The 516,627-nt window shown below is 40.1% G+C and overlaps 2 protein-coding genes, 1 long non-coding RNA gene and 2 pseudogenes across 10 annotated transcripts; 2 read left to right on the top strand and 3 right to left on the bottom strand.

The window, feature by feature from the left end:
- The first annotated feature begins 21,240 nt into the window (after nt 1–21,240).
- Nucleotides 21,241–48,931, top strand: LOC114551156 (transmembrane protein 47). The gene is made up of 3 exons (XM_028572290.1): nt 21,241–21,324; nt 44,323–44,463; nt 48,435–48,931. Exons 2-3 carry the CDS (start codon nt 44,376–44,378, stop codon nt 48,611–48,613), a joined length of 267 nt encoding a protein of 88 aa, XP_028428091.1. The 5' UTR covers nt 21,241–21,324; nt 44,323–44,375; the 3' UTR covers nt 48,614–48,931.
- A 12,444-nt stretch (nt 48,932–61,375) lies between these two features.
- On the top strand, nt 61,376–477,394 carry dmd (dystrophin). Of its 8 annotated transcripts, XM_028571814.1 has the most exons (83): nt 61,376–61,694; nt 176,070–176,131; nt 195,796–195,888; nt 198,151–198,231; nt 200,052–200,144; nt 211,241–211,342; nt 212,463–212,533; nt 215,782–215,900; nt 222,768–222,964; nt 229,109–229,237; nt 230,991–231,086; nt 231,417–231,515; nt 233,753–233,934; nt 236,596–236,746; nt 244,188–244,307; nt 252,421–252,522; nt 255,479–255,586; nt 255,716–255,895; nt 259,515–259,684; nt 262,093–262,216; nt 264,383–264,461; nt 266,096–266,208; nt 267,281–267,409; nt 270,538–270,730; nt 274,118–274,263; nt 286,112–286,212; nt 286,731–286,842; nt 287,034–287,147; nt 288,346–288,501; nt 288,587–288,757; nt 292,293–292,475; nt 301,429–301,563; nt 303,689–303,838; nt 310,313–310,474; nt 311,978–312,088; nt 313,997–314,170; nt 314,252–314,407; nt 314,498–314,668; nt 316,166–316,345; nt 316,548–316,661; nt 317,459–317,629; nt 317,991–318,113; nt 318,221–318,355; nt 319,601–319,753; nt 321,301–321,471; nt 328,410–328,532; nt 328,903–329,075; nt 329,184–329,319; nt 334,652–334,827; nt 336,304–336,451; nt 336,765–336,890; nt 338,563–338,712; nt 338,857–338,955; nt 339,273–339,372; nt 340,242–340,411; nt 341,860–341,977; nt 344,343–344,554; nt 344,783–344,937; nt 345,635–345,824; nt 358,756–358,928; nt 362,231–362,387; nt 363,480–363,591; nt 366,744–367,012; nt 373,357–373,503; nt 383,715–383,778; nt 387,425–387,488; nt 398,400–398,435; nt 434,282–434,343; nt 434,602–434,676; nt 441,926–442,127; nt 442,218–442,303; nt 442,949–443,106; nt 446,734–446,900; nt 448,179–448,290; nt 448,541–448,677; nt 450,336–450,374; nt 453,294–453,359; nt 459,666–459,731; nt 463,767–463,925; nt 465,981–466,224; nt 467,363–467,477; nt 467,704–467,793; nt 474,139–477,394. In XM_028571814.1, exons 1-83 carry the CDS (start codon nt 61,613–61,615, stop codon nt 474,255–474,257), a joined length of 10,959 nt encoding a protein of 3,652 aa, XP_028427615.1. In that variant the 5' UTR covers nt 61,376–61,612; the 3' UTR covers nt 474,258–477,394. The 8 variants fall into 8 exon arrangements, with proteins under 8 accessions (XP_028427615.1, XP_028427616.1, XP_028427617.1 ...); XM_028571815.1 differs by lacking the exons at nt 61,376–61,694; nt 229,109–229,237 and adding an exon at nt 115,978–116,557; XM_028571816.1 differs by lacking the exons at nt 61,376–61,694; nt 176,070–176,131; nt 195,796–195,888; ... (12 more) ...; nt 252,421–252,522; nt 255,479–255,586 and having other exon boundaries at nt 255,891–255,913.
- Nucleotides 111,490–113,664, bottom strand: LOC114550875 (uncharacterized). Its single transcript, XR_003691767.1, has 4 exons — nt 113,584–113,664; nt 112,674–112,768; nt 111,994–112,129; nt 111,490–111,824 (listed from the first exon to the last, which is right to left on the bottom strand). It is a non-coding gene; the product is annotated as an uncharacterized LOC114550875 (long non-coding RNA).
- Nucleotides 477,395–493,599: 16,205 nt separating the features above from the next.
- LOC114550666 (adenosine receptor A2b pseudogene) lies at nt 493,600–496,915 on the bottom strand (annotated as a pseudogene).
- Nucleotides 496,916–509,054: 12,139 nt separating this feature from the next.
- LOC114550667 (uncharacterized) overlaps nt 509,055–516,627 on the bottom strand; it is a 9,176-nt pseudogene continuing 1,603 nt past the window's right edge.

The raw sequence follows: 516,627 nt of genomic DNA on the forward strand, positions 1-516,627 counted from the left end.
AGCTTGATTTGGTGATAGCCAGACTAGTTTACTGGTCTATATCAACAACGTTTCACATCCGGGATTGTTCAGGTGCTGCCGGAAATATTGCTGGATGTTTGTCATCTTGGCCGGATGTCCTGTACCTTCAGTTTTCTTTGTATTGACATTTTAAACTCATGTCAATTTACCTCAGATCTCTGCAGGGTAAATCCAGACAGCAAGCTAGACTATCTCTCCAATCTGAGTTCTCTGTTGCACGACTAAAACAACCTTTGAACGTAAAACAAGTTCCTTCCCAAGGCTATTTTGCAGTGGCACGTTGCTCCGTCCAGGGCTTAGCGCCGTCCAAGACAATTGTGATTGGTTTTAAGAAATGCAAATAAACCAGAGCACGTTTTTCTCCCCGAATACTGTGTGGACTAGCTAGACCCTCGTCCGCAGCAATGTGGAGGAAGGTCTGGCAATGCGAGACTAAGCGTTTACATGGTTATTAGGAATATTTTCTGATTGAACAGATTATCAAAAGTTTACACCACTTCTCTCAACCAGTTTGAAAATTCCTTCTGATTGTGCCAGATCAACCCCAAGGTATTTATGGAATGGACCACCGGAGGAAATTAGGGGAGGGTCATGTCTTTTTATTCTTTGTTGATGGGAGGGTCATCCAATTATTTTTTGTCAAACCTTATTTTTTGTCAAACCAGTACAGAAGGATTCAATAAATTGTTGGGGAGAGTCATCCCTTTTTTCTTAATCATTTTGGAGGGTCATCCTAAATGTATTGCTGGTGTAGGGAGGGTCAGGTCTATTTTGACTAAAGATCCCAAAACTCCTCCGGTGGCCCCTGAAATAAATAACGAACAGTCCCTTAGGGTATTATAATGATTATTAGGGTCTTTGTAAACACACCTTGTGTCTCCTGGAAGACATTCATAGTGCTGCACTTGCTTGTTCACATAGTGAAGTGACAGAAGTGGTTGTTAAGAATGGGGGGGAAAAAAGAGAACTTGAGAAAGAAGTTCAAACCCTCACCACCAGCCATTACTGTCTAAATTGTTGGTTGTTACAGACCATAATCAACACTTTTGCAAAGCTGCTTTTTCTGCTGTTGAAGGTTGCAAAGACCTCTTTTTTTTTGTAGTGAGAGCAAATGCTGCACAAGGTCACTCAAATTTTTTTGACAAAACTGTAATATTGAAAACTTATTGTCATCATTATTTCCTCTTTCTAACATAGGACTCCTCTGGAGCTCTCTTAAATATTGGAGATAGGAGTCATTCCCTAAGATAAGAAAGCTGATAAAATGATTTCTGCCTAGTCCTAAAAGTAGGACCAAATTTTGCATCTTGTACTATGGGAATTTTTGGCCAGTTAGAAATGAGATTTCCTACTCTGAGATGCTTGATACATATGTAATGTTTTAAGTAAGTAGCAATTAGCAGTGTTTGTTAGCTGTCACAGAGGAGTGATGAACAGAACCTTCCCATGAGTCTTTTAGAAACAGCAGAACACTTCCTCTTTGTCATAGATAGTGTTCTGCTGTTTCTAAAAGACTCTAAGAAGGTGCTGTTCATCACTCCTCTGTGGCAGCTAACAAACACTGCTAATTGGGATTCAACCCTACATGGCCCACCTTTCTAGCACTGTCGTAAGACCCTACAGCCCAGGGTAAGACTCATTTTAATTAGATATTTACAGTAAGAGTTATTCAGCCAACAATAATTTGTTTTCAGTTATTTTCTAAGTCCAAGGTTTTCCCTCTGGGTTCATCTTACAAAAGCTCAGGTAAAATGTAACATCCAAAAAATAATGAATAATAAGCCAGGCACAACATCCTAACAATTTGTTCTGATGTGCCTGGGGAAGGTAGTTTAGTTTGTTAGAGACTTTAGAATTCTGGTAAAAACTTTTTTTAAAGAGAGAGGGATTGATAATGAAAACATTTTAGATTTCAAACATCTTTGATGTCTTCCAACAGGCGAGCCATATGGCTCTGCATTAACTAATCCTTCTCGTTTTCCCCGACATTCCTAAATGGATTATCTACTTGGCTGCATAATACTATTTCATTTTCATTCACAGAGAGTCCTATCCCCATACATCACTCACACGGGGATTCAATTAGCATGGCAGTAATTAAGCAGGGGCTGTTTCTCCCTGAAATGCACACAAAATTATTTGACAGCCTGCAAGTAGAAGGGGGAAGTGTGTGTGTGTGTGTGTGTGTGTGTGTGTGTGTGTGTGTGTGTGTGTGTGTGTGTGTGTGTGTGTGTGTGTGTGTGTGTGTGTGTGCGCGCGCGTGTGTGCGTGCTTTTTTGTGTGTCTCTTTTGCTATAAAACTGGAAGTTGTTGTTACTCAAATGAACATTGTCCAATCTGCCCACAATTTGAAAGACCAGGCCTGAGGACATCTACATGGCAATATTGACTCATAGTCATAGTGCCACCTGTTTGCAACAGGAAGTCAGCCTTATATGACAAACATCCGATTTACATGACATTTACATTAGCTTTGTTCGAAATTGTTCCCCCTGTGATCGCCATTTTTGTAGTGGTATTCATTCACTATATAGTCCGCTATAAAATACTCACAATGCACAGCTAATTTGAGTTATTCTTGTTTCGAGGAAGTAGTGAGTGAGTGAATGAGGGAACGGTTCCCAACACAGTCATTGTGTGTTCTACATAGGGATGCACCGAATCCAGGATTTGGGTTCGGATTCGGCCGAATATTGGGCTTTTTGATGGGGTTCGGTTTCTGCCGAACCTTAGAATTTTTTTCCACCAAACCAAACCCTACACTTGCATTATGTGCGCTAAGCTGGTTGACGTAACGACGCCGCCGTTGATTACGGGAAGGTGTACCGTTCAATGCAGTAAGCTGTGAGAAAGTGAAAATGGAACTCAGTAGCAGAAAAGAAGGCGATTCAAGTCAAGCTTCATGTTCAATTTGCAATGCCGATTTGCCTCATGGTGGCAAGGACCCTAAACAATACACAACATCGCCACTGTTAAAACATTTGCTTATGAAACATCTGAAAGAATACGAGTTGTACGTGAAGTAATCCACAGACAGCAGCCAAAAAGCAGCAACTTCAGGTAGCTCAAAGGAAGGACAGTCACAGCTAAAAACCTGTGTTAACCAGACGACCATTACCAGCTTTGCTAGCACTACACCGAACAAACAGTGGGCATCAGATAACTCATGAGCCAAAGTCATTCATGCAGCAATTAGGAAAATAATAGCCATTGACTTGAAAGCCCTATAGCACAGTGGGACAGGATCGTGACCGCGTGTGGCGTTTTTCAGCCGTTTATTTTTATTTTTTTTAAACCTTCCCCAACGTTTGTTTCCTAAACCCAACCGTTTATTGCTTTCCTAAGCGTGTTTTTGTTCGTTCTCGCGATAGTATGTCACGTTCTCGCGATAACATGCAACGTGGCAGCGTATGTTTACATCTGCTGTATACAGCGTAGACATACACGTGGATAGCTCAAAATGCGTACAGATAATACGCCATTTGACTTTAGGAAAGTGGCGTGTATGTTTACGCAAAGTCATGAAGCCATGTTGGAGCGTGGAACATACCTGTTAACAAGTGTCACCTGGTCTTGAGGGACAATGCTGCAAACATGCGGAAAGCCATGTCCGAGGCAGGGGTTCCAAGTGCTGGCTGTTTTACGCACACTCTCCAGTGCACTGCGACAGTCTTTTTTTATTTTTATTATTTTTATTTATCAAAGTTTCTCTGACATGATCACACTGGCCAGGAAAACTGTTGGTCAGTTTAGGCACTCTACAAATGTTAAATCAAGGCTTTCTGCTCTACAGCAGGAGTTGGGGCTGCCAAATCACCATTTAATCCAGGACGTGTCAACACTATGGAATTTGAAATATCTGATGTTCAAACGTTTAACGGAAGAGAATATTCATGCACAGGGGTGAACCTTGATGGAGGATGTTCTGAAGGTGCTCAGACCCTTGGAGGAGTTGACTAGAGAAATGCATGCAGAAAATGCATGCATATCCACTGTCCTGCCAGCTGTGATGATGTTGAAGCGCTATATCCACAACGAAACAGACAGTCATGGAATCAAGCAGATGAAAACCCACTTGCTGAAATCTCTGCAGGATAGGTTTGAGGGAAGCGAGCAGAATAGCCCAGTTGTGGCAACAAGTCTGGATCCCAGATACAAGGCAAAATTTTGGGTGAGTGACACAGAAAAGTGCAGATCAAAGTTGCTTGTGCAGGAGGCTGTATCCCATTTATCTGAATCAGATCAAGACGCATCTGCTAGGCCTACTACTACAGCATCTGAACAGCCTGAGGAGGACGAAAGTTCACACTAAACGACACTGTTCAGGAGGAATCTGGAGCGTCTGGGACGATCTGTACCGCAGCAATACTGAGGTCATATCGGGTGCTGACGTGGAGATAAGCGCTTTTTTTCAGCAAGCCTCTGATTCCTCTTAGAGAGGATCCTCTTCAGTGGTGGAAGACAAACCAGCAGTGAAAACAGCAAAGATCTAACTCTGTGCGCCACTAACCTCTGTGGCCAGTGAAAGACTTTTCAGTACTGCTGGGGACATTCGTTCCCACACTCGCTAGGGTTAGGGTTAGGGTTCATCCGTGAAGAGAACACCTCTCCAAAGTGCCAGACGCCATCGAATGTGAGTGTTTGCCCACTCAAGTTGGTTACGAAGACGAACTGCAGTCAGGTCGAGAGAGAGAGAGAGAGTGATGAACACTAACCTTAAGTGTTGTGTTTATAATTTTGTTCAGTCTAGTTTTTCCTACTTGTCTTCCTGGCATAAAGTTTCCTATTCTTTATTTCTTACAGTTAAAATAAAATAAAAAGAAAAAAACACTGCTGTTGACGTTGTTTACTTCGTTAATGTGTTTACTGTGTTAATGGACTGAGGATGGGAGTAGGATTCGATATTCGGTTTTGGATTCGGCAGAATCTTAACCAGTGTATTCGGTATTTTGGCCGAACCCCAAAAATCTGGATTCGTTGCATCCCTACTAATGAACTATTCCACATAGACTCTTGTGGGAAGCATGACTGCACTCAGCTAAGAGTTCCCTTTTTATTGGTGATGGGTTTCCCCGCCTCCTATACTTTGACCACTCCCCCTTTCATAAATCATTTGTCGTGAATCACCATTTCTAATGCCACACACTCCGTGCAGGAAATAAAGTCTAATTTGTGTCAACAGTGTATGACTGTCGACCAGCGTGCACCGAGGTGCGAGAGCTATTTATATCATAGCATAAAAGCTCTTAATGCGACAAATATTTTATTCGTTTGATTAGTGATGAGTAAAAACAACTATTGTGTATTAAATATGAATATGAGTATTCTTTAAAAATGTTTTATTAAATTTATGTTAAGTTACTTGGTAAATAATTATTTTCTTAGTCTATACTAATATAATCTATACTGATTTTCTATTATATGGCCATGAAGCTTAAAGCTACATTGTGTAAGAATTACTCCCATCTAGCGTTGCAATCAACTCTCTCTCGCCACGCAGTATCATGTTCATGTAAGTGCAAATGTAAAATTCCAATTCCAGCTCCTCACGGATGACTGAGCTTCTCACCCTATCTCTAAGGAAGCCAGCCACCCTCCTGAGGAATTTCGGCCGAACTGACCGGTAGATCGAGAGCTTTGCCTTCGGGCTCAGCTCTCTTTTCGTCACATCGGTGCGATAGATTGAATGTAATACCGCACCCGCTGCACCAATTCTCCGACCAATCTCCCGCTCCATTGTCCCCTCACTCGCAAACAAGACCCCATGGTATTTGAACTCCTTCACTTGGGGTAAGGACTCATTCCCTACCTGGAGTAGGCACTCCATCGGTTTCCTGCTGAGAACCATGGCCTCAGATTTAGAGGTGCTGATCCTCATCCCAACTGCTTCACACTCGGCTGCGAACCGACCCAGTGAGTGCTGAAGGTCACAGGCCGATGATGCCATCAGGACCACATCATCTGCAAAGAGCAGCGATAAGATCCCCAGCCCACCGAACTGGACCATTGTTCCACAACCAGGACGGAATCCACAACCTCTCCAATCTGAGGTTCGACTATCGGCTGAACCCTCCTAACCAGCACCTTGGAGTAGACTAGTAAAATGAAAATAACTCAGAAAATGATAGCAAATAAATCAAAAGGCATGCATTTCTGGCCTCCTCCTCTCGCGCCGGACACAATATTCAAGTTATATTGAGTGCTCAATGTTAGAGTGCTAATGTTTTCATGTGTCTTATGCCAGTAGAAAAACAGCGACATACCACTTGACACATGACATTGAAACAAGAGTAAAACACCGTTTTATACAGTATATGACAGTAAGGTGTTTTATAAGTAGCACACAGCAGCGGCATACAGTATATGGCATATGTAAGAGTTAGTATATGTATGTGAGAAGTGGTATCTGCCAATGGAACATGATGGATTTGCTGTTTTTACAGTTGAATAGCAGCAACACACCAAAACCCAACAGTGAACTGCCATTCAGAATGGGCATATTCCACTAAAACAAGAGTGTCATACCATCAATCTTAACTCTGCATCTCAAAGCTGACATCTTCCCACCTCATGACTCCTGTTTTTACTTCGTTTGATGTCAAAGTGATGGATAATATTTAAATTACTATGAACACATACACACACACACACACACACACACACACACACACACACACACACACACACACACAGTTTTACAAGAGAGGAAAATGGTCCGGTATCCTGGAGTACCCACTGTCCCTCACCTGCTAGTTTGCGTAGCCAATCACACATCAGCCCCGTCTCCCACCGAAACAACTGCGTGGTTCTTTGAAGTGAAATCTAATTATTGCTGCAGCACTTCCCCCAAACACTGCATGTGTGTGTCTAAACTTATTCCTTTGAGTGTGTGCGTGCGTGCGTGCGTGCATGCATGTATGCGTGCGTGCATGCACCTATCAAAACTCACCCTCTGGTGAACATGACAGAAAAGACAGGGAGAAAGAGAAAGCTGCTCAACACTGCTTTCATCTTCTTCCCCTTTTTACTGCCTGAAAACTCAGCTCTGAAACATAAAAAATCATCACGTCTGTGTTTGTGTGTGTGTGTGTGTGTGTGAAAGACATTGTTACATATTTCATGCTACTGACGATTGTAGGAGTTATTATTCTGTTTCTGTTCACTCATCCAAGTGTTGTGTGACAAAGCAGCACTTGTGTGTGAAGGACAACAGGGAATGTGTTTGTCTGGTTTGGTTGAATGCTGTTTGACATATTTTGGAAGCAACTTTGATGACTTGACAGATTTTGTGTGAGTGTATGACATGCTGGTGTGTCATTTAAATGTTTTATTACACTCTTTGAAGCTTTTACACTGACTGATGGGTGTGTGCTTATCTTGGTGAAAAAGGAGCCAGCGTTTGTATGTTCACCATAGTGTGTGCTGTGTTCTCATGAAGCTATCCACAGCAAGCATCCAGCACTCTGTGTCTTGTCTATGCCTCCAATGGAGACAGATAGAGAGCTAAAATTGCTCGGCAGCAGAATATGAAATATGTTAATGAACCAACATAATAATAACCCATCATCACACACACGACAGAAAGAAAATGAAAACCATTGCAAAGGATTTTGTCTTTTTTCCAACCTTGTTTGAGAAAAAACTGTAATTATCTTATGTTCTCGTTTTGAGAAATTGTTCTCAAATCAGGATAGTCCAATCTGCATTAAGACATCAATCATAGAAACAAAGCAAGTTCCTTTTGCTTAAGAACACACATCAAACATTGTGGGTTACTTCCAGTTACATTTCTAACTGTTTATTTCCTGCAGTACACACAAATACACCTACACTTAAATAGCCACCACACCTCACACAGCAGAGGAATATGCAAATATTGAACATTTGTGGTTATGTTATATTCTGTATTAAAACGTATTTACGTGGAGATGTTCGGTACTGGCTACTACTTTCCATACCTCGTTATACAGCTTCTCTATACAATGTACTGCATATTACACATTACGGTTGTATGACACAAAGCTGGAATCATCTTACTGTCCAACATATCATAACCTTTAAGCTGGCGATAGTAATGTTAGCCACAGTTATATTCCTTAACTTAAGGTTACATACATTGCAGAGTTACCTGTAGAGAACATAAGCTGTGTCGCAATCCAACAATTCACACTACATGGTTGTTTTGCCAAAGTTAAATTGCATGTTTCCAATATGAGTCAAACTTGCGGTTTCTGTCATACGTCTGTCACATGTTTACATGCAGTTTAAAAAAAATGATTATATTTGGGTTAGGGCTATACCCCGGTTTCTGAATTGCCATGATTTACACCTTACCCCGGGTTAAAATCAGAGTTCTCATAACCCGGTTAACAGACCTAGAGAACTCCTTTATTAACCGGGGTATTCCTACATGTATACACCTCAACCGGAATATGGTCGGGTTAAGCGTCTGTGCATGCTTTGTACTGCCATTCCCCACTCAGCTGGAGTGGATTTGACTTGAAAGTAATCTGTCAGTGCAACCCCCTTGCTATGATACATTGCTCTGATCAGTAGCAGCAGCAGCCTACAGTCCATATACTTCAATCCCTGCCGAGCTGCACACACCAGGAGATGGTTAAACAGATTGTCCATCTCCGGGGCTGTCAATGCTGTTTCTCTGCAAAGATGTGGACGGACCGACTAGCCCGATGCGACCGCTGGCTAACGTTAACATTAGTTAGCTAGCTTGCTAATTCCGCCTGACACTGGGCGACACTGGTTACAGAAAATTAGCCTAACAATGACACCGGTCAGTGTAATTTTGACATGAAAAAGACTTACCAGAGAATGTCTATTAAGAGGAGAACTTCCACTCTCGGGGAAACTTCTGGCTTCTGAACTGGTTGCAGTTCCACTCTGGTTCCATATGAGGGCGCTCACGGGCAAGTGCAGAATGAATGGAGGTTTATGGAGCTATACCCCTCAAAATCCACTTTTCTCAGGATATAATTTTTTGTCTAGTAATTTGAATGTTGCATTCGAAAGGCGAGGCAAAGAAAATACACACTGCTGGGTTTTTTGTTCTAAAAAGCCTATTAAAATGAGAATGACATCATACACATCGTAGCCAGAGATACTGCTTTACAGCAAGCTCTGAGTCACTTCCTTTTTTCTCTTGAGGCATCGACAAAAGAGGTTTGCTAATGTTTTATAGACCGTAGATGGGCTCTGACGCTCTGGTTCTGCTTCGGATGCCATCAAGCGGGATCTCTGATCATAATCAGTCCTTGACCAATCAGCATTCATTAGCAGAATGCTAGCGTGTTATGGGCAACGACTCAACCTGTAAGAAATCAAAAGGACATTGTGCTCCTTCATTCAACTTTTGACCTATAATCCATGTTGAACTTGCAAAAACTACAATCAAATCTGAGATTTCTCAAAGACAATCACGCGAAAGAGACAAATTTAGTTATCTAGCTCCATATACTGCCATTCATTTTGCACTCTCCCACGATCACACCCAGTGGAACTCTGGTGGAACTCCAACCAAATTTGGTACAATGGGGCTTAATAGGGAGTGAACAGGCTCTCCACAGACGGGCCCTGGCCTTACTCAATACAGTTGTGTGTTAGCAGAGCGTACTGAAATAGAGTTACACGTGTCATTCTTCCCATTTGTATACTATTCCCATCCCTGCTACGTTAGCCATGATATAAATTAATGGAGCTACACGCTTACCTCTTTAGGAGGTAATTAGCCAACTCGGCATCCTAAGCTATCTCGATCTTTACCAATATTTACCCGTGTTTTACCACGGTATGGTCATGCAACTGTTAAGAAAGATGTTGGGTAGAATGAATCTATCACTGTTAATCCAGCTTGTTTGGTTGATGCTACCATCGTTGCAGCCCGTTTTTGCGTGTTTGTGTTTCATGTCAGGCAACGTGGGTGTCAAAATGGGCAGTTGACAAAAACACACAGGCTAAAACAAAAAAAGGCATTCCGTCACGGAATGGAAATTTCAAAGGAGGAAATACTGGCTTTAACATTGTTGTCAGAGAAGATAGTATTTCAACTCAGCATGTCTCCTTAATATATGAGAACATATTGTGTTCACTTTTTGATTAAATATAATAAATATATTAAACATTGTACCTTTTAAATAACCATATTTAAAAACCGCAATGTCCTTAAATAACAGGAAACAGGAAAATACCAATATTTACCTCCTCACTGAGCATCCCATGTTAAGGCAATTGTCCAAACCTCTTCATAGTTAAGTACAAACAGAAAACGAAAGCCTCATTCCTTGTTGAAGAAAGACAAATGCATCAAGTACTTCAGCCTGTTTGTTATTATACACTTTTTATAATAAGTGCATGTAACATATCGCAAAGTCACTGTAATCAAATTCTGAAAAATGAATACAGACTTGTATACTGTGCACTCTTCCATTATGTGAACTGAGTAGCAAATGAAATAAAGGGGACATTAAGCGATTCATTTTGTAAAGGAGCCTCAGAGAGCCATTTCTCTTTTGAAGAATCACTGGATTCATTATTGATGCTCACCAGGAGCTATGCTTAAAAACACTGTGGTGCTCATTCATCATCTAATTGCAAAAAAATATCTAATTAAAAATAACACAGAGTGGAATTTTAATAAACAAAAACAACTCACATTTGAAGAACTATCAGATCAAAATTTGTTCATTTAGTTGTTGTTTACAGTAAGCTGGTAAAAGATCATAGGGATTATAAATATTATTTAAGTACTGTAATTGAGTGCAATATCAAGGTACTTTACCTGAGTGTATCCAGTTACTTTAAACTTTTAAGTAAAATATAGTACTTTTTACTCTACTATATATATATATATATATATATATTAGGGCTGTCAAAATTAACGCGTTAATTTTTGCGTTAATTTTTTAATATTTAACTCGTTAAAAAAAATTAACGAAATTAACGCAGCTGTGTTTGTTTACTTCATGTGGCGGCTGAGAAACGTAATACGTCTACATAACAGCAGGCGGCGCTACTCTGTATTGTTGCCCAAGTAATGAAAACCGGCAGCTGATTGGACCAACGCGTCACATGGGTTTGTTTTCTCCGGATATTGAGAGCCAGACTGTCATGGCGGCCGTTCAGAATACGATCTCATATTGTACTAAAATAGTTCACTGAAACGTGTTTCTGAAAACATTTTAAGCGAGAAATAGGCCGTGCAGTTGCTGAATCGGTCTTCATTTCAGCTCAACAAAGTTTAGAAGATTTTCGTCATATTTTGAGAGACTCTAGTCACACTCATTCCACTCGCCATTTCCGGGTGAGTCCCGACTGCCCTGCCGCCGACTGAACTCTCGGCTCGTTGGAGATGAACTGCGCCTCGCCTGTAAAGTAGACGAGAGCAGGCGACAGCAGCCGGGGACGGTGACAAAAATCTGCTCTCAAATCAGACAGTTTCTAGCCGTTTCCAGCAGCCTTCAGCAGGACTAAATAAGCCAAATTGTTGCTGCTGTTGTTCTGAAAGATATTAAACATTCTGAACTTAGCAGAACCTTTCCTTGTTTGTTTGTTTCTTCATATTTGCAAAGTTAAGTGATTTAGCATTTAAATATCCATTATTACAAGCTTCAGTCTCAATTTAAAAAAGCGATTAATCGCAATTAATTACAGCAAATTGTGCAATTAATTAGTTAATTTTTTTTAATTGATTGACAGCCCTAATATATATATATATATATATATATATATATATATATATATATATATATATATATATATATATATATATATCAGACAATATACACTCACCTAAAGGATTATTAGGAACACCTGTTAAATTTCTTGTTAATGCAATTATCTAATCAACCAATTACACGGCAGCTGCTTCAATGCATTCTAGACAATCTCCTGAACTTCAAACTGAATGTCAGAATGGGAAAGAAAGGTGATTTAAGCAACTTTGGGCGTGGCATGGTTGTTGGTGCCAGACGATCTGGTTTGAGTATTTCTGCTCTGTTACTGGGATTTTCACGCACAACCATTCCTAGGGTTTACAAAGAATGCTCTGAAAAAGGAAAAACATCCAGTATGCTGCAGTCATGTGGGCAAAAATGCCTTGTTGATGCTAGAGGTCAGAGGAGAATGTATATAAATACAATCCAATGGTAAAGATTTAACCAAGACTAACCAAGTTCTGAACCTTTTGACTGGTGACCCCTTTCAAAAAAGTAGTGTTAGTCACGTTTTATCCGCATCTACTGCAAATAGTCTAAAAGTCTTAAGAGGAAATGTTAATTAAAGTGCTTTTCCATTTGCTATTTACTGTTTTCCTTATGTTATGACCTTTAGCTCAGTAATGTAATATTTGTTTAGATTTGTGTAGATAAATTGGCTTTGCCTATCAGGTGACATGGGGAAGTTATATATGGGGAGTTCCCTAGAGAGATAAGGATGCCTTTATGTCGAGGAAGCTTTTGATTTGTAAATTAGTTAATTCCAGTGTTTGATATGCAAGACATCTGAGGTGATTTACATTCCTATCGTACCACATCTGTAATAAAATGGCAAGACATGGGATAGATTACATTAATCATCGAGGTTTCTCATATTTGAAGCATGCTGAGGCCAATGACCTGCAAATATGTTTTCTGTGAGTATTATCTTTGAATTGTTTGAAAGCTAGAATTAGAGGGATTTAAGTATTATTATCGGACTGGATGCACCAATCTCATGTTATTTCATTATTGCAGTTACCTGTGCTGTGTGAAGAGTTTGATTTGTTTAGTATCCAAGACTGTTAATCCAACAATTTGCTCCAAATTCAAGCATTGCTTGTTTATTCATAAGAGTGAATGCACATTAATCAGCATTGACATCAGTGTTAATGTATCAACTTTCCAACCCAAAACAGCGGCATCCTGTTTCTTAGATACGTTAACACACTCAAATAAGATTTTATCCAGGAAAGGGATATAGGGATGTCCCCCTTTTTGTTCTGTTACAGAGTTTTATTCATCCATTTATTTATTTTTTGTACAGGGTGTTGTATACTATCTTCAGATTGTAAAGCCCCTTGAGACAAATTTGGAATTTTGGGCTGTACAAAATAATTTACTTAACTTCACATTTCAAAATAGAATTTTTTTTACATGTGTTTCAGCAATCATTTGGATGCACAGTCTGTGGAATTTATTAACTTTTTCTTTTAATTAAATCTTTAAGTATATAATTAATCTATAGTGTGAACATGAGTTTAGCTGATATCATTAAAGTTGTCAGCCAAAACTATCATTCAGCTGACATTTTCATGGTCTCTATCATGAAGAAGAGGAATATCTCAGGTGAAGATGATTTTCTTTTTGTATCAAACATGTATTAATAGTATTTTTAAAGTGCCCCCCCAAAAAAAAAAAAAAAGTTTGGACACCTTCTCATTCAATGCGTTTCCTTTATTTTCATGACTATTTGCATCATAGATTCTCACTGAAGGCATCGAAACTATGAATGAACACATATGGAATTATGTACTTAACAAAAAAGTGTGAAATAACTGAAAACATGTCTTATATTTTAGATTCTTCAAAGTAGCCACCCTTTGCCTTTTTTTGATAACTCTGCAAACCCTTGGTGTTCTCTCAATGAGCTTCATGAGGTAGTCACCTGAAATGGTTTTACCTTCACAGGTGTGCCTTGTCAGGGTTAATTAGTGGAATTTTTTCCCTTATTAATAAAAAAGCAAAGGGTGGCTACTTTGAAGATGTTTTCAGTTATTTTACACTTTTTTGTTAAGTACATAATTCCATATGTGTTTATTTATAGTTTTGATGCCTCCAGTCAGAATCTACAATGTAAGTAGTCGTGAAAATAAAAAGGAAACACATTTAATGAGAAGGTGTGTCCAAACTTTTGGCCTGTACTGTATATATAACACTATTTAGGTTGAGGTTGAGGCACAACAGATTTGCTTACATGTAATGGCATTATCATTAACAAAGGACACATATCCCCATGATACACCAGCAATTTTCAGTTAGGCATTGCATTTCACTCTGGGTTAGCTCTTGCATTTTAATATCAGCCATCGATCCATTACTTTGTTCCTTATTCAAGTTGGACTTGCTTGTTATAAGATAACTAATTCATAGAAATAAATATAGTAAATATGTAAGGAGCGGACAGACTAGTGAACCTATGAATCTGATGTATAAGCACAATGAAAACAATCAGGGACTTCATTGGGTATTGTAACTGAAAGTGAATATTTGTTTCAACTAAAAGGTGTTGATCTAAAAGTTGAGGTTGCATTTAGAAAGTAGACAGGCCGCATCTGATCAGTTACTGTAACATTTTGAAACGTATATTTTTAAATGTTTATATAATGTGATGAATGATAAGAACCAGGAAATATACTGTACCCAACCAAATGAACACATGGAACACAGTGGGAATATTTGATTAATAGGTTTTCATATGTTTGCATACACAGGATTCAGAGTATTTGGACTAATTAAAAAAGAACCACTTAACTCATACATTTAAAGCTCTTTAGCACCTGCCACTGCCAACACTATTAGTTTATCCTAAGGAGTACATACTTTACCACCATGACACTTTTTAAAGGCTGTGCCACGAGTTAATTCACTTTTAGTTGTTACTCAACCTTCATGATGCACCATTTTTTCATCTGTACTGGGGTTCTCTCTGTCCTTGAGAAGTGCATCAGAAGCTCCTAATTCAACTGGATTTGATCTTTCTTTCTTTATCTTCAATAGCTGAGGACACACACGTAACAATTTGTCAGCAGCTTCAGTACATGGACTGTCAGAGTAAAATAACAGCCTTCTGTTTCTCACTGCAAATTCATGAAGTAAGTAGTTCTTATGCTGCAGAGTCTACTGTGCAGCTCAGCGGGTAGAGCGTAGCTATATATTTGAGTGATATAACCTAACAACAACTACTGTACTATGGCCTTGATTAGTTTATGTAAGTTGACTAAATTAATGCTGGTATAAATAAAAGAAAAGTTGTGGCAAAACATGTTTTAATTTTAGATAATGTATAGTTAAAATGAAAATGTAAAACAAATGTTGAATGTTGAATGTTTCTGATTGAGTGTCTTTTTCATTTTTAAGATTTTTGTCATTGCTCCTCCTTGGCTTTACAGGTAAGACCCAGTTGATTATATTCTAAATATATTGTTGCTTTAGGTGTTTTGCAAACATTTTCTTCAAAACTCAACTATACAATTGCAATGATATGCAATTATTGTTAGCAATATCACTTCCCTGTTCTCTGCATATCGATATTTTGTTAGTGTTGTTAGTAAGACTGCATTTCTCAGTAATTTCTGCAACTACTGCTCAAGCTTCTTAATAATGGAATTCATAGTTAAGTTTTAATTTGTTATTTATGTTCAGACACTCTTAGCTGTATCCTCTTTTGATTGAATTATTGAATATTGAATTTTAGAGCTATATTATGGAGATAACAGTTGAAGTGGAAATGTCTCTAATGTCCCCAAGGGGCAATTTGGTTCACAACATGTAGCCAACACATAGACATTAACACTAGAAAAGCACATAAAACCTAAAATAGTAAATAGATAAAAACATAAATACACATGTACACTACACTTAAAAAGATGAAAAATATATGCTGTGAAATGGGCAGGGATGGCAGATGACCTGTAGTTTATTGAGAAACCCAACAGCTGATGGTACAAATGATCTCAGGTATCTGTTAGACCGGGCACGTTTTCGGAAGGTATACCTCCTTCCTGATGGTAGAAGGCAAAACTCAGAGTGTAGTGGGTGAGTGGTGTTAGCCAAAATGGCCATTGCCCTCTGTGTGGCTCTGGCCTCAAACACAGACCTAATGCTGTTGAGGTCAGTGCCAATTATTTTCCGACATATGTTTACAATTTTTCCCAGTCTGTTCTTGTTGGTTACACTCAAATTGCCAAACCAGCAGATCATGGCAAAGGTTAACAGTGCGCAAAATGTGGGGCTATGGGGGATATGATGTACTGCAACCACTTCCTGTTTCACATCGTTACATAGAAATCTGACACCTTGCCACGCCCTCACTGTTGGACAATTTAGCTTTGACAAGATCTTTAGCTTGTACTGACCACTTTTGAAGTCAATCGGGTTAAATCGGTAGGAGAAGAGCATTAGAAGTACAATGGCTACGTTCAGACTGCAGGCAAAAGTGACCCAAATCCGATTTTTTTTTTTTTTTTTTGCTCATATCTGATTTTTTTCATGACAAACATGTAAACAGCCCAAGTCACATAGCATCCGGTCTTTTCCACTTTTGAGTTGGGCCACATGGCTACATTCAGACTACATTCAAACTAATTTGTACCTATGGACTTAGGCTATGGAGCTCTGAGCCAAGAGAACGGGGATTTTAAAAGACAAAGTACTGTTTAAAAACTAGGCTACATACATTTCTTTGTCATGTTCATCAATGATGATTATAATTTTAGAACTTTTAGAGACATCAATGTTTTATCAGACTCTGTAGCATTTCCTTGCTACCTGGATGCAATTTTTGGCAGCAATGAGGGTTAAGGGATGCAGAAATTATATATTGTTGCTGCTCGCGAGGTGGATGCAATTCTCAGCACATATGAGTGTTAAGGAACAGTCATTCTGCAGAAATTATTGTTGCTGCCCAAGCGGGTGCAATTCTTGGCAGGGATGCAAAATGTGGGCACAACATCAGCAAAGCAAGCTCTGCTCACAAAAGGCTTTATTCAACTTTTTCACATATGCAGTAGTACTCCCCAACACCTGGAAAAACGTTGATGTGAAAAATCAGTGTTCCCCTGTAATTGTCATATAGGACTTTTAGCTCTGAGTGACCATGTTTCTATGTGTATGTGAAAAAAAAAAAAAGTGAAATTGAATTTCATTCTATTTTTTTGAACTTTCAACCCTTCTACCCCTGTATCTTCACAGACATTCAGAAAGATAACAAAAGAGTGGAGCTCTTAAACACAGCGATCACAATGAAGAGAAGACACGTCTCACACTGTTTACTTGTCTTCAGTGCCCAATCCAGTTAGAGTGCATATTTTAGGCCATAACTTCCCCTGAATGTCAAGAAAAGTTGCTGTTTGGTCACAGGTGTAATTTACATGGGAATAGAGCTGTTACAACCCCCCGAATAATCAAAACTAGCCAGTGCAGTGCAACCCCCCATCCCCCATTCCCCCTAAATATCTTATTATAATGATAAATGAAAACAATTAACTGTTGTAAACATGATAAGTGGTTGGCTTTCTCGATTCAATGTAATTGGCAAGCAAAGAAAAACTTTTTGTCCGTCCAAATTGTTGCAGGTGGCGATCTCAAACCCCCCCCCGCCCATGTTGAACCCAAAGTTCAAGCCAAATTCCAGCCAAACGTGTTCGATAGAGTTATGTTTGTCGGACTCTTCATCCTGAAATTCTTTTCTCTTATAAAAAATATTTGAGGGTATAAAATAAATAATGAAGTATTTAGAGCACTCTTGATATTTATTTCTGGTTTAAGGTAGTTGTCTTGCCTACTTGTGCGATTTCCAAAAAGCTCAAGGTAAGCATTTTCTGTAGCTTGAGGACTTGACACATTCAGGCTGAAAATTAGAATGAAAACTCCACTAAACATCTTTGACTGTCCCTGGAGTTTTTCATCCAGCTACAATCAGCAGAAGACCATATTGTATGTACGTCCCCACCGAGCCAGTATAAACGGAATCTCTCACCTCATAAAGAACATAAATACAATTTGCCGAGTACCTTCATTATTCTTCCACTGAATGTCAATAGAGGACTGGAAATTGAAAATGTCCTCGATAAAGTTGCATTATGTTTCCAGTAAATGCTTATGTGGCTTTTTCTTTACTGATAAAGTAAGACAATGACCTCACCTAACAGCCTTTCCGTTCCATTTTTAACAATTACTTAGTCTTGCATTTCTTTAAAGTATTTCATTTAAGTTTAATCGGCTGTTTTTTTACCACAAAAAACCCCCACTGTGGACACGTTAATACAATAAACAAAGTAAATATCACTAGCCACTGTCCTTTATTGGCTTTTACTGGTCTAGCAACAAAATTGGCATATTCCTTCATTATTCATAATATACTACCAATTCCTACCGTTTAGCTATTTTACTGTATTTATTTACTTGATAAAAACAAATGTTTAGGAGTGTGAAGATGTTTTTATTTGAGAAGTGATGTGTCTCAAAGATAAAATAAAGACAAAGAGTTATTTTCTTATTAAACTATGAATAACTGATGTGGCTCAACAGTAAGTCTACTCATTAAGACCTCTATCTATCCTCTGTCATAATTCCTCCAGGCTTCCATCCCTCCATCTCTTTCAGTTGCCCTTCCCCTCTCTTCTCCTCTGCTCTCTGCTTTGCTCCCCTGCCTCCTTCTGTCTCTCCCTCATCATCGCTCATTATTGTCCTGATGGAGGGTAAACAAGGCCATCTTTTCCTTCCATCAGTCTCTCAATTCCTCCTCTCTTTCCGGTTGAATAAACTGGCTCTTCCACCCTGAACCCGCTCAGGTCTGCCTTATCGGCCTCCCCCCCACCTCCTGTCTCTTCTTTCTCATCTCTGGCTTTGTCATTAGTATGCAGAAGAAACAATAATATTCCTTCATGTGCCTCCCACTTTCTCTGGCTCCATAGCTGTCTGCTCTCTGTTTCTCTTTAGCTCTTTGCTTCTCCCTCTACTGCAAGTCCTTAATATTTAATCTGCTAATGAATCCAAAATCAGATTTCTCTGAATTCACGAATAAAGGGCTAATGGGGTGAGATAATTTTTATTATTTCCAATTATCAAATTTCCTAAATTAGTGGGGATTTTTCTTTAAACGATGGAGTCATCTTTCTCATTTTGCTCTGTTTCAACATGACACTCAAACTTAAATAAAGCAAGTGGAATTTAAAGCAGGTGTATGTAACTTTTGAATGAAGAAAGAACACATTCTTCATCTTACAAAAAAAAATGTTGAATTTAAAAGGAATATAACATACCCCTTTGTGCAATTTGCTGTCTGGTATGACCGGTAGCTTATGAGCTTGACAATGCTGTATCGACCTTACAGTATGTGTTTCAACAACAAGGAGGTGCTCCGACTCACTGAGGTCATGATCTCAGTAATATATCTGGAAATTTGGGGGGGGGGGTTGATTATGTGAAGACAGCTTTACTACAGTTATTTTCTATTATTAATTCATCTGACAATTGCTTTTTCAAACAAATCAATAATTCATTTGGTCTATATCAGAGAACAGTGGGAAATGCCCATGACAATTTCCCAGGTCCCAAGCTCCTCAAATGTCTTGTTTTGTCTGACAAAACAGTCCAGAACTCAAAGATAGCCTACCTTTTGAAGCTAATGACATTTCTACTGTATTTAAATAATGACAAATAAGCTATAATGGTTATTTTTAGGGCTGTCAATCGATTAAAAAATGTAATCGAATTAATTACATACTCTGTGATTAATTAATCGAAATTAATCGCATACATAATTAACGGTGCCTGAACCAATACTTTTTAAGAAAGTAAAAAAAGAAAAGAAAAAAGAAGGGTACTAAACAACAGTCGGTGACATTAAAGAAGGGCTTGTTTATTGCTAAGGCCATATGGTCAAAATTAAATGATTTGATAATAATTTATAACAATAACAATAACTTATTTCACTAGTAAATTGCTGTTGAACGACAAAAACAACCACCAGATGGGAAAAGGACATTTACAATAACTTCAAATGCACCACGAGGCTGTAGTTTACCAGTTTCATTGAACGCACCGTGTTGTTTTTCCAACGGCAGCTGCACACACACACACACACACACAAAGAAATCTAGACGCACCCTAGTGGCAGCTGGCTTGTCAGGCTAGCAGATTGTTACATACTACATCCTCTACAGTAAAACACAGTCAAACTTTACACCGTTTAGCGTTAGCTGTCAACATTTTAACAGTGTTTAATCCAGCTACTAGCTAGCGGTAGGCTAACGTTAGCTGCTGTCGAGTATAGTGTTAACTAGCGTCACGTGCAGCGGTGTTTGTGTTGCCTGTATCGTCCGTTTCAGAGCATCAGAGAGAAGAGCAGACATATCAGGGGCACCAGATTTCGGTAGCCAGGGTTGGCAGGAAGAAGTAACAAGTAGTTAAATGTTTCAATCAATGATCCAGGCAGCACATTCGTCTCCCTCCTTCATTTTACAGTCAAATAGTGGCTAGAACGGCTCCAGGTCAAATGTCAATGTGGAATGGATTAATCTGCGCTATTTTTTTAAATTTTCTCAGATTAATTAATCGAAATTAACGCGTTATTTTGACAGCCCTAGTTATTTTATAATAACAATGGATCAAACTGTGAATGGTGTTGCTCGTAGAAGCCTGACAAACCCACAAGTCTGCTTCTGATATATCTTTTGAGTAAATAGGCCCAGGCTATCTCAAATGGGATTTTTTTTTCACTAGAATTACATACTCTCTAACTGTACAGTGTAGAGGGGAGTAGGGAGATGAAATTTACAGAAAAAATAGCTAATTGTACAGCCATGAATAGGCCAAGTTTTGTTAAATACCCACACAATTGTAGCCTACTAACTCCCCCAATATAGACTGCTAATAATACATAGTCTATGTTCCCCCCTTTCTCTCTCTCTCTAGGACCCTGTAGCACCTGCTGATCCCTCGGCACCTTGACGTCAGCGCTGTAAACGTTAGAGATCTCCGGTGCGCGGCGGCAGCGGTGCCATAGGCGCAGCGTCCGTCCAGCGCGCAACGCAGGCGGCTGCGGCGGCACCACCACCACCACCAGCAGCAGCAGCAACTCTAGACTTCCCCGCCCGACTTTCGCATACATCCACACACCTTTGGAAAGAGTACATCCACAAACACACACGCACACGCATCGGCATCCTTCCCGGGGTTTTAACCGGTTTTCGACTCTCCAGCCGCGCCATGTCGTCTGCTGTCACCGAGACGGAGGAGTCGGCGCGCAGCTCCCCGATGACGCCGCTGAAGCTGGTCGGGCTGGTGTGCGTCTTCTTGGCGCTCTGCCTGGATGTGGGAGCCGTGATGAGCCCGGCGTGGGTGACTGCCGACGACCAGTACTACCTGTCCCTGTGGGAGTCATGCTGGAAGCCGGCGAGCACCGAGAACTGGCAGTGCAGCAGCACGCTGGGTTCAGGTAATGAGAAGGAAGGGAACTCGCAATTTATGGGATTATAAAATCATAACAACCGCTCCATCTATGCTGTCCCGCGCGCACCGGACAGAATAGAAGGTAGGCTAGTTACCAAGTGTCTTCTATTATGCGTTGACATGAGCTTATTAATGTAGTAGAGAACAAAGAGTTGTTCTAAATGACATGATGATGATGATGATGATGATGATGATGATGATGATGATGATGGAGGGATGCTTCCTCACCTCTAGAAGGGCATCCATAGAGGAAATCCCCAAAGATAATAATCTGTTGACTGCACAAGCCTAGGCAGATAGTGACTCCCCACTGTCTCTAACCGATAATAACAAAGCCTCAACCTGTGATATCCACATTAATTATTGTGGAGGTGAAATGAAGGAACTTAGTAGGCTGGAGTGCACTTTGAATAGAATTACACTCAAATAATTGTTTTTTTTTCTTTGAAAACTGTAAAGAAAAATGGATCATAAATAAAAAATAAAAATTATTTATTTAAGTTATAGTATACCTGCAGGCTTCTATTGCCATAGAAATCCCCTCACATTCCTGGTAAATACTGACCTTGATGTTAATGGGGACACAAATGGCTGGCAACAGGTATTTTAGGGAGGTATCTGAGGAGATGTGGATGAGCATTAGATGAACACCAGTGGGATGCAAACAGTTTATTTATCAATGCATTAGAGCTGAAATAGTATATCATTCACACAAACACGTTTGATGGTCATTAAAGCCATTTTTTTTAAAGCCAAATTTTTTAATCAACAATGCCCAAAATGCACTAGGTTTCTTCATCTACTAAAATACAGTAAATTGAATATCTTTGAGTTTTTAGACTGTTGGTAAAACAAAACAAATCATTTTAATGTAAAAAATGCAATTTTAAGTTGTTGTATGTTAAAATGTAATGGTGAGAAGGCATCTCTCTGTTATAATGGATGATAATGATTTTTTTCCTATTTGTAAGACTTGACAATACAAGCACCTGGATAGTCTGCTGGGCTATATTTCAGGGAAATACAAGTAAAATGAATGCTGCTCAAGAGCTATAACATGCATATTCAGCCTGTTTTTGTTAGATTATTAAAGCAGCAAATCTGCCACCACCTCCATGGCAAAGTAAATCAACTCTCCTGGGTGCTGCCACTTACCTGCACCTTATTAATGAATAGTCAAAACAGGAGGAGGATTGGAGGGAAATAAAGGCGCTGGCTCGATATAGAGCTCATCCTGTCCGCCTCTTATTTTTTTATTATCCCCCACCTTCTTTTCTTATCTAGAAAACGGCCTTGTTGTCACACACAGGAGATATCTTGCCGTTTTGGGCTGGAGATGAGAGGATGATTTTGAATGTTGGATCGGTTCCCAGGGAAACTAGTTCATGAGCGTTACTTTAATTGAGGTGAAAGTGGCTTTCTTTACTACCACTGTGAGAATGGAAGCTGGCTGGTGCTAATTACACTTTGGGGAATTTAAGAGGAATCGTTTTAAAGGTCTTTAAACTGTCAGACTATCTATCTATCTATCTATCTATCTATCTATCTATCTATCTATCTATCTATCTATCTATCTATCTATCTATCTATCTATCTATCTATCTATGTCACACACTCACTCACTCTTTCTATGTAGCCTACCTGCAGAGCTGATATGTGACCAATCCATAAGTCTCTGCTGCTCTCTCTGTGGGTGGGATGGGATCATGATTGTGTGTGTGTGTGTGTGTGTGTGTGTGTGTGTGTGTGTGTGTGTGTGCGTGCGTGCGTGTATGTATTTGTTGCAACTGCGCAGTGTGTATTTGTATGCAAGTGAATTACTGTGTGTGTGTGTGTGTGTGAGAGTGTGCGTGCGTGCGCGCGTGCGTGTATGTATATGTGGCAACTGCGCACTGTGTATTTGTATGCAAGTGAATTTCTGTGTGTGTATGTGTGTGTGTGTGTGTGTGTGTGTGTGTGTGTGTGTGACAAAAGGGGAGTCTGGGTGTCTGTATGTCAGTGTGTAAAGTGGTGTGTGTGTTTGTGTGTTTGCGTGCATGCGTGAGTATGTATTTGTGGCAACTGCGCAGTGTGTATTTGTATGCAAGTGAATTACTGTGTGTGTGTGTGTGTGTGTGTGTGTGTGTGTGTGTGTGTGTGTGTGTGTGTGTGTGTGTGTGTGTGACAAAAGGGGAGTCTGGGTGTCTGTATGTCAGTGTGTAAATTTGTGTGTGTGTGTGTGTGTGTGTGTGTGTGTGTGTGTGTGTGTGTGTGTGTGTGTGTGTGTGTGTGTGTGTGTGTGTGTGTGTGTGTGTGTGTGTGTGTGTGTGTGTGTGTGCCAATAAGAGACTTCCATGTTGAGCTGACCTATTTCTGGACATTCTCCTCTGAAGCCTAGCTGAATATTTCATGTCACTCTGATTTCTCTGTTGGTGCACCTCCTCTCTTAGGACCTGTTCACACACACACACACACACACACACACACACACACACACACACACACACACACACACACACACCACTCACTGACCCTCTATGACCACCAGTTCCTCTCTTTCTTTCCTCCTCACACACATATTATACATGTTATGGAAAAAATTAGGAGCAAGACTCTCTGGGTACGTGAAGAAAGTTCAGAAAATTTTGATAACTTACACAGAAGCTTTTAATGAAATCTCAATCAAGGAGATACAGCATTACAGTTTAACCACAATGTTGTTTTGTGTAGTGCCATCCCAACATCTTAAGTTCCTGTCTTCCTTAAGGAATATTTAAACTCATGCTGGACATACAAGATTTAGATATTACCAAATAAGGTCCTTCTTCACTCATCTAGTATGTATGTGGGAAGATGCTATTGTTCCTACCTACGTTACAAGTCACGTTGGAGGTACCCCATCACATGGAGCACATTCATCTGTGACACTGGATCAAAGAACATCTTATCCAGTGTTTCAATGTGTTTGTCACTACTCCAGTTTCTGTGTGTATGTATGTTAGGTGTTTGTGTGTGTATGAATGTGAGTAAATGAGTGAGTGAGTGCATGGGTAAGTACGTGTATATAACTTCCTCCCCTGACCTTGGTCGAATGGGAGCGCTTGAGGCAGCCCTGTCTAATCATACAGCTGTACGGCTTTTGTCATCTATGAAGACATTGAACTACTCCTCTGACTGAGATAGGTTATGACCTACTGCTGTCATGTTGGACACTGACCTGAATGAGATCTGGGGTACCACTGTCTCAACTAACACAGCACATGCGTTTGTAAGCTGGAAATTCTCCCACAGTACATTAGGGGTGCATGATATATCGACTGGATATCGTTATCGTGATATCACGTTGCGCAATATTATATTGAAAGTGTTGTAATAAGTATGCAATATACTTTTGTTTCTCAAAAGTCAGTTGAAATAAACCTTGTGTTGTAAGAAAACTTGTTTTATTTATTATAAATCTATTTTGATGTGTTTTACTTTAACTTTTGTAATTTTACATATGTTAAAGAAATATCGCAATTAATATTGATATCACAATATTCATAATGAATATCGCAATATCACATTTCATGTCAATATCGTGCAGCCCTACAGTACATACACATCCAGATTCTAGACCAGGACTCCCTAATTAGATGTCTTGGTGCGACAGGTGTGTGTCGGCTATGTGTGTTAGCCTTACAAACAAAAACATATATACAAAATATATTCCTGCTTGTGTCCGCGCCCTTGGCTTGTTCCAGCACCTGAAACAGACCAAAGCAGCATTCATCCATTCATTGTGGCTGTAGCCCTGGGTGTAGAGCAGGTTGTTCTTTAATAACAAGGTTAATGTTTCAATCTCAGCTTCTTCTGTCTGCATGTCAAAGTGTTCTTGAACAAGAACCTGAAACCCAAGTTGCTCTCGATGGGCAGGTTAGCGCCTTGCATGGCAGCTCCGCCACCATTGGTGTATGAATGTGTGAATGGGTGGATCATGGATCTCACTCACTGACTCAACTCAACATGTTTATCGGAATGCACCGATTTGATTGACAGATTTGCATCACGTGAGATGATTTACAAAGCATACTATTGGTCTGTGAGTTTCCTTGGCTGGTAATCCAGTGCTGTAAAGGCCAGAAATGCTCCGCCGGTGAAAAGTGAAACGCTCCAATAAAATGTAATAACTCTAAATAATTTATCGGGTCTGGATAGGATGGCGCCTGTGCACATATCAGACTGGTCGGTTATAACTCCATATTCTGCTTGTTTATGAAGGAGATGTCCAGTTACGCTGGCTCATCATAGCTTCTTTTCCAACCTTCTCTTTAGCAAAAGTAGCGTCTCACGTTCTATCCTTGAAACACATTGCAGTGAAAACGCTGTGTAACATTAATTACTGGTACTATGTGAGCATGTACACGTACAAGCTGAAATGCATTTTTATTAGTATTTAATAATCACCACACCAGCAGATTTACAATATATTCACCTTCACCCAGCCCATTTGCATGTTACTATGTTGCACATAAACCAAACTAGAAGGTGCCAAGGACCAATAAATGATCCCTGCCCCGTTGAGGGTGCGTTCACTTTACGTTAGAACGTCTGTTGAGGGCGGCTGCACTGTAACCGATAACTGTAACCAAGTTTATATATCCCCGCGCCGTTCATTGCTTTATTATAAGTATATGTCAACAATGTGCACAGAATGGTCGACGCACTTTCACCTGCACCCATCAGGAAACGGGAGAAAGCTTTGAAGTGGGACATATGAAGTTATGTCCACAACTACGAGGGTGAGTAACATAACTTAAGCACCTAGCTAGCTAGCTAACATATGGCGCTAGCATATAGCCTAGCTTGATATCCATAAACAAATAGATTTTCTTTATTGTATAGCTAGATTGAACGACATATGACGGACTGTATGTGTATATGTGATGACCTCACTTTGTATTTTTTCCTTGTTTGGTTAACCATGTTCCTGGGATTTGGCTGATTTCATGTTAGAGCCAGTAGTAGAACCTAAACCGTAATATAACTGAAAGAACACAAGAAACTGGATTATTTGTGTCAGCTTTTGCATCACTGTTGTGTTGTTCATCAGAATTTAGTCTTAATTCCTTCATATAGCATTAGTCTGAAAATGATGAATTCATATCAGTCTGTTTAAAAAGTTGTAACATTAAGTACAATTTCACCACTATAATAAAAACAAATCTAGAAATGATATGCTTTCTTATTTGCTCCTTAAATAGCAGTTATTTGTTTAATTAATACAAAGCAAATTGAACTGAAAAAACAAGTATTTTGTTTCACGTTCTTTTCATCCAGGTGGGGCTGAGGGGCTCGACCCCTGTTGATCTGTGTGTGTCATATCACCAACCCATGATAGCTAGAATTCACCCTGCTGCTTCAGATCTACCTATTGTATGACTGGCTACAGACTACAACCATCTGGTCCAGATCTACCTACTGTATGGCTGACTACAGACTATAACCATCTGGTCCAGATCTACCTACTGTATGGCTGACTACAGACTATAACCATCTGGTCCAGATCTACCTACTGTATGGCTGACTACAGACTACAACCATCTGCTCCAGATCTACATACTGTATGGCTGACTACAGACTATAACCATCTGGTCCAGATCTACCTACTGTATGGCTGACTACAGACTACAACCATCTGCTCCAGATCTACATACTGTATGGCTGACTACAGACTACAACCATCTGGTCCAGATCTATCTACTATATGGCTGACTACAGACTACAACCATCTGCTCCAGATCTACCTACTGTATGGCTGACTACAGACTACAACCATCTGCAAGTTTTGTTTGTAGTGAACATCAACAGCTGCACTAAAAGTCTCTTGGGTTCATATGGGACTTGGTTGTTCTCCATACTGCATCACACACTATATTATATTAGTATATTTTTTGTTTTGTTATATTAGTACAAACAACAGTAAGTATCATTACTTAACCACAGTATATATTATTCTGGTGTACACTGTTGACTTGACTCTAATACAGACAACAGTAAGTATCATTACTTAACCACAGTATATATTATTCTGGTGTACACTGATGACTTGAATCTAATACAGACAACAGTAAGTATCATTACTTAACCACAGTATATATTATTCTGGTGTACACTGTTGACTTGACTCCATGCTATTGATTATACATCACTTTAGCTTACCACTACCTCATAACTTAACCTTAATTGCTCTTGTATAGTTCATTTATCTTCTACTAGTTGTATATACCTCCTATTTAATTGAATTATTCTTAATTTGTGTTGCAATACCTGAATCATCCCTCTTGTGAACACTAGGCTTATCTTATCTTTATTCATAACCCTGCTCACAAACTCACCTTAACCTGGGTCATCTGTTTGCCAATATCAATGTTCCTGCTACAGTAAATCCTATAGGCAAATTGTTCTGCTTTCACCGTTGTATGAACAATACGCTTTTAAGGTTTTGTGTCAAATATTGTGCAATTTGTTTGGACAAGGTAAATTAAAGCTATTTACCAAGTGTCAGCTCTGGTCAATTTAATTGTACTGTTTTTTTTATAAATGTTATGGAAAATGAAAAAAACAATTTGCCTTGATCAGGGTTTTAATTTGTTGCAAATATGAACATGGTTTTAATAATCTGTATCTTATTGCTCTGAAAAACTACAATGATTCAAGAAATATAAGTGATACTTATCAACATTTATTGAATTGATTGAATATATTGGCAGACATTACAGGCACCTACTCATGTCAACAGAGAAAACTATAGTTTGTTCTCTCTTTTATCACTTTGATTATGCAGGTGATGGTGCAGAAAGAGGGGTGAAGTCCTTGTAGATCTCTGGCACTTTGAGGACAGAAAGATCCAGCAACTCTCCACTGTTGTCTTTGTATAGTATGCTCCTATTAAAGACAAATTCATAGACATCAACACATAAGATATTAGGTGTACATAGCTTTCTTTAACATCATTACTATATATATATATAGTATTCGTATAGGTCCGGTTCGTTTATAGTGTGAAAGCATTTTTTGGATGGTTCGGACTTTTGGACTAAATAAAAGAAGCTCTGGCAGGCTCTCCTTGTGTTCAAGACCGGGGAAGCTCCTTTAAGGTGCTTAGTGAGAGAGAGTGACGGTGAATGCGTTCAGAGAAGACAGCTGTCGGCTATCAGAGCAGAGAATACATCAGCAGTTTATTTGTTAAGTGGTAAATGTGCGTAGGTTTCAGTTTGTCTCTGAATAAATGCTCCAGAAAGAAAGTTCCCGTGTCTTGCTTCTCAACATCACAACAAAACAAAAAGGGCTGCGGCAGTAGGGGGAGAGCAGCAGTCAGTAGGGGGAGAGCAGCAGTCAGTAGGGGGAGAGCAGCAGTCAGTATGGGGAGAGCAGCAGTCAGTAGGGGGAGAGCAGAAGTCAGTAGGGGGAGAGCAGCAGTCAGTTGGAAAAACTCCGACACAGAGAGAGCATATGAGAGGACGAGGAAGCCCTTCAACAAACCAATCAGTTAGAAGTATCTGGAGACGTAGCTCACGTATGTGATGACGGCAGGACGTAGGTTTGTCACGTATAGATCTTTAGTGCGCTTGCAAAACTGCAGTGTGAAACCACAACTTACCGGATCAAATGTATACAATGTAACAAAAACATGAACCTTGGTCCGGACCTTGGTTCGGACTTTCACGTGTGAAAACGCCCTTAGTCTCTCTTTGGGTTTGACCATGGTCCTTGGAGCACTTCTGCATCCTTCCTGATCTGAGGTGGCTCTCCCTTCACACTGGGTAACTCTGGCATACCTTTGCCCTGAAGTGTAGGCAAGCTCCATTACCTGCCTGTTCAAAAATAGATAGATAGATAGATAGATAGATAGATTTTTATTGATCCCAAATATGGGAAATTACAGTGTTACAGCAGCAAAATATCAGACACACAGCACACATACAGAATATACTTGAATAATAGGATACAATATACATGAAATAATAATAGGATAGAATAGAAATAACAAATATATAAAATATATACAAGTTGAAAATGTAGAACTACTTAACTAGTATTGATGTAGATGTAGATAAACCTAAAACTCAGTGATGAAGTGTTAAAAAGATTTATTGCCTGTGGTAGGAATGATTTCTTGTAGCGGTCTGTGCGACATCGAAGCTGTCGGAGCCTTTTAGAGAAGGTGCTCCTCTGTTGGACCAGTGTGGGGTGGAGAGGGTGGTTGGGGTTATCCATGATAGATAACAGTTTGTTCAGTGACCTCCTCTTCACCACAGCTTCAAATGTGTCTGAGCCAGCCTTCCTGATCAGTTTTTTCATTCTGTTTGTGTTGCTGGCTCCGATGCTGCTGCCCCAGCAGATGGTGGAGGAGAACAGAGTGCTGGCCACAACAGACTGATAGAACATCTTCTTCAGGAAATAGAATCTGCTCATACCCTTCTTGTAAACAGCAGTGCTGTTGATTTTCCATTTCAGCCTGTTGTCGATGTTGACACCCAGGTATCTGTACTCCTCAACCATGTCCACATCTCCACCCAGAATGCAAAGGGGCTGCGGAGCCGTTACCTTCCTCCTGAAGTTAATCACCATCTCTGTGCACGTTCAGCAGCAGGTGATTCTTACCAGTCCACTCCACAAAGTTGTCCACCAGCGCTCTGTACTCTCCCTCCTGTCCATCCCTTATACTCCCAACAACTGCAAAGTCCTCAGAAAACTTCTGTAGGTGACATGACTCTGAGTTGTACTGGAAGTCTGTGGTGTATAAGGTGAACAGAAAAGGAGACAGCACAGTCCCCTGTAGAGTCCCCGTACCACTTACCACCACATCAGACAGAACACGGTCCAGACGGACAAACTGTGGTCTGCCTGTCAGGTAGTCAGTGATCCAGGAGACTGTGGACGCACCGACGCCCATCATCTGCAGCTTCTCACCTAGTAGCAGTGGCTGGATGGTGTTGAATGCACTGGAGAAATCAAAAAATGTGTAGAGGGTCCAGAGAAGATCTCGCCTGCGGCCTCAGGTAGGCCAAGACCAGCCTCACCGGCACCTTCATCCCATCGGATGTGAGAGCCACTGGGCGGTAGTCCTTGAGGCCAGATGGACTTCTTGGGGACCGGGACAAGGCAGGACGTCTTCCACAGCAGCGGCGCCCTCTGCAGGCTCAGGCTCAGGTTGAAGAGATACTGGAGAACAACAGACAGCTGACTGGCACAGGTCTTCAGGACCCTGGGGCTGATGCCGTCCGGGCCGGCAGTCTCAAAAACAGGGGGGGTTGCTTGAAGTGTCTGTAGGGGGAGATGAAATGTGTTGTAGTGGTGGGGGGAGAGGGCAGACCTCAGGGGAGTGAGAGGGGAGATGTGGGAGCAAGAGAGGGAGTGGAGGAGGCACTGAAGGGTGTAGGGGGTTGGTGGAGTGGAAGTGGAGGCATGGGATGGCTGTGAGCTAAACCTGTTAAAGTAACAGTTTAGCTCGTTTGCTCTCTCATGGCTGCCTGGTGTTTGCCTTCTTTTAGCCCCACACATGGTGTTCTCTTTCATCCCTGTCCACACCTCCCTCACATTGTTCTGTTGCAGTCTGGCCTCCAGCTTCCTCCTGTAGGAGTCTTTACACTCCCTCAGTTTCCCCCGCAGTTAATGCTGTACTTTCCTTAGCTCCTGTCTGTCCCATGACCTGAAAGCTTTCTTCTTCTCATTCAGAAGAACTTTCAGGTCACTGGTGATCCACGGCTTGTGATTGGGAAAGCAGCGTACAGTCCGGGAGGGCATGGTGATGTTCTCACAGAATTGAATGTATTCTGTGATGCAGTCTGTCATGTTATTGATGTCCTCCGCCCAAGTCTGTAGACTCAAAGCAGTCCTACAGTGCCTCCTCAGCCTCCTGAGTCCACCTCCTCACAGTCCTTGTGTGGACAGGCTGCCGTTGGACAAGAGGAACGTACTTAGGAGACAGCAAGACAAGAGACCAGAGTTGTATTGTCTCTTGTGGGGCAGTTAATATATTGTTGAAAGTCCGGGAGGGATTTGTCCAGTGAAACATGATTAAAATCCCCAGTGATAACCATGACGGCATTGGGCTGCTGCGTCTGAAGTTGAGACAGTGGTGTGAATGACATCAGCAGCTGCCTCCGCATCAGTAGATGGTGGAATGTAAACAGCAATCACTATGGCGGACGTAAACTCCCTCGGCAGATAGTACGGACGCAACCCCACAGCCAGCAGTTCAATGTCCGGGCTACATAAACGTTCCTTCACATGTCCAGGATTGCACCACTTTTCACTCACATACAGTGCAATCCCCACTCCATTCTTCTTACCGCTTTCTATAACGTCCCTGTCCGCTCGAACCGCCAAAAAGCCGGGTACCGCCATGCCATGGTCCGGGATGTGCGAGTGCAGCCATGTCTCGGTAAAACACACTCGCGGAACTCCCTCTGGGTTTTAATGCGCGGCGCAAGTTCGTCTGTCTTATTTACCGGAAACCGTACATTCCCCATAATGATCGCTGGGACGGCAGGCTTATGTTTTTTTTTTTTTTTACATTTTAAACCTCTGCAACCCTGGCGTATCCTCCCTAGTTCCTTCGGGATTTCAGGCTTGGCCCCCGGCAGCAGCACAGGTCGACACAGCACTATCAGCTGATCTTGTGTAAGAGAAAAGTTCCGAAGTTGACAGAAGCCATTTCAACACAGGTGTTCTAAAAAAAGAAATGCACTTAAAGACCAAAAAGTGACTAAAAACACGCATACACATCAGGAGCCACTGCAACAGTCGACCGCACGACACAGCGGCATCTTGCCAGGAGTTAAGGCTGATCCAGCATTCCTGAAAGAGGTTTCATCAGGGTTCCACTCACTCTCCTCTCCTGAAGAGGCTTGGATGGTAGAGTGGCACCAGTCCACATTTTACACGGTCAGGGCCCTCAAGCACACATGGGCCCTCAGGAAGACTGTCCAGCGGTTCATTCTGCTTCAGGTTGTCTGCGCTGGGTTGTTGACGCTATTGAACAGGTGAATACATTTTTGGGTGTGCCTGTCCTGTCCTGGGTACTGGGACACTCTACCCTTGGCGTTGCTACCTTGTGGGCTTATGGTGGCAAGCCTCCCACACTGCTATATGTACAGCGGCCACATGATCATCTCGATCCACCTTCATTTGCTGAATGTGGCAGCCAGCCCCTCATTTGTGAGTGTGTGATGGGGGTGTCACATTGACGGATTAGCCTTGGTGGCTATGTGTTCTTCTCACCAGTTTGTGTCTCCCTGGTCAGCTGAGCGCTTTGCAGGCTGACCGGAGTGGCCTTTTTGTTTAGGTGAACAAAGAAAAGGTGCGGGCCTCTATGTGTTCCTGGGGTCGGTCCTGCATCTTGAAGCCTACTCCCAGCAGCCCCTCTGCCTCTCAGGCTTGGCCTTTGCGACTTCCAGGGCTGTTGAGGGTAGATGCGGTGAGTAGTCGTGAGCAGATATTAACACAGATGATGATGTGAAAAACAATGGGCTTTTATTGTGAATGACCCAATTAAGGCCCACAGGCAAAAATTATAATAGAAAAAATTAACAAAATTAAGGAAAGTAACTAAAAAGCACTTTCAAGAAAATAAATTAAAATTGACTTACGAGTCATAACAAGCAAACAATCAGATAAACAATTGTATAAAAATGGACCTTAATTCAAGTCTCAGCACTGAGGATATACCACAGACTTATGTCTTACTTCCTTAGTGCGTACTTCAGCTCTTTCCCCAGCAAATGCTACTGTGGCTCTATATAGCCTGACGACAGCCCCTCAAATTGGAACATACCAACATACAAAATACAGGAGTGGCGCAGGTGTGTAGATAAAGCTTAATACAGACCAAAATACATATAGCTATAAAGCTAAACTATAATGTATGCAATTGTCATTACAATTAACCACAGCCACAAGACATCTTGTTAGCTGTAAAATATAATACATAAGATACAGGTCAACTTCCTGTTACCCCGGAAGTCACAGATAATTCAAACAAAAGGACAGCAGTAAACCTTCCCCCACAACAAAGAGCACATGCTGGTAAGCCCACAACATTTGACCCTCTGTATACTTTTACACTCAATAAACAAACATTAATTACCAAATATTTAAGTGCTGCGTGGTTATTCTACCAGGTGATGTCTGTGACAATCTGAACAGTTTTACACAATAAACAATGATGTATAGATAAATATAACTTGGCCATTAACAAATCACTGCAACGCAGTATTAGATGTTAAAAAATGTGCACAAAACTATGAGATTAATATGGAAAATATGATGAATAACAAATGATATTAAACCAATATACAAACCGAACATATAGACTCGTCAAACAAACATATACAAACAAGGTTACAACGTAACCGAGCGTTTTGTTTTCTAAAATGTTAAATTTTTTTGTGAAATGTTTTTTTTTGTTTTGTCAAATGCTTTAGTGTTTTCTGAAATGCTTTTGTGTTTTGACCTTCAAGGCCACCGTAGATGGCAGGTTAACAAGGAGGACAATGACAACCATGGTGTACAATGGTGAACAACATGGCAGGGTGGGTAAACTAGACAGTAAAGAGAAACTGGAGAAAATCTCTGGGGGCCATTCTAACTGGCATTAGCTCAGCTGGCTAGTAATTACCGGTTAGCTCGCCAGCTGCAGTAGTTCTTGAACTAGCCCACTATGCCACAACATAACCAAGCAATTTTGCAAAGACACACACATTAATTTTTCTGTACCTCTTAGATACTACCATATGTGCCAAAAAGTGTCATTTTCAAATGTATCAATATCCTTATTTTTGTTATATAACGTATATAACATTATATTTTATATACGTTTTTATCCTCCAAAACCTATAACCTTCTGCCTGTATACCATGACAAAAATACAGTCTCTTTAAATATGCTATAAAGATTTAGGGTAAAAACACAAATACACAAATAAGAGAATTATCTGAAAAGAAATTACCAGGAAATCATTAAAACTAGAGACTTTAGGGCTTAATTGAGTAATAATGGATTTGACAAGGTGTACTATGGTCCCAGGCCTCTAAAGATCCAAAGTGTGCATCTATGGGTTAAATTGACAAAGGAACACCCACCAGCTCGTTCCCAACAACCCAAACAACAAGCAAAATGTGGTTAAATGCAGAGAAAGATTGTAAAACCTCAATCAGAGTACGACATATTTAGTTCACAACATGCACAGCAAAGCTTTTAATTAATTGGACTGAGATGGGAAAACAAAGGCATAAAGGAAGGATCTCACTTTGAGGAATAGGATAGAACAGAACTATTGTGTAAACACCAGCTGTTGCAATTGCAATTTGAGTTTCCTTGTTAACTGATACAGGTACAATACTAGTGTGTAGTGTAATGTCTGAAAAGTATCTGAGGCCCTTTCAGACATGTACACGTAATGGCAGTTTAACAGTCACAGTAAAAGTCACAACAGCAATTTTACTAGGTCAGACATAGTAACATGGGGTATTGTATATCTTTTATTTGACTTATTATTTGACTGTAAAGAGATGACAGGGAAGCGAGAGAAGGGGAAAGACATGCAACAAAGGTCCCCATGTGGACATGAATCCCATGTTCACATCATGTGGGATGGATGAACTTGCGAGCATTGGTCATGTGAGGTTTACATTTAATCTACTTACATTGGCTGACGTGAGGCATCTATGTGTGGCTATGTGTGGCTGGTTTTCAGACTTATTAGGATATTGCCCTGATATTTTAGAGCCATAACAAAAATCAGAGTTAATCAGTCATAATTTCAATTTGGATGTATGCTATTTTACGAGATGGATAACTCCAATGTGACATGAACATGGCACAAACCCTAGGCCATGAGGGTGCCTTCATTTTAGGTCATTGGGGAGATTTTTCTCATGTAAGATCAGTATATAATAATAAATATAATAATACATAAATAAATTGAGACCAGCACTCCCTGCCTATATTATTTCATTCATGTCAGCTGCATGTATGAAATGTAGAATATCAAGCAAGAAACAAAAAAGAATTAAATGACTCACAACTTTAAGCTGCTTTAATCAATATTATCCACCTACTCTGAAGCTCCCCGCTGCCCGCAGCTCAATGCTGTTTGTCAGAGGTAAGAAAAGGCAGCAGAATTGTCTAATAAATGATGAACCTATGAGAAGAGTGTGTCCCTCACACTCATGTTAGTCATTAATTAAGGTTCAAACAACAAAATAAGTTTTACAATCCATTACTGATGCAGAGAGATGATGTGTGAGAGATCCAAAATCACTTTTCTTCCTTCATATCATTACTTCCCAACTCACCACTGTGCACCAGGTACCAAATATCACACATTCATTGTTGCTCTGAATGTCCTCTCATGTCTGAATAATAATAATAATAATGTACCACAATGACAAAAGGCCATCACTTTAACAAATAGATGAAGCAAGTTATTCCATGGGATCTTTTATATTGATGACAGTACAGCAACTTCAATAGTCGGCCAGCAACCAGCATATGAGATCACGTCAATTCCACACAAAAGTCCTGGAGTTGAATTCCCTGATATCTGGCAAATGGGACACTGCTTCAGATGAAACATCTTATAGACACACGCACAGGCACATGCACACACACACAGGGTACTCTCTGTTGAAAGGTGTTTTAACACTAGAAGTTAAAACAGGCAGCCAACCTACTCTTTTCCTGTCTTTATTCGGTCACTCCTTCTCTGACTCCCTTACCTCTTCCTGTCTGGCTCACCCACCTCCTCCTCTTCTCCTATATTCATTCATCCCTCCTGTTCGTTGACCTCCTTTTCTCATCTGCTCCCCCTCCCCTCACCCTTTCTTTCTCATTCATCTTTTCATGCTCAATCTGTAAACAAAGTATCTGTTTCAGATGAAAAAAAATGCAACACAATGAACAAATGAAACAGAAGCACAATAAATGACTGAGAACAAAAGATGTGCTATAGGTCTTTCATTCACCTGACCTTGACCAAAGATTTCCCAGGCTCGCTGATGGATTTGGTTACAGCTTGAGAAACCACCACTAAAAGCAAATAAACTATACTATGTTTTCTCTTTTCTTACACTGTCTGTATATTGTTTAGAATTATGAAAATTGGAAGTGGTGGAGTATAAATAGTGGAAAGTGGGGTCATTTTTGACCCACCTTTTGTTGTCACAGATTTGAGATCAGTCACCACTGAAGACCTAAAAACCTCCATTACAGTAATGCCTCCTCGCTTTCTGCCCTTCTGATCTTTCTCTATCAGTCTATAGATCCATCCGTTGCTTTTACTTCTACAGCCTTTGTCATCTGTACTCATAAATGAATTGTCTTTATCCCAATATTCAACCTTCCTCCAATTTCTTTTTTCATCTCCTTTATGTTTGGAACTCATTGCCTTTTCTCCTCTCTTCCCTCCTTCCTGTCCCTCTCTCCTTCCAGTGGGCTTCATTGTTACATTTCCAATGTTAATCATTTTCTCTTTGCAATTTCACCATCCTCCTTTTCGTTAGCCCTCTCCATCTTCGTGCCCCCTTTCCATTTTCTCCAGGGTCAAGTCTCCTCCTTTTTCTTCTCTCCCTCTTTTCCTCTCTTACCCAGACCTTCCTTTTCCCTCCTCTTTTTTCTTCTGGCTCCATCTCTCCTTTCAGTGAGCTGAGCCCCCAGAGACGCCGTTCTATTTGTAGCGGCTGAACGAGGAATGGGAGATGATGTGGCATTCAGACAGACAGACAGACAGACAGACAGACAGACAGACAGACAAGGGAATAGTAGCTCCCACTTGCCATTCCCACACACACACATGCACGCAAAACAAGCTTTCTTAAAGCATTTAAAGAGCACTACATACAAAGTGTTAAAGTCTTAAAATAAACACATTATAAATTATTATTACTGTATAAAAAAGAACAAAATTGTCCTCCATACAATTATATTCTTCTGATGGTATCTTTTTTTCAGCTTTTTTTTTCTTTTTTTCTTTCATATTTTTGTTGTTAAATTGTACTTAGATTAAATATCAGCAGGAAAATGACCTTCAAATGTTTTAAATCCACTGTGTGAAATATAGAGGGTTATTATTTTCTATAGTTTACAGTAAGTTTATGTTAGACCTGAAACTGTAAACCTGTACCGGTTTCGGACTGTGGGACTGTGGGACACTTTGTTCTTTGGGAAACTTAGCTAACTAAAGCTATTCTTGGCATTTTATAGACTAAACGATTAATTAGATAATCAAAAAATAATGGATAGAATAATCAATATTGCTCATTACTTATTGCAGTGATACTGTATTTGCATCTTGAAGGGTGATGAGCATCACAGGAAATGTGACCAACAGGGATCACGAGGGGGCTAATGCAAACCATAAACACAGAATGTAAAGAGTCTTACCCACTGAAAGCATAAAGGTCTCTGCAATCTGTATATATTTCTCCATTATTTGGATCATTTACTGTATTTATCTCTTGTGGCTGGTGAAATGTTAAAATGACAATGTACTGTATGTTTACACTGTACTTTTGATTTTACATTTGCAGCTACAGGACTGGTGGGATCTGTTTTTGACATGACCCCAAGGTAATACAGCAGCTAATCAGTGTGACTGCTTAGAGTGGCTTTACAGTAAAGAAAAAAATGTGACAGTAATCCTGTCACATGGCAAATAGTCACATTACAGCAAGAGGTATTTCTCTCTGTGTGTGTGTGTGTGTGTGTGTGTGTGTGTGTGTGTGTGTGTGTGTGTGTGTGTGTGTGTGTGTGTGTGTGTGTGTGTGTGTGTGTGTGTGAGAAAAAAAGAAGGAGAAGTTCCCAGAACAGCACAGTGTGTGTTTGTGTGTGAGAAACTGGTGAAGGAAACTAATTAGCAAGTTGCATACACCGAGTGTGTGTGTGTGCAAGTGAGAGAAAGAGGGATGACTGATAGTGTACATATGGCAAATTCTACATTTGCTTAAATGTGGCCATGATGCAATTTGAAAAATGGGAATGTGTGTGTGTTTGAGAGAGAGAACAAGAGGGCGAGGTATTTGCAACTGTTGTAGTGAGTGACTGTAGTGGTAGTAATAAAAAACATTACATTCAAAATAGGATGCACTTGGCCGATACTGTCAAGCTAGTGTAATGGATTATTGTTTACTTAAATACATTTTGCCGGTGGATGAATCTATAGAGACCTTGCCCTCTGCCTGTATTTTCTCTTTTTTGTTATTTGGCACGGTGTTCAGCCTGTTTACATCACTGTGTTCTTGTGCTGTGACTGTTTGACTGAGACACACATGCGACAAGCTCTGCATTCACACAAAGTATGACACCTTCCTGCATGGTTGTGTTGTGTGTGGAGACATAACCATGCAGGAAGGTGCCATACTTTGTGTGGTTGTTTGTGTGTGTGTTTATTTGCGCTTTAGAACGTAACAGCCGTGAAACAATCAGAAAATCTTTTTTTGCGGCTTTGCTCTTGCCAGCGCCACTCCATCTCTTGATAAACTCTCTAGCTTGCTCAACCACCGCTGCTTTCTTTCTCTTTGACTCGTTGAGCCGGAGAGGAGGGGCCAACTTTGAATGCTGTGTTTACAACCACCAACCGACAGATGCTGGTTAGTACATCTTTAACCACATCTAATCATATAAATTCCACAAGAGTGAGAGGCTACAGAGACGGCAGTTAATGATACTCAGCCAAGCTAGGCTAAATGTTTTTCACCATAATGATTAGATTTAGCTACTGCCTTATTTATGTGGTATAAAAAATGGGTTAAATTTGCTTTAGTTAAGTGTAAACTTTAGTTTAGCTGGTGAGATGGCCTGCAGTTTGGTTTTTACCTATGTTTTTAAAGGTCCTGCAATTTAACATGGGTCTGGCTAGTCCACACAGCCAGAGCCGTATATTAGAGAGAGTTTGGCCAACTAGAATCCAATGTTCTGAGCTATCCCGTTATGCGATTGGTTCCGAGGTGGTTATGTGTGACTCCATGTTGGTTACCAACATTCATCTGATTCCCATTGACATAGTGCAGGGAATAGTGGCAAAATGAAATAAATTATTTAAAAAATGACATAAATCACTGAAAAAATGCCCAACTGTTTTGCTGCAATGAAAGACAGGGAAGCGGCAAAAGATTTCACAAGCCCCACCGTGAACCAAAAAGGCGAAAAGTAAAAGTAAGTAAAGTAAGTAAAGTGACTATTCATTATTGTGTGAGGTAAATGTCAATTTCTCTCTTCGACTTATGATAACAAATTACATAGGTACAATATAGTAATACCATCGTTAATGTGTACCATGCTGTCAAAAAAGTTCTAACACTGCTTTAGAAATGAATGAAGTTTGAAGTTAGCCAATTCCTTATGCGAGGGTTAGCTTTTTCGCTAGCACTCCATGTACCCAAATGCTTGTGATCTAGCCATAGTCTGCCATAGGCTTTTGGTCTTGACCGAGTCCAGGTGTCTTTATTATGTTCATAATAATATTGGAGGGAAAGTGAAACACAGATTGGACGGGGATGTTTGGCTTTTCACAAGTTTAGACAGTTAGCTAAAGTGCTTTACCTAAAATCTGAAGCAAACAAATAGAAATAGAAATAGAATAGAAATTGGGTTTAGGAATACCTTGTTGCCAAGAAACATTTTGTCCACAAAATAATCTAATCAGCAGCATCATTCAAAGATGCAAATCTGTGCCCTTGTTTTTATATACATCTGTGCCCTCGGTTTTATAAACTGTTCGCACGGATTCATAATACTCCTGTTCATACCGACAGCACTAGACCTGTTTGCCGTTGGGTGCTGTTCTACCAGCTCCTCGCCGTTTTGCCGTGCCACCCTCCTGCTCGGATCCCTGAGAGCGTTTTGGATACACTACACTTGCTTCGCCCGCTGCTGTCCTGTCTCCTCCACCAGCGCAGCTTAATTGTCCTTGGCTGCTTTGTTTTTCTTTGACGTCCATTAAAAGACACTTAAAACTTTTTCTCTGTGTCCGTGTTGTGATACTCTGTGTTCTGGGTCATAGCCACAGCCATAATACTGGTAGCCTATTTTAACACTTTTAACCCAGGCCTGGAAGCATTTATTTGGGCTTAGGAAGGAGGCTGGTGGGCCTGGAGGTAAAGACCCAGGCCTGGAGCCTCTTAGTTAGCGTTAGGAGGGAGGCTGGTGGGCCTGGAGGTCAAGACCCAGCCATAGAGGCACTAACTGGGGCTTAGCTGGGAGGCTGGGGGCCCTGGAGCATGTTAACACAGGCTTGGAGGCACTTACTGAAATGATCTGTGCCGTAAGTTATCATTCATTCCTTGTTCTCTGAAGAAAAAAGCTGTTTAAATAGTTCACAAATGTGTGCGCATGTATTGCATAACCGAACACACAGATTAGAAAACCGAGGGCACAGATTGTGAATCCGCGCAAACAGTTTATAAAACCGAGGGCACAGATTTGTAATCTGAGCGCAAAGTTTTTTCTAAACTGATCCCAGAGGGGCTCCGTAGTAATAAAAGATGCTTCTGATTGTACTCTTTTTTTTTATCCCCCCTTTTCTTCTTCTACTCACTTTCTCCTCTCATCTTTAATTTCCTCCTTTCCCCTCCGCCTCCCACTATCCACCTCTGCATCTAATCTTTCACCTCTATCTCTGTCTCTTTTCTCTTTCAGCCTCTAAAGCTCTCATTTTTCCTTATCTCTCCCCTCCACCATCAATCTTTCATATGCTTTTTTACCACACTAGAGCAGTAAATTTAGGCGTTGCCTGTATTTACACAACTTAAATATCTGTAAAATAAAAAATACATGACTTTACAGTAATAGCCGTGCAGTATACCATCGATTCCGATTACTGTGCATTGGTTTTGCATCTTTACTGATAGCTACATTTCTGCTTCAGATGCGTTTCACTGATGTTTTATCCAGATCTTTCAGTTTGAAGTTTATCTTTTACGAGCTACTGTATGTCCTTAGGAGTACAGATTATTTTATTTATTTATATATTTTGTAATATAGCACTTTCTAGTTTAGCTGTGTAGTGCACAAATAGATTTTACAGCATCTTACATGAGCCAGGCCAATTTGACAGCATCCCATCTGATCACAGTATGTGCGTGTGTGTGTGTGTGTGTGTATGTGTGTATGTGTGTGTGTGTGTGTGTGTGTGTGTGTGTGTGTGTGTGTGTGTGTTTGTGTTTTTTGATGATGATTTCACAATAAAATCAATCCATTCCAATTAATCTTAAGTTTTTTTCCACTGAGAAGTCAAGTGAACTTTGGCACACTCATTTTGGCCATTGACGAATAGCAAATTGTCTTGACAGTGAGAGTCTAAAATAGAGGAAGATATTGTTCCTTTTTAGCTCTAATGACCATCCACTTTTAATTCAAATGAGACTGTAACTTTTGCTAAGACAGTGACCACTGTGGCCACAAATGGCAACAGAATAATAGCACAAAAACTATGCCATGCTAAATGCAGTGAGATTTTCTTTTGATGCTATGTGGTTGCTGGTTGCATGTGTTAAAGCTTTAGTGCCTAACTTTTTTTTATATTAATGAACGTCCATTACATTCAAGCCATTGTCAGATGAGTTGATACAAAGCAAATTAAGACTATCAGCTCCACAAAACTATCTCTGTATTTCTCGGTATGGATATGTTTATGTCACTAGAAACTCAAGTGATGATTATTCCCTCTTCTGAAGAGTCCATCATGCTTTTTTAATAATCCGTGTCCTCCTTGGTTACAAGCAACTGCGTGGAGGAGGGGTGGGGGTGGTGCACGATTATGGAAGGCTTGCATCATGTGGATGCAACAACAGTGTTGTTGTCATTGCTTAGAATTCATGTGTGTTCTCTCACGTAGTGAAGTCTCTGTTGCAATTCCTGTGTTTGTGCACAGGCCTTCTGCTTGCTTTCAGATTTCTTTCCATTTGTTCTGCTTTTCTGATATGGCAGTGATTACAGACTGGGCTAGATCATCCGCTAGGAGATCAAAATTGGGACTGTAGCTTATCCAAGATGAATTTGGTTGTTCTGAATAAATTCACGAAAAGAATGAGATGCAAACAGACTATTCATCAATGATATATTTTGCCTCTGTCCTCCGACTGGTGGAAGATGTCTGAGATGTCACACAGGGTGGCCGGGATTGCTGGGAGAGTTTCCTCGACTGCCCAGGTTGCATTATACTGGCATGCCCATCACGTGACACGTAGCTTCTTGATCATGCGCCACCGTCCCAGACATAATATTTGTAGATTTGTAGTGTCTCAAAAACCTCTGCTGCAACATTGACATTATGCACTGGCAAACAACAAAAATGTAGCTCTACTGTATATTACAGTGAGTGTATGCTTGATGCTGGCTAGAAGTGAGTCCGCATCTAACCCATCTGCTGGATGCAGAAATTCCTCATGCTCTTTCTATGACACTGGCTACAAATGCCTCACAATCACTGCAATCTGTTCCTTACAATCAGCATCTTTACTTTCATCCACCAGGTGAGGGATGCTCTGCATCATCCATTACAGTAAATATATATTATTCTGTGTGTCATTGTGAATGTATTTGTCATTTGAAATTAGCTTCAGGCTAGCTAGCGAGGAATGCACACACCTTCCAGTTACTTAATTAGCCAATTTAGACATGGTATGTGTTGAAGTTGAAATGTCTTTAATGTCCCCAAGGGGCAATTTGTTTCACAACATGTAGCCAACACATAAACATTAGCACAAAAAAACACATAAAACCTAAAATAGTAAATAGATAAAAACATAAATACATGTACACTACACTTAAAAAGATGACAAAAATATGCTGTGAAATGGGCAGGGATGGCAGATGACCCAACAGCTGATGGTACAGTGTGTGTGTGTGTGTGTGTGTGTGTGTGTGTGTGTGTGTGTGTGTGTGTGTGTGTGTGTGTGTGTGTGTGTGTGTGAGAGAGCATGTATCTTTGTATGTGCTATTTCAGTGTGCATCAAGCAGTGCTCCCTTTACATAAATGCAGACAGAATTTTGATAGCATGCCAGCAAAGCTTTTTAGCCGAGGCTTTTTGTCAGCTCAGGTATACTAAGTGCTCTCTCTCTCTCTTCATTACTTTCACTCAGTGATGCTCTGTCCCCAGCCCCTTCACGCCCTCCTTACCTCCTTTTCCCTTCTCGCCCCGTATTTCGTTCCCCTCGGCCTCTTCTCCTCCTTTTGGCATTTATTTGCATGTGGCCCTTTCTTTGTCCTTGTAAAATCAGCTTCTTGGAGACGCTATCCGCCTCGTTGCCACCAAACCTCTCTTCATCTCTCTTGCCCCTGCTTTTTTCCTCAGTTTGCCTTTGTTCCTTGATTCCCTTTGTTTTTCAGGGTTCTTTTTTCTTTACAGTATCTATCTTTCCATTGCCTTTAATCCCTACCTTTTTCATCCCATTCCTTCCTTTCTTTCTTTTAACTTTGTCCAAACTTTCCGTCTATCCAACCTTCCTTCATCTTTCTCCTCCTGTCATCTTACTTCACTTCTTTCCTTCATATCCTTTGATTCATACCACCCTCCTCTCTTTTCTTTCACCTTCCATCCTTTTTTCATATGCTTTCCTTCCTTTTCCATTTGCCCCTTGCTTCATTGTGTCTTTCCTGCCCTTTTGTTTCGCTCTTCACCACCCTTATTTCTGCCATCTTTCCTTCCACTTTTCATCAATTTCTTCTGATTTTCATCTTGTTTTCTCCTTCCTATTTTATTATTCACTCCTTTTTTATACCTTTCTCACCTCCTACCTCTTTCTCACTTTAATCAACATACTTGATGGTGGTAAAGGGCAGTAAAATGAAATGTCAAATGAAATAATATGTCTCTTGTGGCTCTGCCTCAAGATCTTGTGCATTTAATTTTTGGCTCTGGTACGTGTTCGCTATGTGGCATTTATTCATTAATGGTCTCTTATGGTTTTTTTGTTGCATACATGTTGCTTCCCTGTGCTCACCCACTGTTGTCACTTTCTTCTTCTCTTTACAACTTTCTCTGTCCACCTTCCTCCATCCTTCCAACCCTTGGTCTTCCTTCCTCATTTCTTCTCCTTCTCTCCTCCGCCTTTCCAGACTGGCAGGTTGCTACGCTGGCCCTATTGCTAGGAGGTGGAGCCCTGGTGCTGATGTCATTCCTGGTCGCTCTAGTTGCAGTGTGCATCGGCACGAGACGGCGCTTCTACGCACCCGTCGCCTTTATGCTCTTTGCTGCAGGTCAGCGCACAGACAATAAACTGTAGTCCATTCCACAATTACACCTAATGACACACACGCACGCACACTCATTCATGTGCTCGTGCACACACACACACACACATGCACGCATGCACACACGCACGCACGCACACACACATACACACACACACAGACACACACACATACACACACACACATACTTAATTAGCCAATTTAGACATGGTAACTGGAAGGTTGCAGGGTAATCACATTGAAAACTGACATGCATTTAAATGATAATCCTTACTCATTACATAGACACACACACACACACACACACATTCACACACAATTCCTCTCTTCCTCAAACTCATTTAGAGAAAATCCTATTTTTATGAGTCAGGCCCAGCAGGGTCAGAGAGAAGTGTCACGCCTGTCCCTTTCATTTCCCCATCCATCCCTAACCTCAAATTGCGAAGTTTCCACAGTTTCCCCCATTCTAACCTCCCTGAATAATTGGTAAATGTATTTATTTTAGGCATGAAATGTTTCACTTTGCAAAGCTGGATGTGTTGTCATACTGTGCAAACCACAGAAGTGAGATAAAGCTTTAAAGAGGAATTCTTTATTTAAGAGATTTATAGAAGCTATTTGATTTCTCATAGACCGGGAGTCTTCTTATCCTGAAAAATACTTTCAAAGCTTGTATCAGAAATGAAAATGCATAAACGGCTTGGAATTAAACCTTTTTCTTATGTTTGGATTGACATTTGACTGCCTATTCAAATATAATTATAAAATGGGTAGCTCAAATCAAGCAACCAGATGAAGCTGTGATACAATAACCATACACACACCATAACGGCTTTGATTCAAATTACTTTGCACAATAAGTGTCACTTAAAAGTAGCGCAATATATCAATAGTAAATAAATGTCTAAAATGAAATTTTGTAATACAGCTTTTTGAGTAGGAGCGTTGTCAAAATCGCTGTGCGGTGTGTATTTTTGTCCTCAGAGAGTTAAAATATTCACTTAAGACATATACATACACATATACACTTAAGTGTATGCTATATTTAGAATATTTTCACCTTATTTCACTTTACCTTGCCGTCAGACAGCCCTTTTTGACAGGGAACTGGAGCCGCTATCTATGCTGTCTTCAAAGCCACCAGACTCAATTAATAAAAGAGTTACTCTTCTACTGCTGCCTCGATCGATTAGTTGCTTGTCTACTGCTGTCTCGATCAATTAGTTTTTTGTGTGCCATTCTTTAGCGTTAAGCAAAAGAAAGTCGATGCTAGTGAAGGCTAACGTTACCTGCGCTGCGTTCCATAGCAACCACCTTGGTATATGCAGGCAGCCAGCCCTGGAGAGCCTATTTTATTGGTAACATGATTATGTTTTTATAGAAATGTATTTAAATTAGAATGTGACTATAACTTTCATATTGACCGTTTTGTAAAAGCAATAGCTCAATTCAGTCTTTAATACGTTGTGTATTATATCACAGCTAAGGGGGTTGTCATCCCTCTGCTTCAAGCTGAACAACGCCCCTTACATACCACGGCTAGTCGTTAGCTATTGCTTAGTCATTGTGCATGCTGTAATGATTTAAGCCTTTCTGTCTTTATCTCAGCAAAGCAAACAGGCAGTTTACTTGAATGCAAAAACAGGTACGAAATGGGAAGAGCCACTGGTTCCAGAAGTATTGTTTCCAAATGTAAATTCTTATTTCAACCTTTCTGAATTTAAGAAGCTGATCCTACCATAAATAATCTTGAAGAAGTTGTTAAAACTAGATTATGTTGTACATCTTTTTCAACACCATGAATTGGAACTCGAACAAAATGTGCTCATATACTATTTTACTTTGCAAAAAGTAAAATGAACTGCTTTGATTGAATAATAATCAATACTTCAAGCAAAATACTGATATATCATTTTACAGCTTAACATAAACAAACACTAGCTGTCAAAATGTAGTTGTTTTCACCGTAACGGGACACAAACAACCTTTCTAAACGATATCGAAAGGCAAAGTGTGTTCGGATGGACTATAAGGGAACACTCAGTGAAATATTGATCACATACACACTTCTTGACAACAAAGTACCTCTTTAAGGCTGTTTTCACACCATCTGATATTTGTTCAAGTGCCCATATTATGAAAAAAACGCTTTTTCTGGGATTTGGGGTGTTAGTTTGTGTCTCTGGTGCTTCCACACACATACAAACTTGGAAAAAAAACCCATCCATGTTCAAAATCTGCAGGGTTTTCTACGTCACTAGCCGAAACTCATTCTCAATGGCAAAACACTGCTACAACACACGAGTTCACCATAATCTACAAAAGAACTACTTACATGTCCCTGTTCTGCAGGTATTCCACGCAAAGTTGGAAGTGCACCCTGGTTTAGAAGAAGACTCCCGGCTAATCCTGCCTTGTACTGACTGAAGTTAGAGAAACAGCTAACTAGCTGATGTGATCCTTACCTAGGTCCTGCGCATGTGCGACTCCCAACAAAGATGGTACAGAAGTGAGAGTTCTCACTCTGTAGTAAAACAGAGACCTGAACACACAGGGTGAAAAGAGGAGCTGCAGCAATGTGCAGTACAACAAAAATATGGTGTTTTTTAAAACTTAAACCACGTAAACCTATTCTGGTACAACCTGAAAATACAATTATGAACCTGAAAATTAGCATAATATGGGCGCTTTAATATTTGCGTGTTTTTGAATATTGTGTAGTCCGTGTTGTTGTTTTTTTCATGCTGGTTATGTTCCCACAGGAAGAATTCCCTTTGAAGAAATAACAATTGATGTATTCTCCTTTGTTCCACTGCCATCTATCTCTCCTAGCCCTCCTTTCTGCCCCCCGACCCGGCGATTCAGTGGGAGTGGTATTTAAAGGGCCCATTTGTGTGACATTGTGTTCCTTAACCCTCCAGTGTAGCACAAGTAGACTTTATGTTTCACAATTATTGTTTTCCGTCAGATCGTTTATAGATCTCGACATTTCTGACCGCACTTGAAGGCAGCTTCATCTCACAAGAAAGAAAAAAAATATGGAGGGCTGTGCTTTGTGCTGGAGCTTGTTGCAGGAAACAGTCAGTTGTTACACAAACTCCCGGGCAGTTAAGTGCTTGTGTTTTGTTTTTTACCCTCATAGTGTTTAAAAAAAGTCTTGTGGCAGCGGTAGAGGCAGTGATATTGCTGTTTACTGTATGGGACTCTCACACCGCCTCAAAATGAAACTGCCAAGTCTGATCGCTGGTTACAAGATTGGTCACCGCAGGGTGACGTCTGGTTCCTTCCCTGCTTCTTCCAAAAGTCCACTTTTGTCTCTTTAGTCTTGCTGACATTCACGAGTAGGTTGTTGTCCTGATACCAGCGAGTCAGGTCCTCTACTTCCTTCAGGTAGGCCTTGTCATTGTTATCTGTGATCAGGCCCACCACAGCTGTGTCGTCCGCAAACTTAATGCTAGTGTTGGAGTCAAAAGGAGCTACACAGTCGTGTGTGAATAAAGAGTACAGCAGGGACTCAAAACATAGCCCTGGGGTGCTCCGGTGTTAAAGATGAAGGTGAAAGACGTATGTCCGCCCACCCTCACCATCTTTGGTCTGCCTGTCAGGAAATCAAGGATCAACATACACAGTGAGGTGTTTAATCCCAGGTCCGTGAGCTGGAGGAAACAATGGTGTTAAACGCTGAACTGTAGTTAATGAACAGCACACACACACACACACACACACACACCATAAATTACACAGTAGCTACCCTTCTGCCTCTTCAAGCTGTCACCCAGGCTGGTATCGTGTTGTACTAGCTATACTAAATATAGATACTGACTCAGTATGTTTTTAAATGATTTTATTTTTCTAACCTTTATTTAACATTAAAGCATGTAAAAGTAGTAGAAACCCACAAAAGTATGAACCTGAAAATTAACATAATATGTCTCCTTTAAGAAATTATACTTAAATGGTTTGCATGTGTCCTCCAGTTGTCCTCCAGGCCTGCAGCTTGGTCCTCTACCCCATCAAGTTCATTGAGAGCATCAACCTGAGAATCTACCACGAGTTCAACTGGGGCTACGGCCTGGCCTGGGGAGGAACCATCTTCTCCTTCGGTGGGGGAATCCTCTACTGCCTCAACCCCAAAAACTACGAGGAGTATTACTAGCTCTAATGCAAGCCGAGAAGCCTACATGTTGGTAGAGGTAGTCAGGAGACAAGCAAGGTTTTTTTTTGGTTTTTTTGTAACCGCTCAATTCCCAAGAACTCTAAGTATAAAGTATACATCGTATTTGAACCAATAACTGTACTACCACAAGCTTCCACCCGGGGGAAATTCAAGGGGTGAAGCTGCCGGTCGGGGGATTTCTTTTCTTGCCTCAAATAACAGTTGAGGCTGAGGCTGCATATTTGAACTTACAGCCGTAACGTCACCAAGTTGGTCCTGGGGAGGGGTTGGTGGGTGGGAAGGAGTCTTACCAGTTTAATCCCAGGACTTGTGACACAGGGTAGAACTGACAACCCTGTAGTAACAAAGGATGGAGGTTTATGGTGATGACCGCACCTCTGTTCTTTCTTCCCTGTGAACTAAACTGCAAGTCACTACTAACAACCCAACTTATTGACTCTTTTACTTTGGAATCAGGATGTCACACTGGGAGGCTTTTACCACACGTTTACGCACGCATGCACATGCAACGGCACGTGTATCTTCAGCTGTCATCATTAAATCCTTTGGGCTGGGCTTCAGCAATCTACCCCTAGACTCCTACTCCATCAGTGCATCATTATGGCATTTTTTTGTTTTTTTCAGAGTCCTCTGGAGCTCTTAAACTTTCACAAGGACATGAAAGAGGATCAGACGCTACAGTTGCTGTTCATAACTTTTAATAAGACAGATAGATTCCTCATGGGCCGGAGGTAAGAGGGGGGAATAAAATAAAGACGCCCGCTCAATATTCTGTTATCGACCCGTTTGTCTGTTACCGTGGCAACCCGCAGGGTGTGCACATGCAGCTGTCATGATTGATTAGCAACGGTCGGAGGTGTGAGACGGGCCTGCGCTTAGCAGCCTTCAAGGGTCTGCTAAATTTCGATTCCCAATGAGCCAAATTTTTCCGCACTGTGATTTTTGGAGAATCCTTCCTTCTTGTCGATGGGTGTGTTCGCTATAAACACTACAGACAGTTACAGTCTCTCAGTGGGCATCCTTACATGAGCATGAATAGTTTAGGTAAGTTAGGATCCGCATTCTGAATGTAATAATGTGATTATGCACTCAGCTGTGGAACGTAAAACCACAAAAACAAGTATGACTTTATTAGACATCCCTTGGGTCATGTACACCTTTGTCTTATTTCATAAACGTAAGTAGCCAGCTCTGGCGGAGGTGAAAGGGCGAAAGTGTGGCCTTTAGCTTTTTTTTTTTGCATTATGTGTTGGTAAAAGAGATGCATAGGTGGCATCAGCAATATTTTAGTCAGAAATCACTTCATAATCTAAAAAAGGTACCTAACAGATGATAACAGAATAATTTAAAGGACACAATTAGACATTCACCTAACTCTCAGTATGAGGAATCAATGCATTATTGTGTGCATGTATTCATGACCACTGTAGCTAACTATTTTTAAACCAGATCAGTGTGTCTACTGATAGAATAAGGCCATGTTTCATTAACATCAGCCTGCTGTTTCCTTGTCTCCAGTAAATGTCAGGGATCTTTTGGCACAGGAAAGGCAAATGTCAATATCAGTCAGTGTCAAATGTCAGTATTATATGTTATTATATGGTTGCTGGGACTTATATTATCACATATAGAAAAAGGTAAGACTGTAACTTATACCAAAGCATCACAACCTTACAGAAAGAACATTTGATAATCATTGCTTTCAAGTATTTATCTCATTTCCCCTGTCCACAAGGTTTGGCTCTAATCATCAGTTGTTTGGATGGTAGCCATGAGTCCAATGCAGTTTCTGGGTGTAAATATGGATGGGGAAGTAAATATTGTAACTTCTATGCAGATTGTATTAGGCGATAAGACAGGAAGCAAGCTACGTTTTGCTTTCATTGTGCAAAAACCTATTTATGTTTTCTCTCAGATGAACTGTAAATTCACCTTCACCTGTGTGCTGAATTACTTTCCTAACCCTGTGACCTCCATTCTCCCTTCAAAACCCATTCTGTAATTTTAAAAGTGCACGGTGAGTCTAATGTAAAATAAGAAATATTTAGCTGATATTTTGGAGATACAAGCAGTGTCTTCTCTGTGCTCTCCATTGCCACCTATTTACCATGGAGCTGTCAAGTAACCATCACCCAAAAATAGAATCCAGGCTGGCCCCCTTGCCACCTTAACAAATGTAGAACTGTGCAGACGCCACACGATTCATGCAGCTGACAGAAGTCCATTTATTTTATATAAACTGACACAAAGATGCTTGTTGATTAGTTTTGCCTGTCACCACAACAGTATTGCTTCTAAAATCAGCTCATTGAAGTTTTATTAATGACTGAGATCTGATGTGACTAAGATTTCAATAACGCATTAGATTACAGCCCACAAGTTACGGGTATCAATACAATAATGACTGCGTACCTATAACAAGATAAACATGTGAACAAGTGAAGAAGACAAGAGGTTAGGGACTTAGGGAATAACAACTTTGTGTTTAAGTTGGACTTAAAAATAAATTGCATTGTAAGTATTTATTTATTTTTTTAATTACTGAGTACCTATTTACAATTTAGAATTAGAGGGTACAGTGATATTGATCCTGAATAACAAGGCAGGAAAAAGGAATAGCAATACTGATATTGAAATAAGTTGCGATTTGATTTTTATATAACAAATTGTAAAAATGTAAAGTAAAGTTGTTGAATACAGAGTACTTATCATTATTAAAGGTGCTGTAGGTAGGATTGTGAAGATCCAGGACTTGGTCAAAAAACTTGAACATCGACATCTTCTCAGTCCCTCCCCTCTTTCAGGTAATGCCCAAAACGGTCTCCTAAGCCCCTCCCCCCACAAGGGAGAATGAATGCGTGTGCATGAGCAGTGATTGACACGCAGTTATTTTCTAAATGACCTGCTTCATGTAATTCTACTGGAACATAGGGTCAGTTTCAGAAAATATGACAGAAAGTTAGTTTTATAAGTCCTACTGCACCTTTTTTATAAGTCTTACCTACTGCACCTTTAAAGGAATAGTTTGGGAAATTTGCTTTCTTGTCAAGAGTTAGTTGTAAAGACTGATACAACTGTCATATCAGTACACTAAATATTAAGCTATAGTCATCAGGTGGTTAGCTTAGCTTAGCATGAAGACTGGAAATGGGATAAAGATAGCCTCGTTCCATCCGAATTTCAAAATCTACCTACCAGCACTTGGAAAGCTCATTAATAAAAACATTACTGTATTTTGATTGTTTAATCCGTACAGTCAAACTAGCTGTTGGCATAGACATGAGAGTGGTATCGAACTAACTCTGGGAAAGAAAGCAAAAAAGAGTATTTCCAAAAATGTCCAACTATTCTTTTAATCAATTATTGTCCCTTGCCATTGGGAAAAACACACTATTAATTTAAGGAAGACAGGTGTACCAATATACCTGTATACCACTATATACATATATATATATATATATATATATATATATATATATATATATATATATATATATATATATATATATATATATATATGTATATATATATATAATGAATAAATACTAGAACAGTAATAGTTTAGGGATCCAATGTAGAATTGATATGGTCAACAAACTGATGTTGGAGAAAGACCTAGACCACTTTCTACAGTAGGTAACCCCTAAACACATATATTTTATTATATTCATATTGTCATTGGTACCCTGCATGTCCAAAATATTTCCACTGTAATTTGTAGGCTGCAATGTAAAGCGTTACTAAACAGTAAACTTGTGTGCAGGATGTGGTGGAAACTAAAGTCACTTAATCTCACTTTACAAGCCATTTCAGGCTGATATAAACGTCATGCTGTAAATTCACAGTGTATATTCTAGGAAGTAGTATTGAACTGATGTTATATAAAAGTAGAGTCTTCTGAGGCGGACGAAAATCCTGACCTTCAATGCTTTTATGTGTTTTTTTTTAGTGACTGGATGTCACAGTTTACCCATCTTTTAATTTGGCCCTCAGTAAAAGCAGAAACAGCACTCAGTGTTACGGCCATTATTCCATTAGTCATACCAGCTATATGGGTCAGCGGGTGCTTTTTTAAGCATGTGACCCTGCTCTTTAGTAATTTATCAGTTTGAAAGATGTCACAGCTCACCGTGTACAGTGGTAGGGCTCTGGTGAATCAGTGTTTAGCTTTGTTGGTTCACCAGATTTTCTGTCAGGTCATGGACGAAGCACTTTGTGTCACCTGTGTGTTATTACTCCATGCTGACAGAGTTAGACAGAAGTCCTGACACAATGAGGAAGTGCTGTAATAGAGATAATTACCACCAGTATGATATTTGATATGGCCGCTACTATATTTAATACTGTATGATCACAGCTTAGTGAGGGTGTTTTTGCTACCTAGAAACGTCTCTGTGCTTTGGTGGTGTAGAGGAGCCTTAGGCACTAACACTGTAACAGATCTCGGTTAAAATATACATGAATCATTTCCAATATCCCATTATTATAATGGAAGGACTAAATGACAATAAAAAAAAAAACTAACATTGGTTTGCATTTGTTTTTTGCAGAATATTTGTCTGCAGCAACTCTGAAACTGCAGTTTGATGTACTGAAAATGTTGTTGATTTACAGCGTGGTGTTACAGCACCCTTATTCTTAATTTACCCGTCAGACACATAAACACTCTAAAGGAGATAAATCCCCTTTCCGATCAAAGATGTACAGCTTTATTTTGCCGGGTAGTTTAACATTGTACAGCTGCTATTATTAGTACATATTTTTTCCAAGATTCAAAGTGACAACACTACATACATAAAACAAAACATACCCTAACTTCTCATAGCTGCTGCCTTCAGGAACGAGCAGATGCAGTTAAAGTCGCTGTGTTTTGATTTCTTAATTAGGAGCTGAAATCAATGTCACGTCAGTTTTAATTATGAGTCTCTGATTCTAAATGACAAGGCAAATATGGTTGCACCAGTTTCGAAAAAATGACCTACATGCTTTGATTTTTAATGAAGCACTTCAATGTGGTTCTGGGTAAATACGATTATTTGTGGAAGGCACCTCAGTGTAGTTTATATGGGGAGCTAAATGAGCTTGCTACAAAAACACAACTATTCTTTAATACGTTATACCTGGTATTTCTGATTCCATGGTGTCTGACCCTAGCCTGGCTCTGCCCTCCTATGTACTTACGCTCAATTTTCTGGGTTCACGGTATAGTCTTGGGTTTTCTCCAGCCAAATATTTGGCGGTCCAATCAGCGAACAGAGAGACAGGCTGAGAATGATGACGTTGAGGCGGTGCGCTAGAGTTGTAGTTTCATAATGGCGGCGGAGAAAGATGCGAGTGAAGCCTTTCGGTCCGTTGTGCCGAATATCCAGAAGTTAAAGCCCGAGCCAGAACAATCTTTGCTGAGTTGTGTTGGTGGCCATGATGATGTGTCCCTCTTCCTCACAGGGTTTGGGAAAAGTTTGATTTTAAGGAGTTGGCTTAGGCTAACGCTAGCGATGCTAATGCTAAATATAAGCCTTGTCGGTTTGCCCTCTTGTTGCACATTCACATAACATACGTCACGACCAAACGTTAGCAATTGGTTATGGCAGATCCAGAGTGACTCTGGGCAGATCCAATAATTTTAAACATCAACGGAGTACCCGCCTTCAAGGAAGTTAACACTTGTCAATGGACAGTGGCCAGACTCTCTGTACAAAAGAAATGTACTGCTGGTTCCTTGTATGTTTTAGCCCAAGTCTGACTCGTAGATATATGCATTTGTTTGGTTATTAATTTACTGATGAAAAGTAGAGGCTCGCAAACAAGAGACAGCTCTGTTTTATGCCTCATCTCCCAGTAGACTGGAGAGAAACACTGTCTAATGATGTGCATAGGGATTTAGGAAGTGTGTATGAATGTGTGTCTGAATGACAGAGGAAGAGTGTGTTAGACAGATAGAGAAAGAGTGTATGTGCATGTGTGTTGGCATGTTTTAGATGCCATTGTAGAGATGTCAGTAATAAGCATTTATCTCTTTGTACGTTGGCACATTAAAGCACTGAACAAAATGTCTCCTTCTCACGTCTTTTGTCATCTTTATTCAGCTCTGAAATAATTACCATCATGCAGTATTATCTTACAGAACCAGATATGTTGGCTAAATTTAGCAACATTTAGCTTAATTTAGCTAAATATACACTACAATAATGCATGCATCCTGAGATAAACTTGTCAGCATCCTGAAACGGTAAGCTACAAATAAGTGCACCCAGGGGACTAACTAAGACTTAAAAATATACATCTAGTGCAATATATTCTGGTTGGGTGTTTATTTTAAAATAAATTATTAATATGATAATGTAATTGGTGTAACTGCTGCATGTATACCTTTAGTGGAAGTTTTCCTCACCACTCGAGGTTTCTGCCTAAAAGGGAGTTTTTCCTCGGCTTTAATGCAAACCAGGCTTACCCAGGTTGCAGTCTGTGTTTGTTGATCTCCAGTTAATATAGCCTATTACTCACATCCACATCACATCAATATTGTTCTCAACTCCCAAAAAACTAAATGTTTTACAAATGGGAATCTACTGTAATTGATAGAGTAAAGCTTAATAAATACTATAGTTGTTACATTGTTCTACAAAAGCCATGGTGAACACCTCACCCAAAAACTAAACAGTATTCCCAGGGCAGGAAGTAACACTCTTGTAAGTGTAACAAAGTTGTTTTTGTGTACTTTTCTGAGTTTAAAAAAAACCTGGATATTTTACTTTTACTTAACTATCAGAAGATTTGTACTTGGTTACATTTTAAGTTGCATCTGTTACAGCACGGGTCAAACTCAAAGCCTGCGGGCCAAATCCGGCCCCTCGCAGATTTTGATCCGGCCCACATAGCAATTTAGGTTCACAATACATTTTGGCCCACCTAGTTTATGTAGCTTTTTCAATGTTTTGTCGCTTTTTCAGAAGTTTTTGTCACTTTTGCAGACGCTTTTAGGGTTATGTTATGTTAATTTTTTGTCGCTTTTTACTTTGATGGCTAAGTTACTTTTTTGGGGCATTATGTGGACCAAGCTGTAAGTGAGAAGGCTATATGAGACATGCAATAATCCAGTAAAAGATCCTTGACTTTTTCAATGAAATAAAAGCATGTGAATAAACTAAACATGACTGGCCCTTGATGTGATTCTTAGTTCACCTTAGTGAAATTGAGTTTGACACACTCTGTGTTACAGAGTCAAACCAAAAAGATGAAAAAATCCTGATAAACTGTGAGAATGGAACAAAAGAAACAAGATAAATCGGATGCAGCAGAGAAGCAGCTGTTGTTGTCTCCGCAGGAAGGCTGAGCTCCCGAGAGGTGACAGAAATGATACGCTCTAAATGTTTGCTTTTACTGGTCGAGATCAAAGGCTAGCACTGAAATGAACAACAGCGCAAACAAATGAAGAATCACATATGGGGTGTGGTTATAATCATAATTATTGTACCTCGGCAAAGTTACAAAATAAAAGGTTAATTCAGTCATTAATGACTGAACACCTGTAGCCGCTATGGAGTTTATATTGTTAAGAGTCTATCATAGAGTTGTAAATCTGCAAACTATTGAGAGCCATTTCATTCAAAGCCCTACACACTTCCCATATAAGTTACCACACGCCCAGTGCCGAAACTGCACACTACACCACCTATCATTTCTTAAGAATATAGAACAGGTATTTCCATTCTACATTATAAGACACTTTTTCAGCATCTAAAGAGAGCACAGTTTTACTGAAAAAATCTGCAAAGGAAGATTTGAATGGATGCATGTTTCCATCTACTACTTTTATGTTGGTACAGGGAGTGGAGCTCATCAAAATAAACAGATGGCGGTGCTAATTCTCCAGTTGGGTGCATATTTAAAGTGTTGTTTTACAAATGGATTCTGAGCCGACTTATTTAGTTGAGAGAGGCAATTGGGAACAAACCACCGACCAAAGTTAGAGACATGAAGAGGACGTTTCCATCTGGGCCCACTGGGGTTGCTCACCCAGTGTATTATTAGATTTCCAAAAAAAAAAGCTTGTTGATGTTGCAGGCCCAATGGTATTGGCCGAAATTTGGCGACAGGGTAATTAGCTTTAAAGGTTCCTAGTTAGACAGTGTGCGGGAGTTTTTCTTTGCAACTTTTGACCTGATTGTGACTCTGGTGCACCTGTCTCACATTGTAGATATGCAAAGTATTTTTCTGTTCTGAGAGACTTTAAAGTTCTACTCATAGAGTTATAGCACAGCTGATTAACTGAAAACTGAAATGATTTCTCTGCCTATCTAACTGCTGCTAAAAATCTCCAGGAGAGTGGGGGTCGGTTAAGGAGCTTGTCAGCCTGGATTAGCTCTCATCAGCACAGTAAGTACACCTAACATCTGCCACACTCAACATCTGTGTCATTTAGCATAAAACACACAATCAGAATATGTCTGAATGATCTGACAATGAAATAATACAATGGATTATTTCTTTCTCTTGCTCCATTTATTTATTTTTAGAATCAACTACAGCTCCTTTGTTGTTTACTCAGCCCTGAGGGAAATGTCTCCAGAAAACATCTTTCCAAGATTGACTGGCCTAGTTTATAGTAAAGATTGATGCTGTACTCTGTAACCTGTGTTTATACTTCCCCCTGCTGTCCACATTCTGCCATGCCTACCCAGAGCACTGACTGAGGGTGTCCCAAATCCACTATATTGTGACTCTTAACAGGTTTCACAAATCACAAAATGACACAAATCACTTAAAAATGTCAGTATACGACACTCTTTTCCCAAAATGCAACACACAAAAGAAATGGAAGATTTCGCATCTGTAAAACTTAAATCAGTTGCAAAAGATTGACAGCTAATATCTAGAGACCATCTTGCGATTGGGATCACACCAGCCGCGACGCAAAATCAGGACAGGGGCCCCTTCCTTATTTCTTACCCCCGCTTTTGCTCAGACCACAGCCATCTTCAAACTCAGCTTTTATTTTGATCTCAACTCTAACGTTTCGTGACTGTATCTTGCACAGTTGTGATGCTATCGCGGTCACTAAATCTGGCCAAACAGACATATAAATATATTTTCCATGATAACATACACACACACACACACACACACACACACACACACACACACACACACACACACACACACACACACACACACGCTACTTTATTATTTTGCACTGTATCCATGTATGTAACCACCCTCAAAAAGGAAACTGAAAGTTGAAAATAAAAACATTTAATTCCAAAAAAAGGTAGGCTATGATAATTTGACTAACTGTAAGACTATAAAGTATAGTATATAGTATCCTATATACTGTATGCAGTTACTGTAGTATGTAGTATGGAATTGGGACACAGAAAGAAAAAATAGAACCTTTATGCATAAATTAATTAAAAATGCCCTACTCGGCCTCTGATTGGCTAACACTCATGGAATTGTACCTCGTAAGATTTCATGTCACTTAAAATTGATTGATTAATTGATTGATTGATACTTAGTTATGTACTGTATACGTTTCATACTTAGTTATACATGTAGGCTATAAACTAAACTCCCACACCTACAAGATGACCGAGCTGATGCTGGCACAGCCACCTCCGGCTTAGGCCGGTTACACACTGGAGCGTTTCGGCTCCCATGTTAACAGGTTAGAGCTTACACACTGCCTGCGTGACACCAAGTGCATTAACATTAACCGGGCTGAGCCACTCGTTTCTGCTAACGCTACGTGGCTAACCGCGCTAACGAGTTCAACTGTGCTTACGCAGTCTCATTCCTCTGCGCCGCATCCACATGATACAAGCCTTCCGTGATCGCCCACCACCCTCACCCTTCTGGACTCTTCAGAAAAGGTGATTATCTTCGCTCAATTTTCGGCACCTGAAGGTCGCCGGACAACACCATTTTCTGAACATAGCCATACTGAGTAATACAGAGAGAGTTTTGTGGAGCTGATAGTCTTAATTTGCTTTGTATCAACTCATTTGGCAGTGGCTTGAATGTAACGAACGTTCATTAATATAAAAAAGTTACGCACTAAAGCTTTGAGCTCTTAGACCAAACGGCTATCAATGTGGACTGGAGCATGTGAAGGCATTGCGCAGGTGCGAGCTGCAACGTACCGACATCATACAGTCGACACTGTTCGTTTTCGAAAGAAACTGGACGATAAGGTCTCCGAGGCCCGCCTGCAATGACTTCTTACCGCCAAAGCTGCCGCTAAAAAACAACCTAACTCAAATCTGACGGACTACAACTTTGACAGTACTTTTTAGTCAGGTCTATTTGAATTTCTCATATTGGAGACTAATATGTTCATGTATAGTCCCCATAGAATATAAACATGAAATATTTACTTATTTGGTTAATAACAATGGTTTATAGTCATTTCTGTCACCTTCATCAAATATGCAAGCTCAGTTTGTGGCGAAGACTAGAATAACCACTTGGGTTTAATAAGTTCAAAATAAAATAAAAAATATATACTTAACTTATTAACACCCCTAAAAATCTGTTTTTATCCTGACCTCTTCCTCTGGTTTGACCTCTCAGCAGGGTGTACTCCATGACACTGTTCAATGTGGTTACAGGTGCAACAAACTTTAAACTTTCCACCAGCAGTGAAAAAAGGTTGCATTGTGGTTACTTGTGGTTCCTAGAGTCTCTAAAAGTAGACTGGGGGCCAGAGCCTTAAGCTATCAGGCTCCGCTCCTGTGGAACCAGCTCCCACTTTGGGTTCGAGGGGCAGACACCGTCACCACATTTAAGAGTAAACTGAAAACCCTCGTCTTTGATAAAGCTTATAGTTAGGGAGTGAGGAGTTGCAGCGTCCACTTAACCCGGCCCACCTGCTTGTCTTCGTAGTCATCAGTTTTATTTATTATATAATTAATAATATAGCGAGAGTAGAGGGAGGCAGGCCAGTACAGCCCGATCCGGTTGGGGAGAGTTCTAACCCGACCAGGCACCTCTCTTTAACCTGCCTCTCTTAGTCATGCTATTACAATTCTAGACTGCCGGGGAAGTTCCTTCCTTCCTATGACACACTGAGCTGCTCTCTCATCTCTACTTGTTACTTTTGTATGCATCCTGTCCCAGAAATGCTTGCTACTAATCTAGCTCTGGGGAGTTTACTCCCCGGAGTCCATATGTTTCTTCTTCCCAGAGCTATGCTCTTCGATTCTCTGCAATTCCCGGCCGCATCCTGCAGCGTCCTGCTGCATCCAGCTGCGTCCTGCTGCGTCCTGCTGCGTCCGCCGCATCCACCCGTGCTCTGCAGCGCCACGTTACATCCCGCGACGCCCTGCTGTGATGTTCATACGCACAGAGTAGTCAGGATCCGGTATAGGAGACTGCACTACTCAGTATGACACGATGTGCCCTGCTCTGACATGAACGTCCACGGTGACCTTCGAAGTCACTGTTCCATTATCTCTAATGTGACTATTATTTGCCTGTTCATCACGCCCCCAACCGGCCCGTCAGACACCGCATACCAAGAGTCTGGGTCTGCCGAGGTTTCTTCCTAAAAGGGAGTTTTTCCTCGCCACTGTCGCAACAGCCACTGATAATGCTTGCTCTTGAGGGAATAACTGTAATTGTTGGGGTTTTGGAATTTATAGAGTGTGGTCTAGACCTACTCTATCTGCAAAGTGTCTCGAGATAACTGTTATGATTTGATACTATAAATAAAATTGAATTGAATTGAATTGAAAATTTCCAAAATAATGATAAAGTAAAGCCAATGTCAACAAAACAGAAGTGTTACTGTGAATTTAACGACTTTCCTTCATCACAAAGTGGAGCAGCTGAACGACAGCCCCCACCCCAGCGGGCAACCCACACCAACCACCTCCCCCTGTCCAGACAGCAGCGCAGACCGTCCAGTCGGCGGCTGCTTGGGATGCCAGTCATTGCCTAGGTTTCTATTTTTGGGAAACCTCATTCACTTACACCACACTACATACCCGAAGGCTTTGGTACTTGTGACTAGTTGGGAGTCTGTGGCCCACAGCCGCGCCTGGATCCATCACACCATCATATCTAATAATAGCAACTCTTAGGCTATATCAATGCGTACCGCGTCGTGCGTAATGGAGCCAGAAACCAAGCCCTACTTCTGAATATCCAGGAAGTCCAAGTCAGCAGATCTAATATTAGTAAGTGTGTAACGGCGCTGCCATCTAGCCACAGTGAGCAATGCGCTTCCTCACTGGAGAGAACAGCAAAGAAAAGCAATTTGTCTGCTACACAGTAAATACAACTTCGAGTCATTTCTCAATTTTTGCGGCTCATGAATACCATGGTATCAGTCCAATTATATTTTACAATGAAGTTCATCCATCTTTCCATGTTTCTCCAAACTCCAAAATACATGTCCCAAATACATGAACATCAAAGTGATCAACAGTAACCTACTAAACTAATTTGGGTTATGGGGGGAATCGTTATGCTTGAATATGAATGTGGTCACATTGGTTGTGGCCTGTTATGTGAACACCACCCAGGTCAAAGTTGAGTCCATAGTTGACACACCTTGATATTTTTCAACTACCTCATCGTCCCAGTGCGGAAATAAGTGTCCACTAAGTGTCCGCAGGGTGTCGGGTTTTACGCATGGCGTCCGCCAAACAGGGGAGGGGCGGTGTGCTAGTGGCATGGAGACCACCTTCTAGCATCCTACTATTTAGAGGTGGGAATGCTCCGACACCCAGCTCCCCCTGCACACCTGCTCCGCTCCGTCTGTCACCGTCTGACAGACCGGAGGGTCCTCCTCCTGCCTTCGTCCTCCCCTCCGTCCTCACTGGAGCTCCGTTCTTGTGTCCACATTGGGCGCTCTACCTTTGGCTGTTTGGTCTGGATTTGTACTTTGGGTCTCTTCCCCCTCCTGGTGGATTTAACCTGTCCGTTTAGTCACCCACACGTAGCCTAGAACTTTTAACACCCGGTGCCCTGTTATCGATGGCGGACAGTGTGCGCCCCGAGGACTACTGCGATGAGCCGGTCGAGGACGAGTTTGGAGAGATAATCAAGTCTCGATCTGGTAGGAAATCAAAGCTTTCCTAGTGTGTGTGCGTGCGTGCGTGCGTGTGTGTGTGTGTGTGTGTGTGTGTGTGTGTGTGTGTGTGTGCGCGTGTGTGTGTGTGTGTGTTGCTGTATATCGATTTGCGCACGCAAGAGACACCCTATGCTTGTGTACACTGCTGAGGATGCTCAGTAGCAAACCACTGGAAACTCCTAAAACATAATCACACACTTTTCCATTAGACTGACACTTATAGCAATAAGTAATTGAAAACGCTAAACTATGAATAAAATGATGTACAATACTGTTAAAAAGTTGAGAATCTCCTGCCAAAAATGCTTCATGGGTCTAGTTCAGATGGATGCCAATAGCAAGCTGGAATTAAAAGGTTTGTTGCTTTAACAAAGCTATTCTTAAACTTCCACAATATAAATAGAAGGTTAGTCTAGTGTTAGCACTGTTAGAATATCAGCTGAACACACAATGGACTCACAAATCACAGTTTAAAACTATTCAATAACTGCAGCGTGCCCAAAGAAAAACAGCTTCCCAAAATATTTATAGACAGTCACTTACTGTTTTCTGTACTGGAAAACAAATTCAAAATCAGTTTCAAGTTTCAACAGTATTATCCCCTGCTATGCAACACTGTGGGAACATCGACTAAATGGAAGTTTGAATCATTTAATTGCTCTTATTTTGGGTCCAAAATCATTTGAAATGAATTATACTGTTTTTATATCGGTAAAAATAAGCATTACTGAAGATAAGAAATAAAAGACCAACAGGTGTTTCCAAACTTTGCTTGTTTTATCCTTATTTTATATGTATTTATATAATTTGTTTTAATATTGTGCACACATTTGCACATGTATGCAAATATGACTTTCCAGCCTCTGTGTCATGATGTTGTCATTGCTGTTCCTGAAAATTTGAGCTACATTTCCCATGAGCACAATGTCTTCCTCTTCAAAGAGGATATTGACACAGGGCAAATCCAACAACAGCTGATGCCTGTGACCTTTGTGGTGAATGTTTTACTTCAGTTGCTGCTTGTCGCAGAAAACACAATAAAGTATACTGCAGTTATAGTTTTACAATATGTAAATTATGAGCAATTAAGACAAAATGAATGAATGAATGAATTACCTTTTTCATCAATCCTATATACAGTTCAGTGGTGCTGTTTGCACAGTAGATCTCAGTCTTCCAAGTCAGGTTAATTCACTATCTGCTTAAACTTAAAGTGGCAAATAAAGTTTGAGGATCTTTGGCTATTTTTTTTTCCTAATTTCTGATAAGTAATAACAATCAAGGGGTAATCAAGCGATTTAATTTATGATTTTACGTTTATTAATATCAAAAAGTTACGCACTAAAGCTTTAAGGACAAATAGCAATGCAACAATGTATAAAGACTCTATTACTCTAGTCCTGCAAGTAAAAGTACAGATGAAATATCAGCAAAATGTACTTTAAGTAAGTTTAAAAAAATAAAAACACTCATTCCACAGTAAAATGTCCCCTCTAACTGATATATATCATGTCATGTATATTAATATATTAGATTGTTAATACTGATGCATCAAATCGTAAGTAAAATGTTACTGTTGTAGCTGCTCGAGGTGGAGCTAGTTTTAACTACTGTACATACAGTTAGCTAGGTTAGTCTAGTGGTTCACAACCTAGGGTTGGGCCCCACTAAATGGTCACAAGATGAATTTGAGGCATTGGGAAATTATTATATTATATTCATTTTTTTGGGTGAAATATTGGATAATTTGACTTCTTTGGAACTTAAACAGTTTCAGTTTCAATTTAGATGAAACCATGTGAGAGGTTAAAAGTAGTGAACTATCAAGTATTGTACTAAGAAAAAAAAAATCAGGAACACATTTACACATTTACTTAGTATGGTACAAACTTTTTTTTGCCATAAATCAATCATCAAAGAACATTAAGGCATGCGATATAAAACATTGTGGGATGGGGTTGGGCTGCCCCTCCCTGTGATGTGATGTGATGTGATGTTTTCTTAGGTTGTTGTTATGTCTTGTGACCCTGTGTGCCAAATTTAGTACATTTAATTCCCCAATAAACTTCCCCTTCGCTGTCCTTTTAACCCTGAACTATCCAGTTTGCTCAGTCCAGGCCTCGCCTTGTCAATGGTATCATTAGTATTATTTGTAGACCTAAATCGGTACTAAATTATATCCGGGCTAACCTTCCACCTATACCCAGGGCTAAAAACGTTCTGGGTGAAAGTGTTGTTTGTGTGATCTGTGACCATGACACTGAATCTCTCATAGCGTGCTGGGATTAGTTGATGAGCAGAGATTTTATTTCCCGTTATTGCGCTTGTAAATACTGGATGACCTAGAATGGTTCACTGGGCGGTGAGACACAGAGTCAAACAGTAGGGTCGAGTTTTTCTTATACAAATGGCGACTGGGACAGGTAATCTCCTCCTTCTGCTCTTGTCTGTCTGTGTAAATAACTTTTTTCCTTGAGTGAGCTACCAGCTTAAATAAAGCTTCAATGCATAAATAAAGCTTGTACCTCCCCCCCCTCCTCTCTCTCTCTCTTTCTCTCTCACACACTTTCTCTTGTCTCTGTGTGTGTCTCTTGCCCACTCCCCTGCTGTACAGCTGGTGGGTCATCTCATGCTGGAAATAGCGGTCAGCTGGCCTGATGGACGGCTGTTGTGCGGTGTCACATAGCCTAGTTTGGGAGGTTGCCATGCCCCCACCTTCTCTCTGTCTTATCTTTCTATCTCTCACTCCCCGCTGTCAACCTATCCCACTTTCCACTTCCATAGCTTTTTCCACACCCTATTTCTGTCTTCCACTCTATTTACTGTACATCTCCTATTACCGTTTCTCCTTTGTTCCCCAGCGTCAACTTAGTTTTTTTTTGACCACCCAAGTTGTTGTAAACTGTATGGTCTGGCAGTAGCTAAATCTAGCTGACCGTCTCAGTTCTGTACAGGCAACGCTCTAGATATTTACCATACCACATACTGTTTGGTATAATGTATCCAAAACAACTGTGAAATGTCGCTTTATTTTACATGTCCATAAAATCTTAATAATTTCTCCGTAATTCCTGGAAAGAAGTTCATTATATGTAAGGATGTGTTCAATTCACACTTCCTGTAATTAATTAAAATTAATTGCGAACCTAGAATAAGTAAGAGTCAGTCTAACAAGTCAGCTGGATCATGCAGTTCAGGCCAGGGCTAATGATAATAATAATTTACATTATTCATTTATCTGTCAAATATTTGCTTGATTTTGTTCCTTATGAACTGCTACCTCCTCTGTCAGCTCTAGCCACTGAAAGGAAATAAGCGGAGAAATCAGGCCAATTAAAAAGCTGGTCAGTCTGACATCATACTGCCTGAGCTCATTACTATTCATGAGCTCGCCCAGTTGCGCTGGGTAAAGGATGCTGATAGCCAGGCTCTCATTGGCTAGCTGTTAGCCAATCAGAGTCAAGCAGCTTAGCTTGTTGAATATTAATGAGAACTGGCACAAATTGAGCTGAGTCTTCCTGCAGGCTTTCTATACCACACTAGAATGGCTTGAAACAAGGTAACCAAGGCATTTTTTCCACAAAAAATGTTACAGAGTCCATGGTAGAAAGTAAGGAAATACATGTGGCAGGGCACCTTTAAAAGTTGTAAAATAGCTAAATGCCCATTACATCGGATTGCATTGACAGTGGACTGACTAGATAAGCAAATGACCCCAACTGTTTCAGATTTGGGCTGAAATGTTGCTAAATCCTGTTTAGTGCAAGGGAGTATGTTACATCTACTTGTTTTTCCAGTTTTCTCAAATGTTTTCTCCACCAAGGTTCATGCAAACTGTCAGCATTAATGTCATTAAAAAAAGTGGTGACAGTGTGCAGGAGGTCACTACCTTCTGTTGCAAGACTTCCTTCTCCTCTGCACCTGTCTACGCTACCAGTTGTGTTTTAAACAACATAACACCACTGTACAAAGATTCACAATGTTTTCACAATGTATAATCAGAAATTATATCATACCATTTATTTTCTAAGCAATGCATTGAATTTTTCAGTGTGATGTTTATTCACAATAGATGGATGGATAGAGACAGTTTTTCCTTGGCTCTGCATTTTTCAGTATGCTTGGCAATTTTGTTCAATATACCACCCCTGGCAACACAAAAGTATGCAGCAGAGGACATGTTTCCCACTTGATGTATCCCTATGCCAGGCTGTGTGTGTGTCAGTGTGTGTGTCTGAATATGTGTGTGTGTGTGTGTGTGTGTGTGTGTGTGTGAGGGTGTGGCGCCGTGGGAGGGTCTGTATACTTTTGTAGATTGGTTTTAAAATTGTAGAATTTATCAACTTTGACAACTCGTCATCTGGTGTGTGAGACTGGGAGTGTGTGTGTGTCTATGTGTGTACATACATCTACGTGTATGTGTTTCTGGATGTGTAGCCATGTCTGCCTTGTTATCGCACACTGCAGGTCCATAACCACTTCGCTATTACCCATCATTCCTTTCCTAGGCACATACTTCTGGACACTTATCCTGATTGGAGCAGACAGGCAGGTAAATTCAGGCAGGTAAATTCAGGCCATACTAAGGACTCCTGTCTATTATGCATAACGGTGGGTACACCCAGAAAAAGCAGGGGGCCAGGATAGAAAGCTGACATGTATACCAAAACAAAACAAATCTTTTAACTTTTCTTCTCTTCGCTTGACATCACTTCTCTTCACTTCATTCTCTTCCTTTGACTTGACATCACTTCTCTTCACCTTTCTTCTTTAGACTTGTTTTTTCAGCATTCTTTACTTCTCTTTTCTCTTCCCCAAAAGATGCTTTACATACATGTTTGTGCAAAAGGCCTCGGTGAAGGTGAATATAGATCAGCAGGTGTGGTGATTATTAAATACTCTAACAGCTGGGCCAATCACTGTTAAACGTTATAACAACGGAAAGCTTTACCTCAGGAAATGTCTGGATGGTTTAGGGCGTCTCGACATGAACACATCACCACAAATCTGTTCCAAAAGACAGATGGGAGTACGATTCAGGTAGTTACTTATAGAATATCTGAAATAAAAAAATATAAATATTATTTGGTGAAACTGGCTATATGATTCCGACTGACAATATTTTAGCAATAATTCTTGTCTATCTCACCTCGTACATGGTCATAGTTTAGTAGCCTAATTAATGCTACACAACATTGTTTGTAATGCAATGTGTTTCAAGGATAAAATATGAGACTTTTGTTAAAAAGAAAGTTGGAAAAAAGGCTATAAGGCTATTATGAGCCCTTATGAGAAATAAAATAGAACATTATAGTTCTCGATTGTGTTGCTAAATAGAACAAATAAAGATTTGGACATTTCAGCCCCCCAGTATCGAAGAAATTCATTGTTGAAGTTGGTAGAATGCTTCATATAAAAAGAACAGGCCTTGAAAATACAACCAAAGGTTTTACCAAACGATGGAAAAAAGAGAGTGAAGAGAACACAGATTCTTGCATAAAGACTCAGTTATAGCTCACAAGTAAAAAAAAATCAACGATGACTCATAGTAGATTAAATGATACATATTTTCAGCAAGTATGAACATTTTGAAACAATGTACTAGAGGAAAGGGAAGCAACATAAAAACAGTTGGAATTGACGTATCATTTTAACAAACAAAAGCACAAGCAAAAATGTAAGAAATGGATTAAACGGTGCGTTTATCTGCTGTAACATAAACTGCACTCGTCAGCGAGTCCGGTTAGACTCACTTAGCTTAAAACCTCCTGTAAGCTGCAGTGTTGTTGACAAGGCAAGGGCTTAGGTTTGGTTAGAAGTTATTAAGCACCTTTTCCCCTTAGGCCAAAAATCTTAGAAAGTCACAATTTACAATTAAAAGTCTAAAACCCAAAATTTAACTCCCAACTCTGATTCAGTGGCTCTGCATGATCAAGTAATGACATTTATGGACAGAAGATGGCAGCAGAGGCAGACGATGGCTTTGTACCTGTCCTCAGAGAGACTGTGTGAGATGCTGGCAATGAAGATGAATGTGTGGGAACAGATCCACCTGTTCTTGGGAGGTTTGAGTCTGGCTCTGTATAAAAGAGAGAGACAGGTTGAGATGAGAGAAAGAGAGAGAGAGAGAGAGAGAGAGAGGATGGAGGGGAAAACAAACATAACACGAAATATGGTAGTGAAAAATAGGCAGCTGTTGTTTTCTTGAGGGAAGAAAGGGATGGGTGGCAATATGAATGACTGTGTAGTGATGGATATGAACAGACAAACATTGTCTCTCAGTCAGGATGGAGTGGAAGATTTAGTGTATGATCTGACCCACATGGAGTTTGTTTCATTACAGGCCAGAGGAGGCTGTGTGTGTGTGTGTGTGTGTATGCGTGCATGCGTGCGTGTGTGTTCGTGTGTGTGTGAGTTGTAATGAGTCTGGTAGTCGAGGATCCCAGAGGAACCCCCTCCCTGCTAAATCAGCCCCCCCCCCATGTCAGAGCATACAAAACCCCTTTCTGGGTTAGGAGGAGTCAACAGAAGTGGGCCAACAGCTCACAGCAGGGTGTGTGCTGATCAATCAGGTCGGAGGAAGACTCACGCTGGTCTGAAGTCAACCACAAAAAGTAATTTGCCTTGCAGATTGTCATGCCTCATTGATGTGATGATCTATTATCATCACCCCACACAGACAGTTGGTATGGTGTCATTAGAGGACACCATATCTGACTTTGTGTGATTTGTTCACAGGTGGATGTGTGAATCCTGAACCTGTTTGCGAACATTTCCACTCACATTGGGCTTGGGATCAGAATCCTCCCTGGGTTTGGATTGGTTGGGATTTTCAACTCGTCAAAGTGCGGATCAATAGTTTGTTAAAGGGGAACTATGCAGTTCTTTTTATAGCTTAATTTACCTCAACTGGACAGCTGCGGAGTTCTGGTTATACAACTTTTGTTTCGGGTTGAATGGTGGCCGTCTCACTTCCCGCTAGTGGCTGTGAGCGGAAAAACCAACCCTTGCAACTCTGGGCCGGCGAGCCGTGATATCGCGTGATATCAGGTCTCGCAATGTAACAAATTGCTTCACGGCACTGCACACATACACAGCGCCATTCAGGAACCGGCTAGCTATAAGAACAAGGTAGCGATGGAGTTTTTCACACTATTGTCATTGCTGAGCCGGCAAAAAAGAAGCAGAAAGCTAGGGGGAAAAGAAAAAGAGGAAACGGCAGACTGACCGAGCCAGGAGTCAGACACAAATAAATATCGGAGCTGACAATTATCTATTCCGAAGCTGTAGGGGGAGCTCTATAGAGAAACCTGCGAGCAAAAAGCGAGGAATTAGTCTAAAATACAACAAGAAGGAGGATCGACAAAGATAAGTTTTAGGTGTTGTCTCTTGAAAATAAATCATTTAAAAACATTTCTTATTTGTATGAGTGAGATCAATTGGTAGGTCTGTTAAAGTCAGCAATCATTTTTCATAATGTGCACGTGCATGTACACGCCTCTCGCTCCCAAACTCACACACAGAGACAGAGACTCACAAGGCCAGAAATAAGATCTGCTCCACTTTGATCCTCTCTGCTGCATCAGTATCAGACACTTTCCGTATATGTGTGTGTGTTGTGTGCTCTTGTACGTCTATCTTTGTGAGGACCAATTTGAGTTGTAGATTTTGGAACGAGGACATTTTGGCTGATCCTTGCTTTGGGACAAACCATCAAATGCATGTTTGAGGTGTGGTGCCTTGGTGGTTAATGTGGTAAAATAACCCCTGGCTCTCATCTGATCTAACAGCTTATTGGTTTAGATTTTGACAACAACAATATGATGTTTTATATAAATCTTTCATTTTTCATTTCAGAGTTGCTGTAGGGGGGCCACCAAATTATTGTGCAATAGTTCAATAAAAAACTAAAAATATAATAAAATATGTCTGAAAATATACATTAACATGATTCCAACATATTTGAAACAATAAATCTTTTTTTGATGATCGGCTTACTTTCCGCAAATGATAACCTTATATAGATAAGGTAGCCATAAGGTAGCCATCCACAAATACAGTTAAGCTTATGTTCACTGTGCCACAATTTAACATTAAAACATGATGAATAAATATATGAATATGTCAACCACTATTATTTTAATAACTTAGTATTCTATGCAACATATAAAGGTATGTGTAAAGGCGCTAAGTCACCCCAAATTGTTATTGTAGGCCAAGTTTAATATGCAACTCAATTTTACACAATATATATAGTAGGGGGTCCCTGCTCTGTCTCTTTTTCAGATGAGGGCTCCTTGGCCTAAAAAACGTTGAAGACCCCTGCCCTAGACTATGTACTTTTCATGATTTGTGGTAGTGGTAGAAGTAGGTAGGACGCCTTAAAGTAATACACCTTGCTTTTCATATTATTCACTTCAGAATGTGCACCCTGCATGAAAATAACTAGCTAAATGATATAAATGATTTAAAATAGAGGGAGACAGGAAAGATGCGGAAAAGACGGGTGAGGAAAGAGGGAGAGGATTTAATTTAAAAGAGTGATATCACTTCCATCTGCACCACTGCTGTATGTTCCTTTTCCAAGAGCTTCCTTCAACACTTGACTTAAAACCTGCAGTGATTTCTTTCCAAGAATTTAAAATGCCTTGGCATCTTTCAGAATTCTTTAGGTGTATGTATGTGTGTGCCCTTGTGCATGAGCGTGCTTTAATAACACCTCCTTCCTAAATGAATTTTGCATTGTAGAGTGTTTATGAGTTTATTTTATTTGAGTCACATTTTAAATTCAAGACTTTTACTTTACTTGGGTATTTTAACAGTGTGGTATTAGTACTTTTACTTAAGTAAAGGGACTGAATAATTCTTCCACCACTGATAAATTGCAGAAAAAGTCACAGTATATACAGGCCTTATTTTCACGTAACAAGTTAGCTAGAGCTGCAATTAATGAATATTTTCATTTTCAGCTAATCTATAAAATGTCAGAAAGCTGAGAAAATTCAACACTTTTCTCGTACTTTCTCTTCGGTACAAACTAAATTAACGAGCAGTCCAAACCTATTGTATGAATCACGTACAGTCTGCCTTTTTTGACAAGGGGAAAAACACTTGCTTGAATTAAGGGCTTGAGTTTAAATATGTTAGCAAAGACAAGAAAAATAAATTTGGTATGAGTATTTTGCCACCATAACTTAAACAGTTATAAATAAGCAATGTCTGAGAGTTAGGAAAATCTTACTTGGATGAATTACATGAATTTAATTTAATTTAGTTACTCTCCTTATTGTTTCAACTATGCTAACTCAACGCTTGCTGCAGCTGCTTTACAGTACAAATATTCTGGCAGTTCAGTGCTTAATTGCTATTTGAATTGATTGCATAATCGTGCATTATATTTCTTCTCAACGTCATCTATTAAAAACCTACACTGATTGATTTTTCTTTGGCCACTTAGTGACACATTTTCACCCAAAAAAGTAAAAAAAAACAAGGACTCCGACTGTGAAGCAGCTGCCCCTGTATGCAAGCATGACTGAGATCATTTCACTGTGAGGGAGAAGCTAGGCACCGACAAGTACAAGTCTACATGGGAATCTCCAGCTGCAAATAGCCTACCCTTCTGTGCCAAGAACACTGTTACTTTAGTGCTTTTGAGTCATGTGCATGCATGTCTGAGAGAATGTGCCTGAGTGTTAGCTCAGTGAGTACAGTTCTTTCTATGTGTGTCCTCGCAGCTTAGCAGGTTATAGATCCATAGTTCCCCTTTTCAGTTTCAGCCTAGTACTTTTTAATCTGGCCTTTGCTCTTTACAGTATTTGCTCTCTTTCTCACTTGTTTGTACTCTCACTCACTCCTCTCCCTTGCAGAATCTCTGTTTTTCTACTCTCTTCTCTCCTTTTGGTTCGCTGTCTGTCTCCACCTTGTTCTTGATGTTCATGTCTATTTTGTTGTTTAATAATCTCTTATTTGCTCACACAGCTTTACACACCGGCACTAAACACACACAATCCCTGCTTCATGACTCTCTTCTATTCCTCACACCTTTTTCAATATTTCTTTTCATAAAACTGTCAGCAATGTTCTTTTCATTTTTGCTCCCTAAAATAGTGTCACAAGGTTGTGGAAAGGAAACATGGAATGGGAGAGATGATTTAGAAACTACAGATGATGAAAAAGGCAGTGAAAGAAAAATTCAGAGAAATGGAGACAGATGGCCAGAGGGCAGATGGGGCCACTTAGGTTGAAAGGGTTGAATGGATGATATGAAGGAGGGAAAGATGGACGAATGGGGAGGTATGAAAAAAAAGCCCAGAGGTTTGGGAGGGTAGGTTGCAGGATGATTATAGATGAAGGATATACTCAGGGGTGGAGTGGAGAAAGTTGAAAGAGCAGACAGGGATAGCTGCCCAAACAAGTTTTTGGATAGAGAGGTTCGGGGTCCAGAGGAACAGGGTAGTGAGAAAGATGAAGAAATAGAGGGGCAAAAGAAAATAATGACAGTTTTAAAGTTCTAGAGAATAGTGCACCTGAGGAGCTGGCAGGAATGAGGGCATGACGAGAGTTTGACGAGACAATTTGGAGTTTTGAAAGTTGTGTTTCATAAATATGAGAACTTGTAAGATTCTGTGGGCTGGTTTTCAGGCAGTCTGACCCACCAGATGTGCGAAGCCTCCCACTGGCCAAATACTCTTTCTTTTTTCTCCGTACAGCTCCACCTATGTTGCCACTATCGTAGTCTTTAAAAGCAACAACTAGTGCCGGAGCTAACTGCTATACTGTTTTAACGCTATTGTACATAGTAATGATGGAAAACTTTGACAGGAAATTAAAGATTGGGAAGTAAAGCAATGTTACCTGGCTTATTAAAACAATGTCTGTACAATTTACAATACACACACACACTCACACACATTTATGGCATTTACTAACTGGGATGTTTTGGACGATTGGTGGGGATTTGCTATGGACAAAATACACACGATTTAGTAAGCGGTTACCAGTGGGTAAGAGCAAATAACGTTTAACCATGTATTCAGCTAATTCATATAGCTCACATTACTGTAATGTGTGCACAGTTAACTTCCTTTAATATTTTATGTGGCGTTTTCTTTTGCGGGGTGCAAATGTTCCACCAAAACAAGTTCCTTCCTGAGTTCATTTTGCAGATTCACCCTCTTTGCGACTGGAGCTTAGTGCCGCCCAAGACAATTGTGATTGGTTTAAAGAAGTACAAACAACCCAGACTGTTTTTTTTTTTTCCTCCTATCCAGGAGCGTATGTGTAATCGCTTTCTCCAGCAGCAACGCGACCTGTGTGTGCTGAAGAAAAGATACCGAGTAAAATCCAAAACATCAAGGGATCCCTTTAAGAATAATCAAGACAGTGAAAGGGCTGACATGCAGATAAAAGAACGAGGGATGAGAGACACAGGAAGAGATGGTGGGAGGGCTGGGGAGGAGAGGGACAGGGCTCAGATTGCAGTTAATTGCTGTTCGCATCCAGGGCGGGTCTAATCACTCTGAGGCTATGTGCATGTGTGTGTGTGTGCACAGACTATTCTAATTCTTCCCCAGCCTCTGGGTACAGCCCTGAGCTCAGTGGAGCGGCTTGGTTGTGCTTTAGCCTTGGTTTATAATTAGCAAATAGATTATATTCCAGAACTTCCGCAGCACCCTCCACGCCTCTGAATCAGACAGGGACCCTTTTTCAACTTACATAAGACTGAGAGGAGAAACAGGGAGCCAAGACCAAAGATAACACCATATAAATAACTTTTCTTTTCCTTAATTGTATGTGCCTGTGTGATATCTTTGTCCAGTCTACAACCTACAGTAGTTTTTTTTTTTTTTTTTTTTTTTTTTCTGGCTCGTAGCTCAGGGAGAATCTGTTTTACTGTGTTGATGTCAACAGTCTGGTGCTGACTTAAAACACCTGCTCTGACACAGTTTACATCTTGAGACTAAAATCACTGAATGGATTTTTATTTCCCTTTAAAAATCATATTCCATTTAGTGGGTTCTGTCGTCCAAAGCTTCTGAAAGTTTTGTGATGAATAAGTTCAGCGTTGAAGTGATTTTTTTTTTTAAATTACTAAAATGATTAATCAGTTATCAAAACAGTTGTCGATGTAAATGTTTAGTCAATCGTTGTCGATCATTGCAGCTCTAGTTTTTAATAGAACCGTCAGTAGTATCAGTTTTACAGTGCATCAGTAGATTGATATTATTGGATATTGACTAGGCCTATCTGCTTACAACATTATATTGTAAACAATTTAGTAAGCGGTTATATAGGGCTAATAAATTATAAATGGGGATATATTAATCAATCAACCAATCAACCAATCAACCAATCAATCAATATATTTTTATTTGTCACATTAAATGATACGAGGTACAATTCCAGTGAAATGTTATCCCATTAGCTCCTACAACTTGTGAATGATTCATCTTAAAGCAGAAAAAGAGTCACCCGGTTGAATGCCACAAGCCATCCAGGATCCAGCCAAGTCTTGGCAAAAGTACACCACAGGTCCTGATTTCTGCTGGAAACTGACGCAGGCATGGACAGGTCCTGATAAAAATTTTTATATTTTGTATAATGTACTGTATATATTACTGCAATCTCTAATTATAAAGTCAAAATTTTAACTAGAACTGCAAGCAGTTATGACAGGGTCCAAGCTTCACGGCGTGAGTCGCCCCCGACGACCCGGCGAGCACACGAAAGCGGGACCCAAAGTGTAACGGTGGGGAGGCAATTGTCAGTAAATATCGAGAGGTGTGAGCCGCAAGGTCTGTGGTACATTGCCATTGCAAATATTACAATTACATTGATTGAGTATAGGACCAAAACTGGTCTACGTTGACTATTGCGCCCCCTAATGGCCAATCTTTGCCAAAATTGGTACAGAGCCTCAGAGCGGAATGCCAAACAAGCATTACGAGTTTGAAAAAGTAGGTTTACGATAAATCGCGGAAATGGCCGTGGCCTATATATATATATAGTTATATAGCTGAATTCAGGGAACGCGTGGATATGTGTATTTTTAATGTGCGATGTACCATTTGGGAGTTATAGGGCCAAACGCGTATCTCTGCTATGGCACAGGAATCTGGACCAGTCCCGAAAATGGCTTCATTCTTTCTAAACTTGACTCAGTATTTTGATGTCAGGAATATTATTTATTTTACTGACATTTTAGATCGTTTCCAGTGAGTTGATAGTGACTTTGCTGTTGTAAACATTACTGTTGCTGCTCTTCAAATAACATTAAGCCTTCTTATATTTAAAATATTCAATTATAATCCAGTTCTGAATTTATTTCCGAGTCTTAATTGTTAGTAAGCACATGCCTCGAGCTAAATTGAAAAGCTGATAAATACCAGCCATTGAGTAATTGTGTGATTCATAATCCAAATCGTTAGTTGCAGCTCTAATTATATATACAAAAACCCACTTTTTAAAATGATTAGTTTCTTTTACCATGTTAAGTACAAATCAAGAACACCCGTCTTTCCACTTGGCTCTCTTCGGAGTGCTGTGTCAGTGCTTCATAGTCAAATCCATTCAGCTTGCTTATTGAAAGAATGCCCAAATAAAGGAAACTCCATACTACATTTTCAATGCTACCTTGCATTCAGGCAGTGTGTATACTGAGATAACTGGTTAAAAACATGATCTTTGAGACGTCGGCCTCAGGTCCTTGTGATCCTTAGAAATGATTGGAAGATGAATGTAGTTTTTGGAGAATGCGTAGGGACAAAAACTGTTGTCCTCTCCACTTCACTAGTAATATTGTGCATGATAATGAAAAGTAATTAAAAGTAATATTGCACATGATATTGTTATTATTGTCCAATGTTTTAGCTGTCCTTACAGAGGGGGAGGAATTATACAGTTTGATGGCCATTGGTAGAAAATACCTATTATGGCGTTTTGCAGTGCACCTTGGGGTTCTTAGATTTACTGCCCCTGGTCCCCTTTGGATCCTGACTTACGGTTTAGAAAATGCAGCGTGAGAGTGATCGAACTTTTATGGCTTCCTCTTTGACATTCACCATATGTTGTCTTCCGTCAATTGATTTAAATAACATTTATGTGCTGGATGAAATTTAAGAGGAGGCCTTGGAAAGGACGCTTAATAGCAGCCTCGCTGTTTTTTATTCAGCGCCTTGACAGAGACAAGCACTCCACATCATCCATTTTAAGCACAGTTGTCAAAATCATCAAACGCAACAGTTTCTATCGTTGGTTATTTACACATCTCTGCAGGATAGTTTGAGCTTAATTAGAGACCGTCCAATTCAAGTGTGGTGGTTGTCTTGCTCAGTTAACTCCATTAGATTTAATTTGACCCAGGCAGAAGTGCAGATCAATCAGAAATTTGTATTAATGAGCCAGTCTCACTTGGCTCGTAAGTTTTCTAGCCGCAGGGCCTGCAGTGTCAGTTGACTTGTTTGAACGCCCTTAAGCTACAATTAAATTCATTAACTAGCTTTGGACTTGATGCCATAGTTGCTGAAGCACTCAGTATGAGTGGTTACGTTCGTTGTTTTTGGACACAAGGGTGCACGGAACATATTGCTGTCCAACACTTCTTTGAAAGAATTCATAGACCAACAATGGAATGCAGGTGTTTTTGAATTTGTTTTTTTTTATGGAAATTATTGCCTTCAGCACTGCGACTATGTCATCAACAGATTCCATGTCTGCTTGGAAATGTAGGTTTTATTCCAGGGATCAAGTTTGGATGAGCATTGCTTGATTTGCCAGAAGCACAGAGATTTGCTTTGGTGACTTTGCTACCGAAACTCGACCACAACGAGTTACAGTGGCAAAGAGTGGAACAGTGGGAACAACATTAGAGAGCATACTTTAGTCATTAAAAAGGTTTTTGCTTTTTCACTTTCTGGCCAAGAGTTATCGAAACAAATCTAAATACCACTCTCAGTCCGTTAAAGCTATAATATATATAGAATTTCCGCATTAAAATGCCAAAAATGTTACTGTATATATTTTGTTGTGTACTTAAATTATCCCAAATGTTTCCAACAATGTTCAAACCTGTCTGACACCTTTAACTCCTCTAGTTGCTCTAATGTATGGCGAAACACGATAAATACCAGATAATACGTCAGAGAGTAATTATGAATCACATTGTCAAAGAATTAGACTCTATAATCAGAATCAGAATACTTTATTGCTCCCCTTAGGGAAATTGTGAAAAATAGTGTGCTGTTCTTGTTATTGTATTGATGTATGTACTTGTTTGAATATACATTCATTATATATATATATATATATATATATATATATATATATATATATATGAATTGAGGCAATAAGTAGACCTTTAATTTGAGGCTCTCAAATGTACAACTATTCCTACATTTAGTAATTAAAAATCTGTTTCAAACGAGGAAGGCTGGTTTGAGTACCGGATCCATTAGTTTGAAGGTTTATCAGAAACACTGCACAATGGTTTATAATACAAGACAGGATTTTAACTTTTTTAACTCTCACAGGGGTAATAATTTCATCTTTTGGTTCCATGATCACCAGTAATCAGTAGAAATAGCATTTGTGTTATAATGTAATCAACATTACCTGCTAACCAGTGGCACCAAATTACAAAAAAGAGGAAACATGGCTCATGATTTGTGATTTGTTAACAATGTTGTAGAGTAAATCATTAGAAAGGTTTTTAGGGACCACAGTAACCTGTCGGAAATTTACATAGCAGGGAGGACATCGTCAGTCATTTTCCTTCAGAAACTATCCAGAGCCTGACTAACGAGTTAAAAAGACACAGCAGATCAGCTCTGCTACTGTTCTGCACCGCACTGACATTTTATGCTCCTGCAGATAACACTCTTCGCTGAATTTTCCCAATAAACTATCCTTGTATAACTGTTGAATTATTTTCTGAAACAATGAATTCAAGAACTAGACAGTTTTGTGCAGCTGATGAATTAAGGACGTCTATCTGAAGTCTGAATATTATTTTGATCTAAGGCATAATCAAAATCTATCTTTGTTAAATTGGTCCTGGAGTTCATCCTGCACTGAGTTCTGATTATGGTTAACTTTTATTTTCTTATTTTTTGTGGTCCTTTTCTGTTCTTTTTTTTTCCTTTTTTATTTGTAATTTGAATGACGGTTTCATGGTCATCACACAAACACATACACATGTTTTCAAACCTCAAAATACATATAGGTGCGTAAATGTAGGCACATATACACACACACATACACTTGCACACCCCTATATCTGCCTATACTATGATGTAGAAGTAAACCAGTTTTATATACTTAGATTAAAACAAAGAATAATTTTCTTCAAGGTTTATAGAATGTTTATCTTAAGGATTTGTAGTAAACCAAATGCAACAGAGAAACTCTTTGGTAGTCAGCCCATAGACCTATCAGATGTTTCATGTGCACTTTAAAGATAATATCTTTGAAGTTAATGGGATAAATAATGTCATAAAAAGAAAAAAAATGTTTGTTAGAGATGGAGAAAGATAAAGCAGATCTAATCTATTTGCAAGAAACTCACTTGGAAAAACAGGAACATGAGAAATTAAAGAAAATAACAAAAAGCCAGGTTTATTATAGCTCATATAACTCAAAGCAAAGAGGAGTAGCCATAATAATTAAATCTCATGTAGGTTTTAAGATAGAAGATTTTTTTACAGATAAAAAAGGGAGATATGTCTTAGTGGTTGGTAAAATAGAAGGAATGGATTTTTCTCTTCTAAATATTTATTATCCACCTGATATTGGTCCTGAACTTATGATACAATTGATAGATTTATTAGTTACAAAGACAAAGGGAGTTGTGATAATGGCAGGGGATTTAAACTTGGTGATGAATTCAAAATTAGATTCATCAAGCACTAAGTTACACAGAGCAGAGAAAAATGCCAGTGTATTGAGGAAAGCATGTTTAGAAATGGGGCTCATAGATATATGGAGAGAGTTACATCTAGATAAAAAAGAATATACTTGTTACTCTGGGAGACATTCAGTTTATAACAGGCTTGATTATTTTTTTATGTATAAAAATAATGTAACATTAGTTAAAACATGTAATATTAGTTCAATAAACATATCAGATCATGCAGCCATCTCCCTGATAATAACATTACAGTCTAGTAAGGGCAAGGCCCTGTGGAGATTAAACAACTCACTTCTGCTAGAAACGGAGTTTATAGAAAAAATTAAAACAGAATTAAAATTTTATTTGGAAATAAATGATACAGAAGAAATAGACCCAATTACATTATGGGAAGGAGCCAAAGCTGTAATGAGAGGACATATAATTTCGTATTCTTCAGCCAGGATAAAGGCAAGACGAGCACAACAGAAACAGTTAATGGAGGACATAAAAGCAATAGAGAATAGACATAGTAAGACAAATAGTAACAAAGACAAGTTAGAACTAAAGGAAAAACAAATAAAATTAGAAAAAATACGTATATTTGAGATTGAAAAGCTTATGAGGTTTTCAAAGCAAGAAAGTTATGATAGCGGGTCAAAATCCTTAAAAATACTGGCTTACAAACTCAAGACTCAAATGAAGAAAGTACATATAACAAAATTAAAGACGGAACAAGCTGAAATAATAACTGATAAGGATCAGATTGCGGAAGAATTTGCTAGTTATTATGAAAAATTGTATAGGACAGAGGTAAGCGTAGATAGAGAAGATATTCAGGCTTATCTGAGAAATCTTGAGTTACCAAAAGTAACACAAGAAAATAATGCAATGTTAACAAAACCAATAACAATACAAGAGGTATACAAGCAAATACAGGGATTGAAAAATGGAAAATCTCCAGGTGATGACGGTTTTACAAATGAATTTTATAAAGTTTTTAATGATCAAGTAAGTCCTTTATTGGTTAGAGCATATAGGTACACACTGGATACAAGAAAATGGGCGCAAACATGGGCACCATCTATAGTAATACTTATACATAAAGAAGGGAAAGATGCCACAAAATGTGCATCATATAGACCTATATCATTACTTAATACAGATCATAAAATAATATCAGCAATATTAGCTAATAGGTTAAAAAAGGTAATGATAGATATAATTACTCCTGATCAATGCGGTTTTATTCCAGGAAGGGTTTTGGCAGATAATATCAAAAGAACATTGGATATAATTGATTATGCACAAAAAAAGAATAAAGATCTTCTTTTGATGACATTGGATGCTGAAAAAGCCTATGATTTAGTTAGCTGGCCTTTTATGTTTGAGGCAATAAAGAGTTTTGGTATGAAGGAAATATTTTGCCAATGGCTGCAAGCACTTTATAGTAAACTGATTTCAATAGTTAAAACAAATGGTACTCTGTCAAGGAGATTTGCTATTCAAAGAGGAACAAGACAAGGAGATCCTCTTTCACCACTCCTCTTCGCAATGTATATTGAGGTGCTGGCAATTGCCATAAGACAAAACACAGATATTAAAGGGATAAAGATAGGGAAAGAAATACATAAATTAGGATTATATGCAGATGATATAATGATTTACTTAACATCACCTGATCTTTCAATGCAACATTTAATGCATGTGATTGATCAATATAGCACAGTTTCAGGATATAGAATAAATGAAAATAAATGTGAATCTATAACTATTGGAATACAGATGAAACAATCTTTCAAAAATTTTTATAAATTTAATTGGGACACAGAGCTTGTAAAATATTTAGGTATTTACATAGGCACAAATTTGGAAGAATTATATAAAAACAATTATTATACTCTAGAAAGAAAGATAAGACAGGATTTAAACAGGTGGAAACTAATACCAGACGGGATATATAATAGAGTGGAGACAGTCAAAATGATGGTACTCCCACAAATTCTTTTCCTATTTCAAGCGTTACCACTTAGGTTACCAGAAACGTATTTTAATACATGGAATAAAATGATTTCAAATTTTATTTGGAATAATAGAAAACACAGAGTTAAATTTAAACTATTAACTCAACAGAAAGAGGGAGGAGGTTTAGGTGCTCCAAATATACAAAAGTATTACTATGCAACACAAATTTTAACAATAATGAAGTGGATGAAATGTGATACAGAGGTAAAATGGATAAACATAGAGAGAGAGTTAACAGCAGGGTTAATTGGAACATTGCCCTTTTTAAGAAAAAAAGACACAAAAACAACAACCACAAGTATTTTGTATTGAGAATACCATAATGAATTGGAGGCAACATCATTAAAAATACAAAGTGAGAATGTTCAATTTCGAGAAATGATTCATGACCCAGATTGTATACCCAATAGAACAGATAGGATCTTACAAGGGTGGGCTAGTAAGGGATTCATTTCATATTCACAATGTTTAACTAAAAATACAATGGACACATATGAAGCCCTGGTTTCTAGATATGGCTTGCAGCAAAAACACTTTTTTAAATATTTACAGGTAAGGAGTTACATTAAACAATATTCAGAAGAGAAAATGGGAAATTACTACAATATTTGGCAGAAAATAGAAATAAAAGCACAGGAAAACTTTCAGATGTTTATAAAATACTGCAAAAACTAACATATGTGGAGAGTAAAGCAAAAGAAAAATGGGAAAAAGAATTATCCATAAATATTTCAGGTGAGGCTTGGAGAGACTACTTAAAAGATAATTTTAAAATAACTCAGTCAAAACATTGGAGAGAATTTGCTTGGAAAATAAGTCAGAGATTTTTTATTACACCTCATATCATGGGAAAAATGTCTCCAGCAGCAGGAGCTGGTTGCTGGAGAGAATGCGGGGAAAATAAAGCAAATCATACGCATATATTCTTTACATGTCCAGTAATAAAGAGCTTTTGGGAAGCGGTAGAAAAGGCCATGAAAGAAATTATAGATATTAAAGAATCCCTGACGCTAGAAAATTGGGTAACACTTTACAATAAGGGTACAATAATTAGCATTAGTTAATGCATTAATAAGCATTAACTAACCGTTATTAAGGGTTGAATAAATTGTCTAATAAACATTTATTAACAATGCTCATGTTAATTAAGGTTTTAATTGATGCATTATTTTCCATTAGTTGATGCCTTAACTAACTGTTAATCACAGTTAACTAAGGTGTCTATTTTACCATTAGTAAATGCAGTAATAAGCCCTCACTATTAAAAACAGTTAATTAAGGTGTCTATTATATCATTAGTAAATGGAATAATAAGCCTTGAATAACTGTTAATAACAGTTAAATAATGTGTCTATTTTAACATTAGGTAATGTACTAAAAAGCCTGAACTGGAAATAAAAGCTAACTAAAGTGTCTAAGTAAAGCCTTAGTTGATGTTGATGAAGGTATTTCCTAATATTACTAGGTGGTTTATAAAGATGTTTGATAGCATGTATGTCTTGAGGTTCACGGCCAAGCCATGTCATTATGAGAAAACTTTTTTTATTGTTTATTTACGGGTCATGGTTGTCCACATACCTTTGTCCACTATATTTGTCCATCCTCCAACATTTGACTTACTTTTGGTAGAGGGTGAGATCAGGGAAAAGACTCCATAGTCTCCAGGCTTCTTCTGTTGTCTTCATATAGACATTAACCTATATAAATTATTGTGCATGCTATATAAGCATTACTTAACCTTAAATGGTCACTTAATTAATGTGTAACAATACTGAATAAGCCTTAATAAACCATCAATAAACAGTTATTAATGCTCTTTGGTAGACTTATTGTAAAGTTGAGAACATATACACCTTAACTAACACTTAATTAATGTGTAACAATACTGAATAAGCCTTACCTAACCATCAATAAGCAGTTATTAATGCTCTTTGGTAGACTTATTGTAAAGTAGAGAACATATGCACCTTAACTAATACTTAAATAATGTGTAACAATACTGAATAAGCCTTACCTAACCATCAATAAACAGTTATTAATGCTCTTTGGTAGACTTATTGTAAAGTAGAGAACATATGCCCCTTCACTAACACTTAATTAATGTGTAACAATACTGAATAAGCCTTAATAAACCATCAATAAACAGTTATTAATGCTCTTTGGTAGACTTATTGTAGAGAACATATGCACCTTAATTAATGTGTAACAATACTGAACAAGCCTGACTAAACCATAAGTAAACATTTAGTAATGCTCTTTGGTAGACGTATTGTAAAGTAGAGAACATATACACCTTAACACTTAATTAATGTATAACAATACTGAACAAGCCTTACTAAACCATAACTAAACAGTTATGAATGCTCTTTGATAGACTTATTGTAAAGTTAAGAACACATGCACCTTAACTTACACTTGATAAATGCATAAGAGTGCTGAATAAGCATTACTAAATAAGGATTCATAGTTTATTAATACTCTTTGACTTAAACGTTCACACAGCTTTTAAACATTAGTGAAACATTGTTAATGTGAAATCAAATCTTCATGACAACCTTCTGTTATGCACACATATTCAAAATGTAAACAAGGTTTTAATTTGATTCTGAGTCAGTTCTCATCTTTCTTTCCACTGAGACTCAGAGCTATAACAGTTTAAATCCTGTATGGAGATTACACTGGAAATTGTCCCGTTCTCGTCATCTTCACTGTCATGTCTTCTGGATAGTTTTCCTCTCTTGAAACCTAACAAACCAAGTGGGATATATTCATTTCTTTTAAATGCATGCAAAAGCTACGGATGCAAGAATTGATTGTTCACTATCAACATCAGATCTTTACACATATTGTACAAATGACAACAAAACATAATACGGAAGCCTTAATGGTACACACTCTACCTAGTGAGTGGTGAGCTACCTTGACGATCATGATTATCCATTATCTAGATAGTGTCCAGAATATTAATGCATTGATGAATCTGACAGCCAGCAATCACAGCATTCGCATGTTTCTTCATATAAATCACAGTATATTATGAACCATAAATAATCATTATCATAGTGTAGCCTCCCTGGATGAAAGATGGTCTTCATGGTTGGATAGTTTATTCACTTTCTATGCAGAAATCAACCTAAATAAAAAGCCTAGTACAATATTAAAATGATTCTCCTTTGAACCTTCTGTTACATCCAATATACCTTAGTAATTACATTTCCAACTATTAAAACGTTTGTTCATTCTTTTGTTTGCTTGACATTAAAATGTCTGTTGAAATAACATTTACAGATATAAGTTAACAATTATTACTGAAACGTATCCTCTAGACATTTTTAAATATCAATTCGTTGTAATTCACTGGATAGTCTGTATTCAGGTACGTGGAAATTTAACTAATTAAATCCCTAAAGAAGATTGCTGGTGGACTAGTTCCCCTAATTATAATTATAATTCCAATTATGACATTGATACAGAGGAGTGATTTAAACTTTTCAGATGCTCCTTGAGACATACAATAATGAGGAAATTACTACTGTGCAGTTGGCTTGACTTGAGGGTGTCACACAGGTTAATTGCTTGCTCACCGGGGGAAACTGGGCCGTCATTTTTGGAGTGAAAATGCTATTAATAAGTAAACAAAACCCGCAATTGAATTACCCGTAGGATTTTTTCACCCAGGGCAGGGTTGTAAAAGTCTTCAATAAATTAACAAATAGAACAATTGGATTAGTTTACAGGTTGTGTCACTCGGGGCAGCCTGTTTGAATCAAACAGGCTTTGAGTTTATTTGGTGTATCAGCTTGGGAACATTTGAGAGTAATCTGAACTCCCCTGGCTTTTTAGTATAATCAAACATCAGCAGAGTAGATTACTGAGGCCTTACACTGTAACTACACTAATCTCTCCCTTTATTCCTCTCTCCATCCTATACACACACATAAACTCACAGCAGAGCAACATGCTGGACACATCAAAGGCACAAAGGATACACACACTGGAGCATAAAAAGACTTAACGTTCCAAGTATCATGCTGCCAGGAGTAACAAGATAGTAATTACAATATACCAGTGTGCACGGGTGAGATGTGTGTATCTGCAAACACTCGAATATGTGTCTTTCTATGTGATTTTGTGTGTGTGTTTTATTTTGAGCAGTGCTCGTTTAGCTAATGACTCCGCCCTCTGCAGGATTGGTCTCTGTGGGAAACATGCATACATTTATCGCTGCTGGCAGCGCAACAATACAGATGCCATAGCAACTGTAGCTGGGATACAATACAGTAGGTGCTGAGGTCCTTGGCAACCCAGGCACTTCCTCAAGAACTCCCTGTGAGCCTGAAGGCAGCTGGAGCTGACACATGGCTACAGTGGTAAACGCACACTCTGCAAGCCCTGTGTGTGTGTGTGTGTGTGTGTGTGTGTGTGTGTGTGTGTGTGTGTGTGTGTGTGTGTGTGTGTGTGTGTGTACTAGAGAGGAGAGCATTAGATTCCGGATCCCTGTATCTGCCCCCACTGTTGAGCCATTGTATCTAACAAACCCAGTTTAGGGCTTTTCTGATTGAAATTGCAGCTGAGCGTTTGCCTGCAGCATCTTTTTGTTCTGTTTGTACAGAGAAGAGGCTGAGAAGAAAAGCTTGTGACACAGCATCAGTGGGAACAATTATACTGATAAAAAGTGGACAAGAGTCAAAATGTTTCAGTGTTTTTCAGTGTTTAAACAATGACTAGAGCCTTGAGGACGAGCATTGTGTTACTTTGTTTACGTAATGGTCCTTGACAATTCCTGTGAGCAGTACATGGATTTAATCGTTAGCATTTGAATTCACGCTACAATTATATCTTTTATCACAAAATCCAGTAGTTGGTCTGCTTTGATCTCACACCACAAACAAGTTCACCTGGAAGTGGACCCGACCCTCCTTTTCAGGTGGTCCTTGTCGGTTTATTTATCCATACCAGAGTTCAATGGACAGCTTTCACACCAAGCTAAATAAACTGAACCAAATGGGAAACCACACTAGTATCCATTTGAATCGGACAAAACTGGTTAAAGAAACTTAACTACATACTAATGTAGAGGTCCACCGTAAGAAGACCTTACATTAACTATCGTAGATAACGTTAGGCTCTATGTAAAAAACAACGGCAGAGAGAACCCCTTTCCCACTGTCCAAAACATTCACCTACACCCACTAACATTTGGCTTTTGTCTGCAATGGGAAAGGTTACAATTTGCATTCAATGTTTTTAAAAACCCTGCATATACATGCACATTTTGATGGAAAAGGGCTATTGCTTGCGATTTGGGAGTTCCTGGTGAACTTGGTAAAGCCATTGCCGTAGATATGCGGTAAAGGTCAAAGGTCAAACAATCAAAGTTTGCATGGAGAGGAGGCGCCTGTTTACAGACAGGGCCGAAAGGAAAAACAGGAAGCGAGTTAGGCCTATATGTGATGTGCTACAATGGAAAGCTTGACATGTGGTAGCAACAGTATCTAAGGTGGCCAGGGCTTTGTGAATAGTGAACACCATATGTTTAAGTATTTTTGTAATCCCAAGGTAAAAATTAAAGCTTATTTGAAGTAAAGTTTTTGTCCACTAACTGGAACTGTTACTCATGATTAAAACGTGGTATGTTTTAGTCTTTATGTTTGGTGATTCAAGGGCTAAGAGACCACCTGATTGCAAGCTTCTAAAATGAATTGCCTAACAGTATGCATTAAGAAAGCTAGTGATTAAGAGCCCAAGTTTGGTATGCATGCACACATGGGTACCAATACAGCGCACATACACACACACACACACACACACACACACACACACACACACACACACACACACACACACACACACACACACACACACACACACTTAGACATATTCTATACGTACACTCAAGAGAGCAGTCTCCTTAATGGCCTAGCTCTCAAGTCCCCAACTGCGATAAGTGAATTTTAATTAAGAGAATATTGAGAATTGTAATAAATTATTTTAATGACCTGCAAATGGATTTGCTCTCTGTGGAGAGAGGGAAAAAGAGAAGACACACACCAGTGGTTTCACCAGGGAATGGACAAAAAGTCTGCATTGCTAATGTCAGGGCCAAATTACACATATCAGTTTGTTTCTTTTTAGTAACGACTTTTAGTCAGTGTTATATGGTAATTTACAGAACAGCCATTCCAAATAATTTATTAACGTTTTATGATTTAAAATGTTTTTAACCTAAATAATCTTTTTTTTTTATTATTCCTTGTGATACTTGTGTGACTTCTATTCTTTTGATTTTTTTCCCTGTTTCATGCACTTAATTGGCACTCTTTGCGTATAATGTGTAGTGAATAATTGATATACTTAAGTCTTTAGCTAATGTACGTGTGCATTGTGTGCGTATGTGTGTGCACACAGTGTGTGTGTGTGTGTGTGTGTGTGTGTGTGTGTGTGTGTATACTTGTGCCAGCTAAACTAGGCAGCAGATTGCTGTGATTTTCAGCCAGCTGGTCCGGCTGTGTTCCTATCTGTCACCCCCGCCAAAGCACACACACACACACACAGACACTCTCACACACACTTATACACACAGGGAGGTCGTCGTCTAACCAATTAAAACCCTGTAAAGAGGTTCCCCAGCCAATGAGCAAGCAGGATCCCTTCGATTCTCTGCACTGGCTGACAAATGGCTGGCTACACTTATTGATGCTCATGATCACTGTAAATAAAGGCATATGTTTTCTCGCTGAGGACATGCCAATTTCAGGGTTGTGTCATGTACGCAGACTTGCTCAGCTGCTGGGGATAATGCACTGTATTGTAAGATTTTGTTTTGCTCTTAAATGTTTGGCAAGCATGAAGTTGGCAAAGGCAAGCAAGCCCAGAATAGAGTTATAATATTCCCAGGTCTGCTGAGAGATAATGAGAGTACAGTCAGGGAAAATACTTAAGACCAGCTGCAACTACAACACTACAACATACACATACAGGAATACAAAGGATCCTAATCATTACTGAACACATGATAACCAGAATTTGGTATTTGAAGCATCTCACCAGGAAAGATATATACACACTTTGCCCTGAACACAGTAGACTCTTATCAAAGACAGCAGAGAGCAGGGTCTGCAGCGTTCGTGGAGAAATGTTGGGCTCAGTGCTTCACTCCAGGGCTGTTCAGCAGTCATGGCTAGGCACAGCAGATGAAAAACCAGACGCTCTCCAGTCACCTGATCACAGCTGGAATACAACGTCCAGGCAACCTCAGAGATCTGTCCAGCTGCCCTCTGGTTATTGGTAATCCTCTCCACTTCGGGGACTGACCTGTCCCTTGGAGGACATTAAAAAATTCTCCACATTTTCAGCCTGGGTCCTGTTTCCCATCAGCCAACTGATTCACTGTGGAGCTACAAGATACATGCACTGAGATTATGAGTTAGAGCCATGCAAACTTGATGTAATGAAGCAATCAATGATTTTCTGGTCAAAAAATCATCGGTACATTCGACCATGATGGAAAGCTATATCCCTCAACAATGAAAAGGGTTATATGCAAGGACATAGATTTGGTTTTATCTGAGACTAAAAATTACTATCTACATATGACAGAAAATAAATAAACACAATGATAATAAATGCTTTTTTACTAAAAGACCCAATGTCCTTCATCATACGTATTTTGTCGTTTGTCGTTATAAGAAGACTTTTTTGAGTAGTGATCATCACAAATTAGCTAACACCTTACACCCAATGTGATGTTGATTATGTCGCTAAACCCCTCCCCGAACAGCGATTACTATAGTAAAGCTAGTAGTCTTCCAAGGCTAAGATGAGTCTACTCTAGCACATCAAATGGATGCAAGCTGGCAAGGGAGGTTACTATATCAGAAATTGTTTACTAAAAGTCTTTGGAGAAGTTTACACTCCTGTAACTTTAGCCCGAGCATTACATTCACCAAACATGTTAGTTAATCCTCTTCCTTAACACTAGCCCATGCCATTTAACGTTGTTATTAATCATTGTCATTGTCATTGACTACACAATGTACACGTTTTTGCCCTTTTTCCGAAAAGACGATATTCCAACTAAGCTGTTTACATGGCTAATGAAAGTGAATATTCTACTAATATTCCTGTTTACATGTAGCCGTGCAAAATGTCGGACTAGTTTGACTGTGCGAACACAGCCTACCTCCTTCATTCATTCAACCACCTTAAAAAGGTTGGCGTTGCGATGTTTTTGCATATCCGAAAACCTGTTGATGTGAAAGCCTTTCATAATGTTTAAAAGTTGTGTTTCTCAGTGATTTCTTTTGGGCATGAATCTCGCCTTGTGAATTGTTGGATAGTTGGTTTGTGTACAACAACCGTAGCAATGCACAGAGCTGACCGTAAGCAGTAAACAGGCAAGAGGTTGTAAACCAGTCGCAAACTGCGGTAGAAACCCCGATGGAGACGCATATTCTGAATGCTCTAAAATGCCTCTAAAACCTGAATAATACTGGCATATCCCACATGTCTTAATAGGAAAATGCTAAATTTGGAAAAAGGCCTTATTCGGAATATCCAAAAAGAATATGCTGTTTACATGACCTGTATCAAATTCGCAATATTGGCATATTCAGAATAATAGTGGAATGTGCATGCAGTGTGCATGTAAATGTACTGACTGTGTTTGTTATATTACTCTCCTGCCCTGACTACTTATTCTGCACATACCTATATTGTCATGATTACAGAATAGTGTTTAGAAAACCAAATAGATGGGTTTTTGGTGTTGTTTTTTACAAAAACACCCCCCCTCCCTTCAGCTGCCAGGAGCAGCGGCTATTAACGTTGGTACTCCCCACTGCCTCTCCTTCGCAGCAGAATTGATGCATTTGCACTATGGCTGTACACGTTATTGAGACAATGAATAGGACATAGAAACTCATTTGCACACCAATATTCACCCACATGCTTACTTATAATCAATTATATTCACATTAAGGTAAGTAGAATCTTATTTATGTGAGTGATTTGAAAGGTTTCTAAATTGTATTATTTTTTTCTAAGTTAGTGTGGGTGTGTGCAAGTTGTGTGTTGGCTGTTGAAACTGAAAGTTGTCGTTATTTCGTTAGACAACATGTGATAATGTTATAATTTGCACCGTGATTATATTTACCATTTAGTTTACTTGCCAAAATAAAAATGGCGAAATTGACCAAGTTTGACAGATGTAGCAACAGTAGCAACAGTACCTAAGACAAGTGAGTTTTAGTAAACAGTCAATTCTCATTATCCATCAAAATACCTGGGAACCAGACGAATCTGCAATCTCATGTTTTTATTTGCTTTTGGCAGATGCCCTCCCATTCAAACAGATTTCCACCAGACCATGCTGGTCAGGCCAATCACACCAGTTTATCTATGGGACGTGTGATGATGACAACTTTCAGAGCCGTGTGCATAAACAAATCAAAATCAAAAGAAATATATTTTTCCCGTGAGGGAGCTTCATTTATGGTCAGGCACATTTAGACACAACATACAACAATATGGGATTAGTTTTGTGACTTTAATTCCAAGCAAACTTCTCAAGTATCAAACAAAAAACACTAACTCAAGCAAAAAAATTGTCACCTCAAAGGTAAAACTTAAAACTTGCAAACAAAACATTTGTGTAGTTGTAAACTATTGGTCTTTTATTTGTTTGATAGTATGTCCTTTTGTTTACAGTTCCCTCTGCTTCTTTCTCAATGATCAGTATTTTGCTCTCTCCATCACGTTTGCAGTCATGCTCCCAGCTTTCTCCTTTGCGCGCCCTGAGTTTTTGCGACAATTGTTTTGCTTGAGTTAGTGTTTTTTGTTTGATACTTGAGAAGTTTTGATTGGAATTAAAGTCACAAAACTAATCCCATACAACAACACATAGTCATTAAATAATCATACCTGAGAATAAATAAATACTAAACAATATAGTAAAGAGGAACACCGTTAAAGCATTTTTGATAAACAACCAAGATAGCTGCAGTTCATATGGAACTTTATGTTAAAATAGCCTTCTATTTTCAAATTCTGATGGGAAAAACAGCAACACTTGTTTACAGACATTGATATATCACCATCACAGCTTGTCTTTGCACGCTGTAGTCTATTTAATTTGTCTGTCACTTAGCGCTACGTCACATGTTTTGTGGCTCTGATAGGTCTATCCAATTGCATCCAGAGGCATTTTGGTCATACGGCTGTTGATTTGAAAATTAACTCAGAGGTTCTGGACTAACTTGCATTTGCAATTTGGTCTGGCAATGTAGGCTGCAAAATAGCCCAGCAACTCTGCATAGACCTTACTGGTAACACTATGTGGAGTTTAAATAATATCATTTGAGATCATTAATATTGGTAGGGGAAATTCAACAGCACCTGGACATTGTCCACATCCACATGTACACCAATGGTAGTATATTCTTCTTAGTTTTGGTGATATAATACAGTCTACTCATGTAGCAGATATAACATTTGTTCAAAGTCCAACTTGCTGCTGCTGTCTTGATAGCCTCTAAAACAACATTATGCATTATTTACTGAAGTTGGGAGTCTATTCTTTTTATAATTAGCCTTCCTCTGAATTTCTGACACTGCAATCTTATCTCTCACTTCAGCAGATCTGCCAGCTTTATTTTTGAGTTGGACTTCAGTGAGGAATAACTCTACTACTGTTGCTGCACAGAACAGAATATTCAGCAACAAGTCAATCAACCAAGAAATAGTACTTTACAAACACAGTTGGTCTAGTAGAATTCACTGTAACAGAATACATTTGTCTTCACCTTCATCCTTGATTTACTGACTCAAAAGGCTTGAATCACAGAGGGAGAGGAAAGATGTCTGCTACCTGCACCCTACTTTCACTTCAGCTATTGTCTGTCTTTAAGGTATTTTGTTTGTATTTTGTTTTGTTTGCTTTTTATCTGTCTTCAGGCTGTTTTTAAAAAGATGAAATTGGCATTTATCAGTAAAACTAAATGATGCTGGCTCTCCCTTTTCAAAGCTCTGGATTGTTTCAGATTTAAATTGATACCTGTCTAAGAAACACAGATGATAGTTTTGCTCAAATGGTGTTTGGTCATTAATAAAAGGGGGTTGTGACTCAATTTATCAGTCAAGAAAGTACTTTCTGCTTGGTGGAATAATGAAAACGTGAAGCTGAAGGACTCCACAGCGTCGACTGGGTGATGGGGCGCGAGTGGGGCCGTGTTCTTAATCCACAACCATCTCCACTGTCTTTAGAGTGTTTAGCTCTAAGTTGTTCTCCTGCACCAGGTCACCAGATGGTCCACCCAGACTCATCCCCACCAGCGATGAGACCAATGAGGGTGGTGTCATCCGCAAACTTCAGGAGCTTGATGGACTGGTGCAGCTGCTGGTGTGCATATACATACATGTATATGAGCAAGCATCTTCACATTAAAACACATGTGCAGTAGTTCCCTATGTTCCCGCACTAACAATTGCCACCCTGGAGAGCTGGAGTCACTGCCAGTCCTTTCAATTAACTAATGTGAAGCACTGAAATCTTACTTCCAATTTTTTAACAACTAATTCCACCAGTTTTGCACTGCTGTGTCCCTGGGGGGATTATTAAAGTTTAACCTCTCTTTCTTTATTTCTCTTTCTCTCTCTACAGCATGTCTCTTTCTATTTAATTAAAACATAGTTTGGAGCCTGAAATACTAAATATCTCTGGTGATAGCCAATGAAGAGCAGGGGTGAAAAGGAATACTCACTTTCTTCACTTAAGTGAAGGAGCTGAGTGCTTCCGTTACCAATAAAAGTCATTCATTCAAAATTGCTTAAAACGAACTGTTCGCCTTAGCTATTTGTTTATTTGTTAAATGAAACCATTGCACGATTTTTTAGAAAAGCCAAACTAGGTGTTTTATACTAATTGTTGAGTTAATGACTATGATAATAATTTGAACCAGTACATTAATTAAACTTCAAAAGATGATGAAAGCATGTCAGTTATAATCTGTCTATCAGCTACATTAAATCAGCAGTAACCAATATAAATGCTTGTTTAAAGTCATTGTTTTACCATTTTCTTTTATTATTGAAATTATATTAATAATGAAACTCTGCTTACATGTTATCAGCTACGTGTTATCAGCCAGTCTCTTCAGTTTGACATTGTTTAGCATTTTTAATGGTCAGTTATTATGTGGGACTATTCTGCAGGCCTACACCATGTTACCACATAGATTCTGTCATGTACTGTATCCGTAATGTACACAGATTAAGTTCAATCCAGGACATAAATTTCAAAATGTCTTTTGGTCTAGTACTAGATTTAGGCCTAATTTATGTCTGAAATAATTTCAAAATGTTCAATTCAGTTAGGCACTTTCCTTTCAAGATGCATATAACAATCCAAGAAGGTAGATCCTTGCCCATATTAAAAAGATGCACCTAATGCTGCAAGGGCTTCCACTGCCCGTTCTTTAGCTCAATTTGAGAAAGTTATGCAAGGTCAAAGCCCATTTAGAAAGTTATTTTAACCATGCAGTTCTCTATTAAGGAAACATTTGCAAACATTCTCTTGAGAAATGCAAATGGAGTTACAATGTGCCATGTAAAACATTTAAAACTAAAAGTTGTTAGACCGATAGTAGTGTTGGGGTTGGTCATCCAAATCGCTAGGTGGCGCTGTCTCGAAAAACTAGGGTCCTATCGTCCTAGAAATGCGGTCCTAGAAATGCAACACTAGGACTGCAGCCTTGAAACTGCAGTTTCTCTATTGCAGTATCATTATATTGTGAGCTTGCATTCATCAGGTGGACACAATCTGTTGGACATACCTTTACCATAACAGCTTTAAAGATGTAAGTTGTTTTAGCTCATTATGCTGCTCCCAAGTAGCTAAAACAATCTCTTGATGCAGCTTTAAATTAAAAGACCAAAGTTTTAGTACCAAAATAAACAATCAAATGTAAAAGTACACTTTCAGAGGGATAGGATATTTATTTTATTATTGGATCTTTTTTTATTGATTTTATTGATATATATATATATATATATATATATATATATATATATATATATATATATATATATATATATATATATATATTGTATATGTACATATGTACATAAAATAAATCTGCAAAGTAACTGGAGATAAATTTGTGAGACTGGTGGAAAAAGGGACTGAGTATACAGGGCCCTCATATAAGGATGGCTGACAAAGATCCTAGAATAAATTCCTGTGTATGCAAGCAAGCAGGGGCTTATAGAGAATGCCTGTGTACAGGGTCCAGAATTTTGTGCTACACCCCTGAAGCTTATTACTGGACTATCAGTTCCAATCAGCTGGAAACATCTGGGCAGTAACAGTATAAAAATAATCACTCTGTCCACGATAACCTTGACCAAAACATTCCGCAGGCCCAGTGGCTCAGCTCACAGGCCAGTAGAACAAAACTGTGCTTCTACTCTCCCAGGTGTTAAGGTGTGGATGTAATCTTTCTCTCTGCGACTGCTGTAAACAGCAACCCGTTCTTATCAGAAGTGTGGAGTCCTTCTAACTTTGGCTCCAATGTTTTTGATGATGTCGACTCACCGGGGACAATCACTGTCACGCACAGTCCGCTGTGCTCGGACCAGTCAGTGCATTACCCTGTCAGTAGCATTTAATGTTAAATAGATAAGGCTGCACTTGACAGAACTAGTTTTATATGACTGATCGCTTTATTCCCATTGCAGACAAATGGCTTCAGCATCCTGGCCTTCATCACTGTCTGTGAATAATGGCCGGTCCTCGGATACGCATTAACACTCATTCTGCTGTTATCACCTTAGGAGGAATACTCGATAGGCATAATGCAAATGTATTCATTTAATATTCATCCAGTGTTAAATGTGTAGTGTCTATATGCAACATGAGCAGGCAGGAAAAGATGCACATTAAAAAAGCTGGATTTTTACCCAAAAACCTTTTGGAATGAGGCACATAGACTGGACAAATGTATTACATTTCCACTGTAATATTTTTGCCTGCAACATGTTTGATCGGACTTCCATTCCACTGTTTTTAAAAACTGGGAATTATTTGTAACGTATGTGTAATGGATTTATTGATAGATGAAATTCTGACTTGAAACATGATTCTGACTCATCAGCCACATGGTGCAATTGAGCTGACACACAACCACAAGGATAATGCACAATATGACTAAAGAAGGAAGACTTAAGTTTTACACTTTTTAAACAAAAGAATTTTTAAAGCATAGTTCTCAAAGAAAATGAATAGTGATGTGCGAACTAACAAACCTTCCACTGTCCTTTGACTGTAATTTGATTCCAAATTCAAAACAAAGAAAACTAATAAAGAAATGCAAGTCTTGTTCTTTGCTAGGGTTCCTAATGGTCCCTTTTTTATTTCCTCTTGTTAATACTGCCAAATGAAAAAAATAAATGAGAATGCCTTACTGTTTTAATTATAAAGAATCTTGCAGTGCAATTTAAAAAATGATTAACTACACACTTGGCAGCACAGGCCTTATACTGTAGAGTAGTTTTTAAACTGCTTTCAAAAGCCCAATAACGTATACTGTTTGGTACAGTAACTGTAAAAAAAATATAGTAGCTTTTTTGGTATGTAAGTAACACAGTAATGCCACTTATCACAAATTCTCTCATCAATTGCTAACCATATCCATTGCTAACAAAGCATCTGCCTGATCTTAATGCCTGAGGTGTGGATAGTGACTTTTTGAAAAATAACTGCTATTTTGCTAACTTTAAGAACACACGTGTAATGAAGTCTGAGCTTCAATGCAAGTCCATCAAAAATAAAACATGTCACACAACTCTTCTCCATTACACGTCTACAGTCTGAGGCTGTTTCCGTTTCTTATACTAATGTAGTGTAGTAAGTATTGCTTGGCCTGTTGTATTGCTGCTTGCACAAGTACACACACACACACACACAAACACATTTAATATACTTTATTTGATTCCACATAGGACTACAGTTGAAAATAAGCCGACTGGCTAACACTGCCGCATTTACAGAAATGTTGATTAATGTGCATTGTCCTAATCAAATAAACAACATTACAAGTCAAATTTAATTAAGAATCAAATTTCCTGAATTATATAACAGATTAAAACAGATAAGCACATTGTTATGAATTATACAATTCTAAGGGTACAGGAAACATCACCTTTTCCAAATAAACATGCTTCCTATGGTTGCTGAGCTTGAACAGTACTTTGCCAACTGTTTGGCCCCTGTTTTAGATAGCCCACCAATGCAAAGTCCACGGATTGCCAGATTACATGACCTAGACTACCAAACACTAGCACAATGAGCTTGCATTTGTACCCAAGGTTCTCAATGGTAGATAGCAACGACTGATATTTTAGAGTCTTAGAACAGTAAGAGTCCTCCATAAACAAGTCAAATGAACATGACACCTTAAAGAGTTTAACTGTTTTGCCATTCTGAGAGATGTTAACAATATCTGGTGTATTAGCAATTCCTAAAAAAAGTGTTTGCGGGTAAGTGAAACCATTCAGACTTTACAGTAGTGTGTTTAAAGATCTGCTCATCAGCCACGCAGACACACACACACACACACACACACACACACACAATGACACAATGGGTCATAATTGCTGCTTGAACAAACAACTTATTGTGTCATTTTTTCGTGGGAGGACATATATATGAGACATACGAAGAGATGGAAGAGATTGAAAGAGTGAAGAATTTGCTACTTTATACTAAAAATTCAACATTCAACCTTTTTACCCATTGATGGGTTGAGCTGATAGATTGTAAGCCTATTTGCTACTAAGTATATTTTTAAATGTTGTTTTTATCATTCAACAACTAAAACTACCTTTTTAAGTGACACACATACATGCTTTCCTTTTTGTTGCCCATTCCCTGGATGTGAAAGTTGGATGTGCTCAATATGTTCTCAGCCCTTAAGCCAATTACCCGAGCAGCAGATGACCCAGGAAATGAGCTGATATTCTATTCATGAGACGAAAAATATACTTTGCAGAGCTGAGCGGAGATCAAGTCACCCCAGTGCAGATCTTCACGCTCGATAATTGTCCCTCATTTAAGTTTCATCTCATTTAGATATTCCAAAATCAAACTCCGTTTTGTAAAATTTTCCTGGGCTACAACTGCTGGGTTTGATGAATGTTTCAGAGCGCTAAAAGCTGCAGGGCTTCTTACAGAGGCAGTCCGACATTGTTAAAACTCAATAGACAACAGTAAATGCATTAATCAGGAATTTAGTGAAGGGGGGGGACAGCCTGTAAAAAAATAACAGCTTGCATTTGGCCAGCTGCAATTTGTTTCCTACTTTCAATCAAATGAAGGGCTTGATTTTTTTGAGTACTTTATTTATAGATTTTCAATTTACAAAAACAGAACAAACAACAAAAAAACAAATATAGAAAATAAAAAAAATATATATAGTTACACACAGTTCCTGTACATCACTTTGTACTGCTCAGAATAGGAATATTATGCAGCATTATACCACATATATCCTTATAACATACATCAATAGATAAGTTGACAGTACATCGATGTGCAAAGGAGAATTACATCATGTGAGGGATACACTTTCATCAAATTCTATAAAGGGGGCCCAGGTTTTAGCGTATCTGTCCCGTAAATTATTCCAATTATATCTCAACTTCTCTAATGGGATCAACTATAGAACCTCTTTGACCCAGTGTCTAAACGAGGGAGGTTTCACAGACTTCCAGTATAAAATAATTTGTCTCCGGGCTAGAAGTGTAATATACCGTAAATTGTTCTTTTGATGGGAAAACCCCAAAAATAGAAACTGTTGGATTCACTGTTCTGTCACAAATGAAGGAGACCGCTTCAAAGACCCTAACCCAGAAGTTGATAAGCGAATCACAAGACCAGAACATGTGACCTAATTTAGCTGGACTCTGCCACACCTTGGGCACACAGGATTGGTGCCAGGATATATTTTGGCAAGTTTCTCAGGTGAATAATGCAATCAATGCACAATTTTAAATTGAATAAGGCCATGTCTTATGCATAAAGAGGTGGTGTGTATGCGTTTTAAACTACGTTGCCATGTCTCGTCAGACAGTGTAACACCCAAGTCCTCTTCCCATGCCAGTCTGGCATTATCCCACTGGGGGGGGCTAATGACCAGTGCTGTTTTGTAGATTTTAGACACCCTTCTTTTCATTGTAGGGTCCAGGTCCAGTATGATATCAGTTGCATTTTTTGGTGGTAAGGAGGGAAATGGGAAGTGTTTCTTCAATTCAATTCATTTTTATTTCTAGTATCAATAATAGTCACATTAAAGATAATGGAACAGTGACTTCAAATGGTAGTCGTAGTAGTCCATGTCATATCAGGGCGCTGCAGGGCGTTACAGGATGTAGCGTGGCCCAGCAGAGCATGGATGGACGTAACAGGAAGCAGCAGGGTTCAGCAGGACACAGCATGACATTGCAGGGCACCGCAGAGCTTAGCACGGAGTGCAGCAGGACCACAGCGACAGCTGCAACCAGGATCTTGGTGCCAACGTACTCCAAGGAAAATATGCTGGGTGGAAAAAACATATGGACTCCGGGGAGTAAACTCCCCAGTGCTAGGTTAGTAACGAGCATTTCTGGGACGGGATACACATAAATGGAAAGGGAGAGGAGAGAGCAGCTCAGTGTGTCAAAGGAAGGAAGTCCCCTGGCAGTCTAGAACTATAACAGCGTAACTAAGAGAGACAGGCAGTTTAAGGAGAGGAGCCTTGTTGGGCTAGAACTCTCCCCTGCCGGATTGGGCTGTACAAGTGTCTTAGCAACACTGCATACCTGCAAATATCTGAAAAAGTGATTTTTGAGAAGGTTGTGATCTGTTTGCAGTTTATCAAATGAAGCAAATGTGCCCTCGACAAAGAGGTCACCAAAAAATACCAAACCATTCTTATGCCATACTTGGAAGGCAGTGTCAATCTGGGATGGAGGAAACAAATGATTGTTTGTTAGCAGGAGCAAAGAATTTCCACAAATTGGAACCATATTTTAAGAGTGTTTTTGACAACTGAGTTCAAACATTGAAGACTTCATTGACAGGTAAGGGGCCACTCAGGATAGATATGGGTGAGAGTGGATAATTGGAATGAAGTTCCATAGAGGCCCATGTTGGCCCTTCTTTGTTTTTCGTAGGTAGAAATCCAGTGATTCAGTTTGGAGATGTTAGCTGACCAATAATAAAACAGAAAATTAGGCAGACTCAGTCCTCCTGCTTCCTTAGGCATCGCAGGTAAGCTCTATTGTTTCGTGGGGTGGAGTTGTTCCAAATAAAGGAGGTAAAGGGAGGGAAGATTGCTATAATTGATGGAAATTGCCAGTTGATTAATAAGGAAAAGTGAACTTTTAGAGAGGTTTAGTCTGTAGCCAGATAGTTTTCCGAATAGTTGTAATATGTCTATAAGCTTAGGGCTCAATTCTGTTGGATTGGATAGAGTAGGAGGTCGTCCACATACAGCGAAACTTTATGTATTAACTGGTTCCTAACAATACCAGGGATATCCTGTTGCATTCCTTAGCGCCACGGCAAGAGGTTCAATGGCTATGTCAAATAGAAATGGCGAGAGGCAGCCTGAACGGGTTGGACCTAATCAGGTTAGTGCGTATTGAAGTTGTTGGCGAGATAAACAAAAATTGAATCCAAGAAATGAACGAAGTACCAAACCCAAACCCATCCAATACCATGAACAAATAGTTCCACTCGATGCAGTCGAAAGCCTTCTCCACATCAAGGCAGAGCAGAACCTCCAGCTGACGGGCCGAGTGAGTAGAGTAGAGTATATTGAACAGCCTCCGCATGTTATAAAATGACTGCCTCCCTGGTATAAAGCCTGTTTGATTGGGATCGATGATATTAGGTATCACCGCTTCCAAGCGATCCAAGGGATCTTTGTCTTTTTTCAATAGGACTGATATTGTTGTCTGAGTCATGGTTGTAGGTAGTTTCCATGTCGAGATAATTTCCGTGAACAGAGAGTTCAGAATAGGCACCAATTTATGAGAGAATAACCTATAGAACTCTATAGGAAACCCGTCAGGTCCGGGTGCTCTCCCACTCTGCATAGAACTTATTGCCTGTGATATTTCTGCATTTGTTATAGGGGCATCGAGGGAGGCTTGGTCTTCTGTACTAATTTTTGGTAATAAAAAGTCATCTAGAAAGGTTCGGATTTTGGCTGCGCTCACGGAGGTTTGCGATGTGTAAAGTTCCTCATAGTATGCCTTAAATTGGTCATTTATGATCTGTGGATGTGTGGAGGTAGAGTCTGATGAAACACGGATTTCAGGAATTGCACTACGTGCTGCTGCCTGTCTAAGTTGATGACACAGTAATTTTCCTGCCTTTTCGCCGTGTTCATAAAATGATTGCTTTGATTTAAGTAGCAACCGTTCTGTCTGTTTTATGGAAAGGTTATTATATTCAGTTTGCAACAATAGCCGTTCTTTATGGCGATCAGTAGTGAAATCATGAGCTAATTTGTCGTCAATGTCTGATATCTGCTGGGTTAGTTCTATGAGACGCTTGGTTCATTCTTTTTTTTATGAGCTGCATATGAAATAATCTGTCCTTTTAGGTAGGCTTTGAGTGACTCCCATATAGTAATGGATGACATTCCAGGGGTGCTGTTGATCTCTAGGTAAAGGTCAATTTGGTCAGAAATTAGTTTATGAAATGTCCTATTTGTTAGTAAAAGTGGGTCAAGTTGTCATGAACGCTGAGGCATGGGATTGTTTGGAAATGACATGTCTAATTGGACAGGACTGTGGTCAGAGATCCCTATGGCGTGATACTGGCAGTTGGTTACCAAAGAGATGGTCCTGTGATCAATCAAATAAAAATCAATTCTTGAGTAAGAAAGATGAACTGGCGAGAAAAATGAAAACTGTCAGGTAGTGGGAGTGGAGTGTCTCCAGGGATCAAATAATTTATAGGATTGCATAATCGACAAAAGTACCGCACTCGATTTGGAAACAGATTTATTTTGTCTGTGGCTAGATTTGTCTAGCGTTGGCTGAAGCGTACAGTTGAAATCTCCCCCTAATATTAGCAAATGTGAGTTAAGATCAGGGAGTTTACCAATGAGGCCATAAAGGTTAACCTATACAACTAAATTGCCATATAACTTCCCTGTCACAATGATGAACCGGCCTTTATTATCTGGTATTACACTGCCCGACACGAATGGAACACCTTTCCTTATTAGTATTGCTGCTCCCCTAGACCTATCTCCATAGCTGTAGTGGAATATCGGATCAATCCAGCCTTTCTTTAGTTTGGAGTGCTCAGTAGCCCGGAGGTGGGTCTCTTGAAGAAACATAATATCTGACCCCAGTGATTTTAGGTGTGTGAAAACCCTGCTACGTTTAATAGGATGTTGTATCCCTTTAATATTCCAACTCATGAATCTGATTGAACCTAAGGCTGTGGTATTAGCCATTGTCTTGATGCATAGTTAACATATATAGTTCCCTAGCCAGTTGTGTAATTTTAGGTGTTACAAACAAGTGTACAAACAAGCTCGATTTGTTTCCCAAAGCACAAAACACATAAACAAAAGGAAAAATGACCTTGGTTCCCCTTGCTGACCTGTTCTGAACTCCCAGGTTGCACTAACCTTACCTACAATAAGGCTAAACCCTAACATGGATACAGTTTTAGATACGATTCAAAGTAGAAGCATGTGCATATACATTCACAGACTCATTCTTATGTGTATAGTTATGTTGCATCAATGAGTGAAATTAGGAGGTGGCACTGTCAGTAGTAAGGGTTATACACAATTTTGATGAGAGCAGAAAGAAACCCTCAAGCATATATGTCTCTTAGCCTCCTCACACACATATACACCCACATGTGCATACGCACACGTCTAACAGCAGAGGACTGAAAGAAACTAAATATTGTAGTAATACTACAGTAAAAAATGAACCATGACAGCCACTGCAACAATAAAGCTAAAAACAAGAGAGCTCAGGAAACTTTTCTAACGAGGGATAGGTGTAAGCATCATCTCAGAGAAGAGCTATGAGCTGACTGAAGATATTACTTACTCAGATATGTAGTATAACAACAATCAATAAGGGGAAATCAGCAGTTACTTATTAGACACAAGCAGGAAAGTTCTTGCTGATGTAAGTCTGGGCTTCCTCCGGCGTCATGAAGATCCGTTCCTGGTTGTTATGTGTAATGCGAAGACGGGCCGGGTAGAGGATCCCGAAACCGAGATCTTCAGGGGTGCCCTGGTAGCTCACCTGGTTAAGCATGTGCCACATGTACTCAGTCCTTACCGCAGCAGCCCGGTTTCGATTCTGATCTGCAGCCCTTTGCTGCATGTCTTCCCTCTCTCTCTCCCACTTTCCTGTCTTCAGCTGTCCTAACCAAATAAAAGCTAAAAAAATAATCTTAAAACTGAGACCATCTTTTGAAAACATGTACACCCACTCTCACAGAATGATTGTGAAGGAGAAACTGAAGCTAACCGGCTGATTCTTAAAGCCATTAGCTGTGTTAGCCTGAGTGATTATTTACAAAATACAACACTTAATCATCTAATGTAATCATCTATATTTTTGAAATGCTGAAAAATTAATAGCATCCATAATGACACCAAGCCTAGCTACCTAACAGCTAGCTAAGCATTCAACGAGCCAAAGTAGATAGGGAGAAACTGGAAATAATTACATGTTTCATTAAAGTGAATGCATCGTCAGTCAAGCTGATGAGCTGCGTTTAAAATGTTTTCATTCTGAAATTATTTTTATAGCTAATCTTGTCCAAAAGAAGCCCATAAGACTGATTGATGATGCATTAACTTTGGTAAAAAAAAAGGTAACCGTGGGAGAAAAACCCTTTTACTTTTTGTACTGTATTAAAAATTGACCTTTGTGTATCATGTCAATGTGGTGTGTAAGAAAGCCAACCAGTGCTTGTATTTCTTTCGTAAGCATTTTTTTTTAAAGGTCCCATGACATGGTGCTATTTGGATGTTTTTATACAGACCTTAGTGGTCCCCTAATACTGTATCTTAAGTCTCTTTCCCCAAATTCAGCCTTGGTGCAGAATTACAGCCACTAGAGCCAGTCCCACGATGAGCTTTCCTTAGTATGTGCCATTTCTGTGTCTGTAGCTATTGAGGAGGAGAGAGGGGAGGGCAAGGCGGAGGGTGGGGGTGTGGCCTTGACCAACTACCACTTTGCTCGTTTGAAAGCCATGATGTCTCTCTCTCTCTCATGGGCGGGCAAAGCAGAGAAAGGGGAGGTAACCTTGCTCCTTATGAGCTCATAAGGAGAAGATTCCAGATCGGCCCATCTGAGCTTTCATTTTCTCAAAGGCAGAGCAGGATACCCAGGGCTCGGTTTACACCTATCCCCATTTCTAGCCACTGGGGGACCATAGGCAGGCTGGGGGGACGCATATTAATGTTAAAAAACCTCAGAAAGTGAAATTGTCATGCCATGGGAACTTTAAAGATTTTTTGGGGGTCATTTTAGGCCTTTATTATATAGGACACCTGAAGATGTGAAAGGAGAGAGAGTTGGAATGACATGCAGCAAAGGGCCACAGGTCGGAGTTGAACCTGCGGCTGCTGCGACAAGGACCGAGCCTTTGTACATGGGGCGCACGGTCCAACAGGTGAGCTATCCAGGCGCCCCAAGTTTTGAAATTTCAACGTTGATGTGACTCTGATTAAAATCTTTTCCTGTTGTTTTATTGAATCACTTCTTACTTCTACCTTAGTATACGGTTTACTTCGGGGATAGTCAAAGTGCGCGGGAAAATTGCAGGCACTATTCTGACCGATCTCTCCAATTTATTTAAAGAGAGGGTTTTTAAGAAGACAGGGTCAATTTTAGCAGACCACAACCAACCTCTGTCACAGGCATTTCAGTTGCTCCCTCCCTACTGGCCATAGGTACAGCCTTCCTAGTTGCAGGACTAACAGATTTACAAACTCATTTATCACTGCTGCCATACGTGCACCGAATGGTTAATCCTTATCTTATTTTTATTGTCGTCTTTTGTAATCATTGTATGTGTTGGTTGCTGGCTGTGTCAGCATAATTAATATTTGCTTTCAGTGTGTGGTAGTTGTTGTAATTTTCTGCTTTTCCTCCACTAAGTTTTAGAGGAAAATATTGTACCCTTTTCCCCACTTGAGTTATCTGACAGGTGCTAGTACCTTTACTCAAGTAGCCTACTACTGTTACAGCACTCCGCCAATGTTACTCGTCACAAGGCGCACTAGACAGCCTGTGAACACAGATGTGTCATGTCTGCTGTGGCTCTGGAGGAACTTTGTCTGAGAAAATAACCCTTATGTGATGTCATACTGGTGTCACACCGGTTATCTCAGGTTGGGCTCCATAGTTTGTCTGCATGTGTAGTCTAAAAAAAAGAGAGAGCATCCAATGCAAGACAGTATTGAGTTGCATTATGGGAAAATACAGCACCATTACACAACATTGACAGTGGGGTCTTAGACTCTCACCCTCTACTGAACTCCAAAAAAAAGATAAATAAAAGAGAGAGAGAGAGAGCGAAATAAATAAAGAAATTGAAATTGAAATTGAGAGAGAGTGAGAGAAAGAGAGAGAGAGAGAGAGAGAGAGAGAGAGAGAGAGAGAGAGAGAGAGAGAGAGAGAGAGAGAGAGAGACTCTTTGCCTGTTGTACACCGGACCACGCCAGACTGTGAGAGCGCCGCCGGAGGAGGAGTCTCGGCCACTCTGTAAGCGGCACCGGGAGGTTCTCAAAACAACGGGACTATTTGTGATTGACAGCGAGCGGAGAAACGGCCGGAGCACTCCGACACACTTCAGTGTAGCCCTTCATGTTCGGCTTTGACACCTAGACACACACATTAACAGACGCACCTACATCAGCCGTGCTTGCGCGTTCACCTGGATGAGCAGAAGGTCGGTTACGCACGACTTGGGGAATTTGGAGAACACCTCCGGCTTTTAGCCTACCTGTTCAGCTGTGCGAGAGCGGCTCAGCCCGGCTAGGCGGGATTATAGGCAGCTGAGATGGCAAGCGGCTAGAAAGGCACGTTTTCAGGTAAGACCCTGGAAAGCAGGCTGGCATGATTGTTAATAGAATATGCGCACCAAACACTTGAAGTCATCTCTTCCGCTGGCGAATTCCTGCGGTTTGGGTGCAATTTATCTAAGTCAAACAAGTCCAGCCAACGTGAATGTCACGAGAGCAGCTGCACGCGACTGTCAGGTCATTTCAACAGGAGACAGGAATTTGGGAGATTAGTCTTGCGGCGAGTTTGTTGAATTCCGCATCTTATTATCTTCATGTTATAGGAATAAACTCTGTATGACAGGCGGGCAGGGCGGTGTTATGCAAGACTTGCAAGTGATAGGCTATGAAATTCCACAGCATTTAGCGCGTGCATCCGTGCGCGCGCGCGTGTTTGCGAGGGATTATCTGTTAATGCTATCTAACACATTGGATCTGTATTGGTTTATTGGCAACACATGTTTCTGTTCTGTCATACAGTGCCATTCAATTTAGAGAGGGAGCCTTAGCAACGGAGGACATCCACACTCAGCTGTGTGTGTGTGTGCGCGCGCGTGTGTATGTGTGTGTGTGTGTTTTAGTACGCGCGCGCGTGGTACGTGTGTTGTGTGTGTCCTGTCTCGCTCACACTTTCAACGTCTACAACCCCTTTTTTAATCGCTTGTTTTGTTTACCCATTACACGAGGCAATGACAGCTCACTCTGAGCCAGCTCCCCGTTATAAATAAAGGTTAAACTGGATTTAATAAACTCTTCAACAAAAGAGCTTAGTTTCCATTTCCTGAAACAATTAGGAGCAGCTTGATTTTTGTATAGAAATATTTTTCTATATCTCAGACCTGGACAGACAGCCAATTAAAGCTGGCTATTATATAGTACGTAAGTGGAAACTGTGTTTTACTATAGGAGATACAAATATGTGAAAATCAAGAAAATCAATTAAGTATTAAAAAAAACTCTATACAGCCACTAGGGAAACACATATGAAACAAATACAAAAGCACTTCTTATATTTCAAAAGCGCATAAAAGTTACAAAATCAAGAACTACAAACCTCTTAGTCATATTAAATGTTAAATTCAGAGATGAAGTAGATTTTAAAGCAGTACTAATCATGGATAACTTAATCAAAATGTTGTTTAAAGACCCTTTCCAGATATGTTTCAAGACAAATAATACATATTTACATATACAAATGATTCAAAACAAGGTTTAAGTAATTATTTGTGTCTGGTATGTTTTTTTCTGCAAATCAAAATTAAATGTATATATATAAAAAAATAATGTTATCTTTCTCCTTCAATAAAAAAATACAGAGTTTCTGATTTTATTTATTCATTTTAATTTCTAATTTGACCTGAGATGTCTCCTACTTTACTGTTAGTGATGGCTTAAAATAAAGGCTGTACAATTCAGAGTCTTGGCATTTTAAAACTTTACAAATCATATATTAAGTCAAAAGTAAAATACCAACTGAAAGTATCCAAGAATTGTTTAAAATGAGAAAACCAATATGACTTGAGAGGAATATGAATGTTAGAAAAACACTGTTTGCTGTGGACTAATGTAAAAATAAAAAATGTATTTCGGTTAAAGAGCTGAATTTATGAAACTGTTACAGAGACAAACTGAAAATATGTACTTTAAAAAATATATATTAAAAATGTATTAGTAGGGACTGCTACTATTTAATGATTCTTTTTTGGCATTTCCACCTTTATCATCAGGACAGCATAGATATGAAAGGGGAAAGAGAGGGGGAAGATATAAAAGAATTGTTGCAGGTTGGATTTGAACACTGGATCTCTGCATCGAGGAATAAACCTCTACACACGGGCGCACGCTTTACACAATGAGCTACCTGGGCGCCAAGGAGTGCTACTTTTTGAGGTTAAATGGTAGTGTATTGTGAAAAAGGGTAGGCTAAATAAACTTTTTGGTCTGTAGAAAATCTTGTTTTCTACTGTCTGTTTTGTTGAGAGTAATTGCCATGTTTTTTATTTTTGTTCTTTATTTTATCCCAAATAGTGAATGACAAAGTCCTGCAATTATTGAGTTTCTCCTAACACAAAGATGTTAACTGAAAAGTCCCCACAGCAGTATCATACTAATTTTTCCATTAGAGACCGACTAGCCAGCTGATCGTTCCGCCCTGGATTGTGTGCTTGGCTGTCGGGGCAGTTTAGACTCTCCGTTGGTAGCCCAGTGGCCGTGAGGCTGAGCCAACTGTGACTAGTAAACAAACAACACATACCCATACTTCCTGTCTGTTTGTAGTGCTCTCCCCTCAGGGGAGGGTTTGGCGCCAGCGCCAGCTGAGCCAGGTAGGTGAGACTTATTAGCGTGCAGGCCGTCTGTGCACGGCTGAGAGATGTAAGATCCCTTTCACGCTCCTATGACAACATCCAAGAGTGATGTTGTATGATGGTTCAAGTGTCTTGTGATAAAAGGGAGGCTTGGCCCAGTCACTGAGTGTAATTGAGTGAGTCAGCATGCAGTTTAAAAAACTGATCATATTCGGTTGTAAGGCAATATCCCCATTTCTCAAACGCCATGTAAACACCTTACCCCGGGTTAAAATCAGAGTTCTCATAACCTGGCTACCAGACCTAGAGAACTCTTTCAGTAACCAGGGTATTCCTGCATGTATACACTTTAACGGAGTATGATCGGTTTAAGCGTATGCCCATGCTTCAACTGCCCATCCCCAGTCCCCTGGAGTGGTTTTTGAACCGGAAATAATCCGATAGGGCTGTGAGTCCTAGTCGTTGCTATGATACCAAACAACAAAACAGTGTGCTTTCCTACAGCGAAAATACATATATAGCGCCGCGAATAGCCATGAAGCGTAGATTCATGCCTGATCGCGCGTCTGGCCATTCATACAGCGCCTGATCACGGCGACCATGCTCGCCATCGACTGCGCTGAAAGCAAGAAGCATGAAACAGCTTTTACGAATTTAGTGGCGGTCGGTGTAAAAGAAAAAGCTAGTTGTACGTTTGCAGAGCGCCACCTACTGTACCGGAGGTAGAGTTACTCCCGTCATTCTTTCCATTCTTCCCTCCTCATGCAAACGGGGAGCACTGGCATAACCTGGTTATTGAGTTAACCGAGGTAAGACCATACCACGGTTACTGCTGTGCATGTAAACGCACTGAGTGAGTGTGTTTGAGACCAGTCCTGAATGTGAAGCATCTGGAACAAATGGAAATTCACACCTAGATCCCAAAACTGTACAAGTGAACTGGGTGTGTGAGGAAAGTCTTTAGGACCCAATACACTAGACTTATCAAGCTGTAAGATGCTTTTGTGCTAATACATTGAGCATTTTCCACCACAAAGATGTTGCATGTGTGTGTCAATGAGAGGTCCTTAAATCAAGTGCATTTTCTGATGAACTGTGTGTGCTCGTATGACCTAAAATGCATGTATTTGTTCATGACAGTGAATGAATGTGTGTTTTTTTGTGTGTGCGAGGCAAATGTACCATTGGTCGACATTTTCAGTCAGTTACCCTGCACTTATCCTATTAAAAAAATTTGGCATTTCTGCTCTGTTTTTACACCAGTGGATAGAATCAGCTATTATAAAAGCAGCATTTCGATTTTACTCTCCCTGTGTGTGTAGTTGTGTGTGTGTGTGTGTGTGTGTGTGTGTGTGTGTGTGTGTATACATGAGTTTCTTGGCTATATGAGAGCGTTAATAGAAATAAAAATGTTTCACTTCAAGCCATTCCTCCTATTCAAAATTTGGGGAACATTTCTAAAATAAATGCATTTTTTTGTTCATCAAGTTTTCCCTGGCTGTAGTTCAGATGTACATCACAAGTAGTTATTACTAGAGTTTCTAAAATATGCCGTGAACATGGAATGATAGAAACCAAATCCAGTTTATTATGAAAATCAGGTGCTAAAGGGTGATTCTATTCCACGAGTTATTCAAACAGCAGCTATTTTAAATTCACATCACACAATATAACTTAGACAACTTCCCTTTTCTGATCTATTTGTCTGGTTTGATCCGGTGTCTTCTAACCCTGAGCAGTGGTGGAAAGTAAGTAGGCTACACTTACTTAAGTACTGTACTACAATTTTAGGTATTACATTTCAGAGGGAAATATACCGTAGTCAGGCCTACTCCATTACATTTATCTGACAGCTGTAGTCACTAGTTGTTGTTTTTAACACATAACTACTACTACTAATTTTACACACTACACATTGTTGGCTACTTTTGAGTCCTGAAAGGCTGTAGTGAGATAATTCCAACCTGTTTAAACTGGCTTCATGAATTGAGATTTTTATTTCCTCCTTCATACCACAGCAGTAATCCCTAACTCTGTCGTTTTTAAGATTGTCACACTTCTAGAAAAATCTTGAAGTGATTTGATAAAAGAAAGAGGTTGAAATAATCTTAGTAGATTGGCATGGGATTCAACCAGTGTCAACAGCCATGCTAGCAGCTCTGAGACTGTACTTACAGTGGTGCTTTCAGCTAAATGCTAACATCAGCATGCTAACAATTTTATGACAATGCTTACATGCTAATGTTCATCAGGTATAATTTTACCATGTTCACTATCTTAATTTAGCGTGTTAGCATGCTAACACTAGCTAATTAGCACAGAACAATTGCTTTGCTTGTACCAAATGTGTGGCAGTCTGGTGGGGCTAGATGATCACCAGAACCATTAGGATTCATACTCTGGGGACCATGAATATGTGTTCATAATGTCATGGCAATCCATGGACTAGCTTTCGAGATATTTCAGTCTGGACCAGTGGTGGTGGTGGATCAACCAGCAGACCGACTTTGCCATTGGCTAAAAACAAACTAATAATTACTAAGTAAGATGAAGATATTTATAACATATTATTATTATTATTATCATATAGTAGTTAACATTAAAATGCTGCTTACTGGAGAAGGTTCATATAATAACAATCCAATACTATATTATTTTGAAACACTGCATTATAAGTACTTTTACTTTTGATTTTCCTCTTTGATGATAATACTTGTTTACCTTAACTTAAGATTTTGAATGCACGACTTGTAATACAGTGTTTGCACAGTGTGGTATTGTTACATGTACTTGAGTAAAGGATCTAAATACTTTCTCCACCACTGACCCTAAGCAAGTTCCAAATGTCAGAACCTCAGCTAGGGTTATAAGGTTGCGAGTCCTTGAATAAGTCATGAAACTCTTCTGACCTCCAGTAATGTTCTGTAACTGACCTCTGAGTAATATTCTTCCAAAGTGAAGCATTACTTTAACAGTCAGGAAAGAACAGTCCTCAGAAGTATAGTCATACAAATGTGTGTAAGGCTGTGTGTTTGTCCTGTATGTTGCTTCCCAGGCACCAGGTGCACTCTGGGATTTGCCACACTGGGTCAGCTCAGCTCCACTCACCTCATTATCCTCTTTGGACAAGGACGGACGTAATCTCCCTCTCTGCCCCCCCCGTCTCACTCGTGCATCATCTTTCTTCTCTTTTTTTTACCTTTCTGTGTACCTGAATCTTGTTCTATTTTTGTCATCTCTTTTTTTGTTGTCACCCCCACCTTCTCTTTTCTCTGTTTCTCTCGTATTGCAGCCTCTCCCATTCTCTGTCTCTATTTGTGTGGATTGATTAGTCTAGTCAGCTGTTACAGTTGTTAGGTGACAGAGCCCACTCACCACGCTTCGTTTGGTGGGTTAGGGTTGCTAGGGTAGGGTTGGTGGGACGTGAGGGGGTTGAATGGGGGGATGCCATCCCGCCATCCGTTACGCTGAGGTGCATTATTATTGTTCTGTCACCCTTGGCGGTCTACCTCTCACCGCCTAATACGCCCCTGTCACATCCTGGGGGACCTGCCGTGACTGAGCGAGCAATGCTTAAAACTGTGTGTGTAAAAAGAAGAGAGAGAGACAGAGGAGGCACATGAAACAAAGAGAAGAAAGGTTGGTATCTAACTGGAAAGCAAATGTGAATCAAACTTATGGAGTGTCATTACAAAAAGAAGGTGGCAATAAACTTGTCATGCCATACATTTTGGAGCTGATTCCAATCACAGGGCAGATACACAAATTATTTTTCACTTATGTTAAAATTGCGAGATAGGGTGTTTGTGCTGCATTCATGTGGTGTCAGAATAATAAGAAAAATGAGTTGCCGAAGCACATAGGACTGATTTTCATCTGGTATTAAAATCCAATCTGAGTGATCCGATCACAATTGGACAGCTGTAAGTACAGGTGGGAATGCACCCACACTGTAAAAAGCAACCTATAGAATCTACTCAATAAATGTGAGGTAACAATTTGAACTCAGTCTGTTTGAGTAGATTTCACCACATGTTTTGAGTGAAGCATATCTACATTTAACAGCTATGATACACTAAAAGAAATTAGGTAAAGTCTACCTAATATTTCTCAATACATTACACAACTGATTACTTATAAAAAGTAAGTAACATTACCTCTTGATTGTAAGCACTTAATACTTAATAATTGTTATTAATAATTGAACAATATGAGTAATTAATCATTACTTATTCAGGGAAGGTAAACTTTACTTAAAAAAAATTATTGTCAGACACAGGAGACATTTGATCATGTCAATTTCTTTTAATCAATGAAATGTTCAAAAAAATAAGTACAGGAGGTACAAAAAGAACCCTCTCCACTCTGCATATTCAACTAAAACAAGTTTCTTAAACTAAATATGTGGATTCCAGTTTGTTTGTTATACCAAACATGAACATCTTACATTTTTTTATATGTTTGAGGAACATATGCAGATATTTGCAAAGCCTTATGGGATTGTTGAAGATAACCAGTCAGTCTGTGCCTGAACAAAAAACAGCATTTTCCACATCTCAACACTGTGTCCCTTTGGTTAAATGAATTGACAGCCTAGTACCAGTCAGAATCACACTGAGTTCAGTCCTTGCTCAACCAATATGTATCTTTTGAATAACATTGATCCATGAGATGATATGCATTATTTGAATGTAGTGAATTTCAATGTGACACTGCTCTTTGGGAGATGAAATTGTCTGATTGCATTGTACAGTGAGCATTCTTCAGCACCAACAGTAAGTTCCCAGGAAACAGTCTGTGCCTGAATACGGTGACAAACAGTTCATCATTAGCTTACTTTTGAGGCTCTGGACCTCCTTGAGCAGCTTTGCTCTGTCAAGCACCAAAAGAGTTTCTGAAATACTTTAAGTATACTCAAGCTTCTTGGAATACTCAAGTTTTTTGAGCGTAGATCAATCCCATCAACATACCTTGGTTCGGTTTCCACACACGTTCAGCACTTTGTTTCCCTCCATCGCAATCAACACATGTTGTATGATCCTTGGCTGCAGGATTATGGATCACAAGCACCTTCATGGTTTAGTCCATGTTGTCCTCATTTTCATCCTCCATGTTAAAAAAAGAAACAAAAATATGCACTTTTAAGTTAAGGACAATAACAAGATACTATCCCAATACATTTAATGATCATGTTTTCTTGGTTAAGCCAAATCAACCCAAGTAGAGTTTGTTTTTAATAATCAGCACCTCAATACAATTCAGTGACAAATTAAAACTGTGACTTTATTGCCTATTTCTCACCTCAAATGTTTTTAAAACCCTATTTTAGTAACTGATTAGCAGTAATGTGAGAAAGTTTGCATAAAGTATGTTGGTTTAAAAACCTGCATTATTAATATAACCAATTTACATTATGATTTTAATTGTGGATAGACCTCCTGCCTCATTACAAACTAAACTGACATTAGAAGGGGTGGCATGTCTGTCCCATAATGGTGGCTGTGCCAAGTATCCACAGTTTCTATGTAATATATATATATATATATATATATGTATGTGTGTGTGTAATCGGAAATTAAACAATTGTATCAGGGCAACCCTATGTGTAACCATGTGATACCCTGAATTGATCGATAATTTAATAACATACCTAGCAATCTTGGATGAGATCTTCTTGATGTTCCCCAAGGTACTCAATGAGGCGACAAACAACTGCATCCCTTTTTCTCTCTCGACACATTGGGACTGTGAATAGATGCATTTAGTGATTAACTTATTTCTACAAATTCTTTACACTTATTAAAAAAATAAAATAATAATAAAATAATAAAATAATAAAATATATATATATATAAATATATATATATATATATATATATATACACACACACACACACACACACACACCTCATTTACAGTGTATTTGTGTATTGTAGTTAGCGTATGCATGTAACAGAGACCGTTAACAGTGACGGTTGTTGCACTGCCCTGACAGTTGAGTTCACCCTTTTTTATCCACCCCTATCTCAATTGTACTGTATATTAAATAAACGGATTTGGTAAAATGAAAGCTGAGTAAGCCAAACTTTATGTAGCTAAGGTTGGCCTAAAATATATTTTCTCAAAAGCAGGTAATGTTGGGGCTTATCAATACCATTAGGTAACCTTACTGTATCTATCCGGCTACCTAGCTAACGTTAGGTGAGATTACCTGTAATGTTAGCTAACAGTTAGCTTACATTTAGAGCCTACATGGTTCAGCCGTGAAAGCAATAACGTTACATTGTGACACTGTCAAATGCCACGACAGGTAACGTTAGCTAGTTTGAAGTAATGTAACTAACATTTCTTCCAACAATCTCCACATTGCTACGTTTTAGTAACATTAGAAGCTAACGTTAGCCTTTCAACTCTGGCATTAGCTAGCTAGCTGGCACTCGGTAGCTTGCTAACTTTTAATGACCGACTGCCATTGAGTAACTTGTAAGCCAAATATACACTCTAAACCAACCATTAAATAAGTTTATTACACACAGCAACCTGTTAAAAAGGAATCTTACCTTAGCTAAACCGAACAGCTTGACTCCAGTGTCCCGCCAGTGAAACAATAGATCTTGGCCAAGAACCAGCACTGACGCATGTTCACTTTGAACTGCAGACTTTTCATTTTGGGGTAGATTTTATTATATTTGTTTAGGCTGCAAATTTTACTGTTATAAAATATGTAATGTAGGTAGAATTTACCCATTATTGTATATTTGCTTACTGACTAATATTTTTGCAGTAAAATTTAAACAATTTGCATGTGTTGTATTTACTACCCTCCAAAATCCGTTTTTACAGTGCAGGGCGCATTGACGATGCATTGATATCTGATCACTCGGACCGCATTCAGAGGTGGTTTATGCCACATGTAGTCTATATCGACGGCATTTCATTCTGGAAATTCCACCGGATGTCCCTCGTTTCAGGCCGGATGTCCGTCACCTTCCTCTTTCATTGTGTTGGCATTTTAAACTCTGGTGGATTTATGAGGACTATAACGGCTCCTCAGATCTCTGCATGGTAAATCGAGACAGCTAGCTAGACTATCTGTCGAATTTTCTGTTGCACGACTAAAACAACCTTTGAACATACACGTTCCACCAAAACAAGTTCCTTCTTCTTCTTCTTCTTCTTTTGCAGAGGCACCGTTGCTCCGTCCAGCGCTTAGACAATTGCCACTGAGAGTGAATCGTGCGTTTCAGATGTTATTATTATACTGTCGGTGATCCTGAGTGGTGGTTTGTGATGGGGGGGGAATGTTTGTTTGCATAAAACCAATGTGATATTGTATAAGTAAGGGAACTTTAAGTCCACACAGATGTACACCTTTTGATTTGGGACAGTGTGTGTTGAATGTATTTCTGTTCAATTAAGGTTCCAGGAAAAAAAGCTTTAAGTTGATTTACTAAAATGATTATGTATATTAAATTTGTTATAGAATGTATAGATCATGGCCCGACGTAAAGGAGGGGGTAATTAAACCTTAGCAAAGTATGCTCTTTAAGGAGGGATCCTTAGGAGGGATTAGGTTTAAGGGTTGTAAGGGAATAGGGGGGCGCAGAGTGATAAATGTTTGTGTGTTTGAGCATGAAGGGATGTTTGAATGTGTGTCTTTCTTAGTTTTGTCTTATCAATTTATGTTGGGTTTGGTTGACAGTAGCTGGACGAGCACTATAAGGGAGATCCATTAGCTTAATACTCTATGGCTTATGAAAGTAATGTGCAAAACCTTCCGAATACAATACATATTGTGACCTGGAATGTAAACGGCTTAAAGGAAGGTACTATAAAGCATAAGGTCCTATACCATTTAGGGAAATTATCCTCTGACATTGTCTTTCTTCAGGAGCAGGACAGATAGAGTACCTTAAGAGACAATGACTAGGAGAAGCCTTTGAAGCAACACTTACATCTAGGAGCAGAGGGGTGGGCATTTTAATAGATATAAGGTTATCTTTCAAACTAATTTCACAACATCCAGATAAATATGGCAGGTACTTAGTAGTTAGGTGGGAATTGTTTGGAGAGATTTTTACTCTTATAAATGTCTATAAACCTCCTATATCTGATATGTCTTTTCTAAGCAAGATACAGACCGTCTTAGATAGTGCACCAACAGGGGTCATTATATTTGGGGGAGATTTGAATAATATCTTTAGTTCAAAGGACAGCTCAACAACAACCAGAAAGGTAAATCCACCAAATAAACTCCTTAATTTCTTATTTACTAATGACCTTCAGGATGTATGGAGGACCTGACACCCTAATATAACAGATTATACATATTTTTCACATGCGCAGAATAGCTATAGTCAAATTGATTATTTGTTTATTTCAGGGAGTGAATTAGATAGAGTCGTAACGAGTAAAATCAATGATGTTGCAATATCTGATCATGCTATGGTGACATGCGTGTTGTCACCAAAAGAAAACATAACGTCTCACAGGATCTGGAGAATGAATAGGAAATATCTAATGGATACTGACTTTCTGGAATACGTCAATAGCCATATAGACCTATTTATAGAAACAAATGTGAAAAGCGGGGATCCCCAGGACAGACCGGGTTTTAACATAGTTTGGGATACTTTTAAGGCCTATTTAAGAGGAGTTATGATCGGATATGTATCAAAAAAGAAAGCGGAATTTGAAAGGGAATTAGATAAAGTGAGAGAAGAGATAACATTCCTCCAGAGAGTACATAAGACTCAAATAAATAGCTGTAATTATAAAAAGTTATGGCCAATTTGACAATTTACGAGCGTGCGTCTCCAATGTCCGACTACAGTGAATGCAGCATAAGATGACGCCAGAGTGGAGAGAGCCTGTTTTGTTTGGAAAACTGAGTGGCGCGAAACGATTGAGCCAGGAGTCGCGATGAATGGAGACACAGGAGGAAAGAGGTCAAAACGGATTAACATCTATCAAGAAATGAAATTATAACGAAAGCCCAGTGCTAGCATAGTTGCAATGCTGATTTTGAGATGATAAAAATCAGGTTGAAGAACGTTATTTCGCCAACTATACAATGTTACTTAGGGTCTGACGTTAGTTCTGTGTAAAGTAGGCTACAAAGCTAATATTGATTCAACGTCTGTCAAGGAAAACATTGTTACTTTGAGCATTACAGAAATCAAGAGGAAAGGTAGCATATTCAGTTTTTGTCTCCAAAGAGAAAGGCGAGAGAAATAGAAAATGAACAAGTGAGCAAGGTAGACGGAGAAGATGAGGTGGAAGGAGAGAGAAAAGAGGTGGAAAGAGAGAGAAAATGGCGACAGAAACGTGACAGAGACAGAATACAAGGCCAAGGCGACCAGGGACAGGAGGAGGTGGGAGAAGACCACAGCGGTGAAGATATGGAGGGAGAGCATCACCAAGATGAGGAGGGAGAAAGCGAGAGACAAGAGAACGTGCAGGGCTCAGACAGTGAAAGGGAAAGCAGAGTGCCTGGGCCATCGCCAAAGATCTCCTGTCGAGCTGGTCCACATGGTATGGAAATTGTTGATACATAGTAGGCCTATACTAAGATATGAATAAGAACAACAAATGACAAAGCTTAAATATGAATAATTAGGGAAAGTTGTCAGTGTGAAAGTGAGATGAGTTTTTATATTTTGTATAGAATGTATTTTAGATCTATTGCTCAGAATAAATATAAAAAATAAAAAAAATATATAAATAAAACAAAAAATAAACAAATGAACCTAAAAATACTCTCCCAGGCTAAAATGTTAGTGTGTGTTAACACAGTCTGATGGTTATAACTAATCAATGACAGTTCCTAATTTTATACAAACGCTGCCTGCAACGCTGCCTCTCTGACACAGTCAGAAACAGTTTGCTTCCCCTCTCACACATCTGCCACTCATCACCTGTGTCTTACCTTAATGCCTTTCCTGTGATAATGCCCCTTACTTCTATCATACTTCTATATCTCCTATTAAGTGAGATCACATTGTACGGTATTACGCGTGTAACGCATGTGAGTTTGTAAATGGCAGCCTGTGCCCTTTTGTAGTGTGTACATACTATTTCTCATCACACTGTGATAACTGATTAAATTCAGTAAATATACGTCTAACATATGTTGCCACCCCTCAAAAATTCCTGCCCCCATCTTGCCACCCCATAAATATTTTTCTAGATCCGCCCCTGATTACACGATAAGACCCAGTTGTATAAGGATAACTTTCTTCCACTTTAAAGAGGTAAACTCAATAATTTCTTCGTTCATTTGGTCAAATAAAGCATATAGATTGAAAAGGAAACTTTTGTATCACTCAAGAGCAGAAGGGGGTCTAAATCTCCCTAACTTAGAGTTTTATCACGTAGCAGCTCCGTCATTATATTTATCACATAATAAATAAAACAAATGAAGATCCATGGATAGACATAGAAAACAATTAATTACATTCCTATGGGCAACATCAAATCAACACATTTTGTTGTTAATAGTACATTAAAGGCCTGGAAAAAAATAAAAATAAAAATTCTCCATCTAGAAATAGGGCTTCCCAGGCATATACCTATTTGGAGCAATCCATCAATAAATATACAGAACACGCAACTTTACTGGGAAACATGGATAAAAGGTGGAATCAAGCAGTTTTCAGATGTCACAAACGACGACACTGTTGCACCATTCAGTGAATTAAAAAGCAAATATAACCTAAAAGATACAGAATTATTTAGGTATATGCAACTGAAAAACTGGGTTTCTTGGAAAAGAACATACGCCCTGAAATGTCTCACATTTTAAGCCAAAGTAACAAAAAAGGAGGCTGATCGGCTCTATGTACAATTTACTGCTAACCATGGAAAGCAGTGATGCATTATTACAAAGTATATACAATAAATGGACAGAAGACCTAGGGGTTGACGTTAAAGAGAAATGGAAAGAAAGCTTGTCACTAACATACAAATTAACTACTAACGAAAATCTGCGTCTAACACAATTTAAGATAATGACAACAATATATTACACTAGAGATAAAATAAACACGTTTGATAACACATTATCAGATATATGTTTAAAATGTAATCTATATGGTGACTCCCTTATGCACGCCTTTTGGTACTGCAAAGGAATTAAGAAGACTTGGGAGAGTATAGAGATTTGGTTATCTAAGTATACTAACAGAAAAATCATATTCTCTCAAAAAACGTGTATTTTTCAAGATATAGAGGGAATAAGATATCCAACTAGTTGGCAGATACTTTTTTCCTCTCTTATCTTTAAAAAATTGTGTGATCTGTATTGAATGAGGACCAGCAATGTGCGGGTAAATGGGGACGGGGAGTGGGAGAGATGGGTGGATGGTAGGGTGGGTTGGTGGGGGTGGGTCGATATAATCAATAATAAGTATTGAGGGAATCATAGTATATAAAAAATAGAGATGAAATTCTGACGAAACTCTGATTTTGATGAAATTTTGAAATCTGTCTTTATTGATTTATTTTCTTTTTGTTTATTTTTTTATGTGTTGTTTCGCCTTTATTTGATGTATTTCCTGGAACCAAATTATATTGACCCACAGAAATGTATAAAAAAAAAAAAAAAAAGATCCTGAGTGGTCAAAGCAGCGACTGTAACAATTAAACAGTTTCGTTTTCTATATATTTTTTACAATAAAAGTCCTTCTGTTATTCAAAAGCTTTTATTGTGAAGCAGCGAACTCAGTAAATGTTGGGGGGTCATTAGCACTAATTTAACATTATTTAACACCCTATAAGCAAATATGTAACGTAAAATGAATCAGATATAAAAACTAAACTTTAAACCACAGACACAGACTATTAAAAACATATTTCTCGCCTGCATATTTCTTCCCCCCGTCAGCAGACTATATTTCGGCACACAGACAGAATATAGGCATATCTTTTTGATTAGTCATTGCACTAATGTAATGTATCTAATGTATGATTTATGTCAGAGGAAGACTGATATTTAAACACACAAACACACACACACACACACACACACACACACACACAAACACACACAAGTAGGTAAAAGTCCCACAAAGTAAAGGCAGGTCTCTAAAAGTCAAAGTAAAAACAGCGTGTCCACTGTGTCCACCTGGTCAGTTTTACTGGTCACTGCATACCTCCTGTTCTCTCTTTTTGGGGCCGTAGGTCAGCACACTTAAGGATGCCTAGGAAGCGATATACCTGAAGTAAGTAAATGCGTCTCTGCCTCACTCATCTTTCTGTTGGCTAGCTGTCGCGGGGTCTGGCGTGGATTATTTCTTGAATTTGAGTCACCACCATTTCCCCACTTTCTCTTTCCACTTACTTTCTTACTCCACCCTCTCCAATGCTGCCATTGCTGGGGAACTGTGTCAAAGCCCTGTAGGTTGTGGAGCTCGTCCTGCAGTTCATGGCACTGTTAGGCCCTCTCCCACACATGAGAGACACATACAAGGCCACCAGTAACCATGCATACTCTGTGTAAATCAGGGGTCTTCAACGTTTTTTAAACCAAGGACCCCTTAACAGAAAGAGAGACGGAGCAGGGACCCCCTTGTATAAAATGAAGTTGCATAATAAACTGGGCCCACAATAACATGTAGGTGGACTAAAGCCTTTATAAATACCTTTTTTGCATAGGCGTTAGCCAGGACCAGTCAGGATCACTTTACTGGCTGTGTCTCAATTGTTTTTGCAAGTAACCAACTCGGGTACTCTAGCCAATGTGAGTACACAAATGTTGATAAATTAGCCTGAAGCTAATGCTTACCGGTTCAGGAGGAAATTAGTCAACTCTGCGTTCTTTTGGGTTCAAAGCTGTCTCCATCTTTCAAATACATCTCCAACATTTACCCGGGGTTTGTTATGTCCTCTGGTCACGCAACTGTTAGAAACATGCCGTTTCTTTTAGGTCAGGTAGAATCTATCTCCGTTGATTCTGTTCATTTGTTTGCTGCTTTCATGGCTGTACTAACGTTACAGCTGTACTGCGCTGGGTTTAAGTTTTTACATGTATATCTGGCAACCTGGCCTGGCTGTCAACTGGGCATTTGATAACTACACACAGGCCAAAACACAGAAATTCCGTCACAGAACGAAAATTTTAAAAGGAGAAAATACTGGTATTAGCATTATTATCAGAAAAGATTGTATTTCAACTTAGCATGTTTCCTTAATATCTGATTAGGGCTGAACGATTTTTGAAAATAATCTAATTGCGATTTTTCCCCAAATATTGCGATAGCGATTTAATATGCGATTCATTTTTTATTTTTTTTTTAAAGTTCTATTTATTGGTATTTAACAGACGTTACACAACAAAAACATGTCCCACCCCCACCCATACCCTAACATCCTCTTGTGGTTACAAAAAGGGATAAGATAGATTAAAAACCATTAAACAAATAGACAAACAGTATACAGTACACCATATCCAAAAGAAAGAAAAGGGAAGAAAGAAAAATCAAGCATAAAAATAAAATGAGTAAATAAAAAGAAAGAATAAGAAAAAAAAAGAAGAGCCACACCTAAAGTCATCATCCTGTCACAGATACAGAAGACCACACTGAACCAGCAGTGTAATTTCTAAGGTGGGATTCACAAGTGGGATCGACGTTAGGATATATTCTCGCTAATTTAGTTTTACAAAGGTGGGAGCGATGAACTATTTTGAACTGAATGAGACCGTGTCTACAGCATGGGGATGATTTATGTACTTGTTTTAATATTGCCTCCCACATATCTTCAGAGAGAGGGCTGCCAAAGTCTTGTTCCCAAAGGGTTCTCAAATTATCCAAAGGTTGCCCGTCCGGGTGGTTTAATAAAGAGTATATCTGAGAAATAGAGCCTTTCTGATTAGGATTCAAAGACAGAATTTGATCTAAGATGGTGGAGGGTGGTTTGTTGGGGAAGGGGGGATAGCCCTTCCTAACAAAGTCTCTGATCTGTAAGTAGCGAAAGAAGTTGGTGGAGGTCAGAGCAAATTTTTCCGCAACGCTTTGGCCTTTGAGAACTGTTCTACAAGTGCGCGGTGGCTTACCGCCCCAAATGAAGTTAGAAAAATGCTTATCCAGTTGAGAGAACACCCTCATGTGATAAAAATGGGGATTTTCTGAAAAAAGTACAGGAATCGAGGCACAATATTCATTTTTATCAGGTTAATACGGCCGGCCACAGACAAAGGCAGGCTTTTTCATTTCTCAATTAGGGGGGCAAAATTGAGCTTAAATAATTGTTGTATAGAGCGTGAGACGGTAATGCCTAAATATCTAAAATGTGAACCAACTGTCCTGAAAGGGAATACGGAAGATGGAATGCTAAGAGCTGGGGAATTGATTGGGAAAAGTTTTTTCCAGGTTGAGTTTGTAGCCCGACAGTTTTCCAAATTGTCCCAGGATAGCTAGAATGGGGGGTATAGAGATATTGGGATTAGATAGAAATAGAAGAAGGTCGTCCGCGTATAGCGATACTTTATGGGTAATACCCCCTCTGCGTATTCCTTCAAAAGCTGAGCACTGACGAAGAGAGATAGCCAGGACCTCAATAACAATGTTGAAGAGTAGCAGGGACAGTGGGCACCCCTGTCTAGTTCCTCTGAAAAGAGAAAAATAGGCAGAAGAGTCCTCATTGGTACGGACAGAGGCTAGCGGCGACAAATACAATAACTTAACCCATGAAATAAAGTTAGCACCAAATCCAAACCTATGTAAAATCCCAAACAAAAAATCCCATTCCACCCGATCAAACGCCTTCTCAGCGTCTAAGGAAAGCACAAGTTCAGGCACATCCGTCTCAGACCTGGAATAAATAACATCAAAGAGCCGACGAGTGTTGGAGAAAGAATGCCTGCCCTGCATGAATCCAGATTGATCGGGTAAAACAAGGAGTGGGAGGGCCCTCTCAAGACGCCTAGCCAGACATTTTGCGAGGATCTTGCAATCGACACATAGCAATGAGATAGGTCGATATGAACCAGGTAGAGTAAGGTCTTTACCATCCTTTGGTATCAAACAAATGGAAGCCTGTCTCAAAGTCTGCGGAAGATGGCCTAAAGATAGGGCTTCATTGTACATGGCAAGGAGTAAGGGCGACAGGACGGTCAAATCATGCCCTGGAGATTTCCCAGATTGCATACTTTTAATTGCCTCTTGAATCTTCAGCAGCGTAAGCGGATGATCAAGCTCAGCTCTCACTTCACTGTTCAAAGAGGGAAGAATCAGGGATTGAAAAAACTGTTTGACTTCTGCAGGGCTGGGATTGCACTCAGAAGTGTATAGGTTTTTATAAAAGTCAGCAAATGTATCATTAATTTGTTCGTGGTTGGAGGTTACAGTACCTAAGGATGTTCTAATCTGAGTTATTCGCCGGGTTGCAAACGATTGTCGGGCCTGATGGGCCAAAAAACCTGCCTGCCTTGTCCCCATACTCAAATATGGAGTAACGTGCCCTGAGGAACTGCTGCTGAGCCTGCGCTGTTGACACCAAATCAAATTCTGTTTTGAGACTGAGTCGCTGCTGGTAAATTTCTGGAGTGGGAGAGGCCACATACTCAGCATCCAGCTTGGCAATGGCCTCAGAAAGCTCCTTAATTTTAGCCAGATGTCTCTTTTTGTTCTGCGCTGAATAACTAATGATTTGCCCTCTTAAGTAGGCCTTTAAAGTTTCCCAAAAGGTACTGTGTGAGACAGTGGGTGACGCATTGGTTTCGACAAAAAACATGATCTGAGTCTCAATAAATTTTACAAAATCAGCCTCTGAAAGGAGGAGGGGGTTAAGGCGCCAAGATCTGGGTGGGGTAGGACTGTCAGGAAAAGCCAAATAGAAAGTGAAAGGGGCATGGTCCGAAATTATTATACCATGATACACTGGTCGGCTGATGAGAGGAATACATTTAGTATCAAGAAGAAAGAAGTCAATACGGGAATAGGTACGGGAGAGAAGAATGAGAAGGCTTTCATAGTTGGGTAATTTAAGCGTGGTCGAAAAGGCTGTATTGCTCAATGAAACTATTAATAGAGGTTGCCATTTTGGATAGGGGAACAAGTCTGGGTGAGGAGCGGTCCAACTCAGGCTTAACAACACAATTGAAGTCTCCACCGATTATCAGGGCATGGTCGTCAACGTTCGGGAGCGAGGCAAAAAAGTTATTAATAAAGTTATTATCATCCCAATTGGGAGCATAAACACAGGCAAGAACAACCCGCCTATTCAGGAGCTGGCCCGAAACAATAATTAATCTGCCATTTGTGTCAACAACTACTCTGTTGGCTTTGAAAGGGAAATTTTTATGAATAAAAATCGCAGCGCATCTGGCTTTCGTGTTGAATTTAGAATGAAAAATATTTCCAACCCAGCCTCTTCGCATCCTAGCTATATCCGTCGTACGTAAGTGCGTCTCCTGAACGAAGGCTATATCAGTTTGGAGAAAAGCAAGATGGGCTAGGACCCTAGTCCTTTTGATGGGATTATTCAGGCCCTTCACATTCCATGTGGTAAACTGAATTTTCCTGTCCCAAGTACTACTCATAAAAGGAGACAATAAAAAGAGGTACAAACAAATAACATTATGCAAAAAAGCTCTCGGCACCAAAGATCTCAACTAAGAAGGCCTCCATAAATGCGGTGGGTTGGCTCCCTTCAGCCTTCTCGGGGATTCCTACCACACGGATATTTTGCCGGCGGGACCCGGTTCTCCAAATCATCCAGCTGGGACTGCAGCGCCTCATACTGAGGGCTAGATTTACTAACACTGGCGCAGTTTGCGCTGCGTCTGTTTATGCGAGTTCGGTAATAGTGCACGCTATGCTTCCACATTTTGCGTAGTATTTATCAACAGTGACACCCATCAGGCAATCAGTGCCTTTCTCCGCCCACTATACCGTAAATTGCGCTGTATCGAAGCGGTACTTGTGCTATGATACGGCTGAGTGCAGACTGCGATATTCCCACTGCTGATGCTATGGCTGTTTGAAATGATCCTGCTGCCAATATTTGTAATGTAGCGAGGAGTTTAACAACTGCTGGAATGGAATGTGAACGCTGAGTGGGTGATTCAATGTCATCTTTGATTTCTTCCAGTAACTCTAATATTGCATGGCTGCTTGATCTGTAACGCTAAATGATGTTGTGTTCACTGACAAAGTGTGATTCTTGTGTTAAAAATATTTTCAGCCTCGCCTATGTCTTCGTGTTGCTCAAATTACTGTTGCCATTTCACCAGCGGCATAAAGGTCTACGAGGAAACTCGATTGCGGCTGGCTTAAACCTGCTTTTAAGAGGCGGAGAATTTCCCCCGCAGAATAGAGACGCGCTCTTACTGACAGTCTTTGTAAATACCACGGAATATATAATTAGGCGCACTTTGCGCTTATCCTCCCACCTTTTTGGGTGGAACTCCCACTTTCCCCACGACCCTCCCACGAACGCATATTGAAAGCGCAACTTGTCTCTTCTCGCTCATGTGGCAGACAATCTGCGGTTTTACCCAAGTGCGCCCTGTTTGTAAATAGCCCGCATCGGTTACGTCCGTCTTTGCGACCAAATAGCGCCTGGAAACAGGCGCAAACGGCTTGATAAATCTAGCCCTGAGTCTTTAGCGTGGAGTAGTCAGATTCCAGTTGACCAACTTTTCCGTCAACAGTGGATAGGCCGTCTTCTATATCCTGAATTCTCTGACTGTTGGAAGAGACAGCAGCATTCAAGGCAGTCACCGAGTTGCGCAGCTCCGCCAGGATTTCTTCCTTCATTGATGCGACATCAGAGCGGATGTCACCCAGGAGGCTCCTCAGGTGATCACCGTGCCCGACAGCGCCGTCGTTAGCATCAGTGCTGTTGCTGCTAGCTTTGGCTAGCGCCGGTGCGGCGTGCGACGAAGTTTTGTTGGTTCTGGTAGCTGGTTTTGCGCTCATTTTGTTAATGGATGAGGCCAAAAAGTTACACTCAAGCGACTTAGTGGTCTATCTGAACGTCTGAACGAATGCGGAGGAGAGGAGATGAGATAACACTTCCTCACGTCGCCATGACACCGGAAGTCATATGCGATTCATTTTTAAGCTCTCTGTCTTCTGTATTATTCAACAAAGACCAACAATAAATCATTATATCGTATGAACAACATACGATTAGATAGATTACAGGGCTTGACATTAACTTTTTGAGGCACTTGTCCTTTGGACAAGTAAATTTACGTTTCACTTGTCCATCCATAAAAGTCACTTGTCCGGGTAAAGATTCAGCATTTTATAAAAAAAATTGTGTTTTGCTAATGCAGAATTTGAACAAACCATTGAAAGCATCCAAACACTATCAACATTAATACAATTCTGTTGAAACAGTAGAAACAAACGTGCCCCAACAATAGATTTCCCCTTCAACAAGAAAAAAGGATCTCCAGACTCCATAATACAAAGTAATATGTTACACGCCGGTGTGCAGAAGTTAATATATTGAGATTCTAATTCAATATTTGAAAGTTTGTCATTACTTTCAGATTCCTAGTCAATATTCTAAGTTACTTAGTCAATATATTGAGATACTAAGTCGATACTTTGAGATATTGAGTCAATATATTGAGATTGTAAGTCAATATTTTAAATGTTCTTATTGGTTTGAGATTCTTTGTCAATATTCTGAGTTACTAAGTCAATATATTGAGATACTAAGTCAATATTTTGAGTTAAATCAATATAGTGAGATATTAAGTCAATATATTGAGATACTAAGTCAATATTTTGAGATAAGTCAATATATTTAGATACTAAGTCAATATTTTGAGATAAATCAATATATTGAGATACTGAACAATATAGTGAAATATTAAGTCAATATTGAAATACTAAGTCAATATTTTGAGATAAATTAATATATTGAGATACTAAGCCAATATATTGAGATTCTAAGTCAATATTTGACATTTTCTCATTATTTTGAGATTCTTAGTTTATATTCTGAGATACTAAATCAATATTTTGACCAGAGGTAGTGGTGACTTGAACTTCTACTATATCTAAAATAATTTTGTAGACATAACAATGGAATTTACCACTAAATGTTGGTGTTAACTTTTTTTATACAATTTCACAAATTTCTACCCGGCAGAGGCTGATTTACCGAAAGGATCCTTTTAAAAAGGTGTAGCTACTTTACAGTTGATTATTACCTGATATTTAATCTGCATATTGTTTTTATTATTTTTGTTCAAAAAGGAGCAAAAAAAAACAACATTATAGAACGGCTTGTTTATTGCTAAGGAAAAATTAAATGATTTATTAAAAATGTAACAACAATAACTTATAAAAAGGCGAATTTCCATTGAACGCAACATCTGTGTTTTTCCGACAACAGCAGCGGCACACTGTCATATGTTCCTCTCCAGTGAAATACAGACACACTTTTACACAGTTTAGCTTTCAGCATTTTAGCTGTTTACTCCAGCTGCTAGCTAACAAAAGGCTAACGTTACTTGCTGTTGAGTGTAGTGTTAACTAGCGTAACATGCGGCGATGTTTAGGTTGCCTCTAACGTCCGTTTTCGGAGCATCCGAGAGAAGCGCAGGCATTTCAGTGGCACCGCGTTGCAATTCGGTCCGGTAGATAAGATAACGGTCGTTAAGGCACCGGTGCCGTATTAGCACCGGGTCTCTCCTTTTCTGTCAACGATGTGGCGAGGAGGTAACGTTAAGGCGGAGTTAGTTAGCAAGCTAACGTTAGCTAACTAACACCGGCAGGTTCACCGTGCTTTCATGCTGCATTGCTTACAGAGAACGAGCTGAACAGCGGGCTGGGTCTAACGTTAGCGGTCCGCTGACCGGGATTGCGGGGAAAGAAATTATCGTTTCAAATCGGTAACATAGACGTAATGAGTGGCACATGACGTGAACTAAAATGGCATTTGTTTGAGTTTTAACTTGTCCAGTGGGACAAGTAAATTTCTCTTCCACTTGCCCTACAAAAAATCCACTTGTCCCGGACAAGCGGACAAGCCTTAATGTCGAGCCCTGGATTAAACAAACTGTTCTTTCCTGGAGGCCATGCCTGTATGTGATGATGAAATTAGGTGATGCATGAATTTATATGAATGACATCTTTTATTTAACTACTTCAATCACAGTAGTATATTGAGCACTGACCAAGCTTGGTGTAAACATTCATATGAAAGTCAGAAACAAATCACATAAACTAAAGTGCAGATTGCAGAAATATAAAAACAAATATGTGGCTTTATTATTTATTATTTACTGTAATAAACATATGTAAACATGTGGTTTGCACTTAACACTGTCTTTGAACTTTACTATACAGTTAAATAAGTAAAAAAACATAATATATATATATATACACACACACACACAACGGTGTATTTTTTTTACAGCGCACAGAGAGGAGCTGCCTCCAGCCCCTCCCTCTCGTGAAGTTGCGTGCCGTGTGCATGACAGCGTCAACGTACTTGCTCAGAGAGGTTATCGTTACATTAGTTGCTGGTGTTCTTCTTGTTCTTGTTTTATTAACTATACTAATAAAACAGTTAGCCTATCATCAGTGGGGATTTATATTTGCTAATAATATGTTGAATTGATGTTCAGACATTTTAATTTTCGAAAAAACTAGAAATTAACAATAATTTGGAGGCCCCCCTGCAGTGCCTCTGAGGACCCCCTAGGGGCCCCAGACCCCCTGTTTAAGATATCTGGTGTAGATTTATGACAAAAATGTGATTGCCAGACTACATATGATTGAGAAAGAGCAATCCTTTATCATTGTAGTATTACAGTCTGTTGAATTAGTTAGCAGCTGGCAGTCTGTGCAAAATCCACAGCATGTGCATCTGTGCATTTTCTAAAATGTTATCAGTGATTACAACTGGGGTGTGTGTTTGGAAATGAGGAATGGGAGGAAATGAAGGAAGATTGTTTGAGAAGAAGAGTTCTGATAAGGGGTGAGAAGGGCAAATAGTGGAAAAATGTAGAAAGGGAGAGCATGAATTCCTCCTCGTATTTACATTACTGTAACCACCTGGCTGAATACAGCAATGAAGTGTGTGTGTGTGTGTCTGTCTAGCCAGCCGAATTGAGCCATGGAAAGAGATAAAACCGTGAATAGCTTAACAGTTGCCTGTGCGTGTGTGTGCTGGCAGAAGCCGTGATTGTATTGACAGCTAGCCTTAAGCAGCACTGAGGCCCTTGATAAATCACCTGGCCCCTCATCATGTGAGAGACTGTTTATGTGACATCACAGACTCCCATTAAATCCCCCCAAGCCCTGGTTCTGTGTGTGTGTCTTTGTATGTAATTGACAAATGGGGTTGCGATAGGGTTAAAAGGAAGGATAATTAGAGGAGTAAAGCGAAAAAATAAAGCCTGGTGGGGACAGGGTGAGAAATATACCATATTCCAACTGCTTGATCATCTTTTGAAGTAACAACCTGCAACAAATGCCATTTGGCCTCTCTCTAATACAGCACAATAATATAATGAGAGCATGTACTTTCTCAACATAGACAGTGAAAATAAGAGCATCCTTTTCTGAAAAGTGAAGCCAATGCTGTAGTGCCTTAAACCTGCATTCTATCTAATATACAGTAGGGGGCGACTCCACTGGTTGCAAAAAGAAGCTGGCTTGCATAGAAGTCTATGAGAAAATGACTCTACGTTTCACTTGATGTATTACCTCAGTAAACATTTTCATGATGAGTATACTGTATGGTTAGCCTAGAAATCTAGATGCACCCTAGCGGCAGCAAATGTAATTTGCAGCCAGTGTCAAGCAACTCTCTGTTGGCTTGCGAGCTGGAAAAACCAAATTCTGGTCAGGCCAATCACATCGTGTATAGAGTCGGTGGGCGGGCTTAACATAAGGTTGGCAGAGTTGCGACGGTTCCGCATGAATTCCCTGCTACTTGAAAACAAAGAAGATGGCTGCTGGCGAACAGCAGCCCTGCCAATGGTGAGTTCCAAGACCCAACATCTTGATGTGGGTCTGGCTTGTCAGGCTACTGTATGGTCTCAATCGTTAGTATTCTCAATTAACATAAAGAACATGAACATGTACTTAGAAATTACTTTAGGAAAACAATGTTCAAGCAATTTAAAATTGTCCTCATGTTTTCAACAAACAGCTAAACAGCATCTCTATATGAATTGATAGAGGCGTGTGTCACAGCCCTTCACACCAGCCTTGTTTAGTCCAGCTGAACCGGACCCTGTAGCTTTTACCGCCTTGTTGCGGTTCATTTCGGTTGGTGTGAATGCCGGACTTGAACTCTGGTGTGGACCAAACAAACGTTCTTTGGTCCACCTCGATAAGGGTGGTCTCGAACCGCTGTCAAGTTGGAGTTGTTCATTTCTGGTGTGAAGACCATTCGAACCAATCACAGGAAGTGTAAAATTTGATGTCATGTCTTTGGTATTACATTACGTATTACGCGCTGTGCATATGAACGTCTCGTCCGGTCCTCGCAGCCCTCTAACGTCTGCTGATATGTGCTCCAGATCAACACCAACATGAACAGAACATGACATTGCTCCATGATGTACGATATTCAGGAAGATATTGGCAGGGGTTTGTTGTCTTTTTCCTGCTAACTCTATTTCAATCAGGAGAGACTTTGTTGCAGATATGCAAGATTTATTTGTAAGTTACATATGAAAAATAGGAATTGTACATAGTCTTTGGAGATTAGACTCCTTCGTATAAAATGTAGATATATTTTAAAGGGTTTAGGAAAACCCGAACATATCCCAGATGGAGTCTAGACACTGGTGGTGGTGGTGAAAGGGGCACGAAGACCATAAGTAAGGAGTCGAAGGGAGTGGTCAGCCGGAAGAAAACCGAGAGTGAAGATGCCTGGAGGTGGAAGGGGAGGGGCCTATATATATTTCTAATTAAAACCTAAGCCATGCTTTTATTTGTGCACTTCTTCAGCTGCACCTGATATTCTTATTGCAGCATTTTAGTTGAAATGACAACTGACAGCCGCAGAGGAGAGAACAGATTTAAAACATGGATCATGCTGTGATTGGCTTGTGAAATACGAGGCCGAATCTGATTGGTTTAACTGAAAATCGACTATCTCGAAAACAGCTGATCAGTTTAGGAGAAAAGTGATAAAGTCTCCCTGAAAGAATTTACGCTGAGCTACATGATAATCGAACAACATTTCCACCAGACGACTTTTGTTTACAATTTCTGGACCATTTGAGTTTTGACTTTGTGAATGCAAACTAGAAACACAAACCAGTGGGAAAATCGAAACAAGGCATCATCCTCATAATTGGTTAGATTCCATTAGGTGTGAACCCACCCTCAGGGTTGATAGGACATTCTATGTTAGCATAACTCTGTTGAATCTCTACAAAAAGTCTTGTTGCATTAAATGTTAACTGTTCATGTTTGCATTGTAACCATGGACAACAACCACAAGCATTTCAAAGATAAAAAAAAGTCTCAATTTAGAGTTATAAGCAGTGACATTTTTGAATGATTTCTAAAACAAATCATTTAAATGCAACAGATATCGGACAAGGTTTGGCTGATTCATCAGTATGTGTATTACATTTGTGTGTTCCAGTTTGACTGTTTAATGACGTATAAGGTTAATAGGAAATACAAGTAAAAAGATGCAGAAAGACCACAGCAATGATGACTTCACACCATCATCCTTTGCCTTTAACTGCATTGGGAACACTTAACTGTGGATGTTAATTTAGACCGTTTTGACAGTTTCACCCTTATAAACTGTCTCCATGAACACACAGTGATGGGCTAATGGGCTTTTGGACCTGGGTGCTACAGTATTTAACAATTAGATGGCTGAGCTCATTCATTCATTATTGAGATGATGCCAGGATGAAAACTAAGGGGAAATGTGCCTAGATGGAAAAACTTTGCACTGCGCTGCATTTATATGGCCTATTGTATTTTGCTCTCTTCAGGGATCTTAATCGATTTTACAGCATATGGTTTGACAATGTTTAGTCTATACGGCGGTGTGGTGACAGAACAGGGTTCAAAAGCATTCACAGTGTAAACTCGGTTGGCAAGGAACATAAATTAAAAGACAAAACAAAAATCCTGTGTGTGTCACAGGCTAAAGCTTAACAATACCACCATGTGCATCTGCATTTCTTCCTTTCGGTTTTTTTCTAATCAAGCTCAGTGTGTATAGAGACTGGGCCACTAAACAGAGGAGCGATGTCTTTGTGACTTACTCTGGTATAAAGGAGAGCCTGCAGACAGATCACTTAGTAAAGGAGGCACTAACACTATAATTTTACACACTGTCTGCTAGATATGATCTTTATCATTTTGGTTGTTTTGGCTTTAAGACTTGTTTAAATAAATTGTGATATGTCCAACACCTTAAGGCCTGGTCACACTAGGAAGTAGCACAATGAAATTAATTTGTGCGTCTTTACCTTTTTAAGTTGGAGGCTTGGTAATGTGGTGATAGGGACTAATTGGTAAACTACTGTAGCTGCAGAGCTAACGGTTAACATGTTAGCAAGCCGGGAAAATGCTAACGCAAGTCAGTCACAATGGCTCTCAGCATCTTTCTATTTTCTCTGTACTGTACGTTACCTCACCCTTGGCATTTTCTTTCTCAAGATTCTATTTATCCATGAAGTTCAGAATGAGAAAAAAATAATAGTTTGATAGCAGGAAATATAAACAACAGTAATATTTTCAAACCTCTCAACACAGTTATTTGTTAAGACTTACAGTGGTGGCTGTGGCTTATGTGGTAGAGTGGTGGTCCAATTGGAAGGTCGGCAGTTTGATCCCTGGCCGCTGTAGTTTACATGAAGTGTCCTTGGGCAAGACACTGAACCAGAATCGCTCCAAATGCTACACCATCAGTGTGTGAATGTCTATCTGATGAACAGGTGGCACCTTGTATGGCAGCCTCAGCCACCAGTGTATGAATGTGTGTGTGAATGGGGTGAATAGTGCCTGAAGTGTATAAAGTGCTTTGAGTAGTCGTTAAGACTTGAAAAGTGCTATATTCTGCTATATTTCTGTTGCATGGTAATTTGCCCAGTTGACAGTACAAATATGAACAGCGGATGAAAAGCGGGATGAGATACAAATGTATGTACAGCCAATCAATGAACTAACTCAACGGATAGAGCCGTCTCTGGCCTGTTATGAGTTGCTGTTATATTGGCATTGACATTTCTGTTGCCAGGAAAAGTTCCAACTTCCTGCCCAGGTTAGTGCAGAACAGAAAATGTAGATGTAGATGGGAGAAAAGACAGGAGAGAAGCAGAGTTGAAAGGCAGCCTGCCTGTTTGTGGTTATTTTTTAAAGAGGCTTTCCTTGTAGATTAAAGCAAAAGCTGCACAGAACAGATCTGAAACGGAATTTTACATTTCTCTCTCAGTTTTTGTGGGTGAGTGTTTTTGCTTTGAGGAGTTCTAGTAGAGTTGAATTTAGTCTTATGATTAAATGCAGGCGCTTTTCTTTGGTCACACAATTCTTGTTTTTCATGCAATGCAATACAAACCTTTAATTTGATGCAAACATTGAACACATTCTGGGAGACCTGAAAATATTGCACTGGCTGTATGAATACAATATAATGCAATCAAATTAGAGTAAAAAAATATGATTTTATGGTCAAAATTTCTATTTCTAACTATTCCATCACTTTTATGTTTTTTTGGCCACTATATGGTCTGTATCAGACAGTAGAGAATGAAGACATCAAAAGATAAAATCATTATTGTCAAAATAACTTACCACTAGAAAAGGCTACATTTGTGCTGAAAATTGCCAGTGCAAACTGTAAATTATAAATGTAATGTGAGATGTTTCAGTTCAAGTTGGAGATCATTAAGCAGTTAAAATGTCAATTTAAATTGAAGTACTTAAATTGTCAGTAAAAGTGTAAGCATTGAAAGGAGCTAAGGTGTTAAGTAAAGTGTGATCACTGAAAGTAGTTGAACACTTCAATTTCTAGTTCATGCCCCGTAGGCAGTTGAACTGTCAGTGTGTATAAACACTAAAAGAAAGAAGAGGAAGCAGGTGAACTGCCAGCTGATTAGTAAGACGTGAAAGCAGCTGAAATTTGGTTTGCAGAGTCAGCACTGAAACTGTTGGTTAAAGTCTAAGAGATAAAACGTTTGATCTGTCATTTAAGTGGTAAGAAATGCAAGCAATTGAAATATCAGGTGAAATGTAAATCATTAATCCAATTGACAGTTGAAGTCAAAGCACCAGAAATTGTTAAAAATGCATTGAAGTTGTCAGTGGGTATGTAAGCAAGCAGGCATTTAAGCAGTAAACTCTCAAGATAAAATCAAGATTAGTTCAAGTTTCAGTTGACATGTAATTGGTAAAAGCAAGTTGAAGTATAAGCACGAAAAGCAGCTAAAATTGAAAGTCCATGCAGGCACCTGAAATGTCAGTTGACATGTAAGCAGCACTGAATGTTTGTGTATGTGAGTTCTGACTCTGGGCTCTTGATGGTAAATTGGTTATTTTGTGGTCTGCCATGATTTTCTATTAAGACCTGTCCAAACTGTAGATTGCTGAAGGAGGAAACATACCAAACAGATTGAAAACGTGGAAAATCTCATGCTGCAGGAAATTTTTAGAGGATATTTTGTGGCCAAATATGGCCTGCTAGCATTACTTTGGTGTCTCTCAGCGTGATCCAGGCTCTTCCATATTCTGTCAGCTCTAGCGATGTCATTGATGGTTAATATTGGCTAACATCAATGTGTGTGTGTGTGTGTGTTTTTTTTGTGTATATGCACCTGTGTGCATCAGTATGTCCATTTGTCTATTTAAGGGTGTGTGTATGTGCGCGTGTAGTACAAGTAGCCCCGTCTGCATCACTCAGTACTATTCACGTTGCTTTTCCTATTAAAGAAGATGCTTTTAGCCCCCTGGCCAGCATTCACAATGTTCCTTTGTGTTTGTAAGTGGCGGACTATAGACATACTTTTTAAGCATCTGAGTGTGTTTGCGGAGTGAGTGATAGAGATGGCCCTTCACAGGGACAGAAAGGAGAGATGGACAACGAGAGGAAGTGTCAGGGTGAATGGGGGGAAGAAAGAGAGAAAGCCTGTGTCATGAACTCTGTGTTCAACAAAGTGCTTTAACAAAGCGTAGGCTATCCAGATTAGAGTGCTGATCGGGCTGCATTTTTCTGTCCGAGCCCGGCCCGCATCTGACAGAGCAGTAACCGAACCCGACCCAAGTCCGACAGGCATTAAAGGAGAATTCCGGCCAATTTTTACGTTAATCTCACTTATCACAGACGGCAGCTAGCAGCTAGCAGCTAGCAGCTAACAGGGCGAGACAGGGTATAGGTGAATTCAGTTAACAATGTCTGAGTTGAAAACGCATGTTGTTGTCACGTAAGGGCCCTGTTCATGTTACACCATAGCTGCCAACACTCCCGTTTTTCCTGGGTTTTATCCCGTTTTTTAGCCCTATCTCCCAGACTTCTCCCGGTTTGTTATTTCTCCCGGGAAACTCCCGTCATTTGCATGGCCCAAACTCCTTTATAAATAATTAGACCAATATGTTTGTCTAATGTTCACCAGTTGCCAGATATTGTATGAAACGCATCCTATTCACACAATCCAAACACCATATACAATTTTCAACCCGTTTGTCACCTCAACCTGGCAACCTATAACCCAGTTGCGCAGTTGATCTCTGCGCAAGCTTCGCGGAAAGTTCAGACCCGAAAGCGAGCAGATAAAAATGGCAGGTGAAGGTGGTGTTCCCGCAAAGAAATCAAAATATAGCTGTACATTTGTAATTTGGGCGCAATATTTTACATCCATCTTACCCAGTCATATCGACAACCTCCGCGGTTGGTAATTACATTACCTAGCACATTAAAACACAGCGGCACCATCGCGCATAAGAAGCACGTAAGGGCACACGGGCGATTTCATCCTTCATCATGAAAAAATTGGCCGGAATTCGCCTTTAGAAATTTATGTCCGAGCCCGACCCGAGCCCGACACAGTTATTCTCAGTTTCTCATACTAATGACACATGTACGTTTGTTTGTGTGGAAAGCCCGCTTTTATTAAGCAACTGTAGGAAGGCTTTCGGGAAATGTCAACAGATGAGCGCATCAGCGCACACGGGGCAACAAACGCACGTTAATAGTTTAATTTAAAATGTTCAATGTGTTAACCTTTCCTGATTGCTTCGTTTCCGACCGTGGTCCGAAAACCAGGGGAGACTCGTTACCTCCAGGGCTGACGTTAAAAAATGAATAACGCCGGGGTTAAAATCCTGTTTTTGGTGAACAAATGAATGAACTTGGCTTTCAGTCTGGGGTTTATTTCAGACAACACACACACACTGTTAACAAAACTTAAACTTATTCCACCAACTACACAACCAAAGGAGCTGCAGTACCATTTTACAACAAATTTATCGCGCTGATGTGAGCGAGCCCGACCCGAACATCATTTCTAAATATCTATCCGAACCCGGCCCGTCGGGTCCCTTCGGGCTCGGGTCGGGTATCCGCACTCTAATCCAGATACATGGTGTAAAGTAGAATAGAAAGAGGGAAAAGAGAAAAAGGATAGAAGAAGTGGGATGGAAAAAGGAACCCTGTCTTTGGGTGCAAAGACACTTAAACTTGCATGTCTTTGCAACTGACTCCTTAGTGCTTTTCTGCAGTAACTCTAACATGGTGTGGATGACAACAACAGTTCTATAGTAAATATACTATATATGATGCCCTTCACTCAGCGTTCAACAGAAACAGATGATAATCTTCCTTATTTCATTCCTGTGTGGTAGATTGAGCCTGGCCAGTGCTTGTCCTGATTCAGTGGCTTGGAACGAAATCCTCATTGCAAACAGATACCATACAGAGATTAGCCTGGGTCGCTGGGAATTTCTAAGAGCTGCTTTCCTTCATATAAAACTATATAAAACTAGCATTGTGAATGGATGAATTCTGAAGATTATTCTAGAGTGATTGTCAGTCAGTCTGATTGGGGTCCAAATATTACACCTAATATAATCTGATTGTGTATTGATTTCATGTCAACTGGTCGATTGACAAGGGCATAAGAGGTTCATTGTCATTTCAGTCAGTTTGTACTTGTTGTGGTGGGTGTGAGTGTGTGCAGCATGTGTGCGTGCATACCTATAAAGAGAAAGCAGGGAAGGAAGGGAGCCTGGAGGAGGGAATAGACAGTGTGAGAGGATTGGATCTATTGTATGGACAGGATTGCTTTGCATGTGTAGTGCATGTGTGTAATCATGTTTTTGGCAATGTGTGAAGGCTGTGCACCGCCAGTTTATTGGTTATTGATCGTGCCTTATCATGGTGTGTCCTACTGGTCTTAACTAAATGCTGTCTGATGAAATCAATGCTTACATCTTGTTTATGTCTGTATCACGTCATTTTATTTAATTATTTGCATTTTACCCCCACTGATGTCATGCATCTTCATCCCCTGTCCTCCATCTCCACCTGCACGTTCCTCTATTTCTCTTCTTCTACCTCTAATCCTTCCACTTATACTCCCTCTTGACTTTTATTATTTCTCCCCTGCTAGTCACCCGCCTCCCCTTCTATAATTCCAGCAAAGTTGGGCGACAGGCAGCAGTACGCAGAGCACGTACTCTTCTTTTTGATACAAAGTGGAGGGTCAGTCTCCTCTCCTCTTCAGATAATATTGCCAAGAATTCAGGTTGATTTTATATGCAAAAAGGCCAATGCTGGTCCAAGAGCAGATGCAGATGCAGCAGATCTTTTCTCTAGGTATTGATTCAGTTTGACTGCTCATATAGGTGGATTATATTGCCTTCAGCGGTGACAGAAAGTCAATGTTGCTATAAATTTAACAGAATGGCACAGTGGCCCTTGAGAAATTAATTGATTATCGAAAAGACAATTGTTGGGCACCTGGGTAGCTCACGTGGTAAAGCCCATATATAGAGGTTTAGGCCGGTTACACACTGGATGCGTCGTGCGAGCGTGTCAGCTGCGTGGCGTGTCCGTTTATATTTCGGCTCCCATGTTAACAGATTAGAGCTTACACACTGCCTGCGTGAGATGCTCGAGCCGCGCCGAAAACGCGTGCCTGCTAGAAATAGAACCGACGCCTATTTTTCACGCGACGCGCAAGCATGTTGGAAGCGTTAATCCTCGACGCAGCAGCTGCGGGTTCAATCTGTGGCCCTTTGCTGCATGTCATTTCCCCCCCCCTCTCTCTCTCTCTCTCTCTCTCTCTCTCTCCCTTTTCATGTCAAATGCCAAAAAACTAAAAATAAAAAAAATAAGACAATAGACAATACGATTTATTGGCTTATATATGGCACTTTAAGGTCCTTCAGGTAAAAGCCTCTGTCAAATTGAACATATTATCTATCTGTGTTTCTGCAGAAGGATTATTTGTACCATGGCATTAAATGTATCTCTTAGGTTTAAAATAAGACTATATTTGTTTTATTGTTAGAGTCATTTTGGTTAAAAGAAATATTACACAGGTCAGAGAGTTTCTGTTTACCTAGATAAAGAGTTCCACAAGTAAGAAACAAATCCAGCAGTATATGAAGTCAAAGGTCAGCACAGCTTACTTTTACTTTGCACTACAGCATGTAAATACTCGGATGAACGGCACTGCTTCTGCACTATGAGGCCCATAGAGCAGGGGCACTAGAGACTAGGGTTGGGTACCTTTCGCATCTGAACCAATACCATTACCGATACCGGTACCTGGATTTCGGTTCCGGTACCCAACGGTACTTTTTTCGGTAATTTCCCTATGTAATTACAAAAACATTTTTTTTAATGTATTTATATTTATATAATTCCAAACCTATTTACTTAGAACATTATGTTATTTATTTAGAATATTTTACATTGACAGAAATTAAACAAAAATAAAACCCCTACCTCTCTCCTCCCAAACCTGTCCTTACAAACTATTAAATTGAATAATTATACATTTCTTACTCACTGTAACTTGTATTGTTGTATTTGTATATTATTATATTTTAGCCTGTTTTATTTTAATCACGACCGTTTTTAATTGCTCTTTAATGTTTCATGTAAAGCACTTTCAATTGCCTTGTTGCTGAAAGGTGCTGTACAAATAAAGTTGCCTTGCCTTTCAACCTCAGCCTGTCAGTCAGTCCCCAGGGCATTGAAACCACTGTTGATCCCGCTCGTGTCAGAGGAAGTGTAACGTCAACAGCACCGCGACATGTGTGTCGGACCTCTGTTCTCTGTCAACGTACAGAGAGGACAGATAAGCCTGCGCTTACTCTCAGGTACCGAAATTTGGCACCGTTTGATTTCACGGGAACCAATACTCGGTAGTACCGACGTGATTCGGTCAGTACCGGTAAAAGTACCGGGTTCGGTACCCAACCCTACTAGAGACTTACCGGCCATGGTGGCTACTTCCGGTTTAGTACTTTGGCTAACTTGAATGGGGATCAAATTATTTAATCGTCATCCTGCTATCTAGACTCTCCAAATGTTATCAGACTGAATTGATCAAATTCTGATAGTAAAACAAGTAATTTAGCTGGGGTTGTGATGATGTATTTTTGGGCCCCATGGCATAATCTGACAGACAGGGAAGTTGTAATTCCACCCGTTTTGCCACCATGTCAAGTTGGCTTCAAAACCTGGTGCACTTCCTCGGGGCATGTATCTGACGGACTGGGCGTGACTTTATTAAAAATCCACTTCCTGTCTCTTTGGTCACATGACTTTCCCCAGAGACACTGATAGGGCGATAAACACCCCCTCTTATCCTGTAGTCTCTAAGGAGCTTGATAGGCTGAACCACTTCTTCATTTCCTGTCCTTTGAGTGTTGGGTTCCTTCCTGTTACAGAGCCATCTACTGCCAGATAATGATCTGTCTGAGAGAGGGGGAGACGACAGGATGACAATGGAGTTTCTCTGTGTTTGTGTGCATCTCTCTTTATTGCCGTGTGTGTATGTGGCTGATTTTAGACATGAAAGTGGCCATCAATCAACCAGTCAATATCTCTGATTACAAGCATCTGTGCAGAGAAAGGGATGGAGAGCAAAAATAGACAGGGGAAGAAAAATGAGATGAAGAGATCATGAAATCCTGTTGACTGATTGTGAACGCTGTTTCTTCTCTTCTTCTGAGATTCATACACATGTTTATACTGCCAGTACATACATGAGTTTACTATATTTATGTTACTCTTGATCTGTTGTTAACTTGACCACAGCAACGGTTGTTTTCCTAGCATGCAGATTGCTTGTTATGTGCTGCTGATAGTAGAGATACACTCCCTTTTGTGTGTGTGTGTGTGTGTGTGTGTGTGTGTGTGTTTGAGTATGTGAGCATCTCTGCCTTATTACAGTACATCTATATCAGTAATAGGGGTCTTGCTGCCAGGCTGTGGCTCTAAGAAAACCACTTAGCGATGTCTAGGGAATGCCTGGGATTTAGTGAGGCTACCTTTGCATGGCTCTAATGCATCTCTGCACACACACAGACATGATCACCACACACAGACACAACTGCAGCAGGAAACGCAGCAACACTCACATGGACATGCATAAACAAATAAAGCTCACTTATCATTTCAGAAGCACTCAAGTTTCTTGTATAAACTGTGCGTCAGTGCTTTTGAAACGATACTAAGTGAGCTTGTAATTTTCATAAAATGTCTATTAAAATATGCAAAACATTTTAAGTCTTACACTTTTCTGTGTGACAAGACGTCCGCCCCTATTCATTCATTTATACCATCCACGGGATGCTCCATTGAATTGCAGCTCAAGGCATCATGGGAATGCAGGCAGTGGTCGAAATGTAGTAAAAGGTTTCAGTAAATAAAATAAAAAGTACGGTAGAATGTAATAATACTTTCTCTTTAACATCCAATCATCTGGCAAAAAAGCAAAGCATTTTTTTCCTTTACCACCAATCCCTTGATAAAATAAAAATGTATTTTATTTTGTATTTATCTCTTTACTTAACCACCCAATCCCAATAGAGCTCAACAGTGTGGTTCCGGAAGTGAAAATCCTATTCATTTTCTCCACAAGTCTAAACCATCCAAGGTAGACTTACCAAGAGCTATGAGATGATGGTTTATGCCTCTGTAGGAGTCACAATTCTGTATGAAATCAACCTTGTTTTAAGAAAAACATGTTTTATTCGTGATGTATTACACATGCTGTTAACATGGAAATGTCTACCACGCCCACGAACCCTGCGAACAGCTAGTGAGCTGCTACCACCGAAGTCTATAATCGTTTATACCCTGCTTGTACCTTTGCCTAATACATAAGTATTAACATCTAAATGTACTTAAAGGCATAATCTGGCCCATTCATGCATTCATATGCAGTGGTTACAATTTTGTATTAAAATCGCCCATGTGATGATATAGAACAGCTACTGTAGACTACAGCTTCTCGCTGTAGAGAGTTCCCACGGCTTCCTTGGACAAAAAGTGCATTTGTAAATCCAATCTGATGCTCTAAATTGAGAGTGCTGTTTGAAAAAAATATAGCATTTTATTTCCTATATGAATTAACAAATGTTAAAAATGAATGAAAGAAAAACTTTCCCATATATATGTAACGCAGAATGTAGCGCCTTGTGTATGAAGGTAAATATGGTGCAAAATGTGAGCGCTTGTAGAATACGATGTGAGAACTTGCTGAGCAAAAAATCTGAACTTGTAAATTGAGATTTGCACTCGTAGAAAATGAAAAAATTCTGAATGTGAAGTCATGGAAAAAAATATTCACAAATGTGTAGATTGATATTTACATAAACACAATGAGAGCTGCAAACTTGTAATGCAACATTTACCATCACAACCACAACTCAGTGATTACAACCTTTTTAATCCGTCACTGCAACTTCACATCTGTGCTCTAGTAGCGTATCTGCGTGCCTCAACTTTTGCAACACTTCTTGCGATACATTTGGTGCAAAACCAATTTGTACCTGTGGACTTAGGCTGTGGAGCGCTGAGCCAACAGATCGGGGAAAGCAGGGTTTCTATCGCCAGATGAGGGACAACTCTGTCCGGCTTATTTATGTAGCATGGAAGCTTGGTGGAATAGCATGCTAGCCAGCCTGCTTCTAAAATAATACATTTTAATTATCTAAACACTTTTTAACAGTCAAACTGAAACACTGGCGCTGAGCTCAAGGTCCTGCTGCCACAGACGGACCGTCATCAGTGGGGATCGGCCAGCGTAGCAAAGCACATTGCTATTGCCAGAAAGCTTCGCCGGCTACTTTGACCTGCAGTCGGAGCTCCAGCGTGACACAGAGAGCCCCAGACCCGGTAGCAGTGGCCCATCCCCCGGCCATGACCAGAGGTTGCTTTGCTGATGTTGTTGCCCATATTTTGCATCCCTGCCAAGAATTGCACCCGCTTGAGCAGCAACAATGATTTCTGCAAAATGAGTGTTCCTTCACACTCGTATCTGCTGAGAAATGCATCCACCCTGCTTTCCCCGTTCTGTCGGCTCAGAGCTCTGCAGCTACAAATTAGTTTTGCACCATATGTATTACAAAAAGTGTTGGAAAAGTCGAGGTGCGCAGAGTCGCCACTTTGTGATGCGAGAGAGCACATATGTGAAGTTCCAGTGACAGATTAAAGAGGTTGTAATCACTGAGTTGTGGTTGTGATGGAAAATGAACCTGTGTAAAGCAGGTAAATGTTTGCAGCTGTCGTGTTTATGTAAATATCAATCTACACATTAGTGAATATTTTTGCTGTGACTTCACATTCAGAATACAGGTGTGTGAACAGAGTGCAAATCTCAATTTACAAGTTCAGATTTTTTTTTACAAGCTCTCATGTGTTTTTTTTTCTTTGTGTGACTTCAAATTCGGATCACATGTGTGAATATTTTTTACAAGTGCAAATTTTAACATATAAGTTCAGATTCTTTTGTTCTGCAAGTTCTCACATCGTATTATATAAGCTCTTACATTTTGCACCATATTTACCTTCATACACTCGTGTCAACAGTGAGGATGACAGTGAACATTAAGAGATAATTATCATGGGAATTCTTTTATTAAACTGCATATGCATCCCAAACACACAATATACACAGATATTCCTTTACTGTAATAGAAAAAAATGCAAGCAGGAACACAGTATGTGCACATATGTGCAACAAAGTATATGTTTTAAGGAGACACGTACGTGAATACACAAAAGCATCCCCAAACATACACACACGCATGCAGAGCGCTCCATTGAGAATAAGTGGCGAAGTGGACTGTTAAAAGATTCAGAGCATGGAGTGCCTGGCAGATCATTACAGACCAGTGTGGGAATTAAGAGAGACTGTTTGTGTGTGTGTGTGTGTGTGTGTGTGTGTGTGTGTGTGTGTGTGTGTGTGTGTGTTGTGTGTGTGTGTGTGTGTGTGTGTACGTGCATGTGTTTGCGTGGTGCAGCGTAGAAGATCATTATAAGGTCACGGCAGGGGTGAGAGAAAGAGGGCTGTAGGAGAGTTCAATCATAGGTTACCCAATGGAGATCGCCCCTGCAAAGTGTGTGTGTGTGTGTGTCTGCGTGAGAGAGAGAGAGAGGAAGAGATAGGAAAAGAGGGCGCTCAATACTCGGTTTCCCATTGAGAACACCCCTGCAGTGTGTTTGTCTTTGTTTGTAAGACAGAACAAGTGGGAGGAAGCACAGGGGAGAGAAAGTGAAAGAGAGTGACAGGGCCGCTGTGAGTGTGTTTGTGAGCGTGTCTACACTTCATCAACACCTTCTTGTATAAAGTCTCACGATAGCTGTGATAATTTTCTGACTCTTTGGTCATTTCTGGCTTTATTCCTGGAGTGAAATTCCAATTCCAGCTATTCCTAAAATACTTAAAACTTGATGTACAGTTTGTTCTCTTACAATGATATTAAAAAAAACACAAAATGTTCAATCTATGAAACCCTTGTAGATTCTGAGTTGTAATACTAACACAAGATCAGAAATCCCCAAATGCAATTGCATTGGAGGGATTTTTTATTCAATACAAGCTCAGTGATATTCTGTGCATACAATGGTTTTTCATGGATAAATGCACTAATTAGTACACCAGAATGTGACCCACTGTAAACTGCTACTGTTAAATCTACAGCCTCTAGTGTATTGTGTAATATTGGTCATCATTTAATTACATTTTGCAACCTGGAAATGCAAAGGTCCCGGAGCTGCTGCAGAAGCCCCCCTGCTGTGTGTGCATGTATTAAGCTCAGTGTTGTGTACTGGAAAAGTGTTTCTGAAATTTACTTGAATCAAGTGGGGAAATCTCTGGGAAAACTCTTGTGACTGACCACAAGTCATGCAGCACTAAACCTGGTGGTTTGTCTTCTCTGGCGTCACAAAGAGCTCACAAAGACATCATTTATTATGCGCATTACTCAATTATTCTGTAACTGGACCTCATATGACATGAATAGCCACAAACAGACAGAAATTGCTGAGTGTTTTTTTCAGTCTATACCAAGGTATAATTATGCTAACCATAACTCGTAATGTTGTTATTTCGTAGCTTTTGTGTATGTGCATTTGTATGCCTTTTATTAGCGATTTTGTGAGAGATGACAAGAAATGAGGAGAAAATAGATAGGGATGACAACCAACAAAGCTCCCTAGCCAGACTCGAACAAGTAATGTTGCTGTTTATGGCCACATGCATGGTGCATGGTGGTGCATAATATTGTAGTATTGTCGAAAATATTTGTTATGTTCCCAAATTGCTGATGGGGCCTGTCTGGCATGAAGAACAGCTGCACCCCTCACACCTACTGAGCAGAGGTCTTCACGGGTCCAAAGATTCGTGCAGACCAAACCCCAGAACCCCAAAAGACTAAGACAATGTACTACCCAGAAACGTTGGACTCGAAGCCGACCAGATCCGGGATACACAGATCTGATCAGCACCGATTTAACAGCTGATTGCTATTAACAAGTTAACGTTAATTTACTTGTTGTCAAAACAAAACTTTGTGTCTAATGTCTAACGTTAGGGCCATGTTGATATAATGCATCCTCCTTGCAAAGAAAGTTGGTAGAATTCAAGGGATACATTAGATAGTAAAAGTGTAGATACAGGCAGGAAACAAGGTAAGAGAGACATGCAACCTGGCCAGAATGGAACTGTAGACATTATACAGCAGGAATATTCACTTAAAATTGAAAGTAGTCCAGTTACTAAAATTTCCTCCCAGCAAAGGTCCGAACCTCATAATGTCTACATTGCATCCTTAAGTCTTCCCTTATGTCTATCAATACCATTTCAATGTATTGTCAATTTTCAAAGGATACTTCTAACATACAGAAACATTGAACTTGTATAACACTTGTATGAAAGAAAATAAATAACCACTAAATAAATGTATCCTAGCACAAGAAACGTATGGCCTAAAATTCAAGGAAAAGAAAACAAGACAGAATCTTCTGAATTAAATTAATAAAATTTGCCTATTTCGAAGTTCAAAAAGAGCTTTTAGCAGCCCCCTTTCTTTCAAATTTTATCTCCTAGAGATAAATTGGACTATGACTGCCATTCTCATGTATGTGTACAATAGGAGCCTGGAACGTTACTTGGTTTTAATAACGTTCATAGCGGAGAAAGCTGACTCACAGCTATACAAAGCTATCCAAAAATGGTCAAGGAGTGTAGTGCTCTGAAAGTTCTTTCCATTTCCCCCATAAATATATACTAAACAATGCACAAAATGTAAAATGTAAAACGTTAAAATTCAATACCTTACCTTGTGTTGCCGTATCCACTTTTCTTAAAATGGACTTCTCCCTGTATGTCTGTGGAATATCAGTTCAAAATGATTAATCTAGAAAAGAGCCTTGCTTCTTTGATTCTGAGAGGCTGACAGCAAAACCTGAAATTTACCATTGATGTTTTAGATTGCTGAAAAATTGCTAAAAGTGCCGTCAAACTCCATCCACGTTTTGCTGTTAATATTCCGATGGGATAGGACTATTTCTACATTTGGCCACAGAACTGAGAAAAATAGCCAAGAAAACAAGGAAATGGGCTCTGGAAACTCAAGATGCATCATCATGAGTTTCTCTTAGTATAACCCGTTTACAACAGTACAGCAGCAATGCATGAAGTGCACAATAAACAACTTTGGATAGTTCATCAAAGAAGATTGCCTTCGAACTGGATTCATTAGTGGGAAATTGACTTGACAAGCGTGACCAGGACTAGCAGCTTATTGATCAGCTGCTGTCATCAGTATAGGTGATTTGTGCTGGCAGTGACAACAATGAGAGGGAAGAGTGGGGAGAGGCAAAGCAGGAGGAGTTGGAGAAAACTGTACAAAATATCAGAACAGTCTGTTCTAGTAATATAAAAGATTTAACTATACAGGGACCAGAGATGGCAAAAGTACTCACTTCCCGTACTCAAGTAGAAGTACAGATACTTGTGTTAAAAATACTCTACTATTGGTAAAAAGTAGAAGTACTGATTTTACTTCTTTACTCAAGTAAAAGTAACAAAGTACAGGCATGGAAATTTACTTAAAGTATAAAAGTAAAAGTAGCCTTGCGAATGACAACTATTTTTATGCAAAGCTACCTGGACCACACAAATATTACTAGAGTGCAAGCTAAGAAACTTCAGTGGACATGGGAAAAAGGCTCATTATATGCCATTCCCTACATTTGAAATGGATGTCTGCCAATAGGCCTAAAACATCACATATATGATTATTGTGACAGAGACTGGGACTCTTAAGGTTAATAAGATTCTGACTAGCAAGATATGAATTCAATTGTGATTCTGTGAGAATTCACAGATCAGTTTCTCTTTTTTAATCTTCCCCTTAACATTTAAAGCAATCTACATCAAGCCGCAAGGATTTAAAGGTAAAGGTACTTTATTGTGACATACACATAGCAAAATTCATTCTCTGCATTTAACCCATCCCTCAAGGTAACCATTTACAGCACCCAGGGACCAACTCCAGATCTGAGCTAGTGTCTTGATCAAGGGCACTGACTGGAGAACCTATTGCATGTTTTTGATGGTGGGGGAATCCAGAGCACCTGGAGGAAACCCACACAAACATGGGGAGAACATACAAACTTCACACAGAAAGGACTGGAACAACCTGGATTTGAACCTAGAACCTTCCGGCTGTGAGGCCGCAGTGCTAGCCATCGGGCCACCGTGCTGCCCTATTGCCACTGCTGCCGAATCTGTCAAGTCGTCTTGTAGTGGTGCGTCAAGTGCAACGTATATATTCCCATCCAATTAGATTGAATTTCATATTGATGACGTGAAAAATAATAACAGTAACTCCACTGAAATGATTTGAAACTAAAGTAATGAGCCCATTTTGTAAAATGTAAGGAGTATAAAGTACCGATATCCGTGTTAAAAAGGAGTCAAAGTAAAATGTCTGCACAAAAATAAATAATTCAATTTTCAATTCAATTCAGTTTTATTCATAGTATCAAATCATAACAAGAGTTATCTCAAGACACTTTACAGATGGAGTAGGTCTAGACCACACTCTATAATTTACAAAGCCCCAACAATTCTAATAATTCCCCCAAGAGCAAGCAGTGGCGAGGAAAAACTCCCTATTAGGAAGAAACCTCGGACCGACCCAGGCTCTTGGTAGGCGGTGTCTGACGGTGCCGGTTGGGGGTGTGATGAACAGTGGCAATAATAGTCACATTAATAATGGAACAGTGACTTCAAATGGTAGTCGTAGTAGTCCATGTCATATCAGGGCGCTGCAGGGCGTTACAGGATGTAGCGTGGCCCAGCAGAGCATGGATGGACTTAGCAGGAAGCAGCAGGGTTCAGCAGGACACAGCATGACATTGCAGGGCACCGCAGAGCTTAGCAGGGAGTGCAGCAGGACCACGGCGACAGCTGCAACCAGGATCTTGGTGCCAACGCACTCCAAGGAAATACGCTGGGTGGAAAAAATATAAGGACTCCGGGGAGTAAACTCCCCAGTGCTAGGTTAGTAACGAGCATTTCTGGGACGGGATACACATAAATGGAAAGGGAGAGGAGAGAGCAGCTCAGTGTGTCAAAGGAAGGAAGTCCCAAGGCAGTCTAGAACTATAACAGCGTAACTAAGGGCGTTTTCACACATGAAAGTCCGAACCAAGGTCCGGACCAAGGTTCATGTTTTTGTTACATTGTATACATTTGATCCGGTAAGTTGTGGTTTCACACTGCAGTTTTGCAAGCGCACTAAAGATCTATACGTGACAAACCTACGTCCTGCCGTCATCACATACGTGAGCTACGTCTCCAGATACTTCTAACTGATTGGTTTGTTGAAGGGCTTCCTCGTCCTCTCATATGCTCTCTGTGTTGGAGTTTTTCCAACTGACTGCTACTCTCCCCCTACTGACTGCTGCTCTCCCCCTACTGCCTGCTGCTCTCCCCCTACTGACTGCTGCTCTCTCCCTACTGCCGCGGACCTTTTTGTTTTGTTGTGATGTTGAGAAGCAAGACACGGGAACTTTCTTTCTGGAGCATTTATTCAGAGACAAACTGAAACCTACGCTGTACATTTACCACTTAACAAATAAACTGCTGATGTATTCTCTGCTCTGATAGCCGACAGCTGTCTTCTCTGAACACATTCACCGTCACTCTCTCTCACTAAGCACCTTAAAGGAGCTTCCCCGGTCTTGTAACACAAGGAGAGCCTGCCAGAGCTTCTTGTATTTGGTCCAAAAGTCCGAACCATCCAAAAAATGCTTTCACACTATAAACGAACCGGACCATGGTTCAGTTTGGTCCGGACCGAGACCACCTCTTTTTATCGGACCAAAATTTGGTCTTTTGATCCGGACCGCGGTCCGGGGGAGGTTTCACACCTGTAATTTTGGTTTGGATCAAACTAAAAAGTCCGAAAGTCCGGATCAAACGAGGTATGTGTGAAAACGCCCTAAGAGAGACAGGCAGTTTAAGGAGAGGAGCCTTGTTGGGCTAGAACACTCCCCTTAAAGAGATTGTCAAGAGGTCAACAGTAAAATGAATAATAGTTGATTTTGATTGATTTTTATGCCATTGTATCATTACAAATTATCCCAATTAGAGAAATGCATGAAAACTATGAAGAATGATGCAGGACTTTTTCTTGTAATTGAGTATTTGTACGGTGTGGTATTTTATTTGAGCAAAGGTTCTGAATACTTCTTCCACCATAGTGAATTTGTATTGATTGTGAGCCAGGCGTCTCATGTGAGTTTATTTTGGAGTGCTTGACATGAATATGGCTCAGGTGTTGTCAAGTATCCTTGTTTATGTGGTCGGACAGACACTGAAAATCCCCTATGGGGATAATGACTGTGGCATGTGTGGCGATCTACTCCCTTCACAGCCACTGTCAAGTGGTTGTGACAGCCAGGTCCCAAGTTAGAATTTGTGTTACTGTGGGAAGAAGGGTGTCTCTGCAAAAGAGCAGAAGTTCTCGGGTAAACATCCCTGGATCTGTCCATGTCCATGATATAGTGTGATTTCTCATTTCAAGACAGTGTTCAGGAAAGCTTGGTTTTTCTGCATAGGATTTATGTTTCCCAACCATATTACTGACCTGTTACTGAGATTCACTGCCTTTTTCCTTTTTTGTCTTTACATTTAAAGGTGTGTCTGCAGGCTTTAGGAGGAGCCGAGAGTTTCCATGCAGTTTTGCGCAGTTCCTTAAACCAGACACACTGTACAGATTAAGCCAGATTTTAACCACAATTTGGTCACCCATGATTCATTTTAAATCAGGGGAACATTTTTGTCAGGTCGGTTGTTGTTTGACCTGCAGTATAAGGGGGTCACGACACCTGATTAACTGCCGTTACTGTCAAATATGGCTTTCAGGGTCCGATTCCCCCCATGGCTGTTATGTCAAAAGATCTGTTATGAATTGAGCTGAGTCAGCTTGTTTTACATGTAATATGACAAGAGCAGTATTTAATATTTTATGGCTGTCTGACTGATATGGAACTGAACGTCAATACCTCTCATGTGCCTCCATATTTTTCTTTTATTTCTTCTTACTTTCTCTTTACTATTTCTAGTAGAATTACACAAAGTTGCTGCATTTCTCTCTTTTTGTGAACATTGTTAAGGAAGTAGCCATCTTGTTTGAATAAAATGTATTGGACTTCCGGGCGTTCCATAATTACATTCAGCATGGGCACATATGTCACCCAGGTTTTGGCAAGTCTAAAATGCCATTTAAAAGTATAACACAATGTAGGAGATGAAAGAAATTCGCACAGTGTCTGCCCAACTTTAGTTTTCCCTTTTAAGTCATCTTCGTGGTCAACTGCACTTCAGTAAAAAAATAAATAAATAAAAGAAGTCGTTCAAATCCTGCTATTTATCTGTTATGTTAATGTCTGGGCCAAATTTTTCTTTTGCGTTTGTAGTGTTAGCAAAATTGAAAGATGTGGAGGTCGATGAGTTGGATAGGAATATTACAACAACCATGTCCTGGTAAAGCAAAAATAAAAGTATTCTGAGTTTGTCACACTACAGAAAAATGTGTTATTAACAACTCAGCCAAATTTGAATTGATTGAAGGTGCTCTAAGCAATGTTGAATGATGTCACTTCTTGTTGATGTTTGAAGTATTGTCAAACAAAACGAAGGCTTGGCTCCCTCCCGCTTCCTTCTGCGCGCGCGCACACACACACACACACACACACACACACACACACACACACACACACACGCACACACACAAATGTCCAGTCCTAATGCAGTCTTTCTATTATACATTTTTTGACCATGATGATATCACTCTGACATCATCAGTGTTATTTTTTACGGACTTGTCAAACTCCTAGAGCTACAAAAGCCATTCAACAACAGTGGTAACTGGCTGGGTAGTAATCCCATCACTAGTAAACTGCTCTTTTTATGTATGGAGTGGAGTGCCCTGTTAACGATAACTTAACCATGCTGTAGCTGTTAGCTGGCATTAATATACAATGGACTAATTCATTAAGAAATGGTGGAACTGAACATCTAAAATCTTCATAGAATGTAAACCCAGGTTTTGCAGAATTGTTCAGAAATATGACTTCTTGTCTTAGTATCGGTTTGGTACAAAACTATGATGCATCTGCAGTAAGAATTCATTTAGTTCCAGCATTTAATGGGGCTGCAATAATCCTAGGATAAAGCTAGGTGTGGAAGAGGTGTGCATCATTCATAAGAAACAAATTGTTTTTACTGATACCCTTTTTTTAATTGTTCCTCCAGATAGAGAGTCCAGGTGGGGGGGAAGAAAGATTGTGAGATTAGCTTTAAGAGAGATAAAGATTGAGGAAGAGAAATAAAAGAGAAAATAATGAGAGAGGGGTGGAGAGAGAAACATGGTGAGAAATGGGTTTATAGAGAGCTTGACAGAGCTGGGTGGAGACAGTTGAAGTGGTTGAAATATTTCAAGTTGAAGTAACTTGCAGCACAGTTTGTTTTTTCCCCCTCTTAGCGGGAGTGCTGGTATTTTTAGGTCACGTTACAGTATTTATCAGCTGAGCAGGAGAGAAAGAGAGTGAAAGAAAGACAAAGATAAAGTGATGCGACGAGACTGAAAGGTAGCGAGGCTGAGAGGGTGTGCGGAAATGAAAAGAAAGGGATGTGAGAGAAAGAAAATGTGAGCCAAGTAGATGCAGGACATCAAGTGTAGCTTTTTTCACTCAGTTTTCTTACAGTAAAGTGCTAATACCAGTGTGCTTTTAAGAACAGCCAGTGATTTTCTAAATAATTGTGCTTAGAAAGGGAGAATAAATTATAACATTCCACATTCATCCTAGCATTGATCATTTGAAACAGTTGTGCTCGTCATTTTGTTTCCATACTAAAATAATTAAGTTACCATGGTATGATGGAGTGTGTAATTTAGTTGTAGTCAGTAAAGGTTTACTGACGTGATCTAATTCAATCCCAGCTGACCTGGGGCCTGTTTCACAAAACCAAGATAAGGGATTAAGCCGGGATTTCCTGGTTATCCTGGATGAATTTAGCCTTGACTCGGTTTCACCAAAGCAGAGGCACATAAATCACCATGGAGATTTATTCTGTGCAGCTAGCCTGGTCCTGACCAGGCTAACAGCCAGGATTTATTTAATCCCGGAACCTTTTCTGTTCACTCAGCAGTGGTTTTACCCTTTTGTTATCAGCCTGGATTAAAATACAACAGGTGCATATTGCTGTTCATTTAAGTACTGTTATTATTTAAAGTTGTGACCATTATTTTTTTTTATAATTATAAATGTGTCATTGTTACTGTTATATTGCTGTATGAAGACTGCTGTTCATATTGTTGTAAGAAGTTTGATGAATATATTATGGCAGTTGTTGAGATAATTAGAAAAGGCTGATAAAATTTCAAATGAGTTTTAAATGAAGTCTGTTACTAAGGGCAATACATACAATGCTGTACATTTCTATAGTTCCCCAATGCACCTTAAATTATTTTAGTGTATCATTTCTTTTTTTATTCTTTAACAATAAGGATCATGTTTGTTCTGCTTCCATGTGCATTGTATTTGGCATTCTTAGCACACAATTTGTGTTGTCCAGTAAACTGGGACTATAATTTGGGAGGATTGTACAATTTTAAGAACATATCCTAACTGTACAATCCTCCCAAATTATAGACTTAGTTCACTGGACCAGTAACTATCTAGTGATGTAGGCTACTGTACATTCATGTAACAACAGGGAGAGGACACCTTAATGGTTTTTGACCTTATATTTTGCCTGGGGGGAAATAACTGATGAATACACTCTGTTCCATTCATGTTTATAGTGTGCATGGAATTTATCACTTTATTATCTTTATAGTTTCTAGATTTTACAGTTCAATTTCTTCAGTGTCTTTATTTTCTATGTCCATATATACCAGGGAACAAGGCATATAATATTTAGAGAAGCAAACTTGTCCTCTATAAAAAATAAAAAAAAACGCGAGAAAAAGCGTGACAGATAATAGCGGACCGACTAAATGATAGTCTAAAAATATACATTTATGAACTACTGCTCTTAAATGAAACCATTCAATGTGTCACTTGTCATTTGCAAAAACGAACACCTGTACACTTTGCATTAAAAGCGAGTAGTGGAAGTTAATATGACTTAGGAAATTAATATTTTAGCCAGTGAGAGAGAGGGAGGAACAGAGTGAAAGAGATATTTACGCTTCATATTCTAGCGTTTTAGAAAATGGATCTTCATGGTAAATTTCCTGAGTAACATTATCTTCTGCTTACTTTTAAGGCAAACCATACAATTGTTAATTTGTGCAAATGATTATTAGCCTAATCATTGAATGGTAGGAGTATGACTGTTTCCATTCAGAGCAGTGGTCAGTTAATGTATATGTTTAGGCTGCTTACTCATTCAGTCGGTCCGCGATCGTCTGCTACGCTTTCTCTCGCTGTTTCAGTACAGCGGCCGTGTTATTTTCTTTTTATTCAAATAATGTGTTTCACGTCATCATACTTCCACAAGAAGCTGCTGCTCACTCTGTATAAAGTAGCCTATGTACAATGCGTATTCTCCATTTTGGCATCAGTAAATCTGTGCTCGACCTCGCGGTCTTTTGAGGAAATCCGTGGACGCGCATCTATCTGAATTAGTTCAGCCTGGCTCGACCTAGTTGCTCCTCCTCAGCCTGGCTTGGCCTTTGTGAAACACACCAAGCCAGGATGCACAGATTAGACTAGGTCAAGCCTCGCTTTATCAGTTATCCTGGATTTATATATTCTGCTTTTGTGAAACAGGCCCCTGGTATTACACCAATGTGATTTTGTTTGTGTATTTATTGAATGTATTGTTTGTAAGATTTTGATCTAGCAAGTCCCTTACTCCAAGACCACTTTTCTTATGGGAGACAAAAAAGTAACCTTAACCTTGAGATACCACTCTCATGTATATTTTAGCATAGGCTGAACCAACCTGACTCAGTGAAACATGACTTAACAGACATGAGACTTGAGTTTTGACTTAAAGCTATAGTGCGTAGTTTCTGTTGCCCCCATGAGGAATTCAAAGTATTGACAACAACACTGTCGGCATTGTTGAATTGGACTTGTCTTGACTGAGTTGAGATGATTAAAACAGCTGTAAGTGTCTTTCTTCCTACTTAACTTCCCTGCTGTCTGTTTCCAAAATAAAGCTAAAATAGCGTGAGCAGTAGACACTTCTTCTACAAAAGAGAATTGTATTGCCTCTGAAAGTTTCCCATGTCTCATAGTCTGTGGTGGATTACAGTGACCTGGTTCTCCCCACCTTGCAGTCAGTCATCAAGTCTCTTAGCACATCAGTCTGCCCTGCAGGCTTGCCAGTTTCTCAACCAACTGCCAAAAGAGCAAAAGTGCACATTGACCTTTCAGAGAAAGGGAGGTGGAAAGCAAGATTGGTTCGCATTTCGACCTAAGCACAATGCTGCTTATAGTGTTAAATGGCATTGCATTGGTGTAATTTCCTGCTGCTGCAAGAGCTTGCCTATCACCCACTGTCTACTCAAACAGGCTCCTTCACAGCAACATATCTGATTAGGAGAGCCTGGCCCCTTGACTCGACCACTAGCGTAGCTATTTGGTAGAACAAGTGAAATGAGATATATTATAGAGATTAATACAGGAGGAGAAATGGAAATAACACAGTAAAGATGGAGGACGTAGAGAATGGTTCTTGTGTTTAATTCAACACTGTAGGTAGAGCATAACTGCCCAGGGCTATAGTTCTGTTCCCGCTGAGGCCACTTATATTATACCAAAGTATTTACTCGTAGTATGCTGTGACAGTGAAAGGAGCATCGTCCAAAATCTTCATTTAAATGAATAGACTTCACGTGGTAGGCAGGAAAAGAAGGAAAAGAAGAGGGAGAAAGAATGGGTGTGTTAAGCATAATGACCTGTCAAAAGTTTGATGTTGGTAAGTGGTAGTTGCTTCTAACTTTCTTCAAATGTTATTTTTTTGACATATGGTGGTTTGAAGTAGTAAGCAAGTAATTATTCTCCGAGCCATTTTTTCTCCTTGAATATACCCATTGCAGCTGTGAATCAGGTTTAGCAATAACAATTAGACAGCCCAGCACAAATTAGAATATATGGAGAGGGATCGCACATCAGAGCTTGAGCATGAGGAAGTGAACATGTTTAGAAACATGTTTAGAAACACTGCTTATAAGGCATAATATAACAATATAAACACATTTGGCCCAATATATATTTACTTCCATATATGTGTATTGTATGTGCATAGGAAATAACTGACTGAGATTAGAGTTGCTCCATATTGAGTGATTAAAAAAGAATGCTTTATTTTTAACATAAAAATGTGTTAACATTACATATAGACTGTAAAATTTTATGAATCGTAGTATTGAACTATTTGACACAAATGAAAAGCAGTTATTTGAATGTCCTGGACTCATTGCCGGCACTGCTGACCAATGTGGCGCTTTTGCTGTCCATGTTTTATTGTTTTTTGTTCCCTTTATCCCTCTTGGTTGCCTGCTTTGTTCTGTATGACAGTGTGTGCATTAGTTCTTGTTTCACAGTTCAATGGCAGCTAATCAAGCATATACTTGGTTTTGAATAGAATAGAATGGAATAGAAAGCCTTTATTGTAATTGTACAGAATACAACGGAATTTGGAGCAGTACTCCTGATTAGTGCAATAAAATACAGGAAAAATATTAAAAATCAACTTAATCAAACAAACAGCCAACAGCACAGTTTCAAATATAATAATTAAGATAAATACATTAAATTCATTTGTACTAGAATAAGAGTTTGTATTGCACTAGGACTGTGTATTCTTAATTTCATAACTGATAATACCCAGTACAGTATATACTGAGTAGAATTCGACAAACAGGAGATCTCTGTCTCACTCTATGGTAACAAGAGTTGACCCAGTAATAAAAGTTACAGACTTTTCCATGCTTTAAGGGAATTGTAAGCAGAGTCTTTCTTGTTATATAATAGTTTATATTATGCATTGATTGTACAGACTCAAGAGGAACACAGCCATATATAATATAATATTCAGTGTCATTTGTCAGCTCTGTATTCACATGGGTATATATGTGTACTATATGTATATATAGAGATTCTGCAGAAGCTTCACAAACAATCATACTAAAAATAACTTTATGAGCATGTTGAACAATGTTGTAACCCTATAATGTTACCCACCAAGCATTGGCATTAACATTAGCTAGTTGTCAACCAGCACATGGTAGAAATGTTAAGCTGGATCAACATTACATGTCATTAGCTGACGCTCTTATCCAAAGCAACTTACAATTCTTACATATATCAGAGGTCACACACCTCTTGAGCAACTAGGGGTTAAGTGTCTTGCTCAGGGACACATTGGTTGATGTATCACAGTGGGAATCAAACCCGGGTCTACCGCACCAAAGGCATGCGACATATCCACTGCGACATATCCACTGCACCATCACCACCCCACACGATTGATATTGATATGTATCAATAAATAAGGTCTCTGCTGTATTACTGTGTTGCAAAGTGGCGTGTAATTAATCACAAAATTATGCCTTGTGGCAGAAAAATCTGTATTATGATTAAGAGTATTTTTTTCTGTGACCTTGTATGATTTACAGTTACTCTCGACCGTATCATCTGGGTGCCCGTGTGTTGGCGGAAGTTACGAGTTACTAGAGGGTGAAAGGTTATATGAAGCCACTGAAAGGCGACTAAAGGAAACGTCCCGTGTCAGAAATGAAATAACAGATTTCTCTAGGTTTGACATTTAGTGGAAACATTAAGTAAAAAATAGATATAACATAGGTATGGTCGTTTTTAATGCATAAATGTTACATATTATACCTTTAAGTTAAATTAATTTCCCAATTGTTCCTTGATTAAATGTCATAGAAGTGTGTTAAAAACAAAACTTCTTTGACTTTTTCCACTTTACCTGAGATCAAAAGTCTTAAATTCAATAAAGCAAAGTGTAAACAACGGCAGTAATGGGGTGACAGGGCATCATGCTGTAGTTACAGATTGGAGGCTTTATGAAGTCAGTTCTTTGCTATAATTTGTGTCCACTTTTAGCTGGGAGTCTACTTTCTCTTGAGCTCCGCCCCTCTACAAATCCCCCCAGATCCCCTCAAGCCAATTAGGGACTTGAGAAGTGAAAATCAGGAAGCAATTTGGTCTTTTGGCTAATCTCTCTGGGGAATGGCTAGCAAGAGAGGGAAAACGAGAAGGATGGAGAAAAAGGTTTGGAGATAGATTGAAGAAAGAAGATAGAGGAGGAGAATTTAAATAAAAAAGACAAGGACAAAGAAAGAGAGTAAAGAGTAGATGTTTGGTCATACAAGCGTGCCCGTGTTTATTTGTTTTCACATGCAGCAAATGTCTGCATCTGAATGTGTGCTCACCCCCCATATACCTCCCATATGTTGGGTGATGTATCGTTCCCCCTGACCCCAAATAACTCACAACTAGACAGAAAAAATGCAGATGCTTTACGTGGACTGGAAAACAGAACAGAAAAAGATGTTAGAGCTGTACCACAATCACTGCAGGGGAAAATATACAGTTTTTGTACATGTACACATACACACTGTTGGGGATTCTCTCCTCTGTGTCCCCCCTTTTGGGACATTGAGTCTGACTCCAGTAAAATACCTATATATCCCCGCGCATTCGTTAATTTGGTATTACATTGATTCGTTTAATCAGTCAAGCATCTGAATTTCAATACACAGATCTGTGGGATCACAAAACACGCACAGACTAAGTTTCCCTAGCAACAGACAAAAAGCCAGAGTATCTCTAGACTGTCAAATCTTGTGAGCCCCAATCTATTCTTCCCCTCATCTCTTATACTTTCTTTTGTGGGCCCCCTCTTATTCTCCAGCACAGGGACTGTTATCTTCACACAACACACGCCAGGGTGGGGGCCACTGTGTTATGTCTCGTCCTCATTTGCTCTCATGCGAAGCGGCAAATTCTGCTCCTGTTTCATTTGTTATTATTACTCCATGTACTCTGCTCGAGACTCATGACCTTTAACTACTATATAACAGTAGTTAAGGCTTAAGCTAAACCTTCTGTGCGTCAGAGTTTCCATTGTTCGGGCAATGCAGATGTGTCCAACCACCGTTTCTATGACAGCACACAACTCTGTGCAATAGGCATACATCAAAATACACTTGGTCTCTTATAGAAACCTTTTACATTCTTATTATATTTATCTGCAAGTAGTAAGAACATTATTCTACAACACCCTGATAAATGTTTAGAGTGAGTGTGTTCACACATAGCGTTTGAATGAGACTTGTTCGTGGGAGCTTATGTTGTTATAAAGGGTGCTTGTCATCAGTTGCTTTCTCTATTATTAGATTAAATATATGCTTCCTGTACTTCAGTGTGCTCATATTGCCTCAGACATGTTTACTGTACCTTCAGATTACATACACGCCCCTTGGTCGTTTTTCAAGCCAGTCTATGTACTGTTTTACACTTCATACACTGAAGGCACAAGTTGTATAGTCTTGCATACATGCAATCAGGAAGGCTATTAGATTTACTGTATATACTAAATGCTGCACAACGTTTTTGCATTAATTTGATTTTTTTATTCTGTTTTTATTGATACACATTCAAACATGCATCAGACAGTACGTCTCCTCATAGATTTTTCTTATTTTCACAAAAGGGATGCAAAAGGAAAATACTAGGTGAATACACATTTTGAAAACAGATAAAACATATTACTGCAAAATTCAGTAAGACCAGTCCTGCTACAGAGACAGGTGTTCTACAACTAAACCAGTACAACTGGAAAATAACAATATATACTGTATGTTCAGACTGTTTTTTTATTAACTGATAATTTGTATAATGCTGCACACCCTCATCACCTACTTGCATCAACATGCCATATGCTAAGCTGAAATTCAACTTTTACATTGACCATAATAATGCAAACACAGCAGTGATGACAATTCACAATGCAAACGTAAGTAGTAGTACACAGTGGCAGAGCAGAGAATTTAACAGTCAGTGGCAGCAATTATTAGGCACAAAATTCACACGTTGGAGTTCTGACAGAGTAAGTGCCAGTGCTGTTTTTCTTGACTGTTTCTATGCAGCACAGTCCTCGGTAGTAAATGTTTTCCTCTTCATCTCAAAGATATATTCCTCCTTCACCACTGTTTTGCCACACACTGCTGAAGTGTGCCATGTGTTGTTGTTTCAGTGTGAATTGTGTTTATCCTGCGGCTCAGTGGCAGATGGTGGAATTTATTTCAAGGGAGGACTATGCTTAAACTTAAGCAGAATTTCTGCTGATACAAAAATTGAACTGGTAACACTGATAAATGTTTGACAATTTACAAAGTAATGAAAAAACAGCTGATATTGTCCCTATTCAGCTCCTATCAATAACCACAAAAAGGCAGCGTCAGTAATGTTAAAAAGCTAGCAAGATTTGAAAGTTGCATGTCCTTGGGGCTCCGTCTAACCCCTCCCCCTGCACCGCTGCGTCGCTGATTCAGAGCAGTCTCATTCACCGGTAAGCAAACACCTACAGAATGTTTAAAAGAGACATGACTACTGAGCAATGTGGTGACGATGCGAATTGAGCTCAGGCTCGTACACAGGAGGGGTACAGTATGCGCAGCGGGGCAAGCTACAGATAACAGGTCTTTTTTGCTCTTTTTATTTGGAGCCCATTAGTTAATTTATTGCTGTCGGGGTGTAGACAATTTCAAATAATGTAAAAAAAGTGTAAATTGGAAATAGTTACAAACCCAGCCTTTAATCATTATTTCTGAAAGGTGCTTTAGGTCATTTACACCAGTACTTATCCAGGCTTGGTCTGTTCCTTAGATTTGGAAAAGGAAGCAATGAAAGCAGAATAGTGCCTTAGCATCACAACAAGCAGACAGGCATGACATTTTTACAAACAACTTGTTACAAAGCGATCTATTGTATTCTTTACTTCTGTCACTGGTTTTCTGGTCAATTGTAACGTCACGCCAATCCGGTCAAAGTTGTTTGACAACAAGGTCATCCGATAGTGATCTGAGAGATTCGAGAGTCAGGAACGGGTGTCGGCTGTGGTTGCCTCAACTCTCGTTTTATTCCATGTTCACACGTGGGCTGTCAGTCACCCATTAAAACACTACAGGCGAGATTTGGGGCAGAGAGGAACTGCACCCTGAGTCCTATGTATTTATCCCATACTCTACAAGCTGCAACCTATTAATTAGTGTGTATTTGGATGTGTTTAATGCCCTGAATCATGTCTGATGCCTGTAAATTCGCGAGACCAGGCCTTCCTCGCCTCGCTGGCTTGGCTCGGCAGTTGTGCTGCCAGCAAGGAAATTATCTATGTGCATTGCAGTCGTAACTTTTAGTTGATTTTATTGCAGACACTGCTTGCAAAGCTACCCATTGCCGGCACAATAATCATGAAATAAAAATAATGAATTAAAAAAATGTATTATTTGGTTTTTATAAATGTAGAGCAGCTCCTACTGACTGCAGTACTGCTGAAAATCTGAAGTCTGTTTACAATAATCAGCTTCTACTTACATGTATCACAGAGCTACTTTTCAACTCATCTGCTACCACTGTTGATTTTTGACGAAATACTAAATCAATTATACAGATAGGGTTGGGTACCGTTCACATTTGAACTGATACCAGTACCTGGAATTTGGTACCGGTACTATAGCTCTAAAGGCAGCAACAGGTATCCAACGGTACCTTTTTCGGTATCTTCACTCTGTAATAATAAAAATTACATTTTAGTTGTAAAAATAAGTCAACACATTTTTTATCATATTTTGAACATTTTTTATTACACACCACACACAATAAAAAAAAACTCCCTACCTCCCTTTCTCCTCCCAAACGTGTCCCTACAACATCCAGCCATTCTGTCACCAGGGCATAGATAACGCTGATGTCTCAGCGGTAGTCTAACCGTGTGGTTACCGCAGCCACTTTCGGCTCGCCATTATATTATATTGCTGAGTGGAGTTTTGAAAAGCGTACCACACTAACGACCACTTTATTGGCATTGCCCTAATCCTGACTCCTGGCTCTAGCTCCATAGTTAAGGCACAGACATAAGAGTCAACTATCTTCTCTTCTAACTCTTGGCAATAATGTGAATAAGCCTGTTTCCCAAAATGTAAAAAAAATTACTTTGAAAATCCAGCTTCTACCTTCCCTATTTTTGCACTTTCTATTGGAGTCTGTATTTTGTTTCATGTGAAAAAGACTTTGTTATTAATGTTGCCAAATGCATCGCTAAGCACTTGGCTTTGCTGAGCCTATATTTGTGTGTTTTGTGTGTATTTTGCATCCATATTTTATTTCGGTTTGATATGGGAGACATTTACAAATGAGAAACTACAGGGGGTATTTCTGAAAGTCCATTACAAAATTCTGCAGAGGCAGTAGAACTAAAGTTAAAGGTCAATAGAAAGTTATTACTTGCCACTGGAGATGGACAAATTTGATGAATTAGGCCAGTACTCTCCATTTAGCTTGAGGTTATACCTGTGCATTTTGCATGTCTACACCTTTTTTATACAGTCTATGGTCTATCTGTGCAGAGTTGTGCACAGGGAGTTGTGGGTATTCACCACACACAAGCTTTTACATGTACCGTAATGAAAGTTGTGCAACCCAGAAAATACTTCAGCAGAATGTGTACAAATGCACATAAACAAGTCATTTTGCTCCTCTGTATCACACGTTGCTGGTGGTTACAGTTTTTGGATTTTCCGATATAATTTCTTCTCTTTTTTGCTGTGATTTGGGCATGAAATCTGATGCCAGTACCAGTAATCCCCATTCTAAGCAGATCTGAACAATTTTCCAATTACAGGAATGATAAAATACAGAGAGACACTCCTGCATGATGAAAATGAGTCGACAGAGGAGAGAAATCTTAACAAGATTGAAACAGCCAAAGGACTGAATAGACTGCCAGGCAGGTTGAGACAGTTGCAGTGAAACAAACCTGGAGCAAAAGTGGAGCTTCAGACTTCAGTTTGCATATCTTGAATTTGAATTGAAAGCTGACTTTCAGTGATCTTGATGTGCTGAGGAGGCTGCATGACCCGAGGGCCTTTCGAAAGCATCCCAGCGGCAAAGGTTTCAGTCTGACGAGGGAACATGGCGAGTTTTTTGTTTGTGTAAAATGTCTGAAAAAAAAGTGACATTTATTCTTCAACAACCACAGAGTTTTACCTTTCAACGTGCACATGCATGCATGTGAAAATGCAAAACTTTTGCGTTTGAAATGACTCGGCAGAAAAAAGTGTCAGAGCGGAGAAAAGCCCTCCAAGGCTTCCTGTCTCATAAACACAGCAGGATGAAAGATTACTTTTCTTTATAGAAGATGTAATTACAAAAAAGTCTGCTTAAATGAAGACCTACATTTTGATGGGAAAGAGATGTGTGAAACATTGTGAGAATTGGGGAAGTAGAAAACAAATAACAGTGGAGAGATTTGTTATGACACTGACTCAATAGACTGTTGGGGTGTGTGTGTGTGTGTGTGTGTGTGTGTGTGTGTGTGAAGTGTCTGTATTCTTATTCGACTTTCGCTTTCTCCCCTTTTTCTGTGTATCTTTCCAGTGCACCTTTTCTATCCTGTGTCTTTCTGTACAATGTGTGTGTGTGCTTGTGTGTGTGTGTGTGTGTGTGCGTGCGTGTGTGTGTGTGTGCTTGTGTGTGTGTGTGTGTGTGGCTTCCTGTGTCTGTGTGTGCTTGTGTGTGTGCTTAATCTGCATTTGTAGTGAGGTTAATCCTTACCTGGCAAAGCAGCACACTGGGTTAATCTGAAACAGGTGGGAGCCGCGTCATGTGGCACAGACATACATATACAGTACACACAAATGACTGGACAGCAGTAAAAGGCTTAACTTGCTTCATCCATGGACAGGTGTTTGCATTGACAGGTTTTTAAAAGCATTCCTCAATATGGAAGCAAGGAGAGGAAAATGGTGGCAGAAGCCCATGGGACCTGTGCAGAGAGAGAGTCGTTTTTAAAAGTCTGTGTGCGTTCACCTCTCAGTATGTTAGCTTCTTAACGTAAGCGTACGTGGCTTGAAGTTCAGTTTTTAAATCTGCTTCATCTTACATTGCATAATCGCCTAGGAGTTGTGTTAAGTTATCGCTGATGAAGACCCAACATTTCCTGATTTTGATGTATCACTCCCTACGTTGAATTAATCTTCCTTCACCATTTATCTGTTTGTGTTGTTGTGCACTGCAGTCTGTCTGTTTTATTTATATTTTATTTATTATGTTTTATTTATAAGATGTGATGGCGCAGTGGATATAACACATGCCTTTGGTGTGGGAGACTTCCCACTGCGATACATCAACCAGTGTGTCCCTGAGCCCCTAATCGCGGAGGCGTGTGACCTCTGACATATATAGCAATTGTAAGTCGCTGTGGATAAAAGCGTCAGCTAAATGGCATGTAATGTAATGTATTCCACGAACTGTCCACTGGTCGAAATGGCAGAGTTTTAGAGAGGCTCAACGAGCGCCCGCTTGCACGGTAACGGTACGTGGACGAGCGAGGTAGAGAGTGACTGAAGAGAGAGAGAGCGCCAGGCGGCATTAAAGTGCTCATACTATGCTCATTTTCAGGTTCCTAATTGTATTTAGAGGTTGTACCAGAATAGTTTTACATGGTTGAATTTTCAAAAAACCCCATCTTTTTGTTGTACTGCACATTGCTGCAGCTCCTCTTTTCACCCTGTGTGTTGAGCTTTCTGTTTTAGCTACAGAGTGAGGCATCTCACTTCTGTTCCATCTTTGTTGGGAGTCGCACATGCGCGGTACCTAGGTAAGGACAACTAGCCATTCAGAAGCAGAGTATGCCACGCTAGCAGCTAGGCAAGCATTATAATGTGTTACAAAGTGAGTCACGCAATGTATTTTAAATGGCCTTTGTATATGAAATGTACTATATGAATAAAGGTACCCTCCAATAAATTGAAGATAACAGTGTGGCTCTCACTGTTCAATCTAAAGTTCTTCTATTTCCTCTTAGGCGGCTGCATATATGAAAAAAAAACACCTAACCCTAAAAAAATTCTAACAAAAGGTTTCTCAGCTGTTTTTTTAAGTATTAAGTGTCCTTAATAACATACTAAAAGTTTACCAAAGTTTGACCACTATAAAAGTGTAATTTTCAAGCTGGCGTCCAAGATGGGTAGGAAGCCATGCATGAAGCCCTCAAAATATCCTAACTCCTTCATTATTTGACCTAGCCAAGTAATCTTGGTGTCTAACCCCATGTGTTATGGGTCTATGAATCCATTGGACTTGTCTAAATTGCACTGACATGATGACATACTTATGGAATAAATTTTGTGAGATTACTGTAAGGTTTTTATCTTTTTTGGGGTGAACCAGATATGTAAACGATTTAGCCTATGTCATGTAACTCCTATTCAGTACGGACACATACCCTTTCTTTGCTAAAACACAGACTTAACATTCAATGTAAAAGTTATTCCACCCAAAAGTAACTTAAATTACTTTTACCACCGTGGTGGTGGTAAAAGTAATTTAGGGCTGGGCGATATGGAGAAAATCAGATATCATGATATTCTTGACCAAATACCTCGATATCGATATTGAGGCGATATTCTAGGGTCGACAATTGGTGCTTTAACAAAATATCTTCACACTTAGATGTTAGATAAATATCATCAGTAATGTGGACATAATGTCTAAGTGGGGAAAATGAAAATTACAGAACAGCTACAACAGTCTGGTAAGTTCAGAAAATGACATCACTTTACTGTAATGCAGCCTTTAAAACCAGGAAAAGACAAGACTTCTGATAACGATACCCAAAGTCTAATATGATATCTAGTCTCATATCATGATATCGATATAATATCAATATATTGCCCAGCCCTAACCACACCCCTCCTCACTGGGAACAGTTATTTTCCCTCAGTCTGGCAACAGGTGCGGCCCCCTGTTTCCATGGTAACTGAACCTTCAGAACTCCTATATTACGTGTGGTGGATAAAAACAAAAAAAAAGAAGAAAAAAAGAAAAGAAAAAAACACCCCAATTTTTCCAGGTTTCTATTGAAATTCATGCAGTTCAATGTCTTATTGTACTCTGAAATGAAAGAATAGAAAAATTAACAATTTAAGTTAAAAGAGAAATCATGGAATTAATTTATGAACCAAAATGTATTCTAAATGTTTGACTCATCAAAGTAGCCCCCTTTGGCAGATATAACAGCTGAACACACTCGTGGCATTCTTTTTACAATGGAAATCAAATATTCTTCAGAAAGATTTTCCCAACTCTGTTGCAGAAGTTCCCATAAATATGTGGCACTTGTAGGTTGCTTTGTTTTCACTTTTCTGTCCAGTTCATCCCAAACCAGCTCAATGGGGTTTAAGTCTGGTGACTGTGCTGGCCACTCCATGTTTTTAAGTTTACCATCTTGTTCTTTTTTCCTAAGGTAGTTCTGGCATAGCTTGGACTTATGTTTTGGGTCATTATCTTGCTGTAGGGTAGGGTTAGGATCCAGCAAAACAGCCCCAGACCATCACGCTTCTTCCTCCATGTTCGACAGTTGATGTCACACACTGAGAAACCATCCTTTCGCCTACTCGACAGCGTACAAAAATCCTGTGTGATGAACCAAAGATTTCAAATTTTGATGTGCTTGAAGCTGTTGTCCTGGGAGCCGCCTATCACGCAAGCTGTTGACTCTCAGAAACTTGTCTTCTGATTCTGTTGTGGCTTTGGGTCTGCCAGACCTCTTCCTGTCAGAGTTCCCCCCAGTTTCTAAGTGCCTTTTGATGGTGAAGAATACTGTACTCACTGACACATTGACCTTCATTCGCAATTTCTCTGTAGGAAAGACCAACATTCTTAAGTGTTATGATGGTCTGTCTCTCTTCCATTGTTAATTGCCTTTTTCCCGCCATTTTTATAGCAACACACTACTTTCTGCAGTACAATACTGTTCAAATAATGCTCACGAGGGTACGGTACCACAGTGTGTTCCAACAATACTTTTATGCAAACGGGTTGTAAGCAATCCAGACAAATTGGAACACCTGTGGGAAGTGGTAGCACCAACTTTCAATGCTCAATCAACATAAATTGCTACAGAACAGCTTTAAATTGTTTACCCATTTCTTGTTCCCTGAAAAAGGCCTTTTTGTAAAATTCTGAAATGTACATTATTTTTCAGTTTTGGGTAACCTTACTTTTTTTTAACCTCAGGCAGTTCACCACCATTTCAAGCTATTAATTGGTCTTGAACTGCTAAAATTTCAATAAAAAACTAAAAAGATTGGGGTGTTATAAACCTTTGACTGGTAGTGTATATTACAGCACAAATATCTTATTCTCAGACACATGCTCAGTGTCATTTTATGGGGGTACCAAAAGAACATTAGAAAGATTTCTAACACATGACAAAGGCCGACATTGTGAGTGTATTAAGAGAGGATGACATTGTTGGATTAGCTTGAGGAAAAAGTACACTCCAAATGCAATTTTGACCATGAGTCATATTGTTGTAAACCGAGAAACTTGCCCCATTTGCTGTAAAAACTTAAGAGATGGCTCTGATGTGGTAGAGGTTCATCAGAAGGGAGCTGATGGACAGAAACCACCAACACTAGGCAAAAAAATATGAGAAATATGCAATTACTTAAGGGAAAATTTATTATTAAATTGTAATTGTATTTGCCCTTATTTTTTGCATAAATATGCTTGTAACCAATTGCTTTAATATATATAATTGTGCTTGTAATCAGTTATTTATCATACAGATATGCTAATTAGAATATTACATGGCCAAAACATGTATAAGGTACCAGTACTACTGTGTAGGGAAACAATTGAGGGGAAATGATGATGATGAAAAGGTGGCAGTTGGTTTAGCCTTGTGCTGCTTTAGTGTACTTTTGTCTATCGGCAGCTTTAGATTCCTGTTGTGTATGTGCATGCGTGTGTGTCTGTGTGTGTGGTGTGTCAATTTGTTAACATCATCATTTCTACAGAAATATTTTCTGCCCTTTTGTGCGTGTGTGTGTGTGACACACACACACATATCTTTGTGTGTCACTCAGACGCAGTTAGACGTCACACCTTTTCCCACATACTCTGTAGAGTTTACAGACTCACACAGCACCATATGTTTCCATCAGTGGTGGTGTGGATGTACAGTATAACAGTCTTCACTCATCTCTCTCTCTCTCTCTCTCTCTCTCTCTCTTGTTCTTCTCTTTCTATTCCTATATCTGTCTGTCCATCCCTCCCCTAAATTTTATCTTTGTCCTTTTTTCTTATTTATGCTGTCTTCTTCTATATTCATGGCATCTTCTTCATCTCTGGTCTTTTCTTCATCTGTTCTCTCTCTTTTTCTGTCCAAACCGGATCCATGCAGGGGAGAGCTGTTTATTTTGTAACACACCTCAATTAATCCGTGCACCATGTTGTTATTTACTCTGATTGTGTGTCACCTCTACTGGCTTTACTGTCTGATAAGGGTGTGCTTCTTTGCAAGTTTGTTGATACTGGGTTTGTCTCTGCTCTCTTTAAGGGCCCTGAAAACTTTTTTTCTTACCATGGATAATAGTCCACTGGATCTGGTGGAGGGATTTCTTCACAAAAAAAGTGAAATCCTTTACATATACTGTAGTGTTACACGTGGGTTTACAAGTTATTTAACCACCGCAGTAATGGCGGCTTGTTTACCCCCTGGATTTCCTTTTTCTTCTGTTCTCTTCCTCCCTCTGTCTTCCTCCTGCTCTCTGGCTGCAGATGATAGGTATCAGCTATACATCCTTGTAAAATGATTTTATTGCTGGACAGCTGCAGACACACACACACACACACACACACACACACACACACACACACACACACACACACACACACACACACACACACACAATTTTTAGCACTAGTCCAGCCCATCTGTGCCTGAGAGCTGAAGAGAAGGGGCTGGAGTTCATCTGTGACAGCCTGTGGCAGTTTGTTTGTGTATATATGTGTGTGTGTGTGTGTGTGTGTGTGTGTGTGTGTGTGTGTGTGTGTGGACACTAGATTAGGTGAACATAACGGTGTGTGTGGCACTGACAAAAACTGAAGCAGACATTAGTTTGAATGTGAGTGTGTGTGTGTGATAATGTGTGTGTGCTTGCCTAAGTGTGAATGGTGCTAATTGACATTGAGACTGACATAAGCTTGTCATCCATGCCTTCCACTTTCCAATCATCTCTCTCTCACTTTCTCTATCTCTCTCTCCTGCTGTCACTTCCTGGTCCCCTCTTTCTCTTCCTTGTCATTATGTCCCCTGTTTCTCTTTCCTTCTCTTTTTCATCTGTTTGCACCTCTTCCCTCTCTCCGCCCGCTATCTCTCTCCATCTTCCCTCTCTTCATCACTTCCTCTCTGTCTCATCCTCAGTAATGACCTGATCTGATTGGAATTGGTCTCCGATTTGTTCCGTGGCTAATGGCCATGACAGTTGCTAGGCAGCTGGGGCCAAAACAGCAACAAACATGACTGTTCTGTTGGGCCACGGCGACAACGGAGACGGATCACTTGTTTGCCCTCGTGTGGCTATTTAGCTTACACTTTCACTGAGCTCCATTAGGACGTGTGACAGGACTGTGAGACTGGTCTCCATGATGGATCAGACAGTTGCCATGAATTTATCCATCTATCCCACACAGTGCCAATCTATTTTAGGATAATATGTACGGGTTCTGCATAATCTCCAGGCAGATATGTGGCTTAAGAATGACATTTAGCATCTGCCTAAATTAATTATCATTTCATTTGAATGTTATATTGGCTCTTCTGCTACTACAGTAGTTCTATGGAAAGGTTGGCATGCTTAGCAGCTGAGTCTTAAACATGAGATACATGATGAAGAACATTAATAATGGTGCGCTTGAGTGTAAAATATCTACCTTGAGTTCTTATACTTACAAAAATGTATAGCTGTGGGATTAAATAAATCAAGTACATCACGGCAGCCTTTTGCAGGCTAAGAGATAAAGAAGCTGGAGGATTAGCTGTTGGAGAAATTACTGCTAATATATGGAGATTTGTACTTTAATTTTCAGTGTAACCCAACTTTGACTTTAATAATGATTAGATATAGTTCTACAAAATACGTTTTTTTTGCACTGTGGTTAAACTAGACTGCTTGATTGGTCATGTTTGCTCTTAAAAAAACATTTAAAATGAATGGCATCGTTGCTAGTTGGTTGAAGGAACATTTTGAAAATGATTTTGTTCCTACAAAGTCTTTTGGATAATATTAAGGTCTTAACTTTTATTGTCAGATGTAAACTTTTATTAGAAACAGGAAGTGCAGTATACGGTAATGCTCGGGATTTAGTGAGTTACGCTTTTGGATAAACTCTACTAGTCTATATTGTTTACATTTTGGAAAATGAAGTACACCAAATTCGCTATTAGCAGTTCCTGTTTGCCATGTTCTATTGGGTGTACTGACAATTAAATAAATTACGTTGATACTGAATAAAAGTTGAAAATGAGATGATTTTCTGGCAAGCTCTGGAGTTCTAAGGAGCATCTTTTTTCTATGATTTCTAAGCAGGTTTGTTGATCTATATTTCTGTTGGAAATCAAAGATAATGATAACCTAAGAAAGTGTAAGTCAGACCGAGTCTAAAACGTAGAAAATGTTCATGGTTCCATAGTTAGCATTTTGAAAATGTCAGGACATGACATTGGCAGTTTCTTAAGCAGTACTGTTTTGTACTGCAGGACAGTTGTGTTACACTCTTCCAGAGCTGCAGACTTCTTTTAGCCAACAGGATAACAGACACAGGGAGAGACCAGACAATAACTAGGCCATACTTTGATAGTTTCAGGGCTCCATTACAAACCGCACCGTCTGAAACACTATAGGCAGTGTGTTCACTCTGGGGTCCTCATTTCCTCAATCCCTGCTGGAGTTCAACATGAAAGCTTTAAACGTGTTGCTGTGATGACTCAAACAGTAGTTCCACTTAGGTATATTACTGGAACTGTGCAGAAACCACCACCAGTGTCCAGGACATTGGTGTGAGACACTCAGCAAGGCTAACAGCCTTCTCGCTGTCCAAGATTAGATCTAAGATACCTAGGAGACTACTATTACCTTTACTGTGTCCTTGCTTTATCTCAAGATTTTGTATTTTAATATCACATAATGTTTTTGGACATTTTTTTGCCTTCTTTTGAAATTTGGATGAGAGAAGCTTAAGCTTATTTTACTGTTGCACTTTTGGTATGCCATCCTCCGCATGAGCATCTGCTTAATGCCTAAAATGTGATTGGAACATAATAACACAATTTGAAAATGTATTATGGTTTGGTATTCACATCCTGGCAAGAGTGCTCTCTTTGTCCTTAAACACTTTGAAAGCAAAAGCCATTAAGGAAGACAAAAACGATGCCCGTGCTGTTGAAGTGTTAAAACTCATTTAAAATGTTTTTTATAAAAAAAATTCTGGCAACATGGAACAGGGAAGATTTTATGTGCAGTTTTAAGTGTGGGCTTTGGTAATGGCCAGTGCTGTTATGTACATTTACTCTGGGAAAGCTATGTGTGTCTCACATAGTGGCATGGTGGATGGTAGACAAAGGTATAGAAAGTAGACCGGCTTTATGGACCAAAAGTCATATTGAAGTATTTTTAGCCACGTGCTGTAGCCACAAGCACTTTTGTTAAAACAGACTGAATTCCAATAAAATGCAAAAATTGAATTCATTTTAGCATTTTATTTGAATTCAAATAATTCCCTGTTAGAATTATTCTAACAGTTATTCCCTTTTAGAAAATATACAGCTGCAAAACATGTAAAAGAAAAGTTATCTAAACAAATAAACTATACTAAATTAAAATTTGAATCATGCAAAAAGGCAGGTCTTCTTGGTTCTTACGAGGAATAATTGTAAAGATTTACAAGGAATATTTTTTACGGCATGTATTATCTAACTAGGACATTTTGGGACCGATTGGAGAGGGTTGCTATGGACGAAGTCCACACTGTGTCATGTCATAATCCAGCATGTGAGTTTCTATTGGCTGCAAGACTGGGGCGGGTGTGGCCTACCTAGGTCACAGAGCTGAAAAGCAGCTGTGAAAGAGACAGGGCTGCTGTGGAGTTTAGGGAGAGACAGATCAAGTATTATATTATAATATTTTAAAGATTAGGCTATGATTTAGTAAAATATAAATGTATAGACCTGTATCTATCTTTGTACACCTACTTAAGTAACTACTTTTACTTCTACATTCTTTTATTTTGAACTAATAGTACTTTTACTTGAGTCTTGGTTTTGGCCACTCTTCCACCTCTGTACATCACCCAGTTTTTTTATGTTTAGATGAAATCTGCATTCATATTTAATGGCTCTATGCTAAATTGAGGTTAGAGCTCAGATTTTTCTCCTCCTGGCCTTTGTTTCTCCAATCGTTTCCTGAGCCTCTGTACTTTCACTTTTGACAGGCTCCAGCTGGCTCCCATGACGGATCAAAACAAGCTTCCAGTTTCTCTCGCCATCATTAGCTGAAAAACTGATGTGATAAAAGTACACCCCGTGTTGGATCAAACTCCCCTCTCCCACCTAGTTCTATTAGCCGGACAGCTGTTTTGATGCTGTGGCTTATGTTGTGGGTGCACAAAGCTCCATTTTTTTTCGTTCCTCGTCACTTTCGTCAAGTGCTACGGTTTGGCAGACATTAGGTGTGCCGCAGATCTAGATGACTGTCTCCTGCTGTCTCACCATCCAGTTAACTGCAAGTTTTGTTGCCAGCGCAGCTTCCTTCACAGTGGGAGGTGTTCAAATGTGTTTTTTCCCCAGGGAACAGAGAATAGTACATGTGTAGATCAATTGAATAGTTATGCTCTGAAAAGTATTAAGCCCAGTAGGTGTCTGGAGACATTTTTTGAAAATTCCCTCCATCACATAAGTCATGTGTGCCCCTAAATTATAAAATACTGACTTCGAATTACTAAAGGTAGGCAGATCAAGAAGAATGGGAAAAAAAAATATTAGAGAAAGTTTTTGATTGCACTGTAATATGGCTAGAAGGTCTGTTGGAAAACCTCAACCAAAAAGAAGCTAAGATGATGGACGTCATTAATCGGTTGGTCTGCAAAGCATCAGAAAACTGTAAATATCCCAATTTTCTAAAGCCTAATTTAACATCTTCAAATGTCTTGTGTTTTCCAACCAATACTTTACAAGTTCACTACAATGTGAAAAAAGCAGGAAAGTCTCACATTTGAGAACCTGGAACCATCAAGTATTTGGCAATTTTGCTTAAAAAATTACTTAATTATGAATCCATTATAAAATTGTTGTCTTAATTTTTTTGAACTGCTTCTAACTTCTCTCAGAACTATTTTACCTTTGTGAATTACTCATAGACCAAAAACTTTAAGGGTAACGTTTTTTTTTTTTTTTTTTTTTTTGCTCAACCTGGACTTGTTTTTGTGTCTAAGTGACTTATGGGAACAACAATCTTTGACATTGGTCCAGTTTTAAGGAAGACCACTGCAGTTGGCAGCGCCAGAACAAGCTACAATAAATGATTGGGCAATTGCGCACCTTCAATTTATGTCCACAAAAATTGCTTGTTTTACCACTGACATTCTCCGATTATTGTTCTAAGTGTCTGACAACATTATGGAAAGGATCCCTACAAAGGCTGACATTTTTGTTATACAGTAAGATAATTTTTTGTTTAACATGAAACAGCCCCAGAATCGCTAAACCAACCAAACTCCATTTAAATAAACAGTCATTTTATAATCAATTGCCGTCTTGGTTCGTCTTTCCAAAAAATAGGGTCCAGGTTGAAAAAAAAACAAACGAAATTACCGTTTAATCCTAAAAGAGTACCATACCCATTTTGCATTGTACTCCTATAACAATGTCAGACTCCTGATAAACTGTATAAAAAAAGAAAATACGAGCAAAAGAGATTTTTTCATTTCACACATTCTTCTTCCTTGCCGAAAGGAACTTGAGCGCCAATCAGTTCTTTCTTTCTTATTATCTATTATTACACATTACACATTTTATCTTCCAAACATGTGAGTTGAAGCAGCGTACATTTAAAGGCTGTTTTCCAGTTCGGCAAAATAATTCTCTGCTGTCTCATAGATAGTTTTTCTAGTTCTGCCTCTGGTCATGGAAACCAGTTGGAGACTGATCCTCCATCTTCTTTTCTGTCTTTCATTTTGTGTCCTCCAGCTTTCTGTCATTCTCTGTCTCTCAACCATCGTTCTCTTTATTTGTCTTTTACTTTTTTCAGTTTTCCCTTCTTCTCTCTTGCTGTCTTTTTTATTTTACATCTCTATTCATTTCCTTTCTCTCTGTAGTCTTTCCTCTCTCCTTTTTGTTTCAGGCTTTGTCCAACCTGTTTCCTCTTCCTGTGATTATATTTCCTTCTCGTTACCTCTCCAATGGATTACTTTCTTTCTCTTCTTTCTACACAAGATTAAGCTATAATTGTTGCAGTTTCTTTAATGAGATGCATGCGGCTGTGTGCATACGTCATGAGGGTGTGTGTGTGTGTGTGTGTGTGTGTGTGTGTGTGTGTGCTTGAAGCTGCTGCAGGTTTCAGTGGCAGAACAATGGTTTAAATGGAGTATTGATCATGCTTCCTGCCCTCCCCACAAGTTCTTACACACTCACTTTGCCTGACAGCACACACACACACACACACACACACACACACACACACACACACACACACACACACACACACACAATTCTTTCCATGTATACACTGAAAGACAGTTACCTTTAGTCAATTTTTTTGTAATTAATTCCAGATGTCCATAATGTTAAAAGTCTGTTCCACTGACGTCCAATGCATTTGACTATTAAATAAATTTACTCACTCTACACCAGGGGTCACCAACCTTTTTGAAACTGAGAGCTACTTCATGGGTATTGAGTCATACGAAGGGCTACCAGTTTGATACACTCTTCTAAAATAACAAATTTGCTCAGTTTGCCTTTAGTTATATATTATTATTAATGATTAATGATACTCATCTATGTCCACTGATCATGTTAATGATTTCTCACAATAATTATCAACAATGACTTAACAAGGTGGGAAACAAATAATATCAATATCTAATTTTCATTTTTAGAACAGGCCTGAGGGCTACTCATGTGGTCCTTGGGGGCTCCCTGGTGCCCGCGGGCACCGTGTTGGTGACCCCTGCTCTACACTATACAAATGATACTGACTCATCATAAATTGTTGGCTGACTTATCTTATGAGCCACAGTTGATTTGCTCATACATGCTGAAGTATACAGGGACATGAATAACCAGGTTACTTGCGCATATATAAAGTATATATAATATACTGTAACATCCTAAACTCAAGCTGTAATGATGAAGAGTAGGGCCAATTTTGGCATTTTATTCTAAAAAGTGTGTCCGGATGTTTGCTCAGGAAATGACAGCTGTCTCTTAAGACCACACGTCATGAGCAAGAAACATGGCGAGCCACAAAATAAATAAGCTACAGTCAGCAGTTTCAGTTATTCATGTGGCCCGAAGCGACCAATAACAATCATCTATTTCAGTGACATTTGCAGGTGAAGCATGCCTCTAAAGTTTTTTTTGTTATGTTAATGCTGAGGTTGATGAGTCTGACCTCCCTGCCGCAAAAAGACACTGACATCCTCTCTATGGTTAATAAATACTATAGGAAAAAATGCTTTACGTATTATAAAGCAGCCCTATTAACTTAAATTTGCACTAAGTTTTATGAGGCAGGAAAAAAAACTTTATTTTCTTTGTGTTGTCGACATGACAGACCAGAGGTTTAAAATATCGTAAAAATGACGATATTTTGGCTATATGCTTCTATTTGATTCATGCTTCACCGCACAGCAGGCCATTTTCTCACATTGGCTACATGTGCCTGTATGCTTGTGTTTTTGTGTGTATACCTGCGTGTGTGTCCAGCGTCTCACCACAGTGCACTGCTCAACGTGGGACCTTTTTAATTAAGGGAGAAGTTTCATTATCCGCTCCATTAGTCAATGCCTGACTGGTGTCAACATTCACACACAGACACACGTACACACATACTGGAAGAGCACTGGAAGCTGTGCTGGTATAATATTTAACCTGATGTTCTGTTTCAGGATGAGAGTGTTATTTATTATCTGTAGTAACGGGAAGTGACCCCATTTCCAGGCAAATGAGAGGGGCGGGGGAGAGGTGTTATTATAAGTCATAATGTCGTCATTTGCATTGTAATGCATGTCACAGGCCACACTACATTGCTCTGCTACAGAGGAAAAAAACTGTGCAGTGGAGGATAATGTTCCCGCCATATAGGCATCTGCGGAACACTTGTTGTGTAATGTTGATTTTAGGGAAACAAGTCTACCTTGAAAATCATCATTCAGTATCTCAATGAATCTCTTCCTTGTATTATATGTGGCCAGCACGAAAATGTAAACTAATGTATTTAAATGGGAAGCATATGTCCTGGTCACAGCACGACTACGGTAGCGAGTAGTACGAAATGCTGAAAATCCGCTTAAGGAGGTTGGTTGGGGTGGTGGATGGGTCAAACAATTCCGGACTTTCAACCCGGAGGCCGGGGATCGCGTCCCGCATGTGGCGTTTTGTTTCCCAGTTAACTGTCCCAATATTGCTTAAAAAATATATATTTTTTTATGTTTATGCATCATTGATCATTCAATTCAGAATTTTAGTTTGTCATGCTAACACGCAAAAGTAGAGTTGTCATTAACTGACTGTGAAAGAAAGGGTTTGTGGTACAAATTGACTTTTAAATGTCTCATTAGATAATTCTGCAATGCAGTAAATACTTCCTAGAATGGATTTTATTCTAAAATGAGACTTGGATACAAAGTAATAACTCCTATTCTCACTAAATGATTAACCACATTTAAAGACATTCGGGAACACAAGAGAAAACTCAAATTATGGGTCACTTGTCACTTTTAGTTTACAAAAGTGTCTGGTTTTGTTGATGGGTAGCAAATGGAAAACAGCTCCACAATGACTGTGATCACGATTTTTAAATAGCAGAGAGGGGTCGTTCCATTAGGGCAACAAGTTGGAACTTTGCGCACTCACTTCAGTTTGTTATCTGATTTGACGGTGAAGGCCTGTAAGTGGCACGCTGATTGATATGATGAGGATGCGATTAGCCCTGAGCAAAATCAGAGGAGCCTCTTATCATGCTAAGCACCACTTGCATTTTGTGTGTGTGTGTGTGTGTGTGTGTGTGTGTGTGTGTGTGTGTGTGTGTGTGTGTGTGTGTGTGTGCATGCATTTGTTTAATTGTTTGAGAGACAGAGAGAGAGAGAAAGAACACTGTATTCACATAGATTGTCAACTAGTCAGTCGAAAAGATTGAAGTCTGGTATGTACTGGTATTTATCAAAGAGTAAGTGTGTCCTTTTTGTTTTGAACTGCTGCTGTACATCTGAGATGATCTGTACTCTCAGATTGCCTCGCTTTCTTACACACACACACACACACACACACACACACACACACACACACACACACACACACACACACACATGTTTCACTATCTTTGTGGGAACTCGTCATTGACATAATGCATTCCCTAGCCCCTTACCCTAACCTTAACCATCACAACTGAATGCCTAACCTTAACCCTTACCCTAACCCTAACGTAATTCTAACCCTAATCCTAAAACCAAGTCTGAACCCTCAAATAGCCCTTTAACCTTGTGGGGTCCAGCATTTTGTGCCCCACAAGGCTGTGCAGGCCCCAGAAGTATACTGTTTTCTTGGGGTTTTTGGACCCCAAGAATATAGTAAAACAAGCCCACACACACACACACACACACACACACACACACACACATATATGTAGGCTACACACATATACAGTATAGGCTACACACAGATATAGGCTACGCACACAGATATGCACAGCTCTTTTTGACTTTGTCTTTTTTCTTTTGGCAGATGAAAGAGAAGACGTTCAGAAGAAGACTTTTACAAAATGGGTAAACTCACAGTTGGCTAAGGTAAGACAGCTTCCTTTCCATTATCCACTCCATTCACTATATCTCTATTCCCTGTCTGCACTTGCCAGAGTCTCTAACTGGACTGTGATCACTTTCTCTCATCCCTGTGTAGTCATGTGTATTCTTGAATAATTTCAAGACTATTTTAACTTTTCTCTAATTCTAATTAGCAAATTAATTTACTTAAAGCTTAAAGCTTCCTTCTTGGAACCTTTCTATCTGTCTTTCTCTGTCTCTTGGTTTTAATGACTTAAGGCCCATTGCTTTGAAAATGAACTCTTAAATATCCAATGTGTAGGAATTTCTCCCTTCTAGCGTTGAGATCATATATCGCAGTCAACTCTCTCGCACCACGCAGTTCAAAGTACGTATTACAGCCACGGTAGCCTTCACACTTCAAAAAGCCGGTCTCTTGCTCTTTTCAATATCCTTTTTCTGGGCAAAGAAGAAGACTGTTGTTCCTGAAATTTGGATTTTGAATACGTGTGGTCCTCCATGTTTCCTTCTTCAAACTTGCCGGGGCCCAGGAAGCTACGATACCCATTAGCAGCATTAGCAGCACCTGTGAGTTTATCATGTGACAGCGAAAAACGCGAAAGGCGGAGCAGTATGTCCTGTATGTACCTTACCGGCTAACGTATTTCAAGATGGCGCATGAATATGGAGCGTCTACCCCAGTTCATGCGAATGTAAAATTTCAAGCCAAAAGGAATACTTGGAATTGATGGTGGTGGTAAATATTCATGAAAAAGGACACGTTTTTGACAGATTTTGATAATGAACAACTAAACACGTTACACACTGGACCTTTAATGGAAGAAAAGAGGTCTCTGTATGTTTTATGAGATATTATTGTCCTTCTTGTGGGGTACTATCCAGACACACTGGTTTGGAGGAGCAGGACAAAGCACTACACATACTGTCTCTTCATTCTATGTCTTCTTAAATTTCTCACTCAGTCTGAACCCTTCTCCCCTCCTCTGTTGTTTTCATTTATTTCCTTCTATTTTCAGACAAAAACTTACAAGAGGAAAGGATTTGTTGTTTTTTCTCCTTTCATCTGGGGCGGTTTTCTATTTGTCTCTCAGAGTCACGGACAAGTTCAGAGGAATTTCCTTTAATGGCTGTGATTCAGACGCACACACACACACACACACACACACACACACACACACACACACACACAAACGCACAAAGGTTATTCCCGCCACGTCCATTCTCTCTGGAGAGTAGGTTCAGTAAAGCTTGGATAACAGGAGAGTGCACATTTTCAGGTTTCCCTTTTTCTTTTGATTCTACATGCTGCATTTATATATATATATATATATATATATATATATATATCGGGCTGTGCTCGATTGAAGAAATTGTTAGTCGACTAACACTCATTCAATTGCGTCGACTAATCGATTAGTTGATTTAATCAACAGATCTGTAAATCTGAGTTTCTTTGCAAAGAGTCATGCAAAAGCACCACTTTAATTCTTGTGTTTACCAGAGATGTGCTCGTACGTTTCTTGGAAATAAGTCATTCAGCATGAAAAAAGCATAACACATGATTAATCGACTAAAGAAATCTAAGTTGTCTAAGACCGAAATGACCGATTAATCGACTAATCGACTAAGAGGGAGCAGCCCTAATATATATATATATATATATATATATATATATATATATATATATATATATATATATATACATTTTGGTTGCTTGATTGTTGACGGACTTCGTTGTCCAGTAACTCAGTTACTCAGTCCTCCCATAGGGACTGAATGACTTGTTTTGATTTAAGTTCTAATTAAATTTCTGTGTTTATGATTGTGTTTTTGTTTGTGGTGTGTGTATTTTGTGCATGCCAACACATCACTTCTATTCCTATTTTCAAAGTTGATTACAAGGGTGCTAGAGGTGTGCCGTTGCCATGGTGATGGACACGTAGGTGAGTGTGTGTGCATGTTGGTGCTCATTTGTGCGTGTGTGTGAGTAAAGCTATTGAAGCAGAGTCTGATCTAAGCCAGGTGATTAAAGCCAGGAGGACAGACAGGCTGGATAGGTATTCTCTTCTCTTCTCTCCTTCCTTCTCATCTCCTGTCTTCCCTTTTCCTCTCCTTTCCATTTCTTCTCCTCCCCTCTCCTCTCACGTCCTCTGCTCTTTTACGTACTCTTTTCCTGCTCTTTTTTCATCTCCTCCCCTCTCCTTTCCTGCCTTTTCTTCCCTTTTTCTTTCATGTCCATTCAGCCTGCCATTTCCCCTTTTACTATAACTAAGAGAAAAAGGGAGGGAGAAAATTTGGAGGTGGGAGGCAAAAAGGTAGATAGAAACAGGGGGTAGAGAAAGGCAGTAGAGGAAAAGAGAGAGATCCCCTCATTTATCCAAACTCAGTGGAGCATATTGCACACACACACACACACACACACACACACACACACACAGGTGAGTAAGAGGTAGGAAGACAACAGATGGGAGAAAGTAAGATTATAGAAGGGGAGAAATTGAGGAGGGAGAGAAGGAGACCAAGGACGTAGTAAGGAGAGTGGAGAAGCAATGCAAAATGAGAGGAATATGGAGAAAAAAACAAGAGAAATGCCTGGCAGTGAAGCAGCGTTGTGTCTGATTTTAGTGTGATTTGCTACTCAGCAAACCATAAAAAAGGCACTTCAGGAATATACGAGGGTCTGTCACCACGGCAGGAAACTGAGCTTTTTTTTTTTTTTTTTTTTTTTACCAACCACAGCTGGTACTTTATTCAAGAGTATCAGATTCTATTCCAGTGTAGCATACATTGCAACATGCCGCCTGTAATTTACTTTTCGGATACTTTTATTCCGCTTTCAACTCCCAGATATTCCTAAGTGAGTTGCATTAGCCAGATATCTTTGGGCTTAACTCAGGTGTTCTTTATCAGGAAGCTGGCCACGGTAACATATGCTGTTCAGCTAACCTGTACCAGTGCAGCTTCAGTTCAGAGGATGAGATAAAATGTGTTAACAGTCTGAATACTGAACAATCAGCTCACAAAAACAATATCATCATTCCTACAGCTGTAGGAGTCAGGTGCTGTAGGACTCAGGATATAACCCATGTTGAACTTGTTGTAATACTGGCTGCTTTAGGTGAAGTCATTTGTATTGCTATTTGTTAGATTCCCTCTTGTGAATTTTGGTTCAAAGTAAAGAAACTCATACTCTTTGATTTTAGAGGACTGAGTTTAATGGATTGGTTGATAATTGTTAAGGTTTTTTCCATATGGTCTGAATGGACAAAATAATCCACCTCAGAGAGCCAGGAATGGAGGGGAAAGGGTGACAGAAAGAGGGGAGGACAGCATTCATCCAGTGCCTGGTGTTAATTTCACACCCTGGCTGTCACTGTGTGCTTAGGTCCTCAAAAAAAAAAAAAAAAACTGCAGAATAACTCTGATAGGAGAGAAGAGGGAACAGGAGAGGAAAATGAAGCTGAGGAACAAAAAAGAAAAGGAGGGATGACATGAAAGGATAAGGAGTGCAGACGGTGGTGATGCCTTGTTATGCTTATGATACAAGCTTAAATTTATCAAATAACTTTCCCAATTGCTATTCTGATAATAACACACCCCTTAGCCTCATGGTTTTTGTGGATCATCACTCAACGTTTAGTGATGTATCTGCACTGAAATCAGACAAGATTTAATAGTAAATTAATAAAATGTTTGAGGTAAAAGAAACAGCATTAAATCTGAGGAGTTGGAAGCATTGAACTAGTGTAGCTTTGCAAACACTGTAAATCTGGAAGGTATGAGCCAGCAACTGGGCCACGTTCAGCCCGGTCAAAACATAGCAGCACGTTTTCTTTTAACTGAAACGGGGGTGCCTTGAACACCCATTTGTGTGCTCAAGCGCTCTACATTTTTATTACCACAAGTTTACATAAACGTCTCTGCTGATTGGGTGTGACACATCGAGAGACACACCCATCAAACGAGAGAAAACATGTCTCAAAGCTGTTGCACACCGTTTCACACCATTCCGAGGAAACATGTCGTTCAGCATGGAAACCGTAGCAAAACGGTGCACACCGTTTTGAGATTGAACGTGCCCCTGGTTAGCTTAGCTTAGCATAAAGACTAGAAACAGCTAGATTCAAGTTTAGTTCTGTTGTTTATCAGTAAGGTATACAGAACTACACTGAAGAATAGAGTCAACTAGAGGTTAACATGTGACAGCTGTTACATATGAATTGGTCCACATTGGATTGAACATGCCTTCAGTTGATCCAAAGATCATATTTGCAAAAGAGAGAGAGGTATATGAGCACGCTTTATCAAAGTTCATAAATATGTAGGTGAATGAGGATACAGCTATATATCCTTTTCAAAGCGTTAAGCTCTCCCTGCTTGCTAGCCTTCTAGCATCCCTTACTGCAGAAGAATGTCTAGTGGGATATCTTACCAGATCTAAGAAATTAAGATCTGTCACAGCTGAGTGATCCTTTTTCAAGTCTAAACTAAACCTACTGTAGAGCAGCGTGGGAGGAGTGAGACTGAATGGGCTGCTTGTTCTGTCTACTTTATAACTTGCGACGTACTGTAGATTTAATGGTTATTGAATGAAGTTTAAAAAGATGAGTGTCCTTTTTAAGGTTTCTGATTGGCAGCTGTAACAACCTATTAGAACTCATTTTCACTGGTTCACTGCTGACTTTGTTTTTGGCAAACTGTGGAAAATAGCTAGCCTGGCTCTGCCCTCCTACGTACTTCCGCTCAATGTTCGTTTTCCTTCAGTACTACGTCTGGGTTTGCGGTATATTCGCGGGTTTTCTCCGGTCAAATCTTTACTGTCATCAGCGAACAGTTCAGTTCAGCGAACAGAGGGAGTGGCTGAGAACAATGACGTTGAGGTTGTGCGCTAGTTTGAGTCGTAGTTCCGTGATGGCGGTGGAGATAGAGTTAGATTTTCCAGCTCGCTCCATTAGTGGTGAAGGAGTTGGATAAGGTGAATGCTAGCGATGCCAAGCCGACAGCAATGCATAAGTAGCTTTAATGTATGTATGTAAACACCACAAACAAAAGTTAGAAAAAGTTGTTGACTTGATTTTACCACTAAAATCTGTTTGTGTTTGTTCATTATTTTGAATTAGAGCCTAGCTGATTAAATCCAACACATTTGTCTGTGAGAAGAAAACAAACTGCTTGCAAACTTGTTCGCATTGGCCACTTTAATTACATTTTCCATTTCTGTAACAGCGATGGTGCACTGGAGGGTTTGATTATCAGCAAGGGAAAAACAGTCAAAAGTGGGAATGAGCCACCAGGGTAAAATTAAACTAAACTATACTAACACTGTAGCTTTTCTGACCAGTGTGGGTTTTCACACAAGTAAATGTGCCAATAGGACATGAGGAGCATGCCAACACGCTAAACTATCACTGCGATAGAAAGACAAGTGACTGTAAGTAACTGGAATCCTACACGGAAGATTAAATCATACAGATATTGTCACTTTGTGACTTTTAGGAAACGCTTGTGATCAAAAACTAGTTGTCCAGTGAGTTTTTTATACGTACTGTAAAGCACACATTGTTAAATGTCCTGAAAAGCAACCATTTTAACAGTAGTGCTTTCTTTGTTTTCAATGCATTGATTTATTTTTCTTGTCTTTTTTTCTGATGCATTTGTAATTAAACACAGTCTAAATATAATGTAAACTCCAGCAATACTGTCTCATTGTAATTTAGCAAACCAGATTAGAGCTTTCCTTGCTTTGCACAAGAAAGGAAAATATAGTGATATTATTTACATTCATATTGTTTATTTCACCTTGAGGTGTTTGTGTTGGACAGTCGAGCAAAGGATTGTTTCCCTCCTTGGTGACACAAACCAATTAGCATCTCTTCTTTACTTTCACTAACTTATATTGGTTTTAATATGCTTGAATGAAGAAATACAACCACCTCGGGGTAAGATTTAATAGTGGATGAGATGTTGTTTTTTAGCATGAAATCTGTGTGAAATCTTGTGATTTATTAGTCACCTAATCTGGAAAAAACATGTATTTGAAGGCAACAACAGCATCTGACTCTATTAAAGTGCTCATATTATGCTCATCAGGTTTATAATTGTATTTAGAGGTTATATCAGAATAGGTTTACATGGTTTAATTTTCAAAAAACACCAAATGTTTGTTGTACTGCACATTGCTGCAGCTCGTCTTTTCACCCTGTGTGTTGAGCTCTCTGTTTTAGCTACAGAGTGTGGCATCTCACTTCTATTCCATCTTTGTTGGGAGTGACACATGCGTAGTAGCTGGGTAATGACTACTACCCAGTCAGAAGTAGAGTATGAGGGTGTGCCACGCTAGCAGCTAACTAGTAACGTGTCTTACAAAGTGACGCACGTTCGTCACGGAAGTAAAGAGACGTTTTCTGTTGGAGATGGTAAGGGACTTCGGGCTTTTTCACTTTGTAAACCTATAACGTGCACAAAAAAGATATATAACACTATAAAGGACAGGGGAAAAGCCAAAAAGCATAATATGAGCACTTTAAATTTTGATTTGGGATACACATTAGACACCTTGTTAAAAGTCAGGTAAAATCTGTCCAGAAACAACAATTAGTAAGATTTTTTAAATTTTTTTAATTATTAGGTTTTCTTGCATGAGTTGTAGCTCAGAGACTCTGAAATCCTCAGAGATATGAATTATTATAACTACTATATACATTTGATATTAGATACCAGTTTCCTGCCTGTGAAATTGTTGTAAGGGTTAGGGTTAGGGTTAGGGGTTAGGGTTAGAACAGCTCACCTCTGTACATCATCCAGTGGCGTAACGAGCCAACACCGGACCCCTATGCAGGATTATCAAGGCGGGCCCCCCTACTACAGCACGTGATGACGGCGCAATGTCCACCATTAGGCTACCATGACAGGATCATAGAGACACAGCATATAAGAGATTTTTTTTTTTTTTGTATAGTTCTTTAAAAATAAAAAGGAAACTTGTTTTGGGGAGAATAATAATTATTACTATTAATTAATTACTCTAGGCTGATATTTCCACGGAACCTTACCAAAAAGGCTCAGGATTCTGCAAATGTTGGTATAATATGAAAATGGCTGGTGGATTTAAGACAAAAAATAATGATTTATTGAATGAATCAAATATAAACATATATGTCACTGTCAGTGGCTTGTTGATCTTTACATTGTTAGTTAATGTCCTATCCTGGTCACACACACACACACACACACACACACACACACACACACACACACACACACACACACACACACACACACATTCATACGGTTTGATAAAGGACTTATTGGACTTTTGCATTGCACTTACAATAACGAGCGTAGCTGTCCTCAATTTAGGTCATCGTGTCGTCTCGATTGGTCCGGGCCCGTAAGCACCGCTTACCCTGCTTACCGATGACATCATCTCAGTTTACATCTTATCAGAAGAAACTCTAAAGCTGTCTTATTTTGACATTTTTTTGTTTTGTTAGAAACCTGCTCTGTAAAGATGCACTCTGTAATATTAAATAAACTGGCCTGCTTCCCATTTGCTAGAGGCCTGCTTGTTCATATGTCCCATGTACAGTTGAAGATAAAAGTTTACATACTTTTTTTTTTTACATCTAGTTTGCCCATAGTCCAAGCTTACATATATATGGGTGGATTTCCCTGCTAGCCGATTCTTTATTAGAGCTGAAAGAAAGGAATGTACGGAGTCCCCCTGGGGTCAGCTGAAAAAAAAAAACTAAACCGTGCACACAGAATAAAAATCAGTTCGCACAGATTCATAATCCGTGCTCTCGGTTTTATAAACGTGAGCAAAGTTAGAAAGATATTCACAGATTCCAACTTCCGGGATCAATTACTCTATAGCGAAATGTTATTACATCACAAACAATGCATCTTCCCTAACGTAGTAAGCTTAACAACGAGCTACAAACTCATTTTCATCAAAATGAGCCATCCTCCAACCTGGAGAAATAACATTGGTCCCCACGAGCAGCTGGCGTTGAGGCGGTAGTAAGACGAGTGCTTAGGGACCGTCTACAAACTACAGAGAGAGATACAACGAAAATATGTATTAATTAAATGATTAAATAAGGTAGTGTCTCCAAACTTGCCTCAATTATAACTTGTCTCCTGCTAGTTGTACTACAGCACTTTTAAAAATTAAGCATATTCATAATTTTGGTAAATATGTTTTGCCACATTTTTTTATTAAATGTCATTAATTATAATAATAATTAATATATGTGATAATTACAGAGAGTCATGTCTCCAAAACTACTCCACACATAGAAGGCCCGCTGCTGGTTGTACTACAGCACTTACCTTTCAAAAATAAGCATAATATAATTTTGGGGAATATTTTTTGCCAAAAACATTTAATATTTTAATAATTAAAAAAAGTGGTGTCTCTAAACTTGCCTCACAGATAATTAGTCTTCTGTTGGTTTTACTACAGCACTTACTTTTTAAAAATAGGCATATGCATAATTTTGGAGAATAAAAAATGTGTTATTAAAATTTTTTTAGCAAAGAATATTTCCCAACATTAAATTTCGCTATAGATTAATTGATCCCGATAGTTGGAATCTGTGAAAATATTTTTAACTGGGCCTGTAGGGGCCAGGGATCAAACAATCTGCCTTCGGATTGCTAAACGAACACTCTACCACCTGAGCCACAGTCGCCCGTGTAATTTACCTGGAGGCTTTACATTTCCACATCACCCTTAATATTGGGAGAAAAACGATTGGCTACAAACTAGTTGTGATGTCATAAATCGTTAATTTGTTAAACATTTTCCCCCTTGAGCAGATAAGTGTGAAAACAATATCTTCACATATACCATTCTGCACAGGAGACTTTGAAGAATCACAGTTTTATTTTGAGTAATATTTGTCCCTGGTGACATACCAGGAACTACAGCCTTAGGGCCCTATATCATTCCTCATCTCTCTTTCCTCATTTCCTGTCATCTCAGTGCATGTATGAAAAGGGGAAGTGTTATTGCACAGTTTGCCAAATATCAAGCCAATAGTAAAATGGGACTAGTCCATTTGTGTTGTTCAGATGATTTCTGATGGTGGTTTTGTCTCCAATCTGATTGCTCATCGTTACTAGGGAAGCAGGCACACCATAGCAACATATTACATTAGGTAACATTCCAAAAATGTAAAACCTTATTTGTATGCTTGCTCAAATGAAATTATTCTTTGTGTGATAAAATATCTCCCATGACATGACCCATGCTCTATAAACAAGGATCAATCAATTACATGGAGCCCAGTAGAATACACATAGCGTCTTAATTATAATTTGCCTCAGAGACCAACCAGCTGTCTTATTCCTGAATACTTCCTGGCCTCAGGTTGGCTGTTGTTGAAATTACCTTGTGACAATTTCATTAATTGTTACATTAACTTAATCAGATATCGACCTGGGGCTTTTTGGGCTCAAGTATCTGGACCAAAACTTAATCCCATAATTTTAGTCAGTTAACTGTTGAGTCAGACAGCTGATGTAGCCTGTCACTACGAAAAAATTGTGGTCACTCAAAGCAGCCATTCATCTTAAATGTCACGTCACGACTCAATTTGTTACAAACATCGCACCACTTCTTAGAGTCATAACTTTTGTGTTTTGAAAGTATATGGAAACCGACCAGTTGAAGTTGGAGACCATCTAAAAATAGCCAAAAGAGATATTCAAATCTTTTTGTTAATCCATAACTGCATTTTTAACTCACACCTTCTCCCTTATATACACAACCTCCAGTTTTAAAAGAAAAATCATGCAATATAGCCCAATTTCTACCATGCTTTTTGTTAACATATAGACTAATGTGTCTTTAAGGTGCGTTCTTACACTGATACAGTCGTGCCCTGTGAGAGATGTACAACTGTGCATGTGCAAAATAAAAGTAACTCTCCGTTCTGGTTGAAGCGCCAACGATGAGCATGTGTGTTTATTCCTCCATTAAGTAAGCCCTAAAGATGACAGCACCAACACTTTTAATTAATTAAACGTTTTTAGACTAATTTATTTTCAACTGTGAGAGTTTGTTTATAACTCTCCCGGTCAAATGATATTCAGGCTTAAGTCTGGACAGCAAAAAAACACCCAAAATGTGATTTAAAATGCGATTCCATCTGATTGCTACAGTGCAGGGGTCTCATTTATAAACGTGGCGTACGCACAAATGAGGGATGAAAATGGACGTACGCCGCTTCCCACGCAAAGTTTGTGATTTATAAAAATCTCACGACGGGAGAATGTGCGGTCCTCCACGCAAACTCTGACCCATGCGTACGCACATTTTGGAGACAAAATAGGAATTGGCGACGCAGATGGTGAGGTGGTGAACTGAAGTCAGACTGCAGAGAGTAAATGGGAATAAGATTACTCGTAATATTTTCTAGTATTGATGCCTCACGCACATTCTTTCACTCCATATCATCCACGTTACCATGAAGATGAAATCCAGCAGTGTTATTTGCGCTTGTACTGAGTGATAACTGTTCCATAAACCCCTTGTAATATCCAACACAAATCTTAAATAAAAATATTTTCTTAATATTTAATTGGCATTGTCTTGCCATTACATTGTCCGCTACGGAGCGCAGGATCAAGGAGGAGATGGAATGGAAACTGCATGGAATACAGGATAGCATCAATCAGTGATTTTGGCAAGGTGTTAACAATCACAAATTACATATAAATACTGCGGTGAACCTGTGCGTAATGCTGCATGATGGCACTGCTGGCCTTGCAGGAGGACTACGCCAATGGAAGAATCAGGAAAAAAAGAGACTTCAGGGACCATGACGGTGCTGAGCTCGTGGATCTATGTACTGAATTGGGTCCAGTAGAGAGGGCAATGCACCGGAACCATGCCATATCCCGGTCCAAATACATGTCCTCGCCTCTCTGGGGGCCACCGGCTGTTTCCAGAGGGAAATGGCTGACAGCTAAGTGTTTTTTTTAAAATAAATATTATATATAATCTTCAACTTCATCACTAAGGCTTGTTTGGATATAATGTATAGTTCTGTTAAATCTTATTATATACGTCTGGTATATCGAAGCTGTCCCTGAGTGCCCGTAATGCCTGCCGTTTTGGACGTATTATTAATATAGGTAGTCTATAGATCAGGGTTCCATACACTGTGCAAGAACAGGCTGAAATTATAATTCAATTTGCAGCAATTCCTGAACGTCTGAGAAGTTTTTTGCTTTGTCTCCGCCAGTCGTCATGATTCGGCATGATTTGGTGTAACGGAAGAACAACTGCCAGGGTCATTAACATACTGATCAGCATTCATGAGGTGCTTTGCATTGACTATTTATGGTTAAAAATGGGTGTGTACAGGGCGGTATGAGAGGCTGAAATCTGTGATTTATAAAAGAAACATTGTTTACAGGTGTGCGTACACACGGTTTTATAGTAGCGTACACCATTTTGGGCTTTTGGCCGTACGTACACTTATAGTAAGGATCCTACGCACAGTTTTATTAATGACACCCCAGACGTTTCCACAAATCGGAATTGATGATGGCCTCAAAGCCTGCCAAATGTCCCAGGGGACTGCCGACACTGCCACCTCTGCCAGGCAACAGCCTCGACACTTGCAGTGTTGCCAACTTGGTGACTTTCTCACTAGATTTTGCAACATTTCAAAACCTTTTTAGACGACTTTATTTCTAAAAAGTGACTAGAGACAAATTTAGTGACTTCTGATCATCAGGGAAAACGCAAGGTATGTTGTAATTAATTTCCATGCATGCTCCTCCACATAATCACAGTCAATGGCTCTTCTGCCAACAGCATAGGGTCTCTCTCTCCCTCTCCTCTTGTGTCGTGAGCAGCAGGCAGTCAGCCTACACAGCCACTAAGCTTTATGCAAATGATATGTAATGACGTCAACAATATGCAATTGACGGTATGACCTCATCTGACAAGTTTTAGAGACTTTTGGAGCTAGGGCTACCTACTTTTATAAATTTGACAATTTACTTTTCTTTTCTGGACCCAGAAAGGTCCATGGCATGAAAATTTCACTTTATGAGATTTTTTAACATTAATATGCGTTCCCCCACCCTGCCTATGGTCCCCCAGTGGCTAGAAATGGCGATAGGTGTAAACCGAGCCCTGGGTATCCTGCTGTCTTTGAGAAAATGAAAGCTCAGATGGGCCGATCTGGAATCTTCTCCTTATGAGGTCATAAGGAGCAAGGTTACCTCCCTTTTCTCTGCTTTGCCTGCCCAGAAAATTTGTCCCACCAGAGAGAGATCGACATCATGGCTTTCAAATGAGCAAAGTGGCAGTTGGTCAAGGCCACACCCCCACCCTCTTGCGCCAAGACACTGAAGTTATTATATATTTGACCTTCTTCATTTGATTTATTTTATCGGCAAACAGGGGCTTGACGAACTTGTAACGATCTTTGTAGAAGTCAGTTCTTGCCCGCTCCTTTTTCTTATGCTATTTTCTGAGATTTTCAGCTCCGTCACAGTGTTGTTACCTGCTGTTTTACTTAAGCCTGGAGTGCGTTAATTCCCTCCTCTGTGGCTTTCCTCCATTGTTTCTTTTGCTGCCGTCTCTCTTTCACTAGCCTCGCTATTTCTTTCTGTCTTCTTGACACCAGCTGGATTGATGGGTCTTTCCTGTTTCCCCTCTGCTTGACTCCAAATATTTCTGCGCTTTAGGTGTATTTGATGTCTCCCATTTTCTCCAGCTACCTTTCAGCTGGTCCCTTCAGGGTTTCTAGTAGTTGAACAAAGTCTGTATCTGAAGTTTCCCATTTCTCTTTCATGCAGGATTTGGGCCACAATATTTCCCCTTTGCCCCTTGAGCTTCCGTTTTCCTGCTGATTGCGTTTGGGTGGGTTCTGGGCTCATAGATGTTACAATATGCGTGCTTAGTAGATTTTCACTTGTGTTAGGGGTGCTGATACCCTGTGGACTGTGGTGGGTATCCTGCTACTGGGCTTTACTTGACTTTTCTGACCTGCCTATTAAGAAGTAATGGTCAATGCGAGGTTCCTCCAAAAGCTCTCTTAAGCACTTTTTCCTGCCCTGATAATAATAATAATAATAAATTGAATTTATATAGCGCTTTTCATGGACTCAAAGTCGCTTTACAGGGCAGGGTAGATTAAAAACATAACAAAACAAGTAGAACAAAACAAAACAAAACAAGTAGAACAAAACAAGATTCAGATGAAAAATGGAGGGGGGGCAGGGGGGCTATGGGTAGGCAGAGTTGAAGAGATGGGTCTTGAGGCGGGACTGGAAGATGGTGAGGGACTCAGAGGTGCGGATCTCTTGGGGGAGGGAGATCCAGAGCCTGGGAGCTGCTCTGGAGAATGCTCTGTCCCCAAAACTGCGGAGTTTGGACTTTTGGATGGAGAGGAGACCGGCTGAGGTGGATCTGAGGGACCGTGAGGGTTGGTAGGGGGAGAGGAGGTCAGTAAGGTATGAGGGGGCCAGATGGTGGAGAGCTTTGTAGGTGAGGACCAGGATTTTGTAGGTGATCCGTTGGGAGATAGGAAGCCAGTGGAGTTGTTTTAGGACTGGAGTGATGTGGTGCCAGGATTTGGAGCGGGTAATGAGGCGGGCGGCTGAGTTCTGGACCAGTTGGAGTCGGTTGATGTTGGTAGAGCTGATGCCGAGGAGAAGTGAGTTGCAGTAGTCCAGTCGGGAGGAGATGAAGGCGTGAATGAGTCTTTCAGCAGCGGGGGGTGTGAGAGAGGGTCTGATTTTGGCGATGTTGCGGAGGTGAAAGAAGGAGGCTTTAATGACTTGACGGATGTGAGGCTCAAGGGAGAGGGTGGAATCAAAGATAACGCCAAGGTTGCGGGCCTGGGGAGATGGGGAGACAATGGTGCCGTCGATGGTGAGAGTGGGGTTATTGGTTTTGCTAAGTGTGGATTTGGAGCCGATCAGAAGGAATTCTGTTTTGTCGCTGTTGAGTTTGAGGAAGTGGTGTTGCATCCAGGTTTTAATAGCTGACAGACAGGAGTTGATGTGGGAGGGGAGGATTGTGGGGGATTTGGTGCTGAGGTAGATCTGGGTGTCATCAGCATAGCAGTGGAAGTCCAGGTTGAAGTGGCGGAGTATCTGACCAAGAGGGAGGATGTAGATGATGAAGAGGAGGGGCCGAGTACGGAGCCTTGGGGAACGCATTGAGTAACTGTGGCTGTGGCAGAGGTGTGGTTGTGGAGAGAGATGAAATGGGATCTGTTGGCTAGGTAGGAGTGGAGCCAGCTGAGTGCAGTACCTTCGATACCGAGGTCTTTGAGTCTGGTGAGCAGGATGTTATGGCTCACGGTATCGAAGGCTGCACTCAGGTCGAGGAGGATGAGGATGTTGAGGGAACCGGCGTCAGCAGAGGTGAGGAGGTCGTTGAGGACTTTGAGGAGAGCGGTTTCTGTGCTGTGGAGGGGCGAAAACCAGATTGGAGAGGTTCGAATAGGTTATTGGCATGAAGATGGGTTTGTAGTTGTGAGGCGACTATGCGTTCCAGGGTTTTAGACAGAAAGGGGAGGTTGGATATTGGGCGGTAGTTGTTGAGAGAGGAGGGATGCAGGCCAGGTTTTTTAAGGATTGGGGTGACAGCAGCAGTTTTGAAAGCAGAGGGGACAGTTCCAAGGGACAGTGAGGAGTTGAAGAGGTTAGTGAGGTAGGGGCATAGGACCGGGAGGCAGGACTTCAGGAGCGGAGTAGGGAGGGGGTCAAAGGAGCAAGTAGTGGGTTTGGAAGAGCTGATGAGTTTGGAGATTTCAGGAGGAGTGACTGGGTCAAAATGGGAGAGGAGGCAGTGTGGAGGAAGGGTCGGGAGGTCTGTAGGGATGGGGAGAGGAGGGTCCAAGGTAGGTGCTGGAATAGATCCTGGGAGGTCAGATACAGGGGATAGAGATTTGTAAATGAGATTGATTTTGTCAGTGTAAAAGTGGAGGAATGAGTTGCAGAGATCCGGAGTAGAGGTAAGGAGGCTGTTGGTCCGAGGCTTGATGAGGTTGTTCATTGTGGAGAAGAGGGTTCTGGGGTTTTGGCAGGGGTCGGTGAGGATGGTGGAGAGGTAGGCAGATTTGGCAGCAATGAGGGCATCTTTGTAGGCGGTGAGATGGGATTTATAGGCTTCATGATGGACTGTGAGAGATGATTTCTTTGTCAGACGTTCAAGTTGGCGGCCAGTTTGTTTCATTTTCCGGAGTGCAGGTGTGTACCAGGGTGAAGAGGTGTTAAAAGTGACGGTTTTTGTTTTGAGGGGGGCCAGGGTGTTGAGGGAGGTAGACAAGGTGGAGTTGAGGTGGTCTGTGAGGTCATCAGGTGAGGTGAGGGTTGAGTCCAGGTGGAGAGCGGTGGAGAGCAGGTCAGAGAGATGGTGGGGATTGATAGATTTGAGGTTGCGGAAGATGATTTCTCTGAGGAGGCGGGGGCGTGGGGTTGGAGAAGGGATGGTGAACCGTATCAGTTTGTGATCAGAGAGGGGAAAGAGGCATGGATGGCTGTCGAGCACTGGTTGGTTGGTGGAGCAGACCAGGTCGAGGATGTGTCCTTTTTCATGGGTGGGGAATGTGACATGTTGGGTGAGAGAGAAGTTATCCAGTAAAATGTTGAATTCTGATGAGAGCTTGCAGGTGGGGGAGTCCATGTGAATGTTTAAGTCACCAAGTAGCAGCAGATGTGGAGAGAGAGATGAGGCTAGTGTGAGGAGTTCAGTAAAATCAGAGAGGAAGGAGGGATTTGGTTTAGGTGGCCGGTAAATGAGGATGACTGTCATGGAGGAAAGCGCTTTGAAGGCGAGATATTCAAACGATGATACTGAGGGGAGGGTGAGTTCTGTGATCCGGAAGTTCTGATTGAAAATAACAGCAAGGCCACCTCCACGGCGGGAGGGGCGGGGTTTGCCGATGTAGTTGTAGCCAGGGGGGGATGCTTGGTTGAGGGAGAAGAAGTCGTTGGGTTGTTGCCAGGTTTCAGTGAGCAGAAGGAAGTCCAGAGTGTTGTCAAGGATTAGTTCATGGAGGGCAGGGGCTTTATTGTTGAGTGATCGGGTGTTGAGGAGGGCAAAGTTGGCATGGTGAGAGGGTGGTGGGATGGGGGCAGGCTGGAGAGATCTGATGGAGTTGAAGGCCCTTGTCTGACGTTACCTTTGTTCAACCACAAACGTAGATTTAAAGCATGTGACCAGGTGGAATTTCCAGATTGCCTAGTACAGTACTGCTCTTCTGTTTCAAGGTCCACCCCCATTACTTTCTGAAAAACAATAAGTTTGCAGTTTTAATATAGTAAAGGTAGTGTTTTTCACATTTTTTATAGCTGTGTATGTAACATCAGACATCTTACTTGGACATATTGGTTTCTTTGCTCTTTTAATGTACCTGTCCACTGTTTCTCTCCAATGGTACAGTAAATAACTGCTTCATTCTTATTTGGTGTTTCTTTATTTACAAAAAAGGCTTTCTGAGCTTTCCCTATAGTATGTGTTCACTAACGAGTCAAACAAAATTCATGATTCTTCAGTTATAAGTACAGATCAGTTTCATATTTCTAGTCTGGAGAGCTGCAATTATAGGAACATCAATTCAGCCCAGATAACAACTGAAGAACTGTCTTCATTGTTAGAGTGTACTTGAAATATGAAGAAGGCTGTCATTAAATGGACAAGAGAGAGACATTTTTAATGGGTGTGTTCATTTGTGTGTGTTCTGTTTTCCAGTGATATTCAAATGTGCATGTGATGCTTTTTGTGCCTTGGTTCCTGTTCTTTTATCTGTGTTCACCTGTGGTTTCTTCCCTTATCACGTACAACAACACACTGTTCACAACCCATTCAAATAATCCACTCCCAACACACACACACACACACACACACACACACACACACACACACACACACACACACACACACACACACACACACACACACACACAGCCCTGGTGAATTGAGAATGACTTAATAACGTTGAGTCTCACAGCAATGCCGAGAGGCGTAGGTCGAGGGCAGAGAGGGATGGAAAAAGAGAAAGATGACAGAGGAAGCAAAATAAGAACATAAGAGAATGAGATGTGAGAAAATGTGTGGGGGAGACTGAGTATAAAATCTAAGATAGAGGGAGTGAAGAGAAATGAAAGGAAAATGTTAGAGAATGTTTCTCACAAGATTGATAACTAAATTTCTTCATTATAGAAAAATACTCCTCTCCCCTCTTTTTTCATTTTTCTTTCTATATTGTGTTTATTCTTTTTCCTCACAGTTCTGGGTTATTTCTACTTTTTTCTTTCTGTCTCACTGCCGATGCTAATGTATTTTAGATGCAGGAGTGGAGACTTCTACATGGCACCATTGTTGTAAAAGTGCATGATTGACGCAGTTAAAGAGATCTCTGCCACAGTAAACTGGACAGTAATAATGCAGGGAAGATTTATGATGTCATTTGTACATGATGCTGCTGAATACATGCAGAAGAAAAGCTTTACTTACTTATTGTCCTTGCCCCTTCCCTGTCTTTACCAATTCCTCTTACACTTTCTCATAATACATTTTTTGCAATTTTAAAATAATACAATCATGCTGCTCACCATGCTAAATCAAGTGTTGCTGAAAAATTTGTCCAGATTAGCTGATCTCAAATCTGTTATGACATCTCTAATAAACCCCATGCACGTGAAGGTCATTTGCAATGCAAGATAAATGGAACTAATTGATCAGTCTCAAATTTAGAGCCACGTTTACTGGTTAATATATCAGTGAGAAAAGATGTGATGATGATGTTTTAGGGTATTCTAGAATTATTGTTAAGTTATTGTTTTAGAGTGGTCTTTTTTGTATATACTGTATGGTTTTGGGATTATAGCGCCCAGTTGTGCCTTATATATGCATACTTTTATTATAAAAATATCATAATATTTACTTGAACTGGTAATAGTTAAACAAACTTGATTGTAGTTCCCTGCTATGTGGCTGTTCAAGGGGTGATAGAATGATTATAGAGGGTATTTCACAATGTTCCTTAAGGTCTCCTAATAGGGTATGTAACATTGGTTGGGCTGAAAATGTCCCAGGTGCTATTTTTTTGGCCCTTATGCATCCATATGTAATGGCTCTATTTGGAACGACAACTTTTCTTCCAAATATGGTATGCTCATGAATATTTAGATGAGCTGCGCGCTGATTGGTTGAGGAACCACTCACACATACATTGGAGACGAGACAGCAGGTCTCATATTTCACACACACACACACACACGCGCGCGCACAAACACACATACACACACACACACACACACACACACACACACACACACACAGACACATTGTCTGTTACATGCCCAGACATACCCGGGCGCAGCGAGCCAAAATGCAAAGTTTCAACACTTTCATTACAACTCGTGTTGTTGTAACGTTACCCTTGGGACATTAAAAAACCTCCACCAAAGAATCACAACTCACCTTGTAGCTAGTAAGCGTGGGGAGCGGAGAGTGAACCCCTGCAAGTCCTCTGCCAGTGCCTCTGCGACGCTGCGTTAGATCCACAACTCCCGCTCCATTGTCCGATATAATTGCTCTAAACACTTTTCTCTGGGCCAGTAGGCTATTCCGTTGTGGGCCTACAGTCTGGAACACTGCATTTACCACCGTGGTTCATTTTCAGTATCCTCGAAAAACTTCCAAACTTTCTTCTTTCGAAAGTACACAGCGCAGCTCGTGTGTGAGATCCTGACAGAGCTCCAGCTCAGCGGGTCTGTGAAGGGGGAGAGGCCAGACCCGGTCAGCAGCCGCCACCTGTACCGGCAGATTGTGAAGCTTGTTAAGTCCGACACTGTCTTACCAAATTTTCAGCCATTTTAGCCATACATTTTCCGTAAACGACCCATATTTGAGCTTTACATAGTTGATTTCTTGCATAAAAATGTCTTAGAAGTGAATTTAGTGATGGAATAGCAGACGAACAATGTATAACATTTCTGAGATGTGCGTGACCTAGATTCAGAAGACTACCTGATCTCAGGTCAGTGGTGTAGCCTATGCAAATGTTGGGGCGTGACAAAGACTAGGAGTTGAGGTTCTATGTATGTCCTTTTTACCCACCAAACTGTCGTTTTTCCACTATGACAGGATAAAATCGGTTTTGCATTCTATCACCCCTTTAAGGTATTTTATGTGTACTGAATATTCTCCTTAATTCTTCCTATTCCCTTTGTGGAAGGCCCAGAGAAGACTATCAATGTATTCAGCCTGCAGCGTTTTCCAATGTGAATTGAATGCTAGCTTGTAATCCAAGATTTAGCACTGATGAAGAACAACCTCTTGGGTATTAACTGTTATATTCACATTTAACACAGGGCTGGTTTGTGCTTACTAAAATATGTCTCTTTACTCCCAACAACTCTGATGTGGTTTCAGCCAATAAGGAGCAAAGTCTCTAGTAGGGGGATTAAACCTTTGACCTTTACATGGAATAAGTGAATTGACCTCATGTTACTGCCTGCAGTTGTTGCTGTTTGCCATGCAAGCCAAATGCTTCTACAGACTTAAATATTGCAGAAATGTAACTTTGTATTAATAATCATGTTGAGTCTTTGGAACGTTAAGTATGAATGGACATTATATTTAATTTGAATTGATAATTGTATGTGTATCTGTGTTTTAGACAGGAAAACCACCCGTGGAGGATTTGTTCTCAGATCTGTGCGATGGAAGACGCTTGCTGGAGCTGCTGGAGGGGCTGGCAGGACGTGAGCTGGTATGAATACACAAACACAGACACAGAAGCGCACTGTATAAGCAGGCACATGTCCATAAATATAGAAACAAACCCGATGCCAGAGATATGCCAGACTTTTAAGAGAGCAATACTTTCTCAGTATTGCCCTCTTCTGATGCTCGCCATCAGAAGAGGATAGTGTTAAAAAGAGGAGCTAGAGCAGATGGCTCTTAACATGTGCCTAATGGAAACAGAACTGTCTGTCTTATGTCTTATGCTCTATTATTTGGCACATTGTTAGATGTAAACAATACAGAGTGGACACCATACCCCTGGTTTTGCCCTGTATAGTGAACAAATTATAAAGTGGATGAATGGGCAAGGATGTTGCCATGGGACACCATATGCTTTGAGAGCTGATCTGGGCTCCAAATAAATAAATTAGCCACCGGCAGGTTGAAGGCACCACTTGAAAGGAGCGCAAACCCAAGTCATTGTCATTAAGGTACAGAATGTTACAATTAACAGGTCCTTGTCATTAAATATTTGCAAAAGCGTATGGCACTTTAAGGAAATCGTACATTGTGATTCAACTGTGCGCCAGGTCTGTTACATTGGCAAAAAGGATATCCTGCAAGTTCCACAGTCGTACAATATTTTTCGACATTCGCATGCACAATTGTTTTACGTCACCGCTGAAAAAGGACAACAATAGTGTTCAGCTTTGGAGACGAAGAGGACATAAAAATAACAAGATAAATACCTCTTCTGAAGAGTCCATCATGTTTTTATTTAATCTTCCGTGTCCTCCTTGATTTGACGAGATGGACAAATGGAATATTGGCTGGAAATTGGAAATTGTAGCGTTTTAGCTGGCTCATTTTAGATGTAACGGGAGATTTGGACCCTCCGAAATGGATAGCAAACAGATAAACAAATATTGATTGTGTTGGGTTTTCCATGAAAACCAGAACATCATTGGCATATAATGCCACCATGTCAGACTTTCCTCTCATTTTCTAAGCTATCACTATCATTTATTATCTTATTACATTTTTCAAATGATTAAAGAAAATGTTTCAACATAATAGATTAATAAAATTAACAACACTGGGTTGAGGTGATTCAATCTATGCTGTCATCTTGTCTAGCCAATCACGTGACCTCATAGCTTTAGCAAAGCTGTTCTTAGAACTTCACAATAGAAACAGAAGGTTAGTCTATGGTCAGCACTAATGGAACTAATGGTTCCTACTTGCTTATGCTGGGTTCGCAATATATATCAGTGCTTTGCAACCAGGGGTACTTGTTTCCCAGGGGTGCAGTTGCTAGGAGGTATGTAAATATTGCAAAGTAAATAAATTAATATGAAAAAATAGAAATTACAATTTGACATAAGTTTTTGTTCCACACCACTAACTCTGCTGATCATACAGTTATAGCTCCACAGCAGATAACAGTTCATCCAGCAGGTTAATTGCATTCCTTATTAGTATCACTAGCACTTCTCATTTGGAGTGTGTCCACTTGACTGACTGGTAAATTGTAACCTTGCAAAACTCTCACATCACTTCCTTCTATCCAACATGGACTTAAACACAGCATTAACCTCAGCTTGACCTAATCATAACCTTAATGCTAAAATCTTAACTTGAAGAAATGAAAACTGGAAAATAAATGCCAAGATGTGTGTGTGTGTGTGCGTGTTTCCTTCCAAGAGCCAGATTAGGATCCTAATCTGGCTCTTGGAAGGAAACACACACACACACACACACACACACACACACACACACACACACACACACACACACACACACACACACACACACACAGACACACACACAACACACACACACACACCTTGTTTTTCTTTTACCCTCCAGCTCTCTTCACCTCCTCCACCTTGTCTGTTTGCTGGAATCCCTCTCTCTTCTTTAATTTTCTTTTTTTCTTTCTTTCTTTCCTTTTTTATCTGTTATTGTTTTTCTCTCTTATTCTTTCTCTTTTCACCACCTTTCCTCGTTCTCTTTTCTCCCGTACTTCTGTCTCAGGGAGAGACATTATCATCTTGTTCTTTGTTTGATACTATCTCCTTATTGTAATGGCACACACACACACACACACACACACACACACACACACACACACACATACAAACACACGCTTTTATTGTAACGTGGCTCATGGATGCCCTTAAGCAAGGTCTATTTATGCCTCAATAATCTCCAGTCTGTTTTGTGTGTGTGTGTGTGTGTGTGTGTGTGTGTGTGTGTGTGTGTGTGTGTGTGTGTGTGTGTGTAGGTGAGGTTGGAGAGGGGATTCACACGCGTTCACTCGCTCAACAATGTCAACCGTGCACTGCAGATCTTGCAGAAGAACAATGTGAGTATACCAACAAGTCCTGTTCCTAACCCATCGGAGCTTTTCATAAAGTAGCGCCCATAGCGGTGGCAGGAAAAACCACCCATAGGAGCATTTCCATCCTCATACCTAAACCTAACGGTCAATGTTAACGAACATGTCGTTAGCATTGTTGTAAACGGTTGCAATTTGGTAAGGTTAATGCAACAAAACGACTTAGTTATATTTAGAAAAAGATTGATGTTAGGGTTAAAATCAAACTGTTGTTACGTTACTTCACTTCTGTGCGTACTTAAAATGTATCCTAATGCCGCTGAGTTCTGCTAGAGGAGCTCTCGATCCCAGAGGGTTAAACAGAGGGGTACAGTATAATAGCCTACTACGGCCTACCAGAGAAGTGTTCAAAAAAACCTTCCCAGGGCCTTCCGTTAACATACATGAAAGAAACAATTATTTCCCACAATATGCCACCTTAGCTAACCAAAAAAGGCAGAGGCTTATTTTTGCCTATCCTATGCCATAATCCCTATAGAATCACCCAAAACTAAATGAAACCAAATACTTGAGTACAATCCTAGTAATACATTGTACAATTTACATTTTATTCAAATTACTTCATAACCATTAATTAATTTAGATTTTCTAGCTTTTTTGAAACTCAACAAAGACATACACAATTTCACCTCATCATTAAATTCATTCCATAATTTAATCCCCAAAACTATTTTACATTAGTCCTCGCTTTACCAGTTTCAAAGATAAATTATAATGATCTTGTATTAATTTAAAAATAAGGTTTTTAAATACAAGAGCCGGAAATTTAAAAATGCTGGAAAAATTGTTGATTCATAATAACCAGCTTTATGTATTACTTTAATCGTTCTAATCTGAAGTTTAATTATAGGATCTATATTTATATGCATTTCCCCATATTTCTGCACAGTATGACATACATGGCATTACAAGTGAATAATACAATATAGGCAGATATCTCTTACTCAACAAATCCCTGACTTTATAAAAAACAGCAATAGATTTAGATAATTTCCTTTTAATATAATCTATATGTGGCTTCCAACAAGGTTTATAATCTATAATCACTCCTATAAAATGTGTTTCATATACACGCCCTTTGTATCGTGGCTTAAGCATCTTGTATGTAGGAGATAAACATTTAGATAGTATGTCGTACGTAGGAGATAACATCCTGTATGTAGGAGCCTTCATTTAGCCCTTCAGGGCTTCCAAAGTAATAATAAGTTAGGAATCCACAGAAGAATCTGAGGGGTCACTAGAGGATGAAAGAAATAAGTAAAAGAAAAAAAAGGAAAAATTTCTTGTTGGAGAAATAGAAAAAAACAGTCCCTGGTTGAACTGACTTTACACTTAGCCCTGGCCTCTTAGTTACTTTTGTTACTGTCAAGCTTTCTACTCTAGTACGACATGTAGTTTACAGTGTTAATGGAGGCAGATTTAGCATTCACCATTCAGTGTTAATGGTTGCAGATTTAGCACTCACCATTTATGGTCATTTTTTACACAATGGGTATTTCATTTCACACAGAAGTAAACAAAAAGCAGTTTCTTATTTCTAGCTTATGGCCATTGATTTTGTCTGCTAAAATGTAGCTTAGTGAAAAAAAAACTTAAAACCATTGCTCTTGTATTGCAGGGTAGACTCCTAGATACTCATATAATAGTACTTGGCTTTGATTCAATGGATTGATTGAATCAAAATGTAATTGTTTTTCACCAAATCATGTAGTAAACTGATATATTCCTTGAGTCCGGGAAGGGACTGTATTTTGTAAAATAAACCCATCTGTTCATCCCTCTTCTAGGTTGAATTGGTGAATATCGGAGCAGCAGACATTGTTGATGGGAATCACAAACTGATTCTCGGGCTCATCTGGAGCATCATTCTTCACTGGCAGGTGTGTGCGCATGCACGTGTATGTCTTTGTCAGTGTGTGTGAGAATTTGTCAGCATGCTGCTCTCTGAAGGCATTTTTTTTGCAGTTGTATCTAATTTTGGCTGTATTTCAAAAAGCGGTGTCTGTTTGGACTGGATGTATTTTATTTACCTTGACATTGATGAGTATTTTCGGTAACACTTTCTATGACGCCCATGTCTATAATGCATTATAAATTTATAATGTGTTATAATCTGCTTATAGCACTGTATGGTTATAGTAAGAAAACATTCATAATGCTTTTAAACAATAATCACAACACATTATAAAGCCTTTAATACTCTTATAAGATCAAGTATCACAATACTTTTTATTAATTGATGGTCATTCACTGACATTTTTTGCAAAACAAATTCCTTTGAGTTAAAAAACCATATGACACAGAATAATATTGTTGTATTGTTTGTTTATAATTCAGAAGTATTAAATTAGAGAGATCACGTGACCGAAGACTCGCATGGCTGCTCAAGGCTAAAGCTCCTCGCCCCATCTCCGCACTTCTGGCGCAGACGTGGCGCTTATTCAAGAATCACATTTCGTCAAAATAAATATTTCAAAGTTCTTGCTTCATCTAGTGACGACACCAAAACCAAGGGCTCCATTGTGTCGCTGTCACGGAGATTCACACTCACCGTAGACAAAAGTAGTAAAGACTCTTCACGCAGGATATCATTATGTGTACTACGATAAGGAGTAGAAAAATAGCCTTTGTTTCAGAACCGTTAGCCATAAGAACCGTTAGCCATAAGGCAACATAAAATATGTAATTAGCCATAAGGCAACATAAAATATGTAATGTCCAGAATAAATCCAATAACAACTCAAGATCGTTATTTGCAGATTATATTTTGCTGTACATATTTGATCAGATAGAAGCAAGTTCCTTGCAGTGGAAGGTATAAAATATGTGGACAATTAATTAAAGGGAAAAATCCCACAAATTTGAAAGTACATTTGAGAAGCGCACACAAGGAGGCTAACCTAGATTACCATAAAAAGGTAAAGGAGAACGCAAAGCCCTCTTTCCCTGAAACAGAAGCTAACCCCGGTACATGGCGTGGATGTATGGGTCTGTACCCATACATCCACGCCATGCAGCCTGACGGAGACAACCGCAGGACAGTGAACACTACAGGAGGGCTTTCACCGGCGACCCAATAGCTGCTGGTTAGTAAATACGCAGGAACACCATAAGCGGGAGGAAGCGTTGGTTACTATGGCCCTCATTTATCAACCTAACGTAGAAACCAGCGCAGATATGAGCGCAGAAATCATCTTACGACAGGCTTCACGTGGGATTCATGAAAAGTTCGTATCACACCAATCCGAGCGTAAGAATGGTCGTACATTGATAAATGCGGCGGCTGGAAACGATCGTCATTTAAATATCACGCCCCAATATATTCTGGGTTTTGAGGCCTCGCCCCTACAATTTACGACATGGCGAGACGTAATCCGGCTGAGAAGCAACACTTTTCAGAGGTGGAGATTGAAACCCTGATTTCTCAGGTTCATTTGCACTAACGTGTGTACTATTTGGCAGCCTGAAAACTGGTATTAAAGGCTGTAGAAAGAATGCGGAATGGAAAGAGATCACTGATGCGGTCAACAGTGTTGCCGTAGTAAATCGGACTCCAGCTGAAGTTTAGCCTATTTCATTTATACATCCTTGACACATTTTCTATAGTCCTAATAGTAATATACAGGCTTCTATTGCAATCTATTAGGCCTACATGTAGGTGTACCTATAATTAAATAAACACACGGTAGCGGAGTTTATGCAGTGTCTTTTATTTTACTCGTGTTTGTCGGAACGAGGCAACAGCTGAGGGTGAGCGCGTGTCCTCCGCCCCCCCGTGCTGGACCCTGTCTCCTGACAGCACAGGGGCTGGAAAAACAAGCCAAAATAACTTGGTCAATGGCAGAAATAAATCATTCACTTGAAAGAGAAACAAAAACCTGAAGAATAAATACAAATGTTGTGCATCGTCATGTTTCCTGTATTGAATATCATTGCCAAACATAACACTATAGGCTACATTTTAAAAGTGAGGAATAATATCCTGTCTCCTTCATATAGCACTCAGTTGGTGGCTGTTCTGGACACTGCTCTCTGGGCATCGGGTCATCTGGCTCCATCGCTACATTTATGGCACCGTGTTTTCCTGCGAGATGTTGTGCAGAACCCCCTCAGGCTAAAACAATGTTGCAGACCGGCGCATAGAGGTCTTCTAAAAGAGCCAGATCTGCCATTGCTGATATGTGATCAACTGATGACTTCTGCTTCTCCTGTTAAACTGATTATATGCTGCACCGCAAGTCCACACTGACTCGAGAACTTGCGTACACGAGTTCAGACCAGACGTGAGATTTGATCGCAGCCTACGCTCACGTCGAAATTGATAAATGCCGAGCTTTGTGTAGGAATCGGCGTACGCCCGTCGTACGCCTGTTTTAGGTCGTACGCACGTTTCATAAATGAGGGCCTATGTGTATTAATACTGGGATGTCTACACAACTGTGTGTGTCGATTGACTTCAAAAAGTTTGCAACTTTACTCGAACCAGAGTTCAAAACACCTGTTCATGTCTGTCTTCTTTAGTCTGTTGGCTGTTTTTCCCTGGTACACGTCACTTACACATTTTGCACTAACTGTGGCATCTTGTGTACCAGTAGTATTGTTGAATACGTTGGCCCTCATTTATCATTCTTGCGTAGAAACAGTCGTATATGTGGGAGTAAGATTATGCTTACACTCCTCTCACCGCCTGATTTATGAAGCTGTGCGTACCTTTGAAATCCAGGTGTACGCAATACCTGCCCTTGATAAATGCCGCGGCTGAAAACGATCGTCATTAGAATAACACGCCCCAATATATTCTGGGTTTTGAGGCCTCGCCCCTACAATTCACGACATGGCGAGACGTAATCCGGCTGAGAAGCTGAACTTTTCAGAGGTGGAGATTGAAACCCTGATATCTAAGGTTCATTTGCATTAAAGTGTGTACTATTTGGCAGCCTGAAAACTGGTATTTAAGGCTGTAGAAAGAATGCGGAATGGAAGGAGATCACTAATGCGGTAAATCGGACTCCAGCTGAAGTTTAGCCTATTTAATTTATACATCGACACATTTTTCTATGGTAAAATAGCTTCTATTGCAATCTCTTAGGCCTACATATGTAGGTGTACTTATATTTAAATAAACACACGGTAGCGGAGTTTATGCAGTGTCTTTTATTTTACTTGTGTTTTTTTTCATGAGTCGGAACTAGGGATGGCGAAAACTAAAAATGTTCTTGACCGGTCACCGAGCCTCATTAACCAGTTGAAACCAGTTAACCGTTTAGTTTAAAATATGCTACGCTATTTGAAATAACAGCCATTTCGAGCCGCGCCTGCAATTTCTGCAATTTCTCAACTCTGTCACATCACACACACACACACACACACACACACACACACACACACACACACACACACACACACACACACACACACACACACACACACACACACACACACACACACACACACACACACACACACACACACAAAGCCCCGGCACCGCCCTTCCACTCACGTCACGTTTTTTAAATCCCCTACAGCGCGAAACAAGTCCCGCAAATGCGGCGCAGAGGAGCTTGTATGTAATCGGAGGACAAATGGCTCCTTAGTTTCGAAATAGTTTGGGTACAAGCCAGGTGATCGTGTTTAAAATAAAGTCGTTTGTCTAGCGTTAGAAGCTCATTAGAAACATTGGCGCGGCTCATTTGAGAAAATGACAGCTCCAAAGAGACGCCGCTTTAGTTTGAGTGTAGTGCTAACAATAATAAAGAAAGATGATGATCATCATCACCTTATCTGTTACCACTGAAATGCAGATGTAATGTGTTTCCAAATATAAGCCCATCTTATGCGGAATATTGCCTTATAGACTGCAACAGGATACAACCAATGGATAAAACAGGCACCTTCAGAATGCTAAAACAGGTGATTAGGCCTAACAAAATTAATTGTTTGGTTCCGGTTTCCGACCGACCCTGTCAATTAATGTGCGACCCAAATTTATTTTATGAGCTTGGGGAAGAAATGATACTAATTAAATAAATACACAAATAAAACGTTTAAGGCGAACTATAATTACGTTTTTGTACAGTACTCTTGCGATGCAAGATGCCCGTTTTCCTGAAGAGGACCCGATGTCGCCGCAGCGGCACTTAACTTTGCCGTGTCCAGTTTTAGGGCAGCAGCAGCAGCGTGAGGACGGCGCCTTCAACCAGCCCTCACCGGCCACGCCGGCCAGCTACAGCGCTACTGCGCCGCCGGGGAGCTTCAACATGTTAAACAGGGCAGATGAAACCACTCATGAACTATATGTTGTGTTTAATGTCGTTCAAGAGGATGGCAACGTAGCAAGCAAACCCGATCAAATGAAAGGTAAACCCCCTTTAGAGTGCTCTAACGTTACAGCAAGTCCCTGGGGCTCAATGGAGGTGGCTAACAGCAGTGAAGCTAATGACAACTTCACAACACAATTCATTTGGATACAAGCGTTGCATTATGGAAGATAGATGGGATTCTGAACAGCGCACACACACACACGCGCGCGCACACACACACACACACACACACACAACGATAGCAGAAAAGATAGCTACAGTTTATACATTATTTACTTCCGTTGGCGCAGATGAACTAACGGTACACTCGTTAACTGTAAGAAGCCTACAATAAACTCTCCATGATTAAAGAGTCAATATTTATCAATACCCACCTACCTGTTCTACAGGCAAATTTAAACATGTAGAAACCGATATTTCAGTCTGCTCTTCATGCGCTGTCCACTCTTGTTCACCGCGCTGTGCAAACAAAGCTCTACTCTGCAAATAGCGACTTTACAAACAAGCTAAAATGAAAGATGTCAGTTTGTAGTCTGTTTCTTAGTTTGCAACGAATCTTGATTTTTGGACAAACTCTTGTAAACGTAGCTGCTGTCTAAACGAACCATCCTCTCCGCTGGAGCGGTAAACCTGTGGCTGTATTATAAAACCAAAACAAATACACGTGGCCAGGGGCGATTCTAGGATCTGACCTTTGGGGGTGCTCAGCCCCTAATGAAAAGTTGATAGCAGTTAAGCTAGGAGGGTTTGGGGGCATGCTCCCGTAAGAATTTTTTTTTTTTAAACCCTTAAATCATGACTTCTTGTGAGTTTTGGGGAAAGAAATAGACAGATTGAGATATGCAATTATGACAAACTATCAACAGATTCAAGGCATCTGCTGTGAAAAAAGATGGAAACTACAAAGCATGATTATTGCAGCACACATACCCAGGGGTGTTGGACTGGGGGGGGGGGGGGGGGACTGAGTGCCCAGGGCCCAAAAATATGCTAGAATTCATAGCTTTGGCTGCAGGGAGGAGCCCATAGAAAATGCCTTTCACAGGGCCCAGAATTTGGAGCTACACCCCTGCACATACCTTGAATGGTAAAATAAGCCTTAACATATTTTTAGACAAGATTATTCATGTTTTTTTCTGCTGTTGATTTTCAACTTTTTCATCTAATCTAATAATGCCTCTGAACCAGATGGGGAAATCACAACATCTCTTTTTCTTAAGAGCCTAGTCCTCCATGAAATGCATATGTAAATATAATGTGAATGGAATGTTTTAAGTGTTTTTGCCCGTATAATATATGTCCACTTTCTCACCTGGTTCTTCCAGGTCCCTCTCTTTGTCGACTCGCTCTCCATCCTTCTCTCCCTTTCCCCATCCTCCTCTCTCCCTCTATCTCCTTCCCTCTGTCCTATCACTGACAATCACATACAAAACATTTTGTAATCAACTAGAAAATAATCTTCAAATAAAAGAGAAAATAAAACACAGTAGTCCTACTATATACATGTCTTATAGGCTACCTAGCCATTTTCTCACCTTGTTCATCTTGCTCTCTCTGCCCTTCTCCCTCTCTATTCTCCTCGCTCCTTTGTGCTGTCAACCAGAAGGCAAATGTAATCAACTAATCAACAGAGAATGCATTGTGTAGGCTACCAAAGTAGAGCTGATGAAGGTCCTGCTACTCCCGAAAACATGTCTTTTCGCTTTTTTCTTTTATTTGAGCCGCTTGGGTAACTTTTTTTCATTTTGACGTTTAGACCATTGACATAACAGAAAGGTTTAGACCGTTTAGACTCGTCTTTCTCCGTCTCTGTGTACTTCCCATTTCTCCTGTCACCGTTTGTTTATCTTTGGCGGCGCACTGTGGGACGGACTAGTCCATTTCATTGTGAAAGTAGGGGGTGCTGACCTCTCTCAGCAAGCAGGGCGCCTGCAGCTGCTGGGGGCGCTGATCTGCCAATTCCCCACACAGTGAAATGATAGAAAACAGAAAAACGCTTCGCAGCACAGAGGATTATTTATATATTTTTTTTAAGTTAAGTGGCTGCCCGGTTCGCCCGTGCCAAAAACCGCCACTACTTTGAGCACTAAACGATCTCACATTATCACAATAAGGACTTTATTTTCAGGGGTGCTGGAATGATATTTAGGGGTGCTTCAGCACCCCTAAAAATAGCCTAGCGCCGCCTATGCACGTGGCTACTTAATATGCACGTGAATTACATGTTTTCAATTTATTAAGCGACAACTGTACATGTAGTAACAGGTAGGCTATGTTATGAAAATATTGAGTATCCATCGCTACTGTAAAGGCAAAAAAAAAAAAATCCTACTTATCCTTTGCTGCCACTGGGAAAAAAATAAAAATAAAAAATAAAATAAATTCCCTATCGACCCATGACCTCAACAGACAACAAACCGGAACCAAACAATATTTTTTTTATGCCTTATGAAAAATTTTGCGTGAGGGATTATTTCACTTGACAAAAAAAAAATATTGGAATGAGATGGCTAACTGTAGTAGCGTTTATTCCAATATCTATAATTGCCTAATTTAGAGATCACTTTTTTTTTTAACGGACTACGAGGCAACAGCTGAGGGAGAGCGCTTGTCCTCTACTTTTGATAAATGAGGGCCATTGTGAATACATATTTCTAAAATTGTATGATGTTTTTGGATAAAATGGTTGGAGGGTGCAGCAACTGTATTCCTGGATTTAGTCTGATTTGACACAGAATGACCCAGCTGCATGTCATCTTTTACTAGTAAGCACCAGTTGAAATTGCATTTTCTTCATGATGCCGAAAGTACTCAATTGCATTTCACATTCCAAGAACAAAACACTGCACATAATCCTTCTGTGTCCATTTACATTTTCTGTTGCTGATATTTGGAATCTGAATTGTAGCTGTCATGGTGAAGGTAGCAGTCATGTTGCAGGGAACTCAAGGCAGCAATAATGATTTGTAGAAAGTAGCAAGGAAGGAAAAGTGAAAAGTTTCCCAGTGAGGCAGAAATACACATTGATGCCTCTAGGTAAAACAATGTTACATTGTGTCTTTGTAACCTGCCTAAAAGTGTTAGTTTTCCCAAATTTCATAGTTAAGATATATAATGGCTAATTATTGCCGATTAGGGTGATGCGATATGATGAATCAGCCTGAATGGGTTCAATTCGTTCTACATTATCCCATGGTTACTTACTAACGAAATCCATAATTTGACACAAAATGTTGATTTATAAATAGTCCTCCAGAGTCTATAATAAGAACACGGTCTGCTATACAGAAATCACAGAATGCTGTGATTGACCAATCAGAAACAAATTATTCAATAAAGCTGTGTAATAAGTAAGGGATAATGTAGAGGCTTCAGGCTGTATCAAGACCTGTTCACCCTGTCGGGGTTGTATTCGCTATAACAACTGCCTCGCTCAACATTATCCCGCTACATGGCTACTTACTAAATAAATCAATAATTTGACACAAAATATTTAATTAAAAGGAGTTTCTTGATTTTAACTACGATTGTATTGCTTCCGCTAAAGAAAATAGTCGGTTCCGTCTCTACGGTTGGAATCCTGCGTCCATAGCAACGTAAACTCTGTAGCTGTTTAATGCAACCCTCCGTCTGTCACTCAATCTGTCAATATTTTTTGCAACACTTCCAACCATCTGATTTAATTGTATTGTAATATTTGTACTTGGCATCATAAAATAATCTTTCTTTTGTTAAGGTTTTTCATCTCCTTCATATGTGTTTATATCTCTGACCAAAAAACAAAGCACAGGTCAGATATCCAACATCATAACTTAACTAACAAGACAAGACATTAATGTGAGTGCAAATAACGTCTAGGGCGCTCCGAAGTTTCCTGTAATGTTCTTTTTTTCATGATGGAGTTTTCATCTTTTCACAATTTATATAACAACATTATGGCTGTTGGCTACTTCTCCCATTAAACCTATAGTGTGCAACTATTTATTTAATCAATTAACGTCCATTACTTTCAAGCCGTTGCCAAATGAGTTGATACAAAGCTCCACATAACTGTATTTCTCAGTACAGCAATGTTTACAAAATGGTGCCGTCTGGCGACTTTCGCACGCAGAAGCTCAAGTGATTGCCTTGCCATTGGGCCGACAGAATCTACGCACTATAACTTTAAGCTGTATTTAAACTTTATAATGTATTTTACGTTGGACTAAGTGTTAAAAACCAACTTCATGTAAAGTCAGTAGTTTTAATAGCTTAAATTACAATTCTTTTTAATTGTATTTCATTCCTCATTAAGTTGAATAGATGCTAATGTCTCAATCACGCTAGTTTTGGCATAGACTTAATGGCGCGATTAAAAGCAAAACACAATTATATAATGAGGTGTGTGTGTGTGTGTGTGTGTTGGCTGAGTGAACATGATTGTGGGTAGCATGTGTGTGTGTGTGTATATGTGTGTGTGTCATTGGAGTGTGTCTGCACCAGTCTTTGTCAAAGCCTCCAATTAAAGTGGAAATGCATGCAGTGACAGTGACCTACTCCCAAATGAGTCCCTTTTTTACCCAGCAGGCCACATTCTATGAGGAAATGAGGAATCACTAACAAACCTCTGTGTGTGTGTGTGTGTGTGTGTGTGTGTGTGTGTGTGTGTGTGAGCGTCCCCTTGCTGGGAATTTACCTCGACACGTATTTACACCAAACTCTATTAATACAGTAGGACACATTGTGTGTGAGTGTATATCTGTGAGTGTATAGTAGACACTTTGCTCCTTCTTCCTTACTCTATTACTGTTTGTGTGTGTGTGTGTGTGTGTGTGTGTGTGTGTGTGTGTGTGTGTGTGTGTGTGTGTGTGTGTGTGTGTGCAGAAAGCAAGGAGAGAGAGGCAGAGAAAGAGGATTGAGTGGTATGGTGGGGGAAGAAAGAGAGGAGTGGAGGGAAACAAAACTGCCTTTTTGTGTGTATATGTATGTGTGTTTAAGTGCATATGTGGCTGATAGAAAGGTGAGGGTAAGCTATGCATAAGTAATGCAAAACCGGGCAGTGAAAAGTATAATGTGTGACTCCCCGAGCCCTGAACAAGTGCTCCAAAACTGTCACTCACAACTGCCAAAAAATCCAGGCTGTGAGGATGCAGCCATATCCAAACACAGGCCTATGCCTGGATATATGTGTGTATACAAGTGTCCTTTGACTGTGTGCATTTTCAATGTGTGTGTGTGCTGCCATGTGAAAGTATCTGTGTGTTTATGTGAATATGTAGAGTATGTAGAGTATCTACTGACAGGCCACATCAAAACTTTGCTATAAACAGAAGATATTTTTAAAATGGCGCTTTATGGTAATGTTACATCGCCAGGCATCATATTAGCATGGATTTTAAGTTGTTCTGTCTATCAGAAGAATTCTTTTAAAAGTGTTTGAATGTATGAGCTGGAAAGAGAAAGAGAGAGAGAGAGAGAGAGAGAGAGAGAGAGAGAGAGAGAGAGAGAGAGAGAGAGAGAGAGAGAGAGGTTATGGGTGTGTTTGATTGTAACTGGTAACAGTAGCCAACTGCTAATCTTCCATGTCTGTTCACTCTATATAGCTGGATATACCTAATTTACCTTAGCTCAAAATGTACACATTTGCAAAGTAACAGTAAACCCAAAGAATTGGGCAAAAATGGTGATGGCACTAGGTAAGAAGTTATAGGATCCACAAAGTTATTGCAATTTATACTATGGGGAACAGTAATGTATGTACCACATTTCATGACAATCTATGCCATAGTTGCCAAGAAATGTCATTCTTAGAAGAAGAAGAAGAATGAAATGATGTCAAGGTATTCCACTGAATAAGTGATAACTTTTACCTGCAGATGGCACTAGTAGAAAGGTAGGACCACCATAGTCACTGTAATTCAACAGTTTTCAAGGTATTTACTCAAAACCAAAATTTTCATTATCACAAGTCATCAGAATTGATCGTCTTGGGACCATGCCTTTCTTTAAGAAATACCATGGCAGTCCATCTAATAGTTAATATTTCAAACCAAAGTGGACCAAAGAGGGGCTTGTTGGGGACCAAACAACTGGCATTGACATCCCAAAGAGCCCTTGAGCACAGCCTTGCTGCCCAGGGGATGAACCGTTTCCATTTTGGACAATTAATCTGGTTTCCTCTCACAGCCCTCTTAAACTTTACTCTTTGTACACAGGACATCAATGGCTGGATTTCCATGAAATGTGCCATGGATATTCTTGCTTCCTAGAATATAAACCCTTTCCATCTTGGACACCCCTTGCATTATTTATTATTCCTAATTATTTAAGCATCCCTCTGGACAAAATGTCAACTTTGCATACAAAATATGTCAACACCTAATGGGCAGATTGCTATGAAATTAGTCAATCTCTTATGCTTCTTGGAGAATAATTTCAATGATCTCAATTTAGTTTCCTCTAAAGCCATCCACCGGGCTAACTTAACATTTTCAGTCCCTCTAAATTGTCATACTATGCCAAACCTTCATTATGTAAGGTCAAATCAATATTGAAGACTCTAGGGGACACCAACACAGCTTTAAACTGTATGTCTTGTAAAAATAACTGCATCAACTCTATTTATGTGTGCTTTATGTTAAGTTTTTACACCAGTTATACTTTGTATTTGTGTGCAGGTAAAGGATGTGATGAAGGATGTGATGGCAGGCCTACAGCAGACCAACAGTGAGAAGATTCTGCTGAGTTGGGTTCGTCAGAACACGCGCCAGTATCCTCAGGTCTGTTAATTTACTTCTCACTCAGTCTTATCCTCAAACTACAGGCTGTCACACTAGTTCTCTTCTATAGCCGCCTCTTCTGTGTTTTCAGCAAACTGTAGTCCTGGGACACAATGCCATAAAAAAACAGTAAATGTCTTTCTTCATTTAAAACCAATGGCTTCAAGTCTAATGAGTCTTCTTTAGTGGTATAGAATGTTTTTACCACAGCCAAAGACCTCTTGTTTTTTTCTAGTTGTCTGTCTATCTGTCTGACTGGATATCTAAAGGAATAATGAATTATTTTGGTGGTGATCCAGATCTGGAACTAGTGCCTTTAGATGATTATCATTTTATTGCCCTAAGTATAAAACTAAAAGACAGATTTCAGTGAAAGGCATGATGTCTTTGGATTCCTTTCCCATCTAGTTTTGCTCCATTTTATTTTGTTTCTTTTGGCTTGAATTATTCTCTACTTGAAGCCTCAAAACGAAACAGAACACATTTTTGGGTAACATATTGCATCTAATCTACAAGTTAATCTGGACCCTCTCAGTTCAAAGAGTTAGGTTTATGCTCAGCGTAACATCCCCAGCGTGAGGGTGCGTGAACCAAAAATGACATCATCATGTATTTTGCATAAAGCACAAAGGTTCCGCAAGTTTTCAGTCAATGTATCAAACCACAGCAAACATTAGAAATCCCATTCAGGATTGAAACTTCCAATGTTAAGATGCCTGTAAGTAATCTCCAAAAACATGTAGGCATAGCTTTAGCCTCATTCTTTTAGCAAAAAATCATGTGTGTAGGGATCAAGTAAGACCCTTTTACCAAACGGTCAAGGCAGATGGCCATCCACCTAGAGCCGTCTGGTTCTGCTTGAGGTTTTTTGGGGGGAAATTGAAAATTTTCTTGAGATAACTTCTGTTATTTTAGAAGTATTTATTAGTAGGATAACCCCTTGAGATGAATAATCTAATTTCTGAGGGGGTCCTTAAAACAATTAAACAGTAAATACAAAACACAAAATACATTCACACATACACACAGCACTCCCAAGCCCGACTGCTCCAACACCAACTGAAGGTGTCATACTGCATTCACAGTTTGGCCCTTTATTATCCATTATCTCTGTCCTTAGGTCAATGTGGTTAACTTCTCCAGTAGCTGGAATGATGGATTGGCCTTCAATGCCCTCATCCACAGCCACAGGTACTGTAAAATGGGTTTTGTGTGTGTGTGTGTGTGTGTGTGTGTGTGTGTGTGTGTGTGTGTGTGTTTGTTTGCAGAGATAGAAATAGAAATAAAATAAAACAATAGTCACAAAGAGTGGATCGAAAAGGGAATGTTTATTTGGCTGGCTGCCGAAAATGTGATCTTGTTCAGACATTTTATGAAATAGATATACTTTTTATTTTTTATTTAAATGCATTTTTTATTTAACCTTTTTTTTTAACCAGGAGTAAAAGTAAAAAAATCTCTTTTTTCAAAAATGTCCTGGCCAAGACAGGCAGCAGCACAAATAACTGACTAATAGTGCAGACATAAAACAAACATAATTAAATTTTTTTTTAAATGGAGACACAGAACAAAGTACAGAATTATAAGATATCAGAAGACATCACTTTAACAATCAAAACAAAAAAAGAAATGAAAATGGCTGCCGCTCTAACCATTCTGTGTTGATTTGATTGGGAAAGGCCTTTCTATCCATATTATTTCTATTGGTGCATTTAAGTACACCTTGTAAACTCAAGGTGGAAGTTGTAATATTATATAAAATAGCTGTACTAAATGAATAAATGAACAAGTGAATGAACAAATAAATAAGTAAATTAATCAGTAAATAGATAATTGATGAAAGATGTATGAATAGATGGATGAATGGCTTTGTAGAGGTAAAACAGTGTTAATCTGACTCTATGGATACCCATGAGAGTTTGGGTCTCAGGCCTGGACTCATGTAATTATGAATTAAATCATGGTTAGCTAGCATGGACATCTGTTCACAGTGTCCTAACGGGATACAGAGTAAGAGATCACACAAACCAAAGCCATCACTCTTCACATAATTTGCTCTGGTGCTCCATGCTAACACCATTCTGTTTACTGCTAGAGGAATAACAGCATGTTTTGATAGAGCAAATGTTTAAAGTGCTCATATTATGCTCATTTGCAGGTTCATAATTGTATTTAGAGGTTATACCAGAATAGGTTTATGTGGTTTAATTTTCAGAAAACATAATGCACATTGCATAAAAACTCCCTATTAGGAAGAAACCTCTGACAGACCCAGGCTCTTGGTAGGCGGTGTCTGACGGTGCCGGTTGGGGATATGATGAGCGGCAATAATAGTCACATTAAAGATAATGGAACAGTGACTTCAAATAGTAGTCGTAGTAGTTCATGTCATATCAGGGCGCTGCAGGGCGTTACAGGATGTAGCATGGCACAGCGTTTTAGCTACAGAGTGAGACATTCACTTTGTTGGGAGTCGCACATAGGCAGTAAGTACTGCTAGCTTGTCAGTTGCAGAGTATGAGGGAGTGCCACACTAGCAGCTAGGCGAGCATTATAACATATGTTACAAAGTGACGCACGTTCGTCACAGAAGTAAAGACTGGACTACTATTGAGCTGTTAGGAGCAGTTTGTGAACAGTGTTTTCTCTGGAAGATAGTAAGGGACCGTTAAGTATTTATGGAATGGACCACCGGAGGAAAATAGGAGAGGGTCATGACTTTTTATTCTTTGTTGATGGGAGGGTCATCCAATTTTTAGTCTATGGGGGATGGTCACCCAACTTTTGTATTCATGAGAGCAGCAAAATTTCAAAGTGGTTTGTTTGGTGCATATTTATCCACGTAGCTCCATGTAGTCTCGGCCCTTATTTCTAGCAGATGGGTCCATCCCTGTTTAGTCAGCCAGACAATTCGAGCTGTAGCTTTAGAGACCATGGGATGTCTCAAACTGAATAAATCCTGCTCGCACATATAACCACAAAACTGCTTTGCTAGCTCCATCGTGTTGTAACTAAGACATCTGCGGGAAAAAATAATTGTATTCATTAGCATGATTGTCATACTGTTTAGTTCAAAACATGCAGCTCGTCATAAGTTTCCCCAATGTATATGCGCCAATAAAAGAAGTTTAGTTCAAAAACATCCAAAACACCGTACAAAAACATACTAGACGCAAGCTTTTATTTTGAAAAGTCGAAGACTGCACCAGCATGCATGAGACGGGGGTCTCCAGGCGGCAGCCATACCCGACTCAAATATCCTTTCGGTCCCAGTCTCAAGGCATTTGAGAAGGAAGGAGTGATAGCATGCAAGCTCCCAAATTGACGCTTGTCTGAGAAATGGAGTTTTGGATAATGTTCACCTTTGGCACCTATTATGCTAAAATGACTGAGGAAGCCTAATGACGAGTCCATAGCAACCAGTGTTGAATTTGTAATTTTCCAGTGTCCTTTGTTGAATGGTCTCAATGTTTTATTGTTTTATTTCATGTGAATACTAGTTTACTAGATGAGTAACTTAGTATTTGAAGTAATGCAGGAAGTGTGCATTTAGTTTCCATGCTTATTGTGTTTCAACAACTATGTTAGTGAGTAAATCTACTGAAATGGCCACCACACCATAATGGAGGAGTGTGATGCATAAGATGAGAATGCAAAAGTTTAGTCACAAGTCGTGGCTGTAAAAAAAACAATGGCTATTTGTGTATCTTTGCCAAGCACAAACCAGTACAGACTGCATCAATAAATTGTTGGGGAGGGTCATCCCTTTTTTTCACTTCAATTTTAAGGGTCATCCAAATTTTTTGGTTGGTGAAGGGAGGGTCAGGTCTATTTTGATTAAAGATCCAAAAACTCCTCCGGTGGCCCCTGAAATAAATAACGAGCAGTCCCTAAGTCCCTTTGGGCTTTTTCACTTTGTAAACCTATAATGTGGACAAAAAGATATATAACACAATAAAAGAAAGGGGAAAAGCCAAAAAGCACAATAAGAGCACTTTAAATAAAATTACAAAATCAACTTACTATATTGAATTGTTATGGTCTACTTTTACTATTTAATGGTGGTTGACCAGAGAGTATGTACAGCTAAGAATCACTGCACAGCAGATAAATACATTGTTTAATACTTGAAGTAAAAATAAAGCTAAATGCATCGGCTGAGTGGGTTAATTACAGTGTATTTCATTTTTAATTGATAGGCTATATAATACAAACATTAAAAAAAATGTATTACCATAATGTCAGTCCTTTTACTTTGGAGAAGGCTCTTTGTCTCCTTTTCTCAACATATGCTAAAGAATTTGCCTAAGCCAACTGAGAAAATGATCAACCAGGGACATGATCTAATTAATACTCAATCCTTCCTCCATGTTTGGATAAATTAAAATATAGATGCAGTGGGTATGTGATCCCTGTTGATTTGCCTTTTGCCTCCACAGACCTGAGCTTTTTGATTGGAGCGCAGTAGAGAAGAAGACGTCTGTGATCGACCGACTGGAACACGCCTTTAATAAGGCAGAACAACACCTTGGGATAGAGAGATTGCTGGACCCTGAGGGTAACTAACAAACACACACACACACACACACACACACACACACACACACACACACACACACACACACACACACACACACACACTGAGAATTCCAGAGAAGAATATTCAAGATGAGTTACAGCTCTCATCATATTTCACACCTTCCAACCGTGCACCTTAATTGGCCCAGTTGAACATGATGTGTCATGCTTTGATTGGGTGTTGCCATGGTGGAAGGACTTATTCAGCAATGCATAAATTGACCAATAGGTGGGTAAAAATGCTCTGCTCAAAATGTCCTTTGATTTTGTGCAAAATAACACCAGAGATGCCTTCTAACAGACTCAAGTCCCCATCTCTGGTTCATACTGACCATTGGGTTTACATTCTTTTAGCAATATTATACCAAACTATGTCAGTTAGGGATTCTGTGTAATTGTTACTAAATCTGCACATCACTGATCAACACCCTGTATATTTATTAGGGATGTAACGATGCATCGTGACTCGGTTAAAAATCTATTTAAATGTGTAAATATTATAACCGGTTGAGATAAAAAATGAATAGGAATGCAATTTTTTCAACAGCCTAAGGTATGACGCTAGTTAACATACAGCAGGTAACAATAGCCTACCGTTAGCTATTAATGTTAGCTGGCTTGAACATGGTTCAAAGCCGACAGCTAAACGGTGTAGTGTGACTGTATTGCACTGGAAAGGATTCCAGCACTGGGATGTACAACAGTCTGCAGCTAAAGACACAGAGGAGACTCGCTGCATTTGCGAAAGCATGGACTAGGGATGCACTGAACCCAGATTTTTGGGGTTCGGCCGAATACCGATCCCACTCGTTAAGATAACACCAAACCGAACTCTACTCCCATCTTTTATTTTATTTACGTACTTAGCAATAAAGCTTTTCTGATTCTGATTCTCAGTCCATTAACACAGTAAACAAATTAATGAAGTAAACAACGTCCACAGCCTCTAAAATAGTTAAATGTAACAACTTAATGTTGAAACACACACTCTTTTCACATCGTAGGAAAGCACATCGCTATCGCCAGCTGAGTGACAATTTTGTTTGGCAACGGCGATGTTATGTATTGTTTAGGGCCCTTGCCCCCACGAGACAAATCGGCATTGCAAATTGAACATGTAGCTCTACTTGAATCGCCTTCTTTTGACTGAAAGTACTGCCAAACAACACTTTTTCTGCTCACAAGTTCCATTTTCACTTTCTCTCAGCCTACCGCATTGAACGTAAACACCTAACGTGCCGTCATTACGTCGACCAGTGTAGCTCTACAAAGAGTATAGAAGTAACAAGAGCGTTCATCACAATCATGGATGCGTTTGTTGCAATGGAACGTTCTATTGAGTTTCGCCTCTTGTTACTTCTATACTTTTTGACAAGAGCAGAAACTCAACACAACGTTTGCCTCTTTTTCTCAATTTCCGCTTCTTGTTATTTCTCTTTGGTAGTGTTCAAAAATGTGAAAGTTCGACAGTACCCGAACTCTGGGTTTGGTGCATCCCTAGCATGGACACTGCCGCTGTCAGATAAACAACAGAGACGGGACATATAGTGTTGCGATTGTGTCCGGCTCTGTAAGACTGTGTTGCGTTCCATCTGGTTGTAAAATACCCTTCTGCCATCTAGTCTTTCAATCTCTTTTGAGGCCTAGCCTCTGGAACAGATAAAAGACCTCTGTCCGAGAATCTCATGTATCAATCATTCTTCCTGTCCTCTGTCCTCCTGTCTGCTGCTGCTGCTGCTGTGATTCCTTAAACTAGCACCTTCATGGTCCGATGATGTCATTGACGTGCATAATAATTAGCCATGTGCAAGTGTAGACAGCCTTTGTGTTAGCTTGTTTGTAACAATTTGCTATTAGCTGAGCTAGTGTGCTGTGCTTGTGTAAAACATAGTGGCAGTGGATAAGATAGGCGGACATTGGGAACTCATGCTATGTAGGTTGAGACAGTGGTACCCCCAGGTCTCATTCAGGTCAGTGTCCAACATACCTCATAACCTTTCCTCAATTGAGTGTTCCTTAAATGCTTCTGTGTAATTCATCAAGGTCTTCCGATCCTTATTCACATATGAGTGTTCCTTAACAATACCCAAAATGTTAAAAAAAAGTTGCCAACCGATAACCTGTAACCTCTACGGTCTCTCACGTCAAACCAACCAATCAGATATTACTACAACACATGAACATCAAACATATATAACAACACACAGTCATAAGTTAAATATTACTGTGGGAACCAAATATTTTCTAGGGAAACATTTCAGAAGCTATTTCCACAGTGAGTGGAAGAAAACAAGATGGCACAGCGGATGGGAGCCTCGGTACTTTGTTTGTTTTTGTGTGTTTATTACGTTTTCTGCGGTCTTTCACCAGTAACTTTTACCAGAGAGGAACTCTTAAACATCAGGCAAAACTTTTTCTCCGGTTTTCACAAACCCAGTAAGGTTTACTGAAATCCTGGTTGGAGGTGCCGCGGTTCTCCATGGAAACTAAAAACTTCTAAACCTGTGGCAAAGACTGTAAAGAAATGGACAAGGGAATCAAACCTGGAGCAGGCTTGCTTTGACTGCACCAACTGCAGCGTTTTTTGAAGCTGCAGCTACAGACCTCAATGACCTCACGGACACTGTAACATCATCAAATGTAACATCTGTGTGCATCTGTGTGCACAACAACTGCAAACCTATATAAGCAGGCCAAGTACAAGCTGACAAAGGAGATCATGGTAGCCAAAAGAAGCTACAGTGAGAAACTAAAAAAATAGCCTCTCAGCCAATGGCCCTGAATCAGTTTGGAAAGGCCTGCAACAGATCATGGATTACAAGAGACCACCCCGACTCCCACCCTGCAGAAAGTCCCAGTCTGGTTGATGACCTGAATGACTTTTACAGCAGGTTAGAAAAGCACCCATTATCACACCCCTCACGCACAAAAGGTTTTCCCTCAACACCCAACCCCCTCCCCCCACCTGCGCTAACAATCTGCGAGAGGGATGTGTGCCGGTTCTTTCAGAAGCAGAAGATCAAGTCTGTCTGCGAGTCTGTGTTGAACAGCTGGCGCCAGTCTTCACGCAGTTCTTTAACCGGTCCCTGGAGCTGTGTGAAGTGCCCTATATCACAGGATTAAAAGACTACAGGCCTGTTGCCTTGACGTCTATGGTCATGAAATCCTTTGAAAGACTGGTGTTGAGCCACCCGAAGGACATAACAGGAGTCCAGCAGTTTGCCTACAGTGCAAACAGGTAGGCGGATGATGCTGTCAATATGGGACTGCATTACATCCTGCACCACCTCGACTCCCCAGGGTTCTATGCCAGGATCCTGTTTGTTGACTTCAGCTCGGCGTTCAACACCATCATCCCTGAACTCCTACATCAGAAGCTTACCCAGTTCTAAGTGCCTGCCACCACATGTCAATGGATCCTAAGCTTCCTGATTGACAGGCAGCAGCATGTCAGACTGGGGAGCATCTCGTCCAAAACCCGGTCCATCAGCACTGGCGCCCCCACAGGGATGTGTCCTCTCCCCACTGCTCTTCTCCCTCTACACTAATGACTGCACCTCAAACAACCCATCTGTACAACTCCTGAAGTTTGCAGATGACACCACCGTCATTGTTTTAATCCACGATGGTGATTCAATTCAATTCAATTTTATTTTATTTATAGTATCAATTCATAACAAGAGTTATCTCAAGACACTTTACAGATAGAGTAGGTCTAGACCACACTCTATAATTTACAAAGACCCAACAATTCCAGTAATTCCCCCAAGAGCAAGCATTCAGTGCAACAGTGGCGAGGAAAAACTCCCTCTCAGGAAGAAACCTCGGACAGACCCAGGCTCTTGGTAGGCGGTGTCTTGACGGTCCCGGTTGGGGGTGTGATGAACAGTGGCAATAATAGTCACAATAAAGATAATGGATCAGAGTGACTAGAAATAGTAGTTGTAGTAGTTCATGGCATAGCAGGGCACTGCAGGGTGTCACAGGATGTAGCAGTCTGCTTACAGACAGGAGGTGGAACAGCTGGTCCAATGGTGCAGTCAGAACCACCTGGAGTTAAACCCCAAGAAGACTGTGGAGATGACAGTGGACTTTAACCCTTGTGTTGACTTTGAGTCAAATTGCCTTGTTTTCAATTTTTGTTTTATATCAGAAAATATGGGACGTAGAAATAAGCGCTGAAAATGTGTAGAAGAAAAATGTAACAATTTAAAACATTGGAAAAAGCAAAAACAAAGGTTTCAAGGTTGACGGGAAGACAACACAAGGGTTAGGAGAAGTTCCCTCTGGTAGGCGATGCAGGGCACTGTTCGCCAAAACCAGCCGACACAAAGACAGCTTCTTTCCCCAAGCAGTCACTCTGTTGAACGCTCAGAAATAGCTCCCACCCTTACACTGAACAAAGTCAATCAACACTGTTTCTGCTCATCTACCTCATGTATATTTCAATCTTACAATTACAATATTGTTATTAATATATTACCTTTGCACTGAACTGCTTTGCACTATACTTATATTTAAATCTTAAATCTCAGACTATACTGATATTGCACTATTCCTCCCTCTCTTTCTTTCTTTATATGTTAAGTGAGTGTAGTACTTTGAGAGCAAATATTAACCAGAGTCAAATTCCTTGTTTGTTTACGCAAACCTGGCCAATAAAGCGGATTCTGATTGTTTATGTGGTGTATTAGTAGTAGCAGCGATGCTGTAATGTTGTGTAGAGAGGAATGAAGTCCATTAGAAGTTCAGATACTACATTTACATAGACAGATGTAATCACTGCAGGGCAGAGACACACACACACACACACACACACACACACACACACACCATTAATTTACATACACAACATTCACAAACCCAAACCCAAATATCCACACATGCAAACACAGAGCCTCATAGGTATGCTCACACATGTAGCCGTGTGAAATGATTAAAATTGAGATGATGGAATACAAAACAGAGTGGAGGAATTAGACACACACTTGCAGATGGTAGCATTATTTACATAGCTGTTTGTCTTCATCAGACAAATAATGACATCCTCAGATTTCTCTGTGATGCTGATAAATGTCCACAGTTTTCCACAGCTAAAATATGACACTAGCTTTATCTATCTATCTATCTATCTATCTATCTATCTATCTATCTATCTATCTATCTATCTATCTATCTATCTATCTATCTATCTATCTATCTATATTTATATATATCTATCTATATCTATATCTATATATATCGAGTTGGGTTGGGAACCGGAGGGTTTCCGGTTCAAGTCGCAGTACGGACCAAAGTACAGAGTGTGGATTGGTAGCTGGAGAGATGCCAGTTCACCTCCTGGGCACTGCCAGGTGCTCTTGAGCAAGGCACCATATCCCCTCAACCTCTCAGGGCGCTGGTCCTGCACTGGCAGCCCACTCTCCATTTGTGCATGAATAGGTTCTGAGCATGTGTGTGTGTGTGTATTTCAAGCCTGTGTGTAGTGATTTAAAAAAAACTGAGTGTAAATTGTAATTTCCCCACTGGGGATCAATAAAACAGTATCAATTACAAATTATTATAAAGTATAATTATATATATAGGCCTATATATATAATTATACTTTATAATAATTTGTAATTGATACTGTTTTATTTTATAAATATATATAAAACAGATATATATATATATCTCCACCCACAGACACATATTTTTCTTGGCACACACTCATTTTTGTTACTTTGCATCTGTCTCCATTTCTTTTTCTTTCCATTCTTCCATCTTTCCATTCTTCCATTTCTCTTGTGTCTATTATTCGTACAGTCGTAAGCTCACCACACTCTACACACTACTCTGTTCATTAGCACTCCATTTTTCTCTGTCTGTCTCTCTTCCTTTCTTCTCTCCCTCAGCTCACCCGCTTTTTTCCATCTTCTCTTTATCTCTCATGGCATTCATTTATCTGCCGTGTCTCAGCCCCGCTGTGATCCGTCTCTATTAGTTTCGCCCCGGGCTGACTGGCTGGCCGGCTCTTGGCCATGCCCTTCCTGAAATCAGCGCTCTGTTATATCTCTCCTCCACCTGTTGGAAAACTTTGCTCGGACTCAATTTAGCTGTAAGATTTAGGGCAGGCTGACACACTGATGCTTTGGGAAACAAAAAGAGTTAACAGTGGCCTACAGTTATTCATGAGCAAAAAGAAAAATGACTGCATCATCCTGCAGCTTCTTGGATGACGTATAAGTGGCCATTGCATACTATACCGTAGTGTACACTATATATTTCCAAACTTCAGTATATGTCAGAAAATACAGAAAATTCCCCAAACCCGAAATTAACATTTTCAGATATCTTGTTCAGTCCAAAATTGAAAAAATACTTTAACACCTCTTTGCTTGCTTACCTGAAATTACTAATACAAAGGCGTCTACATTTAAAATGTGATTGTTTTCTGTTTTATCGCAAACCGTTCCCAGAGTAGATATATTTTGAAAATGCTGGGCTATGTGTTTTGTCGTCCACAGTCATTTGATGGATGGAAATCATAAATTCCTCTGGGGTCAAAATTCCTATTTTGAATAAAAATTTTTTGTGCGTGACTAAAACTGTATTTCATTAATGTATTAAAGGTGTAGGATGTGTGGTTTGGGGATTTCTTTCTGAATTGTTTTTATTTTCTTTCTGATATTTATTTTTCTTGAATCGTTTGTTACGTGAATGTAACTTTGTTCTATGTCTAAGGCTCCCCTAAACACAACGTTTATCTACTATGTCTACTTCTGTCTTAAACCAGCCACCATTTGTTTAATAAATTACAAAGAATTCTGACGGTAAACTGCATGTGTCCTTGCTTCCTACTCTTCAGATGTGGCGGTGCCTCACCCTGACAAAAAGAGTGTCATCATGTACGTGACATCACTCTTCCAGGTTCTTCCCCAAAGCATTTCCATGGAAGCCATCCAGGAGGTGGAGACGCTGCCACGGGCAACCGTAACCAGCGTTGCCCGGGTGACGACAGAGGAGCACTACCAGATCCAGACCCAGCAGCGTTTTTCCCAGCAGGTTAGACATACAACACACACACACACACGTACACAGGTGGAACCGCACGCACACATACATGTTGTTTTAGTTCTCCCTGCCGTCACTGTATGTCGACAATGGTGTTGCTGTTACTAAGGCTGCCATGTGACACTGTTATGGCTCATTGTTTCTGTTCTTTTTGACTTTCTTTGGAAGAATTCCTGAAAATATTCAAAAAGTAAGATTAGTTTGAAGCATTTTTTATCCAAGCTTCATGTCCGACAAGCTATATGATGAACTTCTCCTTGACAGACATTCATTCATATCAGGTAAAGACTAAACTTCCTGTCCCACCATTGCAGCACTTTGGTAATTGTCTGTGAAGTTGTCAGGTGACTTTCACCTGCTTTTTACTGCAGTAAAGTACTTTTTTTTTAAACTATCGAACCCTCCCTTTTTTCCCTTTGCTGGTCAGTCTTGTGAAGCAATTTATTTGCGTCCCATAGGAATTTAATAGGGCCAAACTTCAAGTCAGGGTTAGAATCCTGTAATCATGTCACTAAAGCAACTTTCAAATATGATATGAATGTGATAGCAGTTTACATGTCTGTCACTTTTATACAAAAAAAAAAAGTCACAACAGCAATCTCACTAGGAAACCAAGGAAAGGAAAGGAAGGAAGAAACCAAAACTAATGAGCCATAGATACTGTTTTAGAAGCATGGCATCCTGTTGGCATAGTAAAGTGCCATTGTTGTTTCTGCTGTAACACAAGTTGGATTGACCCACCTTTCAGTCATCATGGGAACTAGTTGAATTGGGATAGTGGCATCTTTACTCCACTGCTTCTTGTCATTTTGTCTGTGCACTTTAGTGTTACTGTTGCCGTGATGGCTTAGTGCTGTGATGATAGTAAGATGGCATGCATTGTGTCTGTGCTCAGCTATGTACACTCACTTGGTCTTTCATATTATACAAGTAAATGACTGCAGCAGTTTGTAGACTACATAATATCAGCTCTAGAATATGATTATCTAACCAAGTTGCAAAATGAGGTTGCGCTCCTTCTAAGTATCAACAAAACCCATCTTGCCAACCTGACACTTTAGTGGTCTTATCAAATTCCCAACAGGACCCTCTCTTTATTGTAGTATTTGAGTGAAACTGAAGGGGATTAAGAGTCAGAGGGGATGATCCCTGCACCCAGTCCTCTGAGTTATGTAGAATTAATCAAAGAAACTCTTCAGAGATATGGAGATCTTTGAGAATACATTTGATAATGATGGTCCGGGTAACAGCATTACTGTGAAACACTTCATTTTTTAGCTCTCTACAAGCAATAAAATAAAAAAATTAAAGCAAGGTTTGAAACTCCCTCTTTCCCTGTAGTTCTGCAAAATACAATTAAGGTGCTAATCAGCAGCCACACTAGCTCACATGCATAGTTTAAAAGAGAAACAGTTTGGATTCTAGTTTTTAATGTTAAATTGGATAATGAATAGTTTGAGAGCATATTTACTTCTCAGTGGTACCACAAACTGAAAGCTATTTTCCCGGTGGAGCAGATTCAAGCACAAGGCATGATTAACAGAAGAAATTGCTGCAAATTTACGGTGAATTTTATGGTTATATCCACAGACATTTCGGCACAGAGAGCCAAAACAATTATCTCCCACAGGACAATAACCTTTCCACTTTACTGCTCCAGAAATTGTATTACACAGAAAATACAATTTTGCGTCAATCATTTTTTGTGGAGCAGAATTCTTGTGTGGACATACTGAATAAACAATTTTATCTTTGCCTTGAGCCAATGGAATTTTAAAAAAAGCGGTACTATACAGTATTTGCAGTTGAAGGCTGATATAGATCACTTAAAATAAACTATTAGTTAAAAAATAGGGATACTATATCAATAACATATATCTAGTTATACAGTATACTGGTATATTCAGTTTGCTCTCTAGTAAACTTAAGATTGGCAAAAAGCTATGCTTTTTCTGGCATGAAAAGTCCCTCAGTAATATAATTGAAGTAACTGACCATCTTAAGAACATGCACACACAAAGCAGTAACAATTTATTTTCCCACAAATCACCATCCATCTGTCTACTCATCCGCTGATCCATCCACTTTGTAGTCGCATGTTCAGGTTAGAGTGTCAGAGGCAGTTCCTGGCCAACTTCCTCCTGCTTGTTCCTGGGGACCCATAGGCCCTGCCAGGCATGCTGAAAGATGTAGTCACCTTTCAGTGTAGTCAAATCTCCTATCTTATTTGTTCAGTTAGCACCTGAAATTTGTGAGCTTCGGAATGAAAATTGGCCGCTAAATTGAGACAGAATCTGGATGAAAGAGCTGTAAAAAATCGACCAAATTTCAAGTCACAAATTAGATCCACTGGTGCTGACCTTTAGAGCTGAGTTAAGAAGAGGTCAGTGTCATGCTATCGTGCCGAATCGCAGCAAGATGGAGTGAGCTTCCTGGAGTAATGGCTGGTAATATTATTATCTCCTTCAGCTTAATGGCCAAAGCACCCCCCCTGAAACTGCAGGCTGTATTCTTCTGGGAATCAGACAGAGAGAGAAAGATGGAAAAGAAAGGCGTAGATTTAGATGAAAAGATGAGAGGGCAGATAGAGGAAGTGGGGAGGTGTAAAGATATACACTGTAGATGTACAGAAAGTTGAAGAGGTGGAGAGGGGGGAAATGAATAGTGAGATGGAGCAGACAAATAGGGAGTGCGAGAAACAAGTCAGATGGCAATAAAACAAGACATGGAGAGGAAGGAGGAGGGAAAAAAATGTTACTGACAGTGGCTATTATCTGCCTCGTCCCTCATCTGTCATCATCAAAGCGACGCTGTCAGCACCTCCTTACATCAACACCATGCTACCACCACCTGGGACTCAGGGGGGGAAGTAAGCTTTTCATGGATATAAAGTAGGGAAAATTACTAAATCCAAAGTTTGAGACAATTGCTTAAAACTAGACAAAGTCAGCTTTTCTGTGACATTATCTGAGGTGTCCTGATGCACTAAATCCCCACCCATCCAGTGCTTGGAGCAGGTGAAAACAAACGCTAAGAGTAATTTGCCAGGAAGCGTTTGATCCAGGGCTGGGTCCCCTCTGGCTGTCTGCTCTTTACAGCATAAAAAACATCTAATCCACCTTGAAAGAAAGGGGAAAAACAGTGAGGGGTAAAACAGAAGAGGAAGACCGACAGAGAGATGATGACAGGTGAAGAGAAGAAGAAGAGAGAGAGGAGAGACGGGATGGAGGTGAAAGGGGAGATTGATAGCTGGGGAGAAAGAATCGTGACAGCCAGAGATTAAACTTTTATGCTGTCTGTGGTAAATGGTTGACTTGGTTTTAGCGATGCAGTTGCTCACCCAGCTGTCATAGATCAGCGGGAGAATCAGTCAATTAAAAGTTATTTATTTACTATTATTATTATTATTATTATTATTATTATTATTATTATTATTATTATTATATGGGCGCAAGAAGTCAATGCTATAATTGTAACTAAACAAACAAGACGTGAAAAGAAATTTGTTATTTAGTGATCTTTAAAACTGTTGGTAGACATTCTAGCTGTTTCCCCATGATTCCTATCTTGATACTTTTCTGTGTGCCATTCTGACGGCCTCATTTAGCTTTACGATGAAGCATTGTTAAGAGCTGAAGGGGTAACATTTGACTGGAATTGTACCTGGTACGATTTCATGTGGCAAATAAAACTGATTGATTAGTAGCTAATCGCCTCCTAGCTCCAGCTCCATAGTTGGCGTATAGTCTGCTATCAATCTACTCATCTAACTCTTGGCAATAATTTATATTCAATAAAATGTGGAACTATTCCTTCAAATAAATTAAGAATATTCATTTGGAGAAACGGTTGACAAATTAGAGCTTCTCAGGTGGGAATATTGTTAGCCATCTAGCTACATCCAAGACAAAAACAGAAACATAGCCACAACATGTATAGTTCTTTCAGTAAACCCTTAATGAGAACTTATGAAACTAAAAATCAGTCAGTTGCTTTCTGGCCAATAAATGATAGATGATGGTTAATCTGCTGAGGACTGCTAGTTTTGGGATACATGTGTCAGAGTGAGTGTGAAGCAGGATGTAGATGCCAAACAGACCAGTGATCTCTTTCCTTGGCCATGGAGCGTGGGCCTCCAAACGCACCACCTGCACCTGTTGTGCCCCTTCCTTTTCCCCCCGCTCCATCTCCGTCCACCCGCTCCATCAGGAGCACATCGCGCATTACTCCCGGACCAGATCCCGCCGTAGTTCAACATCACGTCTCCTTAAGTCCTCTAATATTTCCTCATTTATGTCATCAACACATCCATTCATGGAAATGTTGTGTAAAACACAACAAGCCACAAAGAATGCTGCGACTTTTTGAGGACTGTACTGTAAAGTGCCTCCTGATCTATCCAAACACCTGAAGCACATTTTCAGTAATATTTTTCCTTTGTAATTATGTATGGTTTGCAAAAATGGGAACTGCTGCGTCCACTTAGATGAGAGAAGCGTATGCGCGTTGTGCACACGCTACATTATGGCCAAGCATGCGCCCCTAAAATAGCATCTGAATAACACGCCACTGACTTTACACAGACAGGCCGGGCGGCGAGGCAGCACTGGTGGCTGAACTCCGACACGCAGTCTTACCAAATTTGCAATTGGCCATCAATTTTCGTAAAACGGCCCATATTTGAGCTTTATGTAGTTGATTTCTCGCTTAAAAAAGTCTCAGAAGTAAATTTAATAACGAAATAGCCCGACAATGTATAACTTTGCAGTGTCTGAAATATGAGACCTGCTGTCGAGTCTCCCATGTGTTTCTATGTAGTTTGCTCAAACCAATCAGCGCGTAGCTCATTCTGAATATTCATGAGCATACCATATTTGGAAGAAAAGCTCTTGTTCCAAATAGAGCCATATTCACAGGGTAGTTAAGGGCCTAATAAAATAGCATTTGGGCAATTTTCAGCCCAACCAATGTTACATACCCCATTAGGAGACCGTAAGGAACAGTGTAAAATACCCTATATAATCATTCTATCACCCCTTTAAAATTCCTCTTGACAATTAGATGGAAACATGACCAGAGTGTGTCTGGATGTGTGCGGTGGATCTCTGAGACAGAGGGTTGTTAAAAGGGAGCTGCTCACAACATCAGCTTTGACTCTGTGCTACTGTATGTTCATTCTGTCCACATCTTTTGCATAACACATCTGTTCTCTCTATATCTACCTCTGCCCTCTCTCATGTCTGCATCTGTAGCCAGGTTTCCATCCAGGGACTTTTGCTAAACAGGAGCACTGCTACACAAAAAATATAGTATTCTCCACAAGTAGTGAACAGTCATAAAGTCAGCAAACTGAGCAAAGGCGTGTTTACTGCTTTGGAACTTAACCTTTCATTCTTTCATTCATAAAAGGAAGAATGTGTTGTTTCTTCTTTCAAAAGTGGCATACTTTAAGTACATTTTCCTAAAGAAAAGTAAATGCTTCAGTCTAATTGTAAAACAGTTCATTATAAAGTGACGTTGAGTTTTATGAGTCCACCACAAACTTTCTGAACCATATAAGATACAATTCACTTTGTTGGATTATTTCTGTTTCATCTTCAGAGAGCATTAAAAACATGTATAACATTTGCTGAAATGCAAGTCAATAACTAAATGCCCAATATTCATTTTTGAAACTTTCCATTTTTCTTGTAAATGTGTTTTTCAACACTATGGAGACACACATAAGCGGTATTTTATTTTTTATTCATGCCGTTTCGAAAAGTTCACCTAAAATTAGCTTGACATTTGGATGGAAACAGAGCTTATGTGTGATTATTCATGTTTCCTTTTTCTCCTGTTTTCTGCTTCTCTTTCTCATATTTTCTCATCTTAATTTCTCATCATTACTCACTCCTTGTTTACTCCTGTCCCTTTTTCCTGCCTTCTGCATTTCCTTCACTCTGCCCCTTCATTTCTGCTTATTCTTCCTCTGTATAATTTGGCTTTTGGATCTTTTTCGCTTTATGTTTTGCATCCTTTTGGCTCTCTTTTTCTATCTTCCTCTCTTTTCTGGCCACTTCTGCCAACTCTTTTTCCCTCTTTCTCTGCCCTATCCTTTCGCTGTCCTATTCTATCGCTCCATCTCTCTCTCAGATCACAGTGAGTGTGGCTCAAGGCAGAGTGCGGAGTCCCTCCCCTCAGCCTCGCTATAAAAGCTATGCCTACACCCAGGCTGCATATGTCAAGTCGCCTGAGCAAAAGAGGAGGCGTTTTACTGATCAGGTCCGTGTCTCACAGGGCTAACACTCCACGCCAAATGTCCATTTGTCTGTGCATGTTTTGGCTGCAGACCTGTTTTGTCTGCCCTTGTTTGTCTGTGTCATTTACAAAAAATGGCCAGCATACCAAGTCTACTTTTATATATATATATATATATATATATATATATATATATATATATATATATATATATATATATTAAGTGTGCTTTATGTTACACTTGTCCCTGCGGAATTACTGTCAGAATAAGTTGTACTTGTGGTAAAGACAAATATATTTTATGACTGGATATGAAACTATGGGACTTGTTGAGTTGGACTTGTAGCTCCTATCTGTCAATCACATTGCTCTTCAATATAATTCCTGGTTTGAAATGTATTATATTAAGCTATTGATGTGACATATTCATTTTAACAAATCATTAATCAGAAGTGATTCTAACTATGCTTATGGGCTATTCTTGTTTAATCAGTAGACATTTTTGAGCCGATGTAGGTGAACAATATTAAGAATCAAAATTTGGCAAACTTCCTATTATTTACAGTTAGAGGACAAGATTGATACCACTCTTTTGTGAACTATGATGCTAATCTAAAATAAAAAGGTTGCTCTATGCATCACTGCCTTTACACAAACACAAACTGAGCAGCGTTGTTTCTTATCTGTCGCCATACAACAGCACCTACAGCAGCCTGTAACAAAAAAGAGTCACTGTGCAGCCACCCGTCTTGTAGTTTTTTTTTTTATATGTCCTCTGTATTCCACAACATGACATTTCAAAATGTTCAGATGTATTTTCAAAGCAATCACCCTGCTCTGCCTAACTAAATGTGGCCCATAATTTGCTTTGGCTAGGGTGGAATGTATTCAGTGCTGTGGAATGTAACAGCAGGGGGCTCGATTTAACTTGGCTGGCACCTAAAAGGCATCGCGAGTAGCAAAGATAATTTGTCAGATAAGTTCTTTGAAAATTAGGGTGTAAAGCAGAACCTAGTATAAAACACCTTGTCTCATTGCAACAAGGTTCCCCAAAGTTTTCCTTTGAAAATAGGAACAGATTTTTAAAATTCATTGTCCTCAGTTTTCCTCAGTCAAACATGTTTTATATGGACAACTTAGTGCATAAAGATAGAGAAACTGGAAACTCTGTCTATACAGAGTCATTCCTAAATATCTTCCATCAGACAAAACCAAACACATATGTGATATAAAACAGGCACAAAAGAGAGAACCGCGCTGAATGAGGCTGGACAGTTATCAACACCTCGGATGGGCCTTGTGTATCTTTTCAGGACCTTATTACCAGAGAGAAGAATAGAGCGAGATGAGGAGCGTGGAGCCGAGATAAAAAGAGAGAAGTTGTTAGTGTCCAGATCAGTAGCGATCACACAAAGAGAGATATGGGGAGAGAGAGAAATAGAAAGAGAAAGAGACCCAGGGAGAAAGAGAACAAGTTGTTGAGGTTGGACAATGGCCAACTGCTTGTCAGCATCGGTAATGGCTAACACTAACAGGCCTCTCCTCATCTCTCTTTATCTTCTCTGTCCACCTTTCTTTCATGCTGCCTCTTTGCTTCCCTGCCCTCTTTTTCCTCATTTCTAACACTGTCTTTCCTTTCTTCATTCCATTTACTTCTCAAACCTTTTTCAATCCTACTCTCTAACCCTGATACCTTTTATTCCTCTACTTCTCCTTATATCCCCTCCTACAATCACGCTCCATCTCTGTCCGTTATCGCCCATCCATCCCTCTTCAGTTCCTAAGTCCTGGCCAGGAGGAGCTACAGCGAGGCCTCAGTCCTTTGCCTCCAGGCTCCACCAGCCTGGAGAGCTACCAGGCTGCACTGGAGGAGGTATGGCACTATGGTGGTGATAAAAACACATTTCATATCTTATATTTAGTTTTGAAGGACAAGTATTTTATATCTTTCTTCTTGTCAACAAATCTCATGTGCAACACTTCGGTGCAAGTCATCAAAGTCAAGCTGCTCCTGAGTTTTCCATAACAGTTTATATCTACTGTAGGGACCAATGGGCTTGCCACAGACAGAATAGTGAAGTCGGAAAGTATTTAGAGACGCAAAGACACTGTTGGTTTGGACATGGGATTTGTTAATAAGAAGAAAAACGTAACATCGCCAGACGTATCCTTCAAATATTTTATGTTTTATTTGAATTGTTAGGTCTTGACATGGCTGCTGTCAGCTGAAGATGGGCTCCAGGGCCAGCCTCCAATCTCCAACAATGTGGAAGAGGTGAAGGAGCAGTTCCACACACATGAGGTGAGAGACAGATCTGTTAAGTCCTGGTGTAATGAAGAGGCTGTAATAAGTTATATTCATACAACAGCTTTCTTTTTTCAACATAGCATCTGTTTAATACTAAATTGTACACATCAGTTCATCCATGATACAACACCTATCAGAAAAGCACCTCATTACAACAAGCTATCTATTTTTTATAGTATGAAAAAACTAGTTAATTTTGCTAAAAAGTAAGGAAATTACATATGCACACTAGAAAATGCTCCCATGAACTAAATTACTGAATTAAATTCAGTTTCGAGAGTCTAGCTCTTCTTTGTTGAAGGTTGAGTGCATTTTCAATTCCTGTTTTGGTGTAACTTAAGATTTTTGAGTAGATACAAACACTCAATTTCACAGTATTTACATTAATGTCTTTAATATGTTATGTCAAAATAGAGTATATTGTCACACATAAATTGTGTGCTCAACATAAATGTTAGCAGTTGAAATTTCTTTTAAATGAGACATTTCTCAATTTATTTGTCTTCACATGACTAACTTTTCTTGGTTTTTACAAACTTATTATTGTATTTATTGATCATTACACTTGTAGTCAAAGCTACATCAAATTGCTTGACAATAAGATACATTTTTTTGTTCGAATAAACGTATTTGAGTTGAAACATGTTGAAGTCCTGGTAATATCAAGGCGGCTATAATTAATCATAGTGTTAGATAAAATGTCCTTACTAGAGCATCTGTTTGGTACTAGAAAGACATGTTTGGCAGGGAAAGCACATGAATAATACTGTAACGAGATGTTAATTGTAGTTACATAAGAGTTTCTTGCAGGGGTACAAGTAGCAATTATGTGCCTCTGTTGGTAGATGTAAACAAAAAAAATTGTTGCACAGATAAAACCCAGCCAAAAAACAACAAATAAGTTAAAGTAATAGCAGCAATCAATCCATAACATACCATGTCCAAAAACTAGGAAAAAATTCTCAAGAAAAGAATGAGCCTCCCTCCACGACACTGAAGGGCCAGGCTTGAAGAGACTGCAGTAATGAGTGTAACGTGGCCTATCACCAAAAAAAAATCTCTGCTGTTTGTTGATGGAAGGCGAACAAACATCTGAAAAAGGCAACACACCTAAAAAGACTAAACTGTAACAGAAATCTTCCCAAATATATATTTTGGGGATTAAAAAAATTCCTGGGTGCCTAAAATAGTAGAGAGAGATGGCAAGTGCAATTATCGACACTGGCAGTCGATGGCAGTCCAGTACCAATGCCCAGATACTTACCAAAACATGCTTCCGCAGATTGGATGTGGAGTTATTGAATGCTGCCAGTTCAGTCACCTTTGGCAGGCACATCTGGCATTGAATGATCTCTTGAATTTAAATGAAAAACAGTCTTTCAAATGTGGCCAAGGATTTTCCTCGTTTTGGGCAGCAGAATTTGATGTTTCAGCTAGCATTTCTACTGAAACAGTCTCTGAACCATCGTCGCTCGCCTGATCCACCTCCATCTCGTTCTCAATCTCCTACAGAAAGACTTGGCGCCTGGTAGGCAGCCTAGATGCTGATCATTTGTCACTGTAGTGGTTCCGGGCGCGATTTTTTTTTCTCTTCATTTCGGTTTTCTTTATTAGTCAAAGTTTTTTTTTGTTACTCAGTAACGGATGGGATTTGTAACGTAGCGAAATACAATACTTCACTCAAAACGTAATCAAGTACATTTTAAATTGCAGATTTAAAAAACTACTTGGAAAAATACAAAATACACAACAAAACTACTCAATAAATTAACGTGAGTAAATGTATTTCGGTACTTTCCACCTCTGAAGATAAGTATCCCCTAGGTAGTAAAAGATTCTTGTGTTTTCAACTTTTTTAGGTCCACGTGCAGAGCTGCTATAGCACTGTGCAGCAGTTTAAGCTACCTGTAAGTGTTGAATGAACTTTGATGAATCTGGACTTACAGGACGACTGGCTTCCTATTGATTTTATGCTCTCAAAATTAAATTAACCCTGACCATTTTGCTGTGTGAGACCCTAGAAGGATCATATAAGAGTCAACTGCTCTGAGGAAATAGATTAAGCACTAAGTTGAGAGGTGGAAAGCTATTTTTAGAGCAGTTAAAGTCAATGAGGGTCATTTAATGGGAGTAGTGATGTGAGACACCCCTCTTTTTTTGGAGGGTAATTAGGCAAAATGAGTGGAATCATTGTGAATATGTGTAAAATCTTTTGTTCTGTCTCTCACCAGGGGTACATGATGGAGCTGACCACCCACCAAGGCAGCGTGGGGCGGGTCCTCCGAGCTGGCGCTGCCCTGCTGGGGGAGGGGAACCTGAGTGAAGAGGAGGACTCGGAAGTCAGGGAGCAGATGAACCTCCTGAACTCCCGGTGGGAGCACCTAAGAGTGGCTAGCATGGAGAGACAGAGCAGGTAGAAACATTCTGTCAAAATTTTTTGTAGGTTAGACTTTCTGTTGGTTGAGACTGACATATCTCAAAAACTGCTGGATGGATTGCCAAGGAATTTGGTACAGATATTCATGTTTCTATCAGGATTGATTATGGCAACATTGATCATGATCATGTCAAAATTTTGGATTTGTCCAAAACTTTGGTTTATGAATAAATACATGCAAACCTAATGACATTTCCATCAACTTCAGCTACCCTTTGTGTTCAGTGCTAATCAGCAAATGTTAGCATGCTATCACATTCAAATCAGATGGTGAACATTGTAAATTGACCCTGCTAAACATCAGCATGTTAGCATTGTCATTGTGAGCATGTTGACATGCTGGTGTTAGCATTTAGTTCAAAGCACCACTCTGCCTAGCATGGCTGTCAACTCTTAGTCTTATTTATTGAATAGACAGTTTATCACAATCTGAGAAATTTATGTATTCCAAATATATGATGAACACATAGGGCCCTATCTTGCACTCAGCGTAATTTCCTTTGTACAGCAACGCATGTATCATTCCTATTTTGCACCCGAAGCACAGCAGACTTTTCCCTCCACAGACACATGTTGGTAAATTAGGGAATGTATTTGCGCTCCCAGTGGCGGTTCAGTGAAAAGAGGAGGCGTGTTCCGGCGCAAATGTTCCCTGGTGCTATTTTGCAGTTTCAGAAAACAATTCCGCCACAGACCAGGAAAAACCTGGTCTAAAGTAAGTACACTTTGTTTCTCTCATCTACACGAACGCAGCAGTTCCCATTTACAGCTTCAGGTGTTTGGATAGGTCAGGAGGCACTTTACAGCACAGTCCTCAAAAAGTCGCAGCATTCTTTGCAGCTTGTTGTGTTTTACACAACATTTCCATGAATCATGGATGTGTTTATGACATGAATGAGGAAATATTAGAGGACTTAAGGAGACGTGATGTTGAACTACGGCGGGATTGGACACTCTGGCGGGATCTGGTCCGTGAGTGGCAGTGCGCGATGCCTTCCTGGTGGAGCGGGTGGATGAAGATGGAGTTGGGGGAGGAAGAAGGGGCACAACAGAAGCAGGTGGTGCGTTTGGAGGCCCACGCTCCATGGCTGCAGCAATCCTCTCCAGACTTGAGGAGATGCCCCCGAAAGGCCGCAGCAACATCGCCACCCGGTCAAGACTTTTATTACTTTGTCGCATCCCGGACAGCTCCCGCTGGCGTGCAGCAGGCAAATCCGCCGTCATAATAGCAATCCACCATGGAACAAGCACCTGCTCTTGTGAGATGACGCTCTGATTGGTTATTTTCACGTTACGCCCAAACCACACCTAGCTACTTCAGACCAACCCACTTTAGATTTGCGTTGGGCACAAGAGTCACTTATCCCGCCGGTATAATAGCAACAGCGTCCGAGATCACGTTTGATACTTGCGTTTCAGATTGTTAAAATAGGGCCCATAGAGTCAAAGCTCTGTAAGGCAGATTTTGGAATATAAACCAGGAGACATTGAAAAAGGATGGTTTTACATGCTTCTTTTCAATTTTAATTTAGGGCTATGAATACATTTTCATCTCTTTTTACACAATGAGGATCCCTACAGCAGCCAACATTCATGGATACAAAGAAAAGCAGCCTTTCTAATTATGGTGAATCCAATGATAACTGACATCGAGCCAAATTTAATTAACTATTCAGCTATCTTCTTTGATAATCTTGTTGATTCAAGCACAAAGCTGTGCAGACATGGCTGGACTACCAAATACCACTTAAAGGAACACGCCGACTTATTGGGAATTTAGCTTATTCACCGTAATCCCCAGAGTAAGACAAGTCGATACATACCCTTCTCATCTCCGTGCGTGCTGTAACGCTGTCTGACGGTTCCAGCATTAGCTTAGCCCAGCACAGATCCTGCAGGTAACTGGTTCCAACTAGCCTACTGCTCCAAATTGTGACAAAATAACACCAACATGTTCCTATTTACATGTTGTGATTTGTATAGTCACAGCGTGTACACAAAACAACGTAACATGAGACACAGCCGTCTTCTAACAGTAAACAAACTTGCTGCGAGCATATCACTCTGCCCAAGTACTATATTCTCCCACCTGAGAATATAGTTCCCGGTTTGTTTACAGTTAGAAGACGGCTGTGTCTCATGTTACGTTGTTTTTTGTACACGCCAGACTCTATAAATCACAACATGTAAATAGGAACATGTTGGCGTTATTTTGTCACTTATTCGAGAGCAGTAGGATTGCTGGAACCATTCACCTGCATGTTCTGTGCTGGCCTGATGCCGCTGGAGCCGTCAGACAGCATTACAGCCCGCACGGAGATGAGAAGGGTATGTATCGACTTGTCTAACTCTGGGGGTTATGGTGAATAAGCTAAATTCCCAATAAGTCGGCGTGTTCCTTTAAACAATATAGCAAAGATCTATTCTTTGCAGGGGTAAATATAAGAACAGGATAGGTGGCTTTTATTATTCTCACAATTAAATCAGCAGTAGTCACTGTTTGGGGGATCAGCTTGTTTAACTAGAACTTCATCTGCCCTTCTGAAGTGTTCCTGAGCTAGAGTCTTTTTGATGAGGGCTAACCCACACAGTATCAACATGCAATTGACAGCTCACTGAACTGTCTCTCACCCCCAGACTCCACGAGGTCCTGATGGACCTGCAGCACCAGCAGTTGCAGCAGCTCACAAACTGGTTGGATGTAACGGAGGCACGGATTAAGAGGATGGGGGCCCAACCACTGGGTCCTGACCTAGAGGACGTCAAGCACCAAGTTGAAGAGCACAAGGTTGGTAACTGCTGACCTGAGCCCTGTCTTTCAATTGTGGCCTAGCAAATCAAGTTTAACGTGATATTATCAAGCTAAAATGTTTATTGACTGTTTGCCAAACTTTATACCCCGTAGTTACAATTGCTGAGTCTATCAAACTTCCCTTTTTCGCAGGACACATATGCAGTTTACAATGTACAGTGGCAGATTTACGTCAGAATTCTATGTAATTTATCAAAAAAATGATAGCTAATTTCAGACAGAGGTAGAAAAAAATCAGCCTTTAATTTCTAGCCAGATTTTGTCGGCTCTTTTATCAGCTCTAACTAGCCAGTAATTTAATCTAACATTAGGGTACTCGGTTGATTAAAAACTCTGTCTCCTGACTTTTTATGTATCCAGCGGACTAGTTTGGAAACAAGAGCTCTGCAAAAGGCTTTTGAATATGCACTTGATGGCTACATACAAGATATTATGCTAAAATAACTGAGTCTAAAGCTAACAGGTCCCTCGCAAAAAGTCACTTTTTTTTGTTTTTTTTATTTGCAACAAAAACATTTTTTTAGTGGAAAAATAACCAATGTATGGCATGGATAATGTTGGCTGTAGTTGCTGGAATGCAAACTTCCCCAAATCCAATAAAGAGTGGGATAGAGCTGCTAAACCTTAGCCTAAACTAGGTTTTTAAACATAGATGTGTGAGGTTCTTACTTACTTACAGAAATGTGAAAAGCAATTTGTTAGAGGTGAGAATTCACATTTACACTAGCGACAGGTAAGCTGATACTTACGCTCCTGTTTATTGCTTGACCCTATCTATTCCATGGGTTTTCATGCAGATAGAATGAGAGCCTGTTGATATGTAATAACTACCAGGCAGATGATGTGACAGTCAGTCTTGTATAAAGTACTTGAAAGCAATACTTGGGTAAAAGTACAAGTATCTTACCAGACAATGACTTTGGTAGAAGTTAAAGTCTCCTTTTAGAATATTACTTGAGTAAAAGTCTTAGAGGTTATATCAGAATAGGTTTACAACAAACACCTTATTTTTGTTGTACTGCAGAGGTGAGTGGACCTCATGGGACCTTAATTCAGAAAAAATATGAACGGTAGTGAATGGTGAGAGACAAATTATGTTTTGATCCTGTTTGAATTGAGCCATGGATTACAAATATGATGTTCGTTCAATTTAAAAGATAATTTTTCAACCGAAGAAAGTCTGAGTTAGCCACTTAGTTTTGTGTGAAACCGCTCAGATCTCTCGTCTGACACAATTTACGTCACCTAGCTTGATGCTCAACTTGTTCGCTAGCTAGCTAGCTTAGCTCTGTTCCACAACACATCTAACGTTATCTTACCTGATATGTTTTATCCAGTGAAGTGTTTTCAGCAGATAAGGAAAAGAACAAGCAAGATCATCTGCTCATTTGAGTAAAGTTACATCCCGGGTACGATACACACAGACATCGTAGCTTCAGCGAGACGTCATCCATGCAACTTTGAAGTATGTAGTCTTTCTAATTACGTATTTTCACAGTCATATACTTCAACAGTTTAACAATAAACTGAGACTTTCTTGACTTAAATTATCTATTAAACTGATGAACATTATATGTGTAATTCATGGCTCAATTCAAACCGGACCAAAAAATAATTATTGTCTCTCCACTGACTCCTGTTCCTATTTTTTCGAAAGATAGGTCCCATGGACTGGAAGTAGAAGGGCGTGACTTTGGCTCTCTATTGCTGCAGCTCCTCTTTTCACCCTGTGTGTTGAGCTCTCTGTTTTAGCTACAGAGTGAGGCATCTCACTTCTGTTCCATCTTTGTTGGGAGTCGCACATAACTAATATTGTGTAAAGTCTGTGCTCATTCTGGCTGAAGATCCAGCATCTCCTGACAAACTTGAACCAAAACTTGTGCCTGTAAATTATAGATAACAATAATATTATTAATTTTATCAGCTGCAACAGACCCATTCAAACTGGCTGCCTCAGATTTCCTTTTATACATTTTCAAATATAAAATACTATTTATACTATGGCTTGACTGAATACTTTGTAGTTATTATTTACTGAGAGATGTGCATCCATATTGCCCAGAATGCCCAGCTAATCAATTTAATATTTAATCAATAGTTAATGTCAAGCCATTGCATTCCATCTTGCATATAGTCCAGAGTTTCAATTAATGTAAACCTTGACTCAGAAACTAGATCATTGTCTCATTTTAAAATGAATAGTGCAGTGCCTGTAATATTGCTGCTTGCAGCTTTCTCCGGAACCATTGTATTCTACCCTGAAATAATATAAAGAAGGCCCCCAAAGCAACTCAATTGTATATTACTGACTTACTGTGTACTTCTACTTCAGAGGAAAACATTGTACTACTACATTTACTTGATAAAGAAATGTTACTGGTATGTTGGAGATGCAGATTTTACTCACAAAATATCACAATTAATATATGATACATCATTATTATTCTTTAAACTATCCAGCATCATCTTAGAGTTGAAAGGTCCACCTTGAACAGACAAGTCAATTTAAGTGTATTTTGCTGATAATACCACTATTTCACTTTTCACTTGAAGTAAACATTTGAAAGGACTTTATTAATATGAAATAAACAATAAATACAGAAACAAATATATACAAAATAGCTATTTTGCATAAGAAAAGGGAGGAGGAATGGGTTGAGTGCAGAATGCAAAATACTATATAGTATGTGCAATGGACATGGACAGGTATAGTCCAGGATGAAGGTTAATGCACAGTGTAGTGACTAGGGTTGGGGGCGGGGGGGTCAATCAGTCAATCAGTGGGGATCCGGGACCTTGTTGATGAGGCTGACTGCAGAGGGGAAGAAACTATTTTTATGACGTGAGGTTTTGGTCCTGATAGACCACAACCTCCTGCCATAGGAGAGAGGTTCAAACAGTTTGTGAGAGAGATCCGCCACAATCTTTCCTGCCCGCCTCAGCAGTTGGCTTTGATAGGTTGAACTTCTTCTGCTGCCGCAGAAAGTACATTCTCTATTGTGCTTTTTGATGAGGAAGCTGATGATAATAATAATAATAATAATAATAATAATTATTAAATTAAAAAAACTTTTATTTATATAGCGCCTTTCATGAAACCCAAGGACACTTTACAGAATTATTGTGGCTAAGCTAAAGGAGGTTGTAGGCTGTGGTAAACAGGTGGTGTTTTATGAGTTTTTTTTTTTAAATGTCCTGGGGTCTCATTTATAAAACTGTGCGTAGGATCCTTACTATAAGTGTACGTTCGCCCAAAAGCCGAAATTGGCGTACGCCGAAAAAAAGTCAGATTTATAAAACCGTGTGTACGCACACCTGTAAGCAATGTTCCCTTTATAAAACACAGATTGACTACAAGTGTGCGTACGTGGATCAGCCTCTTATCCCGCCCTGTACACACCCATTTTTAACCATAAATAGTCAATGTAAAGCACCTTGTGAATGCTGATCAGTATGTTAATGACCCTGGCCGTTGTTCTTGCGTTACACCGAATCATGACGACTGGCAGAGAAAAAAAACAAAACAAAACAAAACCTCTCAGATGCTCGGGAATTGCTGCCAGTTGAATTATAATTTTGGCCTGTTGTCTCACAGTGTAGGGAAACCGGATAGACTACCTTTATTAATAAAATCGTCCAAAACAGCAGGCATTACGGCACTCGGGGACAGCTTCGATATACCAGACGTATATAATAAGATTTAACAGAACTATATATTATATCCAAACAAGCCTTAGTGATGAAGTTAAAGATTATATATAATATTTATTTAAAACACTTAGCTGTCAGCCATTTCCCTCTGGAAACAGACGGTCTCACCCAGAGTTGCGAGGACCTGTATTTGGACTGGGATGGCACGGTTCCGGCACTCTACTGGACCCAATTTAGTACATAGATCCAAGAGGGCAGCTATATTACTATTACAGCTATATTAGGGAATTTAAATTGGCATATGAGCCAGTCATCGTCATGGTCCCTGAAGTCTCTTTTTCTCCTGATTCTTCCATTGGGGTTAGTCCTCCTTGCCGATCCAGCAGTGCCATCATGCAGCATTACGCACGGGTTCACCGCAGTATTTATATGTTTAGCCTACAAGAATTTGTGATTGTTAACACCTTGCTAAAATCACAGCAACAACTAGTGGTATCCCCCACCCGAGATACAATTTTATATCGAAATGTAATAGGCAAACATACTTTTCTTCATGCAGGTTTTGTTATGAACAGTATTAAAGTTTGGACAGATAACGAAGACATAGAGCGTAACGATTGCGCGAGAGCTTAACGGCTGTATTTCCAGACTTTGACATTTGATGATATATGCACAGTTTTAAAGACAGTTATTTACACTGTGTTCTGCAGTTATCTAATGCTAGGGTATTTGATGCTATCCTGTATTCCATGCAGTCGGGCCATCTCCTCCTCCTGCGCTCCGTAGCGGACAATGTGACGGCGAGACAGCGGCGATTAAATATTAAGAACGAGTTTTAATTTAAGATTTGAGTTGGAGGTGTTTATGAAACAATTATCACTCAGAACAATTATCACTCAATTATCACTCAGTACAATCTTCATGAAACTGAGACCATGTTGCCTGATAATCTGACCAAGGGGAAGCATGTAGATGGTGAAGAGCATGGGTCCAAGCACAGAGCCTTGAGGCACGCCTTGGTTGACAGGAGCTGGATTGGCGCAGGAGTTGTAAATGGTGACAAATTGCTGAAACCAGTAGAGAGCTGTGCCAGTGTGTGACGAATGCCCTGTCACTTTTGGATGACACATGGTAAACCTACTCAGGTCACCAAGCACCCAGACAATTAATTTGCAGTCACACTTTTATACATATCATTCAGTAAAACACTGTTGGAAAAAAACACCACATTACATTAGTTTAGTTTAGTCAGTTCAGTTTATTCATTTAAGTCATTTCTATTTTACAACGAACTATGTTACTTAACCATTATTTTGAACTCTCTCTCCTCTCCTCTGTGGTCTCTGTACTATAATATGGTCTAAATCCTGACTGAAGGGGTTCATAGAGCTCATGTTTGGACATATGATGATGCAACTGCTTTTTCCCGTATTTTACTTAGGAATGGAAGGTTGGATATTGGCCTGTAGTTGTTTGCATCCTCCGTATCTGAACCTGGCTTCTTGAGGATAGGGGTGACTGAGGCAGTTTAAAGTAGTTGACTACTACTACGCCAGATTCCAAGGAGCAGTTGATGACATCCACCATGATGGGACACAGGACAGGCAGACATGCTTTGACCAGGGCTGTAGGCATTGGATCCAGGGAGCTGCAAGCTTCTGGATGTAAACATAGCCGGGTGGGGTGGCTTGGTTTAGTGTCATGTAATCCTCTTGATTTAGCCAGGTTTCAGTTAAGCAGAGAAAGTCTATTTTCTTTTCTGTAAAGATGTCATGCTTTGTTGTTAATGGAGCAGGCATTTTGCAGCATAAATTAAGCAGTATTGTTTGTGGATGCTGAGCACGAGGGGGTGGGAGGAATGACACTGTCAACACAACTCAGGTTACCAGACTGCATGTGTGGTTTGTTGTGATGTTCAGCTCCTACTTGAGGTCCTGGTAGATGATGGAGCCAAGGAAGCAGAAGGACTCCACAGTGTTGACTGTGTTTTTGAGTACCTATTTTACCATTGCAGATACCAACAATGACAACTCAAAAACATTTTAGTCCAGTTTTAGTCAATGAAGTCATTACATTTTAGTTAACCTTGTCATTACTTTTAGTAAAAATGTTTTCTCCCTAAATTTTTTCAGCTATTTTTTAATTTAGTCCTGTGTCAAATATCCTATCAGATTTCTATTTAACATTTCAGTTAATCTAGTCTTGCCAAAATCAATAGTTTTGTCATTTTAGGCAAACTGATTTAACATGAGATTAACATAGATTAACACAAGATTTTATCTGATATATCTCATCATTATCTGATGACAACACAGGTGCCTACAGACACTTCACCTGTACAACTGACTTTAGCAGTTTACATAACAGACATCTACATAGCTGGCCTTCTGTAATTACAGATGTGGGAAATAAGCACAGGCACTTGAGTGTCCTGCTGTTATACAGACGTGAACTGGAAAATGAGCTCTGATTGGCTAAATTACCAACAATCATATATTGCTGTACAATTTTACGCCAAGAATGAGGACAGACACCGAACACAACGTGCTGACATTCACTTGGAAATCATAGGTTTGCCAAAGAAATAAACATTGCAGACTCACTATGTTTTTGCAACCATTTCCCCTGCTGCACACTAGAAACTAATTTTGACTGGGATTGCAACCATTGGAGAAAACATTTTGAGAAAATGGAGGCTTTCAGAGAAGCTTTGAAAATGGAATCCTGTTGCCAGCAGTGAAGGGAATAAGCAATTTGGTAGTTTTTAGTGAAGGCTCTTGTTTTAGTACTGTGTGTACACAGATTGAAAAAATGGAAACTTGTAAAAACTGGAGAGTTTCTCACTGACAAACCTCTAATAAAATGTGGCTGTGGTTTTCTTTTATAGCTATAGACAAAAGTTTGTACTTCTTCTCTTCTTTAAATTCAGGGTTTACAATAACATTTATTTATTGTGCCAATCCTAATTCTATAGATCCTAATTCAAATTTGTCCATGTGTTGCTTGTCGTACACAATCCAACATTTTCCAAAATTTTCTAGACTAAACAACAATAAACATTAATCTATATAAAGAAAAACCTATTCCACTGATTAAACTATGAGAAAAGAATACATTTTCTAAAGAAATTGTACATGTGCGCTGCTGAAATGCACAGTTAAAAAATGAAATGGCAGTTTAAATTGAAGGGCTGGATTAAGTTCAAGTGTCAATTTAAGTGTGGACCGTGAACAAAGTTGAATCATCAGTTTAAATAAGTGCTGAAAGAAGATTAAGTTGAAGCACTTAAAGGATTTGAAATGTCCAGTGCAAGTGATAAATTCATCTGGAAGACTCAGTTGAACATCTAATTTAAATTAGTGTGTTTGTCTTTTGATGAGCTGGAGCGTAAAGCTTGAGAATTAAGTTATATATAATAAAGGGGTGAAAGAGGCGATGTAAAGGTCTTAAGATGGGCAGAATTTTCAAACTTTGAAATACTCTTAAAATGGGCCAAAAAGTTGACATTTAAAAAGTATAAAATACGTCAAAAATCTCAGTAGTCTCAGATGTCCCAAATGACTTGAACATTTTAAAGTTAGAATTATGATAGCCTAAATATCTGCCACAAAAAGAAACTTTCAATCCATAGTGATAACTGGTAACAGTTTTCTTTACCACCCATGTTTACATTGCTTTGCTTCTGAAGTCCTGTGGTCTTGCTGCCAGCCACATTTTGTCATTAAGTCACCATCAGTAAAACTGTGAGTGTGTTCCTGTGTTGCAGCTCCTCCAGGAGGACCTGGAGCTGGAGCAGGTGAGGGTGAACTCTCTCACCCACATGGTGGTAGTGGTGGACGAGACCAGCGGAGACAGCGCCACTGCTGTTTTGGAGAGCAAACTTCAGGTAAGGACACACATTGACACATTGTCACCAACACTAAAATCTGTATTAAAGATGCACACACTTTGCCGATCACACAGAGCGTTGGAAAAATTCCGTAGGAAGACAAATACCTTGTGGGCTAATTTTCATCTCTTTTAAAAAAAAAAAATCTTGATTTCCCTCTCAGTGGACTCAGAATACTCCTGTTGTTGTTTCTCGGGGAAATAGGTTGAATGGGAGATAGTTTTTTCTTTGGTTTTGCGCAGTAATTAGATCTTGCCACCAAGATGTGTTTGTTCTGTATGTGTGTGTTGCAGTTTTCTGCTAATTTTGTTTACTCTATAAGTTATCATCACACAGACTCTAGCGAGGAGCCAGACTTTGCTGCCTGTTTTTACAGCTAATTCTCTTCGCATGTCTTAGTGTCTGATGTGTGGGCCTTAGTTCCCCTTGTTAACTCCCATACACTGCAAACAATGAAGCTGAAATCTATTAAAGCTACAACTGCTGATTTTTCACTGCTTTCTAATACACTAGCCTGAATTGCAGCATGCTGCTCCACGTTGAAGCACCGTCACACTATTACTGTCTTGGTCCAGGATTTAGGTGTTGAAAGGTATCTTACTCTGAAATTGATTGGCCGAGCTGTTGATACAAAAATGTTGGATAAAGAAGAAGAGCAGCTTCTGTACTACTAAATCACTTCCCAACAAGGGAATGCTGACCTCTGACATGCTGTAGTGTAGAAAAGATCCTTTTATGCTCTTGGCTCAATAAATAATTGTTGAATTAAGGGTTTAGCTTTGTGAGTTTAAATTAGAGCTGGTTGTGAACGTTGCAGTAAGGTTTTTCCTTCTTTTAAAAACCTGTACCGCTTTTGACTCCAGTAGAGTTTTTCTTGCTTCCGATATACAAAACTACATTTTCTTCACTTTCCTGGAGCACAAACGGATAGCTGAAAGCAACATCGCGACTGTTGTGTGGAATAAGGTTGGGGAGGAAAAGGTGCTACGTAACACTGGCTTTTCAGTGTCTATTATTTCGCTAAGAGTAAACTCAATAAAAAGTAATTTGCCAACACTAAATAGGCTATCAAACAAAAGATGGACACTAAATTGTATTAAATTGCTGTGAGCTGTAGCCTACATTTACCACTTCTTAACAGAGTCAGAACATAACGTAATCTCTGAGATTATTTCTTCACAGCGCTGTGCAATGCGAGAAAATCTCAGAGCTGAACCGGGCAGACACAGCCATTTCCCTCATACTCACCCTGGGTCGGGTTAATTTAGTCTACTGCTAACTTACAACACCAATAACATTACTGTCGCCAAAATACCCCAAGAATCAAATCCCCTACTTCACCGTTAACCATAAAGCCACTAAACCTGTATGGAAATTAACACATTTGTTAACGATCATACGACACAAGACAACACCGTCTCTCTCTCTCTCTCTCTCTCTCTCTCTCTCTCTCTCTCTCTCTCTCTCTCTGTGCACACACACACACACACACACACACACACACACACACACACACACACACAACAGTCCGGTTATGGTGGTTGATTAACACAGGTAGGTGCTGATTAGCTCTCAAAAATGGGCCAGGTGGGTAGCACACTGCCATGAGTCCATGAGGCTAATGTCTGATTACTCCACAATTTCATTGTGATATTTGTGATTACATTCTGAATCTGCAGCGTTCTCTGTCAGATAAATGAAGTAGCACAATGTTTTCCTCTGATGTAGACGTACAGTAGCCTATACTGTATGTCAGTAGTAGGCTACACAGTGGAGTTGCATATTAACTGGTTTGGGGTACTTCTGTTAAGTAATTTTGGGTTACAATTTGATTTTGAAGAATTCTACAAGCAGCAATACCACAGGCCAAGCAATCGCCTGTTCCAAACAGGCACATTTTCAACACGCACTGTACTGGTACTATCAAAGACACAAGGCTGTTGCGAGTATGTTGTATTCAATGTATTAAGCAATTACAATGCAGAATACACGTTGGTTGTGCTGCATGCAAAGTGTAATTACACAACAACATCAATAACATCATTATAAACCTAATTCAACTTCGTGCTTGACTTTCTGGAGGTTTGCTGGTGTTTTTATCCTGCATTGCAGTTTATTACTAAATACAAGAGAGATAAATAGATGAGAGAGAGCAGTGTGTGTCCGAATGTGCAAATGCAAATAGAAAGTGCCTTCCCTGTTTTTCCCTGCTGTTGAACTGTCACTTGATTAATTACAGGCCATTCATTTTAAAATTAACCTGCTGAGCGTCTCTCTCCTAGTCTGTCTTCAACCGCTTGCTTGTCTTTCACTTTTCTGCATCTCGTTGTCTTTTCATTTCCTCTCTTCCCTCACTGCCCTCTCTTCTCTCTGTCACTCTGATGACTCTGTTCTGTGGACACACAGTGGGTTTTGTCTATGCCAGTTAAATGGAACAGAAAAGCGTCTCTCCCATTTTACTCAGCTAACAGCCAGCTGCCAATACAATGGAGTCCGGAAAACAAACTTTTACAGCTGACAGCCTCTGTGTCTGTTTGTGTGTGTGTGTGTGTGTGTGTGTGTGTGTGTGTGTGTGTGTAACATGCTTTAATACATTGACTGTCTTCAGAGCTGTAGGCTGGAACAAGTAAAATAACTATGACATACCAAATAAGGCCAAAAGACAGGAAAGAGCAAATTGAATATTTAGTGTTGAAATTAAGATTCCACAGAATTTATAGCAGCTTCTCTCCCATTGTGTTTAAATGGGTGAATGAGAGACATTTCTCATTTAAAAAAAAAGTGTCGAAAAAGACGACCAAAACGTTGGAATTTATTTTACATTTTGACCCAGAAAAACAAAAAGTTGCAGGTTGATGGGGAAGACAACACAATGGTTAAGAAATGGTGTCTATTATACAGATGGAAAGACTGCGCCTGCTCTCCTTGCATGACCACACACTCACTGACATCACTCACTCAACGCACCTGCCGTTCTCGCTCTAACCTACGCTACTCTCTTCTTCTTCTTCTTCTTCTTTATGGTGTGCAGGTCGGCCTTATGAAGTGTTAAGACCTGTATGACCAATTCAATTCTGAGACGAGTAATGATATTTTCTTCTCTACGTTTAAAGCCAACCTTCCTCCCATCGCCAACATGTTTTTGTATATTGTAAAGATGCCTGCCTGTTTCACTAATGTCCCAATACTCTACATACATATGTAATCTTAAGTGTTTGTTTTGCAAGAATATCCACCTTCTCGCTTCCATCCACACCAACATATATGTTCTTAATTTGCATTCTGTACAATATAAGAAATATTTCATTGATAATATCTGTTTTAAATGATGATATACCTAATCTAACACTATATAGTGCTGAAAAACAGATGCAATAACAGTATTAGGTATTTCCTTCTCCTCTATCCACTGTAATGCCAGTAACACTGCCATCAACTCTGTAGTGTGTACTGATAAATGGTCTGATAACCTTTTCTTTGTTGATGTATCACTCACTGGGATATACACTGCTGTACCTGCACACTCTTTGTCTGTCCATCCAAAACTCATGAAATGTGACTCATTGTGTTCCCAGCATTCTATTAAAATGCTCTTTGCAGGCTGTGAATCACAATGCCCCTGGAGATTAACCCAGTATGCCAGCATTCACTTGACCTGTCTTATTGTCAAAGGCATCTCTCCCATTTCCACCTGCATTGCTGAAACTAGAGATGTTTGTTTTGTGGCACCACATCACTCCAGTCCTAAAACAACTCCACTGGCTTCCCATCTCCCACCGGATCACCTACAAATCAGATCCACCTCAACCGGTCTCCCCTCCATCCACAATTCCAAACTCCGCAGTTTTGGGGGCAGGGCAGCTCCCAGGCTCTGGACCTCCTTCCCCCAAGAGATCCACACCTCTGAGTCTCTCACCATCTTCCAGTCCCGCCTCAAGTCCCATCTCATCAGCTCTGCCTATACGTAGCCCCACACCCCGCTCCCATTTCATCTGTGCCTGAATCTTGTTTTGTTTTGCTTTGCTTTGCTTTGCTTTGTCTTTGTTTTCTACCTTGCCCTGTAAAGCAACTTTGAGTCCTTGAAAAGCGCTATACAAATTCAATTTATTATTATTATTAAATTAAAAGACCCACTACGTATCCTGAGCTTGTAAGACATCCAGCTTCTTGAGATGTGATTCTGCTGCTGACATAAAAGCTAGACAACCATAATCTAAGACAGGTCTCATGAGTGCCCAATATATGTTTTGTAGAGATGATCTACTTGCTCCCCACTCCTTTCATACCAAAAAACGTTAGTACTAATAACCTTTTTATATTTATTCTGAATCTTTCCTATGTGTTCTCCATGTGAGCTTTTCATCAAACCATACACCAAGGAATGTAATTGCTTTTACTTGTTCAAGAGGTTGCTCATCCAGTTTTAACGTTATGGGTGCAATTTTAAGCCATCGTGTAAAACAGACAACCTTTCACAACAGACAGTTTGAATCCCCATCTTCTTGTCCATCCCTGCACTGCAGCTTCGACTTTTCTATTCACAAATGCTACAGTGTGGCCTCTTATCCACAAAGCTCCGTCATCTGCATACAAAGTCATCATGATCAACCAGAGAGAATATGTCATTTATCATAATGTTGAAAAGCAATGGACTACAAACGCTTCCTTGTGGGGTACCATTCTCCACGACATAAACACTGTAGTATTCTGCACCTATTCTCATTTGTATGTTCCTCTGAAGTAAAATATCCAAAACCCAATTATATGCTCTACCACCAATTCCCAAAGATTTTTAACTTAATTAGCAGTCCTTCTTTCCAGAACATATCTTATGCCTTTTCCACATCAAAGAATACAGCCATCACTACTTCCTTGTTGGTCTGTGCTTTCCTGATTTCTGATTATAAGCACAACATTGAATCCATTGTATTCCGACCTTTACGGAACCGGCTTTGATATGGAGAAAAAAGTGCTTTACTTTCTAGAAAATATGTTATATGGTTTTAGAACAGGCACAATTATTTCTTGTTTCCACACTGAAGTTGACCAGTTTTCCAAACCCTGTTAAAAAGTTTTAACACTATGGTTAGTGAGTTCTCAGTTATATGTTCCAACAATTTATAAAATACACCATCTTTCCAAGGAGTGGTTTGATGGGCACCAAACATTGCTCTTCTCAGCTCAAACATAGTCTAATGAATCTCCTGATACTTCTGCTTTCTCCACTATTCTGCAGTTCTTCATTAGGGTTCGGTTTCTACGCTGCCTGGCCTCCTCTGAAATATTATCTGAACTATGGACTTTCCTGAATGTTTGAGCTAGAAGCTCAGCCTTCTCTAAATTGTTGACAGCCATTTTGTCCCCTCTGTTCAACACTGGAATGTCATAATTCCCTCGGATCCCCCCCATTCTTCTAATCATTCCCCAGACATGTGACAACTGTACTTCTCTTCCAATACTATTTCAATAGTGCCTCCAAATGCATGTTTTTGAGTTCTGATTGTTCTCCTTACTATAGCCAGGGCCCTTTTATATTGAATCAAAGCTTTCAAAGAATGAAGTTTTTTGAGTTGCCTAAATGCTTTATTTCTGCTTTTTATGGCTTTACTACATTCACTATTCCACCAGGGTACATTCTTGGTACGTCTACCTCCTGCACTTTCTGGAATATTTCCTTTAGCTAATTACCTACTTACTATTACTATATCATCATTAAATTTGTTTACATCCACCTGATTCTCCTCTCAAAGTGTTTTAAAACGGTTTGCACTTACGTCTTGGAAAGCTTCCCAATTAGCATTTCCTAATTTCCATCTAGGAATTTTCTTTCCCTCTTCAAAATGAATCTTGGTACCTTACAGCATAATGCTGCTAAGTATGTCTTAACAGAATTCCATATACATATACCTGCTATTGCACTGGATACAAAAGTTAGCTCAAGTGCTGTTTCTGTATTTTGCGTGTTATTATAGTGTGTGCCTTCCCCAGTATTAACACAGACTAAATTGTGATCATCTATAAATTCTTCAATAACTGTACCAATTGCATCCATGCTATTACTTACCCATAGTGAGTTATGCGAATCAAAGTCCACACACCATATTAACTTAACTCATTCCAATCTCTATGATCTCTATGAATGTTGCAACTCCTCCGCCTCTACCAGTTTCCCTATTTTTCCTTACTGCAGTATATCCCTTTATAATAAAATCCAACTTTGGTTTAAGCCATGTTTCTTGTACACAAAGTACATTTTCTCTTCCAAATTATCAATATACATTTTGAACTCTTGACCATTCGCTATTAATCATCTTGCATTCCACTGAAGTACAATTAACACCATCAAGAAGATCCAGCCCAGGCCTGAGACACTTGGATATCATCATTAAGAATATTTTAAACAGTTTCCTAGTGCAACCCTGTCACATCAAGGTACATAACAGCTGATTTGACAGTGATTTTGTTTAATTCATTTCAGCTATTTGTCTGTGCTGAGCAGTTGATTATCTCTGCTATAAACAGAATAAAATCATTTTTTTACTCACAATCAGAGTTTCCTCTATTACACTTTCCTGCATCTTTGTTCTTATTTTCGATTTGCCTTACCAGGGAGGGTAACCCTTACCTGCTGCACCTCTTTTGCTTTCTTGCTAACCTCGCATCCACAGTACACTGAACTATGTTCCCCTCCACATTTGCATCACTTCAGCCTTGCCCCCTCTTCACATTTGCCGTGTTCATGTTCTCCACCACATCTACCACATATCTGCTTTCCCTTGCACACCGCTGCAACATGTCCAAATCTCTGACACTTAAAGCATCTTAGGGATGGGGGGACATACGGCCTCATTATGGCACATATATCCAATGAAGTTATCCAGGAGCCTTTCTTCATCAAAGATGATCAGAACCGAGAGACTATCTGTTTTAATCCCATTCCGGTTTGCTTACAGACGTTTGACCTCACTTATTTTTGCATTTATTACATTTCCTTTGACATCATCACCTGATAATCTTACCGGAATCCCTGTCACAACTCCCCGGACCAACTTTCTGCTTTTAATTATAGAACACTGCACTCTCTTATAATCTACTTTATTCATCCGGATTGCTTTCCCTTGTTGTTCTCCATCCATACATATAATTAATATTGATCCATTTCTCAATATCTTAGCACTCCTTACCTCCCTGATTTCCTTACCAATGGCTTTAGTTAACCTTATCGGATTCCGTGAGCCAAACAAATCTTCTTCTTGCACGTGTTTGACAATCACCTTAAGCTCATCTCTACTTCTTTCTACTACATCTGTTCTCCTCACGCAATCATTATCACTATCATCCGATGTAGCATTTCTGCTCTTTTTGCATTGATTTCTTCTTATTATATCCCATTCTCCAGTTTCATAACTTCGTCCATCTCTAACCCGCTTCCTACTGTGTCACTTTTCTCTGCCATCTCTCGTCCAGTCACAGTCCAGTGTTGCCAACTGCCGTTCCGCAAGTTCAATGCCGTTGGTCACTCTCCTCCTATGCTACTCTCGTAACGTGCAACCGACTTTCATGTGAGAAAGCAGAGAAGCTACTTTTTTATAAAGAAGAACCTGCCACTTTTCCTGAAGACATAGGCTAAGGAGGCTTAATCCTTTTAATGTGCTTTACTGTAACATTACATTCTTTCAGCAGTTAGTTATAATTCTAATATAGACTATTTAAGAAGGGGGGCTCAAAGATGACCACATAATGATTGCCAAAGTTCTCACCACATGTTATGTCTTTTTTTTTCAGCTGAAATCAGCTGTTTGGAATTATAACTTTATTTTATTGATCAAGATTTTCTATATATTTCAATATTGTTGCTGGAGAAATGCATCAAATTTGCCATCATTCTGCTTTGAATGTGTTTTTTTTAGGTTTGTTACCATTTGAACAATGTGCTGCAGCAATGAGTATCAGAAAAGCGTTCATGGATTTTGGAAAATTTAGACATTGAATGCATTTGGTGTGAAAGCAATGAAAAATAATTGACAATTTACTCCTACTGTGTGTGTGTGTGTGTGTGTGTGTGTGTGTGTGTGTGTGTGTGTGTGTGTGTGTGTGTGTGTGTGCGCAGGTGCTAGGTGACCGCTGGGCTGCCATTTGTAGATGGACAGAAGAACGCTGGATTCTACTTCAGGAGATTTTACTGAAATGGCAGCACTTCACTAATGAACAGGTATGACCGTTAGAGTGTGTGTGTGTGTGTGTGTGTGTGTGTGTGTGTGTGTGTGTGTGTGTGTGTGTGTGTGTGTGTGTGTGTGTGTTTGACGAACTGAGGCAGTATTACAGCCGTATTTCCTGCATGTATAATGAGATTAGATCATCCAGATTGTGTCTGTTCCTCCATTCGGCAAGCTTTAAGAAAAATGTAAAGCTGAAACATACTTCATATTCATGAAAGGATAATAACAAAAAGAGGGAATTATGTTCTAAGATATCTAACTTTGGAAGACACCACTTGATTTGTCTAAGTCAGACTATTACCTTCCAAAAACAAATGTAATACATTTTTACATACAAGTGTAAGAAATATAGTTTATATTCCACATTCGATTGACATTTTATTTAACATTCCTATCAGCCTCAGCTTTACTTTTATGTTTAGTGCTAATCAGCAAATGTTAGTTGCTAACATGCTAAACTAAGATGGCAAACAGAGGAAATGGTCAGCATTTATACAGCGCTTTTCGACCTCGCCAGACAATGCACTTTACAATTGGCCTCTCATTCACCCATTCACATACATTAATACACTGAATAGGCTTATAAAGTAATCATTACTTTATTAGCCTAATTGGGTGGGGAGAAAGCTATGCCTATCCAGCTTCTCCCGTAGCTCTGGGTATATGTCCTGCACTGACTTGAGTGTTAGGTAAACTGTGCTAAATCGTGTCTCCGCCATCTGTCTTCGATAATTGCGCAACCAGTTTTTGTCAGGGCGGGCCGGGCTCGGACACGATGTGCCGGGGCTCGGGTAGGGTCGGGCTTGATATTTTTGGGCCCGATCTAAGCTTTAGCTGGCATGCAAGGGGTTGGCCTGCCATCTGGAGCAACTTGGGCTTCAGTGTCTTGCTCAAGGACACCTCGACAGGAGAAGCTGGGGATTGAACCGTCAACCTTGTGGTTAAAGGACTCTACTTCCTGAGCCACACCCACCCACTGTAACCACTATACCTGCTAAACACCAACAGCATGTTAGTATGCTGATCTTTAACTTCATTTACTACTGTCACCTACTGTCAACAAGAGTTTACGTTATCTGGAATTTGTATAAATTGAGAAGATCTTAATATGCAAATTAGTTAGGCGGGGCTGGCAGATTTGTCAACAAACATGGCGTGTCAAGCAATTCCATGGACGGGCATCATTCATTTTTTTTTCATTCAGGGCAGACTTATAGCTACTGCTTCTACTTGAAGCTTTTGCCGGACTTGCTTAAACTAGCGGGAATAGGCAGAGTTAGTTGTACGTTTCAACCTGCCGGATGGATTGTTTTCTCAAGAATGTTGTCATGCTGCATGGATTGCATTTACACCTGCTTGGATGTGCCAAGATGTATGGTGTGGCTGACCCAGTCACATAGCGATCACAATACATGCATTTTTTCTCATCCAGATAAGATATCCAGATATAATGCATGTCAATGCCAGGTGAAAATGGAATGACAGACAAGGCATTAAGTATTGATAATGTGGTACCCGTTGGCATTAAACACATAAGCTGAGGCTCATTGGCATGTCATTATATTTGCAAGTATTTGGTCATGAACCAACGTATTGGACAAATTAAAATATGACCTGATGATGGCACTGGAGGAAGAGTCAGGTGAGAGTTCACAAAGAACACTGTGACTGTTTAACGTAATCAGAGTTTCTCTTTCCTTTATTGGTGTCTTTGCAGTTTATATTTTTAGCCACAGCCGACTTTGTAAAGGAAATTAAATGTTCTGTTATTAATTGAGGAAGCTAAAATCACAACATCGGATTATACACGATTAACTGATCAGGCCTAATTAAAAGCCCAAAACTGGATTTGCTTTGCCGCCCTTCGGGTCATAGTCACCCTTAATTTACTGTTTTATTTATAAAAAATAAAAAAAGACTATTTAATGCTCTAACATTGGTGCCACTTGAAGAGAAATCGATTCAAATATTTTTTTATAATACAGTATATCTTTATTACAACAAAGCAAGAAATTGTATTCCTGATATTTTTGTTCAATAAAATGTAGATAATTCAGTTTTTTTTGCTGGGCTCGTTGTTTTAAAGTTTCTGTGCATACTGTATAATTTTACATTACAAATGTGTGACTAGGGGCCACAGCGGCCCATTTGATGAAGTGTGATTACTTAGTTACACAGATAAGTACGTATTCATCATTAAATGACCTCTCCACTGTGTTTTATAATGAGGTAACATTGGCTGCAATGGCGTCCATAAGAACCACATTTAATTTGATTAATTATTCAAAACATCAGGAAATACATTGAATTCAATTTCCCCCCGATCTCTGGCTAAAAACTTGTTCAACTAGCACCCCAGGCTCTGGTTGCAAATGAGCTGTCCGTGCACTGATAAAAGAAATATCACCTTGTGATTCTGGGCAGAGTGAGAGATGCTTTCAAAGAAAATAGGCCTGAGGAGGATGCTGCAGTCAAGAGCTGTTTGTACCCACAGGAGGCAATGGCCTCAAGTGCACCACCTCCCACATGATAACATGTCTTTCTCCTCCTGCTCCCTCTCTTCCTGTCTCCTTCCCCTTCTCTTCCCTTCTGCCTTTAATCCATTCATCTTTCCTTCTTGTTTCTGCATTCTACCAATCTTTTCTCTTTGGATTTCTCTCCTCTGCTTCTTTTCTCTTATTTCCTCTTGTTTCACTCCCTTTTCTTTTCTTTTATGTTCCTCTCCTATTATTCCTCATTACCTCTCCTCTCCTTTATCCTTCTCTTCTTTTTTCCTCTTTCCCCCTCATCTTTTCTTTCTTCTCCTTTCCAATCAACTACTCTATTCCTCTCCTCACTTCTTCTCCTTCTTCTTGTTTCCTCTCCTCGTAAATTCTCATCTATCCTCTCTCCTCCTCTTTCCTCTCCTCTTTCCTTCCTCTGTGCTTCTTTATCCTCCTCTCCTCACAGTGTTTATTTGACTCTTGGCTGACTCAGAAGGAGGAGCTGGTTCGTTCCATCAAGACCTCCAACCTGAAGGACCAGCCAGAGATGGTGGCCTGCCTCCGCCGTCTTACTGTGAGTCTCCCTGTAACAAGGAGGAGGAATATACGTGAAGTAGTTTTCATCCAAGTCCTGTAAAGAAAAACAGGAACGCCTAAATCCCCATCCTATCTTGCTTGTGTGTATGTATGTATGTTCCACCAGACGGTGAAGGCAGACCTGGAGGTGAAGCGTCCCACCATGGACAAGTTATGCTCCATGAGTCAGGACCTGCTGTCCAGCGTCAAGAACAAAGAGGTGGCCAGCAAACTGGAGGCTAGACTGGACAGCTTCGCCCAGCGCTGGGACCGACTGGTCCAGAGTCTGGAGATGAGCAGCTCCCTGGTACACAACACATACTCAGTTGGGTTTTACAGCCTTTATATACCAAGTTGCTCAGGATTTGCTTTGGTAGATTTACATTATTGTATGCACTTGGACAGACTGGTTGGGATATGCTAAGTTGGTGGAGATGGTTAGCCTCTACCACATGCGGAGCAATGCAACTCCCAGCAACTCCTACATAGTTGTATTTTGTGTCTTCCTTGCTGGCTTGCTAACTGTTGTGAAACAATCAGATCAGGATAGTTTTGTGGTTTGAATACTATCATCTACTGGCTTGACCCCTGCGAGTAGATTCTGAAAGCAGTGGCGAGCTCGGAGAAAAAAGCAACACGAAGCATGGTTAAGTTCACGATATTCGGAAGGTTTAATGAGACACACAAGGATATACATTCTCTAACAATCGCTCCCTTCATTTAGTTGAGGTGTAGTTAGATAAGAGAGTCAGGATGGGAGGAAGGATTGTCCTAAGGTCTCTTCACACAGATAGGAAAACAGTGTTTCACTCTAGGATACAAATACAGAATGGAATGTAACATTATTAACAACACTAACATTTAAAATAGAAAGCCTACATGTTGATTAAATAAGGACTATGTTATAAGTAATTTCATTTTTTAATTAACTTGCCCAACACTGGCCGTCAACATGAGGTTGCCAGGGAACCAGAGGACATTGTGTCCAGCCAAGAAAGAGTTCCAGCAAAGTTCCCATAAAACAGCAGCTTGTCGTTTTTGTACAGATTAAACACATGCGATATACATGTTTAATAGTGAACTTTAGAGGTGCTGGTAAGCAGATTTTTAAACTTAATAAACAGAATAGCTGATTCCCTCTACTTTCAGTCTTTATGCTAAACTAATCTGATAGACCCCCGGCTCAATATCTATAGATCTCATCAAACTCTTGACAAAAAAGTGTATATTCCCCAAAATGTTAAACTATTCCTTTAAAATAAGCAAATGTCTTTAAATGAGCATAAACCTTCCATTGCCACAAATGGTATTCCCCCGTAAGAAAAGGATTAGCCTAGGTTACAAAAGTGTGAATTGGACATGTAAGTTAACTTCATGGGTAAAGGTAAAGTTTAGCCATAACAACTTTGCTTTAGCCTTTAGCCTATGGTCTGGTTAGGTCAGTCTGGCAGCTTTGGTCCTGAGGGCTGAGAGTCTGGTCTACCACCTGGCTGATTGCACTTTATTTCATTCACTCAGTGTCCCAAGACTTAATCAGTTTGTGATTAGGTAGTAGAATGAAAACCAGCAGGAAGTTGAACTTAAACCAAGATTTAAAAAAGAAAAGGCTGATTAAAGAATAGCAGCTTGAACAAAAGAAGACAGTTAGGATTAAAGGCAGTGTTAAAGTGTTACCAACGTAGACAAAGGCTATCAAAAACTGAACCACATGCCTTCTTTCTGTCCCCGTTTCCATCTGGTAGTAAAATTCAATCTAAGTGAGCCGATCACAAGTGGACAACTCTAAGTACAGGTGAATTTTTTGTTTCATAAAATGCCCCTGAATTCACCAATATGTAGGATATTACATTCCTGCTGTTATGTTGTCTCCTTTTGTTATTTATTAGTCTCCACAGAGCCGCGTAAGCCGGCAAACTAAAAGCAGTGGCTGTGAAACAGTTTAATTTTTTATAAATTCTTCACAATAAAAGCCCCCCATTATTGTGTTTTATCAGCAGTTATGTAACAGGATTCCTATAAGCGAACATAAAAGTAAAATAAAGCAGATACAATATATAAACTAAAAAAACCACAGAGATTCAGTTAGAAGCTACAAACGTGCTAAGAGCTGACCACACTGAGACTTTTAATGAGACTTTTTTTACTGTGGGCAGTGCTTTTTCAAGTCATCGCGTTTTTTATGTGATAGTTACATCTCACATTTATAAACACACACACTCCAGCCTGTATGCACATGCATCTGAACAGGGCCTATAAGACAAGTTGTAGCTTGTCTTCTTCTATTCTTAAAGAGTCAGTGTGCTCTGTTCTAATTTACCAAACTGGTCTGTTTTGGTTTATAGCCTACAGATGACATTAGGTTACAATTGTCCAGCTAGAAGAACACTGCTGTGAGAGTCCTGGTAGCTGCAAGTGTTTGGCCTGAGGGACGGAGAGAAATAAATGTACTGGCTTGGTGAGAGAGGTCCTTGAACACCTAGAGATGTTTATGTTACACGCCACAATACTGACAATTATGTGTGCAATCCTTTCGTGATTGCACTACCCTAAGCAAACACACAGTGATGGCGGAGGTGCTTTCAATCAGCAACACTGGCATACAATTATCGTTCTTCATCACTTTGTTTGATTGCTCAATTTTCACTTCTCCTTGTTGTTCTCCTTCTGCAACTAAACAAACTCCTCTTAGTTTTTATCATTGTTGTTACATCTGTGTTTATAGCTAATAAAGACACTGCACTGTAATGTTACTTTTAGTCTTGAAGCTCTTTGGAGAGCGTCACACTGAGAATTGAGTAAATGCTTGGAATTATTTATATTAATAGGTTTGCAAAGGAACCAATATGCCCTCAAGTGCTCCTTCTCAGGCAGCCCTTTCTGTACTAAAAATTTCAAAAGCTGGGACTTAAAGGAATAGCGAGATATTTGTAGTATCCTTTCTTAAATAATGAGCATATTTCTAAAACTGTCAAACCTTTTCCTTTCACACTGCAAGAGAGGCTCATTTCAGGTTGAGAAACATTACTTTTGATTTTTAAACTTGATATCCATTTAGACATAAGCTATTCTTATGTGGTACCCCCTTGAGAAAGCACAGCAGTGGATAATCAAATGTGGAGTAAGCCACAGCTGTAAATAGTCCCCTGAAAAAAATGTCCTCCTGTTTGAGTCACTAAAAACTACAGTGAACAGTTTTAGGAAATGACTGAACCTTTGTTTTAATTAAACTAAACTAAACTACATATTTCTATTGATAATACACTATTCAAAATATATGTAAACTCATGTATGAACTGAAACATTAGAACACTGATAACATCTGATAACAACATAAACAATTCACCAAAGTTGCTACACCATCCGTCTTTCACTCCCTCTCTCAATCTCTTTGTCTCTCCCTCTTTCTCAATTACATGTCCATTATAATCAGTTAGATAAGTAGCAGAATGACCTCTGCAGGCACACACACTTCTGCTGCGAACACACACACACCTTCCCTTGGAAGCAAGGCTATCGCATCTTGTACTCGCTACTTAACTGTCATTAGGCTCTTCTTTGCTGAAACAAACCTACACACACACACACACACACACACTTTTCTCTCTAATTTCTCTCGCTCACTTATCCTTTTGTGCAGTTACACAGAAATCCCAAGTCGCTACTTAACCATTTCATAGTTGTCTGAGTACACACTCACAGACACACACACACTCATATTCACATATGTAGCTCAATGACACTGTTGCACTCTGTGTGTGTGTGTGTGTGTGTGTGTGTGTGTGTGTGTGTGTGTGTGTAGGACTGAGAGTGCGTCAAGTGGGGATTTGGGATCTGTACGACTTTGACAGATCCTTGTAAACTGACCAAGCGCCTGCTGTTACTTACAGTTTGTCTAAATGTATTGTTTGGTGTGTGCGCACATTTAGCTCTCATCGGCTGTCAGCGTGGCCCAGCAGTCTGAGCTGACCCACTCTGTCACAGCGACCGTTACCAAGGTGACAACAAGGGAGAAGGTGTCAGCTGTGCGCCAGACCCGGGAGTCACCGCCACCACAGAAGAAGAGACAAGTTGTGGTGGATTCTGAACTCAGAAAAAGGTAGGTGTGTGTTTTCTCACTCACTAGCTACGTTTCCATCCACTTGTCAATCGAATTATCTAAAGTTCGGTAAAAAAAACTCATGCGAATAAAGCTGGTGAAAGTGTGTTTCCATCCAACAGCTTTAAAGCGAATAAAAACCTGTGTGTAATGACGTCACATGCTGTTTTGCGATTAAATTGGTATATCGAATTGATTTGAGACATTTTAAGGTGTTTCCATTCATTTTCGCACTGAATCGGACAACATTCAAGCAAACATTTGCGAACAAAGTTTTGCTAGACAAAAGTAGTTGTTGTTAATATTAGAAGCCAAAGGAAGCTAAGATGGGCCTTTGGCTGAGGATCTGATCCAGCTCATCAAAAAGGTGGAACTTGCCTTTAATTTTCACTCCGGCACCGCTGCGAGACAACTGTCTTTTTTGAGACGTGTATTGCTGTTTGAGCGCCTTCCATTTACTCCGGAGGACGTCCCGCGGCTTGTCGTAACCTTTGTTGGTCTTTTCCTTCGCGAGTTCCTGATAAATTATGGCATTTCTTAGATTTTTGCTATCTAAAATAGCCGTTATATTTTGCTCGGAAATTAAATTCAAAAAGTCTCTTGTCTCCTTGTTCGTCCACTTACATCTGTCTTTGTTGACACCTGTCATGTGTGCAAACAGAGCGGAAATACTGGGCGGAAATGAACTAAAACTTATTTTTCTTCGTTTTGTGGCGGGTTGCAACCATAAAATGACCTAAAACTTAATTGCAATTCATTAATGTATTCAGCAAATAACGTTTCCATCCGTGTTTATCGCATAAGCCGTATATCGATCAGGATAAAATCCGATGAGACCAAACGTATTTCCTTTGAGTCGATATTCATGAAATTCAATCGAATTTTACTGTTTCCATAAGGCATTTTTCATTCGATATCACTTAATTTGGATAAAAACTTGTGGATGGAAACATAGCTACTGAGGAATTCTAGTTTGAATAATTCTTAGTATTATAACTTCCAAAATTTCTTTTCTAACTTATGTGAAATGTTCAGTTACATGCACCCCTTTCTACTGTCTTATCTCAGCAGGTAGGTGATACAAATTAGGCTACTGCAGATAGTGATAATAAGTATTTGTGACGGTTATAATAGAGAATAGGTATTAAAGCAAGTGACCTTAGAGGAGGATCTGTTATGCAGTGGTGGAAAGTCAGTACAGTACTTTTTTACAGCTTCAAGGAACTGTATTGCGTATTTCAATTTTACTTTAATCCTTTGACCACACTAAATTTATAACCCTGATGATGTCATAGTGATGTCATCAGGGTTGTCTCAACTTCTGCTTGAATACTACAAATGTATAACAGAAATCCAAATTCGGGGAATGTTTGAAAGAGAGGAAGTTTGAAAGCTGTAGGTGTTTATTAGGCAGGGACTTTCAAACAAAAACAATATATTGAGTTGGGTAATGGGAAATGTAGGATCCAGTGTTTGGGGGCTTGAGTCTTAGGGACTAAGGCTGCTTTCACGCTGACTATACGTAAGACTGACTCAAGCAAAAAACTGCATTTTTAAATCTGTCGCTTGGAAATCCGCAACTTTATAGATGTGTAATATGGATCTGGAGTACTCTTTTAAGAAAAGGATATGAATGCTTTTTCCACCACTGCTGTTATGTTAGTTTTTAGTGATTACATAGATGACTTAAAAGCTTGTACTTTTAGGCTACATTAAAGTTCCCATTGATTAATATTTTCTTGGCCATTATATGTAGGCTGTTCATTATTACATGAGGTCAATTTATTGTGTACGATGGTTAAGATATTTGTTTTGTTGTTTATTGATGTGTCGGTAATGTAACTGTCCAGACACAAAAATAAAACTATTCATTGATTGATTCATTCAATAATGTTTTCATCATGTCAGTAAGTGTTAAAGAAATATTTACTAAATGAACAAACTTCTCACAGTTCTAGACCTTGATTGGCTGACAACCTGTCTCTAACTGAATGAGGTAATGAGGTGACTCTCCACGTCTGCCTGATTGAATGGAGTTGAATATAATGTATTATTTAATGAGGAGAGCCAATCAAATCAAAAAGTTTTGATGTGATGACTAAAATGAGTCATAGACTTCGTTTTTGACAGCATCTAAACATAATAACTTTAAATGTATTTAATTACATTTTTAGTTCTACTTTTAGGGTACTATGTAGAGATTCAAGTTCAAATTCAAATGTTAAATCTGACTTTTAATGTTATCAGCTGCAGTGAAGTACTAAGCAATCTGCAAATTAAATCATTTAGAGTTAACAGGAACAATTAAGGATGCAATCTTGAAAATGTAGTTTTTATATCTTTTGTACTCAACAATTTAAGCAAAGCAAGTAATTTTGCCAAATGCATGTTTGTGCTTGTGTCATCAGGTTTGACGTGGACTTCACAGAGGTCCACAGCTACATGACCCGGGGCGAGGCCATCCTACAGAGCCCCGAGTTCTCTGTGTCACGCAAGGACGGCAGCATTCAGGAGCTGCATGACAAAGTCCAGGTAAAAGCACTGTATGTGTGTCATGCCCAGTAGACCTGTGATGCTGAAATAACAAGGTTCCATCACACAGGTGGGTAAGAAATATTCAGCAGACACAGAGCAACATGAACTATTTGGAGTTGTGTTTGTGTCCAGGTGAAGAATGTATGTCCAATATTCACTCTATTTTTTAGTTTTGGTCTGTACCAACTCAAATATCCGTCTCTTTAGCTGCTAAATGCTGTGTTCTCTAGGTAGTTTCTAACTTTGTTTGCTATTTGGTGAAGCATTGCCAACAAATTTAAAAGGAAAGTAGATATATATATATATATATATATATATATATATATATATATATATATATATATTCACCACAATTAAAAATAATAATTATAATATTATACTTTTCAGCGCTTACATAGACGTTCATTATGTTGTCTCACTTAATATTACCTAATCCAATATAAAAACAAGCAATGCACAATGTCTGAATAAAATGCTATTCTTTTTGAATTCAACAAAAAAATGTTGTTAAGGCTGTTGTGGCTCTTTCTGACAGAACCTGTCATTATGCTCATGCTTAGCTGTCATGGCAAAGAGAAAGTTGTTCTTTTCTAAAGAACTGCAATGATAATTCTTTGTTTATGCCGTCCATGGTGTTAAAATGTGCGCTCTCTAGAAATGCTAAGCACTGAAATAATTGTCCCCCATCCTACGCATATGGTGCATGCATTAACACATACTTCGATGGAGAAAATCCAGACACTGTAATAAATTCAGTCTTGTAAACTCTGTATTTTGAAAAAAAGAACTTAATTTGATTAAAAATAAAATTTCACATTACACATAGTAATTCAACCCATTGTTCATATAAAAATACTGGTCTGAGCCTCTTTAAATTAATCAAATTAAGCATATATATATATATATGATATTTTGTAAGTATTGAGAGCCAAAGCTTAACATTAAATTCAAACACTCTACTAACTCATTTACCATATTGTGTTTTCTAAAGTGCTTGTTCTTGACTCAAAACTTGCTTGAACTTGAAATTAGAGGCAATAAAATCTTTATATACATTCACAAAAAAATCCCTGAATAGATAAAGCTTAGAAATGGCTCACATAGCGCTGATGCAGGGTTTGTTAATGATAAACAATTAAAGCTGTAGATTAGGCACAACAAAAACTGTCATGACTGTTAGTCCACATTTGTAAATGTGCTGACAAATCATGAATAATAAATTGGTTTAACACTCCACAATCCACTGCAATCCCCATAAACAATGTATGGAGCTTTTAAGCACTGTTTGTGAACAACATATAAGATATAAAACGTAACTACTGGCATTACAAATATAATGCATGCAATTGGATAATAGATGCAGGCAGATTCTTCAAAATGTCCTCTGATCTTGGTTGCCTCTACATACTGTATAAATCGTTTAAACATACAGTAGTAAAAATATTTAATTTATAAACTGTAATGTATACACCAACATAGTATATACAAGGGAGCAATGCTCAACTACACAAGATTTCCAGATAAACAGTAAATGGCATAACGTGTATAGTGACTTGAAGAACCAGCACTTTAGAGTGGTTCTCAACCTGCCAATGGGGGGTATTAAGAAAAAAAATAAACACGATTTAAAGGAACAGGTCACAAAGGGAAATAAGCTTTTTTATTTTCTTGCAGACAGACGAAATTTTATTTTAGCTTTTTCCTGAAATTAAACACTTCCTCCACAATTTTTACATTAAGTCTTGCTGGCTTCCTTTTACTTGTTGAAAAAAAATGCTGAACTGTTCCTTGTGACATAGTATAAACCATTTCCTGCTGAAATGTTACACTTTCAAGAATTTGGCTTTGAAATGATCAATGACCTATCTGTTCTCCTCAAAACCTTCTGTTGTTTACCCAAAAAATGACCAGTCATGCTGAGGTTGTCGCAGAAGAATACTGTCGGCGGTTTATGAAAGCTACAGGAGTTCTTATTCCTTGGAAGTAATCGCCTGTTGAATTGGACATTGATCTTTCTTTGTAATTAATAATAATTCTCCTGCTATCTGCCTATCGTTCCTTTTATTTTGCTGCCTCTTCTTGTTGGTTTCTTGTCCTTTAATTTCCTATCTCCTACTCTGCCCCATCACTCTCTCTCCCTACCTCTCTTTCTCTTTGCCAAAGGTGATAGAACGAGAGCGGCCGGAGAAATACCGAAAGCTCCAGGAAGCAACACGCACAGCGCAGACCCTGGTCGAGCAGGGTAACGTGCACTCTCACACTTACACACACTCATTCACATGCATACACACACACGCACGCACACACCCTGTCTGTCCCCATGGCAACGTCTCCACCTGTCCCACCCTCTCCCCTTGTCTCCATAGAAACACTGATAGAGAGAGGAACAGACAGAAAGAGAGAGATGTTTCTTCTTGTTCGTCCTCTCCTCTGTCCTTGTGCAATTGTTGAGGCTTCTGAAACCAGAGAAACACTCAATTTATACTTTTCACTTTTACTGCTCTAACCACTATCCAGACAGAACATGCCAGAACATTACTCAACTTAATTGTGTGTGTGTGTGTTTGTGTGTGTGTGTGCATGTGTGTGTGTGTGTGTGCGTGTGCATGTGTGGTAGAGATTTTATTTATCAATGCCTTTGTGTGCAAATAATCAATTACATGACCTGGAAAAAAATCTTTATAAAGCTTATGAATAAAGCTTCAAAAACATTATCTCATTACAAGCAGTAAGCATTGCCAGGAATTCAATAAACAAACAAGCACATTTTTAAAGCTATAGTGCGTAGTTTCTGTCTCCCCCATGAGGAATTCGAAGTAATGACAACAACACTGTCGGCGGTCCACATGATACAGCCTTCTGTGATTGCGCACGCGCCACCACCCCTCCTCCATGCGGTTGCTAGTATGCAAGGAGGACACGGAGGATTAAAAAAACATGATGGACTCTTCAGAAGAGGTAATTATCTTCACTAGAGCTTCTGCGCCGGATGACACAATCTTCTGAAGTAATGACATACTGAGAAATACAACAAGTTGTGTGGAGCTGATGGTCTTAATTAGCTTTGTATATAACTCATTTGGCAATGGCTTGAATGTAACGGGCGTTCATTAATATCAAAAGGTTACGCACTAAAGCTTTAAGTAAGGTGTTAGTCTATATTATCGTCATTATTAACAGTTCCCATGAAAAGACAAAGCCAGCAATGTGTTATTTAATCTCTCAATACTTCTGACTTCCGTCACCTGTCTGTGACCCTCAGCTCCATGCAAAAAAACAGCATCAGCCAAATGCTTGACATGTACTGTAAATGGAACCTAATGGAGGTACGATTACAGGAAGAAGAAGCAATCTTGAGACATGCAAGCCAGGATGCTGCCTCCAGGTCCAATTATCATCCAACGGATGGGCTTCAGTTTGCCCTTTAAGAGGCAGGAGCGTGAATCCATCTTTGTACAACTTTAGCATTGATTTTTCCCTCCTGGAACCTCTTGGAGGTTTTCATTTTCCGGACACTGGACTTATATGTGTCTTTTAAATTGGCTATTTACATTTAAAAAAAAATGACGGCAGTGAGCGTGAATGCACAGTTAGATGTGTGTACGTGTCCCTGTGTTCAGTGAGCAGGCCAATAAAATGTTTTTGAAGCTCACATTTTGTGCAGAATATTGATGGCTCACCTCACCTCTCCTACAGATGACATTCACTACTTTTTGTGTTCATGGAGTGAGTGTGTATTTATCTCTGTCCCCTATAGAGAGGCCAGTCATGCCCATGTGGACTGTGAAGCATGTATCATTGAGTATGTGTGTGTGTGTGTGTGTGTGTGTGTGTGTGTGTGACAGTCCCCTCTCTTTCTCTGTATGACCCCCCCAGAAGGGAGTCGTGCTGATGACATTGCCCAGGCAGCGGAGCAGCTGAACCAGCGCTGGGTGGGATTCTGTGCCCTGTTGGCAGACAGGCTGGCATGGCTGGCTTACCAGACAAAGGTACACACACATACAGTACATGTTTTCCTTTTCTTTTTTTTTTACTGCAGTTGCCTAATTAAGCTGCACTGACCATGTTCAGTATTATATAAGTTATGTTTGTAGCACCTCGTCTTTCTCAAATATACCACTCCAGAAAGTGACAAAAACAGCTTTTACATGAGCACCTGCACGGACATATTCATCTTTATGCTTTTGTAATAATAATGACAAATGACTTTAAAACTTCATTTTAAAGCTGTACTCCAGCTATTTAGTATTATAATGTTGAGGATTAGAGACAGATTTAAAAAAAAATCGTCAAAATATGTGCAGCAGGGACTGAATTATCCTGACTTTTTAGTCCCTAGTATGGGTCAAGCTCCACACAAGAGCCACAGAAGACATTGTACTGTTTTAACAAGCTGCATAGTACTCAACATGACTCCTAAAGTGATCTTGAGGTGTAATATTTCCCTTTATTTTTATATATTTAAGCCATTTTACAGTTCAGTGCCCAGAGGCATGTGAAATAGGCATGACCAACTCTTAGTGGAATTTTTCTCAGTAACAGTATATGTGTCTGCTATAATCCATCATATGTGTTCATATTTACGTGGGGAAAAATGGTTTAAAAAGTTGTTTTAGAATGTCTAGTTGTTTTCAAAATACTAGTTTCTAAATTTGTCTGCTTTATTGAAAGCTATAGATAGTAATGTGACAAATCTTTCTTGTATTGTGGACAGGATGCTCTAAAGATGGGCCAATAGGTGTCACTATAAACCATGTTTTTCTGTACTTGAAACATATGGTGCATATGGTATTGCCTCTGGAGGTGTCCAAGAGGCAAGTTAAAATAGCACAAATCTGCTATGCATATACCCAGGTAGAGTTAGAATTTCAATGTGATATGACTCACTCTCAGGTTATCACAGGTGGTTCATTCTGACTTATCATGCAGCTCTTCTGCAAACTAGGAAAGACTTTTTTATGAAAGAAAACATATGCTGTGTGGGTGTTTCCTTGTGTCTTTGTGGGAGAGGCATTTTTCAACTTTATTCAAAATGTGTTACTGTGTGTGTGTGTCCCGCAGGTGCTGGTCTTCTACAGCTTATATGAGCAGTGTGAGCAGGCTGTGGACAGCAGTGAGAACTGGCTCAAGGTCCAGGCGCCTCCATCATCTGAACCAGAAACACTCAAAGTACAACTGGACCGATGCCAGGTGACTGAAAAAAATAAAAGTTTGAGCCTAAACTGTCTCCAGGATGGTGTGATAAACATGGCTAGTAAACATCACATAAGCATTTGATTCTATTTCGCTTTTTTATTTTTAAATCCCTTTGTTGTAAGCCATATTTGTTTGGTTTCATTTTCATGTATTTCACGTCTTCATTTCTTCTTAACAGTGTCTTTATTTATTTGGCTTGATTGAATGTATATCTCTTTTCATGCTTCTGTTTGTCACAGCACTTTTATGTAAGTATTTGATGTTATTTATTCATTAATTCCAACGCAGACTTAATGAAATGTACTTCCTTACTATTTTCCAATATGTTCTTCGAAAACACCTGCACCTACTCTTACAAAAATGGTGCTAGCAAAGAAATTACAGCTACTGTTGGGTTACTGTTTAGTTAGTAACTATCTGCAGAATAATTTGGAAATATTGTCTCTACAAGTACTATGAGTAGTTTTGCTGAAGCAGAGGGAAAAGCTAGCTTGGGTCTTTTAAAAATTTTACCTGAAACTACAATATTTTTTCTTTCTGTTGGTGTACAGATTAAACAAACAAGATATAATGTGTCAATTAATAAAATATGAAGGTGCTGGTCATCAATTTTTTTTTTTTATCTTTGGACATAGACAGGCTAGCTGTTTCCCCCTGCTTCTATAATAATAATAAATTATAATTATTAATTAAGCTAGTCGTAGTAGTAGTTTTGATCTACTCTGTAAACTGCGCGGGAGCACGGAAGAGTTGAAGAATAGAGGCAGAGGGGGAGGAATGTGTCATCCTACTCCTTCTTGTAGCCATAACTCAGTCAGATGCCATGATACATTCCAAATATGTTTAGATTTACTGTGACTGTGACACTGAAAAACTCCTTATTTGCACACACACACTCACACACACACACACACACACACACACACACACACACACACAGGTTAATTTCAATATCATCTAAACAACAAGAAAAGAGAAGTGATAAGCAGCTCTGGAAAAACAAACTTCTAAAAGGAGAGATGTAAGGATGGGATGCATAATTAACATGAAAGAGATGACAGAAAGGGATGTATAGGGAGGAGTAAATGCCACAGACGAAAAGGGAAGAACATGTAAGTAAGATAGAGATAAGTATATAGATCAACATAGAATGAAGAAAAAGAGAGAAATGAACAGATGTAGCAGGGAGAAAAAAGAGGATAGCTGAAATTCTGTTTTTCTTGGAAGATATGTCTAGCCTCCACTGCAGACACATTTACACAAACAATGTTTCCCTCAGAAGTGCGCCCACACATGTTCACTTGCATTCTTCATAGACACAACTGGAGAATGCCCACTTGCTCCCACACATAAATACTTTCTGAGTTCATGTCTTTATATTAAACAGGAAAGACCTCAGCGAAAATAAAATATTTACTGAAATGTTTAGACCTTCCCGACGGCAAACCATGCTGCTGTCAGCTTATGAAAATCTATTCTGTCGAGGTTAAAAATGGTTGTGTTTTCTAACATTATTCATGAAGAAAGAGTGTGTCTCTTGGCTTTAGGCCAGAGTGTTAACTTAGTGTTACAGGGGGATAAGAATGAGCTGCATTCAAAGCCTTCACCACAGGATAGTTCAGTGAATATTAACCTTACCCTACCTGCTACATCATGCAACTCACCTGGACTGATCCTCCTCACAATTTGGAATTAATGAATTCCTTTAAAGGATAAGTCTTGTGATATTCTATATTTTGTTGTCAACTAATACCCCATTGTTGTAACCATGCTAACAAGTATTGAAACAGTAAGCCACACGGTTGCACTGGGTGACAACTCTGTGTCGATGTTATCTGATTACATTTAACTCTACAGCTGTCAGACAAGCTTTGGTGGTAAAATGGGGTGTGATTGAAGTTATTGGGCCCTGTCTTGCACTCAGTGCAATTGCCTTTGTACACCGACGCATGTATCATTCCTATTTTGCACCCGACGCACAGCAGACTCTTCCCTCCACGGACGCACGTCGGTAAAGTAGGGAATGTATTTGCGGTCCGGGGGCGTTTCAGCGAAAAGAGGAGTCGTGTTCCGGCGCAAACGTTCCCTGGTGCTATTTTGCAGTTTCAGAAAACAATTCCGCCACTGACCAGGAAATACCTGGTCTAAAGTCAGTGGCGTGTTATTCAGATGCTATTTTAGGGGCGCATGCTTGGCCATAATGTAGCGTGCGCACAACGCGCATACACTTTGCTTCTCTCATCTACACGGACGCAGTTCCCATTTTTGCATTTTTGCAAACATACATAATTACAAGGAAAAATATTACTGAAAATGTGCTTCAGGTGTTTGGATAGGTCAGGAGGCACTTTACAGTGCAGTCCTCAAAAAGTCGCAGCATTCTTTGTGGCTTGTTGTGTTTTACACAACATTTCCATGAATCATGGATGTGTTGATGACATAAATGAGGAAATATTAGAGGACTTAAGGAGACGTGATGTTGAACTACGGCGGAATCTGGTCCGGGAGTGGCAATGCGCTCCTGGAGCGGGTGGATGGAGATGGAGTGGGGGGAGGAGGAAGGGGCACAACAGGAGCAATTATTACATCATAATAGCAATCCGCCATGGAACAAGCGCGCCTGCTCTTAAAGGGAATGTGAGATGTCGCTCTGATTGGTTTATTGCACGTTACGCCCAAACCACACCTACTTCAGACCAACCCATTTTAGATTTGCGTAGGGCGCAAGATTCATTTATCCTGCCGGTATAATAGCAACAGCGCCAGAGATCCGCCCACAAAGCTACTTGTGTTTCACGTTTGATACTTGAAAAAATATTCAACTACACACTGTTCTGTTCTTCTCTGCTCTTCCTATATTGACAATGTGATTGCAGTGATTTATTCCTGTTCTCTCTGTATAGTTCAGGAGGAAAAAAGTCATAGCTACATTTCAGTTTTGCTGAGCTGATCCAGTTTCCTGTTGGTTGCTTTTTATTGCATTAGTGTATACAGAATTACCATTGCATTTTTTTTGCAAAATCTCCATGGTGACAGATTTGGCCTGTGTGGTTGACTAATACTCTCTCCCTAATCGGTTCATTCATGATGTGACCTCCGCCCCTCCCCAACTGTCCTGGCAGGAGGAAGTGGCTCGCCTGGCCTCCCTGCTGCCTCAGGTGGATGTTTTGGAGAAGCAGCTGAAGGAGCTGAAGGAGGCAAAGGAAGGGGAAGAGGACCCTTCAGCCTTCCTGGATGCCGACATCAATGCCCTCAAAGAGCACTACCAGAAGGTCCTGGAGGATCTGAGGGCGAGAGAGAGACAGTTACAAATGGGTGAGAGAGGAGATATACTGATTAATTGAAAAAAACGTAATCCCAGCAATTCAGTTCAGAGTTGACCTTTTTCAGTACTCCTCATGGTCCCTAGTTTAGTTTAAGTGGCCTCTATTTTCAAAAGTTGGTGGGTACCCTTTGTTAGAGTAAGTGCTTACATTTTTTTCTATTTTTCACTGGCCACGAATTACTACTATTATTACTAAAGTAATACAATATTACCAGACAATATTAAAATTCAGCAGTGAAAGCTGACTCCGTTCAAGTCATTTCAGCTGTTTTCTCAATACAGTGCACACTACTGGTGGAACAATGGATCATATTTGTATTTAGTCAGTACAGACTGATACATAAAGTTGAATACAAAGAATTCAAGAAGTCCATGGATCTTTGAATGACAAATGACACCAGACTTACAGACTGGCTGCTCTAGAGATGTTAAACAATGAACTTGAAGTAATGACTTGAAATTATATAAAAATTGTGTAAAAGCCTGAGAATTTTATCAACAAGCTATTATAATTGCTACATAAAAATAAACTATCCCTCATTCCATTCCAAACGAAAGCAAAACACAGTTAGCAGCAGTAATTGACCAAGTTTAAACAATGTTTTACAGGACTGTAAGGTAGCATGCTCTGTGAATTAAGCACTCAAATCTCCTGGAATAAGAGTTTAAGTATGGGTCACTCACTCACAATATACGCGATAGTATGAGAGGAAAGAAGAAAGAGAGAGATGCAACAAAGGTCCGTGGGTGCTCCTGAATTGCTGCTTTCCCCAGAACAAACATCAGGCTCTTTATAACCAATACCAATAATCAAAGAAATGCCTGGATTGGCTTTGATCTTAGTCCTGTAGATTGGCTCAGGACTCAAATTAATTTTCATCTCAGGGTGTAGAGCATCATTTAACTTACTAGTATGTAATCCTGATTAGTACCTTGTTATTTGTAGTTGTGCACACAGGAAACAGTTTAAACCTACCCACCACCTATCACAGCTGACCAAAATGGCAACAATTTAGAAGGAACATTCCATCCTATCAGTGAACAGCATTTCTGAAACAGACTTCATAACTGAAAGTTAGCAGCACTTTTTTTTTTGAATTGAATTTTTGAATTGAATTTTAATCAATGTTACAGTTCTGACCAATCAGAACCTGGTACCAAATTCAAGACCGACCCTTGGTATCCATCCCTACTTACATTACATTTGGATGACAAATGCATTGAAATAGCTTTTCTATGCACTGGAGAAGTTTTATAAATGTAAAACCTTCCTGGGTTTAAAATTAGTAAGACAAAGAGTAAAAGTTTTTTTTTTTTTTTTAAATAAAAGTCTCTTTATAGGATAATGCTTTTGGGGCTTTTTGGGAGGTAATACTTTTCACAATTAGATTTGGATTTTCCTAATTCTCTCTGAGGACCTACAGGGCTCTTACAGTTCCCCCCGGTTATCAAGTAATGCTGCAAAATTTTTAAGCAAACTTCATTCTCAGTTAAGAGGAATCAAGGGAAATTTCATTGAAAGGCTCTAATTTTAAGAACTGTGAGTATCATCCTGATTAAGATTATCTCTGTGGAAACAATGACAGTGAGACTTAATGAGATGGAAGCCATTAAGACGAGAAAAACTAAATCAGGCAGATGCTGTAAAAAAAAGAGCAGATAGCTATTTATATCAATGAGGTATGTAATGATAGAAAGAAATGAGAAAACAAAAGATATAGCTACTGACATTGAGGAGAAAGATGTAGAGGGTGGGAAGAATGGAAGAGAGAGAAGAATAATGCTGACAGCCAAGCAGACAAACTACTTTTTCACTCACTCAGACAGCTTCTTCTATCGTGCCACACACTGTGCTTTTCTCACCCACACCAAGGGTGAGATATCCAACATACATATTCAAAAACTTGGCCATGGATGTATCTACAATATTGTTAGATATAACATGTAATAATATATTTCACATAATTATTACTAACTAATATTACTACATTAATATACAATCACAATAAAATACAGAAAAAAGGTCTACAGCCTTGCTAGCAGCTGTTTAAGGCTGTACTTGCCCTAACATCACCATGCTAATATATTTACAATGACAATGCTAACAAGTTTAGAATGTATAAGTTTACATTATGATTTTGAGCTGTTGATGGAGCTCAACATCAAGTAGATGTGAAGATCAGCAAAGTATGTTTACCATCTGGGGACAATGAATGTCTGTCCAAAATTGTATGGAAATCTGTTCAGCAGTTGATGAGATAATTCTATCTGGAGCAAAGTTGTGGACCGACTGTCATTGCCATCTCTAGAGCCACGCTGCTGGTAAAAACAGGAATAAAATAATACAGGCTTAACACATAAAAATGAGTGGATAAAGTAACAGGGTGCCAAATGAGACATGACAAATGAGAAATATATGGGGGCCATTAAATATCTTTCTTGTCAAGATTTAGCCTAAGAAAAGCGGTTTCCATCCAGACTTTTTTTTTTGTTCTACAATGTACAACATTCCAAGCTCAGTGGCCTTTATTGGAAGGTATAACTGTGTTGTTTGTCAGCATATAAAATGTAATAAGCCACAATAGCATTTTAATTATATTACCCAGAGTAAGCATATATAGGGAGAATAAAATAGCACCAGAGTTGCCTCATGAGGCATTCCAAGGAAGAGATTTGATTGTATATGAAAGCACAGAACAAGTTAAAGCCTTGACCAACTGCCACTTTGCTCGTTTTCTCATGGGCAGGCCAAATTCTCTGGGTGGGCAAAGCAGAGAAAGGTGAGGTAACCTTGCTCCTTATGACCTCATAAGGAGCAAGATTTCAGATCAGCCCATCTGAGCTTTCATTTTCTCAAAGGCAGAGCAGGATACCCAGGGCTCAGTTTACACCTATCGCCATTACTAGCCAATGGGGAACCATAGGGACCTTTATACTAGTAATACTAGAAATTCTAGAAATTCCAGCCCAGAGTCTCAGCCTGTAAAGAACAATTCAGTGGTTGATTGTCAACTGGTGCACTTAAATTCGAGTAAAAGTTAAATATAGCACATTCCAGCAAAAGAGGCGTTTGTGCTTCAATGTGTTCTTTCCAATTGTACACAAAGGTAAAAAAAATTAGGACATTAGTCAACAATTATTTTGGAAAGACAAACTTTCCCAACATCACCTAGCACAGCAGCATCAGAAGGTTTTCTTACACTGCAGGATAGAAGATTTTTATTTATAAAATATGTATTCAGGATGGTATTTGTCAATACAGTAGGTTTGGATATTAAAGTAAAACGTGTAATTCTGTGTTTTTAAGTCTTTTCAGGTTGCAACACTAAACTGACCCCTTCTCTGAAATATCTCTATCTTTCTTTGTCTGTCTTTAGTTTTGTCGAGCTTGCCCCCAGCTCGTTATAAGGAAACGATATCGACACTGTTGGCATGGTTACAACAGTGCGAGGCCAAGCTGGCCATCCCATCAACAGCTGTTACAGAGTATCCTATAATGGAACAGAGACTAAAGGACATTCAGGTAAATACACACACTCCCACACTTAGTTCTGCAGATTAGAGATATAAAGAGTTATTGTTGTTCTGGTTAAAATACAAGGGCAAGAACTAATTCTAGCTAACATATATGCACCTAATGTAGATGATCAGGCATTTTTATAGATTTGCAAAATAAATTACAAGCTGTAGGAAACCACAATATTGTTCTAGGGAGCAATTTTAATTTGATAATGGATCTAGTTCTACGTACGCAGATGATACTGCCCTGGTTAGTCTCCTATATGACCAGGAAGATGAACATGGGCCAGTTCAGACTTTTTATTGACTGGTTTGAGAAGTCAAACCTTATCTTAAATATCTCCAAAACAAAGTAAATTGATTTCAGAAAAGCACAAACCCCTAAGCCCACTTTGATATATGGGGATCCTATAAACGGTCACAGAGTCCAAGTACCTTGGCATTATGCTCGACCACACCAACTACAATATTTAAGAGCATTCAACGAAATAAACAATAAACCATAAACCAATTAAACATATGTGTAAATGACAACACCATAAGCTCATCATACACATCTTTCCCCAGCACAAAGCTTCCTAGGAGCCCTCCAAAAAGCTCAGCTACTTTCCCCATTTTCTTATTCATCCAATCTGGCAATTTTTTTGAAATTTTTTCAAAAGCCTGTCTGGCTGTCATTAAACTAGTCTGGACCCAGCTTCCTATGTGTCTATCCATCCCATTTAGGATTGACCCATCTCCCAGAACAAATAATCTTGGGCTGAATGGAACCTAGGACCCTGCAATCAGGTTATCAGGAATGCCAGTCCGAAATTCCTGGACATTATCACGGACCGTAGGACATGAAGTTAACAATTTGGTGTTTCTTTCAGACCAATTCTAAACAATCTGAAGGGAGTCCAATAGAAGCCATGCATAATCTTGAACTGAATGAGGTGCACACTCATAGCGCGTGACAGAGTTTTAATATTCCTACAAATTCTGTCCCACTCCTCATCATCCAGTGTAATACTAATTTCCCATGTCTTTTTGAGGGCTGTCCAGGCTCCATCCCCCAGGTTCTGCATAGAAAAATACCCAGATGCCTCATGACCTTTTCCATATTTCAACAACACCTACTTAAACATTCTGGTGCCTTCTGGTGCCTGAAGAATTGGATCCAGTAATCCCCACTAACAGATGGCGAAGTTGCAAAAATCTAAAAGATTGAGACCTAGGGATTCCAAATTTCTGTACCACATCCTCAAATAATTTCAATATGCCACCGAGATACAGATCCCAGAGTGGGACAATTCCCTTTTCCAACCAATCCCTCCAAAAAAGGGAAGATCTACCAATACATAACTTTGGATTTCGCCAAACACTTGGAGTATTTAGATATGGATCCAGTTCAAACAGCTGGACCGCTTTGGTCCAAACAACATTTAAGGGCGTTTTCACACCGACAGCCTTTAGTTCGATTGAAGCAGTTCGTTTGAGAACGCAGCAATCGAACTCTGGTGCGCGCCAAAAGTGGACCAAACAAGCATACTGAGACCTGCTTGATGAGGTGGTCTCGGTACGCTTTCAATCGATCTCTGGAGCGGTTCGTTTGTGGTGAGAACGTTACCTTACTCGAACCATACCAACTACATGTACTCCACAAGTCTGAGCTAATGTCTCCTGTAGTGAGGTGTGTTTAGCAATCTGCGATGCAGCAGAGGAGCAAACTGTAGCAGCTTGCAGTGTTTCTATCACAGAAATAAACTGCAGTCAAGCTTGCCGTCCGTCACTCGTATCGTATCGTCAAACCAGCTGCCGCTAAAATTGGAGACAGACGTCTCTCGCGAAACAATGTCTGATAATTTTAATGAAATGAGCTGGTTTGACCACTAGACCAGAACACAGGACCTTCCTGTATTTACTTTTTTGCTCCCTCCCCCAGACATATCCGACCAATAAGAGAGCTGGACGTTCTTGCCTGATTTGTAATGACGCATTTTGGTACGCTTGGATTTTTCCAGGTGTGAAACCAAACCAAACTAAACTGACCGAGGGCAAATCGCTCCAAGTTTACTAACTCACCAACTGATTTGGACCAAAGCAGACAAACTACAGGTGTGAAAACGCCCTAAATGAGAGATTATCGGATGTTTTTGCCTCACCATACAGTTTAACAGATTAAAGCGTTGTAAGGGCGATAATGGGTCAACAGCAGATTGCTCAATACCAGGGTGGGGCTCTCTCAGGAAAAAGTGAACAGTGGGCCAGATGCCTTAAGTTAAAAGCATAGTAATAATAAAACATACTCATTAACAGTATTCTTCTAACTCCAGTTTGACTTGACAGTGTTTATTTCGAAAATTGCTGTAGCCATTCCACTTCCTCCCCGGCCTGTTTAACGCCCCCCGTCTATGTCAAATAGAGACCTAGCACCTAGTTTTGAGCTGAGCAGAGCAGAGAGCCGCTCTTGGGACGTGGCACATTGTGAAAATCTAGCAGACACCTTCCAACTTGCAGTTTAAATGCTTTCACCCTTTACTCTTACAATGAGATGTAACTGTTTTTAGTGCTTAACTGACATCAACTGATATTTCAACTGCATTGATCTCCTTCTCTCCAACTCATTGTTCAACTGCTTTTAGATTTTACAATTCATTTGAAATTTCAACTACCTACTACTATTTTTACAATTTTATCTTATCAGTTAACTTATCAGGGCTTGAATCATGTAGTGTAGTGGAATGTTGGAGCTTGGTATAATGGCAGCTCACTATCTGGTATGAATCACAGGTAATTATGCTGTTAGGTCGGCATACCATAATCCCATCATCCACTAGGAGTCAACAGGGATTCAGCAAATAGGTGGATTTGCTCTGTATCACTGTGTATGCTCTTGACAACACTGCTGCTCAGATATCTTTACAATTCCCATTACATGCCAAAATGGTGCTGGCTCCCTAATCCTGTGGGGCTGTATAACACTGTAATAATTTTTTACTATGTGTTGTAAAGTTATATAGCCACTGGCGATGCCAAACTGCCAAAGCAGCACTCTTTTAAAGGATGCTTTTCTTCTGCTCTTTGAGGTGGTGCCATGTCATTTCTCCAACGCTCCACTGTTCCGACCTCTCAATAACCCGAAAAATTCCCTTTGGTCCTACAGCCCACTAGGCTGATTTCGAAAAAAATAAACCCTCTGCTCCAACATCCCATTGTTCCGACCATATAGGCTTTTGTGGATCACCTCCTATAATCTAAAATCTAAATAAAAACTAACAAGCAAAATTACTTTTCTCTAGCTTATTAACACATTTAAATGTTCAGCCTATTTTTGAAAAACTGAAATAAAAAATGTAGGCTCAGTCAAAAGTCCAACAGGGTAAGTTAGTTTTGGATTGGATATGTATTTATATTTCCATAAGCCTGCAATGATAATGAATAGGAATGGGGCATATCCCTGCAATAACCAATGTGAAACTAACTTGATCAGTGAGAAGACGCTCATCTTGGTTGTTTCAAACAGAAAACTTTTCCCGACATGTCCTAAAGAAATATTATAAATAATTGTCCCTAACCATAACCATAACCCTATATGGTCGGAATAATGGGATGTCGGAGCAGAGGGTTTATTTTTTCAAAACAAAGGGACGCTGGACTAGTGGGCTGTAGGACCAAAGGGAATTTTTCGGGTTATTGAGAGGTCGGAACAATGGAGCGTTGGAGAAATGGGCAGTCCCCGTAGCAGGCAGAGGATAAAGAAGAGAGAGAAAACAGATGACATGCCCCATTACCCAAGAGTCTGATTCATGCCCACAACCTAGTTAGTAAATTGCATGCATCTGATACACAAGGACATCCCCAAATCACAGTTGTAAATTTGTAAAACGAATCATCAAGGCAGCTGGAGTGTCCTTTTACAAAGAGGAGGTTGTTTTAACTAAACTACGTAAGTTTGTCCTAAATTCTGTTTATAATAGTATTATAATTATTATTAATAATAATATTATAAATATGCAAGGGCTGTCAAAGTTAACACGATAATAACAAGTTAAAAATTCCTTCCATTCCAAATTCCTTGTAACGCACATTTTTGACGCGCGATTAATGCATGCACGCTCTGTAATTTTATGCCTTGGCCCGTTCCATAGTTTGGGAAATCAGAAAGCTATGTAGCAGTAATGTTATGGATGGATAGTAGAAACAAACGTCCTTGAGCAGAAATGGATAAAGAAAAGGGTTTCATGAATGGCAAGTTCAGTTTAAAGCCCTTCCAGATGGTTCGCTGTGAATTGAGTTACCACCGGAGTACATTGAGTCTCAAATACCACTTTCTGGCCAAGCATATGGCTGATGCAGAGAACCCTCCTCCCCTTCGCCAAAGGCAGGCCACGCTGGAAAGTTTGTAACAGAGATGCGTGGACAACTCTTAAAGGCTTGAGTTTGCAATATTATGCTTTCAGCATATTTTTTTTAGCTTAAAGTACCTTGAAAGTTGTTCTGGAGAATATTCTGGACCAGGAGTGTCAAACTCATTTTCACTAAGAGCCACACTGGAAAATAAGAATCACATCAAGGGCCAGACATGTAGTTAATTCACATGCTTCATTTTAGCCAAAAAGTCTTGGCTAAAACTTTTTTACTGTCTTATTGCATGTCTCATATAGCCTTCTCACTTACAGCTTGGTCGACATTAAGACTAAAAAAAGTAACTTAGCTATCAAAAAAAAAGGCGACAAAAAGGGTGACAAAAACCATCAAAACATAGGTGGGTCAAAATTTATTAGGAGCCTAAATTAATCTGCAGCCAGATCAAAATCTGCGAGGTCCCGGATTTGGCCCTCGGGCCTTGAGTTTGTTTGACACGTGTTCTAGACTAGACAGTATTTGTCATTGTTTTGGATTATTGCAATAATAATAAACATTTGCATAAAGCAAGCATATTTGTCCGCTCCCACGTTGATAAGAAAAGAACTTAAAAAAAAGTTAACTCTGGACAATTGTGATTGACCCCCCTAAAATATACCTATGGAGTGGACTCCCCAGCCGTCACACCTCTGTGGCCTTCCCCTGGGCCTGCCCTTTGGTGCTCCCCCTCTGTGGCTCAGGATGTTGTTGTTATTTCTTTTTTCCTTTTTCTCATTTCTTTTTTTCCATTCCTATTTGTATTTACTTTTTTAGAACTTTTTTCCCACTTGAATTTGCTGCAACTAATTAATCTTCCCCCTCACACCCTCACACACATACATTAACACATACATAGTTAGCCAGTTAGCCAAACGTCACCTACAGATACTACTGAGTTTCTCAATTACTCTATCCACGTAGGAAGTGTTGTTGCAACTGTTTTTCCTCTCTGAATGTAGTTGTGGTATTCTTGCCAGATCTTGCTGTTTTGTTTTTATCTTTAAATGGCATTACTTGTACTTCCAGGGTAACTTAATTAGTTCCTTTTTTTAACAGCCCCTCTCTTACTTATGTCCTGGCCCTAGCCTGTTTTGAAGGTCCAATATGTAATTACATGTTGGATACCCGTAGGGTACAGATTTAATCATTGGCAAATTATCAAAAATGTTCATCAATATTAATAAAGTGATGAATATGGTTATTAATAACTTTATCAAATCGAAAAACAATCAAAACGGGGCACCACCCTGCAAGTCAGGGACCAATAATCAAACTGTGGAACAGTCTCATTTCTGTGAAAATTCTTTAAAAGGAAACAAAGGAAGGGGTGATTTCGAGCACGGACCTGTTCAGCCAGCAATTATTACAACACAAAGTACACAAATAATCACAAGCAACTGCTAATTGAGTATAATAAGATTTATTAACATCACAATTATCAGTAGCTAATCAATAATCCTTCAATAATAAACTTATATACCTTTTTACAATATCACAACCAAAAGGGTCGCTAGGCAACGCGCACGCTTAGCCGGTATGGTAGTTCCTGTGTTAGCTCTGTACAAACGTAAGCCGATTCCACATGGTTAAGCTAGCAGCACTAGCTCGGGAGCTACGTGGCATGTGTCCGTGTGTGTGTGTGTGTGTGTGTGTGTGTGTGTGTGTGTATATAATTAGTAAAAGAAGAGTAGAGAAGAAATGTAAAGAAAAGAGGCACTCTGATCTTAGTTATCGAAAATGACCAGCCCCCCTCAGCCCCTCAGGTCTGGACCACACGTGTAGTTAGGACAGACTGAGACTTTTGACTTATCGAGGGAAACTATACTATATATACTATAACCACTCTAGTGGCTAACAGCTGATTTACCGCAATTATCTCGCGGACAGTAACTAAACTCCGTGAAAGGAGTGACTTAGCAGGTAGCGATTACAGTTATACCCAGCTACTTAACACAACATCAACAGTATCGTGATCAATTATACATTCACAGAAACAGATTAATAATCATATATGGACCATTACATGATTACAATCAGATCACATTAATGGCAACAATGGTAGCGAACCCTTTGCTCATTAATAAAACAAACCAAACACACTAGTTCTAATGTCTGCCCAGAACTATGTTAAAGCCTCCTTACTGTCGTTCGTCAGTTAATGTCTCGCCAGAGTTTAACGATCCGTTTCGTCCAGAGCAGTAGACGACACGCAATCCCGGTCGACAACGTAAGAAACGGAACGTAGTCCTTTCTTGAATCCGGGCTGATTAATCCCGCGGCAGATAGAGGAAATACTGGGCCAGTATTTCCTTGGATCCCCTTGGTATATCAGAAAGATATAAAATGTCCCAGCTCAATCTCGACCAGCGAGGTGAAGCTGGTTAGCTAGTCCGGACTGCCTGCACCTCCTGTCGGTAAAATGGATTACCGTGGAAAGCAAAGATCTTGGGGTTAACAGGCTATTTATAGTTTGAGACCTCATGCTGTGTTTATGGTCCCGCTGAACCAATAGGAAGACTCAAAACTCTTGAAAGTTTGAAGACTACAATCTTGTAGTTCTTTGACTTCCTGCCAGCTGTGAGGTTTGTCCCTTCTGGCTAGGTGTGAATTAACCAGGCTTTGGGGTTTACGTACAGGCCACGATTCCTTTGTCTCTCTGGTCAGCTCTGGTCAGGTGGTTAAATCAGGTTTAACCACCTTCTTGGTCCCCAACATACAGAAACAACAACTGCTAAAAACAGCGCAAACTCACGGTCCTCTCTACCGATTTACAGTCACCCTTTCTTGGCTTAAAATTACTCACCGTTTGTCGGCTACGGCTGCTTAACAGGATAACGTTACACGTTGTAAACAGCCATGGCCCGCTTGCCTGGTCCTCCGGTAACGTTAGCAGTTAAGGTGTGACCAATCGGGATCACTTCACTGGCTGTGTCTCAATTGTTTTGTGAGCAACTAACTTTCTATAAAATTCAATGTGAGTACACAAATGTTGAAATGACTGAAAATGGCCATCTCTAGTAGCCGTGAGAAATTAGCCTGATGCTAATGCTTACCTATTCAGGAGGAAATTAACCAACTCGGCATCCTTTTGGGCTCCCAAGCTGTCTCCATCTTTCAAATACATCTCCAATATTTACCTGGGGTTTGTTACATCTCTGGTCATGCGACTGTTAGAAACATGCCAAAGTTTTTTTGGTCGATAGAATCTATCTCCAGTGATCCCATTGTTAGTTGGCTGCCTCCATGGCTGTTACTACAGCTGAAGTGTGTTGGGTTTGCATTTTTACAGACCATCTGGCAACCCGACCCAGCTGTCAGAATGGGCAGTTGATACCAACTCACAGGCCAAAACACAAACAGAACAGAACAGGAAATTTCAAAGGAGAAAATACTGGCTTTAAGCATTGTTGACAGAAAACATAGTATTTCAGCTTAGCAGGTTGGAGGGGGGGAGGGTGCTCTGCAGCTTTGTTTGTTGTAAACCAACCAATCAGCGTGCAGCTCATCTAAATATTCATGAGCATACCACATAAGGGAGAAAACCTATCGTTTCATCTAGGACTATTTCACATGGTTACCTTAGGGCGCATAGAACAGCACCCGGGCCATTTTCATCCCAACCAAATTTTACATACCCTAGTCAGAGACCTTGAGGAACAGTGTGAAATACCCTATATAATCATTCATCAATCACCCCTTTAATTATGACTCTAAATTACACCTGCTCGAGAGACAGAGGAAGATTTGGCTAGCCAGCCTAACTGCAACCAAGAAAATGATAGCTCAACGCTTGCTCTCTTCCCCTCTTGTGATTTTGTGAAGCCTGACTTGCATCTGTTTAACATGCAGAGAGCACAGCCTTTTTAAACTTGAAATTAGTCTTGTAGCATAGCAGGGAGATCAAGCCTAGTAGCCTAAGATTAATTAAAGTTGATTGAAGATAATAGGAATTCATTCTGCATACTGATAAGCAGTCATAAATTGCAGCACTCTTTCCCCCTTTTGTTACTCAGAGAGACTTGTGTGTGTAAGTATGAGCCTGCAGGTGACCGTATCACCTCTCACTCTAGTTTTTTATTCATTAAAATAATGAGCACTCCTGTGGAAACTTGGTTTGAATCCTGACCTAGTCTAAGGAAAACTGAACTCCAGCAGATCCTAATTGGTTGTATTAAGTGACAGATGATTATTAATATCATCCACAGCTACTGGTAGAAGTTATTAAAGACTGGTGTGCAGAATTCAATCACTACCTATAATTTAGATGTTATTAGGGCCCGAGCACAATTGACAAAATTCATATTATTCCACCAAATGAATCACATTTTTGAGGGGCTAAACATGCCTAGAAAGTAAGGAAACTGGGAGAAAACCCAGTTTATTATAACTGGTGTAAATTTACATCTAATCGGGAGTCTAGGGCTTGGGCATAGCAAATTGGCTCGATAGCGCCCCCTACAAAATGTCAAAGTAGTAGCCCCTGCAGTGGGTTCTTACTTAGATGTATGAAATTTGGTAGGCATATGGGTCACACTTACGGTTTCATGTTAACGGTACATTTAAAATATGTAATAAGCCATACTTTGTTTCAAATTAGACCAAAACAAGAAATTATGTGGTCTTTATTAGACAGAAAACAAAGTTATACGCTAATTAGAAACCATACACCTAAATTATGCTGTAACTAGAAATGCATATATTGCCGTATTAAACTCAAAATATACTATAGCTAGACAATACATTATACCAATTACACTCTATTTAGAAACCAAATACCAGTGTTTATTAGAAGAAAACTACACTACTGTCAATGTCAAACCACATCGTCACATCTGCCGCTACTTAAGTCTCTCATGCCCGGATGCTCTCCAGAGTCCCGTGGTGTTTGTAGGTGGTACATACTGTATATGTATATATACTAATACATGCTTCATTGACACTCTACTTCCACAGTTAACACATTAGAACATTTAATGCCTTCTTACTATCCAACCACATATAGGCTGTAGAAGCTGTAGGACATTGCATCTTTATTTCCATTCCATTGTCTAATGGTTTATATTATACTGTATGTCATCATATTAGACAACCCTATAGGATAAAGACTGTCCTTCAACAGGTGGACATGGGTTCAAAGAGAGTCACAGAGATTGTAATGATATTCTTGTATTATTTTGCATTGTGATGAATGATGAATGTGGGGGTCAGGTACAGAAATAGGCTTGTCCATTGATTCCCTGCTCTCCAATGGAGTTGAATACAAATTGGGAAAGAGGAAGAGGAAAACAAATGAAAAAGCCACAACTTTGAGCAAAAATAGTCCTTAATGCCTCCCTGCTTGGGATTCAGTGTTGCAGCAGAAGGATTGTGGGTAAGCCATAGTAACTGACGGATGTCATGTCCAGGGGCTGTGCTTGAACTAAGCTAAACTAAGCCTCTGAGCCAACTTGGTGTGAACGAGGCTTTCTTCCCCAAAATCCTCCACTGCAACCCACCTAAAGTTCACTATAATTCCCTCACCTATGCACTTGTAATTCATCCTGTACAGCAGGGTAAGCAAAATCAAATAGTGTGAAAAGGCTTTCATTACAAAATGTTAACAGTGACAGGCTCATAACCTCTCATGCTCGCCATCCTACACTCTCATTTCACCCTGCTTAATACTCTGTAATGTAACAGACTTTGCTGTTAAAATGAATTTTATGACTTCCATGGCATTTACATGAAGTATGCGAGCACACATGATAGATGATGATCTGATAAATAATATGTGGATGTGAGTTTCCTCCTACGTTTCTACTATGTTTATAAATGTGTCAAGGAAATGCCAGCAAAATGATTGATTTGTGGAGCACTGGGCAACTCTTTTCATCAATAAATAGTTGGGTACAAAACTTCAAAACTGCCTGTAAAAACTCAGTGTTAGAACGGAAACTTTAGAAAGGTTTAGTTTAATTCTCTCAGCACACCACTCTCACTCCCCTCTCTCGCTCGAGACACAGGTCTCCAGCCTGCAGTTCAGTGCGGCTGCTGACTACATGAGTCGAGAAGCTGACAGCAAAGCCCAACTTTACTTTTCATGATATTTAACAAAGAAAATGTTTCTCCCATTGTCTTAAAATTATCATAAATTGATACTAGAGCATCCTACATCCTTGTCCAGCTGCTGCAATAAATGAAATGCAGAGGAGGAGAAATCAGTCTGCACAAAATCATCTGTTGATGGTTATTAATTTGTGCTTAAGAACTACGTTCACTGCGAAACAAACAAATAATAACTATAACAAACAATAAAATCATCTTTATTTCTCTCTCCCTACTGTATAATGACAAAATCAAGTAGCTAAAAACCATTAGTTATAGTGGTGGACACCTGGACTGGAGTATGTGATGTTAGCTAGACATAGCTAGACATAAGTTACACCACTTCTCTGAACTTACTTTTTTTCACACTTAGCAATCATCTCACATCCCGTTTGATGTATAACTCGCTACTTTAGGCTGCAGCCGACAGTGTACATTCTGTATCAATTGTTTGTGAAAGTCTTGATATTGATTTGGGGACAATGGCTGGATAGGTAGCTTGTCTTGTTGTTAAATCATCAAATTATATTTACTGATTGTCAACCATACACAATGTAATTTACTTTTTATCTTAGCATAATGTCTGGCTTGTAGCTCTCTAAGCCAAAGGGTTCTATGAGGTGAGTGGACTAGAAATAGCTTAAATTGCCAAGTTGTATCTAAGGTCCATCCTATTTACTGGAGCAGTAAAGAACATTTGAATCTCATAAGAACCTTATGTGATGGGAATGATTGTTCCAGGTGTTAGTCAAACCTTCAGGTGTTACCAGGGAAACAGACTTATTGCTTTAAAAAAAAAAAAGATTGCAAAATGCATGAAAATATAAATTAATGATCTTAAAAAAATATTTTGAACCATGGTATAAGCAGGTAAGTGCCCTTTGAGGTGTCCATTAACCCTATCCCCCATCCTTACACAAAGTGCATGAATTTACTTTGTAATTCGACAATTTAGTAATGGAATGTACTTCAAATGATTTTGTGATTCTTTACGATAAATGTCACAAGTGGAGTTTGTTTCCCCATAGATCCTCACATACAAAAAGAGACAAATATAATTTATTTTAATTATGCACCTATTGCATGCAAAGTCTGAATTTCTTATTATTATTTCTATTTATTTATTCAGTTTTGGTTCAATGACCTATGATGGGCATCTTTTATGATACTTCAGATTAACATAACACTCTTTCTCTCTCTCATTCTACATCTGATCCTCTCATTGCCTCCCATTGCCCTTTGCCACAACTGCCACTTGTCAGACAAAGTGGCAAAATGGCCAAAAGAGAACTTCTGACTTGTATTTTCTCTCTTTACACTTCCCCCAAGCCTCCATCCTGGGCCTGGCTAATTTCAGCTATGTCTCTCTTTCGCCCCTCTAGGCCCTCCAGGTAGCTTTGGCTGAACACCAAGGGGAGGTGGATTACCTGACCTCAGCTGTGGAGCAGGTCTTCCAGAAAGCTCCACCAGACATCAGCCAGAAGTAAGACATGAAAAATGATAGAGTGCTATATAATCCATTGACAGAAATAATTAAACAAGATTGAGTACAATCGTTCCAAACTGCCTAAGCTTCTGTAGACATAAACCTACTTAAAGCACATTCAGCTTATTTTGATAACGTTCCGTATTCAGCTTATCTCCACGACTTTGATTGATGTCGTCCTTGATTGCCATCAGGTGCATTGGAAGGAGGCAGAGGAACATGAGTTGCCTCCTGTCACACTGTCAGGATAAAGTTTTTCATAAAAGTTACCTACTGAACCTTAAAAGCTCAATTAAATTAGAAGCATTGCAGCATTCTCAAGTCTGTCCTAAAACTAGAGTCAGGTTTGTGATTTCTCATTATTGGGAATGAAAATAGTATTAGTTTTGCCAAATTATTCCATATACCTCCAATTGTTCATACAGCCATTGTTAAACAGGAAGTCTGCATTAGTAATGCATTGGTAAAGAATCATGCCATGTCACAAACCAACAGGCTTCTGTAATTTTCTGTAGGTATCGCATAGAGATGGATGCTGTCATGGCACGTTGGAGACGACTTGGCACCATGCTGACAGACAACGCCCAAAGAATCCAGGAGCTCATGGCCAAACTGATGCAGTTTGAGGTGAGACTGATTACAGGGATTACTATATGTTGCTTGAGAGTTTATCTCACGTTTATTTTGATTTATTTTTACAGGCAAGTCATTAAGAACAAGTTAATGAGAGAGAGAGTCAAGAATAACCAAGTAATACAGGGCTTGTTCTGCTGATAGACATGTCTTAATTTCAAAACCCACTCTTGTCCCTCCACCAGAATGATGTAAAGACTTTAAAAAAGTGGATGGCAGATGTGGATGTGTTCCTGAACGAGGAATGGCCAGCACTGGGAGACTCTGAAGCTCTGGAGAAACAGTTAGAGCAGTGCACGGTGAGGAAACCGTGCATCTTGACATTACTTAAAGGTTCATTTTTATGTCCTTGTACAACACAGGGTTGCACAACAAAATACAGTTGTAGTACTTGCTACACACGAAAAACAAAAAGAAAACAGTAGTGCATTTCTTTAAACATAGTCCATCAACATTGACTGCATTTGAGAACCAAGCATCACAAATGTAAACAGTCTGCTTACCCTCCTCCCACCGGTTCGGAACACTATCAAGTGCAACAGCCTGATCCCGGATGGAGCCCGGTTTCTACAAAATATGGGCACAAAAGTCTCTGATCTCCTGTTGCTGGGCTAGCCTGAGTCCTATTTCATCCATTACAGTATCCTGTGAACGGATATCAGCCAGGAGTAGGCTGGGTAGTGAAACAGCCCTACTTCCAAGCTAAGCAGCCTAGATATTTTATCCAGGCTCTCTCTTACTGGTAAGGTCACACCGCTGCTTGGTCCAGCTGGTCTGGCTGGCTGGTGGATTACTACTACTTACGTCTCTGATGTTGATGAATGTATCTCTGGTATAGGCCATGCGTACAAAGGTGAATAGACAACAAACCAGGAACCATCTTACGATGGGATCACACCAGCTGCGATGCCAGATCGGGCCAGGGGCGTAAATGGCCACTTCCCTACTTCCTAACTCCTTACTTGCTCGGACCACACCCATCTTCGAACTTGGCCTTCATTTTGATCTTACACCTCACTTTGTGACTGTATCTTGCACAGTTGTGATCACAGTGACAAAATCTGTCCGCAGACAAACAGAAATATAAACACCTGGCAAAGTACTAATTTGCTTAGTAGGTGTCTCCAGGACCACATTTTGCCATGACGCACACACACAGACTCAAAGGTGAAAAAAATACCTGTTTTGATCAAATAAACAAAAATGTTTTTCTTACCAACAAATCACTTTTCTTTCTAAAACAGAAAATAAAAGATTATCAATAACTGTTCTCAATTTGTAGATAAATAGTAGACAAGAAGATAAGGAATTCATTAAAAATAACCTTAGAGTTAATAAAATATCCAGGAGTCTATAAAATATCCCTCAAGGAAATAGAAAGGAAACAGATTAACTGACTACCTGTAAAGACATTGCTCCACAGATGTGATCCACTCTGAAATATTCACAGTCATAATTCTACCTGTGTAACCCCTGTCCTGCCTTGTGATTGGCCAGGCTCTGGTGAATGACATCCACACCATCCAACCCAGCGTCAACGGCATTAATGAAGTGGGTCTGTACCTAAAGAAAGAGGCAGAGCCACCGTTTGCCATCCACATCCAGAAAGAACTGGACGATCTCAACGGCCAGTGGGAGAACGTCTGCAAACAGGTGTGTAACCTTCACGCAGAGTGTTTTCCTGCTTTAATTCGTCCGTATAATGTTGAGTGTTTTGGTTTTCCTTTTCGCCGTCTAGGCCTATGCTAAGAAGTCCGCTCTGAAAGGTGGCCTTGATAAGACCATGGCTCTAAGAAAGGAGATGCAGGAGATGCAGGAGTGGATCAACCAGGCTGAGGAAGACTATCTGGAGAGAGATTTCACATACAAGACACCCGAAGAGCTACGCAAGGCTGTGGAGGAGCTTAAGGTGTGTGCGAAAACTGGACATAGAATATATTGCTGCTTCTATGAAAATGTCCGTTTTTCCTCAAGTAAATGTTTAATTTTGTGTTGGTCTGAGAGTGTGTCTTGGTATTTGGGTTTTATTTTGGTAAAGAACTAAGGACCTAAGGAAGTGTTGCTGCCTCCTCCTCTTATCGGCAGAACTGACACGGTCTGTCCCAATATCCACACACGTCTTGAGCACTTAAGTGTAGGTATTGATGAACACTTTTCCCATTATGGCTTTGAAGTGGAACTTGGAGCTAACTGTATCCCACAATTTTTTCACAGTCTAGTGCACCACACTAGTCCAGTTAGTCCATTAAAAGTGGCTATTGGCTTAATTCCTACAGATTTCAGGATGCAGGGTTCTAAAAGGGTGTTTATTCCATTTCTCATAGTCTTGGTTTTGCCCCCACACATCACCACCAAAATTGGTTCAATTGGGGACTGCACGAAAATGATCCTGAGGGGAAATGGGTTCAGAAAAGGAGGAGGATATTATAATTAGGGATGTCCCGATCAGCTTTTTTGACACCCAAACTGATCTTTTAAATATTGGATATTGGATTTGCTCAGATAATAGACCTGCACACCGTTTTTTTTGAAGAAAAATTAACTAAGTAAACAAAGTAACTAAAATATGTCATAAGCTTAATACATTTAACAAATGAGTCTTTTCTCTCAACACCAAAATAGTTCCCTTTAGGATCCCAGCAAACCCCCAACCAAAACACAAACAGTCTCCCGCTGGACAACGAAAACGAAACTTAGTGATGCTTCTTGCGCTTAATAGTCAATCTTTGATAAAACTAAACTTAGCGATGCCTCTTGATAAACACGTCCGTGTACACGAATCAATAGATTAAATAATGTGACCATTTCACGAACTGCCGTGAGACTGGGTTGTCTTAATTGTCAATCTTTGATTTTCTTCTCGTGTTTACCGATTTCGGCTCCAGGGAATAACGGCCTGAAAGCAGGACAGTACAGAAGCTGAGAAAACCAGTTGAAAGGGCATTCACACAGTATCTCATTTATGTCTGCATTTAAAGAACTGTGAATTATTAATACTTTCAATGATTTACAAGCATATATAGATTTTCAATGAAAAAGGCACAAAACAAGTTAAGATAAAATCATTTTACATGTAGCTAGACTGTATTGTTGTATAGCTATACATCTTAGATATTTCTGCAGATTATATATACTCTATACTTTGAACTGTTTCCTTTATAATTTTACATCACTATAAATATGTACATTTTTAAAGGCATCTGTCTAATTTGTCTTGTATTCTGGGTTACTGGCAGCTTTAAACAAGACAAAGAAAGTCCTCTTTCCTTTTTTCTCTGAAGTCAGTCGTAGCCACATTGAGCCAGCCCATAGAGCCTCATTGTGAACCTGGAAATGTTGAGTACACCAAAGTTTTATTGCAGAAATGTGAAGTATGGGTCCCCAGCATACAGAAACTCCTTGATGCTAATTTTCATATGTTGATCAATTTGCATAATTAGCACAATTTGCATAATTAGCAGAATCGTCCAGATTGACCTGCAGCTGTTCACCTAGTTGGCTACTAGACTATAAAACTGACAGCTAGTGTTTAAAATAGTTACTGCAGTACAAATCCAAAATACTGGAGAGAGTCGTCTCCCCCACCCCCCTCCTCCCCAGACTTGAAGTTCACAGAGGTTGCCAGGCTGAGACCGGAGCATCCACAACAATGTTGCTAGACGCTTATCTCACATAGCCAGACATTACTTCACAGCACAGGGGAGTAGGTAACGTTAGATGCTGGCTATATTGACAGCCATAAAAGCCGGTGCTCACGCTGAGCTCTGTACCCAACTGACAGACACACTTTTTCGGCTTAGAATTACAGTAGGAACTGCTAAAAGCACAACAACCTCGCTGTCCTCTCCACCCGACGGACAGACATACTTCCTAGGCTTAGAATTACAGGAGGAACTGCTAAAAAAAATTCTCAAAACATCATTCTCTCAGAAAGCACTAACGGTCACAACCATGTCTAGGATTTTCAGAAATATAGGTGGATCAGTGAGCGGCCCCCTCCCCAAATGGCATAGCCCCTGGTTGGCCTATGACGTAAAGCCATCAAACACCTCTTTTTTTTCTGCGTCACGTTTGGAAGTCTATCGGTAACGTTAACAGACAGTGTGTGAGTCTAATGATGGAAAGCCAAAAAAGAATGCTTTCATGGCTGTACTAACATTACAGCTGTAGCGCGCTGGGTTTACGTTTTCACAGGTAGCGTTATATCTGGCAACCCGGCCTGGCTGTCAAACTGGGCAGTTGATAACAACACACAGGCCAAAACACTGACAGATATTCTGTCACGGAACGGAAATTTCAAAAGGAGAACATACTTCAATTAGCGTTGTTGTCAGAAAAGATGCATGTTTCCTTAATAGCTAATGATTCATTGGTGTCATTTTGGGATTTATTACAGTAAATATACTACATATTGGACCTTTAAATTGCATGTGAATCTTAGTGTTAGTTCTGAATATGTAGAGTAACGTGGAGCACTGTTTGGATTTCATTTACATCTAGGCCTTTTCAGGGAAGTCATGATCTTGGTCTTCTTTCTATTCACAGTGGAGGCCCAGATCTGACCAACTCTATGCAGCTGCTTTTCTCTGTCACTCTCTTTTGATCCTACTTAATTCCAGGTCGATCAAACCCCCGTCTGACTGCCTCTCTTTTTAACGTTGAAGTTAAAAAAAAAGCTCTCTTTCTGTCTTTCTTTTGTTTCCTCTCTTTATCTTCTTTCTGTACTCTCACTCACAGCTTTGTGTCTGTTTTTCAAACCCCTTCTGCATTCTCATACCCTCCATTCCATCAATTACTCAATTTTGTATGAAACTGCATCAATTCTCCTAAATTTATTTGCTTCGTGATATACCCAAAAAACTTTGGCAGTGGTAGACCCTTTCCATTGACCCCTTCTCCTGAAAAACATGACTTGAGTCAAATTGAAAATAAAAAAATTATTTTATTCTCCTTGCTTTTGCTAATTTACCCCTTCATCTTTTCACTTCCTCTCCTTTACTCCCTCTTTCTGCTGCGAGCTTAAAGGAAACTCCATTGGTGAATCTGTTCCATTGCTCGTTCTCTTAATCCCCCGTTGGGGGATTAAGTATTAGCTACACTCTTTCATTCATTGATTCGTTGGCTTACTTGTTCAGTCCATTTTTCTCTGTCTCTTTACACTCGCTGGCTTTGTCAACAGAAAATACATTTATTCATTTGTTTGTTCATCCATCCCTCCGTCCATTAAGCCCTCTCTCTCTCTCTTTCTTCTCTTGTTCTTTATCTCTTGCCACCTGTCTCTCTTTTCTTTCACTGTCCAGATGACTTTGAAGAGTTTCATTGACATGACGAGGCTTGTTAAAGTACACAAACTAAATCAACTAAACCTAAGGTCCTAAAGTTTCTCAACCTGTCTCTCAACTCTGACAACCATCACTTATTCATTTACTCTGTTTGTCTATCAGAGGGCCCAGGAAGAGGTCCACTCCAAGGAGCTAAAGGTCAAACTCCTGACTGACAGTGTCAACAGCTTCATTGCCAAGGCCCCACCCACGGCCCATGATGCCTTGCGGTCAGAATTGGAGGTGTTGACGGCCAACTACCAGCGCCTCTGTAGCCGTCTGGATGGGAAATGTAAGACTCTGGAGGTACGGACTTTATCTATCTTCTCTGGGATTATTTGGAAGTGTTATTTGATAACCTAGGCATGCTTAGTTAAGAAGAAATTTACTTGGGGGGACTTTTTATAGTCAGCTGCAAATATGGCTTGACCCCAAAAAAATTCTAACAAAAGATTTTTCAGTGGTTTACAGTAGTATCAGATGTACTTAAAAACATACTAAAAGTTTACCAAAGTTTGACTTTAAGAAAGGCCCCATTTTCAAAATGGCGGCCGCCAGGTCCTTAAAAAGACCATTACTCCTTTGTATTCCTATTACACCATGAATACTGGTAGCTTATACATGTTTTAGCCATGTAATATTCTAATTAGCATATTTGTATGATAAATAACTGATTACAAGCACAATTATATATATTAAAGCAATTGGTTACAAGCATATTTATGCAAAAAATAAGGGCAAATACAATTACAATTTAATAATAAAATTTCCCTTAAGTAATTGCATATTTCTCATATCGTTTTGCCTAGTGTTGGTGGTTTCTGTCCATCAGCTCCCTACTGATGAACCTCTACCACATCAGAGCCATCTCTTAAGTTTTTACAGCAAATGGGGCAAGTTTCTCGGTTTACAACAATATGACTCATGGTCAAAATTGCATTTGGAGTGTACTTTTTCCTCAAGCTAATCCAACAATGTCATCCTCTCTTAATACACTCACATTAATGGCCTTTGTCATGTGTTAGACATCTTTCTAATGTTCTTTTGGTACCCCCATGACACAAATGACACTGAGCATGTGTCTGAGAATAAGACATTTGTGCTGTAATATACACCACCGGTCAAAGGTTTTAGAACACCCCAATCTTTTTAGTTTTTTATTGAAATTTTAGCAGTTCAAGTCTAATGAATAGCTAGAAATGGTGGTGAACTGCCTGAGGTTAAAAAAAAGTAAGGTTACCCAAAACTGAAAAATAATGTACATTTCAGAATTTTACAAAAAGGCCTTTTTCAGGGAACAAGAAATGGGTAAACAATGTAAAGCTGTTCTGTAGCAATGGATGTTGATCAAGCTTTGAAATGCTTGATTGGTGCTACCAATTCCCACAAGTGTTCCAACTGGTCTAGGTTACTTACAAACCCCCTCTGTTTGTATAAAAGTATTGTTGGAACACACTGTGGTACCGTACCCTCGTGAGCATTATTTGAACAGTATTGTACTGCAGAAAGTAGTGTTTGCTATAAAAATGGCGGGAAAAAGGCAATTAACAGTGGAAGAGAGACAGACCATCATAACACTTAAGAATGTTGGTCTTTCCTACAGAGAAATTGCGAATGAAGGTCAATGTGTCAGTGAGTACAGTATTCTTCACCATCAAAAGGCACTTAGAAACTGGGGGAAACTCTGACAGGAAGAGGTCTGGCAGACCCAAAGCCACAACAGAATCAGAAGACAAGTTTCTGAGAGTCAACAGCTTGCGTGATAGGCGGCTCACAGGACAACAGCTTCAAGCACAGCTTAATAGTGGTCGTAATAAGAAGTCTCAGTTTCATCTGGAAAGAGAAGACTTGGAGCTGCAGGTTTGATAGGTTGAGTTGCAACAAGAAAGCCATTGCTAAGACTGTTTTGCTGGATCCAGGGTCGGTGATTTGTACAGAGTGAAAGGCACCAAGAACCAAAACGGCTACCACAGCATTTTGCAGCGCCATGCAGTACCCTATGGAATGGGTCTAGTTGGTCAGGGGTTCATCTATGGAGCTAAATCGGGGCCAAATGTTTTGTTCATTTGAAAAAAATATATATAGTTGAAAAAATAAAGCTTGAAATTGAAAATTTAAGTTTTGGTCAAAACTTGGAAAAAATAAAACCATGTATTTGAACTAAAAATAAGTGTACCAATTTTTCTTTCAGTTTGAATAAAATATAGATTCAATTCTGGAATTATTTTGAATAAATTATAAATTTTCATTTTTCACTTTTATATTTGTTTTCAGTTCCACATTTCATGTTTTCAGATTCAAAAGTTATTTTTTTTACGGCTTCAAATCTTTTTTTTACGGCTTCAAATCTTTTTTTTTTGGTTTCAGATCTGTTTTTCACTTTCAGATATTTTTTTTCGGTTTGAGACTTTTGGCCCTGATTTGGCGTGGGGGCGTGGCTTCAACTCAGAGGGGCGTGGTATTATGAGTGACAGCCTATCAAAGAAGGCAGAAGACTCCTCTGTCATGTTGACTTCAGGAAATGGTGTTACTGTGAGAACTATGACTGAATGCTTTCTATCCACTATATACATGTGATTTTTACTTAAACTGATGCCAGTGACAAAGTTCCATTTAAAAAAAATGTTTTGGACAACAAATGGTACCAATTACATTATAAGAGCAATAAACTGTGCCAGATTGTGCAGTTCAGCAGGAACAATGACTTCTCCCACTTCCATGTATGACTTATAGGACCACAGTATTCACTGGCACCAGCCCACAGGTAGGACATGTGAAAGATATTAGCATTTTTGAATAGATACTTTGCGACGTTATCCCCTCAGTGGCATTTTTTTTGTGATTAACACATAAAAGGAAAATAGGTGGACAGCTGGACAAAGCTGGCAATCAAGCATCGCTAGCACTAAAGTTAGCATTAACTAACGTTAGCTTCACACTAGCTGGTGTTTTTACACTAATTTCAGTGTCCAGCTCAAGTTTTTTTTTACTTTAATGTGTATTTGTCTTTGTTAACCTCGGTTTGTCAGAATGACCATAACTTGACACTGGCTGCAGTGAAGAAGGTCTCCTTTTATAGAGTAGACAAATATGACTTTACATTAATGCTCTGGCCTGATAAATTACGTTTTACACTATAACTATAATAATGGATGGATAGATGGATGGATGGACTATAACGTTACATGTAACAGCATGACAGTTATGCCTTACAAAATATGCCAAGTGGGCAAACTTTGAAGGCTTCTACCACAGCCTAACTTAAGTATCAGAATACACTAACTTGTCTTTTTGTATTTGTATGTCTTACTGTCTGTTTTCTGGACCGTGTGTGTCCGTAATAAAAGCTTTGATTGATTGATTGATTAACAAAGCGGACCAGGACAAGTTATGTTGTTTAAACTAACCATGAAAAGGTAACACTAGCAATGTTAGTTATCTATAATGTTTTACATTTATAAGGCTGTACGGCTGCAGGCAGCCACTGTCGAGTTATGGTCATTCTGACAAACAGAGGTTAACAAAGACCACTACACGTTAAAGTCAAAAAACTTGAGCTGGACACTAAAATTGGTGTAAAAACACCAGCTAGTGTGAAGCTAACGTTAGTTAATGCTAACTTTTGTGCTAGCGATGCTTCATTTCCAGCTGTCCACCTATTTTCCCTTTATGTGTTAATGACAAAAAAAATGCCACTGCCGGGATAATGTCCCAAAGTATCTATTCAAAAAGGCTAATATCTTTCACATGTCTTACCTGTGGGCTGCGCCAGCAGGTTGCCTTGGCGGAGCGGACGCTATGCTGACTGCCAAGTGAATACTGTGGTGCTACATTCAATGTCATACATGGAAGTGGGAGAAGTCATTGTTCCTGCCGAACTGCACAATCAGTTTATTGCTCTTATAGTGTAATTGGTACCATGTGTTGTCGAATACAATTTTTTAAATGGAACTTTGTCACTTGCATCAGTTTATTAAGTAAACATCACATGTATATAGTGGATAGAAAGCATTCAGTCATAGTTCTCACAGTAACACCATTTCCTGAAGTCAACATGACAGAGGAGTCTTCTGCCTTCGTTGTTAGGCTGTCACTCATAATACCACGCCCCTCTGAGTTGAAGCTACGCCCCCCACACAAAATCAGGGCCAAAAGTCTGAAACCGAAAAAAAATTATCTGAAAGTGAAAAACAGATCTGAAAACGAAAAAAAAAGATTTGAAACCGAAAAAAAAAAAAAAAAAGATTTGAAGGCGTAAAAAAAATAAGTTTTGAATCTGAAAACATGAAATGTGGAACTGAAAACAAATATTAAAGTGAAAAATGAAAATTTATAATTTATTCAAAATAATTCCAGAATTTAATCTATATTTTATTCAAACTGAAAGAAAAATTGGTACACTTATTTTAAGTTTGAATACATGGTTTTATTTTTTCCAAGTTTTGACCAAAACTTAAATTTTCAATTTCAAGCTTTATTTTTTCAACTATATATATTTTTTTCAAATGAACAAAACATTTGGCCCTGATTTAGCTCCATATTCATTCTACAGCAAGATAATGACCCAAAACATAAGTCCAAGCTATGCCAGAACTACCTTAGGAAAAAAGAACAAGATGGTAAGCTTAAAAACATGGAGTGGCCAGCACAGTCACCAGACTTAAACCCCATTGAGCTGGTTGGGGATGAACTGGACAGAAAAGTGCCACACATTTATGGGAACTTCTGCAACAGAGTTGGGAAGAACTTTCCGAAGAATATTTGATTTCCACTGTAGAAAGAATGCCATGAGTCTGTTCAGCGGTTATATTGGCCAAAGGGGGCTACTTTGATGAGTCAAAAGTGTAGAATACATTTTGGTTTGTAAATTGATTCCATGATTTCTCTTTTAACTTAAATTGTTCATTTTTTCTATTCTTTCATTTCCGAGTACAATAAGACATTGAACTGCATGAATTTCAATAAATCCATCCATCCATCCATCCATCCATCTTCGTCCGCTTATCCGGTGTCGGGTCGCGGGGGGAGCAGCTCCAGCAGGGGACCCCAAACTTCCCTTTCCCGAGCAACATTAACCAGCTCCGACTGGGGGATCCCGAGGCGTTCCCAGGCCAGGATGGAGGTATAATCCCTCCACCTAGTCCTGGGTCTTCCCCGAGGCCTCATCCCAGCTATACGTGCCTGGAACACCTCCTTAGGGAGGCGCCCAGGGGGCATCCTTACCAGATGCCCGAACCACCTCAACTGGCTCCTTTCGACGCAAAGGAGCAGCGGCTCTACTCCGAGCTCCTCACGGATGACTGAGCTTCTCACCCTATCTCTAAGGGAGACGCCAGCCACCATCCTGAGGAAACCCATTTAATTTTTTACCCAGCCTTCATGACCATAGGTGAGGGTAGGAACGAAAACTGACCGGTAGATCGAGAGCTTTGCCTTCTGGCTCAGCTCTCTTTTCATCACAACAGTGCGATAGATTGAATGTAATACCGCACCCGCTGCGCCGATTCTCCGACCAATCTCCCGCTCCATTGTCTCCTCACTCGCGAACAAAACCCCAAGGTACTTGAACTCCTTCACTTGGGGTAAGGACTCATTCCCTACCCAGAGAAGGCATTCCATCGGTTTCCTGCTGAGAACCATGGCCTCCGATTTAGAGGTGCTGATCCTCATCCCAACCGCTTCACACTCGGTTGCGAACCGATCCAGTGAGTGCTGAAGGTCGCAGGCCGATGATGCCATCAGGACCACATCATCTGCAAAGAGCAGCGATGAGATCCCCAGCCCACCGAACTGCAACCCCTCCCCACCTCGATACGCCTCGATATCCTGTCCATAAATATTACAAACAGGATTGGTGACAAAGCGCAGCCCTGGCGGAGGCCAGCCCTCACCTGAAACGAGTCCGACTTACTACCGAGAACCCGGACACAGCTCTCACTTTGGTCGTACAGAGATTGGATGGCCCTGAGTAGAGACCCCCTCACCCCATACTCCCGCAGCACCTCCCACAGTATCTCCCGGGGGACCCGGTCATACGCCTTCTCCAAATCCACAAAACACATGTAGACCGGTTGGGCATACTCCCAGGCTCCCTCCAGGATCCTTGCGAGAGTGAAGAGCTGGTCCGTTGTTCCACGACCAGGACGGAATCCGCATTGTTCCTGATCAATCCGAGGTTCGACTATCGGCCGAACCCTCCTTTCCAGCACCTTGGAGTAGACTTTACCAGGGAGGCTGAGAAGTGTGATACCCCTGTAATTGGCACACACCCTCTGATCCCCCTTTTTAAAAAGGGGAACCACCACCCCAGTCTGCCACTCCTTTGGCACCGTCCCAGACTTCCACGCAATGTTGAAGAGGCGTGTCAACCAGGACAGCCCCTCCACACCCAGAGCCTTGAGCATTTCTGGACGGATCTCATCAATGCCCGGGGCTTTGCCACTGTGGAGTTGTTTGACTACATCAGTGACTTCCGCCTGGGAAATCGACGACAATCCCCCGTTATCCTCCAGCTCTGCCTCTAACATAGAGGGCGTATTAGTCGGATTCAGGAGTTCCTCAAAGTGCTCCTTCCACCGCCCTATTACCTCCTCAGTTGAGGTCAACAGTGTCCCATCCTTACTGTACACAGCTTGGATGGTTCCCCGCCCCCTCCTGAGGTGGCGAACAGTTTTCCAGAAGCACTTTGGTGCCGACCGAAAGTCCTTCTCCATGTCTTCTCCAAACTTCTCCCACACCCGCTGCTTTGCCTCTTTCACGGCAGAGGCTGCAGCCCTTCGGACCCTTCGGTACCCTGCAACTGCCTCCGGAGTCCTCCGGGATAACATATCCCGGAAAGACTCCTTCTTCAGTCGGACGGCTTCCCTGACCACCGGTGTCCACCACGGTGTTCGTGGGTTACCGCCCCTTGAGGCACCTAAGACCCTAAGACCACAGCTCCTCGCCGCAGCTTCAGCAATGGAAACTTTGAACATTGTCCACTCAGGTTCAATGCCCCCAGCCTCCACAGGGATGCACAAAAAGCTCTGCCGGAGGTGTGAGTTGAAAGTCTGTCGGACAGGGGCCTCCTCCAGACGTTCCCAATTTACCCGCACTACACATTTGGGCTTACCAGGTCTGTCCAGAGTCTTCCCCCACCCCCTGACCCAACTCACCACCAGATGGTGACCGGTTGACAGCTCTGCCCCTCTCTTCACCCAAGTGTCCAAAACATACGGCCTCAGATCAGATGAAACGATAATGAAATCGATCATTGACCTTCGGCCTAGGGTGCTCTCGTACCAAGTACACTTATGAGCATCCCTATGTTCGAACATGGTGTTCGTTATAGACAATCCATGACTAGCACAGAAGTCCAACAACAAACAACCACTCTGGTTTAGATCAGGGAGGCCATTCCTCCCAATCACGCCTCTCCAGGTGTCTCCATCATTGCCCACGTGTGCGTTGAAGTCCCCCAGCAGAACAATGGAGTCCCCCACTGGCGCCCCATGCAGGGCTCCACTCAAGGTCTCCAAGAAGGCCGAATACTCCGAACTCTTGTTTGGTGCATATGCACAAACAACAGTCAGAGTTTTCCCCCCCACAACCCGCAGGCGTAGGGATGCGACCCTCTCGTCCACCGGGGTAAACTCCAACGTAGCGGCGCTCAGCCGGGGGCTTGTTAGTTCTTTTCTTTTGTTTTTTTTGTTTTTAAAAACAAAGAGTTCTGAAGGTTCAGTTACCATGGAGACAGGGGGCTGCACCTGTTGCCAGACTGAGGGAAAATTACTGTTCCCAGTAAGGAGGGGTGTGGTTAGGGCTGGGCAATATCGAATCAAATCGTAAATCGAGTTTTTTATAAAAAATCGAGTTTTTTATAAAAAAAATCACAGATTTTTTTAGGGAAACAAATCGCCCAGCTCTATATGAGACTGGATATTGTCATAGATTTTGGATATCGTAATATGGCATAAGTGTTGTCTTTTCCTGGTTAGGCTGCATTACGGTAAAGTGATGTCATTTTCTGAACTTACCAGACTGTTGTAGCTGTTCTATTATTTGCCTTTTCCCCATTTAGACATTATGTCCACATTACTGATGATATTTATCTAAAATCTAAGTGTGAAGATATTTTGTTAAAGCACCAATTGTCGACCCTAGAATATCGCCTCATAATCGATATCGAGGTATTTGGTCAAGAATATCATGATATCTGATTTTCTCCATATCGCGCAGCCCAGGTGTGGTGGTGATAAAAGTAATTTAAGTTACTTTTGGGTGGAATAACTTTTATATTGAATGTTAAGTCTGTGTTTTAGCAAAGAAAGGGTATGTGTCCAAAAACGCGTTACATGACGTGGTTCACCCCAAAAAAGATAAAACCTTACAGTAATCTCACAAAATGTATTCCATAAGTATGTCATCATGTCAGTGCAATTTAGACAAGTCCAATGGATTCATAGACCCAGAAAACATGGGGTTAGACACCAAGATTACTTGGCTAGGTCAAATAATGAAGGAGTTAGGATATTTTGAGGGCTTCCTGCATGGCTTCCTGCCAACACCATCTTCAAAATAACACTTTTATAGTGGTCAAACTTTGGTAAACTTTTAGTATGTTATTAAGGACACCTAATATTACAAAAAACAGCCGAGAAACCTTTTGTTAGAATTTTTGTAGGGTTTGGTGTTTTTTTTTTCATATATGCAGCCGCCTATTAGTTTTTTGTTTTTTCTGTTGAACATATTGATTTAGCTTCATTTTACATTTAGGAAGCAAATTCAATCACTTTAGCCAGACAGAGGCAACTGTTGCTAATTTGCAGATGGAAACAAACTCATCAAGCATGTTGATGTTCAACAGATGTTGATATCCCAGCCTGCAACAACACTGAATAAGTGAATATGAAACAACACTAAGAGAAAGTTGAGATGGCATCTATAGTGATGCAACCTGTCCTTGTCTCTCTCTCTCCTCAGCCTATTCCTCCCCCCTTTTTCTTCTCTTAGTCTCCTCTCCATCTTCCCACTCTCCTCTGTACCTTATTTTCTTGAGACATAATTACCTCCGCGTCTTGGTATTCTTGGTAATTCAGCTTTATGGTTGAAGTACTCTCTCTCACTATTTGTCTTTGTCTGCTCCTGCCCGACCGTCTTCACTCCGACACATAAAATGTCAAAAGGGTCATCTGTTATTTATATATCCATTCACTAATCCTTTTTGTCTCTGTCTGTGCCTCCTGATGATTTTGTGTGTGTATATGTGTGTGTTTTGCAGGAGGTTTGGGCATGTTGGTGTGAGTTGCTCTCCTACCTGGAGCAGGAAAACGCCTTCCTGGACCAGCTGGAGCAGAAGCTGGATGAGACGGAAAACCTCCAAGGAGGTGCGGAGGAGCTGCAGGAGGCGCTGGATGTGAGTATGAAGAGAGGGTGAACAGAACATATAAGACAAGCTTTTTTAGAGACTCAGAAAAAGGGGTTGATATGATGCAAAACTTCATGTATGGGTGGGGTGTGTGTGTGTATGCATGTATGTGACTTGTTAGATGAGGAGAAGGCCATTTTGTGTGTATGTTTGTGTGTGTGAGGCAAGTGCCGATTTCCTGTTAAAGAACAAAAAAGTATGTACAAAATAAAAAGGTGGTCTAAAAGTGTGTCTATAGGGGACTAGGGGAGATGAGGTGGAAGAAAAAGGCAGGTTATGTTTTTCTCTTTATAAAGCAAGACGGAGGGATGCTCCTATACTGAGGGTTAAGCCTGCTTAAATCATGCAGATCCGCGCCAAGCAGTGATCACACGCATTTCCACTGTGTCCTCACAGCAGGGAAACCAGCACTGAGCCACTGTGCTTTGGTAGCAGGGCAGACTGCAGCCAACCTGGTACATCTCCTCCCACAAACCACTCTTGCGCTAAACTGATTGGCTGAAGACATTATGTTTGTGCAGGAGACTAGAGACAAATCTCTGTTTGTAAAAGTCTGTCTGTGTTCATCTCTCAGTACTAGCTTCTACCTAATCATATCAGCCTAATTATTGTTTACTGATTGGTTTAAGCCGTATTGGAGCTGTGTTAAGTTACTGATGATGTAGTCTCGCATTGCCAGACCTATCTCCACAGCGCTGCTAAGTAAGGTCTAGCCCCTCCACACATAGGATAGGACAAAAAAACATTTGAACATGAAAATCTGAAAAGACAAAAGAAAAATAAAGAGAGAAAATTACACGTGTACATGTTTCAAAAACATGCACACATGCATGCATTAAAAGAAATAATAGAAAAGTAGAATGTCAACCCGTTATGCTGATAAACTGATACAAATTTTTACATTGACCGTTTACCCAGAGAGATTATGAAATCGCAGTAACTGCTAAACATGATCAACTTCCTAATTCTTTTTTATTTATTTGTTTTTAGATCATTTTTTGGGGGCTTTTCCCTTTATTTGTGGTGACAGTGGATAGACAGGAAAGGTGGGAGAGAGAGATGGGGAATGACACGCAGCAAAGGGCAGGTAGGTCGGACTCGAACCTGGGCCGCTGCAAAGGACTCAGCCTACATGGGGCGCACGCTCTTACTGAGTGAGCTAGAGTTCGCCCCATCTTACCAGATCTTCAAAACAAAATGGATCATTAAATGTGCAAGGGCCACCGAAAAAAAGAAGTATGGAAGAAATGCAAAGAAAGGAATATTACAATTTAAGGAGACAAAAAAGGAAGTTTTTTTTCTTATTATTTTTAACTAGGATTCATTGGGGAGAAATATCATTAAGAGGAAATATGTGATGTGAGGTACTTCTGGAAAAGCTGATTTTCATCTAATAACAGATAATATATTAGAGATTATACTAGCAGGCATGTGTCCGTTTCTCTGATAATTATGTTATGTAAGACACAGAAAAAAACTATTTAAAAAAAGTGAATCCAATGGAATTTACTGTATATTGAATCTTGCAATAAGAGACATTGGGGCTTCCTAAATAAAAAAATTGGAATGGCTTATGTGTTAACCCTAACTCATGAATTTGCTTAAGCTGTGCTTTTGCAGATTGCCTTAGATGTCATATCCAGGGATTTAGTGAGATTATATAATGCAAAAGATTAAAATCTTTACACCAGGGTGCATTCTTTCATTTAAATTTACAGAACAGCAAATACAGTAACCCACTCAGGTGTACTTTACTATGCAAAACTGATATCAGCCAAAGAGACCTTTTTAGGGATTTCAAAAGATGTGAAAAGCTGTTAAGCACCGAGGTCAGACGAACAATGGGTAATTGACCTCTTTTAGCATCTACATGTCATCTCCTTACACTCTTATCCTGCATAATGTTCAATAATGTATGCTTCTCCTAGCTCATCATGAGTCACCTTCAAACAAAACAATATCAGCTTGTATGCAAAAAGCCATTACCACCAAAGGCATATTTTTCTGTGGCTTCACTTAATGGAAGCTACCATGCTGGAATTTACTACAGCAAATTCAAAGTAGTATGGTCAAGTGTGATTGATGGTGTTTTTTTGTGTTTGTCTTTGTACAGAGTCTAGAGGTTCTTTTGCTGCACCCAGAGGACAACAGAAACCAGATTCGGGAGCTGGCCCAGACGCTGATGGACGGAGGCGTTCTGGATGAACTTATACAGCAAAAACTGGACGCTTTCAACATACGATGGGATGAGCTAATGGCGAGGGTAAGACATCATAAATACAGAAACATACAGCATGTACACACTGAGGTCGGATGGTATGCTAAATGCCTAGTGAACTGCTCTTGGATTGAAATAGAAAAAATATATGCGAGCAGAGACATCAGATTTTAAGGCAAATATATTTTTAGCAGTAGCTTTTGGCTACTGTTATCTGCATCATTCTGTTGGACTTGTATTGTTTACAAGAACACTCCAGGGCACCTTTAACCAGACTGAATAAAAATGATAAAAGTCACTTACTTTTCCTGTTCAAGTATCTGTTGAGAGAGATATGTTTGTCATCACAATCATGGTCTTAAATGTAGGAATTACATTCATTCAGTGGCAATTTCCTTTAATTAACCCTAAAAGGTTCCATAGATTTGGCTACTGTATCTAACATTTGTGTTGGTGTGTTGGATTTGAACTTTCTCTTTATCCTGCCCATCTGCTTGGATTCCTTTTTGTTCTAAATTACATCTAGGGCTGAAACAACAGACAGAAAAGTAGTTGGCACATTTTTGATAATTACATGCTGCAAAAAATGGCAAAATGTCCCTGGTTCAGGATTCTGTCATGATCCTGTGTTTTCTTTAGTTTCTTGTTTTTATTTTGTAGGGACACTTCTCTTGTTTCATGTCTTCTTTAGTCTATATCCACAATGTTCCACTTCCGGGATTGCTGCGGTGCCGGAGAAAATTCATTCTCTTCTGCTTTCTTTGTGTGGTAATTTTAATTTCCGGACGATTTAGGAGCACATGCTGTACGCAGACAAACACCGGAACAAAACAGAACATTAACACAACCCCCCTGATATTATGTGAGAATGCGCGAATCGGCTCTGACGGCATTCAAATCAATTACCTGAAATCACCCACCCACACCCACCCAAATATGTTGTTTTTACCCTCTCTACAGTCTCTGTAGGCTATTTCTTTTTAAATGACGTATTGTAGGGATGTATGCATGTTTTCATTAAAGATTTACTGTAGTGATGAGAGAGGATGCTTTCAGTAACTGTAAATGTTTCCATGTGTGCAGTAATGTCACTCTAGCTGATATCGTGGGACATTTAAGCAGCAAAATTAAACACTGTTGTTATAAACTAGAGAATATTGTCCTCATTAATAATGTATTTCTTTCACTCACTCGCAATCATCTACAGTAACCCTTATAATATAGAATATTAGCCTACAGTAGATTCCTAGGTCTAACACGTTCTGCTTATCTTGCATACATAATCGGGATGCATGTGGATAAAAATGAGTGGGAAGGAGGGTGAGCCTGAGCAAGCAATAATGATAATACACTTATACACTCAAATATGATGGGAAATAAAATGGTGATGAAGTGATATTTTCCACCGGGTTGTCCACGTTTATAGAGCCCGCATGAAAGAACACAGTGAAAACGCATGGGGCGAGTTTGTCATCTTCTCAGTCTCAAGTTTTCCAACTTTTTCCCTAGCGTCGGTGTCTGTGTTTTCAGTGTTCTGGTCATTTTTGATTGATACCTTCATTGGATTTTTTTGTTAGTTCCCTGCCTGTTTTTGGACTCTGTAAGCCTTTGGTTATTAAATTATGTTACGGCATTTGGGTTCTTCCCCTGCTGCTTGTTCTGCAATCGTGACAGCTTCTCTAGTGTGGATATGTGTGTCTTGTATAGTAGTAAGGGCCATTTTATTGACCAGAATGCTTAAACAATTAATAGTGAAAATAATACTTTGGCCCAACATTTGATTTGTAGTTATTGAATATTTTGTAGTATCCCTTTTTGGTGTAGCACTTTTGTACACTGTCTCTCTCTCACACACACACACACAAACACACACACACACACACACACACACACACACACACACACACACACACACACACACACACACACACACACACACACAGACAGACTGTCAACAGCACTTTTTCATTTGTCACTGCACATTTCTGTAATAATATATGATTTGTGTGAGTGTAACAACTGAAACTTATACACACTTATAAAACCAGGTGGAAACAGGGCCTTAGTTGCAGCCGTATTTACATCCATTTCTCTTTTCCCACGCTTAATCCTCCCTTCTTCCCTTTCCTCAATTTATTACACCTTCTTGCACTTCTTTGTCATATTCCTGTCACCCTTTTTTCTTCTATTTCATACCACTACCCATCCTCTTTCTCCCTTTCCTTCCCCCCTCCTTCCTGCTTCTGCCTTTTCTTCATAAATTTCTTACTCCTCTTCACTCTCTCATCCTCTCTCCTCTTCCTAAATTTGCTCCTCCTTTTCCTCCTCTTCCTTTCCCAACAACTTTCTTCCCTCCTTCTAGCCATCATCAGCAGCAATACATTCTGATCCTCTTGTGGTGATCCTCAGTGACAGATTAGACACACTTGCACCCACTCACACACACACAGAGGCACACACTCATTGCCCGCTGGGTTGATCCTCCCTCACAATAGAACCAGATTAATGTTCTCCTTGCAGCCTGATAAGCCTCCCTTTGTTTGTCTACCCATCAGAGGCAGTGTGTATGTGTGTGTGTGTGTCTGTGTGTGAGATAGTCTTTTATTTCAGAGTTTTTTGTATTTTTTGGGAGGAAGTGTGATTTTTTTTGTTGTGTGTGTGTGTGTGTGTGTGTGTGTGTGTGTGTGTGTGTTTTCGAAAGCACTACGGAAGCTGGTGTCCTTTGCTTTGGTGTATATGTCAGCATGTATGCATGTGAGGTAAGGCCAGGTGGCTCGGAGCCCTGTTTGTTTGTCATCCATAAAGGGGAGGGGGAGCTCAGAGACAGGTCAGGAGTGTTTGTGAGTACCACTGAAAAGACGGATGGAGGCGCAAAAGCACACAGAGACCAAAATACAAAACTGACACAGTGATATCTATTTTATTAATTAAAGCAGGCACCCTAAATGTTTTCTAAATACATTATATCTAACACCTTTTAAAATTGAGTTTTCTAGAAAGGGTGTTTTGCAAGGTTCAATCTGTTACAAAAAGCAGTTTACCCTTACTTTGTTTTAAAATACCGACGTAATGAGTTATTATATCATAACTAATAACATTAATTATGATTCTGGTACCAGGGCCCTGGAACTAAATGGAATGCAGCTAGTTATGTTATTAGTACCAATGATTTTCTTGTTATGAAATGTGTAGAAATGTCTGCTGTGAAAAGGTCCTATTTAGACACATTCTGGCTAAATGTATACCCACGGGGGAACCTAATTTGTACTTCATTTATTCCAGTGAGGACATTTGTTCACTGCATTTGACCCATCTTAACTATTTAGGAGCAGTGGGCAGTACCACAGTGCAGGGACCAACTTCAGTTCTAAGGCTGGTGACTTGATCAAAGGAGTGAATCAATAGGTGCACGTACAGGTGGAAAGAACCCCATGGATAGGCCCTCATGTGGCCAATGGCAGGTTCCCTTTTATTTGCTGTAGCTGCATGTGGAGCAGCAACCCTGACCAAGGTATAGCTTCCGTACTCCATCTGGCATTGGCACTATTTTGATTGCCTTTACAACTAGACTAAGACATTATAGATGTCATTCAAATCAAGGTTAGGCATTAAAGAAGTATATTTCTTATATATTTCCTACTTCTTATCCAAAGAAAACTATTTCAAGTTCAAGAGTCAAAAAGCTGTATGTCAACCCTTCCCCAGCATCAGATGGAGCCAAGTTCTCATGAGTGCAGGGGTCCAAGTAAATGCAGAGACAGTAGAATAAGTATATAATCTCATTATATCAATGTCCCACTTAAAAACTCGTGAAGATAATTCCAGCCTGTGCATGCAAAAAAAAGTTGTCTCGCATCTTTGTCTGCACTTCTTTAGATCAAAGAGGCATGTATGCTTTTTTTAATTTCAGCTTCTTGTAATGGCTGAAAACCAATAAGAGGAAGAATGGTGTGGCGAGCGCTGCTTGCGCTTTGCTGACAGCAGTTATGTGACAGTGATCCTCTATCTCTCTTGTTCACAATCACTGCATTTGTGACGGTGTGTCTGTGTGCGAGAGAAGAAGTAATAAGGGAAAACCGAGTGTTTAATGAGAATATGTATTCATGAGCCGACAATTGCCAGGGAAATGGAGTACATCGCCACAGGGAAGGTTGTTATCAATGTTTGTCTAAATATTTAATCTCACTCAACTTCTCATGTTATACATTATCAACTAAGACACATCCACTGGTAACATTAGAAGCTGTGTGTGTGTGTGTGTGTGTGTGTGTGTGTGTGTGTGTGTGTGTGTGTGTGTGTGTGTGTGTGTGTGTGTGTGTGTGTGTGTGTTTGCGCGCGCCTGCCTGCCTGTATGTTAGTGTGAAAGACGCACAAGGGTTAGGCAGGCCAGGGCTATTTTTAGAGTCATTATCCTTCTGCAAGAGCTTAGCATGCTCACCTGATACCACATACACCATACACACTCTCTGTCTCCCTCTCACATGAGCTCATACAAGCCTGTGATGTAATAGGCCCGTTTACTAGTTAATCTCGTAGGCAGTCACTAGAAGGAAAGGCAAAAAGGAAACACTAATTGCCAGGCATCAGAAGATCATTGGTCATTTGTGTTGTTAGTGACGACGGTGGCGTTGATGTGGTCGATCACACAGAGGCAACATGAGAGAGAAACCCCGGATTCCGTCCTTCAAGAGGGTACATGCAGGGGAAGTGTGTGTGTGTGTGTGTGTGTGTGTGTGTGTGTGTGTGTGTGTGTGTGTGTGTATACAGTATGTGCTCGTTTGTAGGTAGTGTGGTTGTGTGTGTATGTGTTTGTGCATTAAAGTTGTTGTGACCTACACATGCTAGAAACTATACTGTACCTAGATACCACATCCGGCTTGTTCCGCTGCCATCTACCAAATTCCAAAAGTAAGCAACAAGGAATAATATTTAAAAAAAGGTGTTTTGAAATATCATACTTTTAAGAACATGTTGAATTTAATACAACAATTAAGACATGACTGTCCTGATACAAAATTAAGCTAAAGCTAGCTTATGTCAGGTAAAGTATTTTTTATTTAAGTAAGTAGTAATATATCTGTAAAATGCTGAAATTTTGTTTTTCATGCGGCATCTCCGGGGCTGAACTGCAGTTCCTCGAGTGGCCACTTGAGACGAGTCAATCCCCATAGATGTTTAGAGAAACGCAACTTTACAGCAGAAATGAACATGTTTACAGCCTGGTAAACTAATTACCAGTGTAGTTATTTCAATGGAATCCCCGCAATTAGTGGACTCACTTGCAGAGGCGAAGAAAATTTTGAAAACTTTGAAACTTAATCTTTGGAGAAATAAGACCCACAAATTTTCCCCTTTGACCAGTAGCAAGCCAGCTTGACAGTGCTGATGGAGGGCCAGAGAGTCTACTAGAAGGAAGCTATCATAGCCTATAAGTCAATCGTACAAATGCGTCCTTATAGGTAGTGTGAGCATATTGCCTTGTTAGCAACCAGGCTGACAAACTTGCAACAGGGACAGTTAGCAAGCAGTTAACGAGCTTGCTTATTCCCTGTTCAATAATACTCTTTATTGAAGTAAATTTAAATAATCCTGTGGACAAAACGCAAGTGATGGAATAAACAACATAGTCCAGAGAAAATAGAGCTATTTTAACTGATTAGCGCTAGCATGTCCCATGGCTAGATTGTTAGTTAACCAGTAGTTTACCAACTAGCCCTGTGAGTAGTGACTAGGTAACCCAGCTTCCAGAACAACATATTTCACAAAGACATGGATTAATTAAAGCCAGCGATATTCTGCATTTTTATTACTGTCAAAAATCCTATGAAAACACCAAAACCAGCAGTCTGTTAGTCTCTTAGATACTTTGACTTCTCTACCCTGTCTGCGGCTTTCTGTCCCAAAGCCCATTGGTGTCTACCGAATATAAAAATCTTAAGAAAGTGCTCAAAGGGGTGTCTGTGTAGCTCACCTGGTTGAGCATGCACCGCATGTTCAGAGGCTCAGTCCCTGACGCAGCAGCCGAGGGTTGGATTCCAACCTGCGGCCATTTGCTGCATGTCATTCCCCCTCTCTCTCCCCTTTCAAGACTTCAGCTATCATATCAAATAAAGGCCTTAAATGCCCTAAAAATAATCACAAAAGTTTTTTTTTTTTTTTCCAAGTCCGTTCTAGGCACCTAACCTTTACCGGTCTCTTTTTTAATTAATCTATTGGCCTTATTTCAGATTTCACATTTTGAAATGTAGTAGGCTTTGTCTGTGTTCACAATTGTAGAGGTTTTGATGTTATTCAGAATACACTTCTAATATACTGTAGTACACTAACTGCAAAAACAAACCATAAACAAGACAGGTTATATGTGAATGAAATATACCATGCTCCCCCAGATGATTTTCTAAGAGATTATGAATGTATAAATTCATGGAAAAATTAACTGATGTGTTTTCCGTTTTCTGTATTTATCGTCTGTTTTTCTATATTTTTTGTCAAGGCGTGATGTGTTTCCTGTTTCCCCAGGCAGCGCTTAGGCAGAAGGAACTGGAGAAGAGTGTCAAGTGGGCCCAGGAGAATGACAAGACGCTGAGAGAGATCCAGGATTCTCTGGCCAACACCGACCGCCACCTCACTGCGTACCTGGCTGACCTTATAGACGCCCAGCAGATACCACAGGAGGCTCAGGTAGCCAAACACGTCCTCATACCTAAACAACAGAATAGCTTTTTGCCAATTGTTCCCCAAAACTAAATATATGACCGTTGGAGACTACCAGCAACAGACACATTTTTTTAAACCAGTAGCAGTTTTAAACACGTGCTACTACTTGGTTAGATTTACATATGTGACGTAAGTATGTTGCATAAGTTAACTTACTGTACGTACGTATACTAAAATAAGTCAATGTTGCCTTTTTTCCTAGGTCAAAATCCTTTGTTTGTTTGACCCATCCATCCACCCTGACCTCCTACCAATGTGGACTTTGTCGCTCTTTATACTGCGTCACCTGACTTCCTACCTTTGCTCCTGTCATAATGACTATGCCCGCTAGAGGTCACTGCCTTACCATAAACGTAAATATGTGATATACAACTTATACCGCTGTTTTGGGGGTAGGGCGGTCTGGGTAGCCATCAGCGTGTATCTGTTTGTGTTTAATCATTTACAAGAATTAAAGCTGGGCCAGTATACCTAGACTATTTCCATCTTTGGGGGTTTACATCATTCGGTTCAGAAATCCAGACTTTGCTGGACCCAACCAGTGGGACCAACCAGACCCGACTAGATGCAAACAGAACTGATGAGACTTAACCAAACCAAACTTCACCTGACTGATTCTGACTGAGAAACCATCATTCACTAGATTGGCTAGAGATGCCTTGATGTAACCAGACCCAAAAAGACCAATCTGGACCTGCCGTTATTAGACAGTAAATCAGACAATAGATTGTGAAATAATTGCCTGAAATGAAAATGTGTGAGAGAGAGAGAGAGTGTGTGTGTGTGTGTGTGTGTGTGTGTGTGTGTGTGTGTGTGTGTGTGTGTGTGTGTGTGGGGGAAGGGATGGAGAGATTACCTCTATGTGCATTTTAGACCACAAGTGCATATAATGACTCTCTCTCTCTCTCCCTCATATACACGCACACGCATACACACACACACACACACACACACACACACACACACACACACACACACACACACACACACACACACACATACATACATACATGGGAAGATGAGAGAATGATTGGATTAGAGTTAAGTGGATGAGCATATGTGATTACAGGGCACTTGGTATTTAAAAAGAAATAGGCGTTATGGAAACCAAGAGTGTGTGTGTGTGTGTGTGTGTGTGTGTGTGTGTGTGTGCGTGTGTGCATGCGTGGAGAGAGGGTAACAGGTTATTAAATCTCCTATCACCTTGTTGCCTCCTGCCCCCTTGTGATCAGCAGAGAGAGCTACACTATCAATCCATTTAACATGTATTGACTTGTTTTTCACTTTTCAATTCAATTTACTAAATTGATATACTTCATAACTATAATGTAAAAAAAAAAAATGTTTATTCATTTTAGTTTAAAAAAGATTTTGGCTGGTCTGTCAATAATTAAGTTAATTTGTGGAATCCTTTTTATTTATAATTTGGCATTAAAAGATGTGTGTTTGTATGTGTTTGTTTAATAGAAAATCCAGTCGGAGCTGAGTGGCCATGATGCGACCCTGGAGGACATGAGGAAGAAGAACCAGGACAAAGAGACGTCCCAGAGGGTCATGGGACAGATAGACCTTACCCAGGTACACACTCACACCTGCACATGTTTTTTGGGGGGGTCTCAAAAGATAAAGTGAACTCCTCTGATTTTCCGCATCAAAGTGTGTTTCCAGGTGTTTTGGTGAGTATTACTACATTTGTGAAAAAGTTATATAAAGCCCTTTGCGTCTCCAGAGGGAGCTGTGTGATAAATGTCCTTAAGTGATGTCAGTGTCGGTTGGAGCTGAAGACCTCTGTAGCTCCTCATGTCTGCTGCAGGCTAGAGGCTCCAGGCTATATTAGCCACTGCTAGCGCAACACACCCCAATCTCTGACCAAACGGTTGGCAGGGCCGGTGGCAGCAATGGGCACCAAACGTGCGTCTTGCCCACCCAATCAAAAGTTAAGAAAATGTATTCAGCCACTGGAACAAATTGCACAGAATATACCAGTACCATTTCTAACTTCTGATTAGGTGGGCAGCCTAAAGCCCACTGCCCCGTCTTCTCATTGTTTTAGTGCTCTGAAGCTGTCCGTCGCTTTGTGTCCACTCTCTCTGTAAAAAAAGAGATCCGCAGTCAGTGTAGCAGCTCCAGCTGATTTTAATGGACGCGCTTCTGTGTGTGTGTCTGCTGCAAACATGTGGCACTGTGTCTGAGCTTCTGCCGTAGTTTCTGTTTTCCACCTCTGATGTAGAGCGGCGTTCAGCTGTTTCCCTAAACTTGGATCTCTGCATCCGTCAGACGGTGTAGATGAGATACTGCCATATCAGCAGAGCAATAACGTAATGCACAGTAGACTACAGGACAGGTGTTTTTTCTTGAAATATGGTGACTTTATTCTCGTAATATTATGACTTTTATCTCAAACTAAGATGGGATGAGTTACAATTTGAATGTGCACTCAAGTTTAGAACATGAGCAGAAATCTTGCTAAAAGACATATGAGCGATTACTCTAGGGGTTTATTAAATAAAATGAATTAATGTAGCCTATCATTCACATGAATAAGTGCCACAAAAACATTTAAAGGTTAAAGGTTAGTTCCCCAAACAAAAGACGCAAAAGAGGAGGGAGGAGTAAATCATGCCTAGGCCTACATGTGTGTTGACTCAGCAGAGATAACATTAAATGAGAAAAGTTGATCCACAGGAGAATCAATATTTGAAAAATACAGAATGCCTGAGAGCCTTACTTCATTATATTCCATTATGTTTTATATTTTCAATTATTTTCCTTTACATAAATAAAGACATTTTCAGCATCAATTGAAATAGGTGCATGAAAATTCACCAGAATGCAGGAAATTAAGTGTTTAATACTAAAATTTTTCAGGGGGAGGACCGCCAGACCCCCCGACATTATATGCCTCCCCAAATATATTCAAATATATTCTATGCCTTTGGCTTGCCAGGCCAGCTGGTATTAGGTCAAATGTTTGTGCCATGTCACCAAGTTGCACACTTATTTTTTCTACCAGCCCACCCTGATATAGCAGGCTAGAACCAGCCCTGCGGTCTTAGTTGCATTGTGGGTAATGCACGTGCCTTTTGACAAGGAAGTAGAATGTGGGGAATAAAAAAGGCAATATCTCTGGTTGTGCTGCATTGAATTTTTGTCAGCATGTAGAAAAGGGCACAACATCAGGTGAACCATTAGCAACAAATCCTGGTGTCTTGTCAGGCGATTGAAATGATTAATGAAGGTTTCCCAGTTGTGCCAGCTGTGCATATCGTAAGGAGGAGAGGTGCAGCCGGATACCCAATCCATTGAAAACATGGATGCTTCTGCCTCTGCAATCTGCACTTGTCTTATTTCTTTCTATAATTTACTTCATTTCCCAGCTGCCCCTCTGCATTACCACAGCACCCAAGCCTATAGCTACTGCCCAGCAGCAGCACTGAGCCTGTATTTGATTGCAGGTCAGTATGCGTCTCTCTTTCCTTTTCACAGAAAATGCTGACAGATGTGTGGACAAAGTTCCGCCTCTTTCAGAAACCGGCAAACTTTGACAGTCGACTGGCTGAGTGTGAGCGCATGCTGGCTGGGGTCAAAAGCCAGGTGGGGGTGCTGGACATCCGCAGTGTGGAGCAGGACGTGGTACAGTCACAGCTGGATCAGTGCATGGTGGGTCATTATGGCAGATAGATGGATACATTTATGGTTTGATCCTATGTTAAGCCTCTGCTGTCTGTTTGTGTCTAACAGAAGTTATACAAGGTGCTGAGTGAAGTGAAAGGGGAGGTGGAAACGGTGATAAAAACAGGCAGACAGATCGTCCAGAGGCAGCAGACAGAGCAGCCCAAAGAGCTGGACGACAGGGTGACCGCCCTCAAACTGCTCTACAACCAGCTGGGCTCACAGGTTAGAACACACACACACACACAGACAAACACACACATGATCATACAAGTCAGATTTAGACATGGATGTATCCTTTTTATGTGTGTGTAGGTAACTGAGAGTAAACTGGAGCTGGAGAAAAGTCTGAAGTTGTCCAGGAAGCTGCGTAAGGAGCTGAACGGGCTGACTGAGTGGCTCGCCGCAACCGACGCTGAACTGACCAGGCGCTCTGCTGTGGACGGTATGCCCAGTGACCTGGAGGCTGAGGTGGCATGGGCACAGGTATGATACACACATACAGTATATAGACACAAAACATAAAGTCAGCAGTGTGTTGTGTGTTGTGACCTTGTTGCATATTGTTATGAGTTGAGACAAAAGGTTGTAACATGGAGAAGGGTAAGGAGAACAAAACACAACACTGGCATCAAGGCTTGCGAAAAACAGGTAGCCATTTATTTGCAATATCCAAAAATAATGGGTTAAAGAACAGTGTTGGGGAAGTTACTTTTAAAAAGTAGTGTTTGCTTGTTACTCGTAAAAAAGTAATCCATTACTTTACTTAGTATGTTACCTTCTATGGAAGGTAACTTTTTACGCTACTCGTTACTATTACGTTACTTTTACGTTACTTTTAAAAGCAGGCATCTCTTCTTGCTTGCCATGATTGCTCTGCTACCAGCCTCGGTCACATAGCCTACCGTGTGGAGCTTGTGAGCGTGCAGCTGAGAAGGCAGTGTCGCTGTCAAATCTGTCCCTGGGAAAAGTAACGTTGCGCCGAATTGAAAAAGAACCTACGTTTTGTTACCAAGTTTTCAGTAGTAGCGCGTTACACTACTTTTTACCTGAAAAAGTACAAAACTGGGAAAGAAGGACACTGTAGGCACGATTCAACTGATACATTTTCAACAAAAGAGAAACAACTCAACATGGACTTCGCCCCACTACATTGTACTCACATATTAATGGTGCGTTCTTTTTGTCTTGTAATCGCGACTAGTAGCTCGAGTGTGACGTCACATCCGTGTCGAAAAACGAATAACCGCGCGTCGTTGCGTTCTTTTTGTCAAACAATACTACGAGTCGGAGAAAAGATGGATTTTTGTAACATTTTTAGTAACATTTAGGATTCTATTCACCCAGTTCTTGACATTTTACACAAATATATTTCACAGTTTGATACATGAAAATTACGTTTTGATTAACGTTAACGTTCGGCTACTGCTCTGCTTTCTGCTCAAGACTCGGCTTAAAGCCATTGTTGTCATATAGCAACCGAGTGTCTCTAGCCAATTTCAGCTGCACAAGCTACAAAATAACTAATTAGGCGGTATTTAACTCCTAATAAGACTGTAGCGACATGCCTATAGGTAGTAGTATACAGTGCTATGTGCACCACTTCTTCATTTGGTTACAACAACGACAAAAGTGCTTAAAATTGTAGAAAACCACAATGTTTACTACGTGTGATGCACGACGTAGCCATCTTTGAAAGTGAACTCGGGGTCCTCTGAGTTCAGACGACTTGACGAGTCGTATATACGACCTCGGTGGCGTTCTTTTTGCAACTTCCGGTTCGTAACTCTGGAAAACGACTCGTAGATCGACTTCGGTGGACAAAAAGAACGCACCAAAAGTATGAGAACCCACCGTCTCAGTTTAAACTGACCTATCAGGTCGTATAGAGACATAGTCTATGCTAAAAATAGACATGATTGACCTTTAACCTGTTAGGTTGAGTCTGCTATAACTCCCCTCTTGTGCCCTTTTCTTCATTAGTCCATCCATGGGGAGACAGAGAGGCGTCAGCCACAGCTACAGGCCGTGGTGGACCTTGCAGAGGCCCTCAAAGCGGTGCTCCGGGGTCATGGGGGCCTGGTGGACGACAAAGTCAGCCTGCTGCGCTGCAACTGGATCGCGGTCACATCAAGAGCAGAAGAATGGCTCAACCTGCTGCTGGTCAGAAAAAGAAAAAAGAAAAGCATTTAAAAAACTATCATAACTTATCATGCCCATTTTTCTGTCTAATCAGTGCTATAATTATTCCAAACTCTCTAAAAATAACCCATTAGATGTGTCACTGTTTGCAGCCTCAAGAAACAAATACTTTCTCTCTCTCTCTCTCTCTCTCTCTCTCTCTCTCTCTCTCTCTCTCTCATAGGACTACCAACAACAGATGCAGAAGTTGGATGGAGAGATAAAGGAAGTGAACGAATGGATCGACGGAGCAGAGAAAAAGATGGACAGCCAGGGGCCCAACGACGCCGTGCTGAAGGTTGTAATTTCTATCTTTGTGTGTGTTGTGTTTTATCTAGTCCATATCTTTTATGTTTCTCGGTGTTGTTCTCCACTAATTCTCTGAGTCTGTCTGTAGATTAAATTTGAAGGAGGTGGATTTTGAGAAGAAATGCAGTTTTACTTGATAACACAGATAATTATCCTGTTATTATTAGCTGTGAGAGAGAGTCATAAACCATTAACTCACACTCATCTTTCGTTAATGCCCTATGAGAGGCAGCAAGTGTTCACTCCACAGTATTGTTAAATAATGGATTGATACCATTTTAATTCAGTGGAACGGTCTAAACAAATACTTTAAAATTGCCCAAAAAAGAAAGGGAAAGGGAAGTTTGGGGTCCCCTGCTGGAGCTGCTCCCCCCGCGACCCGATACCGGATAAGCTGGCGAAGATGGATGGATGGATGGATGCCCAAAAAAGATTATAAATTGAGGAAGAGGTTTTTAAAGTAAAATATTTTAATGGTATTTAGAATTTAACATTAAGTATTCAATAATGGTTACATTTCACAATTAGGTGTTTGATGTGAAGCTATTCAAAAAGTCTGTTTTGGAATTTTATATTTTCTCTGTTGATCTTTAAATGTGTACACTAATTCTCTTTATTGTCACAAAATATAGAGATTTTTTAAAGCCCAGAATTTAATCACTGGCACCAAGGATGACATTTCTGTTATCCCAAAAAGGGGGGTGAAACAAGGCATACATTGAACTTTAAATCATGCAGCTCTAATTTTGTGCCTTTGTGTGTTTTGTTTCACTTTATGTCTTGCAGGTGTTGCGTGCAGAGCTGGAGCTGACGAGGGGTAAGATGGAGGAGGTGAGAGCTCTGGCCCAGGAGCTCATGTGCACCAGGGGGGAGAACTGCCAGGCCCAGGTGGGACCCAAAGTGGAGCAGCTCAACCAGAGATTTGACACCATCGCAGAACACATCGCCTCCAGGCTGGTAGGAAAGAATTCTACCCTCTGAATTGTACTATTTTAATATTCTAACAGCAATACAACACCCAGTCTAATGAAATGTTATTAATATGTCAGTTTTGTCATTTTAAATTTCTTGTTAAATACTTCAAACACTCTCTAAATGTACTTAATTTACTTTAAACTCTACCTAAAATGACTTTCAAGTCTCACTTAATAGACTTAGTCTGCTCCAACCTCTGTACTTTCTCTTGGCCACTAATGATCTCTTCTTCTTCTTATTGTCTTCTTTTCTCTATGTGTCTGGTCACCTGTGTGTGTGTGTGTGTGTGTGTGTGTGTGTGTGTGTGTGTGTGTGTGTGGGTCTGTTGGTGTGTGTGTGACAGAACGCAGCGTCAGCCAAGGAGCTGGAGCAGTACCACAGTGAAGCACAGATCTGGCTGGACCTCCTGGAGGAGGAAGTCAAACAGGGGGAAAACCTCAAGGAGGAGGACTTCCAGGAGGACAAGGTCTCTCTCTCACACACACACACACACACACACACACACACACACACACACACACAGGGGTTATATTATGTGTGCATCTTTAAGAATGTGTTGTGTGTGTTGTGTAGGACTGTGAGGAAAGTGCAGTGAAGGAGTTACTGTTGAAAGGCGAGAATCTACAGAAGAGAGTCCCGGATCAGGACAAGAGAGAGCAAATCAGGCTGAAGCACAACCAGCTCAACAGCAAGTACAACACTGTCAAGGTAACACACACACACACACACACACACACATTATCAGAATGAAACACACGAGTTAAGCAAGAAAGTCTTTTCTAAAAACTCTGAAAAGTGATTGGAAGAAAATGTACTCTTTCTCCTAGGTTGAGACTTGTTTGGCGACTACAGTCTAGCATCTACTTTAGGTTGACCGGTAAAAGAGCACCGCGTATCGGAGTAACTGGAGAAATTCAGCCATAGGGCTACATGTTTAAGCCTCACACTGGGTTCAGACAGGAGGCTGGGAAGGAGCCCTGTGGGCTGACGGGAGCGACCGGGCAGAGCTCCACAAGCTCGCGATCTGCAACTAAAGTTGCTGCTTCCCGTCTGAACCCAGTGTCGGTCACTAAAATCGGTGACTTATCAGAATGGTAAGTGTAGTTATTAGGGGTGGGGCAAAAAATCGATACAGCATAGTATCGCAATATTTTTCATGGCAATACTGTATCGATACACAGACGCCAAGTATTGAGCTTTTATGACATATGTGTTGGTCAGTCTGTCTGCTTGACAATACCATTTTGCAGCAATAAAATTGAAGTGAGATGAACAAACTCAATATTTGTTCATCTCTGCGAAATATTCTGCAATTTATAACAGAATATTGCAATATGTTTAAAATCGCAATAATATCGTTTCATGACAGAAGTTTCGGGATGATATCGTATTGTGAGTCCTCCGGTGATTCCTACCCCTAGTAGTTATCATCTTTCTTTTTTTTTTATGTTGTTTGTTAGCTTGTTAGCTTGTAACTGGCATTGGTTGACACAGCTATATAGAGAGTCTTTGCGTGTTAGACACGCTATTGGTTTACGGATTAGTGACGTACCAAATCCAGCTTGCCCGGGATATGTTTGAATCTCAGATTTCAGGGACTGCACAGACACCTTCCCCTTTAGGAAAGCTATCTGAAAACTCTAGTGAAAATGTTTGTACAGATATAAGTCAGTATTGTCAAGGTCAGAAATATATTGGACATAAACATGAGAGAAACACTTTTTTGAGTGGAGGGGGACTTTTAAGGAGTAGTTCTGCATTGTGGAAAGTACGCTTAATCACTGTCTTGCCAAGAATTGGATAAGTAGATCAATACCATGTTAATGTGTTTGCATTAAGCTAGAGCCAGGAGATGGTTGGCTAAGCATAAAGACTAGAAACTGGAAAAACATTCTCCTACCAGCACCTCTCCTCAGATGTTGTATGTCCTGTATCTCTTGTGTGTGTGTGTAGGACCTGCGTGTACTAAGGAACAGGAAGGCGTTGGCCATCGCTCCCCAGTGGTACCAGTACAGGAGGAAGTCACATGACCTCCTAGCCTGGCTGGACGACATCCAACGCAGCGTGGACCAACTCCCTGACCCCCCCGAAGGAGAGAGGGTCAAGGTAATAACTCATGTTCACACACATACATAACTAAACACACTTAGGCATATATACATGTACACATTGACAATAATATCTTTTGTCTTTCTGTCATGTTAAGAAATCACCAAGAAGCTTGATATTCAACCTACTGTATATCAATCAATCAATTCATTCAATCAATTTATTTGTCACGTAAAACCATATAAAATACAATTTCAGTGAAATGTAATTCTTTCTACATAATATATGTCTTCCTCACCATCCAGCTCTTCATCTCACCACCGTCTCAAATTTTCTGTGTCTTTAATCTATTCTCATTCTACATTTTCCTGGTCCATGGAAACCTCCTTCTTTTCTTTGTTTCTTATCCCCCTCTTCCCCTGCTTTTGGACAAAGGGTTGGTGTCCCGACGTTTGCAATTATTCACTTGGGAAGAGAACTTTTTGAATAATTGTTCAAGGACATCTTCCTCTTATCTATTTGAAAAAAATTAAAAAATTGCAGATCAATATTGTCCCCAGAAGAAGACTGCAGCTTTTCATCTGGGATTTGTTTGTGGTGGACCCAGAGTTGGAAAGAGGCTCAGGATATCATTACCAAATTATGTGTCAAACAGTAGTATAATAATTATTTATTATAGCTTAAAATAGCTGAAGCCTAATTATTTACACCAGTTACAGATGCTTCATATGATGTTTTATATACTACTTTAAAGTGTATTATAAACTTATAAACAATTTTAAGAGACACTACCAGCCTTTTTTAGTATACAGTGATTTCATCAAGATATCCACATTACTTATACATTGATGATAATGCTACATACTGGTGCAGCACGTTTGAGGTCCATTTTGATACCCTGGACTCACCTGTTTTTCGTCCCCCACCCTGACTCTGTGTGTGTCTTTCACTTTCAGATGATCACTATGACATTTCGCTAAGCGGACGTCTGATTTGCTCTTCTCAGACTCACCTGTTATTGCCGCAGCTGAGATTCCTCACTGTCCGTCTGTCTGTCTTTCTCTCTGTCTACTCATCTCTCTGTCTTTCTGTGTCTCCATGCATATTTTCACCCTCACCCACTTCCCACACTGCACTTACTCCTCTGTACTTATTTAAAAGGCCAGTGATTGTATTCCAATGTAAATAAAGTGTTAAGGCATTGTGTGCCTCCTAATTATAGCACCACTTTATTACTTTTTTCTGGATTGTTGAAACGGAGAAACATGTTGAAACGGAGATTCATACAGTATTATATAAACATATAATATGAAATCTTTGTGTATGTTTGACACTTACAAACATGATATCTTCCCCCTTTAATTAATGTGTTTGTTGGAGTATGTGCTACTGAGTAAATTAATGTTTTATTATTTTTATTATGTATTAATTGTCACTGTGTGTGTGCGTGTGTGTGTGTGTATGTGTGTGTGTGTGTGTGTGTGTGTGTGTGTGTGTGTGTGTGTGTGTGTGTGTGTGTGTTTTCAACATCCACATGCCTCTCTGTGCTTAACCCCCGGGCTCAGCCAATAGCAAGTGACCTCCTGGTTGATTTTGTCCAATAGGAAATTGGCTCAGAGTTCGACAAGAAGAAGGAGGAGCTTAACGAGGTGCAGGGCTTAGCCAATCAGCTCTCAGAAGCTGGAGCCGCCAATCTAGTGGAGCCCCGCCAACTCCAGCTCAACACGCGCTGGGTTGAGGTGGAGGGCAAGTTCATACCCTTCAAAAGACTATGTGTGAGTTTCAGTAAGCACGACTTCTATATATACAGTACTAATAAAAAAAAAAAACCTTAATTAATCAAACCAGTTCATAATACTAATACTACTATAAAATATTCTATCTAAACATTTAAAAGACACTGTGAGTCACAGTGAGTCTTTCTAAGTTAAGAGTTATAACAGGCATGAAGTTAGCTTGAAAAGCTTCTAATGACAGCTACCTGAAATTAACCCCTATTGAAATGTGGTATGTAAGCTGCAGTCGGCTTGACATTCCTGTTTACAATTAGTTATAGAATCTTAAATCATGTTATGCCTCACACTTTAAACAAAAAACAAATATGTTTTTATCAACCATCAAGGTGTAATGTAATTCACTGTACAATTTTCATTTCTGATATGAGTACAAGCTAATAATGATACCAATACCTGTCAACCCATTTTAGGCAAGGTTTGGCTTTCTTTCAAACAGTCAGATGAGAGGATTGATACTACTCTTACATAAGAGTGGTATAAATCTTCTCATTTAATTATTGACAAGGAAGCAAAAGCAAATTAGCGTATTTCCAAAAAAGTACGGAAATACACCAGAATCAAGAAAACTATTTCTCTATATTTATCTGTGACAATAAATGTCTAATGTATAGGTTAGTTGGTGTTATTTTATATTTTTTTTATTGTCAACAAATCCAATGAAATGACCAAAACCAACAATATGATAGTCTGTCTCTCAATACTTTCTTACTTCCATACTCCATACTGGACATCTCAGCCCTAAGCCCGTTCCTACTGACGACATAAATCTTACAAATATATAGTTATTTCCTAAGGCAGCTGGACACTGTAGTTACAGCAAAAATTACTCAAACAGAAGGAAACTGTGTATTTGTTGGGGACTACTTTCAGATGCGGATTAATCGACATTTTGTGCTCTAGTGAATATTTGGGGCACTGGGATAGTGTATGTGGGAGTCATAAATTGTGTGTTCACGGTAATGAAGGAACATGTCACCCAGTGCTACAGTGTGGTTCAATGATGTATTTTTAATAGTTTTTGAACAACAATGGAGCTCTGTGGCACAGAGAAATAAGATATACCACGCTTTAATATGCACACAGTACTTTAGTAGATACAATCATTCTTCGTTTTGGTCTTTTTATAACATTTGTTGACAACAAGAGAAAATCTCCAATATCACCAGACTTATCCTTTAAGATAATTTGAAGCTATAACCATAACCACTCATCTGAGTAACATATTTTCAGTTAGTTAAAAAAAAAAAAAAAAAAAAAAAAAAAGTATTCACTCGAAAATAAAAATGTGAGTTGCTTTTTTTGTTTTTCTTTGCTGCATTCTCATTTACATGTCTTATGTGTACATGTGAAGCACGCTCACATGTCTGAATATCATTGGTTGCTCTGTCTGGCTCTGTGTCACTGCATGCCCCTGCCAACCAATCACATTATACCCTTGCAGTTCCCTGAACTGCCAATCTCTGAAGCTGTAGTATGTATCCTGTCTACCAATCACATGAATGGACCACATACACTTACTGTACACTACATGGTCAACTTGGACAAATACACATCTAAACTGTCAGATTTCCTACTTACAGTAATGCATTTCTTCAGGCACACTGAGAGGAATCACAAGCACATTTAGTGTTATCTTTGTGTACCAAGACACACAGACTTAACACACTTACTCTCCTTAGTGATGTTGTACTTTGGTGTGGTACAGTGAGGCTTCTGAGCTGCTTCACTCGAGCTGTTTAGGCACTTTCGTGCATTACCTAAGGACTCTTAAGCAGTAATTGGTGCACTTACTTCCCACACTCTCCAAGCTGTGCTATGTAATCATAGACAGCACCAAAACCTATGTAACAAACATGCACTTCAGTTGTTATCCTGTATATTATGAAATTGTTTAATGATGAGGTTTTAGAGTTTGTATTATTAGTGACCACAAAGTGTCTTCCCAGCCAATGTGTTCTTGAGCAACTCATTTAATCCCTACCAACTCCAGGGGTTTCGTTGAAGCTGACCTCTGTTAGAGGGTCACAAACAGAGAAAACATTTCCCTACAAACTTTGATATTGCTATATTGTAACTGATTACAGCCCTCATATCAGATTGGCATCAGATCTTAAGAGAAATTTTGAAGGTGAATCCATTTGTAGATTTAATAGTAAATCTACGTCAGAGATCTCAAAGGAAGTAATAAAGAGAAACTGACTCATTATAAACCTTTCATGTGGATTGTGCAAAAGTGGAAAAACTTTATCTTTTTATGTAAAAAATATGTCCCTTGTGAATTTGGACATTTAGGGCTCTATTTTAGTTTACTGGCGACCTTTTGACCTGGGGCAGCAAAGAGTGCACATTCATTGTTGGTACCAAGATTGCATTACGCCGCTGGATCGCCAATAGTCACTTCATTACCAGACCAACTCAGACAAAGTGATGGCCTCAGTGCACGCCAGTAAAAGTCAACCCTGCAGCACTTCTTGCCACACAGTGCACACCAGCACCAAAATAGGGCCCTTACTCATTTTCATCTTTTCTCAGTGCCTGAGCAGCAGTGAATCATTATAGCATGCTAGACATGCAGCATACTATAAAGTCAGACACTGCTATGTTACTACAGATCCCTTATGATGGTTTTAATAAAGACAAATACAGTAAATATGTGTATTGAGTCCAAGTGGTCTAGAAGGAAGAGAAGCGTAGACCAGATCATAAGAGTGGGAGCTATTTTTAATTTTCTATTCTTTTCTGACTCAAACCTTTTTGGTCTGCAGTCACTGAAGACACAAATTCAAGCCTTCAATTTATAAAACAATCTTTGTTTCAGGCAATTCCAAAATATGCACGTCTGCACTGGTTTAGTTTTCCGATGCTGGAAAGGTATTTGTGTTTGCTGGCAGTCTAGACAAAAACATCTTAACAAGACCACGATAACTGCTTGGGCTGAAACTTCCATAGTGAGACACTTCTGATCCACTAACCTGGGAACTAACTCTAATATCCACACAGTAACAGGCTGTTTTATTTTTTCAGTGCCAAGTTTATTTAATTTGAGGATGCCTTTTGTTAGACAAAACACATGTTACTTTAAGCCTCTCCTTTTTATCTAGATCTGCTCTGCTCTCATGTTTCAGCATCTCGCATTGAAATCACAAACACATGCACACAATGTCAAAAAGGCTGCATGTCAAACATTATTGTGTGTATTGTGAATGTGATTTATCAAATGAGTGATAATATATGAGCCTGTCATACTGGGTTAAATCAATGAGTTCCAACATTCATCACTGTGCAACCATAATACTTGTTTTTATAAATCAATCATGGCCACAATATATCCCTAAGACCTTAACTGATACTACTCTCACACTAATATGTACATTGAAAGTATTATTGGACACTAATAATTCCTCCTGCCCATACCGGCTGTCCCTACTTTAACTTAAACGTAAGAGTTCAGGGACAAAATCCACAGTCCTAGTTTTGTGTAAACGTTCAGTAGTATAGCTAAATAAAAACAAGTGGGAATCTTACAAAGTTACAGCCTTTTTAGTACTAAATTCTGTCTTTTGCCGCTTTTCCACTGCATGGTAAGGCGCAACTTGCAAAAGTTGTGGGTAGTACCTGGTACCCTTTTTGGTGCCACCTCAGTCGAGGTTCCAAGAGAGCTGATCTAAACTAGAAGGTGGAGAGAACTGTTTCCAGCATGACACGGGACATCCTGCAGAAACCCACAAATTTTAAATAGCCAAGCTAATGTCAATAGCAACCACAATTTTTTTATTCACTTGACCCAGATTTTTTTTTTTTATGGCAGCCTGCAAAACACTACCCTTTACAAATGACGAAGAGCAGAGATTCCTCTGTTTAGTTGCTGATGAAAGGATTCAGCAAGCGTCGTCTTGAAGATGTTTTCACACGGCATTGCTATGGTGATCAGCTGTGAATCCTGCCTATACTGAGGTGCTATCAGTGGAAAAAGAAAGTACTGGTACCAAAAAAGTGAATTGAGTCGAGTCAAGCAGAACCGTACCATACAGTGGAAACAAGCATTTGTGTTTCCCCAGATGCTTCTTCTTTGCTAAGCTGAAGTGGAGGGATGGTAACAAAAAGATGGCATGTGATACTAAAAAGTCTGTAACTTTGTAAAATACTTTTCAAAGAAGAAATTTCTTCTTGCAAAAGTTGATCTCACAAGCAATAAAACATGCTCTTAGCAGTGCACTACGGGGTTATGCTGCTACAGCCTTACTTTGTAAAACAGTAGCATCTGGTGGCTAATGTTAGCTAATGTTAGAAAAGGTAAAGTATTAACAGTAAATTATTATGCAGCAGAATGACCCCTGTCAGAGTTATTATGATTATGATTATTATGATTATTATAGGTTTTTGGATCATTATTATTGCATTAACATGTAAACAACATTTTACCGTTGTACAATGAGGTGGAACAAATTACTTTGTTTAATGTTGGGTAGTAACAATGCATCATATGCATAATTTGTATGTAAAATCTTAATTAGCAAAGTAACAATTAACTAGCCATCAGATAAATGTAGTGCAGTAAAAGTATAAAGTAACAGAAAAGTAATGCGCTCAAAGTACCTTAAAATTATACTAAACGGGTGAGTCTATTACTATTATTATTATTATTATTATTATTATTATTATTATTATTATTTTTTGAGGCTTTTAAATCATTCTGAGCTTCCCAATAGTATTCCTTATGTATTCAAATCCAAACATTCACATTTTGGTTAAGCCTGACATAGGTTTCTGTATGATGACGTAGCTTTAGTACAGTACTCCTTATATACAGTCAATTGTACAGTATAGCACAGTAACTTGGATGGCGGTCGGCATGGCCCCATGTTAGGAGAAGCAGACAGGAAGCTAAGCAATGTACTGCTGTGGACGCCACGTTAGGTTGGATCTGAACGTCACACAATTACACTAACTATAAGGCAGCTTTATTTTATATAGCACATTTCAGCAACAGGGCAATTCAAAGTGCTTTACATAAAACATTATAACCATGTGGAAGCAGCAGTTTTTATCAAGGGAGTCTGGTTGCTTTGAATAAAGCAAAATGTAGGCTACTGCTGTGGACTGGGGTTCCAGCAAAACATATTTCAGCCACAAAAAATAGGACCACCTAAAAAATTAAATTCAGTTTAATATAGCATAAACATGCTATATTTAGAATATTTTCACCACTTTACCTTGCCGTCAGACAGCGCTTTCCGATGGGAAACTGAAGCCGTTTTATTGCTTTCTTCAAATCCACCAGAATCCTTTGCCCAAAACAGTAATTTTGGTGATTTCACATTGCAGAACACGAGTTGTTCACTTTTGCTGGCTACACAATTCCACAATAGTAACAATACATTGCTTAGCTTCTGTGTTGTTATGTCCAAACTTAGCACAGCTGAGCAGACTGAGCTTGTGCTAGAGTTTATATTATTCATAACCTTATTGATTAGTTTACTATGGTAACCCACGTCACTGCTTTTTGCTAAGGATACGTGGCCGTTTCCATTTGAAAAACCTGGCAGATGGACCTGGCCTTTAAGTACAGTACTTGAGTAAATATACAGCAACCAATAACTTTCACTGCACATATGCATGTGAGTGTTGTTAACAGATAGACTTGAAAAAATGTGAACCTATCCTTTAATGCACAGATATCGTAGGCATGAGTTAAAATATTGTTAGAGAATATATTGCAGGTACAATATAAAAGTTCAAAGGAATAGTTTAACATAAGAAAATGATTCACTTTTTTGCAGAGATTTGAATGCGAAGATCAATACCACTAAATATGAAGCCGCAGCCACTTAATTTAAATCTAATTTAGCATAAACACTGTAAGCAGGGCAAACAACTATCATACTGTAGCTCTGTCCACAGTTAGAAATGCACAACACAGAACCTTACATTAACATGTTTTATCTCATTTGTTTTATCCAAACAAAAACCAAAGTGTAAAAATGTCAAGTTGTGGCTAAGTTTTGGTAAGCTAAGGAAATCAGCTGCATGCTCTTCATATTTAACGCATATACATTAGTGTTAGTGGTATTGATCTTCTCATTTGGCTCTCAGCAAAATGTTCAATTCACTTCTACTTTACTTATTGTACAGAAGTTATCTCATGACACTTTAGAGATAAAGTAGGTCTAGATCACACTCTATAATTTACAGAAAACCAACAATATCCCCCAAGAGCAAGCATTTGGTGCGACAAAGTTTTGAGCCATTACTTTTATCTCTGCGCCATTACAGTACATACTTTATCCCATTGAAATCCAGTGTGACAGAGCTCTCTGCAGCAGCCACAATACTAATAGTCAGCAGTCACTCAAAACTCTGGCCTTCCATTTCACTTCATAACACATATACAGTAGTTACTTTTTGGCTTTTCTACAAAATATTAACATGGTGTTTGTCCAGGGGGTCAAATACTTGTTTTTCCTCATCAGATGGTTATCAATTTTAATAAATTCATATGATGTGATTTTCTGGAATTTTCTTTGGGATTCTGTCTTTCACTGTTAGAATGTACATATGATTAAAATTGTAGATTTTTGCATTCTTTGTAAGTGGGCAAACCTGCAAAATCAGCAAGGGGTCAAATACTTATTTCCCCCACTGTATATATATAAAAATATACTTCTTTAGATCTGATTTAAATTTTGCCATAATCTTTTTTTTTTTATTACATTAATCAATTTCAATGATATCCAATGACCTTATTTAATAAGTGAAGTCCCAGATGTTTCCCCTTAAAGATAGTTTTGATATGTTGCCTGGTTAGAGAAATGAACAAACATGACATAAAGCATTATTTTTCTTGCATTTAATTATAAGATTTTCTCTTTCTGATCTCTCTCTCTTCTTTCTGTGTTTGTAAATATTTGTTGGTCCAGGAGTACCTAACAGAGCTGCAGGCATTGCTGCGTTCAGTGTCAGAAACGGACTTCAAGCTGAACTCTCCTGAATACTGGCCTGCAGCTTATTATAACCTGCCTCAACAAGAGCATTGCCTGAAGGTCAGCACTGCTTTGGTGTTTCTGTCTGAGAGCCACAGACAATATTTCTTAGGAAATAATATTAAAAATCAAGCAGTAGGTAATAATTTAATGAAGATATATCACTGCTGATAGACAGAGGGTGGGATACAAGGCTTTGATGCTGATGAGAAAGAGGCTATGATCGTAATGTACATTTAAAGGAATAGTTCAACATTTTGGAAAATACTCTTATTTTATGTTCTGGCAGAGAATTACATAAGAACATTGACACCAATCTGTTTAATATGAAGTTACAAACCACTTAGCTTAGCTTAGCATAAAGACTAGAAGCAGGGGGAAACTGCTAGCATGGCTCTGTCCCAAGGTAACAATTTCACTTACCAAATAGGAGGTGAAAGGGAGCATCGACGAGTTGCAATGCCCAGTGGCTGGAGCAGTGGCCCGCAGAGAGGAGATGGTATCTGGAGCTCGGCTTCTGGAGGGTCAGAAGATCCAGGAGACCACCGCCCTCCTCAATACTAACTGGGACAAACTGAATAAGCTCTACCAGGACAGACTGAAGTAAGAACAGGTGGAGTGATGTACATGATTGCATATTAATACTGACTCATTTTGTGCACATATTTGAAATGTGTGTGTGTGTGTGTGTGTGTTTGTGTGTGTCTCAAGGCGTTGGCAGGATTGCAATTCAAAGTGGCAGAAGTTTGTTTCGGATCAGGAGGCGATGGAGAAGTGGCTGACTGACGCTGAGAGCCATTTGAGACTGGCTGAAAGTGAGCCAGCAGGACACAGACAGCACCTCAGGGTAACACACACACATATTTAACCAGAAACACAAGTATTTATACAAATAAAAGACAGGTTTGCACAAAATGGCTGATTGTACCCAGAAAGCTACTGAGTGTATTCCAGCTGTGGCTGTAGTCATATTTCGTCTACAGTGTCCATCATCACTGCTGTGTGATGAGGTAGCACATGACATGACCTAACAATATGTGACGTATCATGGCCTAACATGTCATGATCTGGCATACATGACATCTAAATGTATCCTCACGATTCATTTATGGTCTATTTGCTGTAAAACATCATATTATCATCTCCTGATTAAATAATTAGCAGATATACTGTATATACAATGACAATGCTCCTATTCATTATCTCTTGCTCTTGCCATTTTTTTCACAATATTTGGATCCCTGGTTTCCTTGTGTAATAATGTTTGTATAACCTCAACCCTGTTATGCACAATGAAGTTATATGCCAAATCCAGCCCCCATGAATGACTACCGCCCTGTAGACTTGACCCCCATAGCCATTAAATGCTTCGAGCGGCTTGTCATGTATCACATCAAGTCATGCCTCCCAACCAATCGGAGCCCATTGCAATTCGCCTACAGAGCAAACCGTTCTAAGGAGGATGCCATCTCCACCCTGCTTCACCTCACGCTGACTCATCTGGAAAATAAAAACACTTATGCCAGGATCCTCCTAATTGACTTCAGCTCGACTTTTAAAGGTCCCATGGCATGGAAATTTCACTTTATGAGGTTTTTTAACATTATTATGTGTTTCCCAAGCCTGCCTATGGTCCCCCAGTGGCTAGAAATGGTGATAGGTGTAAACCGAGCCCTAGGTATCCTGCTCTGCCTTTGAGAAAATGAAAGCTCAGATGGGCCGATCTGGAGTCTTCTCCTTATGAGGTCATAAGGAGCAAGATTTCCTCCCCTTTCTCTGCTTTGCCCGCCCAGAGAATTTGGCCCACCCGTGAGAGAGAGACATCATGGCTTTCAAACGAGCAAAGTGGCAGTTGGTCAAGGCCACACCCCCACCCTCCACTTTGCCCCCCCCCCTCTCTCTCCTCCTCAATAGCTACAGACACAGAAATGGCACATCCTAAGGAAAGCTCATTGTGGGACTGGCTCTAGTGGCTGTAATTCTGCACCAAGGCTGAATTTCGGGAAAGAGACTTCAGATACGGTATTAGGGGACCACTAAGGTCTATATAAAAGAGACTTCAGATACAGTATTAGGGGACCACTAAGGTCTATATAAAAGCATCCAAAGAGCACCATGTCATGGGACCTTTTACACAATAATGCCATAACAACTCATTGATAAGTTGTTGTTGCTGGGTGTGGATCCTGCAGATGGATCATGAACTTTTTGACAGAGAGCTGTCAGACAGTCAGAGTAGGTAGTGTAACATCTAAAACAACCACAGTAAGCACAGGATCACCACAAGGGAGAGTACTAAGCCCATTACTGTTTACACTGCTGACGCATGACTGTTCTGCTAGTTTCAACACCAACCATATCATAAATTTCCCTGACGACGCCACAGCTGTCGGCCTCATTACCAACAAGGATGAGTCGGCCTACAGATCAGAGGTGGAGCAGCTGATAGCCTGGTGCAGTAAAAAACAGCCTTGCCCTCAACACCAATAAGACCAAGGAGATGGTAATTGACTTAAGGAGTACTGGTCACCGGCATCATCTCCCACTGACCATCAACAGCTGTGAAGTGGAGATGGTTCACAGCACAAAGTTCCTGGGGATCCATTTGACAGATGAGCTGACCTCCAAGGACAACACCACAGCTGTCGTTAAGCAGGCCCAACAGCGCCTTCACTCTCGCCGCAGGCGGAAGAGGATCCTATCCTGGTCATGACCATGTTCTACAGAAGCACAATTGAGATCATTCTCACCTACTGCATCTCTTCCTGGTTTGGAAACAGCATGGCAGAGGAGAGACAAAAACTGAACAGGATAGTGAGAACAGGTGAAAAAATCATCGATGCGTCGCTGCCGGACATCCACACTGAATGCTTTGTGCGTAGAGCAGACAGCATCAATAAGGACACCATTATTTCATGGCATGTTTGCACTTGTGTGGTCCGGGAAAACTACAGAAAAAATACAGAAGTATCTAATTAAAGGTCTACACAACTTCTTTTCCACAGCAATCAGACTGCTTAATCAGACAATGTGAACTGCAATTAAGAGACTGTTCCTTTCAAATATTTTAAACTACTAATTTTATTTTTTCTGTCTTGCAATGATTTTTTTATTGACTTGTTGGGGATGTGTGAAACACAATTTCCTTTTTATGTGGTGCATAAAAATGACAAACGAATCTTCTTCTAAATTACTACCCACTTCATGACATAATGAAACATGACATGTCAAGGTATTGATTTGATTTGATGACATTTGTTGATTACATGAAATAATAACACCTAAAATGGCATGACATTATATGACATCATGATAACACAACATGACATTTAAATGTCTGTGTAGTCAATAACACACACACACACACACACACACACGTATACAAACAGAACACTTTCCTTTTTAAGCCTCATGTAACAATATTATGTCATCAAATTTGACATTTCAGTGTTACATCAACCCCAAAAACTGAAATTGAAGGATAATGAAAAGCAATAGAATACAAGCGTAGAACAATGGGTTTTTACATTACCATTAAGATGGATATTGTATGAGGAATTATTTTCACACAATGTATGAGGGGTTCTTTTCACAGATGTCTGGCTAAGTTTCAGTCGCTGTGGTTGAACTGATTCACTCAACCTTGCATATGAAGTATTGTTTGTGTGTGTGTGTGTGTGTGTGTGTGTGTGTGTGTGTGTGTGTGTGTGTGTGTGTGTGCGTGCGTGCGTGCGTGCGTGCGTGCGTGCGTGCGTGCGTGCGTGCGTGTGTGTGTGTTTGCATTATGCATCATCAGATATGCCCAGTCCACTTTGGGCTGCTGTGATCAGCTCTTAATGTCCACCTGCACAGCAAGGATGCAGTGTCCAAGTGCCAAACTGTGTGTGTGTGTGTGTGTGTGTGTGTGTGTGTGTGTGTGTGTGTGTGTGTGTGTGTGTGTGTGTGTGTGTGAGTGACTGAGTGAGAGAGAAAGAGTTTGTATAGAGACAGACAGAGAACCATCTGGTACATCAAATCACAAGCTGCAACCTGAACCGCACCAACTCCCATTCCCCCAGTGTACAAACACATACTCAGATATATTGAATCAATTGGTATTGATACACGTGTGGGGGGATTACACATTGCATTCACAATAACTTTGTGAAAACTTACCCCAACCTTAAATGGTTGGTTCACATCGGAAATAATATCCCAATACGTAAAGCTTTTAAGGCATAGTTTGATGTTTTGAGGCATATGCTGATTGGATTTTTTGTCTAAAAGTAGATGAGAAGATCAATTTCAATCTTATGTCCCTGCGCTAAATATAAAGCCAGGAAGCGATTAACTTAGCTTAACCACTGGCCAAGTCAACTGAGTTTAACCTTTCCGATTATGTAGGTTTTACAAAAAAGATGGAACGGGTTAATTCCTTTTTGACTTTTGGACCAAGCCAGGCTAGCTGTTTCCCCCAGTTTCCAGCCTCCTGGCTCAAGCTTCATACTTACTGTAACAGACTGATATTAGAGTGGTATCAATCTTCTACTCTAAACCCCAGCAAAAAACTCAATACATTCCGTTCAAGATAACATTAGAAAAACTCAAAACCAACATGTCTGACCAATTCCTCGGGTCCACAGAAACTAAATCCCTTAATTTTAATTAGCCTTTGCATAATGATACAATTAAAGTATTTTAAATGGGGTTTTATCCATTTATTTCTGGTTAAATTAATGAATTGTAATACGTTTCATGTATTTTTAATGGATTATCTGCATGTTTTAAAGCTATAGTGCGTAGTTTCTGCCACCCCCATGAGGAATTCTAAGTAATGACAACAAAACTGTTGGCGCGTCCACATATTACAAGCCTTCAATGACCACCCTCCCTCCACGCAGTTGCTAGTAGCCAAGGAGGACACAGAGGATTAAAAAAACATGACGGACTAATTATCTTCACTTGAGTTTCTGCGTGGGAAAGTCACTGGACGCTACAATCTTCTGAACATAGTCATACTGAGAATACAGAGAGAGTTGTGTGGAGCTGATAGTCTTAATTGGCTTTGTATCAACCCATTTGGCAATGGCTTGAATGTAACGGATGTTCATTAATATCAAAAAGTTACGCACTAAAGCTTTAAGGGCTTTTTAAAATGCAAAACAACACTTCAAATTGACCAAATAAAAAGAATGCCATACCATAAAAGAGCCTTCAGTTAATTAATTTTAATTAAGGTGAAAATTCTGAAACTCTATTTGGTGTATTTAAAGTAATTTCTACCAAACATTTAATTTAGGGAATTTTATGGGATTGTTGTTTCATAGTGTACCAAAGGCAACACAATGGTACACTACAAAACAATACATTTCAATGTAAGCTATGTTTGACTAACTATTTAAGCCCAAATTTTTGTTCAACTTAACCCATAATCCTCACCATAAATCTTTAATTTATGCCTGGTTCAGACTTCACGATATCAGCCCGATTATAGCCCAACCCGGCAGACGTAGGCCTTGTGGTCAGATCGGGAACGACAATGGGTTTCGGGCGTGATAATCAATTGTTTTTTCACTGTGTACAGTAGTGTGTCATAGTGGATGACAACCAACGCCACATCTGGCATGCCTTACGACGTCCCAACAGAAAGACTAGCATGTTTGAATTACTTTTGCCCATCACAATGTCTTCATTACGTACTTTGACCCGATGAATAGGAGCACAGAGCGCTCTTCCACAACTGTAAACATGGCCAAGCGAAAAAGGAATGATGTTGTTGGTGCTGCTAGGTGGAACTGTGAAACAGAGAAAAGGTCTTTTTTTTTAGGCTTTTCCAAACACAAGACAGCAAGTATCATACACACCGCCATTGTTTTTTGTTTGTTTGTTATGTTCCTAGAAGTCAGTTCCTAGCATGTTCCTGATGACATCCCACACATTGTGAAAGATGGCAAGCTTTGATTCGTTGGGGACCAACGTGTAGTCTGTCATGTCTCTTGGCCAAGTCATTGCAAGAATTTATGACTAATCAGTGACTATCGTAACAGAAACAAATATTGTGTAGTCGGAACACTTCTTAACCTTAAAATAAATCCCACACAGACCAAACAATAAAAAGGCTAATCTGTGTGTGTGTGTGTGTGTGTGTGTGTGTGCGTGTGTGTGTGTGTGTGTGTGTGTGTGTGTGTGTGTGCGTGCAGGACCTGACTGAGGCCGTACCTCTTCAGGAAGTGGTTTTGTGCAGAGTGAACTCTGTAGGAGAGGACATCAGCCAGTTGAGCACACCAGACGATGCATTGCGGCTCCGAACACAGCTCAAATTACTCAACACTCGCTGGGCTAACGTCTGCAAGCAGCTCAATGAGCGCAAGAGGAGGTGTGTATGTGTGTGAGTGTGTGGCTTCTGGTCTGGTCTCACTTTCAAATGTCCGTGACAGTACTTTCTTAGGGAATAATTTTCTTTTAATTTGTCTCTATAGGTCATGTAATAGGAACTTTGTCGTAAAAAACACAAGGTGCCTTGAAATCAGTGGTTCCCAAACTGGAAATTATGGGGATTTCTTTTTTTATTTTATATATATATATATTTGATTTTTTTGTGTGTAATTTTTGTATTTTTTAACCTGGACCCTATTTCCCCATGCACTGGTGTCTAAGTGACTAATGTGAACAAAAATATTTGAAATTAGATCAGCATTGAGCAAGAACGTTGTAACCGGCTGCCGCGAACCGGGCTGCAATGTATCCTATAGGGCAGTGGTTCTCAAACTGTTTGAGATCAAGGACCCCTAAACTGACAAAAACTAGACCACGGACACCCATTTGATTAGATTTTGTCCAAGGGTCCCCATCTGATAGGATTGTTGCTTTTAGATGTTTTATTACAGAAAGTCTATGAATGGGGATATGCCTGTATATGAATCTATGAAACATTGTGTTAATTATGGATGGAATTATAGTGAAAATAAGTTATTTCACTTTTTACTGGGGACCCCCTGGAACCTCCTCAAGGACCCCTGGTCCCTGGACCCCACTTTGAGAACCATTGCTATAGGGTAAATTCCCAGCATAATTTCCATTCCACTAAAAGTGCTGTTTTTGCCACTGACAGGTTCAGAATATTATTCTACTTGTCTGACAACATTATGGAAATAATTCCTACAGAGATAGACCTTTTTGTTAAAGAGTAAGATCCTTTTTGTTTAACCAAAAACAGCCCCAAAATCGCCATCGCCAGGCTCACCAGACTCCATTTAAATAAACAGTAATTTTAGCGTGAATAGAGCCAGCATATTTTCACATGAAAATGGGTGAATTAAGGGTTTATTTCAATCAAACCAGAGTGGTGATATTTGCAACAGTGGAAAAACGAACCGAGAAGGCTTTTGATAGTTTTATTTTAAAGAAGTGTTGTTTTTACAATGATAACATTTCAGTTTTAAATGAAGTCTGGTGGGTTTTGCGATAGCAATTTCAGGGCTGTTTCATTTTAATCAAAAAGGTTCTTACTCTTTAACAAAAAGGTTGATCTCTGTAAGAAACCTTTCCATGTTGTCAGACACTTAACATAATAATCTGCATGTCAGTGCCAAAACAAGCACTTTTAGTGGACGTAAATTGACAAAATTTCAATTTCAAAAATTGTTTCCATTCCTGACACAAAAACATGGGAAAATAGGGTCCAATTTAAAAAATACCAAAGTTACGTTTTAACTCCTGGGGTGAAAGTGAGACCCACTCTTTGTGTGTGTTATCAAACTGTGTCATCAGGACTTCATGGGGCTATTCCCTTGCGAACATGTCTCACCCTCCTTCCCTCTTTTTTTCTTGATGTCGCCTTTTACTCCTGCAGGTCTGCAGAGGCACGCACGGCGACTGCAGAGCTGCAGGAGAACATGGGCTCCATGCTGGGCTGGTTGGACAAAGCAGAGTGCATCCTTGACATCCCTTTGCAGCCTGCAGAGCCACAGCACATCAGAGACACTCTGGGCAAAGTCCAGGTACCATCGAGACACATCACAGCAGTTATAATGTGCATCTCGTGTGTGTGTGTGTGTGTGTGTGTGTGTATTTAATGTCATTGAGAGGGTTTTATGGTTACCAATGAGATGCTATAATATGTCATTCTGAAATTCAACCATGAAAATACTTTTTTGTTAGTGTGTGTGTGTACGTGTATTTGGTTGTGAGTTTACATAATAAGATTGAAAGAGCTTGTGTCTTACATTGAGCTGCTTTAATGATTTTTTTTAAATTAAATTCTGACTTGCGTGTGTGTTATGTGTGTGTGTGTGTTATGTGTGTGTGTGTCAGGCTCGTGTGGAGGAGCTTCCTGCCAAGAAGATGGCGATGGAGGACCTGAACTCTAGACACAAACAGATAACACTTCCTGCTGACAGACAGAAAGACATCAGGGTCATCAACACTCGCTGGGCTCAGGTCAGCAGCTTCCTCTGTGAATACTACAACTAACAGCACTCCAGCATTTTGTAAATATTCATATTCCTCATCAGAACATAGCTGCACCAGCCTATAAAATCAAACCATCTACATCATTATGTTTTGTAGCTGTAACGACCTTAGACACGACACTTGTGGACTCAAATGCACGACTCAAAAAACAGTAGAAGGTTTAACAAAAGTATTTACTTGACAAAAAGTTCAAACAAAGAGAAGCGCTCACTTGGAGGATCAAACAATGTCACAAAAACAAAACCTGATTACATGAAGATCTGGCTGGTACACTTGACAACACTATCACATGGACAGAACAAGACAAACTGGCACAAGACAAAGGGAGACAAGGACTATTTATAGATGAGGTAGGGGAAAACAGGTGAAACCAATCAGGGGCAGGGTAGACAATCACAAGAGTGGGAAATTCAAACAAAAGGGAGGAAGTCAGGGTCTGAAACGAGAGGGAAAGGTGAATATAAAATAAAACAGGAAGTCCACAACAAGACTAGACATGAGTGACTTAACATACTTGACGAGACATAACAGTAGCTGCCCCAAACATCAGACACACACAGTTAGAGACTAGCTGGTGAACATGTTGATAGTGGAGGATTTAGCAGATAAAAATATATATAAGGAGTTGATATAGACCAAAAACAGAGCTAAAAGAGAGTGAATATTAGACTTACATTCATCAGGTGGACGCACACACTCTAAATTAATGATAATGTTATTTATTAATGATGTTCATGTCTTCTTCAAAAAAAACTGACCAGTTCCAGCATATATTCTTAAAAAATGTAATTATTGTTATCATTGTTAACAAAACATTACTTTTTCATAACTTCATCATGTTTGTGACCCAAATAAAGTGCTGACCTCGTCCATCTTTAACATTGATAAATAAGATATGATTAATGGTGCCATATGCCCCAATCTTTGTGAACCCTCAAATAAAATAAAAATGTCAAGACTTGTGTTGAGACAGAAGTTAGTAAAAAGTAAAATTCATAAATATCCTACTTGGATGAGCATTGTTCTCAAGCATTACTGTTTAAGTGCCTTATGCTGTTGTGAATAAAGCTACTATAACAATGCATCTCTAGTATACTGTATTTTGTGTTAATGTAGTGACCTAAGTATCATTTTGCCAACCCACTCCTTTAATTCTCAATACATTTAATTTTATGCCACTGTTAATCATATCTTATTTATCAATGTTAAAGATGGACCAGGTCAGCACTTTATTTGAAGGGTCACATACATGATGAAGTTATGAAGAAGTAATGTTTTGTTAACAATGATAACAATAATTAAATGTAAAATGCTGGAACTGGTCAGATTTTTTGAAGAAGACATGAACATCATTAATAAATCAGAAGTCATAATGATTCAAATACCTTTACTATTAATCCTTGGACATTACTGATAGTTCAGGAAATACTAAATTAATGAATGCATGCTTTTTCATGCATGAAGTCATGCAAGAATTCATGATAATTCATGTACCATTATTATAAAGTGTTACCAGTACAAGTTTGGGGTCCCCTGCTGGAGGTGCTCCCCCCGCGACCCGACACCGGATAAGCGGACGAAGATGGATGGATGGTTACCAGTACACGTACCTGATAAATCACAGCATGTCTTTCTTTAGGTGTCCAAGGCTCTGCCTGAGCGTCAGCTGGAGATTGAGGGTCTGCTGAGGGAGCTGGAGAAGTTACAGGGTCAGCTGGATGTCCTCTCAGCCTGGGCATCTAGCACCAGGGCCAAGCTAGAGCACAGCCCTGAGGAGCCGCCACCAAGGGTAGGACAAACACACACACACACACACACACACACACATTACCATAACATTCAAGCCTTAATAGGCTAAAATTAGTTTTTTCAATTACATTCAATTTATATGCTATATTTAACATTTGTTTTGTCTCTCCGTTTGTTTCTTCAGCTCATTGAAGAAGTGCAAGTCAAGCAGCCAGAAGTGGAGTTGGTTTTGGAGCGAGCTGATCAACTGTACAAGGACAGTCGTCCTAGCCAACCAGACAAGGTGAGGAAATCAAACAATCCGTCAATGATTTATCTATTGAAAGGAACAGCATTCTTGCAGCATATATGCTTTTTCATATTCCACCAACTGAAGTTGCCATATCAAAATAAATGACTTTGATTGTATCTGCACAACTTGATCTTCTGTGATTCTTCTGTGATTATCTGTGAACTTTGTCAACATGGAATGATTTTGTGTGTGTGTGTGTGTGTGTGTGTGTGTGTGTGTGTGTGTGTGTGTGTGTGTGTGTGTGTGTGTGTGTGTGTGTGTGTGTGTGTGTGTGTGTGTGTGTGCATGCGTGCGTGTGTGCATGACAGGTGAAGTATGTCAAGCTAAGGGAAGACTGGACTGTGACCCTGGAGCTGGTGCGGCAGCATAAGGAGAGGATGGCTGCTCTGCTAGTAGCCAAAAAAGCCAGTAAGACCTAATTTTCTTCATTGGGTGTGTCAGTCGGCATGTATGTCTCAATGTGTGTTAGAGAGCTCTGAGTGCAAGAAATAATTATATTTTGGGTAGTATGGATATTTTAGCCAGCCTTAACCTTGATGATGCAACTTCAGAGGATTTAAGATTAGAGTTAGGGCTAGATCTGAGGTTAGCTCAATTTTAGAACAGAGGTTTCAATATCTTCAATACACAATACATATTTGATCAAAGATTTTTAATGAAAATATTGTTTCAACAAAATCCATCATTTTTGTGTGTATGCTTTTTTATAATTCTATTTTATATATATCGAATAGCATCATCACAATGCTCAACACAAAATATCAATCATACCAACACCATGGGACTGAGCTAAAGACATAATTCCCTTTTCCAAACAACGCATTTAAAGCAGGGGTTAAAAAACTAATTGCCGCATGTTTTGATAGCTAATATATGGGCATTTTCACTATTTACAAATATTCATTTCAGCCATAAACACACAGTTTCACCATAAAACTTCTTCACCAGTTTCTGTGCAAACTGTCCCATTTTAATGAAATCCAGGCCTCTGACCAGGCTCTGTTAGCTAGATGCTAAAGGCTAATTCTGTACTCTGAGCTAACAGGGAGGTTTATATAGTGCAATATTAAACTTTTTCCACCTATTACTTATGGGAATTACGGCGTTTAAGGCACAAAAACTGAGGGTTTATGAGAATATCAACATGAGGAGTTCATGTTGATATTCTCATAAACCCTCAGTACCTTTAGTTTGTTTCACCGAGAAAATTGTCCTGTAAAATAAATTTAAACGTATGTGTGTGTCTTTGTGTGTGTGTGTGTGTGTGTGTGTGTCAGATGAAAGTTTGACAGGAAGTTCCCAGCCTGAATCTGCGGCGCTGGCTCAGTTCAACAAGTCCTGGGCTGAGCTCACCGATTGGCTGACCATGCTGGATAACATGGTGCAGAACAAGCGTGTGGTAGTGGCTGACCTGGATGACATCAACGACAACATCAGCATTCTCAAGGTCAGGACCTCAGAGATTACTGTTAACTAGATTTACAGCAAAACAGGGAACTCAATGGGCTTCATGAAAGTAGTACTGGACCAATAGATTTTATCATTTGTGTCCATAATAATAATTAATTTTATCTGGGTAGTATTTCAGAAAGCAGGTTTAGTGAAAACTCAGACTTTGTTAACCCTGAGATGAGGGTAACTCTGGGTTTTCTGTTTCAGAAAGAGAGGTAACTTAACCTCAGAGTCAGTTACTATGGTAACTGAGCCTGTGAACCTAACCTGGTCGGGAGCAAGTTTTCTTCAAGAAAACTTGAGTTCCTCTCAGTCTCCTCCCGCTGACACAGCGCCCTTTCATTTCCTCATTCATTCAGTTTGTTATCGGCATGAATAAAACAAAAATATGTTGGTTTATTAACCATCTTAGGCAGACTATAAAACATTTTATTTCTCAAAACATTTTATTTCCTTTTGTCTACCATCCCATTGATGAAGAAGCTGCTTTACTTTACAGAGAGTTAAACATACGTCGGGAGATGATATTGAAGCCCCGACATTTTAATTTTCAGATAACTTCCTATTTGAGCGGTAGGTTTTTCTTCCCTGTCGATCAGTTATGTAGCCTACATAACCTTATCTGTCCTCATATCACTAACGTCACCCATCTATGCTCTTACATCCCAGCAGAATATTTGTGTCGCATTAAGTTTTTTTTTGCCATCGGCATTTGTCTTTACAGCATTGGTGATGCGGAGCATTTTAGTAAAGCCACTGTAGCAAAGCGGCGTCAGAAGAGTGTGACTTGATCGCAAACGTGTTTTAAACGTTTTTAAAAGGAGTTCCACAGTATTGCAGGTGAATGATGTAAACCCTTTGAAATAAAAGATTATGGATTATAATTCTGTTAAAGATGGTGCTGCAGCCTCAAAATGGAATTAGTAGGACTAGGACTTTTTCGCCCGCAGGATTGCACCTAAATGAAATAGATTATAGGTTCAATACCATTTCACCAGTAATGTTAGGCTATACTTATTGAAATTAAAATGATTAAAATTAAAATGATATACACTATATTGGAATACGCATTTACACTGCCTTTTTATTGTGGTGGTGCATGAGTGTGAACCTACTCTGAGTTGATTCACATGCATATCAGCTGTTCTGGAACCAAAAACTCAGAGTTTTCCCATCTCAGGGTAAATCAACTCAGACATCAGGGTTAGACTCAGAGTTTGTTAAACCTTCTACCTGAAATACCACCCTGCTCAACCGGTCATGGCAGCTGGCCGCCCATGTAGAGCCAGGTTCTGTCCAAGGTTTCTGCCTGTTAAAAGGAAGTGTTTCCTCGCCTCCGCCACACTAAGTGCAATTGCTCTTGGGGGAATTGTTGGTGTGTTGTCCAGACCTTCTCTATCTGTAAATTGTCCTGGGATAAAGTCTGTTATGATTTGTTTTTAGGTGTCTCTGCAGGAGCTGGACCAGCGTCGCCCACTCCTTGAGAGACAAGTCACAGCAGCCCAGAACCTGAAGAACAAAACCAGCAACCAGGAGACCCGTAATGCTATCACTGAACGCAGTATGTCTCACGCACACAAACACACACACACACACACACACACACACACACACACACACACACGCATCATCTCATTTGAAAAATTGTGTTTTCTCCTTAAACTAACATTTTCCAAATACTCTCAAATAAAGCAAATGTAAGCAATGAGAGAAATGTAAAAATCCATCCTCAAGTCATTGGTAAAACAAGTTAAAATAAAAATAAGGCCTGGTTTGATCCTAAACTCATAAATCTTATTCACCTGTCGAAACTTGCATGTGGCACACCAGTACCTTATCTACATATTATGTACATATGACACACGTTGGACACAGACGAAAAGGCGTTGGGCATGGTTAGAAAGCAAAAGATTGAATAGCATCTTTGAATTTGAAAGATGCTAAATTTGGAAGATTTCTTAAAGAGAAGACTCTTTTTGACATTATTATTCCGACAAGAGGAAGGCTATACACCGGTGATTCTCTTTACAGCCATCTGAAGGTAGCAGGTATCTGTTCCCTCTGCATTTCTAACTGGAGTAATGATGTAGAATATAAAAATAAATAAATACAGTCCCATTTACTGTCTAGCCAATCATGCATGGCAGATCTGCTGGTTACATTTTGTGTCGTAAAATAATGTCCCCCACCAATCTGTTGAAAACAGTTCACACAGCTCCACAAAAAATTGTGAATCACTTAAAACTTCTTGCTCCGCTTATAGCTCCCTCAGGCTACCGTCCGTTCCTGCCAGTCTTTCGCCCAGTATCTCTATCTTAAACACTGGGTAACATCTCCATCTTAAACACCGGGTAACAGTTGCATGCGTCATCTTTTTTTAAGGCTGGCCTCGAGCTCCACCTTTTTAATTATAATAGCCTACAGGTAGCCAATGTGTGGCTGGGATGAGCAACATTATATGTGTTCCAAGTCCCAGGCAATAACTTTCCTCTGAGGAAAACTCTCTTCAGGATTCCCAAACTGGGGAGAGCCCCTCTGTGATTAAAGTGGGTGAAAGTGGTGAATGTGATGAGCCATGATTGCCACAGACTAAATCACCCAACTATAATAATGCCTTCTTTCTGATCCCAACCCATGCCCAAGTGTGCAACAGGAGCGCCAAGGAAGCTTGGCCACGAAATTACCAAAAGTGTGTTTGGTACACTACCAAGAACTTAGCAGGGCGCAACTGATGGTTTTGGAGCCGGTTAATAGAGTTACCATACCACCTAAATATGTGTGGGCAAAAACTCTTGTTGTCCCCCCTATTATGGACCCAGTGTCCGGAACTACAGCGCAACAACAACAACAACAACAACAACAACAACAGATAGGGATATTGCTGGTTACATCTTTTTATATATTTTTTGTGTGAAAATATAGAGTATAGAGTATATCACTGGTAACATCTATGGGAAATTCAAATAGGATTTGTGGTACAGCAGGACACAATATGACAGATCTTTACTGCAAGCATAACAATACATGGCAAGCAGTGTCTGTGATGTGATGAGGGTGATCCAACCTTGCAAAGTGAAGCATTGTAGTTTCTTGACAAAGAAACACAAAATCCGTCAGTTTATTTCTCATGAATTTGTGACTTTAATCTCAGAGAATTTTTTTATTTGTTTCTCGCAAATGTATGACTTTATAATCTCTGAGAATAGCCAATTTTTTTCTTGTAAATGTGTGAGTTTTTTCTTGTAAATTTACTACTTTAGGCTCAGAGAATATTCAAGTTATTTTTCTCGTAAATGTACGACTTTAAAGCTTTAGTGCGTAACTTTTAGATATTAATGAACATCTGTTACAGTCAAGTTATTGCCAAATGAGTTGCTACAAAGCTAATTAAGACTATCAGCTTCATATGTATTCTTCTCTATGCTTCTCTGTATTTCTCAGTATGGCTATGTTCAGAAACTTGTGTCGTCCGGCAACTTTTGCGCGTAGAAACTCGAGTAAAGATAATTACCTGTTCTGAAGAGTCCATCATGTTTTTTTAATCCTCCGTGTCCTCCTTGGCTATTAGCAACTGCGTGGAGGAGGGGTGGGGGCGGTGCGCGAGGTAGGCTTGTATCATGTGGATGTGCCAACAGTTTTGTTCTCATTACTTAGAATTACTCATGGTGGCGACAGAAACTACGCACTATAGCATTAATCTCAAAATTAGAAATTTTTTGATTAGTTGTAAATTCTTTTTTCCCTACAATAGCCCTGAAACGGCATCGTCATTTTGCCATTAAAAGTCAGGAAAAATTGATTTGACATAGCAGCTAAGAGATGCATGCTACATAAAAATTAAACAAAAAAAACAGCAAAGCAGAATCTTGAGCGTTATATTAAAACAGCAGAACAATGTTTGCTGTTCTTTCTTTTTGTCATTATAGTTGACAGGCTTCAGACTCACTGGGATGACTCTCAGACCAAACTCTCTGATAGGACAAAGCAGCTCCACAATATGCTGCAGGACTCTACTGATTGGCTGGATGCCAAGAAGAGAGTGGATCACCTCATCAAACGGGCCAGTGAGAGGTTGGAGTCCTGGCAGGAAATCACATACACGGTGGAAGCATTGAAGAAACAAAACGCCGAACTGAAGGTTGGGTTGGACCAAAAATTATGTTTTGTGTCTAAATTAGCATAATAACTACTTATAATTAAGATGCACACAACATTTTCCATCTAGCATGTGAGAAATATGATATTACTATTACTGGGGATGACTCAAAAGAAATTTAAATGGTGAGAGTGAATCATCACATTTTAAAATTGTTTCAATTTCCTTCTTTTTTTCCTCCTTTCCTTCTTCACACTTATCTTTCCTTAGCTCTTTGTGAAGGAGCTGGAGCAGTGGCAGGGTCAGGTAGATGAAACCAATGTACTGGCTGACAAACTCCTAACACTGTATGCCAATGACGACACACACAAGGTCACCCAGGTCAACGACAACATGGTGGTGACCTGGACACACATCAACAGGCGGTAATGACACACACACTAAATGTATATAAACACCATTACACAACTTGTTTGAACACAAGACAGGCTTATTGTAGATTAAATTTATATGGTGTGAGCCACTCACATTCCTGATGAAATAAGAAACGAAGCCTTATTGTTGATTATTCTCTGTTGACGCACAGGTTGCTTATTATATGGATGTTGGAATCTGTGTGAAAGTGAGTGGGCTCAGTTTAAATTGCCTTAATGATACTCATTGTTATGCAGATGATGTGGTTTTGTATATCTGTTGATGGAATTTATAACACTCTAGCAGTCTCAGCATTAAAAATGAGGTTTGATATAAAAAAGATCTTTAGGATTATAACTGTAAGCAACATATTTAAAACCTTGTGAAGAAACTGGGATACAAATACAAATCCTGTTTCCCCCTTGAAGCTCGGAGAAGGCTGGTCGGAGAACTTTTTACTGATTTTCTTTTATGGTGATTTTTACATTAATGCGTCCAAGCATGGTGTCTCCACATTTGCCAATTGAGTCACTGGTGTATTTTTATTAATCAAGCCATTCTGGGCAAACAATCACATCTATGCACATTTATTTTCTTCGTATTTTCTGATCCAGCCACTTGTAAATAATAACAATTTAATCTGCAAAAGGGATTTTAATTGATGACTGTAATATCTCTGGTGGAATCGTGTCATGTGTGTCTCTCTAGTGTTTCGGACAGAGAGGCAGCTCTGGAGGCAGCTCTGAAGCTATTGCAGCAGTTCTACCTGGACCTGGAGAGGTTCCTCAACTGGCTGACGGAGGCTGAGACGACCTGCAACGTTTTAATAGATGCCACCAACAAGGATAAAATGCAGGAGCAGCCAGAGGCAGCCAGGAACCTGCTAGCACAGTGGAAGGTAGGACACGCTGTAATATATTCCTGTTCCACAGGACTGTGTGCAGAGCTCCACCCACTGAGGAATTTTGAGGTCAAACGTTTTAAGATGTAACTGAATGACCTGGTTATATATTGTGTTATGATAAATGTACGACAGTTGAAATTTATTTCTTCATGGTCGTATTCTTCTGATTATTAGGGCGCTATTGAAATTCTGTTTCTTCTTCTTGTATTCCAAAGGATTTTTAGGGGTCCAAGCCCAAAGGGGCATGGGAACCGCGTGTTGCGAGGCAACGCGTTTCACAGCTCCAACGGAGCGTGGAACCCTATTGTTTTTCTAAGGATTTTTCATTATTTTTATTTTCCATTATTCTTCTCTGCCTAAAACTCCGACTGCAGCCTAAACCGTACATGGTGGGGGGTTGCCATTTTCAGGACTGGTCCAAAACCCCGCAAGGACTTAGGCGCAAAAATTGACCCATTTCCACCACTAGGTGGCGCTATAGCAGACAAAAACGCGTTTTGCCCTATAACTCCCACACCGTACACCCAAAATTCAAAAACAATACATCTGCGCGTTCCCTGGATCCAACTTGCCGATCTGCACGAAACTTGGAACCTAGCATCCCCCGACTGACCTGACAAAAAGTTATAAAAGGAATTTTTGTACGATAAAAATTGTGCATATAACGCACAAACTAATTTTTGTAGCTAACTATGAAAACACCAACTTTGCCATATCTCAGCCAAAATGAATGCTATCAACGCCAAACTTTAGATTATTCTTTGCCTTGACCCTCCGGAGGTGCCCCATGCGTTTTACGAAAATTGGTCACTAAGGGGCGCTACAGTTACAAGAAGTTTATATCTCATGAACGGCTCATCCGATTTATACAAATTTTGATGGGTACCATCAAAGACCAACCCTAAAGTGTGTTACTGAGGCGTCGAAGTGGGCGGGGCCTGTGGGACCCAATGTGACCCAACTCTAGATTCACCACTTACACTAATGTGAACAACTTTAATTTGTGGTGCTCGTTCGGCATGGCGTTCTGAGGCGCTGTACCAAATTTGGCAATTAGTGGGCGCTAAAATCAACATAAAAATGTTTTTCCCTGTTAATCAATGTTAATGGAATATTTGCAATGGGAATGTATCAAAGACCTTGCACCTCACACTTCTCAATATTTACTGATGTTTACCTCCTACCGTTACGTTTTGGTTTTTGCTTCTGCATGCTCCCCTGGTGTTATATACAATAAACAAACTTCTTAACCCACCTGACAAAGTTTCTACAACCTTCACAGTGGACAAATGTAACTCTTTTCTCCCACTTTTTCAATCCAAAATCAACACCATTCATATACCCTGATACCGTGCAATTAAACATTGCAGTTGGTGCTAAGTGGAGAGTCTGTCATAGTGTGATTGGGTATGTCGGTGGCATTGATTCTTAATTTCCCACGAAGGTGATCGCAGTTTCGTGTCAGTTAAACTTCTCATCTCCAATCCTATCTGTATTTGTGAGAAGTGCCGCTGTCCTGAGTTGAAAGCCTACTTTACAGCTTTATTATCGAGTTAATAGGTGCGTGTGCTCGTGTCGGCCGCTGTCCCTTTCCTAAGGTTTTGAAATGCAAACAACTTTTGACTACTTTTTTTTTTTTTTTTTTTGAACGACGTGCACCTGTGAGCACCCACGGAGGAAAACATCAATCGGCGCCTATGACACCATTTACAACAACCTGACCACCTCCCCTGCTCTTTCAACCACCACACCTGCCGGTACCTCCACCCTCTAAGTCACTCTCTCATTTCTCTGTCCCCTGTGGTCAGGGGGGTTAAGAAGTTTGTTTATAGTAGAGAATTGTTAAAAGTAGTCTGTACATGCATGGAGACGAACTGTTAACCACTACATTTGCAACGGCAGAGTACCGCAGACCTCGTGCATCAAACTTCTTGATATTCACCAACGTTTGCCCCCCCCCGACGTAATGCTTCGGGTCCCGCATTGGCGCAGCTTCGCGGGTCATCGGGGCCGACTGGCGCGGCTCCCCGGGGCATCGCGGACGACTGGCATCGGAGGCGAATGGCATCGGAGGCGAATGGCATCGGAGGCTTGGGCCCCGTCATAACAGCTTGCAGTTCTAGTTCTTTTTATTATTTTATGTCTTGGAGCACATTTTGAGGTGCTTAAGCTACTCAAAAATTCATGAAAATTAGTACACGTCAGACTTGGTGAAAATTACAATCTGATATGGGTCTCGGCCTTGGCAGGGTGAAATTGGCTCGATAGTGCCCCTACCAGTTATAAAAGTTAAAGCTCCCTTCTTTAACTTTTTCATAGAGGCATGCAATATCGGAGGCATATGTATTATATCCAGACATACAAAAAGCTTGTAGGAGCCACCCCCTAAATCCAACAGGAGGTCTGCTATATTGAAATAAATTAAATATTTTGGATGATTTTGACAATTTTTAGGGGGTGTACTTTAACAAACTCCTCCTACAGATTTACAAAGCTAAATTGCGAAGCCTTTGCACTTGCGTCCAATGATGTGGGCGCGGCTATGTGTCAAATTACCATATAACACCACAAAACAGGTAGTTGTTTATAACTCAGGTGTACATTGTCCAATCTGCCCCAAATTTGTTATGGGCCTGTTAACAGGCCTGAGAGCATGTACAAGTCAATAATGAATTAAAGTCATAGCCCCACCTACTGGCAACAGGAAGTAAGCCCTGATGAAAATCATTTGATGTACCTGAATTTTACATGATGTGGTTTAAACATGATATACAGCAACATGACGTATGAATAGTGTGTTCTCTAGCACCAAATAGTGGATACAGGAAGTGGTGCACAATTTGAAATATATTATTTCCAACAATATGCACTATTTGGAGGGAATTCATTTTAAATCTTGCGTGGAGTGTTTGACGATCATGGAAATGCACGGCCACATCGACAGCCCGAGGGCCCGTTCATTGCTGCTTCCAGCTTTAATTGTCATTGAAGCTTTTGTTCAAATGTTTCCGGGCTAAGACCTTCACAGTGAAACATACATAATCAACACACTGAAATCAGTGCATGCAACAGCTGCATTGTAACACAGTGGCAATCTATTTCTTATTTGGAATTATTGAACTTTTGTTAGAGGGAACTATGGGAATGATTTTCCAAAGGACAGCATAGAATTTCTCCCATGCAACATGTATAGTTACACTGACTAGATAGCGCTATCTATGTCCATATCTTGTGTAGACCAATTTTACGAGAGATTCATTGGAAGTGTATAACAGTATTTGTTTACCACTCTTTTAAAGCTATTGCCATTCAACCTCATGCCCTATCCATGACAGCTTTTAGAACAGACAGTTTTTACTAGATGTTATGTAGATCTTTAACAAAGCAAGGGATCCATTTTTTGTGGCTGCAGGAATAATGATTAATTTGGAACAGAAGTAGAAGAATTTGGTAGGTCAGCAGTGATATTGAACAGACAAAGAAAATGGCATCACCTACAAAAACAGTGATCAAGAAAATGAAAATGTTAATGATTGCAACATTTTATCATATGAAATCTATCAGACATCCAGTACATTTCCAGTTTGTGACCCAGGTCTTTAGAACTCTCTTCCTTGACTCTCTGCCCCAGCTGGTATGACAGGAATGCTGACATGGCAGCATAGAGAGATCTCATTGGCCATTCGGTGCCTGGCAGACAAATGCAAAATCCCCCTACTGCATTGTGGGTGTTGAAGGGAAGGCTCTGTTCTGCGAGAGAACATATTTTCACCCTCCACCCTCACCCTGCGCCCACACACACTTTCTGGTGGCATGTGCATGATGCACCGCACACACACACACACACACACACACACACACACACACAAAGTACGTACTGTAAAGGAAACACTCAAGCACACATGCAGCATTTTGGAAATTCATTTTCAGATACACACTAACTTTTCACACACACACACACACACACACTCACACACACACACAGCTCTGTCAGTACAACAGCAGCACTGTATGCAGAGATGAGATAGTCTTCTGTGTCCAATTATATTGGCGGACGGCAACGCAGCATAGCATTCAGGCAGCGCACACACTCACTGGAAACAACACTGAACGCAGATAACGTTTAATTGGAAAATCAGCACACCTCATCTTTTTATCATCCTTTAAAGTTCTATCTGCCACTTTCCTCCTTCACCCCCTCTGCTGTTCAAACTCACTCTGACTCACACCCTCCAACTCTATCTCCCTTTTATGGCAAACTAACTCTTCCTCCCCTCCACTTTATCTCAAAATGTCTCTCTTTGTCACACACACATTTTAACAGAGGGCATTCTTATGAAGGCACATTGGGAGCTGATCTTGAGCTGGAAGAAGCAGAAGATGATGTCTTCTTTTTATTCTTTTTGACGTCTAGTTTTGGGATTTCAAAGTAAAGTTTTGAGGATGCTGCGCAGGAAGGTCTACCATGTTCAGGTTGGGAAAGAAAATTAAGCACTGTTCTTTTGCAAATAGGCATTGTAATACTTAATTCAGGTATTTCATTTTTGGAAGAATGTTTCATCTTATTACAAAAACGTTTTGACTTATAAAATCTAGCTAATTATTGAGGGTTAGTAAAAGTAACTTATAAATTATAAGAATTTCAACGTTACTACACAAGATGTTTGACATGTTTTCAGTTTTTTGGTATAAATCCACTAGTTGTGTACACCAACAAAGGAAATTGTAACATTGTGAAAAAAAGTTTATATAAAAACTAAAAGTCTAAAAGTAATTGTGCTCCAACTGAAAAGCAAGTAGGGAAATGTTTTCAATACAGATAAAAAAAGGCATTAATGAAATTAAATGTGAAAACCATCAATATAAAATAAAGATATTGAAGTTTAAGTTCATATGAAGGTATACTGTAGGGCTGGGATTGATTCAAATGGATCAGGGAACATTTGGATCAAAGGAAAAACTTTCTAGAACAACATTTAATACATTAGCCAGTCTTATACTACACTCCACTTCCCCTGTCTTCAGTGCTTTCTGTTTGTTCTATTCTTGTCTGTGTCTTATTCTTTGTTGCAATGACCCATTTTCCCCCTCAGGTAGTATTATTAGGGTCCGAGCACCGACAACGTCGATAGGCGAAGGCCCTATTGAAATTCAAGTGTTTCTTCTTTCTTTCTTTTCTTTTGATTATTATTATTCTATGCGATTGAGCGCAGTTTTGAGGTGCTTGGGCTACTCAAAAACGTAAAAATTGCGATCTGATATGGGTCTCAGACTTGGGCTTGGCAAATTGGCTCAATAGCGCCCCCTATCAGTTTTCAAAGTTAAAGCCCCCGCCTTTAACTTTCACGTAGAGGTATGACATTTGGTTGGCATATGTATTTATGCACTTGTATAATGACAATAAAGGTTCTATCTACCTATCTATCTATCTATAGTCTATCTATATTCTAAAGACCTTAGCGAAGCTAAATTGCTAAGCTTTTTACCAAACGCCAAACAGTTGGGGCGGGGCATGGTGTTGATTTTTCATGTCTCGCCATGAAACAGGAAGCGGTTAGTAACTAGACCTACATTGTCCAATCTACTGCTCAGGCTAAATAAGGGTAGATATGCATGGGTATGTATATGTATCATGTCCATACTTACAAAAAAGCCTCTTGGAGCCATACTCTAAACCCAAAAGGACGTCAGGCTGCACTAAACTTAATTTATATTAAATTATGGATGATTTTGACTAATTGCAGACTACTTTAACGAACTCCTCCTACAGATTTAACCCGATTTACTTCAAAATTGGTCAGTATAATAGAAAGACCTTGAGGAAGCTTGATTGCAAAGCTTTTCCTTTTTTATCATACGGTGTGGGCAAAGCAGGGAGCGGCACATTTTGATGTTCCCTCGCCAAACAGGAACTAGTTTGAAACTAGACTGTACATTGTCCAATCTTCCCAGGCCTGCTCAGGCTTTTTAACCCCTTAACGCCGACTGTCGCTAATTTGCATCAAACCCCTTCCATTCCGACTGCAGGCGAGATAGCGTGTGTATTCCCCCCAATGCCGGTTTGTTTACATGCGATACATACCTAGGAACCTTTTGCATGCACTGGTTTCTCGTAGGACCGGTCGGAGTGGGAGATACATCCGGTTCATGTAAGCGAAATTAACCCTAATCCTACCCCTAATCCTACCCCTAAACCTAACCCTACCCCAACCCTAAAGAAACTACTATCAATGTTAGGGAGTAGGAGAGTGTTTTCTTTCTTGCCGTTGTCAAGATCCATGTATTTGTCATTTACAGTTTAAAAGTTCTAACAACTTTGTGACATGAATGAAATCTACTGTGTTTTATTAATTTTACCATTTTGTAAAGAATTTTACCATAATGCCTGTTGTCGCTAATTTGCATCATACCTAAATTTATATCTATTCCATATGCTATAGACAAATTAACAATCTCAACTTAATTTAGCATCAGCTTGGAGCCAGAAACACACATAATATTTTGTTTATATAATTGTGAATAAATTCAGGCGTCAAGGGGATAAGGGTCCTGGCCTGAAGACATGTACATATCAATATTGAGTTATAAGCATAACGCCCCCTACTGACGAAAGGAAGTTACAGGCGTTACACTTTGATGTGCTCTATCTAATGGGTTTACCAAATCCACCTCAAAAGTGTTCAGGAAAGCCCTAAGACCTTGATTATGCTTCAATTTGAACATTGTGATTTTTTGTCAAAGGGCGTCCTCATTTAACCTGGCTCCGCCCTCCTACGTACTTCCGCTAAATTTTCATTTTCCTTCAGTACTCCGTCTGGGTGGTGGTATATTCGTCCAATCAGCGAACAGAAGGAGTGGATGAGAACGATGACGTTGAGGACGTGCGCAGATCCAGAGTGCTCTGGGCAGATCCAATAGTTTTAAACTTCAACAGAGTACCCGCCTTCAAGGAAGTTAACACTTGTCAATGGAGAGTGGCCAGACTCTCTGTACAAATGAAATGTATGAGAGTCTGGTAGGACCAGGCTAGTCCCCATTGCGGCACGTCGAACTTCAATGTTACATCATGAAAGAGAAAGTTGTTGTAACTCAAACATACGTTGTCCGATCTGCCCCAAATCTTTCATACATGATGTTTGTCCAGGCCTGAAGTTATTCACATGGGTTTCAGGCTTGATTATGGTAAATCGGCTCAATAGCGCCCCCTACACATTTTCAAAGAAGTAGCCCCTGCAGTGTGTTTTATCTAGACATATGAGATTTGGTATGTATCATGTCCAAACTTACAAAACACCTCTCTTGGAGTCTTATCTTAAACCCAACTCAGCTATATTAAAATGAATGGGCAATATAGATGATTTTGAACATTTGCAGACATATATACTACTCGCACAGATTTAACCCAATCAACTTCAAAATTGGTCAGTATAATCTAAGACCTTGCCAGAGCTAAATTGCAAAACTTTTGCACTTGGATCCAATGGTGTGGGCGAGCCTAGGTGTCAAATTACCATATAACGCCACCAGGTAGTTGTTTGTAACTTGAGTGTACATTGTCCAATCTGCCCCAAATATTTTCTACTTAATTAGAGAACAGGCCTGAGAGCATGTGCAAGTCAATATTGAGTTATAGTCATTGCGCCACCTACTGGCAACAGGAAGTCAGCCAAACTCTTGCGTGCAGTGTCCGGTCATAGAAATATCAACTGGGAATGGCAAGAACCCCGACGTGTGCGCAGTGAGAGTTCATCGCTGCTTGCAGCTTTAATTCAATTTCATGTTATCTAATTAATCTTAAAACTACCAGCCTGTGTATTCAATTCAATTCATTAACAGAATGTGTTCCTCTTTAAGGACAAGTTTTATGGCTTTAGTCAACTTTTAGCATATAAAGGAAAATAATGAAATGCACCCTGATACAACAGGTTGCAAAGAGAAGTCATGAATGCTAGTAGGGTTAAAGTTCAAATTTAGCCTCAAACAGACACCATGTGAGATGTTTAGAGGGGAAATGTCTCTTTGGGGTAACTGTTGACAATTTTTACACATCTGAAATGTGACAAGTTCCCCAAACGAGACACTGCTTTTTCTGTTGCCCAAAAAAGGCACCCATTATAGAGTGCTTATAATCTGTAATGTCTTTAGTAATGTGCTTAAGTTGTATAAGGACAAGTAAGAACTTAGGGTTTTTAAAGGAGCAATACGTAATACTGACAGTTAGCTTTGAAAATGGGTACTGCAGTCCAAATTCAAAATATTGGAACAAGTCTTTTCCCCCCTTGCCCCTCCTCCCCAGACTTGAAGCTATGCGGAATCCAACGTCCCACGACGTCAATGTTAGCTAGATGCTGGCAATGTTGACGGTCATACCTGTATATATATATATATATATATATATATATATATATATATATATATATATATAAAACTCAGCTATATTAAAATGAATGGGCAAAAATGAATGGGCATTTCTTAGGATTATTGAGACCCCACGAGGTGAGATCTTGCATGGAGCCCTAGTCCGAGGAAGATTGACAGTCATGTTTAGCTTCTTCCATTTTCTAATCATTGCTCCAACAGTGGACCTTTTTTCACCAAGCTGCTTGGCAATTTCCCCGTAGCCCTTTCCAGCCTTGTGGAGGTGTACAATTTTGTCTCTAGTGTCTTTGGACAGCTCTTTGGTCTTGGCCATGTTAGTAGTTGGATTCTTACTGATTGTATGGGGTGGACAGGTGTCTTTATGCAGCTAACGACCTCAAACAGGTGCATCTAATTTAGGATAATAAATGGAGTGGAGGTGGACATTTTAAAGGCAGACTAACAGGTCTTTGAGGGTCAGAATTCTAGCTGATAGACAGGTGTTCAAATACTTATTTGCAGCTGTATCCTACAAATAAATAGTTAAAAAAATCATATATTGTGATTTCTGGATTTTTTTTTTTTAGATTATGTCTCTCACAGTGAACATGCACCTACGGTGACAATTTCAGACCCCTCCATGATTTCTAAGTGGGAGAACTTGCAAAATAGCAGGGTGTTCAAATACTTATTTTCCTCACTGTATATATATATATATATATATATATATATATATGGCTGATAGTAGAAGCCAAAACTTTTGCAGTTGGGGATCGGTGACTGCCAGCCTAACTATCCAATATCCATAACAGAAGTTATCTCAGGACACTTTACAGATAGAGTAGGTCTAGACCACATTCTATAATTTACAGAAACACAACATTTCCCCCCAAGAGCAAGCATTTAGTGCAACAGTGACTGTTAACAATAAAAAATAAAGAAACACATACCCTTTCTTCCATAAAGATGAAAACTTTGTCTAAGTTTATGTGTAGATGAAAAAAAATATTTTTTGTTGCATTGTATCTACAAAATAATTTACCAAAAGCAGTTTGTCTATACTGGTCATTACACATTATGGTTGCATGCCAGTTTGTAACAAAGGGGGAATCATCTTACATTCAACATTTCATAACTGTAAAGCTGGCAATGGCAGCCACAAGAATATTCCATAACGTAACATACCATATCTGTAGAGAAGGTAATTAAGCTACACGGTTGTTTTGCCAAACTTAGATTGCATGTTTCCATTATGAGAAAGTCAAACTTGCAGTTTCTGTCATATGGTGGTTGTTGCCAAAATAGTAAACAGCCACGGCCCGCCTGCTCCTCCGGTAATGTTAGCAGTTAGCATGTGTTAGCATTATGGCATTAGCCAGCACCAGTCGGAATCACTTAACTATCTGTGTGTCTCAATTTCTTTGAGTAACTAACTCTATAATAATTTGATGTGAAATGTTGAAATGTTGAAATTACTGAAAATGCCCATCCCTACTAGTTGCCTGAAGAAGACCCAGTTGGGTCGAAACGTTGCATTTTATATTAAATATGGGAGTTTAAAGCAGTGTTGCAGACATTACATTCTTTTCGTTTTAAGTACTTTCATTTGTCCTGCACCTGCCAGAAGGTGGGATGTGCACACAGTTACTTTTATAAACATCCCTACTAGTTGCCATGATAAATTAGTGAAGCTCAATGCTTGCCTTTTCAGCAGGAAATTAGCCAGCTCGTCTTAAAGACCTTTTGGGCTTTAAGCTTTTCTCCATCTTTCCATTACATCTTCAATATTAATCCATGTTTACCACGTCTCCGGTAATGCAACTGTTTAGAAAGATGCTGAGGTGTTTTAGGTCGGGGAGAATCTATTTCTATTGATCCAGTTCGTTTGGTTGCTGCTTCCATGGCTGCAGCATGCTGTGTTTGTGTTTCATATCTGGCAACCCAGCCGGGGTGTCAAAATGGGCAGTGGATGACAACACACAGACCAAAACAAAAACATATGTTCCGGGCCGGAATGGAAATTTCAAAGTAGAAGATACTGCCTTTAGCATTGTTGTCAGAGAAAAAAATAAAAATCTGATGACATATCATGTTCATTTTATGATTTAACACAGTAAATATCGTACAGATTTCTCCTTTAATTCTTCAGGAACACCCCCCCAAAAATGTTGTGTTGTGTGTAATGTTATCATTATTTATTAATTGATTCATTTATATTACAGTTTATGAAGCCTATATATAATTTGAAAGAAAATTACAGCAACTTATGTGATGATTGATGACACAAAGTTAAAATAATACACATGTACTTTTGTAGAGTGTTGGAAGGTTTATGATGATAGATCTGGTAAAAGTAATGATATTAAAATGATTCCCTAAGATATGGCAATTGATTCAGTTAAGTAAGACTTGTTATTGTACTTACAGTAAGGGACCGTTTGGTATTTATGGAATGGACCACCAGAGGAAAATAGGGGAGGGTCATGTCTTTATATTCTTTGTTGAGGGGAGGGTCATCTAACATTTTTTAGTCCGTGGGGTGTGAGTTACCCAACTTTTGTATTCATAGAAACAGAAAAATTTCAAAGTGGCTTATCTGGTGCATATTTTTCCATGTGGCTCTTAGTGTCGGCCCTCCTTTGCTACCAGATGGGTCTGACCCATGAGTTTGGCAGTGGGGCACAGGGAGCACTGCCCTCCTGGTGGCTTAAATGGGTAATTGCATTGTTTAAAAAATGAGTAGAATAATTACGTCTTGCATGACCAGATATTTTATAAATATCTTAGCTAAATAACACAAAACAACTAAATGGTGCTAGGTAATACATCTGATTTCATATACTGCTTTAGTAAAAAAAATATTTCCTGGCTGACGATGCGAGCAGCAGGACACAAAAAATGAAAATGAATGTTGCTAGTCTGGACATCTTACCGTGCCAAAGTTGCAATAAAGGTTTTCTAAATGCCACATTTGATGTCTGTTTACTAATTGTTTTGTGTACATTTGGACTTACATTTATTCCACTTTGTTTAAACGGCAAAGTGGAGGAAGCCTAGTGACGAGTCCATAGCAACCAGTATGTGTGCTGAATGTTACCCAGGGTGCTTTGCTGAATGGTCTCAATGTTGTATTGTTTTATTTCATGTGAATACTAGTTTACTAGAGGAGTAACTTAGTATTTGAAGTAATGCAGGAAGTGTGCATTTAGTTTCCATGCTTATTGTGTTTCCACAACATTAGTGAGTAAATCTACTGAAATGGCCACCACACCATAACAGAGGAGTGTGATGCGTCAGATGAGAATGCAGAGGTTAAATCATGTATGTAATTGCTGCAAAAAAAAACAATGGCAATCTATAGATCTTTGCCAAGCGCAAACCAGTGCAGAAGGTATTGAAAAATAGTTGGGGGAGGGTCATACCTTTTTTCCAAATCATTTTGGAGGGTCATAGAAAAATAATTCCTCGGGAGGGGAGGGCCATATCTATTTTGACTAAAGGTCCCAAAACTCCTCCGGTGGCCCCTGAAATAAATAACGAACTGTCCCTAAATTACTTAGTGGAAAGGTAGTGCCTGCCATATTAAAGGCATTATAAACTCATTTTCACTTTACAAACATCGACTTGTAAAGTACTTTGTTCCCTTCTAGGGTCTTATCAAGAACATTATGAGTAATAGAGTAGATTGTCTGAAAAATTGTTGTGAAAAATGGACAACAACTGATTACACAAGGGATAATCACCTCAAGGCAGGACAATAAACAGTTTGATACAAGCCGGGTATATCAAACTGTTTATTGCCCTGCCTTGAGGTGATTATCCCATTTATTCTACTTCTTGTTTGCCAACATAATAAAACAATTCAAATACTTTAATAATTATGCTTTTTCTTATTCGTATTGCATGCTTATTAAATGTATACTCTGTTTGAGTTCATTAGTTTCTATAGCAACCACACAAGGCTGCATCTGATCACTAACGTTAGTTTAATAACGTAGTTGCTACATTGTGTCTCGCTTGTGAAACTATGTATCGACTGACCCTCCGATTGATTTTTATTTTTACAATGGACCTCATGTTTGAAATTTCTGTGATAAAAACAAAATACAAGCGGCGTATTGATCTACTATTTGATGACGCTGTGCTCAGTCAGCAGGCAACCTGCCGGGTTAATGCCCTCCTCCCAGCCAATCAGAATAAAGCATTCTTAAACGAAGTAGAATCAAGCCAGAATAACACGTCTTGACATTTCAGTGCTACAAAAGGTTCCATCCACAATACATTACGCCCTGCATTATGGCTCAATCCTGGTGGTTGCTGCTCTTGAGAGTAGTCACTCTCTCAGATCCTGAGAAAAAGTAAATTCCTGAAAGATGGCTGGTATTACCAAGAAAATGAAGTGTGTGCTCCAACAGAATTTACGCTCTTGCTTTTCCCCACTGACTCTTTTCTTGTGTGTGTGTGTGTGTGTGTGTGTGTGTGTGTGTGTGTGTGTGTGTGTGTGTGTGTGTGTGTGTGTGTGTGTGCGTCCCTGCATGCGTGAATGTGTGTGTGTTTGTGTTACCAGGACCTCCAGGCGGAGATTGACAGCCACACAGAACTGTATCACTCTCTAGATGACAACGGGCAGAGAATTGTGACCTCACTGGGGGACTCAGAGGACGGTTCCCTGCTCCAGAGACGCTTGGACAACATGAGCCACCGCTGGAACGACTTGCGCAACAAGACCCTTAGCATGAGGTGAGGGGAGTTGTAGCTCAGTTCTGTAAAATCCATCCATCCATCCATCCATCTTCGTCCGCTTATCCGGTGTCGGGTCGCGGGGGGAGCAGCTCCAGCAGGGGACCCCAAACTTCCCTTTCCCGAGCAACATTAACCAGCTCCGACTGGGGATCCCGAGTTCCCAGGCCAGGTTGGAGATATAATCCCTCCACCTAGTCCTGGGTCTTCCCCGAGGCCTCCTCCCAGCTGGACGTGCCTGGAACACCTCCCTAGGGAGGCGCCCAGGGGGCATCCTTACCAGATGCCCGAACCACCTCAACTGGCTCCTTTCGACGCAAAGGAGCAGCGGCTCTACTCCGAGCTCCTCACGGATGAGTGAGCTTCTCACCCTATCTCTAAGGGAGACGCCAGCCACCCTCCTGAGGAAACCCATTTCAGCCGCTTGTACCCTGGATCTCGTTCTTTCGGTCATGACCCAGCCTTCATGACCATAGGTGAGGGTAGGAACGAAAACTGACCGGTAGATCGAGAGCTTTGCCTTCTGGCTAAGCTCTCTTTTCGTCACAACGGTGCGATAGATTGAATGCAATACCGCACCCGCTGCGCCGATTCTCCGACCAATCTCCCGCTCCATTGTCCCTCACTCGCGAACACAACCCCAAGATACTTGAACTCCTTCACTTGGGGTAAGGACTCATTCCCTACCTGGAGAAGGCATTCCATCGGTTTCCTGCTGAGAACCATGGCCTCAGATTTAGAGGTGCTGATCCTCATCCCAACCGCTTCACACTCGGTTGCGAACCCGATCCAGTGAGTGCTGAAGGTCGCAGGCCGATGATGCCATCAGGACCACATCATCTGCAAAGAGCAGCGATGAGATCCCCAGCCCACCAAACTGCAACCCCTCCCCACCCCGACTACGCCTCGATATCCTGTCCATAAATACTACAAACAGGATTGGTGACAAAGCGCAGCCCTGGCGGAGGCCAACCCTCACCTGAAAAGAGTCCGACTTACTACCGAGAACCCGGACACAGCTCTCGCTTTGGTTGTACAGAGATTGGATGGCCCTGAGAAGAGACCCCCTCACCCCATACTCCCGCAGCACCTCCCACAGTATCTCCCGGGGACCCGGGTCATACGCCTTCTCCAAATCCACAAAACACATGTAGACCGTTGGGCATACTACCAGGCTCCCTCCAGGATCCTTGCGAGAGTGAAGAGCTGGTCCGTTGTTCCACGACCAGGACGGAATCCGCATTGTTCCTCCTCAACCCGAGGTTCGACTATTGGCCGAACCCTCCTTTCCAGCACCTTGGAGTAGACTTTACCAGGGAGGCTGAGAAGTGTGATACCCCTATAATTGGCACACACCCTCTGGTCCCCCTTTTTAAAAAGGGGGAACCACCACCCCAGTCTGCCACTCCTTTGGCACCGTCCCAGACTTCCACGCAATGTTGAAAAGGCGTGTCAACCAGGACAGCCCCTCCACACCCAGAGCCTTGAGCATTTCTGGACGGATCTCATCAATCCCGGGGCTTTGCCACTGTGTAGTTGTTTGACTACATCAGTGACTTCCGCCTGGGAAATCGACGACAATCCCCCCCATTATCCTCCAGCTCTGCCTCTAACATAGAGGGCGTATTAGTCGGATTCAGGAGTTCTGCAAAGTGCTCCTTCCACCGCCCTATTACCTCCTCAGTTGAGGTCAACAGTGTCCCATCCTTACTGTACACAGCTTGGATGGTTCCCCGCCCCCCTCCTGAGGTGGCGAACAGTTTTCCAGAAGCACTTTGGTGCCGACCGAAGTCCTTCTCCATGTCTTCTCAAACTTCTCCCACACCCGCTGCTTTGCCTCTTTCACGGCAGAGGCTGCAGCCCTTCGGGCCCTTCGGTGCCCTGCAACTGCCTCCGGAGTCCTCCGGGATAACATATCCCGGAAAGACTCCTTCTTCAGTCGGACGGCTTCCCTGACCACCGTTGTCCACCACGGTGTTCGTGGGTTACCGCCCCTTGAGGCACCTAAGACCCTAAGACCACAGCTCCTCGCTGCAGCTTCAGCAATGGAAACTTTGAACATTGTCCACTCGGGTTCAATGCCCCCAGCCTCCACAGGGATGCACGAAAAGCTCCGCCGGAGGTGTGAGTTGAAAGTCTGTTGGACAGGGGCCTCCTCCAGACGTTCCCAATTTACCCGCACTACACGTTTGGGCTTACCAGGTCTGTCCAGAGTCTTCCCCCACCCTCTGACCCAACTCACCACCAGATGGTGATCGGTTGACAGCTCTGCCCCTCTCTTCACCCGAGTGTCCAAAACATACGGCCTCAGATCAGATGAAACGATTATGAAATCGATCATTGACCTTCGGCCTAGGGTGCTCTGGTACCAGGTACACTTATGAGCATCCCTATGTTCGAACATGGTGTTCGTTATAGACAATCCATGACTAGCACAGAAGTCCAACAACAAACAACCACTCTGGTTTAGATCAGGGAGGCCGTTCCTCCCAATCACGCCTCTCCAGGTGTCTCCATCATTGCCCACGTGTGCGTTGAAGTCCCCCAGCAGAACAATGGAGTCCCCCACTGGAGCCCCATGCAGGACTCCAGTCAAGGTCTCCAAGAAGGCCGAATACTCCGAACTCCTGTTTGGTGCATATGCACAAACAACAGTCAGAGTTTTCCCCCACAACCCGCAGGCGTGGGAGGCGACCCTCTCGTCCACTGGGGTAAACTCCAACACAGCGGCGCTCAGCCGGGGACTTGTGAGTATCCCCACACCCGCCCGGCGCCTCACACCCTGGGCAACTCCGGAGAAGAAAAGAGTCCAACCCCTATCCAGGAGTATGGTTCCAGAACCAAGACTGTGCGTAGAGGTAAGCCCCACCAGATCTAACCGGTAGCGCCCACCTCCCGCACCAGTTCCGGCTCCTTCCCCACAGAGAGGTGACGTTCCACGTCCCCAGAGCCAGCGTCTGCTGCCCGGGTCTGGTCCGTCGAGGCCCCTGACCTTCACTGCCACCCATGTGGCATCGCACCCGACCCCAACGGTTCCTCCCACAGGTGGTGGGCCCATGGGATGGAGAGGGAGTTGCCACGTAGCTTGTTCGGGCTGTGCCCGGCCGGGCTCCGTGGCAAACCCGGCCACCAGGCGCTCGCCGACGAGCCCACCGTCTGGGCCTGGCTCCAGACGGGGGCCCCGGGCTTCCTCCGGGCAGGGTCACTCCATCTCTGCTTAGCTTTTTCATTGGTGTTTTCTGTAAAATCATGATGTTTATATAAAGCACAAGAAACAAGAAAACCTGTGTTTGTGTTTCAAGGGCCCATCTGGACTCAGAGATGGCCTCGTGGAAGAGGCTCCATATGTCGCTGCAGGAACTGTTGAACTGGCTGAGACTCAAAAGTCAACAGCTCGAAAAGGAGCCGCCTGTAGGGGGAGACGTCCCAGCCGTGCAGACACAGCTGGACACACACCGAGTAGGAGGAAACAAACACACTATGTGGGACACAGACAGACACACTGCTTGTCATTTAGCATTTTTGCTAAAATAATTTGACATTCTAATGCTGATTCTGGAGTTGTTTTAGAGGTGTTTGTGGAATTGGGCGAAAATACAAGGCATGTGTACTTGCTTTCTGTTCTACAAGTGTATACAAGTAGATGTTTTTAATTATTAGTAACTGAACATTATCTCTACCAAAATGAGTCATTTTTTTAAAACCAAATGTGGCATCTAGTTACTGGTTAGCAATGTAATTAAAGCATGTTGTCTACAGACCAGGGGTCTACTAAACACAGACACTTGATTGTCTGACCTTCTACAGTTAGCCAAGAGGAGCAAAGCACAACGTAAGATCACGTGAACTTGCAACCAATGAAATTAGCCTGTTTGATACATATTCATAATAAAAAGGTTTTGTGGTTTCATCGCAAAAGTGGCCATTTACATTTGAGGAAGACTTTGTCTTAATGGCTAACATTTTGCAAATCAAAGGCTCAGATTAAATGGAAAGTATAGTTGTAAAGAGTTAAATGAAAACCCCATTTTATACAAAAAAGCAAGATGATTGGATTGAATGATTTGTTTATTTCATGTATAAAACTATAACGAGTCTGCAAAATGGTGAGTTATTGCAGATATGCTTTAGAAAAAGGCTTTTAGTCAAAGCATTACATACAAAATTTAGACATGTTTTAGTTCAAAGATACACTCAGATACACAGACACTTGAATCTAACGATATCATCTGCCATATGTAACAATGGCAGTGGTGTGTGTGTGTGTGTGTGTGTGTGTGTGTGTGTGTGTGTGTGTGTGTGTGTGTGTGTGTGTGTGTGTGTGTGTCTCTACAGCACGGGCTCAACACTATCTTATTTTGGGACCCAAATTGAAATGCCCCAGGGACCTAACAATGCATAAATGACTTACTTTAAATAAAGGCAAACCATTCATTAAAATATCAGTATCTAACATGTCACCAACCTTTTTTTATTTTTTCTAGTTAGTGACACAGATAAAATGCAAATAAAGTAAGTTGTGTGTACGTGTATTTGTGTGTGTTTTTAAAGTGCTTCAGGAGGGACTTGAGAGCTAAAGAGCCAGTTGTGACAAAGGCTCTGGACGATGTGGGAGTCTTTCTATCTGTGCTGCCACGAGACACACCATCACCTGAGCAGAGAGGTAACACACACGTTTCTAAAAATGTAATAATTTCTGATAATTCTGCATAATGGCTCTCCTCCATTTTTCTTACAGGGGTTAAGATTGTCCCCCTTCAGTACTTCAGACTTGCTTTGATGTTTCATGTTGGATGAATGGACTAAGAATGTTAGCATTGTAAGCAGCATAAGCTCTTTTGCAGCCTTTTCAAACTGGACCCTATTTTCCCAAACATCTTTGAAATTAGTCTAATATTGAACAAGAACGCTTTAACCGGCAGCCGCAAACTGGGCCGCAATGTAAACCTACACATTAAAAACTCCTGGGTTAAAAAGGGACCAACTAATTTCTGGGTTAAATGCAAATGTTAAAAAACCCAAATGTTGGGTTAAAATAACCCAACAGTGTAATTAATAAAACCCAACTTCTGGGTCAAAAGAACAACCCAATTTTCTGGGTTGAAATAACCCAGAAATTAGTTGGTCCCTTTTCAACCCAGGAGTTGGATCAAAAATAACTTGGGTTACTATGCCAGTATGCCTTATTCCAGAAAATAATACTTTGTTTTAGGGACTGTTTGTTATTTAATTAAAGAGCCACCGGAGGAGTTTTGGGACCTTTAGTCAAAATAGATCTGACCCTCCCTTTACCAGCAATACATTTTGGATGACCCTCAAAAAGGAATGGGAGAAAAGTGATGACCCTCCCCCACAATGTATTGTACTGGTTTGTATTTGGCATAGACATACAGATGGACATTGTTATTTTTTTTTTTTTTTTTTCACAGCCATGAAATAGGCAACTAAACCTCTGTATTCTCATCTGACGCATCACACTCCTCTGTTATGGTGTGTGTCACTTTATTTCTCCTACAAATACTGGTGATACTGTTTTATCATAATGTACACAACACACAAGTGTGATTGTTCATATTATAAACTATGTTGACATGACACTATAATAACTCCATAAAATACACCCCTCCAACAAAAAATACATGATATATACATAGAGAGAGAGAGAGAAAGGGAACCCTATAACCCAGAACATGGGTTACTCTTTGAAAAATAACCCAGACACCCAAACAACCCAGGAATTGGGTCAAAATATTAGCCCTATAACCCAGAAAATGGTTACTCTCTGAAAAAAAATAACCCATAATTTTAACCCAACACAAATAACCCAGAAACTGGGTTGAAGAAATAACCCAGGAGTTTTTAGTGTGTATAGAGAAAATGCACACTGTCAATGTACGTCAACTAAACGTGCTTGTTTTTGCCACTGACAGGCTCAGATTGTTAGCAGAGATGTCTGACTACATTATGGAAAAATAGATAAGTTGCCGTTATCCATGCTTTCGTGTGTAACTTATTGATGCCAGGTCAACACACTAACTTTAGCTACTAGCATTAGCTAACCTCTGCTCTGTCTGCTCCTCTTTGGCTGGCAGTAGTCATCCCCGCTAAAATGGTCACTGCAGACCATGGACGTTGGCTCCCAGTGAAAGCGTTCTCGCTCAATACTGGACCAATTTTAAAGATTTTTGTTCACATGGGTCACTTAGACACAAATCCATGGGAATATAGGGTTGAAAAGTACCGAAGTAACCTTTTAATTAGGGACCTTTTCTACTAGAGCAGCGTCATGATCAGCTTTAACACTACATAAAAGGCAAATATTAGGTCAATTTAACAGACCTATCTCCTGCACGGACCAAATGCTCCTTTTCCTTTCAATCTTTGAATCACATAGTGAACTTTGGCTCCTGGTTACAGCCTGGTAACAACCACACATTGGGTTTAATGCACACTTTCCTGCAGCACCTTCTACACCATGGCAGCAGCGTGGTTACCAGCCCCCTAGAAAACAGCTGAACTTTAACTGTGTCCCATTAAACCCATTCAACTGCCAACTTAAACACATTCGGAGAACACAGGAAGAAAGGGTGAACTCCAGCTGCTAAACACTGCCGCACTGAGGGAAACAAGCACTTACTTCCTCTTAGAAAGACATTCTGTCTCTGCGATTTGACCTTCAAATCAGCAGCAGTTGGGGACGTCTAAAATGCTGAATTGATACAGTGCTTGCGAGTATTTGACATTTTGCTTGGTTTAAATTCAGCCTGAGTGGTTTGACATATAAGGGGTCTTTATTGTCACAGCTAATGCTTGTGCTTTTGGTTGCTTTAAAAGAGGTAACAGGCTTTTAAACTCAAATCCACGTCTTAAACAGAGTTAAAACTTTGCACAGGTGAAGACATTCAATGGACAACAACAGAACAAAATACTGCAGAAGCTCTTCTTCTAAGTAATTATGTTCATACATTTTCTCCAGTTTGAACATGCATTTTCAATTTTCCACACAGATTGTAAGTGGAATAAAAGCTATTAATTTCATCTAAATGTATTACCAAATCATTCAACAGGCATAAACATGTAGAAAACTGATATTTAAATCTGCTCCTGCTGTTGTACGAGCATAATAGCGAATTGCTAAACATGCTGAAACTAAAGTTGTCTGTATGTAGTCTAATTGTTTATCTCAGTAAGTAAATACTTTTAAACTCAGCTGCTTGCTGAGGCGAACCAGCCTCTTTTTCTCTCTACCAGCGGTCCACATGGCTAAATAATATTCACGCAAATGATGTCATCAGACTACACATAATTTATGAGAATATTAATTAGTCATGTGGACCTTTGATAAAGAGAAAAAAGAGACTGGTTCATCTCATCAAGCAGTTCAGTTTACATCACTTGAAAGAATGTTATAGCGATAAGTGATAAGAACTACTATCAAAGACAGAAACCATCTTTGGGAAAAATGTGTATGATTTTTTTATTTGGTCCATGTCCCAGTTGCTAACATGGAGTGGGTGGGATTTATGACCTATACTGCAGACAGCCACTACGGGGCGATCAGGATGTTTTGGCTTTATTTATACAGTCTATACATCAAACCCTGATGAAAACACAAAGTATTTTATTTTTTTTATTTTCCAAAGGCATTATTTAAATATTAGATGTAATATATGGGTGGAGAACTAAGGGATTTTAGATTTGTGAATAGTGTAACAGCCTGCGAGGATACAGTTAGCTGCTTTTATTGTCACCAGATGTTTTTTTCAGGGCTTAAGACAAAGATTTTTAATGACTTCTTCTTTGCACAACTGTCAGATATTAGCCCAGAGGAGCGTGCCCAGAACGTTGGGCGAGTCTTACGCAAAGAAGCAGATGACGTGGTGACCAATTGGGATAGGCTCAATGCTGACTCGGACGACTGGCAGCGGAGGTTGGAACTGGCTCAGGATCGGCTTATGGAGCTCCAGGAGGCGGAGGAGCTGCTGGACGGACAGCTGAGCCAGGCAGAGATGGTAAAGGAGGCGTGGGAACCTGTTGGTGACCTGCTGATCGACTCCCTGCCAGAGCATATCGACAGAGTCAAGGTCTGATTGAGTGACACTCACTTTAAATTCAGCAGAATGTACCATCAGAATAGTATATTATTGTTGGAGTAGTTTTTGCCCCTTGGTTTATTTACTCTAAGCAAATGTGATCATGGTTGATGAAGACTGGTGACGTTTTCTTTATCTTAGTGGTATTGCATGTTTTTTACAATTCAAGGAACTAGTGCAGTGCCCGTTGAAAACGTGCCTGTTCGGAATAGATTTGCTTGCAGCTTTCTAGAGAACCACTTATAAAAAAACAACTTCACATTCAATACTGCGCTTCCTTGGGTCCTAAGCAATACATGCAATGACATAGTTGCGTCCCCTAGCTATGCTAAAGTATACACGTCATTTGCCAACAGCTAGCTATCTGGCTTGAAATGTTTGAATTTGTAACAATGTGAGATCTCTGATATCTTTTTCTTTATCTGCATGTGTATTCTCCTCCCGCCCGCACCCGCAAACATTCTGACCAGTGTAATTAATTGTAATTAATTAAGTACATTTACTCAAGTATAGCAATTTACAATTTTGAGGTACTTGGTAATTCAAAATTTACAATTTTGAGGTACTTGTACTTTACTTGAGTATTTCTATTTTATGTTACTTTATTCTTCTACTCTCAGAAGCAAATACTGTACTCTTTACGTTACTTTGCACTTTATTTGACAGCTTTAGTTACTTTGCAGATTAAGATTAATATAAAATATAATCAACTAATAAATGATACCTAGCAGTATATAAAATAATTAAAGGTGCACTAAGCGATGTTGGGTGACGGCACTTCTTGTTGACGTTCAAAGTATTTTCAAACAAAACGAGGCTAGCTCGCCCCTCCCTCCTCCTCATCCCGTCCCCTCTCAATTTCAATTCAATTCAATTCAATTCAATTTTATTTATAGTATCAAATCATAACATAAGTTATCTCGAGACACTTTACAGATAGAGTAGGTCTAGACCACACTCTATAATTTACAAAGCCCCAACAATTCCAACAATTACAGTAATTCCCTCAAGAGCAAGCAGTGCGACAGTGGCGAGGAAAAACTCCCTCTTGGGAAGAAACCTCGGACAGACCCAGGCTCTTGGTAGGCGGTGTCTGACAGGCCGGTTGGGGGTGTGATGAACAGTGGCAATAGTAGTCACATTAATAATGGAACAGTGACTGGATGTAGCGGGAAGCTGCAGGGTTCAGCAGCATGACATTGCAGGGCACCGCTGAGCTCAGCAGGGAGTGCAGCAGGACCACGGCGACAGCTGGAACCAGGATCTTGGTGCCAACGTTCTCCAAGGAAATACTCTGGGGGAAAAAACATAAGGACTCCGGGGAGTAAACTCCCCAGAAGCTAGGATTAGTAACAAGCATTTCTGGGACGGGATACACACAAATAGTAATAATAATTGTAATATAAAGGGAGAGGAGAGAGCAGCTCAGTGTGTCAAAGGAAGGAAGGAAGTCCCCCGGCAGTCTAGAACTATAACAGCGTAACTATAACAGCGTAACTAAGAGAGACAGGTCATCCCTTCCGTGCTTCTGCGCACTAACCACCCAACCCCCACCCCCAAATCCTTCATGTCGGTTATTGACTGGAACACTGGAAGTTTGTTATGTTTTGTGGTGCAGGTTGGCACAGTTTGTTTTTGTTGGTGTTTGTAGAGCCTACAGAGACCACGTTTTTTTACAGTGTATTCAGGGGACAGGTAGCTTGCAAATAGTGAGGAGATGTTTGCTGTATTTGACAAAAAATGTTGCAGCCTAAAAAACGCGTGACATCACTTAGAGCAACTTTAAGCCCCACTTTTACCAGCTACCACATTAAAGTAAATAACACATTAATGCATCACTAATTATAATTCAGTAATATTATACGGTATATATATTATTCTGAAGTAGGCAAATCTGCATATTGAGTACTTTTACTTTTAGTACTTTAAGTATACACTCACCTAAAGGATTATTAGGAACACCATACTTATACCGTGTTTGACCCTATCCTATCAATATCGGCCAACCTTTCTAAAGAATGCTTCCAGCACCTTGTTGAATCAATGACACAAAGAATTAAGGCAGTTCTGAAGGTGAAAGGGATCCTCCACACCATTACACCACCACCACCACCACCAGCCTGCCCAGTGGTAACAAGGCATGAAGGATCCATGTTCCCATTCTGTTTACACCAAATTCTGACTCTAACATCTGAATGTCTCAACATAAATTGAGACTCATTAGACCAGGCAACATTTTTTCAGTCTTCAACTGGTGAGCTTGTGCAAATTGTAGCCTCATTTTCCTATTTTTAGTGGAGATGAGTGGTCCCCGTTGGGGTCTTCTGCTGGTGTAGCCCATCTGCCTCAAGGTTGTGCATGTTGTGGCTTCACAAATGCTTTACTGCATACCTCGGTTGTAACGAGTGGTTATTTGAGTCAAAGTTGATCTTCTATCAGCTGGAATCAGTCGGCCCATTCTCCTCTGACCTCTAGCATCAACAAGACATTTTCGCCCACATAACTGCAGCATACTGCATGTTTTTCCTTTTTCAGATCATTCTGTAAACCCTACAAATGGTTGTAAAATCCCAGTAACTGAACAGATTGTGAAATACTCAGACCAGCCCGTCTGGCACCAACAACCATGCCACGCTCAAAGTTGCTTAGATAACCTTTCTTTCCCTTTCTGATATTCAGTTTGGAGTTCAGGAGATTGTCTAGACCTGGACCACACCCACCTATGCATTGAAGCAGCTGCCATGTGATTGGTTGATTAGATAATTTCATTAACTTGAAATTTAACAGGTGTTCCTAATAATCTTTTAAGTGAATGTATTTTGATGCTGATACTTTTGTACTTTTGAGAATGATTTTGAATCCAGGACTTTTACTTGAAACCGTATTTTTGCAATATAGTACTGTTAATTTTACTTACTGTTAATTTTACTAAAAGATCTGAATACACCGCTGATTCTGACCACGCATACATGTCTGGCACCACACAACAGTGGTTTATCAGTACTCATGCTTCTGTCTGGTGGTCTCTTAGAAGCCTCATGTCATGTTTTGGTAAAGCAGTGCCCTCCACGGTGCATTAGTAACTGTTCAGGTGGAAAGTGGTACTGCAGCAAATGAAAACAAAACATTCAATTCAGAGGTCTTAGCTAACTATAGACCTGTATTTAATCTTCCCCTTCACTCTAAGATCATTAACTCTCCTCTTTGATAAATCTTTAAAGGCTGGCTCAGGTTTGTCTTGGACCAGCCCTTAGTTATGCAGCTATGGGTTTTAAACTGCCCCTCTCTTCTTCCATCTGTGTGCATTCATGTCCCATTAATTTACTAACTTAGCTTCTTCCCCTGGAGTCCTTGTGGATTGTGGTGGCACCTGGATCATGGTTGCAGCTGCTGCTGTGGTCCTGCTTGACGCCCAGCTTCACCCTACACTGCTACTACTAATATTATTAGTCATAGTTCTGTTATCTTTACTGTTACTATAATTGCCACTGTTCATCAGATCATTTTACTATATCCACTGCTATAATTGTTATGAGTCATATTTCTGTATTTCTGTATTCTGTATCTCTCCCTTCTCCCTCTCTCCCTCCCTCCCTCTCTCCCTCTCTCCCTCTCCCCCAACCGGTTGTGGCAGATGGCTGCCCACCAAGAGCCAAGTTCTGTCTGAGTTTTCTGCCTGTTAAAAGGAAGTTTTCCTTGCCACTGTCGCACCAAATGCTTGCTCTTGGGGAGAATTGTTGGGTCTCTGTAAATTATAGTGTGTGGCCTAGACATACTATATCTGTGTCCTGAGATAACTTCTGTTATGATTTGACATTATAAATAAAATTGAAATGAGGTATTCCTGGAGATGCTTGGACAGAAAATATGGTGAATCTATTTTAAACACACCAGCTGAGTGGGACTGGGCAGCCTGTGAGTGGTTCATGAGCTGCTTTAATCTTCTTTTCAACTTAATTCGTTGACTCAATTAGTTTATAAATTTTTTGACTGCCTGCTCCCATGCAGCAAAGTTAAAACCGCAGAAGACAGCCAAGTTGAAGAATCAGTCCGCCCTGAAGCCCTGAAGCCCCTGGCTGTGTGTCAGGATAATTCAATTCGATTTTATTTATAGTATCAAATCATAACAAGAGTTATCGCAAGACACTTTACAGATATAATCTATAATTTACTTTTAGGGACTAAAACCAAAACATAATTAAGAGCTGGTGCAAGGCAAACCTGAGCCAGTTCTATGAGGGTTGGTAGATGAAATGACTATGAAGAGATTCAGAGAAGAGTAGGGGTGCTGTGTCTGAAGCTATACACCCTCCCCCACCGGTCTAGGTGAACGCTGCAACTCCTCACTCCCTAACTATAAGGCCGGTTTCACAGTGGCTGCATCGCGTGAGCGTGTCAGCTGCGTGGCGTGTCCGTTTATATTTTGGCTCCCATGTTAACAGGTTAGAGCTTACACACTGCATGCGTGACACTCACGTCTCAAGCACAGCTCGAGCCGCGCCGAAACCGCGCCTGCTAGAAATAGAACCGACGCCTATTTTTCACGCGCCACACAAGCGTGTTGGAAGCATTTCCAGGCAAAATAGAATAGGAAAAGATGTTTATATGTCATTTAGACACAAATACACATTAATAAATGACATGTTGATGTTTGAAAGTCTCTAGGTTTTGATATGAATGCAGATATATAAATATAATTAAAAAAAAATCAATTTTCTAATATTGCACCTGTCAATACAGAACGGAATATTCTGTAGCCTATTTTGCAATACTGCCGACGTTGTCTTTGCTGTAATCAAATCAGTATATATTTATGTTTATTCATCAGACACGTTTCTGGTGTGTAAAAACATGCAAGACGCAGCCGCCATGCAACAGAAACGCCACGGTCACGCCACGCAGGCGGTGTGTAACCAGCCTAAGCTTTATCAAAGAGGAGAGTTTTAAGTTTACTCTTAAATGTGGTGACAGTGTCTGCCCCCCGAACCCAGACTGGGAGCTGGTTCCACAGGAGAGGAGCCTGATAGCTGAAGGCTCTGGCTCCCATTCTACTTTTAGAGACTCTAGGAACCACAAGTAACTCTGCATTCTGGGAGCGCAGTGCTCTAGTGGGACAATAAGGTACTTATGAGCTCTTCAAGATAGGATGGTGCTTGACCATTTAGAGCTTTGAAGGTCAGGAGAAGGATTTTAAATTAAATTCTGGATTTTACAGGAAGCCAATGCAGAGAAGCTAATACAGGAGAAATATAAATTCTTTTCTTAGTTCTTGTCAGAACATGTGCTGCAGCATTCTGGATCTGCTGGAGAGTCTCAAGGGACTTATTTGAGCAACCTGATAGTAAGGAATTACAATAGTCCAGCCTGGAAGTAACAAATGCATGGACTAGTTTTTCAGCATCGTTTTGAGACAGGATGTGCCTAATTTTAGCAATGTTACGAAGGTGAAACATTCTGTTCTTGAGGTTTGTTTTAAGCGGGCGATCAAAAATAACTCCTAGATTTCTGATAGTAGTGCTGGAGGCCAGGGCAATGCCTTCCAGAGTAGCTATATCTTTAGATAATGAGGTTTGGAGGTGTTTAGGGCCCAACACAATAACTTCAGTTTAACATGAGAAAATTGTAGGTCATCCATGATTGTATATCTTTAATGCATGCTTGAAGTTTTGCTAACTTGCTGAGAAAGTGGTTGCAAGTGTGGTTACACTATTCAAAACTCCAAGCAGACAACCCTCCCTGCAATATAATATAATGTGTAAAATTTTATAAACTGAAAAAAAAAATGTTGTCAGTAGAGAGAAAGTAGGCCACTGAAACAAGGTACCGTTGGGTACAGGTTCTGGAACCTGGTGTAGGAACAAAGAGTATGCTAGTCTTCTCAATGACATTCCTCTTGTAGTAAATGTAGTAAAAAAAATTGATAATGATTGATTGGTTGTGCAGCACCTTGAAAGCCGGATGTAACAGTCACATCTTTTCCTTAATCAGCATACATCATAGCTGAAGTGGAAAACATAGAACAGTTATCTTAGCCCAGCTTGCATCTATCAACTAGTAATGTTACAATGGTACCAATGTTGTATTTATTCTACTAAAGCCTGTTAGTGTTTTCTATACATCAACAAGCATTAAACAAGCAGAACAAGTGGGGTTTACATGATGGATGCATCTGTTGCAGCATTTGAGGTGATAAACAACTGAACCAAGGGCTACTTACAGCCTGTCTGTTTCCCATCTGTCATCTTACCACTGTAAACAATGCAGCAAATGACCTGAGAACTTTTTTGTATGTGTGTGGTCGAGCGCTTATGCATGCATGTGTGTATATGTTGCAGGAGTTCCAGGAAGAGATTGCTCCGATTAAGGATGACGTAATACACATGAACCAGTTGGCGTCCACTTTTGGTCCACCGGACATCCAGTTGTCGCCTAACAACCTGGAACGCATTGAAGATCTCAACACGCGCTGGAGGCTGCTCCAGGTACACACACACACACACACACACACACACACACACACACACACACACCAGGTGTGTAAACACTAGATATCTGCAGTCTGTACATATATTGTACATACATACATCGGCAAGTCTCCACAACTTTGTGGATCTGTCAAGTCTCTTCAGCTAGATGTGATGTTTAAGTTAGCTGTCACAGCATTATCTCCACTTTATTTAATGACAGTGAAAAGACAAACCCTCTGATGCGTTGTCCGATCTCTGAGTGATGTCTTTAACAACCACTGTTATTGTTTTATGTTTGTCTGCAGACAGATTTTGTCATCGCGAAAGTGGTGCAAGATTCAGTCACAAATCAGTTGTGTTGTTGAGATCGATGAAAAAAAAAACGATCTGTTATTAGGGGTCCAAGCCCGAGGGGGCTGGGAGGCTGCGTATGCAAGGCAACGTGGCACCCAGTACCACGTTGCACAAAACTTGGCACAAAGCATCTCCAGATGGAGCTGACATAACAAATCGCAAATTTAAAACCTTACTTCCACTTGAATTACGTTGAATCACGTGGCGTAGGCCATGCACATTTCCACAAAGAATTACTTTCGCAAAATCATGAAATGTGCAAGACCTACTTTTTCGAACTCCTCCTAGGCTGTGCATCCAAACTGCACGAAACTTCGTTCATCTCATTGCATCTCCAAAAGGACCTACCAAATCAAAAGAATTTTGATACGTTAAAATATGCAGAAATTACGAACACAAACACAAACTCAAACTTTAGCATATCTCGACCAAAGTAAAAGCTATCAACGCAAAACTTGAGATTTATTTTTCTCCGAGGCACTTTACCGTATGTGGCAAAGATCGGCCATTAGGGGGCACTAAAATCAACATAGACCCGTTTTGGCCTTTACGTCAATGAATTGGGAAATTTGCAATTACAATTTTCTACAGCACTTGTAGGTCATGCGCTGCAATATTCACTGACGTTTGCCCCGCGCTGTCGCGCTTTGGGTTCCGCCTTAGCGAGCTCCGTGGGTCGTTGGGGTCGACTCACACCGGCAAGGTTTGGACTAGGCCTAATCTCTAGTTTGTTTTACAACCAAAACATTTCTGTTTTTTTTTTGTTTTTTTTTAAATACAAATTAATTACGGATTATCCAATGATACCCCGACCAGGTTATCTTACACACAAAAAATCGTATGTGTACCTGTTAGCATACGTGTGTTTGTGTTACTTTGTGGGAAAGCTGTAATAAAGACAAAACACACACACACACAACATAGACACACACACCATAAGTTGGTGATCAGAGGCAGCATAAAGTGTGCCACCATCAGTTTCAATAAACCCAGTGGCAGCCATGCTGGAAGTGATTATTACAGGGGGTGACAGATGGAGCCAATCAGCTGCCAGAGAGACCAAATAATGCAGTGGCGTCCTGGGCCGAGATGGGTGCAGTGGTGACACCACAGTGACGAGAGACCAGACGGCCAGTCTCTCTGACCAGATGCTTGCACACACACACACACACACACACAAACACACAAACATCCACACACCTTTGTCTTGTAGTGAAGGTAAGAACATGTAGTTGATGTAGACAGATAGTGGGAGAGTGGTGTATTATACATATTTTCAGTTCACAGATATTTGTCATGACCAGTGATTCTAATGCAATAACTCGATGGATTCGCTAGCAGGGACAAAGTAAAAACATTAAAAACATTGTCTCAAGTTCAACTTTGATGAACCTTGTCTGGTGAATTTGTGCTGTTGATCAATTAATTTGACAGTGCTTAGCCTACCTTTTGAGACCATAATGGGGGAAGCTATCATATCTTATTTCAATCAGGAGAGACTTAATTTAAAAGTAAAATACATTTATTGACATGGTGAACAATAAAATTAGTACTGTTAAAAGTCAAGACCTCACCGCAATGTCATCCCATTTTAGTGGGTATCCCCCCGATAGATGCAGACACTGGTGGTAGTAAAGGGATAAAGGGAAATGCCTGAATATCTACTGTAAATGGATGTGATGTGGAGCAGGGCTTCTGATGATTGAAGGAACTGGATACTAGATGCAATGTGACCTGAAGGTGAATGGGGTAGAGGAGGGCTGCATCAATTTTGCACTGAAATGACAACTGGCAGCAGCAGAGAGAATGGTTTAAAAGTTTGACAGCACTGATAATCAAATAATTTGGCTTACAAAGAATGTGGCAAAAACCTGGTTGGTTTAACTGAAGGAGTGAACGCCCATAGTCACCTGAGAGACAGAGAGAAAGAATGAATGAATGAGAAGCATAGAAGTATTCCTGAACTTTCACTAAGCTTCATTAGCTGTGTTCCACCATTTATTTTTAGTTAACCTCCTCTGTCAGAGTATAAACTGCTCCGCAAAAGAGTGTTGGGTTTTAGACGGTTATGAGACAGGAGTTAATGGTGTAAAAAACATTTTTGAAAAAACTGTGGTCCGGGCGTGGTCTTTCTGTGTGGAGTTTGCATCTTCTCCCCATGTTTGCTTGGGTTTCCTCTGGGTGCTCCAGTTTTCTCCCACCATAGTCTGGATCAACGACAGTTAGCTTCCAGTATAATCACCAGTGCCGCTGGATGTTCCGGAGATGTGTGTTGCCATTATCTAACTCCGTTTTCTTCGGACAACAGCAACAAACTTCAACCTAGCAAGCTACTTGGTGAAAATGTCAAGTTTTGAAAAGAATTTGGATCTTAGCTCCACCTAGACGATTGTGATTGGTTTAGAGAAATGCAAACAACCCAGAGCGTTTTATTTCTCCTATCCTGGAATGTATTTGTGGAGGAGACAGACCTTAATCCACAGTTGTGGTGGCAAATTTTATTTTAACCATTATTGATTAATGATTTTAACCATTTGCTTAAAGATTGTTTTAAACCTCCATAAAATGCTGTTCCTTCCTCTTAGACTCTTAAAGACCAGAGAGGGACAGCTGTAGCCATGAACTCTCAGCCTAGTAGTTTTATTTTTAAGAAACTCTAGCTTCTCATTTTGTTTAACTTTTTAGCAGACAAAGTCGAGAAGGCCACAAACCATGTCTCCTTCTGCCTCCTGAGATAAACTGTTGTTTAGGCTAATATCGAGAACAGAGAGCAGAGGGGAAGGTGAGGATGGTTTGACTTTTCATGATGTCCTCTTTTCAACTATGGCCAGGCTAAAAGATAAAGTTAGAGCGGTGGCTTAACAGAGGTTTTGACTATATGATGTTGTGATGTTTAGATTTTAGTTTAGAAATGCTCATTCAGTTGTACTGCGAGTACCTGTGAATCTGTATTCTCATATTTTGCAAAATATAATAAATTTAGATTTTGGTTTAATTCTCAAACAGTCTTTATTCGTTTTCATTTTTATCATTGATATTTACTAAACTCTGCTGCTTCAAGAAAAATTCCACCACACAGTGCTGTGGAGATTGGTCTGGCAATGTGAGACTACTCCCACCATAAAGATTTGAATGGGTTAACCCTCCTTGAGCTACCCAGGTCGCAAAGTGGGTTGGATCAGGGTAGGACAAGGATGGATTTAAATGTGAATTTATGTGATTGTTTTGAAATGACAGTGGGGCTGCACACTTTGAAAAAACAAAAGCATTCATTTTGTTGATATTTTATAGTCTTTTCGCCGATATTTCCCTCCACTTTCTTTGTGTTAAAATTTTAAACTCTGGTGGAATGAGGATTATGGTTAACTGCTCCTCAGATCTCGGCATGGTAAATTGAGACAGATAGCTAGACTATCTGTCCAATCTGAGTTTTCTCTCGCACGACTAAAACAACTTTTGAACGTACACGTTCCACTAAAACCAATTCCTTCCCAAGGCTATTTTGCAGCGGCTACGTGCGGAGCTTAGCGCCGCCCATGACGATTGTGTTTGGTTTAAAGAAATGCCAATGAACCAAAGCACGTCTTTCTCCCATCCCAGAATGCTGTGTGGACTAGCCAGACCCTCCTCCACACGCTGTGGTCCAAAACGAGACTAGGTGGTGCTCAATGTTGGATTTTACATATAACTACCTGTTTTCTACCAATATATTGATACAAATATCAACATATAATGCTGTAAATACAAATGTGAAAAAAGTGGGTGAATAAATCCAATCACCCAAGTGAAAGATTTAAGTTTGTGACCGATGGATAGCATCTTGGTGGCAGGGATTTAAATTTTTAACTGAAAATGTCTGGGTGCACGTGGTTCATTGTGAGCAGGATGTTTGCCCAGGAATTTTGGCATCCCTTTTAATGGCAGGGTATAGCAATCTGTGTGTGTGTGTGTGTGTGTGTGTGTGTGTGTGTGTGTGTGTGCACATTAAGAAAAATTTAGTTGGTACACAGTATTCTGTTGTGCATAAAAGGTTGAAGCTGATTGGTTGGCTTGGGGACAATTTTGACAGATTCGTCCTCAACAATCCTGTTCTCAGGTTACCATGGATACAGGAAAAGGCAGCTCAGGCAGAAATGGATTGGGTGAGGTGGACTTAAAGGTAATTTCATTGTTTGGTTTTATGTCACATCAAAGCCCCCCCACCCAAAAAAAGGACTGGTAATCACTGTCATGTCTTTATCTTCATCTGTTCATCTCATGCCATGAATCACACACACACGTACACTCCCATGACAATGTCTAATCAGTGGCCTTCTTTATTTGGGTTGTGGATAAAAGGCTCGATGGTTAGTCAGCCAATCTGTCAAATCAGACTGGGTAATGAGCCATCTCAGTCCCTCAGCCTCAAGACTTCTATCCAAGAAAGTTGAGATTGCCTTTAAGCTTCCAATGATTCACTTTTTTACTTCCTGGAACAGAAATATGTCGCTAATCAGTGTTTACCAAAGCTCTGCATGCCGACCAGAGCTTCACGTGTTGCCTGGGAACACTGGACCATTGAACATTATGTCAGGAAGCATTAGTGATTATAGACATTCATTGGCTTCTCCAAGGATGGTCAGGATGCTTCTAGCTGTCAAGTGTTAATACTGGACTGAAATCATGCCTGCATCAGCTGTCTTTTTTTTTTTTTAATATATATATATATATATATATACTGTATATACATAAACAGTACAGGCCAAAAGTTTGGACACACCTTCTCATTCAATGCGTTTTCTTTATTTTCATGACTATTTACATTGTAGATTCTCACTGAAGGCATCAAAACTATGAATGAACACATATGTACTTAAAAAAAAAGTGTGAAATAACTGAAAACATGTCTTATATTATAGATTCCTCAAAGTAGCCACCCTTTGCTTTTTTGATAGCGCTGCAAACCCTTGGTGTTCTCTCAATGAGCTTCTTGAGGTAGTCACCTGAAATGGTTTTCACTTCACAGGTGTGCCTTGTCAGTGTTAATTAGTGGAATTTTTTCCCTTATTAATGGGGTTGGGACCATCAGTTGCGTTGTGCAGAAGTCAGGTTGATACACAGCCGATAGCCCTATTGGACAACTGTTAGAATTCATAATATGGCAAGAACCAATCAGCTAAGTAAAGAGAAACGAGTGGCCATCATTACTTTAACAAATGAAGGTCAGTCAGTCCGGAAAATTGCGGAAACTTTGAATGTGTCCCCAAGTGCAGTCGTAAAAACCATCAAGCGCTACAACGAAACTGGCTCACATGAGGACCGCCCCAGGAAAGGAAGACCAAGAGTCACCTCTGCTGCGGAGGATCAGTTCATCCGAGTCACCAGCCTCAGAAATCGCAAGTTAACAGCAGCTCAGGTTAGAGACCAGATGAATGCCACACAGAGTTCTAGCAGCAGACACATCTCTAGAACAACTGTTAAGAGGAGACTGCGCGAATCAGGCCTTCATGGTCAAGTAGCTGCTAGGAAACCACTGCTAAGGAGAGGCAACAAGCAGAAGAGATTTGTTTGGGCCGAGAAACACAAGGAATGGACATTAGACCAGTGGAAATCTTTGCTTTGGTCTGATGAGTCCAAATTTGAGATCTTTGGTTCCAACCGCCGTGTCTGTGTGCGACGCAGAAAAGGTGAACGGATGGATTCTACATGCCTGGTTCCCACCGTGAAGCATGGAGGAGGAGGTGTGATGGTGTGGGACCTTTGCTGGTGACACTGTTGGGGATTTATTCGAAATTGAAGGCATACTGAACCAGCATGGCTACCACAGCATGACATGCCATCCCATCCGGTTTGCGTTTAGTTGGACCATCATTTATTTTTCAACAGGACAATGACCCCAAACACACCTCCAGGCTGTGTAAGGGCTATTTGACCAAGAAGGAGAGTGATGGAGTGCTGCGTCAGATGACCTGGCCTCCACAGTCACCGTACCTGAACCCAATCGAGATTTGGGGTGAGCTGGACCGCAGAGTGAAGGCAAAAGGGCCAACAATTGCTAAGCATCTCTGGGAACTCCTTCAAGACTTTTGGAAAATAATTTCAGGTGACTACCTCTTGAAGCTCATCAAGAGAATGCCAAGAGTGTGCAAAGCAGTAATCAGAGCAAAGGGTGGCTACTTTGAAGAAACTAGAATATAAGACATGTTTTCAGTTATTTCACACCTTTTTGTTAAGTACATAATTCCACACGTGTTCATTCATAGTTTTAATGCTTTCAGTGAGTCATGAAAATTAAGGAAACGCATTGAATGAAAAAGTGTGTCCAAACATTTGGCCTGTACTGTATATATATATAGTGGATCTGATCTAGCTACTATGCACTGCTGCACTTACTGGAAATATCTCTCAGTAATCATAGTTACTTTGGGGTCACAGCACATTATTTTGACCAACGGTGGGAACTTTGGTCGCATGCTTTGACTGTTGTGAAGAAGAGGATAGACATTTCACCGACGTGTGTACCAAGCACTTTCTGCAACTAACCAGACAGTGGGACATTGAACATTAAGTCAGCACACTGACCACTGATAGTGCACGCAACATGATTGAGTGAGGTACTCAGGAAGGCCAGACAGATATCTGTGGATGCCTCACACCCACTAAACTCTGAGTTTGAGTTGTTCCTGTCTGGCCGTCCATTCAGGGTCCCGAGAGTGAGCCGGAATATTTATAAGAGGTCCTTCGTTCCCCATGCCGTAGAGGCACTGAATGCAAAATGACTGCACTATAAAAGACAAGGTATTTTTAAATATGTTCTGTTGTAGGCTGTATCCTACCTCCTCTCCACCTGCTGTTGTTTCTGCCCATTGCACAATTGTTGTTTTATGTTTAATGGTTTGTAGTATTAGTGTGCTGTATGCTAAATGTTTAATAACATCCAATGTCATGGTTGTGTTTTAATGTTTTGGAGAAGCCAAAGACAAATTTCCACCAAAGTGGACAATAAAGTCTTATCTATCTATCTATCTATCTATCTATCTATCTATCTATGATTGCAGGCCAGGCAACTCCTGTTCGAGCATATGCCTTTTGTCGCACATACAGTAGCCTCCACAGAGACATCACAGTTTCTCCCAGACTTAATTGTTGTTTTTTTAGTAGAAGGGGATGTATTTGTGAGCCTTAAAAATAACCGACCGCGTTTTTTTTGTGTTCGGGAACACACTGTAAAAAAATGCGGTCGGTTGTGCGGGTTGTGAGGAGATGTTTGTTGTATATGACAAAAAATGTTGTAGCCTAAAAAGCGCGTCACATCACTTAGAGCTCCTTTAATTTGTGTTTGTTGCTGTAAAGCATGAGATCCATTGTTCTGTGTTGAACTACTTTAAAAAATGGGATGTTTAGTTAACATTTTGTTAGTATTACCAAGTCATGTTACATTCAGGTAAATATGCTATCTGTTGTTGCTTGATGGGCTTGAGTTTGCATATTATGCTTTCAGCATATTTTTGAACATACAGTACTTTTTAGGTTATTTAGTTATAGGTACAGTATTTGGCATTGTTTTGGATGTTCCGATATTAATAAAATCATTTGCATAAAGCTAGCATATTTGTCCACTCCAATGTTAATAAGAGCATTAAAAACTTGCTAAATATTCCTTCTAAAGTACAATTAGAATATATAAAAAATGTACAATTAATTTGCAATTAATTGCAAGTTAACTGTGGACAGTCATTCGATTAATTGCAATTACATATTTTAATTTATTGACTGCCCTAATATGCACTACATATGCATGAAAAAGCATGAATTCACTCATGTAGTACTTCATGAACTATCAGTAATGTACAAGGATTAATAGTATCTCATGAATGACTTAATGCAGGAACAATATGTTGATTAATGCATCAATTAAGGTATTTGTATCATCATGATTTCTGATTTATTAATGATGTTCAGGACTTCTTCAAAAAACTGACCAGTGAAGAATTGTAGTGTTGTAATCACGATTAACTAAACATTACTTCTCCATAACTTTATCACGTTTGTGGTATTTCAGTCATCATGATTTCTGATTTATTAATGATGTTCATGTCTTCTTCATAGGTAAATCTCTAATTGAAGTGCCAGGCTTTAAGATTTATTTATTTTTAATTAGGACAATGCACATTAATCAACATTTCTGTAACTGCACCAGTTTTAGCCAGTAGGCTAATTTTCAACTGTAGTCCTAGTTGCATACATGTCTTTATGGTGGAAACCATACCGGAATCCGGAGCACCCGGAGGAAACCCACGCAAGCACATGCAAACCCTGGGATGACCTGGGTTTGAACCCAGAACCTTCTTGCTGTGAGGCAGAAGTGCCAGAAGTGTATTGTAGTGTTGTAATCATGATTAACTAAACACTACTTCCTCATTACTTCATCATGTTTGTGGCCCTTCAAATAAAGTGCTGACCTGGTCCATCTTTAAAATTGATTAATAAGATATGATTTAACAATGTTAAAGACCAGGTCAGCACTTTATTTGAAGGGCCACAAACGTGATAAAGTTATGAAGAAGTAATGTTTAGTTAACTGGTCAGTCCTGAACATCATTAATAAATCAGAAATCATGATGATTCAAATACCTTAATTTATGTATTAATTAACGTATTGTTCCTGCATTAAGTCATGCATGAGATACTATTAATCCTTGTACATTACTGATAGTTCATGAAGTACTAATTCATGCTTTTTCATGCATGAAGTCATACATGAATTCATGATAATTCATGTACCATTATTATAAAGTGTTGCTATATATATATATATATATATGTGTGTGTGTGTGTGTGTGTGTGTGTATATATATATATATTCACACACACATTTATATATGTGTGTGTGTGGCTGTAGGTGTGTATGTATATTTATATTTCTCACTATGCATATACATTTACTACATTCCTGTTTACATTCAGTTTATTAATTTTCAATTACTGTCTACCACAAATTTATATTATATTTAATTATTTTATATTTTATCGATATATTTCATCCTTATATTTTAACTTGCATTATTTTATGTCTTAGATTCTCATTTTGTTTTTGTTTTTTACTTGTGTGAAACTTAAATCATTTCACACCAACATGAACGACATGTGCCCATCATTCTTGTGGATGTGATTTCTTGCATTTGTTAGGAGACCAATTAATTTACCTCAGCTGATGGAAATAGACCCCAATCTATATTCAGTGGAATGGACTGCATTTATATAGCACTTTTATCCAGAGCAGTTTCCATTTGTGCACCCCTTAAACCCCTAACTTGTATGAATTACCTTTTGTTGTTTTTAGATATCTGTTAAACATATTTTGTTCGTGTGTGAGGTTTGTTAACATCGCCCAGACTTAATCATCTTTATCGTAGGCATTGATTTTTATTATGACGTCACTTATTCTCCTTCACACCTGTGTGAATATAGATGTGCAAATATGACTTTCCCAGTATTTTGATACTACAAAAACAATCTTGTTTTCTACTTGACCTCTTGTTTGTTTTAGGTTAAAGATAGGATTTTAATGCCGGCCTCTGAGAGCCAGGAGACAAGTGTGTGCAACCCCCTTGGATTAGCCCCACCTCACTGTGTGTACCTACAGAGCCGCGCTGATTGGCACAATTATCTCAACCCCATCTAGATAGACAGCTCATTCAGAGCTGAAGGAGACGCACAGGAGCCTGTATCCTCTCTAATTCCTTCACTACAAATTCAATTATCTCTTCCATGCTTGTCTTTGTCCCCCTCGCCTTCCTCTCCCTCCATCTGCCCATTCTTGTACTTCTACTTACTGCTGTTTCTTGAAGTATGTAATGGTTTCATCTAAATTGATTTCTTCTCTCCGTCAGATCTCCATCAATGAACATCTAAAACAGCTGACAGACGCTCACAGGGACTTTGGCCTTCTGCATGGTGAGTAAAGTACACTCACACATAAATGTGCACACATACCTACGTGCATACAGACAGACTGTTGACGGTTAACAAGATACTCAGGTTGTGTGTGTGTGTAAGAACGAGTTATAAATGTGTTAGACAAAATTAGTCTCCCACCTACTGGCAGCATGATTCAGTGGCACTCAGTAAGTGACGTGTTAGCAACAGATGTGATACAGTGACACATCGCTTTACTGTCAACAGGTCACTGAATAGCTGAATAAGTGAAGAGGGAAAGAGTATATGAATCCTATAAGACTCCTTCTCATCTGCTGCTACTTCAGTCTATGATGGTGTATTGATCTGTTTATGCAGCGTGTTTATTTTAGTTTTAGTTAGTTATTTAGTAAGTTTTCAATATGACCTTGTGCTTAACCCAATATAACAAAGGCTCTCATCTGTATCACAGTCACATGTAGGTTTAAGTCCCTTATTGATTGTTGTATTAAATCAGGGGTGTCAAACTCAATTTCGCTAAGGGCCACACTGGAAAAAGAGAATCACTCCAAGGGCCGGACATGGAGAGTTTATTGAAATGCTTTTATTTAAAGGAACACGGCGACTTATTGGGACTTTAGCTTATTCACCGTAACCCTCAGAGTAAGACAAGTCGATACATACCCTTCTCATCTCCGTGCGTGCTGTAACGCTGTCTGACGGCTCCAGCATTAGCTTAGCCTAGCACAGATCCTGCAGGTGAATGGTTCCAGTAATCCTACTGCTCCAAATTGTGAAAAAATTGACAAAATAATGCCAACATGTTCCTATTTACATGTTGTGATTTCACAGCGTGTACACAAAACAACGTAACATGAGACACAGCCATCTTCTAACCGTAAACAAGCCGGGAACTATATTCTCAGACAGGCTTGCTGCGAGCATATCACTCCGCCAAAGTACTATATTCTTCCGCCTAAGAATATAGTTCCTGGTTTGTTTAGGGATAGAAGGTGGCTGTGTCTCATGTTACTTTGTTTTTTGTACACGCTGTAACTCTACAAATCACAACATGTAAATAGGCACATGTTGGGGTTATTTTGTCACTTATTCGGAGCAGTAGGATTGCTGGAACCATTCACCTGCAAGTTCTGTGCTGGCATGATGCCGCTGGAGCCGTCAGACAGCCTTACAGCACGCACAGAGATGAGAAGGGTATGTATCGACTTATCTAACTCTGGGGGTTACGGTGAATAAGCTAAATTCCCAATAAGTCGGTGTGTTCCTTTAATCGAAAAAGTCAAATATCTTTGACTGTCTTATTGCATGTGTCATATAGTCTTCTCACTTATAGTTTGGTCAACATAGTCCTAAAGAAGTCAGGAAAAAGTTCCTCAGCCATCATAGGAAAAAAAGCACTCAAAAACGTCGGAAAAAGCGAGAAAAACGTTGGAAAAAGAGACAAAAACTAGGCGGGCCAAAATGTTTTGTGAACGTAAATTGATATGCCGGATCATAATCTGCGAGGGGCCGGATTTGGCCCGCGGGCCTTGAGTTTGACACATGTGCATTAAATGAAAGAGTTTGGGTTGTGTTTTTTTCATGAGCTTTTCCAAAACCAAAAATAAATAAAAACAAAGTGGAAGGAATGGATTAAACAGTGTATTTGTTGTTTATGACATAAGCCACAAGCATTAGCGGGCCCAACTAACTAGCTTGTTACTTACACTGGTATTACTTTTAGGCCTATGCGCATATCATTAGCAAACAACATACATACAGGTTAAGTTAGAAAATGTAGGATAGCACACATTTTGTGTTATTAGTTTACTGTACACTTCAGCAACCATAGATAGCATTACTGCCAAACACATCAGCTAGTCCTCATCCTACAAGCCTTTTCTGGTGTGAAAGTGAAACAGTGTTCATCTTCTTTATTTCCATGGCTTCTACATGGATCATCATTGTGACTTAGTTAGCTTTATTGTCAGTATGTCATGTTAGCATGCTCATTTAGCTGTCATGTAGTCTTCAAGTGCATATTTAAGACATTTTACTAGATTCTTATTTTAAAAGGGATAGCCAGAGACAGAGATCCAACTCCTGGTTAGCTAGAGCTGATAAAACCTGCTAGCCACAGTTGTGTGTCACCTAACAAACATGGCAAGAAATGAGAAGTCTGTTTTTGTCTAGCTCTGTGTAAAACCGAGGACATATTGTTTTAGTTTTTTTTTAAATTACTACGAATTTTGAGTGATATGTGTCATCGGTATTATCGTACACTATGTGCTGTGTTTGAATGAAAAGCTTGAAGGTGTAGCAACAGTAGTTCATTTTGACCATTCGCTAAGCAGGGCATGGTGAAGACTATTGGTGGTCACAGTTAGGATGTTATTTGCTGGCACTCAGTTTTTCAGCCAACTGTCAAGTTAATTTCAATTCAATTTTAATGTCAAGTGATTTTTGAGTCACTTCTTAACGGTCCTTTACTTAACATCTATTTTCAAGGGAGCAGAGATATCATTTTTCCAACAACAGCATCTTTAATAGACAAGAATGCCACACACAAAAAATAACGTAAAGCAGCCATAAGCAACAGCTATCACTGTTTCTCTTGTACTTACTGTTGTTATCACTATTACTTTCTCTAGCCAAATATGCTGCATTTACAAATGTAGGACAGGGGTAATGTAGAAATGCAGAGCTAGACTTAGCATTCAAGAGGAGGGTTACACAAATAGTTGTTATTAACATTAAACATTGTGGATTTATTTAACAATTATAAGCATGTTTTTGTTCATTTATGGATGTCCACCTGGAGCCACTCATCAAACTGCTAGCTGCTTTTTCTCATCAATTCTCTTTAGTTTAATTACAGCTCATCTGCAGAGTAATTAAAAGACCACAGATAACAAAAGATCACAACATCACACATACGCTCATGGCGGTGATTAAAATGTATGAACCACAGGGAGGCTTGTAAGAAAAAGAAAAGAAAAGTACGAAACTAAAAGTGAAATTACCATTCAGATACAAAAAATAGGGTTAAATAGTAATGATATATTCAGTAAGATGGTGAAAAAGATGGCACAAATTTAATGATACCAAGGGACAAAACATAGATTGTTTTGAACATAGGAATTTACATCCCTTTAGGTAAAAAAAAAAATTGGGGATGAGACACTATTCACAGTGTCACATTTGTTCATATATCAATTTTCCATCTAGCTTAATAATGGAGAGAAAGAGATAGTGATGGGTTAATAATAAAAACAGCAGTGATGATGTTGTGAGAACAGTTGTCCCACAACATTGTTTTTAACTGCAGCAAACTTTACCCTTTGGGGCACAATAGCGCTTATACGGGTATGGATTCTGTGTTGACAATTCCCAGAAAGCACAGTCTACTTTAATGGTTGGTGTGCCAACACTTGTGGGCATAATAAGTAAGATAATTAGCAATATTTCTTGTTTTCCTGCTGTTTTTCATTATTGTGCATATTACTTTTAAGAAAACTTTTCATTACACGTGATGTTTTAGTAACTGCTGCATACATATTTCCTGGATGGGCATGCTTTTGTTAGACCTAAAGGATGTTGATCCTGCAGTAAAATGTGTGTGTGAAAAGTTTAATAGCTGCAGGCCGTTTGAATAATTGTTGTGACCCTTGTTTCTCTGTCTCAGCAGGATCTGTAGAGAGCCCCTTTGAGCAAGGCATCTCCCCAAACAACGTGCCCTACTACATAAAGTAAGTACTGACCTCTGAGCAGTGGCCAGCATTTCTCTTCACAGCTATTAATGTAATAGTTCTGACCTAATCAGTTTGTACTAGTCCTAATGATGTTGACAGATGCTCAACACTGACTAATGGTCTGGTTAAATGTTGTGGAAGGAGCACAAATTTCTAACTTGAGTGTACTAACCTTTTAACAAACTAAATTGACAAGAGAAATATAAATGCAATATTACAACCATCTTTTCAAAATATTTTTTAGCAAAAACAATTTAACTGTCACAAATAGGTTCAAGCTTGGACCCAAATGCAGAAAGGCGAGAAGGGAGCAGCAGTTAGTATGAATGTTTTAAGGGACTGGTCGTTATTTATTTAAGGGGCCACTGGAGGAGTTTGGGACCTTTAGTCAAAATAGACCTGACCCTCCCTTCATCAGCAATACATTTTGGATGACCCTCCAACATGATTGGGAGAAAAAGGATGACCCTCCCCAACAATTTATTGTACTGATTTGGCTTGGCAAAGCTGTACAGATATCCATTGTTTTTTTAACAGCCATGACATAGGTGGCTAAATGGCTGCATTGTCATCTGACGCATCACACTCCTCTGTTATGGTGTGGTGGCCATTTCAGTAGGTTTACTCACTAACATAGTTGTGGAAACACAATAAGCATGGAAATTAAATGCATACTTCTTGCGTTACTTCAAATACTAAGTTACTCATCTAGTAAACTAGTATTCACCTGAAATAAAACAATAAAACATTGAGACCACAAAGCACACTGCGGAAAACAGCTTGCTATGGACTTGTCAATAGGCTTCCTCAGTCATTGTATATTTTAGCATAATACGTAAAGCTGCCAAAGGTGAACATTATCCAAAACTCCATTTCTCAGACAAGCGTCAATTTGGGAGCTTGCATGCTACCACTCCTTCCTTCTCAAATCCCTTGAAAAGGCTGTCGTTTTCACAATTTCACAAATAATCACCAGGACCGAAAGGATATATCTCCCGTCTCATGCCTTTCCGGCTGCCGGCTGGTGTTATCCGCGGTGCGAGTTTCGGCATTTCAAAATAAAAGCTTGCGTCTGGTCAGCTATGTTTTCGTACGGTGTTTTGGATGTTTTTTAACTAAACAGTACGGCAATCATGCTAATGAATAAAATTATTTTTTCAGCAGACAACAGTTACAACATGATTGAGCTAGCAAAGCAGTTTTGTGTTTGTATGTGCGAGCGGGATTTATTCAGTTTGGGAAATCCCACGGTCTCTAAGCTACAGGTCTGGCTGACTAATAGGGAGGGACCCATCTGCTAGGTATAGGGGCCGAGACTGAGAGAGCTACATGGAGCTACGTGGATAAATATGCACCAAACAAGCCACTTTGAAATTTTGCTCTTCTCATGAATACAAAAGTTGGGAGACCCTCCCCCATAGACAAAAAAAAAATTGGATGACCCTCCCATCAACAAAGAATAAAAACACATGACCCTCCCCTGTTTTCCTCCGGTGGTCCATTATTATTTAAATACCGAACGGTTCCTAATGAAACAAAGTAAATTTACAATCCACATAAATTGAGGAATAATCCAAATGCAGGAAAAGCCAGAGAGAGATATCCAGGAACACAGAAATACAGCTTGCACAGGCAGAGATTTCTCAACAAAGGACTGACAACGAATGACTATGAATCCAACAGACACAAGCAAACTGACTAAATACACAATGGTAATGAGGGTAGACCATCCACACGCTGTGGAGCGGAGGAAGGTCTGGCTAGTCCACATAGCATTCCGGGATGGGAGAAAAACGTGCTCTGGTTTATTGGCATTTCTTTAAACCAATCACAATCGTCATGGGCAGCGCTAAGCTCCGCACGGAGCCGCTGCAAAATAGCCTCGGGAAGGAACTTGTTTTGGTGGAACGTGTACATTCAAAAGTTCTTGTGCAAGAGAAAACTCAGATTGGATAGATAGTCTAGCTAGCTGTCTCTTTAAGATTCCAACACAAAGAAAGCTGAAGGAAACGGACATCAGCGAAAAGACATGCATCCGTCGGAATTTCCTGCGGCACTGGAGCAATACCAGAAGTGGACCGTTGAGGATATAGACTAGGGCAGGGCAGACAATTACATAGGCGGGGTAACACAAGGCAGGAAGTAAAACAAGACATGACACAGGAGAAACAGAGAGACTACAAAATAAAACAGGAAACTGAAGCATGAAACATACACAATGAAGAAAGTAGGAAAACCACACAGAGAACACAGAAAAATATGGGTAAATAATTATCTGACATTATCTTAACCTATAAGTGGGTAAAAAGGTGGAATCTTTTTATTTTTTATACAAAGCAGCAAATCCTTTTTAAACCTCTTATCTCAAACTCACAAAGGCCACGTCCACACGTACCAAGGCAATGCATGCACTGAGACAAAAATGCGTTTGCCCACCTATATAAATATGGAGGAGACGATGAATAACCCTATTTCAACAAAGGGTGGCATATTCCTTTAATACATCCATCGCTGAACTAAATTTAGTATTGTTCTTAACAAATATAATCCAGCACACTCTACAAAAGTGGCTTCCAGTCTAGTTCTTCATTTAACCTTCTGTGACTTAAAGTGCCCAATGTAAAAATCCAGAGTATCTCACTCTTAGGGATCAACTTCTCAATTCCTATATATTTCAGGAAAGATGGACGGGATGATTAATTTCCATGAAATGTTAAGAAACTGGATATTTATACACCATTTAGTACGGTCTTTGTTTGAGTTCTTAAATAAGTAATGTCATTCATTTGTTAACATATCCATGTAGAAAAGACCGTAAAGGTAAAGTTAATTTGTATGTAAGTAAACAACTCCAACAAAGACAAAGAACATTAAAGTACGTGGTAGAAAAGAGATTTAACCTTTGTACCCACTGATCGGTTAAGATGAAAGACTATTATGCTACAACAAATGTTGAAAAGTTGGCTGTAAAGTTTTATGTTTTGTATATCTGGTCATTCATATTTCTGCATCCACTAGATATAAATATTGTAACTGGGGTTTTAATCATTATTTATAGTGATCTATAAGCCACATGACACCACCCTGATGAAGGCAAGTGAAAAAAAGAGTGGTTTAATGGAGAAGAGTTGGGTGACACTATTTCATTTCACACTGGTCTGCACCTCACTATGTGAGTTAACAGATTACCAAAGTAGCATTTGTAACCCTCTCACCATAGGCTCGTAATATGAAAAACATTGTATGCAGTAATCACAGTGTTACACCCTTGAACTCCATAATTGGTAAAATGTGAAAGAGTAATCTGAGTGTATAATAAATCTGTCTAGGGTAAGCTATGACTCTCGTTAGGACTTTAATAACGAGTGAGAAAGTTTTACAGTATAATGAGAAACAACACAAACTCAGTATCTCAGTTCTTTGTATTAACATTCAGTTAATACAATGATGAGGATGTAATTCACATCAATACAGAGAAATCTCAGTTTAGTTTTTAGTCTGTGTTAACCTGAGTGCACTTTTTGTTTTAGTTTGTTTTTTAAGCAAGCTTGCATAAAGTTTTGTTGGGGCGCTGAAAGTTGGAGCTCATGAAAAAAACTAATAATAAGGCCAGCAGTACCTCCCGTGTGTTCCAGACCTGTCTTAGTCGGCAGCAGCACAGCAGCAATGAGCAGCAGGAACAATACTTTCTCTCACAGCAGACCCTCCTTAGCAACACATCCGCGTCGACTTCCAAAACCTCTCTGGACCACAGTCTCCGCTCCGGTCCGGTCCGTCCGTGCAGGCGAAGAATGCGACGATTGTCTCTCCGGCCATGGCGGCGTTTTAGCTAAGCTGCTTCACAGTCCAACAAAACCACACTTGGCCCTCAGTAACAGTCCCAAACTTACTCTCGCAGCGTGTTAAGGAAAACAGTTTACTAAATATAAATTATTATAAAATTATAAAAATATAAAAATACACATTAAAACGCTAGGCTAAATGGTTTTTCTGCTTGACTCTGCTCTACACCACTGTTCTTTTTCCCTTGTTCTTCCTCTTATTTGCGTGATTACACAGACGTCAACAGGAAATCAAACTCTCACAGGTCATCTCTAAAGTAGTATCTATCCACGACAATCCACTCCCGGGATTGCTCCATTGCCGTCTGAAATTCCGTCGGATGTCACTCTTTTTAGCCGGATGTCTGTTACCTTCCATTTTGTTTGTGTTCAAATTTTAAACTTTGGTCGATTTATGAGGACTATGGTTAACTCAGATCTCAGATCTGTGCAGGGTAAATCAAGACAGATGGCTAGACAATCTATCCAATCTGAGTATTCTGTTGCACAACTACATTACATTACATGTCATTTAGCTGACACTTCTATCCAAAGCGACTTACAATTGCTATATATCAGAGGTTGCATGCCTCTGGAGCAACTAGGAGTTAAGTGTCTTGCTCAGTGACACATTGGTTGATGTATCGCAGTGGGAATCAAACCCTGATCTCCCGCACCAAGGGCATGTGTCATATCCACTGCGCCATCACCACTGACTAAAACGTGTTCCACCAAATAAAACATGTTCCAACAAAACAAGTTCCTTCCTATTTTTCAGCGGCACTGGGGCTTTTCCCGGTGCTTAGCACCTCACATGACGATTGTGATTGGTTAAAAGAAATGCCAATAAACCACAGCACTTTTTTCTCCCATCCCGGAATGCTGTGTGGACTAGCCAGACCCTCCTCCACAGCGCTGTGGAGGAGGTCTGACAAAGCGAGACTATCTCTAAAGTAAATAATAATTATTCAGCTTTTTTTTGTACTAAACAAGCCTTGAAACATCATAAAAATATTAACTGTAAATAACTGTGTGAACAGTTGTTAAATAATAATTCGTATTATTGATTTCAATAAATGTAATGCACATTGGCATAAACAAAATAAAAGATATGCATCTTATCAATAACCCACATATATAAGATGAGAGAAAATATTATTGCTCATGTTTTTGTGGTTGAGTAAAAGTTTTTCTTTAAAACCTAATATGGGTTTAAAGCTTGAGTTGGATCTTTCCCTCAGAGAAATTAAAAATTCTTTTCACATTTAGGTGTATTTTGCATACACACAAACAGAAACTCAAAACTTGCCTGGTATATTTCTCTCAAAATCCCAGAGTAATGTCCTGTCCAAAGATTCTGTTTCAGCAGGTCACATTAAAGTTCCAATCTTGAAGATCTCTGTTTGGTTCTCTTTGGCATGGTGATTAGCAGTACTTGCAGATGTGTTTTTGGATCTCACTTCCCAGAGATCCAAACAGTGTAGCCTATGTGACTTCAGTCAGTTGGCAGTTGAAGAGCAAGTCTGTTGCGAACAAACCACTGTGGGTGATTGAAACCTGTGTGTACTGCTGCTTGTGATTTTTCCTGGAAATGTAGTCACACACACCCAGCTCACAATACTGCAAAAGCAAGGGCTTTTATCATTGGGCCATAGGCTCAATCACCATTGTGTTAACTTATTCGGCAATAGTTAGTGACTTAACAGACATGTATGTAAATGTAAAATCTTCGGGGTTATTACTTAAAGAAAAGGAAGCAGACAAAATGTTTCATCCTGACTTTTAATACTTTGAGGTGGATTAATGCAGTGTTGCACAAGTCCGCTAACTGTTCTTTAGCCCTAAACTATTGGCTTATAATTTATTTAATGGTGTCTTATATTTATTAGAGCTGTCAATCTTCATCTATAATACCATTCAAATTGAATTTTTTTTTTTTTTTATTCAAATAATATTCAAATATTTTAATGCCCAAATGTAGCCTGTTATTAATATGTACTATATTACTCAGGCTTATCCATTGTCAATGCCACTATAAGCATGTGGTTGTTGTTACACATTCTGTCCACTAGATAAACTTCCAACTGGCCTTGAAGGGGACCTACGTTACGGCGCATTGCATTTCGGACACACCACTCTCTGTTTACTATCATTTTCCACCACGAGCACACAGCGACAAACACAAATCAACAGATAACTTTGTAATGTAGCATTATCTAACATGTGTATTGAAGCGGCTCTGTTGTAAAGGCTAAGTTAGGCACTTAGCACAATGACATCATGTTAGAAAGCAGAGCCAAAACGATTTGTCATAAACTAAGTAACAAAAGTGTTAGCCACAATGCTAACGGCATTGATAACTAAGCCAAACAGTACTGTCACTACTATTTGTGATTTAAAAGCAACCTGTTTCTTGCAGATTGTTATGTTATTGAGAATAATGCTATTAGAAGCTAAAATATGAAGTCAAAGCTACTCAAAACTAAAAACAAGTTCACGGCTCTTTTAATGTACCAGGATGGCTATGCATTGGCCTCTGTCCTGATTGAAATGTAGCCACACCCTAAAGCATCACCTGCTTTATCGTCAATTTTAAAATAAATGGGACAATAATTTACAAAATGAACATCATGCTGTATTGAAGAAGACATGAAACTAGCGATTGAGACTATAAACTAATTATTAGGGCCCGAGCACCGACAGCAGTGAAGGCCCTATTGAAACTGAAGGAATTATTTTCCCGGCAAATGAATCGCCTTTTTGAGGTGCTTAACATACTCAAAAACTCACCAAAATTGGCGGTTACATCAATCCTGGTGAAAATGTATGTATTTTTACGGGTTTCGGGAATAGGCGCACAAAAATGGCTCGCTATCGCCCCCTACAAACTTAAAGAAATTGAGCCCCTGCAGCACCTTTAACATAGTACATAACACATCTACAGGCCAAAATTTACTTTTGGTCATAGCGCCCCCCACTGGCAAAAGGAAATCTGCCCTATATGACAAATATCATCCGATTTACATGAAACTTATAATGTGTGGTCTACATGTGATACTGAGCCACCCCCTTTTATGGCTTTTGAACCGTTTAAGGTAGAGTCTTGTGTGAGGCACGATCGCAAGGAGCAGCGTCCGCCAGTAACACCGACGTGCGCAGAGGCGCGAGGGCACGTCCATCGCCGCTTGCAACTTTAATGAACATTGTTATTTTAATCAAGCGAGAAGTAGGGTTATTTTCCAATAGACTTATATTGAAATATGAATAAACGTAGCTTTAACGTTTACACAGATAACCAGGCAGTAATAAGTAAGGCAGTAATAGTTTAAAGGGATATTTCACCGTTGGGTCACTTATGTAGTAGAAATGTGAATTTTCTTTAGAAATTGGTGGCTTCTAGGCCAAGAAAAGCCAGAAAATGCGTTTTTGGCTCATGTGGATGAAAGACACCAAATCCCAGAATGCACTTGCTTTGCTGCTTTAGAGTCCACTCCCAAGCCATGCCTACCGTTTACAGACAGACAGACAGTGAGGCATTACTCAACTCAAGTTTGTTTCATTGTCATTTCAACCATATACACGAAACGTTTCACCGTGGCTCAAGTGGTGTTACACATTTAAAATATATAAAAACGAATACGAAACAGGCTACATTTAGTGCAGACACATTATAGGCTCTGTAAAGTTCAGCTAACGCATACTAGCATTAGCGCTTGGTGGGCTGTAAACAAGTAAATTTGCGTGGAATGTAGAATGGTCAGCATTTAACAGTCACAAACTCCAACAGCAGTTAGCAGTTAGTTGGATACAATCTAATGTCTAATGAGCGGACACTTGCAAACAGGACTGATGGAACAGGTGACCGGCTAGTGTTAGCTTTCCACCTAGCTCGAACCGCTGTCGAGGTCCCTTTCCCCGGCTAGCGGCATCGTGTGTGATGTTTGTAGTCTCAGTTAGACACTTGTTGGCAAATGCCTTTTTTAAAGACCCTGACACACCAAGCAGACGGCCAAGAACTAGTGGCAACAAAGGCAGACTGTGGCGTAGCCTCATGTTGCCCCATGTTGCCATTGTCTTGACCAAAAAATTGCAAGAAAGTAAGAAAAGAAAAAAGAAGGGTACTAAACAGTCGGTGACATTAAAGAAGGGCTTGTTTATTGCTAAGGCCATATGGTCAAAATTAAATGATTTGATAATAATCTATAACAATAACAATAACTTATTTCACTAGTAAATTGCTGTTGAACGACAAAAACAACCACTAGATGGGAAAAGGACATTTACAATAACTTCAAATGCACCACGAGGCTGTAGTTTACCAGTTTCATTGAATGCACCGTCTGTGTTGTTTTTCCGACCGCAGCTGCAGATTGTTAGACAACAAATCTAGACGCACCCTAGTGGCAGCTGGCTTGTCAGGCTAGCAGATTGTTACATACCGGTGTTGAATCCTCTACAGTAAAACACAGTCAAACTTTACACAATTTAGCGTTAGCTGTCAGCATTTTAACAGTGTTTAATCCAGCTACTAGCTAGCGGTAGGCTAACGTTAGCTGCTGTCGAGTATAGTGTTAACTAGCGTCACGTGCAGCGGTGTTTGTGGTGCCGTTTCAGAGCATCAGAGAGAAGAGCAGACATATCAGGGGCACCAGATTTCGGTAGCCAGGGTTGGCAGGAAGAAGTAACAAGTAGTTAAATGTTCCAATCAATGATCCAGGCAGCACATTCTCGTCTCCCTCCTTCATTTTACAGTCCAATAGTGGCTAGAACGGCTCCGGGTCAAACGTCAATATGGAATGGATTAATCTGCGTTATTTTTTTTAAAACAAATTAAATTTAGATTAAATTTAAATTTAAAAACATTGTTATGATAGCTACAACTGAACAGCGTTTGCCCAAAGCGGTAGCACAGAGCAGCCTACGGTCCCTCTGTTTCACTCACAGCCGGTAAGACAGCCGACACCGGGAGATGGCTACCCAGACTGGCCAACTGCGGGGCTGTCATCCGTAAACAAAAAGTTGCTTGGACGCTTCTCTATCGTCATCGTGTTAAACCAGCCAATAGCGCACCAGGTGGATTAGCCAGTTTGTGATTGGTCCCCGCAAATTTGTAACGGAAGCAGGATAGAATTATTTACAGGTTTCCAGCATGAGCTGCAGGGCAAAATCAAATTGCAGACAGATTGGGCTGGGTTTACCCAGTCTAAGAGCACACAGTACTGCTGCCCCTTTGTTGCAGTGTCTGCTGACCTCCGTCTCTCAAATAAGGAACTTCCCTCCTCCTTCTCATCCACACAGGCCAGTGATTCTGGAAAGCACTGTGCCCCTCTGGGTTTAAAGTCACTGCCTTTTAAGACTCCACGAAGATCTACAGACAGCTCTTCCATGAACTGGCTGTGAGACATGGACACTGACTCCGATGTCACATCTCTTTGCGCAAAATATAGATGTTGGTCGAGCTATTTCAATGAAGTGGTAAAGCAGTGTCTTGTACCACCTGTTTAATCTTTTGTGCACGGGTTTACTCATCCTCGCTGCACCAGGTATCTGCAGCAGAATCTGACATATCCACCGCAACATTGCCTAGCGACTCGTTAGAAAAAAAATAATCCAAAGCTTCCTCTGTGGTGTACAGTCGTCTTGACATTGTGGTTTAGCTTTTGTGTTGTTCTGTCATGCAAATCTGTGTTCTCTGTCGTGCAAATGTGTTGTTTTTGTGAGTTTTGTTGTAAGTAAAGCAAATATGCTACTACCTTTTCCGTCTTGTATTTCCCTCTGTACATTCAAATTTCCAAAAGAGATGTTGATTGATGGAGTGCAAGACGTCATGGACATTTAAATTTTGAACCAATCAGCACATGGAAGGCGAGTGTAAGCGTCCACAACCATTGTCAATAGGCTATTTAGTATTTAACCACCTAGATCTGTGAGTAGTCCCTACATCATCAAGTTTCTAGCACCATGTATTTTGCAAAAACACAAGGATGAACTTAAATGTTACACTTTTTGATGTGACCAGGGCTTTATCCTGTAATTGTTATATCGTTACTGTACCCACACTGGCCTACATATGACATAACTCTCCACCTCACATTCTGACTCATTGGTCAGAATAACCCCACAATGTGATTGACATCAAGAAAGCTCAAACAGTAGATTCGTGGATGTATTATAAGACATTAATGGCGGAGCCTCATTCATTCCTATGAGAGTTGCTCACTGGCGCATCCGGCAAACAAGTTTCTAAGCTTCCGGGTTTACTTCTGTGATGTGCATACTGAATATGTGCAGTAGTGTTTGTCACGCTGGCCCTATCCGCGAGTTCCCTTTGGGCTACATTTTGGTGAATCACAGGATTTTAAATCGTTTTTCTCAGTCAATGGAAGATTTTCAAACATTAAAAGTCCATGGATTAAAAATTCAGAATAGAAACAGTCAAAACCGACCTTGTTTACAGTTGGAGGTGTCCTGGCAGCAGTTTTACAGATGTCTCTTTTACAATGGTGGCCTATGGGGAAAATCCTTTTTGGGTCGCAGGCAGATTTTTCCACCGATGTCCGTTTCTTTCTGCTTTCTTTGTGTTGTAATTTTAAACTCTGGTGGATTTATGAGGACTATGGTTAACTGCTCCTCAGATCTCTACATCTAAGTTTTCTCTCACACAACTAAAACAACTTTTGAACATACACGTTCCACCAAATCAAGTTCTTTGCCGAGGCTATTTTGCAGTAGCTCCGTGCGGAGCTCCGTGCGGAGCCCATGGCGCTTGACGGGCATGTTTTTCTCCCATCCTGTAATGCTATGTGGACTAGCCAGACCCTCCTCCGCAGCGTGTGGAGGAGGGTCTGGCAAAGCGAGACTACCACTGGACAAAATTAGGTGTTGTGTGGGCCTGAGTAGATTGCATGGGCTTGGTAATTAGCAACTAGCAGTTTGGTGTGTTTGAGTTAACATTTAATGAGTGAGAGAGAGTCCATGTTTGATGTGGAATTAATTGCAAGTGAGAAAAATGGACTCAACTGACAAAAAGAGAGAGAAGGAAGGAGGGAGGATAAGAGAAGTGACAGATTCTCCTTTCCACATGCAGTGAGAAACATGGACCTGACCAGATGACCGACACCCTGTGAGTGCCAGCTGACAACACAAACACACACACACACGCACACACTCATCCTTCATTGTACAACAAATATGGATTTGTATCACACACATGCATATTAACACAAACGTATGTGGACACCCAAAGATTGCAATCATATGTGTGAAACATGTCAATAACAGACTCTTCTTCAATTACTCAAGTACTGTATTCAAGTACAATTTTGAGGTACTTATACTGAACTTGAGTATTTTCATTTTATGCTGTTTCAAACTTTGACTTGACTACATTTAAAAGGGTAACATTGTATTTTTTACTCCACTACATTTCATTATCCAATGACATGCAAACATTAAGTGACGGTGGCCATTCTGCCTCAATAATAAGTATTTTTATTTTAGATATTTTAAAGGTTCTGTACTCGACATCCAGAACATTAATGTAGCAGCAAAGAAATATTTGCTATGTAAAGACTTAGTGGTTAATGGCGTCGTGAGCAGAGAATGAAGTCACACTCACTCTGTGTGTTGTAATCAAAGCTTCTCTGTTCTTTTTTTTAATTACTTTAGATAGATAGATAGATCGATAGATAGATAGATTGATTGATTGATTGATTGATTGATTGATTGATTGATAGATAGATAAATAGATAGATAGATAGATAGATAGATAGATACTTTATTCATCCCGGGGTTTAGCTTTGCACAAAGGGGATGGACAGTCCATTAAATATATTGGGGATTTGTTTTGTGTGCCTGATTATTATGAATTATTTCTAGGCTTGAGTACTTTTGATAGCTACCGATAACCCATAATTGAATATATAATACATAGTAGGGAAGGGAAGGTCAGGTCTCTGTTCTCAGCTTAGATGGAGGGCATAGCACTGCAGTGTTTTACCATTACACTTTACACTGCATAAATTAGCCTAGCAGCTAGCATAGTTTTCCTCTGCTCATAGCTTGATCCAGACAAAACACCACGGTTGAATTTTAGCCTGCATGCAAGGTTTTGTATCCTAACATTGTTAAAACAGAGCAGCTTATATTGGTAGAGAAAGCCACAAGTTAGCATACTGCAAAGTCGCCCTCTCTCCCTGCTCAGCTGCTAGCCTACTATGCCCTGCCCTCGGCAAACCTCTTTTATGGGCGAACACACTTTGTTTAATCTTTATTGACAGTAGAGCTTTTTGAACTGTCTGTGAAATAGATCAAAGGTGAGATGGTAAAGCACCGGGAAGGTAAATGACAGCAAAACGCAGTATACACTTTTACATTGAGCCAAAATTGAAACACTGCTGCAGCATTTGTCGTAAGGTTTAATTAATTAAGGTTGTTTATTCTGTTACTCTACAGTATTTAAAGAAAAAGCTTAAAGCAAACTGGCTGAGTAGATGGGGGGTGTTACACCTTTCTTGTTTCGGGCTCCCAGACCGTGGTCGGGACGTTCCCTCCAGGGCCGATGCTCTGTCGGGGGTAACACTCTTTACTTTACCAGCAGTATTGACAACAGATCTTCATCTGTTGACCATGTCATGTGAAGCGTGTTGCTTTATTCACAGTTACCTCACTTTACATTGACTTTACTATCTCTCGCTTTTCCTCACACACACACTCTAACTTACGCTACTCTCATAAAAGGGGGTTGTGGTTAACCGCGACAGTGTGGCGATACGTTGCTTCTTCGCCACACAAAATCCATACCGTCACAGCCACATATGCATGTTATGTTCAATTATGTGTTCAACGGAGCATGCCTCAGGTAGAAGATCTGAATATTTCTTCCACTACTGCCATTCAGCCACAAGAGCATTAGTGAGGTTGGTCACTGATGTTGGGCAATAAGTCTTTCACTTCAGCCCAAAGGTGTTGGGTGGGGTTGAGGTCAGGGCTCTGTGCAGGCCAGTCAAGTTCTTCCACACTTACCTGGAAAAATCAGGAGCCATCCCTAAACTTGGGAGCATACTATAGTCCAAGTCCCAATCTCAACCCCTTAAGACCTGAACCCTCACTGACTTTACTGTGTGAGAGACTGCAAGGGATCAAAATTGTATAAATATCACATTACCTTGACCACGCCAAAACATGTTATGTGCACTTGTGGGTTTGGGACTTTTTATTTTACTTTTTTTACTTATTTATGGCCAAGGAAGATTTAGAAGTTAAATAATGAATTTACTCATGATTTTATTTTAATTTTTTCTGATAATCATAGCATAACACACAAAAACATACTTCCATACACAAATACAAGGAATCTTTATATTTACATAAGAAATTAAATTTACCCATGTTCAAATTAGGTGATTTGTGGCAGGAAATAAAGTATATAACAAAGAAGAGACAGCTAATCATAAATCACAACTCAGAATCCCATGTCTTTGTTATCGCCATAGTCTCCTATCACATTTTTTAGCTCTACCTATCAAAATGATTCTTTCCTGTAAATAATAATGCTTAAAATAAGAAATAAATGAACTCAATAACAATGTCTTTGTATTGCTGAAAATAAAAGTTTTGTTTTTTTTCCAGTTAGAACAACAGTATTAAGTAATGGATTATGATCCTGAAAACCCCAAATTATATTAAATGGCGATGAATGTAAAAAGATGCTTTGTTCAGTTAGTCAGTCTGTCCCTGGTGCCAAAAACATGCAACAACTGGGCAATACCAAAATACATGCATTGTATCTTCCACCTCCTTATCACAAAATCTAGAAAAATCAGCTGTCAGCCATATTTTTAGTATTTTTCCTGTGGGCAAAAACAATTTAAGTTGGAAAGCATAAGTAGAATATGATGACTGGAAAATAAACCTAAACATTTTCTGCCAAGAAAGAGGGAAATCAAAAATATTTTCCCAATATGTTTGAAAATTATATGGCGGAGAAGTTATCTTTTTAAAGGATACAAAAAGAGATAAATATCAGAATTAATTTAATATTTTGCCAACCATTTATAATTTCTAATAGGGGGTCGACAAATTTCAAAATGATCTTGTGATGGTTTAATCATAGTTCTCCGTGAGTCTCAGACTCGAGTCCCCATCTCTGTAAGATGGTGGTCAGAATAAAAATTTTCAGTTATTGTTATTTGACTAACTTTAGAGACTAAAGAGAACGAGATCAAGAAAATTGAATTTCTTCGCCATGTCTATCTTTTTATTTGAATTTCCTATTCTCCATATATCAAGTAAGTTCATAGCAGACATTAGAGATGTAATGGCATGGCGTTTTTTTTTTATTTATCTTGATAATCTTTTCTGTCCCCTGCCCCTGTCTTTATCTATATGATTATCTGGTTTTCATACTTCTGGATCATGTCATGCATATATTTAAAAAAAAATAGGAACATTATTATTTGGAGCATATATATTAGCTAAACATAATTGAGTATTCTTGATTTTGATATCTAAGACAATTATACGGCCATCCATATCATGTTCCGTTTTATATAAAAAATAATCCATATGCTCTCTTAATAAGATTTCAACACCTGTTTGATTTCTTGAACCATAATTAAAAAACATAGGCCCCTTTCATTCTCGTTTCCATCTCTCTTCTTCTTCTGGAGTAGAGTGTGTCTCTTGTAGGCATTATATCAAACTCATTTGGTTATTCAACCAGGTAAATATTTCAATTTTAGCATTATTAGAAATTGTAATATTATAATTATAATTATATCTGGCTATATAGTGTCATTATCCATCATAACTTAATAAAAAGGAGAGAGAAACATATATTACACACACACACACACACACAACAACAGTAACAACAAAAAAGAGGTGGCTGGTCACATAGTTTATGCACTATCCCCACGCATCACTTACAGTACAGGCCAAAAGTTTGGACACACTTTCTTATTCAAATGCGTTTCCTTTTTATTTTCATGACTATTTACATTGTAGATTCTCACTGAAGGCATCAAAACTATGAATGAACACATATGGAATTATGTACTTAACAAAAAAGTGTGAAATAACTGAAAACATGTCTTATATTTTAGATTCTTCAAAGTAGCCACCCTTTGCTTTTTTATTAACAAGGGGAAAAAAATTCCACTAATGAACCCTGACAAAGCACACCTGTGAAGGTAAAACCATTTCAGGTGACTACCTCATGAAGCTCATTGAGAGAACACCAAGGGTTTGCAGAGTTATCAAAAAAGCAAAGGGTGGCTAATTTGAAGTATTTAAAATATAAGACATGTTTTCAGTTATTTCACACTTTTTTGTTAGGTACATAATTCCACATGTGTTCATTCATAGTTTTGATGCCTTCAGTAAGAATCTACAATGTAAATAGTCATGAAAATAAAGAAACACATTGAATGAGAAGGTGTGTCCAAACTTTTGGCCTGTACTGTATGTCATTATTGGCTGGAGGAAACAACATTTCAACAACGCTTTAATTTAAAAACACTGGATTAAAAAATATAAAATACAAGACGTTTCAGTATTCATCCAAACACCTTCATCAGTTGTTTAGTGTGCACAGGAAGTAACTCTGGCCTTAATACACAAGGCAGTCACATGATCTCATGGCATGAACTCACATGTCTGCTAAGATGTAGTCCATTTGTGTTTGCCAGAGAAGATGGTGTCCCAGCAGCTTCAGGTGATGCCCCTCCCCCTGCTTAAGAGGTGGCGCAGGATGGTGTATCTGTGAAGCGCCTGGAAATGGTTTTCCAAACCATGTTGTAGGCTGAAGACAAATTATGTCTCAACCCACATCCCCTATTTAAAGAGGGTCGCTCCACTTTAACAAATATGGCCTCCTTGACGCTTCTTTCAAACCACCTATCCTCTCTGTCCAGGATATAGACATCTTGATCTTGAAAACTGTGTTGTTCTTTTTGTAGATGAGTATAGACTATATAGTGTCTTGTCCCAAGGAGTTTTTTCGATCTTTACACTCCTCCTTGCATTTGATTGTATGCACCAGGGGTCCGTTCCAGGAAGGAGGTTTAACAAACTCAGAGTCTAACCCTGATCTCTGAGTTGATTTACCCTGAGATGGGAAACTCAGAGTTTTCGGTTCCAGAACAGCTGATTAGAGTTGGTTCAATTAACTCGTAGTAGGTTCACTCAGGGTTACGCGCGTGCACCACCACTATAAAAAGGCAGTATGAATGGAGCCTTGATACTACGATTCACCATGGTAACAACCACAAACAAACGGGTCGGTGGAAGTACTCATGCTCACAAACAACGAGTTTGAACATGCATTTCGTTAAAAAAGCAAGACAGCGGTTGCTGCTGCAACAGAGACAGAATTGGTGTGGGAGAAAATTGCTGCTTGAGTCAATGCATAAGCATTAACAGTGTATTCATTTCATATTTAATCACAGTTAATTTATAATATTACTGGTGAAAACTGGAATTGTAATACGCCTATAATTTCATTTGGGTGCAATCCTGCGGGCGAAAAAGTAAGCTACTATTATATCCCATTCTGAGGCTGCAGCATGATCATTAACAGAACTATAATTTATAATCATTTATTTCTTTTTAATGGCTCTCACTGGTTTGTGTCCAGCGAACACTACAAAAAACGTTTAAAAAACGTTTCAGAGCGAGTCACACTTTTCTGACAGCTCTGCATACAGTGGCTTTACTATTACAGTGTGTTCCGTATACACACCAATAAAGAAAACTGCCGTTTGCAAAAAACGTAATGCGACGCAAAGAATCTGCTGGGATGTTAAAGCATGTCCACGCTGGTGGATGTTAGTGATATGAGGACGGATAAGGTATCTGATGGACTGTGAAAAAATGTGGAAATGAAAATACATTTAGTCGGGACTCAATATCATCTCCCGACGTAAACTCTCTGTGAAGTAATACAGCTTTTTCATCAACGGGATCGTCGGCAAAAGGACATGACATGTTTGAGAAAAAAACATTTTATAATCTACCTAACAACACGTTTTTTTATTCATGCAGAGAACAAACTGCATTAAAATGTGCCTGATACAGACTGAATGAATGAGGAAATGAGAGAGAAGAAACCTTGAGTTTCTTTCAGTCTGTGTCAGAGGGAGGAGACTGAGAGAAACTCAAGGTTTCTTGAAGAAAACCTGCTCCCGACCAGGTTAGGTTCACAGGCTCAGTTACCATAGTAACTGACTCTGAGGTTAAGTTACCTCTCTTTCTGAAACGGAAAACCCAGAGTTTCCCTCATCTCAGGGTTAACAAACTCAGAGTTTTCACTAAACCTGCTTTCTGGAACGGACCCCTGGTTGCTCTTTTGATGTTTTGGAATCTTTTTGTCTCAGTGTGTTTTTAGGTTTAAAATATACAGGGATGTTGTTAGTAGGCTGCTGGGACACCATCTTCTCTGGCAAACACAAATGGACTACATTTTAGCAGTCATATGACTTCATGCCATGAGATCATGTGACTGCCTTGTGTATTAAAGCCAGATTTACTTCCTGTGCACACTAAACAATGTGTTTGGATGAACACTGAAACGTCTTGTATTTTATATTTTTTAATCCAGTGTTTTTAAATTAAAGCATTGTTGAAACTACAATTACCTGGATGCATAAATTAATCTCCATTCACGTCCATCTGGACGGACGTGGAAACACATTTTTTAAGTTGCTGTGATTTTGACAAAGGTCAACTGGAAGAAAAAGCCTTATTCCGACCAGTTGTACTTTGGCAGAGGGCCACCTACTATACTAAAGGTAGAGTTACTCCTGTCATTCTTCCCATTCTTCCCCAGCTCATGTATACAGGGAAAACCCCTCTCTCTCTCTCTCTTCCTGTTTCTTCTCTCCTGTGCTTTGTAAAAGCAAAAAGCAGCTCCGCCTTCTTTCCCTTTTTTTTCTCTCACACTTTTCCTCTTTCTTTTCTGTCCCTCTTTCTTTCTCTCTCACTCAGGGCTGTGTCTCCCTACAGGCATTATAAGCGACTGCAATGGGCCCCCTAACCACCAGGGTGGCCCGTGCAGTGTTTATTTTATTTTTTCAGGGGCATTAGTACAGTTGCCCTGAAGTGCAAACCACGGCAGCAAATCCCACAACGCGACAGCAATTCGCCACAATACTTTGTGACTTTCTGTTGCATTGTGAAATTTGCTGTCGCGTTGTGGGATTTGCTGCCGTGGTTTGCAATTCAGGGCCACCATACATGCTTTTTAAGAGAAAAACTCAACTCTAGTCCAATCATGACATAATAACATAATACAAGCCTGTTTAGCTTGTCAAAGTCATGGGGGCCCCCTTGCGTACACAATAATGAAATTTGGCATGATCCAAAAGTAACTTGGGTGAATGGTGATGACATTCAGAGTCAACAACCCAATGAAGGAAAATAAAGCTCTCTCCTAGCACTTTGGAGCAGAAAAGTGGAAAAAGAAAAAATCTGAAGAAAGAGAAACTGGCCGAAAATACAGGTAAGGAATTATCTATTTAGCTTTTTTCTTTACAAGAGCTGTTGACATGGTGTTAGTTGAAATGAAAAATGGTCATTATTAGCCAGCTAACGCAAGGCTAGCTATCATAAATTGCAATACATTACAGTACTACCTACTGTTTTTTGCATATCTTTTTTTACCTAGGACGGCGAAGGAATGTCCTGCTCTACCCTGCCACTGATAGGCTTACCCTGATATTATTACCCAAGCCTTAACTAATCTCACACCTCTTCCTTAACCTAACCAACCCAACCGACAAAGGCAACAATTACTAGCCAATTAGAGGCAGAGTAGGGTGGATCACAACTTCGCCATTCTAGGAAAATCAATTGGTGTACCATTAATGTTAGTTCATGCAGTATTGGCCCAAAATATTATGACACAATAAATGTGTAATGACAACTCGTTTTTTTGTATTTGTACAGTTGGGTTAGACTGTAAAGTTTTTATCCAAAAACCCTTCGTCATTCAGTGTTGACAACTAGGGGAAATTTACACCTAAACAGTCTTCTTGCTTTGGAATAATGTTATAGGCAAGCTAGCCTGAAGCAGAGACAGTTTATCATCATAGACTTTAAAAATAATGGACAAAACTTCCAGGCGGTGCCTTAAACGGTGCCTTAAACCTGCTTTCTATCTTATTTACAGCAGGGGGCAACTCCACTGGTTGCAAAAAGAAGTCAGTTTCTATAGAAGTCTATGGGAAAATGACCCTACTTTCTTACTTGATTACCTCAATAAACATTTTCATTTATGGCCTCAATTGCTACTTTTAAGTCTTCCTTAATTTTTGCAATTTTCATTTGGTAAATTATGGTCCTATTTATTTTGAAATTGACGACAAAGCAGGGGATGCTTTAAGAGCGTGGCTACACACTGACCTGTCAATCTGGACAAAGGCTTAGTAATGCTAACCATGGCACTGTGTACATTAAAATTGCGGTGAACGTTTTTGGGTGTTAACTGCGTTTTCGTCTTAAACTTTGACCCTCTCACTGTGTGCTTTCGACATTTGGTTGCCTAAAAAGGTCTTGTTTAGTGTTCTGCCAGCCAAGCTAGCTAGCTAACACTAGCGTTAGCTGGTAACTTAAGGGAAAGTTTGCAGATTTTCTGTACTGCCGTAAATCTGTACTGGATGACTCGCTTCAAAAGGTTAAAATCGGCAACTTTCCCCCTTTAACGTTTAGCTTAGTGCGGTGCCATTGCAACTATAAACAACACTGGCTTAGCCGTGTATTCTCCCTAGCTCAACCTTGTCGTCAAAAATTGCCACATCCGGTTGTAAAAAAACAAGATGGCAACGCCCGTATCGTCAAAACAGCAGTCCACAAACCAATGGGTGACAACACAGATGCTACGTCCACTATGTTTAGTCTATGGTTTCACCACTGCCACGTCTCTTAAGAAGACAAGCGCCAGGTCCTGAGTCTATTGATTCCAATGGCAGAAGTGAACACAGATTATGACCGATTCTTTCGCCCCATAGTCACCAAAGTAAATGCTGGACTCATTTTCCACAAGCCACATATCTCTTGTACCTTCTGACACTAAAATGGCCTGTTTCTGTCTCAGGAACTAACTCACAGTCTGGCAGCAGATAAGATAAAATCAACTAACGTTAGTGAACGCCCTAACAAAACAAATCTTCGTAATTCTAAACATAGCTTTTATCTGTGTCTAATATTAGCAAAAGAAAATATTAATAAATTGTGCAAATATAACTTTTCATCCCTCCACAGGACATTCAATACACTTTCAAACAAGGCCATGCCCATTTAGGAGACAGGAAGTGTGTACAGTTTCATACCAATCGGCAAAGCGTGTAATGCGCAATATTCAGTTATTTCCTTTGGCTTTTGAGTAATGTTGCATAACTTTACTGTATGTTAACATCTGCTAACTTTCAGAGCTGCAAATTAGTGACATTTTAACATAGGCAACAGTATTTACTGTTAGAAATCCCCACAACATAATCGGCTACACAACATCAGCTGGCTCATATGCACGAGAACCTACTTTTTTTTCTTACTTGCTTAGTCTACCTTGTTTAATGCTTGCTAATTGTCCCCCACAATCTAAAAATGGATGATACAATCTCAAATAATAGCATACCATGTTGGACTGAATAGCTAAAAGGTAATTGTTGGCTAAATTATCACTGTTGCTCATTATGTTTTTCTGAGTAACAGCTTTGATGATGATGATTAGTGTTGTTGTTGTTGTTGTGTTATCTTGTTGTTATAGCCACTTATATTAACATTAATACTTAATGAGACCATTTATTATTTCCATAAAGATGCCAGTCTAGGGATATTTTAACTACATCTGACTTTAGGGTCTTCAGCTACAAATTAAGAATGCAATACTAAATCTGGCCACCAGATGGAAGTATACAGAAAGATCAAAACCGGTCAAAGGACTCCTACAATACACATATTACTGTAATTGAAATCATACAGTGATTTAATTATACTTTTTATTTTATATCAACAGATCCAGATTCCCCAGGTAGTCTACATCGAGTCAACAGCCTGAAACTACCTCAGTTACTTCAGAACCCATACTCATCAGTTACTTCAAAACCACAACATACTGAAGATGAAGAAATTAAATAGTGTAAGATTTCGCTTAAGGCCCCAAAATGTTTAGAAACGGCCCTGCTCTCTCTCTCTCTCTCTCTCTCTCTCTCTCTCTCTCTCTCTCTCTCTCTCTCTCTCTCCCTCTCCATGGCATTGAATGTGGAAATCTGTGTGCCTTGGAAATCAAAAAGCCTCTCTTTCTCTCTCTCTCTTCTCTCTCTCCCTCTCTACTTCTCTTTATCTATCTCTCTCTCTCTTTCTTTCTCTCTACTTCTCTCTCGTCAGAGAGGTGGAAAAACCTCCTCGGATGGTGGTGAGGCTCCTTTGCTATCAGAAACAGCGGGATGGGGGGAAGGGAGGCAGAGAGCTTGAGCTCCGCCTCGTCTAACATCAAGTTTCCTAGAAGCGGACAGGACTACACCGGAAATGTGCAAAGTTTATTTCAAAATAAAGGTGTCAACTATGTCGGGTGGTTTAGTTTAATTTTTTTTTACGTATCTTGTGTACCCATTCAATTTTTTCCTTTGTCCAATTTTTTATCCACTAACATCCAGAGCTGGATTAATCCATTTGGGGACCCTTGGGCAAAAATCAACAGGAGTCCTTACACAGTTATCCCAAATTAGTTGACTTTACTAGAAATTTGCATGGAAATCCTTAAGTTTTTACACAAGGTGGCACTTAACAAAGTTGTAATAACAGAGCAGTAAGTTGATGCAGTAGACAAATCAAGTTTACATTAGTAATCCTTCCAAAAAATCATTAGTGCAGCGCCCTGATATGACATGAACTACTACGACTACCATTCTTGGGGGAATTATTAGAATTGTTGGGGCTTTGTAAATGATAGAGTGTGGTCTAGACCATCTGTAAAGTGTCTCGAGATAACTCTTGTTATGATTTGATACTATTGAATTGTATATTATATACATATATATATATATATATATATATATATATATATAACACCATGACTCCATGTTTAATTCAATTTCAATTCAATTCCATATATATATTCAATTCAATTTCAATACAAGTCATGGTGTTTAAAAATATAAACATGCAAAGAAACATTACAAATATGAAACATTAGGCTACTTATGACTACTAATTAAATAATTTGTTCATATTAACATTGTGTTTTTCCTTTATGATATTATGACTTTAATAATAAAGTATTTAATTAATTTGCTCCAAAAAAACAATGAACATAAAACATTGACAATTTCCAATGTATCGAACTGCGTGTAAAGTTTTACTCAGGCGACAGAGTTACTGATTTTCAATCTGTGTATATAACATTGAACGCTTTCTCACTGCCCAGATGCGATCAGTCCCTATCCGGGTTTCGGTCATGGTGCGACAATAAATGTAGATAAACATGAACACTAAACAACCATAGAAAACACGAACACTAAATCAACCATACAAAACAAAATTACAACTAATTCTGGGTTTACAGTGTACTGACCCCTAAGGCTCTTGTAATTTTGATTTGAAATAATATTGCTATTGATAATTTAGTAGTGTATATTCATAAACAAATTTGGAATAATTCAAACTGTCACACTTAGAGAACCTGATTCTTTTATTGTCTGGTGCAGTTGCCTTTGCTGGGTTGGTAATCAAGCCTTGAGACGAGTTTATGTTTAAAATCAAGTTTGACACACTGCTAAAAAGTATATTAATTACCTGCTTTATGTAGGATATGTGTTAGTATGTCCATGGTAGTCCATACTTCATCAATGTATATGTCAAGGGCCATATGCTGAACATTCAAGACAAAAGGAATTTAGCAAAACACAATTTTTTTATGTTATGGCATTTCGTTAATTTGGTATGACAATGTAAAGAGACGGTAAGCACAGGGAGAGAAAGGGAATGTTGACATGCAACAAAAGGTACCTTTTAAAAGCTTCCAGCTAAAAGGAATGCAGTCGTTATTAATGTTTATTATTAATTGTTATTGTGTTAAATTACTGGTTCTATTTCATATGCGCTCCGCTGTCTAAAGGGCTTCGCTATTGGTTTAGCCTCTTGAGGCTCCGCCTCCGCACACTAATCGGGGTAGGACCCTATGGCACCCGCCCTCTATAAAGTCCCAGTTGATGCATTGCTTGTCTCTCTTTTTTACTCAGCCACCTTGAGTTTAAATATGTACTAACATGTATTCGTTTGCTAGGCTAATAGGCTTAATGCAAAATTAGTATCGCTTTGCCAGACCTTCCTCCGGTTATTGGCATTTCTTTAACCCAATCACAATCATCATGGCCGGCGCTAAGCTCCGCAAGGACACAATGCAAAATAGCCTCGGGAAGAACCTTGTTTTGGTGGAAGGTGTACGTTCAAGTTGTTTTAGTCGTGCGTGAGAAAACTCAAATTGGACAGATTGTCTAGCTAGCTATCTCAATTTACCATGCAGAGATCTGAGGAGCAGTTCACCATAGTCCTCAGAAAACCACTGGAGTTTAAAATTCCAACACAAAGAAAGCGGAAGGAAACGGACATCAGCGAAAATACATGCATCTGTCCGAATTTCCTGCGGCACCGAGCAATCCCGGAAGTGGAACGTCGAGGATATAGACTAAGGCAAAATCAGATAACGTTACCTAGCCCACCACAGGATTAAGCTAGCAACATCTTGCTGGGCAGTTAAATCACTAGCAAGGGTTTTACAAAGAGTCCGGTATAACCTCGAGTCATGACGCCTGTCAAGACCACTGCCGAGAGTTCAGATGTTCCATTTTTTAAACATCCACCTATAGGTAGTTGGGACCAATAGCATCCCGTAAATAGATTTTTCTCATTGTCACTTGGGTTAGCCTATAGTTTGTCCAACAACAGCAAAACAGCAGCTTTTTTAATTGAAGCTTTTATTTTGAAGCTTTAAGCGGAAATGTTATTTGGGCTGATTGACCCTCGTGTCTCGATGACCAGTCAGCCTCTGCAACCCACCGCTGCCTCTTGAAGGGGAACACACACACAGACACACACATAAACACACACACACACACGTAGGCTAAACACGGTAATCTTGGACGCCTCTCTCCAACGGTAGAGGACGCTTGATAGGACCGCGGAGGGGGTCAGGATACTGCTTCGGTTCTGCCCGGGAATCGGTTAACTTCTACCGGACGCGGAGCGCTCTGAACGGCCAGCGATGCGGGAGCAGCTTCGGAAGTGAGTGCTGGGCTGGGGACTGTTTATTGTGCAGATTAATAATGGTGATGGTAATTGTGCTGGTCGTAATGCAGTAAACCTGTTCACACAGATAACGCATTGGCTGTGGGGTTTCGTGGCCAGCCGAGAGGCGGTGAGCTGGGGCAGAGATATCCCCCACAATCTGCACTATTTCAACTGTAATCCAGAATATGCGCTAAAACAGGCATACAAACTGGTCAAATAAGCATTATCATTATTTGATTTGTCATGGGGAAATTGATTTTCTCACTTCTTGTCTGCCGTTAACTCATTTCTGCAAGTCCATCCAAAATGCATCTCACATAAATGCCAGCATGTTAAAATACGTGTTGTGGCCAAGTAACAAGCATAACATTATAGTAAAAAATCACAAGTATAAGTTTAAAATATATTTTTGCTTCGGAGATGGAGCCCATAGCGCATTAAACGGAAAACGGGACGTTAATTCTTCCGTGAAAAGGGAGGAAAACTGTTGTATTTGGTAGCCATTGAACCATACTGTTAATAGTCAATGCATTGAACACAACCAGCCCCTTTCTTCACAGTGGCCGTTGATTGCTGTTGCCGGGAAACCAGGCGAGGTGTGCGGCCAGTGAGGCTCTGATCCGCTCGGTCCCGAACCGTGCATTTCGTAATTTTGCTCTATGCACGGTTTCACTGGCTAGTTGCTGCCATGTTGGAATAAAACGAAGGGCATTGAATGCTTTAAAGCAAACATAATAGCTCTGTGCGGCCTGCGTGTTTGCCCGTATGTGTTGAATTTGGCCCGACAGGGATTTGCCTAATTTATGCGTGTGTGCGTTGGCTGAGCTTTTGCAAGAGAAAAGAGCCATACAAAGCAAAGCGGCAATGCATCACTGTGTTGCATTCCTTCACAGTCACAAACGCGCACACGGACGTGTAAAAACAATCACCTCCGTGCCAGCAAAGCAGCCAGTGTCTTGATAAGTGCGATTTTGCACGGTGTGTGCGTGCTGAGGTGTGCATGGCGATTTTGATGTGCTGCGTTATAACGCCCGGCCTCACTTTTCTGCGCAAACAGCGGGGTTTAAAGGGTTATGCATGCTGTCCAGCCGTGGTCCAGATCATCTGCTGATCAATGTTTAGCTGTAGAGTGGGATGTGGTTGGCCTGTCCTGATATGACGCGCGCGTGTGTGTGTGTGTGTGTGTGTGTGTGTGTGTGTGTGTGTGTGTGTGTGTGTGTGTGTGTGTGTACACTTCAGGAGTTGGTGAAATGAGAGCATGGGATGCGGAGTGGATGGTGCAGATTTTTGGCACCAATGTGATTGCAGGTGTGTGTGTGTGTGTGTGTGTTCGTGTGCGTGCGTGCGCGCGCACTCATTAAATACAGCTGAGGAATAAAAAGCCTTAACACACAGATTCAACTCCAGTTGGTACTGACGTGCTCAGGCATGATTGTTATGGCTCGTGTGTGCTGTCTTTGTATTCAGTGTAGATGATTATCAACCACAAGCACTAGTTCAGTCTGATATGTTGTTAGTGATGGAAGAAACTTACCTACATTCAAGCTGCACGCCTTTTATGTATCACTGTGTCAGGTTTGAATGACTAATACATTTTACTGATATTTTTGCATAGGCATGTGAGAACAAATGACTGGTATTTATAATAATAATAATAAAAATTTATTTAAAAGCGCCTTTCTTGGCACTCAAGGACACCATACAGGGATACAAAAGACATTAAGCAGCAAAAAATAAAGAATACAACAACAATAAAAACAAAAGAAACAGGCAGAGCAATTAACATCAAGTGGAATAGGCAGTTTTTTTTGTAATTCAAGTATTTTTTATTGCTTTTTCCTTTGGTGCATGACAGTTCAGCGTATCACATAGACAGAGACATTTCCCGTTACAATACAAACCGAGTCTTAACCATGGACAGAACAAACAAAAACAATAATAATATATATATGAAATCAGTTACAACAAGACTATAACATCAGCAGGTTTAGGGGAACATCAATATTGGAATACTTAGCAGTGTTGTTCGCATGCTGGTGCTTCATCTTTTTTTACAGTGCTTATCCTGTTTAGCATATGCTCATATGAAGCTGTTTTTATCATGGTGTTGGCCCATTCTTTTAATGCCGGGGTTTTAGGTGTTTTCCAGTGTTTAAATATTGTCCTGGCAGCCACTGTAATGCCAACCATGATTACAGAAAACTCTTTACTTGATATGTTGTGTAATAGTCTTGGAGATATTGGTAGATTTCTTCCGGCCCAGTTACCTAAATATTCCAAAATGATTCTCCAGAAGGGCTGGATAGTTGGGCATTCCCAAATACAGTGTAATATAGTGCCTGCTTCTTTCTGGCATTTCCAACACAAATTGTTATCCATTACTCCCATTCTGTATAATCTTAAAGGTGTCCGATAATATATGTTTATTATTTTATATTGGGTGAATTTCCCTTTCACTTCCCTTATGTATTTTCCATTGTCCGATACTATCTTCAGCCATTCCCTCTCCTCCATTATACATCCTAGGTCTTTCTCCCATATTACTTTTAGGTTATTACAGTCATTGCTGAGCAGTTTGTTGGTTGTTTTATAGAATACAGAAGCTCGATGGCACTCCTCAGGTAGTGTGAAGTAGTACACCATGTGGTTTCCAACTGTGAACTGAATCTTGGTGGAAATACAGCTCCTGATTTGTAGGGACTCCCAAAAATGTTCTTTCCCCTTGAGCTTGTATTTTCTAGTTAAGTCAGAGTATGACACAAACAAGTCCTCTTCAAAAAGATCAGCAATGTTACATATACCATTATCATGCCATTTTTTCCAAAATACTGATGTCTTCCCAATTTTAATCATAGAGTTATACCATAGAGAGGAGTAGGATTGCTTATGGTGTAGGTAGTTTTGAACAGATGTGTTTTGAGTTGCAATTTGAAATGGGGGAATTAATCAATGTTTCTAAGTTGGGGTAGTAATGAATTCCAGAGAAGGGGAGCAGAGTGACTGAATGCTCTGCTCCCGATGGTGGTGAGACGGGCGGAGGGGCCAGACCGTTGTATGGAGGAAGAGGATCTGAGGGAGCGGGAGGAGATCAGACAAATATGGGGGGGGCAAGGTTGTGGATGGCCTTGAATGTAAACATGAAGACTTTGAATTGGATACAGAACTGGACCGGAAGCCAGTGTAGCTGTTGGAGGACAGGAGTGATGTGGTGGATGGAGGGGGTTTGAGTTATGCTGCGGGCAGCTGAAGAAAGCTATATGCAAAAGAGGAAAAGGCCAAGACAGCCTGGTAATAAATGGTGCTGGAGCTATTTGATTTGATAACTAAACTATACTGTACACTGTCACAGTGGGCATGAAGATGGTGAAAATATTGATTTTCCTCCTATCACCAAAAGCCAGTTAAAAGGTGGGAGCAGGCTTTCCTCTGAAGTGACATGATGAACAGTGGAAATTATGTAACAGTCAAGATAATACAACTATGACAGTAGTGGTAGTAGTAGTAGTAGTAGTAGTAGTAGTAGTAGTAGTAGCAGCAGCAGTGTGCATCGAGCAGGACCACAGCAGCAGCCACAGCCACGATCCAGGTGCCACCACAATACAAGGAAATCTGCGAGGTGAGAAAGCACAATGACTCCGGGGAAGATGCTAAGTTAGTAAGTTACATTTATTAATTGGATATAAATGCATACAGATGGAGAAAGAGGAGGAGAGAGAAGCTCAATGTGTCATAGGAAGCCCCCCCGGCAGTCTAAATCCATAGCAGCAAAACTAAGGCCTGGTCCAAGGCAAACCTGAGCCAGTCCTATAAGAGAGAGTTTTAATCTTACTCTTAAATGTGGAGATGGTGTCTGTCCCCTGAACCAACTGGGAGCTGGTTCTACAGGAGAGGAGTTTGGTAGCTGAAGGCTCTGACTTCCATTCTACGAACCACAAGTTGCATTCTTCGAGCAAAAACTTTTAGTGGGGTTAAAGGGTATTATGAGCTTTTTAAGACATGAAGATGCCTGACCATTAAGAGCTTTGCATGTGAGGAGAATTTAAATTTAATTATGGATTTTACGAGGAGCCAGCAGAGAAGCAATGCAATGTTACACAGGTGAGAAAAGGCAGCCCTTGGGCCTCATTTATAAAACTGAGCGTAGATTCTATTCTGAAAGATTTTGTGCGCAAAATTAGTCAGAATCTTCGTACGCAAAAACAATATTCTGATTTATAACACCTTGCGGCGCACACCGGTATGCACTCTTCTCGTTATAAATACAGACGTGCGTTACCTTATGCGGTCGTGCACGAGCCTCACGCTCCTCCCAAGGTCGTCCCATATTTGTCCTAATAAGGACCATGTTAATCAATCAATGAATATTCCAGCCTTGAAAGGAGCCCTTGATCAACAATCACAAAACGGAAAAATGGGGAAAAAACACGATTCAGTGATTGTGAGATCGAGGTGCTTCTAACAGAGGTACAACGTCGAAACAAAATCCTGTTTGGAAGCCGTAACCCGTGTGTAGTGTTCATATTGTTGTTACACAGCCTTAATACTTAACAGATTTAGCTCAATTACCAATTATATACATCATTTATGGTTCATATTTGCCATTTACCCCTGTGAGATCACATTTATGATCATCTGATCATTTTTGTTTTTTGTGAGAAAGGAAATTCAATTATTAAAAAGGTAAAAAATAGAAACAAGATTTTGGATCATTATTGGTGCAAAACAGGTGAAAGTGCTTGAAATGTGACAATTTGGTAACTGTATTTGTATGGTAACTGTGTGGGAATAGCAGGGCAGAAAGACAAAATTGACACACAGACACTATCAGACACGACCACATAAAGACGCACAGACACACACACACACACACAGAGATACACATCAAACAAACAACGCATTTCCCGGGGAAAGGCATTGGAGAGTGTGTGGGAGGAGCCCACAAACTGGGGTAGGTTCGGAAAACAGGCATACCATCGGAGTTCACTAAACGCAGTCTACAAAACCTTGGGAGCATTATGCACGATCACACGTGTGGTCAAAAGTTTGCGGAAAACTGGGAACATTTTTACACATGGAAATTCTTTATAAATCCCGACTATTGCGAGGAATGTTGCAATGACAAATTTCACCCTGCTTCACACAACTTTTTCTTGCGTAACAGGTTTTATAAATGAGGCCCCTTGAAGTTTGTTTTGTGTGGGTGTTAATGAACATATCCTAATCAAAGATTACTGGCTGGAGGCCAGGGCAACACCATCTAGAGTATCTATATCTTTAAATAATGAGATTCAGAGGTGTTTGGGGCCAAGTACAATAACTTCTGTTTTGTCTCAGTTTAACATCAAAAAATTGTAGGTCATCCAGTTTTTTTATGTCCTTAATGCATGCTTGAAGTTTAACTAAATGATTGCATGCAGATATAATTGGGTATCATCTGCATAGCAGTTTGTGGAGTGTGTTCTAATAATATTGCCTAAATGAAGCATATAAGGTGAAAAGAATTGGTCCAAGCACAGAGCCTTGTGGAACACCATGACTAACTTTAGCGTGCATGGAGGATTCATCATTAACATGAACAAACTAAGATCGATCTGATAAATTCAACCAGCTTAGTGCAGTCCTTTCAATGCCAATTGAATGTTCCAGACTCTGTAATAGGATGTGGTGGCCAATGATGTTGAATACAGCACTAATAAGACAAGTACAGAGACAAGTCCTTTGTCTGAAGCAATTGGAAGGTCATTTGTAATTTTGATATGCGTCTCTCTGCTATGATGCACTCTAAATCCTGACTAAAAATCCTCAAACTATTGTATGTTGAAAGTCACACAACTGATAAGTGACTACCATCTCATGGATCTTGGAGAGAAAGGTGAGATTAGATATAGTATCTATAGTTGGCTAAAACCCCTGGATCAAAAGTGGGTTTTTCAAGAAGTTTTTTTTTTTTTTTTACAGCTACTTTAAATGACAGTGGTACCCCATGTAACCTGTGAAATACAAATACATACATAGACATATTGATCATATCTAGTAAAGAAGCATTAACCAAGGATAAACCTTCTCTAAGTAGCCTAGTTGGGATGGGTTTTAAGGTAGCTGGTAAGATGGCTTAGATAAATCTTTAAAGTTAATTGGTGAAGGTCGATAGTAGAAAAGCAGACTAAATATATGTCAGATCTTACCCCCATTTTCCACTGGGCACGTCTGTGCTGTGTTCCAGTTTTGCCACGTGTCATACCATAGGAGGAGCGTTTCAGAAGCGGAGCGTCTTGCCTGCCTGACTCACAGATTATATTGTCTTTATAAGTACTTTACAGAAAAATCACGTCAAGCTAGGATCTACCTTACACTCCAAGCACTTCAATAATTAAACTCCATGCCTTCTCTTTTCTGGTGTTGTCCTGTTAAAAGGGATTTGTGATGTCTATTATGTTTTTCCACCTGCAAGCTGAATCTCTCCTTGTCCATGGTGTTGTAGAGGAGACATAAACAATATTATATTTTGGTAAACACTTAAATGACGAATGCTCCATGGCTCGCGGGAAAATAGACCTGGCGCACATCTATTGCGGAGCCGAAAGCCGCTTCATGCATGCTTCTGTGATGCACCCGTAGCGCAGTTGGTGGAATATTAGCAGGGTCCAACATAACTTGGGCCAGTAGATCAGAGTTTTACTGGCCCCTTGTATAATTTTACTGGCACGGAAAAAAGAGGGATCATATACACGTACGTATTGTAATGATTTATTTAAACAACAAACAAAAAACCTATTCTGCATCTACAGGAATGAGTTCAGTCAGTTTTTGTCCTTAAATGATGCATCATAGCTAATTTGCCGCAATGTTAGGAAGAGGAGAAAACATGCTGATCAGGCAAATGTCAGATATTTAAAGGTGCAATATGTAATATTTTTACTGTATTATATCAAAAAATGACCATAATATGTCATCAGATATTAAGAAAACATGCTAAGTTAAGAGGACCGTAAGTTTGCAATGTGTTGCCGTAATATTAAGCAGAGAAAGTGTGTCTGTCAGTCAGGTGGAATGGACAGCGAGGTAGTGTTGTTTTTATATACATTTTGTATAAGCCTGTCCAAACACGTTCAATCACAGCACGGGTCTCTGGGACGCCCCTCCCCCCCAGTGGGTGCCAGTTCACGTGAAATGACATCACATAGTACGCGAGGGTCACCGGGGGACCTGAAGCTCAACGCCAGGCCAATGCAAAAACGTCCAATAAACTGAACGGGTCCTGGGGACCCGAAGGACAACACAGGGGATATGCTGTAAAGGCCGTTAACCATAGTCCTCATAAATCGACCGGAGTTCAAAATGCAAACGTGAAGAAAGCGGAAGGTGTGGGACATCGGGCCTAAAAACGGGGACATTGTCATATAGACTAAGGCTAACCTATTCTTCATGACACAGCTAGGTTTCGATAAGACAAAATAAATCAGTATGGTTATTATATTTATTAAATTGTAAATCCTACTGCTTTAGATGACAGAGATCTGATATCCAAAAGTCCACATTGAATTTTCCTATTTTGTTCTAATATTGCAGACGTGGTATTTTTAGGGCCCGAGCGTCGACAGCGGCAAAGGCCCTATTGAAACTGAAGGAATTATTTTCCCGGCAAATGAGTCGCCTTTCTGAGGGGCTTAACATACTCAAAAACTCACCAAAATTGGCAGCCGCATCTATCCAGGTGAAACTTGCGACTAGTTAACTTTCTAAAGCAGGCGCAATCGCTTGTTTGCTAGGGGTCAGGCAGGGACTCATTAACACACTGACAACTTTATATTCAGAGTGATTGTGTAAAGGTGTTCACAATACCAACCTTTCGGCAACTTGTGAATTTCGCCAGCCGTCTTCTCTCTTTTTCATGGAGACAGACACTGTGTGCACGGAGGGGAGGGGCTGTGTATGTGTGTGTGTGACAGAGAGACAGAGGAGAGCAGGAAAAGGAAATGCAGCTGAACGAATATGCTGCATGTTTTAAATAGCGTAAAAAAAAAAAGAATAACAAAACGCAATATGTGGTGGCCGGTGTTGATTGTATGGCGTACCGCCACAAATTAGTCTATGTGTGGAAAACACTGGAAATCAACTCTCAACCTGGGTCGTGAAGCTAAGTCAGACAATGCAGCTTAACCCTTAAGGCTGATTTATGCTTCTGCGTTGAATCGACGATGTACCCCCGCAGACCCCTCTGCGTAGTCGGTGTTTCAAGCAGCCTACTGTGGGGAGTAGCATCATGCTAGTTCACTGACATAAGCTTTGCAAATAAACTCAGACATATTTTGGTTACAATGACAGGGTTATCCATTTGTAAAGTGTTTCGGTCAATGGATTTTACTTCTCAATACTTTTTACAAAATCTAAGCAAGAAAAGGCCAAACAAATAATATTTTAGCACGACAGTCTATGGTTTATTACTAATAGCAATGCACCGATTGACCGGCTGGTGACCGGAATTGGCCGATTCACATGATCGGCCATATTATATCATTTGCATCGACTTTTTAGGAAAATCTGTGTAAAATATAATTTGCATAATAATAATAACACTATTGAAACTGAAGGAATTATTATTATTCCTTCTTCTGGCAAATGAATTGCCTTTTTGAGGTGCTTAACATACTCAAAAACTCACCAAAATCAAAATCAAGCCTGGTGAAAATTTACGTATTTTAAGGGTTTCGGGAATAGGGGCACAAAAATGGCTCGCTAGCGCCCTCTAAAAAGTTAATAAAAATGAGTCCCTGCAGTACGTTTAACATAGACTAACGAAATGTGGTACACATATGTATCATGTCAAGACGTACAAAAAAGCTGATTGGAGCCATACCCTAAACCCAACAGGAAGTCCGCCATTTTTAATTGAAAGTTATCCATTTCCACATGTCGTACTTTAAAGAACTCCTAGAGATTACATTCGATCAACTTCAAATTTGGTCTGTGCCATCTTAAGACCTTAGAGATGAAAAGTTCTTAAAAGAAAAAAAATTCGTTGTAGGCATGGCCGTGGCGGGACGGCCATTTTGTGCGTTTCGCCATCGAAACAGGAAGTGGGTGTAACTCAAGTGTACATTGTCCAATTGGCTCAAAACTTTTCATGATGCATAAGACTCCTGAGGACATTCACTTGCCAAAATTGACCCAAAGTCATAGCGCCCCCTAGTGGCAACAGAAAGTATGCCCAAAACTATACGTGCTATACTTTAATGAACTACTTTCATCCGATCAACTTCAAATTTGGTTTGTGTCATCTAAAGGCCTCAACGGTGTGGGCGTGGCGGCCATTTTGAGCATTTATCGATGAACATAGAAGTTGTTGTAACTTGAGTGTACGTTGTCATATCTGCCCAAAAAAAGGTCCAGGCCTGAGGAAAATTGACTTTTGGTCATAGCTGGCATGTTAGTCTAGGCCTGAAGGGATCCACATGGGTCTCAGATTATGGTAAATTGGTTCAATAGCGCCCCCTACAAAATGTCAAAGAAGTAGCCCCTGCAGTCTGTTTCACCTAGACGCAGGGGCGTAGCACAAGACCCTGGGCCCTATGCATACGCAGTCCTAATGGGCCCCCATGTTCCTCAACTCACCCCCTCCCAAAAAAAAAAATAATAATCAGGCCTCTGTACACATGAATCTGTAGGCCTAGATGTTTATAGGGTAATAACTATTAACTGTAATGCTTAGAGTAGCCTGATGACACACATTTCAAACCTCCTTTCTCAACATTCTCTAGCCTACTTTACTGTGGTTACTATATTTTGTTTGTTTTCTCTGTACCTTTACTTGCCAGCCTGTGTACTATGGTGTCTCTCTGATCATTTATTAATTTATCTGGCCATAGTCCTGGATCCTCTGGCAAAAACTGGTCTGCACTGCCTACTTTCCAGTTCCTCAGCTCTCATTTCCACACTGTGCTCAGAACAACACTCATGCTCCCTGCTGTCTTCACTCCCATCATCCTCAATCACATCTTCTCCATCATCTTTCTCTATGAAGGATACATTTGATATTAACCTCTTATCCTAATTGTAACCTAATATAATAAAACACACTAAGATGTTAGTGTTACTTAACACCTTTCAGTCAAAATGGCTAAACATGGTTTGCTTTAATTTTGATATAAGCTCACCTTGTCTCAAATCCAAAGAGGAGGCCGAGGGGTCTGTTGCTCCCTGCTGTGACAGTTTCTGAAACTGAGGGCCATATGTTTCACAATGTTAACATCTACTGAATCTGACATAACTATAATGTTGACATGATATGTATCTACCAATGAGCTACCAAGCTACCTATGACGCTGATTAGCCTATTATTGCTAATTATAGACATTATAGCCTATTCATTTAAAATTAAACATGTTTTAAATTAGGCTATTACAATGGTGTGTTGTATGCAAACAGCATTGTTAGTGTAGTTTATTTATTTAGCCTTTAGCTCAGATTACATGTATAACCAAATTATCATTTGAAAGTGTATGTTCTGCTCTTTCAATAGGTTGTCTCAGTCGCGGAGATATTCAAGCAGTTTAGCACCATGGATTTTGTTTTCTAGTTTGTGCTCACCTTTCTTTGAAAAGAAGTCTGTTACCAATTGTTTCCCCTCCTTTTGTTTTCTCTCCACCTCCTGTCTTTCCTTTCTTTTTGGTAGCCTGATTTGGCTTTCTTTATGAAAGACATTTCTACAGCAGAAGTTTGCGCTCCACCAGACACTCAGTTGAACAACAAAATGCATGCAGATGGACTAAACCATTTGGCGCATTAGCAAGGGGTGGGTGAGACCTTAGATAGTCTTTTTTGTATACAAAATGTATTCAGTCAATCAACCAAGTTATTCAGCCAATACACTAACTTTACATTTCTTCTGACATGCATTATGAAATTTAATTAGGAAATGAAAACATCCAGGTGAAATAAAATATATTCCAGATTTTTCAAGGGCCCTCTCTCCCTTTGGCCCCTGGTAATCAGTATCGGTTTTACCCCCAGTCCAACGCCCCTGCCTAGACGTGTGAGATTTGGTGTGCATATGTATCATGTCCAAACTTACAAAAAAGCCTCTTAGAGCCATACCCTTAACCCAGCTCGATGTCAGCTATATTAAAGTGCTCATATAATGGTCTTTTCAGGTTCATAATTGTATTAAGAGGTTGTACCTGAATTGGTTTACGTAGTTTAATTTTCAAAAAACACCATATTTTTGTTGTACTGGACATTGCTGCAGCTCTTCTTTTCACCCTCTGTATTGAGCTCTCTGTTTTAGCTACCGAGTGAGGCATCTCACTTCTATTCCATCTTAGTTGGGAGTCACATGCGCAGTATCTAGCTAAGGACTACAGGCTAGTCAGAAACAGAATATGAGGGCATGCCAAGCTACTTACATGAAACTTACATGATGTGGTTTAAACATGATATACAGCAACATGACGTATAAATAGTGTGTTCTCTAGCACCACATAGTGGACACAGAAAGTGCTCCACAATTTGAAATATGTAATTTCCAACGCTATGCACTATATGGAGGGAATTCATTTAAAATCTTGCGTGCAGTGTCTGACAGTACCCGAAATATATGGCCGCGTCAACTTGGAGCCGCGGGATACTAGGCTCGAAAACTCACCAAAATTGGCATGTATGTCAGACCTGACGAAAATTGCAAAGTTCTGCAGTGATTGAGCTTGGGCTTGACCAGTGGGCTCCATAGCTCCCCCTAATGCACCCCATAGTTCGGATAAAGTTCATTTGATGTTTTATGAAATTCGGGGGGGAACATTGTTCTCATCTTAAGGAACATGAATTTTTTTTTTTGGCCCAACAGGAAGTCAGTCGTCTTGGATTTTGTGCGTTCATTTTCATTTTACGAACACATGTTTGAGAACTTTAGGATGCACGAAAACTCTCAAAATTTTGCAGCCATGTTCCAAATAGTAAATTCTTCGATTTGATATTGCATTTAAGTTTGGGTGTGGCATGGTGGCTCCATAGCGTGAGTTGCATGGCGGCCATTTTGTGTGTTTAGCAATAACACAGGAAAATGTTGTAACTTCACTTTACATTGTCCAATCTGCCTGAAACTTCACATGCTGGATAGACCTGGAGACATCTACATGCATTTATTGAGTCAGGTGCTTAGTCTCACTTGCTGGCAACACCTTATGTGACAAACATCATCCAATTTACATGACATTTTTATAGTGAGGTCTACACATGATATACAGTAACATGACATATAGTGTGTGTTCTCTAGCACCACATAGTGGACAGAGGAAGTGTTACAGGCAACTGGCATCCCGCCAATACCCCCGACATGCTTGAGGGGCGAGTGCCCGTTCATTGCAGCTTGCAGCTTTTTTTTTCTGATCAAAAGCAGACCCTTGTTAACAGATTATTAATTGTTACTGTTACATGCATTGTCATCTTTACTGGAAGCCCTTGCGTGACCGACACAAGTCCACAGCATGTCTGTGGAGCATATGTCTCCCTGGCATATCTGTGTGTAGGACGGCCAATGTAACCCACCAGTCATCATCATCATCATCATCAATATAATGGCATGTGTCACATACATGTTTCCCCACCCACTGTTTTTTAAAGATTTACATCTTCAATAAGTAATAGTATGATGCATTACCACAAGGAAAATAACATCACCTATATGTTAGCTCTGTGTGATCCCTTGTCTGTACTTTAAGGTTCTCTTTTACAAACTGCTTTTTGCCTTTCAGTCCGCTTTTTCTCTTGTTTATTACATCTGAAGGCCATTTTAAGCTCATTCAGATGCCTGGTGTGCACTAAACATTCTTTTGGGGCTAACGCTCAGCGACATCGCCATAGCCCATAAAATACCTTTAATCATTCATCCAAGAGCAATAATTGACTGCAGTTAGAAGTGACACTCGTGTCTGTGTGGATCCATTATTTAAAACACCTCTTTCACCGCCACAATAAGCTATTCAGTTGCCTGTTAACTGCAATATGTAGCGTTGTGTGTTACCACGTGTAGGTGGATGTTATTGGGTGATGGCATGTGTTTGTTGTTGTCTAAAAATAACTGCAGTTTAATCCAATTTAAAACGGAGGGGAAGCACGATTTCCCTCCCAAACATGCTCCACTTCTTTTATTTTTATTTTTTAAATGAGGACAGTATGTAAAGCAAGCAGAAATCAACTTCGAGAGCAGATTTTACCTGCAAGAGCGTGTATGCCCTCCAGCGCTCGCAAAGCAAACGATCATGGGTGCGTTGTGGCTGCTCTTTGTGTAACGGACCATAGTTGATCCGTGGTCTGTATGGATCAACACACACAATTTCACTGGCAGTTGGTAGTTGAGTTAACCAAGAATAGGGGGCTTAAAGCCGGGCTTGGGTATCAAACCCGGTGTTAATATGGCACCGGTGCCTAAAAGACGGAATAGCAACATAGATTTTGGCGCCTCATTTTGGTTCCTCATAAATCCCTGCACTGCTCCCTGATGCTCTGAAACAGAAGTTAAAGGCAACAGAATCATTGCTGTATGTCACACTAGTTAAAACTAACGTTACACTTGCCAGCAGGTAAAGTTAACATACCATTAGCTTGTAACTGGATTAAACCGGGTTAAAATGCTGACAGCTGAATGGTGTAAAAGTTTAACTGTATTTCACTGTAGAAGTTTCCAACACCGGGACGTACAGTACAACAGTCTTCCGCTAAAGACACAAACTAGCACTTGGTCACTGCTGTTGTCGGAAAAACAACACTAAATGGTGCGTTTACTTGAAACTGGTAAACCTTGTGATGCATTCAAAGTTATTGTAAAATATCCTTTTCTCATAATTTGTTTTTCGTTTAACAGCAATTTACTGGTGAAATAAATGATATATTGTTATATAAGTTTTTAATAGATAATTTAAATTCTGATTCCAATTTGATTGTTGAATTGGTGTGCGAAGAATAATATCTGCACGTGTGTATAATTTACTAGTGAGCATCTTTTATCGCGCTCGTGAGATATGACATAATCCTGATGCCATATACTTGGCCGTCGTCTGTAGTCTCTCGAGTCTGGTATGGCTGCGGCCTGGAGCCTCTGTCTCATTCCTGGGCTTGTCAAACGGTAAATTTAGTTTGTCAAAAATACGAAATCACAAATAATTTTCTAGATGTCACAGTTAAGTTAGTGAGCATGTTTGTTACAATCGATTGAAAACCTTTAAACTCCTAAATTAACGATTTAAGCCATACATATAGTTTGCAGATTTCTGGATGTTATTGTTGTATCCCCAGTGGTATTGTAGCCTATATTGTGTATTTGATGAAACCTACATTGACTTGCTTTATTTGCATATTCACAAAAAAAGTACAAACAACATAAAAACTTATGCCAGGGGAAAAACATATAGCTCAACAATAAAGCCACCCTCATTTTACACTATAAATAATACACATTTACAACAATGTTAATGCCTTTAGCATTGGAAGGGGATCTGATTTCTAAATAATGGTCAAGCTCATTTTTTTATGAATATCAAAGTTATTAAAACACCTTTTTTTGTAATAATTCTAGGTATTACTTTTGGAATCTTACAATTTCATATAGCTGCTACAGCACAGTGATCACTGACGTCATCTGGAAAAATTCCTATGTGGGTGAATTTATGGGGTTTGTTTGTTAGAATGACATCAATTAGAGTGGATTTGCTTGGGTTCTTAAGATTAGGTCATGTGGGTGTATCTATGATTTGAGTTATGTTCACTAAATCAAAATATTATTTAAACTGGTTTGACACTGATGACAACCAATACCAGTTTAAATCACCCAGCAGTAAGAGTTCTTTTACTTGCAACTCAAACAACACTGATGACCGTGAGGTGAGTGTCATTAACAGCTGAGGGTGGTCTATAACAGCCAACAATATTCAGATGACAATCATTTCCGTAGTGTAAGTCAATGGCTAATAACTCAAACTGTTTTGATGTTGCATGGAATTTTTATTTTATATAGACTGCAACACCTCCTCCCTTACTTTTCCGATCAGAACGAAAAACATTGTATACCTCTATTGCAACGTCATCTGCAATAGATCTTTTGAGCTAGGTCTCAGAAAACATTTCAGTTTTAGTCGTCTCTGCCCAGATTTTTACTTGGTCTAACTTAAGCATTAAACTACGAACATTAAAATGCAGGACACTGAGGCCAGACCTTTCTGAAAATTCCAGAGGGGTTGAAAGACATTTTCCCACCGGACCAGGATTTTAGCCAGCCATCAAAAGCATCAACATTATCAGACATCGCTGCTTTAAGTTTTTTAGTGGGGGATTGTAATCGGATTGTCCATTTTTAAAGTCCAGACGTAATTTTTTCGCAGGACATAATAAGTTCTGTAGAGTGAGAAGGAAAAAGACGGTAAGATTTGTTCAAAACGTTCAGGGTTACACGCATTTTTCCCTTCGACACAGCCTGGCCTGCCGCTTGGATCGAACGTGCAGAAAGCAGCCCATATTAGCAGCTCATGTTGCCAGCAATGCAGGGAATACACACCAACAAGTAGCCAGTAGCCTAGCTCATAGACTTCGATTAGAAGGTAGCACCTCTGTGGATTAATATCGGGGGGTAAGGGCCAGAGTCAGGGAGAAAAAGCGCAAGTTAATCCTTTGATCTGTGTGGTTTAGTTAAAAAACAAACATAAATTTAACGTTTATGACGGGACAAAACATAGAGTAAAACACAAGACGCACACAGAGCTGCTGTCTTGGATGGATGATGTGGATTGTTTACTCTAACAATCTCTAGATGGCAATGGTTATGGTTATGAGCTGTAACATCAAAGATATGTCATCTCAACCCTATCAAAGGACTTCTCATCAAGTAAGAGTAGAGCTGTGTCTTTTTCGTCTTTTTGGCAGTACGGTACATTGAGATCGCGCCTTACAATATGAAATTTTCTGGAGCAATTACCAAACTGAATATTTACTTCACATATATATTGTGTTGTAACTGACACATCTGCTGAAAAACAATATTTTTCTATCGACCGATTTAGCTCCTGTAAGTTTGCGAAATTCACATGTAGCAGCTATTAGGCTATTTCCATAGCAAGCTCAGGGACGGTACCAGGCGAGAGGGCATGAGGCAGGAGACGGGAGGCTCATGCCCTCTTGCCTGGTGCAGTGCGTATTTGATTCTGCATGGTTATTAGAGGCATTTGTCCAAGTGGCTCGTAGCAGCACACCGATGATGAGCTGAGTGACTGAGCTACTGTTTGCACAGACTCTGAGCTTTGAGGAGTTTTAAGTAGCTCTTCACCATGGGACCCCTCTCATCATTATCTGGAGTGTGAGTGTGGTAGAGAGGCAGGAGGGAGAAAACCAAGGGCAATGTGAGAAAAAAACACAGCATATGGATTATTGTTTGGCTGCTTTTTTCAGACAAGGGTTAACTGCAGGTGCGCTTGTGTGTGACCAACTCGACGTTTCTTTAACAAGCTTGGAGGGTTGCGGTTGTGTACCAACACGCCTAACGCTAGAATTATAAAGCAATAAACATAAAGCAGAAAGCTCAGTGTCTGTAAAGGAATGACGTTTTTTTTCCACTGACCCTCAACAGCCACTGTATTCAGTGGTCGCCCACTTTGCACACCTACTATTCATGTGTACTGTAGGTAAGCCTGGTCACACACACCTGTACTGAAGAAATGGGAATCTGTGCCTGGTCTTACATATCTAACAATATCTTAATTTTTAAGTCTTTTCTCCACCTCCAGCTCTTGTCTTATTTCCACCTTCATATCGGCAACAATTTGGCTCTAATATTTTAATTTAGCTGGCACTGAATAAGCATTTAATTATATTTAAATTGATGACAAAAGTGTCACAGACACATTGATTGACACATCCTAAATGAGAAGCCACATTTATTTCCAGGATTGCAGGGAGCTATTTGTTACCTACTTACCTACCTACAAACTCATTGTATATATCTGTGAAAATTAAATAAACTTGGAGGAGTGAGTTGTCACAGTGTCATCTGTATTCATCCTAAGTTTTTTTTTCTTTTTCTTTCAAGTTTGAGGCAGTCACTGGTAAAAAAAAAAAAACCCAGATAACTTGACATTAACCATCTAACATAGAAACAATTTCCCGAGATTCCCCTCTTCTCCATCTCCCTTGAAGGACTTTTCAAATATTTGATGTACTCTGAACATAAAAACATAATTGCCTTGCTGGTAAGACATGTGGTTTCAGTTTAGGGTTGTGCCGATGGACGATATCATTGTCCATCAATATCAAACCAATCCAGCTTACTACAATGTGCTACGTTGATAAGTGGCTCATGCTAGTGCTTGGTTCGTCATAAGGTTACAAAATTGTCAACATGCTCATAAAGTTATTTTAGTACAATTGTTTTGACCACGATTGTTTTGGTTAATAGCAGTGTGCTAACCCACAATGGCGTTCACCATGTATTGTTAGCTGTATGGGTAGTCGTATAATCTAATGCTTAGTTAGCCAGCTAGTGCACCCTGGTCCGTCTGCCTCACTCCCCGGCACTACTAGATTTCAGTCACCTTAGTGCCTGGTCCCGGAAATACCGCCTGCCACCCCCACCTTTCTTCTCACTTTAATTTTTTATTGTTGTGTTAAGAAGACTGTAATGCAAAGACATGCAAAGTAAGCTTTTCATTGCATGGTGTAAGTTGTTTTACTGTGCATATGACAATACACATATGACAATCTTAAATCTTGAAGTAAGTTCCTTAGGAAGTGTACTCTTTACTTATTACTCCCTAAAAAATAAATAATATTACTTTACTTTTTACTTAGTAGCGGTGTGACAAGATTAAACGTGACGAGATTTCTCGTCGAGGTAAAAGGTGTCTCGCGATATACGTACACAAGTGCAAAGCAGCAGCCTTGAAATTAGCATAGAAAATCCCCCGGCTGTTCTCCAAAGTTGACTCTGAGTTTACTTTTGCAGAGCAATAGCGGAAGAAAAGAGCTGCCTGTAAAACCTATTGTCAAAACGTTAGAGAGTACCGCCACTCACTCTCTCGCTGTCTCGCGCAGACCACTCTCTTTCTCTGTTAAAGGAACACGACAAGTCGATACATACCCTTCTCATCTACGTGCGTGCTGTAAGGCTGTCTTACGGCTCCAGCGGCATCAAGGCAGCACAGAACATGCAGGTGACTGGTTCCAGCAATCCTACTGCTACGAATAAGTGACAAAATAACGCCAACATGTTCCTATTTCCATGTTGCGATTTGTAGAATCACAGAGTGTACAAAAAACAACGTAACATGAGACACAGCCATCTTCTAACTGTAAACAAACCGGGAACTATATTCTCAGGCGGAACAATATAGTACTTGGGCGGAATGATTTGCTTTCAGCAAGCCTGTCTGAGAGTATAGTTCCCGGTTTGTTTACTGTTAGAAGATGGCTGTGTCTCATGTTATGTTGTTTTTTTGTACATGCTGTGATTTTGTACATCTACAAATTACAACATGTAAATAGGAACATGTTGGCGTTATTTTGTCACTTATTCGGAGCAGTAGGCTAGTTGGAACCAGTTACCTGCAGGATCTGTGCTAGGCTAAGCTAGCGGTGGAGCCGTCAGACAGCGTTACAACACGCACGGACACGAGAAGGGTATGTATCGACTTTTCTTACTCTGGGGGTTACGGTGAATAAGCTAAACTCCCAATAAGTCGTCGTTTTCCTTTTGAAAATGAGTCGGGAAGTGGACAGCAAAACCTAACTTTACTTTTAATTATATTAAAAAAAGAGAAACGTTCTCCCTTTGTCCTATATGGTCATAAATCAATACTAGAGTAGCCTACTTCCTTGTTTAGTGCAATTATTAAAATGCAGAGGAGGAGAAAATAGCATTGGTCTTCACAAAATTATCTGTTAAGTGTTAATTTATTTGTGCTTTAGAACGTAATCAATGTGAAACAATAGTAAAATAAGCTTTATTTCTGCCTGTCTACTGTACAATAACAAATTAAGTACAAAACATTTGGTCTCAACTACTGCCAGAAAACGCTTAGTTATGTTGTAACCTTGGTTCTCTGACCATACATATGGAATAAGTAACAGTGTACAGGCTAACTGTTAGTTATGCAGGAGAGGAGCCAGTCAGTTGAGTTTATGGTGAAACCTTTCAGTTCTCTGTTTTCATTTTGTGACTTTTTCATTGAATAAAGGACTATTTTTACAGTCTTATTTCTTCATTGAAGTTTTCCTGTAAAATAATGTTAAAGTCTCGTCTCAATCTCGTGAATCCAATCTCATGTCTCGTCTCGTGAGCTGGGTGTCTCGTCAGATCCCTATTACTTAGTATCAAAAGTAATTTATGTTACTCATATTACTGTATTACTTTGGCAGACCACTCTTTTTCACATTTCACATAACGCAGAAACATTAATAGATTAACTTGGGGCGCATGGTTAGCTCACCTGGTTCGCATGGTTAGCTCACCTGGTTGAGCGTGGGCCCCATGTACAGAGGCTCAGTCCTTGTTGTAGCGACCGCTGGTTTGGTTCCGATCCGCGGCACTTTGCTGCATGTCTCTCTCCCACCTTCATGACCTTATCTGTCCATAAGGCAATAAAAGCCACAAAAATTATCTTAAAAAAAAAAATAGATTAACTTGTCCGTGAAAAGAAACATTTTAATCTGCAATGGTGGTTAACATTGAAAACTACAACTCACACATCCCATGCAACTTCACAACTTCACAAAATTCGGTGTTTACCATGGTTTCGATTGAGAGACCCCTAGCGGCAGAAAATTACATATTGTGACGTTCTGGGTCTAGGTAAATTTCCGGCAAAGAAAACTGTAGGCTATGCAATGTGTAGCAAATTTGGGAAGAGTTGGGGGTTTATAGAGGCTGTGGGTGGCGAGCAGAAGTCATGAGGAGATATGTGTGATTTGAGAATGACACAGCAGCCATCTCTTTTTTTTCTCTCTGCCTCTTTTCCATCTTCTTTTTATCCTCAAATATACTTCTGTGATGCAGGGAGAATGGAGTCTCTGTGATTTTGCGCCACAGCAGGTTATTGTCTATGATTAGAAGATGGAGGGGAGAAACACACATGACAGGATTAATGTCATAGTGTGGCATTTTGGGGAAGTAGATCTAATTCATCAGCGAATGAATTTAATTTCAGTGTATTTTTTGTTTCTACTGAAACATGTTTACATGCTTATATGTTCAAAAAACACTTAATTTTTCTCATACTGCCCATGGCTGTTGCATCTGTATTTTCTCTGTCTGAGACGTTCTGTTGGACCGCTGTCTCTTCAAGCCCCCCTCCGGTAAAAGCCCAGTCTGCTCTGATTGGTCAGCGTTTCCGCATCTCAAGAGTCTCCACATCTGTAGTCTATATCGACAACTATTCATTTAGAGGATTGCTACAGTGCCGCCGGAAGATCTGCTGGATGTCCCTCACCTTTCGCTTACTTTGTGTTGGCATTCTAAACTCCGGTCGATTTATGAGGACCATGGTTAACTGCTCCTCAGATCAGGGTAAATCAAGACAGCTAGCTAGACTGTCAAATCTGAGTTTTCTGTTGCTAAAACAACTTTTGAACGAGCACATGGGGAGAAATTATATAACAGCCAAGATTATAGCTCTACAAGCAGCAAAACAAAACACAGATAAAGGATTTGAAACCAAATACTACACAACTGGATATGTTTCAGCAGTAATGTGACCCGAAATCGGGGCAAAATAACAACATTGGCAGCCAAGATTACAGCTTTTGCTGACTTTGCATGCAGCAGCATGTAACAATTTAAACACGGCAGCAGCCTTAATAAAAATAATGCTTCAGTAGCCTGCCTGGAGCAGATGACCAATCATAGAAACCCAGCAAAAAAACTTGAAAACACTCTACAGAAAGTATCTCTCTCTCTCTCTCTCTCTCTCTCTCTCTCTCTCTCTCTCTCTCTCTCTCTCTCTCTCTCTCCCCATGAGTGTTTGGTTGTGTGTAAGTATGTGTCACTCTGTCTGTATGTATCTGTGTATGTGCCTGATCGCCTTATAGCTCAGGACACAGCTTATCAGACTCAGAATCAGAAAAGCTTTATTGCCAAGTAAATTTTTTACACATACAAGGAATTTGTTTTGGTGTCGTAGGTGCATGTTACACATTATCTAAAATAAGTTAAACAAACAGGTTAACAGAACAGACAATATAAGTATAACTATATGTGTATATACACACACACACACACACAGGATGTAATAAAATAAGAGTAACAATTAAGATAAAAAGAGCAGATAAAGACAGCCAAAATCACCATAAACCTGGGTGTTTTATATTGAAATTTGTTTTATTTTGTAAAGTATCCGTCTGCGCTGTCGCCTTCCTGTATGTGATTACCTACCCAGCTTGACACATTTGTTCACGGCTCGCAGAAGAAATAGAGGAGACACAGAAACAATTGCTGAAATGCGCGGGCCGACGCAGGTGCTCCTGATCGCAGGTGTGAACTGACTAATTGCATAACATGGGCGCCGAAATGAAAGTGTTTTTTTGGCCTAAGAGCAGCATTGCCAACTTAGTGACTTTCTCGTGAGATTTAGCGTCTTTACAGCATTTTTTCTGCCACAGACCATCACTTTTTCGATACCCAACCCTACCTATTGACAGGGAAATGGACAGGAAGTGATGTCAGGAGAAAGGCAGCTTGTTCAGCCATCGAGATAACATTCTCATTCCCTAACCTGATACTAACAGGAGGGCCGTGTGTGTGTGTGTGTGTGTGTGTGTGTGTGTGTGTGTGTGTGTGTGTGTGTGTGTGTGTGTGTGTGTGTGTGTTGCAGGCAGAGTAGCCGGTTATTCAGGCAGCCTTGGATGTGTAAATGAGTGTCATTTGGCGATGGCACAACTAACTTTTTGGATGAAAGCTAATGGACTTTTCTGGGAAAAAATCTAAATAGTTTTTTATTTGTCTTAGTTGCAGTGTTTATTTTTGTTTCCCCTGATTGCAAAGAGTTGGGAGAACAATTTTCAAAGCTTAAAGTCTTGTTCATTATTGTTCTCCGTGTCATTTCAATACATTTTTGTGAGATTCAATTTCCGTTTAGTTGTTTTTTTTTGTCTTTTTAGTCCTATACAATTTATACATTTGTGCGACATCCCTGCAGCATATATATCTTTACAGAAATTCTGATATTTCGGACATCTTGAACATATTGTTTGTAACACTTAATTGTTTTTTTTCATTTTGGGGTGTTGCAACAAACTTATTGTGTTTTTATATTTTATTTATTTTATTCATTTGTGTTTGAAATAAATAAAGATTCTGAAAAAAATATGTCTGTACCTTGATTGTGCATAACAGGTTTGAGGTTATACAAACATTATTACACAAGGAAACCAGGCAAACCAAAGATTGAAAATAAATCGCAAATTTGGCTTATATCGCACAGGGTTAACATGGAAAAGCATTAAACTTGCTTAACATCAGCATATTAGCATTGTCATTGCAAGCATGTTGGAAGGCTTGCGTTAGCATGTAGCTTAGCGTAATATTTAGTCCCCTAAATGGTCATGAAAATATTAAGCCTTAAATATTACGCCTTAGCTCCAGCCTTAGCCTTAGGCTGATGATCTGTTTGCTCAACTCAGCATCTGATCATTCTGTCTCTTTTTGTTCCTTTCCAGCCACCAAACCCAGACAACATGCTGGGACCATCCCAAGATGGCCGAGCTCTACCAGTCTCTGGGTAAGATGCTAATTCTCTGTGTCCGACCCATGTCTTCTCATTGCTGTTTTTCCCTTCTGGGGATCAATAAAGGTTTATCTCATGTTATTATAAAGTCATAAATTGCTGTGATACAAGATGAGGAATCACTTCATGATCCGTTGAATGACGAGATGAAATAAATAAATTATAAGGCTGTGAGCTTAGGTTGAGTCCACCATCTCCTTTCTCTTCATCTCTAACTCTGTTTTGTCTTTGTTCTTTTTTCTCGTTCTTTAGCCGACCTGAACAATGTGCGATTCTCGGCCTACCGAACAGCCATGAAGCTCAGGCGCCTGCAGAAAGCTCTCTGCTGTAAGTACTCTGTCTAAATATAGTTTACATGTATATACTGTACCTCTCCTGAATATGTGTCACATAGGGTTTTTGTCTTTTGCTTCAAGTACACACTTCTCATGAGTGTTTCTCTTACTGTGTTCCTGCACTACTACACTCCTCCTTTGTTCTTTCTTTTCTTTCAACTCCGTCTCTTTTTTTTAAATTCACCTCATTTGCCACCGCATTCTTCTTCTCCATCGTCTCTTCTTCACTTTCTGCTTTGTGTATTCTTTTTTCCTCCTCTTTTTCTTCTCTCTACTCCTAGCGTTGTTGCTGCTGTGACAGTCTGTGTGGTTGTCCATATGTGTGTTTACTCATCCTTCTCAACCCTTGCCAGTGGAGCTAAAGAGTGTGAGCCACCTACGAGCTGTTATGTGTGTGATATGTTTTAGGGCGTATAGCTGGCTGCAGCTTTATAGCACAGAAGCACTATTTATGTTAAGGGGGCTTTCTAAAAATAAAAATTAACAGATCTGTGATTAACACTGTTGAAGGAAGCGCGCCTGTGAATTTTTATTTTTGTTTCCTTAACCACTTTGCTTACATTATTCCGAGACTTGGTGGGCATTTCTTTTTTTCTATCACTTTCTATCACTTTCTTCTACTTATTTAATAATGGTATATAAATATCAATATCGTCTTTTTTGGAATTCTCATTTATTTTGGATACAACAAGACATTATATAAATATTTCAATCATAAAGCAAGACATAGAATCCTTGAATATCCATATTTTAACAGTTTATGCAGTATAAGAAAATAACAAAAATACACTTTAATGTAAAAGGAGAGAGAGGATGAAAAAATTATAGCACTGATACAGTTATAAAAAATAAAGTGCATAATGTATAAACAAAACTTCTCAACACTAGCACCGCAAGACACTTTAGGGGTACTATAACCATCAAACCCCACGTCCTAGAGCATCTGTATCCTTTTGTTTGTGCTGATGGGCCATCAGTTTCCATCTCTATAGCAGCAAGGACACACACATTTGCAGCCTCCACAAACCGTACACAGCCAGGTAGCTTATCTAACAGCTTGAACCCACACAAAGCTGATGTACTCTTAGCAGTGTAAACTGTGCTATTTTGCCATGTATTTTTAGAAAATATATTTTAATGCTGCCACCCAATGCAATTATAGTCTGGTCTTTTGCGCTGTTTGTTGTTCAGTTCAGTAGACACAAAGTCTTGGAGATAATTGTGAGCAGCTCTCACAAAGAAATTGTTTACATGAAAAAACTCCCACAGGTTGAGAATTTACTTGTGGTGGTGGGCGGTGCAGGATGTGCGTGATGGCTGGGTTCAGTAATAAACTAGTCAAACGAAGTTTTATGAACTATTTATTGAAAACAATGACTACATAACATTAACAGATGATTTAGAAAGAAATAACTATTTGCATATTAAACAAATCAGACTCAAAGATGATACAGATACAGCGGTGTTGCCACAGCGTTTAGACGGTTTATTAGTACTGTTAATCCCACGGCACTAGCAGCAAACTACTAATGATAGCCTCTGAGCCTGAAGTGAAGTGTTGACGCTGTCATGCACGCAGCAAGATACTTCAAGAGGGGGAGGGGCTGGAGGCCACTTGTCTGTGTGCGCTGTAAAAAAAAAAAATACATCTTTGATTGGAAGAAAATAATGTCATTCAGATATTATTTACCAGGGCGGGTCTCAATCTACCTGAGTGATCTTCCCTACAAAATCACCCCAGTAGTTGAGAATGATTTATTATTTCCAAGTAGAACTATTTATGACATCTTTTTTCATATCACAATATATATTGCAGGAAAAAAGTTTTTATATCAATATCGTGCAACCCTAGACTGAAAGGGGGGCTGTTTATTAAAAACAACAGCAAAACCCATCTATTTGGTTTTAGCAGAGAAAAGGCTTTTACCTGGGTGGTCTTGATCTTTAATGATTTTCCTATCCCCTTTGTTTTTGCAACACTTGGTGTCAATATCCTTTAGGAAGGGTAGGGCAACACCTATTGTGTGTTTTCAGACGATCAAACCACCCATACCAGGCAGTGATGTTCCCCGTCAGAACGCTCTCGATGATGTAGTAGAGTAGAAATTGCTCAGTATTTGAGGGGATACCTGGAATTTCTGTCGCCAGGGTGCCAGGCTTCTAGTGGCATGGCAATCCAAGGGAACAAGATGGAGACAGGTTGTGATAATATCATTTATTTTATCACAGGAAAAGTAACTATTTAAAAATTAAACCTATTAAAAATGATAAAATCCCCATAAAACTGTGTTTCAATGTTAAAAAGTTCAACCATTTTTTCCCAAAATTAAACAAAAAAGCGAGTGAACCCTCGTTCCCACCAGTCTTCTTTTAACGGCTCCACTGCTTCCTCTTCGGCAACAACACGAGGAGAAGACACTGGCGGCAGACTGTACAAGAACCCCACTGACCATGTGATAAGACGCTTTGTATCAGTGAAACACTTGACTTCGGAAGTCAAGTAGGCGTACGACACTTCCCGTCATGGCAAGCTTGACTGGTGTCCAGCGGCCCTTAACACTTAACTCTTCAGCTGCTCCATATCCCCCATGCGTCCAACACTTCCAGTCATGGCACGCTTATCTGGGGTCCAGCGGCTCTCTCCAGCCATCGCCACCTTCCCAGTGGCCGGCTATGGCAGCAGTATCCGATCAGCGGGTTTGCTTTGTCCTGCTAGTCCCGGTTTTCCGTCAGTGTATTCCTCATTCTAGCCATCTCCTTTTCCTTCTCTTTCTCCTTCTCACCATTGTGTTTCTCGTCTGCTCACTTTTGATCAACACGCTCAACTCTGCTAACCTGTCTTTCTCCCGTGGATTTCCTTCCTCCATGCACCGCCCACAACTCCATTTCCTTTTCCATGATTAGTCCCCCAGACCCTTGACCAGTTCATTGGTGGCGTAACGTGTCAGTCTATGTCCTCAATCAGGGAAATTCCATTCAGGTGCACTACCGCAGAAACTGAAAATGATTATACAAACCAAAACAATTCCAAAAGCAATTATAGCTGCTCCGCAGCGATGGTGGGGGCTGTGCATTATAAACTCACAGGGAAGGTATCCAAAGCACAATGGCTGATTTTGTATAAGATGTGACACTGTGACCGTTGAGCTTTGAAATCGCAATCTTTAGGTCCAAAGGCAAATGCTGATCTCAGTGAGCTATTGTCCAGGTGATAACTCCTCTAGCTATTTGGGCTATATTTTATTGAGTCAGCCTGGGTTGACTGGCTGGTTAGCCCCCAGTCAACCAGCCAGCCACTATCATTACAGCAATCCGAACCTGGCCAGCACTTAACTCTGGTGCCGGGTGCTAACGACGCTAACGGCAGCTTAATGAAGCATTGGGAAACAGACCATATCAGACCCAGCGGCCATACATAACCTTAGCTACATCTCCGTTAGCACTACCAGTGTTCGTGCCAAAAATCTCCTCCTGGCCTCCTTTAGCTGTCTTTACAGTTAGCTAAATTAAGCCGAAAAACACATACACAAAAACACACACGACTAGTTAAGATTACAGCAAAGTCTTCACTTTGCTGTAATTAACTAGTCGTGAAGTCGGGAAGATAATTCTGGGTAGCTGGGAGATCTTCTGCTGCCGACAACGGCCATCAAACGTCCTTGACGTCCCGGAGTTCCCCCCAACTCCTGAGCGCCCAAAAACCCTTGTGTTCCGCTGCAACGTGAGTTGCTGAAGGATGCACGCCAAGCGCTTGTGTGAAATAGCTCCATTTCTGGACAAAGTGGATTATTTTCGGTACCCGGGGAGCATCGTGAATCCTGAAGAACATGCACCAGTGTTCAAATCCGCAGAAGAGTAACAATATTTCTCTAGAATAAAATCCAACAATACAAACACTGCTTTTCTTAAACAGTCGACTGGAACGGTTTCCCCTCCACTGCCCCTGGGGGGAACTGCTAGTTAAACATTGACGAATGATTAGCTTCATTCTGTTTTACCGTGGAAATCTATGGACTAACAGATGATAAGTAAGAGGCTTGAGGTTTCTGGCCAGAGATATATAGATGTGTGTTTATTAATGTAATGACTGCTAATGCTGCAACTGTGTTAAGACATTAATGTGAGTTGATTTACAAGTGCTACTGTTGCACATCTTGATAATTAATCTGATTGTAAAATCCTGGAAAGAGCAGTGGCTGCCCAGCTTCAACATCACATGTCCCACCATGAGCTCTTCGAACCCCTCCAATCTGGTTCCAGAACCCACCATAGCACTGAGACCGCCCTCATCAAAATCACTAATGACCTCCTGCTTGCTGCCAACAATGGTCTCATCACCATCCTAATCCTCCTTGACCTTTCTGCAGCTTTTGATAACGTTTCCCATACCATCCTTCGCCACTGCCTCTCTGAGCTCATCAGCCTCAGTGGCACAGCACTGTCCTGGTTCCGGTCCTACCTCACTGACCAGAAACAATTCATCACCCTAAATTGCTCCAACTCTAATCCAGCACCTGCCAACCATGGCATGCCCCAGGGCTCTGTGCTTGGTCGTCTGCTGTTCACCATCTACATGCTACCCCTAGGTCCGTAAACATGGACTCAACTTCCACTGCTACGCTGATAACACTCAACTTTATATCAGCACAAACCCCACCTCCCAGCTCCCACCCACAGAAATTGTCAACTGACTGCAGGAACTCACATCATGGATGACCACAAACCTACTCAAACTCAACAGTAATAAGACAGAACTCACGGTGGTGGCCCCTGCACCACTGCTCAGGAAAATTGGAGACCTGGCTCTGGTTGTGGATGGCTGCTCCATTTCCCCATCTCCTGAGGTGCGCAACCTGGGCATCATCCTGGACTCAACTCTCTCCTTCCGGTCCCACATCAAAAACATCACTAAGTCCACCTTCTACCACCTCCGAAACATTTCAAGACTCCGGCCTTCACAAATTCAGTAACTGACAAACTCATCCATGCCTTCATCACCTCCTGTCTGGACTACTGCAATGGTGTCCTGTCTTCACTGCCCACCAATGCCCTTAGCAGACTCCAGTATGTCCAGAACTCTGCTGCCAGGGTTCTAACCCACACCAAGCCCTGGCAGCATATCACTCCCATCCTCCAACAGCTCCACTGGTTGCCAGTCAAGTCATGCATCACCTACAAGATCTTCCTGCTCACCTACAAATCTCTCCATGGACTCTCACCACAATACCTCACAGATCTCCTCCACTCCACTGGTCCTAAATCAATAGAGTAGCCTAATTCCTTGTTTACTGCTGCATCTGCAATTAATGAAATGCCGAGTAGGAGAATGAAACAAGATCATCTTGCTTTAGAAAATAATCGGGAGCCTACTGTACAATGACAGATTCAAGTTCAAAACACTAGTTCTGGGGGCTGTTTCACAAAAGCAGAATTTATAAATCCAGGATAATGAAATCCAGATTAGACTAGGTCAAGCCTCGCTTTATCGGTAAAGCAAGGCTTGACCTAGTCTAATCTGTGCATCCTGGCTAGGTGCGTTTCACGAAGGCCAAGCCAGGCAGAGGAGGTGCGACTAGGTCGAGCCAGGCTGAAGTAATTTGGATAGATACGGGTTCACGGCTTTCCTTAACAGACCGCAAGGTCGATCACAGATTTACTGATGCTAAAATAGAGAATACGCATTGTACATACTTCACACAGAGTGAGCAGGAGCTTCTTATGGAAGCATGATAACGTGAAACACATTATTTGTATATAAAAAAAAAAGAAACCCGGCCGCTGTAATGAAACCGCAAGAGAAAGCGTGGCAGATGATCGCAAACTGACTGAATGCGTAAGTAGCCTAAATATATACAAGGATACAAGGATTAGGCTACTAATCATTTGCACAAATTAACAGTTGTACTCTTTTCCTTAAAAGTAAGCAGAAGATAATGTTACTCGGGAAATTTACCATGAAGATCAATTTTCTATAACGATGCATAAATATCTTTTTCACTCTGTTTCTCCCTCTCACTCATGGGCTAAAATATAAATTACCTAAGTCATATTAACTTCCACTGCTTGCTTTTAATGCAAAGTTGAACAACTGTTCGTTTTTGTAAATGACAAGTGACTTATTGAATGCTTTCAGTTAAGAGCAGTAGTTCATAAATGTATATTTTTAGATATATCATTCAGGCTGCCCGCTATTAGCTGCCATGCTTTTTCTCACTTTTTTTTTTTTTTTTTTTTTTTTTTTAACAGAGGCCGAGTTTCCTTCTTTACATATTTATATGCTTTGCTCCCTTGTATATATGGACATAGAAAAGAAAGCCACTGAAGAAATTGGACTCTAAAATCTAGAAACTATAAAGATAATTAAGTGATAAATTGCAGCAAACTTCTACACTGCACATTTAGCCGGGTTTTTTTACATTCAGTTGACTCATTCAATTGCCAGGATATTTGAACAGTGTTTTAGTCTACCCAGTCTTTTATGTAATATTGGAAACAAATCTTTAATTCCAGTTTGTGATGGAAAAGAGTTTTAATGTGGGCATGTGTTGTTAAATTCTGCCAGTTTATTATGTTAAGGTTTTAACTGCCTGTCCTTTAGTGGACTTCATGAATGATAAGGATGAATAATGTGATACTTCTGTTGATCCCTGGAGTAAGGCCGCCTTCTCACTACTGTCCTTGAGCAGCACTGGGCTCAAGGACCCTTTAAACCCAGCAGGTCCAGTTTAAGCATGGTGTAAGCTTGGCAGTGGGACACACTCAGCTGTATGTCTGCTATTTAATAGAGATGTTCCAATACCAGTATCGGTATCGGCTCCGATACTGCCTAAAACGCTGGTATCGGTATCGGGAAGTACTGGAGTTTATGCACCACGTAATAAAGCCCTAAAGAAAATCTACATTAAAGTAGTTTATTTATGTTCTTTTTCCGTTATAACTGACTGTCAAACTGGAGAATAAAAGACAGTTCTAGGGCATTCATTGTTTGTATTTGTTCATGTTTCACAAAGAGTTTAACCTGAGCCAGACCGACAACAGAGATAGAAATCATATCACATCCATACAGGGATAGTAGTATACAGCTGTTAAAACATAATAAAATATATGACACACTGGTATCGGATCGGTACTCGGTATCGGCCGATACGCAAGTTCAGGTATCGGAATCGGTATCGGGAAGCAAAAAAGTGGTATCGGGCCATCTCTACAATTTAACAATCTTGCACTATCTTTGTCTGTAGTGGACCTGCTGAGCATGCCAATGGCGTGTGAGGTGTTTGATCAACATGGTCTGAAGCAGAACGAGCAGCTGCTGGACATCTCCCAGCTGGTCACCTGTCTGACCAGCCTGTACCAGCAGCTGGAGCAGAGCCACTCTCACCTGGTCAATGTCCCGCTGTGCGTGGACATGTGCCTCAACTGGCTGCTCAATGTCTATGACACGTAAGTGTAGCATGCTGCAAAAACAGAAGAGTTTCCACTATTTCATTAAGATTTAACATACTCTGACTCTCTCATTTTGTTGGTTGGTAGTGGTCGCACCGGAAAGATCCGGACTCTGTCATTTAAAACTGGAATCATCTCGCTCTGCAAGGCTCACCTGGAGGATAAATACAGATGTAAGTAATACACACACACACACACACACACACACACACACAGACCAGCACTTATCTAAAGGATTCAAATCACAGGGTCAAATGTTTCAGAGCAATGAGTGCAGTGATGTGACTGGCTAAGAGTGTATGATGTGACTCTTAGCCAGTCACATCACTGCACTCATTGCTCTGAAACATTTGACCCAATCACAGTGAAGCATGAAAACAATGACTCATTAATCTGCTTTTCCAGGAAATCATTTTGTAGTCTGAATATTGCAGAGTGGCAGGATGTGAACACACAGCACCACAGATCTGCAGCCAGATGGTGTGGCTTTTTAAACAATCAATTTCTACATTATCAATAATTAAAACCATTATAGTTTGTTGAAGCTGTTTGTATAACTGCATTAATCCCATTAATATTTGCTGGAAAATATGCTGGATCTCACGTAATTAATGGTAACATCACATCGTGATTGATGAGCTATAGCAACACAATGTATTTAAAGAATAAAGCTGCAGATTTACGAGCCTTGGTAATTGGATGTCTCCAGCATAAACGGGTTGAATACAGAGTTATAACCGGCCGGTCTAATGTGTGTAGAGGTCATATTTCCCTTTGTAAACCTATCATTGTTCTCCTCCTCCCTCTCCATCCTCCAGTCTTGTTCAGACAGGTTGCCAGCGCAACAGGTTTCTGTGACCAGCGTCGCCTGGGCCTCCTCCTCCACGACTCCATCCAGATCCCCCGGCAGCTCGGCGAGGTTGCCTCTTTCGGGGGCTCTAACATCGAGCCTTCCGTCCGCAGCTGCTTCCAGTTTGTACGTGACACACTCTTACACACACACACAAACAAACGCTTCTTTCTAAGTGTGTTGTTTTGAGTTAGCAGTCTGGTTTCTTTCTAGAGTTATAGATTACTAGGACTGTCAAATGCTGCAATAGCCCACATGTATATTTGCTCTGATGCCTTTGGCCCTCCAGATGAAGGTAACATATAAGCACAGCCCCACTGAGTGTCTGAATGTTAAACGTCAGACTATATCGGGTTCATTTACAGAAAACAACTGGATTGTTGCTTAGAGATTTATAGAAAATAAAGGCCAAAACATTGATAAAACCAAGAATAATACAAATAAGAGGTAGAACAAGTGCATGACAGACTCCAGTAAACAGGACCAGAGAATGAGTGTCTTGTGTGAATGAAAGTCTGTACAGGATCAAACAAATGATCTCTGACAGCTGCAGAGAAGGGAAACATGGACAAATCTCACAAACAAATAGGACAGAATGAACACCATATATCAACCTGCACATGGGTGTTTAAATCATAAAGTGTGTGACAGCACAGAGAAGCAAGAAGAGGAAAGGACCAACATTCCCCTTGTATTTTCTTAAGGTTGAATGTTTGAGCCAAAATGACAAGCAGCAAATCCAGCAATTGCTGTTTGACTGGATTATCCCTAATCTCCAAGAGATGATCCAGCATTTCATGTTAAAACTCTCTACTTTCAAAACCAAATGTAGCTCTTTTTCTCGAATGTATTCTGAAAGTAAAAACCATAGTTGTGTCCATCGAAGGGAATATTGTGGAAACTGGCTGTTTGCTTAAACCCTGAACCCCAGAAATTGACGAATTTTAGCAATAACAGTTTAAGCACTGATGAAACTATGCTGTACCTTGCAACCATAAACTAGGTATGGCAGTCCTGTTAAGCTTTGGATTCAACTGCAACATGACAATCCATTTTAGCTTGACAGACAAAGAAGTAGAAATATTTCTACTTGTAGTGACATTGCCATATAGTTTGGGAGCATGGTGAATCAAGGAACGTCACAGATTTGGGGGGTCAAGAGGACATAATTACTGAATTTTTCTGTTGTAATGAACACTGTAGACTGGAACCAGGATCTTTTGATAGTACAGTAAAGGGGAAATTTAGTGATGTTAGTTTTTAAAGAGTTTAAAGGGTGGTGTCTTTTTTTTTAGCATTTACAACATCAAAAGTACTAGAGCAAAAGTGTGTTTGTCGGCTCTAACGTAAAATGCAAATGTTAGCATGTCCAGCTGCAATGAATTTGAATGTTTCTGATAAACTGAAGGATGAAGTGTTCCTTATGTATTGAGTCAATTTTCTTTATTATCACAAAGCTTAAAACAGGGCTGTTTTCTGAGCTTTTGAAAAGTTGACTTTTTAGACAATTTGTGGTCCCCACAGGACAGCAACATATTGAATTCAATTTTTTTTTTTATGTATTCATATGACCCTATAGAATATAGTGCAATGATGTAGATTAAACTACCAAATGGTATATAAAGGAGTTAAAATTAGCACAACCATAAACATCTACAGCAGTAAAATGCAACATACTGAACATTCCTATCATAAATGCAGTACTAGTACTAACTGGCTCTGGGACTTGTTGAGTTTTTGGCTGGGAACTGTTAGCTTTACCCTTAGTGTTTTAGCATGACATAATTTATGTAGCCATCAAATGCCTACTTAAGTCATCTTAAAAGTCAGGGGGGAGGGGGAGGGCAACCATCAGTTGTATTTGAGAATGGGATTGTATAGCCTATTTGGTAACAAACCTTTTTTAATAACTTAAAAAATTAAATTTTTTGTAACTGTTAGTATTAATCGGTCAAAATTCTTATAAATCAGTTAACGGATAAACAGTTAATTATAAACATCCCTGTGCTCTAGGGACCATTTGTGGAAGCAGGACGGTGTATGTGATACTGAGTCAAAATAAACTACATGTGTTATTACATGAAGCAGTGAAAAATGTCTTTAGTAAATGATTTATTAATAAATATTTCATATATTTTAAATATTTTGTATATGAAGCTACATACTTCTAAGGCATTGTACCTGGCCCTTATAAAAACAAATTACTGTAAAACTAAATATATAAAAACTAAAACTAAACTTTTCTGAAAAACTAAAAATAAATCGAAAAGTCTAAATAAAAATTTAAAATAAATGAAGATTCCAAACTATTATAACCTTGTTGATGGCAATGAAGGAACATGTCACCCAGTTGTAACTGTGACAATGGAGCTCTATGGCAGCCTTTCTCAAACTTCTTTGTGCCAAGGCCCAGTAATGTTTGGCCCTCATCCCCTGGGGCCCACTTACGTAATTTTGCGGGAAAAGAAAAAAAAACTTTAATAAGTGATTTACAATTATAATAATAGATAGCACAGAGATTAAAGAAACACTATAGTGACCCAAAGTTTGTCAGCATCAACCCACCTGGTGAGAAGGCACAGACATCTGGACTAATCACAGCTGGCCTGGCAACCCAAAGGCATATTGTTTCCAGATTTTGGGAGCAGAGCTATGATGTGGAGGGTCTGGGGGGGTCTCCCCCAGAATTAAACACTTAATTTACCGCATTATACCTATTTGTACCTTTGTCTACATCAATTTATGCTGGAAAACACAGGTGACAATTAAAAACATATAAAAAGAATTCACCTGCCCTATAATGCTGGGCATTACGTTACCGCTCTGCTAATATATCAGAACCGTCTGACGGAAAGAAAAAGCCCGTTTTAGGGAAGCAGCTGTATGCTGCTCTTCATCAGAGGTGGAAAACCTCAGGAATACAGGGGGCACAAGCGCAACGTTTCTGCCGCAGCATGCACACAGCTGAGCGCTGCGACTGCGGAAGCCGCGCTGCGACTGCGGAAGCCACGCTGCTCGTCTCTTTTTTTCTTTCTTTTTTTTTTACAGAAAAAGTAGACCCAAAGCAACGCACAGGTCTTCTCCAGAGCTCCAATTGTTTGAGCCTGAACCATAGACTGTAAACATCACTACTACCTGCATTTAAAATTACATTTGGGGCTGACGCTACAGAAAAATGACCTGGCGATATCGATGGAGTTTCCTGAACAGACGGAGACACCTCTTTTGATTAGAGCCACGACACTACGTGCCTCCCTGTCGGTGCAGATTCTAATACAGCGTTCCCACAGCAGCCCATGCGCGGTTATGTAGCCTATTTTTTGGGGTGGTCCCGCGGCCCAGTAGGCATGGCTCCCATAGTTTGAGAAAGACTGCTTTATTACATTGAAGAATAACATATATCAGGCTTTGATACAAACACAATACTTGAAATTATCATTGTTGGTTTTATGGAATTTGTTTACCACAAGAAAAGATTAATGATTGAGGTAAGGATGGCAGGGTGTAATTGTAAGGAAAAGTCCTTGTAATAGAGTCTTTGTCAAATTTGGCAGTTTTTTTTTGACTGAACTGGACTTTTCACATAAAATTTAGGGTCGTTTTACCGCTGACAATATTTACTGGAGTCTGTTTTTTGTTTTGTTTTCATTCTCACTAAAACACAAAAAGTTGTAGTCAGTCATGTCGAAAGCTGTTGTTATTGTTTTGTGTCATTTGCAAACCATGCTTACCGTAACTTCATCTTCTTCCTAGGCCAACAACAAACCAGAACTGGAAGCCGCCATGTTCCTGGACTGGATGCGCCTGGAGCCTCAGTCCATGGTGTGGTTACCCGTCCTGCACCGCGTGGCCGCCGCTGAGACTGCCAAGCACCAGGCCAAGTGTAACATCTGCAAGGAGTGTCCTATCATAGGATTCAGGTCAATAGAGCACAACAACTTTTCATTTTACAGTATAAATGTGCCTTAAATAATGTACTGGTAGGCATCACGTCCATCGGAGACATAGTCCATCGGAACAATACTACATGTAATCCACCTTTTGATAAGCGCATCTGAATGTCTAATCAAAAGAAGACAGCAGAATTGGAGCCATTTTGCTGTAAAGCATTATATTTGTCATGTCACTTTATACAGGGCAATAAAACCCAAAATGTATTTAATTTTCAATTAAGCCCAAGTGAATGAGAATTATGCTCTTTTGTGGTGCAGCACTAAATCTTTAAGTTTCCATCGTAATGAGGGTTGAACGTGATCATTTTGCAAGAAGAGTGAGCATTGTTGTCACTGTAGTGTTCTTCTTCATTCAAACAGTAGGAGAAGAGAAGAAGATTTTTCATACACATTTTCATGTGTACACACAGCAACAAATGAAAAAGCGAGATGGCTCACTAGCTGCCTGGTTGGTTCCACAAAGCTGTTCTTTTTATCACAACACAGTAATATGTATTATGACCAACTATTTAAAAGCTTCAGCATCTGTTCAAAGAAGCTATATTGATAATCGCCAAATTGATGTTACCAGGGAGTTTGTTCTATATACATGAAGCACTCTTACAAACAAAATTCATCGTTAAGTAGCACGTGTAGGGGATTCATGAGAATTTGGTATGTTCACCAATTTTCTCCTTTTTTGAGTCTTCTCTTATGTACATACAAAATTACATTTCTCTGTCACCAGAGTGACAGCTATGAAAAAGCTTGTGAACGTATTTGTATCCTTAATCTAGCATTAAAACAGCCCACTTGTACATATGAATAATTGATGATTTATACTGACGGAACTACAGTCATATTTATAACCTCAACCCTTAAAATACTGGTGAAGTCCAGGAGGCTTTTTGTCCAACTTAAAGGTTGGGACCCGTAAAGGGATGGTGTGTCTGCTCTATTGTTGGTGTGCCCCTTCATGACAGGAGCAGTGATTCATTTTAATGAAGAGTCCCAGGGTCAGTGAATGAATGTCTCATTTAGGTACTGGGCTGAAAGAATGTTAGAATGTTTTCTCCTATCCTGGAGAAAACATAGCTGTAAATTTCCCTTTTTTATTGATTCTCTCCCTTCTTTTTCTATTACTGCTTCTCCACCATCTGAATTTATTTATTTTTTCTCACTCCCACGTTTCTTCTCTCCTCCTCCTTTCATGTTCTTTCTTTGCTTTCTTGACCTCTCTCTTTCGTTCTCTCTTTCTCTCCCCAGATATCGGAGTCTGAAACATTTCAACTATGACATTTGCCAAAGCTGCTTCTTCTCCGGTCGCGTTGCCAAGGGACATAAGATGCAGTACCCCATGGTCGAGTACTGCACTCCGGTATGAATATATTTATATTCCTGCTAGGGCTGTACCAAATAGTTCGAAGCTTCCACAGTTCATTCATAACGTTGACATTTAAATTTTAAATCAGTATTAGAATTTTGTGCAGCTTTAGCTTTTTTTTTTTTTTTTTTTTTTTTGCACGGCTATTCATTTTGTTTCAACCTGGTATTTTTACACAACTGCAGATAAAGTGTGTGTGGGTTATTTTTGTGAACAAAGCCACCTTTGTGCCCTCTCTTTCCAGACTACATCAGGGGAAGATGTCAGGGACTTTGCCAAGGTACTGAAGAACAAGTTCAGGACTAAGCGCTACTTTGCCAAACATCCACGCATGGGCTACCTGCCTGTCCAAACCATCCTGGAGGGGGACAACCTGGAAACGTGAGTGTCACACACACACGCACACTACTTTTACTACAGTATCTTAAACCATCCATCAGTCTTGCAGCTACCTACATCGCTGCTCCAACCGTCTTTGAGACATGCATCACAGGGCAAATAGGAAGAGACACTAGGTTTTATTACAAACTGAGTCATCTTTATTAGACAACACGCTTAAACACTCGCAAGTCTCTGAATGCACACAGACATTTTATTTCAACCCATACATACGCAGACAATGACACATGTGCATGTACACATGCATGCAAAGAAGTGTAGCCACAGTTTGATAACAGATTTAGCTGTGATAGTGTTTGTGCAGTAGTGTTTGAAGAAAAAAACATTTTCCAGCTCCTCATGTGTTTTTACCACCTACACAGCACATATTTAGTTTGTTTATCCAAATCAAGTGTGTGTTTGATGCTTTCTATTGTTGAGGGATGTGACAAAAGCAGAGGTGAATGTTGAAGAGTCGAGAATCTCACTATATTTTAAATATCTGTGACTAAGAAATGTACTGAGCGAGGCATGTTATAGTTTAAAAAAAAAACCTTGTCAGTGTTCATTATATTCAGAAATGTATTTCCCAAAATGTCCAACTATTCCTTTAAAATGTAAGCCAGCCAGCCAATCCGTGTTGCCATTGTACAGTATGTGACAGCAGAGATGATTGTGGTGATTGGGGCTTTGGTCGGACACAAACAACTTTTGCTAATGGCTTTCAAGTGTTTATTATAGACAGATACAACACAAACAAAATATTGACTTTTTTGCCCCCTGAAAAAAACCCTAGCTAGATGAATTCAACAACTGTAACTTCAGATAAAATGGCACAACGGGTCTATGACTAAGGAATGCTGAAGCTACCTGTAAACCAGTGCTAAATAATGCAACTGCTACCTGTAAACTGATCCTGAATGCTACAGTTGAATATGGGACTACCATAAGCACGCTTTAAAAGCATTTAGAGATCATTCTTATAAAATCATTAAATTGATCTTACCGTGAACGATGACCATCTTCAGGGGAAAGGTGATAACATATCTTTGAAAAGAGCAGAGAAGTTAAAAATTGTAAATTGGAGCCATAATGTTGCAGTCAAGCAGGCTATGAGGTTGCTAAATCAGTGAAAATCAAATGCTTCTGATTTCTTTGTTTTACGTTCACTGTGACAAAAGTCCTCCCCCCTGTGGAACCTTCTTAAAATTAGTTCCTGGCTATGTCAGTGCTCTCTGGTGGATAAACTATGAGACAATGTTTCTAAATAACCCTTAAACACAGGCTAAATGCATATGATTATGGAAATCCACATACAGTAACCGTTATTACTATTATTGGCTACAGATACTCAGTCACTAATAATGTATGGTAGGTATTGGCTCCAAGAAGAATGCTGGGTCTGTACATGATACATGTGTTAGTGTGTTGGACGTACTTCACTCTCTTCAAAGAAAGTACACTCACTTGTAAGTGCATGCACTCAGAGTAAGGTTTGTGTTTTACTATATCTGAAATGGTGTGCGTGCACTATAACTCTGCTGTCTTTTTTTCTGTCAATCTGGTCTCACACTCCTTCCTGCCCTCCATACTACAGCTCCCTTGCTGTGTGTTGTCCTCCCACTTCCTGTGTCATCATCTCATGTTTTTTTGTCTTTCAGTCCTGTCACTCTGATCAACTTCTGGCCCGTAGACCATGCGTGAGTACCTGGCTGACACATATACACACACACACACACACACACACACACACACACACACACACACACACACCATCCATTTTGCACTCCTTGTGTAGTGCCATTTTGTTTGTAGCTGTGGTTGGTGTACATCTCACAGTTTCTCGCTGCAGATCTGTGATACAGGATGAGTCACTCCTCTAATTTTGACTTTAAACGAGAACTCTCCAGGCCAGGAAAAATTTAAAATGATGACTTGATTATTAACCTGATTTGAATTTTTTCTGACCAATTGAAATCTCACCTGTTCATCTTGTACAAGCTAAAATGGCAGAAATGCTCAGACTGAAAAGTGGCTGATTGTGTGCAACTAACGTTTTAGTGCCATTTATCAATTCTGAGGTATGTCACTAGTGAATATTAGTGTGCCGCTCTTTATACCACGTCACTCATGTTTCACTTTCATATACGACTTTTCACCTTCATGTACTGATTCTTATAGAAAGATACTGCTGTGGTAACAACATGCCTAGTAGACAGCGTATCACTGCTGTTCCATTGATAGATACTTACTCTTACTTTCAGGAAGACACTTTTAACATAATGGGCTTTTAAAATAATGGGGCACATTAACAAATATCATTAAGTACCATTTTTTTGCATTATGGACCAAATTTTAGTCCAAGACTATGCTCGATATGATCGTCGTATACGACGCGCAAGCGTTTCATTCACATTTGCTTGATTAAAACATTTCTTTAGAAGTACATGAATACTGTTGTAGATGTTTTTTGAAGATGCACCAGCCAGTAGTTTCCATTAGGAAGTGTAACCACATGTGCAACTGCTTTATCGGCATTGTCCTGACTCACTGTGATTTGAAAAAGCTGCAGAGCGTCAGTAAAACTGTATTTCACACCATGATGGTTAAACTTCAAAGCAAGTAATCCGCAGTTCACATGCATGCTGAACCGTGGGGGTGGTCCGTCACACCCCCACTGTATATTCAACATCACTGACAGTTTACTGATCAACAGAAAATGTATTTCAACAATATAAAACATTACTTTATACTGTAAAGTTTTGTATTCATAACACAAGGTATGGGCTGGGTCCGGATTGACTTGCCGTACATCTCTTTCTCTGTGCTGCGAAATTGGAGCGTGATGGAGCAGGAAATAAGGCAGCAGTCCAACATCCTCCTCATTGCTTCAGATAGCACAGTTTTCAAGGATGCTTAGTATTTGGGGTCCCTTTCTTCTGCTGTACATTCTAATTTCAGAAATCTCTGTTACGGTATATTAGATCTTGCTGATCTTAACCGTACATCTTTCTTTCAATTAAGAGACATTGCCAAACTCAGGTCTTGTTGTATCAGAATTGGAGCTAGAGATGATCATTCACGCTTTTTATATTATCCTGGCTAGACTACAGCAATTCCCTTTACTTACCTCCGCAAGTCATTTCTGGACCGTCAATTGGTCCAGAACGCTGTTTGACCAGGTCTAGCAGGACGACTCACATTACACCCATCTTATCCTCTTTACAGTGGCTCCTCATCAAGTTCAGGATTCATTTTATGGTTCTTGTTCTGACATTTAGAGCCTTGCATGGTCATGCACCTGTGTACATCTCTGACCTGCTCTGTCCCTATATTACCAGTAGGTCACTTAGGTCTTCGGACCAGGCCTTACTGGTTGTCCCTCGCATTCACCAAAAAACAAAAGGTCAATGTTCCTTTGAAGTGGTGGCTCCAAAACTGTGGAATGTCCTTCGTCATCCGTTCTGTGGTCTCGGATGCTTTTAAAAAAGCTGCTATAGACTGATTTGTCTCATGTTTGTTATTTTGTGTCTTTTAAGTTTTATTTATATATATTTTATATTATATTTTTTAGCTTGTTTCTTTTTACAGTTTTTGTGGTCTTATTCTTTAACAATTGTACTTGTGTGAAGCACTTTGACATTGCTATATTAAATAAACTTATATTTTAATTGTTATATTTTGTGAGTAAACAGGCATTGCACTAGTACACTATAATCTGCAGAGACGGTTTAGAAGCGAGACGGCACAGGGTTACGTCACTGCCATGCCTCTTTAAGAGACTAGTGGCAGGGCAGAGTATATTGATTCCAATGGGAGAAGTGAGCGTGAACACGTATTATATCACCAATAGACACCAAAGTAAATATTGGACAAATATTTTTACAAGCCCCATATTTCCTGAAAATTCTGGCACTAAAATACAATTTTTCAGACAGACAAATCAGGAGAAAATTTTGTTGAGACCTGTTCCTGTCTCAGCAACAAACACTTAATCAAAACTTCATCGCTCTGTTATACAGAAATAACAAACTGTAGAATACTGAGATAGATCAATCAAGTATTCAACTAAGCCATGTAATAAATGATAAACAACACTTTGGCAAATCCTCAGCAGCATATTTTAAGGTATAATTTCATGTTTGTGGATTATCCTGACATTTTTTTCCTTCCTTCATTTACCTTTACTTTGTGGTGGAAACTCTTTTTGGCACTTAACAGACAAAACTTCCAAACGTGAAGGTTTCCTTGTAAATGGAAGTTTTCAGGATCTTAAAGAGTCAACCCCTAATTTCTCAAGGACTAAAACACTGCAAGAAAAGTTTTTAGAATCCTCAGAGACTCCTGGTTAATGATGTCAAAATACTGATCTTTCCCTAGGCAGACAACGTGTCTTTTGAAGTAAAGGTAAATGTATTCCAAGCCGAGAGTGCAGGAAACGAGCGGGGAGCTTATTTACAGAGCGTTTTACACCGCCACACATTTGTGCATCGAACTGTAACTCCCTCATAGCGCTCCTGTGGATTCATGTGGCTTGTACATGTGTTTGGATTAATGAGTCCCTCCTGGTTGGATTCAAGAATCTTTCTTTTTTCTGTCTGTTTCTCTCTCTGTCACAGGCCTGGATCGTCCCCTCAGCTCTCACATGACGACACACACACTCGGATCGAGCACTACGCCAACCGGTAACACACTATCTGCATTCAGCAGCAGCTCCTTGCAGCGTAGACTCACGGTGTTGTGAACAGCAAGCGATGAAGTAACCTTTCGTCATGCTCCACTTTTGCATTCCCTGCTGCTGCTCTCTGCCCTACGAGCTTTATAGATAATGGCACCTACAGGGAGCTTTTCCAGACACCAGAAACATTTGATTGATGTGATTTGGAATAATGAATTTTGGGAAAAACCTAAAAAAAAAAAAAAAAAAACAGCGCATTTCCTGCATTGGGATGTCTTCATGCATCCGTTGACTCACAGGGGATCGGTTGCCCTAATTCCTTGCTGACGCAGTTCTGGGGAACTTGCGGTCAACATTCTCATTCTACTTAATAGATCTAAAAGCTGATCATTAAAGAGCTTCATAATGTTTTCAAGCTGTCACATATTAGAGGTGTTTTTACCTCAGAACAAGTCAGATTATTCATTGTGAAAGCTTTCCCACCCATTCAGGCATGTATACCTGACTTAAAGCAATTGTTTGCAACCCAGTGAGTCTATTTCAGTAATGTAGTCTGAGTAATCTTATTAAGTGCTAACATTGGAGACCTTTCAGGCATATGTCATATACAGTCAGCCTAAAGATTATTTGTCTGTTTTTGCATGTGGTTTAATATAGAGGCCAATTCATACCATATATCTTCTATATTCCACTGAAGATGTGTTGAAGGTATAGGAAACTTAACTCCTGATTGTGTTTCTATCAAATCTACATTTAGGTGTATACATGATGTAATGTGCAAAGCATTTGAAATTACACAAAACATTATATAAGTAAACTACGAAGATTTATTCTGACTTTATGGCGTTAGGAGGGCCGCAGAAATAATGAAGACGGCCTCAAAGTCACACCACATTCCTTTAAAGACTATTTAATCCACAGTGTAAAGGTAACAGCTACAGCCTGACAGCCACAACACTGAACTACAGTACACTCAGTTTATTAGGTACGCCTATAATGCAGTCTAATGCAACAGTCCTGCTATAAATCCTCCCTTCATAAATGTTATAATGATACATTTCAGTTGGAACTGTTTACTTATTAATGAGAGTAAGCTGATTAACATAAACATCTCTCTATATAATGCAATACAGTAGCACAAACTGCAGCCTCCAAAATGATCATAACTTTAAATCAGCACCTCTCTGAACAAAAACGAAATGACTTAATGACAATACCACATCATAGGAGACACCCACGTGAGAACAGTATCCCCTTTTTGACAAAACACTAGCAAACTGTTTTAAAACCCAGCGTCTGAACCAGGAAATATAGGTATAGAAAAGATATACTGTAGATAAAATGTAAAAGTAAAGAAACAACATGGAAGCAATTAACAGCAACTGATGACATTTCAGAGTTGGTGGAAGTTATACATATTAAGTTACAATTTTGAGTTTTCTGTACCTTTAACAGCTAAAACAACTAATTACGGATCAATATTATGTATGGCTGTGTATGTCACTGCTTCGAAAGTAGTTAATGGTTGAATTTTTTTTAAAGATGGAGAATAGGATACCTTGACAAACTATATGTGACTGTCTTTTATCATCAGACATTTGGTCTTTTTTGTAAAAGGCTATCTTTCCTTGAATATATCACTGCAGGTTTTTTTTACACCAAAGAAAAACAGTACTTATACTTAACTTTTTTGGCTTAAATTAGGGCTGTCAAAATGAACCTGTTAATAACGAGTTAACGCAAATTTCTTTTAATGGCACTCATTTTTTTAACGTGCAATTAATGCACGAACGTTCTGTGATTTCACTCCATAGTTTGGGAAATCAAGAAGCTGCAGCAGTAACGTTGTGTTGCCAACTTGCCAACTTTCTCGCTAGATTTAGCGACTTTTCAGACCCTCTTAGCGACTTATAAATATATTCAAATATATTTCTATTGTAATTTATTCCCATCCATGCAGTGCACAGATCCTCGGTCAAACAATAAACAGTGTAGCAGCTCTTTCCCCTTCCAGATGGTTCTCTCCACAAGACTAACAGTGAAAACACACCGGGCGCGTAACGTCATGCATAGCCCGCAAAGCATAGATACGCGCCTGGCCATTCATACCGGACGCATATTTCTCTGTGCCGGCCCAAAAAATCAAGCCCAACCCTACCCGAGCCCGTGCACGTTGTGTCCGAGCCCGGCCCGGCCCTTCACATTAACTGTAATTATGAGCCCGTGCCCAATTTAAACCCCAAATTTTTTTTTCAATATGTAGGCCGTTATGACTGACGTTCTCAACTACAGTTCCGAGTTGTTTGAACTGCAGAAATCTCTTTAGAAGGAGTATGCTTGGAGAAGTAACAAAAGAGGACATTAAAGGCTGACTATCATCTTTTCTGCCATGGCAAGCCTGCTTCATGTGTCTGTTCATAGTCCCCGTCTTTTGGCTGTGATAGGCGAGCAGCGTGGTGCACTTAATGCACTCAACAAAGCCAACATGTTGTCACTGTCCATGACTTGTTTAAAATGGTTCCATACCTCCGACTTTCCTCCAAACTTGCTCAAAGGTAGGCTAATTCTCCTGTTTAGGCTAATAAAGTAATTATTAAAAAAACACAAATGCTTGATCAAGGCCTCGCCCCGGCCAGGCTTGGGAGTATCTAAACTCTACCGTGCAATCCTTCTCTCTCTCTCTCTCTCTCTCTCTCTCTCTGTGTGTGTGTGCCTGATGTGTGTGTGTGTGCCTGATGTGTCTTGCTGTGAGACGTCAAGACAGCCAAAATCACCATAAACCTGGGTATCTGGCTGTACTGTGGTCTTCCTGTATGTGATTACCTGCCTGGCTTGACACATTCACTCGCGTCTCGCGCAAGAAATAGAGGTGACGCCGAAGCGATCGCTCCAGCGTGCGGGCCGATGTGGCCATTCTGCGCCCGGAATGAACGGATAGTTTGGATAACATTGGCGCCAAAATAAAAATAGCTGCCCAATGCTACACGTGACGCTTACGCGCCCGGTGTGTTTTCACTGTAAAGTTATTTGCATGTACTGTTGATGTGAATTGAGTTACCACCGGAGTAGTTGAGTCTCAAATACCACTTGGGCAGTAAAAACTTCAAATAATATCCCTTTAAGGTACATTTAGAACAGATAAGAAACTGTGTGGTTGATTTGCAATTAAAAAAAAAAATTTGCAATTAACCGTGAGTTAACTGGGACTGTAATCGATTGACAGCCCAATTTAAATTCTAAATGTGCTACAATGATTTTAAGTCCGGTATTAATAAAGATGATAAATTGTATAAGGCTAAACAAAAATGTCAAGATATCCCTTTCCATACAGTAGAAGCTAAATCTATTTACATGATAGTGATGCATTGACTTTTTGTTGAATAAGCGTTCTGCAGTGAGAGTTCAGTATATGCATATGCTTATGCGTCTGAGATGTTGCTTGTGCCATCCAGTGCGCCAGCATGAGCGCTCACACCGCATCAGCACTGGACTGAGAGGAGAGAAAACCCATCAATATTGATCAGTAGTACTATTGAATACTATTGAATGACAGTACTGATCAATATTGATGGGCCAATCAGCCAATAAGCCAATCAGAGCTTATTCCCAAAAACATTTGATTGTTCCAGCAGTCTGCAGTGACCATAACTTATACTAGAAACCCACCGCTGAGCAACAAGTAGTCAATCAATTGGTCATTGAATCAGTGAGTCTGCCGCTGTTTGTATTCCTCATTGGAGTCAGTGTGAGGTCTGAGCCACAGGGCAAGTCTTTGATCCCTGCAAGAGGTTTGACACCACTCACGGTTGCCTCAGGATAACACACACACACACACACATATACTATAAATACACACCATCAAATGCTGACGGACACGCATGCCGAGTCAAACTTCCCCCTCCAGCATTGTGCTTTCAGGGCCAGATGTACTAAGGCCGCGTGGCATGAGCGTGGCGTATCTGTTGCGTGTCAGCTGCGTGTCAGCCGCATGGATTTTTCTGTCTTTACACACCAGAAACGTGTCTGCTGCTGCTAGCCTTGTCTGGACACATGTATGTTTCCCATTGATAAAATGAAATACCGTGTTAAACATAAATATACTGATTTGATTACAGCAAAGACAACGTTGGCAGTATTGACGGCAAAATAGGCTACAGAATATTTTGTTCTGTATTGACAGGTGCAATAATATTATATTTTATTGCATTTATATCTGCATTTATATCAATGCCTAGAGACTTTCAAACATAAACATGTCATTTATTAATATGTATTTGTGTCTTAACAACATATAAACATCTTTTCCTATTCTATTTTGCCTAGAAACGCTTCCAACACGCTTGCGTGTCGCGTGAAAAAATAGGCGTCAGTTCTATTCTTGCAGGCAAGCGTTTTCGACGCAGGCAGTGTGTAAGCTCTAACCTGTTAAAATGGGAGCCGAAATATAAACGGACACGCCACGCAGCTGACACGCTCGCGTGACGCATCCAGTGCGCCCACTTCCGGCATATTTGTTTTGCAACGTGCGCGTAAAAGCACGGCGAGGTATGTACAAACAGGTCGCACTGAGGTAAAAGCGCAGACTGCCTATCGCGGAAACTGAAAATGGCAAATTGCGCTTTTCCGTGTCATGTATATGCATTCACGAGTGGGTCAAGGGGAAATTGGGAGTTTCCCATAAAGAGATGGGAGGGGAAGCGTAAAGTGCGCCTAATTATGTATTCCGCGGTATGTACAAAAAAAATGCCCGTGAAAGCTCGCCTCTATTTTGCGGTGAAAATTCTCCGCCTCTTAAAAGCAGGTGTAAACCAGCCGCAAGCAGGTTTCCTCCTGGTGAAATGGCAGCAGTAACCTGAGCAAGACAAATACATAGGCAAAGGAGATGAGCTGAAAGGATTTTTGCCACAAGGATCACACTTTTTCTGTTGAGTGAACATGAAATCATTAAGCGTTACAGATAAAGCAGCCATGCTATATTACAGTTACTGGAAGAAATCAAAGATGACATTGAATCTCCGACTCAGCGTTCACATTCCATTCCAGCAGTTGTTAAACTCCTCGCTACATTACAAACATTGGCAGCAGGATCATTTCAAACAGTCATAGCATCAGCAGTGGGAATATCGCAGTCTGCCGTATCATAGCACAAGTACTTAACGCTTTGCTACAGCCCAATTTACGGTATAGTGGGTGGAGAAAGGCGCGGATTACCCGATGAATTGCAGGTTTGGTAAATATGACATAAGCTGAAGTATCACAGCGTGCGCTTTTTGCGGGTTGGCCATGGCGCTGATAACGCTACATTCGCAAATGTACGTACATCTGGCCCTCAGTCTCTGTCGGGTCTAGATCTGGCAGACTCCAAATACCATCCAGTAGATCAAAGGAAGGTGGTAGGGCGAATAAGTAACCTCATTGAGCCTTAAATGAGCTGATGGTCCCCAAACCACCAATCGCTCGTTTCTGTGGCATGCAGCAGCTTGTGAGTACAAATACACCGGCCTGGGCAGATGCCAATATGTCACGGTCCATCTGCTTAAACGCTCATAGCCAAGCACCAAGTTTTTTTTTTTGATGAAATCCCAAAATCTCTTTACTTTTTGGGAACACACTCCAACCACCAGGAAACTGATCTAGTAGAGATAGCAAAGGTGCAGTTTACATCTTTGGTTTTTTTGTGACTGACAGCTATTTTAACATAATAGTGGAGAAAAAGTTGTTGGAGAAGCACAACCGGCAGGTTTGTTTACAAGGCCTGTCGTAATGTCCAGACTCTGGTTTCTTCAAGAAGAATACCAGTATTTTTTTTCTTTTAAAGGATTGGTTAGATTGGTTTGTAGTACTCAAAACTTTAAAAAGACATTTAAAGATTTAACAGCAGTTTTAATGTTGCTCTGTTGCTGTGCACCATGTCTTACATTTCATCTATTAGGGGTGAAATGATAACACATACCAAACAGAAGAACTCCAACCATCTCAACAACAACAAAAAAACAGCATGATCACCAAAATCTCCATTTTTCCTGCTGCAGCAGGATATTTTTCTTCCCTTCTAAAGACATATTCTACCATTAATTCTGTAAAAACTAGCTTCCATAGAGTTAAGAAGTTACCATCAAACATGAAGCCTAATTGTCCTCAAGTTGAGTGTTTTCATATCAATCTGCACATTAGGTTACCTTCTAAAAAAAAAACATGATCATATCAATAAAATATCTGAATCCTGTCTTGAGGTGGATTTTCCCTCTAGAATCTGCTACTTGCTGGACCTTTTGGTTTTGGGACTGACTGCTCTGTTTTTTCCCCTCCGCAGGTTAGCAGAAATGGAGAATCGTAATGGCTCTTATCTGAATGACAGTATCTCACCCAATGAGAGCATGTGAGAATTGCTTTTTGTTTGTTTGCTTTGTTTTGCCAACCTTCTACTTACTGATTGGCTCGTTGTGTGTGAACTGGCTCTGCTTTCTTTGTTTCCTTTGGCTGGTTGTGATATATGTCCGTGACTATGTTTACACATGCTCAATATTCTGGACACAACCAGAAACAACCTCATGTTATGATTTTATTTGTGTTTGCATCATCATATCCCATGCAAATATATACACCTGATATTACCAGGTAATCAGGTACATCTTATATATTGTATTTATATTGTACTCTGGGATAAGATTTGTTTCTGGGTAATTGTAATTGGGATATAACATTAATATGCAGCTCATGAACAAATCCCAGTATCCCAATAAATGAGTATTAGTCTTTATGTACAATATTCATTTAAGCATATATGTTTGCAATTTTAAACGTATCAATATTTGCTTTCTCTGATTCCCTTCTTCAAAAATTTTGTATTTACAGTAGTAGAAAGGAATGTGATTATTTTCAACAAGACATTTTGCATGGTACAAAGAGAGGAACAGAAAACTATATAAACTAATTAGCAGATTCCGCCAGATTTTACTCTTTTGGGCCGGATGTCTGTTACCTTCTGCTTTCTTTGTGTTGGAATTTTTAAACTCCAGTAGATTTATTTTAGACTATGGTTAAAGCGTAACTCTCGACAAAATGCAACCTAGGGTCTTTTTGTGAATGTACCCAAGTCAAACTTTCGTTTAAAAGAATTCGTATTCTCGGTTTTCGGTCAAATGGCCTTTTGAATGGGAGTGGTAGGGGCACTTTTATGCTAGCCTCAAAATAGCTATTTTTAAAACACTAAGAAGGCTCGACACAAAATGAAACTTTGTTGTATCACCAGGGTCTCTACACCTTAACTACACCGGTGCACAAGGGATATATTAAATCTGTGGCTACAAGGTGGTAGCTGCCAGAAACAACAAGAGCTACGGTGAGTTGTTCAAAACCTTTCTTTTTAGTAAACTCTGGGTACATAAACAATGTTCTCAACACTTTCGTTAAATATGTTTTTAAACCGAAGTTTGACTCCGGTACATTCACAAAAAGACTCTAGGTTCAGACATGAAAATCATTCACCTTTCGGCGAAATTCGCCGTTTTGAAACCAAAATAGATAGATACCATAGAGGTAGATACAGGCAGCTTTAGTTGAGAAAGGAGTTAAAACAAATGGCGCTGGGCATGAATAGAGGACAAGAAGAAAAGGGTGGATACGGGAAGCAAAATTACGAATCCCACTATGGCCACGCCAAGACCCGCCCTACGAAACAGCTCGATTGGTTGGGGTTAGGCATTTCACCTCGAGTGGTTAAGGTTAGGGTTAGGGGATTGGTCAGGGGATAGGACCTGTACATGTAAGCATGGACGCCTGGCCAATAGTAGTGTGTGAAGGGCGGGACTTGGCGTGGCCATAGTGGGATTCGTAATATCGCATACGGGAAGCCGTTTAGCACATGGTGTCTCAAATTGAGGGAGCAGTGCATGTGTTGGACAGCAGCATCGGTAAGACAGTGCTTGCTAGTCATTAGATGCTAATCACAAAGCTTTGGTCCGTGCACTCTGTCATATGAGTACGTTACCGGCAACAACCGCTACCGTTAAAGCTGCTTACACACATAGCCGACGGCCGACCATTTACAGAAAAGCCAGTCGAAATGATCAGTCTACCCATGTTTGTCCAAAAAGTGCCACAGAACACACCAAAAAGACGAACGAGACAAGACGTAATACATCTATGTAACAGCAGGCGGCTAATCTGTATTGTTGCCCAGGAAATGAAAACCGGCAGCTGATTGGACGAACGCATCACATGGGTTTGTTTTCTCAAAGCCAGACTGTCATGGCGGCCGTTCAGAATACGATCCCATATTGTACTAAAATAGTTCACTGAAACATGTTTCTGAAAACATTTTAAGCGAGAAATAGGCCATGCAGTTGCTGAATCTGTCTTCATTTCAGCTCAACAAAGGTCAGCTTAAAAGATTTTCGTCATATTTTGAGAGACTCTAGTCACCTCATTCCGCTCCCCATTTCCGGGTGAGCCCCGACTGCCCTGCCAGCGACTGAACATGTCAGGTCGGCCAAAATGAACGCTGACAGTCCCCCAGACTGACGACGGCACGGGACACGCCCATAGACAGTAGGACACACCGAACAGATTCGCATCACTGACCTCGCCAGACTGTCTAACGGCCGATGATCGGCTAAGTGTGTCCCGGCTACAAGACTGCGACTGCGCCTTTACTGACCGACCGTGATACAAACAATAAGTGTGTACGTTCATAGCGGAACATGATTTGTAAAATATATCTGAAGCCCAGACTACCTTGACAAAGCTGTCTGTTTGGAATCAGCATGGCAGGTATTTAAACATAACGGCCTTGTCCCAGAGTCTAGACGTCTAGCTATATGAAAAGATAAACAATGCGACGTTTTTAATAAATGTAAATAAAGCAGCTAATATCAACATGGACAAAATCTTGAATGTACTATTTCGCTTTTTTGATGATGACCTGGCAAAAGTAGTACATTTTAGTTTTCACAATGATTCATTGTAGGATTATATTATTGCAATATGTAAATCCACATTGACTACTTATTTAACATAAAGAAGTAAAAATTGATCCAAAACGTTTTAGTCTTTAAAAATTATGACTTTTATTATTATTTTGCCAGTCAAATTAACTTTAATGAGTGCATATTGAAATATTACACTGTTGGTTGGAAAAAATGCATCTCAAAATGCATCAGATTGATACTTTAAAATATGGAATATTTAAAATGTTCTTCCGGGGGAGCATGCCCCCAACCCCCCTAGAGGGGTAATATCCTTCTCACCTTTTTCACCCCTGACCTGTTTTCATGCCTGTAGGTTGCATTTTGGCAAGAGTTACTCTTTAACTGCTCCTCAGATCTCTGCAGGGTAAATCGAGACAGCTAGACTATCTATCCAATCTGAGTTTTCTATTTCACGACTAAAACAACTTTTGAATGTACAAAACAAGTTCCTTCCCGAGGCTATTTTGCAGCGGCACCGGGGCTCTGTCCAGTGCTTAGCGCCGCCCATGATGATTGTGATTGGTTTAAAGTGCCAATAAACTAGAGCATGTTTTTCTCCAATCCCAGAATGCTATGTAGACTGCGCTGTGGAGGAAGGTCTGTCAATGCAAGACTAGCTTCTGGTTAACACCGCAAACAGGCAGGTCAACAGTTCTCCAAAGTTAAACTCAATGTAATAAACTTAGCATGGATTTACTTTGCCAGTGTGCAAATCCACAGACCTCCAGATAACCTAAACGTATACATTTTATTTACAATTTATTATCAGTCCAAATCATTTATTGTGTTAGGTATTTTGACTGTCCATACAAAATAAGGTTTGAGACCTCACTTTGGGCTCTAGTAACTTGTAGTGGCCATTTTAGATTATTTGTAATAAATCCTAAACAGTAATTAAAAGTTATAGCATTAAAGTATATTCAATATGTAGATTTCTTAAATTTAAAATACATATTTTCAATAAGCTACAAAGATGCCATTGTTTTAAAATCGGTCAAGTTTAATAAATGCAAATGGTATCTGACATGCAGGTAAGCCTCTAATTCAAATTTCAGAGTAAAATAATGGCTACAGTGTAACAACATAACTTTCAAATGCAGCTTGGTTGAAGTGAAAAAGATGAGCAGAAAGCATTCTTTAGTATTTACAGTAGAATGGAAGATTGGCTGAGCTCAAAAAGCAGTGTAGTGAACGTTGAGGACACATTGTTGTATCACTTATGCTCTGGACCTCTCTCTGTCCACGCTGTGTCTTAGAGTCTTCTTCTGTGGTTAAGTCCTGTTCCGCTGCTATTTTCAGTCATTTGCTGATTTCTTTTTTTTCTCTCTCTCTGTGTGTCTGTGTGTGTGTGTGTGTGTGTGTGACAATTCTGTGACTGTGCGACTATGTGCATGTGTGCATATCTGCCCATCATTGGTGGGTATGTTTGGCTTGTGCGTTTGCAGCGATGACGAGCACATGTTGATCCAGCACTACTGCCAGTCTCTGAACCAAGGCTCTCCTCTCAGCCAACCCCGCAGCCCTGCCCAGATCCTCATCTCCATGGAGACGGAGGAGAAGGGAGAGCTGGAGAGGGTCCTCAACGACCTGGAGCAGGAGAACAGGTCAGTGAACAGACCCATCTCTCTTATATTATGTTAATCTTATTATGACCTTTGCTATGAGTTTGCTATAACTTGACAATAGGAGCCGTTGTTAAAGAGTCTTGATTTTGCAAAACTGACAAGGAGCTTGCAGAATCATAAAGGTCATATAATTCTACAATCTTGGTTCTTCAGAGGTCTTGGGTTCACATTTTAATATTGCATCTTGAAACTTCTGAGATGCGAGGGATTAGCATGCTTAGATCACGCCTTTGCCTGCCAGCCCACTGATGATGCACCCGACCCCAATGGCTATCTCTGAAGGTTGTGGGCCCACAGGGTGGCAGCTTCACATAGGTCTTTATGACTCTGCCCAAGCGGGCTCCAAGGCTCAGCCACCAGACGCTCGCCGGCAAAATCTCCGCCCAGGTCAGGCTCCAGCAGGGGGCCCAGGTTTCCCTGTTCTGGACAAGGTGCTGCGGCTTTTTCTTCGCTCATTCATGTGGGGTCTGTTAATTGTTCTTAGGCCCATCATCTAGGACCAATTTGCATTAGAAGACCCTACCAGGAGCTATTGCTTCTGACCTCGACAACCCCACTGCATTTTACCGCAAACTTGCGACTAGTTAACTTTCTAAAGCGGGCATCACTTGTTTGCTAAGAGTCGGGTCGGGACTCCAACGTTAACACACTGACAACATTGTATTCAGAATATAAAATATTTTTATAGCACTTTTTAGAGTGTAATTGTGTAAAGGTGTTCACAAGATAGATACCAACCTTTCGTAAACTTGTGAATTTCGCCAGCCGTCTTCTCTCCTTTATGGAGACACGCTGTGTGCACGGTGGGCTTGATGGTGTTTTAAGCCTCCAACGTTGCCTTCATAACTATTGCCGCGCTGCCTGGAAGGCGACGTTGGGAGCTAAAAAAACCAAACGCACCAAACACGGCACGGTGGGAGGAGCTGTGTGTGTGTATGTGAGCGAAACACAAGTGACAGAGACACGGAGGAGAGCAGTTGAAGGAATTGCAGCTGAACCGGTTTTAAATAGCATTTAATTTTTTTTTTTTATAATAACGAAACGCAATGTGCGGTGGCCGGTGTTCATAATGCGGTGCACCGCCACACATTAGTCTATGTGTGGGAAACACTGTAGTATGTATTGTAGTATCTAACTACAACAAATAGAGAAATGACTCCTGAAATGACTAATAATCATAGCAGTGGGTAAAATGGAATGACAAAATGAACAGTGGCTATATAATAGAACTATGACTAATAAGGGTGGGTTTATTTGCTTATGAATATAACTTAATTTGTAAGAAAAAATGAACAGTATTTGTTCTTTTAAAAGTTAAACAGTGTAGCTTTAAGGAGAAGGCCACTGCTGCATTCCCTTTAATCTTATGGTATAGAATGCAATTACCAGACAGACAGATATCATGGGATATCCCTCTTTAAAAATGTTTTGCTGACATGTTCCCCATTTTCTAGGGAAAATTCAAAGTTTTTTGTTTATTTCAAGTGCGAAGTTGGATTTAAGTGTTTTTATACAAGGGGTTAAAGAGGTCTTAAAATGTCTTTAAATTAATTATATAAATCTTTAACCCCTGTAAAAATTATCTTTGTAGGGCAGCCAAATACCAGTGTCCTCCACTCTGCCTCAGATTTAATCAGTCTGGGAAAATTAATGTCCTAAAATATAAATCAATAGACTGAACATTTGACATCTTTAGCAGACATGGCCTTCCTCCTTTCAGCTTCCCTTTGTTCCAACCACAGGATTTTGTTGAAATGAAAAAGTGACAGTCTCATGCATGGGGAATGACTGATGGATATTTATTTATATCTCTCACTATGTTGCTGCAGTGACCCAGCTTTCCGTTTATAATAATAATAATAATAATTAATTGAATTTGTATAGTGCTTTTCATGGACTCAAAGTCGCTTAAATTTATAAAAATCAATAAAACAAAAGTTTACCTTCTATCCTAAGCAGTGGGTGTTTGATATTTGAGACGTATATATCAGAACTAGCAGCAGTAGATACATTTCTCTGCTGCCCTGGCTGCAGGAAACTACAATCCGAGTACGACCGTCTGAAGAAGGCCCACGACAGGAAGGGCCTGTCCCCGCTCCCATCGCCCCCGGAGATGCTCCCGGTGTCGCCACAGAGCGCACGCGATGCAGAGCTCATCGCCGAGGCCAAACTGCTGCGGCAGCATAAAGGACGTCTGGAGGCCCGTATGCAGATACTGGAGGACCACAACAAACAGCTGGAGTCCCAACTGCACAGGTTGAGACAGCTGCTGGAGCAGGTACACACCAACAGGAACACACTCATTCACAAACTATGTCACCAAACATAAATATCTGATGTGTATTTTTGTTTTGCTGCTCAAATTATCACCCAAATTAACCTACATTCCTCAGCTTTTTTCACTGCTTATTTTAGTTTACTATAATAACCCTGCTGTGTACACAATTATGAAAAAACGGCCTCTGCCTACTCAACATTACCGTTAAACCGAGCAAGGCAGTGAACTCTCACATACTGCAGTGACCCACAGCAGCATCTTGTGTCCTGGATTATTAAAACTGAGCATCAAAGTTGATGTGAAGTCCTCATAGTGATCTAAAGCTTAATTTATGGTCGCCGCAGTGCTTTGGGCACGAGCCATAAAATGACGTCACCACGGCTGTCGTGTCCAGCGCAAAGGCTCCGCAAGCTGTCGCGGCGCGTGGTTGTGCACCTCTGAATTTTTGTAACTACGCGCCCACTGCGTGTGATGCGCTTTCAACAATTCAACACGGTCAGCTGGGAAGAGCAGGTTCGTCTGTACAAACATCCGTATGATTCTTCATGTACCGACCACAGGGAGTCAAACAGCCTTAGATATGTTGCTGGGAAAAGAAGAAACATTTGCTGGAGAGTGTGGAAAAACGGGAGAGATCGTTTTGTCAAAGCTAAAAAACGGCTTCATGGAGGGAGTGTTAGAGGCAGACAGTCATTTTGATTTGGAGATAAACAACAGTCACGTTAATGTTTAGACTAGATAAATAATAATGTTTCGCGGCACGTCAGTGTTTAACATGGATGTGTTTACTACTGTTGCCAGGCAGCCTGCTTCTCTTTCTTCCGGTCTATTCTTCTCTACTACTTCTTGCTTATTTACAGATAATTTTGTCGGTACTCCCTCTGTTGTTTTGGAGAATACTGCAACGAACAAGGCTTTGAGCATAAACGCCATCTACAGCAGCCCGCGTACGGTGTCATGCTCGAGTATACCCGATGCTTTAGAGCTCAGACTGAAGCAGCTTCCTCCACACTGTCTAATAGCTGACACAGAGACTCAGGCCAGCACTTGGTCCCGCACACAAACTTCACTTCCCTTTTGACTCCTCTAATTAAGCTTTGTGTGTGTGTGTGTGTGTGTGTGTGTGTGTGTGTGTAAGACGGATTCCAAGGTGAACGGCACAGCACTGTCCTCTCCCTCCACCTCCTCTCAGCGCTCTGACTCCTCCCTCCCTCTCCTCCGTGTGGCCGCCAGCCAGACTACTGATACAATGGGTAGGAACACACTCACAAACACACTTGCATCATTTTATTTGCATCCACCCGTTTAAAAGCTTGTAAGATATAAACAGAGATGTAGAGAGACTTAGAGACCATACTGTTGGACGTTGTTCTACATCGGACTGCAATGCACTGTTTAAATGTGTGAGTGAACATGACTGGACATCATTTTAGCAGCCAGAGTTCTGAAAAAGGTAACTTAATTTCCTTCCTGTTTCAGGCGATGACGAGCTGTCCAGCCCTTCCCTAGATGCATCTGGGCTGGAGGAAGTGATGGAACAGCTCAATAATTCTTTTCCTCATAGCCAGGGTATGGAACACCGACACTAATCTCAGCATGTCTTTCATACAATATCCACTCTTTTCTATGTAAAATCTGAAGAATTTTTTTTTCTTCCAAAAAAGATTACAAAAAAATGTTTTTAAGTGAATTCAATTTTATTTATAATGTCAAATCATAGCAGACGTTATCTTTACACTTTAGACAGTTCACACTTGTCGACGATATACAGTATCAAAACTCTGTATAATGAGAAAACATACAAACTCATAAGCAAACAGCTTTCAATGCACAACAACATAAACATTAACTGTTGGTTTTGCAGATGAAATTCAAAGTATTCATACAATATTCTATAATTTACAACAACTCCCCCAAAAGCATGCATTTGGTGCGACAGCAGCGAGGAAAAACTTCCTTTTAATAGGCAAAAACTTCGGACAGAATCTGGCTCTTGGTGGGTGGCCATGGGAGAGGGAGAGAGAATAATGCCTAACTACAATAAAAACAGGAAATATGACTTCATTAATAATAATTATAGCGAATATATAGCATAAAGCAAAGCAGCATTAACAAACATCACATTATATACAGTTCACATGTGCTTCGGCTATAGGTCAAGGCAACCATGTTTGCATATTCAGAGACAATAAGAACTTTTAATATTTGTCCAATAACCTAATTAAATCCAAATAAGAAATAACACTTAATTCTAAAAGTAAAAATCTAGGATAAATACATAGTTTAGGTTATGGGAACAAAAGAATACACAATGAATGACCACAATACACTTGAAAAATGAAAATAAAATGATTAATTTTCAAAGATTAGGTAACAGCACAACATCATTTCAATGACATTGTTGCATTATAAGTTACTGTATATCCTACATTACTTTACCAATGTTTGGCTTAATGTGACAACACACTGAATAAGTACTGATTTATTTTACTGTGAACACCATACAGACAAAATATAAATTCCATAAATATGCATTAACAATATGTTTAAGTAAACAAGGGCACTAAGACAAAGGTTTCCATTCTCAAAAATGAAGTCCAGTCAACATAAATATCTACCAAGCTTTGTGGTCATTGGACAAAGTCATTAATTTATGGCACAATTTGCACAGGTTGATGCACATGTTTAGAACTGGTGGCGCCTACTATTAAGTCATTTCAGAGTAGTATTATACACATTGTTCCACATTGTCATGAACTTGTGACTTTTTTAATTATTGGACAAACAACTGCAGATTTATATTCTGATTTGTATTATGCCATCCCCATTTTCTGCATTCGCAGCACCCCCTAGTGCTGCATTTGAATGAAACTTTCAAGGTATGTAATGTGGACATATCCAGTGAGTTTTGGGAGTCTATTTATGTGCTCAGCCACGCCCTTTTAAAGTTATGTGGTCAACATCTTGAAAACCAAATACAATATCAACAAACTTTATGCAATTTTGAGAAGCTTGTAGAATCATGATCTACATGACGTTTGGTAGCAATTGGACCAACGTTTGAATGTGTATGTGTGTTTTTCACAAAATTCAAAATGAAAAAATCCATCATGTTGCCCTTTGTCCAAAAGGCTTTTTTGTAGAGTTTATTGAATTGTAAGTGTGAGTCAAATTCTACGCAAGTAGAACTCACAATGTGAGGGGAACGGTTCTTCAAATAATCAACTTTTTTGACAATTAATTACAGCACCACAATCAGGTTGATTGTAATCCTATTTCATGGGAAGCATTACCACATGATGTTCAGTTATGGTACCAAGATTCATGTCTCTACCTTTTTCCAGCTCATAGCAAATTGTGCAAAAGCATAAGATGGCAAATAATGAGTAATAAGCCACGATGTACCAATCAATATATTACTTAAGATTTTGGTTAATACTTGCCCCCAGAGTATGTGCTCCAAATGTGGTGAGATTCTATACACCAGGTTTTGAGGTGAACATTTTTGGTATTTGTAGCACCCCCTATGGGTTGGGCTCAAATTGCTTTGGTAGGCCTATTTCCACACAGACTGCAAATATTCTGACAATGCCCCACACCTTGTGAAGTGTATTGTTAAATATCTTGAAAACCAAATGAAAGTCACCAGTAACACAGTCACTCATAAACCTGGTTGCTAAATTCTGGTTGCCGTTAATCCTCCAGGCCCGTAAAACACAGTGCAACTAACGTTCACTAGTTGAAAACTGATACCTTCAGTTCACCGTTCACCAAAAACATGCACAACACTGGCCTTAAGTGAAGCGTTACTTGCACACGTATCTTTCTTTCTCCCTGTTACCGACACAAGGCTGATTTTTTTATTTTTATTTTATCCTTTCTTTTCTTCCTTTCCTCTTTTTCTCCATGAGCCAGGAGGGAGAAGGGGACACCCATGAAAGGTTAGTGGCTCAGCTTTCTTTCTTCCCACCTTCTCATTTCTCCACCTATAAGGAGTATTTCCACTTCATGCAGCAACCATGATTATACCACCTTTGGCCCCTACCAAAACACAAAGTAATGGTCATGAGAGAAATCTAATAATTGGATTAATAATGGGATTGAATTTTGGCTGTTGTAGCCAAGTAGAGCTGTGCACAAAACATACAACAGAGTAGAAACAACATGATGCAGTGGTAAATATCAATCCTCCCTCCCTTTCCCTGTCTTCAATTTCCTTTCCCTTTTCTGTCCTCTGTCACTCTGTCCTGCATAGTAGGGAGTGGTGATATGTGTGTACATAGAACATCTCTGTCTGCATGTAGATTTGGGATGAGTGTTTATGTCACACTAAAGTTCACAATATGAGGTTCACTGCCACAATTCATTGTGATGAAAACAATTAGTTGTCAGAAAAGTTCTGTGTTTTACTGTCTGTTATTTCTGAGTCATAAATCATATTTTTCTTAGAATTGTAGATTCCAAGTTTTTACTTGGAGTGGAAAAGTACAAGTTGTCATTGTTGTAAGTTTAGACATTATGAAATGGTAAATTTGTTCCTGCAAACTTTCAGTGCAGTCCGAGTTAAACAGTGAATTGTAACACATGGCTGTTTCAATTCATTTATATTTATAGTATTAAATCATAACAAGAGTTATCTCAAGACACTTTACAGATAGAGTAGGTCTAGACCAGGGGTGGGCAATTCATTTTCCCAAGGGGTCACATAAGAAACAGGGACTGTTGTGGAGGGCCAGACCAAAAGCTAAAATCAGTTCTGCTCAATATAAATTTTATGTCAGGCGGCACGTTCTCAAACATCTCTTTTTTCTCTGGGTATATTAGCGCAGCAGAGTCCACCAAACACTCTTTAATAAACTCCCATTCAGAAGATTGCTTACTGTTGGCGATTTTGTGGGATATCACAAAGCTGGTCTTGACGCTTGGTAAAAAAAGCCTTGTTGCTTTTGCAGCGTAACTAGCAAAGCTTGTCCATCAGTCTGCATCAGTCAAGTGTTGTATTTCTCTGCATGTTTAGTATTGTAGTGGTGATTTAAATTATAATCCTTTAACACAGCAATCTGTTCTCTGCAAACTAAGCACACGGCTTTACCTTTGAATTCAGTAAATAAATACTTTGAAGTCCATGTTTGGTTAAAAACTCGGCACTCTGTATCGACCTTTCTTTCTTTCCCATGAGCTGACATTTTTCAGGGATAACAGCTCATTCACGTCCATGCTGACGTCTGTCGTGAGCTCAGTTTGTGGCTCGCCGACACAGGGGTCCGACACCGTTCTTCTTCTACTTCTTTTTAATTGCGACTTGCAACCAGAGAAGAAGAAGCTGCATACGTTCACACAAAAAAACAGCAACAACAAAAAACAGTTGCCTTCAAAATAAAAGCAATGTAGTTGTGTTCCATGCACGATGAACACTTATTTACGTTTGATTGCTAACTTGCCATTGAACTCACGCGGGCCGCCCAAAGGGCGGGATGTGGCCCGGGGGCCGTCCAATGCCCAGGTCTGGTATAGACCACACACTATAATTTACAAACGACAATTCCAACTAGAACTGCAAGTTATGACGGGGTCCAACCCTGCTATGTCACTGTTATGCACCTTAAGAAATAAAATCATCAAGTAGAAGACATTCGTGTTGCACCGGCAATTTTTTACTATTTGTCCTGCTCGGTGCCAGTCACCCCCAAGTACCGGGGGAGCGCGCGAAAGCGGAACCCAAAGCGGAACCCAAAGCGTAACGGTGGGGAGACAAACATCAGGAAATATCGAGAGGTGTGAGCTGCAAGGTCTGTGCCACATTGCCATTGCAAATATCCCATTAACATAACATTAACATTGAGTAAAAGAGCCAACACTGGTCTACGTTGACTATAGCACCCCCTAATGGCCCGATATTCGCCAAATTTGGTACAGAGCCTCATAGCGGCATGCCGAACAAGTATCACAAGTTTCATGTTGATAGCAATTACTACTAGAGAAATTGCAATCGCAAGTGTCCCATTTGCATGCATTGAGTTATCGGCCAACACACATAAACGTTGATTATAGCACCATCTAATGGCCGATCTTTGCCACATTTGGTACAGAGCATCGTAGTGTGATGTTGAAAAACAATCTTTTTTTTTTCAATCAAGTTTTTTGCAGATAGCATTTAATTTGGCCAAGATATGATAAAGTTTGTGTTTGGTAGTTAGCTAGGTAAATTAGTTTGGGCGTCAAATGTGAATACTTTAATCTAGCAAAATTCTTTTAACAACTTTTAGTCAGGTCCATCTGGAGATGCTACATACAAGGCTTTGTGTAGAGTTTGAAAAAGTTGGTTTTGCACATTGCGCGATATTTCGAAAAAACTTCTAAGCCAAAATGGCCGTGACCTATATCATCAGATTCAGCTCAATTCAAGGAACACGTGGATGTAAGGATTTATAATGTGCCATGAGTAATGTGGGAGTTAAAGGCAAAAACAAGTTTGACGTGATTATAGCGCCACGTGTAATTTTTGATAGGTGAGGTCCATGACCCATTGTAAATCTACCCTGTAAATTTAAAGTTATTCACTTTTAGTATAAGTGGTGAATCCAAACGTGGGTGCCATAGGCCACACCCACTTTGACCAATCAATACCCCACTGTAGGGGTGACCTCAGGAGTGGCCCTAGATGGTCCCCTCCAAATTTTGTAAAAATCGAATGAGCCATTCATGAGATATAAACTTTTTGTCCTTGTAGCGCCTCCTAGTGATTAGTGATTAATAAGCGACCTGTTTCTTGCAGATTGTCACATTGAGAATATAGCTGTAAGAAGGTAATATATATGAAGTCGAAGCTAACTCTGACAGCTGTAGGGCAGCTAACAATAACTTTAGCTCCATGAAGCTCCCAGCTAAGCTAACGTTACTATAACTTGCAGTTAGGAAACAAGAACAAGCTAATGATAACGTAAGCATTTTGGCATTACAAAAACATTTTGTTTACACATGTGGGTAGACCAAGGCGACAAGAGGGAGCTTAGCTAATGTTAGCCAATTTATTTATTTAAAAAAAATCACATTTGAATAGTAATTTCAACAACCCTACTGTGTTGTGTCAAAGAAGAGAATATTAGTCTCGCCGGACTGCTTTTCCTTTATGTCCATTTCACACTACTGAGAAACAGGGGTGTGTGGTTAAAAAAGGGGTGAATACCTTCATATAATTACAATAATAATACTACACATGCTCTTTGGTGGATTATGTGTGCCAAATTACAAGAGATGCTTGGAAAAATTTAGAAAAGATGACAAATCTAATTTTCTTGGTGGATTTGGTGAGTAATTAAGGTCAGAGCAGTTCATGACCTGCTTTAATCTGCTATTTCAACTTGTTGATTCAATCCTTCGGATTAGCGCTTGCTAAATCTCAAGACCCGCAGTTTATTTTTTCACTCCCACACAGCAAAGCAGTCAAAACCGCGGAGCACTGAAGCCAGGTAAAAACATTGGTCAGCAGAGCCCTGAAGCCCCACCACAGCTGCTGCACAGTGCCGTTCGCTTGTTTAAAGTTCATTAATACTGACCATGTTGTGTGTCCAAATTGCACCAAATTTGGCACTGCATGGTCTGTGGGTACCAAGATGAACGGTTCCTTAAACATGTAGAATATTTAACTCATTCCTATCAATAGCATCACGAAATAAAAAGTTACATTCCTATCAGCCTCAGCTTTACTTTGTGTTTTGTACTAATTAGCAAATGTTAGAATGCTAACAAGCTAATGAACATGGTAAAATTATACCTGCTAAACCGCATCTCAGCATTGAGTAAGTATAGCCTCACAGAGCTGCTAGCATGGCTGTTGACGTCTTGTTCTGTGTTTAGCACACATACTGGCTTATTGTGTTTTGTCTAAGCATTTTCCTTCCCCTCTTTCTCCAGGTCCCAGTATTGGCAATTTGTTCCACATGGCTGATGATCTGGGCCGCGCCATGGAGACACTAGTCAACGTGATGACAGACGAGCAGAGCGCCGAACAGCACGAGGCCCTGCCCTTCTGATCCAGCCCCCCCCCCCAACCTCCCTCTCCTCTTCCTCACTCCCTACCTATCGCATGCTTTTCTAGTCAAAACAACTGGATTGGAAATACAGTTTACAGAGAGAATATATAACGTCTATTTTTGTGAAGGATTGTGGTTTCAGCAACGATGCGTAAAAAAACAAAAGAAAAACATACCTTGTAGATTTCAGTAGTTTCTTAAAATGTCCTGAAGTTGTTTTATTATTAACAGAGGCTGGTTTTTAAAATTTTATGCAATTGTATAAAACAAGAGTGTGGTGGGGGGAGGGCAAAGAGAGATGATATACAAGTAAGTGTGTTAAGTGTGGTCTAATATTTGCCATCTCTTTGTAACTGGGGAAATAGCAGAAGCATTTCAGACATTTGTATAAATATGAATGATTGTAATCATAAGGGTGCTTTCTAAGAGGAAAATGTCTTTCTATAACAGCGTACACTACTGTCAAGGTAATGCAGGCATCCTGGATCTTTACAGTACGTTGTCTGTGAGACTGTGTGTGAGTTTGTGTATGCGTGTTTGTGTGGTGGTGCCTAATTTCCACATTACAGCTTTTTTTGGCTTTGGCTGGCGAACCTCATATTTGAATTATTAATTTATCCACTCATCCATCCATCAATCTGTTCATCATCTCTATGATTAACATCTCTATAGCAAAAGTTTTTATCCCTTTATTTGTTTTCAACACAGTGTACTGTGTGCATTAACAGATGCTCTAATAGGCTCGATTCAGAACTGAGACAAGTCAACAAGGTCACTACAAACCTAATGCACATATCGTAATGGGAAATAATTAGACATAATTGGACATCATTTCAATTCCATTTTCAAATCCTCAAACTACATATTTTGTGGTTGTTCCATCTTGTGAAGGGCTCCTTGAATGGAGTGAGACTATGGTCTCAAAAATATAAAATGCCTTCAAAAACAATTCAAGGCCCACTGTAGCGTTTTGCAATATAAAATGCCTTTATCGAAAAGTGGCTAATGGTATGTTACTAGTAGTACAGCGTTGCTCACTTGAGCAGCATAAGCCGATACCCTGGCGGCTTATGTCAGAGTGGTATGCCCCTTGTGTTCCACTGGCAAATACCATTTCTTAACCACAGTTAAAACTGATAGGCTACTGTCAGCAACAAACAGTAAAGAAATTTAATATATCCTTGCTGAAGTAACCAAAGTAAATATTAGAGCTACCCTTAGCTAACATGGCTATTGTTAGCCTAGCACGGCCGTGCTCTCTCTCGCTTGACCTAGACTCACATCTACGGCTGGCAGTTTAGTGTGGGCGCTGAACAAAATCAAGATGTTCTGGAGATGTTGATAAGGCTACTTTTCCAAATTGTTAATGTATTAATCGTATATACAATTGTTATGATTAATCATAATAACAAACAAGTTAACTTTGTTGGGGAAACTAAATCAGTTAACTGCAGCTTCACAAGGTAATCAAAATCTTTCTCATAACACAGTACAAAAAAGGAACAAAAGATAAAATAGGCACAGAACCGGCTGAGTAACGCCTTTTGTTGGATAAACTTCACTGCAACAGCTGCTGAAAAGACCCTGACATCACGGTGCTCTGTACCCGGCTCACAGTCACCTTTTGTCTGCTAAACTCCACTGCAGCGGCCGCTGAAAGTGCTGGCTGGGTTCAATTTGCTTAAGCCACTACTGAAGGTCTGCAGCATGTGTGGACTCTGTGTTTTGTTTGTTGGCGTTTGCAAACTTAATTTGTAAGCTATCGTTAGCTAGTGTTGCACCTATGCATCCAATAACAAGGAAGTGTCCAGGCAATGAGTTCTAGCCAATCACAGCACAGTAGAGTGGGACTAGGCAGTGGACTAGACATGGTGACAACCCTGCTCAGCATCACAGGTAAACTGACTCGTGACTGTGATTGGCAATCAACCTGCCTGACATACTTTTTTACTGGTATCAGGCCATCGGACCATTGCTTATGCCGAATCCTGCCCTCTGGTCTAGCAGTATTATCAGAAGTCATACCATAAGTAGATTAATTATTACCTTTTTAGGAGAAAAGGGAGTTTCTTTTATATCCAAACTGGTCATCAGTTTGTATAAGTGGATTCTCAAAGCTGCCAATAACCAATATTGAGTATTTTTGAGGTGCAGCCGTTTATCTTCAGAAAGAACTTTTTTTTTTGAAAGAAAAACATCCTGGTTATTGCGCTGGTAGATCTTAAGTAAGGATTTTTATTTCTCCAAATGTATCACTAAGATGCTTTCTAAGTGTCTTTTTAGGGCCTGTTGAGTACAAACAGTACACTGTATTGGTTTATAAGTTGAAAGTTTCTTCCTGTCAGATGTACTGTAAGAAGAAATTAGAACTTAGAAGAATGTAATTTTAATTGAATCTGAGCACTACATGTTAACAAGGCTGCTAGTTGAGATTATTGGAATTCTTCTGTTTGAACATTAAATGTTTTAGGAAGTGTTAGGAAGCTCAGTAACGAAAGCTCTACCTCGTCTGAATTGTCAAAGTCCAGTTCGGAGGCAATTTCTCTACTGTACGCAACCCGACACTCCTTTCAGATTGTTGATTATTAATTGAATATTGCCGAATAGATGATTTGTTCTACTGTACTGCACTGTAGGAGCCTCCAATCTGAATGTTCGGATGCACTCACTGCATTTCTCATCTCTATCAGAGATTTATGACTCAAGTATAAAAACTTGCATTTTACACAAATCAAATTAATCTGTGTGCACTACTGTCATACCTGGGACATACTAGATATTTGTTTTGTGTTTTGCTTTTATTCTAGCAGTCTGTTTGTCTTTGGTTAAAAAGCTATTTTGTTTTGTGCTGTGAGGTGTTGAGCATGTGTGACTTAAATAAACTCCAACCTTATTTAATGTATATCCAATCAGAGAAGTCTGTGGTGAACATCGCAGCGGTATACACTTGTTTTGATCCAGACACTGAATTTGATTGCTTTCTTAGTTTTAATGTTTCTGTTTCATTCTCACATCATTTTTCAAATAACCTGTCAATACTTCACAACATATCAGATTCCACCAAATATATGCCTTACTACTGTATTATAAAATGCTTTACTGTATATCAATAAAGCACGCAGTTATGTTGATTTAGCCTCTTTGATTTGCTGTTGTGTTTATTTTTAACAAATATATATATATATATATATATATATATATATATATATATATACACAGTATCTCACAAAAGTGAGTACACCCCTCACATTTTTGTAAATATTTCATTATATCTTTTAATGGGACAACACTGAAGAATTTACACTTTGCTACAATGTAAAGTATTAAGTGTACAGCTTGTATAACAGTGTAAATGTGCTGTCCCCTCAAAATAACACAGTATTAATGTCTAAATCGCTGGCAACAAAAGTGAGTACACCCCTATGTTAAATTCCCACAGGCAGGCACCATACCTAGATATGGTGATGATGATAGGCATGGGGTACTTTTCCATAATATCATCTCTCATTGCAAATCAAACCAGCTATTAGGCTAACTGACATAAAACCATGCCAATCTCTAGGTATGGTGAAGGGTATGTGATGATGTGGGGCTATTTTAATTCCAAAGGCCAAGGGAACTTTATCAGGATGCATAGTATCCTGGATCCATGAAATAACTGGCCTTTAAAAATAACAATCTGCCTGCCTCTATGGGAATTTAACATAGGGGTGTACTGACTTTTGGTTGCCAGCGGTTTAGACATTAATGACTGTGTGTTGAGTTATTTTGAGGGGACAGCACATTTACACTGTTATACAAGCTGTACACTTAATACTTTACATTGTAGCAAAGTGTAATTTCTTCAGTGTTGTCCCATTAAAAGATATAATGAAATATTTACAAAAATGTGAGGGGTGTACTCACTTTTGTGAGATACTATATATTTATTTATTTATATATATTTATTTATTTATATATATATATATATATATATATATATATATATATATATATATCGTATTTTCCGCACTATAAGGCTCACAGGATTATAAGGCACACCTTCAATCAATGGCCTATTTTAGAACTGTTTTCATATATAGGGCGCACCGGATTATAAGGCGCATAGAATAGAAGATACTGCTGTCAAACGTTTGACTGGGGTTGCGTTATGCATCCACTAGATGGAGCTGTGCTAAAGGGAATGTCAACAAAACAGTCAGATAAGGTCAAACTTTATTAAGCGTTCTGACAACTCCGTTCACTCCCATGGTAACGTTGTTCAAACGTTAATGAATGTCATGCCCATATTGCATATCAATCGAATTGTCTGCTCATTGGCTAAAAAGATAGACGGGTCTTATAGCATTTAAATGTAAGTGGTCCGAGAAAATGTCGATCGTCTCAACGTGGTCCCTGACATGTTGTCATCGGCTTGTCCGCTTCCATTGGCCATATCAGACGCAAACCTGAACGATTGGCTAATATGAGCTACCAATCGAAAGCTTAGAAACTAGGGAATACGATGACGCCCACATCGATCATGTAGCAAGCTGGGCAGAGAAGCTAGCGGTGATAACAAGTGCGGAAATGGAAAACTGTTTCGTGTTTTTCCGTTGTGATTCGGCCAGAAACTTCAACAATGTGAGGCGAACAGATCGTTTTGGAATATAAAGCTTGGATATTACATTTCCTTGGACTCTTGTGGATCTATGAAAATCAAGTTTTGGGCAAAATACCACTTTGTTGCTGAAAGGAGAACGAAAACAGGTATGGATGCACTCTCGACACCTACGCAGATTACGGCTGAATTGTTACAGTTACAGTTACACAACTGTTACTTTGTAACAGTTGTGTAACTGCTATAAATCATCTTATGCTTTGTATGTGGGCTTAAATTAATCATTAGAGGCTAAGCTTTCAATTGGTGTGTCGTATGGCTGTATATTTTGAAGATTTAATGCTTTAAAGTTATAAAAACGCAAACACTTTAAGTGTTGTAGTACCACCTTCTCTGGAGTATTTTGTGAGACATTTCTTTATGTAATTATAACATTTCTTGCAAAAAATATTCCCCAAAATTATGCATATGCCTATTTTTGAAAGGTAAGTGTTGTAGTACAACCAGCAGGGGGGCTTCTATGTGTAGAGTAGTTTTTGAGACATTATAATTGATATAAGTTTAGAGACATTACCTTATTTAATAATTTCATTAATAAATATTTTTGTTGTATCTCTCTCTGTAGTTTGTAGACGGTCCCTAAGCACTCGTCTTACTGCCGTCTCACCGCCGTCGCCTGTTTTCTTTTAAAAGGAGTTTGTAGCTCGTTGTTAACCTTACTATTGTGACTGGGGCGTTGAAATGTCAAAAGGCAATTACCAAATGTAAAATTCAAAAGATAAAACTTGAAAAATTGAAAATTATTAAGTGCAAAGGCTAAAATAAAATTATTTCTTTTTTTCTATTTGAGATTTTAATTTAAGTATTTCTATTTAAGCTTTGCATTTTAAATTTGACTTTTTACATTGAACTTTAGATTTTCAAATTATCATTTTACATTTCAACTTCGCTTTTTCAGTTTCCTTTTTATTTTTTAAATTTAATTATGGCATGATTTTTCCTGGTAGCGTAGTAAAATAATAATATTTTTTAATTTGATCTGCTTCGTTTTCTCTTTGGACTTTCAGTTTGAATTATGAATACATATATATGTGTGCTGTGTGTCTGATATTTTGGATAAGTAAAAGTCTATCTATCTATCTATCTATATTATTCTAAGGAAAGGTTTTTATACATTTATATGAAATTAAAAATAAAATTTGTTAATCTCTCTGGCATTCCAAAGTCATTTATTTTCTCTTGTACAAAACTGCAACATTTGCTTATCAGAATATCATAGATGTACATATGTTTATGATAATGTGTAACTTATTACACTACAATTCTATGCAATCATGGTTCACACACAGCGAGTCTGGTGTTGAAGTCTGTTACACCAACAAACACAACACTAGCAAAGACTGGAGTGACTGAGCTGACCCTGAGCATCTGAAGATGAAGATAGTTTTCCCTGGTGAAGTTTAAACAAGCAAATTTAACTTAAAGTCAAATTTGTAATGAATGTAATGTATTGTAATGGCCTGCAAAAGCCGTTGTGCTCTATATTGACCGTTCTGCGCCTAAGCAGTGCAAAGGCTTATGGGATGGTTCAGAACTGTTTCTGTCCTAGTTGAAGTGTGTTTTATTGATGTTCTGTTAATGTTTTGGGTGTGCATTTATGTTAGTGTTTTGTGGTTGATTTGGTCTTCATGTTTATCTACATTTATTTGTGTCACCATGACTGAGACCGGGGTGGGGATTGTTGCTCTTTGGGCTGTGAGTGTGTGTTTAATATCAATTACATAGCTTGGAAATTAGTATCTCTGTCTCCTGAGTGAATCTTTCTATGCATCTCACCACATTGGTGTCAGAAGTGGCATTGAGCAAAAATGGATCCCCTTTGAGGCTGGTCCCCTTGGATCCTGGAGGCCAGGAGTGTCACTACACACCGTGACAACTTGCTGTCTGCATACTCCCAATGCCCCCTAGCGACTAGGAGGACCCCTGCTGGTGACACTCTGCTGCCTATAATAAATGCTGGTCTACTGCCCATCACTGTCCCTCCTGCCTACGAGCCACCCCCACCTGGCCCCACACCAGGCCAATATTACCCCGCAGCTGTGCCTAGGACCCCAGCCAAGCTGCCCAAGTAAAATGGGATGACAACACATAAGCAGTTCTTCTCCCAATTGCTGGTCAGAGCAGAAAACAGCTAGCCAATCGTAGCCGCCAAGATGGACAGAGCCTGGGTACTTTTGCTGCAGATGTTCACCTACACACTCAACATGGATACCCACAGTTCAACACAGCCGCTCAGAGGGGAACTTTGCCACCATCGCTAGCCCACTCAACCGCCTGACCGAGCTAGGCCGACTATTCATCGAGGATGACGCATGTGCTGCAGCCTTTGCTCAACTCAGAGCATCTCTCTCTGAAGCCCCCATCCTGGTCTACCCCAATGCCCAGCAGCTCTTCATCGTGGACACAGTGGACAAGCAGTTGTCACTAATCCCAAATCCTGCCCTAATTGTCCCGAAAATTAGAGCAAAGTCTCAATAGCAGAGAAGTAGCCAGGAGACTTACATGTCCAGCCACACAGAAATCTAAACCTGTGTTCAGTACTCTCAGACATGACGTGACCCAACCGTTTCTACAATCGATATCTAAAAAGCAGCCGGGGTGCTTTACTTTTTAGAGCACTAACTATTAATAGTAGTCTTAAACTATTAATACCGCACAGTACAAGACCTGCATTCAAATGTTTACCTCAAGTGAAGAGTCAAAGAGAAGCATAATCAGCATAGTGTCTAGAAATTAACATTTGTTCAAGGTGGAGCTTTCAACTCTAATATAATGCTGGATAGTTTAATGAATAATATCGTGTCATATTTTAACTGTGATATTTTGTGATTAAAACTGAATCTGCAATGTGACCAGTAACATTTCTCTGTCAGGTAAATGTAGTAGTACAATGTTTTCCTCTTAAGTAGAAGTACACAGTAAGTCAGTAGTTTACAGTTTAGTTTCTTTGGAGGCCTTACATTCGGGATAGAATGCTTCTGGAGAAAGCTGCAAGCAGCAATAGCAGAGGCCAAGCACTCGGGGCACTGCACTCGGCATAAAGATTTTTTTCACCGCTTTGGGACAGTGCAACCATAACAGCAAGCTGCAGTTTGTTATTTCTACTTCCAGCAATTACAGATAAACATAAGGATTCATTTCGAGTCCTGTTTGTGTACACCTGATGAATGTTAGTTCAGTATTCACTTTTCTTTTCACTTTGTTTTGTTCCCCACTAACTCCCCTGAGGAAAATATCTGTCTCTTTGGCTGCTAAATGATTCACTGTTAACCAGTGAGTCGCTAATTCTGTCTGTCTGTCTGCGTGTACAAACATTTTAGTGAGTATCGCTTAAAATGGATACTGTATAGAAACATTCCTCTTGTGTGTTTCAATATTTTGAAGTATGCAACTATTGGCTACAATGAATGATGGGTCTTTATCATAACAAGATGTGTATGATGCTGTCATCATGACTCATGTAAAGCAGCTCTTCACATCACACACATTACCTTTGAAGGCCTGCTATTGGCTGATTCAGTGCTTGAGGGAGGTTATTTTGAGTAGACCTTATTTTACAATCCTTGGGAGTCACTGCAGTCAGCACTAAGAATTACACTTAGACGTTTTACACAGAAAGTGTTTTCCCTTTCATAGAAATTTTACACATACCAAGCCTGACCCTCAGCACTGAGTGTTTTCTCTTGTGACCGACAGTCACAGACAGCGCATGCATATAGGCAGACTAGGCAACCTAGAGTGCCACTTTGGCAAGGCGGAAAAATTTGGGCTAATAAAAAATGTGTTTAGTTTGGCCCTCATTTGGCCCCAAAACGTCATAGTATTCATTGCAGTCCATTGGTGAGGAATGTGTGTCTGTCAATCAAAATCACCAATCAGCACCCCTATCCCCTACCCCCAGTTTTAATGAGGTCAGAGGTCGGAACACAGGTCAGGCTACACGTTAACATATAGGGTTGCCACCTGTACACAGACAGGTGATGAGGATATGAAAGGATATGAAAGATAAACTATAATAGCAAAGGAGTAAGCACTCCAAAAACAAAAGAATTCTTTATTGAAATATATTGAACCAGATGGGAGTAAAAAGGAGGATGCTGGCCTTTCTAGAGCCCTGGGAGACGGACGTAGCCACAAGCACTACCGGGAGTGACAGTGACTTTGAGGCCGCTGAAGAACATATAGGCTAACATTAGCATTGCTATCTGCACGGACAAGGTAGCAATCGGCCAACAACAATAGCCAACAACAGTAACACAAGAACTAATACATATTTTGACAGAGAGAGGACCTTGTCAGGTCAGAAGATTTGATTGGGATCCAGCCCTGGATCCCAGGGATGATGCGCACAGAAAAAAAGTTATATAATATAGCTTTTTTTTCTCTAGTGGTTTTAAGTTGTGAACCTGGTGACAGAGCTGTTTCTTCCTATTCACCCTTTGCAAACACGTGACAACGACCACGTGACGACGCCATGACGGAATCACCGGAAGCACAAGCAAAACAGTGTAGTAGACGAACGGAAAGTTTCATTAGTTTCAATCAGTTTAAAATAAATAACACTATATAAACTGTAATAATAATACTATCTTCTTCTTTATGGCTTCTACTATTGAACAACAAGTTTTCGTGCCGTTATCGGTTGAGGTAGGGTAACTGGCACCTGCCAGCAGGGCTGGACTGGCCATCTGGCATACCGGGCATTTTCCCGGTGGGCCGAATCGCCGATATAAAATTATTATTTAATATTTTGGCCGGGCCGGCCCATAAAGAACTCACTGCGGCCCATTGGTTAATTTTCTTTATTGTCACTGGCCTGACCCAATCAAATCCAGGAACCCCCTTCCACACTCCGGGCCGCAAATTTACGAACCCCACTAAGGCCACGTCTCCCGGCCCTGAGACATGAGCTGTAGTTATGCTGGAAGTTTAGCATTCACGTTAAAATGGACAAACGACCACCAAAGCGCAAGGGAGGTGAAAAGATAATTACAGGAGAAAAAGATTAAGAATCTACAGGCGGATTCCTCAAAAACTTCGGACATGTTTGGTGCTGTAGTAGCTGCTTCAACATCAGCATTACCTGAAGTAGAGGAAGGAGGAGAGGTGGCTGGCTAAACAGAGAAGCAGAAACAGCATAATGACAGGGAGGAAGCCGAGGAGGAGGCGAGTGACTACGACAGGGCCAGGGGAGCGAGTGAGTAAAAGATTGAAGAGAGAGTAGATGACGATGTGGTAAGGAGTAGGCAAATTAACAGGGACTCTCAGGAAGGGAGGGAGGCTGTCTGTGTGCGCGCGTGTGTGTGTGTTCGTTCATTCGTGCGCGCGCGCGCGCGTGTCACGTCATAACGATAACAAGCAGTTTGTCTGTAACATTAAAGTTAGTGGCTGTTTAAGCTTACATTGAAAATGCTAGCGGTTAGCCTGTTGGGTAGCTGAAAAGTCTGGTAGATCTATAAAATCAGTGTTGATACATCAGTGTTCCTTGAATGGCTTAATTAGCTTCTCTTGTATTGGTGCTCTTTTCCAGGGCATATACTACTCTCAGCTTTATTGTAGCTTTTGGGAATGGTTTTGGTTATAGTTATTGTATTTAGCAGACACTTGTCCAGAGTGACAAAATATAAATCTTACAATAGTTAAAATTAACAGTAAACTGTTTTTAAAGTTGCTAAGCCAATATTAAGCAAAATAGTAATAATAACAATAATGACAATACAATATCAAATAATATCATAATAATCAATAATACAAAATTATTAAAAAAAAATACCATAAATATACAAATCATAACTCTAAGAATTAATTAATTATTTAAGTGTAAGATCAACATCAATTAGTCTTGAGACCCCTCCTGAAGGATCCAAAACGATCACATGAACGCTGAACACTAGGCAACTCATATCATAGAATGCATGCATATTTTAAGAGGACTGTCTGCAGGGAATGTGTCTGACCAATCACGATGGGTGTGGGCCGCCTGGGCCAAAAATGCCAAGGCCGATTTTTTGTCCCAGTCCAGCCCTGCCTGCCAGAGATGTTCACAAGTCATTTTTTGGAAATCCAAGTCGAGTCTCAAGTCTTTGAGCTCAAGTCCAAGTCAAGTCTCAAGTCTCTGAGGGGCTAGTTCAAGTCAAGTCTCAAGCCTTTTGCCACGAGTCCAAGTCAAGCCTCAAGTCTCTGGCCATCTGATCTGTCTCTAACACTGTATTGTTAAATCTTATGAATTCAAAGCATGTCCTGTAGCTATCATCTATAAAGTAGGCCTACAGTATCAAAATCAGTTGTAGGATAACTTTGTGGGGTCTACTGCAATGCAATCTGAAGAAACACAAATTAAGGACTCTGTTTCAGACATAACTGTATTTTTTAACATTTTGGTATCGGCACCAAATAATATATGTTTGTCTCTGTTACTAACTGACTGAGCAGTAATTAATTATCACACGTTAATCCATGGATAAAATCACGGAGTGTATATGCAGTAGTAACAACACATAATTGTAACATCTAGCCATCTTCTTATCTGTGATTATATTTGCTGTAGCCTATAAGATTTGACCAGTAAGACACAGCATATGTAAATATATAAGCTATTATACAAATAGCTTATGTAAAATATGTAAATTGATTTTAATTGGACAATATAAACGGACTGAAGGGGAGGAATACGTGGAAAAGGGGAGAGACAGACCGTGGCGGGGAAACGTTAGCCATTTGACCAGCTTTGCTTGCTTGTACTACTCATAGCAGCTAGCCTGTTAGCTTAGCCAGCAACCCATCGGTGCCTTCTCTCCCCAACGCTATATGATAAAAAGATATACTGGCTTTACCCTGTCTATTGGCACAACTCACTGCACAACAAGAAATAACCATTTTATTATATGATCAAACATGAATACGTACGCGTTTGGCTTGCTGTCCGTCTACAGTATAGCTCTTCCGCCGTCCGTCATGGTGTTCATAATTTGCACGAGTAGAGCTTGACGTCACGTGGAAAGGGTGAATAGGCGGATTATGCAATTACATAGGGCCCCCGCAGCCACTAGGGGCCCCCCAAGCTTTCATTGGTGACAATTTGCAGTGTCTGAGTGCCACGCAAATCCGCGGTCGCAAGGAGCAGCGTCTGCCAATAACCCTGACATGCGCAGAGGAGCGAGGGCCCGTCCAACGCTGCTTGCAGCTTTAATTATTATATTTAGTATTACTTACTACTAATAGTAATACTAATATAGCAGTGGATTATTCATATCGCACTATGAATTTGGAATGATGTTAAGAAAGATTTCCTGTTAATATCTGTTTATGATCAATTTTGCTTGGCAAACTAAAGAGCCTTTGCAGTTGCCATTCTCAAATACTTTGTGGCTTCAGACCAAGTACAGTCTATATCAACTCCTGACCAAGAGCAGCCGGTCCATCACAGAAACAGAATGGTCCTGCAGTATTTTATTTTACTTTTTCTTCTAAGTAAAACCCCTTATTTATTTTCAATCCATTTTGGGCAATGGCCCAATCTTTTAAATGTATATTGAGTTATGTTTATGTTCAAGTATCCTTCTTTTATCAATTTTATTTTAGTATTTTTTGACTTTGCATCTAATTAACTTTTTTATTATCATTGTCTGTAGGTTTAAATTGCTTGGGTCAACTTGAGATGTTTAATTTGAATTTGAATGTGTTTTTTTTTTTACGAATCTAGCCTGTTTTCCTCCTGAAATGTAAAACATTGATGCATCTCCATAGATCATCTTAAAGGTTTGAATCCCCCCCATCGTAGTTTGACAAAATAGGGGACCCAAAACAGCATCTTACATAGGGCCCGCCAAGCCAGAAACGGCCCTGCCTGGTGATATGCTCCTTGCTACGCCCTTGTGCATATGTGTAGGCTGTGTATGTGTCCGCGTGTTTTACACACAAGGTTTTGTTTATAGAAAGAATTATTATTACAGTCGCTATTTAGATGAGTTGTAATTTGATTATTAAGAAAATAGCTGTGCTGTCATGTTTCTGCTGTAAAGGGGTTTGGAACCTGTTTGATTTATTATGCTGCAAATTATTATGCCATTGTCATTGAGATATACCCATATGCACCATGGGTCGCGTCGGCCTACTTATCATTGTTGACACTGTGCGTTGCACTATTTGCGTGATGTGTCTATAGTGGCGTTTGTGTTGTTGCTTATGGCGTATATTGGCTGCATGTTATTGTTGGTGTAGCCTATGTACATGGCAAATAAAGGGGCAGCAGAATTGTCCTTGGCCTAGAGCGGCAGAAATGCATGCACCAGTCTTGCCGCCAGTCCTGCGCTACTGGGGTTTTGGCCTAACACTCCACATTCCTCTCCACATTCCTATGAGAGTGTATCGGAATGACCTCATCCTGTATGCATACAGGATAGGGTTGAGGGCCGAGTTGGCGTGGGAAAGCAAAATAGCTGCTAGTGTGAGCCACATGGGCACCTCACACTGTGGGCAGAACAGCAGGACGCAGTTAATGAGGTGGATTGGCATCCAGCACATCATGAAGAGAAACAGGACCAGGAAGAGGGAGGTGGCCTTATGTACCTCCTGACGTGTGCGAAGGTTGGATTTGGCCTCGTTGGACGCTACTGGTTGGGGGTCACCAGGAGCAGAGCCGGAGCTGGTAGAGTCAGCTGAGGCAATCCGGAGACCTGGCTTTCCAAAGACAGCGGTAGTCTCTGTTTCAATAAGAGACCCAATGCCAGACTCTACTTCCTTACATTTTCCCGTCTTTTCCTTGGCTTGTTTGCTGGTTCCTTTTCCTGTCCCCATGTCTGCTACACCTCTTATGGTTCCCCCAGCAGCAGAACTCTCAGTGTCTTCTGTCCCGGTGCTCCCTATACCAGCTGCTCTTGTGTCCTGTGCGGTTCCCCTGGCCACAGCGATGCGTCTAAGCTGGTGGCGGACAGTGAGGAAGATGTGGCTGTAGATGATGAACATGGCCACCAGCGGCACCAGGAGGCAGCAGAAGAAGTTGAAGTAGACCATGTAGCTCATGTCCACCACACAAGTGAAGATACAGTAGCTGGAAGAACATGGAGGAATATAAATATATATATATATATATATATATATATATATATAGGGGGTTCGTGGGCATGTCCCACTTAAAAAGAAATAATTTCCCTGATCTAAATATGCGTATTTTAAGACGTTTGGATAACAAAAATTGGATAATAACATAATCTGTCAAGCAGTAATACAGGGCTAAATACAAGGTTAAATGTTTTAACGTCCAGGAACCTAAGGCCATTTTTACAATTCCTTTTCCGTCAGTTTTTTTTTTCTAAAAAAGCTTGTAAAACATCAACCCTGTTGTCTATAGTCAATCAATGTACATATTTTGTGCTGTAGTGAGGTCACTTGAATGTAAAAAAAGGTTGTATAAATAATAAAACGGAAAATGAATCTCACAGATATTTCTTGCTATCCCACACAGAACAATAAAGGCTAAGCTAATCTCCTGTCTAAATCAGTTCCCATATGTCTTTGGTGTCAAACTGTGAAGAAATAAACATGATAACTTATACAGTTGACAAAATATATAAATCTTTTCAAAAAAAGTCCAGACGCTTTGGCCAATAATCAAAATAATAATGTCAAATGTATTGATATGACATGCACAGCAATTCTACACAAGCATTTGTGTTGTCTAAAACAGTTTTCCTATGTATTTGGAGTCATCCAGTGCAAAAATAAAGATAATGAACATTATAACTCATATAAATGACAAACTATTTCTTCAAAAAAAGGCCCAAATGTATCCCAAATATCTAAACAGTCTCTCTTTTTCACTTTACTGTTTGTTCTCGGTCGGATTTCGGATTTCCTGCGGTCAGTGAATTCACCTTTCCACTTTGTGTGACGGACCTGCATTCCCATTGGTTGAAAAACGTAAACACACTTGCAAAGCATCTTGGGAGATTTATACTAGACAGCAGCACCCAAGGGGGTAAGCTTCGCTTCAGAACTCGAGCCATCTATGGCGCCATTTTGTTGCTAACTGGCCATCACCTCCTGTTAGCATTCCGCTGACCGCCATTTTTTTTTACGTCACTTGACTGCAAATAACTTTACATCAGAAATGTTTGAAGACTCTATTTGTCCGTTGTTTAGTTCCAAAGAAACACAACAATGTATAAAAGGCTTCATTACCTTGTACCTCACGTTATGGCTCCGTAGCAGACGTTTTTGTAAATATAAGCTAACGATTGTATCATAACCAAGTGACTTACTGTCGCATAGTAGAGGAATTACCGTATAGTACAGGAGAAGCTCGCAAGCAGTTTCGACTTACATGAGCTGTTTAGGTTTAATTACTAATGTTAACTAGCATGTTAGTTAGGAATAATTAGCCTGTGCCCATGTTATCTCCTTACATCCACCTACACTCTCCGTATCTGTAAGATTGGGAATGATTGAGATTTCTCTTGGCACAGCTACCAGAAGATTTCCAACTTTCAGACACGTTGTTCACTCAGTCACACAGTCTCTCAGTTGGAGGCTGCGCAGTAAAGCTGGCCATCACCGGAAAAGGGCTTCTAATAGCCTTCACTGGTCTCCGTCCAGAGCAACGGGGTCTATTGGTCCATTATATACTGTCTATGGCAGCACCCTGTAGCACAGAGCTAGCGGCAGAAATGACCGAAAACATGATAAATTATGGAAATCGAGTGGATAAATCTTGGATGTAAGCGTTTGGATTTATTGCTGAACTACTCTGAAAAGAGGCACACGTTTCAGGCTGGATAGAAAACCTTCTGGACAAAGACACCAAAGACACCCCCGTGATGGCTAGCTGATGGCTATTAGCAGAAAAAAACGGTAAGCAGCTACAATAAATCGTTCCGAAATTATATACAGTAGATATTAATCAGAGGTCGCGTGTGACGTCGTAGGGCTCTGTTAATTCACACTACAATCTGGAAATACAGAAGAGACTAACATTATCACAAAACAAAATGTTTAATTAAAATGTTCAAGTAAAGGGAAATTCACACTACAGACACCACTGAAATCTAATCATGACCATCTATCTTACGCTATGTATCTACTGAGAAAGGGACACCTTTCTCTGTGACTACTCACTGCTCTCTCCTGCGTGTATATTATAAATAATAATTGAGTACAATTTTATAAACCTTTTTTGTTTCATCTTTGTGTTTGCATCAATTTGGATTTGAATTGTGTCTCAAAAAGTAGATAAATGTGAGCAAAATATGTCTATATTTAAACCATTATAAATATATAAATAAATAAAAAAATCTGAAAAACAAAAAATTACTTGTTTTCTCAATTACTCATTTCTCAAAATTTCTGATTTTGTGCTCAAATGAAAAATGGAAAATACGGATAAAAAGCATTCTTCCAATTTTGATATTTTCAACTGATGCAAATTGTGTGACCCAGAAGTGATTTCTACTACAACCATAGGACGCTACCAGTAGTGATGACCAAATAAAGCTTCGTGAACCATTTTCTCTTTTTTCTGAGCCCACTAGATGGGGATCTCTCTTCAACAATGGGTTCAACAGGGTTCTAAATTAACAAAAACTTAGTATATAAGTTAATATAGACCTATGTTGAGGGAACATAGGTCTCATCTTGAAGTCCATGGAGCTATTTTTAGGAAAATTTCCGAAATCTTGGTTTTCGTGCAAAAATCTTCATTTTACGAACACTTGTTTGAGGACTTTAGGATGCACAAAAACTCTAAAAATGTTGCAGCCATGTGCAGAATAGTAAATTCTTTGATCTGAGTTCACGTTTAGGCTTGTGAGTGGTATAGTTGCTCTATAGCGCCCCCTAATTGGTTTTAGCCCTTGGGCACATTAAATATATACGAAAACTCACAAAAATTGGCGCCCACATAAACACCTGGGAGCTTTGCGAGACTGTACAGTGATTTGGCCCATACCTCTAAGCGGGCTCCATAGTGCCCCCTAATGCGTGGAAGGCCTTAACTTGGACACAGTTGCTTCGATATTCACCAGATTTACTACACATATTGCTGATCATTGTGGACATATTTCCCATTTACCTTCATTAGCTCCACCCAACTGGAAGGCGGCCATATTTAATTTATTTTTCATGTGTTTTACATTCTTTCAAACTCCTCCTAGGCCTTGATTTCAATCTTCTTCAAACTTTGCAGGTAGTATCTGTGGAGCCTCATGACGAAAAGTTATCAAAAGAATTTTGATAGTGAAAAAATGCGCAAGTTTTAGCAACTTCTTGTCCAAACAGGAAGTTGAGTATCATGGCAACACTTGAGCCTATTGCCCTGAAACTTGACAACATTGTTTCTCATTACCAACGATGGCACCATTTTTTTTGGGATTTTTTCAAAATAATAAGCAAAATATTGATACATGGGAAACCTACTTTGTCTAACTCCTCCTGGGGCATGAGTCAGCACAAAAACTTGCATATAGACTTGGTGGATCCTCTTGACAAAAAGTTATGAAAAAGTTATGGAGGACCAACTTCCTGTAGGTGGGTGTCAAAACAGGAACGGTTGTATCTTGGCAATGGCTATTCCGATGGACACAAGACTTAACACAGTTGTTCATCATCGGCCATTGAGCATATGTGCAAATTTTGGAGTCAATCGGCATTAGATGGCGTTGTTTCGATTTTTTTTTAACCTGTTTTATAACAAAAAGTGGTACAGCTCCCACATACTTTGACACTCTGGGGTGTGCTTAATATCATTGGAAAGGTAACACTCTCAAGTGTCAGGGGGATTCCAGGCCTTACTGACACTGAGTTACAGAAGCTAGAATGGAGGGTTTTTTCCATCCAAGTCATACATCTGTAAACTGACACACTGCTGTAAACACATATAGGTGAGATACAGACAACACAAGACCAGAGCCACATGTCTCAACTTTACAGAAAACAATTGAAGCCAAAAGACTCAAAAATGGATTTCATATGAATTTCTGTCTACAGGTATGTCTGTGCGTTTTTCTTAGGTCCATTTGGAAAGTGCAAAGCAAAAAGACAAAAAAGTGCAAAATACAAAACCCATCAATCACACATAAACTTGAAATAACTATTTACATACAGTAAATATATAGAAATAAGTAATTATAAATTGTTCAGGGTGTGCTATGCATTGTAACAGTCCCTGTTTATGGTGAAACACAGAGATACACATCACAGGAGGAGCATTTCACTGTAGTCCATGGTGTCATTTGAATCGTCTCCTTATTGGCTAAAAAGGTAGGAGGGTCTCGTAATATGGAATTGCAACTGGCTCAAGCAACTGTCGATCAAAACCAACATTGAATACAGAGGCATCATTGGGTTTCCAACTGTCTATCTCCGCCTCCCGGGAACCGATTGGCTCATGAGAGGTCTTGTTTGATTCGTAAGACTTCAGCGATAAACACTGACACCGACATTGAGCGTTAGAAGTCTTGCGTGAGTGAAATACTATTTACCGCTTTCTGTTGCAGTTCGGTCAGAAACTTAAAGATTGTGAGGCTTGGATATTCCATTTCTTGGACTTTTGGCAAGTTATGAAAAAAACAATTTGGGACAATATCACCGATGTGGATAAAGGGAGAATGAAAAGGTATGAATGCACACTTGACTTTCGACACTAGCTGCGCAGTCTTTTTCAGTTTCATGGCAACTTTATTACAGGTGTATAACTGCTATAAATCCCCTTATGCTTTGTGTGCGGGCTTAATTGAATCATGAGAGGCTAAGCTTTCAATTGTTGTGTCGCATTACTGTATATTTTGAAGATTTAATGCTTAAAAGTTATAACAGAGTTTATGAGAGGAGGTAACAGCTCCGCCACCACGACAAAGTGTGCCGTCCACGGTACACTGTTACCAAATTAATTAGCCAAATCGCAATGCATGCAAAACCTACTTTTTCTAGCTCCTCCTAGAACATTAATCCAATCCGCACGAAATGTTGAATGTATCCTCGGTCGACTCTCATGACAAGAAGTTATGAAAAGAATTTTGATAGTTAAAATATTTTTAGAAAGGAGCAACTTTGTGAAGGTGATGGTCTTACAGGAAGAGTTGCGATTCTTGGCAACAGTTATTTTGAATCAGAGGAAACTCGGCACAGCTGTTCCCCGTGCTCCGCTGAGGCTGTGGGCAACATTTGAAGTAAATCGCCCGGGACATTTACTTCAGTACCTCTGACGTGCTGTGAGAGGCGAGGGCCCATTCAACACTGCTTGCAGCTTTAATTATGATTTGATACTATAAATAAAATTGAATTGAATTAATGTAGGCAGCCCTTCCAGAATAATGCATGCACCCCTAATACTCATCACTGCCGAAAATTGCATCCACCTCACTTTGCAGCAAGTAAAGGCTACTACTACTGAGTCTGATAAAATATTGAGGACTCTAAACGTTCAAGAATTATAGACTTCAGATAATTTATTTAGTATTATCATTTAAAAAACAGTACTTTGCCTTAAAAAGTATTAGTGTTTCCTTGTGGATGCAATTCTTGGCAGGCATGCAAAATCTGGCACAAAACCAGACCTCTGTGACCTCAATGGTGGGTATGGCATGATTGTCTTTTTACCATTAACGCTTTCATTTACTTAGTTAGTCTGTTCATCATCCACCCATCCATCCATCCATCCATCCATCCATCCCATCTCCACTCCTCATTCTCTTACTCAGAGCCTGCTGGTTGTCTTTTCCAGTCCATAAGCGGCACAGACCCGGAGATGGCTCCCAGTCCCCACGTGACCAGCAGGGCCAGCTGGGCGTTCCTGGGGTTCATGACACGCTGGTACTGAAAGGGCAGAAGGATGGCCATGTAACGCTCCGCTGCTACTGCTAAAAGACTCAGGATGGAGCTCTGGAAGAGAAAGGAGCATTTAAAAGGCCATACAAGGTCTTGGGCATTTTGAGAAATTGTTCCTCTGTATTTTAAAGATAAAATAAAAAAGAACTTCTTAGTTTTAATCTTCACTGTTACCTATGGTTACAGGCAGCTCCCTAGTTGCAATAATGCTGTACTAATCCCTTTCCTTTGTGTTATAGTTGCGCAAGGTACCGTTACCTGATTGGTTAAGGTTCTATCCCCTGAGCAATGGGCTATCATGACCTTAACACTCAAGGTCAGTGTTGGGCAAGTTACTTCCAAAATGGAATACATTATGGCATTGGCGATTTTAAACCCTTTTTAGGGGGGCTCAAATGTGCATTTAGTAGCTCTTAGTTTAAACAGGATGGAAAGAAGGATCAGTAAACATGACACAATGTCAATGTTATAATTATTATTCTATTAACATATGGTTTGGAGCACATCATCCTAAATTCTTCATACATGTTTAGTTATCAATAGTATTAATAGTAACATAAGTTTCAGCCTCCCTACCCACCCTAATACTTTTCATAAAGTCCCTAAATCAAATTGTACATAAAGGTTCTACGATCTCATAAGGAACTCTTTAGGACTTTGAATCTCTGTAGGAATTCTTGGTCCAAGTACCAAGACTTCCCAAATCAGCTTTTATGTCTTGCAGGGGCGGTTCTACGTTGAATGACGCCCTGGGCGAGACCCCTCCAAGCACAACTGTTTAACTAGTATTGATAAAGCTGTACCCATCCTTGCGCTCCCCTGAATATGTATACCAATTCCTACTCCTAAAACTACTAATGCCATGTAATGAGTAAGCAAGAATCAGTGAGAGTTGACACATTAAATACTTCAACAAAGTGCCATTTATTAATACACTAAAACTGTATACTCCTAATGAATCATAAAACAAGCTCGCTCTCTCTCTCTCTCTCTCTCTCTCTCTCTCTCTATATATATATATATATATATATATATATATATGTGTGTGTATATATATATATATATATATATATATATCATTTCAAGAGGCCCTATACTATAATTTGAAGAGGTCTATCATGATTCATCATCATTTTTGTTTGTCAATGCAGATAGAAAAGCTACAATTGTCGTTAAGAACGTTTGCATGATGTGCAACGTTTATATAGGCTACTAATGCAATCATACAGTAAAGCATGCCTACTTCTTTATTGTTGTAGTGTTATCATCAACAGTTTGTCCACCACTCAGTTTTATCAAGGGCAAAAGTGTTTTAAAGGGGTGATAGAATGATTATATAGAGTATTTTACACTGTTCCTTAAGGTCTCCTAATAGGGTATGTAACATTGGTTGGGCTGAAAATTGCCCGAATGCTATTTTATTAGGGCCTTAACTACCCTGTGAATATGGCTCTATTTGGAACAAGAGCTTTTCTTCCAAATATGGTATGCTCATGAATATTCAGAATGAGCTACGTGCTGATTGGTTTGAGCAAAGTACATAGAAACACATGGGAGACTCGACAGCAGGTCTCATATTTAAGACACTGCAAAGTTATACATTGTTTATCGGGCTATTTCCTTATTAAATTCACTTCTGAGACTTTTTTTTTAGCGAGAAATCAACTATATAAAGCTCAAATATGGGCCGTTTTACGAAAATTGATGGCCAATTGCAAATTTGGTAAGAATGTGTGTCGGAGTTCAGCATCCGGTGCTGCCTTGCCACTAGGCCTGCCTTCCTTCACAGACCCCGGCCTGCTATGAGGTACTTGGAGCTCCGTCACGGCAGCCCACAGCACTCCATATCCGCGCAAAGTCGCTGTTTTTTTGCGCTAATGGAAAACCAAACGCTGCTGCCCTGACAGAGCTCCAGGGCATGCAACTCCCCTCTTACTGCTAGCTAAATGGCCCGTGTTTGTGAGCGAGATTGCGGTCAGCGAGCTTGTTACGCCAGCAATCTCTTACCACAGTTCCAGTTAATCTTTTCATGTGTGTAATTATAATGTGTTGAGTTATTTAAACATACAATTGGGGAAATAAACACTGCTACAAGCACTACAAAGATCTGCGCGACCTAGATTCAGAAGACTATCTGATCTCAGGTCAGTTGTATAGCCTATGTAAATGTTGGGGCGTGACCGTTCTCTTAATACACCCATGGGCGTGACAAAGTTACAGGTCTTGGGAGGTTGACATCAACTTCCAGCTTTGTTGAGATTCGCCCATTTTCAGCGGCAGTTTCAAAATATGAGATTTTCATAGTAAAGGGGTGTCAATAGGATTTTGACATAAAAAAAAGGGTTTAGACGTCTTGGTCCGTCTCTGTGTACTTCCCATTTCTCCTGTCACTTTGTGTTTATCTTTCGTGCCGCGGCGCACTGTTACGGACTAGTCCATTTCATTGTGAAAGTATGGGCGCCTGCAGCTGCTGGGGGCGCTGATCTGCCAATTCCCCACACAGTGAAATGATAGAAAACAGAAAAACGCTTTGCGGTGCAGAGGATTTGCCGCCCCCCATGTGACATGAAAAAAAACGCCACTGATTTCTTGCCACATTCTGTGGAGGAGGGCTGGCAAGTCCACATTCCGGAATGGGAGAAAAACGTGCTCTGGTTTATTGGCATTTCTTTAAACCTATCACAATTGTCATGGGCGGCACAAAGCTGAGTGGTACTGGTGTCCTGCAGAAATTCTCACTAAAGCCACTGGGTAAGTGTTCCTACCTGTGTGAGCACCATCAGGATGCTAAGCAGCAACAGGCAGAGGGGCAGATTATGGTGAGGTTGACCCAGGTCTGTCAGCACTGCACAGGGAATAGCCACCAAGCCCACCAGGATGTCCGCCACTGCCAATGATACCTTCACACACATGCATACAGAGTAAAACACACTTTTGGTCCTTTAAATATCTGCCTTTTGGTTTGTATGATATGATAAGAATCCCACATTTCAGATTGGGATAAAACGGATTTTGAAGAAACAGATTTCCTCACCAGGAAGTAATTGGTGACAGTGCGAAGTTTTTTGTTGCGGGTGACAGCCAGACAAACCAGTAAGTTGCCTATTATAGCTAGAACTGCGATGATGAGCTCAGTGGCAATGTAAAGCCCTTTCAAACGGGGTTGGTATCCATACGGCATCTCTGCCGTACAGGAGCCAGCAGTCGTATTCATGATGAAAGGAAGACCAAGACTCCACAGTCATGGAAAACCTGGAAATAAGAGTAGACGTTTAAAAAAAAAAGAAGAAAAAAAAAGAAAAAAGGCTTTAGCCTTTTAACCATTTATAAACAAATTACATGCAATAGGTGTACAAATCTTCCCTTTTATTTGTTCTGCTTACTGAGACAGAAGTTTCTAGTTTTAACCTTGATTACGCAGACTGACTTTATCTGAAGAGAAGAAGCAGATATGAAAGTACAGAGAAACAGTGGTTGTTATGAAGCTCAGCCTGTGGCCTCTGTGCTGACCGACTGAGTGGTGAAAATTGTTCCTGATAAGCACAACAATGACACACACACACACACAGACCCAAATGTTCACTATTTACACACTGATATTTAAACCTAATATGCTACATGTTGCTGTGCACACATGTAGAAGTTTCTGCAATCATTTTTCCTATGCCTCTCTCTCCGCCCCCCCCCCAGGGTTATAAATGTTTGGTTTTTATTCAGCTCAAAATGCACAATAAAAATTGAATTATTAATCACCAAAAACACAGTAAACATATAAATGGTGTGCAGCTTCCTATTTTTAAACCAAGAACTTCTAAATAAATTAATTCCCACATAAGCCAACGGAGGACAGGCAGCAGCTCTGTGGTGGCGGAGGGGCTTCTGTGCTGTTAATGTTTTCACTTCATTCATTAGTAGAATAAGCTGGGTTGTGATTATTTATTATAAAGATTATTCGATAAATCAATAAGTCGATCGATAGAAACAATCAGCAACTATGTATTTTGATTATCAGTTATTCCTTTCACTTATTTTATTAAGCAAACATGCCAAATATTTGCATATATTAAATAAACAAGACATTTAGACATTATAACCTGTTCAACATAAAAATACAACATACATAACCCTTTTCTCACACCACCTCCCCACTAATAATATTTACACAGTCCCTTAGAGATTATAAAAAAAGGCAAACAGCATAATATGGTTCTATAAACCAATATCACCAATGCAAATTCCTGCATAAGTATTGTTTTTGTTGGATGAAGTAGTTCAGGTTAAGATTATAATGTGTACTCACTTGCGCTAGGCTTCAGGTGCAGTCATCACACAGTTTGGAAGGTACAGACCATCCAGGACACTAAAAATGTGAGGTTGATGAAGGAGAGGCATCGGAGTTTGCTGATGTGACGGATACACTGAAAGGAAACTGGGGAAGAAGCAGTCAGGATGAAACCACACCCTTCTCTTTTCCCTCCGTCTCTCTTTCTTCTTCTGTTCCCTCACTTTCTTGCATGGTAAAAAGATAATACAGAATACGTCAAGCATGAGTCTTTTAAATGAACAGCAGCAGGTTCCACACTGCTCTGTATCTGAATGAAATGGAAAGCAGATATGCTTTGACGTAAATGACCAACCTGTCAAAAGAAACATGTCATTACATTTTTTAATTACGTAGGCTTGAGTTACATTTTCATATGGTAAAACACTTTGACATTTCAGTAAAGAACAATGAATAAGGACGCCAAACATGTTGTGTAGCATACTTGATAAAAAAATAAAAAACTGAACTTACATGAATTACAAATTACATCTATGAATTAAAATACATACAGTACAGTGGTATTAGCAAAATGTACTTAGAGTATCAAAAAGTAAACGTACACATTACATGAAAATGCATCCTGTGAGTATAACACACACACATATATATTGTATTATATATTATTATTACTTATGCATTCAACCAACTACTGTATATCAGTAAAATTACTACTACTTATATATATAGTTGGTCAAGAACATGGTCGAGACGAGGAGTTCATTTGATCTATTATACCCGATTAATATATTCATACTATACTTCCTAATGATGCTAAGCGTAACTTCAACCAGGAAGACTATTTTATGTTACTCAGTCGTTCATAAAGCCTCTCCCTCTTCTCCTGGTTTATCTACCAGCTAATTAAGGAGTATTTACACTTTTAGTTAAACCAATCAGATTCAGCCACTATCTCTTTCAGCCAATCGCATTAATGCTGTTAATATTTAAACTAGGGATGCACCGAATCCAGATTTTTGGGGTTCGGCTGAGTACCGAATCCACTGGTTAAGATTCTGCCGAATCCAAAACTGAATACCAAATCCTACTCCCATCCTCAGTCCATTAACAAAATAAAACAACAACATCCACAGCCTCTAAAATAGTTGTAACAACTTAATGTTGAATTCACGCGCTCTTTTCACATCGTAGGAAAGCACATTGCTATCGCCAGATGAGTGACAATTTTGTTTGGCAAATTTTTGCTAACCAGTGTATGATGAAGGCATGTTGGGTGGGTGAAATTAGAAAGCTAACGTTAGCGAATGAGTAGCAGTCGGCCGTTCGATGGCTCCGCTCCCACCGTAGGGAGACTCATTTGCAGAGAGAACGGCTGACAAGTTTTTAGCTGCAACTGTCCTTCCTTTGCCGTACCTGAAGTTGCTGCATTTTGGCTGCTGTCTGTAGATTCCTTCATGCACAACTCTTATTCTTTCGGATGTTTCATACGCAACTGTTTTAAGTGATACCTAGAGATTGGCATGATTTTATGTCCATCCATCCATCCATCCATCTTCGTCCGCTTATCCGGTGTCGGGTCGCGGGGGGAGCAGCTCCAGCAGGGGACCCCAAACTTCCCTTTCCCGAGCAACATTAACCAGCTCCGACTGGGGGATCCCGAGGCGTTCCCAGGCCAGGTTGGAGATATAATCCCTCCACCTAGTCCTGGGTCTTCCCCGAGGCCTCCTCCCAGCTGGACGTGCCTGGAACACCTCCCTAGGGAGGCGCCCAGGGGGCATCCTTACCAGATGCCCGAACCACCTCAACTGGCTCCTTTCGACGCAAAAAGGAGCAGCGGCTCTCTCCGAGCTCCTCACGGATGACTGAGCTTCTCACCCTATCTCTAAGGGAGACGCCAGCCACCCTCCTGAGGAAACCCATTTCGGCCGCTTGTACCCTGGATCTCGTTCTTTCGGTCATGACCCAGCCTTCATGACCATAGGTGAGGGTAGGAACGAAAACTGACCGGTAGATCGAGAGCTTTGCCTTCTGGCTCAGCTCTCTTTTCGTCACAACGGTGCGATAGATTGAATGCAATACCGCACCCGCTGCGCCGATTCTCCGATCCAATCTCCCGCTCCATTGTCCCCTCACTCGCGAACACAACCCCAAGGTACTTGAACTCCTTCACTTGGGGTAAGGACTCATTCCCTACCTGGATGATTTTATCATGTCGGTTAGCCTAATAGCTGGTTTGATTGAGAGATGATTTTATGGAAAGTACCCTATGCCAATCTCTAGGTATGGTGAAGGGTATGTGATGATGTGGGGCTATTTTAATTCCAAAGGCCAAGGGAACTTTATCAGGATGCATAGTATCCTGGATCCATGAAATAACAGGCCTTTAAAAATAAAAATCTGCCTGCCTCTATGGGAATTTAACATAGGGGTGTACTTACTTATGCCCCCTGTATTTTAAGGAAGAACGTTTATTTATTTACGATACATTATTCATTCACAAAGAAAATTGGTGTCCTTAAAGATTGGATTTTTCCTCATTTTTTAATTAAGGCATTAAAATCAATTTCCAAAAGATGATTTTTTTATTCCTCTTTTTAGTCAACTTTAGCATGGGTGTCCTAATTGTTTCACATGACACATGCCAGATCCCTATGCCAGGTAGCTTGACTTCAATCGCCTTCTTTTGACTGAAAGTACTGCCAAACAACACTTTCTGCTCACAAGTTCCATTTTCACAGCCTACTGCATTGAACGGTGAACAGCTTCCTGTAATCAACGGCGGCGTCATGACGTCGACCAGCATACTAAAAGCGTAGGGTTCAGTTTGGTGGAAAAAATTTTTAAGGTTTGGCAGAACCCGAACCCTGTCAAAAAGCCCAATATTCTGCCAAATCCGAAGCCAAATCCTGGATTCGGTGCATCCCTAATTTAAACATGCTCTTCGCTCTCTTTCTCAGCGGGCATTCAGTGCATATGTCACTAATGGCACATGTTCTACCTACCCTTTTCTGCATTTTGTTGCTGACTTGTAAACTGATGTCTGACTCCAAATTCAATCAGATCTTGAAGGATCGATATGCTGACAGAGATCTCACCCATCTCTTCTGGCGGGCAGCACGGGAGCACTCTCCTAGCTTTACGAGGTTGCTCCCCAACAGACAAGCCAGATTTCCCAGCTTCAAGACCGCGACATCGCTGCAAAGCCAGGCCTCCCTTTCTCCTAGCTCCGCGGATTGGCGGAGCAAGCAATCAGCTGTGATCTGGCAGAGCATCAGTTTCTTCCTGGGTAAGACTCAGCCGCACCCACTCTGGGGCGTAAAAGAACCAGGAAGTCAGGCCCTTTTCATGCTCGCTCTCTTGCCAACACTCCCACCTCCAATTCACATAACTCCCTGATGACAACCTTGCAATCTCTGGCTCGCTCAATGCTTATCTATCGATGCATGCCTGCTATCCAGGCTTTCATGCGGCAGCCAGTGTCTTCACTCCATCTACCATTGCCATCCACCCAGAGTGAGGCGGGTCAACATTCTTTGGCCTCAGCTACTCCTTTAGGTAGGCCATACATACCACAAGTAGCTTATATTTAATCTTGTCTAAGGTCAAAAATCCTAAAAGACATTCATTTTGTGACTCTTATCCTGCCATCACCTGAATGTGTTAAAGCCATTTTCAAGTCTGCTGAACCCCGGGTTAACGACCTAGTCAGTTTGTCGTAGCCTTTGGTGTTTACTGTGATGTAATTTGCTTAGTCTACCTTGACAGAAAGCAACATATACCTCAATTACGGGGAGCAAGTGTTCTACCAATACCATGAATCCTTCTCCAGAAAAGCTGTAGTAGTCTCTGGAAAGTGTATATGACACACACAATGAAATGTGTGAGGAGGTTCTTTAAAATGATACCAGCAATTTAACTTTTCCACAGACAGTAATGGACCAAGACCACTTGAAGATTTTAAATGTACACTTTATTATAACAAACTATATAAAAAGATAAAAACAGTTCTCAAGATTTAAACAAGTCTCAGAGTCCCCTGCCCTCCGTTGCGCCTGCTTCTCTGCTGTACTAAGTCACTGCTGCTTCTCCTCTGTGTTCCCCGTCCGTGTGGCTTCCCTCTGTGGCTGTGCTGCGTTTCCAGTCCCCCCGCTCATTTTCATTTGTCCCTTTTTCACTACCCCAAGTTCCTGCCACACCTGTCTTTCATCAGTTCATTACTCCAGACACGGTTTTGCTCACCTGTCTTTGATCAGTCCAAGCCGTGCTGTCCAAAGTCTGAAAAGGGGGGCGGGGACTGTCAATGCCTAGGTGTGTAAATATTAGCCACAATAAAATGGCTCAACCATTAGATTAAAAACACATATGCACTTTGTAAATAAAACACACAGGCACAGCAAACGGATTAAAACAACACCAAAATGAATTAAAACACACATGCAATTTGTTAAGTGAAAACACACAGGCACAGCAATTCACATGCAAAAGTTAAAATAAATGGCACACAGGGATATTACTATATGCTGAGATTTGGCATGCATACTTCTGTGCTGAATAGCTCAATTTCTGAACAAAGTGGACTATTTTGGTGTTCTGGCGAACATCTTGAATCCTGTGAAACACGTGCCTCGTGTTTTCAAATCTGCAGAGAGAACAACGTTTCTCTAGAAGAAAATTGGACAACAAAGAGACGTTTTTCTTCTTAAAGTCGATTGAAACTGTTTTCCCTACTGCCTTTCTGGGGAGAGACAGTTTTCTCTGTGACTCGCTGACTAGCGAACTGACCTGTTTTACCGTGGAGAAACATGAACTAACAGACTGCACACTGGTTAAGGAGGCTTATTTGTTCTGGGAGAAAACAGGGTGTGTTTTATTAATGAGTGAAGGCTAATGTTGCCATTGTTTTGCCATTAATGATTTTGATTAATAACTGCTACCATGCATGTCTGAATATTAATCTGATGTTGAATGCCGTGTCCCATTATTGGCTGTGAAAGCACCACAGATTGTGGTGCATGATTGATCTGAATGTGTTGAATAATGTAGCTTGTGTGAAACTTTAAATGCTATGGAGGTGTTATCTCCGCGGAAAATCAGCTGCTCACCAGAGTTTGTATAATAACATCCCCTCATCCAGACAAAATTCTGCCCTAACTTCATGTTGGTCCAGACCTGAGTGAACAAGAGGATTGGTTATTATCGATAATCAAGATTCAAAGTGTCTTTTCTTTCTCTAAAATGTGCTTTCCTCTCCTCTTTTACAGACAAACCTAACACACACACACACACACACACACACACACACACACACACACACACACACACACACACGTTTGCTGTTTGTTTTGCCTTTGTTGTAGTTTGAAAATCGTATATAGGTTCATTGATTGAAGAACTATTGATTGACAATTGATAATTTGGAAGTAAAAATTTTCTATTACACTTTAAATAGCAGTTGTTTCTGATTATTTGTGTATTTTGTTGTAATAACTGCTAGTTAAACTGATCTGTGCTCAAATTCACCCTTCTTTTGTACCTTAAAAGATACCAGATAAATTAATCAAATTAATTCAGATCTGTATTTTAAAGGGGTGACAGAATGATTTTATAGGGTATTTCACACTGTTCATTAAGGTCTTCTAATAGAGTATGTAACATAAACATGAAATAACTGAAAATTGCCCTTAACTACCCTATTTGTAACAAGAGCTTTTCTTCCAAATATGGTATGCTCATGAATATTTAGATTCGTTGTTGCAGCCCTAAACTTAATTTAATGATGAAATAAGGTAATGTCTCCAAACTTACCTCAATTATAACTTGTCTCCTGCTAGTTATACTACATCACTTACTTTAAAAAAACAGTTAAATTAATAAATATTTTTGTTGCATCTCTTTTCAGTGTTGTAATTTGTAGACGGCCCTAAGCACTCTTACTGCCGTAGGTAGCAGCTGCAGCAGCAGAGACGAGAAGCCAACAGGCAAGTGTTATTTTTAAATAAACTATTTGTACTAGTGTACAAATAGGGTCTGGGGGCTGGGGCTGGTTGTTGCCCCCTCATTAGGGCCGTGGTTAGTGCGGCAGTCAGAGCAGCTACCAGGTCACCTGGTTGGTTAGCGGCCACAGGTGAACAAGTCAAGAACAAGTCTCTCCACAGGCTGAGTATCTGCACTGGCACCCTCATCTGAATGGTGGGTGAATTGTGAATACAGGACATCCACTGGAACATTAGCATCATGGAAATTAGCAACTGCAGCATAATTTTTTTTGGAGGTGGCCGTTTTAGTACTGACATTGTTGGAGCCCACATTTTCGTTATTAGCCTGATAAGCATTAGCATAAGTCTCTGACTCATTACAGAGCTTTTCAGGAAAAGTCCAAAAGCACGCTCCATTGCAAGGCTCATTCTCTGCATTTTTTTTTTTAGAGTTTTGGTATTTTTTTTGTTAAAGATTATTTTTTAGGCATTTTATAGAAAGGAATAGAAAGGAGTCTGGTGGGTTTAGCGAACGCAATTTCGCGGACTTTTTGTTTTAAAAAAAAGGATCTTACTCTTTAACAGAAAGATCGACCTCCTTAGAAATCCTTTCCATAATGTTGTCAGACACTTAGAATATTAATCTGAGCATATCATTGGCAAAACGAGCATTTTTACGAACGTAAATACAAGCTGGACAATTGACGTCCTATTAGCTTACATTGTAGCTTGTTTCACCGTTGCCGACTGCAGCAATCTCGTTTAATACTGGACCAATGTCAAAGGAAAATATTTCCTCAATAGTTTTAATTGTATCCGATACTCAATGACCTGTTGCAGAAATAAGCCCTGCGTGAAGCAATAAAGCAAAAGCTGTCAGATAAATGTAGTGCAGTAAACATTTCCCTCTGAGGTGTAGTAGAGTACTTATGAAGTAGCAGCAGGGGGATTCTAGGATCAGTCCTTTATGAGAATGTGATAGATAGATAGATAGATAGATATAGTGCATGCAAGTGTTACTCTGCACCATGAAATTACCAACTTCTTCACAACCGCACTCCTGCTCTTCAAATATTCCACTAATTAACCCTGACAAGGCACACCTGTGAAGTGAAAACCATTTCAGGTGACTACCTCATGAAGCTCATTGAGAGAACACCAAGGGTTTGCAGAGTTATCAAAAAAAGCAAAGGGTGGGTACTTTGAGGAATCTAAAATATAAGACATGTTTTCAGTTATTTCACACTTTTTTGTTAAGTACATAATTCCATATGTGTTCATTCATAGTTTTGATGCCTTCAGTGAGAGTCTACAATGTAAATAGTCATGAAAATAAAGAAACACATTGAATGAGAAGGTGTGTCCAAACTTTTGGCCTGTACTGTATATATATATATATATACATACACACATACCAGTAGAAATATGAATAATACTGGTATGCTTCTGTAACCCCTACCGTCACCTGAAGACTGGTGCTAAATATCAAATAGGAAAATGAGTGTTTTAATTCTAGATTCAATGAGGAGACTGCTGAGCTTTAACTGCCTAATTGTTGAATTAGACCTGCAATATCTACCCCAAATAACACACACGACAACAGACTGACAAATTTAAAGGAAGTATATTGGACCCAGTAAATCATAAATCCTTCACAACACAGTATCTCAACAAGGTAAGTAAAGTAAAGTGAATACTGCATTATAATACTTCAGTATCTATATCATTAACTCAAAGTTGGATTCACAAGACAGTTATTTTGAGTACCTTTGATTTTCATATTTTGAATATTTTTATTTTGAAAAATAAAAAAACCTCTGAGATCTCAGGCATGAAGAAAGAAATTGTCCCAAAAGTTCAAATGAATAAAATGAAATAAAAAAATAAGTGAGGGAAAGTATGAGTGCACTCAAAGTCCTACCACCCTCTTCTACAGTAAATGTCCAAGGTGAGTATTGCAATGGGAAAGATATGGAGATGTGGACGTGGATGACCCCTTTTCTGAAGGTGAGTAGCAACCAGGATAGAGATGCAGATGGATGACAGCAGAAGGTGGTAGAGGAACCAAGGACTGAGGACCCAATTGAAGGACTCTACACAGCCAGACAAGATAATTATTAATCTAATCCACATTAGGTCCATCTGGATATACTTAAATAAATGTACTGCTCTACAGTGTCCATTTTACTTCATTTTGCATGAATTCTTGATAAACATCATAACTTCACAGTATACATAACATGAATTCACATAAACGTTTCAAAAAAGGGTTTTAATATACAGCTCATACTGTAACCTATTTCCATTAATTTTACATTACCCCAAGAATTCAACACACTCATAAGTTTAGCTGCATGACATTTCTGCTGGCCTAACACTAGCTCAATACCTAATTAGCCTGCACCAAGCAGTTATCAAGCATTTCACACACAGTAATAATTTGAATAACAACACAAGATTTACAAAGCACATAAACACAGGCTTCAGACATTAAAGTTTATCCCGACTGGTTTTAGTGAGAGTACAAGGCTCATCTTTACGTTTTAAACAGTGTGTAACACTTTGCTAGCGAGTTAGCATGCTAATGTCGCATAGTGATCATTACTCACCGGGAAATCAATTGTTTACAACTCTAAACAGTCGGCATCCTAATTGAAGCACAGCTCATCAATGGCTCTTTTACATCCGTGTTCAACTTATCTGTCAGTTTTCTGACTTCTGACCTACTTTTTTTTATTCATCTACACACACCATGCATCAGTCGAGGGGAATGCGCAGAGACTGGTACTCAGGTAAGATGACCACTGCTATCGGTTTTGCTCGCTGAAAACAGCACTTAACAACTGCCTTTTCAATTAAAAGGTACAGTAACACATTTACGTTATAATTTGACTTAAGCTTAGGAGAAGCTACTTTTGGTGCTTTCTTCTCATGGAAAATAATAATACATTTATAATTCTAAATTAGAGAGACACATTTAGAACACAAATACATTATATACAGCTAAATTCTTAGAACAAATTAGAAATAACCTGGTTACACCCTCCCCCTCTTACTGCATGAGGCCCTGCATGCACACTAAACCCTGCAAGGGATTTGATGGGGCTGCTGGACACTGGGGGTAATGATATCTTGAAGGCTTTCAAAAAATGAGCTAAGGGCAAAGATCAAGGGTTTCCCGAGCTCATCATAGGTTAACTTGTGTGGGACACGCCTCTCTCTGTTGGAACATCTGGGCTCAGGTGATAGGTGTCCTTGAATGACATTTGTATCCTCTTCAGATCCTTAAGGGACATGGTCATGCTGCTGGTCAGAAGGAACTGTCTCACTTTCCTCATGAGCTAGTGAGTTGTCTCCACTTCCTTCCTCTTTAAGTGTGACACACTCCGGAATGTCTACAATGACATGATCCCTTGATTGAGCAAAAGGTGGATCTACAGGTTTGGCTGACGGGTCAGGACTTGTCTGCTTAGATGTGAGTGAGTGCTGCGAGTTAAAGTCAGGAGCATTTGGGTTCAGTGAGGTCAGAGGTCACCTCCTGGGTATACATTCTATTTCCTGAACAAAAGGTCCCCATGAAGTGATTTGTGGTGATCCCTCCAAAACACAACCAACCTCCTCTTCATCTGTCAAAACTCCCTCTGAATCATCACATTCCATCTGCTGACTTCTCACCTTACTGCCTCTCAAATCCATTTTCCTTGCTTTGCTTAACCGTGGTCCCTGCTCTGGAGTCTCCTCAACAGGTAGAAACCCACAGGGCAAAAGCAGGTCTCTGTGGAGGGTACAGTGTGGCCCACTGCCCTTCTCAGGCTTGACAACATACACAGGCCCACCATCAATTCGTTTCAAAACAATGTGAACAGGTCGCTCCCACCTGTCGGCCAACTTATGTTTCCCGCCATGCTGAGATTCCTCACCAGGACACGGTCACCTTCAACTAACTCATCGAACCGCAGCTTGTTCCTCTCTCCTGCTTTCTTGGAGTTTTCAGTCGCTAGAGTGTAGCTCTCATGGAGACGTTGGCGCAAGTTCTGCACATACTCTGAATGTGTCCTACGTGTCTCAGTGGGAAGGGGTTTAACAAAAGCTCTCCAATGTTGCTTGTCCTTTCCCTCCAAGGTTCCGAGCATGCTCAATAGGGTCCTATTAAAACGCTCAACAGGATTTCCTTGGAGATGATAGGGTGTAGTATGGACCTTCTCTGCTCCAATCAGTGAACACAGCTCTTTGATCGTGTGGGATTCAAAGTCCCTTCCCTGATCACTGTGAAGGCGACTAGGAAACCCGTAATGGACAAGGAAGTTCTCCCAAAGGGCCTTAGCAACTGTCCTGGCCATTTGATCCTTTGTTGGTACTGCTACTGCGAACTTCGTGAAATGGTCAGTAATGACCAAGATGTTTTTCCGGGTGTCATGGCTATCAGGTTCGAGGGACAGGTAGTCCATGCAGACCAACTCTAATGGGTAAGTGGTTTTGATGTTTATCATCGGTGCTGTTCTCTGTTGTTGAGCTTTCCTCCGGAAACATCTTTCACAGGTTTGACATTTCTTGTCAATGGACTCCTTCATCCTTGGCCAATAAAATCTAGCTCTAGCCAGACTTAGCACACATTCAGGTCCCAGATGACCAACTTCATCATGCAATCCATGAAGAGCTCTGTCTATATATTGCACAGGCAACACAAGCTGATAGACCATGTCTCCTCGATCCAAGCACCTTCTGTAGAGGATGCCATCTCTAAGTTCAAGCCTGTTCCACTCCCTGAGGAGCAACTTGACCTCAGGCTCCTCAGTGCTTACAGTTTTGAAGCTGGGCTTCTGTGCACAATCCAATAAGGTAATGACCTTCCGAATCGATGTGTCTGTGCCTTATACCAACATTCCTTTGTCATGCCAGGCAGGGTGGTTTGGCCTTGGCTAGCAAGCAATTCAGGCAGTGACTAAGCATGTATGGCGAGAGACTCTGCAAGAATAGGAAGTTGCAGTCATATGACGATGACAGAGATTACATCTGTGGGGATCTCCCTTTCCTCCCCCTCTAAAACGCGTTTTGCCATCGCTTCAATCTTCTCTCTTTCTCCTGTATGAAGTCCTCATCTTCCTGAGGTGGAGCCTGCAGCCGTCGAGACAGACCATCTGCATCCCTGTTAGTATGTCCTGCTCGATACTAAATCTATAGGTTGACAGGGCAGCCAACCAGCGGTGTACTGCCGCATCAAGCTCGACAGAGGTAAGGACATAGGTGAGCGGATGGTTATCTGTCAGAACAGTGAAATCTGTACCGTAGAGGTAGTCATTGAATTTTTCACAGATCGCCCATTTTAAGGCTAGATACTCTAGCTTGTGAGTTGGGTAATTTTTCTCACTCTTCGATAAGCCTCTACTGGCGTAGGCTATCACCCGGAACTTCCCACCTTGCTCCTGATAAAGAGCGGCTCCCAGACCCTCACAACAAGCATCTGTGTGTAACATGTATGGGAGCTTGGGATCTGCAAAAGCAAGGACAGGAGCTGACGTTAACTTCTCAATAAGCGTCCTGAAAACAGACTCGCACTCAGATGTCCACTCTGCATCAAAGGGGGCTCGAGGATGAACACAGTTCTTGGGCCGGTCTCTTTTGTAGGCTTTACCTTTATTCTTGGCCGGATAGTACCCAAAAGTGAGAGAGTTGAGGGGCTTGGCAATTTTAGAATATCCCTCCACAAAAAAATATCCAGCGAAGCCTAAGAACCGCTTCAGCTCTTCTCGGTTCACAGGACAAGGCCAGTCTTTGAGAGCAGAAACTTTATCTGGGTCGGTGTGGAACCCTTGGGCATTCACCACATGAACAAAGGTATTTCACAGATGACCTGAAGAACTGGCACTTCTCAGGGGACAGTCTTAAGCCATAGTCCTTGAGACGGTGTAATACCTTCATGAGCCTCTTCTCATGCTTTTCAAGGGTCTCCGAAAAGACCGAGGTCATCTAAAAATATGAGAACCTCACTCAGATGCAGGTCTCCAACACACTTTTCCATGAGGCGTTGGAAAGTGCTGGGAGCGTTGGTCACACCTTGTGGCATACGGTTAAACTCGTAGAAGCCCAAGGGACATGTAAACGCCGTCTTCGGCTTGTCCTCCTCTGCCATCTCCACTTGATAATAACCAGACCTGACGTCCATCACTGAGAACCACTTTGCTCCATTCAGGGCTGAGAATGTCTCCTCAATATTGGGAAGGACGTATGCATCCTTTATAGTGCGGGTGTTCAGCTTCCTATAATCGATACACAACCTAATTTTCCCATTTTTCTTCCTCACCAACACTACTGGTGAGGCAAAGGGACTCTCAGACTCACGTATTATTCCAGCATCAAGGAGCTCCCTGAGGTGCTGTTTTACAGCCTCCCTATCACTGGGGTGTATCGGCCTTGGGCGCTCTTTGAAGAGCGTCTGGTCTTGCAAGCGGATATGGTGTTTCACAGCGGTTGTGTGACCCAAGGAGAGATCGTCAACAGCGAAGACTCCGGGGATTGAATTTAGCTGGTCTGCAATACGTCATTTCCAGGCCTCAGGCATAGGTGATTCATCAAGATTGAATGCAAGTGTGGCGATGCAAATGGGATAGATGACACTCAGGGATTTTAAGATTTCCGACAACGCCACTTGGTATAGGCCCAAGACCTTAAGAGCACACAGGTTTGTTCTACTCAATAGGCAAAACACGTGGTTCCCAGTTTACAAAAATATTTTATTTAATAAAATGTATGTAGATATATATTACCATAAAATGTAGCATTCATCACAAATAAGAAAAAGGAAAAACCTAATCAGGGGCTGAGGCCTACTGGTGGGAAGAGCAGGTGGATGGGAAGGAGAATTAAACACAAACAGTGAGACAACCAAATCCAAGGAAACACGGCACAAGAAGGAAGACCACCACCACCCACGTCACCAGCACCACCACCAGCCTGCAGCCACTGGGAAGGACAAACAAAAAGAGGTTACAACTAAATTAATTAACCCCAGAATGTACAACAAAACACACAACCTAAAACAGGAAATAATTCACAAAATCAGCTTAAAACAAGTTACGTAATCCAAACAATAATAAAGTAAAGAAAACCATGGTCAACAATGTTCAATTGTTTCAATTGATAATAAAGTAAAAAAAAGAAGAAAAAAAAAAGTAATACAAACTAAAGGATTAACTCCTCAGTCATTCAGCTAAAATTAAAGAACTAAACAGGTTAAAGTCTGGTGTCGGTAATCCACCATGCAAGCCAACTGTAGCCCAAAAGCCAGCAACAACAGCGCCCAGCAGTAGACACGCTGTGTAATTCGCGGGAGAAACAAAGCCGTATATTTAGCAGCAGAGACAAAGCTGTACATTTAGCAGCATTTAGCAGCAGAGACAAAGCTGTACAGAGAAAGCAGCGGCAGACAAAGCAGCAGCGGCCCCAATCAGCTGGTGGTGGAGTCATGTGAATCACCACCTGTAGACTTCGGCCATCTGATGAGCGTTCCCTGTCAATAAACATAAAATTAGCATGGCTAAGCTACATTAATCAAGGCTTTGGGGGGCTAGATTTAAGGTAGCATACCTGTTTTCAAAGTCAAACCTGCACAGGGAGAGGGAGGGAGAGAAAGACCCACACGGCAGCGGACATCTACCTGAGATCACACTAGCATTAGCTACAGGATAGCATTCGGTTTAACACAGAGAGCGAGAGAACGGACACTTACCACCGCTTGAGAGAACCAAAGAATAAAACAGAGCACGGTGCACGGAGCACTCGGTCACTGCTCTGCAGTGAAAACACTGTAGGATACTCGTAGGGTACAGATTTGATCATTAGCAAATTATCAAAGATGTTTATCAATATTAATAAAGTTATGAATATGGTTATTAATAACTATCAAATCGACAAACAATCAAAACGGGGCACCAATAATCAAACTGTGGAACAGTCTCATTTCTGTTAAAGTCCTTTAAAAGGAAACAAAGGAAGGGGTGTTTTCGAACACGGACCTGTTCAGCCAGCAATTATTACAATAAGTACACAAATAATCACAAGCAACTGCTATTTAAGTATAATAAGGTTTATTACTGTCACAATTATCAGTAGCCAATCAGTAATCCTTCAATAATAAACTTATATACCCTTTTACAATATCACAACCAAAAACAAAGCAAAAACAAAACAGCATGTAGCATGGACACCTCTGTGTCTGTGTGGCGTGTGTGTGTGTGTGTGTGTGTGTGTAGGTGTGTGTGTTTGTGTGTGTGTGCGCGTGTCTAAATGCCAACATGGGCTTAGCGGATAACGGTGGTACTGCATCCCATGGCCCAGAAAGACTTTTCACATAGACATTACATGGCGAAAGAAACGTCTATATTTCAGCAGATAATTTGTTTTGGGGTATAGTAACCTACCAGCCCGAACACTGAAAGGGTCCTTGTTTAAAACATGACGTTTTTAAAATTTTTAACATTCACTAGAAGCGAATCCAGAATTATCAAATTTGAAATGATGAACGCGCATAATGGACGCGAGCAGACCCACGGGACTGCGCACGTCCGCTCACATGACTGTTCTCCCAAGCTCATGTAGCTAGCTGTAATAATGGATAGAGCTAATGGTTGTAATTCACCATGTGTTCTATTAATACGTCCATGGTATTATCTTATGAAGTTATGATACATCCGAGGGATGTATGTATGCTGTAAAGCCTGTTACGTGGATGTAACGTCATTAGCGTTTCCCAAACTGGCGGGGCTATTGGCTAGCTAGCTAGTTGCTAACATCAGGGTTAGCTAGCACGGCTGTATTAAGATCATGCCTACATAACGTTACTACAGACATAGTGATTACATGGCCTTGGCTCTCTCTTATGATACATCTGAGGGCTGTATGCTGTAAAGCTTGTAACGTGGATGAGAGATGAAGCCATGGATGAGCTCTGTTCACGAAACTGCAGGCTAACTGCTAGCGCTAGCTAGTAGCACGACATAGTGATTCAATCTCCTTGGTTGTCTAGCTAAATACATCTATCGTTTATTTAGCTAAGCATGTAAACGATCGGGAACAACAAAAACACAATGTCTAACGTTAGTGAATATTTTAGACAATGAAAACGGCGAGTTCATGAGTTCGCCACTTGTAAGAGCCACGAGAGATAAGCTCATGAACGAGCATGTTGCTACCGGTTGCTAAGACAACACAAACAAATTGTTGCTAGTGCGCGTGTCCACCGTGACGTCATGGGCCAAGAATGCGGAAAAGCCGAGCTCCATGTTGTCTTAATGCGCTTTTGAGCACTCTCATAGGAACGTACGGGGCTTCCCGCCGATCACTGTATCCAGTTCTCTTAATACATCCAGGGTGAGAGTGAGTGAAAGTGGAGGGGGCGGTGTCGAAATGTAGTCTAACACAAAACTTTCAAAATGGCTACTCCGGTGAGCTGCACACAACTATTTAGCCTCAAGGGGGCGGTAGTGGTGCTGGGTGCACGAGGAGGGGCTGAAGAAGCCGAGGGGGGGTTGCTAGGCAATGCGCACATTTATGCTAAGTCAAGCGTTAGCTCTATACAAACTCCACGTGGTTAAGCTAGCAGCGTTAGCTCGGGAGCTACGTGGCTAGCTTGTATGTGTGTGTGTGTGTGTGTGTGTGGGGCTGAGGTTGAGAGTGAAAAGAGAGAGAGAGGGAGAAAGGAGGGAAAACATGATTTATGGAAACAAACACTTAAAACCTTGATCTCTGGGGTAATGGGACCAACCGCTCTCTTCGTTTTACTCGAGATTCTAACTTAACGTGGCGTTATAGCAGAATCTGAGGTTTGTTTAACGGTAAAAAGCATTTATTCCCCGCCACACTCTGCGAGTGCGCAGCTGACTCAGCTTGTACAGTAATTCCTCCTCAGCGGGAGTTATCAGCTACAGTTTAACACAACTTTCAACAATATCTTGATCAATGATATTCTTCACAACAGTACATAGGACGCAGCGGTCCGATCACACATTAATGGTAAACAAATAGCAATACCTTTTATTCATTAATAAACACCCTAGTTCTCAAATCTGCCCAGAACTATAAAAGCCTCTTACTTTTTGGTGTACAGTCCGTTGCTTATCCGGCGGATTTTTCGCCAGAGATTAACGATCCAGTCGACTTGCAAGAAAAACGCGTTGTCTCTTTTTCCTTGAGACGGGGCTGATTTACCCCTCTGCAGATTTGGTGTAATACGGGCTTCGTATTCACCATGACCCTGTTGTATCACAAACGATACAAACGTCTCACTCGACCAGCGAATGATACGATGTTGATTCTCGAACAGCGCTGAACGATGTGATGAACGGCAATGAAACCCGCGAAGAGCCCCAGGCTGTGACTTCTGGCTACTTTTATCTCCCCTCCGCCGCCTGCTGGCAGCGAGTGGTGCGTTCAAGGAGCCGCAGCCAATCAGAAATCCCGAACTCAACGAAGGTGTGAGAATTCGTCGTTGCAGTTCTCAAGCCCTCCACCAGTCTGCAATTTTTCCTCATGTCTTGGAGGTAAAATCTCCATTTTGGAGGCTTCTTTGTTAGGAGTGAGGGGTCACAGTCTGGTGACTTCCCTACAGGCCGCTCTTTGGCCTCAGGGGAAGCTTCAGGCCTCACAGAATAGTCTTGATCATAACTGTTAGGTTCCAACAACATGCAGGCTTTAAGCATGAGGACACAGTGATAAAAAGATGAAACAAAGCAATAGCCGCAGCAGTAGCGCAGAGCATTACCTGCACAGCCCAAAGACCTGACCCGGAAATGATGCAGCAGTGGGGGCACAAGAAAGAGGGCCTATATACTGCCGCCCTAGTGGTAAGCAGGCGCAATTAAGTGCAGCAAGACAACCCTATTTCTATGCTGCTACACAAGCCTCTCACTTGGCATCTGAAAATCAGTGGCCACAGATTGCATGGCGTTCAGGGGCATTGCACTCTGAGCAGCAGATATTTCACCGATGACACACTTTGGAGGCAGAGTGATACTGTGGTCTGCCGTATTTCTGAAAATGACAGGGATCTTGCTGAAGGCCTTACAGGTGATGTTCATAAGTGCACATTCAAGGAACAGCCCACCAGGCAGGGAGGGACACTCCTCCTCCTTTTTCAAGGAAAAAAGATGTGCTAAGATGTTCTTTCCCAACCCTGACATCTCCAACCACACACCTGCTGGAATGGTGACGGGGTTCCTCCCATGCAACTTAACCGGACAAGGTAAGTTTTAATTTTTTCACACTTTGGCAACATATTGGAGCAGTAATGCAAACCTGTCTGACCTCCTCTGGAAGGTTGGCCTGTCATGATCCATCCCACGTTGGTAGAGTTGCAGCAGAACATTTGTGCCAACCAACATTGGAATTCGGCTGTTAAACTGGCACTCAGGGACAACAAATGCTAGGGCAGTTAGCTGCTCCTCTGCACCAGTAACACTGTCAGGGAAAGTTAGAGGGACTTGAACATAGCCTAGATAAGGTACAGACTGACCTCCAGCCCCTTCAACCATGATGATGGATGGGCTGAATGGGGAAGGATGCCAGGTGTTTGGAATGGAAAGTCTCGGAAATGGTGGTGACCTGAGATCCGGTATCAAGGATAGATTGACATCTTGTGTCCCCTATGGACTGTGCCACATCTGAAGACATGCCAGGCCAGTAACACAGAGACCGAAGGAGCGCCAAAGTCCGCTCCACTCCCTGATGCCCATGCTCCTGGTGGACTTGGTTCAAAACCTTGCTTCTCAGCGTACCAGGAAGCAACAGCTGAAAAACAGCCTCAGCACCATCGGAGCGGAACACCTGGCGATAAAGGATTCCATCCTTCTCGATCAGGCGGTCCCACTGTCGAAGAAGAGACAGCGTGGCTGTTTTGTTCCCAAAACTCTAAAAATTCCCGGATAACAGGGTCAGCCTGTTGAAAGGCATAAATCTCTGAGGAGTGTGTTGTGTTGTGGCAAAGCTGCAATGGCAGCTTGGGTTACCTCCACCTTTCTCAATCACAAAGCTTGCTGCAAAGGCTGAGGTATTGCAGGAATAGGAAGCATCACTTCCACATCCCGAGGACCAGGTGGATGCTGACGAGAGAGAGCATCAGCATTTTTGTTGCTCCTCCCTGACCGATACTTAAGTTCAAAATCAAATGAGGCAAGCTGGGCTGCCCATCGCTGCTCAGTAGCAGCCAATTTAGCAGAGGACAGGTGGCTAAGGGGATTGTTGTCGGTATAGACCACTTAAGGGCCAAAAACTCGAGCTTCATGGAGCTGTAATTCACCATGTTCCTTTCTGTGGGCCTCAAGCCTCGACTAGCATAGGCTATTGGTCTCACCTTTCCTGCTTGCTCTTGAGAGAGCACCGCTCCCAAACCACCATGGCTCGCATCAACCTCCAGAATGAAAGGGAGGGAAAAATCTGCATAGGCTAACACCGGTGTAGTGGTGAGCTTAGTTTTCAGTGCTTGAAAGCTCTTTTGGCACTCATCAGTCCAACACCTGATAAACCCACGCTCAGACTTCTTACCAGTCTTAGCATGACCAACCTCAGCCACAACCTTGTGCAGGGGTGCTGCCAGCTCAGCAAAGCCCTCCACAAAATGCTGGTAATTACTGCCGAAACCAAGAA

The sequence above is a fragment of the Perca flavescens genome, chromosome 24 (genome assembly GCF_004354835.1).
Source record: "Perca flavescens isolate YP-PL-M2 chromosome 24, PFLA_1.0, whole genome shotgun sequence".
Classification (NCBI taxonomy): Eukaryota; Metazoa; Chordata; class Actinopteri; order Perciformes; family Percidae; genus Perca; species Perca flavescens.

Excerpts from the sequence above, each read along its gene's own strand:
- LOC114551156 (XM_028572290.1), top strand. The coding sequence starts at position 44,376 with ATGTCATTCCTGGTCGCTCTAGTTGCAGTGTGCATCGGCACGAGACGG. Across the intron at positions 44,464-48,434 it reads CTTTATGCTCTTTGCTGCAG|TTGTCCTCCAGGCCTGCAGC; the intron begins GTCAGCGCACAG and ends TGTGTCCTCCAG.
- dmd (XM_028571814.1), top strand. The coding sequence starts at position 61,613 with ATGGCGGACAGTGTGCGCCCCGAGGACTACTGCGATGAGCCGGTCGAG. Across the intron at positions 345,825-358,755 it reads ACCTGCTAGCACAGTGGAAG|GACCTCCAGGCGGAGATTGA; the intron begins GTAGGACACGCT and ends TTGTGTTACCAG. Across the intron at positions 363,592-366,743 it reads ACCATCACCTGAGCAGAGAG|ATATTAGCCCAGAGGAGCGT; the intron begins GTAACACACACG and ends CACAACTGTCAG.